This window comes from Pezoporus flaviventris, unplaced genomic scaffold (genome assembly GCF_033815535.1).
Source record: "Pezoporus flaviventris isolate CSIRO_AGI_PZ_B2104156 unplaced genomic scaffold, CSIRO_AGI_Pfla_v1 ptg000013l, whole genome shotgun sequence".
NCBI lineage: Eukaryota > Metazoa > Chordata > Aves > Psittaciformes > Psittacidae > Pezoporus > Pezoporus flaviventris.
This window is the reverse complement of record NW_026892561.1, coordinates 20,942,325-21,466,566: the sequence shown is the minus strand read 5'-3', so window position 1 is coordinate 21,466,566 and position 524,242 is coordinate 20,942,325. Positions and strand designations below refer to the sequence as shown.

The 524,242-nt window shown below is 40.0% G+C and overlaps 8 protein-coding genes and 1 long non-coding RNA gene across 19 annotated transcripts in view; 4 read left to right on the top strand and 5 right to left on the bottom strand.

Annotated features, from left to right (window-relative positions):
- The first annotated feature begins 88,502 nt into the window (after positions 1-88,502).
- On the top strand, positions 88,503-105,812 carry IVNS1ABP (influenza virus NS1A binding protein). Of its 2 annotated transcripts, none has more exons than XM_061452128.1 (15): positions 88,503-88,724; positions 95,106-95,360; positions 96,135-96,261; positions 96,590-96,759; positions 96,840-96,915; positions 97,637-97,810; positions 98,196-98,321; positions 99,658-99,765; positions 101,871-101,997; positions 102,528-102,752; positions 102,911-103,032; positions 103,210-103,336; positions 103,422-103,553; positions 103,710-103,883; positions 104,372-105,812. In XM_061452128.1, exons 3-15 carry the CDS (start codon positions 96,151-96,153, stop codon positions 104,623-104,625), a joined length of 1,926 nt encoding a protein of 641 aa, XP_061308112.1. In that variant the 5' UTR covers positions 88,503-88,724; positions 95,106-95,360; positions 96,135-96,150; the 3' UTR covers positions 104,626-105,812. The 2 variants fall into 2 exon arrangements, with proteins under 2 accessions (XP_061308112.1, XP_061308113.1); XM_061452129.1 differs by lacking the exon at positions 88,503-88,724 and adding an exon at positions 94,426-94,683.
- A 1,931-nt stretch (positions 105,813-107,743) lies between these two features.
- On the bottom strand, positions 107,744-143,183 carry SWT1 (SWT1 RNA endoribonuclease homolog). Of its 5 annotated transcripts, XM_061452124.1 has the most exons (19): positions 143,108-143,183; positions 142,437-142,511; positions 138,995-139,053; positions 136,506-137,250; positions 135,138-135,245; positions 134,945-135,001; positions 134,221-134,350; positions 133,999-134,100; positions 131,152-131,340; positions 130,487-130,580; positions 129,047-129,183; positions 128,090-128,232; positions 126,704-126,842; positions 125,512-125,657; positions 123,936-124,144; positions 122,279-122,407; positions 114,139-114,205; positions 113,196-113,260; positions 107,744-107,904 (listed from the first exon to the last, which is right to left on the bottom strand). In XM_061452124.1, the coding sequence occupies exons 2-19, from the start codon at positions 142,500-142,502 to the stop codon at positions 107,799-107,801; spliced, it is 2,691 nt and encodes an 896-aa protein (XP_061308108.1). In that variant the 5' UTR covers positions 142,503-142,511; positions 143,108-143,183; the 3' UTR covers positions 107,744-107,798. The 5 variants fall into 5 exon arrangements, with proteins under 5 accessions (XP_061308108.1, XP_061308106.1, XP_061308109.1 ...); XM_061452122.1 differs by lacking the exon at positions 143,108-143,183 and having other exon boundaries at positions 142,437-142,660; XM_061452125.1 differs by lacking the exons at positions 142,437-142,511; positions 143,108-143,183 and adding an exon at positions 141,131-141,292.
- Positions 143,184-143,409: 226 nt separating this feature from the next.
- TRMT1L (tRNA methyltransferase 1 like) lies at positions 143,410-484,138 on the top strand. Of its 2 annotated transcripts, XR_009743137.1 has the most exons (17): positions 143,410-143,956; positions 147,097-147,249; positions 148,383-148,445; positions 150,764-150,877; positions 152,448-152,512; positions 153,044-153,173; positions 154,367-154,490; positions 155,129-155,208; positions 157,458-157,704; positions 158,632-158,844; positions 160,066-160,256; positions 161,564-161,642; positions 162,388-162,554; positions 163,179-163,238; positions 163,683-163,809; positions 163,975-164,813; positions 484,037-484,138. XR_009743137.1 is itself a non-coding variant. In XM_061452112.1 (16 exons), the coding sequence occupies exons 1-16, from the start codon at positions 143,827-143,829 to the stop codon at positions 164,285-164,287; spliced, it is 2,256 nt and encodes a 751-aa protein (XP_061308096.1). In that variant the 5' UTR covers positions 143,410-143,826; the 3' UTR covers positions 164,288-164,959. The 2 variants fall into 2 exon arrangements, 1 of the variants encoding a protein (XP_061308096.1); XM_061452112.1 differs by lacking the exon at positions 484,037-484,138 and having other exon boundaries at positions 163,975-164,959.
- RNF2 (ring finger protein 2) lies at positions 168,545-192,292 on the bottom strand. 2 transcript variants are annotated; one of them, XM_061452115.1, is made up of 8 exons: positions 192,065-192,292; positions 191,512-191,641; positions 175,383-175,471; positions 174,845-175,005; positions 173,439-173,654; positions 172,418-172,690; positions 171,120-171,291; positions 168,545-168,732 (listed from the first exon to the last, which is right to left on the bottom strand). In XM_061452115.1, exons 3-8 carry the CDS (start codon positions 175,467-175,469, stop codon positions 168,631-168,633), a joined length of 1,011 nt encoding a protein of 336 aa, XP_061308099.1. In that variant the 5' UTR covers positions 175,470-175,471; positions 191,512-191,641; positions 192,065-192,292; the 3' UTR covers positions 168,545-168,630. The 2 variants fall into 2 exon arrangements, with proteins under 2 accessions (XP_061308099.1, XP_061308098.1); XM_061452114.1 differs by lacking the exon at positions 191,512-191,641.
- Positions 215,462-280,841, top strand: NIBAN1 (niban apoptosis regulator 1). Its single transcript, XM_061452111.1, has 14 exons — positions 215,462-215,611; positions 245,409-245,539; positions 246,928-247,059; positions 247,715-247,829; positions 249,291-249,458; positions 263,842-263,957; positions 269,734-269,838; positions 269,934-270,096; positions 271,062-271,249; positions 271,503-271,664; positions 274,210-274,320; positions 274,860-274,967; positions 276,729-276,840; positions 277,773-280,841. The coding sequence occupies exons 1-14, from the start codon at positions 215,557-215,559 to the stop codon at positions 279,497-279,499; spliced, it is 3,393 nt and encodes a 1,130-aa protein (XP_061308095.1). The 5' UTR covers positions 215,462-215,556; the 3' UTR covers positions 279,500-280,841.
- EDEM3 (ER degradation enhancing alpha-mannosidase like protein 3) lies at positions 282,448-315,370 on the top strand. 2 transcript variants are annotated; one of them, XM_061452109.1, is made up of 21 exons: positions 282,448-282,886; positions 285,016-285,061; positions 289,967-290,067; positions 292,319-292,358; positions 295,332-295,444; positions 296,418-296,571; positions 297,162-297,296; positions 298,293-298,398; positions 298,990-299,087; positions 300,058-300,183; positions 300,765-300,848; positions 302,291-302,374; positions 302,932-303,056; positions 303,531-303,696; positions 306,572-306,726; positions 307,503-307,656; positions 308,185-308,379; positions 309,156-309,321; positions 309,818-310,003; positions 310,866-310,913; positions 311,557-315,370. In XM_061452109.1, the coding sequence occupies exons 1-21, from the start codon at positions 282,714-282,716 to the stop codon at positions 311,961-311,963; spliced, it is 2,862 nt and encodes a 953-aa protein (XP_061308093.1). In that variant the 5' UTR covers positions 282,448-282,713; the 3' UTR covers positions 311,964-315,370. The 2 variants fall into 2 exon arrangements, with proteins under 2 accessions (XP_061308093.1, XP_061308094.1); XM_061452110.1 differs by lacking the exon at positions 310,866-310,913 and having other exon boundaries at positions 282,449-282,886.
- On the bottom strand, positions 320,934-443,464 carry CUNH1orf21 (chromosome unknown C1orf21 homolog). Of its 3 annotated transcripts, XM_061452106.1 has the most exons (7): positions 443,298-443,464; positions 419,433-419,519; positions 394,604-394,807; positions 371,070-371,164; positions 333,768-333,844; positions 329,946-330,006; positions 320,934-321,700 (listed from the first exon to the last, which is right to left on the bottom strand). In XM_061452106.1, the coding sequence occupies exons 3-7, from the start codon at positions 394,695-394,697 to the stop codon at positions 321,662-321,664; spliced, it is 366 nt and encodes a 121-aa protein (XP_061308090.1). In that variant the 5' UTR covers positions 394,698-394,807; positions 419,433-419,519; positions 443,298-443,464; the 3' UTR covers positions 320,934-321,661. The 3 variants fall into 3 exon arrangements, with proteins under 3 accessions (XP_061308090.1, XP_061308091.1, XP_061308092.1); XM_061452107.1 differs by lacking the exon at positions 419,433-419,519; XM_061452108.1 differs by lacking the exons at positions 419,433-419,519; positions 443,298-443,464 and adding an exon at positions 409,792-409,895.
- On the bottom strand, positions 472,454-477,440 carry LOC133268189 (uncharacterized). Its single transcript, XR_009742979.1, has 2 exons — positions 477,320-477,440; positions 472,454-473,085 (listed from the first exon to the last, which is right to left on the bottom strand). It is a non-coding gene; the product is annotated as an uncharacterized LOC133268189 (long non-coding RNA).
- Positions 484,139-514,986: 30,848 nt separating the features above from the next.
- Positions 514,987-524,242, bottom strand: part of TSEN15 (tRNA splicing endonuclease subunit 15) — a 10,686-nt gene continuing 1,430 nt past the window's right edge. The window contains exons 3-4 of the mRNA XM_061452104.1: positions 523,082-523,217; positions 514,987-515,399 (exon numbers count right to left, since the gene is read on the bottom strand). Coding sequence (XP_061308088.1) covers positions 515,198-515,399; positions 523,082-523,217 — 338 coding nt within the window. The 3' untranslated portion in view covers positions 514,987-515,197. The remainder of the gene's footprint in view (positions 515,400-523,081; positions 523,218-524,242) is intronic.

Here is a 524,242-nt window from a genome sequence, read left to right as displayed (position 1 = left end):
GACTTATTTTTTTGGCTTTGAAAAAATAAATTAAACCTGTGATTTTTCCAGCAGTAAATTAGATATGGTACTATACTATGTTACAAATTATTTTGACGGATTTTTCCTTCAAGGTTTAAAAATGTTGATGATTAACATTTTTATTTTCTTTACCTACTCTTAAATAGAAACGATAGGACATACTGCACGATGTCACCTCTGTCCAAACCTCTTTCCTCTGCTCTCCTTGAACTCTCTAAGGGGGGTAGGTGGTGATAAACCAAAAAATACCTGACTATAGGCAGAACAAGTTTTGTGTAAGATTTGAGGTTGTTATTGTTCATAACCCAAGACTGGCAAAAATAGCTGTTATAACAACAAGGTTAGTCAAATTCTTGCTTGTCTTGTATAGAGAAACCTAAAAGGAACACTAACATGAACAAATGTAAAAACAATATTACTAACATTGTATGGAAAGATATAAATTAGATGATTATGAAAGATGACAGACTGGCATGCCCTTGTTTATTCTACAGCAGGCATTAACAGAGACCCTTTAGGTCTGAACAAGTACCAGCAGTTCAAGTCAGCGATGCCTGACCACTTGAGTTTAGAGGAAGAGCTGTGACCGACTAAGCACCAGATTTTTATTTCGAGTTGTTATCATCATTGAAGGCCTCACTAGAATTTGAGGGAACCCTACCCAAGTCTTTGCTCTAGATAGGAACTGTAGAGATACTTTCAGATTTTGACAATGTCAGAAGGAGACTGCAGAATGAAGAAATATGATCTCAAGGGACCTTGCCTTGTTCACTGCCTTGGTAATAATCAAACATTTGCAGTAAGGCAGGTTTTAGTTTCTCTAATATTCAGCCTCCTTATTCTGCCCAGTGCAGTTTTTCCCTTTCACAATGCCATACAACATTAAGCCAACCAATCCCACCAATTCTACCAAAAAAAAAGGCATTATGTTTCTTATAACAAGACCTACCTTCCATGAAACTGGCTGGCTGGCATTAACTATATTTTTAGCCTCAAATTCTTCACTGATGCAGTCTTGAATTATCTGTCCTATGACTTTCCTCAGAACTGACACCAAGCAATCAGTCTGGTAGTTTTCTGGGTCTTACCTTTTTACCCTTTTCTAAATACTTAAAGTATTGAGGTTGGCAAACCTCCAAACTACTAATATTTTCCCTTTTTCTTCAGGCTTTGTTAACAGTTAACACCAGCATTTCTGAGGAATTTCAGAAGGAAATTGGTAAAATTGAAAACATCTGAACTAGACCTTATTGTTTCAACTTCCCCCGCTTTTTTGCCAGTGTTTTGAATTACACTGTATTTTTGTTTTAGCAGAAGAACTTTACATGAAGAACAGAAAATTAAATTTAGTACACTTGTGTTTGATTTTTTTGCTTTGACATTGAATCAACTGTTATTTCACTAGCTGGGATTATAAATAGTCTATATATAGGAAGTAGGAGGATATGAATATAATTGCAGACTCTAGAATTAAGTATATGAATGTAGTGGGAAACAATATTTTTTCACAGCATTTGGGAAAAAAATTAGGGCTAAAGATCTTTATGCTATAATCTGATTAAACACAGAAAGTGTCCCCTTCAGGAGGAATAATGACCTTCAATGTAAGTGGTCTACAAATTGGCAACCAAAAGAGATAGCTACTATGAGCTGACTGTAAAGTGCTATGAAATATATAGCACTTTATATACATAGCAATATACATGAAATACAGACACAAGATGTATTATTTATGTAAAAATGAAACAAAACCAAACCAACCAACCAAAAACCCCCCAAAAACCCAAACCAGAAATCATACTGTGAATTCTTCAGTACTATCACATCCATAAAGGCAATATCCCCTCCATGCCCCATTCTTTCATGAACAACCTATTGTTCTTTATGAATAAACCCCACCACCATCAGGTGCTATTTAACACACCTAGCAATAGCTGATCAAACTTACAGAGTTACCAAGTCTCATTATGTTTTGTAACTAGTCCCAGATCACAGATCTAGCTGACACAGAAATATTAAAACTTCCATAAATAAAAAAGGAGTCAAAACTATGAAGACCACCCACCTCGAGAGCATCTATATGGTTACACAAAAAGCCAGTCCTACAAAAATGCCCTTCCCCACCCAGCTAAGAAAAAAATTCAAAAAAAGCCACCACAAAATTTACAATTTAAACATTTGTGTCTCTTCTTTGTTTCTTGCATACTTACAACTGACAAATCATGGGATGCAAATGCAGCCACTCCCTCTTTGAAACACTGTCCTTCCAGATCACCTTGAAGGCACCTGCAGCAGAAAGAAATAGAGAATGTTCATTTCCATTCATTGTCTTATATTTCCCTAACAGATAAATTGAAGGCTGTAATGTCATTTTTTTTTTGATCAATACAAATGTGCTCATTAAAAGATAATCTCAAGACTACTGTTTAAGATTAAAATCTTGCACAACTATAGCAATGCACAAGTAATTAATAGAAAATCTCCTGTGTCCTTTAAAGGCACAAACCTTTCTGTAATGCTGAATATTATGATAAGAACTGCAAGAAACAGTTATTTAGCTCCTTACAGAAGCTATTTTGGATTTATGTCTTCTTTTTGCTTAGGTTAAGTGTTTTTCAATGCAAAATATTAATTCTTATAGATTAGATTTGCCTTCATTTACCTCCAATAAAATGCATCTACATACCTAGAAAGAGATAGGAAAGTAGTATTTTCACTTCAAAGATAATGCAAAAATATGTCATCTATAGGAAAAACAAGTCCTAGCCAGCTTTTTTGCATTAACTTCTCTAATTAACTTTTCTACATTGCTACATGATCATAATAACTGCAAAGTATCAGACTCTTAACAGAAGTTGCGCTTAGATCTATATTCATAAATGCACAAGTCCTCACCTACTTGCTATAGAAAGCAAGGACTATCTCATGACTAGCAAACAGAAAAGGAATCCATAAATTCAGCTACAGATGAGCATGTTTTACATCAAAACCTAAATGTATAAAGCTTATGCTGAGACATGGCCTTCATAAAGCATTCAATGACTGGTTGATCTGGAATGTCTCAACTTTGTGGATGTCTATACAGAATCAGCTTGAAAGACATTAAAGCTAAGACAGAGTGAGCCAATGTGCAATCTGCTTGTATATAGGTTGTCAAGACTAAATACACCCATACACCCCAGAGAGAAAGACATTCAATTTCTAGTACTGCCTTTTGACATTATACAAGACGACTGTATAATTTTTGGATTCTTGAGGCTTCCCCATGTGCAGTCTCCTTATGTAAGTACAAACAAATATTAATAGGAAAACAGTTAGTAAGGAAATAATGGGTGGCCATATACAAAGCTACTTGTGTGGTTAGGCAGATGTTCTGCCTAGGTAAAGTACTAATTTCTTGAATGCTGGGTGTATACGTTTAACAAACCAAAGGCAAACCTTATTCAACGAAGCCTGCCTTGCAACAGCAGCAAGACATATGTTTCTACACAACTAATTCACCTCCCTTTACAATTAGTTTTATGTACAACACACTTCTGTATTCTAAACATACAGTTTATCTTTTTCAATGACTGGTTTCATACATGCACCACATATCGAAGTCAGGAACTGATAAGGTCAGGAGCTTTAACATGTACAAGTCTTAGGGTTTTTTTAGTCAAAGAAGCAAAGGATTGCATAGTATTAAATGGAAGCATAAAAGAAAAGGAATGGGGAAAATAAGTCTTAGAGACCTGATGTATGGTATATTACAAATTGCTTATGTGAAGTAGAGTTAGACTTTGCAAATGAAACGAAAATGAAAGATGTAAAATTAAAGTTTTAAAATAAAAGCTATAAAAATAAATACATTAAAATATTGGTTAAAGGAAACACAGACCTATTCTACCACTGCTTCTCAACCTGTGGTCCATTAGTGTTCCTCAGCATATCAGCAAATAGTCTCAAAATGACAACACAGGAAAACAAACTTATACACACATTACCACACTTGCAAGTAAACAAACAAGTAAAACAGAGGAAAACAGAGTAACAAATGAATCTGTTCAGGTTAATTTTTAGCTGATTGCAAATGAAAAAATACAGCATGAACTGAATTCATATATTTTAGTTTTTCCCCAGATAGGCTAAGTAATTCCTTTTAAAAGACTGAGAATCTCATTCTACTGTTCAACAAGTATGGAACTGGAGTTAAGTGTGACATAGATATAACCCTTAAAAGTAAATGAAAATATTGATTTAGTTAGCGATAAAGTGATGACATGGATGGAGCTAAGATGCAGTAAATTTCTAGGTCTGGGGAGAATCAGAGTATTTTTTAGCAAGAACTGGATGGCTCAGTGTATTATAGTACAAAAGAAATGACATTTCACAATATAAAGTCATGCCCACATACCTGAGAAGCAGTTGCAAAACTTCAAGCTGTAAATTTCCAGCTGGTAATAATAAACATATAAATAAATGTATTTGAATGCATTAGTCTGAAAAAAAAGTCTAATAAAAAAAAAAAAGAAAAAAGAAAAAAGAAAATCCAAATATTGCCATGTTAGAAGCAGCTTTCCATTAAAGCCATTAAAACAGAAGTACTTTACATTAAAACAGAAGTACTAATACCATTGTATTGACACTGTGAGACTTCATTTTGGTCATATAAGCTTACAAAAAATGTTCCAAATGAAAGCAAGTACAGAAGAAGTCTTCAAGAAAGATGACAAAAGAAGGCAGCTTATATACATTGGAAAAACTAGTTTAAAAAAGGAAAAACAAACCCAAGCCAAGTATGCAGGAAACCAACCTGCTGGTCCCAGTTAAATACAGTTGGTACTAAACTGAACTCTGAGCTGGTCATTCAGTGGACAAATGGACATTTTAGGTGTGCAGGTAATTTCTGGATCTTTTTTTTTTTTTTTATAGTTTACACTGAAACTTGTAAGAAACAGATGAAACTGAATGGCAAAATAATTCACAGATTGCTCTAGCATACTGTCAGACATAGAAATACCGGACTGAAGGGAAGAAATACTTCTTTAAGGTAGAAGCTATTGAGAATACTGACAGATCATGAAGGGATTCACAGAAGATCCATTTAAAAAGAGATTTGGTATGAAGGTGGATATGATTATGCCCAAAACAGAAAGGGACATTTGATGTCTTTCTGACTCACACACAAGGAATAATAACGCAATATCCAAGCTTCAGATTCATCCCATGTGAAGTTCCTTTCAAAACAAGTCTATATAGCTTGACAAGACAAGTTTCACATATCATGGACATCTGGACTGGTAGGCAAGGCATGAACACACAACTCAAACCATTAGATTTCAACGGGTTCAGCAAAAGGAGAATTTCTATAGCATAGGTTTTACACATTAAACATACGAAGACCAGGAGGAGCTATGTCCGACTCAAGCAATGTCAGGAGACTACGTTCAGATGAGAGAGTTTTCCTTGCACAGACACTGTAACACACAGCAAAAAAACAAAAATCAGCAAAAAAAAAGTTGATTCTTTTTTGTTCTCAGTTCTCCATTTCTAGGTTCTGCCAGTAAGAATATTTCAGGCATTTTCAACTTTAATGCAAGAACCATGAATTCTTGGATATTTCACTATGAATTTATCAATTTATCGGGTTAAACACAATGGGCACAGAGTAGAACAGCATTCCCTTTTCTGAAGAAAGGCTATCTTTTATTCTCAAAGATAATTCAGGAGATTTTTTTTTTTCAGGAACTACCTGAAAGAATTACACTGCAGGAGTTAAATAATCTGACAAGAGCAGCAGCCTGCCATATGACTTAATCATCACTGAGATTAGATATTAAGTATGAATAATTACAACCGTATAACTTTTCTCTTAATTACTCAGATACCTCCCTTATGCAACACAAAGCTAAATAAATCTGAAAACAGTGACTCATACCCATCTACTGTGCACTAAACCCAGTGGTATGTAAGCCTATTGTTCAAATTTTAATAATTCCGTTCAGAACTATCCTTTGTCCCTCTGCTTTGTCAGTCAACCCACTTTAATACCCTGTTAAATCTATGAAGCTTCTGATTTTTATGTGGCTCATCTTGTTACAAAAGCTTATTACACAACGTAGCAGTTCTTTTCATGGTACACACTGATCAAGAATGGATACATTGCTGCTTTGTTAAAGCCGGAGCATCAAGCTACTCTAACCAAAGGGTATGTTCAAGTTAACAAGGTATGAGTTTGCTGGCCACAGCTGGTAAACAGGCATTTCATTATAGTCAGCCTCTGTGTTCCATGTACTTTTGCAACTTTGATTGCTTAAGTAAGATTATTTTCTTCAGAAAGTATTAGCATGTGGTTTACTGATAATCTTATCAATCTACATAGCCATCATTTTGGTAAAGACAGACCTAAAAACTGATCTAGCAATGTAATAACAAGTGACCACTTCTACTGAAAGTTTATTTTGTGAAGATTTTCCTAAGACAGACTACAGGACAACTATTGAAATTCAAGATTTCTGTGTGCTGGTTTCATCCTTGGACCTGTGGCAATAAAGACAGACATAGTCTGTCTAGAAAGTGCACAGTGATATGGCAAGAGGCAAAGGACACAAGCTGGAATATGGGAAATTCCAGTCACATACAAGCAAAGTCTTTTTCACAATAGTGGTAAAAAGTCTAAAGTATGCAAAATCCCTATTACGGGAGATAATCAGACCTAGACTGAACAAGACCTGGAGTAAACAGACCTAACGAGACCTTCTCTGAGCAGAGAGACCTAAATGTCATCTAGAGGTCCCTTCCAGTAAATTATTCTGTGATTCACTTACAATTATTCCTTTATCCTTAGATGAACATTCCAGGAACCAAAAAAGCAGGAAAAGGTAGTTTGTGCCAACATACCACCTTTCTCTTTTTCCTCGTCAAATGCCAAATGCCAAACTCAATCTTCTTCAGGAACACCTCCAAGGCAAATTCAACTTCTGTACTTTAACAGTGATTAATTCATCACCTGTTGAATAGCATAGTTAATTTTCCTACTTCACGTCATCAAGTAGTATTCTGAATATAAAATTAAGTGGGAATCCAGACATATTTGCAAGCAGCCATAGGCCCAAGGATACTCATACTCTGATAATCTCCAAATACAGTACTAAATTTTGTGAGCTAGGCCATTTTGTGTTCTTACACTGGTATTATCTGGTTTCTGGCAAGTCCCAACTCACACAATTTTGCTGTGTATGTTTTAGGTGTTATTTGCCAGAAGAGTTGTTTCAATTACCTTTCAAACCTCGTTAAACAATAATGAAAATAAAAATAAAAGAGATCCACTTCATTAAACAATAGAGAAGACAGACTTGCTCATTTGCTTGAATTAAGGTGCAGTGTTCATTTTATTTCCTAATAGTTTTACTGCTCTGAGATAGTACATTTAGATTAAAATAGTCTCCATTGTCTCTTTCTTTCTTGAAATTCAATCTATTATGTAACTTGTTTCATTTAGAGATCTCAAAGCATATTTTATTCATGAAGATACTGAACAAAAAAAAACAACAAACAGCAGTCAAAGAGCTCACCAGAGTCACAATTTGCAGGTTGGTGGTAAAACAGAACTCAGTATATCCAATTTCCTTCTACTCAGCCCACTCCTCCTCTTATACAAGTACCTGCCTCAACTTTTAGATGGCAAAAATGCCTGAAGGGAAAACTTTTTGATGGTTATTGGTTTGGAATGTAAGTAGAATAAGAGTGAGTATGCTCAGTTAGCAAGGGGTCATGCAGTTTTCCAGACTACAGTCTCAGAAAATGTTACTCCGTTAGTGGAGTAGCTTTATTCCTGCTTTGCTCCCCTGGAAGTGTTCTTGCCATCTCTTCTCACCTGTAGGCAGAATGTTTCTCAAAAACTCTCCCTTGGTATATAGCCTTTCACAGTCTGCCTATGCCACTCTAACTTCTAAGGTCAAAATTTAGTCTTTATCTCTTTACAATGTAAAGTGTGTTTACACTGAAAACCACTGCACACCTGGAAATATTGTAAAGTAGCAAATAGTTCTTGCTGAAAAATGGAAGAGAAACTCAGTAAAATTCAAATTGTGGAGACAAAGAGCCAACCACCAGCAGCTAATAAAGACAGATTATCTGCACTTCTATATTCACAGCAGAGTTACACTTTTATATCCAAAGAGTATTGTTAGTATTAAGGAAGAGAAAGAACTGGGGATGTTCCCAAAAGTTCACTAAATCCTTTTCATTCCAAAATGAGATATATGTCTCATGAATAACTCCATCGTAAGCTCTATACACAGAAAGGACACAACTCTGCTTTCCATGATCATCAACATGCCTAGCATAGTTTTTCTTCCCATTTGCATCAAGTAATTAAAATGTTAGACAACAAACATTGAAGGCAAATGGGGGGGGGGGGGGGGAGCTTAGCAGAGACATTTCCTCTCTCCAGTTTCTGTTTGTGCTTCCCCATCCTTTCAAATTCATTACACTGTTAGAGTTATTTTGCCTGAGGTTAGATGATATTTGAATAACTTAGCTTAGTTTATAGGAAGATTGGCTCACAATTCAGTGACATTGTTTTATTTCTTCCCCCTCTTAATTACTTCAGACCTCCTGTTAAAAGCTACTAGCTTGATAGTTTCAGATGATAAAGTTGTCCCACTGACGCAGCAGGTCAGACTGAAATGGAGACTTTTTCCTCACTGATGTTACTTTACATCCTCTCGGAGATGAATGAACCAACCAGGCACTGGTTCAATGGAGGAAAATGAGAAATGGAGGGAGAGGGGAGGTGAAAAGGGGCCTTTAAGTAAAACAGTCTTTCTCAGCACAAAGAGGTTCTGCTATCTTTCCCTATCCAGCCTTTCTGCTGGTTGGAAGGTAACATCAATACTGAGCCGAACCCAAGGTCCAGCCCCTAGGAACTTAGCAAGAGCAAGACACCTGGAGACAATGAAAAGGTTTCAGTCTTCACTACTCCCAGTAGCTGCAAGAAACTTTAGGGGATTATCCAGTCTTTTATTTTACTTTTTTTCTCATTTAGAAGTAGGTATCTGTCCTTTAGGCAGAAGGTGTGTGGCATGGGAAGCTTTCAAAGAAGCAGGTATGTTCGCATTCCACAAGCTCTTTAGCACGGCCAGATTAGTGGAAATGCAACAGAAACACCAGGATTCTACAAAAACTGATCTACATCCCAACGAAAAACACAAGGAACTTGTGCTGTTTACAGAGGGAAGGCAAGTATATCAAACCTAACAAAAGTTGACCAGACTACTTTATCTGTGAAACTTCAACCTTAAATGGCTCAAAGAGGGAATGACAACTAGTTGTCACAATTCTGAATTTAACTTTAAACTTTTGTATTGAGCAAAGAGAATGCTGTCCTATGAAAAGCTACACTTACATTACTGTGAGGAAAACAGAGGGGATTCTGGCTGCTGTGACTCCAGTCCTTTCTCAGGTTAGAACATGTTAACAAAAGGGACCATAGGATGTCAAAACATGGAAATAAATCAGATCTCAATCCTATTAGAAAGGCTATGTATTTTAGTAGCCAATACTAGCAGCAAAGTCCTACCATTCCCCCCATAATCCCCATGCCCAGTGATGAACTTGTCCAGTAAAACAAGTAAGAAATATCTTCTCAACTCCACATAGGGATAAGCAGCAGAATTTATAACTTTTCATTTCTTCCCAGCTAACTGCAAAATAAGCTTAGCAATCACTTCCTGCCATGTAGAAAACAATATCCTGGCAGCACATACGCCTATGTTGTTAGTGCACTATATGAGGATGTATTGTTTTGCATGTCAGTATGGTTGTGTATATAAATATTAATGAAATAGGGGCCAAACAGGAACTGAACTCTCTCTGGGAACTGCTCCTTCATGGCATACCCAGGGAAGCAGGGAATGAAACATTCAGCAAGTGTGCAAAAATTGCTTAAAGCCAAACACCATCTTCTATTGTGTCCATCTTTTGTTTAAAAAAAACTCCAAGAAACTAAACAAGTGCGTTTATGATGCTCTCAAGTGGGATTTCTTGATGTTGTAAGGGTTTGGGTTTTTTTTTTGTTTTATTTTAAACTCTAACTTGATTTAATTAACAAGAACAATCCAAAATTTATTCTCCTTGAGAAAATTAAAAAGGAAATTTGCCTTTCAATACCCAGGAAATTCACTGGTACAATTAAGGCTCTATCAGCAAATATTTCAGAAATATTTTAGAAAGTAACTCTATCAGCCTTTTGTATTGCAGAAGAAAAACAGTCTTCTCATAATTTTCTTAAGGAAAAGCAACTATATATTCACAGGCAATATTTAGAGGGGAAATTTTTTTTCTTCTCTTGTGCAATAAAACTGTATTTGTTTTGCTATATAATGGCCATTTTAAGGTCACATGAAATTTTTTGTAATCTGCATGGGATAATTGTTAGAGCTCCAAAATGACTGGATTTTACATGCTATGCAGACCAATTTTACCAAACTCTTCTACTTTGGTGTTACATCTTTTACTTTTGTTTCTCATCCCCGGCCTATATGTGTGCTATAAAGTGTCATGCACTGTTGCATGTATAAACATATCTGATCTGCTTTTAGGCATTCATTGGTAATAATGGCTGAGAAACCACAGGAGCAAGTATATTAGCCATAGATGTCTAGGGCTAACCTAGGCACCAGGTCCTTTCTCAAACATAGAGCTGCTGCCTTTAAATCAAAATATTGATGCCTCAGACAGGAAAAATGTACTTTCTAGGAATTAAAAGAAGTTATTTATAAAAAACCTTCCTGAAGGGGAAGTAGGTTTTGTGGTTATTGTTTTTTTTCTGAAGGGATTATCAAAACGATTAAGTACCAAGGCACTGATTCTGAGAGAATGGCCAACTTGCTGAATGTGAGGCACTTTCTGAGTTTTCTGGAAGAAGCCACCTTCAAAAGTCCTTCTTTAATTCTTGCTGTGACCAGAAATTTCATAACTATGACAGCACTGTGTCATTTGTATAAAAGAATCCTGCTATCTATCTGGTAAATAAGTAGTTACTTCCTCAAATTTTACAGTTTTAAATCCATGCAAGTGGGAAATGTGTTGAGCCTGTGTGGTCTGAATGGAAGACAGAAGAGTTGAAAACTTCCTCACCCAAATGGACGGACTATCAACATACACTAAGGTTTTGAGATGGTTAAATGGTTAAAATGAACCATTACTTCATCTTTTGTTACACCTCCTTCATGTCTGAACCTCCTGCTGGAGAGGCCCATGTCTGCTAACAGCTTAATACAAAGCTGCGGTTTCAGCAACACCTAAGTAACAATAAAGCAAATGCAGGCAAATGCTGTGTTTTAAACATGTTACTAACTGTTTTGTATGAAATACAGAAACCTGAACTCTGGCTTTGTCATTTTTTCTATTCCCATTTATGGCTTGAAAGATCAGGCTAATACACAAATGATCCATTAGTGAATTTCACAAGTGGATGAAAACACCCAGAGCAAATAAAGGAATTTATTTGAAAAGAAAGTCGTGGGAGGAGGAAGAGAAGCAGAGAGAGAAGCAGAACAGGACAGTTTTAAAGAGAAACAATCCAGTGACTTTTTGTATACTGCAGAATTAAAATTAATTTTCAATATTTTACAATTAAAAAAAAAATGAGATGGGCTGTATCCAATCAGCAGGAAGGCTTAAATTTGCCTCATATTTGACTATTAGTTCTTCTCTACCAGAAGAGAAAAAGAACGACCATCCATGAGAGAGCAATAGAAAAGTAAGTCAAGAGAAAATGTTTAAAACCCCTCAAAAACCTTTCAGAGAACATCATAGTCTAGTCATAGCATTGAACCAACACCGGCATTTTGAGAGGCTTATATACAAACCAGGATCAACAAACAGTACTCTTTGGGTTACACAGAATTGAGACAGGTTAAAAGCAGCCTGATGTCAAAACGGAGTTGATTTGGAAGGTCTGGTGGGTTTTCCTGCCAATTTTTTCAAGACCTTCATTTCTAATTAATCTGAAAAGTCAAGCCTAAGTGAACTTCAGAATTCAACATGTTGATTCTACCTCAAATGCATAGGTTGAAAAAAAACCCAAACTAGCCAACATACTTTGAGTTGTAATCTCATCAGGTGGTACACACCACACTGTATCTCCATTTTTTACTGAAATCATTAGAAAGGGTGTTTTTCGTCCAGATGCAATGTCATAAATCTCCATTTTAACAAGAGGAAAAGAAGTTTCGTTTCATCCTTAATTAAACACATCTTTGGTATAGCTTGCCTCAAAAATATTTTTGTTTCCCAAAATTTTATATAGAGAACATCTTCCATGCAGGAATACTTCACCCCATCTGCTATTCTTTACAAAGTGAAGGAGAGGAAATAAGATATTGCTTGACCTGTGGCCACCTTTGGATAAAGCTTTCTGGCACAAAAATGCTGGTGCCTGAAGGCATGCTTTTCACTGTTCTCTCATTTAGGAGCAGACATGATGTAGCATTACTTCTAAGGCAGACTCAGGACTCTATTCATAAACAAAGTCTGCAGTCAAGATACATTCATTTCACAGTTTTCATGCAGAAATGTCAAATTGAATGGCATACTTATTCTTCAGTCTTAAAAAGTAAATAAATACACACAAAGTTTGTTAATAGAGGGAATCCCTTCAGTTTTGGGGGATACAGCAGTTGCAGTGATATCTAGAAGTAATGTATCTGTGTCATAAAGTTGGCTTCTCTGTTTTTCTCTCTGAAAAGAAATTAAATTTTGCTCTCTATTTAGGACAATGGGTTGTACACCTCCTCTCTTGGCTACCTCTTCTTGTTTTCTCCAGCTGTGTATCATGAGCACTTTACATAATTGGTCATACTTCCATTCAGTGAAGAGAATGTATAGGTCTACTTCCTCTCAACTCAAATCCTGATTAAGAAAGGCACCAAGAAGAAGGCTTGCATAGCATTAATTAGCAGTCTTCTATATGTATTAAAATGTTTAATCTATCACACATGCGCCCAAAAGGAACTTTGATCTCTGAGTTGCTTGCACCTTGCCTTCCTCCCTAACATCCCTTCCTTGTTCACTCTGCTGTCCATGCCATCTGAAGAGATGTATTTGTACATTATTTTAGAAGGAAGGCAGTGATAGGAGAAGGGGATCAATTTACTTCAGTGTCAGACATGGAGATAAACTTTGTTTACATTCCTGTTCCCTGGAAAGATCATGAGATTATTTAGACTATGTCTGGACAGTGCTTTGAACATTTAGAAGAGCCATGTAATGCTAAGCATTATTATGAATAGTCTCCTCTTTCTTTTTAAACCTCCAATTTCCAAATACATACAGGCAGCCAAACTACAGAGTTGAGTATGTCAGCAATGCTGGTATAAATCCCTGGCATCACACATCAGTATGTTCTTTCATGTGAAATTAAACCTCCTCTTTGAAGCATTAGTCGAAACAAAAGATGGGCACCAGGACAGTCAAAGGAAAAACAGAAAATGAGAAGAGAGGTGATTGGAACAGATTGGACTGAGTTAACTGCTCAACTCTAACCAAAGGGCAGATGAAGAAAAACATTTTCTGCTCAGCCACATTTCTCTGTTAGCCACAAAACATCCCATGAAGCTTACCATCAGGCCCTGACCAATTGTGTGTTAAGTTTGATGCTCATCATTCATTGCATGCAGTTTCTATAGGATGACTTCCACTTAAAAATCCAACATTAAAATATTCTGTGGCTTCCGCTTGTATAGTTCTCCTGGAATAACTTCAGAGAAATAACATTTTTTCTGAATTTCCTATACACAAAACCAGACAAAATACATTATATATACTGAGTTTTGCAATATTTAAGTCAGTGTTGATGGTAAAGCAGCTTGAAATTTCAAACTAAAAAGTCTTAGAGAAACATTACCAATATTAAAGTAAAATACTCAATTTATTATTGGTTTTAACAAAATGTTGTTCTGAATTCTACACTCATCAACACATAAACCGCTTTGACTAGAGTGCAGTGCTGTTTCCAATTGCAACTAGCTGATTTATCCAGTATGTAGGCTAGAGTTATGGTAACACTTTCACTTAGCTTAATAACCCACCCATTTTCCAAAGTCAATGAAGTACTGATAGTCCTCAATTATAGTCTAGTTCTAGGATCGAAATGGACCTCCCTGTTCAACCAATTTTGCCACAAACAGTATTTCTATAGAATAGTCTCTTTCTTAATCCCTCATTCCACCTACTAGGAAACCTTCTAGAGAACTTCATTACTCTGTTTAGAAGCCTACATCCAACTTCCAGCTTATGCTTGGACAATTCATATCCTTTTGTCCTTATGTCAACATCTGCCTTCAGCTTTATAGCTTTCCCCCACTGGTATGTACCCTTCCCCAGCTCTATCTGTAGAGAAGAATGATCCCATGTACCCCCTGTAAGTCCCTGGTAAATCACCAAAGGGCTGCTCAGCTTGTTCGAACAGAAAGAACCACAAAATAAACCTGGCAGCTCTAGAGACCAAAACAGACTTAAGCAGGAAAAACACAGTAACTAAGTTTTGCGGCTTGAGTGCCTGGGACCTGCTGGGTCCTGAGCAAAAAACCTGAGCAGGGTTTGTCTGACCCTGGTCTGTCTCATTAATATTGAATCTGTTGAACCCCTAATGTACTTTTCTCCCTTTTCTGCAGAGTTATGTCAGGCATAAAGAAACCCCTTCCTGCTGCTGCTGTCTGTGCTTGGGAAGCAGAATCTGCAAGGCAGGCAATGCTGCCAGCACTCCAGCAGACCTTCACCAGAACTGTGATGGATTGCTGTCTGCAACAGTAATTATGTCCTCAGAATAGTATGACATGTCCTAGGTGCATCTTGGTAACCTTCTAGAATCCTCTTGTGCCCAAAGGTGGAGAAAAGATGAACATAGTCAGGATAAATAGAAAAGTAATTTTGTGCTGAGGGGCTAGGTGGTAGGTAATTTCGCACATGTTTGAAGAAAATAATCCCAGGGGAATTAAAAAAAAAAATCACAGCTTCTTTTTCCCTCATAAAATCCACAATAAAACCAGACCTTATTAAGCAGAAATGAACCTACCAGAACTTATGAATAACTTGCATTCTTTCACTGGAGCCCAGCCAGTTACCCTTGGAAAAAATTCCTGTTTACTTTGTAGTGAATGTGAGAGACACACAGTCTGCCAGAAGCTGTTACGACAGTAAAAACATAGCCAGAGGCTGTCACAAATGGGCAAATCACAGAGAAAGTTAATTTGTTAACTTCAAGGACAAAGATTAAAATAATATCTACTTGGTAAAAGTTATTTGCTTTATCACATAGAAGACTTGAGTTTACATGAAAGCTATTCTAGTTCAAAGGCAAATTTCAAACACTTCTTGAATAGTTAGCTTGTTTTAAAAATTTTATTAGATTTACAAAGAGAACTCCTTTCCTCCTTGTTCTCAGTTTGGCTGAGATTAATATTTTGCCCTACAACTGCATCTTTCTTCCACAAAGCCTCAGCCAGGATGGTTGCATTCGGAGTTCAAATGCCAATGTCCTTGCTCAAGGCCCTTCCTAAAATCTCGGGGAATGATTAGACATGCTTGCTTTTCTGGCTCTTTAGCAATTTGATTCTGGATAAGTCCTACATAAATTATGTCCTAAACTGTAATTTTAGAAATCCCAGAAAACATACTATCCGTAACCACAAGCCTGAATTCTGAGCTCCAATTAAGATGACAAACTCATTTGAGAGCAGAAAGAGGGTAACATGTAGCCTTACAGCTCATGCATTTTTGTACTGTAAGTTTAGATTTACTTCTTTCTGAAGTCCAACAAAGGTGAATGCAGTTTTTAATCATTTTCTATAGTTTTGTTTAGAGTATTTGTATTCTTCCTTTCTTGGTAAAGTTTAATGAAAACCGTAAGTTGAACATAAATGCACTTTCTCATGTTCATTTATATTCTTAATTAATTTTTTCACTTATCTTTCATAAGCAAATTTTGTCTTCTCCCACTAACTAATCAAAGGCTCACAATCTACAGATGTCTGCTGTCTCAAAGCAATCACATGCACCCCAGCTGTCATAACTTCTTTCTGTCTCTGATACATTTTTCTGTTGTCTATCTCATCCCCTCATTCCTTTAAATCACATTCTCTAGCCTTTGTTGTTTTGTTTTATACATAAGAACAAGAACATGTTGAAGTCTTTTCCTGAACCTGGATCCAAGAATGGTGACCTGATAACCTTGTAATGATAGTAAAAACAGGAGACAATATCACCTCAAAGAGACACATAAGCTTATCTGGCCTCGTCAGAAACAGGAAATACCAGGAGCCTTACGTAAAAAATTTCCAACCTAAATATGCAGACCCAAGGGATTGGAATGGCTTGAATACTGCTCAGACAAACATCCAGACTTTGTGATGATTATCCAAGCTCTTTGAGTACCTGGAAGTTTTGAGGTTCACTCATCAACATTACCTTGAACGCATCCCAGAAACAACTCTTGAAGGAGTCCTAAATCTCACCAATATTAATTGAGCAAAAGAAAGGAGGCTTTGCATTTAAGTGGTCTTTCTCCATCTGTTTCATAACATTTTAACTTTGAAATCTGTTCAGCATCGTGCATCAGAGAAACCTTTCAGGCTGCTATGTGCAAACCGCTGTTGTTTTTGGTAAAATTACTCAAAATTATCAAATGGGAAGGTATTTTTAGATCTGGTTAGTAAACATACCTTGTTGAAGGTTCTCTGCAGCCAGCGTGGGAATTCAGGGGAGAATGGAAGTTGAAGGTACGTATAAATGCACTAATTGTGCTCTGTAATAAGAGGGTGAAGGAAAATGCGCTGTCTCTAGCTTCTTACTGAAAAAAAAAAAAACAACCCAGACTAGCCTGAATTTCCATTCTGTCTCAACAACCAGTTCACATTGATTGTTTTTTTATCTTTAGAGGACAAAAATCTAGACACATGCAAACTCAAGTCTACCTCAGGTTAACTCTGCTAGCAAGGGATTCACACATTTTCTCTGAGAACCTGCTCTTCTCTTTCAGCTTGCCAGTAGCTGAGAGCCAATAGCTCTCATAAACCTCATGTGCCACCACCAAACCATATATATATACCAACTAATCTATTTGTTCCCACATAGTTCATGGGCTTTAGATAAGGCATTTTCTAGGCACTGCTCACAGGCCCAAACTGTCAAACCTGAATGAAAATTGCTTAACTCTGGAGTACCTCTTGCCTGCTTTAAATGAGCTTTAAAGCTCTTGATTTTCTTTAAATGAGCTAAAAGCAATCAGCAGTGCTGCCTCACCAAAACTTCAAGAACTGCATGTGTAACCGAACCTTTGTTTGTTTTTCTCCAATTACAGTAACTGGTCTCCTAGGGAATATTGACTCTACCTTCACACCTTACTTGCCTTTCCTTGTTCAAAACATGTAAACTGTACATCATGACACATTACCCTCATATTTCACAGATCAGTGACAACCCTTATATTACCCTAATTACAGTTATGCCACTTTCTAGTATCTCTTTAGAAAGAAACAGCATTTATAATTTTCCAAAGGTAGGAGTTTATACACCAGCCCTGATGGATTTAATATTTTCTCAAAAGTGCTTGAGGAAAACAACAGACACTATTTATAGAAAAACTCTTACAGGATTTTAGCAGGCTCTCACGCAAAGCCATTGTTTTGCTTTCTTATTTGTTGTCTCTATGGAACTATAACACCCTACTCTAAATTGTTCATTCACATCTATTCATACGGAGCAATAAATTTCAAGACACCACAGGCTGGCTGCTAGTGCCAAAATGCTGTAAGGACATTTAACTGCCATTTGAAATATTTTTACTTCAAAGGAAAGAATTAATGAAGATTATGGAAATTATCTTCATCCTCTGTATTTCCACTGACCAGTTTTCCCCCTAGATACTTCATAATGATTTATTAAACTATGTGTTAGCTTTATAATAGAAATTTGTAACACACTGCAGAGTGGGACATAAAATCTTCCAGACGTATGTACTGCTTCCAGCACAAAAACTCTTTGAAGTGACCTTGTCACTCAGTCCTACTGTCCTGCACTGATGTAGCACCATTAGAGGTAATGTAAGTTCCCCCAGTCTTTCTCCATGCCCAGTAAGTGTATACCAACTCCAGTACAAAGAAAACTGCTAGCACTACATCTGTACCAGCTGAAGAAAACATTTGCTTGCACAGACTTTAATCACTTCTGACAACACCCTGAGCTGCAGATCCACCATGAATCCACTATATTAGTGGTTTTACATGAACATGAACATTGTAGGAAATGAATACAGAAAACAAGAAGTGCACTCTGACAATGCATCTAAACACATGAAAAAAAAAGACAATCAGATCAGCAAATATAGTATCAACAATATGTAAACTTATAACACTATTTCACTTCTTAAGAGTATCTTGAAGTTTTCTGCCACACTATCTATATTGATACTACTTACTCTACCTATCCATATTGACCTCACCTTGACTTATATTACCAAACATTTTATTTAAAGACATTCAGTATGTGTTATATCCCAATTGCTTAAAGAGTCTTGTCATGCTTGAGAGTAGGCAAAAAAGTTAACTTGCGAGGCTGATGGAGTCTCCATGATTGGAAATATTAAGTACTCAACTGAACCTTTTCCAAGCTCACCTTGTTTTGACCAGATGACCTCCAGAGATCCTTCCAGTTTGAAATTTTCATAGGATCATTCAGGTTGGAAGGGACCTTGGGATGTCCAACCTTCTATTCAAAGCAGGGTTAGGTTTGAGGTCAGACCAGACTGTTTGGGGCTTTGAAAATGTCAAAGGATGGAGGTCGTACAACATCCAAGGTTTGATTATTCTCATGGAAAAGTTATTCCTTATATCCAGTCTACACCTCTCATGTTCAAGTTATGCTCCTCCCACCCTGCGCTTCAGTGAAGAGCTCCAGCTTTTCAGTAACCTTGTCATAGGTACTGAAGACTGCTGTGACATCCCCCCAAAGCTGTCTCTTCCACAGGCTGAGCAACCTCTGTTTCCTCATCTCCTCCTCACATGGCAAGTGCTCTAGCCCTGAGCATCTTGGTGGTGGCCTCACTTCAGCTTACAATCTTTCCTGTACTAGAAACCCCAAACTGGACACAGTATCTGGATGTAACACACTGAGTGCTGAGAAGAGAGGGGATAATCCCCACCTTTATCTGCTGACCATGCACCTGTTCATGATGCTGCCCTCAGTGCTGCCAGGCCACTATGGGCTCCCTCTGTTTGATGCCCCCAGGCTCCAGCACCTTTCCTGTAGAGCTGCCCAGCCAGGCAGGCTCAGACTGGATTGCTGCCAAAGGCTGTTTTCCCAGGGGCAGAGCTTTGCACTGAACTGAATTCCTTAAGCTTCTTTTCAGCCCATCCTTTCATGCTGTCTAGCTTGCTCTGACTGGCAGCCCTGCTCTCAGGCTGTCACCTGGTACTCCCAATTTGATGCCGCTTAAAAACTTGATGAGACCTGCTTCTCACAGCTCCCTGCAGGACATTGATAAAGCTCTGTCCAGGACAGATCCAACAGCACGTATCTGTGGTAGTCCACTTTTTATCAGCCTTTGTGTAAAGAACCATCTATTCACTATATCCCTGTGAATCTGATTATCTAACTACTCTTTCAGATGGATGGACAGCCAGTTGGATAGACTGTAACTCCTATGCTGTGTTTCAATAAACAATTTACCTTTTCATGTAACATAAAAAAGTTTCATTTTCTTTTTCAGCATATTCTAGAAGATGCCAGGCAAAGGACATTGGAATTATTCAGATGTGCAAATGTCCTCAGTATGCCCATTCCGTAAAGTAAAGATTCTGAGTACTGATTTCCACAGAAAAATATCAGTACTGGCTTTGGCAGTATTTAATACAGTTAATGCAGCTGATTTCACACTGTGGTGATATGGAAGAGCTGAAGACATTATGATGAAAAATCATTTGCTTGAGAAAATGATCCATACCTAGCTTTTTTTTTTTTTTTTGGGGGGGGGGGTATTTGGTGAATCAATTTGTTTGGTTTTTTTTAAGATCAGCTGTAAATAGAGCAAGCAGTACTAGAAAAATTGGTAAAAACCTAAAGAAAAAGGGAAAGTCTGTGTCACGACTGCCATATACCCACATAACTTGTTTTATAACCAGTGTCTCAGATATGCTAAATTGTGAAGGAAACGAGTAGAAAATGTTTCCCCCAAGACCTGTTTATTTTCATCAGGATATCAAACTTAAGAAAAAGAGATGGTCTGATTTACCCAGTCAGGTAGCAGACTGTGGTGATGTATCATGGAAAGGGGAATCCCCCTTTCCTTTACTTACTTACTAATATATTTGATTAGGCAAACATCATAGGACTTATTCCAATACATTTGATATAATACCATAACACATACAGATAACACATTGTAGAGAAGAACCTCTCTTCCAAACGAGCAGAATGGGGGTGTTGTTCATGTTCATGGCACACTATTTGAAAAGCTACCTACTATCCTTAAATAATTAAACATTTCTTATACATCTAAAGTCAGGTACAAGTCACCTCATCTTTAAAACAAAAGTTTTCTTAGCAAATGAGGTTAGAGATTTTGCTGGGGTGATGCTTTGGCTCTATTTTGTTTAAAGGTAGATGTATTTGCATTTCAAAACAACTCATTAAATCTTGTATCCCTTTGCTACAATTGCAAGTACAGCAGACAAGTTTAGAAAGAATTTTATGTACTGACATCTATTCTAGAGGGATTTTCAATGGCATGAGTTTTATCTCAGTGGAAGATGAGCTTCAAATGCTAGTGTCTGCATTTGGTGTTTCTCCTTTCATCCACCTGGTTTCAAATAATATTTTTACCAGGATATGTATGCAGCACCTTAATGTTTCCTATTCTTATTGACAAGAACAGTTACAAATACACTCTCGCTGCCAGAGGAAAAAGAAATTTGTTGGAGTGTCTTAATACCTCCTGTATAGCTACAGGACACATCTGGTTATTTGCATAGCTATCACAAGGCAAAGATTTCATCTATGCAGAGGCTGCTACATTATATAGAACTTCATAAAAGTGCTCTAAGCCAGCCAGGGGGACTCAGAGCTTGACACTGTACCATAGTTGTATGATCACAAACTTGGTACACAAACCTTGATTCTAAGGTACAAAGAGATCAGAGAGACTCAAACAAAGCTCCCACACCCACAAATGAGCTTCTCTGTGTTTTGCTAGAAGTAGTGTATGAGAGTATGCAAAAAAAAAATGTGCTTGTGAACATTTTGCACTTGCAAATCCAGACCAGCTGAAGAGCTGACTTTTGATTTCAAGTAGCGGAGCTCCCGTGCAATGCACATACCTACATCCATCCAGGTCTTGGAGCAACACTACCAGATTTGACTTTGTTCCTGCTGGGAGTTCTTTGTGATTTGGGCCCTTTGTCAAGACTTTGCTAACAGCCTTATTTCTACTCCAGAAGAACAGTAAGAATTGGATTTTGGTATTCAAAGGCTGAACGCTTCTATCCTACCCTACACACCCCACTCCCTTCCTTCCAGTGCAGCAGCCTTCCTGTAAATAAACCAGCAAGGCCGTAGCAGTTGTGCTGCTTATAGTCAGCTGCTGCCCTAATGATGAAATACTTCTCCAGTGATACAGCTTTCTGTGGGGAGACAAAAGCCACATCTTAGGATTATATTATGTCTCTTGCTCTTGGTTTGACATCTCCTTCACCCTACAGCAGGAAGGTATCCAATAGAAAGCCCAGTTCAGAGTCCTTCCTCAACATGCTGGCAGCCATTACATGTCATAGACAACAGACATCCTGAATTCCCTTGCACCAGTATTAAGAGAAAGCACAGTTCAGAAAACACTTCTCTATTTAGACTTTAATTCTATTCACTTCCGATAAGCTAAAGCTGACAATACTCCAATTAACATTTTCTCTGCCCACTGTTTACCCCAGTCTGTTAGGGCAGAACAGAGATTCATGGCCACTTGTTACATACAACAAGTAGACTTACAAGAAAAGTTGCCATGAGCTACAACATTTGAAAGCAGAACTGATTAGCAGAAGCATATCTACTGCCTGGCAGCCTTCAGAATAGAAGGAAAGAAGAAACATTTCAGGTCAGACCAGAGAGAGAAAAGCAGAGGCAATAGGAGCAAGAGGAAAATATAACAAAGTAATATAGGGAATATAAGTCTAAAAACACAAGTTCAGGGGCTTTTTAAATTCACATCATCATGACTTCTTTTGTCTTACAGGACTCTTAGCTGGATTTATGGCATCTGAGAGTGAAGTGTTGGGGAGAAAAAAACCCTAGATACAAAGAACTGAAATGAAAAGCAACAGGACGTTTTAAGGCTTTGATGATTCAGCAAGAAGGTGTGGAATTCCTTTCTTTTGTTTTTTAAACACTTCCTAAAAATAGAACTAAAAATAACTAAAAGTAAGGATATCAGGGCAATAAGGATATGCTGACAGCCCTCATTGGTCCAATACTCTCATTTAGTCTTCAGAAAGTGTAGGAACAGGAATTGCAAACTATAAATTGCAAAGCCAGGATCTGCAAACGTTCATTCAAGGTTCCTAATTGTTCTGTTAATCAGCCAGACATGAGGCATTTTTCATTTATCGTTTGTATGTATTCAGGCAAACTGTCTGGTATTAGCATGTTTGGAGGATGGTGTTTTTTCAGTGAGGTGCGGGCATATTTCCATTTTGTTTTTAGGAGATCAGTCATTTGGAACCAGACTGAAACATTTCAAAGCCAGCAGAAACATTTCTTTTTTTTTTTTTTCCACATTTTCCTCAGGGAAAAATAACATTCTTGGCCATTGCACAATTTTAAGAGTTATAACCTTACTTCTGCCAGCACTTTCGCCCATGACTTATACTAACAATGGTGCAATTCCATAACCCTCAAGGTACAGTTCACCACTTCAAAATGATCAGATGTTTCCTTATAGCTTCAAGACCAAGTGTTTCAGAGCATGTACATGTAATACAAAGAGGAAAATTAGTGTTACAGGAATAGTCTTTAGAGCATGTAGATTCATTTTAAAGAGTACAGCAATGCTCCATAATGCTCTAGGTCATTATAGACAAAGATGTGCTGCATTTTAATTGCACAATCCGTGACAAATACCTAACCAACGCTCCCTAGGAGGACACTGCAAATACAAAGACAAAAGTAGGTGAACCATGCTCTAGTTCTCTCCTAAAGCAAAGTGTTATGCATTATTATTAGCAGATGCGCTAAGTAGCCTAGATCTGCCAAAAAATACATATTCAGGTATGTCTCTATTTCACCTCAAGAAAATGATAACCTAAAACCATGAAAAATTTTACTGATTTCCCCTAGAGAATAAACATACGCATTCATTAACACTGTACTTGTAACCTCAAAAGAAAGAGATCTGGGTGACCCTGGTGCAGCTCTGACTTAGGCTACTCCTTCCTTTTCTGTAAAAACACTATTATAAGCACTATACTAGTAAAATCCTCTTGAGTTATCTGAACAAATCTCCTTTTTTGTCATTAGGTCACTAGAAGTAGAGAAGTAGCCCGACAGGATATTACTTAAACTGACATCCAAGCAAATAACTCAGAAACAGGTTACTTCATAGATAGGTAGAGCATGGCTTAAGGTCACGAAAAGCCAACACAACCCAAAGAGTGATAGCACTTTTGAGACGTTTGCAAACCTACATCTTGCACTCCTTCCCACTGATACAGTGCTAACATCCAAGTGCTCAAAGACATGCCTTAAGCCATCATTACTCAACTTTTGGCCCACAAAACCTTAGAAAACAGCAGCAGAATAAATTGCTCAAGACAAATACTGGGGAAGGTAGAAGGAACCAAGTATATCTCTCAAGGTTTTATACATTTCACATATACAGCAATTTCACAGTTATTATTTTGTAAAAGTAATCATGTTGTTCACTAAAGTGCTAATCTTTGTATCAGACTCCTTTCCACAACTAGACTATAGTGGAATACAAAGCCTGTGTAATTGCAAGATACTGAGAAAGGCAGCCTATTTCCACCCTGACAAAGTTGTTCTGAAGTGTTAGCGATGCTATACCCCAGGCCTGTCTATTGCTTTCAGCAAGATGAAGTCTGTCTCTTCCACTTGTGTGTTACAATGCACTCCTCCTCACATTCTACAAGCAGTATTACAACACCCTAGTGTTACTGCATCTTGTAGCTACTGCAGTCTTTCTCACTTTTCACCTGCTCCCAGCTTTTTGAAAACAGAATCTTAATTTGCATTGAAAAAAAAAAAAAAGTTCTCGTAGCCTCACTTTTGAAAACATGAGTTTGAAAATAACAACATAGGCATCAGAATTACATTGTTGTTGACTTAGCAGCCATAACTTGTTAACTATCACCAACAGGATGTAAAAGTCCTTCTCCTTCATGTAGTGAATAAACACAAGCTGATTTCTGAGCTAGGCATTGTGACTGCACCTGAAAGAAGCTATTTTCCTACGGACAGTGTTTTCTTTTAAAAAGGGAATGTTTCAAGGTATGACATTAGTGTGAGATGATAATAAGTGTGCTATTTACCCATGACTGAAGTTAATATAAATTCTGTGCTGCAAACAATTCATGTACCCATCTTTCCCATTCATGCCCTCAGAGATGGTCTAGGTCTGCTAATTAATAAAGAAAAAAGTATACATAAATTGCTTTCCAGTCAGTACTCCCTCATCTGGCTAGCAATGAAGTCACATATTAGTGCTACTGACTCAACGAGAGGCATGACTAGCAATTTCAGAGAGAGCAAACATTTATTAAGATACTTGTAAGAATGTATGTTCAGTGCATCCCAGAAGGTAAGTGACTTATTTTGCTTGAACTTCGCTTGAAGAGCCTGAAAAGAATCCCTTGGTCTCCTTCCCCTGAAGAGGAACCCAGGAAAAAAAACCAACATACATTACTGAAGAGCAGCATTAACGCTTGAAGTATTCTACGTGTCATTTGGCGATACAGAGCCAGGGAGTTTCCGGAACTAAGAAACATGAGTGACGTGAACTAGACAGCTAGGTGGGAGGAGTGGCCTTTGATGTTAGGCATGAAAGAGCTATAAACAGAGTATGCCAGGAGAGAAAAATGCCTGAAACTGGGCCCAGCAAAGATAGAGCATACTGGATAGAAAAGTACTGTCCAGGTAGGGGTGTACCCCATTCCTCCCACACAGCCTAGTTGATTTACTAACTCCTTGAGAACAGCTAATTCAATTTGAAACCGGGTTTTACATGTCATAGGCTGAAATTATGCACTCAAGCAACTAAACCATATTTTATATTCTGTGCAATTCTATTCCTTTTGTATTCTATAACATGTCTTAGAACCTCTCATAGAAGCCCAGATTTGAGAACACAATCACATACCTGTATCCCTAGAAAATAAGTTTACAACATTTCCCAGTGTATACAGTGAATATTACTGCCAGCAGTGTGAAGTTTGCTTTCTGAAACTTTGGGGGAAAAAGAAATCAGGCAAGATTTTTTTTTTCAGACAAAATAGGAAGAAACAAAGGAAACCATTACCAGACATAAACAGCCTGAACTTCCTCCTCCTTCCTTAGCACAAGGCTTTGTTTTTCCCCTCACAACTGTTTAGATGTTATGAGAGGTCAGGAAGTGAGCTATTAATCACTTGAGTTCTCAGGCTGCTGAAGGTGAAGTAACTTACTGCTCTTCTCTTCATTAGGAAGCAGTAAACACTTTTTTTCAAGCTGAGTTTCATGAACTGCAAGAGGTCAGATGCTGAGATCCTGAAGAGGTATAGATACAGTCCTACTGGTGTTAGTAGCTAACCTCCAACTGATATCACTGGAGAAGGACTGTATTCAAAATACAGTTTTATATTTGCCCCAGCCTTTCCTTGCATGAGTAGTAGACTCAGCCAAAGCATCCTCTCACAACAGATAATCTGTAACACCCCAGACTCTGTCTATTCATGCCACTGGGTTAACAAGTCCTCAGCTGTATTGACTGTATCTGTAGGACATGAAGCATTTCAAGCACCAGTATAGTTTCACTTGAAATGGTTAGAAAGAGTTGGTTGGTTTTTCAGAGCTTTCTGTTTTCTTTGCTTCTAGAGCAATCATGCTGAAAATATTGAGCAATTCACCTACTTGTATATAAAAACTGATTAGAGGTAAGTAAATGCAGCAGGCAGATAAGTAACAGTTTGATTTCATCAACATAACCATCACCAGATTACTGAGCTCTTTAGCATAGAAATTGTATAAATTTAGCTGTGCCTGCTACCCAACTGCAGTTGGGTGGATATATGCCTTGATAAAAAGCAAGTCCATATGTTAGATCACTCAGTCTTTCTTTTTTTTTTTTTTTTTGGATGCATAAAAATCTTTCATAGAATCATAGAATAGTTAGGGTTGGAAAGGACCTTAAAATCATCTAGTTACAACCCCTCTGCCATGGGCAGGGACACCTCACACTAAACCATCTCACCCAAGGCTCTGTCTAACCTGGCCTTGAACACTGCCAGGGATGGAGCATTCACAACTTCCTTGGGCAACCCATTCCAGTGCCTCACCACCCTAACAGGAAAGAACTTCTTCCTTATATCCAGTCTAAACTTTCCCTGTGTAAGTTTAAACCTATTACCCCTTGTCCTATCACTGCAGTCCCTGGTGAAGAGTCTCTCTCCTGAATCCTTGTAGGCCCCCTTCAGATATTGGAAGACTGCTATGAGGTCTCCACTCAGCCTTCTCTTCTCCAGGCTGAACAGCCCCAACTTTCTCAGCCTGTCTTCATACAGGAGGTGCTCCAGTCCCCTGATCATCCTCGTGGCCCTCCTCTGGACTTGTTCCAACAGTTCCATGTCCTTTTTATGTTGAGGACACCAGAACTGCAAATGATACTCAAAGTGAGGTCTCATGAGAGCAGAGTAGAGGGTCAGGATCACCTCCTTCGACCTGCTGGTCACGCTCCTTTTGATGCAGCCCAGGATACGGTTGGCTTTCTGGGCTGTGAGCACACACTGCAGCCTGGTCATGTCCAATTTCTCATTGACCAGCACCCCTAAGTCCTCCTCTGCAGGGCTGCTCTGAATCCCTTCTCCGCTCAGCCTGTAGCTGTGCCTGGGATTGCCCAGACCCAGGTGCACTTGGCTTGGTTGAAGTTCATTGGCATTGGCCCACCTCTCGAGTGTGTCAGGGTCCCTCTGGATGGCATTCCTTCCCTCCAGTGTATCAACCAAACCACATAGATTAGGGTCATTGGCAAACTTGCTGAGGGTGCACTCAATCCTACTCTCTGTGTTGCTGACAAAGATGTCAAACAGGATTGGTTCCAACACCAACCCCTGAGGGACACCACTCGTTACTGGTCTCCAGCTGGACATTGAGATGTTGACCACAACTCTACATGAGAACATCCAGCCAATTCTTTATCCACTGTGTGGTCGACCCATCAAACTGATGTCTCTCTATTTTAGAGACAAAGAAGTCATGCAGGACAGTGTCAAACACTTTGCACAACTCCAAGTAGATGACGAGAACTGCTTTACCCCATCCATCATTTCTGTAGCCCCATCATAGAAGGCCATGTTGGCCATCACCTTGTTGTTTTTCATGCTTTCCAAGAGAATCTGTTGTACGATCCTGCCATGCACTGAGCTGAGACCGACTGGTCTGTAATTTCCCGGGTCTTTCATCTTCCCCTTCTTGCAAATGGGGGTTATATTTCCCTTTTCCAGTTGTCAAATAACATATTTCAACATATTATGAACCAATATTTCCAATTTTGCATCAGAACAATGGGAGACTGAATTTGCCTACAGCAATTGATGATCCACAGAAAGATCCTTCTTTATGCAGTGTACGTTCTTGCATTTTCTAAACATGATGAGAAAACAGTCTAATGCGATTTCAGACCCCTTCCCCTTTCATTGCTAACCTAGAGCTGTTTGTGTATCAAAAGGAAGAACACACAATGAGCACCCAGCCACACAGATCTGAACTGCCTGCAGCCAAAACCAAAAAGATTGGATATGTAACTTTTTTTGTAGTATAATCATTCTGTCATGTATAATGGATGCACAAGCATAGTTTGGGCTTTTGAAGACCTAAAGCAAAGCTTTACCTTATTCCTGTAAATCTCATCAGCTTCAAATTGAAGCATTCCTTTCTGTCAGCAGCATAATGCTTAACAATGAAATTTCGTGGCCCAAATAGGACTTTGAGGTCATAACTACACTTTGAAAATAGATTGTTCATAATGATTTTGTTATTCTGGGGGCATATGAGATACAAGAGCCTTAATACTTCTGTAATCCCATAAAGGGTGTGAGAAAGAAGAAACTGAACAACAGGTTACCCCAAAATTCTGTTTTCTTCAGATTCAGACTAAAAACTTCTGGAGGTCTGAGAGTGGATGAGGCTGGAAGTGTTGGGTGTGGCAAAGTGTACAAAATATCTGGGTGTGGAAGAAATTGATTGGTATATTCTCCAGCCCTAAGGAATTAGGCAATCCTCATGAGTGTGCTTCAAGTGGAGAAGCAGTGAAAGCCATGGAGAGTTGGTCATCTTGATTAGTTGTGAACTTGGAGGTGGGGGACATGACACACAGAGTTTACAAGAAGAGATACTTTGGAGTTATTCCCTAACCAAATTAAGCAGTCAGCTTAAAAGAAATGAAGGCAATGGATTAAAATTTTTTATATAAATTTTTTGTTTCTCTGCCTGACAAGATTGTTTAAAGCTCATAATTCAATGTATCAAATTACCTCAAGTATGTGTCTTCATTTTCCTCACAGGATATCAAGAAAGTTGGTCAGCCTTGTTTCACAGAATGGGAAGTAAGGCAAAAAAGAGACCAGATGACATGCCCAGAGTCAAACAGGTAGTCTGTGGCAGAGATTGGTAAGATTCAGAGTCCTATCTTTTTTAATGACACAACTGCAAGATCACAGTTGTTTTCCTAAATGAAAATCATCTTTCACAGTGATGAGTCTGAGTTGCAGTACCCAAATTGTGATCAAAGGCTTGGATGCCTGGTATCTAGGGCATTCAAAACATTATTTCAGTGTGATTCATTTCAAAGGAAGAGGCCAGTCACCACACCTGGGACAAGATTTTAATTTTTTTACTGTACCTGCCCAGAATTTTTCAGGACCCCTTTGTGGTACCATTACCTTCAAAGAGATACAAGCCCTCAGAGAAAATGGTAACAACCCATATGCATGCTTGTGACCTGATTATAAGACCTTCTAGAGGTCATAAGGCCTACGAACTCATTGATCACCTATTGCTTGCTGTGATTGCTTGCTCCTCTTATGCTTGGTCCTCTTATGTTTACTCCTTCTTGTTACTAGTCCAGTTACAGCATGTATGCAGCCGTAATTTCAGCCCTGATGAATTTTTAGGCTCAGCAGAGTAAGAAGGAAATTCCACCAGCACAGCCACTACAGGATTATCCAGAAGAGGGAGTGCATAGCATACGTACACGTAAATCACTGTTTTGATACACTATGTACTCACTGCAGAGCAAGGAAGCTGTGCAAACGTCCAGACTCATTTTAGACTCTGCTACATGCTAAGTGCTGCATAGTGTTCAGTGAAATCTCTACTATATATCTCATCCAACAGTATATCACTCCTCTTTACTGTGTGTTTGAGATTTTTCTTTCATGTTTTTAAAGAAAAGCTTTAAAAAGCTTGTTTTACATATCAGCTTGCTAGTCAAAATTAATTTCTCAAGTTACAATTTAGGAAAGCTTGGCTCTGTCATGGTTTAAGCGATTTTAGCGTGCTTTAAGCATGGTTTCCAAGTCCCATACAATTGTTCTTGCTCCCTGAATTGATAACTAACTTTTAAAAAATATTGCAGAATGCAAATTCATTGCTCAGACTTATTCAAGAGTGAAGCTTATAAATCCACTTTCCGCGAACAGTGGAGATTTCCAAGTGGAACTTCCACTTATGTTTATTTGTTTTGTAACAACAGACAAAAATAGTACCTAGGCAGTGTTGTAGGTGCCCTTGACAATTAAAAATGCGGTCAACCACAAGAACAAAGCCACAGGCAATCACCATGTACAGTAATAAACAGTTAGACCTAGATTATGAAAAGGAAGCAAGAAATGGGCAGACATACTACAAGAAGTTGATAAAGTAAACAATTCTGATTATGTTTTCATGTTTTTCTTAATTCCTACATTAGCACATGTCCCCTTCCTCCCCCTCAACACATGCTGCTCAATTTTCTGCTGAATTACATTCTTTTTGTCCTAGACTAGAACTTTGACCTTGGTTTGACTTTTTTTTGCTTATGTCCTTCTCTCTGGTTAAGAACATACACCACCAGACTTAATTTTGAAAGAAGGATTGAAAGGCCATATTAACTTCTTTTTTTTTACTCTCCCAGTAATCGTGCAAATAGTAATAACAGGACTCTTTAAATGATTATTACCTGGGTTTATGTGCCTTCTTTACCTAACCTTGATCTCTTTCTTTTTTCTAATGTCTTTTACAGATTATCAAGAGCTAGTATCCTGTTGACTTTTGTTATTCATTAAAAATTAAGTTCCAGGTCAATGTAGCCACAACTGATAAATACACGTTGTTGTTATGGTTTTGAAAATAAATAACAGCCATTGTAGCGTAGTCAGTAAGATTTTGAAAAGAAAAAAAAAATAAAAAGACTTCTTGCCTTGTACTCCATTGCTAAGCATATATAAGCATATATAAGTGGGTTAAAAAGAAAGTAACTGCTGTAATTTAAATTATCAGTACCCTATACTGCTTTATCTTGCCCAACTTGCACATTCTTTCTTCAGATGAACCCAAATAATAAGTTCAAATAACAACCTCTGCTTATCTTCAGCAGGGTAAATAACTGAGAAAGTACTCGGTATTAAACTTCTATTGATCAACATTGTTTCAGTTCTGTTATCAATCCCTGAAAATTTTAAGGCCCAGGTCCAGTCCGGATTCACCTGATCTCTGACTACATGACAGCCGCAGCGTGAGACAGGCACAGACATGCTGTGCAGCAACAAAGCAGAGGTGTCTCTTGTAATGGTTCTCACTGCAGAAAGCCTTTTTTCTTTAGGAGACTGGGAGAAGAGGCAGAAACGGCTTCTCCTTTTACCTACTTCTACAGCACTGGGCAGTTTGCTAGCTCTACACATAGGCAGACCGGCATAGCAATTCCTGGACAAGTGTCAGAGGGCAGGGAAGTGCCTGCTGGCTGAGAACCTCAAGGTCTTCTGACTCCCAGGGGCTGCGCAGGGCAATAATAGCATCCATGCTGGTGCTGAGCACACAGGCGAGTTCTAAGCAATAAGGGACAAAGCACCATGCAAGTGTTATTTAACAGCTCAGGCTCTGCTGTCTGACGCAAGAACTAGCAGAGTATCTATAGTGATCTGGAGAACAGGAGACAAAGTGACATTCTGTCCATGTGTCTTTTCTCTTTTAAGAGGCCTAAGAGCGCTGAAAGAACAGACGTTCCAAGATGCTTCTTAGGGGAGAGGCAGTAGATTTTGCTTGCTGATGCAAAGTAATTCTGAGTTGTTTCCATGAAACTCCAAAGGTGTTTTCAGTGCAAGGATGACTGGGCGCAGACAACTGGCACCACAATGCTTGGCAAAAATACTAGCTTTTGTTTGGTAGTGTCCATAGAACTAATAAACCACCTAATTATTTGCATTCAAACATACAGTAAAGTCACCTGCAATAGCATTCAGAATATTAGATTTGGCAACTGACTCAACCTTTCACTGGAGTTGCTATGAATGGGATGGAAATTGAAAGGCTTGCCTCCAACAAAGGCTGGAAAAAAATAATCCTCCTTTCTTTACATGTATCAGTTATTCAAGCAAAAGAAGGGGATGGCAGTAAATGACGCCAGTTAAATAACTAATATCAAAAAGAACAATCATGGAAAGTGGAAAATGATGACAAAAGCAGAACCAAGTGGCACAGAGCACTGGAAGCCTGGTATAGAGCAACAAATTAGCCTCACCTGACTTTGATCTCCTCAAATGCTAAGGGTATGTTGCTCTTTTTACTGCCTGCCCCAAGGATTGGTTTGTTAATTTTCTAGAAACTTAACCTATTTCCAAAAGGAAACAGTTGTTATTTTCTTTTTACTTAGTGGTTGAGTTAAGGTTCAGATGAAAGAAAAAAGAAAAAAGGCAAACAAAAAAACCACCAACCACAAAATAAACCCCAACAAAACCAAAGCAAAACAAAACAAAAGAAAAAAAAAGAACAAACAGAAAAAACATAAAATCTACACCATGGTGGAATCCAATTCAATTTATTCTGGTTGGAGTCTGTTTCCAACAAGTTTTAAAACAGTATCAGGTCTTGTTCTGCACTTTCTCCCAGCCATGATTACTGCTATCACCTAGGGAAACATTCAAAATCAGCTCCTATTGTTGGTACTGAAAGCATGCATCTGAATCATTACTAGCACAGCATTAGACAGCTGCTCACAGGGGTAAGAAGTTGCTGAAGAAAAGTCCACTCAAGAGTTACATTGCAAACATCAAAGTAGTTAGATGTAACTGAAATCTGATGTAGGCTTGTTTTATAAATCAGACTCTTGCCCATTACATTGTGCAAATCTTGATTACATTTGATAAAGTCTTTCCCTGTTGGCTGATTAAATATTCATACAAAATTTGGTCCATGAAGACAGATCTATTTATAATTTTATTCTCCTTATTAATAGATCTTAGATATCAATATGAGAACACTCTCATTTATTCTAGCTAGTTATACGTGAGTTCTCTTGATTTTGTATGGATGAATTGCAATTAGTTCAGCAAAAGATCAGTGTTGCTACATCCAGGATGAGAGAACCTGGGTCCCTTTACAGTCATCCCTGCGACTATGTGTTAATGTTTTTAATAGCTGTTAGAATTACACAGAAATAAAATGCACTATTAATTTGTGTGTGATTATGTATTTCATCTGCTATTTGGAACAGAATGGGTGTGGAAAGAAATATGCTGACATTTGGAGGAGGGAGGAGACTAATTAAAGTAAATGTACAAACCCTTAGCCATATGAGTAATTCTTTCCCCTGCAAATTATTTTATTGACGTCAGGTGACGCTCCTTGTGTGAGGCAGGATTATTTATGTGACCGAGGGCTTGCAGGATTAGGTCCAAAAATTATTCCAAAAAGAGTCCTCATAGTTTTCCAAGATTATCTTAATTATTCTGCCCTTTGTAAAGTTCCTTCTCAACTGAAATTCCCTCTGACAAATTCCATTTCTTCTCTAGATTTCCTATTACCTTTCTACTGTTTTTTAGTTATTTTCTTGCAGTCATAGTGATTGGAACAGTGATCTAATGTTTAATTCAGCAGTATAAGGTAATGCTGTTGCAAGAATATCTTACACTAACCTGATATGTCTGAGTTTAGTTCATCATTATGAAGGAGCAGAATTTATATACTGTCTCTCAATGAATTCAAGCAATGCCAACATGTTGCTACTTCCTTTTAACTGCTTGATGTAAGATTCCAGTGCCAAATTATTACACCATGAATGTGGAAATCTGACTTGTACAAAGCTTTAAAGCTTTTAATATATAAATGACAAAAAAACAAAGTCGTCTTTTCTTGTAGAATTTCAATCATATTATGTCTTTAGTAAAAAAAGATGGTCTGTATTGTAATAACACTTTATACATCTCAGTAATGTATCATCAAAATAAAGTCACATATCATACTTATCCTTTTTCTACTGAATTTTTAGCTTTGTTCCAATCTTACATTATTTTGTTAGGAATATCAATACCACAATCTTAACTCAATAGTGTATATGATTTTTTGGAAAACAACAGGTTTTTTTAGTTTAGAAACTATCCTCTTTGACACTTGTAATAGTGTTGGCCCTTAAGTGTATTAAACTATTCATCTACCAGAATACTGTAATAGAGTGAACTATATTGAACTGTTTACACTGTGGCACCTTGAACCCTTTCTCTAAAGCAATAAAAGGGAGATAGGTATGCTTTCGTGTTCCCATCTGGACCTGGACATGGGATCCATGGATGTGCACATGTGCCTCTGCACCGCATGCTCAAGTGCACAAGTTTTCCAGAAATGGGCAGGTTTTAGTTTTTTGTCTCCTAGTCCCAGAACTCAGTTCCCCACTGCCAGGTAAACCTGATGATGGATGATGAATAAAAATTGAGAGCTCATGCTACTGTGAAAGAGCAGAAGTGTTCCCAGATCCAGTTTTAAAGCAGGGAAACAAGAATTTCTGCTCTGGTGGGTCTTTCAGAATACACATTACAGAGCCTCAAAACAGATAAAGCAGCAGAAGATGACCTCTTAAGGGCCAATTTGTTTTAATCCCAATACCAAAAAAAGACACTGTCATCTCTTACTGATTAAGCCATTATCTGACATTCATTATTCCCCAGGTTCACATAAGACCCAAGGCCTAGTTCAGGTTAGACACAACTCTTACTGCTCTCCAGAATAGCACTGACTATACAACTGATAAAATTTAGGCTTGCAACAGAGAAACTTACATCAATATATGGAACAGATTTGAACCCCAGTTTGCAGTTAGAAGTAATCTCAGTTATTATGCCATACCTAACACTGTTTCTAGATTTAATCTGTATGCACACACTGAGTTTCAGGAAAACTTTACTGTTGTGGGAGTATTAAACTGAAAGGGGCCTCAGACTCTAGATTTTTAGAGCATCCATTTTGAAGGGATTGCATTTGTTCTCCATTTCCACCATGATCCAAAAAAGCAGTAGATACTACACAATCATAACAAAGCAAAGAAGGGATAAGCAACAAGGCATTTAATTGCATTTATTGAGAAATTTGTATCTAGAAGGAACTCAACTGGCACAAACCCTCATCAGTACTAAAATGAGCTTCTAAATGGTTAAGTTTCCACCATTGCAAGACTGGACCCTAGCCTCAGCACAAGCAGGAGGAAAACCATTCTCAGCTTAGAGCCCATTTTCATATCATCTGGATTCCCTGTGCAGTTTCAGGCTTACTTGTCCTTAAACTAGATACATATAGGGTAATTTTTTGACCTGCAGAAGTGACTTCTGGTATACCATTAGTATGTAGGAGTAAATAACATATATGTTGGCTAATGTCATAGGCATAAAACGTAGCAACACTTCATCATTTCACCTGCAACCAAACACACCAACTTCTCTGTTAAATACACAGATGAGCAGAATGGAATATTCAGGACACAGACTTCTGTGCCAGATAACATATTTCAAATGATAACAAGACTCCTTAAAACTAACCCTAATCAGTTACAGGGAGGTTTCACTGTAACAGCTCAAGAAAATAAAAGGGGGTCTAACCGTGAAATTATAATTCACAGCTAGATGCAAAGGCTAGTTGCCATTGTGTTCAGTGATGATTAGATCCTGATTTTGTTGTTTGTTTGGTTGGTTTTTTTAAAAAGACTGGTGAACACTGAAACATTGGATTTAGTAGTAAAACTAAGATGTACATGTACACATGTCAGAGTGAAGAAGATGTTCTTGAAAAGGCAGGGCTTTTTGATGAATTTAGAGCAGGAAATATTTCATTTTGCACAGAATATATCATCAAGGATCATAAACCATCTTGTGGACAAATGATGGGCAGTAGATGCAGAACTCCTGCAAAACAGGCACCTCTGCTGCTCTGCTGCTGCTCAGTTTTCATGCTTTACGATGTAGTTCTCCTAAGAATAGTGCACCACTAGTGCTGCCATATTCCCCCAGTGCTTGTCATTACAGAAACACGTTGAAAATGAAAGCTGAAGTCTTTCTAACTATGCATACCAGATATGCCTACTTCCCAGGAAATGCTGTTTTCTCTTGAATTCCTGTCATTCCCATCTTCTCCAAAGATGGATTTTAGTTATAAGAAATTGCATACATGTCATTGCTTATATTATTTAGATTCAGTCATGGCTTATATTTACACTAACCACTATGAGCCCTAGTCATTTAGGCATTTTGATCTGTGTCACAGAATAAACCTGCAGAACAGTCAAGAAGTATTCAGGTGTTTCACTTCCAATCTACTCAGCATTTTATTTTATTTTATTTTATTTTATTTTATTTTATTTTATTTTATTTTATTATGGTGGGTATGGGTGTTTGGGTTTTTTTTTTAAGTGTTGGAAGCTGTAATTCCCCCCCCCCCTCCAAATGACAATACTCTACATGTAAATGAGAGGGGGGATGGGGAGAAACACTGAAGATAAATGTGGAAAATATTTCATAGCACAAGAGGCAAAGTCAAGGTTAATGAGCAATACTGAGTTGTTACGGTTTAAAACAACACTATTAATGATATCTTCAGAACTTAAGAAGCAGTGCAGCAGGTACACCACAGGTTTAGGGATACTTACATATACAGTAACACTGCTTGAGCAGTTGGGCAAATGTTTACAGTAAGCTATTGCATTTTTACATGAGTCATCTGTTTATTGTCAGCTCTATCAGATGAATCAATAACCTTGTGTATCAAAGTCTCTAATGTGATTTGGTTTGTTTTCTTTTTAAAATGTTAAACTGAAACATTTATTCCATTCATCAGGTAATCTTGCAAATTATTAACACTGCTATCCATAATAAAATAAATCATCAACAGCAAAACAGATAGGTCTTACCAGGACAAAACCTATCATTTAATAAAAGCCCAAGAATTAGACACTAAATTATTTCTTTCTGATTTGATTTTCTTGTATTCCTAGTTAGGAAAATGGGATCTCCCAAATGAAAAGCTTTACCACAAAAGATCATCAATATCTCACTCTTTAGCCCGTGTCTTTACAAGCTTGAGTTTCTCTGAGAATTTTGAACAGTCTAGCTGCAGGAAGAGGGGAGAAGAGCAAGACAACAAATATCCCAACATCAGTTTCAACTGAATTAATAATTTCTTCCTAAAGACAACATGGCTTATCAGCATAGTAACCCCATGAGATATTTCAATGCACTGTTCTAATAGAAAGCATCAGACTCTGAAAATATTTTCCTTCTGGGACAAACACAGACATTTATATCAATATTATATAAGAAAATATTTGCTGTGAGAAAAGCCTTCACTATATTATGAACATAATAAATTATGGCTGGTTGTTTGGAATTCCGGTTTCATTAAGTCCACTAAAATAAATCTGCTAACATTTAATTCACCAGAACAATAGCTATTTGTTCTTTCTCTGCGTCAAGACCTAAAGTCTGTTTCTTTCTGCTTACCTTTTAAAATAGAAAAGGGTCTGATTGGGAATTCCCAGGCAGGGCTTTTGGTGCTGGCCTTTCACACTTCACCGAGCTCTTTAGGGACAGTCAGAATTTCTAAAAAGATAAGGCTCCAAACAGGATTTAAATCAGTGGTAGTTTTGATATTGAACCAAGATCTACATCCAAGTCTCTTTCTTTCTTTCAACATAAGCACAGGCTGCTCGATGAGATTTTCGCCTATTTCTGTTCAAAGCAGATGTACAAATGCCACAAAGTAGTACCATTCAGGAGTACTACTTCAGGCTTAGACTTAATTTTCAGGCTCAAGGAATACAAATCAGTTGCTTCTGTTTTGCAAGATATACACTTCCAGTGTGGCCACTTCCCCACACCAGTCAGCAGCCTAGTATCTATTATCAGCATCTCTGTAGGCTTTCAGCCAGCAAATATGATATGGTAGGTACAGAGAATGAATAGGAGTTTTGGCAGCCAGACACGAGCCTTTCAGGACATCCTACCTTACAAACATTGAGGAAAGGGGCACCAAGGCTGCTTGTTTGGCTTTTTTCTAGAGCCATTGGCTATCAGGAAGTACCCACTACCATGTTTTTGAACTCTGATGCCAAACTTTGTCAAAGAAGGGAGAACAGTGAAAAATACTTTCCAAAAGGTGATGTTAACATTGATTTTTTTCCTCATGTATTTGCATAACATCTAAAAGAACCAGCACATTAGAGTCTTCATCTGCAAATTAAGCTATTTCCTCTGTAATCCTTAATTTGCTTTAGATTTTTATTTGTGTAGTAAAAGGTATATCTTTACATAATTAATTAAATTTACATTCTTGCAACAGTTCACTTCCACTCATGAAAAAAAAAAAAAAAAAGATCTGTTATTTTTAACACAACAAATAGAGATGTATCTCCTAAGACTGAAAGCTTCATGTATTTTGTCTTTCTGTCCTATCTGACTTGCACACGTGGCCTATATAATGTGTCATGTCTTTCACAAAAGTAAATTTTTAATCAACTGTAATCTTAGTGACCTTCTTTGGAGCATTCAAAGTACAATCCAGTCATGGTTTACGTATTGATAGGTCAATTCAGAAGAAGACCAGCGAGCCACGGAAGTGTTTCCATATGAAACTGAGCCAATAGCATATGCTGCCAACATTTGATGATATTGAAAAACATCTTGAGCATGCATGGTAACTACCTTTTCTTGCTCAGCCTGGTCTGGACCCCCTTCAGACAGTCATCACTCTGTTTCTGTGTAAATCCAGCCGTGCTTCACACAATTTTCTCTGGATCTAAGCTGGATCCAGTCACTGTTTCTCCCCAGAGACCTTTCAGGCATGCCTGAACAGAGACCTCTTGCCCAAGGACTTTCTATAGACATATGTATCTACAGTCAACTTTGGTTCCCAAAAAAACAGAGACTCAAACACCTACACTATAGAGTTATACACACAAAAATGCTACTTAGCTCTTCAGGTATCTGGCAGCGTATGGTATCTTTGATACCAGTGAGAACTACTTTGACCATCATAGTAGATGATTAAGCAATGTACATATGATGCATGTAAAACTTGGTGAAGAGTCAGCCTCACTTCCTGCTGTCCTGAGATGTAGGAAATACTACGAAAAGTCAGTTACGTGGTAGAACTGAAGGAAAGGAAGCAAGGCAGAAGACACGTGAGGCAGCAGCAATACACAGCACTTTCTCACAGGCCAGGAGCAGCATGTGGTTTTCATGACATTTGAAAATTGCTTCTTTTTGGCAGCATGCGAGCCAGAACTGAGCAGCCCTAATGACACCCCACACACCTCAGGGAGGAATGGATGTTTGGTTTACTCTTAGGTGGTTGTACTCCAGGGAGAAATGGAGAAGAAGCCAGGCATACAAAAAAACATATAACAAAATCCATTAAAACACATATTGTAGCAAGAACTGTTATTAAAATAAGTGACACAAGCATAAATAAATGGATGTACGTAAAAGCAGGGGAAGATACAAGCAGACTCCTCACAAGAAATCAGAAGTTTGCTCTTTTAGGGGAGCATCAGGTTTGAGACCATCTTAGAGAACCTGAACGTGCACAAGTCCATGGGACCTGATGAAATCCATCCACGGGTCCTGAAGGAGATGGCAAATGAAGTTGCTAAACCACTGTCTGTTATATTTGAAAAATCATGGCAGTTGGGTGAAGTTCCTGATGACTGGAAAAAGGGAAATATAACCCCCATTTTCAAAAAGGGGAAAAAGGATGACCAGGGAACTACAGACCAGTCAGTCTCACCTCTGTGCCGGGCAAAATCTTGGAGCAGATTCTCCTGGAAGGCTCATGAAAATCAATGGCACATGAATCAATGCGCTAAGGCACATGAAAATCAATGAGGTGGTTGGTGACAGCCAGCATGGCTTCACTAAGAGGAAATCTTGCCTGACCATTTTGGTGGCCTTCTATGAAGGGGCTACGGAACTGATGGACAGGAGTAGAGCAGTTGATGTCATCTACCTGGACTTGTGTAAAGCGTGCGACACTGTCCCACACGACATCCTTGTCTCTAAATTGGAGTGACATCAATTTGATGGATGGAACACTCTGTGGATAAAGAACTGGCTGGATGGCCACACACAAAGAGTTGTGGTCAATGGCTCAATGTCCAGCTGGAGACCAGTAACGACGGGTGTCCCTCAGGGACTGGTGTTGGGACCGGTCTTGCTCAACATCTTTGTTGGTGGCCTCAGCAAGTTTGCTGATGACACCAAGCTGTGTGGTTCAGTTGATACGCTGGAGGGAAGGAATGCCATCCAGAGGGACCTTGACACGCTTGTGAGCGTTGGGCTGATGCCAACCTCACGAAGTTTAACCAAGCCAAGTGTGTGAGGTCCTACACATGGGTCAGAGCAATGCCAGGCAAAGCTACAGGTTGGGCAGATAAGAGATTAAGAGCAGCACTGCAGAGGAGGACTTAGGGGTGCTGGTCCATGAGAAAACGAACATGGGCCGGCAGTGTGCGCTCGCAGCCCAGAAAGCCAACCGTATCCTGGGCTGCATCAAAAGGAGCGTGACCAGCAGGTAGAAGGAGGTGATCCTGCCCCTCTACTCTGCTCTTGTGAGACCTCACCTGGAGTATTGTGTGCAGTTCTGGTGTCCTCAACATAAAAAGGACATGGAACTGTTGGAACAAGTCCAGAGGAGAGCCACAAGGGTGCTCAGGGGACTGGAGCACCTCCCGTATGAAGATAGGCTGAGAAAGTTGGGGCTGTTCAGCCTGGAGAAGAGAAGGCTGCGTGGAGGCCTCATAGCAGCCTTCCAATATCTGAAGGGGGCCTATAAGAATGGTGGGGAGGGACTTTTCATTAGGGACTGTAGTGACAGGACAAGGGGTAATGGGTTAAAACTTAAACAGGGGAAGTTTAGATTGGATATAAGGAAGAAATTCTTTCCTGTGAGGGTGGTGAGGCACTGGAATGGGTTGCCCAAGGAAGCTGTGAATGCTCCATCCCTGGCAGTGTTCAAGGCCAGGTTGGACAGAGCCTTGGGTGTCATGGTTTAGTGTGAGGTGTCCCTGCCCATGGCAGGGGGTTTGGAACTAGATGATCTTAAGGTCCTTTCCAGCCCTGACTATTCTATGATTCTTTCTGCATCTATTATAGATTATCCCATAGCTGTTTCTGGTCATTGATGTAATATTTCTGCCTTGAATGCAGAATAAGCAGAAATGTGGTTTATTCTGTTCATTGGAAGAATTTCCCAATACCGTTAGCAGGTTCAGTGTCCTGAACATCTGATGAATAGCAGAAATCTGAAATAATAAAATTGGATCTGCTTCAATGATAGTTGTACTGTGCTACCTACCACAATTTGTTTTGTATACAAGATACATAGTACAAATACTTTTGTGGAGTTACTATGGGAATAGTCTATGTCTGTTACCCTTCTCAAGGCTGCACAATGTTCCCCCAGATTCACATTTAACCTACTCCTTTTGATAATATTGTGTTGATGTTTTTAATCACCTGAAAGTTGTTTGTTTTAATGACCCGTATCCTGGTGTCAACCTGGCCACAAATTAATCAAGTTCATAAAAACCTGCTTGGAAATAGAACGTAGGAGTTAAAAAACAGGAATTTCTTTTTTTGTCTTGTTTAATGCTGTGTAGGCAGGCTTCCAGGGGGCGATGGTTACATCTTGTTGACACAAAGTTGAGCAGACAACCCCCTCCTGCCATACACATTTGAAAGCCTGCTAACAAGTGGGCTACATGGTCTGGGGGAGCAAGGCAGGCAGAGACCCGTCCTCTGGAAAGGTCATTTCTCCCATAATCAGGAGTACAGATAAAAACTGCCCCTCCTCCACGTGTTTTGTTTTCAGTTTGAATCAAGGTGCCAGATCTACTCCCGGAACTTGTAAACACTCATATTTCCTTTTAAATATTTACAGCAGAGCAGAACACAGTACAGGTTTGTGTCACTTTGTCCCAGAAGGGTGTACAGCGCTGCACAGTTACAACATTTATGCAGTTTTGGATGCCCCTCACTCCCAACCAGGACATAGCACTGTGTAGTGCTTTTTACAAAGAGCTAGGCTAAACTGTTCCCTTATTTTTACACAGATCACTAGATGGGGCCTGTCTGATAAAGTACAATATGTGTTGTGTCCTTTCAGAAATACGGGCTGTTTACCTAAGCTTGCTAAAACAGGATTTGATCTGATGCATGTTGAGCAAATATACCACTGTCTTTAAAAAAAGGGTAAAGGGGAATCTGAGGTAATGTTTCAGTCAGCCAACCTTCAATCCCTTAAAAACTCACGCACAAAAAAAAATATGAAACAAGAAGACAGGTGAATTTTAAAAAGGCATCAAATTATGTCAAAGTAATGTACTCATTTTCTTGGATGGGGCAAGTGGCCCATTGGCAGAAGGGGAAGCCATGGAGGTTTCTTCCTCTCACTTGGTAAAGCATGTTCTCACAGAACATTCTCATAAGGAGCTGTTATTGATTAGTACTTGGTTTGTGATTCTATCAGCCACAATTTCTTTGCTGCTGAACAGCTTTCTTGGTGCATGTGGTCAAACTAAACCTCTTCTAATCAAAATAAAAGTTGAGTGTTCTAAAGCCAGAAGTCCACCCTTTATTTTTTTTTCCCAGGGGAAAATGACACAGACAGTTATAGGTATGTTTGACGGTATAACTGTAACATTTTACAGGGCTGGCAAATACTGCTGCTTTTTGGGTATCAAAGAAAGTTTGCTGGTTTACATAAGTGGATGCATCACTGCACATTGAGTCGATTTGGTAAAGTGAAGCCAGTGCAAAATCACCAAGATGGGTACTCCTAGGACCTTCTTTGTGTGTGGCATCTCCTTCAATCTCCTGCATACTCACTAGTCCTAATCTTTTTTGAATCAAAGTGACACCCTGCTTACAAAGTAACTCGATTCAATCAGTACATGTCATCTCACTTCAGTCAACAACCTCTCCCCTCTGGTCTTTCAGGAAGACCTTTGTACAACTAGTGGCTCCTTTGATCCCTAAGCTATCGGCTTTGGCAAAACAGCTACGTAACCCAGGTCAAGTAAGGTAATCTGAATCTTTAGATCTTTTACCTTGCTGTTGTTTTGAAAAGCATTTTTTGGGAGGCTCCTTATTAAACATTATCCTGCACTGGCTGAGAAATTTCCTTCCTTTGCCCAGGCTTTAAGCATGCAAGGGAATGCACAAGATTTCTGCCTCTATCCCCTTGGTCTTCCTGTCCTGCATTTCCATTCCTTTCCTTTTTTTGTTTCCTCTATTCTTTTTTACTCTCTCTTCCTCTTGCTGTCTTCCTCCCTCTTTTTCCTTCCTCTCTCTCCCTCTGTTCCATCCTGTAAATGCACACACCCAGCCGATATCCACCATATATCTTACCAGCTACAACTAATAATAATAAGCCCAGTACGTTAAAGACTCAACTATGCAGACTCATGTTTCATGAGCCACAGGAAGCAAGCATACTATTTCCCTTTTTCAGTCAGATCAGAAAGTCAATGCTTTAAAAGCCCACAGGCGTTCTTGGCAAATACTATAATCCCATTTTCAGATGGGATTTCTATTCAATTAGAAACAAACAAGTATACAAAACAGCTCAACACTCCCATTCCTACCCCCCAAGTCACAATGTCACCCATCTCTATTCCTGCTTAAAATCTATATATGTTATTAAAGATGTTTTGCAAATGCATGAACACAAGACTCCAATCCTATACTTATCTGATTATAGAAGAATGATGCGTATAAACATAAGTATTTCTACAATTGTTGTTATTGACCAACCTTCTACAGGTAAAAGGGTCATTCAGCTGCTGTCAGCTTGAGATAACTAATAATTTGTCTGCAAGAGCAGTAAAGGGAGTGCTAACCCTGAAGGAGAGGGAAGGCTGGAATAAGGTCAGCCTTCCAGTAACCCACCAGATCCACTGGACGACATCTCTAAGTCACACAAAGTCACTAATGACTTAGGAGGTGGAAACTCATGCGAAAGTATTCACATGAATTTGTACTCTATCCAGTTGCCAAAGTGAAGAAAAAATGCATGATATAAACCACAAAAAGAGCTTCTGAAGGTTCTTCATCCAAAAGCTTTCCAACAGAAAAGCAGACTTCCAGACACTTCAAATCAGATCTATCAAATAAGATTTTAGCAAAACCTGTAAGGTATTAAAATGTCTATTTAAAACTTTTCTTGCTCTCAAATATAATGAAAATGTCAATTTGATGAAAATGTCAGTTTGCCACTTCTTCACTTCCCTCTCTTCCCCCCCCCCCCCCCAAAAAAACCAACTTTTTCCAAATATCTTTTCAAATATGTAAAAGTAATGATGTTAAAAGGAAAACATGCACAGGAAAACATGTAAGAGACCTAAATATCATCTTGTGTGCTTCATCCCAGCTTTTCTTACATTGTTTATTTAGTTAGATCCTAAGATACTGTGAACGTGTCAAAAGACAAAAACTTTTGGTAGGCATTTTAATTTACTATTATATTAGAACTACAAAACTAGCACTTTGATAAGTGCATCTACATTCCCGTGAGGGCACAGTCCTTGTTCATCATTAATACATGACATCTTCCTCTGTGTTAGAAGTAAACTACTTAAGACATGATTAAGAGTATCCACATGGTAAATTATTTGGTTTACTTCAGAGCAATTTTCCCACCTGGGCAAGTCCTAGGTTTCACTGTGTTTTCTTCTTCATGTGAATTGCAGTGGGGTTTAAAAAATAACTGGTATCTCTTTTCTAGAGATTTTTTGATTTGGTTTGGTTTTTTTTGCTAAAGAATCTTTTCTATTTTGCTAGAGCAATTTTGATAATGATGAATTCATTTTCTAAGCACAGCAGATTCTATGGTTCTATGGTTATTACAAGTAAAGGTTTATCTACGTTGACCATTTCTGATGTAACAACTGATAATTCAGTAGGAAATTACAGTGATGTAGATACCTATGTGTTGGCTTCTTGCACGTCAGTCTTACATCTTAAGAGCATTTAAGCAGACACTCTGAGTGAAGTAAGGCAACTCAGAAGTTGCTTAACCTGTCACTAGGAAATACTGTAGTCTACATTTATAAATAAACAAAGAATTGAAAACCAATGTGAGTTTATTAACTGGAATCAAATTATTGTGTGATTTTCAAAACATGTAAAAAATCACATATTGTGAAAGCCATTTAATTGTAACTGGTACTTAACTGTAATGGCATACAGGGTAAAAGTTCTGCATTTCAGGTAAATAGGACTTTAATCATCCAAACAAGTTTTTTATGACTGTTATTAGGTACTTTGTGAAACAATCTTACTACAAGATGATGTTCATACACTGAACACAGCACATTAGTGTACATGTCTTGCTCTTTGTACCACCTCCCAGTACAGTTACTGACATGACAGTATCTCCAAGCCCTATAGTGCCCCAGGAAATAGAGCCACACAAAGTATTCATGCATTTTATTGATTTAGAGACAACAGTTTCAAACCAGCAATGGCAGCTGGAGATGAATGTAACCTATATCTGTCAAAGGACACATCAAAAAAAATAAGAGAAGCAGGGCAACAAAACCCCATCTCAATTAGCTTTTATTGACCCTGTTGCACAAACAGACCAGATAGTAGCATTAGTGTAGAGCTCTAGATGCATTTTTGTCTTTGTTTTCTGGATTGTCTAATGGAGTAGAGGTACCAAGACTATTACATCCTAGCTACATGTGCAACACAGCACAGAGCCAAGCTTAACACACTTAAAACACAGAGCCTAGAGAGAAGCTGAATAATAGCCTGGACACAGGATTCCTCTGGGGAACAAATAACAAATGCATAATCAAAATTTAATCTCTGAAGAAAAGCTTTCATCAACTTCCACAGAATTTTCAAATGCAGACTCCATTTTTAACATGTGTTCCTTTATTACTGTTACCAAAGAGAGAGTCTATCACCAATTTTTCCTGTCAACAACATGGCGTTTCTCAGCAGTTCTCTGTAAGAGCTGTTTCTTTCAAGAAAGAGTAGAAAATAAAAATTCAAAGAAGTACTGAGTTTTCAAATAGATAAGAAGGAGCTAACATTCCTAATCAAAAATGGCGCAACACGAGATGCAAACACAGATAAGCAATCTGATCTAGTTCAAGATGTCCCTGCTCATTGCAGCATGGTTGGACTGGATGACTTCTGAAGATTAAACTAATAATTATCTGCAGAAGCATTATGACCAGTGCAGAGAGACTGCACTTTTGTCTACCAAGGGAATGCTCACTGATCAAACACTGTGCCAAATTGCCATTAAAACACCAATATGACCAGAAAATAGCGAAAAGGTAAGAGCAGAAGTGGTGGTAGTATTTACTGTTCTATATACAACAAACAACTCCAGCAAGTGGAGTTTGAAAGAGTCACTGCCACTACTTAAGACAAGCAACTCCTGACGTGCTATAGCCAGTATGTTGTTGAAAGTAAGATATTTGAAAAGGGGCACTGAAGGTGTGAAACAACAGTGCTGTGAATTATCCCCTGTTGGTAAGGAAATTAGCAGGAACATATCAGTTGCCATACAATTTATTTGGCCAACAAAGAAAACCAGTTTACACTTAATGTGAACACGGAAGAGATGCTCACCAGGCTGCTGCAGCAGGGGAGGGGAAGCACACAGGATGGCTTTTGGTGGTGCAGAGAGTAACAAACTTTTTAATCTAAGCAAAAATCTGAATTGCAACAAACTTGCTGCACCTGATACATAAATTACCCTTGTTTTCTGTGCACTTGGGTATAGGCTGTCTCCATTTGTCAGAGACACAAGGGAAGTGCTTACCTGTTCTGTGTCTGGAAACAGCTGTGGTTTTCACCTTGTCCAGAATTTCTTTGGGGAAGATGAATATTGCCTTTTTTTAAGGCATTCTTTTCATGATTTTCATATTAACCAGTGTTTTCACTCTCCTGGTGGAAGGTGCATTTCTAGACATCCATTGAGTCTTACAGCACTGGCCATATTTCACCTCAAATGTGTCAAGTGTCTATGGTACATCAAGCATTCTACAGCCTTTTGTCATGAAGAAACTGCATAGGATGAATCATTTGTAATGCAGACAGGAAGAAAGAGCTGTTAATCTCTGTTAATCTCTTCAACTGTTCTGAGGTGTATTAAACATGCCAACTTGCCTTTTTTTGAAGCCACTGCCACTGCAACCACTGTCAGAAATTTGCCTCAAACGAAAGCTGGCAAATTCTATTTCCTTAATCCTCTTACTGAGATACTTTAAGCATAAAGCACTGATTTATTGGCGATATGAGCATTTTCAAGAAATTACAGTAATAGTTATTTGGAAATCCAATATAAAATCAAACTCTATAGAAAGTAATCCTAGAGCCCAGTTCTAATATCGTACTAATAAAAATTACTCTGGTAATAGCTCTTTAATGATACTGACTGCTGGGGAATTGTAAATGACTTGCACAAAGCGCAAGACCAGAATCAGGAATTTAAATCAATGACATGACCACCTATCAGAATATCATTTGTATGTAACAGGTAGGCAATGTTTTGGCTCTTCTTCTAATAATTATTATTGCAATAATCCTGTGAGTGGTAAGGACCATTACTCATCATATACTACAAACGTGGAAAACAAATGCAGCAGTAAGAACTAAAGGTTATCCACACAGATGCACTACAGACAAGCCACGTTTCGGTCCTATCCACTTTAACTGTGCCTTCAGCAGACAATTTCATCAAGCTTAGGAAAATTTCTAGGTTTGGTCCTGTTTTGTATCCTATTATGAGGACTCAAAACCATATAGTTGCTTCCACTGAATGTCTGTTGCTGGTTCTTGTACAGAAAGAAAGGTAAAATCTCAAAGAGCAAAAATGGTAAGGGAGAAGTGAATCCAGTATTTGACGTTTGTGATCATTTAGTACTGGAGGACACAGCTCATCCAAATAAGGGCAATTAAAGAAGCTGAAAAGATTCAGAAACAAATTGGTGAAATTAGGAAGCCTTCCTGCCCACAGTGCTAATGAGCTTGCTAGACAACTTTTCAGCAGACCAAAATCCATGCTGACAGAAGGAAGCTCTTCACATGCAAGCCCAAGCAGCCAACACAATGAAAAACATGAGATTATTTGCTTGCTATACCTCCTTTTTTTCTCACAGCAGGCAGCTGTACGGCAAAAAGTCCATCAGCGTTTGTATTGTAGGATCATGTCTGGACCACCAGCATGGCTCTTCTTACTGTGTTGCTCCACCTTTGGGGACTTGAGACAAATTCCTCCAACTTCCATCCCTGCTGAAATGCCCAAGTGAAGGACCATTTCTCCAACTTGCAACTCCTGCATCAGCTACTATCACTGCTTACAGATTCTGCCACTGCAAGACCTCCCTTCAGACTAAGTTTATCTTATGTCACCATCTTACTGGCCCAGTATGTTCTTGCTTACATGTTTCAAATAATTGTGAACTGACCCCTTCTTAGGGACTTTTCAAATTTTTTAAGGCTTCCCTATGTGTGTAGCACACACGAGTATCTACTGCTGCTTTAATGTCTTACGAAGTGACCAATAGTCCTTGCTTGTCCTTGCTGCGAGTCATGAGAACAGCATTATGACCTCCCATCAAGCTTTAGCATTTTCTGCTTTTAATAATTCATCCTACCATTTCCTCAACCGCAGCAAAATTCTTGCCTGTCAAACTTCAGAGTTTTTTTTATTTTCTTTAATTCTGTTTCTGGAATGAAAAAAGGCTACTCAAGAAATGACCTCAAATCCTATGCTCTTTGGCATTCCCATGTCAGCATTCAGCATATAACATGGGAAGGTACACTGCCCAACAGACAAAATCAAAACAGAAGCTGTTGCATATTTTCCCTTTAATATTTTTGTGTTCTTTAGTCCTGAAGAATTCTATGGGGTGCCTGTGGCTATAAACGCTGCAAGTAATTAGAGCCCAACTCTAAAACTCAAAAAAATTGTTACCCCTCTGGTCTTGAGCAAAGACATAAAAATGAAATGCTAAAAACTCAAACCCCATAGCCCTAAAAATAAGTACAAGAAAAAAATCATGTTCCTTACAAGTACTTGTTCGTAATTATGTTGTCATTGTGCATCCATTTACACTTCTGGAAAAGTCTTCCTGGCTACACCACCTGCACAAATTTCAGAAGCATCTCATCTGAACAACTAATATGAGAGATGAATCATGGAAGAGCTTTGTGGAATTTACATAGATTCTTACAGTATTTTCCTTTTTTTTATATATATATATATATGCATTTCAGAGCAGGTTGTCTTAAGATTTATGCATATATTTTTACATTCATTGCACCATGACATAAAACTAACATGTGCATAAGTCTTTGTGTTATTACAGCCTAACAGAAAGTGATACTGACTGCCATATGTTTTCTGATACGTCTATCTATCTGCTGTAGAATTAGATGGGTTCATTAAAGAGCCCATTTAAAAGCACATTTCTTTCCATCTGATTATCACAGAAGTTGCAGTTGTTTCATCCTTTTTACATTCTTGAGTACTTGTTAATGAGAGTGTTTTAACAAAGGCTGACAAACTGTGCAGATTTCATAGGTATTCTAAGCATTTTATTATTTACATCCTTAAGAACACCATGCTTCAGGCAGTGAAATTAATTGAAGCTGGCTGGCCTAACTTTTTTCCAATTTCTCAAGAGACTTTGTTATTCAGGTTTACCATAACAAGGTGGTAAAGAGCAAAGTACCACAAGATTTGTAGAGCAATCTGTAAATTGCATAAAGAACAAAAGTTCAGGGAATTGGATCCATTTGAAATAAAGGAATTAGAATGAAAAGAATAAAGTTGGAAAAAAATACCCTGAGAAAAATAGTGATGTTCTTTTCAGACAGTAAATCCAGATATGTAATTGATTTCTTTTTCTCTCTCTAAAATATCTATATTAAACTATTATTTGATTATTTTGCAAGGTATAGGTAGGGTTAGGAAGAATCTAAGAAGGCACGCTCTTAAAATCAGATTAACTTCATTTAGCATTGATATTGAAAGTCTGCAGAAGCATTCCATAATATCAAGTAAATTTTAAAACTGTTCCTGTTTCATAAAGAAAAGCATATCAAAGCTCTTTTACAGTGACCTGTTCCACCTGCTCTACCTGGAGTAGCAGCAACCTGGAGCCATCATTTCCACTATATTCCTTCAGGCACTATGAAGGGGCACCCAGGTCTTCAAAATGCAAGAAACTCCTCACAAGCTTATTCCTTGCCTTTCACATAAGCAAGACACAACAGTTCAATAGTGGCAAAGGACTCCCCTAAGCAAGAAGGACAGGGGGACGGCATACATTCCTATTGAGTGAAAGGGTCAGCAGGGTCTTATTGGTCTTATTTCTGGGGGAGGCAAGTATTCCTCATTCCCAGGTGCTGCTGAGATTGTAACTGTATTCCTCACATTTCGGATTCTGACAGGCCCCATAACAGGAATAACAGACATTTGTTTCAAGACCTTTGTAGGGGAGACATGTCAGTTTCCCAGAAAATCTGCTGCAAACTCATTTTTTATTTGATGTTATGTATTACAGGTTTCATGGACATGGAAAACAGAGTAGCACCTTTGCCTTTACAGCAGCTTTTTAGTCATAGAATCATAGAATAGTTAGGGTCAGAAAGGACCTTAAGATCATCTAGTTCCACCCCCCTGCCATGGGCAGGGACACCTCACACTAAACCATGACACCCAAGGCTTCATCCAACCTGGCCTTAAACACCACCAGGTATGGAGCATTCACAGCTTGTTTGGGCAACCTATTCCAGTGCCTCACCACCCTCACAGGAAAGAACTTCCTCCTTATATCCAATCTAAACTTCCCCTGTTTAAGTTTTAACCCATTACCCCTTGTCCTGTCACTACAGTCCCTAATGAAGAGGCCCTCCCCAGCTTACCTGTAGCCCCCCTTCAGATATTGGAAGGCTGCTATGAGGCCTCCACGCAGCCTTCTCTTCTCCAGGCTGAACAGCCCCAACTTTCTCAGCCTATCTTCATATGGGAGGTGCTCCAGTCCCCTGAGCACCCTTGTGGCTCTCCTCTGGACTTGTTCCAACAGTTCCATGTCCTTTTTATGTTGAGGACACCAGAACTGCACACAATACTCCAGGTGAGGTCTCACAAGAGCAGAGTAAAGGGGCAGGATCACCTCCTTCGACCTGCTGGTCACAGTCCTTTTGATGCAGCCCAGGATACGGTTGGCTTTCTGGGCTGCGAGCGCACACTGCTGGCTCATGTTCATTTTCTCATCAATCAACACCCCTAAGTCCTCCTCTGCAGGGCTGCTCTGAATCTCTTCTCTGCCCAACCTGTAGCTTTGCCTGGCATTGCTCTGACCCAGGTGTAGGACCTCACACACTTGTTATGGTTAAACTTAATGAGGTTGGCATCAGCCCACCTCACAAGCGTGTCAAGGTCCCTCTGGATGGCATTCCTTCCCTCCAGCGTATCAACCAAACCACACAGCTTGGTGTCATCGGCAAACTTGCTGAGGGCGCACTCAATCCCACTGTCCATGTCAGCAATAAAGACGTTGAACAAGACCGGTCCCAACACTGATCCCTGAGGGACACCACTCGTTACTGGTCTCCAGCTGGACATTGAGCCATTGACCACAACTTTCTGTGCGACCACCCACCCAGTTCTTGAAAGCTTATGCTCTTCTACAGTCTCCTTTCCTCTATGTAACACAATCTTCATGCTTTCAGACTGCCTCATACATGTTATTTTCCTTATCCCTGAGAACTCTTACCACTGGCATCTGGACCGCTTGCTTTGGTCCATTTCATTCTTAAAATGCATATTTCAAACATTGAAAATTGAACACCTGTTTTGACTTAAGGCCTTGCCAAAGATAAAAGCTTCTTCCCTGAGACCACTAAGCAAGTTTTTGCTATGTGAAAAAGACACCCAGATCTCGGGTGACTTAGACTGAAGGAAAAGTTATGATCAATCCTGTAGTAATGAAATGACAAATATATATAAATATATATTAAATTGTTTTCCAGTTTTAGATTTCCTTGGTTAATCCTAAATTTATGAACATATTGTCAATTACCTGAAGGTATCTCATTAATTATCCATTAAAAAGAATGTGTAATTGCAGATGTCATTACTCTGTTTCACATATTCCGTGTTACACAGCTATGTTTATGGTGATCCCAGACTGCCACAGCAAGATATTTAACTCATTTCAGGCTAAATGTAAAAAAAGATATTAAAATGCCTAAAAATACAGATTGAAATCACTCATATTATTAAATCTTATGAAATTCAACATGCATACACAAGTACAAACTTATAAATAGCTGTAATGAAATACATTATTCATTAGTTCTGGGATTACTGAATCAACATAAACACATAAAAATGGGCACAGCAATAACTAGGGTTTAGATGAAGAGTTTCATAAAATTGTCAACTTGATGGTTGGCAATTGTCAAAAAAGACAGCCAAGTCTCAGGAGTTATTACAAAAGCAGTACACCATGAAACAGAAAATCGTGTTATGCCATTACATACATCCACGGTTCTTTCACACAGAGTACTCTGCAAAGCTTTGGTGAAACATGAAACGTTAAGAGTGGAAAAAGTTCCTAAGAGAGCAACGAGGATGTTCAAATGTATGAAACAACTTCCATATGAGGGATGATTGAGTGCAAACTATACAGCACAGAAAATATTTTATTTGAAGGAGATATTTCAGATGCTTATGTATTAATAGCCTCGAGGAGGTGAATAAAAAACAACTGTTCATCTCTTGCACTGGAAGAAGAAGTGAAGCTAACAAAAATCAGGTTCAGATCAAACCAAGGTTGTCAGTTGTTTCCAAAGCACTTATTCATCTCTCTTTCAAACTAATGTAAATTTTGTACATCTACAGCATGCTTTGGTAAAGAGTTGTATAGGCCTACCACAAGCTGTGCAACAAATTGTCTCCTTTTGCATTTGGTTGTGGAGTTCTACTCAATCAAACCTCACACAGATGTTGTTCTGTACCTTTTGTCCTTTTCGTTTGTTGCCTTTCCATTTTTAATAAGCAAAAAGCTTACATGAGATCACAGGGCAACTGGACAAACGCTTATTAAAGAGCTGCAGCTGGGATTACAAAATTGACAAATTCCATCAGCCTTGCCTGGAAATGACTGGGGGGGTGGGAATGCAGATGGGAGAAGGCAGAAGAAGAGAGGGAGAGGAAAAAGCATAATATGCACTCACTCCAGTTTTATTTTTTTCTTGGCATCCATACACTTCTGGCCAGTATAGGAGTCAAAGTAGTGAGCCACACAATAACCTGGTCCAAATCCACATGTCCATTCTTCTGATGGCTAAAATAAGAGTGAAATTAAAAAAAAAAAAAAAAAAGAAAAAGAAAAAAGTATATATCGACTTATATTCAAACAAATCAAATAGCTTTTACTATTCTGTCTTAAGATGCTTTGTGCACCATGCTTAGTGGTAGCTAGTAGTTAATAATTAGTAATCGGTAAACAATGTCGATAGTATTGGGAATCTTGCTGAACAGTTTATGATTTAGCAAGATTTTTTGTGAAGATGCATTCTTATGACTCAGTTTTCCAGGACAATTTTTTTTCCTTCAGGACTCCTTAAGTTCGTTGTGATGACTTATTCCTGTTTACTTATTCTTCCTGCTAAGGGCAAAACTGTTTTGTGAGAACAATTGACCAGGCTGACAGATTGTCATCAAGATCTAAACAAAAGGGGATGGATGGCTTCAACCTTTCACAATTTTAATGTTATTAGACAAACTGCCCATAAACTGATCTAAAAGACACAAACCAAGCCACTCCAGATTTTGGGGTATGTCCAATATTCTGACATATATACGTTAAAAGACATCTTACTCCCTACCTTTGATAAGGCAAAGGCCAGAAATGTGTGATTTTGTGTTGTAAAAAAAGCTGTTAAGCACACACAGATGCTTCCTACTTGATATTGCCTGGGTTTGAAAAAGCCCTCAGTGTCAGCAGTAAGACCTAACACTGGCAAACAAACTTTTATCTTTGCTGATATTTTGACTCCTTTGATCCTTTTATTTCAAAACTGAATCCAAAAAATCACATTTATCTTTATTTTTAGGCTCCACTGAGAGAAAACAATCTTTTAAAAGCCGTGAAACTTCTCAACATTATATTTTTAAATCCAGAGTGTTCAGAGAGCAAAGTTTGACTCAATAACAGGACTACTGCCCATGCCAGCATTTTTAAAGAAAATGAGGTTCCCCATTGCAGCAATATAAGCTAAAAGAATTTTGAGCTTTTTGCCTCTAGCCCTGCCCCCCCCCGAACCCCAGGGCAGGTTCATTTCAAGTACCAGACAAGCCTTACAGATCTTAGGACTCTCCTTGTCCGATTTACTCTGCCATTTTCACACCAAGAATTTCCATATTCAAAAGGATGGCGTGAATCAATGCTCCAGTGTTTTTCTATCAGTTAATCAAACACTTTTGCTGACTTCTAATGTTTGCGAAACCATTTACTACATTAGATTATGTGCCAGTCTGCTGCATTCATAAATTCTTTCACATGACAATATTTGGGAAACAGAAGAATGAAAACTTCCCATAAACAAACAAGCTCTCTTTAATCAGGAAGTTAGTAAAACCTTGCCATGCAGCAACAATATAAGCCACATAAACACTTTTACATTTCAAGACTGATAAACAAACGAGAATTTCTTCATTGAGAAAGAGAACAACTAACAGAACAAAGTGAATGAAAAATATATTTACTGAATGTCCTTTGGAAGCTTCCTTCCTGTAAGCCTGCACATGGACTCACCAACAGTCATTCAGTGTGCCAATTGCCATTATGTGCAAGTCAATGATAGCAGCATGCACCTCATAAAACAGCTTGTAAGTTAAATTCTTGCAAGGTCTCATCAGATTCCGTAAATTTATAAGGAGACTAAAACAAGTAAACCAAGCTCAAACCCATTAGAAGCAAGACCTTATTTCAAGTATAAACATCAGTGAGTGACATCGCAGAGGAGAGACTTCATCACAAATCCAATTTACATTGTCTGATCTTCTCCAGAGACAAACACTCTTAATTCCTGGATAGGTAACCTCAAAGCAGTTTCCAAAGAAGATCACCTTGTCTTTGCAGGCCAGCCTATCTTTACTAACCCCAAGAGTTGTGATACTAACCTTATCTGTAAATCTGGGTCACTTCTAATTTGCCTTTGTGGTTACACACATTTCATTTATTCTACTTCATGAAAAAGCAAAGTGTGAGAGACCAACAGCACCTCTCTCAAAGGAGGGAAGTAGGAAGGGGGTGCTGAAAACAGTGAGGGAAAAGAGACATTTACTTATAAAGATCATTTTAGTAATGAAACTATAATGTAGATTGGCAACAGAACAGATATTAGCAGGGGAATAGATTATATGATATATTTTTTTACATAATGCGTGATTTTTACGTAGTCTTTTTATGCAAGTATTGTGCACTACATTCAAGCAAATTTAAAAGCTTAAAATCTGATATTTTTCTGAGCTGCAAACACAGTATTTTTCCACACCATTTATTTAACCTATCGTAATCAAAACTGTTGCTTTCCGTGGCCAGACACTTTGGAAAAACAGCAGTTCCCAAAAGTCTGTGGAAAGGTTTATTTTTCCTTTGACTACTCAGACAGTATTTCCTTTTAGCCCTGTCATACTGCTATTTCCACCAGATGGTTTGCTAGTTCCTATTCTAGCTAAGAAGGATTTAACCAGCTTGAATTAATCCTTGCAGTTGTCATCAACTAAGTGTTAATGCTCTGGCACTGATCTAATCCTTTGGGATTTCTTTCCTCTTTGCCCCTGCCATGCCTTTTGGAAAGGGAGGGAGGAGAACACTTGTGGTCTTGAGCTGATCAAGGACAACACCATACCGTGCTCCATTTCAGCAGCAAGGTTACTGGTACTCACCAGGCACTGCCTCTCCAGGCACATTCAGATGGTAGATAAAAATTACTGAGAAAGAGCTTTCTTATCATAGGAAAACTCAATAATTCAACTGATCATATGTAAGCCAATACACGTGTAAAATTTGGTTTGTCGATATTTAGATTACTCAGGCTATTTTGTCTTTCAAACTGTCCAAATTTTAAAATTTTCACCTTCTAATACATTCCCTTCTCATTTTTCAAAACTACAATCTCTTTTAAAATAATCTTAACTCTGTTTTCTTTCTTTCTAGAATCTGTATTTCCTATTGTACTCCTGAGATTATGAATCCAATACACCTGCATGCCCTCTGTGTGCATTAAGAACAACTCTTGGAATCTGGGTCGTTAGCATATCACTAATCTCTGGAGACTAATTATAAAGTGCATGTCCAATTTACACTGACCTTTTCACCATGAGACTTAGAATCCAACTGAACAATTGATAGGCTCTTACTTTTCACTTCCCACTGTACCTTGGGGAACGAAGCATAACTGAGTGCTTCCAGTAAATGCAGGTATCATCTGGTGGGCATTTAACATTCTGTAAGAGATGGTTACATTTGTTGCTTGTTTCTCAAGAGAAACTAATATTCAGGTTAAAAAAAAAAAATAAAATAGAAGAAGCCTCTTTGCTACTGATGGAGCCCCTCCAAGGTAAACCTTGCCTCCAGAAAACATTTTAGATCTTTCTTCAGACTGCATCGTTTCTGCTACAGATTGCAATCTGGAAAGCATCTATTTATAATCAGGATAGTAATTCAGGGGCAACATTCCTGCTGTCCTTGCAGGAAAGCTACACATAACAGAGAAATTATTTTGACTATAATGTTTATATCAGAAGCAGTTTTTTGAAGGATTGATTTAAAACCATAAGCATTAGATTTGTTTAATTGAGACAGCAAAAATGGACAGTTTGCCACCCCCAGGTTTGAAAGCAGTTGTGTTTGAAATTATTTGCAAATGCTTTGGTTGGCTTAAAAAATCTTCCCTAGGTAAATTGTCTCAACAAAACCAGACAACCTTAGACAAATGAAAAAAGAGGCTTATAATAAGTGGAAGCAAGGACAGGTGGCAGGGGAAGAGTACAGGGATGTTGTCCGGGAAGCTAGGGACCAGGTTAGGAAAGCTAAGGCCCAGTTAGAATTAAACTTAGCTAGAGGTATTAAAGATAACAGGAAGGGATTCTACAAGTACATAGCAAATAAAAAACAGACTAGGGAGAATGTAGGCCCCCTCAGGAAGCTCTCAAGAGAACTGGCTACACAGGATTTGGAGAAGGCTGAGGTTTTGAATGACTTCTTTGCCTCGGTCTTCACTGGCAAAGGCTCTGACCAAACCACCCAAGTCTTGGAAGGCAGATGCATGGACTGTGAGAATGAAGACCTTGCGCCCACTGTAGGAGAGGATCTGGTTCGAGACCATCTTAAAAATCTGAATGTGAACAAGTCCATGGGACCTGATGAAATCCCTCCGCGGGTCCTGAAGGAGCTGGCAAATGAAGTTGCTAAGCCACTGGCCATCATATTTGAAAAACCATGGCAGTCAGGTGAAGTTCCCGATGACTGGAAAAAGGGAAATATAACCCCCATTTTCAAAAAGGGGAAAATGGATGACCCAGGGAACTACAGACCAGTCAGTCTCACCTTTGTGCCTGGCAAAATCTTGGAGCAGATTCTCCTGGATGGCATGCTAAGGCACATGAAAATCAATGAGGTGGTTGGTGACAGCCAGCATGGCTTCACTAAGGGGAAGTCCTGCCTGACCAATTTGGTGGCCTTCTATGATGGGGCTACAGAACTGATGGACAGGGGTAGAGCAATTGATGTCATCTACCTGGACTTGTGTAAAGTGTGCGACACTATCCCACACGACATCCTCGTCTCTAAATTGGAGAGACATCAATTTGACAGGTGGACCACTCGGTGGATAAAGAACTGGCTGGATGGCCGCACACAGAGTTGTGGTCAATGGCTCAATGTCCAGCTGGAGACCAGTAACGAGTGGTGTCCCTCAGGGATCAGTGCTGGGACCGGTCTTGTTCAACGTCTTTATTGCTGACATGGACAGTGGGATTGAGTGCGCCCTCAGCAAGTTTGCCGATGACACCAAGCTGTGTGGTTCGCTTGATACGCTGAAGGGAAGGAATGCCATCCAGAGGGACCTTGACACGCTTCTGAGCATTGGGCTGATGCCAACCTCATGAAGTTTAACCATGCCAAGTGCAAGGTCCTACACCTGGGTCAGAGCAATGCCAGGCACAGCTACAGGTTGGGCAGATAAGAGATTCATAGCAGCCCTGTGGAGAAGGACTTGGGGGTGTTGGTTGATGAGAAAATGAACATGAGCCAGCAGTGTGCACTTGCAGCCCAGAAAGCCAACCGTATCCTGGGCTGCATCAAAAGGACTGTGACCAGCAGGTCGAAGGAGGTGATCCTGCCCCTCTACTCTGCTCTTGTGAGACCTCACCTGGAGTATTGTGTGCAGTTCTGGTGTCCTCAACATAAAAAGGACATGGAACTGTTGGAACAAGTCCAGAGAAGGGCCACGAGGATGATCAGGGGACTGGAGCACCTCCCATATGAAGACAGGCTGAGGAAGTTGGGGCTGTTCAGCCTGGAGAAGAGAAGGCTGTGTGGAGACCTCATAGCAGCCTTCCAGTATCTGAAGGGGGCCTACAAGGATGCTGGAGAGGGCCTCTTCATTAGGGACTGTAGTGACAGGACAAGGGGTAATGGGTTAAAACTTAAACAGGGGAAGTTTAGATTGGATGTAAGGAGGAAATTCTTTCCTGTTAGGGTGGTGAGGCACTGGAATAGGTTGCCCAGGGAGGTTGTGAATGCTCCATCCCTGGCAATGTTCAAGGCCAGGTTGGACGAGGCCTTGGGTGATACGATTTAGCATAAGGTGTCCCTGCCCACGGCAGGGGGGTTGGAACTTGATCTTAAGGTCCTTTCCAACCCTAACGATTCTATGATTCTATGATTCTATGCTAGCTGTAGTAAACGAAATAGGAAGTAATTTAGCAGAATTTAGACTGTGATCTCACATCCACTGACTTTAATAGCCATTCACCAGGGCGAAAGTAATAGCTTTAGGTGTTTGCAGGTGATTTGCAGGACAAAGTTTTTAAATAAACATTTCCAGGCACTGAATGAGCAATTTCAAAAGAAAATATAAGCCTTCTCTGGTTCTGGCTGGGTTCCTGAAAGAGTCATTCATATTTCCAATTTTATCTTTTCTGTCAGTTGTTTTTTCAATTCTTGCTTTAACATTTTAAGGAGCATAATCAATTTTTTTTTTTTTTACAATAGGTGAAGTGTATATTTATTCTACTTTCCTGCAATGCTTTCAAGAACAGTTAATAGAATTTTTGCTCTAATTTTCTAACACTAGTCTTCAAGCAGCAATAGGTCATGCAGGACTTCTACCCAAAAATGAAGCAGGTGAAAACCTGTTGGTATAATGGAAACTTCAGCAAGACTGAAGCTGTTACGATGACTTTCCAGTATTAGGGTTTAGGGTATATTTCTATTTCTATATGTATGTGATTTCTAAGTCCTCTCTTATCCCTCCACGTGTTCATACACGCTGTGTATTACCTTTCTGTTTTATGCCATACTTCAACCAGACCACTTTTCTTCCTCACTGCAATGCCTGGGCTCTGCCTTCCCATTCCTTCCAAAAGAGGACAACCACTTTTCAATGTACTGCTGTGAATTATAGTTCCCAAATTTACATAGCATAGTTGTTTTTAAGCAAGCTCTTGAACAGGGATACTAGAAGATAAAAAGGTAGTGCAATCACAAATGGGGTGAAGGTTTAGTGTGCTAGGACAGCTTTTCTCCATTTTCACATTACACAGAAGTTTCATGTGTACTTTTAGGAGGTTAAATGCACCTCCAGCCCCCTGCCCTCTGTGCTTTTGCATTTCTATCATCGCTGTCAACTGAACTGTAGATCTGCCCAAATTTGTCTTGCCTTGGCCACCTGGGCTGTCCCTCCATTACCTACCTTCTTCCCTCAGTCATCTGTTTCTGCCACAGCTGGCCCCCAGGCAGCCAAAATGGCTCTGGCCAAGCTTTCCCCGAGATGGGGACAGGCTGGGGCTGAGGACAACATGGACACCACAGGAGGGATGGCCCTGTGATGCAGGCAGTGCTGTGGGAGGAAGAAGCTCTGCCATTGTCCAGATTATGAAGAGGGCTAAAATGGATGAGAAAAAAAGTATCCTAAACCAGAAATGATGGGAGTGACTGTTAATAAAAATGCCATTCAGTACCCTGCGGGAAGCATCCAGAGACTGAGGCCTGAAGGAAGGTGGAAAGACTTTATGTTTTAAAATGACACCTTTCACATGCCTTTTCTAACCCAACTCTACTCCCAGTCTGAGGAGGAAATAACACTTTGGGAGGCATTCCCTCACCTGGGCCTTGAGGGTGGCCAGCACTGACCCCTCCCTCAGTAGGGCTGGCTGCCTGGGGCAGGGGTTACAGGGCGCCATGGTGCTACAGGAGCTCTACCCTGGCATCACATGATGGAGAATAAGCTCCTTCAGAGAAGGCAAACGTACCTAGCATCAGGGCAGCTAGGCAAAGTATGTACACTCTGGATAAATCATTTAAAAACATGGGCATTTTGCTCAGATGCAGATTTCTTGTGGGAATGTGAGTTTCACAGAAAAGCAGATGAATTTCAGGCTGTCCTGTCTGCTGAATTTTTATTAATGATGCCTTTGTTCCACATTTCCATGCGAGTGATGTGCTGGCCTAGTGCTATCATGGCAGTTCCTGGGAGGCACAGCTTCCATACATACACAGCAGAACAATTTATGGAAAAGGCTAGTTTGCTCCTGTAGGTCTCTGTGCTGTGCCCCTAAACCCCCCCACCACATGAATGCCTATATGCAGATAGCATGCCTGCTGCTGACTGATGGGTGCTGATATCAACATGTCCTAAAACAAGTGCTTTTCCCCCTTTATTCAAATGAGCAAGAGAGTAGATGCTACCAATGTCAATGTCAACAGCAGGGACAGTCCTACCTAACCTATAATTAAAAACATTTCTAGCTCTCAACAGTTGTTCAACAGATATGATTAGTTACTTACTAACTTTATTTTAATAATCCACAATATCAACTGCTGTCAACTTATTTTATCCATGTGAATATGCTTATGTAGATATTCACCATACCTCCTGCCACTGAATTCCCCCTGTGTTCATTAAGTACTCTAAGCATATAAATAAAAAAACAAACAGTAGCACATGGCAAATAATCATGAGTACCGACTCTCCATCATTTATTTTATCCAGTGGTGCAGAAAGTGGGCCAAAGAGCTCAAGTCTTCATAGTAATAGCTTTGTCTGATGAAATGGCGTTGACCCCCTGATCGATGTATGGTGATCTAATATTTATGGTTTCTCTAATGCAGTGATGGAAATAGCATTTCCCTTAGGATGAATACTTTTTTATGGTAATGCCCCATAGATTGAGTTCCTAGCACTTGTTTCTCTCTGCTCTGCTCAGTAGGTGGAGAAGATTTACTTCAGTTATATACAGTACATTTACTTGAAAATGCTTTCAAAGTCATATCCATGATTCTTAATCCCTAAAGACTGTTAATTAAAAAAATTTACTCATTAACTTTGCAGCATTACTTTATATGATGTCAATGATTACCTCTGCTATTACTCAGGACAACATCTTGTGGAAACCTGTTTCCCACAGTTAATAAGATAGTAACTCCTGGTCAAGAAAGAGAGCGAGCGATTATTTTAGTCACATTCTTCACTGAATTTAAGCCCTGACATGTATACTTGCTCATGTTGAATACCACTATGGTTATGGTCTTTTATTCAAAGTAAGTATAAACACATTATTTTAACCAAACACAGAAATCTGGCTTGAACATGCAGTAACTAAGATTCCTGGTCTTGTTGTAACCTGTAACAATCACCAACAGTCTGGTTTAATGTTCGCTTTTATGAATATTCTCCCTTTTGCTCGTTAGTTGAAATAAGGAGTTCGCTCATACTAGTGGGTGCAATGTTGTGCATTCCTACACAAAAGGAGCACACATACAGGATTGTACAGAAAAGAAAAAAGCACTCTCACATGGTAAAAGATGTTTTTATCTTTTTATACTCATGCTGCAGTCTCCCACCTCAAGCATCCTCTTACAGAAAGCAAAAGAAAAGCCTTCACGAAGCAGCTTTCTTCCCTGCGGGGGGACAAAAAAACAACAAAAAGCAGAAGTGGAACTATTTCTGCACTACTAAGAGTTAAAGCCTTTTTCTCTCAATTGTCCCTCACTGGAGGAAGTTCTGGATAGATTAAGAAACAACAGGTATCTTCTCCATTAAAACTGCTAACCTGATGTTTACATATTGATTAATGGACTCTAGCATAAAGGAAACGGGAATTCTGCACTGTATATCATAACCGTTTCGTCTGAAAAGTCCCTGTGCCTGGAATAGCTGGCAGAGCTCCAGCACAGCACAGCACCACATACTCTTCTGTGTAAAAAAATCCAGTGGACTCACCAAGTATTGTTTGACTTAAACACTTTCCAAGACCTCTGTCCTTTCTCATCCCACTAAGGCTTGAAATAGTCTCACAACCTCAGTGTCCATTTGGGTTGGTAAGCCGTATGTGGCTCTGAACTAACTAGCTACCCACAGGACCAGAGAGACCTAAAGACTTTTTTAGAGGTCCTATGCCAAAAAAATATCACAAGTAAATTAAAATATATGATTATTCTGTATCCCACTGCAGATACTAGTAGGGTATTTTAAGTTTATTCTAGTGAAATGTGCTGTAACTTAAGCTTGTCAGATGCCTTGTTTTGTCAAGTTAACAAGAGGCTTTTACATCCATGGCTTTGTTACAAGAATCTAGAGCTCTGCTTTCAAAGGAAATAGCTTTAGGCTGCATCACATGCCATACCTCCATATAACAAACAGTTATAAAACCCTTTTCTTACACATATCCAGGAAAACTCAGCATTGCTGTCAAGGCTGACATAACAGTCTGCTTTATCTCCTTAGTGGATGAACAGATTAAAATAGCCTTTTTCTCACAGAATGCTAACACAGTTCTGTTTCCGTGTATAAGCCCATGGATTTATTGCAAATCTACTGATAAAACTAGCACTGTAACAAATTCAGCAGACTAGTGATTTAATTTTTTTCCCTTTAGAATATTTGAGCATACACTTGGTACCTCTCATGTTAAATATTTTTAAAAGTTACTTTAGGAAAACAACTGTTTTTCAGTGCACTCCTACACTTTCTAATTTGACAAACACGTCAGAAAACAGACATGAACTGAACAATGCTAATTCATGTATTTGGGCTGAATCCGTAAAGTAGAGAAGTGAAATTTAAGTTATATATATGCCTTAACTTCTCAGATGTGCATCTAATAATATCATGCCCAAACCAATTGCCAGTTTTTTTGGCAGTGGTAATGCCTAACCCTACCTAGCCAGAATTTAACCTGGCAACCAGCTTTCAGAAAACTGCATACCACTGCCAGTCACATGAGCTATGTCGTCTTCCAGACCCTTTCCTATCCTTCATGGCTTTGCCTGAGGCATTAGTAAATCTTCCTTTCAGACACCTACTCTGCATACTGTTAATAGCTGATGGTATGCCAGCACCCTTCTCCTCATCTATTTCCAGTTCTCCAAACAAACCGTTTTTAGAAACCTGAAAATTATCTTAAGGGTCTTTTCCAACCTAAATGATTCTATGAAAAAAAGAAAAAGGGGCATTATTCATGGTAAGTTTTCAGCAGTTTTTATTCTAATTTCTTCTTCAAAATTTCTTCTTTCTTTCTGCTGTAGCTACTGGCAGGTTCTAACTTCTTCCTCACTGTGAATGCAAGTTTGAGATCTGATGTAATTCTGACAACAATAGACCACACCTTTCTGTGGAAAATTTCTAAGGTGTGGTAACAGTTACTGTGTCTTGCACTTGGATGGGTGGGTAAATAAGTAAAATGCAGCTGCGTAAGTAAGTGCTAGTATATAAGGAACCCAGCTTGAGCTCAATTATCTAGTAATGCTTTTCCTGGAGTACATTAGATCAATATAGGTTTTAAACGTGAGAATCTGCCTTTAACTCTATTCCGCAACTCTTTTCTGTTTTCTGATAATTAGTAAATCCTGGCCTAGATATGCAGGGCTAGAGCAGAACAAAGGCAGAAGAAGCCTTCCATAAAGCTAGAAGGAGGTGTACTTTGTCTTGCTTTCTGTCTCAGTGCTTGCTTATGGTACTCTTTTCTTTTTCATTTGTATGTGGGTTTTAGGGGTTCTGTTTTTAAAAAATTACTTAATTTTCCCTAAATATAGAAGCTTACACAATGATACAGCATTTATAGGCAGTTGAGCCTATACATCATCACCTATACATGCTTACACCAGATGTAAGTCTGCACAGAAAAACCTTGGCTAGTCAAGCAGGTTGAAATCCAGGAGGAGGTGGGGTGGATGTTGCATTTCAGATCTGGTATAGTGACTTTTGCGTTCTCCTTTATCACTCATGTACTGACTACACAGAAATCACTTTAAATTCAGATAATTATAGCACTGTTCAGATCTGATATTTTGCTTTTAAATCCTCCTGTATCTTACCTCTATTTACTGAGGTGATACTGGTTTTTAGGAATGTCAGTTTAGAAACTGCCACAGAAACTGAAGCCGAGCCATCCAGGAAAGTCAAGATGTTCCATTCCCTAAAAACAGCAAGCAGAATAAATATGAAGAACAGATCTGGCAGCACAGTTTGCATTTCCCAGTATTATTTGCACTGTTAGCATGTTGGAGATAGTAAGAGAAAATAAGCTGCTCTGAAATCTCTTTTCATTGCTTCAGGATAGTCTAGTTTTTCTGTATATTCAAACTTCTCATTATTCAGACAGACACTCCTACTATTTCACCTCCTTTCTTTGTTTATCCATGATAGCATGATTATATTTCTAGCTTACTATGCAAGTAGGTGTTTTGATTTATGCTTTGCTTTCTTAAATAACTTCCTATGATAGGCTTCTTCTCCTTCAAAACACAATCTGCACTGCACTTTTATGTTCTCACAGGCATCAGGTTAGGTACGTTTCACATACCCCAGAAAAGGGGCAGTCTGGGTAGAACTGAGCAGTACTTACTCAGCACTTAGTCTGTCAGCCACAACCTTGATGTAAGAAGCTGATTGAGGAGCCATGGAGAGAAAGGAAGAGTTCAGTCTTCAAATCTCTTCAGTCCTTGTCCTTTTTACTGAAACATTTGGGAATAGAAATACCTGTCCTTCCAGAATAGAACAGAAATCACATTTCTACCTGGTCAGGAAAAATTATACTTTTTTTAGCTCATGCCAACTTGAGTGTGAACTGACACTTTTATAGATTAAAGTAATAAAATCTCATCCTTCAAACCAATGACTCTTTATTACTAATCACTACATTTTCAACTAATGAATAAAATTAAATAATTGTGGTTTACATATGTCTGCAATTTGAGGTTGTAATATTGCTGATGACTTTGCTGTTTTACAGGTCAAACCAACAGAAATCTTCCATGATATGGTACAAGAATTTCCAAACCATCTAAAAAATATGTTCCTTTGTAGATTAAAAGAAGTATTACATTACTTCAGACAAAAAAACTTACTTGACAGCAACTGCTGAAATAAAGCGGTGTAAATACAGGGGGACTAGAACACTGCACTTACTACTGGATACACACTTAGATCTGCTATTTTCCAAGTACATGGATAGTATTTACTTTACAGATTTATTATACTTGGAGTGAAACCTTTCTGAAAATTTATCACCAGTTAAATATCTTAAGCTAAATGTCTAAATTAAATTTCAAACTCTTTTTTCTAGTTATTTCATCACATCCTACTGGACAATGTTTTTCTGTTACACATCTTCCTGAATTGATTTTGCTCTGCTTCATTATTCTTAAGCAATCTCTAGAGGAAGTTCACAGGAAAGGGATTTACCATGTCTTTCCAAATAAAAATGTCTCTCCTAAACTCTGCTGTCATAACAGTCACAAGGACTCCCAGCCCAGTTAGGGTGCATGTTGTAAAAACAAAAAAAATACTGTACTTAAAAGCTTATGAACTTATAAACACAAAGAGACAAGCAAATTGTAGGCTTTCTTAATTCAAATACCCCACACAGCTTGCCTAAGAAAAGATATGCTCTGCCACAACTAAGTGCAGAGATGTATGTGGGAGGCAGATGTTGAGATGAAGTATTTTTATTTCCCTGCTCTTCATCTTCAGGTGAAACCACTTGACCTTCTTTGTAGGAGGCCTCTTTATATTCTTGTGTATAAAATAGGGAAGACTCAAGTTTACTCCGAGTTTGTCGTATACAGAGGCCGTTTTGTAGTATAACCTCATCAAAACTCTGCATTCATTGAGGAATGAAAATAAAAGGTTGTAGTAGTAAGGCAGATTTTTTTTTTTTTTTCTAGCAAGTTCATATTGCTTCATCAGTATGAGACAGCTTCTACTTTCTACTTATCTAACACTTTTGTAACCCAAGCTATGTTCAGGTTTTTGTTTGCTCTGGAATCTGGAGCCTTTAGCCTATCACAGATCTGGGTTTTTTTCCAACATATTAATAGTTAATTACACATTAATAGTTAGATACCTCTGTTCTCTGATCAAGAGAACTAAATTATATTTACTACGTGACATCCTGTTTGCTTTAAAAATCTGAGAGCTCTTCATCTCTTTTGCAGTTGTATTTTCAGCTCTGTCATTATAAAAATGGATATGTATTTCAAAATGGGTCATGTAAAAAATAAAAGAAGACATACCAGCAATTATGCCCCGAGTCATAATCAGAACCTTAAATGTCTGTATTTCAATGTGTTCAGTGGAGCTATAGCAACTTCAGTAATTCTTTTTATGGTAGTCAATGACCAGAAAATCTTTCTTCATATTCAGTTATGCTTCATCACTCATTCTTTACATGCTGTAATATTTTATTTTTCGATTTATACTTACAAGTTTCATCTCAGGGGGCTAGTGGTATTTTCACATATTCATATAAGCTCTTAGTTTCATAAATGTAATGTCATGAATTCATGAATAATTGTCATCACCCAAGAGGGAAGTGAAGCCTACCAAGTTCTTTTTTAAATAATTGAATAAATCTTATCTCACACCAGGGATTTCTTGGTTTTAAGTGTCTCCAATTAATTACTGTTACCTAGAAGATTCATAAGCTATCTAATATTTCCTGAAGAGATATAGAGGCAGAATTCTTTCAGACAAGGGCAACCAGAAAATAACATTTGCTCACTACAGATAATGTTTTTCATTGATTGTGTTAACAGATAATGCTTCTGACATCTTGAACAATTAGAGTCTTGAAAGTACTTAAAATGTTGGGGGTTTTTATCTTCCCTTTTTTCCCTCCTCTTCCACGGTGTCATATGAGATCTGACTATGTATCACTGACTTTTTGAAATGTCCTGGATATGGTTTGGAGCCAGGCTGTTTTCACATGAAATCATTTTAATGGATTTCAAGTAAGAGGCTCTTACTACATCTACTAAATATGGTCTATGTTAGCTTCACCTTTCAAACTTCCTGAATGTATGAAGCCTCCTGCAAATTTACAGTGTGTATACTATGAGGTGATACCTAATTTAGTTTATGCTATGGAAATCTGATCCAGTTCCCATAGAAATAAAAACATCGTGCTGCCTTAATGAAAATTGGATTCAACCCTAAAAGGGTGGGACTTTGTTTTTATGAACAGAATGGATAATATGGTATTTCTTTCAGTGTTTAAAGCAAGAATGAAAATTCAAGAATCTCTTATTAGAGAGAAAGAGAAAAATAAAGACATAGTATCAGTGAGGTATGCAGAGACAAAATTATATAAATGCTTTCAGGTTAATTGTATCATTTTGACAAATGATGCAAAACCATAGTAGCTGTTACAGCCTCAGGTTAAAATCAAGACAAAAAATAAAGATATTTTGTGTGATAGAGACTCTACTGAATTTATGAGCATAACATATATTCAGCTCAGCATTTTCACCTTTTTCTTTCTATACCTGCCTTTATGATCTCATCTTGGTTTCCCACCCTTGCTTTCTTAACAGTCATAAACCTGCTATACTATGTGCTTAGAGACTTTGTGAGCTAGTATGGATTCTGCGTGGAGAGTGTATGTTTCAATATCTATGGCACACTGCATCAGTGCTATAAGATAGATGGCTTTTCTTTTTTTTTGTCTTTTAACTCATATGCTACAGCTTTCATATAGTACTTCATGTAGGGATAAAGAGTTCCTGGAAAAAAAAAAAACAAACCAAAACAAACTCTGGGACCTCTGTAGAGGTCTAGAGGTCTTCCTGTGCTCTGCATGCAATGCATGGGAGAAAAACAGTCTTCCTGAAGTTTCTGACATGCTTTTGCTCCCTTGGATCTTCCGGAGGGAAGTGTAGCTGCTGAAAAAGTTGAATTATTCTCTGCCATTAAGACTGTGTGTGACTGGGCATGTTGGGCTAACTGTATTTAGCTATGAAACCCTTTATGGCTTCCACATAGCATGGACCATACTGAAGCTGTTACCACTCAGTGAGTATGAAATGAAGTGGCACTCATTTGTTTCCTTCTTATCTATAGCTGTCTGCAGCATTAATTAAGATAATTAGTGTGCATCCAGATCAACCCTGAAACAAAGCTGGTCCTTAATATGTGAATAATCGTCACTGATGAAATGCCGAAGGAGAATCTATTAAAGCTTCTAATACTTTAGTATTTAGAAAATACAGTACAGAAAACTCATCCGGAATCTGGATTTTTGGAAAATCATTCTTAAAAAAAGACTAATAGCCACAATTACAGAAAATACAGTTGCTGAACCTACAGGAATATACATATTAATTTTAGAAGAAAGGCAAACAAGGCACTATTAATAAAGACTGAATAAGGAAACATAGCTGGGATTGATTTGATTAATACATTAAGAATAACAAAATAACCCAAGTACTGTTGAGTTTCCCAGTATTAAGTAATCTTAATTATATTCTACTTCTCTAATGCAAACACACATGTTTACCACTGGACAGCTGTGGTAAACTGTGGATGATGAATAAAATATCCACTATGTTGAACAGTGAATTTATGTATTTATATAATTCTCAATATTAGCAGTCTATTTTAGAAGAAAAGTTAAGGTAATGTAATGTTTTGTATTTAGGGTCGTTTCTATAGTCCACTGGAGTCAGATGCAGCCTCTCACTGAATCCACAGCATTAAACTGAGCCTTATTAATATTGTGAGATGTTTTGTACTGGGGAGTGTAATTGTTCTCAGGTGTGTCTAGCATCCACTGAAATAGTGCATTTACCATTTTTCTGTAGGTGAGAAAGTGAGTACCAAAATTTTGACTCAAGCTCTCTACCAGGTTTTACAACTCTATATTGCTGGGAGATTGTGGAGAGCAGCAATGGCCAGGAAAGATTTGCTACTGCCCAACCCTTAGCAGCCCAATCTCGGCAAAATCAGAAGCAAAGGCAAATTGCTCTGGATTCTCCCACTTGCATAAGGCTAATAATGAGTTTTATGCCATGATATTGTGTGTGATGGAGCCAGGGACCCCGCTGGTGCTTCCCAGCTGTGCTGTGTCTTTTCCCCCTCCAAAGGGAGAAGGGTGGCCAGCCTGATATTGCTGATTGTGCAGCTCCAAGCATCTGCCTTCTATCTTTAGCAATGGCATGCTGCCAGTTATTGAAGACCCAAAACCCAAATGAACTGCTAAAGGATAAAGAAGGACAAGGGAAGAGCTGACATGAAACATTTGAAACCATATTGTTTGCAAACTTTTCATATATTTTGCTCAATGAAAATGATTTTTGAAGAGATAATAGCTGTTTCTAAAAATGAAGGGTTTTTGTCACTGTGAAATAAGAACAAATCCTGGGAAAAGTAAAATTATTTAAATTATGAGAGAGAAAGTTGAACCCCATAGTTGTGACATTTTAAACTGTATATATAGGAAAGAAGCAAACAAGTGAGTAATGCCTTTCCACAAAACCCTGCTTATAATAACTGACATTTTCAGTCCCAATTTCCATGCTTTGTTTTACGTTTAATACTATTGCCACATTAAAATACACATTTCAAATTTTAAATGTTACAGAAATAACTCCTTACTACCTGGAGGAAAGATGTTAATTTCAAACAAAATTAACTCACCAGGAAAAAAACAGTTTGTCTTCTGTTATGGATGAACTGCAAAGAAGCAAAGAAACCACTTCTACAGAGGTAAACCAATTTTGAGTAGGGGGTTATAGCATCTTTCTGAAGGAATCTGCATGTATTATTATTATACATTATATTTTTTCTGTGTTGCATTAAGCCTATCAACTGTGCACCCAGTTTTGGGCAGCAAATGTCTAGGTCTTACTAATAAGAAGTACTTTGAAAATTTGTTCTGCTACAACCAAATCCAGGGTGCTTTTTTTTGAATGCAAAAGCATTTCAAAAGAAATCATTGTATATATTCCCTCATTAAACAACCTATTTTTCAGCTGGAGACATGTTTCATATTTTGAAGTGTTAATATTTAAACCTACTGTTTTCTTATGTTGAAGATATTACCTGCTGGTTAAAACAGGGATCCATCTCAACTGGTCAACTTACTTCAAGTCTCTTTGAGATGTCAGCAATCATAAGATAAGATTGGTAATACCTGCCTCCTTCATGCAAGGATGGGGCAAAGTTTATTAGTTCTTTGTAAAGTATAAATGAAGAATATTAATGGTGCAATGTGAGGAAGACCTTGTTCTTCCTCCTAACCTACCTTGTTCTTCCTCCTAACCTAACGTAAAGTTCACATTTTACAGTCTGAATCTGGGGTGTTTCTGCAGTAGCCTATTGACCCACTGATTCACTCAGACATTAAGGTAAAATAAGCAGCACACAGCTGAGTATTTGAACATCAACACCTCTACTGTAAAGGGTATATTGATGCCAGATTAAGTAGCCCCCATGAAGTTCAGCTTTCACACTGAATAATGCATCTCATATGCGAGGCAGACTCTTTTAGAGTTTATGCTGGTTTGGATGACTTTCCTCAGTCTGTCAGCACCCTGAAGGGGAAGTTCCTGGTACTGTGACGTTTTTAGGGCTTAATAGATTTTTTAAAATATTATTATTATTTTTATACTCATTCTCAGGAAGTATTTGCACAAGATTTTACAAGCATGTTGTTTTCCACTAAGGAGGTTCGTTTATACTCAGATTGTTTTTCAGACTTGCAGACCTTTTCCAGCTCAACAGTTAAATCTGTTCCAAGCTTAAGCAGAACAAGCTAATTGCTAAGAGATTTCATGAACACAGAGCTATTAATTGCAATTAGAGTATAATACACAAGAAGGCTGACACATTAAATTTTGTTATCTGGCCTCAATCAACTCACATGGACTGGGGCTGTAAACTTTATGTCCCACCTCATGACTTCTCTGGATAGTAGTCCTTGGTAGTCAGCCTTGAAAGGAAACAGTTATAATCTACAAGCCCAATTCAATTTTTGTAACTATTAAACTTTGGTGGTGATTTGCTGAGTGCCCTGTGCTTGATGCTCTCTTTCATCCTGGAGTAATTTCCCTTGATAAACATTGATGAAAATGCAACCAAAGTTAATTGACAAAATTTCCCTTTTCCATTCTGGGTGTACTTGCTTTGTTTCACTCTGCACATGCAGAAGGATCAGTTGTCTTAGAGATGGACTTATTTTGCCTGAGAAAGAAGGCTCTCTGTTAACCACAACATCTTTCCACAGGCATTTCCATGACAATCTCCTCCAGTCATCCAGAAGTCTTTTGTCAGCCATTTCATACTCAAGGCCAGCATTAATCCTGTGGTGGAAAACCTTATAAAAATGAAAGCTCTTATCACTGCTAGCAGTCAAGAAGCTCTCCTTCCCTTTCATGCAACCTTATAACTTCCCTCTGAAAAGAGGCTTCCCAGAAAAGAGATATTTCTAACTCTGTTTTAACCAGAAATATTTAGCCGTAATTTTTTGAAAGGTACCTTTTAGAGGGTTAGTTTATCTCTAAAACATGTGGTATCAGGAGCATGGTAATGAAACCTGGCAGCGCTCCCTTCCTAAACAGAATTGATAGCGCTGATCTGTCTAATCAAAGCCCACCCAGTATTTAGTAACAATAACAGCTTCATTTGCTTCAAAGTAACAGCACTAGTCGCTACATTCCCGAAGGGTTTTACAACATTTACTATTGAGACTCCAAAATAGGAAGATAACTGGAAAATATAAATGCATTTTTTAATGTATAACTTTGTTATGATAGCATTACACACACAGTTTTCTGCAGACATGCCTCCAGTTAATGTATTGTTTCCTTGCTCAAAGCCCTCCAAGAATTAGTGAGTACGTCAATATTGACTTGTGTGAAAGCAGCCTCCAGGGCCAAAATGTGATGCTCGTAAAGTTGGAAATTCTACAGTAAAAACATCTTAAGCATTTGAGTGTGTTGCTTTATTTTTAGTGAAGTTAAAAAGCATCATCATCGATTAAGAACTAATGTTTCCATTCTGTTTTTCAGGAAACTTACTACTGTGCTCCTAAAGATTCCTAGGTTTCAGCAATTTTTAAAAGCTTCTATACAAAAATTTCCAGTTTTGTTCCCCTCCATTTGCCAGGCACTTATTCCTGTTTTCCTTTTTGCTGTAGATGAAGGACCCAGCCTGGTTGCTTTTATTTTGCACAAGCAAAACCACACAGAGGTAATCAGACACATGAACTTGCTAGGGAACGGATAGAGTCAAAGAGCATCAATAAGCATTCAGTTCCCTCTGATCTAATCTGTCAGTTCACTGATCACTGCAAGACCAACTCCACTGAGTTCCTTCTTCTATGGGAATTAAGATGTCTGGGCACCTTACAACACTGTGCTCATTGTTTGTAAGCTAAGGGAAATCAGCACTGAGGCATTTGTGAGGGAAAAGAAGTACAATTTATAAACTGTAAAAATATAGTAAACTGTATAGCTAACTAGTCCATTCCCTATTGATTGGATCTTCTTTTTTGTTGGAGAAGGCACAGGGGTCATCCTCTCTGCCTCAAAGTTTCTAGATGAGGATATAAAGAAAACAATGGTGCTTGCCTGTCTTGCTCCTCATTTGATGGAATTCTCCCTCATTTGAGGAGAATTTATGCTTCTTGAGATAGGTATTGGGCCGTGATTAGATGTATTGCAGTTTAAAAATAGAGAGATGCATACAGAGATGCACACAGAGATCAGTCCATAGGGATTTACCCTACAGCTAGACAGGGAAGTGAAATGTCAGGGGAGCATTTGTACATTTTCTGCAGACTGTAGTAAAACTTCCACGTTATGAATCATAGAGAAGGAAGCAGAAACATGTCCTGGGTAGTACATATTCAGAGGTGAGCAGATCAGCGTCAGGGATTCTCTACATCCATGGGATGACACAGCAGTGGGCAAACGAATGAAAGTGGCAAAATAATTGTTTGTGTAACTGGGAGATGATCTGTTCTAGACTAGGGTGTGCAGGCATCACCCTCGGAAAGGATCTGTTCCCTTCAGCCTCTCCATACCATACCAAGAGGCCCCTCCACTTGTAATCACTTGCATTCAGAGACTGCTATTTCTGGATCATATAAACTAATTCAGAGTGAGAAATTACCCGATTAGCTACCTTGCTGTTCTCTCCAGTCTGAGCTGGTACTCGAGGGTGGGTGTCCTACCATTCAGCATTACAAGATTTTCTGTTCAGAGATACAAACTTGGTACAGTTTAACAATGTAACTGGTAAAATATAATAGCCTGATTAAAAGCCTCCTGAAGTTAGTAAAGTAATGCCCATAGATTTCAAAGGGATTTTGCTCAACCTCATTTTTTTCCAACTTATTTGGGTGCCTAATGGGATTTTAAAAAGCACCTTAAAATATGAAGCATCTAGTTGTGCTGAGAGTTAGGCACCTCATTTTCTTTTCTTTAGATTTTCTTTGGAAAATGTGATGTCTGGGCGCCAGCTACATTTCTAGCGATACAAAGGTCTCTGAAAATTGGATTCAGCAGTTTTCAGAGAGCACATGGTATGTCAGGAAGTAAACTCAAGAGCACCAGAACTGTAGTCTGCTGGCTGTGGCTCTCTGAAGCTCATCTGGTCAGCCTTAGATTTTAATGAATTTTCAGTGCATGAGTACATTTTCCTGACATGATTAGAAATAACTGCAAATAAAGATAACAAAACAATTTATTGTCCCTCTCCATTCCACATTGCATTTTTTGGAAGGAATAACACATATTTCTAATTATTATTTGTGGAATTTAAATGTAAGTAAGTTTAAAACCACTTTAAATTTTGGCTTTACAAGACCTGATTAATTAATTTTTATCTCCTCTGGAGGTCTTTTTTCATTTTCCGTTGTAGCTGAAGATGTCCTGTACACAGTATTTATTTCCCATGAAGTTATTTTGTAAATCCCTCCTTTAAAGCTCTGTATCCTATACTCTTATTTTTCATGAAAATTAACCATGAAAAAAAAAAGAGGAGCAGACAGAGTTAGGGTAAATGACACTACTTTATTTAGCTTGGCCTCTACATGGACCTACGTATTTGTTTATGATTTGTGAGGTTCCTGCTTTCATCCAGGAACAAAATGGTTGCTAAGCAGCAGCATTGCTTGTTAAAAGGCAGAGCCAGGGCCTGATCCTGCACTGGCTTGCTCATGGGGTTATTCACAGGGTTACACCCAAGGAAGGTGTATCTGCACAACTCAAATAGGTATGTACATGTGTGTGTATACGTATGTACATACAGAGATAAAAAAGAAATTAAGTTTGTGTTCTTGTATATATTTCTGGGTGCATTGGGACAAATTGACTTAAAAACTGAGATCTGTCCTTTTGAAGGAATTAATTATTACCTAAACTGTGGTGGTATGAAACTGATTTGCTTATTTTTGCCTCAGTAAAATCCATCATAAAAACCTTGCATCAGGTCTGGTTTTGTTTTTTTTTAATTTCTTGCCAGACTTTGAACATAATGGAGAGAAGCTTTGAGCAAGCCAGAGAAGTTTATAATATATAAAAGAACTATCAAGTAATGTCTCAGCCTTTCTTGTATTATCATGCATCTGACATTATTTTTATAACAATTACTAATCTGTTGAAATTTTTGTAAGTGTGTGAGATGCATGAAACTGTAAAAGCATTTGGAGATTTTGCTCATTTATCCTGCACTGAATTTTTGCATTTAATCTTAAACACAGAAGTCAGGGGAGTTCATGCTGTCTCTCAGCTCACAAACCAGACAAAAGGCCTTGGAGGAGATGACTGCAAATATACAGATATCACATATCTGCTGTACAAGTAGAATATAATACGATATGTGGATATGATATAATTTTAAGTGTGAAAGTGAAGTGACTTCAGTAAATCCTCTCTAAACTGCTGTAAAGCCACTGTTCCCGCATAATTCCTAGAACCAGTGTGCTTTTAATCTGCAGAGTGCTTTATACACTTCACCTAATTCTCAGCATTGCTCTGGAGAGACAAGTCAAGTATCTGGGTGCTGGTAAATCACCTGGGAAGTCAGTCAAAGCACTGCAGTGGCTTTTTTAAACCCATAAGAGAGAGTTAGATTGAGGAGAGGCATCATAAATTCCTTGCTTCATGAGCCTAGCAGTAAATAGGCTGGGCTTAAACACATAAAACTAACTCATAAAATTCCCCAGATGTGGCACAGGTTGCCAAGTGACTTTGGGCGAATTGCATAGTTTATTCACATCTTGTTTTCTTTGTGTATGTTATGCAGTGGTCTGGCTAGGCTCTGTAGGTTCCTGAGAGATACTGTGATAACAAACGGTGACATGCATGTGCCAGATCACTTCATCTGGCACACTCTTAGATAACTGTTTTCAGATCATTGTGTTCTCTTTCCTCCACCATCACCTGCATCTTTGTGACAAACCGCATAGTCACTAGCATTAAATGACAGGGAGGTGAGCATTTTCAAGTGTAACCACAATGTCTGACAAAGAACAGGTAACTTCGAAAACAAGCTTCTGTTGCACTGTCTTTCCCTGTTATTTTTATAATAAGAGACTAAGTGAATGGTTGAGAGGACTGCAGCTTCTTTGTACCACTGGAGAAGTTTTGGGCATCTGTATTGGGTCTGTCTGAGATGGAGTTAATTTTCCACATATATTATTTCTTCAATATCCTGTAACGCTCTGTCAATATTAGAATTTAAAACAACTTTGCAACACAACCTTCCTAGCATATGAAAACTTTGTTTTGCCCAAATCTCTGCCTCTTGGGAAAACTTACTGCTGTTTCTCTTTGGTGTTGAAAAGCAAAATTGATTTAAAGTATATTTTTCAAAAGCCAGTGGGAAGTTAAAAAGAGAAGTCATACACATGACTCATGGTCCTGGAAACAGCTGTACTGCTTTAGGTGACAAACGGCTGGGTTTATGCCTTATGTAACTTCAGGAGAATCAATATGCAGCAAATGTAGAGTCAGAAAGGAATCTGACCCAAAAATTTAAAACACTACAAGCTGCCTCGTCTTGTATCTAAATGGGTGTTCTTTGTCTCTCCAAATATCTTACTTTCTGCGATGTCCTCAGAAAAGGGTGAGTGATGCGCTTGCAGTAGATTGGGTTGCTTGGAAACAATGTATATCAGAACAGGTTCAAAGTTAACCACTGCTATATCATAACAACATAAACACACCGTTGGCCAATTAAAAAACGCCAAAACTCCAAGTTGCACCCAACCGAACAGCAAGCATCCTCATGAAAATAAAACCTTTACAGCAACTATCTTCCTCTGGAATTAAATCTTCAGAGGTCTCTATAAGTACTCTCAGAACTGCTCGTTTCTACATCTCCAAAGTACTAAGGAAACTGGACCAGGAATGTTGGTTATCTCTCAGACACAAATTCTATTTGATACCAAAAATATTGGATAGTAGTGTAACCTCTTCTTCAGTACATATTTGAAACGGTTATATTTGTGCCTGGCTGTACTTTGTTTCCCATTACCCCTAAACAATGTCTTATCTTGTGTTTATTGTTACAGCGTTCTGTTCACATACTATTGTGTACTGTGCTACTCAAAACTAAAGCAAATCCAAATATCTGAGACGTATATTTAGCAACCCCAGACCTATTTATGTAGCAGGTATAAGAAATGTCCTTAGACCAATGGTCCATCCTACCCAGTTTTCTTCCTCCAACAGAAAACGCTGTTTTGGGAGAGCCCATGTGCCTGACCACTTTCTGTGATCTTTCCTACTACCAAACACCCACAGCTGTGTTTGGGATATTAGAAGATACAACTCTGCCTATTCCCTATAGCAGCTATTTATGTACCTGGCATCCATGAATTTGTCTAAGTCCATTTTAAATTGGCCTCCATCACCTCCTGTGGATATAAATTCTAGAATGTTATTGCGCACCATTTAAAGACTTTCTTCAACTGAATTTTTAAACCTACCTCTTACTTGTTTGAACATATGCTCCCTACTACTGAAGAATTTAGTGAATAACAGTTCATCAGGTACCCACTGCCTTCATTACTTTGTACTTTTTTTTTTCCTTACTGATAATGAAAGAACTACAAGTAGACACTTCACATGGCACTGCTTGTGCCTTCTGGTCTTCTTAAATATCAAGCCAGTTGTATCTAGGAATACACTGTATATAGTACTGCAGTCCTGAGACTGCAGCCCATTGTACAGTGGTTGTGGCAGCAGTAGGTGTAAGCCTTGCCAGCTAATTAATTGCCCATTCCCAAGCAAACTAACCTGTTGAAACATTCAGGTTGAAAAAAGTCCTCAGGAAAAAAAAAAAAAAAAAATTGTTTTTTTCTTAGGTCTTATTGGTTGTCCCAGCAAGCAATTGCATTGGTGTGACGGGAGGAGGGATGAAAAACAACGGTGAGGCCATAGAGGTTGCTCTTCTCAACCACTTGTTTCTTCAGCTGGATTTGCAGAACTACAGCGACAGTGGTTACATACAATGAAGGGAAACATGCTTGCCATATTTCTGTTTCGCTATTCAGATAATCATGAAAAAACTCTCCATTCTTCCTTATGAATGGAAGTACAGATGACTGTATAATATGTCCCCTACACTCCTTTTTTTAACCCTAATTTGCAGAACCCCATAACTGTACCTAACAGAGGTATGTGCTGAAGCGCTTGTCTTATCAAACTCTCAAAGTTTCTGCAGTTTTGCTCCTGAAAAAAATGGTATTCTAAGTGATCCACCAGGCTATGCAAGAAACTAGTGTAAGTTATCTCCGTTGTAGCGCACTAGAGTCCTGCACAGCAGCAAGAAAGGAATCCCTTCTTGTGACAGCTGATATTGTCATCCTTTCCTGTTCTCCTGAAGGGAAAGTTAGTTCAGCTGCAGCTTGTATCTCTTCCTCTTTAGCTCATTGTCTGTATTTCACTAATTTGAATCATGCATCAAATACTGAAATTATGATACCCAGAGAACAAAGCACACCACCTATCCAAAATCACATGGCAATGACATGCTACTCCGTGAAACCTGCAGTGTATCTGGTTCTCATCCAGTACTCCCAGTATTACAGCATGAAGAGGAGGCAGAAGGTGGAAGATGCAGGATTATTCTGCAGAGATGACTTTCTTCAATGACACAGATTCAGGACACCTGTTGTCCATATCTAGGAGTAGTTTTTCTGCCTCTGGATATGGCAGCAGCTGCATCCACAGCACAGGTGGTCTGAGACAGGAGAGCAAGTGTTTCTGCATCTGTCAGTGAGTTTGTGGAGGAATAACATCCAACTTTAGCAGCTGCTTCTCTGACCTAAACTCTGAGTAAGGGAGGAAGGAGGCAGCAAGGAGCTTGGAAGCATGTGGACAGTTCAGAAGTGATTGATGTTGAGAGGGTTGGTAATAAATGAAGAGCTTTCAGGCAGTGGAACTAGAGGTGTGCCTGGGCATATGCATGGAGACTGGAAAAAATGACTGGGCATAACAGTGAGCTAAGCAAGTCCTAAATTAGGGAGGAGTCAGGACTGGCAAAGTCAAATTCATAACAACAGTTTGCAGATGAAGGTGAATTGAGTCTGTAGGTGGAGAGGGGTAAATGAAAATCGTGGGAGGGCTACAGCTGAAAGGGAAGATGTCGAAGTGTCCTTCATTCTACTGTTTTGGTTTGGTTTGTTTTTTTAATTCTGAAATTTAGAAAACCTAGAAAGCTTGAAAGTGTTCCCTTCTTTTATTTCCTCCACCAGACTTTTCATTATGATCGTGCCATGATCCATTCTTTCAACAAATATATTTTCCCAGTTCTGACACTGAATTTTTCAAAGAGGTACCTATGAAGTATAAGAAGATACTACCACAATATCTGCAGCTAGCTAGTTATTTGTCCATCAGCTTCCACTGTTGACTTAAAAATTCTCAGGTTTTTAATCTTCTCCAAATGATAATACATCTGTCTGGATATTTTCTGCTTAAAACCATGCTGGGTTATTAATATTCATAAGGTGGTCCTCTTCTAAATGGCTATATATAAGAAAAGAAGTATATATGCATGAGTCATATTATTCTTTGCATCACAACAGAACAATAGCTTTAGGGTTAGTGTTGATATAGGACTTGGGTGGTCCAAATTTAACTCAATTTGGCTACATTCTTCCTTTGTAACTTGAACCGACAACTTAGCCTTTTTGAGTCTCAGTTTCTTAGGCTGTAAAATGAGATCTATGAGTCGTTATCAGTTTTGGTGGAAGGAACAGATATTACAAAGGGGAAAACTTCAAGAAAAGTTAAGTATAGTAGAATTCCAAATAACAAGAGGACATAACCCTGATTTACTCATGAAAAGGGAATGACTACAGAACCAAAATGGATCTGGCTTCTCTTAGAGGTTTTAAACTTGTTTTTCTTTTCAGCATCATGGCTGCAAGTTTTTAAATAGTTATGCTGCTTCCTCTTTCCCATAAACATATTTCAGATCTCATTTCTTTATAAGTGAAAGGAAAAGAGAAGGCATCCCATAAAATTACCACACAAGTAAAGCCACTGGTGATGGTTCTCTCTAATGAAGAGTCTGCAATTTATCACCTTGGGTTTTGCCAAGTGACATAAAAGCAGACAATAAATATTACTGAAGAAAGGACATACAGAAGACCATAAATGAACACAAGAAAACAAGAGAGATAAACAAAAGACAAAATTTAAGAGATGAAGACAGATTATCAGTCAACTTCTTTTGGGAAAAAGCAGACAACATTTTCAATTTCTTTTCAGAACTTCAGGCCTCAGCAATGCAATGTGAAAATATTTCTTTGGACTGATATAAAATGTGCATTTGCATTCTTTCCTCCAGTAAAAACTAGAATTCACAGAAGCTGAATACACACTATATATTTTGGAGTGGCTGTATGGGTTTTTTTGGTCTGTGTGTCTTACCTGAATATTGCTTGTAGAAAACCATTTTTTTTTTCTAAATACATATATTTTTTAATGTTAGAGACTTGCATGATAATTAAAAATGTAAAACTGTAAGCAAACTATACTACAATTACCTGAGTAATTTGGTTCAAATCAACTCACAAGGCTGATTAGATGACTGAAATGTTACTAAAGCAGATTATTTCATACAGCTACCCAAGGGGCCCATACTTGTTCCCACAGAGTTCAAAGATAAACATGCTTTTAACTATAATAGGAGTAGGAACTTGACGTTGACTTGTAGGGATGACTGAAGATCTTTGAAGCTGGAACAAAATATGCATGGCTATCACACATCAGTAATTATCTTGGCACCATAAACATTTATATATCAGCATGTTACAAAATTTTCATCTTATGTATGATAACAAAGTAACTGAGATCTTATTGTGAGGGTCAAAATACAATATTTCATCTTAATAAAAACTGAGTTTATTGCAATATCTTCCTCTCCTGAGCATCCTAGCATGTTAATATACAACACATAAGGACGGCATTATGAAATGCACATATACATATGTATGCTTAAAAAAATAAGCTGTTTATTTTACTGCAGTGTTTGGCCAGATAACAACACTATTAATACTCAAGTGTAACACGAGGCAGGCTGTAACAGTTATTCTGTGGAACGATAAAGCTGGATGGAGCCAAAAAGTGAGATGTATGACCTTACAGTGGAATTTGCAGTCCTCGGGAGAGCAGATATATTTGACACATAGTGTACATTACATACTCTTGTTGCATTTAGTTCATTCCCATCAGCACCCATTGTGCTGGAATTTTCAATCTTTGCAGTATTTTTGTCTCTTCTCAAGATTGTTGAAGGGACACTGGTGTTGCATGAAAAGTATTTCTTGCTTTAAACATGCTCCTTTACAATTTCCCTCTATGCTGCTTTATCTTCCACAAACCTTTCAGTGCTCGTCCTATTTACACTTGTGTGCATGTCTTCAAAGTGCATGGTTATTTTGGTTATGTAGATTTTCTGTGACTGCATTACAAGGTGTCAGCAACCTAAGGTTGCTTCTGTGCATGAACTGGCTCCTGATTAAATCAGTATGTGGGCTAACTAGCTCTAAAATAAGACCATTTTGTTCCTGTTTACTTGTGTTCAAATTGAATATTCTCATTAAGAAAAAACTTGCAGTTACTTGTGTCCTTTTATTTTAATGATGACAATTTCCCTAAGTATAAACAGGTCACACTACAGATATTAAATGTGAACATCTCCCATTTAAACTGTCAGAGATGTGCTTCTATTAGCATTACAAACAGAAGCTATCAGCTAAAAATGAAAAAAAAAAAAAAAAAGCTGGAAACATTGGCCTGCTCAGTTTTCAAAGAAAGCATCCAAGCAGAAGGGCCTCAGCTGCCTTAGTCATAATTTTGGCCCAAGTACTAAAGTGAATCCCACTGAAATAAGGAGTATAATATAGTCTTTCTAGCCCCAAGCTATTGTAGCATTCTTTACATAGCCCTTACCCACTATATCCTTTCCAGTGAGCCCTAGCCACCTCAAGGCTCCAAGGAGAGAAGAGAGACACATAAGACAAAGATTGTTACCACCCCTGCAGAATGGAGGATCTCTAGGCAGCAAAGATCCAGCCCCCATGCAGATCTCAGGAGGGAGTGTTTGGTTTGATACATTAGAATTGCCAATGTTACAGTCAGGGCTGCCCTGGAAGCAGTTCAGTATGGCTCAGCACAATCAGCTGTTAAAATCACAGGCAGCTCTCCAACCTGCTCTTAAATGTCATTCCTATCATTTGCTTTCTGCTGCAGCTCCCTCTCTATTCCCTTCCAAGTATTTCATCCCTAGAATAGTGTGTAGTGTGCCATGCATTGGACACACAGCATACACACATGCAGAACACCAACAAAAATTCTGATGAGTGCAGATTGCACTGATTTTTATTTTAATGTAGTCTCTATAGACTCAAGAGTTGGGAAACTAAGTTTCTGTCAGTGTTGCCAGTTTTCGCACTTTTGTGATCTCAGACAAATCAGACAGCTCTGTTCGTGCAGTCCATTCATCTGTAAAAACAAACAACTACAAAAAGCAAAGCATAAGTATAAAATAGTTATCTCCTTCTACACATTTCTATGCTGCTGAATTAATCTGCATACAGTTTGAAGGTCTTCAAACAGAAAATGCTATAGAATTGCTAAATATCAGTAGTCACATGAAAGTAATCATTTCAAGACAAACTCTGACAGCCAAACTCTACCTTTGGTTCAAAGAGATTTCACTTCTGTGGAAGTGTTCCTCAGTCCTATCTAAACCTACAGTCTATGGAAAGCCATTGTAGGACTTATCAATGTTTTCAGAAAGAAATCCTTCCAGTAAAGGAGACGTGTCAGAGATGTTAAACAAAAAAGCCCCATGTTGAATGAACTCATTGGAAAGCAAAGGGTATCTACGTATAAGAGGGTTATTTTTTCAGGCATTATCAAGCTGCAGCATAATACAGGCTGAGGACAGTTATAAATTTCTGTGGGTTTTTTTGAATAAATGATTAGTTTTAAGATTAATTTATTGCTCTTGATTAAGAACCGATAGAGTTCATCTTTGTCTTGTTCCTATGCACATCTGAAAAACAGTCCTAAAGGAGGCTTTCTCATTAACCATCTGCCTTCCTGCTAGCAGGGATATACAATGAGAATAGCTTTCCTTTCATAGAACATGTTCTATGTTTTTCTTCTTTTTTTAAATTAAAATAGTCATTACATTATTGTGCCTAAAACATACAAGCAGAGTTAAAGCGCCTTTAGAAATGAGGCTACTCTTCTGCTTGTGCAGAGATTACAAACGCATAGTCCAACTCTTAAATCAAATTTCTCATTAGTTTAAGATGTTAGCAGTAATTAAAAAAAACAAAATTGAAGGCCACTGGGTTTTTCTGCAAAACTAAAAAAAAAAAAAGAGCATTGCTTGGAAAAAAAAAAAAAACAAACAACACTGAAACAGGAGCTTTGGAACTACTAGTGTAAGTTTTTCACCATTGCCTAGAACATTAAATGGGGCATTTATTTAATTCTCTTTCATTTTTCCCAGAAAAGCAGATAATTCGCTACCTGGTCATTTCTGCACTCACAGACTTCATGTTATTTTAAAAGATAAAATTTCTTTGAGATGGAGATGACAGATAGTGTATTCCTCACAGCCACAGGAATGAAAACAGTCTGTCCTGGAGAGTACACATGATCTCCAAATCTGTTAGGATGGTGCTGTGCCTGTTATCAATGTTGTATTCTAGTGTTTCTAATTATATTCATCACTTAATGACCAGATTAGGGATACAAAATTCCGCAGAACTGTAAGTGACAAACCACTGGCAAGAAGCAGCCTTTCCCAGTTGCAGTGGCATAACAGGAGTCACTGACTCTTTGTCACAAGGGATTTATATATCTCCCTTTCATTCACCTACATGACCCCACACTAACACAGACTTTTTTTTTTATTAGAGGCAATTTGGTGCTTGTTTGTTTTCCAGAGATTTCCTAGCAATATTATTCTTAATATTTGAAAAAATATTATCATAATCGGAAATTTTTATTATTTTTTTTTTTTTCTTTAGGACCAGAGTGAGAGTAATGATGTAGTTTCAGGGGGGTTGAAAAAAAAAAAAGACTGGACTGGACTGCAGAGCAGGCATGAAACATATTTTGTGAATGCAACACCAAAGACAAATAGTACAAAGCACTTACTTGAATGCACAGTCAGAAGCTGGCAGAAAGCTTAAGGGTCACAAAGGCAAACAATTTAAGAGCAAACTGTTTTACAGCCTTTTATTGTAACACTCTGAACAGGATGTTTCAGCCAAAGAAACTATTGTCTGTATGGAAGGAAGAAAGACATACAGGTGTACCAAACAAGTCAGTGTTTTCATAATGAACAAGTAGAATATATTTGCAAATACCACCAGGCAGCAACCATAAATTAACACAGCTGAAAAGCATGGGAGCATTCGTTTAATTTAAACGTCTTCAGTCCTAAAGAATCAAAACCAAAATTTCCATTTCTACAGGAAAGCCATGAACTTGAGACTTTTTTAAGGATTGATTCCTGATGAGAAGCCCTTGAGCACACATAGTCCAAAGGATCAGACTTTAAGGAAGTCTCCTTACAGTGTCTTCTCTTTTGATTTATTTGCTCAGAGAATGATAGGACAGATACTGCTTTGTGAACATGATTATTCATTTTACAGATACACATCCATACTTTCAAATTGGTGTTACACCTGGGTTAAATACTGTTACAACTGTCCCAGCCAAAGTAAAAATAACTTGTAACATAAATAAAGATAGTATATCCATGCACAAAATAGATCTGCTAAGAGTTGCCTGGTGAGAGTTATCTTGAAAGCATTATAAAAGCTACAATTTTTCAAAAATTGTAGCTGTTTTCTCTATGCAAGATGTATTTGCAGCTGGGAGCTCCCATGAGGCTTCATCCTAAAAGCTGTGTCTTTGAGATTGCAGGATTGATCCTTCAAGGACAGGTAGTCAGGAAAAGGTTGGGTTTTTTTTAAGACATTAACTAGCAGCTCTGTCAGAATCCTCTGTACATTTCCTATGGACTTAATCCAATTGAATTAATTAAAAAGACTTCTGTTTGCTTAATGGAAAAGAGACAAGACATAATTTATAACCTTGGTATGGAAGACAGCCTCCGGCTTTCTGTCCAACACAAAACTATTTGAAATTAAGAAAAGTCGCTGTAGTGGAAGAATGGTGTCTCTTGAAATGAAGAAAAAAATTTGCTTACATTGTTTAAGAAAGATGAACACACACATGAGAGAGAACCTGCCTTTAAAATTTAAGACCACAGCTATTAAAATTGGGTCTTTAAATACTCTTCCATACTACATGTAAATTTCCTACAATCTTTGTTCCTAAGTAAAAAAATCATCCAAGATTATCATTGCTTTGCCTAAGAAGAGGGGAAGGAAAGGAGATGAACTGCCCTCCTCAGAGTAGCTCTTACCCGACAGGCAGATGGCAAGCGATGTGCCAGAATTTGCAGGAAAAAGTCCAAAGAAGATCATTAATTCCAACACTGCCCCTACACCCCAAACACCATTAAAATGTCACCGCTACTGACTCTGAGAACCGAGGCACCAGCAAAACACATTCTACAGAAAGATTTCTGTAACCTTAATGAACTATTGAAAACCCATCCAAAATGCAGTAAGGAAAAACTATGGAATGAGCAGATCAGTATATGTGATAATTATAGAGAAAACAAGTAACCTTCAACTGCAACATATCTGTAAATATCTATATATGCAATACATATATATAATATATAATAAATGATATTTCTCTAAACTGTATTTGGTTTCACAAAACATTTTTTCATTCAGAAAAAAAAAAAAAATCTTTTTAGAAGAAAACCATGGACCAAATCCTTGACTGGTAGCATACTTCACTAAGCTATGCTAATCTGTGTCCAAAGAGAAATGCTACGGGAAGCTACATGAAGATTTAAAGAAATTGTGGAGTGGCTTAGGTGAAAAAAGGTCTTGATCTTCTAGCACCAACATATTTCTTTTACATTTTCTCCACTTTTAGTGCAGCAATCCAAGCCACATATTTTGCTCTCACCAAATATAGTATTTTCCCCTTTCAGGTAGTCTTCATGACTAAGCTTTGGTGGAGGTAGTTTGATGTTATGACATTAAGCCCTTGCAATATCCAGAGTTAACAAATTCAGCCTTTTCTTTAGATATTAGATATTTAGGTGGGACAGGGGGAGTCCATTAAAACAAGACAGGGACCAGCAGAAAAGCCACGGCAGAGTCAGGGTCACCAACAAAATGCCTGACTTAGGAGTAACATACTATTTGGAAGACAAGCAAGAGGGTTTTCCAGGAGAGGGCTTTCCATTCATTAATTAGGAAGACTCTATTTTCTGTGGTGGGAGACAAAAGGTATGCAGAACATTCGGAGCCTCCACAAGCGTAACTTTATTATTTATTTAGTATTTTTTAATACAGTGTTGTTAGAGGAGTGGTTTTGTTAAGGAAGTGTTCTTGACATTTTACAAACACTGTTACAAGGAAGGACAGTTGTCAAACCAGGAGATCTAAAACCCTAATGAGCATCACTGCTCTGGCGGCTGCAGATGTTCTAATTAGTTTTTCTGGTTCAGCTCCCAGTGATTTAATTGCGCAGTATCAACCCAATACCACCTTTCAATAAAGTGTTCTTCAGAAATAAATTAAGGTAGTGCAAAATATCTAACAAATTGAAATTTGGGTATTTGGATGTTACAGAAGTCTTTTCCATCATCACAGGAAATACAGTCACATCTCAGCTGCAACAACGGTGTTTTAATGATGTAAACCAATTTCATGTTGATTACAAAGCAAGAAGCAGAGAAAAAAAAAAAACCTTCTTCAGTGGGAAGTGAATTTGGGTGATTGGAATGCAGCCAGCTCAAATGAGACTCTGCCTGAGCTCCTGGTCTTGCCATAGTTCACAAAATCCAAAATGTGTTCCCTGTCATAGGGATCTATGTGAAAAGAACTGTAAACACCCATCTGTTAACTCTGTGCTGTCAGGTAGATGCTACGCTTGCTCTCTGATATCACTTGCAGTGGCTGACAAGGAAAATTGATGGTGATTCATACAGATATCTCCTTTCCTAAAAATACTGGAACAGCAGTTTGCGTAATCCTGAGATTCATTTAATTAAGGAACATCCCCAGCACTGTTTTATTTGATCATAGTTCCTGTCTCTCGCCTTCACCTCCCTCTCAGCTTTACCACAATGTCTTTCATTTAATGCTTTTCATTAGCAAGGCCCTAATAAGAGGATTAATTCAAAAAGAAAGCAGAGAGTGGAAAGGTAGGCACTGAGGTGTGGCTAGTGATTTAAAAACCGAAAGGAGAAGGGAGTGGAAATGTATCAGGGAGAGGTGGGATGCTGAGGCAGTCCTGTTTACTGCCGGCAAAAAGAGAAGCTGAAGGCAGGGGCCCAGCTGCAGCATGGGCGCTGTGCTATCGTATATGTCTCTAGAGAAGGAGGGATTCATGCAGGTGAGGAATATATCTGAAGCTTAATGCCTCTGCTGGCTTCTGGTGAGACAAGACCGCTAATTTTAAACATTTTGAAACATTTTCTGCTTGAAACCTCAGTATCATCCAATTTCAGTGTTTTGAAAAATGCTTCTTCAGTGAGATTCTTGAAGAATGTTGAGAAACGGTGTATGACATACTTGATAATATTTACCGTTTGACAGCTGAGACGCTAAAGCTGTACCTAACAATCTCCTACAGGTCTCCCTGTTTCTGACCAAGGCAGCCTCTGAATAAGGAGAAAGCACATAAGGAAATGTTCCACTGCCTTCCAGGTGACCTTGGCATTTTAAATCAGGAAGCAAGCAAGAAACCTCGGACTTCATCCGGCTCTAGCTTGTTTTATTTATTACAGTAGCACTCAGCGCCCCAGCCAGGAATCAGAAACCCATTACACTGTCTAGCATGCAAGTGTAGAACTAATGGACTTCAAACACCCCTTATTTATCAGCAGTGGTGCTTTAAAACAACTTTGCCTGGAAAGATAGGATTTGCTGTGAAAAAGGGGGAGATGCAATTTTTCATCCAGAAATGCCTTCTCCAGAAGGATTCAGGGGCTCTGGAGCCAGAGGCAGGATGGAGCACTGTCTAGCTGCCCGTGCACACAGGACAGGCTGCACACTAAATGTGGTAATTTTTGATTAGACAGGTACGACGCCTTGAATCACAGTTCCGAACAGCGAGGAAGCCGTCGCTGAGGAGAAACGGCAACACCAGTTTATCGAACCAGACTGAACCAGCAGTAAAGAACGCGGCGGTGGTTACTCGCGGCAACGTGGCCCCGCGCGCCACGGGCGGCTCAATCCCAGCGCCTCCAGAGCCGGCACATTCCTCCCCTCAGCCGCGCCGAGCCCTTCCCGGCCCGTCCCGCTCTCCCCACCTGCGGCCGCCACTAACGGGGCTGCCAACGACGGCTCCCTCAGGAAGGCGGGCCGCGAGCACAGCGCCCTCTCCCGCCCCGTCACCGTCCACCGACCCACTTCGGCAGCGGAGGGAGGGGCGCGGCCGGACTTGTTTCTCGGCGGAGCGATGCCGCCCTCCTGAGCCTGTCAGTCGTCCCGGCGGCCGCGGAGGGTTACGGGGCGCTGTGCAGCTCGGCGCAGGCGGCGTGGCTCTTTCAGCTGTCGCGGCAGGTTCGTGGGTGTTGTGCTCGTGCTTGCCACCTCACCTGCGGTTCGCTTCCGCTGCCCCGCCAGCAGCTCCGCGCCTCGTCCCGCTGTATCTGCGCTCTCCGCTACCGCTTCCCGGCGGGCTGGGGCTGCGTCTTCGCGTCGGCTTCCCCCTTAGCCTGGAGGCTCCCAATATGTACAGCATCGTCTGTGCTAAGAGGCACCAGGTAGGGCAGGACGCCCCGGGCGGCCGGCCCAGACGCGGCCTGCACCGGCTGTGAGGGGACGGGAAGCGGTATGGCGGGGCAGCGGACACTGTGGAGCTGGGGACAGCCGGGGGCTGCGCCGCCACGGCCCCGCTGCGCTTTGTTCGCCGCTCGGCGCTGGCGCAGGGGTGGTGGCGGCCCGAGGGCTGCCGGCGGGTGGGGCGGGCCCCACGGTGGCGGGCCTGGCCTGCCGCACCGTGCCTACCCCACTCCCTCGGCGGGGGGAACACGAGTCCGGCTGGGTCCGCGGCTTTTTGTTGCTTATTTGGTCCCGTTTTTCAAGGGCTGGCCACATCTCTTAAGTTGCCATGCTCTTCAAAGCGAAGTTGTGTGAATGGCCTGAATGGTGTGAGACGGATCCCCTCACAGCTGCCGGCCTTCGTCCACGGGGGGTGCCGCGAGGGGGAGTCGGCGTTGCCGCCGTTTCCCCGCATGGACACCAGCAGCTGGTGGGAATGCCGTGTAGCTCCCAGGCCAGAAATTCAGATGTGCCTCGTACGGGTGGTTACTGTTCCAAGGTCAGGCGTTGCCTGCGCGCCTTTCCAAGTGCCGCGCTGCAAGTCACGTAGTGACAGCTTCCTTAAACCCTTTATAGTAAGGGTAGGAGGGGGTGATGGGAGAAAAATCGCAGGAATTCTGGACTTCGAAAAAAATAGCTGTTTTGGGTTGAGAACGTGTGCTGACAGCTGGTTGCCAATGTCATAGCCCTCCCTGTCATCTGTACCAGTTCTAGGAAGTAGGCGGTAACACAGTGAAAACATTGGATGTCAGTCCACCTCGGTGCTTCTGGAGAAAGGTGATGAGTATTGAATGACCAGAAGGGCGTTTGGGGGCGGGGGGGGGGGGGGGGGGTGGTGTTAGGGAAGGTAGAGGTACGGTGTTTTTTGCCCGCATACACAGAGTTTGAGTACGTTTTTAGAATTTTTCTGAGGTGTTTCAAGGTAGAAAATACCTTTTAATTGGTATCTTCACTGCTCCTTCGCTTGGGGTTCCCATAGACATAAAAACTGAATTGGTTACAATTTTATGCAGGGTGGAAAAATGTTGATGAAGTGAGAGGTGAGGCATCTGGGTTGTTTACAAAGGACAAAGGAGAAGGATAGCAAGACTGAGTGGTGGTAGATTACTGGAAATTCAGTATCATGTCACTTTCCTTGTTGTGGTTTGTGAAGGGGAGGATTTTTCTTTTTATTATTTTCTAGTGATAGGTGTGTAGACACCACATTTATTCTCTTCTGTCAAGGATCTATAAAGTAAGAAACCAGGCAGGATGTGGTGGTTTGATGGTGAGATGGGTTTAATTTTAGAAAGCAGATTTTGTAACCACAAGCCTAACTCTTGGAGCAGAGGATGCAACAGTCAGGTAATACTTTCCAGTTAGGAAATAGTACTTTAGCTACTGTAAATAATTTTGTTTGTCTAACTTTATTTTCTTCAGCTTAAGTTCTTAAGGAGCACGAGATGAGTAAGACAAGCAAAACCTGCCCAGAATGGGGGGTGTGAGACAACACTGACACAAACAAAAATCCACCAGTTTGCTGGTTGTGTGACAAAGGTTTGAAGAACTGTGGGAAGGTGTGTTAGTAGAAAAAGAGAAAAAAAAGGGGGGGGGGGGGAGGGAAAGAGCTCAGATTTTAAGAGTGCATATGAAGCAGAAGGTAGAAAAAGAGGTGTAGATAAAGACTATGACAACAACCACAAAAAAGTACTATGTGGAAAAGGAGAAGAGGAAAGGGAACCAGTATGGAAAAGTGGGGTAAAAAGCAGTGGTAAGACTTGGTGAAACAAAAATGGTGTATCAAAAGAAGAGGGTTGGGGGGGGGAAGGGATAGCATTGGAAGCTGTACTAAATGGGCACCTGGTGTGCTACAGCTCAGAGTTGTAGTTGGAAAAGCAGTATCATTCAAACATGAAACCTGCTTCTGAATTTTTTTAAGTCTACATACACAAATGTGTGTTTGATAGATCTTTCTAGACTTGCTTTCTATAGAGGACAGTCCAAGAATTACACCTTCTTGGACTGCATCTAAAAGATTTTGAAAAATGTTCATAGTTCTTTTTCCTTCCCCTTCAATTCTTAACCAGTGATAGCAAATGCTCTTTCCCTCTTCCCCTCGTGGTTGAGGTGGGAAACCAACTAAGCCTTGAAGTGAAATAGAACAGTTTTGTTTACAAGTCAGTTATCAATGGGACTAAATCTTCAGTGGATAACAATTGAAAAGTGAATATGCAAAACAAAAGCCATATAAATTCTGCGAGTCTTTGAATCACTGGTGTAAAGAAAGCAAGCCTGTTTAGTGGTGTAAAGTAGGTTGATATATGTCTTGGTCCATGGTGTTTATCTGGAATGCAAACTTGGACATGAAAAGATTGTGTGGTTTTACCATAAATAAATGCTAATGTATGAAAGAGAAATTTGGAGGATGCCTAGTTTTATCTTCTGATAGAAGTAATGGATTATGAGTAGTTATAATTGTGACCTACATTTCTTCTGAACTGGGCAGTGAAAAGCCAGAAAGCCCACAGCAACTAAAAAGCACAAAGTGTGTTAAAAGTATCTCCCCTAGTTGATCTATTACTTGTGACTTGAAGAGATACCAACCTTTACCTGACAAAAAAGTTTGGGCAGAATTGGTACAAATCAAGGCTTTTGTTTACTTTTATAATGAAATACTGCACATGGAAACTACCAATGGACTATACTAAAGACGAAAGTTGTCAGATGGAAGGAAAAACAAATACTGCCTGTGGTGTTAGGTCATGGCCAAGGTGACTTTTGCCTTAGTATGTTGCTGTGGGACCTGTTGTCCCACAGCACCTCACCTGAGGCCAGAGCTCATGTGTCCCCTGAAAGTGGCTCTGCAGTGGAGAGTCCTAGGGCAGGTTTTAGGTCTCAGAAAAATTCAGCAGTAATCATCTTGTGGCAGGTTTCTTATACGTTGAAATGTTTTCTGCAGTGAACAGCTGTTAAAAAAAAATTGTAATGAACGCATCCTAAATTTTAAACACATTAATTAATAATGTGTTTAAACATGAAAAATAACAATTTAAAGTGTATTAATGATGACATTTACTTGCTCTTATAACAGAGCTAATCATCTTTAAATAGTATTTGCAAGATACGTATAAGAGGATAGCATAGTGAACTATGAGAAGACTTAGTATCGTTATTTAGGTGAGTCTTCTTAAATGCACCTCTAAATGTATACAGTGAAACGGAAAGATGAGCTTAAAGGGAGAAAAGTCCTCTTCTGGAAGTCAGTTATGTGTGGTGAATTTATCTCTGAGTGTATTATGAGCCATGACTCTTTCATGGTACAGAGGTACATACGTATAGCAAGTGAAAATATCAGTCTGTGCATAACAGTAAGTGTTTAGGAAACACAGTTATGTTTAAATCAAGCAACTGGCCAGACATTTGAGTACTGCACTCCTTTAGTTGAGTACAGCTGTATCAGTGCAATGCACCACATGAATGCCTCCTGGCTTCTGGCCTGTCTCAATCCTCTGCATTGTTAACGCCTAACACGATTTTACACCTAGCTTTCTTTACAGTGAGGGTGGTAAAATACTGGCACAGGTTGCCCAGAGAGGTGGTGGATGTGCCATCCTTTGAGATGGCCAGGTAGGATGTGGTTCTGGGCAACATGATCTAGTTGAAGATGTCCCCTCATGACAGGGGGCTTGGACTAGATGACCTTTGAAGGTCCCTTCCAACCTAAACTATTCTGTGATCAACTCTTGATTGAAGGTGGCTCAACAGGAGTATTAATCTTAAATATTAAAACTAGAATGAAAATCTGAATTTTATATATCACACTTATTTTTTTGCTTTATTTTAAAAAATAAATACAGGAAATAGACCTGCTCTCCAGATTTTTCTGAAATGGAATGTGTTGTTTCCATTCTGGAATGCTAATTCTCTAGCTTTAGCATGTTTAAATAACTGTGTTTTTATTGAGCTTGAAAACTAATAATTTCCAGAGGCATTAGACTTCATACTTTGCCTGTCTGGCAGTGATCTGGAAACATAGTACTTGGTTTAAAAATGTAAAATCAGGAAAATTATTAAAAAAGCAGCTGACAGTTCTTGATGTGGTGAGCTAGAAGCGATTATCAGCAAGGAGGTGGGGGAGGTAATGGCAAAGTGAGTTAGAGTTTTGAAGTAATTTTAAGAAAGGAGTTTGTTTGCCATACTTGTTTATAACCTTTAGTGCAGAAAAAATGCAGCATTCTTAGGTTTTCATTGAATTTTGGCTTATTATCTGGCTCTTGTTTTGGCAATATACACCAAACTAAAAGGAATGCAGAAAGTAGTAAATATGCTATTTTGAGTAGTAATATTAGCTATGGGTCACATGCAACAGTACTGAAACTTTGTGGCAAGAATTAAGACACTCTAATTCTTAGATATTCACATTGGGCAGTATGATTAGCTGCACGAATGCAAAATTTGTGGGATTGACCTCATGCACAAAGGAGGACTTTAAAAGATAAATCTTCCATTTCAATCCAGAATTATTTTGGATGTCTTTTTTAGGTCTTGAAGGTTGTAAGCAAGTACATCAGGCAAAGTTAAAACATTGCACTTGTTCTTCTGTTACAGCAGAATATGACAAAACATGCTCAGAGATGTAAACTGTGCAAGGATGATTCTGGAATTCAGTTGAAATTGTTGGAATAATTGTCATGTAACTAAGTGTTTCAGTTGAGGTGAATCTTTGGGGAAAGTGTGGACATGAGACTGTTTCTGGTTTTGAGAAGTGAAACTTTGACTGCTTTGGAAACTGGAATGGTTATGCCAGTTGTACCAACAAGAAAAATACTGACTTCCAAATGCTTAGTTAAATATTTGGTAAACAGAACTTGGTCTCAGTTTTATAACTTGCTTGTAGGATTATAAAAAGAATATATATTTAATCCATGAGATTTTATTTTTCCTAGCAAAGTATGGTGACATTAAAGTATGTTGTAGAAAGTTGTAGTCCCCAGGGTACTGTTCCTATAGTCCTTCCTGCATTTCAGGGGTACTATAATCCAGACAGTCGCCACTGTTGCTCTGGAGCAGTTGTTTCCTTCTTTATACACGTTGTGTCTGTTTTAGTAGCTAAACTTAATTATTTGTACAAGGTTATCTACCTTCAGCCTTGCAAGAAGCTGTTAAGGATGGAAGCAGTTTTTTGATAGAGCTGGTATTTAGTGGGATAATGCCCCTTGCAGCTCTTGACAATCAGCCTCCTGCTTGAGTTACTGATCTACTTCCAGACCAAGGGCAGTGCAGTTCTTACCAAAACGATCCCCACGTGTAAGCGCTGGCCAGGCAGTAGGGTCACGAGGCTCTCTTGCTGCAACATGGGTGACTTTTAATTTTTGACGAGGAGAAAAGAGCTGTACCTCTTCATAGGAAAGCTGATTCCCAGTGTGGCACTCATTCTGTAGATACAAATACAGGTTTGAAACTGCAGCAGGAAACTCAAGTGGATGAAGTGATTGATATTTTCCTGAGGTGGCATCAGGGTCGTGGAAAGTTCCAGAGTGGGTGTTTGTTGCCTGTTCCCTCCCTGCTCCTGCTGCTCCTCCTCTTCTCTCCTCCCCCCCACCAAAAACCCAGCATAAACAGCCCACCCACCTGCAGAATCCCAACAAAGCTACTCCAGTTGCAGAGCTTAACCAGAACATAATAGTTTCTGATTGCAGGGTAGCAAAGAGACTTTTTTATCAAAGAAAGTTGTCATTGAAATAGTGATTTCTGATTTCATAAGGTTTTTTGTTGTTGTTTTTTTATTTTATTTTTATTTTTATTTTAGAAGTACTGGAGATATGCTTAGTCATTTCAGACATGTCCTTAATCCACCTCTAGTCCATTTTATGCGTTCAGTAGAAGAAGGATATAAGTAGATGAGTACAGGAAAAGCAAAAGGTAGGAGGCATGTGGATTTGTTTCTTTGTTAAAATGTAGTACTTTTTGTTGTGTTACTTAAGAGTTATCTACTACTGCAAGCAGCAATATTGATTTGGATATAGGAAGTGCTGAAGATTGGAGTTGGTAAGGAATTATCTAAAAACAAGATTCAGCTGTTAGAATTTTTTCTCTAAGCACAAATTTAGCCACTTTTTTGTCTCTGGGTATAAAATTGATGTGGTTGACTTCTCATTAGGCACGAGAATGTATTGGTGTCAGCAGGGAATTTTTCAGGCTTTTTTTTCTCTTTTGTGTGTGTGAAGGAAAACATGTTTGTTTGGGCAAGGAACTTCTCTTTAAGGCAATATTAAAGTTTTGCCTGAAATACATGGTTGTACTCTCTACTGTCCTTTTACTTTATGCTTTCTCCTTTATTGCAGGTTATGATGCATGATTATCACAGAAGAAATTCATGTCTATAGCTTTTAAGGACTTTATTACATCATCTTCAAGCCTGCTAGTTTTGGAATCCACATTGCATCTTCAGAGACCCATCTGCAAAGACACATCTGCTTTTGAATTTCAACAAACATCTCCTGTTAAAAGATACTGAAATTAAAGTGCTCTGTTTTAACAAAGTAATACCATTATATTAAGATCTCCCAGTTAAAATTTTATTGTCATACATTTGCTAGGTAAGTTGATGCTGTTAGCCGTATGTAAAATACGTAATGCTTTTTCTAAAGTTATGGACTTTAAAACCTTTCTAATGTAAAACACAACAGAAGAAAGTGTATACAAGTGGATAATGATCTTTGTAAGTAATATTATTGTTGCCAGTTTAGGGTCAAATGCTTTTAGTATTAAGTGAATTTAAAATAATTGGATTAACACTAGAACTGGGATGGGGGAGGGTGTTGCCATTTTTGCTACTGATTTTTGCTCTCCTCTTTTTCTGTTTTGGGGTTTTCTTGTTTGGTTTAATCTGAAGAGTTTTCTTAAACTTCAGGTGGAAATCATTGCTGGTAACATTATTAGTATCCTACATGTACTTTCCTTTAAAAATGTTGATGAAAGTATACTTTTGCATATATTAGCAAAAAAAAAATCTACTAAATCTGATCTTTGTAGAGGGGAATGAAGCTTCTTGTCTAATCCAGTGATATTCAGCTTGCTCCTATGGAGTTAGCACAGATTCAGCATGTAGTTTTGAAGTTGGTACCTACTGAAGTGATGTGCATACGTTAAAAGTTGTGGTTTCAATTGCTGAAAACCATTAATCCAGCCAATCCAAAGGTGATCAACATGTGCTGATCAGCAGTAGGACTTCTCTAGGCTTTTTTGAGATGATGATGATTTATTTTTTTTTTTTTTTTAGTTCCTCATGAATGTTTGCAAGCAATGTGTTAATAGTATTTCAATTCCAAAGCAAACGTTGTATCTGTAAGCTTTATACATTGTGTTTTCAGCCATACCAACACAAAAATGATTCCCAATGGATATTTGATGTTTGAAGATGAAAACTTCATTGAGTCATCTGTTGCCAAACTAAATGCTCTGCGCAAAAGTGGTCAGTTCTGTGATGTCCGTCTCCAGGTACTTTTTTTCTCTCAGGGTATGGTGATTAAATGCGTTGGGGATTTTGGTTACATTGTGTAACACTATGTGCCTCATTGACTGTGAGGCATGAGATATTAGAATCTGATTTTTATGAAAAATGCATACTTTAAAAATCCCAGATATACTTTGAGAGAAGCAACGCTAATATTTTTTCAGGTGATGTGAATTGGAGACAGTATTGATTTGAAAAATTTATTTGAACTTTGACATTCACTTGGGTAGGCCTTTATAGTATTATAATACAAACATAGTTTAAGAAAATTCTTACCAGCATGTGGGTTTCTTATTTGTGTTTTAAATAAAGGTATGTGGACATGAGATGTTGGCGCACCGAGCCGTGCTAGCTTGCTGCAGTCCTTACCTGTTTGAAATCTTCAATAGCGATAGTGATTGTCATGGAATTTCCCATGTTAAATTTGATGATCTCAATCCAGAAGCTGTTGAAGTTCTGTTGAATTATGCCTATACTGCTCAGTAAGTAGTTTGCATAGAAAGTAGACAGAGCAGACTTTCATTTAAAAAAATCAAAATAATAAAGATTAATTTTTTAATAGGTTAAAAGCTGATAAAGAACTGGTGAAAGATGTATACTCTGCAGCAAAGAAGTTGAAGATGGAGAGAGTTAAGCAGGTACACTTCTCACTTCTTCCAGAAATGTATTCCTCTTTCTCAAGCTGACTGCATCATGCTTTTTGGTGTTAATGAGACAAAAAATTATGTTTCTGCTTAAAATGTGCTCAGTGGATAAGCTTCTTTAGATGTTCATTAGAATTACATCGTTTAGAGTGACATCACTATGTATTATTTCCACTTGTGTTATCTTTGTGCTGAAGGATTCTCTGAAGTTGTATATTTGTGCACCTGTATAGTCCTAGCTGGTTACTTACTTTCAGGTTTGTGGAAGCAGTGGTGCGCTTGCTTGCATTGGGGGAATAATTAAACTTGTAAATCTGTGGCAGTATGTGGAAAAAGAATAATTCACGTATCCTGAAGATACTCTTGGTAGCGCCTGACTTTGAGAATACTTTCTCTTGCTGCAAATGGGGATACCTTTGACAAGAAATAGGGATTCTTATCTTCACTTGACTGCAGATAAGCAGTTTTGAATAGGTGTTCAGTAGAAAGGCATGGGGGTCAATGTATGTGTGAGAACTTTTAAATGTGCATATCCATATGGAAGGCAATGTTTTGTTTACACCTGTAGCTCAGGGAGAGGATGACAACAGTCAGTCACTATTCTGCAGTTAGAAAAAAGCCATTGTTATATGTTGGGAAGGATAATTTAAATGTATAACAATCTTATCTATGTGTAAACTAAGATGCAGCCTTTTTTTTTTTTTTTTTGTAAAAGGTTTGTGGTGACTATTTGCTCTCCAAGATGGATGCTCTGAGCTGCATCTCTTACCGCAACTTTGCAAGTTGTATGGGAGACTCACGTTTGTTGAACAAGATTGATGGCTACATTCAGGAACATCTTTTACAGATTTCAGAACAGGAGGAATTTCTCAAACTTCCGCGGTTAAAGGTTAGCTTAAGTTTGTAGATGTCCTTCTGGTATGCAATTTCCAAGAAAGCAACCCAAGGAGCAACTATTACAGCTTCCTTTTGGGGACTAGGAACAGTAAAAGTCAGTAGGTGCACTGACTTTTACCAACAGTGTGGATATTCTGGATCTGTTCATCTTAACAGTAGAGAATACACACTATCATCCTTTCTGAGCATGAAATGTAACTGCAGATGGACTTAAATGTGCTTCCTAGTTTCAGTGGGTGGGCTGAAATCTCCTTGTAGCTGGTGTTTTCTAGCTCTCTGGTAAAGCAAGAGTAATGTTGACTACATAAAGTACAGTATGCTACAAATACAGGGGTAATACCTATAGACTAAATCATCTTTCTCTCTTCTGATTAAAGCTTGAAGTAATGCTGGAAGACAATGTTGGCCTACCTAGCAATGGCAAACTGTACACAAAGGTAATCAACTGGGTACAGCGCAGCATCTGGGAGAATGGAGACAGTCTGGAAGATCTAATGGAAGAGGTTAGTCTTTAAGAAAATGGGATTAAACATAAAAAAAAATCAATATGAAGGATGATCCCATGATCCCGTTTTTTTTTCTTTCACTTTTTTAACTATGACCCTAAAGAATTTAAATTTTACTGTAGGTACCCCTAAGCTGAGAAACTGGGGGGGTGTTCAGGTGAGCTGAATGAACTGTTCAGTCTGGTCTTCCTCTTTCCTTTTTTTTTGCTCACTATGTGCCGTATAGTAACCTCAAAGTGGCGTGTATCTTGCTTTAGAACTGGGGAGGTGGTACCTAAAGTTGCTGTAGATTCTTGATGTTTTCCTTTGCAGGTTTTGCTTGTAAATGCAAAGTAGGTAAAAGCTTCTAATGGTTGTTCCTCCCCGTTGATTTATCTCCCCATAGGTTTATTAACAAAACTAGGATACCAAGGCTGAAGAACCAAGAAGAAACCTCAAGTGTATTGACACGTACAGAAGCAGCAGTCCTGCCCCAGTTCTCCTAAGAAAATCCGCTGTGGGCAGAGAACGATGATGATGCTTTAATGGTGTTTACTTACTCCTTTACAGGATACATTATTTTGAAAGTTGTGTGTTTATTAAAATGCTTTGCTCATGAATACTTATACTAGATATGGCCTGGGCAGTGTTTAATGGAAAACTTAGTGGGGAATCTAAATTTTTAATTGGCTAGAGACAATGGACCTTACAAAATCCCCTGAAACATCAACATTTTCAAGTCTGTTACTAGAGGCACAAATGATCTTCAGAAACACTTGTATAGGCAAAAGTACATGTTGATACTGTCATATATTATCAAGTGTGTATTTCCTCTTGGAAAAACTTATTTTAAAAACTTCGAAACAGTTGCATCTGATCTTTATTTGTGGCAACAGTTTCCTCAAGAACTTAAATTTATGTTGTCTTCCCTCATTCCCATACCTTTCTTTTAGAGTCCACTCTTGGCTTCTCTTAACATCTTTTGATTGAGATAAATACGTGTATTTTTCAAAGCAGAAAACTTGTTTGCGGGGATAGTGAAAATGCTTGCATGAGATTGTGAATTTGTGTAATTCTGCAAATTAATGTGCTTTTTGCTTGTCTAATGTTTCTGTGCTGGAAAAACAGTAGAAGTCCTTGGAAAATGAAGATTTCTCTCAAGCTGAGAAAGTAAGGAACCTCATCCCATGTTTGAAGATTGCCACCATGACATCTGCTTCCTTTTAGTTTTGTCATTCTGCTAGATTGAGATGAGATCACAAGAAGTATGCTGGCGACTGCCTTTTGTAATCTGTCTGTAGCTAATAGCAGTGGAGACAGTAGCCATATGGGTGTTCTGTTGTTGTTTTTGCAGGTTCAAACGCTGTACTACTCAGCTGATCACAAGCTGCTTGATGGAAATCTGCTAGATGGACAGGCTGAGGTGTATGGCAGTGATGATGACCACATTCAGTTTGTGCAGGTACAAATTGCAGACAGTCTCAGGTAACCCCAGATAGACTGGAGCAGTTTACAACACACCTGAAGTCTTGTGTACTGTTATCAGAGAAGGCAGCAGTAGCTTTAATGAAGAAATAGGTGATGAGAAAATATCGTTCTCGAAACTGCTGGAGGCAGTGATTTAGTCTGTGTTTCCAGTTTCTCAGCAGACTGACTGCAAGTCTTTGCAAAACAGAGTGCTTGAGGTATGACTTCTAAATAAATCTTAGGCTGTTAGAAGAAAGAAGAGGTAGAAAAGCAGCCAGCTGTAGCAAGTCAGCTGTGGCTTTGTAGACATATTCAAGAGACTGTAAAGAATCACGGACTGCTTGGCTTGCAGTGGAGAATGCATCTGTTAAATTTTGGCACAGAAAAAGATCCCAGACGTAAGTTCTAATCCTTCAGCTGTCAATGTCCATTTCTTTTGTTCAGCTGCACTTTTCATGCACAAGAGAGATTTTTAAAAGCAGCAGTTAAGTACCGTCTCATCTGGAGATAGCCAGTACTCTGTGTACAAATCAGTCTTGTGCTGAGGGTTTTTTTGGTCTGTTAATTATACTTTTTTTTTTTTCTAGCCAGATATAATCATTCTCTACTCTTGAAAAACACAGCTTAGGGCTACAGAGGCTGTTTAAGAAAAAAAGAATAATGATGGGCTAATAGATGCAAATTGTCAGTTGCTTTATACAAATAAAGGTTGTTTAAATTCACAGAGTTAGAAGCAAATATTTTAATGCATAAGAGTGGAATATGCTGATGCAAAAGTAATTTCTGAAATTTTTAGCTAATGTTTGTATAAAACACTATCCCAGAACATGGATTTTAGAAGTGAAAAGAGAGGACAATGAAAAGGCAATTAATTTTCCAGTTTCTTAGTTGTTTTTAGTAAGCCTTCACAGCCTTCACCACCTTTGGCTACTACTTGCAATAGACGCTGATAGGTGAACGTTCAAAAAGTTCATTTTCAGAAATAAGGCCAAGAGTTCTCAACTTTATGCATTCCTTAATGATAGTAAGAATTGCCAACTTCAGCCATTCTAAACAGTTGAGAAAAAACTAACACCATATAACCCATAGATGACAGCCCTGGAAAAATTGTAACTCTTAAATCTTTTAATTACTAAAGTTTGTAATTTCTGTAACTGTTGAGGCAATTTAGGGATAAGAATAATCTGTTAATTGGATGAAGATTCAGAAATAACAAAAATATCATCCACAAAGGAACTGATTTTCATGGTGAGCTGAGTATAGCAATCAAACTCTTACATGTAAGCGTATCTATGAGTTAGATGATGTATTTCTAAAGTCATATGACAGTTTCCATATAGATCAGACTTCAGGGAACTGCAAGCATTGCAGATTTGATATTGTGGTCATAAACTTTGCTGCTAAACCGAGTAGACAGAACATTAAAACTTCATGTTTGGTTCTTATGATTCAGAAAAAAATGAACAACCCAACCAACTGTGCAGTGTGCTCTGAAATGTGAAGGGGGGGGGGTGAGAGGGTGGGATGTCATAGTTGAGCAAAATAATGTAAGCTATAGTACAAATGTAATTGAAGAATTAAAGAAAGCAGAAATCTTCTGTTAGGTATCAAGAAACAGCTAATCTGAGCACAGAGAGCAACTGAGACGAAATAAATTTGTCTTTAGGGAATGAAGAGAACAGTTAATTCACTTCCAAATAGCACTGTAATTAACCAAGTTCCAGAGGCAGAGCTTGTGAGTGAGGCTTCTAGTTTGTATCTGTTCTCTCCAAATGGATGTAGGTTTTTCCTTCCATTTGAAAACCTTGCTAGTAACTCATACTCTCTTCTAAGAATTTGAAGTGATTTCTAGTCAGACACCAGCAATATAAAGCTACTGTCGCAGGCTGAAAGGATTACCAGGATAAGATGTAGGGTGGGTTTTGGCCACTGTTGCTGCGTAGGCAAGATTTTCTGTTGAAAATGTAGGTGTGCTATAATTGATGCTCTGCGGAGGTGGTAGCCTAAGTGTTCTTTTGAATAGTTATGTGTTAGAGAAGCAAAGGAGGAAGGAGGTGTAGTCTTTGGCTAGGTCTCTGTAGCTGCCTTTTGATTTTGCAGAAGAAGCCACCACGTGAGAATGATCACAAGCAGATTAGTAGCAGCTCCTCTGGAAGTCTTTCTCCAAATGCTACTGTTCAGACTCCTAAACATGAGTGGAAAATCATTGCTTCAGAGAAAACTTCAAGTGAGTAACTGGGGCAGGGTTTGTCTAAAAGATGCATCTGGTATTGTATACCTACCACTTCCCACTCCCTGGGCATTTCTTCAACATCTGTAAGGAATGCAGAAGTACCTTTTCTTCCTGATGATGCAAGTGAAATTTGCTTAGTAATCTGTGGGATGTTTCTAACGTAACTGGGGCCTAACTAGGATCACTTACGTCTTGATTACTTATGCGCAGGCTGCCCCAAATTTACCCAGAAAGTCCTAAGGATCTAGGCAGCCTCTAATTTACAGAGCTATTTGGTGTATGTGCGCAAGACACCTTTCTTCTAGCACATCTTTAGATTGCTGTCTTATGTCCTTTTAGCTTATTATATTAATAAGCTAAACCACGTATTTTTCAGTAGCTATGTGAATACTTGGAACCACAAGAAGAAATAAAATTTTCACACTTACAAGGGGAGAAGTGTAATCTGATGACTCTAGTTGGTATCCACTTAAATTCACCTAAAATTTTATTATATTGACGGTCTTCTTTTCTCCTGACAACAGGTAACACCTACCTGTGTCTTGCTGTTCTGGATGGCGTGCTGTGTGTGATATTCCTGCATGGCCGTAACAGCCCGCAGAGCTCTCCCACAAGCACACCACGACTGCTGAAGAGTCTGAGTTTTGAGCTTCATCCAAACAATGTCATTGAGAAGCCCATGTCTCCAATGCAGTATGCTCGCTCTGGACTGGGGACAGCTGAACTTAATGGCAAACTGATTGCTGCAGGTAAAAGAAATAGTAACAATTCTTTAAACAACTTGCTGGGTTGGGATGGGGGAGGGCAGTTACTTCCTAACTGTGTATGCTATATTGGAGTCAGTGTTTTTCAGTGTCAAAGCTGTTGGTCTGTGGAAATGTGGTATCATATAACCTTTTGCTTTTAGGTGGATATAATAGAGAAGAGTGTTTGCGCACAGTGGAATGCTACGATCCGCAAAAGGATACTTGGACTTTCATTGCACCAATGAGAACACCCAGAGCTCGGTTCCAGATGGCAGTTTTAATGGTGTGTGTTGGGTGGAGAGCGCATGAAATGTGACTTTATGTAAATGTAGGTGGGACAAACAGGGCAAACTTTACAAAATGGTAACAGATGTTGCTTAACTGTAGTTACATAGTTACTAAAGTGCTAATGATTTTTGTTGTGTACTTAGATGTGAAGCATCTTATCTTTTCTATTTAGGGGCAGCTGTATGTTGTGGGTGGGTCGAATGGTCACTCAGATGACTTGAGCTGTGGAGAAATGTATGAGCCAGAAATAGATGACTGGACTCCTGTTCCAGAACTGAGAACCAATCGCTGCAATGCAGGTAACACATCTACAGTTGACTGAATGGGGTTTTTTAAAATATATCCATTTATTAGCTTACCTGTTATCTTTTCCTATATTAATAGGAGTATGTGCCCTGAATGGAAAACTGTACATTGTTGGTGGTTCGGATCCTTATGGCCAAAAAGGACTTAAGAACTGTGATGTGTTTGATCCCATAACAAAATCTTGGACAAGCTGTGCTCCTCTCAATATCCGTAAGTGTGTTGTGTAGTGGGGAGGGGAGGAGTGATTGCAAACCTGCAGGTTTAAAACCAACCAACCCAAAAAACTGTTTAAATATCAGCTGCTGTGGCATGGTGTTAGTGCATGACTTCTGCGCTGGGCTGTAACTCCTGGTGTTTTGATTGTAGGGAGACATCAATCTGCAGTGTGTGAGCTGGATGGATATTTGTACATAATTGGAGGAGCAGAATCCTGGAACTGCCTGAACAGTGTAGAGCGTTATAATCCAGAGAACAACACCTGGACACTGATCGCGCCCATGAATGTGGCTCGGCGAGGAGCTGGAGTGGCTGTTCGTGATGGTATGTTTCCATGTGCTTAAACAACCTCTTGCTTGATGCTTAATGAATCTTTCATGTTAAGCTATAATGCGAGTAAAATACAAAGCTTCCTTCCTTCCCAGCAAGGAAACAATACAGTAAGAACCTGGCTATGTTTGCCTCCAATTTTAATTAAAAATTGTAACCAGAAAAACAAAAAACCTCTAGTTTTTGTTTTGGGGCATTCACCCCTACCAGTTTTCTTTTTAAAACATCACCATGCAGTTTCTAGAGCTGCATCTGCCTGACTTTGGACACTGCACTTACTCTGAAATAACTTCCAGTCAGCTTGAATGATCCAAAGCAGATCAATACTGTAACTTCAAACCTTAAGTAAGGCAAAGGTTTCTAACAGAAAACCTGAAGTTCCTTCATTTTGGCTTAGTTTGTTTGCCCTGAAAGGAGGGGTTGTGTTTGGTGACACAGGCGGTGCTTAGCAGTGAAACATTCACTTTGCTTCCTTTTGCTAGGAAAACTTTTTGTTGGTGGAGGCTTTGATGGCTCTCATGCAGTGAGCTGTGTGGAGATGTACGACCCTGCTAAGAACGAGTGGAAGATGATGGGAAGTATGACTACTCCAAGGAGCAATGCTGGGATTACGACAGTGGCAAACACTATTTATGCAGTTGGGGGATTTGATGGCAATGAATTCTTGAACACGCTTGAAGTCTACAATCCAGAGTCAAATGAATGGAGCCCCTACACAAAAATTTACAAGTTTTAAGCAAATTAAATTATCTCTTCAAACTAACAGGCTTAGTGGTATAATTGTGTTTTAGTTGAGGTACACATGTGAATAGGGTTGGGGAGGGCATAGATGTTGCCAACAGCAACACAGAGCTTTTGCATATTGCATATTAATGTGCTGTACATATTTGTTTTGGAAAGAATATCAAGATGAAGGGGTTTTGTGTATCTTTCAGCTTTGGTTTAGGGTTGAGTTTTTTAAGATTTTGAAGACAACACAGGAAAAACTGGACTGGGCATATCATTGCAGGAGCTTCCCCCAGTGTTTGTTTTGTCACTTTGCACATTAGATGACTTTTCCTGTAGGATGTGTTCTTGGGGCAGGAAGTGTAAGGTTTACGGGGGATAGTTTTTTTTTCCATCAGGCCTTGTTTTCCTTCAGTAACTGGAACAATCTGTAATAAGCCTTATTTAAATAGATATAATGGCTATTTTTTTTATTAAAAAAAAAGCTGACATACCTGCCAATACCTTATCTTTTATGATTGCCTTTTTATAACAGTTTTTATATACTCAGCAGAGTATTTTATCTGTTGAAATGAAAATGGCAGATAAATGGTTACTGAAGCAAAAAGACAACCTTGGAGTTCATAGAGACTGAGTGGGGCAACTGATTTACCACTGTACATGAGCTTCTGAGCTTTTTCCTCTGCTACAATATTGTAACTTAGTATGCAACACCTTTGTTAGAGCTGAATAGAGTTTCTGAACATAACATAGCTGTGACTTTCTAGGGTGGGGAAATTATTTTGGCTCCAAATATTTTGACAAAAAAGGCAGAGGGTGCTTTCTGTACAGCAGTTTTGTTACTCTGGGTGAGCTGACCTTTGTAAAACAAAAACTTTGGTGTGCGGGTTTTCTCATGGTTATTAAACTCTGGCCAGTTGGCAATGAAAATGTGTTCATCTGGTTAGTAACTGTCTTAAGTTTATTTTTCTAATAATACATGCTGAAAGGGTGACAGAACACAACTTGACTCTGTATGTGCTCAAACTACTATGTTTTAGTTCACTTTCTCTATTCCTGTGGATAAAATGTTGGTTAGGATGACTTGGTGTCTAATGTGTAGTGCTGCACATCTAACTCCTGGTGCCAACTAGCACTGACTGCTTGCTGCTGATGCAAACACATTAAAGGTACCTTTTGGGAAATCCTTGCACCACAGGGCTGCAGTGGTGTGTCCGTGTCCTCTTCTTTAACAAGGTGTAATTTTTAATAAGAAGTTTGCAGTGCTGTAACAGACCTTTCAAATGGATGTAGCTACAGCACAAACAACAGATGTTTAACTGAATCCTCTTCCTCAAAGTAGAAGAGGGTTAAAGTGTGATGTACACCTCCTACCAGCAACTTGAGCATTACGCTTACTTCTGGTGGGCAGAGAGCTCAGAGCCAGCCCTGGCTCCTAGAGAACAACCAGCTGTTGGCTGAGGGAGATTTACCCCCTCAGAAGCTGTTCTCAGGCTCAGTTTGCTAAAAGCTCTGTGCAGATGAGAGTGTGGTGCTCCACAGGTGAGATGAGAAAGGGGCCAAAGTGAACTTGAAGAAAGTACACTAGAGTATGATGAAAAGAAGCACCCCATACTCTTGTGAGGAGCTTGATCCTGTGGTCCTCAGCATTAATTAAGTAGCTTTAGGAAATTAAGCTACACCAGTGACAGCACTAATTTCAGCAACCATCCCATCTTAGTTCAGCTTTCTGATCCCAACTCTAGTCATTTCACGTAAGACCAGGCAGTCCCGCTGAAGGGGAGCATGAGCAGACCACAACATCTCTACTGGATGCAGGAAACCATCAGATCAAAGAAATGTACTGATTATTCCAAGGTGTAAAGCTGGATGCATTTGAACAGGAACAGTCAGTATGGGAGTAAGTAATAATGGTACTTGTCTTCATCCATCAGCTGTCCTCCCATACACTGTATCAGAAGTAGATGTGACAGACATCTATCATGTGGTTAAGCTGATCCAGCTTCTTAGATTTGGGATACAAATTACCAGTGTAAGCTTATTTGTGCATAACTAACTTACCTCAATGCTGGGATAAGAACTTGGATGGAAATAGCCCTTAAAATGCTTTTTGCTCCACTAAGCTGCTTCTCTATGACTTTGAAGTGTCTGGGGGCAAGAACTACATCCACAGTAATTAGGCAAAGTGAAAACAGCTACTCAAAGAGTGTAAAATTAACAGCCATTTACTGTAACAATAAATAATATTTTTACAATGAAGATTTTACAAATACATCCAAAAGTTAATATCAAAATAAACGCTTCTAGAACTCCGCGGTCATCTCATCTCTGTACAAATACATACATAGAAGAGGTAGGTTAAAAGGCCACAGAAGCACTGAAAATGGCTTTTAGAAAGTTTCCATGGGCTTAAAGCAGTTTTGGAAAGCAATAAAACTGGTTCAAAAGAGGTGGCACCTGGAGAGCAGATTTCTGTATGAAGATTAAACAGACATTTTAACAAAGGAAAAACATCCATTTCCTCCAAAAGAGGAGCAGGACAAACATACCTGCATGACAGCAGGGGTTTGTTTTGGGTTAAAAAAAATTTTATATATATATATATATATATATATATATATATAGCATAAATCCATTTCTTTCTTTCCCCATCTGCTGTCCTCTTATGTATCCTGTAATTCACTACACAGGCTACATACTGCATTTGCATGTTAGCCCTTCATGTCTGCAGGGTTAGCAAGCATTATGGGTATCTGTCTTGGTATTCAGCTGTTTTCCTTTCTGTCCTTTTAGAGCCCCAGGTGTCACAATATATTATTTTTCTCACCTGTCACTTCAGCAAACAACTGCCTTACATGGATTTTCCTATACAACCATTAACAAATCTAGCTCAAAACATCTGGAATTTAGAACACCAGTCCAGCACATCTGCTGTGCACCAAAACAATTCCATTAGATGGTGATTCTTAGCAGAAATCCTGGCATTTCATGTATACCTGTAACTAGTTGCTTGTTTTGTTTCCCTTCAAATCAAATACAAAACAGCACCATCAAAAAAAACAGAAGGCAGATTTTTTTGGGGTCCTCGAATATTTCCCTCACATAACCCAGAGAGGTTAGACTTTGCCTGGACAAGGGAAGCGCAAGGGGTGAGCAGCAGAGCTCCAAACCTTCACCCAGGTGTCACAGCCAGCCCCTGTTGTTGGCTTCTGTCTGAACTGATGCATGGCACTGCTTAATGGTGTGTTCCAGCTGGACCAGCTGGCAACATCCAATTTCTAACCTTTTCCTAGGGAAGAGAAGACAGAAAGGTTACCAAGACCCTATGGACCACTGTATAGACATGAATCTGGCCCTGTATTCCTTTAAAACAAAGTTCAAAGGGATTCTAATACCATGCTTTAATTCTCTCAGAAACAGAGAATACTTGGTGCCTCTGGAAATCCAGACATATTTTTATAACAAATGACAGAGCTGGGTAATCATTACATGCTCCCAGCTATATCCTGCAATGAAATCTTCAGAAAGGAACAACTGAAGAGCCACACTGCAGTCATCAGTTCAGTCTTCTCAACCCAAACCTGAGCCTTTAATTCTAAAAAGTTACTGGTTTTTACCCACTGTGTTTAAACTGAAAGTCAATTACACATTTCCTACAGGTTTGTGTGCTACAGATAGAAAAGTTCTCTCCACAGTTACAACATTGTCAGAGACTGATTTTAGGCTTCAGGAATAGTGTGACTTCAGTATTCATTGGGCGCAGCTAGTCCTGTTGCTCTCACACTTGCTCAACATCTGTCGTTTTCCTGATAATCTGTGGAGTGTCACCAATCAGAGACAACATTTTACAAGCTTATGCTTGCACAAGTTAAATGTTGTTTTAATTAGCTGGTCATAAAGGGACTTATGGTCAAATATTTAACATGGGACACTCAGAAAAAAGTATTGTAACATTTTTTTGGAAACCAAAACCTCCCCTAAGCATGCATTTACAGTAACCACAGTGATTCCTGCCTTGGAACATACGTCAGGCTGGCAAACAGTGCCAGATGTTTAAATAGCAGCCAGTTTAGTTGAACACATGAGAAACCTCTCTAATTTCAATGTTCTTCTGAAAGAAAGCAAAACAAAGCTTCCATCCCTCAGAGCGGTTCAATAGCTATTGGCAAAATGACCAGATCCAGGATGTCACTTCCCCGTGTCCAATTTCATAAAAATCAGTGGACAGACACTGAACTGCTGCAGGCCCTGGTGCATTTTTATTTACTCACACAGACTGATCAGTCTTCCCTGTGCAGTTTTGCCTATTTCCCAGCTGTGAAACAGCCAAAATACCTGCTCTTGTTTTTCTATTTGAACTTGGAATTAGATGGTAAACTAAAAATGGTTAAACAGCAAGAAAAAAAAACAACCAAATCCTCATTTCTATACTTAAGCTTGAGTATTCTGCAAGCATATTTGCTACTGCAACTGGTGAGGGGAAAAGGAAAATAAATCAAAGCTTGCCACGCAACCCCAATACTATACATATACACATATATTTAATACAATTCAAATTAAAGGATGCTTTTAAAAAAGAAATGCACCTTATTATCTTCCCAGTATGTTTTGGCTCTCACAGGTAACAGAAGCTTGGGAGATCAGCCCAATAGAGCAGATGAATTCTATCACAAGCAGCAGTCTAAATGTGTATCGTTTCTCTGGCAATAATCAGCACTGGCACAGCTATGCTGACAAAAGAACATCCATCCTCCTAATGAACAAGTGTCATTCACCAGCTAAAAACTGTACCTTGACTCAGTTTTGACACAGGAGAGTTAAGTACTACTGGGCAGCCAGTAGTAAGCACACAGTATACTTACTTGGGCTATCAGTCCAGTCTGAATACAGAATGAGAGAACATCGAGATGCCTCAGCAATACAAGTTATAAACCCTCTGCGGCAGTGAGTGCCTTGAAAAGCTTTCACTAAGAGCTCTTAAAACTAGCACAGAAAAGTGTCTCATCAGTTTCATTACCCTTACCTCAATTAAAATTTTCCCTACATCATTCTAGTGGTCTCTAAGTAACAGTTAAAATTATAAATAGTATGATATCACATGCAGACTTTTATACCCAAGAACAGTACAAGAGGTGAATCAAACTACTGTATTAACTTACTGTATTAACTAGAAATAAAGCTAGTCAGGCCAAGAGAGGCTGTTCCTGTACCCTCAGTAACAACACTGGTGCATGCTGGATTGTGGATAACTTCCATTGAAACATGTGATGCCAGTGTGGGACACCCAGCTGTGCCAGGCTGGAAGAAAGGGGTGTACACAGGCACTGAAAAAGATTCTCAAGAATCAGAAAAGGGGATGAGGTTTGCAGCTGGTGCAGCTAGTACCCTCAGAGAGCAGTCCTGTGCTTCACTGCCACAGCCTATGTAACAGGACAATACACCAAACCCTTGCTTTGACCACACCACGCTCAGAATCTGGCCCCATGGTTGGCAGGACAAGGAGAGGCACAGGGTGCTCTCCCTGGCTAGCACGGAATACCTGGCCATAGGGATCAAGCATGCTGGCACCCATGTCACTGCCCATTTCAGACCTGAGGCATTGGCATCTTCCCAACCGCCAGCCAACACAGTCACCTCCACCTCCTTTGCTAGTTTACTATAAGACAGAAGCATCAGATGGAATAGCAAGAAGAGCAGTGCAAGAGTCATACATTACTTTTAAGCAATCTACTTGGACACCCAGCCCTCCATAAACTAGATTTTCTTAGTTATGACAAGATCATAGGCTTGCAAAAAATATTTCTTTCTACCACTTACCTTTTACATCAAACTGCCATTTATTAAATGATACAAACTGTTCACTGCTCACTGCTCAACAGTGTACCCTGGGTAATTAAGAATTCACATTAGCTGCTTGCCATGCAAGCTACAGCAATCTCTCTGAAACTTCCCTTGCAACCCAGCAACCCTACTGCTCACAGTGCCCACTTGAATGGGGAGTGAGGGACAGAGGAAGAAACAAGGGCTTTAACTAAACCTCCCTTAATCTACCTAATTCTTCTGCTGAAGCAGCTCAGGACTGTAGTGTGTTCCCACTATTCAGAAGGCAAAAAACGAATTCAATTAAGACTCACCAGGCTAGGCTTTTCATGGTTTAGTGTGAGGTGTCCCTGCCTACGGCAGGGGTTTGGAACTAAATGATGTTAAGGTCCTTTCCAACCCTAACTATTCTACGATTCTGTAATTTATCAGGCCTGAAGAATCTGGACTGAGGAAGAAATCAGTGGCCAGGCCTGCCCTCTGCCACCTTTGTATAATTCTGTCTCTTTCCTCACAGGCTACTGCCTTGCCTCATAATAGTGATGTTAACTGTGACAGATCTAACTCAGTAAAGTGGGTGATTTTTCTCGTTGGAGAATCTCACCAGATCTCAGTCTCTACCAATAAAAGACAGGGGACATGTGAAAGGAGGGGAGTAGGGAGGGGAAAGGAAAGGGAGACATGGGACACAGCACCCCACCAGAAAAGGAGAGGTGGGTCAACACTACTCAGATCTATGGAAGAAGACTGGAATCTACCAGGCAAGTTCAGAAAAAAATAAAGTCAATTAAGAGTTTCTGATGGAAAAACTTATTTTGTGAATTTGCTGAAGATGCAAAGAATTGTTACACTGGATCTCTGGGGCATTTTTGTTCCATTTATATCCTAATGATCTGGACTCTAGTCATTGGCTGGCATCCTCTAAATGCTGCTGTGATACCAAAGCCCATAGTAACCCTTAGGGATACAAAAGCAGTGAGAACTCTGCATGTAGCTTTGGCTATTTAGCTCCAAATAGTCCTTTTCCTTCTCCAGACAAGAAGAAACCCTTTGGATCAAATTCTTAAGATGAGAGCACCTTGGCATATCCTGAAAAAGGAACAGTGAGAACACAAATATTCTAGACAGGAATTTATCTCCCAGAGAATTAAGAGGCCAGGCTGAAGTAAAAACATTCACTGGTAATTGAAGCAAGGGGAAACGCTTTGTTCAGCATGTTTCTGCCAAAGCACAAGTAATTCAGCCAGCCTTAAAGCAGTCTCCTTTCCTGTGCTTTTGCTCTTGGCACACCTCTTTTTAATTGAGTGCTTTTAAGATTTCATTTAGCATCTCTGTTTTATTGGGTGGAGTAATATTTTATTTCACTTCTGCAATACCTAATAGGTTCATTGCTGTAAGAACCAGGAACAACAATTAGACGTAAGTAGTACTTTGAAAATCTGTGGACTGAATTTATAGCAACAGATCTTAACCTTTGCTTAATTTCCTTTATATGTTTTCAAAGGACATTACTTTCATGTAACAAAAAAATCATTGTCACTCTGTACCACTCTTCCAGAAAATCAAAGCTCTGGTGAGAATGTTTGTTTTGGCCATGAAACCTACTGTGGCACACAGAATTCACAACAGTGCTCCAAGTACTCAGGTTTTCTAATAAAATGCAGACCTAGGGACATCTTTCTTTTCAAGCATCAAAAAACTGTATCTCCCTGTCTACCCTTAGCACACCACCAAAGGCTGTACGTACACTGCAGATTTAATACAGACATGATGGAGCTGTCCACAAATGTTTGAAAATATGAGAACTACAGAAGTGCTAGTCATCAACTCAACGCAATTAAGCTTCTGAACTATTTTTCTCCATTGATACACAGTCCAATCACTCCCTCCTGCAAAATTTTTCTCTCAGGACCTTGCAATTTGCACTTTCAAATTCATAGAAGATTTAGGAAACTGGTATCAATCCAGGGAAAGGAAAGCTTTTTAGAATAATCTGCCTACTCAGATTAAAATAATCTGCAAGCCTTTCACACAGAACCACATTTCAAATCCTGGCAAATTACAACTTGCTCATATCCATGTAACAGCAATGTCAAAGAAAATACTTACCTGCCTTTTATTATCCACTTAAGATTTATTAAAAAAAAAAATCTTACGGCATTTTAAAAACCCTACAGGACCTGGATTTACAAGCTCTCAATTACACAAATTCAGAAAAAAAGACCTTGTACAAGCCAGAACCTTTACTGTAAAGAACTGTAATGTTTGCATGCCACTCATTTTTAGATTGCTTTCAAAGCCTTTAACTTAGCTCTACAACAGAACATTTATTTTCCTGTGGCTGAGCTGCGAAAAAGCCTCATAAAATGGAAACAAGGACTTGGAATCTTATGTTTGTTTCTCCTTTTCTTTCTAACTTTACTTACAAATGGCTTAGTAACACACAATGGCTTAAATTACAACTTTCATAATGATGGCCAGTGTAACACAGCAACTGCAGAGCAGATATGCCTAGTTTGACTTGAGAATCATTTGGGTTTTTACCTCTGCTGATTTAAGCAAAGATCTCGTAACAAGATGTTCTGTAAAAAGAAAGGCGGGGAATGGCAAAAAACATCCCCACTCATCTTCCCTATGTCCCTCCTACAAATGACAGCTTTTTATTTATCCAAATGTTTTCTCTTATGGTACTTTGGTTAATCCAGTACGTCCTAAAATGCTGTCTCAAACCCTATCGGATGTAGTCAGTAACTGACTTACCGATATATCTCTTGTGAAACACACTCATAAAGCTCCTCAGCAGTGAATTTCATACTGTTATTTACCTAAAACAAAGAACAAAAAATTAACATAGTTATTTATCAAGTATCAAATATAGATTAAAATTATACAGCTGGTGTTAATAGATATGGTTAACATATTACCTAACAGGCTCTCAAGTTGAGACACTACATTAAAAAGTCCTGTTCTGTATTATAAAATCTAATATTACAAACATAATTGCATATAATGGGTGTGATAGATATCACTCCAGCTCCATTTCAAAGACCTTAAATAATTAAATAATTCTTTTTCCCTTCCTAATTTACCCTATAGCACATTAAATAAATTCTGACTTGTGTTAATTCCATAAATATAAGTATAGGCCTAAACCCCAAATATATTTTCCTGTATAAGAGAGGACCACAAATATGAATACATAATATACTGAATAGAAAAATACCTCTATTCTACTGCAAACATTCATTTCAATTTCTCTTCTTAAAATCTTTAAGCACAGATTAGTTAAAACGTCATGAATAACTGGTAATTTCAATTTATCTTTTTTCCTCTGAACTGCAGCCAATATTCTCCACAGAACTACTTCATGCAATGTGCTCTCTCTCTTCTCGAAATGACTAGATTAGGGATGTTTTGGTGACTTCAGCTTTGAGGCTTTTACTCTCAACAGCGAGTCATTCAGAAGAAATGAGTGCTCAGAACATCAAGGAAGTAACTCAAATACCAGTAGAGATTTGAATACCTTTTGGTAGGTGCCAAGCAAAAAAATGTGGTTTTATGTCCAATGCCTAATAAATGACAGCAAATCTTCAAAATTCTAGCTTAGTGGAAACACAACGATGAGACACCCAAGCTCATAACTACCTTAAATAAAAAACTGTAAATTAAGTGTATCTGACAAAACTTTAAGAAAACTTCATACCTCATTGCTTATAAGGAAGTTATAGAGGGCCCAAATATCTTGGAAACTACTGGTTGGGGTCAAAATTCTGAAAAATAAAAGGTTTGGGATATTTTAAGCAAGTATAAAAGAATTCTATGGCAGAGGTAAAAATAGTCAGAAATGCTTCATGGGAAAAAATCCCCTAATTAATTTCTTTAAACAAAAAGTAAATTATGATCATTGAAGAATTTTCCCTTCCACCTATCCCTTTCCACTCCTCTAAAAGAATTAAATGAGCTTATTATGTCTGTGAGGACTTTCTATGAGGGTTCTTCCTAATTAAAAATTCAACTGATGTTTTTATGAGCAATTTCTCTACATAGACAGGAAGAAAACCAGCAATAATAAAAAGCCTTTTGTTTCACATATGCAAAGCCTGCTGTATGGATGTGGAACAACAGAAAAGTGGCACGCAATACAAAACTTTCCCACACTAGCTAAAGCTTTAACTCATTCCCTCCAGTGTGCAGCTCAAATGCTACAATTTACATACCATTTTTGCTACTTCTAATAATAACCAATTCCCGCCCACTGAGAGGTGAAAATGGGATTTGACAGTTGAAGAGAGGTGTCTTTATGATGAACCCAGTATCATGTGAAATACTGCTATTTTATTTAGCCACAGATGCATACAGCAGTCAGCGACATCTCAGCCTTCCCCAAAACCTAGTCCTTGTTCACCATGTAAAAGCCGAGACACCACCCAAAGAAAAAAGCATCAGCTTTGATGTCTCTGTAAGGTGTTGTTAAGTTCTGAGACATGTACACCCTTTTCTGCAAGGCTTCACAAGTGACCCAATAAGGAAATTATTCTCTCAAGAATTAATTATCCCAATCTATTTAAGCAGATGTGATTCAGTTATACCTCAGCATAACTTCATTTGCATTCACTAGGAAAAAAAGAACCCTCCTAAACATTGCAAAATGTACATTAGAATGTATATTAAAAACATGTAACACTTTACATATATTAAAAAGTACTGATAAAATTCTGCCTTAAGTAATTAAAGATTAAGAAAATTATTGGATTTGGATTGGGGGTGTGTCTGTGAGGGGAATAATCTAATAATCTTTTGGGAAGCTCTATTTACTTTCCCATGGGAAAGTGCCCACATTCTCCCTACCCTCCCCTTTACAAACTGTAAGCCTTCATAAATGAATTAATTAGGAATTGGAAAACAAAACAAAACAAAATGCAAACAAACCCACAAAAAAAAAAAACAAACAACATAAACCCCCAGAAAACTAACAGAATAAGTTAAAATCCCAGTTAAAGGAGAAAAAGGCCCTGTCTTTTAAACAGGCTGGAAGACTGTGACACACCGCAGGATTTATTGTAACTTGGAAGTTCACTGCTTATCTTCATCATGATTTCACATAGGAATCACTGTTACAAAAATCAGTCCCACATTCTTTCCCCCTTCACAGGAACATGCACTCAGAACTTTTTTTCTTAAACTAAAACACTTAACCTGCCAACCAGAAATCGGCAAGAGAACCAACTGGCCACTTTTCCTACATACACCGTCAGCTGCTGCCTCAGTGAGAAAGCCATCAACTCTGACAGCATAAAACCCCAGCAGAGACAATCTGGCAAGTATCCTTTGAAACGCTGGGAATCTTGGCAGCTTGAACTTCATCACAGCTAAGATTCCCACTGACCAGCTCCATGTAGCCATTAGCCAGCAACCCTGTCTGTATGTGATAATACATCAGCTTTAGCTATCAGACCAGTCATCTGCAACATAAATAAATGAGTATACCTAAACCTGGGAAAGTGGGATTGCTATTGCTGATGATTTTTATATCACTATTTCATGCCTTCCATTTTATGAAAAAGGAGGAAAACTTGCATGCTTGTTTTAATAAAACTGAATGCAGAACCATACAGAACATTAAAGGTAAGATATTACGTTACTGATGCCCATTACATGTTGCTACACAATATGCCAGGACAAAATACGTTCATCACTGTATTTTTCCTGACGTGCACATATGCAAGACTGCTGGATATGTAAGGATGCTGCCACAGTTGAGCTGCTGCTAGGAAACTGAGCCAGGTTAAATTTTCTTTAGGAAGGATGGAGAGTGAGGGGAACGGGCAGCTGGTGAGAGAAGGATCTGTATTAATTACGGGCTTCTGGATTTTGTTGATGGAAAATGTACATGCAAGCTACAAAAAGGTGAAGGAACAGACTGAGCACAAAGGCAGGATTAAATGGTGCTGCCTTTCTCTTTGACTATAGGGCATCTCCACATGGCTACTTCTCTGTTCACCTGACTTCTAACCTTCTAAGAGAGAGAAGTGTCTAGAAACTTCAAGTTTCACTCCACAGTTCTTAGCAAGGCTACATTTAAAGAAAACTAATTTGAAAGCAATTTTCAAAGCAATATTAGACTATAAATCGAAGGTCACATTTAGACACCTGGTTTTGCACAGATCTTTAAATGTACTGTATGAAAGCAGCCAACATGCTACCTACATGTTCTTTCCCTTAACACCATGAAAGCACCAGCACTGTACATGCTCCATTTGATCTTTTCTCACTGAAGGGAGCACTTTCCAACAATCACTAGAGAACCAGAATCTTGACACCAGTTAGGATGCCACAGACTTAAAAATTATTCCATTGAATTTTCCTAAACAATTCACCTTAGATACTTAATTAAGTACCCTTCACTACTCTTCTTATTCATTTTTCGTCAGGGCATCAAATTGAAAAATCATACTTATTTTTGTACTGATGATCAAAGCATATTAGCAAACAGCTAACATTAGCGGTTTAGCTCACTGTAAGATAGCAGACCTCAGGTGGATGTACAAACCAGCTGTGCCTCTGGTTCTTTGGGAAAAGAACAAACAAAAACTGAAGTAGAATAAGCATACAAGTAACAATGTTAAATCCTGTAACTTATTTCATGGTGTTTGTTGGGATTATGACAACAATTGCTTCTGCACTTGTAACATGAAATGAGATGTCTGACATTTGACTCAAAATGTTCCAATATCTTCAAAGAAAAGACATGCTGTTTTCAAGGAAGAACCGCTGCTACACATGGAGTACTGGAAAGAAGCTGGCCGAACAAAAAGCTTGCACCATAACTTCCCCCACAAATTCTTAACAGGCCAGCATTCATAAAACATGCTTATTGCAGTTTTCAACTAAATAGAAGTGGAAGACAAGCTCCACTCTTCAAATATATTTTTCTGTAGAAATCAGCAACACATTTGTGTCTGCAAAGAAATGATTTCACACTACCACTGCTGTCTACTGGTTTTAATCATTTTGTGTTCTTTCTTCTCCTGTAGCCACCATTCTGTGTTATGGAAAACAGAAATTTTAAGAGATGATGTACATTGGGAAATCCAGACATGCTTGCATGCACATCAACGCTGCATTCACCACTACATTAAATCAAGCTGATCTCATTTTCACCAAAGTTTCTTAGTGAAATCAAGTCTGCCTCAGCTATAGAACTATGACTAAAGAACACCTTCTAATAATACATGAAGCAAATGGGCTCTTACGTAAATGCTTCTAATGAGTAATGTAAATCTCAGTATTGTGACCACTGCAATATTAGCCATTGCTTTTTCTTCTCTCAAAACATGACGTCAAAAGGATTTCAAAAGCAGACTGGAAATCCACTTTGCCTATCCTATCAGCACAGCCATGCAAAACCAAACTACAAAACGACTCCATGTTATGAACTTCAACTCTGATTTAATCCAAACATCATGCACTGAGCAGGTGTGTTGGCAAGGATGCTAGATGACATGAAACCTGGATTGCCACTAGAATGCAATTTGTTGATCAAGCTAAAACCTATATAACATGGTTCCAGGCAGTTTTCTTAAAATCTTTAGCACAAGGTATTGAAGAGCATGTCATAGAAAGACACAAAAAGTTACTATGGGTATCAATGGCTACACAACAGAGCTTAGGTACTGCTCTTGGGACAGAAGGGACAATGGACAGAGTCAGACTTAATCACTGCCATCTCATAAGCAGTAGAGCTTTCCAAACCACTCAGAATGGTTCTTTACTTACTGTCCTGTCACTAATTGGATGCTAAATGCACGTATGAAGTGTAATATATGATAAAAAAAATGGAAATTAATAGGAAATAGTTCATGCTGCGATTCCTCACTTGTAAATTGAGAAGATATGGGAAAGAAACAAAGCTTATTCGGAAAGGATCGCCAAAATAACTTATAAAACAGAAGGGAAAAAAAAAAACCTCAACTTGCAAGACAATCTGGCAGTGAAAGCAGGTCAGCCTGCCAACTGCTCACAGACACTAAAATCCTGGGCAATGACAAGTAAAGCATACAGATAAAAGTCCTATGAGACTATGGGGTAATCACAAATTTGGGCAAACCCCTGTACCTCAGCATCTGTCACTGAGCCATTCCTCTTTAACAGTTCCGTGTAATTGCCTGTGGCGTAAGACTGGTAAGACTGTCATAAAGCATTAACCAATTCAACAAATCCGTGTAGATAATCAAAAGCCATATGGTTTAAATGTATAAAAGGCAACTCAACCTGTTAAAAACCCCATTTAACCTCACTGTCAGAATATCAGGAAGCAAAAAAGATGAGAAATGGAAAACCAAACTTCTGTGTAGCTTACTAACAAATTCTCGTTACACTGCACTGCAATAAGGGACTCAAACTGGTGTTAACAATGATCAATACATGCCAGAGTTTTTTTTCCAACATAAACCTATTGGGGAATAAGGGATTTTTTTCCAAAATGAAGTCAAGTTCATGCTTTCTTCTATTGTGGAAGTACTTCAGATGTCAGATCCTAGTCCTGCTTTGCCTAGATGCCTAGTCTCTAGCTTTACAAGGTCAGAAAGGACCATACCTTTTATCACGCTAACTCATTTATTCGAATTTTTCTGCTTTCTGGAACGGTTTGAAGGCAACAAGGCTTAAGCAGCTGCCACAGCATCACCTCTGCCCTGCACCTTGCGAAGTGCTGGCCAATTTCAGCTGTATTTGGCAGAGGCAGAGTTCTTGAAACTTTTACACTTCTTACAGCTTTGATTAAAATAGGAGGAAGTATGAAAGACAGATTTTGGCCCTGGCAGCAGAGAAGGCTGTAGGCAAGATCAAATATAAAAGGAGATGGCAAAGAATCCATGTAGGAAAGGAAATGATAGAACTAGGAGAAAACCTTCTGTCAGATACTATGCATGTTCAACTTTATCAGCCATGATAATTAAACTAAAGGATACAATACTACAGAAAGATAAGCTCTGAAACTGCTATTACTGATGTAAAGTAGTTGATTTCTTAGTAACTAAGAGGATGTTCCTGTACCAGTGCTGACACCTGGAGAGGGACATTTCTACACACAACACTTCTCCACAAGATGCTTTACACGTCATCTAACCGTAATCCTGCTCTCAGTGGTGCCAATCTGTGTGGTTAAAAAGCTCCATGGATGCTGTAAAACCTCCTCTTGCTCACAATTCACGAGTTACACAAATTATGTTACACATCTTGTTCAGGGATCAGAAGATAGCTGATGGGTAGGTAGCACTGTTAGCCATATCTACCCCTAAGAAAAGGAAGAGGGAACCACACTCCATGTTGTATAATGATTCAATGTGGTATTTCCAACAGTCAATTTCTTATTCACAGCAAATTGTTTACTATGGGACACTGCACAAAGCCCAGCACTTTGAGATTGAAATTTACATGTGAAGTAATTCAACTGTTCTCCTTTAGCGGCTCAAGAACATTTCAGGTTTCACCTAAGCAAATAAAAAAATAAAAATCAAACAGCTGCTGATAGGGAAGTCTGATACTTTTTGAACTAGGAGTTAAACTCCATTTTATTTCCAGAAGGAGACTAGATGTGGAAGTAGAGCTCTTAATCTAGACTTTGATAGAAATTACTAAATGCCATGGAAGTCTGAGAGAAGGAAGACAATTCTCTAACTAGACACCATGAAAATACTAGTTCCTTTACTGATCACCTGAATAAACAAAGAGGAAACAGTTTCTCTGCATCTGTAGAATTTTGTTTTTAAATTAGTAAAACTGTAAAACTGATTTTATATTATTTAATCCCAAAATATTCAATTTAGTGATCAGTTCTGGTACAGTAATGCTTACCTGTGCTACTGAGATCTTAAAAGATAGTTTTAATACAGCTGATGCTGTATTAGTACAAATATTTAGAAGTACTGTATCTAAGAATACATGCTGTAAATTGTGAGTGATTTTAGAGTTGGCTTGTGAACAAAACAATCATTTCTGTCAGCAGATGAAAAAAAACAAACTATAAATAGCTATCAATTCACCAAAGACTAAACTTTCTTTTTCTTTTCTGTTAACAAAGATTTCTTATCTAAAAGTAACTCGAGCAGGAAACATGAGGACACATAAAATTCCCTAGAGGTGCACCCAAACCTTTCAATCAGAAGTTGTATTTACTCAAGGGAAGAAGGAGGCTGGTTATACACAACTCACAACCACACTAGTTATTGTCTTCATTTTAGAGCTGAAATAATGTAAAACATTTATGGCATGCAGTATTCTAAAGTATAAATACCATTCTGCTACCAATGTTGTTAAAGGAAGAAGCAAAGATAATAGTATGACAAAAATACAAAAATAGGGTAAGATGCAAAAGCCATTAATACAACTTCTTCCAGAAAATAGCTTTTTTTAATTATTATTTAATTTTTTTACTATCTATATGTGTCATAAACATGGTCTCTGACAGAGGCTCGAAGACCAGATTTGTCATAAACATGCCTCTGGTCATGAAGAATTGCTGTAGTAATTTCACTGGCAGTACCACTAATGTAGGTTTGTTGGTTTTTTTTTAATGAGGAAAGGTGTTACTACACACATTTATCTCAAAAAGTGTGATTGTGCTTTTCTGTTTTTAACAATCTGGAAATCTGAATTTTTAATGCAGTTGCACTTTCAATGTAACTTATTTGTAAAACTTGCAAACTTTCACAGATCAGTTTCTCTCTCCTTTGTTCTGGACAGCAAGAAATAGAAGGTAGAAAAAAAAAAAACCCACAGTTTTATTTTATCACCAAAAGCTGTATTACCTCCAAATATTCCAGCTAGAACTTCTTCACTACTTTTTCTCCAGATACCTCCTTTTCTGCAATCATACCTTTAGACTGACTATAAGCCACTGGAAGGTATTTTTTCAAAATTCAAGAAAAAAAAATATACTGTAAGTTCAGTTTTAGAAATGCTGAATAACTTAGGCAAAACGAGCCTCACCCTTCCTTTTGTTGTTTAAATACTCTGTAATATACACAAACCTACAATGATTCATAAATATGACTTCTGACTCTTCCGAAAACCTACACAGAAGTCTCTAAGCTCTAAGCACTCAAGACTAAATCAGAAGGGTACATGTCAGTGTCTCTCTGAATTCCTTGCTCCACGATGCCACCTACTGCAAGTCTGCGGAACCTACTGCAAATCTACGGAACAAACTCGAGGCAGGCGTTTCCAAATGCAACTGCGCAGTAAAATTACTCCACTCTGAGAATCCTCTTGAATGTCTAAATAATGTATTTCAGTTTACGGGTACAAAAGAAAATTTTAAAGAGTATTAAAGGAATTTTTAAAGCTATTTCATCAATGTTACTGAGCGTCATGGGAATCACCTGGAACAGAAAACAGCCTCTCCATTTCAAATAATGCCACTTGACAGAATCCTGTTTAGCTTTGATCCAGATATTCTAATGGCTCTTAGCAATAATGTATATCTTTGTAGAATAAATTTCTCCGATATTTTTACTTTTACAGAACTCTTGCTTAAAGGAAAATACAGGAGGTAAGTAGCTTTCACCGAAGAGAAATACAAAATGTCTTCTGGTATCACCACCATTTCTGTTTGATAGGATTTATCCCGCTATTAGTGCACTGTATGTAAAATAATCAGACACAGCATGCAGGCTATAATGCTACTAATGCAGGGATGGTCTTTTATGCTTTTTTTTTTAATACTGAAAGTCATGTAACCACACACAATAAACTGTAGTTTGGCATCAAAATATTTCAGTGACTTTTATGACTTTAGGTGACTCTTACTATCACTCGCTGCTATGAGGAGCTTAAATGCTTACCTACTAATTCCTTCACGGATATCATTCACAGCTGACATCAGTTTCTGCAGACCTAAAAGAGCTTCTTCAAATGAAGATTTTGCAGTCACAGTTACCGTGCCAGGGCCCAACTTTTGGAAAATTTCAATACTAATATTAAAAGGGAACAAAGAAGAGACATTGAAAAGCTGTTAATAAAAATTAGCAAAATACAGAGAAACCTAGTATCTACTGTATGCACTGTATTTTGACTAATAAAAAAAAACAACACCAAGGTCAAACGTAAATCTATAATAAAACCACATTATCTAAAATAGTCTTATAATAAATGGTAGAAAGACCACACTCTACAACTGTACTTCTCTGTTTAAAATTTTCCTTGGCAACTTTTACCTTTGACTTCTCACTAAACTTCACTTCAGAATGAAAGTCTTCAGGCACAACCTGCATACAACTAACTTTGCCTTTCTTAGAAGAAAAGTGTTAGGTTAAAGCAACAAAGTTTCCATCAGTTTTTCAAGCAGCTTCCTTTTCCAGATTTACTGGTATGGTCTTGACACCTTCCCTGCAATGGTTGCACTGGGAGGATGAGCTCCAGCGCACCCATGAAGAATTATCCCCACAGGTGCAAGGTAAGTAGTACTTTCTTGACATGAGCAAGAAGAGTGTGAAGTGACCTCTGATTCTAAAATTTTATCCTCTTTTCACAGTATGGTCCTTAACAGGTAGTAACAGCCAACAGTTCAGTTGCCTTTTCATTATAAAGTGGTACACTTGAAAGAGCTGTTCCTCAATGCCTATATGAAACCCTGAAGTTCACAGTTAGTAGTCCAGTAATAGACCACATTAAGACTGTTCTCTGCCACACAGCTGACCCAAACACCACATCAAGCTGACATCAATTCAGATTTATCTGTACTGGTGTAAGCCAAGATGCTGGTGCAACTGTACAGTATATTCAAATGCCAGTGTAGAAACGGCATTGGTAGAGTTATTATCACTGTTTATTAGGCAAGTCTGTAACAGACCACTAAAAACAAGAGCTCCTCTGTGAAACCAGCCCCTCCTTCAAAAAGATTTCAGATTAAGACTACAAAAAGAAAACACAGTATCTATTCAGATTTTGTGAGAGTATCTGAAAGTATGGCATCTCAGTGATTTTCAAGCAGGTTTTTCAAAAATAACCAAAATAAAAATAATAGTAAATCACCTAGAGTTTAATTGCCTGCAATTTCAAATTTATATGAGAAAGGAAATTCATCACTAGATTCTGCATGTGGATTTTATACAGTGAAAGATTTTGCTTGACAAGAAAATACACTGTATTTCAAATTGATTAGATTTTTTGTTTGTTGTTTTGTTGTTTGTTTGTGGTTTTTTTTTTTACAGAGTTTTCAATGCCATTCTCTCAGGCAACTTACTTCAGCCACTGTCCAGAAAAAGAGCAGCAGACTAGACAAACTACTCGTGTATCCACATAACAATTTGCATGCTCCTAACTCCTTTGTGTGACAAGATGTGTGATATTTTTTAAAATTTTTTTTACAATTTTGATTAATTACATGACTAACAGCATCTTCTCTAAAACGGGGGGGGGGGAAAGGCAATTTCTAAAGTGTGCTTTTTTGAAAATTATCTAAGGTTACATAGAAGTTTTAACTTCTCCAGCATAACATACCTGTACAAGTTTATTGTATTCCATACACCTTCAAGGACTGACCAGATTTCCTGGTGCCTGCTTTCTTGAGATGCATGAAAGCTTGGATGTAACTTTTTTTCTTCAGAGCTTTGTAGATTTGGTGTCACTGCTTCCATTTTTTCACATACAGCATTTTCTGAAAGAACCATGATGTCTTCTGATAAATCCTGCTCATTGTCTGACCTCACCTTATAAAACAGTTTAGCAAATAAATAATGAATGCATTTGGCTCCCAGTTTAAGAGAACTTAAACACTTCTATATCTTTTTTAAAGCAATGCTCAAAAAAGCAGGACTAAACTCTTCTCAGCATAACTATCTTTTAGTTATGACAAGAATATGGTCTCTGCATCTAAAGCATCTTTTGGTCTTTCACTAAATCCTTCTTCTATATGTATATATTGGTATTTATACAGATAGGTAACTGAAGCAAAGGGAAGCCTTATGCCAAAGTTTCCCAGGCATGACAAGCAGGCATAAACAAGAACTGCTTCTTACTCTACTCAGTATCACGCAACATTTTCCTCTGCAACAGCACAAAGTATTTACAATATGTTATCATTTGGTAAACTGGTTCAGAAAATTTGTCTTAAACAGATCTGTCAAAACCTAGTCTGTATAAGAGCAGTTCTCTATGAAGTCAAACAATTGCCAGGACAAGGACAGGACAAAACCAGTTTTCAGACAGAAAGCCTGCTTCGTATAGCAGCACAGTTCACAGAACTGTGGATTAAGTGACTGACTGCAATGCGCACTGAAGTTACAGCACAGTAGGCAAGCAAGACTCCCAGATCTTCCTTCATCTCTCTGATCACCTTCTTCCTTTCCCTTGCAGCTTTCTCCAAAACTGAAAAAAACTTCTTAAGATATTCTGACCCGTGTTCTTTCCCCTACACAGGAATATTTCAAGTCATCCATGCTCATTATCCCATTTTCATGCCATTACATATGGAACTAACAGTAACCACAAACCAAGACACTGGAATTTCTTTCACATCAACTCAGAAATCAGCTGGAAGACATACTTCTCAGAACACAAAAGGTGTCAGGACACACCCCCAATGACTATCACAAAGTACATGATAGAACAAGTCTTTTCTTTATGTGTAGCACCAGAGCTATCAAGGCAACAAAAGCTGAAATAGCACACTAGGAACATATACTAGGAATAATAGTATTGGACCAATGTCAGACCTAGAAACAACAATTTTAATCTTAAACATCCTTTTCCATCAACTACAAACACAATGGAAAACTAAGACATTTTTCCTGAAAACAGCTAAATAATGATTTTCAGTCACCCCCCAATACTAACACATTTATATTAGGGGAAAAAAAACAAACCAGAAAGTCTACCAAACATATACATAAAGGCAGATATTTGCTATATTAAAAAGTTAAATTTGAGGTCTAGAGCAAAAACACTCTAGAAACAATATTTCCTGCAATAATTTGTTGAAATTATGGAAATAATTTAGAAATCTAAGGCAGGTTTATAATACGAACATAGAGCAATTTGAACACGTTAGCTGAACAAATACTACAGCTCCCCTTACCTCTGTAAGTGTTTGGTATAGCTTATTCACTTCAGCATAAGCTTGAGGAAGTACACCATTATAATCTGACCTTGAACTGAAAGCATGGAATAATTTTTTGGATTCCTCGAGCAAGATACACACTGTTGAAGGGTCAACTGGTTTACCTGGTATTTAGACATTATTATGGGGAGTGAAAAAAAAAAAGGCATATTTAATAATCAAATAGCTGAACTGAAGCACATAAAAAGCCTTGAAAATAGCTTAAGTATTACATAAAATATTCTCAAGAGCAACGTGTGAAACATAATCACTTCTTAGCCAAGTCTTCACCATTTATCCCAGGATCTGGCAACAGGATCAACTGCCATACCTGAAATAATTCTGCAGAACATATCCCAAAAGCAGTATCCCAAAAAAGGTATGTCTGTACAAAGCAAATTCTTAAAGATATCTTTAAATAAATGAAAGGGTTTGTTTCAGGGTTTTTCTGTTGGCTATTTTTGAAAACAAGCCTCCCTACCCTCATCATATTTAAGCAGTCATTACTTCTCCATAATTTACTTGGCAAATGCAGATCATTTTGCCACACATAACATTGTGGCAAAGGAGAGAGAAAGACTATTTGCTGTTTAAAAATAGAGACTTTGGTTACTATTAATACATATATTTACTAAATGTTTATCCCCCGATTTTCGCAGGTACATAACAGATGTTTGAAGTAAATTTTCACATGCCTGATAATGTCCATACAAACCAAAGTCAACAAGAAACCCACAAGCATTTCAGAGATTTTTTTTTATTATTATTATTATTTTTGCAGGTCATATTTGGACCATCTGGGACCAGAGCCTGGATATACCTGAACTTGGCATAAGGTCTTTCTTTTTAATACAATTCACAGCTCTTCAATTCAATTCTGGCTTTAAGGCTACAAAAAGTGTTGGGATTTTGTCACCCATCCAGGGAATAATTGTGGATCAATAGAAAAGTAGATTAGACTGCCCAAGGCATGGCTCCATTTGGACAGTCTCAAATTGAAAAAAAAAAAAAAAAACAAAACCCAAAACAAAAGCCATAGAAGATGGAACACATTACTATTTTAACATACAGAAGTAGATACTTTGAAAAGACACATAACTTCTGTACTTAATAAACCAGAACAGTGTGACTTTTCTATAAGTTCATAATTAACATTCTCAGAGATTCTTACCTGTACAAAGGTGTCCATAGAGACATTCAATAGTTGAAAGCAAACTCCTTGGCACAATATAACCAAAAACAGCCACCCAGTGTTTTCTGTAACACTTCAGCAAGCTTGCTAATGTCCATGGTGGCTTCAGATACAGTATCTGAAAGATAATACGTTATAAATTCAAAGGCTGATTTTCATGTAGACATAATCCTATACATTTCACAGCTGCTCTGTTCTTCAATAAATATTATGATTTGTGCTTGCTGTAGTAGAATTTCAACGATTCCTCAGAAATATGCTATAATCAAATTTAACAAGTTTATTATTAGAAAAGATTTGATTCAGCAGCAGCATGGATTAAACAGTGATGCTCATGTAGAAGTCTTTAGTGTACAATCATTTTCATGATTTTTGGTTCCCCTTTCCTCAAAAGCTCCAAATATTCCAGTTATCTCTTGAAGCAATTTAATGTGTTATTTGTGTTCAAAAGCCAGAATAGTAAATACACCTTTGATTTTCTAGTATCGTTAAAAAACAAAATTAAACACACTTTTCCTAGCTGTGACTATATATACATGAAGTAATATACACATATTGCAACAAAATTGAAATTTATTAATACCAAATGAAAACAGAGCTTGAAAAGATCCTAACAGAATTCAACTAAGATAATCAGAAGTGACTAAAAGCTTAACAGCTAATTGAAGTTCAACCTTCTGGAACAACAGTCATTCCATGTAAATTATTTTTTTTATGAAAGCCACAGAGGATTATCTACAATAAATTTAAACTTCTAGCTAACTCCTACCAGCTATAAGATGGAATCTAAAAGCATGGATAATTTGCAAGTGCCTTGTACCTAAGGATTTTTGAATACAATACTTTTGAAAGAGCTTTTGGAGGTTCTCATTAATATACTTGTAATCCTGTACCTGCATTACGACCAATTTTGCTGTGAACAATTTTATCTACGTGGTATCTGAAAATACAAGTTCCAAGGAGGAAGTGTCTGAAACAACAGTGCCTCAATATTATATAAAATGTAATGGAATAACTTCTTGAAGGACATATTTACAATGCAGTGATTTAACCATACTAAAAAAGCCAAAATAGAAACTTAATGCAACTAATAAAAGCATTTCTGAAAATTCACACTGAACAGCCACCATCTCCATTACAATATAATTAAAAGACTATTATATTCTGCAGTCATTACTGGTCAAATAGAGTAATCTTGTTACAGAATGAAATAGTAAAACTGAGCACAGAGCTGTTCACTATCACTGAACTGGTATGTTAGTGAACCAGACAATTTAACTGTTTGGCTTGGTAAGGGTTTCGATATAGTTAAAATACCAAGGACACTCAAACCTCTTAATATAGTAAGATGACATAAGAAACCACCTCCATCCATAGGTTTCCAAATGCGATTTTCATTTCAGTCTCCAGAATACAAGATAAAGCTTCTCCTAAGTTCTTTTCAAGGTCTGGAAGTATATCTGGACATTGTGCCGTAAGACCTCTTCCCGTTTTCTTGAATTCTGCATCTGTCAAGCCAATAATAATAGACGGTACTTACTGCAACTGTTTCTATATTTAATTTATGTTGATAGTACATCAATAATTTATACCCATAAAGGCAGACTACACTTTATGTTATAAAGCGGATGGTCTACATCTAATTAGGTTTCAAGTATTTCTAGTTATATCCACCTGTACTGTGGACATTTTTAATTATAAACTACTAACCAAGAAGACTAATTTCCCAAGAGCTTTATTCATTTGTGACATTACTCTGCATTTCTTTTTTCCTTAAATAACTTTGACTACATACAGTCAGTGGGGTTATCACTGAGTATAAGATCACTTCTTAATACTGTAAGCTGGAATTCTGTCTTTGGAAAAATGAACAGGCAACCCAAGAATGAAGTTCTGCTGTTGAAGGTAAAGATATTACCACAACATGCAAGGAGTGATCTTAGCATACTGAATTTTACAACTACTTAAGAATAGGACCCAAATTTGCTCAGCTGGAAAAACCTCTCTTCAGACCTAAAAAGTTCAGGATACCTTTTAAATTACTATGAATACAGGAAATTCATGTTGTTTTTTAATGTGAAACAAAACTACATCCTATTTGAATTTCCCAGAACACAAGAGACAAATGTGTTAACAAAGGTCTCCAACTTTCAGAAAACAATTTTATCTTTGAAAACCAAAATTTGCCCCAAATGAAAAGCATTACAAAGATTCAAAGTATATAAAAACTGGTTACAGTAGAGACTATTCTCCCTCATCTGCACTGATTATTATGTATTTCAAAAACCAGCATATGCATACATTCACATTAAACAAACTTACCACATTTTGTCTGCTGCAACTCAAAACAGTTCTGCTGCATGTTTACATTCAGATTCTGTAGAACAGTAACTAAATCAGCTTTGCAGAATGCCTTGACCTCACTCACAATGGCTTTATTACATAAATTTTTATCATCCCTAGGAGAAGAGAATTAATTGTTGACATAACTCTGACACTGCATTAAAAGAATCACACTGAAAAGATTTTCTTTGGTAAGCTTATTTTGTGAGCTTCATTATATACAAAGCTTTCTTTCTCAAGCAACTAGAAGCAGTTAAAAAAATTCAACCAGAAAATTAACTGAAGCATCTATTCCGAGAAAAAAAAAAAAAATACTGAAAAATGTTTCATTTTTTTTCTTAAAGCTGTTTTTTTCTTAAAGCTTTATACTGCTTTAAGAAAAAAACAGCTATAAATACTACAGCAATGATGCTGAGTTGCTATAATCTTTGAATGCAAACAAGGCAATTCTAAGACAGTAATATCTTATACGACTGCTACATTAAATTCTCATTTTCGTCACTATTTTTTACTGTTCTACTGGTTGAATCATTGTTCCAGATGTCACTCTGAAGTATACGCTGCTCCAGCAGTACTACTACAAAGATGCAGTACAAAGTTGGACCCTAGTACTTTCTAAAAAATTCTAAAAAATTCCCACTGCTTACATTGATAAAATATATTTTCAGATGAAAAGTACATCTGAAGTCGCCTCTCAGTCTTCATTCAGAGAAACCTAAATCATTATCAACAGCCCTACCAGTACTGTGACTGAGATAGTGTTTTCACCAACAACCTGATCCACATGTCAACTTAAACTGATGCAAGGTCTTAACCCTATTTACTCAAACTATGCAGGAAATGGTTCTAGCAAGGACCAAAGCAAGCTCTTTACAGTACCTGTCAAGACAGTATTAGCCATTTAAAAACTAGCTTCATGTGATTTGTATAAAATTGATAATCAATACTCATAAGTCAGCCGTTACACTCACAAAACAAGAACAGAAGCCATCTTCCCTCTTTCTAAGATTAACCCCTGACAATGGTTATCACTGTTCCTGAAAGAGGTGAGCAGGAACAAAGTATCTAACTGGATTTCAATCATTAACAGAAATACTTTTTTTCTCATTTTGTAACTCCAGGAGTATTTGTATGAGAAATTGGAATAAAATCTGAGAAAGCTATGCTTTACAAAGATTTAAAATTGAATACTGAATAAACTTAATTCTACTTCAGGCCTCAAGCACGTGCAGCTGATTAAGTCTACAATCTTTTTTTTTTTATTATATCCTTCTACCCCAGCTTTAAAGAGGGTGACTGCTCTTCAAAAAGCTTACTTTAGAAACAGCTCTTCATTTTAAGATATGATATGAAAATAGTGTATTTGGCATGAGACTAGCTTCCACCTCATAAGAGACCTAAAACCACACAGGAACTCACGTGCAGAGTATGACAACAGCTTGAGGAAAGAGGTTCTGATACTGCAGACAACATTGTAAAACACGATCGTCATTGTTCTCGTCACTCAGGCCATCTGCAAATTTAGTAAAAAATGAGCTGAATGTTCAGGAGTAACTCAACACAAGAAATTCTTCAGTGTAGTCACAGTACTGTTTATAAATCTAATAGTCCCCAAACAAAGACAGAGAAGTATAATCTAAACACAAATCTAAGCTTTGAAATACTAGGTACTACGCCACTCAATAATGCTATGTTTTGCCAGAAAAGGTCATGCGAGCCACATGTAATTTAAGTATGTTAGATTTTGTGATGACTGAGTCAAGCAAAAGCACACAACATAGCCTTAGTCCATAAGTAACAGTAATTAGATGAATTCTCATTAAGTAATCCTCTAATAACCAACAGATATAGCTAGAAGTGAGAAACAACTAATAAACCAATAATGAACAAAGCACTAATGTGAATAAGGTATTTGCAAGCTATAGCCCTGAATATGCTCTGAAGGCTTCTGTAAGCTATTCCCGAATTTTAGTTGGCAAACTGCAGAGTGAAGACTGTATTAACTCAAAATTTAGTGCTAAGGTTCACACCAAGCAAACCGAAATGATTAAGTACCCAAAACAAATTGATTGCATATATATTACATATTTTTTGAGAAGCAAGCTGCATGGATTGTCCCCACAATTTTGAATCTTGGTTTTTGAGACACATGTAGATGAACTGGACTGCAGGGATAGCTTTGTCCCGAACATGCTGCAGCATTTTCCCCTTCTTCAAGTTGTCCAGCTCTTGTAGAACAACCCAGGGAATTATTAATGCAAGTCTGCCAACACCTGGAAGAAAAAAAAAAAAAAAAAAGAAAGAAAAGGGAGAGAATACAACCAAAAAACAAATGCATTTTAAAGAGCCAATCAAATTACTACAGATAATCAGATAATTTTTAGGTCAAACATTGTATTTACATAAGTTCACACTTTTTTGGCCAGTAGTTTTCATATTCCATGCTCAGGAGTATTTAGCATTAAAAAAATTAACAACTGAGAAAGGCCAGGTTCCCTCTTTTTAATTTAACCTCAAACTGGCACTACATTGGTTACATGTAAAAATTATAATATTAGGCAAACAAAAGGAAGACATGATTTTAATCAACAGACTGCTTTAACAACAGTATGTAGCAATATTATACGGCATATTTGCAGCAATTATCACCTTGTCACAAACAAGCTGTAAAATGGTAAAACAAGGTGACAGCAGCTGAAGTAAAAGGCTCAAAATACCTGAATGACCGTAACAGTCAATGTGCCAAAACAATCACCAAATAAAAGGAGCAACAGTTTTTTCTAGTTTGCCAACCAGCATTCCTAAAACAGGAACAGGCAGTATGAATATTGACCATGGCTACATTTGTATGTAAGTATGGTCTGAATTTTAAAACCATTATATATGAAATACATGGTGTATCAGAAATTTAATGACTGAATTTAATTTAATGACTGTTCTATTGTTCCATTCAGGACAAAAACTGTTTTCCTTCTCATTCACAATAAGAATGCCATCTTGAAAAAATACATTAGCATCCATCTGCTTTGTAATAGAAAGGTCAGGAATCAGCAACCTTCTGAATATAATGGCTCTGGTGCAGGACCAGAAATTGGGAGCTGCAATAGTCTAAAAAAGGCATTCCAGGATACACAATGCAATGCTCTTCCTAATATGCGAAAGAGAAATAGAGTAAGATACAGTCTTGAAAATTACTCACTCCCTTATTAATGTTATTTTCCAGGTGGCCAGAATAAGTGTACTTGTTAACTGAAAGTATCAAAGAACCTTATATATTCTGATAGATAGAATCATAGAATAGAATCATAGAATAGTTAGGGTTGGAAAGGACCTTAAGATCATCTAGTTCCAACCCCCCTGACACGGGCAGGGACACCTCACACAAAGCCATCTCACCCAAGGCTTCGTCCAACACGGCCTTGAGCACTGACAGGGTTGGAGCATTCACAACCTCCCTGGGCAACCTATTCCAGTGCCTCACCACCCTTACAGGAAAGAATTTCTTCCTTATATCCAGTCTAAACTTCCCCTGTTTAAGTTTGAACCCATTACCCCTTGTCCTCTCACTACAGTCCCTAATGAAGAGGCCCTCTCCAGCATCCTTACAGCCCCCCTTCAGATACTGGAAGGCTGCTATGAGGTCTCCATACAGCCTTCTGTTCTCCAGGCTAAACAGCCCCAACTTTCTCAGCCTATCTTCATATGGGAGGTGCTCCAGTCCCCTGAGCATCCTTCTGGCCCTTCTCTGGACTTGTTCCAACAGTTCCATGTCTTTTTTATGTTGAGGACACCAGAACTGCAAACAATACTCCAGGTGAGGTCTCACAAGTGCAGAGTAGAGGGGCAGGATCATCTCCTTCGACCCGCTGGTCACGCTCCTTCTGATACAGCCCAGGATACGGTTGGCTTTCTGGGCTGCAAGCGCACACTGCCGGCCCATGTTCGTTTTCTCATCAACCAATACCCCCAAGTCTTTCTCCACAGCGCTGCTCTGAATCTCTTCTCTGCCCAACCTGTAGCTGTGCCTGGGATTGTTCCAACCCAGGTGTAGGACCATGCACACTTGGCTTGGTTAAACCTCATGAGGTTGGCATCAGCCCACCTCACAAGTGTGTTGAGGTCCCTCTGGATGGCATTCCTTCCCTCCAGCATATCAACCGAACCACACAGCTTGGTGTCACTGGCAAACTTGCTGAGGGCGCACTCAATCCCACTGTCCATGTCAGCAACAAAGATGTTAAACAAGATTGGTCCCAACACCAATCCCTGAGGGACCCCACTCACTACTGGTCTCCAGCCGGACATTGAGCCATTGACCACAGATGCCAAATATGTCTACCAACAACTCACATGCAGGATCCTAATCCTGCTAACATAAAATTACTAAAAGCTTCACAACCTATTAAAGCCAACATTACAGCCAGGGTCTGCAATTGGAACTCCTGAGAAATTGCTCACACATTCTGTGAATTCTGTGATGTTTACCAAGAGAAAAATAAAAACAAAAACCAAAAACACTGACTGCCTATCTGATTTTAAATGTTCTCAGATTTGTAGGAAATTAAAAATAAAAAAAAAAGTAGGAAACGTGATTACCACCAGTGGACTAAATGCTTAAAAGTATGTTTTTACAATAGGCAAGACTTACTTACCTCTAAGTATTCACACATGTTCATGGGAACACTGACCATGATTCTCTATAGGTATGTAGATATAAGCATAGTAGGTTCTACTTTCACAGCTGAACTTTCCTTGGGAGGCAGCTTATCTGGGTTCACAGAACCTGCCTCTTAAGTGTGAACTTTCTGTCTCTGTAAGAAACCTGCTGCCTTTTTAAGGAGCCCAAGTTAGTTTTCCTTCACGTTGCCTCAAGTTCTTACAACATCTCTATTTTCTTAAAATGACGTATTGATCACCATGTACTCACATACCTGGTATATTCTCACATTTCAGGGATCTGACAAACTCAAGGTGACTAATCATTATATTTGTGTCAATCACCACTAGTATGTTCAGACCAGAAGGAAAAGTCTCTGGAGAAAAAAAGAAAAAAAAAGTTGAGGAAAAAACACCTAAAAATCAGTTGTGCACGCTCTATTCAGAACATTAGCTACTTGCAAGTAGATACCAAAGAACATCAACCCATGACATACCAGCAGAAGTATTTAAATCCTGCTCTGGAAGATCTATTTCCATACTTGTAAGTTCTCCACAAGTCTCTACTACAGACAGCATCATCCTCTTCTGAACACGGGCAACATGCAAATCTTCAATTATCTGCATCTACAATGAAAACAATCTGCATCAATTTTAAGTAATCCTGTATGAATTGTTCCCAAAAAAGATACTTCCACATAAATGCTGTTAACACTGACTAAAAATGAAGCATGAATAATTTGAAACTGGTACAGCAAATGTAAAGTCATGAGAACTTATTGCATATCCTCTGCTGTAAGAAGCCCACAAAAGATATCTGAAATACAGCCTCAAAGGAAGATTTGTTTATGACATTTGTACCTAGCACCCCGAAACTTTTTTCCATTTTTGCCTCATAGAGTTTCCTGACTGGCATTTCTTAGAAAATATAACTTTCAAGTTGGAAAAGAGACAAGATGGAAAATGACATAGATGCAACTATGTTGGTGCCCTACATTGCAGAGAGTAATAGAAAGCCAATCTTCTATCTCTGAAAGCTCCTGATGAGCAATACTTCAGCAAGTTCGTTTAGTATTTGAAAAAAATGCTTCACATTTTTTGAAGTACAGATCATAACACAACAATGCAAAATACTAGCAAAGGTCAGGGAATTTTCCAGCTATACAACCTCAGTACCAATGATTTTTTAATGCAACATAGAAGTGTTACAGTATTGCTAACCTCTTGGTCTGTTTCAGAGATCTGACTGTCTTGAAGAGGTGGAAAGACTTCAGAACTCTGTAGGAATTAAAAAAAAATAAAAAATTAAATACCAACACCACAAAATGTCAAGGAAAGACTGAAGAACAAATAATGTCTATGTCAAAGAGTTTTGAAATACAGCTCTTCAGAGTTAAATAACTACAGCACTAACCTTTTGGACAGACTTTGTGTCCTCACCTTCTTGGTAGGTGTCAGAGGTGCATGGGACTTCAAAATTCGAGAAACAAGTAGGAATGGAAGTAGAACATCTATCAGTCGTCTAGAGAACAATGAATATTCCCAAGTGAATTGAAGAGGTAACATAAAACATATTTTCAATATCCATGATGAAGCATCTACAGTATCCTTTCAAAAGGGCTTAGAACCTACAGCATCCTTTCAAAATGGTTTTTATTTTCAAATAAATATAGTGGATTACACTGTAAGCCCATTTTTCCAATCTCCTGTGGGTTTGTGACTATGTTATTCTGGCTCTGGACAAGACAATTCTTGCTCTGGGCAATACAAGACAGACACAGATTTAAAAGACTGATTTAAGCAAAGGGTCACTAAGATGATTAAAGGACTGAGGCATGTCATACAAGATTCTGAAAGAGCTGGTACTCTTTTGCCTAGAGGAGAGTCTTATCAATGTTTATAAACATCTGATGTGAGGATGTAGATTCTTAGCAGTGGCCAGTTCCAGGAGAAGAGGCAATGGGCACAAACTGAAACACAGCACATTACATCTGAACATTAAAACCTCCATTTATTTCAGTAAAAGTGCTTAAACAAGCTTCCCAGGGAGGTTGTGGAGTCTCTATCCTTAGAGATATTCAAAACCTGACTGGACAGTCCTGGCAACGTGCTCTAGAAGACCCTGCTTCAGCAAGGGGGGTGAACTAGATGATCTCCAGAGGAGCCTTCCAACCTCAACGATTCCATTATTCTGTATGTCATTACCATCTTTGTGTACACACAAAATGATCACGCTACCTTAATGTGAACTGAAATCAAGAAAAACAAAAAATAACCATGCTCAAGATAAATTTAAGGTCCAGAGTCAATTACAAGCTAGAACTCAGAAATAAATCAATCACAGCCAAACATGAAGTTCTGCAGCAAACACACAAATTTAGTCCTAGACCTACAAGAAATTCTCCTGGCATTACTTTGTCAGCAATGAGCACCTGTTTAGCATGCAGGCTTTCATTGGTTCAGTTTATTCACTCAAAAAATTAATACAACCATGTCAGAGTTCCCCAAAATTTAGTTAAACCAAAATGGAAGTATTCCACATCCCTTAATAGCAACACTATGAAAGCGCATGTGCAGATACAATCCTAATATGCAAGATCTTTATTCTAGTTTATTTAACCATGTAGCAGAGAAACATTTTAACATGGTTTAACTGGGATCAGAAAGATTCACCTGGTTAGCTATGAAATCCTTTTCAAAATCTGTAAGAAGACAGTCTGCTTAGATAAAAACTGCCTGTCCTTCAGAAACTAGCCTGAAACAAGAATTGGGTTCTCATTACCTGCTTAAAACATAATGATGTGGCTTTGAAGTCCCTTTTTTCTTTCTCTGTATTACCAGCAGCTTTATAAGAATCGGCATTCTGTTTCTTCTGTTTACAAGAGTCCCATCGTTGTATTTCAGTCGAATAGCGTGAGGGTGTATGTTTACTCACATGCTGTTTTTTCTTAGAAAACTCTTCACATTCATCTTCATACTCTTCTTCCCAAGTACTAGATAATATATTTGGCCTCTTAGTGAAAGACCTATTACCATGCACAGTCCGTGTAGAAGTGTCAGAGCGCTTTTTTGAATTTCTGACATCTTCACTCATTTTTTTTCCATGTGCCTTTTTATGTGGTACATGTGAATCATTGACAGATGACCTAATTTTTTCCAACATAGTTTGTTCCCCTTTTAACTTTAGTTTACAAAGTTCAGCCTTCTCCGTCTTTTTCTTCAGTGCCTTGCTCCTCTGAACCGCAAAGCTATAGAGTCTTTTTCCTTCTGTCCCATCAAGATGACTTTTGTTGTAACTTTCCTTGCGAGTAGTCACAACATCAGGAGTGCGCGTACTTTTTCCATGTTTAATTTCTCTGTCTTTAAATTCAATAACTACTTTCTTTTGCTTTTTAGTTTGGATTAAAGAATTGTCTGTGGTTTTGTTTCTATTTGAAGATTTTCCTCTGGATTTTCCGTCATTGCCATGAGAACTATGAGAACTTCGTTCTTGCTTCTCCTCTTGCCCATCTTTCTCTGTTTTGAATCTACAGAAACATGAGAAAAGAAATGTAATCTAGCTCAGTTAATGCAAGAATAAACAAACAAAGCAAAAAAAAAAAACCTGCATTTGATTTAGGCAGTCATGGCTAAGTATTTATGAGTACTGGTTCACTACATTCTTAAATATGAAACTGCAGCAATACCTGTGCTGTCTGACACACCATTTTTAGTATTTACATTGTTTTCCCAGCTGGACAGCTATTTCAGCTTATCAAATTGAGAAAAAGCTTTTTCTGCATTCACTATCTATTAGTTTAAGATGCCCTTCAAAGACTAGTTTCATCACACAGATAATTTTTAACAGGAGTTTAATGATACGAGGTGCGTCACCCTAAAATTCAAATGTGTCACAGTTCAGCTTTGTTGCCAGCACCAAACACTGCACAGCTTTCAAACAGTGCAGAATAGACAGACTGGAGAACCAGGAAAAGGAATAATTGATGGGGACAATTTTACAGAAGTAGTGAATATGAAAACTGAATTGGAAACTTTTTTGTAAGAGCAGAAAAAATATTAAAAAATCTATACACTAGGTTTAAAATAATCCAAAGGAAGTTTCTACCCTGCTCTATAACAGTGTTCTCAAAACTGTTGGGGAGGTAAAGGCCATTTGACAAACTCACGTAGGCCAGGTAACTTAAATGCACAGATTGCCATTACAATTTCAGAATTAGGAGATCCCTACCTGGTTCTTAGAAGCTGGAAGAGTATAAAACAGGAAAAAAAAAAATTCTATTTGTCTTGTTTCACATATTCCTTCCAATACAAGCCCTACTGGCCACTATTAGGATAAATTACTGGACAGAGTTCTGGCATGAACATAGCTACTGGTTTATGGTTCCATTATACTGTACTAACAAACATGTTTAGCAGCATGTGTACATGCAGCTAAGTATCCTGCAACTTACAACTCCAGTTAAACAGAGAAGCTGCAACAGGATTTTACCATGATTAAGAAACAACCCATAGCCAGTGTTCAAGGCCAGATTGGATAGAGCCTTGGGTGACCTGGTCTAGAGTGAAGTGTCCCTGGCTCATGGCAAGGGGGTTGGAACTACATGATCTTAAGGTCCTTTCCAACCCTAACCATTCTATGATTCTGATTATCTGGCTATAAGCCAGGCAGTATCTTGCCTGGAAATATGCTATTTGCTGTCTGAGGATTCATGAGAACATTCTTGCTTTATACAAAGCAGTTTTCAAACACTGTTTATATTTGCTATACTCAAGGTGAAACATTACTTTCTTTGTCTTGGAATCAATTACTCCAAGCACCAGGAGAAATCAATCATTTCAGAAATACCAGAATCTAGTAAAGGTATTAAGTTCACTGCAGAACTACCCACCAGACTTCACTGGAGCCTCCTTTGCTAACAAAACACATGTGATATGCAATAGACCAACAAGGCAGTACTCAAGACAAAGGAAAAAAAGATATTTTTATGACAGCAGTATTGGAAAGATAAAATTTCTACCTCATCTGAAGTGTAGCAGCATACTACAAGTTTAAAAAAAGTAATTTTTTTCAAGTAAGAGTTAAAAAAATGTAATTCTAAACCCTCTCAAATTGCCCAGCTTAGACAGGATCCCCTCATTAATGCAACACCAACACCATTTTATCAGTTAAAATAACATTTTATTTGGTGAACAAGTAAAACAAAATTCTTAAATTCAGTCTTAAAAAAATAAAACAATAACAGACCTCTTTAAGCAGTTCCAATAAATTACCTCTGAAATTCTGTCTCTCCTTTCATAGTACAGTTGTAAGATCTTATGTCTTCAATGTTCTGAAAGAAGGAAAAATCCAAGGGCTTATAGAGGAAACTACAGTTAAAAAAAGCTTCATACGATTCAACAATCTATTACTTCATACTAGATTCAGTTTGATTTTGAACAAGTTAACCTTGAAAAAGGCAACCACATACTTTGTTATAATTTAGTATTTAGATTTTGTTCTATTTAAGAACAACACAAGGGGAAAAACTGAATGTGTCACACAGCCCTGGGGTATAAACAGAGAAAGCTCAAATAAAACACATTTAGGATTCATGTGTTTCATATACTTTACAAGTATATGAATATGTAAACATACATTTTTGTATATTTACAAAAAATCTTGGTGACAAAGAAAGTGACCCAAAGACTGCTTCCAGCTACCTACTAGGTAAGGCCAAAGAGGATCTTTCTACAAGAGGTTTTTGTGCAGAAGATATGCATTACTAATTTTCATCAGATCTAATAATAAGGTGGACCAATGTGAAACTGCAGTTACATAGACCTGGTTAAGAGTGAAGATAGTCCCCAAACAAAGAATTTGAACAACCCTTATTTAGAAAGCCGTCATATCACTGCTCGGCATATCTATATTGCAAGCTGTCACATGCATGTTGTGGAATAACTGGAAGGCAACTTTGATCAGTTCAGAACAGAAAGTTTATTATTGCAGCTATGGGAGAGAACAGAAAGCAGCAAAATGACAGACCCTGCTGATACGAATTTTTTTTACACACCTTCGTGTTTGTGAAAGCCTGGAAACTGAGCTTGTCTCAAACACTGCTTAAGCAAGTTTCTCTCAAACACTGCTTAAATTGAGTTTGTCTCAGATACCATTCGCATTCAAATATGGGAGGCCTTACAGGAATTATCACAAATGAAGCAAACAAAGGATGTTAGCTTTCACTACTGTGTCAGCAGGATCGTTCTGACCCACTTGTTTGAAACTGATGAGCCTCCACAGGACTGTAAAAAATGCTGACCTAAAGGATAGGGTCAAATAGGGGACACCACAGTATAAGGGACAACAATCATTCATGGGCCCTTGCGGAATAACACTCTAAAGAACATGAACATAAAAGGGCAGGGCTCTCTCTCTAGTCTGTTGAAGAGTTTCAGCATCTGGCCTTATTTGTGCCTTCATTCCAAGCAAGTATATTGACTCTGACCAGGTCTGAGTCACATACGTCTTCTAACCAGGTTGAGATAGGGTTATATGACTTTGTTTTCCCAAAACTGCAGCCGGGTGCAGGACATTACAACAAAGGACAGCACTGGATTACTTCAGATAAGGAAGCTCCAGACAACACATCCTTTAGCAAATAATTTACTCCTTCAATTGGGTCACAGGGACTGAGTAAGGCCATTAGGTCACTGCTGCAGAGGTTTTCCTGCTTAGGGAAGTCCATAAAAGACCTGTGAGACCTTAGCTATTTTACTTCCACATTAGAAAGCACTTCATGAAAATAAAAGAGTTGCAGAAATCATTGGAATCCTGACGAATTAATTAAATTTTGAAAGCTTCCGCCTGTGGTTGGTCCTGGAGTTGTGACAGCAGCAAAACCAATGGAGGCTGTTAAAGGCTACTTCCACTGAGAATCCCATCCATGCAATTTGCTGCAGGAAGACCTGTTCAACTTGACTGTCATCAAAAGGCATCTAAGGGGTTTATTGGTTTATTAACAACTCAGTTAACAGGCAATCAGTGAACTATACACTCATGACCAATACCAGCAATACAACAGAAAAAATGTAATAACAGACAATTACAAAGGGATACCAGATCAGATGACTTGGTATGTTTGTGTGTACTTTGCTCCTGCTGTTGAAGACATGGGTGCTCCAGCTGTATGCACAGCCAAACCACTTCCTACAATCTGCTAATGCAGTTGCGGGTAAGAAAGGCCCCCCCATAAAGTCACATACACACACCCAAGGTGTGGAACCCTACATGATACCCACCCTGTACTTTCACTCCACCAGCTAAAAATCAAACAGGCCTAAAGTTTTCTGTAATCTGTCGTCATGCTTATACCACACACACATACAAACCAAAACAAACACACAATCCACTTAAATAGTTACTTTCACCTGTAAGAGCTCAAGATACCTCTTATCCATAACACAATCACACTGAAGAAACACTTGATACTATTCAGAGGTTTCCTTCTTTTTAATATTATTAGTTTGGGTTCTCACTGTTGCTTATGTTGGTCAATATCTGTATATAGCAGTATTAAAGTATTCTCAGACCAAAGTGTCATGCAACAGTTAAAACTCTGTATGCTTCAAACTGGTATAGGCACTAGCAATGGCAATACAGCTAGAGTATGACATCTTAAGCCAAGTTTTTGACCTCCGTATTACACAAGTAAAAAAACAAAAACAAAACAACAAAAAAAAACACCAAGGGAAGAAAAAAAACAAACAAGCAAACAACAACCAAACAAAACACCCAAACACAAAAACCCCAAATAAAACCCAACATAAACCACACATCTTAGGATAAGTTAATGTTAAAAGATAAATTGAATAATAAGGAATTAAGGAGAAAAAAAAGTTACAAATATTTGGCTTTGAACAACATTTTCTAAGACAGCAAAAGGCTTCTAGCATGTATAACTCAGTTTATAAGGCTATAATATCACACTCATTTATACACACTTCCAAATGGGTTTTTTTTGAGACATTTATGATAAGACAGTTAAAAGTTCTCTTCTTTCACACATACCTTACAAAATACAAGGGAAAATAAGTCTAGCAAATATTAAGTCTGGATTTATTTGATATATATTACACTTCTGGCAGGAAATAACTTCCCAGAAGGCAATACAAATAATGAAAAAAGAATAGGAAGCTACATACAAACATGACCAGAAAGATTATCCCCCCTGTAGCACCTGCATTTTCCAAGTGATTCAGTGAAAGCTTACTCACTAGATACAAATAGATACCAGCATATTCTAAGAATTTTGGTCACTGATTTCTGTCTCAGTGGTTAAAATTAAATATTTGAGAGTTACTTGCTAAAATGTTGTGAAGTACAATTTGTAATTAATTATAAAATTAAGACATATGGTTCAAGATAAAGAACAATCCAGAAAAACAGAGGTGGTTTTAGCAGTTGTTTTAAACTTGACTTAGATCAACCAGAAAAATATATTAAAACTAATAAAATCTTTTGTTTTCTGATACCCACACTACTTATAACCTCTGGAGAAGATCTGTCTAGAACTTGTAGTTAACTGACAGATTCAATCCTTCTGCTATTTACAACCCCCCCTTTAAATTTGATTCAGCCTTCTATCACAAGGTTGCTAAACAATTCATGCTCTTCTCTTGAATGTGGGGTTTTGAATTAAAATAATCATTATAGTAATAATATAGCTGTTCCTACTTTGTCATCCCGGCCATCCAAACTGTCTTCCTTTCCAGTTAATTTCTTCAGTTTCTTTTTAGACATCTTCAAATGCTAAGAAAAAGCATTGCCATTATTATTTATTTCAAGTTATCTCCAGCTAGTATAAAAATTAAATTTTAACTGCATATAGAAAAAAGAATACTCGAATACTCTTATTTTCTCATTACAGAGCCACAGCAGGTTCCAGAAGATTTTAACAGTAATTACATCTAACTAGTGAGAGAACTTCACAGGGAAAAAAAAAAAAAAAAAAAAAAAAATAGAATGACCATTACTTTACCCCCTGCTCTAGAGACACACATTTTGTACCGGCAAACATACCAGACCACTAGAAACAAACACCCTTTAACAGTTAGCCATACAAACATCAAGTTTTAAAGCAGTTCCAACTATATAACTTTTGCTTTCGGCCGTCCCCCACCTTTCCTCTGGGTTAGGTATAATATCATGACATGTCGCAACAGCTACGCCACACCTTACATAAACTAGCCCTGCGAGCCTGCCGTGAAGCAGAAAAGGTTTGAAGGCTGTAAGAAAGCTCCGCCAGAAGCTCCCAAAGCTTTAGAGGTGAATTTTCATAGTATAAGTCAACTGTTTAACCAGACAAGCCACAGAAGGAGCTCAGCCATAAAACAAGGAAGACTCACTAAACAGAGAGCGCTCTAAGACAGTCGTCAACATGGGCGGGTTGAAATGACTGATGGAAGTTACTGCTCCGCCACAACCCAAGAAGCTGCAGTCTCTTGCCCCCCAACCCCACGCCTGAAGAAAAGAGCAACTACAAGGGGACTCCCTCTGGCACAAGCCAGAAGGCCAGCTCGCCCACCCCCGGCAGCTGCCGGCACACCCCATTCCTTCCCTCTTTCTCCCCCACAGCAGTAGGGCACAGGAGCGGCCCCGCCTCACAAGGAGGCAGCTCGGACGCACCCTCCCGTGGAGGTGGAAACCGATGCGGGCAGCGGGTCTGCACCCCTAACCCGCCGGACCGGCCGGCCTCAGGAGGGCGGTCCCAGCAGAGGGGTCTCAGGGGTACCCCGAGAGCAGTTCCGCTCCCGGAACTGGGAATTTCCTTGACAGGAATATCTCACCGCCCGGCTCGTCTGCGGAAACGTCCGCAGGCCGGCCCAGCGCAGCCCGGCCTGGTTTAGCCCCTCCCCACCGCGGTGCGCGCTGGGCCAGGTCCGGCTTCCGCAGGAGCTAGAGTCCCAAGGCGCTCTGGGAAATGTAGGCGGTGTGGGCCCGCCTCTTCTCTTGCTGTACGTGCTCGGCCGCCCGCCTTCCTAGCGAGCGGTGTGTGGGTACGGCGGTGTGTTCCTTTGCCTCGATTTGTCTCCCTTCGTCCGCCACCGGGCTGTCTCCGGAGAAGATGGCAGCGAAGGAGGCTGCGGAGGCCTCGCTGGCTGGGCTGTCTCCTGAGCGGAGGCAGCCAAGGGTCGAGAACGACGGTGACGAGCATGAGGAAAACCCTGAAGGCGACGGCGAGACCGCAGCGCTCAGTGAGGGCCGAGGGGGAGCCGAGAGCGGGCGGGTGGGCGGCCAAAGCGGCGTGATGGGAGCCGGGCCTTCCGTCCGCAGCTCCGCGGGGAGCAGCTGCTGCCCCTCTTCCCGTGTGCGCGTGGTAGGAGGCAGTGGGGGGGGGGGGGCGGGCGCCATGCGGGAGGGTTTGAATTTATAGCTGGGCGCCTGCAGCCGCTTTCGTGCCGTCTCCGTTCTCCTTCCACCTGCACCGTGAAACCGCTGCGGAGTGAACGGAGCTCGGTTTTCCCCGTTTTACTGGCTTTGTGTAGGATGGGGCGGCGGGGTCGCACGTGGTCCTTGGGGCGGCGCGGCCCGGGGCTGAGCCCCGGCGGTGATCTCGGTGCTCAGGGAGCTTTGAAACAGCAAAGCAGGGCTTCTGTCGCCCTCTTCTCAATTCGGTGAAATTTTGTTGATCATAATCTTTTCTTATTTCCAACCGCAGTCCACGAGGTCCCTTTATAATCCTGGCCTGCTGGAGGCGAGAGGGGGATGCTATGTGTGCCGTGGCGGCGCCTTGTGTGCCTCGTGCCTTTTCTCCTCAGTATTTTCGGCCAAATGCGTTTAAATTGGTTGTGTCGGTTTTCCAGCCGCGCTAAATGTGGCATCGACACCAGGCATTTGCTCCTGCAGTCGTCAGAGTTGAAGTGACCAGGCTCTTCCACCTAAAAAAAAAAAAAAAAAAAAAAGTATAATTTAGGGTTTTTTGAGCACTTTTCTGTTTGTGCGCAGTCAGTGGTTCCCGATAGGCATTTTAAAAATCCTGCAATCTTGCATCAGTAGCACCCTGATTTTCTTATTCATTTAATGTGAAAGGTTATCTTTTTATGTGGGTGTATATATAAACTATACATATATATGCATACTCTTTCAACCATTTTCACCTAGGCACTTGCTCTGAAGGTGCAGACTGTTAAACTCTCATGGACTTAAGTCACTGCTACGCTCTTGCTGTGTGTTAACCGTGTTTAACTTCTTCTCAGAGTACACGTAGTCAAAATCAGTCATTGTTCTTCTTACAGATTTATTGCCAAAATCCTTTTGCTTTATTTTATTTCTGTCTTTGTATTAATAAATTGTGTAGAAACTATAACCAGGCATCATGCAACTTTTTAATTAGGAAATACAAGTCTCTCTCAGGTGACTTGTCAGCTTCAAAATAGATCTGTGAGAAATACAGAATAGAAGTGCTGGTCTTGATAAATTTTAAGGTACATAAAATAATTTTACTCTGTGCGTTTGTCTTTCTAAACAGTTTCTTGGCAGCCTCCCTTGTCTTGAGGTATTCCTTCAATTTCCTCTTGAGTTTTGTTGTTGTGTTTGGGGTTTTTTATATGTAATAGCAAAGATTTGTATCCAGCTGCAATGCTTAAAAGTAAGCAATTGAAAAACCCCAGGGGAATTAAAAGAACTGCTTTAAGAGGTTCCACCCCTTATTATGGCTTCACTAGTGACCAGGAGTAGATGGCTAGGGAAGACTAGCAAGTCAGAGCAAGTATACATTAATGCGTCCTCCGGAAATATCTTCAAACACAAAACAATTTGTTAATCCCAATTTTCTTGAACCAAAGTTCATATTTTCATGAAGTCTCAGAGTGGATTTCTCATCCACAAAATTATCACTTTGGCACAGGGAGGCTTGCAGCATCCACAGCAGCTTGTGGCAGGGAGGCCCACAGCATTAACAGTAGTTCACATAGAGAACATTTTTCTTCTATGGATTTCCAGCTGATACCTCCACGGGGTACATCCCAGTTGTGTTGGAATAGACAGTGAGTGGTTGGCTTCTCTCCTTTCTCAGCATCTCATGATCTTGTAGACATCTGTCTTACCCGGGTTGAAAAGTCATAGTCTGCTCTGTTGCTTCTCAATGGCTAAGAAGTGATGCCATAGCTTTGTTATTTCTTGTTACCCTTTTTGGAAACTTTCCTTGTTCTACCTGTCCCTTTGAAGCCTGGAGGTCAGGGCAGTATCTTTCAGAGCGCCGGTTTAATGTGGATTTCAGCATCCTTTCCTGGTACTTCTTGACAGCCTCCCTTGTCTTGAGTTATTCCTCAAAAAAGGATCCTGGGGAGGGACTATTCATTAGCGACTGTAGTGATAGGACAAGGGATAAAGGGTTAAAACTTAGGGGAAGTTTAGATTGGATATAAGGAGGAAGTTCTTTAAGGGTCGTTAGGCACTGGAATGGGTTGCCCAAGGAAGTTGTGAATGCTCCATCCCTGGTGGTGTTCAAGGCCAGGTTGGTCAGAGCCTTGGGTGACATGGTTTAGTGTGAGGTGTCCCTGCCCATGGCAGGGGGTTTGGAACTTGATGATCTTAAGGTCCTTTCCAACCCTAACTATTCTATGATTCTACTTCCCAACACCTGTCTGTGAGGAGAGGAACCTACTGCTTTTGAGGATTTATATCTCTTACTTTCGTCAAACCCGGGTTTTAAAATCCCAAAGTGGTTGTCCTGACTGGTGATGCTCAGTTCTGAGTCCATGCATTGGACAGGAAAATCAGTATTGGGCTTTATCCCCAAGTCCACCACATGACCTTTTTTCTCAATTTATTGCCCAATTGCTCAGCCTCTTAAGTCTCCTTTAAATTCTTGAGTCACATGTAGGCACATGAGTACCCCAGAGAAGTAATTCATTTGCTAATGGCACCAGCACTTAACCCTCACTATGGCCATTGATGGTAGCAAATTCCTTCTTTACTCCTCTCCTTTCGGATTGTTCAGCTAGTTATTAACGGTTCTAAACTTCTCTTCAAATTTTCTTAGTCACTAATACATTGTTATGAGTATTTAAGCCTCCTGCTTGCCTGCTTTGTCCTGCTAGCACTGCATTTTGCTAGAAAATAGCATGTAAATACTACTTTGTTAACTTCAAATATCTGATGATACAGACAGGTGAATAGTTTTGCCTGTACAGGATGGCATTATTTCTCAGACTGAGTGATAATAATCTTGTATTATTCTCCAACATACTGTTCGTGTATTCCTGTTTTCCTTCACACTTGTAATCAGTTTTGCCTGTTGGAAGCACCAAATTATTGGAAACAAATATATTAGTATAATTCAGTTCTATCAACAACACTCTTACTGGGTTTTTGTCTGTTTGATTTTGTTAAGATGGCCTGGTTGTTTCTGGAAATGCGAAAAACAACAATGTGGGTATGAAAGTTGCCAAGTCAGAACTGAAAACTGATGAAAAAGGAATGGAGGAAGAATCCACAAGGGAATCCGACAGCAACATTTTGGATGTATCATCTGATTATCCAAGAGGTTTGCTGATAAACTCTTAATATGTGTGTTGTGTGCTTGAGGAAATGAGGAGAAAGGTAGAATTAGTGGGAAGAAAGGTAAAGGGAATGTGAAATCTCATTTTCCATGCATCCAGTAGGTATGATACTTTTTCCCATGCATCTAAATGAATTATTTTCTTAAGGTGCTGACAATCTCCTTGAAATGAGGTGCTATTTTCCCCTTACTAACATTTCTAGAAATCACTGCTGAAATTGGCACATACATAGTGACAAGAGAAGTCGGGGTTGGATGAGGTATGATTTGCATTAGGCTCTGATGCTAAGGGCACCACACATGCCAGAGAAAAATCATTGGTGCCTAAATGCAGAAATGAAAAGCTAGGAACTGCTTTTAACCCTGGCTTTAAAATTTACATCTGTATCTTAAGCACTTTAAACAATTGCTATCTTCATTTCACCTAAGAAAATGTGAAGACAAATCTTGTAAACACATTGTAAAAGCTTTAAAATTGCTATAGAATCAGTATTACTGTAAACTGTGATATTCTGTATGCTAAAGCCAATAGAGCTGATTTATTGGATAAGCCAATTCTCTTTGTTTTGGCAAATTCTCCACTATTTCCCTTGACTAATAAGTTAAAAAATCAGGAGGTAAATTTAAAAGTTAAACACTCCTAAGGAAAAAATAAAGGATAGAATTTAATGTATCGAGTGAATAACTGTTATTTATAATTGGTCTACTTCTAGCTGTTATTTCAATTTTGCCAGTTTATAAAATGTTTTTATAGTGCTTTGTGTTCACCTAACAATGCCGAGCATTAAAATCTGAAATAAATGGAATGTGACTTCATTTTTTCAGCATGCTTTTTCTTTGAAGCAAGCAAAATGAAGATCTTTCCCATTAGAGAAATTTGATATGTGTCAGCATTAAGAAGAGTGTAGAAATACATGAATCTTGTTAAAGAACCATTTTAGGGATTAATTTTGCAGTCATTTTTTCTACCATGGAATTTAAAGGACACAAACAAGTATTCCACTTGATACTCTAGTCATTCTCTAATAGTGTTAGATTTTAAATGATGCATAGAAAAATAGCAGTAAACTAAACTTTTAACTAATGATGTTTAACTTCTAAATATCTCTGCTTTTTAGAGAAACACATTTCAATTCAAAGACATCTTGCTGATCTAGAGAAACTAGCTGATGTGAAAGAAGGTGAGTTTACCGTGTCAGTATCCCAGAACTTCACGTTACAGGTATTTACATTTTTTTCTTAGTTTTTATTTTTAACATATTACATATATTTCTAATGCTGGATGACTAGGTGTTTCCTACAAAAACAGCTTTAGGATCTGTTCCCTTCCTTAATCAAATTTTGTATTCTTTCGGTAAATTTAATGCTTTAGGGATTCCCTTCCACCTTTTTCCTCTGCATTGCAACATTCCTAGTGTTGACAGTGTGCATTGATCGGTGCGGTGTTGATTCTACCTATTCATCAGCAGCTTAGTCTAATTTTTATTTTGCTTCCAGTGCCAGAATAACACGGTGTCCTGGGTTCTGCTGTAACAGTCATTTTTTCTCCTTCTTAGTAGCTGGCGCAGTGCTGTGTTTTTGACTTTCAGCCTGGGAACAACGCTGATAACACTGATGTTTTAGTTGTTGCTAAGTAATGTTGACTCCGATTAAGGACTTTTCAGTCTCATGCTCTGCCAGGGAGGAGGGGAAGCTGGGAGGAAGCAGAGACAGGACACCTGACCCAAACTAGCCAAAGGGTTATTCCATACTACAGCACATCATGGCCACTATATAAACTGGGGGGAGTTACCCGGAAGGCACAGATCGTGGCTTGGGTCAGGCTGGGTATCAGTCAGTGGATGGTGAGCAACTGTATTCTCTCCCCTTGTTATTTTCCTTGTCATTCTTACTCTTGGTGGTAGCAGTAGTGGCTTATACAGGGAAACTTATTGTTGTGTTTGAAGTTTTAAGTGTCCATTTAAATAAATACATATTCTCTTTCGATGATTGAGGGGTTTTGGTTTGGTTTAGCTAGGGTTTTTTTTCCCCACTTTGTGTTAATTTCTTAGCCAGTTCTACATAAGAGGATTGCTTTAAGACTGGAAAGTGGTTTTATTACAACTTTAAGTGTTTCTCTGATTGCATCTATAAATGAAGTGCTGGTAGTGGCAGCCCTTGCAAGTGGAACTAGTTCTTATTCATAGATCACAAAAAACATCAGTGTCCACATGGGCTCTGTATCCTAGAGCTCTTGTGCCTGAATCATCTTTTACAGTGGTCACTGATGGAAATAATAGCCTACCTCCACGTCTGTTTAATTTTACTAATGAATACGCTAAAACTTCTATAGAGAGTTTGTTCCATTTTTAATGGGAGATAGATCATAAGTATCTCACAAGTCTTATTTGTATCTGTTCCTGAGCTGAGTGATATGTATATCCACAGTAGTGGAAAGAAATGTGTTGTACCCTTGTCTATTCTCAATAGGGTGTTTTGTTTTTTTTCTTCTGCCACAGAAATAGTATTCTTTTGCCATGTGTGTTAATGGATTGACTTGTATGTATTACTGTTGCCTTGTGTATTTGATACTTAGTAAATCATAACTTGGTAAAAGAGGCTAAGCAATGTTAGAGAACATGGTGATTTATTTGATGAGCTTCAGGCTGCCTTTGTTGGCACAAGTGTCATGGGATTCTGCATGAGCATAGTAAACCACTCATTGAAAAAGTCATAAAGGAATTGTACTGTTCTGCAAGTCTAAGGCAAGTAATTGTTATAGATGCCCGTTTTACACGGTGCGTTTCAGTACTGCTCTAACACATAGAATCTTTTCTGCAAAGATCAGCAAGGGGTTGGTTGACATTCAGCAGTCTTAAGCCCCAGCAGCAGGTGTATGCATGTTCTGATATGTAATCCCTGTGTACAGCTCTCCAGCATTGGTCTCCCAATAGCTAGTTTTTATTTGGGTTAGTGCTTTTAACACCTTTGATTTCAGATAATCTTGCCTTTGCTTTTTTGTCCCTTGCATGGGATTACTAGGAACTGAAATTACTCTAACATGGAGTACATTCTCTTTTTTGCAGCTTAAAAAGCTAGGAGGTGCTTTTTTTTCTAAAAGATTTGGGAGAAGGAAAGACAGAGTCTTGTTTTAACCTCTTCAGTTGGGTTGGGTGTTTTTTTGAGACACTGCAAGTGTCTAGACTTTATCTATAAAATTGTGTTACTCTGAAGTAAATTTATGTTGCTGGAGTAAAAAATATTAGAAAACTAAAGATTGTAGGCATTGATGATCTTCAAAATAATAGTGGTTCTTGTCTTTATTCAATTGAGTAGAAAGAGGCAGTGCATAAATTTGAAGTTTGTATGTACCTAAATGGAATATACCCCTGGGAATAAATCCTTAACTTCCATTGATAGTACCTTCATCCTTTTTTCCTCTTACCTTGCATTTCTATTAACATGAGTGGTAACAGCATTTCATGTGCTTCTCATACTTTTTATTTATTTGTATTTTCAGATGAAAAGAAGCCTTGTCCGTTGTGTCCTGAGGAGAAATTCAGAGCTTGCTATAATCATAAGCTTCATCGTCACCTTCAGAATTTACACTGGAAAGTTTCTGTTGAATTTGAAGGTAATGTCAGTCATAGAATCATAGAATAGTTAGGATTGGAAAAGATCTTAAGATCATGTAGTTCCAACCTCCCTGCCATGGGCAGGGACACCTCACACTAAACCATGTCCCCAAGGCTCTGTCCAACCTGGCGTTGAACACCGCCAGGGATGGAGCATTCATAACTTCCTTGGGCAACCCATTCCAGTGCCTCACCACCCTAACAGGAAAGAATTTCTTCCTTATATCCAGTCTAAACCTCCCCTGTTTAAGTTTGAACCCATTAGCCCTTGTCCTCTCACTACAGTCCCTAATGAAGAGTCCCTCCCCAGCATCCTTATAGCCCCCTTCAGATACTGGAAGGCTGCTATGAGGTCTCCACGCAGTCTTCTCTTCTCCAGGCTGAACAGCCCCAACTTTCTCAGCCTGTCTTCATATGGAAGGTGCTCCAGTCCCCTGATCATCCTTGTGGCCCTCCTCTGGACTTGTTCCAACAGTTCCATGTCCTTTTTATGTTGAGGACACCAGAACCGCACACAGTGATCGAAGTGAGGTCTCACGAGAGCAGAGTAGAGGGGCAGGATCACCTCCTTCGACCTGCTGGTGACGCTCCTTTTGGTGCAGCCGAGGATACGGTTGGCTTTCTGGGCTGCGAGCACACATTGCAGGCTCATGTTCATTTTCTCATTGACCAACACCCCCAAGTCTTCTCCGCAGGGCTGCTCTGAATCCTATTTAAACAGTAAATACTATAAGAAATTGTGGACATGTAGGACATTGTTCTGTTTCATCTTTTTAAATTCCTCTTGACTTCCATCTTGTTAACCAGCTTGGAATCAGAATCATATTTTGACACAATGAATTTTGACCTGGGTTGTAAAATGTAAATGTAAAAGAAGTCCGTATTTGACATGTAAATGAAACAATTGCTTGGTATGCCATAAAAATTACTATAACATTTAAAATACGTATGTAATGAGAATTAGTTTAATAAAAGTTTTGGTTATATTGCTAATAATCAGACACATGCACATGTGATAATTTTTGGCTTGTTACAAAGGTTCCATAATTTCAGGTAAGTACTTAATAGAAGTGTTTATTTGGTATTAGTGTTTAGCAGCCCTGTTTATTTTTAACAGGTCTGCTTGTAAGTTGCATTAAAATCCCTACAAGAACTTTTAAGAAGGAAAAGAAAGTGAGCAGTATGTGTTTTCTAGAGAACTAGGTGTATGGGTTTGCAGGCAATAAAATGACTAATTGGAAGATGGACAAGATTAAACTAAAAAAGGTCAGACTGGTGTTCTGGTTTTGCATGCAGTTTTTTTTGTTGTTGTGCTGGGTGTTCTTTGGTGTGGCTTTTTAACTGTGGAACATACGTTTTATAGGAGTCTTCACACAAATCTTTTAACTAGTGTATAATTAGCTGATACATTTCCTTGTGCAAAGGGTGAATGTACCAAATAATTGACAGTGTTCTCTTACTGCTGTCTCATGGCAGTATTTGGGAATCTTAAATGAGACCATTCAGTATAGGGCAAAATATGTTGTGTTTACTTACTGTATTGTGAAGTGACAAGAACTTATTTTCCAGGGTACCGAATGTGCATCTGTCACTTACCTTGTCATCCAGTGAAACCAAACCTTATTGGAGACCAGGTAAAAATGCTGAATCACAGATATACTTGTTACCCTACAGAGTGGGGAAAACGGGTAGGGGAACTTCTGCAGTCTACTTAGTTGCAAAATACATCTTGCTGTCTGATGTGGGATACCAAAACTTTATCAGTCCAGAGTACAACTATTTGGTATAATCCTTGGTTAGTTGAATGTAGTTGGATCTCTTGTTTTGGTGTGTAGCTGCCTAGATTATGTTGGAGTAAACAGCAGCTTTGTGTGGAAGAGATGAAAGGTTCATTAGGCCAAGCAATGGATACTTGTCAGTTCCTTCCCTGTGTGCTGAGTGCATGGAGTAGTGGCAGAGTTCAGTTGGATGCGGTGCTGTGCCAGGATAGCTGTGCTGTGTTGTGCTGTCCCTGCGGGTATGATTATTTAGAGTCTCTGTAGCTGTAGATTCAAAATATTTTGTATGCACTGGAGGTAAGAGAAAGATGACTTCATATGCCTGTGTTCAGGTATAGCTCTGCTTTAACCATGTTTATGTATTCCTAAACTACATGTATTTTACAGACATTTTCAAAGATGGGAGCCCATTACCATTGTATCATCTGTTCAGCAACTATCACACGAAGAAGTGACATGATAGGTCATATCAATCGTCACGTGAATAAAGGAGAAACTGAATCAAGGTTTATTACAGGTAGTTTCTTATGTAAAACATTCAATTCTTTTATATGTAGCATGTGTTGAGAATTAGTCTGATTTCTTTTTTTATCTCTGTGTAGGTGTAATGATTTTCTCTTGATACACTATAGTAAAGATGATTCTGGGAGCCATGAGGTTCACACGTCTTTCTGTTACCAATACACGTTTAGGAATAGCAGTTTAGTGTCTGGACATCAGTTTGAATGTCTGAGAAGCAATACTAGTGCCATCCCATACCATATTCCATACCTTTAACTAAAACCTGTTTAGATTTCATGTTGTGAAATACTGCTCTCTATATGGTTCCCTTCAGAGCTCTTGGTAAAGAGTGGTCCATTTGTTATTTCCTAACAAAATGCGTGTGGTTACTTTTCCTCGCAGGGAGGGGAGAAACTTAGAGGTCAGATATTTCATGCTTTGTACTCACGTCAGCAATGCCTGCAGACTATGAACATGGAACATGTGGTAGAGCAGTTCATAGATAGGCAATCTGTGTGTTTGAAAGCACTGAGATAGGCAGGCTGAGCACTGGAAGGTATCTAGTTGGTAGCCAACAAGTTTTTCCTGGTTGCTGGGTAAATTTTGCTTACCATTAGACTGGGGAGAAATTGCTCAGAGGAACGGCAGCATGTGTTTACAGCTGTCAAATCAGTTTTGCCACAGGCTATTTTATATAAAGCTTAAGTGCTGAAATTTGCCCTATACTTATGCTGTCTATACACATTTCATGAAGCTGTTTGATAACTTACAGAGATTAGATCACGGTATTTTGAAGGGATTTTTTTGCAGTTTGTTGTTCTGTATTCAGGATTGTGTTAAAAGGGTTTTAATTAGTTGGCAGTGTTTCATGTTTAAACATGCAAAACAAATGTGCTAAGCCTCAGGTTCAGGAGATTGCTTTCTAAAATTTGAGTGGATACAGAGGAGCCCAAATGAGAAACAAATCTGATGTTTTATGGGAAGAAAATTGTGGTAGAGTTTGATCCATATCTGCTGCTCTTAAGACTAGAGGCTAAATTGTTGCTTGGTTTTTCTCCCCAACATACTTGTTAACTGATCTATGTGCTTGCTGGATTACAGCATAAAGATCTCTTGCAATATGGGAGCAAATTCCTAATCTAATTCATCAAATGTGTTAATGTCAATTCTCACTAATTCTTTCCTTTCCTCATGATTACTTTCTTCCAGTTCCTGCTCCCAGGTCTTCTGTAGAAGTGCTAAAAGAGTCAGCCACAGATGTGCAGGTTCTTCCCAACTACTCCACACCTCATAAAACAGATTCTTATTTTAATCCTAAAATGAAACTCAACAGGTAAGAGATCAGAGAGTGGGAGGATGTACCAGAGGGGTGCTGAGTTTGCAGTGAAAAATACTTACGCATTTTGAACATTGTCTTTCTTTGAAGAGAGTCATAAGTGGTGTCTGTACCACAAAGGAAGGCTGTGAGAATTGACACCAGTGTGTGGGACTGCACTTCAACCCATGCCAACCCCTCATGTTCTCAGTGCTGTTTATATTTGAGCTTCCAGATTTAGCTCAGATATGTCTGAAAGCTAAGGTATGCCTCTTGTGAAGGCCATTGCAAATCGCAGTATGGCCATGTCTAAAAGAACCAGGCCTGTTCCTCAACACAGTGGAATTTCATTGCTCTTCAGGACATATTTTTAAACACAGAGCTTTAGTAGGGTAGTATCAAATTCTGCTAGGAAAGTAGGAAAAACAGTATTTACTTTTTCCAGTGTTACGAGTAATTAGTAAATTGATTCAGGATCTTATCATGTGAATGTCTGCTGTAGAACTGAATTTGTTCAGGTAGTTGTGGTTTTCAATTTACAATTCTTCTGCGTAAAAGGTAGAGTTTAGGTTAGATGTTCTAGTTTTATATTCAAGGGAAATAAATAAGGAAAAATACTTCTCAACTTACTATGACCATTCTGTTTTGTTTTCAAGGCAATTGATATTCTGTGCACTGGCCGTTCTGGCTGAGGAACGTAACCCTATAGAGTGTTTGGATGCTTTTGGTGCCACTGGTAAGGTCAATTTCTTTAATCTTTCTTTAATCTTTTGGCTAATATTATCCAATAGTATGAAGCTGCAAAAATCAGGAGTAACTGAGGTTTAAAAGTATTTAAACATACTGTGAGGTAAAGAATACTTTTCTTCTTAGGCAGTCATCAGCTTCCATACCAAAAAAACAGCTGTCAAGAGCCTGGTAATAGGCCCTTTTAGAATCATAGAATAGAATCATAGTATAATTAGGGTCGGAAAGGACCTTAAGATCATCTAGTTCCAACCCCCCTGCTGTGGGCAGGGACACCTTATGCTAAATCATACCACCCAAGGCCTTGTCCAGCCTGGTCTTGAACACTGCCAGGGATGAAGCATTCACAATCTCCCTCGGTAACCCATTCCTGTGCCTCACCACCCTAACAGGAAAGAATTTCCTTCTTATATCCAATCTAAACTTCCCCTGTTTAAGTTTTAACCCATTACCCCTTGTCCTATCACTACAGTCTCTAATGAAGAGTCCCTCTCCAGCATCCCTATAGTTCCCCTTCAGATACTGGAAGGCTGCTATGAGGTCTCCACACAGCCTTCTCTTCTCCAGGCTGAACAGCCCCAACTTCCTCAGCCTGTCTTCATGTGGGAGGTGCTCCAGTCCCCTGATCATCCTCGTGGCCCTTCTCTGGACTTGTTCCAGCAGTTCCATGTCCTTTTCATGTTGAGGACACCAGAACTGCACACAATACTCCAGGTGAGGTCTCACGAGAGCAGAGTAGAGGGGCAGGATCACCTTCTTCGACCTGCTGGTCACACTCCTTTTGATGCAGCCCAGGATATGGTTGGCTTTCTGGGCTGCAAGCGCACACTGAAGCCAGCTCATGTTCATTTTCTCATCAACCGACACCCCCAAGTCCTTCTCTGCAGGGCTGCTCTGAATCACTTGGCATGGTTAAACTTCATGAGATTGGCATCAGCCCACCTCACAAGCGTGTCAGGGTCCCTCTGGATGGCATTCCTTCCCTCCAGTGTATCAACCGAACCACACAGCTTGGTGTCATCGGCAAACTTGGTGAGGGCGCACTCAATCTCACTGTCCATGTCACCGACAAAGATGTTAAACAAGACCGGTCCCAACACCGATCCCTGAGGGACACCACTCGTTACTGGTCTCCAGCTGGACATTGAGCCATTGACCACAACTGTTTGTGTGCGGCCATCCAGCCAGTTCTTCATCATCCATCCATAAAATTGATGTCTCTCCAATTTAGAGACAAGGATGTCGTGTGGGACAGTGTCAAACGCTTTGCACAAGTCCAGGTAGATGACATCAATTGCTCTACCCCTGTCCATCAGTTCTGTAGCCCCATCATAGAAGGCCACCAGAGTGTAGAAGACTGTACATAATATTAAACCAACGTTTATTGGTCTCCTTAAAGTCAGTCACCTTAAAGGCCATGAAATGGCATCTTCCTAAACTTGCATGCAAGGTCACACTTACCTTCTGACTCCATGGCTGTGGAATTTGGCTGTAAAATCAACCTGTGGTTTAAAAATGGTGATGAATCCAAGCTTCTGTATCAGAATCATCTCTTCATGTTCAGAATTTCTGTAATCAATTAACTGTAAGTGTAAAGTAGCTACATCAGTGTCTTTTAATCATCTGGAACTAAAATCTGAAGAAATCTAGATTCCTGCCTTATTACTAGCCAGCTACTGTAAACTTAAGGACATAGTTGAGAACAGCTGTAACTGCTTAGCATTTTGTATAAAAATTCTTGATAATGAATTCATCACCATTCTGAACTAGGCCAGACCTCACAGTACTTCCTGTCCTGTACTTATACAGTATAATCACAGTTTTTACTACAAAAGTCAGCAGTAAACACTTGGAGGCAGCCTGAAAATCTTCCCGGCACTTATTCTCATGTCAGTGTTTTATGGTGGTCTGTCACAGAAGTCTTACCTGCTACACTGGAGTGTTAAACAAGACAAGGGGCTTTCCCACAGACTGTGGGTCCAGGTTGCCACAAAAATCACAGGTCTTCCAGTCTACCAGTTGCCATAAAAGAATGTGACAGATTGTCCCTTTACATGCCTCATTATCACTGTGTTGAGGCAGAAGGTTATCAATACTTTTTTTCAGGAATATGATGAAATTCGTATCACGCAAACGTCTGTATTATAAGTATTTAAAAGGATGATTTTTTTTCTTAGTAAGTTCAGCAATCCAGAAGTCTTTATTTTGTCACAGAGTTACAATTCTGTCTTCCCTTAGGTATAATGGGATTGCAATGGGCAAAGCACCTCGGAAGTTCTGTGAAAGTTACGATTAACGATTGTAATGAAAATTCTGTGACAATGATTCAGGAAAACTGCCATTTAAACAAAATGAAAGTGAAATTGAACATTAAGGAAGAAGACCATGATGAAGCTGTGGGAGATGAAGAAGGAAATCCTGACACCATTGAGGTGACAAAAATGGATGCCAATGTTATAATGCATTTGAGATCATTTGATTTTATGTAAGTGTTGAATGTCTCTGTTAATAATTATCTGGTCTGATAATGACACACCCTACCCGATCTCCCAGTATATGATAATTTGGGAAAGTTGGAATAAAAGAAACGACCAACAGTCAATTGGTATTTTAAATGTAGTTCTGTTGTCCCAGAAATGCTGTAGGAGTAGAACTTTAATCTTAATTTGAAATCACTGGAAAAAATACTAAGCCCTTCTGACATCCAGGGAGGACTGTAAATGTACATGAAAATTTTAAGCCCAACTTTTTTTATATATATATAATTTCATTATCTGTTTGGTAAAGTGTCAATTTAGTCTTTTTTTTTCTTAAAACTTTTAATTAGTTTAAAATTCATAACTGTGTGCTATTCTGTAGGACTTTGTTGCATCTCTTGTTTTCATCCATTTCGCAGCATATTCATTTTCAGTTAAAGTAGGATGACTCTTCCAAGTTGGTTTTAAAGATGCATACATTTAAAACCTACACAGACACCACAATGAGTAATGGGGGGGGGTGGGGGGGGTGGGTGTACTGATTAACATTCAGATCTAAGCTGCAGGTAGCCTAACTATTTAGTACATAAACTTTGAAGGTATTTCTTTTTCTAGAAGCTTCCCTTTAAGGATGAAGGTAAGCCTGAGGGCAATATTCGTGTGACTTGAATTAGTCAGTGGGTCAGGATGCAACAAGAAGTACTTGCTGGCTTTGTGGTGATGTGTATTTTTCAGCACAGTGTTTCCATGGGTCTTGCAATTTGACACTAAAGTATTTCAGAGTAATGCATGAGAGGTGTGCTGAAAATTTTAGTCCACGTTTCCTATTTTGTTTTAAATATGACCAGGGGCAAAGTTTATAGTAGCAGTGTTTCCCTCAGTTTAAAGCTAAACTCTTGAGCATTTGTAGGTACTCAGTGGCACTTTCTTTTCAGCCATTTGGACCCCTTTGGAACTTCTGTGAATTATCTGGATTCTGCCTTTAGAAATGTGAGAAATCTTGGAATTGTGTCATTGACATCCACAGACATCAGTTCTCTATATGCAAAGGCTCAACATGTTGCCCTACGTCATTATGGATGTAATATTGTCAGAACAGAGTACTACAAGGAGCTGGCAGCCAGAATAGTAATTGCTGCTGTGACAAGGTACTGCTAAATCAGTTCAAATTACAGTACAAAAGTTAATAGAAAATTATTAGCCATAAAAGACCGAGGACTGCTGCTGTAGATTGTGCATGTTAGTTTCCAGAACTCCCTAATTTTAAAAGCCAGACATCTTATTCTGAAATTAGTATTTCATATTCTTCATGTGCTGGTATGAGATAATGTAAATTTTAAACTAAAGGACTGGGAAAGGTGAAAATGCATAAATAGGGTAGGGGGCTGGGATGGTGAGGTTTTTTGATGGTGGTAATATAAAACTAATACTCAGATTTGCCTTTCTGCAAATTCTTTTATTCCTCTGTCAATGTTGTCATTTTAGTGCTGCATAGGGCTTTGTGAATATTAATTAAGCTGCTTGAATGGCTTCTAGCTAAGCATTAGAGCTAGACGTGCTTTAGTGAAAACTGATGTTCACTTCAGATCCTCATGCTTGAGGTTAAAAAAATAAATGTAATTAATAACTTGTGAAATTAGTCATTTGCATAGAGATATTCTCAGTAAATTCAGTCTGTTAAATAAATGAAGACATAAAACCTGGTTCCTAATTGGGAAAAAAAAAAGATATAGGCAAGAGGGTGTGACACCTGCTCAGGAAAGATGGGAAGAAAATTAAGCATGCAGGGGTCTTCAGAATGCCAGAGCACAAGTACTGTCCTGACTATGTTTAGATTTGTGTACATAAGGTTGTTCCTTGCAGAGCACTCTTAAGATACAGACATGTTGCTCAAGCAAGGTTTTAACTGTTACGTGCTCAAGGTCCCTAAAGATTTCTTCTTCCTTCTCAATGGTTGCCTGCTCCGGAACTGTTGGCTTTCCTTCCCACAGTCTGTTCAATTAACATGCAATGATTTACCATCATGTGTGCCCCCCTATATTTGTATGTTCTTGGATTTTTATTTAGTTTGTATATATTTTTGTTACAATATTCTGGCAATAGGCATTTGGAAAGATGATGCAGGTGGCAGACCAGTATTTCTAAATATGATAAAAAGATGTAAAGAAGATGTGCTTAGCTTTCCAGCAATGAGAGAAGACTAGGCACTTAAGAAACGCACTTTCTTCTGATCGCTTTGTCAGCTCTGTAGGATCTTCTTCTAGAAAGTGGATGACCTCAAGAATCTTGCAGCAAGTTCAGGTGTCCATGGCAATGTTAGTCTGCTAAAGTCAATGCAATTTGGTTTTCTGTTTGTGTTTTCTTTATAGAGCTGCAGCTCGCTGTAACAAAGGCATTGAAGTTTTACTTGCAGTAGCTCTGGAACATTTTGTTCTAGTAGTGGTCAGAGTTTTAAGGGGACCATCCCCTGCAGATGATTCAGCCAAGAAAATAAGATACCTCATCCATTGCCAGTGGTGTGAAGAGAGAATTTTTCAGAAAGAGGGTAACATGGTAGAAGGTAAATGTTTTTTCTTTTGCACTTTCTAGAAGGCCTGATTCCTGTATATCTGTTTCATGCTTTAGTCCTTGTTTATATTTACATCCCTTTAGTATAAAGTAGTTATTCCCTTTAATGTAACAGTTAGTGTATTGTATGAGGTAAAGAAATTATGTCTGCCTCACTGTATGATGTGGAGAAGGTATCATGCTTTATGGTACTGGGTTAGATTAGTTGTCTGTGTGGATTTTGCTGTAAATGTACTGGATTTGTTTCTAGACAGGACATACTCCTGCAGCTGTAGCTGCCGGAGCTGCCACGATGCCTGATATATCCATGGATCCGTCTTCTCAGGAAAGGGCATAAAAAGTGGCGCGGGCTTTGCTGCTGTTTGGTTTCCTATATACAGTGGCAGCTTGATAGATTTCAGTGTCAGATTGCTTTTCTGCTGTTCATTTCAGTTACCATAATATGTAGTGGACTAAACAGTATCGTTTCCCCCTGTATTTGTACATGCCTGATGGAAGTATCCTGGCAGGTGTGGTAGGAAAGATGTACACTATTCCTGTGATTCATGTAACAGTGGTAGATGAAGGCAGCCTCTAGGTTAAAAGTTGACTGTTCATGGGCTCTATACACAAGTTAGCAGAGGTAGGAGACAAAAATTAAGCTAGGATGTAGGTACTAGCCAGATGGTAGTTTGAATGAAGATAAAAGAAAAAAAACCTTGTTTCAAAGTTTTGGTTTCTTGGATATCTTAACTGCTAACTGTGGTGTCTAACTGCCCCATGCATGAACATGCAGTGAGCTTGTTACTACTAATTGTTATTAAAACAATTAGATACTAAGGACAGGACTGAGTAACCAGTAAGTACAATGTTATGATAGAGATCTTAATTAGCAAGTGATTTGTTTTACTTAAAGATTTAATTGCAAGCAGGCTGACTGTGGCTTAGAAAACTTGTAGGTGGGCTGTGTTTTGTAGATGTAATTGGCTGGTTTCTGTGGATATTTACCGTTAATTTGGACAGCTGCTTCTGTTTGGTGTAGGAAGGCTCAGTGTTTCCTTGTTAGTCAAAGTCTGCCAAGAAACAGAGGAAGTTACATGACCTTTTTCTTTCTCAATGTTTTATCAATGATTACGTATCAAATCGTCAATCACTAAATTCTCATAAGCACTGCTTGGCAGAAATGAGAATGTGTCACACTTCTGCTGTGTCTTACCCTTCCAAATACCTTCACTGAAGTAAGCTCCTACTTCATATCTGTATCATCTTTCTCCAGTAATGCAGGCATTGCTGACTATTTTTCCTGTTTTTCTGTGGTAGAAAACCCTTACCAGCAGCTGCCTTGTGATTGTCATGGCAGTATGCCCGGGAAGACAGCAGTAGCTCTTGGTCCTCTCTGGTAAGTTCAGAACTCAATACAGAATTGGAGAATAATTCAGATTGGAAGGACCTCTGGAGGTCAGCCATTCAGTAATAGAATAAAAATGCAAGTCTGCGGGTAAGGAGGTACAGCAACTGGGAGGAATTCATGAAACATTTAATTGATCTGAATTTAGTATGGTATTCAGTTCTTGCTTTTGTTAAGAGGGTTCAAACCAGTTAATAAACAATAACAGCATCACTTTAAATTTCAGATTCAGTACAAGTGATGTAATACCTCCTGCACAGGAGAACCTGCCTGTGTGTTCTAGTTGCCAGATGTTAAGCAACTCTTTTTTCACTCTGTATTTGTGGAGAATTTGTTTAGTAAATCCTTACCTGTGCTGACAGTAGTAAATAATACACTGCTTGGTAATTAATATTCAAATTTTCTCTTGTGAAAAACAAAAATAAATCTCTTAAGTTTTTTTTTTACCATTTCAAAGTAGTATTAACAACGGCTTACAATTGACAGTACCTTTCTTCTCAGGGTACAGTTACTTTCTCAACATAGTAGGGCAGAAATAAATTGCCATTCCTGAGATCTCTGATTTTTTTTTTTAAAATGAGACCAATGTTACTGTCATTACAAACAAAGCAGTTCGGTGTTGTTAACAACACAGTCAGTCTGATAACTCCTGATCAATTTGGGCAAGAGGTTTTTGGAGCAACTTTTTTGCTTTCATTAAGAAGTCTCAACTTTTCATCTGTCTTGCATTTCATAGGTCAGGACCCCTCTTTAACACTGGATTCCTCAGAAGGATGCTGTTTGAGGCTGTCCAGTATGGTTTGGATGAAGCTCAGCCACTTCTGAAGACATTGGTTTGTGAAGCAGAGTGCACAACTTCAAAACATTTTTCTTCCCATAGTCCTTATGATGAGAACAAACAAGGTAAGAAAAATGACAGACTGTTCACAGAAAGAACTGGCTTTGTGGTGATTTAGAAAGATGTTGCTCTTTGATAACTTATTACTAACAGCATTGTATCCATAATATTGAATGCAGTATGGGCCTTGTCAGCTCTTGTCAGGTGGTCTTTGGCAGAGCACTGGATTTGGACATCTGGACTCAGTGTGACAGGTCCTAAACCAAATATCATGCAGGCAGGTTGACTGCCATGAGATCCAGTGCATTTCCTGAAGGAGATGGAAATACTGTGTCTGCTAGTTCTTTAGTGTATCCTGATCCTGACCTAAGAGCATGTGCTGTTGGGATGGGAAGACTCCAGCTGGCATGCTGTGCATACTCTGTAGGGTTTGCAAATCAGTGTGCCAAAAGAAATGGCTTTCTGTACTGGAATGCTGTTCCACTCATAAAAGGAAATCGCATTTTGAATATTTCCTCTAAATTCAAGTTACTGAGAGTTAGTATGTAAAAGTTGCCCATACGCATGCTTCTTATTACAATTGCTTCTTTAGGCTAGACTGTGATATGTTTTCTTTATGTTTAACCAAGGCATTTTGCCATTTTACTGTCTTATAGTGGAATTAATTTTGACTTTTAATTGTATTCTAGAAGAATGTGGAGTATATATTAAAACACTGAATACTGCTGCAGAATCCTACTTGTTACAAGGTAAGTAGATCATTCTGATTTAGCTGTAGCAGTTTCAAATCAAACTTTAGTTTAAGTGATGGCTAAGCCAACCTAGTGTTCACTTATTTATTTTTCTTAATTTTTATATTTAACAGTACTGCTGTGCAGAAGTATGTTTTTTTTTTTCCCCACCAAATATTGATCTTACTTTATCTTCATCCAGAATCATACTTACTGGTAAATGCAGAATGCTAAATATTAAATGCTAAGTACATGAAGCCTACTTGACTCACTTGTTATTACTGATAATGGCATGTTAATTAAATTCAGGGTGGATTTCATTCAACTCTGCAGAATGCTGTCTTACTTGACAGAGGTGTAGTTACTATGTGGCTATTTTTTCTATGTCTTTGGCTTTACTGGCACTTTTTTGTTGCCTCACTGAATGTTCACTGGTTTCACTGTTATTTTTTTGTGGTCCAGGAAAAAGAAGAAGTGATGAAGTGATTCGAAGTGCAGCCAAGAGACAAAAATCTGAGAACAGTGCTGAGCACCCTGCATTTTACTACAATATCCACAGACACAGTATTAAAGGAATGAACATGCCAAAGTAAGTTTAACTTTAATGCCAAAGTTTTGTTTAACTTCTGGTCTCATATTACTATAACAACTGATATGTAACTTGTATTTAGTCACCCTTACAAGCATCAACTCCTTTTTAAATTGCTACTTTAGTTTCTTTTTTACTTTTTGTTTGTTTGTTTGTTTCTTTCAGGTTAAATAAGTTCTTAAACTATCTCTCTGAAGCTGGATTCCGAGTAAGTAGAACCCACTTCGATCCTATGGGAGTTCGCACGAATGCGCCCTTGGCACAATTTAAGACTATCCTTACGAAGTACAGCACTCCCACGTACACGGCAGGACAGGCAGAAGGCCCTGTCCATCTAACTGAAGGTGTCCTGGCAGAACAGGTTCAAGCTGCTGCAGCTGTCAAGGCAGAGGATGTTGAGTTTCTGGAAGACAGTAAATCTGGAGTCACTGCTGCCATGTTCACAAATGACTACCCTACTCACTGTGCAGCTGATTAAGACAAACAGTTTTGTTCATAGATAAGGATATTGCAGACTTGCAGTCACACCCTGTTGAAGTAAGCCACCACTTCTTACCAAACTGGATTTTGAAAATTTGAGTTATCTGCTCTTTTGACAGATGTGTTAGAATTATGTAGCAGAATTTACCCCTGATCATAGCATATGTGTGGTCAAGGTACTGTTACTGTGAAAAGGTCTCAGAGGCGTTTACTTGGATTTATGCTCACATCCACAGTCAAACTTTGTGGCTGCTGCCGAGTATTTGTTGAAGCCTTATTGCTAGCACAGAATGCAGAAGAGTGGATGGGGCCAAAAGTCTTAAAGCATTTCTGAACATGAGGTTAATGTGAAATGGAATATTCCTAAAATTAATCATTCCTAAAACCTCACTGGTTACAACTCAGAGGGGCTCACTTTAAGATAGTAAAATAAGACAGAATAAAATGTTATCCGAGTTTAAGCAAGTTAGAAAGCTCTGGTTCAGGACGTCTAACTCCAGATCGCACATGTAATTTGGCATTCAGTTCTGTTTTCATTGTTCTGCCTACAAGCAAGGACCTAGCACAGGTGAGAATGGAATAGAATGGTTACGCGACTGTTACTGAAACTTCCATTTATAACCAAACTTTAGTGAATTGTGTTAGTCACTCCAGGTAGTTGTTTGGTTAGAGAGTTTGGTTGAGTATTGCAATAAAGGTACAGTGACAATGCACCACAGGTTGGAAGTTCTGCTGCGCATTTGTCAGTAATACAGTCTTAGTGGTTAAAAAGATCTCTTCTGTGAATGAGCAAAGATGCTGTGTGTTGGTAGTCAGTTCTGGTTTCCTTAAATACATGGCAACATTCCAGCCAAATAAGCTTGATTTTGTCCTTTCTTTTCCCCAAACTTTGTTCAGATACCTCCATATATTCCATCAAACTGTCAAACTTGAACCAGTCATTCCAGTTTTTCACAGGTTTGGCATTAGGTTTATCTAAGAACAGAATGTGAGGGGTTATTACTTACCCATCTCTGAAGCTTCACAGTATTTCTTCTCACACATTGAATGCCAGTCAAGAGTAACATGACCGATACACCTCTGATTATGCAAAACTCCCTAAGCTCCTACTAGGCCAGAAAGTTGGTGTTCCCTAGTTCAGATTAAGTGGAGACACTGTTGGAAGACTTCGTTTGCAGACAACACCCTGCTTACTTGAGTGTTAATATTTAAGTGGGATAGAATCAGTCATAAAGTCAGTTAACCAGAGCAAGAAAGAATGCTCCATTTACAGTAAAGTAGGCTAAAAAGAGTTTAAGTGAAGCCTGTTGTGGGAAATATTTTTTATTACTTTCACAGTTCCTCCCAATAACAGTATTGTGCACCTTTTCTAAGTCAAAGCAACTAGTCCTTGATTTTTGCAGATATGCACAAGGAGGGGCACAGAAAGTGAAGTTCAGGCTTTTCCTTGCAATTCAGACTTTTTTCCTCTGTCAGATGGCCGGAAGCCGTCAAAATCTGGGACAAGGAGATTTGCCTGTTTTAAGTAAGTGACCAGCAGAAGGGGTGTTGTAACTCAGGCCTGTGAGGATTCACCTTCTCTTCAACAGATGACTCAGTTGTTCATCAGGTGAGGTCCTGCAATAATTAGTTAACAGAACACTAGTGTTGGTTCAGGGCTGTTGTTTTGTTATTTTTCAATTCTATTATAAGGTATGACTAGTACCTCAACCCAAGTGATATGTGCCAGTTATACTACACTGTTTATATTGAAGCTGCTTAATACACAATTAAATGCAACCAAAGCTGCTGGGTTTAACCCGAGTGCTGTGAAAATCCTTCATCCTATTTCTCGTGGTACAGAATATGATTAGAACAGTAGCATGTATGACTGGTAAGTGGTAAAGCAGCTATCTTTTATATGGATTTGCATTTCTCATTCATGGCATGCAACATGCACAGGAGCTCAGCTGGTTTCAATGGACTAACTGTGCTGAGGGCCAGACTCAGATCGACACTAGTAGAAGTCAGCTAGTCCCTTTCTTTTGGACAATCACAAACAGCGGCACTAACAAACAAGCAAGAGTTGTCCAAAGGGTTTCTTTCATGAACTGTAGGAGGAAGTAGCACTGGAATTACCAACAGGTTATTGACAACATTTTTTCTTTTATTGTCAGTTTGACAGTTTCAGTGTGACTACTTGAATACTAGAGCTATTAGGCTTACATGTACCTAGCACACATTATGTTCTTAACATGGCTTTAAAAAGTGGAAGGGTAAAGTTGTCTTGAAAACAAAGGTTTATAGGAGTAAAGAGCCACAGTGCAATCAACGGTTTAATCAAACAACTACATTATATATATATATAATATTTAAAGAACATAAATATTCAATAAATTCACTACAACATGAAAATAAACGCTTCACATTCTCCCACACTTTTTAAAGAACTGGGGACAAAGTGACAAACACCTCCTAGACAGACTGCTTAGTTTCACAAACATCTCTCTTGCTTAAGGGACTGAACATTACCTTAGCTATCACAATGGGAAGGTATGCTGCAACTAATCTAGAAGATTCCCCATATATTTTAAAGCATTTATAATGACTGCTCCCACCCCTCCAGATTATATTTAGTGGACATGCACTACTAGTCTACACAATGCAACATTTCACCAGAAATTCATGAACAATGTAGTTCCTTAAAAACTGCCCCCTCTGCTGGGGCCTGAAAACTTCTATTTCCTGTCACAAAAAAAAAAAAAGTCTTTCCAGTAAGAAAAAAAGTTACTCAAAGGAGTATGTGCAGTTTTCACATTGGGATACAGCTGATATGAAGCAGCAGTCAGAATGGATGCATATTTACAAGTGCTAGGCTTGAAAGACACAAGCCATGGAAGGGTACTTCCTTCTTTACATACCACATGCCAAAACTGGTCTTAATTACAGGCAAGAAGAAGGAGCAATACCATATGGTTTAAAATACATTACTTCTTGCCTATCATAGCAATTTTTCTTGCTTCTAGCTTCAGGTGCAAACGGGTGCAAGATTCATCAGCAAGTCTTAGAGCAAAGGAAATTCACAGTAACATATTTTCCCTTAAAATGGAATGCTAATGGATAAAGTGACCCCAATTAAGTGGCAGCAAGGTCCAGAGGGAGGTAAGAGGAATTTAACATGCTAATGAACAGTAGCTACTGGACTTCACGCAACAGCCTACTGCCAAGTTTTAAAACTTGAACCTAAATTTAAGACACTTAAATGGTAAACTTTGTCAAGTACTAAAATTGTCTTCCAAAGTGCTAAACCACATTTGTTAAGCTATGGTAAAAAAAGTAAAAGAAAACAAACCTCAAGCAGCTTATGTCCTCCCTGCTCAAAACTGAAGGCAGGATAAGCTCCCAGCTGGGGTGGTGGGGTGGCACAAATTCCATAATGCAACATCAAAATGCTTTGCTTTATGTCCATGTGCTGGAATTTGGGGCATTTGCTTTTAAAAAAAACCCAGACTTTTCAGAACAGTTCTTTACAGAACATTCTAATACCTTCACAATAAAAATCTTACTACAGGGAACATAGTAGGGCTGTAAAACTTCCAGATTTTCTTCAATTAGGCTTGTGAGGACACTACAACATAGATCACATGGGAAGCTGCAGTGTGCATCAAGACTGGCATGTTCTACATGGGAAAGTTACGGGTTTGGCTTGTTTAGGGTTTTTTTTTTTTGATTGGCTTGCTTTTTAATGGATATTTCAATCTCATGAATCACCTTGCACTGAAGTATTAGGCCCAGTAAACAGCAAGGTTTTAAAGTGTCAGTTTTCTCACTACATCTCTGTTCACAAGAAAATGATTAATTGGATTACTTCTAGCTGGAAGACTATCAGAAATCCTTTACCAATCTTTTATATGGATAACCATTAGCAAAGTACAACATTTAACACATTCCTTTGTATATGTTACTATTGAATAGACTTACTTAGCCATCCAATGCTCAGTACTTCACAGAGGCTACTATAACTGTGTCAAATGTATTAGAAATCCAGATTTACCTGGACAAAATAAGACATTCCAAACTGGAACACTCATTCAGTTATCATGCATTAGGAACAAAAAAGCATGTCAAACACTGGAATGCACTGGAGAAGGTCATTTAGTCTCCTAGGGAAAAAACAAAAGCCCAAAACAAAGACTAAATTAAATACAACCCAGAATACTGTCTAATCTTATTAATAAGTATACTGAGAGCCTGAAGGCATCACGTGTATTGTCCATGAATGTAATGGTGGTGCTTTCTTTTAATATTAAAGAAGTCATAGCTATAAAAAGAGTTAGTCCCATCTCAGTTTTCCAGCACAGCTTATTTATGTTCCTTTGTTGGTGCATAGTACAGTTCCATGGGTTTGTTCACTTTCCAGTACTTCTCACTGACCAGTTCCAAGGAAAAGGACCCATTTAATACCTAGAAGAGAACACCAAAACAGAAATGAACTGTCTGATGGTTTGCAAGGCTATAGAAACAGACTATTTAAAGTGGGGGATTGTGCCAGCTTAAGGGAGTCACCAATAATGTGGCACAAGTTATTAGCTAAACACCAGGTGTTAAAAAGCAGCAATGCAAACTGTTGTGAACTCTTGCTGATCTCACTAAAACAGCACCCAAGAACATTTTTGTAAAGTGAATATAGTTGTAAATAAACTTCAGTTTTTCTCTTTCCTCTCTCTGCAAACAGGGGACTAGTAGATCGTATTTAGACAAAAGCAGAGATGCTTCTGGTGTAAGGGACATCCTCTAGTCATGTTTGAAATAGACTCTTAATGCAAAGCATCTGCTTATCTCTGACTGGTTACTTGGGACATGGAGAAGGCAGACATATTTAATCATTTTTTTGCTTTGGTCGTCACCAGCAAGTGCTCCAGCCACACTGCCCAAGTCACAGAAGGCAAAGGCAGGGACTGGGAGAATGAAGAACTGCCTACTGTAGGAGAAGATCAGGTCTGAGATTGTCTAAGGAGCTTAAAAGTACACATGTCTATGGGACCTTATGAAATGCATGTGTGAGTCCTGAGGGAACTGGTGGATGAAGTTGCCAAGTCATTTTTCCCTTATATTTGAGAAGTCATTGCAGTCTGGTAAAGATCCCACTGAATGGAAAAGGGCAAACATAACACCCGTTTTTAAAAGGGGAGAAAAGTAAGACCCAGGGAGCTACAAACCAGTCAGTCTCATCTCAGTGCCTGGCAAAATCATGGAGCAGTTCCTCCTGGAAATTGTCCTAAGGCACATGGAAAATGAGGAGGTAATTGTTGACAGCCCACATGGCTTTACCAAGGGCAAATCATGTCTGACAAATTTGGTGTCCTTTTATGACAGGGTGACAGCATTGGTGGATAAGGGAAGAGGAACTGACATCATCTGCTTGGACTTGTGCAATAATTGACACTGTCCCACGCAATGTCCTTGTCTCTAAAATGGAGAGGCATGGATTTGATGGATGGACAACTCAGTGGATAAGGAATTGGCTGGATGGTCACACTCAAGAGTTGCAGTTGCACTCAAAGGTCTCTGGGTGGAGACAAGTGACAAGTGGCATTCCTCAGGGGTTGGTATTGTGACTGGCACTGTTTAACATCTTTGTTGGCGACATGGACAGTGGGGTTGAGTGCGCCCTCAGCAAGTTTGCTGATGACACCAGACTGGTGCAGTCAACATGCTGGAAGAATAGGGATGCCATCCAGAAAACCAACCCTGTGCTTAGCTGCATCAAAAGCAGTGTGACCAGCAGGTCAAGGGAAGTGATGCTCCCCTTCTATTCCACTCTTGTGAGACCCCACCTGCAGTACTGTGTTCAGCTCTGCGCCCCCCAACATAAAAAGGATGTGTGCTTGAGTGAATCCAGAGGAGGGCCACAAAGATGCTCAGAGGACTGGATCACCTTTCCTATGGAGACAGACTGATGGAGTTGTTCAGCCTGGAGAAGTGAAGGCTCCAGGGAGACCTTACAGCAGCCTTCCAAGTACCTATAGGGGACCTACAAGTCTGAAGGACTTTTTATAAGAACAACTAGTTAAAGACATGGGGTAATAGCTTAAAACTGAAAAAGTAGATTTAGATCAGGTATTAGGAAGAAGTTCTTTTTTGTGAGGGTGGTGAAGCACTGGAACAGGTTGCCCAGAGAAACTGTGGCTGCCCCATCCTTGGAAATGTTCAACACTAGGTTGGATGGGGCCTTGAGCAACCAGGGGAGTTAGAACTAGATGATCTTTAAGGCCCCTTCCAATCCAAACCATTCTATGGTACAATTTTATGATTAATCATATGACTTACTTTATTCAGATAAATGCCCAGGCTCAGAGATCAATCTAATTGAGATAATGCCTTGTATCTACATTCTGAAGTCAGCAACTGACAAGAGTGGTTCTTCCCTGAGCATACTCAGCTGTTTCATAGTGGAACTGTGGAAGCCTACATGAAAGTGGAGAAATGCCACCTTAAAATAGATGCCTTCTAGTGCTAGAGCTATCTGCTCTTGAAACAAGATTCTCAGATGAAGTAATATTTTTCTCTTAAATTTTAACTCTAAAATAATAGCATAAGTCAGCTTGTAGTTGCTGTCATCACTGCATTTTCCAAAAGTAATTTATATACCTCCTTTTCTACTACCAAAGTTTTTGCTGTACACTTTTTCTTAAAAAAGCAATGTATCTGTGTCTCTAATAAACAATCTGCTGCTATGAATTTTACCCCTAAGCCAAGTGCAGAAAAGTCCAGCTGAGTGGATTTTAATGAGATCTATATCAAAGATATACTGATGCTCAGTGTTACTCTTAGACACAAGTTCTACTCACAGTGAACTGCCCATTGGCAGTAGCAATGTAAATGGTATACTGCTTCTCACTGGCTGTGTCAAGGTTCATCTGGTTTGATTCTCCTTTGCTACGAAGCTCCTCCAAAGCCAATCTTACTGCTAGGTACTTGGACAAGTGATCAACAGTGGCATTGCCTGAGGTCTTGATGTATCTGTCACAACAACCACAAAGATAATCAGACATTTGAGTTGCAGGTATGGGAACAAGACAGCTGGAACACCCCCAGATATTAAGCATCAAGTGTGAAAGGCCTTTAAAGACAGTTTACAAATAAGAATTATAATTGCTTTCACCCCTGACTTGCAAGCAGCTTACCAAATTAAATTGCTCCTAAGTGCCCTTGCATCTTTTTGACACTTCTCCCACAGACCCTCCTGCTCTTTTGTAGAGAAGACAACACTGTCCTGTCATCTGCTCAAAATGAAAAACCTTGTAACAGGTTCTCAAGGGGTTTTGAGAACTACTCACAGCTGCTGAAATCTCATCATAAATACAGTCTGAAGTGTCTGGACAGAAAGCCATGAAAGTGCCAGAGCTATACATGAGACACTCGCTGTGTTAAAGTTACTTATTGTCTCACAATCTGCTCTCACTTCAAGTCTTTCTTCAAGAATTAAAGACTGACACAAATGCTGTAGAGGCCTCTCCCAGAAGCTTGGCTTTTTTTGTGCCTTTCAGCACAACCCCAAGAATTCCCTTGCAATTCCAAACCAAAAAGAAAAGCTGGCTGAGGCTTATAATACATTTAAAGACACTACAGAGATATGTTTCATCATGACAGGACGCCAGGAAGGGACCTGAGGAAAATATGAGACTGCTCATTGCTGTGATACAAAATTTGCAGTCTGTGCTTGGACTAGATCATGAAAAAAAAATGCCAGGAAAAGCTTCCAGCCTACAAAACCACAAATCCTGCTGACACAAAGCTGCTCTGAAAACTGCTGACATGGATAGTTTGTTTATTCCCAAAGAATCTTAGAATAAGTAGAAAGGGGTTGCTACCATCATCCTAGTACCTACTGTGAATTGCAACACTAGAAACTCTTAAAAACATCTTTATTTGCAAACAAAGGCTTAAACCAGATTGTTACTGTATTTTTGATAATCATTGAGCAGTACCATCTACCTGACTTGAAACAGAGAGGAAGAGTGCACATAGTTAAACAGCATTTGGTATGACCAAAAGTAAATAAGATTTTTAAAAGCCCCAAGAAGTGATAGAAAACAAAACCACCAGAAAATAGCAGCATTCATGAAGAGGAATAGAAGACATTTACCTTGTCTGTGCACTGTCATCATTCTCCATGAGGGTCGGATGAGGCCTGAAGACTAATTCAATTTCACTAGCACCATCCATTACAGGGTCTATTGCCACAGTTGTGTTGTTATTGTCCAGTTCTAGCCCAGAATCATCCGATGTTTTGGTTCTCTTATTACTAGGCCCAGCTTCCTGATTGCTGTGTGTTGAGGCATTGCTACAATGTGAACTGTCACCGTTATCTTCTGCACCACTACCATTCTCAATCTGTTGTTTCTTGCCCCTCTGCAACCTAATCAGAAATAGGTAGAAATAAACACTAAGCCAATACAGCGTATGCACAAGCTTCTACAAAGTTTAAACAAAAAAATAAATCCATTCTTACTAAAAAAAAAAAAAAAATCCCAAACTCATAGACAAGATTATAGATTTTTTTGTATCCCTCAAAAATCTTTTAGACATGTTATAGGCATGGGTTTAGACATGTTTTAAGGTAATTTTTAACTTCATATGGTTATTTTTATTTTTTGGTCAATTTCAGACCCTTATTTTCATCTAAATATGAATCCGTATGTGATTAAAAACACAAATGACACCATGCTTCACCACAACATCTGGGGCCTCCTTCACAGCTGGCTCTCTTAGATTTAAATACACACCCAGAATTTCACTACTGTGCGAAAAACACTTATTCCAGCCTTGTGAATTAAGTCAGAACTAAAACATAAGTTCTGGTGTTATGTGCACTTATTTGTATGTAATGATAATATGTTGGAACAGGATTAATTGCATTACAGTTTATTATCTAAAACACAATAGCCATAATTTGGTAAAGCTAAAATGAAATCTGTCTACATCAGGCTGCCACAGAAGTTGCAGAGAGTGATACAAAGGTTTCTATCAGTAGATAAAACATTACAAACTATTTTGGCAGACTTCGAGGAGAGAAATCTCAAGCTATACAGGGAGTGAGGGCAGACTGTATTTTTAGTGTTAAGGTAAACAAGGCTACACATGGACAAATCACATGGATTGCATACCTGTTCATAGCTTGAATCTTTAATCCTTCCTCAATGCTGTGACTTAAAGCTTGCTGGTTATTGTGCTTGCTGATTCTTGCTAGCACTCTCTCCTGATGAGCTTCATATTCATCTCGGCTTGGATAAATTTTACTGATGAGAGCATCAAAATTGGGATCTGGTCTCAATGACCTCTTTGAAACTAGCTTTTTACGACATGTGGGACATTCTTTGTTGCTGGACATGAACAAGAAGGAAGAAAACAATACTAACTCTCCAGCAAGAACAAGTCTGTTCTGACACTGCAGTTCATAGTCAAAGTGCTCATTAACACTGAATATTTATAGTCAATCTGGAATAGGGCTTCTATCTTTTGACAGATCAGGTAGTTACAAAAAAATATTGAAACAAAAACCCCAAAAACCCCAAACACATCTCCATGCTTCTTGGGGGGTTTGTTTGTTTTGTTTTTAAAGTATGTTTAAACAAACTGTATTTAAGAGTTCAAAAGTTCCACTCTGCAAACCAGTTCTTCCCTTAACCCTGTGACTGGATTTTCACCTAGAAAAAATGCATGCCTAGTGGAAATTATATTAAGGCATAGTCTTTCTAGCACTTACAGGACAAAAGAAAGATTAAGGAACCTGTTCTGTAGTTCAAGCACTAACTACTGTGAAAACTAAGAGAGTCTTCTCCTTCCTAACATTTTGTTCCCATTTAACTAAAATGCTAGGTTCACACAATGTTTTTTTCCTGTTAAAGGGAGAGGCCTGAATAGCTGAAACATTGGCATCATTACTTTCTTGTTTCTCTGTAATATATTTTTGCTCATTACTCATCAGAATTTACAGAGGCACAGTAAATTAAGTGCGAACACAAGTAATTGCCATTATCAAGAATAGATGCATCATTGAGTCAGTTACTGTTGGTTACCTCAGAATTCCACTGCTTTTGGGGAAATGTGAACTTGTAACTGAAGAATACTTTTACTTTATCATAAGTTGTTTCAGTACTGAAGTTTGGAAGCAGGAACACAGTTGAAAGGACACATGATTTGGAATTTATTATTAGGAAAAGGAAGAAGAAGGGAAATGGGACTCATTTTTGAAAGAAATGTGTATTTTTTTGTTTTGCTATTACTGGATCTTAAAAAAAAAGAAAAAGAGAAAAGAAAAAAGATAAAAGAGGTTTTTAACTCCTTGCAAGAAAGTTATAGGATGATTTTTCACATGAGGAAACAAACAGATCTGGTCTGCCACAGATAGCTGAACACACAAGAATGAAAATGGAAGGTGTGCTACACATTCAGAAGCTTGCAGGGCACAGGCACATAACCGTTCCACATCAACACCCAGGACTTGATGGATTTCCTTGATCACATTTTCATCTAAAGTGAAATCCCTTTTCTTGTAATAATATTTACATACCCACTCCTGAGGGCTGTAATGATACAGTCAGCACAGAAGCGATGCAAACATTCTTTTGTTGTCATGGTGTTTTTTAACATATCCAAGCAGATGGGACACATCAGTTCACTGTGCAGGCTCCTGGGTGACACAACTATTTCCAAGCCATCAGTGATTGCTTCCTAACATAAAATAAAGTACAAGTTCTTTAATGGAATTTAGTAGCTTTTTCAGAAAGATTGCATGTTTTCCTATTTCTTTAAAGAGAAATACAGTAAAAAAAGAAAAAAAAAAAAAGACATGCACAACCACATCATGCATGCACACACATGCTGCTAAAGAAAGGAAAAGAAACTCCAACAACTTTGTTTTTGGTTGCTTGGTTGGTTTTAATATCACAAGAGAGGTTTTGTTTTGGAAGGATTTTGTTTTTAAATATGGTATAATTTAGAATAGGCAGTTAACACTCCTAAAGGACAATCTTACACATCAAGCTTCAAGTTCTAAAAAGTATCTTAAAAAGCCCCGCCATAAAGGCCAGTTCTTTAGCACATATTACCTGAGGTGTTCTTTGTAACTCATACAAACTGAGCTCCCACGTCTTGCTTAAAGGTTGCGTCCCATTCGTCTGCACGGCTTGAGACATGGCTGGGAAGAAAGAGAGAAATAAGTTGCACACTCCCGTACACTTGGCTAAAGGAGCCAGCTCTCCTGAGCAGGCCTCTCTGGCAAGTGCAGAGTCACAGGAGTCTGTGCCAACAAAGCAGAAACACAGGAGGAGCCCTTGTTCATCCAAGTACCAGGCTCCACTTTGTTACAGATGGCTAACCCTGTGCTCTGTACCACTCCAGAAAAATTAGAGGGAGTCAGTCAGCCATGAACGCTTTGCAAAAAAATCAATTAAGGCAGTTAAACAAAAGTGACACAGAACTGAAGGCCGTAAAATTTGGCTGTGTGATGTGAAAGCTGCAAATGCCACCTGATGTGGAAAACATTCATAAAACATCCACTTACAAATGTGCATGTGGGTCAAACAGGGTCTACTTCCTAACCAAGTGGAAGGTCATGATTATACACAGCAAACTAGCTACACATGTTCACTGGAAGCATGCTATAATGCTTTTCTTTTTCCTCCTGAAAATACATCATCAGGGGTTTCCAATCAGAATTTTAGAGAATTCTAAAAGTCATGTAAAACCTAGCCACTGGGTAATTTTAATCAAGAGCTCCAATTTTACTGCACAGTCCTGCTGGGCTTCAGTTGATGTGTACCTGATTCTCAATGACCTGGGAAGGTGGGGGAGGATGGGGGTGGTGAGAAGTTTTTAAGTTTCAGAAACCCAAATCATACACACATTATCAGGTTTTTTTTGTATCATTTTTTGTATCAGTAGTGGTAGACAGATACTTCTGGTTATTTCTATCTGCACTCAACAGACAACTGATAGACTCCACAACCACTGCTGCAGAATTTGCTCACAGGGAAAGGGGAGGGGACAGTCATCTCCATCTTTCCCTTGAGGCAGGAAAACTTACCCCACACTGTGTGGTATGTTTAAAGAATAAATGTAACCATGTAAGAAGCAAGACTGTAGCTGCAGACATTTCTACTAGGTGGAAAAATCAGAGCGCTTTCTCCCTTTTTACAAGGTTTTTTTGTTGTTGTTGTTTGGTTGTTGTTTTTTTTTTTTAATTAACCTAGGTTTGTATTTTGAGACCATCCAAATCAGCAGCCACATGCAGAATCTACTGGCATCTGCCAGGTACATTATAATCCCCTTTCCAATTCATCAAGTTCTATAGGAAAAGCGTCAAACTCTCTGGAGAACAAGGTTGCTTTATAAGCTTTACTTAATTGTTGAGGGAAAAGCAATAGAAACAGTGCAGCAAAGATTATTATATCTACTTTTACCCAGGCACAGAAACTACGGTTTTCTCACCTTATGAAAAAAGGAGAGGGTAAAGAAGAAAGAACAGCCTGACAAAGTAGCCAAGTCCACTACTGTGTCTAATAAGCAATCAGGGTCTGAAGACGTGTCAAAAGAAATAATTAGGAGATGACAGACTGTCAACTCCAATTTTTACTATATAAATACTGTGCCCTAAAAATGCAGTTTACTTGCCACAAGAAACATATTCCTCTGTGTGGATCAGAAAAGTAGAGATCTCAACTCCCCATTAAAAGTGACAAGCCATCATGACCCACCTGCAGACTGTCAGCTCCCAGTCTGGCCAAGCATTGGGCTGTCCTGTCAGGATTGATGGCATTTTATTTAAATTATTCAGAGGTATGAATTTAATTACGGTATTAAGTGACAAATCTCAGTAAAGAAACAGCACTGAAAAGCATACTAATGGCAAATAAAGGAAACAGTATTTCTGTGTTCTAATTTCCACTATTATTTAAGGTAATTCCAGGCATATAGGAAGTGAAATCCTCCAGGATAAAGATTTTTATTATGCGTTGTTGACAGTCAATTGTTGTAACAGAGGCCCAACATTATTATTCTGTGTCCACACTGGATACTGCTCTTCAGTGTTTTAAAAGCTGACACATTTAATTAACTATCATTCCAACTACTAAAAGAAATTTGTGAAGCTGCTGATCATTCACACCTTTCCCAAAATCTGCTGAAACACATAGTCAAGACTGCAGCAAAGACAACTAAGTCCCACTAAATCCAACCCGCATTAACAGAAAAGCCTGCTCCAAATATTATGTAGCTCTACCACAGTAAAGAGCTCACCTAAGCAGCCCCATAGTAAAGAGATCATCACATGCACAAGTAACTTCTTGCCTAAACTTGCAGGCCTACACTTGCTCACAGAGAAAAGCAGCTCTCCAGGTGCCAGACTGTCAGCAAACCTATCAATCTGGAGAACAAGTGTATTAACACTACCATTTATATTGCAACTTTGCCTACAAGCTTGAGGCTACACTGCAGAACACATGGTATAAGTGTCATGATAAATAATTGATCAACTTTATTCTACAGGCTTCTAATCTGAGATGCCAAGTCCTTCATTCTCACCCTAAGGTCTGCAGTAATACCACTTTAAATTTTTTAAGGAGGAAAACCCTGGTCTGAAAGCTGGACAGATTCACACAATCCCCTTCATCACTAGTAAACACTTCCTCTGCCTCTGGTATGTCCAAAGTCAAAATCTGAGCACCAGTGGAAACACGGTCAATTCAAACATGCTGATCAGATCTTTTCCATTTCCTAAACAAAGATGACCAGATCGCTTCTTCACAAGTCACACATGCTAGCATTAGAAACAGTGTGAAGTCAGGTACCACCTGTGAGCCTTTTCTCATCATTAGGTTTTCGAAAAATCTTCTAACACACACCACAACTTTTTAATTCGCATCAGTTTTTATCTTTATGACTTGTATATACCCTCTGGATATAAGAGGAGAGCAACCAGCCACACAACAGGCTGATATAAGGGGGAGAAGCTACATTCCTGTAGGCAGATCAAACATCTTCCTCTCAGAGTCATTAAGGAGTCCTAGTTGTTGTGATTTATGATATAGCCAGAGGACAGTATTCTAAGGAAACCTGCAATCCTTCAGACTGACTCAGTCTTCAAGGCACAGTAAAACTCTTAAGGACAAACTTAATAATTATAGAGTGCACACATCTGTCACTATCAAAGCAAGAGCTGACTGATATAACCAAAAGAATATATTACAGATCTGAGAGCCAGAAACACTATGAATCTCTTCAGGTTTGATTCCTTGTCACTCCCCAGTTCCAAACAGCATCTAAAAAAAAGGGAAGCAAGCTAACATTCAGTATTTAGTCATGAAACTTGCCTAGTTGTTTAGTGTTATTTATAGAAGAAAACTAGAAGATGAGACAGGGAGACTGCTAAAGATTATCAGAACATGTAAATTTTTATTTCTTTGTACCCAGAATATTTTCGAGTTCTCCACATTGCCAGAATATCAAAACCAAAGTAAAACAAAACTCACCTGTACTGCTTTCAAGGAGCTTCAGAAACTTTTGATCAATATTATATATAAACAAACTTTATCTACAAGTGGAATAGCCCCCTAACTAGAGCTGGGAGATGAGCCCGCCAGCTTCAGTGAAAAGCACCATATAACTTCATTTGAAAATCTTGCTATTTAATTTGCATTTCCTTGTAAAACAGGCTTATGCAATCTTGCTCCTTTTGCTCATCCATCTGCAGACTATTTTGTAAAACAAATTTGAAGACAAGTAGCTGAGGTTTAAAAATGTAACAAAACAGACCTTGTTCCTGAAGCACTGGAAAAGGGAGACAGTTACAGAAGAAAATAACAGTATGAAAGACCCCACCAGAAAAGCCGCTCTGATCTGCCTACTGACTGGGGAATTTATGCCAACAAGTCCTTCCAATGCATTTAAAAAAACCCTCCAGCAGAGCAACATCTGCACTTGTCACACCACATCCACTTTACAAACTCTTATACTGGAATACACTTGATTAATTACTCAAATATAGTCATGAGTCACAGCAGGCTGGGCATTTGGGTGTACCATTCCTGAAACTGGCCAGTAAATACAAATTCCAGCTGGCAAGAAGTACACTTCAGACCACTCAGAGCTGCAGACAGGCTGGCTGCTCTGGCTACAAGGCAGCCAAAGGAGGAGCTCAGCAGCAGCATGTCACTGCTCCTGCTCTTCCCTACTTTACCATTTCAGAGGTTTAAACCACCCTGAAATTCATCGACGTATAATCACTCAGACTTATTTGCCATTTGTGAAATTTTGAGATTTCCTGAGCTCTAGCTTAGAACTTAACCTTGATGGTGGTCCTTCTTTAACCAGGGAGCCAGGACTTTCTACCAGATGCCATCAGAGACCACTCACAACCTGAATTATCCTCCAAAACACTTTGCAGTGCCTATTTTAGCCCAGGCAAAGGCTAAAGAGCAACTGTATGTGTGGTTGTGTTAGCACACCTTGAGATCAAAGAAATGGTGGAATGGCACCAAGCGGCTGGAAGAGATAACCGTAACTATACCACACAGGCACAAGTTCACCCCCCACAGTGGGATAGGGAAGAGAACTGGAAAAAAGCTAAAACGTGTAGGTTGAGTTAAGAACAGTTTAAAAATTAAGGTATAATACCATACTAATACTCCTAATAATAATAATAATGAAAAGGGAAATAACAAAGAGAGAAATAAAATAAAAAAAACCAATAAATAGTATGATAGCCAACACCATTGCTCACCACCTTCTAACCAGGGCCTAGCTCATCCCCAAGAAGCAATCAGCCCGTTCCAGGTAACTCCCCCCAGTTTATATACTGGGCGTGACGTGCTGTGGTATGGAATAACCCTTTGGCTAGTTTGGGTCAGGTGTCCTGTCTCTGCTTCTTCCCAGCTTCCCATGTCCCTCCTCCCTGGCAGAGCATGAGAGACTGAAAAGTCCTTGATTGTGGTAAGCATTACTTAGCAACAACTAAAACATCAGTGTGTTATCAGCATTGTTCTCAAAATAAATCCAAAACACAGCACTGAACCAGCTACTAGGAAGAAAACTAACTCTGTCCCAGCCAAAAACAGGACACTGCTGTTGAGCTCAAAACAGTGTACTGATCTCTGATACTTTCATGAAAAAAAAAAAAAACAAACCAAAAAAAAAAAAAAAAAAAACCCACAAAAAAACCCCGACACCAAAACCCACAAAATAAAAGAAAAAACAACCAACCAACCAAACAAAACCCAAACCACCACAAAAACAAAAGAACCCCACAACCAGACACACACACAAAAAAAAAACAAAAACACCGCAGGATAAAAATTGCACTAGGTTCTTTTAAAAAAAAATTTTTTTTACACAGTATTAAATCCTTAGAAATCAAATTATCTTTATTCCAAGTTTTAAAAGATAAATATTTAGACTTAAACCAGGAAGAGTTTGACCTCTATTTGCCATGCCAAGTTCAACACCACCTTCAACCATTACTTCCCCCCCCACACCCCAAAAGGGATTAGTTCTTTAAATAGGTATCATAGTGCAGTTACTTGGAAACGTAACAGGATTAGAGTTTTACATTTTACTCTCTGATACCTTAAGTAGTACTAAGGACAAATTGCATGTTTTGACAAAGTATTCAATTCAATCATTCAATTTATTCAATTAAAGCATTCTAAAATATAACATCTTGCTGCTTTTACTTTCTTGCTAAGAACATGATTTGAAAATAACTCAAACATTTCTGGATAGACATTATTTGAAAGAATTTATCTTCACTGCAGTTCACTGGCAGCTCAGACTGTACTCCAGTACTAGTTGTTCTAGATTACAACTGGATGTAAAGCAATCTAGTGCTTTTAGTATTCACTCTTTTCTGAAGCTTTTTTCATCTCTGGATCTCAAAATCCCTGGGAGACAGCTGAATCAGGTTCTGGCCTGGAGCTCATTTTGTTCCCAGCTCTGAAATTAACTGCTCAATGATTCTGAACAAGTATGTCACTGCATTTGTCTGTGCCTCCCCATCCTCTTCTGCTTGTTCACTCATACTGCCACCTCTCCTCAAATTGTCTCTCAGCAAGTTTATGTTGCACTCACGGTAATTATATACTGATCTCAAAAGGGGATAAACTTGAGAGAGGAATGTCTTACTGAAGTGTTTTTAGTTCATTCAGCTATCAGTTCTTGTCTTCCCAATATCAAGTTCAATGTCACAACATCCCTTACTGGGAAGGTTTTAACTTCTTTGTATTTGTAAATTGAATTCAGTATTCTACTAGCCATGTGTAAAGTCATCTTCTCTTGACACAATCAGTTAACAGCAATGTTAACAACAAAGTCAAGCTCATTAATTCATGTTCAGAGTTGTAATCAAAACACAGAGCCTCTGTAGTGCAGCTCACCTCCAACATGCAAGGTTCAAGTTGTCAGCCTTACAGCCATCAAGAGATAAGATGTGATTTGGTATCCATCATAATCTCTTACAGTCATTAAAGCCCCATTTAAAATCTTTAGGAGATTGTGCTGTGGACTCATAGCATGAGCCACACATAAAGCAACATAACATAAGCTGCTAAGAACAAAATGAGAAAGCATTTGCCATTACTAAAGACATATGGACAGACAGAATAAAATCCCAAGTGTCAGCCAGCAAAATTCATAGGGGAAACTAATTCTATACTGACAGCATAAAGCCACAGCAAACAAATCACTAATAAGAGGTCACTTCAGAGAAGCTGCAGGATGTCCACTCTTGGAGACAGTCACACTCAACTAGATGTGGTCATGAACAACCTGCTACGATTGACCCTGCTTTTATCAGGAAATTGTATGAAATGATCTCTGGAGATCTCTTTCAACCTAACTATATGGTTATCTCACTATCAGGGACATTTATACTTGGTTTTGCCATATAGAAAGTGACACAGCCAAGAAAAAAAACAGCAACATCAGCCAATAAAGCACTGCCATAATAGAAAGCTGAAGAAACTTGAACAGGACCCTTTCATACTCCACACACTTTTTACAATCTATGTGGCTGAACATTATATGGAGATTGTCCTTAAACACAAAATAAACATCAGAAGGATTCTGGGGTATTACAATGACCACTAGCTTTATGTAAAGTAGAATGGATTTGTTTGAACTGTTTGAAAACAGCAACAAGGGAATTCAACTCCCTAGTCCGTTTTAAAAAATAACCTGCAAGCCTATTTAAGGTGGGAGTTTCCTCCATAAATACATGATATAATCATAGGATCACAGAATAGTTAGGGTTGGAAAGGACCTTGAGATTATCTAGTTCCAACCCCTAAAGCCATTTAAGAAAAAGAACACTTTCTTTAAGTATCTTCTGAGAACTTGTGGAATCAGCAGTGAAAGCCCCAACTAGGTATTTTTGTTTAAATTGGAAAACTAACAAATAAGCCCCAAAACACCATACAAATGTTTTCTGTATGTACATTTAAACTGACCAACAGCAAGCAAAACTGCCTTGTGTTTTGAGCAGCTACTGAAAATCAGGCCTCTTGAGAACTGAAGGTAACTGCCCAAATGTAACACTCGTAGCTGTTAGAATAGAGCTGTAAGTGGTGACAGACTGGTAGTCAGTCTGCAAAGTTATGAACATCTCATACAGATTACAAGATGAATGTTAGCAAGAGAATAGTTCCAGCTACCATCACAGAACACCTAAAAGTATATTCATGGGCTAATTTCAAAATTACCAAGCACTTTATCAGTTAATAGAATCATAGAATAGTTAGGGTTGGAAAAGACCTTAAGATCATCTAGTTCCAAACCCCCTGCCATGGGCAGGGACACCTCACACTAAACCATCTCACCCAAGGCTTCGTCCAACATGGCCTTGAACACTGCCAGGGATGAAGCATTCACAACCTCTCTGGGCAACCCATTCCAGTGCCTCACCACCCTAACAGGAAAGAATTTCCTTCTTATATCCAACCTAAACTTCCCCTGTTTAAGTTTTGACCCGTTACCCCTTGTCCTGTCACTACAGTCCCTAATGAAGAGTCCCTCCCCAGCATCCCTATAGGCCCCCTTCAGATACTGGAAGGCTGCTATGAGGACTCCACGCAGCCTTCTCCAGGCTGAACAGCCCCAACTTCCTCAGCCTGTCTTCATACGGGAGGTGCTCCAGTCCCCTGATCATCCTCGTGGCCCTCCTCTGGACTTGTTCCAACAGTTCCATGTCCTTTTATGCTGAGGACACCAGAACTGTACACAATACTCCAGGTGAGGTCTCACAAGATACTCTATATAACACTCTACAGTAATGCGAGTTCCTTTGGAAACAATCTACTATGTTTAAAAATGAGTGGTTAGCAATGCTTACGCAAAGCCAGTGTTTAAAATATTTCCGCACACATTAACTAGAAGCACAATCAAAGTCAATTAAATGACTATTAAAAGATTCCAAATTAATGTAGGCAATAAAGCTGAAACTTCAAGTAGCAATTACGTGCTTCAGAAGTCAAATCTGATAACAAACAACAAGTATTTAGACCATTCTTTCCATCCTTGTAATACATGCAACAGACACATCCTTGGACTGTATTTATGGCATAGAACCACTGAACTAGAGAAAAAAAAAAAAGAAAAACAACAAAAAAACCCCAAACCCAAACCCCCAAGACCACACAAACCCCAACATTAAAAACAAAACAAAACAAACACACACACACCCTCCCCCCCCCCCCCCCCCAAAAAAAAAACAAAAACAAAAAACCCAAAACAAAAAGCCAAAGCCAGAAACCAACACACCAGGAGGGAGAAGAGACATAGCTACAGCTTGTTACATGCTCCATGAAAGAGATGAAAGGAGCACACCAGCAACACCAGCGCAACAGTGTTGCTGGGAAATAAGGAAAGAATCAGATTTTTGTCAGGGCATCGTCCTGAGCTGGGCTTTGCCAGTGCGCATTTAAAATCATCTGCATCATTACAACCCTACCTAGCACATTCACTCCCCCCCCCCAAAATCCTTACAAATGCCAGCACAGTCCTTCCCAAATACCACAAGGAAAAACAGTATTACCCCTATGTTCTCCTGCAACCACCCAAAGTTTCCAGCACATTGCAGGAAGCCTCTGCTCTTCCACCTCTCTCCAAACATACTGCAAGAGTTAAGAAAATGTCAACCTACAGAAAAATTCCCATCTACCTTCACTGCAGATTCAACTGCTGCCCTTACACACTTCACTGGACAATTGAATGATGGTACAAAAACCACATTTATGATTGCTTGAAGGCTAACATTAAAACCTGTACCTTAGGAAAGCTATTAGGCATGAGACATGCAGTTAAGTATCCTCTCTCCTTTTTTCTCAGGTCCATTTTAAGGGGTTGTGTACTTCGTTCTTAAAGAGGAAACTTGGAAACCCGGTTGTGAGCTAAACAAAATAAACAGAAACCAAGTCTGAATAAAAATGTATGAAAATAAAGAACAGCTGGTACCATCCTGAGGCTATACATGACTGTAAATAATAATGTATATTAATGCATGCAATCTGACTGCAGTGAATATCATGGTGAATTTTTAAATGTGATGAAGCGATTTAAAGCAGGTCTACCCTTTCACTACTTTAAGTCATTCCAGTTTCAGTTACTCTTGAAGGATATGGGTAATGCACACTGAGAAATAGGCATGATGTGATAAACATCCTGACAATCTCATTTTAACAATGTTTGCATTGGTTCCTTGTCATACTATTTTCCTACTTTATTTACAGAATTAAATGAAGAGATTAACAGTCAAATGTTTTAATCAATTAAATCAGCATAGCCTCACTACGCCTGAGAAAACAATTTTGCTAGAACCAGAAAACTAACATTAAAATGAAGCACTTTCAGATGGGTACATCCAACTCCCACGGTATGTTAGATAACTGATCAGCTGGTACAGTGAAGAAGTTACAAAAGCAATAAAGCTATTTGTACACACGAGTGCCAGATTTCCCCACACTAAAGGTTGTGCCAAGGTCTACATTTAAAATACAAATCCATCCTCTTTTGTATGAAAAAATAACATGTTCTCCTTTTCTTCATAATATTGTGTCTCCAAAATGCACACTAGGAGAAGTCGCAAGCATGTATCTCTACAGGCTGTTTGAAAGCAAAGAATCTTCATTTAAGACAGTTTGCCAGATTCTCATTTGCCACTTAAAATTGAGCTTGTATTTCTCAACATGTGAAGTTCATTCAAATCCATTATACAGGTCATCCTAGAAAGAGTCATACTTTTTCCTTTTATCCCATTACTTTCAATAACAAAGCTTTTCATCTAGAAGAGACTCGATTACATGAGATGGTACTTTATGGTAACTCAGCACTGAAGTACATAAAAATAAGGGAAGCTACATTTATTCCCAAAGCAAATATTTCAAAGCTCTGCATTTTCAGATGGCCAAACTGAGGAATACAATTTTGTCAGTCTGTAAAGAGCAGTTAGCAAAGACAGAAAACCTCATTTCTGCCCTAGAACACCAGCAGCCAGGAGGGTGTGAAAACAAGGAAAAAAAAAAAAAAAATTCAAGACCACAGACTCAAAAATGTCCCAAAGCAGCCAATAAAACTGAGGAATGCAGAGAAATCTGAGGCACCGGTGCAGCTTAACAGCCTCAACAGTCAGCAACACTACAGATGGATTTCCAACATGATTGTCCCTCTCAATCACACTACTTCAGAGTTTTTAGTTTTCCATATAACTAGTCCCAAACTCACTTTTTTTTCCACAGTATGCCCCATAAACTCAATAGGCATTTTTCTTCAAAATAAAATAATCCTTCCTTGAAAACCAAGTAACAAAACCTAATGCTGTTATTATGTAACATCCATCAAGCTACTGGACAGATGACAACTGACAGACGGGAAAAAAAAGTACACTAATATTGCTGAAACACACTATCTTGCTAGCACATGGTCTTTTACAATTTCTTCACTGTATTTATTCTCCTAAGGAAGAAAGCATTTTGCCTGGTGCCTTAAGATGTGGGATCTTGCCAATAATTGCCATTCACAATTTACTGGACCTGAAATGAACTGACCCATGGAGTATGGCAGAATTTCCAATCTGGACATCAAGCTGCTCACACTGGCCTTTAGAAACATGTGTGCTATGACCTCATACAAACCATCTGCTATACATATGTACACCTATGGAAGAAGTCAATTAATCTAGTGCTAACAGAAGTGACCAAAGAGAGATATTCTTTCCACTCTGGATGGCAGGAGCATTAAAAAAAAAAAAAAAATAAAAAGTATCAAATGAAACTTTTCATTATACTCAAGGTGGTTTCATTCCAGTGTTAAGAACATTCACATACTTTTGGACATGACAGCAGTACATGATTTTAAGTTGGTGCTTCTCTGTATATTTATAGCAGTGAAGCATATTAGTGTAGAAGCACTGTATGTCCATGTACATTGCTCCTATGTATCTGGTGCTCAAATTTAAATTTATTCTAATGACATTTATATTCCCTGCTAAAGGCATCAGGGGCCTTTTCATGCTACCTCCTGGATCACTCCATTAGTGTTGATAATCTCAGTCCTTAGTGCTCAGCTTCTTATTTACAGTTCTGCATCATACCCTCCCAGACATCTCCTCAGCCATGAAAATTGAATACACAAATTTACTGTCATTTCCAGGGAACTCTCTCTGTATCATGTTAGTTGCTTCCAGATAGTTCAAGAATTCACCTATCTTCCTCTCGCTGTCATACCTGCAAATGCTCAAATTCATCACATTCCAAAACCAGCCTATTCCTAAATTAAAATGCTTAGATTTCTCAGAAGGATTAAGTAGAAAACTTTTCAGGTTTTGGTACAAGAAAGCAAAACAAACAAAAAAAAAAAACAAACCACAAAAACCCAAAACCTCCCACAATCAAAAAACAAAAACCCAAACAAAAAGCATTGCCCACTGTTCTAATGCAACAGGTTGCAAAATTATTTTAATCATTAGAGCTAAAAAATGCTGGCACTTACCCTGACACACTCCCTGTATCTTGTACAAAGCAAGTACTAAAATATGATGAAACATTAATGCCTTCTGCCAAGAGTGAAAACAAAACTGTTACAAGAACAGTAGTTTTCCACTCTTGATGTGGGTCAACAGACCAGGCAAGCACTCGACCTCAAATGTGATAGACCTTCGCCAACAATTCATATAAAAAGTAAACCAGCCATTTCCAAGCTATAATCCAGCCCTCATTACCAAGCCATAATTCAGCCCTGTGAAGTAACAAAATAGGCAGCACTCTGGGGGAGTGAGCAGAATTGCAATTTTCTCTGTTAGTTGTTAAATTTTATGCAAAGGTTTTCATATTATGAAGCATGCTACCACATAGTGCGTGCTGGACTAACCCAGGTGAGCTTCAAAAATTAAGTTCCTAAGCTCTTTAGAGTTAAATCAACTCCAGACTTCACAATTAATAACCAACTGTGAAGGAGAAAAGCAAAACTGCTTTTCTAAAATCCTGCTTAAATTCATTTCAGTACAGTAGGAAGGATAAAACACTTTCGGGAGCAACCAAAAGCAAAAAAAACTGGTAACTAAATACATACAAACAGGCCAGGAATTACGTTAGGATATTTTTAATAAGACTTACTCCCCCCCCCCCCCCCCCTTAAAATTCATTCTCTAGTAGCATGTTTATAGTGCACTGGAACTCACAGTCTGCAGTAAAAGACCACATTCACCTAGATGTGACCATATCAAAATACTCTGTGCCCTGCTGTTGCGCAGTGAACCCCCATGCCACAGAATTATCCTTCAGAACTAGTCCTTTTGTTTTTACAGTACTTTCTTACCCTCACAGCACTGCTGGCACATTTTCTAAAGCTAATCAATATCTCCCTGAAATAAGAGCGGCCAAAAGCAAGAACTGACCACTACAATCAATAAGGTTAAGTTTGACCTTTTCAATACCCCCCATTGTTTACTTTTTAATTTGCCATACATTTTATTAGAAATTTTATGAACATACTTGTACTACTATTCAAGTGATCTTTCCTACCTCCCCTACTGCTGTTACTAGCTCAGTAGCAAAGGTTAGGTCTCTAGAAAACTAGTCTACTTCCAGGTTTTACGTTGGAAATGAGGAGAAACACAGTCCTTGACTGATAACTACTGGTAGGAATCACTTCTATAGCTACAGTTACAGCAGGAAAACAAAACAAAACAAATAATCAAAAAAAACCAACCAAAGGAAACAAATCACACAGCTCTTTTTCTACCCACAGCACAACCCACTGTCAGTGGTGATAATTAAATGCACTAATTCTATTTCACCTCAAGGACTTTGCAGTTTTAATACAACTCACTCATATAAAAAACAAACCTCCTGCCAGAGGTATGTGTAGTCCCAAATATACTGTAAGTTGCGTGTACTGCCACTTTCTTATCCTTCTCTTCAGCATACAACATACTTACTATCCCTCACATTTACTAATATAAATAGGAGTATTCTAATGAATTTATATTGTTGGAGAAATTCTGAATTCAAGAAATATGCTTGGTTTTCAGTTTTTCCAGATGTATGTTAGCCACAAAAACTTCTCACCCACTTACCAGTTATCATAGAGAAGCTAGCCACAACCAATAGTAATATATTTTTTTTTAATGAGAACAAAAGATGGCTTGGTTATTAATCAACAGAAAATAAATGCCCTCCAACCCTTGAGAAATAAGAAGACAGACTCGAGTCATCTCATGATAACTGACTTAATAGCTACGATAAGTATATAGAAACAAAACTGTTAATTTGGCAACCAGACAGCTTTCATCTGAAGCTGGGTGACAGCTAAATACGATTTGTGTTTTAAGGACACTCTCTCAAATAAAACTGTACATTTTGTAAACAGTACTACAGGAGCAATATTTTTATAGCTTAAACCCAGTAATCATCCAAAATAGTTTAATGTTATCCCTGAGTGGTAAAGAGTAAAGAATGGATTAGGTTTTTAATTAGTTAGCAGAATACTACTGCTCCCAGCTGTTCATAGGAAAGCTCTATGATCCAGAAGTGGAGGGTAGGCAGACTGTGATAATTTCTAAAATATTTCTCCACTGTAACAAGTCTAAATCGCTCCATCATACCGAACACTGCTCATTCCTCAGAAAATTAAGAATTTAAGGTCAACTTTAAAGGCCAGTTATTGTCATCAATAAGCAGACCCAAGCTGAGGGTCAACAACATCCCCCCTTCCAATATTTTTCCTCTCTGTTTGCTTCACTATTAAATGGCTGATCTATTCAGGAGAAAGTAGGTGAAGGGGGAAAAAAGGAAGAAAAAAAGTGAAAGTAATCCCTCTACTCTGATACTTCTTTCATGCATGCTCTTTGAACTGGTGCTTCATTAAGACTAGATCCAGTACTCCTGTTAACAAAAATACAGCATGCAGACTTACATCTCATTTCTTGAAGTCCCTTTGCCCCCTTGCTTCCTTCCCCACCTTGCATTCTTTTTGTTAGGCAAGGGAAAGAGAAGCATTTTGAAGAAGCTGAAGAAATTCACATATCCCAACATTTACTCCACATACAAAACTTATGGTTTTCCTACAGGTGCCAACTATATTTCTATTTCATGATAATGCAGCCCTGAAAATGCCAGAAAACTTCTCTAATCACCTAAGATGCCCAACCAAGTCTTTATACTCAACATGTTACCATGCATCACTTTTAAAACACAAAGTATCATTGATAAAGAGAGACCCAAGCAATTTATTCCACTAGCGTATGCATATTATTTCAACCTAAGATATTGCAGGCAGTGTTTTTCTTGGCAGCTGTAGCAGGGCTGGTGTTTCAAAGCTCTGAAGCCAAAGCTCTAAATTTTAGCCACTGAAGAAGTTAAAAAACTCCTTCAATGAAAAATCTGTGTCTCACTATTATTACAAAGCTGAATGCAGAAAATATTGTAAATGACAATTCACAGGGTCAGTAAGGTCTAAAGATATTCTAAACTTACCTACATGCCATCACTGGAAGGGTAAGGTAACAGAGTCAGATCCAGCTGCAAAGCTTGCCACCCAACACGGAGGCTCACACCAACATCTATCCAGTGAAAAGTCCTCCCATCTCCAAGCAATCGACAAAGCTAACCCTTCAAACAAGTATATCTCTTAATGCAAAATATACTGCTTATCAATATCCACTACTTTCAAAGTAAGTGCCTCTGTCTTAGCTGACAAGTTGAATGCTAGCTCTGAGCTTGGCATGATATATTAAAAAGTCAAATTATCTCATTACAAAAGTTTTTAATGAAAACACAGATGAATACAAATGAGAGTACCTCTGCAGGGAACTCCAATGACAAATCGAGTCTTTGTCACCAAATGAATGACACATTTGATTAAAGAATTTTCCCCAAGCAAAAATAATTTTACCCACATACCAGTCACGTTTTCTCAAATGCAAGCAATTTCCTTTAATCCTTAAAAGCCTGCATGCAATGCATAGTTATTACACAGAGCTATAAGGAGCTACACTTCCAAATAAGACTGGATTAAGATTTATCCATACTGAAAATCATCTTTCTCCATTGGCTGTCCTATGGATTTTTAGGGAATAAGACATCTGATCCAATTATTCTACATAGAAGAGGGTCTGAAAAAACAAACAGCTTAACGAAAGCCCCAGGAAGAATACTACTCAGAGTGTGTATTTCATATATACGCTACGCCACGGGATGAGTCCAAGGAAGGCAAATACATGATTCTGATGTATTTGCTACCACTATAGTCAGCTACCACAGACTATAAAAGTTGGCAAGAAACAGGTGTTAAATTCGTATCGGAAGCAGTGACAGCAAGTGTGAAGGAAGAAGACACAGCTACAGTTTCTGACACAGTGCCTTTCTCCACCTGATACCCTGCTGGAAATGATGACATTTTCACAAGAGCAGCCGGGTTGCTCCCAGTACATTTATCAGCATCATGCCCCGCAAATACTGTTCAGCATGGTTATATGCATGGGCTTTAAGAAAAACAAAAGACTGGGAATACAGAGCAATAAATCATATATGACATATTTCAAAATAACGTATTTTAAGCAGGGGCAATTCGTAAAAACAACAATGGCTTGTGGCTCTGTTAATCAGCTCTCCCTTTCAAAGTAAGGCATTTGGCAATGCCTCACTCTTCGGGCTAGTGTTGCGGTATGCGGGTGTGATACGGAGCTTTGTACGCTACCTCTCCGTGTAGCTTCCAGAGTATGTGTGCACACACATTTATCTATATTCCCGCAGCACGCTGGTCCCCAGGGATACCTCAGGGCTTCAGAAGCTCCCCGCAGCTCTGCAGCAACGCCAAAGGCACCAAGCTGAAGGGAGGCAGAAAAGGTCCGGGTCTTTCCCGGGGCCCCACCGTCGGTCCCGGCAGCCCCGCACGGCGGGCGGGGGAGCAGCCTGACAGGGACTCCGGGCGGCCAGAGCCGCCTGACGCAGCGACTGCCCCGCTGGGGTCGGGTGAACCTGACCACGGCTTCTCCTCAGACAGCCCCGCAACCTGGAGAAGAGCCCCCTGCGGAATACCCCCACCCCACCATAACAGCCCCTCCTCCACCTCGCCCGCACCAGGTCGGGCACCGCTCTCCGTACCAGACACCCGTCCGAAGCACCATGCTACAGCGGGCGGCTCCGCACCCTTCCCTGCCCCACTAGGGGGAGAGACCCGGCGGTGGCGACCGCAGCCGGCCCAGCCCAGCCCAGTCCAGTCCAGTCCTCGTCCGTCACCCTGAGCTCACCGCCCGCCGGGCTCCCGCCTCAGGCCGCCGACGTCGCCCTACACAACTCGCTCCCACCGCCCTCTCTCGCCAGCGGTGAGCCGCAGCTCCAGCGGCACAATATGGCGAGCGGCAGCCTCCGCAATGGAGCTCGGGAAATAGAGGGGAGTTACATATTCATGGCCGGGGCTGGGCAGGGGGAGCGCGGATGGAGCTGCCGTGACCGGGCCTCCCAGCTCCCTCCCTTTCTCCCTCCTTCCCTCTCTGCCGGGGTACGGCGCTGGAGGGGGGCTACTGTCTTCTTTCCCCGCCTTCCTCGCACCTCTGCTGCGGCTGCCCGGGCCCCGGCTCCCCGCCGCCTGTCAGCGCCAGTGCCGCGCTCCTGCTCCCCTCATCGCACTTCTGGTCTCGAGCGCTGGGCGATGCGGCACCGAGCCCGGCGGGACTCCCCAAGGCCGCCCTTACTTTCCCCAGCCAGCGGCCGTCGCTCTCCCGCGTCATGGCTTCTCTCCATTAACAGCCTACAGCAGGGCTAAGCTCTCAAGCCAGCAGTGGCCCCCAGCTCCGAGCCGGCGCCACGGCCCTGGAGCGGCGCCAGCTGAAGCGGTGCTGGTTTGCGAGAGGGAGTCAGGGAGCCGCGTTCCTTGAGGCCGATCGGTGCGATCTCGTATTTTACACTCAGCGCCTCGGGGCTGAGCCTTCCGCAGCCTGGGTGCCTGCCCCGGAGCTAGCGGGTTAGCGTGAGGTGGTGCGGGCTACTCCGTAACGAGAAAGGCAAGCGGGATGGCGGCAGCGATGTTCTGAGTGAAGTCTGGGCTGACCCAGAGCAGCCGCTTGCGTCTCATCTCCAGGTGATGAAGGGATGGAGTGAGGTTGTTAAATCGTTTCTGGGCAAGAGCAGGTCCACCAGCCTCAGGACACATTGGGCCGAATGCATGGCCTCTGTCTGGCCTTTGCTGTGCTTTCCTCCGTGAAGGTGCCCTCTAGACTCCACGGTTCGTGACTGGTCTTGTTGTCAGACACCCTTCCAAAGAGAGGGACTTGCTTGCCGTTTGTGGGCCATGAGATGAAGCTGGACCCCCAGGCAGGACTGAACCATGAAGTTAGGGCAGTGTGGCACCATCATGCAACGTAAAGGCACGATGCCATCTTCATGCTTTTCAAACAAGGGTCAGAAACTGAAATAAGACCATGCTTGTATTTACGATACAAAAATGCACATTAGACATTTTCAAGTGTCTCAGGTGTGCTCTATGGTTGTAATGTGAAATAAACATTTGTCTTCTGGTGTCTGAGTTTTAATGTTTGTTAAATTAAGAGGTTTTATGAGCTTTGGGTCTTCAGTGGTGCATTTATTGGTCTTGTCATTAAGTGTTTTATGGCAAAAGCAAAGTGGTATGCTTAATGTAATTAAATCTGGTGAACAGAGATCACCTAGTTAAATGTTGTCTAGTTAGAGATCACCTAGTTAGATGTTAGATGGTTTAAAACCAGTCAGGCAGCTCTTTCACTCACTCCCCCCGCCTTCTTTCCCTCCCCCTATTCCTGGAGGTACCGAGAGGAGAACCGAAAAGAATGCAACTCCCATGGGTTGAGATAAGAACAGTTTAGTAACTAAGGTATAACACAAATCACCACTGCTACCACCAATAATAACAATGATAAAGGAAATAACAAGGGAAGAGAATACAACACCTCACCACCAGCCGACCGATAACTCGCCCCCCCCAGCCTGACCAAGCATCGATCGATACCTCCTCCAACCCCACAGTCCTCTAGCCCTTCCGGGTAACTCCCAGTTACATCCTGGGCATGATGTGCTGTGGTATGGAATACCTCTTTGGTCAGTTTGGGTCAGGTGTCCTGTCTTTGCTTCCTCCTGGCTTCCCCTCCTCCCTGGCAGAGCATGAGGCTCACAAAGTCTTTGGCCAGACCAAACATTTGAGCAGTAACTGAAAACATCAGTGCTACCAGCACTGTTCCCAGGCCGAAAGTCAAAACCACAGCACTGCACCAGCTACCAAGTAGGAGAAAAATGACTGCTACTGCTGAACCCAGGACAGATGTGAATTTGAATTAATACTTCAGTCTTTACTGATGCAGCAACATCACCTAATATTATTCAATATGGAGTAGTTAAAGCAATTCAGTATAAAATATTTTACATTTTTCTAGTTTTACAATAAATGTTTTCATAATTGGAATATTAACAAAGTCCTGGTTTGGACTATTAACCTCTTTGCAAAATTTCAGATATTTTTAAGAAATACTAGCCTATGACAGGTTATTCCTGGTAGTTCTAAGTAACTTTTTATGTAGTTGCTTTCACTTCCCCACGCTCATTGTGACCTGCACAGCAGCCTATATAACTAAGTACTCACAAGAGCTTGATAAGGTAGTCAGCAATAACATCTCTCTTTTTGAAATGTGATCAAATGTCTCAGCTAAATCTCAGAGGGGGTCAACTGGGGACAGGATTTAAGTCCCTTTTTGTTCTTGATTAGGCTTTTTTTTAAGAATTATTTTTCTTAAGTGGATTATGTTGACCTCTTTAAATGTTAAAGTATAAGGATGGTACAGAACAGAAAAAGAGGTTGTGATAAATTCCTTTCTTTAGAAGGACACTAGTCAGAATTAATGACTGAAATTTTCCTGATGTTTCAGCTCTCCATCAGTGCTGAGAAAAGGAAGATGTCATCTGCCAAGCTATTGCTGTACCAGAAAGTGTCCTTTGGTGAAAATTACTTCACTTGTTAATTGTTTGCAGGACTGTGGTGAATGAAGAAGTTCTTATGTTAATATACCACTCTTAGTAAATTTTTTTTTGAGATTAGGTCACTGTATGTTGCAAAAATAAGATTTGTAAAATTAAAGCATGCAGTTTTAAGGAAGCCAGATTTCCAAAGGCAGATGGAGTGCAAGGTGAGTTGGAAGCATCTGGTAAAATGCAAAACTATACAGTGTCATGTAAATTAACAAACTATAAACATTTTTAAGAACATTTGCTGAATGGGAGACAAAAGGAAATTCAACATAGTTAAGTTGTGCTAGGGGTGTCCAACTCATATTTATAAGAACTTTTGTTTATTTTGGTTATATTTCCTATATTCACCATTTAATAGCAGCACCATGGATCTTCTCTGCAATGTGGTGTTCATGCTACTTTTAAGGGTGTAAAAAAAGCCACCAAATACTTTCTCAGGTGGAAGCTGTCAGTCTGCCAAGATATCAATATGAAGAAAGTTTCCTGTTCAGGGGAAAAATGTGGTGCAGATGCACATTTCTTTTCCATACCAGGTACCTCCCTTGTTGCAGGAGTTAGGACACTACTGCCTCTGTCGTGAAGGCCCTGGGACCAGCATCCTGGGTGGCACAAACAGGGGAATGGCCAGGAGATCAAGAGAGAGATTAGTCCGTTTTGCTCAGCACTTGTTAGATCACATCCAGATACTGCGTCTGGGTGGTTGGGGATGAAACATTTGACCTGACAGGAGAGGCTGGCCATGGGAGTGGGGCTTGGTTAGCCTGGGGTAGGGAAGACTTCAGGGACCTTACACCATCCAACTCCATCCTGTGAGGTTATTGAGAATATGAAGCCAGGCTTTTTTCAGTGTTGCAAGGGAGTAAGGTGAGAGGTGACAGCAAACTGAAACAAGAAAGAGTTTGACTGAATGCGGGGAAAACCTATTCCCCAAGAGAACACTCAGACAGAGTGCAGTTTGCCCAGCGAGATTGTGCCATCATAACTCTTGGAAGTTTTCAAGACCCAATTGGTTCAAGCTCTGAGGAACCAGGTCTGACCCCAGAACTGCCCTGCTTTGAGTGGGAGGATGGACAGACACCTCCTGTGGTCACCTCCAGACCAGGTTATCCCATCAGTATGTGATTCGGCACTCAGAGTGCAGACAAGAAAGGATATGGATAATACTGTATTTCAAACCTTTTATTTGTGAGCACTTTTGTTCTTTGCAGCTTTCCCTGCAGCAGATAGAAAAAACCATGCAGCATGATAGCTGAAAAAGCTTTCATCAGCTCAGGGTTTCCACTGTTACTGATGTAATGGAAACATTTCTTCGGCTTTTTGCAGCAGCAAAATAACAGTAAAGAAAATTACTTGTAACTGAGACATACTGTTTCCATGTTCTCCTTCTAGGTAAAATATTTATTACCTGTTAAAGTTATTGAAGGTCACCCATTCACTGCCTTATAGAAACCAGTATTTAGAGAGAAGAAAAAGAGGAAAAAGTCCCCAACCAAACCAAACCAAACCAAACCAAAAAAGCCAACAAAAAAAAAACCAACCAAACAGAAAAGCACATAATTTTATAAGTCTGGAGGGAGGGAGGTGTAAATAATATACGAAAGGTGGAAAACATAGAAGGAAATGTCCCTGTTGGTGTGTTACTCCACTGTGGTACATTACAGTAAAGAAAGATGAGTGTATAAATAGCTGGCAAGGGAAAAATAAATAGGCAGTGAATTGGAAAGATGAGGTAAGGTGGTGATGTTCCAGGTAGGTTGAGAAACTTGTCTGACCCAGTGTTAGTAAAATATTAAATCCTTTCTCCCATGCTAGCTGTCCTTGTCAAACAGAGCAAGAGAGATTTTGGAGGCATTTACCCTTTGTGCAGACCACAAAGCATATACAAAGCAGCCTTCCTTAGGATCAAATCGGATACAAGCAAGGCAGGAAGAAAGGGCACTAAGATTGTTCTTCTGAACCAACTTTGGCTCAGAATTGATGGGTTTGTTACAATTTAAGATTTTGATTCTTTAAAAATAAAGCAGAGGCAAGCAAGCTGTGTGATCTTTAGTGAAAATTGTTCAATATTATGAATGGAAAATTAAACAAGATTGCTCAGCAAAAATTGTATTGTGGCAAATCACATTCTTGAGGAAGTTCAGAACACAAGAAAACCCTCTGTATACTCGCATGTGATGTTTGTGTTTATTCCAGCTTTAAAACTAAACTATCTTAACAAGAAACTTTTGCTTGACAGTGTTATCTTGAATTGAGAGGCATCATGGGCATAGGTAGATGGACTGATGTGACATGACTGCAGTGGGGCTGTAACTGCAATGTACCTCTTCCTCTTTCTAGAGCTATAAAACTCTGGTGAATATGTCCAGTGGAAACCTAGAGGAAAAACCTTTTTCTATATGATAAGAAAGCTGCAAAAAAGGTAAAGGAAGGAATTACCTTTTTATCGAGTGACAGTTCACTTTCATGAAGGCATTGTGTTTGAAGTAGGATTCTCTGGCTGTAGCTGGATTTCCTAGACCCTAAGTAATCAGTGATAGAGGGTACCTTTCTTACAAAGGCAGAAGTTAGGTCACATTATGCAACCTTCAAACGGGCATCTTGAAGTTAAGGGTAAGGAGTTACTTTGGATGTACTTGCTAGCTATGTAGTAGATTATGCTCAGCTCAGGCTTATCATCTATTTCAATAGTGAATCACACATTCTGGATGCTTGTTTATATATACAATGAAAACAATTCAATCTGTCAGAAACATCAGCTCTGCTATAATCTGTATTAATTTCCTGGACTGATAGGTAAGGTAAATATATTTGCAGAATTTTGAAAAGACTGTGGCTTTATTTTGAGACTTGTAGACAAAAATAAGTGCGAAGGAGAAAGCCATGGCATATTTACTACTCACAGCCGTAACATGAATAAATGAGAATTGTTGCAGGATCCATGTTACTCAAGGATCAAAGCACACAGATGAGGGATTCTATTAGCTTTATTCCTTTGGAAAAAAGTTGTGCATGAGACACTACAGGGTCTTCAGTATTCAGGCCTCACCGTTATTAAGTTCTTGCTTTCAAAAGGGTCACTGAAGGCCAATATTGGACAATCAGTGTTGACCCAAGAGGGAAAGATATTGCTAAAACCAGCAGTTTGTGAGTCCTAAATGAGCTAGGAGTGGCAGAGATGGGAGCAGAGAATAACATAGCGGATCTTGTTTAGGAAGTGACAAAGACTTGTTTTCCTCTCCAATGTATCCTTAAAATGTTCATGTATCTGACCTAATATAGCCTTAATAAACTTATGACTACAATGCACTTCCTAAGCCATGTGCAGATTAGCAAGATTTTAAGAAAGCAGGGGCATAATATCTTTCACCAGCTTTGATGGGAACAGTATTAGGTCACATTCTCCAATGCAGATTGTTTACGAGGCAGCAAAGATGAGAGACAGTGTAGGAAAAAAAGTATCTATCTATCTCAACTCTTAACTGGCAATATAGTCTGATAGCTTTGGTAGTTGTATGGGCATGAAGCAGTTGAGCGTAGGTGCAAGCCAAAGAATCACACAGCCAGAACTGGTGAAAAACAGTAGTACAGTGGTATCAGTAACTGGTGGTAATTCAGAATTATTTAGTATTTTCCAGCAATTTTTTCATAAAACCATTGAACTGCATGGTCCTGAAAGTAATTATATCCGCAAAATAAAAACAGAGGTCAAAACTAGGCGAGAACTTCAGGAGTAGCTGCAAGATAATTTTATCTGCTTCATAAAATGAAGTTTCAGGCAGTGATCAAAGGGTTTTGCCCATTTAAAAAATGAAAGACAAATCAAAATATTACATCCCCCAAATTAAAGAAATGGCCATACAAATAAAAAAGTTAGTATATGAAATTCAGATTCTTAAGAGTTTCAAAAGACAAAACTCCAAACTCACTTAGACTGAAAAAAACGTATTTACAAAATCTATAGCCTTAGGGCTTGTGCTCAAAAACAGTGGTTTCAGAATACTCATACTTTGAGTAGAGGTACTTTGAACAGAACTAGGGACATGAAAAAAAAATTTTTATAACTTTTTAATTTGTGATTCAGCAAACATGTTTGCAACATCCTATCCTCTACAGTAAGGAAACAAGTGTGTTTAACACCTATCAAATGTGGTTTCCCATAGGGAAAATTGTGTATACAATGTTTTGAAATAGGCTTGGTTGTTTGTTGGGTTTTGTTGTTGTGTTTTTGTTGTTTTGTTTTGTTTGTTTGATTGATTTTTGGGGGGTGTTTTTGGTTTTGATATTGTATTTTTTTTTTTAAATAACTATGTATATACATTGCAAAGACAAGGTCAAAGGCATGTAAGGTAGTGATGTTTGGGGAATAGCTCTACAAGCTGAGACTAACCCATAGTAAAACTGGGTCTCGCACCAATGAACTTCTAATTTGTGCTGAAAAAGTTACACTGTGCCCTGGAAAACAAATCTAACAATTTCTGCTCTTATCCTAGAGCTCTAGGCAGTATTTTAAGTATGTGCAATATTTTAGGTATGTGACACAAGGCAGCACTGGAAGTAAGATTAGAAATGGGGCAATGTTTGTAGGTGGAATCAATAACTGCGTGCAAGCTCTCCTTGGGATCAGAAACAGAAGCAGAAATCTTCAGGCTGAGTGTAGATGGAAACACTGAGCTAGCCACTGAATGTGTCTATATTGAAGGCCTGAGTTGTGATTGGTTAATACAGCTATTGATCTCTAATCATGAGAACTTTTCACATCCAGCCCCCCATGTGATATTTAACATAACTATCTGGTGCCCTCTTGTGGAGTTTTTCACATCAAGCTATAGTAGAAGTATTTTACTCCTTCCATGACACCCACGAAGACCTCTTTTAAAGTGCACAAGTAAGTTTAGTCACATTTGTAATTGTAGGTATCTGAAACAGATGTAATTGAATACAGATTTTTTTTCCTGCAATTATTACTTTTGCAAACATAGGGGTTTTTTTTCTACCAGTGAATGGTCCAGCCAAGATCACTTTTGATGAAAATGTTGAAGTTTCATGATTGCACTGAAAAGCACAAAAGAGGTAAATAAGTATGAGGATATCTTGGCCTGTTGTATTTATTTCTACAAGGCCATTTATAAAGTGATGAACAAAATTGCATTTTTAGATAGACAGTCAAGGATAAAACCAGAAGCAGGCAAAAAAGAGGAGGAGGGGGGAAAATCATAAAACATCCCCAAACCAAAACAAACCCAGGATACAGTTTTAGTCATCCCTGGTTTAAGCATCAGTTATAGCAAATGAATGACTACTCCTTCCCCCTTTTTGTATCTTCTTTTAAGGATTTCTCATAACATAGACTTACCTTGTTTCGTAGCTGGTCAAAGCATGTGATTCCCCATATGACTTTATCATTGAGTGGGGCCTAGTCTCCATTAGTGGAGAAGCTCAGCAGATGGTTGTGCAGTGCTTTCCAGGGGCTGGTTAAAATTTGTGAGACTGTCCTTGAGCTATGTGTTTCAAATATAATTCAAAGAGGTTTTATTTTAAGTCATCTGGGTTTTTCTGACATTTGAACTTAAGCAGTGATCTCAAGAAATTGTGAAAAATAGGTGTATGCCAGTTATGGTCTTGTTCCAAGTCTGCAAGTGACTCACTGAAGCAATTCAGCCCACTTCATTATAACACGGCTCTTTTCTTGTAAATGATTAAGAGTTGCTTAACTCAAAGATAGTTCTGCTGCTATAGTCTTGAGATCCCTTGAATTTGGGGCACATAGATTTGAGCTCCAATTTATCTGGGATGGTAGTGCATATTGCACACACTCACATTTCAGCCCAACATATTAAGTAGGATTTTGCAGTTAAAGAGTTTTTTCCCAAGGAGGCCCAGCCCAATTTGCACTTGTATTACAGACTGCCTGTGTGAACCTAAGCAAGTCACTTAAGGCTTGCAAATCAGCTCCAGCACCTGAAGGCAAATATAACAACTGTCAGATGACCTTCTAAACAACCTTATGAATGAAGGATCTGCAGTGGACTGTGCCAGGTGCTGGGGCAGGCATTACATTAGGGTAGAAGTCTAAAGAAGAAATAATTTCTCTGTTTGAGTTCCACCTTCACTCATTATTTTTCAGGCTAAGGGATGGAGGAGTGAAATCTTGGCTATATGTCTTAATTTTTATTTATTTTTTTTAAGTCTGTAGTTCTGCTCTTTGGAAAATTTTTGCCTTCCAAATAATCAACAAGAACACAGACCAAAGAAAAATAGCCTGCACCTATTCTCTGTAGTCTCACACATCTGCTTCAGAATTGCAGCAAGAGAAGAAATGAGATGTATAATACAGGTTTATGAACACAGCAGATATGTGTGTCCATGCATGCACACATGTTGGATACAGAAGACTTAAACCTTTTAGATGTAGTTAAATGAGGCATAAAGCTAGTGAGAAGTACATCACTATTTGTTATAATGGTTTCCACATCACTTGTAAAGAACCTGCACTTATGAAAACCACCCTGCTTCTCAGTGTGGTCTGATGATGAGGATTGCCTTGTTGCTGGATGTCTTCTTTCAGTAAGATGAGAAAGGCAGTTCAATAGTTACTCTTGCATTGCCTAGAGGAGACCTGCGCAAATCTGCTGCACATAATAAATTTCAGGACACCAACAGTGCATTAAATGATTTGCCACAAGACAGACAGCTCATCAGTGTCTTAAACCAGCCCTTGAAAACAGTCAGAATATGGATTTAGAAGTTAGCTGTCTGGAAGTGAAATCCCATAGAACTGGGGGTCTATGTTAAAAGTTGTCAGAATTTATTATTATCTTTAGAACAACTAGTGAAAAGGCTACAACCTTTTTAAAGCAAGGAGGAAAAAATGGAACAAGACAATATTTCCAGACAAAGAAGGGGATGAGTATTAATGTACAAGAATTTTAAACTTCTGACAGGATATAATTCTCCACAGTATTTGCATCGTATAGTTAATAAAATGTCAGTATTAATACATATTTAAAGTTATTCTGTTTCTATTACCTTTTTCATTTTTTAGTTGATTGGAAAGATTGGTAATGTGCCTCAGGTTCCCAGTCATTATGAATTTATTTTTTTATATTGATTATTGCAACGTATGTGAGCAAGTGTGGTCAAAACAGATTATTTACATTACACAGCAGTGTGGTCTGTTGGAGCAGCACATTTACAAAGCCATTGAAAGTGGTTTCAGAGAGAGCTGACAGATTACTACAATGTTTGTTATTGTTACAGTCTCAGTGGGAGTCTTTTTTGATCTAATTAACATAACAGTGGGAACACAATGACAATAACAATTAGATGCACTAAAGAACTCTTCTGTTATGTAGCCAATGTGCCTGACTGGAAAAGAGACATTGCAATGAATGCAGAACAGGAGAATGCTGAAGGGTGACTAATAGAATCCTAGAACGGTTAGTGCTGGAAAGGACCTGAAGATCATCTAGTTCCAACCCCCATTTAATAGTTTAAAGAATCTTTTCTATTTTTTTGTTTGTTTGCTTTTTGTTTTGTTTTTTTTTTTTTACTTATAACATTAAGGTGGGCTTTTTTTCCCACACAGTGCTCTAATCATCTACTTCAGGTATTCTAGGTTTCCTTCTCCCTGCTTACATGCCTCTGAATTGACTAAGCTAGTAAAATAGCTTCTGTCCTCTGAATCATACCTAAGTTAGATATGTAGAGCGAGTTAGCGCTGAAGTTCAAGATTTCCACCCAGGTCCAAACTTGTAAAAGTAAGCTACAATTTGAAGTTGAGCTTACAAAGCTAAGGAAGAGAAATTGCAGAAATTACAGAAGGTATGATTTGACAGGTTAAATCTGAAAGAACCTGATTGTAAATTCTTAAAAAAAAAAAAAAGACCTTCATTAGTTTTGTGTTTAGTTTTGGGGTTTGTTTGTTTGCTTTTCTCTGTGTGTGTGTGTGGTTTGGGGTTTTTTTTGTGTGTATGTGTGTGTGTCTGTGTTGTTTGGGTTTTTTGTTTGGTTGGGTTTTTTTTTGTTTGTTTGTTTTAAACTGTTTCAATTACAGCTTTGGAATTAAAAACATGAGGGGAAAGGAGGGAAGGCTGGAATGAAGGAAATACAACATAGTGATTCTCTTCAGGTAGTGATTCCATAGCATCTACGTGATTAAGATGCATAAATCATACCCACTTTCATAAAGAACATGAGCTGCTTTGAAAACTGTATTTTCTCAAAGGTCAAAGCTGAAAGATTTTGAAACACCTTGAAGACAGTGAAAGCTGGTGGGAGGAAGTAGATGTATTTATTTCTTGTCACAATCCACAAAACCTGGTTTTTTGTTTTTTTTTTTTTGTTTGTTTTTTTTTGTTTGTTTTTTGTTTTTTTTTGTTTTTTTTTTGTTTTGTTTTGTTTTGTTTTGTTTTGTTTTTTTTGTAATAGTTTAGCAACAATAGAGAACACTTCCTTAAGAAAAGTTAAAACAAGCCTATTTCAAACCACGGAAACAATTTAGAGTATTGTTTGAAAGGAGTTTCAGGCATCACTAATAATAAGCTAAGTGGAAGTGGGGGGGAACTGTCAATGGATACCAAAACCTTTACTACCATAAATGAGTAGGCACTGTTGAAAGCTTTGTTCTGCTATTTTGTATGCTTTACAGAAGTGCCTACTGTGTTTCAGGAACCAGTATGCTGAAGTAAATCGTACAATAGATGGTTTCAACTCATGAAACTTTGTGGGTTCCTTTTCCTACTACTTTCAGTGGTTTATTTTGAGGAAGTACACTGTCTTGGTGTGCATCAGGAGGAGGGAGTTGGGGACAACCTAAATCCGCAGCAGAACTATAGAAAGGCCTTTCACAAATTTATCTTAGCACACGTCTTGGTCCTAAACACTTACCTACAACAGGAACAGTGGAGCAACAGTCTTACTCACTTAGGAGATGTAACATAATATTGCATAATAGGTTAATAATAAAAACAAAAGTTACAAATGCATTTTAAGGAGGATTCATCCTGTCACTCACTACTGGACCAGGAAGCCTATAGGAAAAAAAAAGTAATCTATTGTCTGAAGTAGTCAGTGATACAGAGTTCTTGGAAAATGAAACTATAGAGTACATGCCTGTTTTCACAAAGCAACTGAATTTATGTTTCCACAAAGTAGCTGGAAACAAGTTTTTAATGTACCTTCTTGTGAAATAATTTACAGGAGTATTGTGTAGCCAGTGATCACAGAATAATCAAACAGGCCACCCTGCAGAAAGATTTTCAAAGGCATCTACAGAAAATGAATGGCCAGTATCTATGAATTTTTACTGAAAACAGGCATTTATTTCTCATCCCAAAACTAGAAATAAAATGTCAACTGAAACATACAGATAAAATGCCATAAACATTGCGGAAAAGCATTAGCCAAAAGTCAAAGCATTCTCTGTGTTCTCTTAGACAAAATTTCTCTTCTTAGTTCCTTGCAGCTTTTTTGATGACAAACTAAGACAATGTGGTAAAAAGAGGTCTTGGAACACTGCATGGAGCTAAGGAAGCAATGTGAACAACTTGAAATAGTGAAAAAGACGACAGGGAGGAAGGAAACAGAAGAGAAAGTGATTTGGAAATCAGCCTATGAGGAGAGGATGTAGAAATGTGGTGATTAAGTGCTAGCCCCATATTGTTTCCTCTTGTATGAATTCTTAAACTCCTCAGGGTTTGTGTCCTATTCCTTGGCTTTTGTGGAAGTTGGGACCATAGATTTTCAGCTCCAGGTAAAGAGGTGAGTTCATTCTTTCTCACACCAAGGGAAGAGGACCCACACATGGAACAACTTTTCTATTACAGAGCTGTTGTTTGAGGTTGTTATACTCAGCTGGATGAACTGAGAACCTGCCATCAGGAGGCAGAGGTCAAGTCACACCTCCCTAAACTTTCTCTGCTGCAGATTCAATGGGTTTTCTGGGCAAACCCACTTAGATCTTATATTTGAGAGACACAAAGTCTGTCTGCTTTTTCTTGCCTCTACTGAGTGCAGGGACAATCACTGATACAGAGTTATTCCTATCTTATTACAGGGAGTAGCAAGAAGGCTGAAGGTGGTATGATGGTAGCAAGGAGACAGTGAGATGCAAAGCAATTTGCTTCAACTTCAGCTGAAGTCTATGAAGGAAAAGGTAGAAGAGGTAAAGACACTAATACCTTTTCAATGCATTTTCTGGCAAGGGCAACTGTTGTCAATAAGTTGGAGACAACCAGTGGGGAGCTGGATCATGGTAAACTGAGGATGCTAGGAATAATTTTGTAAAGAAAACAAATTGTGTGATAACTCTTCATTAACAAAGCTATGGTTGCCTGGGAGCCTTTCAGAATGTAATAAGTGGCCACAACCGGGGTATCTGAAAAACAGAGAGGTAAGGGTTGGTGGGTCGGGAAGGACCTCTGTATACGGAAAGACCTTATCAGAGGAGGACGACGCTGTAGGAGATTCCCTGTAAGCAGACCACCAACCACAAGCAAATGTGCGGGAGAGGGCGCCAGATAGCAAGGAGTAACTTTTGCCGCGCTAACATCTGAACGAAATAGGAAGAGAACAACTAGTTTAAAGTTTTGGTTGAGGTCATATTTTGCATAGCCTCAGAGAGTTAAAGCAGACAACTGAGCATCCGTGATTTTGGTAGCTAGTGAATTCAATATGCATTATCACAGCCAGTGAGATATGAATATCAACAGGTAAACCTGATTTCTGACATTCATGTCAGCAGCTCTACCCTTTGCTCAGTTAGCAGAGTAATCTTTATCACTCCTCTATAATTAGATGTGTGAAAACAAGCTTAGTAGGAACTGTACAGATTCCTTTATTTTTACTGTGTCATACTAGTACTTCAATTACAGCCATGTGATACCAGTCTCTACATTGAACTACTTCCTTGATAAACTAGAAAATTCACTTACAAGGACCCTCAGTTGATACAGTTTGCATTAGCTGGCTGTGCTCCCAGGCTATGGAATTAGGCAACATACAGCAAAGTTACAACTTTGGCTCTATTTAGTTTCAGGGCTGTAGCAGTATAAGGTGCCTGCCCTTTGCAGACAGCAGAAACATTTAGGAAACAGGACACTGAAGCAGTATCAGACAGGGTTTAATGACTCCCTCTGCAGTGGTGAATTCATTTATGTGAAATGCACTGTCAGCTGCTTATACCCATCCTATCCTCAGATGCAGAAGCATCTTCATGTTTGGTGGACTTTCAGAGTCTTCACCTATTTGTACGGGTTGCTGCTTGATGCAAAACTCTCACTGCTCTATCTTCAAATTCACATATTCAAACTTCAGTCCCATTTCACTGCTATTGCCAAGAAGACCTCAGTGCCTAGTGAAGATCTAGTGAAAATCTTCATAATTCGTCTTCGTGTCTTTCCTCCACCACTTCCTGCCTAATAGCTGCAATTATAGTCTTCACAAGCTGATGTGGTGCTTTTCCTTACTATCCTTTGCAGGTACATCTAAACACAGCAGATATAGCTGTTATTTGTGCAATTGATTCTATTGATAACTATCATCCGTGGTGGCCAGAGTTAAGGCTGGTACTTCATGTACTTCATGTACATGGACTTCAGATTATTTTCCCTTTTTTTTTTCAGAGGATATTAATTTTGCACACAGCAAACCTCTGGAACAGCTCAAGATATCACTGGGCACTCACAAAATCTTTTTTGTCATTTACTGTTTTTGCCCATGGACTAACAATGCAACCAGTCCTTTCTGCTGAGAGCCAGCAGACAAGTGGCTACCAGTGATAAAGAGAAGGAAGGAGGAGCAAGTGAGACTTTGACCTCACAATCTTTGTTTAGCTTGCTGGTTCTTTTTAGTATTTCCTCTTGTTATTCTTTCAAGTATTTAGGGAAAAAGAAGGGAACCATAGCCAAACCATTATGCATACTTATTCCATAATCTAAACATTTTTATGGTCTCTCTTTTTTTCCTTTTTTTCCTCCCACCCTCTTCCCCACCAGGCTGCTTAAATAGCTATAGAAATATACCAGAGAAATAGAGACCAGAGTCTAAAATTTTGCATGATTTTGTTCTGGGCAGTGGGCCAAGTAACAGGTAATTGTTGGCAGGAATAACAAGGTTAGTTTTGCGTACTGCTTTCCGTCTATGGCAATGATGTATGTGCACAAAATGAGGGTCGAATACAGGCCTTCAGGCAGTGTCTAGGACTTTTATAGCTCAATTATATTATATAGGCAAAATTCTTCAAAAATTTTACTTTAAAGTGGGGTGGGTGGCTGTTGTAGAACATTAATACCCTCAGTTTCAACCTCTGGCCTTCTGTTTCTTGGTTATCTGGTACTTGACAAAGTACTTAAAGACCACCCTTTTCTGTCTGGTATTTGTGGAGGCTGGGGAAAGGGGAATGAAAGACTTGGGCAAAAGCTAGTGTTCAGTTAGTTCAATTACTAAATATCTAGCATGACATCAGAAATAAGGCTACTGCTGTTTCTTCTGTTGGTTATTTAGACAGGCAAGCACTAATTTGCATATCTGAACAATTCACAGGAAAACACATCAAGGCTAGTATAAACAAGTTACTTTAAGGAAAAATTCTGTCTGGATGTAGGTAAAATAAAAAAAAAAAGTCACTGTGAGAACAAGGAAACATTGGGATAGGTTGCCAGGGAAGTGATAGAATTTGCTTCAGTGGAAATATTCAAGACTTGGCTTGACAGAGCCCTGGACAACCTTACTCAATGACTCTGCTTCCAGCAGAAGTTTGGACCAGATGGTCTCCAACAGCTTCTTACAACCTAGATTTTTCTGTGATATAGGATAATACTTCTAATCATCATGTTTCAAAGTTGGGGTAGTAGAAGAACGTAGTTATTTTCTCTCATGTCAGGCAAATGAGGATTCCAGTGCCTAAGGAAATACTAACTTTATTATGAAATAGAAAAGGAAGGAAAAGCAATAGTTGCATATCATTTACGAATATTATGGCAACCAACTGTAGTCAAAACCAATCTGGTAAAGCTAATTCACATAGACAACCAGGAGAACACAGGTTTCTTCTAAAAATCATCAAAAGAAGTAATTATTTCTTTCTCTTTTTCTATAGAGAGTGCTTTTAATCTAATAAATAAACCAATATGTTCAATAGAGTACAGCAAACAGCTGGACTTGCAATGATGGATGTGTATATGAAAGCAAGCAATTTTTTTAATGAGTACTATGCTTTCCTATTAAAGCCAAACAAACATTGACATTTAAATTGATTAGAAAAAACACAGACTTATGAGTGATTTGAAAGAATTTATCAATTCTAAGTAGATCACTATTATATAAAAATGCTCAATTTAGAGCAAAAGGAAAAAATTGGCTACCTTCTAATTTTTAGAGCTTAAGACTGTATTTTTCACTGCTTCTACAGCAAAGCAGGGTGTTTGGCATTGTACAAATTACTGTTAACCATTTTAAGAGATGTAAAAGACACTGCTAGCTTGGCCATGCACTTGACATGTGTCTATGAGTTGCATGACAATAATGCAGGAGTTACTTTCCTCTTTTTTTTTTTTTTTTAAATTCTTTTTTTTTTAGCATTAGTTAACAAAGAATGTATAATAAAGCAAAGCTAATGCAATCCGTTTTGTTATAAACAAGCATATATTGGAAATAGTGGGGACAGCAGGCTAAGGAAGTAATAATCCCCCTGTACTCAGCATTAGTGAGGCCACCCCTTGACTACTGTGTTCAGTTTTGAGCCCCTCACTACAAGACAGATATTGAGTTGCTGGACAGGTCCAGAGAGGGGCAAGGAAGCTGGTGAAGTGTCTGGAGAATAAGTCTTATGAGGAACAGCTGAGGGAACTGAGGTTGTTTAGTCTGGAGAAGAGAAGCCTCAGGGGGGACCTTATTGCTCTCTTCAACTACCTGAAAGGAGGATGGAGCCAGGAGGTGGCTGATCTCTTTTCCCAAGGAATAAGTGATAGGACAAGAGGAAATGGCCTCAAGCTGTGCAAGGGGAGGTTTAGGTTGGATATTAGGAAAATTATCTTCACTGAGATCTGGCTTTGGAACAGGCTTCCCAGGGAAGAGGTGGAATCACTGTCCTTGGAAGCGTTCAAAAAACGCATAGATGAGGCCCTTAGTGACATGGTTTAGTGGTGGACTTGGCAGTCCTGGGTTAACAGCTGGATGCGATGATCTTAAAGGTCTTTTCCAAACTGGTTGATTCTGTAAATCTATGTAAGTATCACAAGATACAGCAACTGCTATAATGGTGTTAGCTAGAGAGAACCCAAGCCAGGTAACAAGCTAAAAAAGCAGATTGCTTGTTACCCACATTAGCAACCAGAAGAGCAACAAAGTAGGTGTAAGAAAATCAGCGCAAAAGTAAGAAATATACCAATTAATTGCATTTGCTCTCCTAAAGGAAAATGAAAACGTCTATGTCCAGATATTGCTACCCAAATAACTCTTGGTAATTATTAATTGCTAAGATTCTTGCTTCCTGCTTCACCATGCTTGTTGCAATTTATATACTAGTCAGCATTGCTATGGCAGATCCTGAACTATTAACAAACATATCCTGACACAGCATGTACTGGAATGGGGGAACTGCCCTGGAATGTGCTGGTGCCGTTGAGTAGGTGAAATCCTTCTCTTGTGTAATGCAGATGGGCTGGAGAGGAACGTGAGTCTGACAGGATTATAAGGATCAGTGGGTACCTCACCCACTAACATGATTAGTACATTGTGTCTTTTACTGTGAAAGCTTATCACTTGTGGCTTTCCCATGTCAGAAGCTAGGCTTGGATGGATGCACTTATGCTCTGAGCAGCTAAACTTAATGAAAGAAAAACACGTAAACATTCTGAGATCCATTTATTGTAAGTTGAAAACCTAGGAGTGCTAAGGTTTTTATAAAATTCTCTAGAAAGAAAATGAAGCAGATCAGACAACTACTTCTGGGGAGAAGGAGGGGAAGAGGGTGGAGAATATAAAAAAATCCAATCTATTCAGATTTCTGATGTATATCTCCTTTTGAACTCTTGCAGCCCATTCAGTGTGCAAAACAGTTTAGCAAATCCCATTTCAATCACTGCATATGCCTTCTTGGATAGGCTCCTGATGAGGAGCTTCTCCATGCAAAATGGAGACTTGGAACAGGAAAACTGTGTTTAAACCCCATGCTTATTCTTAATGAATATACTTGGACTGAAAAGCAACCAAAACCATCTGTGCCCAAAAGAAGCAAATCCAGATGTTGTGGGGATTTATTCCTCTCCTTCATTAAATCCTGTCTGCAGCATCATCCAGCTTCTGCAGCATATGCCTGCTGTACTTTTGAAGGGTAGTTAATAATATATGAACACTGGCTCACTTTGGAGCAAAGTTTCAGTCACATCTTTGTTAATCAAAAGGAAACAGAACTTCTTACTCCCCTAAGTAGAGTCACACTACAATTTACTTAATCAAGAAGAAAAAATGACAGGTCTAATTTCTAGCTTCTGATGTCTTGCCTCACTGAAGTCTGTTTAAAGACAGTGGGATGCGTTAAGACTTCCTATGGTACTTGAGCTGAAAGCCTTTAATGCTGCCTTCTGAAAATCCTACCCTATAAACTCAGTTTCACCACTTGTGAAGGTTTTTCTTTTTGTCTTTCCAAGCAGGTGTGGCTGCCCAATTGAGACAGTAAAGAATCTATTGGATCTCTGACAGGTATGTTTTTATCCTGCTTTTTCTGCTGAGATCATCATAGTGAGCTGTGCCTTTTTGTTCTTCTGTAGCTGTGTGAGCAATAGGCAGTGAAAAGTGCAGTCAACTGGAGTTTTATTTACTGGTTTCTATATGCCACCTCTATTTCAAGGTGACAAGACAAATCAATGCATCTTGTTTGACAATGAGGAAGCTTGCTTCAACAGTTAATTTACAAAGGCTTGTATGTTATAGCTGCTTTGATGTGAATGCCCTAACTAATTAAAATACATCCCTTAATGGCAACTGAGCAGGAATGATCACCTCTAGCTCTGTCATTTAACAGATTTCATAGCCTAGTCACGAAGCAGAGAAGGAAATGACCTTTGAATTTATGAAATAGGTTTTGTGTATTTAGTAAACAAAGTTCAACACATACAACTTATTTGAATTTACATACACATAAACCCCTGTAATTACTTGGCCACTGGGACAGGCAAATGAAGTATGCAACAGCTGGAGGCAATTCTCAGCTCAGGTTTCCTTAATATATCCAAAACAAAATCAAGAATCACATCTTAAAGATTCTGAATTTCACATTCTACTGTGAGTCTTGATTCCTTTCCCAAGTCCTGTGTCATGTCCTAACAGAGTTTCCCCCCTAGTGATTCCCATTTGTTTTGGGTTTGCTGCACTTCCTTACTTTCCTGTTCTTCTAGATCCAGCTTTGCCCATCCAACCTTCCAAAAGCATACTTCAGCTTCAAAGAGTCAGAAAGCTGACATCAAAAGAACAAGCTTAAACCAATGTTCTTTCTAGGTTCTTGACGTGGTGGATGATAGGCCAACATCGGTCCTGCAGTAAAACCAGAGAGGGAAGAAGAGAAGACCAGGGGCACTTTTCACAACAGGGCTTGAAGATAAACTCAAAATTAAGGTAAAACAAAGTCTCTTAGTCCTTTCTTGTGAGGTTATTGTTTTCAGAAATCTTCAGATTTTATCTCTTCCCCAGAACATGGTAGCACTTCATATACTCCACATCATGCTTTTTCTCTTCATCTTGATAAAAGAAAGAAATTACTTAGAGAAAGAACAATCTTTCACTGGAACCATATCTCCAGGGATATGGTAGTTTCCATCGCTGGAGGTTCTCAAGATGCAATTGCGCAGCGTGCTAGATAATCTCATCTAGGCTCCCTTTCCCATGAAAGACCGGATGATCTCCTGTGAACACTTTCAACCTGGGCTGTTCCATGATTCTGTTAATGAAGAATCTATTAAAATCCACTCTTGCCTTTTTGGGTTTTCAGTGCTTCTTCGTGGTCTCTCAGAATTAGGATAGTAGGTAAAGCACAACCAACTCTAACTTTCTTTGAGGCTAGTTTATCAAAATAATATTTTGGTCTCTCCAGCCAAAACAGTTGTGATTCTCTTAGGTTATCTTCTGCAGTTAGATTTTAAAACCTCCTTCCAACCTTTTGAAAATACCTCATAAGAATAACACCTTCCTGTATTAGATAGAAGAGATTCAGAATATATTTCAACCAACAACCTGTCCTGAGAAAAGGGCTGCTTTTGTCTTCTGACACATATTCTTGGTACTACTTTCTGCAACCTGGTTTTGGCTTTCAGACAAGAATGATTAACCATTTCCTCTAGCAATAGATATTACTTATCTGTGATGGCTTTATATTTGCAGCTGTCTGTCAAGAGTACCTTGTTATCCTGCTTACAGAAGTCGGCAGTCTTAAAATGACTACGGGCCTTTGGAGAAATCTCATAAAGTAGTTCTGGATAATTTCTTTTCTCTCCCAGTGGATTTCATACACACTTCACTCCAATGCTTCTGATTGATAAACTGTGCTTCTGAGGCAACCAAGAAGGTTGTGGGAGAGTACACACAGGACGAACCCTCTAAAGCAAAGGGTGCAGTTAAGTGCTATTATGCAGCATGTCAAAGTAACTCATTCCTTGGCATGTCTTATTTACAATTAGATAAGTGTTGGTACACAGGAGAAGTAGCCAACAATATGGCAAAGGTTTTATCACTCCTTCTGATGAGACATCTGCAATTTGTCAGCCCTGTGGTCACATTAAGGACTGTGTGTTTGACTAACAACCACTGGAAATTTATTTATATATATTATTTATTATGGTGATATGCACATTTGCATTGAGAATGGAACTCGTCATGTCTATGTCTGTGGCACGTCAGGGCTACATTACAGTTCCCTCCACAGGGAGATAATAAAGCAGTTGTGGAGAGAACCTCCTTCACCCTCCCTCCCTTCTCAAAACAGGTTGGAGTCTGACACAAAATAAGGCAGCGTAGTGACTGTGTACTGACTGCACTTTTTGGGTATGAGGGCTCCCAGCAGTTTCACTGTCTGCCTCCTGGGTAAAGAATATATGTAAAGTTTGGACTCTGGTGATGTAAGAAACTACTTCTTTCCTGATGTTAAGCTGTTACAAGTGAAGTTGCAGAGGCAGTGGAGACAGATCTTCATTCCTTTGTCGGAGAGGAGGTGCATGTCCTGGTCCTGTTCACCCGTGAATTCACTTTCTCTATGAGATGGAAGTGTTCCATCATGTTGTCCTATAGGATATAATACAAAACGGGTGTTTATAGAAGGAGCTTTTTGGGAGAGTAAAGGTAAAACTCCCTAAAAATCAGGATTTCATTGGAGAAAATGTTGGAAAATATTTTTTTATCTTTGGTGGTATTTTTGTTTTGATGTTATTACTTTATCATTGATAGCTGCAATGTGCATATGTTACAGATCATTTATATGTGTTCCTGACTTTGCTCACATTTCTCATGGTATCTTTTTAAGACACTTAAGATAAAAACTTTGCCATTAAAATACCACATTTCCCTATTTTAAAAGGAAAATTATGGTCTTTAATTAGCTAGCATTTGTGAAATGCTTGGGGATCTTGGGGATCAGGTATTGCCAAAGTATAAAATGTTATAATTAAAAACACTATTCAGTTCTCAGTTTGTTTTTACCCTAGCTGTAATTAGACAGGGAGATTTCTCATTCAGTATGCACACTGACATCTGTTTCTGGGTATACAGCTTCTGGGATTTGGCATATTTTCATCTGCTAAATGATGAGACAGAATAGCAATCCAGTTCACAGCTCATGAATTTTCCATAGTTTATCTCTCCAGACTGCTTGAGCTGACTTTACATTACGTATGACTGTACATTATGAAATGCTTCTCAAAGACATTTGATAAAAGATATACTACTCTGAGCGGACCCCAAATTCTTCTCTAAGTTAACGCCTTTAAGATGCACAACAGTAAACAGTATTTCCTCATCATTGCCTACTCACACAGCTCAAAGACGTGCTGTGAGCAAACTACAACATCCACCTTTCTGTGAGCAAGTGCAAAGCTCTCAAGGAGAACTAAATAACCAAATATATTGATAATAGAGTCTGATCCACTTTTGACCTCTAGAAGTGCTGTCGATTTAATATTATATTTTCAGCTATCTATAGACTTCTGAAATCCTGTTTAGTGATGCTTGGGATGAATGTGGTCTCCTCAGGGTAGTTAAACAATTGCTCTGTTACATTTTGGTGCAATCAGCATGTGGCCAGCAAGCATGAATTTATATTGAAGTTGCCTTCAATCAGGTTTCTTGAAGGAAGAGGCTGTTTAGCAGAATACTGAACTTGATGTTACATATCAGCTTCAATATTTCAAATCTGATCAAGTTTAGCGTTGGTTTAAAATGTTTTACAATTCAACTCAAAAATTTTTAACTTTCCTTGAACAACTGAGTGGCAAAGTACTAAATTTACCTACTGCACAATCCTTATAAGCAAAACTTAACTATGTTAGAGCAATTTCACAGTAAGTGACAGATGTGTACAAGCTGAATGAAAAGTATTTAAGTCTAAAATGCATAACTTCCAGTCACTGTGACAGCACAATCCATATTCATTGCATCTCATCAACTCCATACTAAACATATGAGGCACAATAACATATGGCAAGCTGCCCATTCCCAGTCAGTTGAATTATCATTATAAAAACAGCAAAAGACAAGAAAATACCTTAGAAGGTTGTAGAGGGTATAAAGTCTTGCTGAGACTATTATTCAGAGGCAAGGAGATTTGGGTAACTGTTCCATACCATCTTACACCACTGTGTTGAGAATCAGCAAACTGGTGCTCTTGCATGTTTTAGGAAGTTGGTTTGATCATTGGATAATGTTTACTGAAGAGACATACATTTTATTGCTTGCTTGTGTAGGTTTATCACCCTGGAATTGTAGGCTTATGATTCTGGAATTGTATATTAAATAGTATTCTATATAGACCACTAGGATTCCCAATAAGATGAGCAGGAAGATATGGCCCTGAATACTAAGCCATATGAATCCCATGGTGTCTCAACATGCCTTGTAGGAGGCATCCTATTTGAAGGATATTTCAGGTGGTTCTTTTGTCTTGAGAAATGTTGGAGAATATTTCTAATGGACTTCAATCCCATGATGCCAACAACATGTATAATCTTTAAAGTAGCCTCCATGGCTACTTCAGAACATCTTAGCACATCTCCAGAGGGATGGAGATTTTGAGATGGGGTAGCAAACGACATGTGGGCAAAAGGAGACAGCGCTGTGCATTTTGACGAGCCAAAGAAAAAACCTAGGGACATGCATATCTAGAGGCACACTCTGCCTGCCTTGCAGGTGGATGTGTTTTCATTGCCTCTGCAACTCCTTCTGGGGCCTCCTGCCACCTTCTGCTCCTCAATTTACGAGACTGGTGACGGGCAACCTCGGCGTCGCCTCCTGTGCATGGCAAGAGGGTTGCTGGAGCGTGGAGGAGACAGCGAGGAGGGGAGGAGGACGGAGGGAGGCGGGAGTAGGGGCCTGAGGAGCCCTCCCGCCCCCGGGGCCCGACCTCCTCGCGGCGGCTGCGGCGGGCGAGAGGCGGCGCCTGCTGGAGGACGCGGGCAGGGAGCGCGGGGTCGCCAGCAGCACCGGGCAGGGTTGGGCCGGGCGGCAGCGCTCCTCGGCAGCGCCCGTGCAGCAGTCCCTCGGCGCCGGCAGCATGGGCAGCTCTACCTCCAGCCTGCTGGACGAGAGCAAGTGCACTTACATCCGAGGTAGGGCTCTGCTAGGGGGAGGCGAAGCGGCCAGCTGCCTCCGGAGACTTTTTCCTGAAAGAGCTGCACTGCAGGCACGCTTTCTGGTGGGAAAGCTCGCAGAAACTCACCCGCGGCGCGGCGGGGTTCCGAGCGGGGCAGGGACTGGGACCGGGACCGGGGCCGGGGCCGGGGCCGGGGCCGGCGCGGTGCAGAGGCCAGCCGGGTGTCCCAGGCACGGAGCGGGCTCGGGAGTCGGCGGCGTCAGGGCGGTTTGGGCACATCGCTGAGCTGGTTCGGAAAGGGACCAGTGTCCCATGGGGTTTTGAGCAGACGGTTTCCTACAAGACAATGCTGTAAAAGTTCCCCGTGAGGGAGTTGGAGCGTGCCGAAGAGTAGACGGTAAAGACTGAAAAGAGTGTGGAGAGATGCGACCTGTAACTGCGTGAGAGTCCCAATTCCCCAGCCCGGCCGTTGAAACCTTTAAAGCACCTTGGTTTTGCCAGGGTAGATAGGTTCAAGACTATATAGCTCGATGTTTTGCAAAGCCATTGAAGGCAGTGGGAAAACTACTGGGTCAGTATTTAGGTAAACGACTCAGACTTGCATGAGAACAATGCTTTATATCATTAAAATGTTAGGAGAGAGAAAATGGAAAAAAAAACAAAAACAAAAAAAACCCCAAACCTGATTTAAATTTATGCATATTACACTTAAACTATGAAATAAAAGTGCATAATTCTGTATTTTGGGGGGTGTTTTTGTTATTTGAGTGGTTAAAATATTAAATACTTCTTGCTCCTGTCTACCTACACTCCTCACCAGTAAGGTAGCAGGTAAAGTGTTTACAAAGCAAATTTTAAGGCTGGGGATTCACAAGTGAAGTAAAAGTTTGCATGTAAAAAGGAAGCCCTGTTCTGGTATATTATGTATTATGCATCTGGAGCCTGTAAGAGTCCTCTGAACTGGAAGATCAAACTCAGGGCTGATGACTAAGGGCATAGGGTGACTCCTGGGTGGTGCCCACAGTCAAGCTTGTCCTTTTATTCTGTTCCTTTGGGATTTTTTTGTGGCTTAGAGAGAGTGCAAGTGTTAAACTGCTCCTCTGTTAGGCTTTTGAAATCACAGTGTATCTTTCAGTAGATTTCCATAGTGGAATCATCCAAATATTACGTGGCTTTCACTCAAAAAAGCAATCAGCCAAGTATCCAACCTCACATGCAGAGATTTTTGTATTGTGTCCGCTCAGCGTTGTCATTTTCACCTGTCCCACTGTGGGTGGTTTCAGGTCCCATCAGAGCCTTGAAGGTACAATCCCCCAATCCCCATGTATTTCTTCTTTTCTTTACACTCATCCCTATGCTGCAGCCAAAATTGCACTTCCACAATTCAGCATTTCGAGGTTTCTGGTCCCTGACTGAGTGAGGGCAGTTAAAAGCATCTGAACAGGCTGATGTCCAATTATTGGAGAAAAGGGAAAAAAAAAAAAAGAAGGAGATACAGGGAACTTACCAGCTTCTTTACAGCTGTGCAAGAGGAAATTGTCATTGCCCTGAACATCATCTAGAATTAGAAGAGGGAACTCATGCCAGAGGGTTGGGAAATCCGTATCTGGACCCGTGTGAAACTTGACTGGACGTATGTATCTGAAATTTCCCTGTAGCGAAAAGAGAGAGTGCTTTAGCCTTGCTAAGAGTTGTGCAGCTCTTCAGACACATCTCTAGTTTGCCTATTACATCTTTGCAGATGCAACTGCTAAAGCAAAATCATTGTGAGAAAAGGAATTAAGACATAAGGCTTATTCCCTGGCTCAAGTCTGCCATTCTTGCTGTGAGGATGCCCCACTCCAAACTCTTGCTTTGAAAAATAATTTATGAGGCACTTTATACAAAGGCTGCCCATAAATTAATACTTCTGAGAAGGAGAAGAAATTGGGAAGAGCGTCTTAAATTGAAATAGAGTGTGGTCCAGCCAGCTCACCAAACCTACTGCTCATGTTGAGGCTGGAGTCTGCAAGTCTGATGTATTTTCAGGGCAAGCGCCATGGTAAGCTCTGCTTGTTCAAAGAGGAATCAGCCTGAATCAGTGATTTTGTAGATTGAATAAGCAGCACAATTTTTAGCTGGCTTTGTAAAGATTAGGTGGGTTTTACTGGGGGTCAGGTAGCTCTGTGTTTGATTTTTTTTTCCTCCAAAGATGGTGCAGGAAGGTCCCCAGTAAAAAGGGAAGGGGAATACATGCGTTTTGTCAGTAGAACTGTAGATACATAGTGCTTGAATGGGATTGCACTGGTCATGGAGATTGTGACACAACAAGCTCAAGGGTGCTTCCTTGTACATTGCACACGCTGAGACTGCAGCCAGCGACATTCTCCAAACTTCATGCATTCTGGGATGCTCACTCATATTGGCCCAAATACCAATGGACTCAGGACAGGAAATCCTAGTTTGGTCTAGATCACCTCTAATGCTCCCTCTCAACCAGTGTTTCAGTAAACTAATTTACACTTGCAATCTTTATGTCCTGATTTCAGCACTAAATTTTTTCATCTCCCGTAGCATAGCTTGCCTCATGCCCCATCTCCTTGCTTTTGCAGCAGAAGCTTGCTGTGATTGAACACTGGCATCCTGCATCCTTCGAGATAGCTCCTGCCATGCTAACCTCAACCTGCAGCAGATAAAATTATTTGGGCAGCATGTCAGCTCTGCAGCATGCCAGGCTGCTCCCTGCAAGGTTGGGGAGTTAACCAGTATTGCGTGGGGCAGGGTTAAACATGACTGTTTGAATGTGTAGTAGGATTTCCACGTGGTTGTTGTCATGGTGGTTTAATTTGATTTCTTGTTGACGTAATGATAATTCAATTTGTCTGAAGCTTTATCCCTGTGTTGTAAAGCCTTGTAGTTGGTATTTAGGCAACATTTGAGCTGAAACACAGTGTAACAAATGGAATTAGGGACTGAGGACTTAAAGGAGTAGATGGAGTTGTCAGCAATAAACTGATACAGTTTCTTCATCAACATATGTACAAATCTACTGTCTTTCTAATTTGCAAAAGTCTGCTTACATTGTGTGAGAGATGAGAGTAGAGCAAAACAAGGGCAAAGAGTATGTGATATGTAAAATTATGTAAAAAAATATGTAAAACCGTATATGTAGGTGTTTATATAACCAGCAAGAACATGGCCCTCAGAGCATGGGAGACGCTTTGCTGCATGCAGTTCCCCACAGGTGAATAAGCATGACTCTTGTCAGACCAGTTGGAGAAATGAACCCCAGAGAAAATCATGAAGGCATCCTATGCAGAGTCTTGGTTACTGAATACAAAGGCTGTGATTTCCACGAAAACCTACTGCAACTTCTGTGCTTTTAAGTAAGAAGTGGGAGTATTGAACCAACCAAATTGCAAATTGTTGAAACCTGTGTATACTTGTACATGGGGCAATATCTTGAGCCATACCTGAAAATCAGCTACTATAACTATTGACCTGGTAATATGGGTTTCCTGTGGCAAATAATGCCTAAGAGGAAAATACACAATGCCAACATGTAATTTTTCAAGTGGTCTTCACTTTACGATGTAAGTGAGGCTGTGTTTGAGATTGCAAGGGCAGGGATCATCCTCATGAACTTTGAATCGAGGACAGGCACTTTGTAAGCTGCCAAAGACTTATTTGCAGATGGCAATGTTTTGTGAAACATTTTTTACACTCAGAAAATCTCCACATTAAGAAATTATCTCTCATGAAGTTGTATTTTGCAAGCCATCACAAAATCTTTTTGTCTTTTTCAAGTAGAAATCAATGAAAATTGATCATTATTGTGGGGTAAAATTGTGAATAAAATGTCAAGACTCAATATTTCTTACGCATACCTGAAGGAAATGAATGTCATAGTAAAATAATGAAAAAACAAGTCATCAGGGACTCCTGTGAGTGTGGAAGACAGCCTGAGCCCACTGTGAGGAGCTGGGTGGAGGGTATCCAGAGGAGAGTAGGAAGCCATGTAGTGCCAGCAAGGAGAAATGGGGCAGAAAGCCAGGCCACACACACTGCAGCATTGCTAGTCTTGAAACTGTAGCAGTTTCAAAGGTGTCTTCTCTTCTGTGTAGCAGAAACCTGTTTTTCTAACCATACCTGTGGAAAAATATTTTTTCCATTTATTTAAGATCCTCATGATTTTTTAAATGCACACACATTATAAGCAGTGAAAGGATTTAAAGCCTCCTGAAATTAAAAGAAATTTTAATAGTAATCCCTCTAGGTTTTGAACCGAGCCTTTAAAAAAAAGGAAAGACTTGTGGCAGAAATAATCCTTCTTTGTAGGGTTTTTGTGGGACTATATGGGAATTACTCAGGATGTGAGTGAAATAGATGGTGTTTAAAAAATGTCAGTAATAATTAAGAGACTGGGAGTTGGTCAAGTGAAAAGAGTTTATTAAAAAAATTCATGCTTTCAGCTTGATGAAGCATGGGCTAAACTTGTGATGGGACGTGTTTGTTGCATGATTTGTCTAATGACATTTAGTGAGTGTTACACCCAACAGGGAGCAATATAGGGCAGTAGTGGGGAGTTATGGACTCAGGGTGCAACCATGGAATTGGGGAAAAAGATGAAAGTGCCTGTTAAACCACTTAGTAGTATGCCCTGGGAGATTGTGCCAGAGGTGTCAAGATCGATGCTAGAAAATTCTAGCTTTAGGCCTCTAATATTAGGCAAGAAACAATCAAGGACGCAGGTCTCACAATGGGGCAAAGGTGGAAATGACCCTGATAGTGTTAATGATTTTCCATTTCTGCAATCTCAGCAGCAGAAGTAGGGGATCAAGCTCTGCTCTGTCAAGTGTGGTCTGTTGGGACCAAGTATTTTTAAACTTGAAGAGATGGGGAGATTTCAAGTACCCAATGCCAGTAATTTCACAGGTACATCTTCAAAAGAGATTAGAATAAAAATATTGAACTTCTCTGAAGGCTTTTTTTTTATTAAAGGTGTTCAGCGTACTTGACCATATCCAATCTGACCATTTCTGTAAAACATAAAGGCTTTGTAGTCATTTGCTTTTGATTTGTTTGTTTAAATGCAGTTTTTCCTTCTTCCTTCTTTTCCTTCTTTTCCTTCTCTTTCCTCACCCAGGCATATGGGACAGCCCAACTGAGGGACACAGCAATGGTGCTGTGACCCTGTGGTACCCAGGGATGCAGCCTATGGGTTTTCTCATTGTTCAGGACTTTTCTGAGCAGACCTTCCAGCTGTTATTCTTTTCAGTTGTCAGTGAAAGCTATTGCTTAACGTCTGTAAGAAATTTCTTTCTAGTTATTTGTTTTGCCTATGATTTTCAGTATGGTACTAATTAAGATGGGTTTTTTTTTTTGCATAACAATAAAACACTTCAGATGTGCTCCTACAAATGCAGCATACTTAAAAATGCAGATACCGTCTTCTTATTCTGTCAAGTTTTAGAGACTTGAAGAGGAGCCTGGTTTACACTTAAAAGACAAGATAAGGAAATCTGTTGTTAGCCTTACAGGAAACTGTCTGGAAAAAATACCATTGGCTGCATGAAGGTAAGTCCCGCTGACTTGGAGGGAGATAACCCAAGTGCCTACTACAGCTCTGCAGTGAAATTCTTGCCAGCAGCCAGCTGGCGTGCACATAGCCATGAACAGGGATGCTGGAGGATTGAAGAATAGCTTGGAATTAATTGTGGAAAAGTTGGCCTTTTTTTTTGACAGGCACTCAGAATGGATATTGGACTTTTTTCTTTAAACTGTCGCATAGTCCTTCTGGTTTTAATTTGGTGTACAACTGCAAGTGTACGAGTTTTGTAAAATTCTGGCTGCGCTTACTGCATTTTCTCTCAGCCTTTTACAAGCTATGGCTTGCTGTGTTTTGGAAGTCCTCTCTTTCATTTTCTGCAGGTGAGTGTGGCTGTTGCATCATACAGAGCAGGAGCATGGAGTCTCTCTGGACTTCATAGTGTCTGCTTCATAACTCTTAGAAGGTGCTTTACATTTTCATGTTCTGAGGTTTATGGTGAAAGCTGATAGTATTTTTCTGCCATTACCAAAATCTAGGAAAAAGGCAGAGTAATACTTTCTTTTACAAACATGTACTGAATCCAGAATTCATGATTGTGGGTTAACACCGAGCAAGTACATCTAGTCCAATCCAAATAGGCATAAATACCCACAGAATGAAAAAATTAAGCAAAATGCATAGGAAATTCAATATGGATGAAATTCTGTTCATTATATGCACCTTGCTAAGTTTCCAAGTTCTTGAAGACCTTAAGAAATGAGAATTTGAAAAAATACCATTTTGGCTTTACTTGCTTTCTTGGAAGTTTTAGTCCTCAGAGAGGCTGTTGCTGTTGGAGCCAGTGGCAGATTTTCATCCATCGTCTTAATAAATGGTGCCTGTCTGTTTGGAAAGGAGAGGCTCTTTATTTCTTCTTACATTCTTTAATTCAGGGGGCAAAGTACTTTATCTTAGCTCTCAACTGAAGGCAAGCAAAAGGCGTCCAGGGACGTGACTGATGGAAGAGGTATTTGCCACCCAATTTGAACAGAATTTACTGTACTTGGTAACTTCCAGATTTCAGCTTTGGGAGATTAAGGCAGCAGATAGCTTCTCTATTCAATTTTCATTGCTCATGTAGGCTTGTTTATTAGCTTCTTTTAAAAGCATCACAATCAATTCTGGAAGTTTGCAGTCATGTTGTCTTGCAATGGGCATGGTCAGGAATTTCCCTATCAAAGCAGGAGGTAAGATTTTGTTCTTCAGTTTGTCAATAAAAGGATTGTCTGTGATCACATCCAATTTATCTTCTGTAAATGGCTTGAGGTTTTCATAAACCCAGAAATCTGTTATCCATTTTGTGACACAGCTCCCTCTTCTGCCAAAGCATCTGGAAAGCTGGGTCAGCCTCCTTGCCCATTCAGCAGGATCATCTCAAGCTTCCTTACACCAAAGACTAGGTTTGCACAAAAACTAACCTCAGAGATGATGTGTTACATAATGCGTGCTACAGAGCCTGAGTTTAAAAACTGAAAGGTGGTTTCTTTCTGGGAAAGAAGGTCTTTTTCAGGTGGTATGAGTGAAGGGAAACCATCAGGTGGTAGGAGAAGGCATGTGGCATTTTTCATTCTTTTCTGCTGCCTCTGTAGATGGAACTACTCAGAGAGTTGAATTAGGCATGAGTATTCATGGAAAGAGCTTCTTCTCAACAGAAAAAGTGAGAAACATGCTCACCTTTGCCCCAAAAATCTGTAATTGAGAGGCACACTGTGTGGAGTCTGCTGCACTGTTGTACTTACTGTTTTCCAAAACCTTGAAGATTGGAGGTGCAGGTTGGCCACAAATTATAAGACAGACTTTGCATCTGATAGAAATTTTATTGATATTAAAGGGAGAAAAAGTGAGCTCTGAGATGATTAAAGCAGCTTTGTTGTTGATGCCTTTGGGCAGTAGCAGCTGAAAAACCAGTGTCTAGGTTGGGAAGGATGATATTCATAAGTAATGTGGTCATGGATGCTTTTAAAGTACAGCAGCATTTCTTTCTACAGCTTTTTCCTTTGCATATAATAAACATGCTGTTCTCTTTGCACTTAAAGGACAATTAAAAGTGGCTTCAAGCTTTTGGACATGCATGTGAGCATTTTAGTTCCTTTTGCATTTAAAGGACAGTGATGAAATGAGGCCAACTCTTACACAAAAGTAAGATCACAGCTTGTGGAAATCACACAGACTTGTGTGAAGAAAGGGCTCATCCATTTGGTTTTTCTAAAAACTTTATCCTGTTTTTTATTATTATTGAAAGTTTAGTTGTAGCTAGCAGTTATCAGGAAATAGAAAACAAAAGGTGGTTTCTTCTGGTTAGATGATTAAAAAGTTAAAAGTGATATAGTTTTCAAAAAATGTAGATTTTTTTTATAATATAGGAAATAAATAAGGAATAGTTAATTTATTTTCTAAATTAATTTTCTAATCCAGAAATAGCTATAAAATATAACACTCTGATGTTGTTTGTCATAATCTTGATTCTAAGCCCATTCTTCTGCCTTGCCCTGACTAAGGGGTGTGCAGAAGCTACAGAGGCTTTTATTGTGTATGTTCAGTGTTCTCATGCAATCCCTGTTCGGTGCCAGACCAATCAAGTGTCTCTCAGGTGGCTTTCTGCTGAATGTGTTGTAGGTCCCATGTGAATAGGGGGAGGCACCATGTCAACTGTCAGTGTGACCATGGTGGTTAATAGATATTTGCTGTTGGCAGGTGCATGGTCATGCTCTGGGATCTCAGAGGATGCTATGGCAACCCTTTAGGTCAATGCAGTGTGCACTCCTTCAGGACTGCCTCAAACCATGTCTGGCACCATGCTGCTCAATGAGCTGGGATAGCTGCAGCAATGGGTTGCTGCAATCCAGGATGGAAACAGCAGCAGAGGTTTCTGGCTTACTACCCACCTTACATATCTTCCCAGGAGTGAGCCATGATTAGTCTTTCAGAATAAATCCTGCTTTTGAGATTTATGCAAAGTGAACATGTCAGCTGATGTTGAGTTTGTTTTTTCTACATGTCATTGGTTAAACAGTGAATGTAATGGAGCCTCCTTGCTATGGTTTCTGGCCAGCGAGAATGCTGAGAAAAGCCACCCACATCAGTGCCTAGCCCATTTTTTTTGACTCTTCACTAACAACACCAGCAGTGGTAATGCCTTTTCAAATTATAATGGACTTGTAAGGAGATCATTGGTAGTGGACTAAGACAATCAGCTCATAGCTCCCCCAAAATGCTATTTTTTCCAGGTTCATTCTGTATTGTGCTTCTAAGGTCAGTGCATGTTTTGACTGTGGCTCTCATGCATTGCAAAAACTTGAAGAAAAGGTTAACTACACATGAAAAGCACATTAGGTTTTGTGTGTGGGACATGTAGGTCCTCACAAAGAGTGTTCATGGTACAAAGAGCATAAAACAATCCTTGTTTCTGGTTGTTTACTGTTTAAGCAAGCAGAACACACAAAGCTAAAGCAAAGGACCAGAAAAACAAAGGCACGGGACCAGGGCGTTCTCCTAGGCAGGACTAGGAGAAGCAGCCTGCAGCAATCCCCAATGCAGGGTCAGGTTTCTGCCACAGTTCCAGTTGAACCATGTTGATGTGTCCCAGCCAAGGCAGAGTCAATGGCTGTGTTATGTGCTAGGGGCCATCTGGACCTTTAAGCACTCGTGATCACTAAATACTTTCACAGACAACCTTGAAAGAATGTCTGCAGCTTCTTTGCATTATAAAAACATCTGGTATTTCCCATGAAGGATTATGTTCCCCAGGTTAAGGTAGTTGCAGGTTTTGTGGAGCTTGAATGCTGGCTCTGTCCGTGCATACCATTCCTAAAAATCCACTGCTCATTGCCTGGGATGGCTCATTCACTTGTGTAATACCTTTCTGGTTTTTAGTTCTTTGTGCTTGGGATCCCAGATAAAAAAAAAAAATTGCCTTGTCTGCTGTATCTGGAAACTTGCTGCCAAGAAGCTTTTCCTTACCCTTTTCAGAGACATAGGAGCATTGCTTCATATTTACATAAGGTGCCAGCACCATCCTGCCACTTGGCATCCAGCTCACTCATCCCGGACCTTTTATCTAGGACTCTTCAATCCCTCTCACCTGCTTCCTTAAGAAGCAATTTTTAAAGCTTTACATGACATTTTCCCTTTCTCTACATGAAACCACAGTTGCTATTTGTGCTGTGATTCTCTGCAGAGCTTTGTCACAATGTTGATAGCAGAAGACTTGATTCTTGAAGCAGAATTGGGGACATTAAATGGCTAAGTGAACATTGTCTAAAGACCAACTTGCTTTTATTGAATGTGATATGGAGTATCCTTGTGTATTTTCATTTGATATTCCACATAGTGCAGTGGTCACAGTAGAGGAAAGGCAAGCTTACATTTTCTGCAGGCAAAGGTTTAATGGCAGAGCCTGTGCAAAGGGAAAAAAATAACCCAAAACGAATGCAAATATTCTCTTAGGAGTATTCTGTAAAGTAAGAGCATTGTCTGTGATTTAGTCTACCAGACACTTTCCACTGTTTTCAGTTGCAAATGAGAGTTGCCACTCTCCAGCATGAAGTTTCTGTGCTGAGCGTCTGCCCCACTGCACTTTTCAGAAAACTGCTGATAAAGCGGTTGAGGTTCTTTTCTTTTCTTTTCTTTTCTTTTCTTTTCTTTTCTTTTCTTTTCTTTTCTTTTCTTTTCTTTTCTTTTCTTTTCTTTTCTTTTCTTTTCTTTTCTTTTCTTTTCTTTTCTTTTCTTTTCTTTTCTTTTCTTTTCTTTTCTTTTCTTTTCTTTTCTTTTCTTTTTTCTTTTCTTCTCTTTTCTCTTTTCTTTTCTTTTCTTTTCTTCTTTTCTTTTCTTTTCTTTTCTTTTCTTTTCTTTTCTTTTCTTTTCTTTTCTTTTCTTTTCTTTTCTTTTCTTTTCTTTTCTTTTTTCTTTTCTTTTCTTCTCTTTTCTCTTTTCTTTTCTTTTCTTTTCTTTTCTTTTCTTTTCTTTTCTTTTCTTTTCTTTTCTTTTCTTTTCTTTTCTTTTCTTCTTTTCTTTTCCCTTTCCTTTCCTTTCTTTTCTTTTTTAAATTAAGCTACAGAAAATGTGTTTTTCTTCTCTTGGATGTTCTGTTGAGCAGCTCAGGCATATACTGGAGGAGGAGGAAAGGGTTTGGATCCGTAAAGCTGGAATAAGGAAAACCAAAGGTGAATGGAAAGGATTTTTAATTACTGCCAGTGTTTACCTGCTGAAGTAAACCCCATTGTTTCCACATTTCCCTGCTGTCCAGTATAGCAAGTAGCTGGGAACCCCACAGCTACCAGTAGCTGTTCACTGCTGTAGACAAAGGTGATGCCACAAACCAAACACAACTTTCTACCACATAAGCTTACAGTGTTAGCTGAAAAGGTTCACGGATCTAAAGCCCTGAACTCACCAGCAATGCTTGAGGGAGACCAGGGTCCAAAGGCAATATTTTGCTTGCCATTGGCTTAATTCAGTAGGAAGCCCCAGATCTGTTGTTTGGGTTTGGGTTTTTTCTTCCCTTCTGAGATTTCCTGTATACCTGTCAAGCTACATAATGCTGTGCAGGCGTCAATCAGCAGATGATCTTCCCACTGAGATACTGTGATAAATCCTGGTATTTTCCCACTGAGATACTGTGATAAGTGCTGGTATTTTATTTCATGCATGAGGAGTTATGGATATTAATTTGGGGCTTGACACATCTAGTGCTTAATTGTTCAGGGACCTGGCCATTTTAATGCTCCCCCCCAGATTTCCAGCCAGGCTCCTGCTGTGCTTAGTTGTGATTGAGGCATTCCGCAGTTCCAGAAATCAGAAAAAAGTGGCAGCAGGAGCCATCTGGGAGCTTCTCCCATAAATGACATATGTTTTGTCCGGCTTTACATTTTGTAGCAGACACAGAAGACAGGATCTAGTTCTTTGGGGTTGCATTTACCTGCTATTTCTAGCTCACCATGCCACAAACATTCAGAGCTCTGCAATGAATGGGGCGGGTACAATATGAAATTCATTAGAAAATTGGAATTTTAGGTGTGACTGTAAAGCTTACTGTCTAAGCCACTGCTGCTTGTGCTCTATCAGTCTCTTTGCTCTAAGCCTAGGAAGTAGCAGCTGACACGAGTATTTTGAGGTTAGTGACGGTTTGTGAGTGTGGCTGGAGGAAGTTATCCAGATGTCAGGGTTGCATTTGGTGTGTCTGCAGGAGGGAGCCTAAAAATCATCCAGATTGTCAGTTGCTATAAGCTGGTGTTTTTTGTGGTGATTTGGAGGAGGAAAGATCATACATTCATTCGTAGAATGGTTTGGCTTGGAAGGGACCCTTAAAAATCATCTAGTTCCAGTCCCCCTGCCGTTATCAGGGACACCTTCCACTAGACCAGATTGCTCAAAACCCTGTCCAACCTGGCTGTGAACACTTCCAATGATGGGGCATCCACAGCTTCTCTGCACAACTTGTGCCACTGTCCCACCGTCCTTTAAAAGTGTTTCAACTGCACATGTTAAAGATGACTGTCTGAACTAAAGATGCAGAGAAGACATGAGCTCTTGATTTTTGTGAGCTTTCAAAATGTAATCATGGTTGTTTACTTATTTATTACTGTTTCTACCAGACCTGGTATTTTGCAACTAGCTTTCCACCTATGACCAGGAAACAGAGAATCAGCTGGAGTATCTTTTAGCCCTCTTGTGACCCTCAGTGAAGACCCTCATTTGCAGAAGGCAAAGTGATCAGGTAATGAAATTGTACTAAGACCTCAGGGCTTTTATGCTGCCATATTTTTAATGAGAAAGGAAGGGTTTAAACAGAGACTGCCATTTCCTACAAAGGGATATTGAAAAAAATATTCCAAAGCCAAACATTGCATAAAAAACCCAAAGGGAAAATGGGAAAGGCATGTTCACCTCCTGTGCAGGCTGGAATTAGGAAATCAATTGTGTATAGAGGGAAAATTAAGTTGTAAACTCTTGCAAAAACTATATGTGAAAGTGACACAGGTGCTGGATTGTTCATGAGGAATCATGTTTTATATAAACCAAACCAGACTCTAGCATTTCAGGGATCAGAGCTTGGAGGCATTGCTCAGTGTTATAATATACCAAAATGCATGCACACCTACCTGGTGTTGCTTCCTATACCTTGCATGGGAGGCTTGATAGACTGCAGCCAATGGTTGTTTCAGCATCTTTTGGTTTAATAAAAGGTAAAAAAATCAGAAATCCTGTGAAACAAACCTGCATATGCTGCACAGGAGGATTTAATCCAGGGAAATCAAACAGATTAGTCCAAGGGTACAGTCTGTGAAGGAGGGACATATATCCATTTGAATATGAAGCATAATAAATCATCTGTTTACCTCAAGAAAATGAAATTTTCTATCCAAAGCAGGATGGCAAGCAATGTTAGCCTCCTTGTCCATTTATTCAGCTTGTGGTGCAAATCAAACATTACCGTTTGGAGGGAGGTCTCAAGCAGACCAGTGAATGGCCACAAGACAGGCATCACTCCCAGTTTCCTTGAGCTTTATTTGAGTCCAGCCTACATGTGAAAGGTGTTTGTAGCCCACACAAAAGTCTTGATTCAGCCATCACAATGTATTTAACAGAAGAAATTGATCTCTAGGAAGTTCAAAAAACTTTCTGAGCTACAGAAGCAAATCATGTGCTGAGCAGAAAGCCATGTTAATAGCTGCTTCCATCAGCCTCTTGATCAAAAACAGACTGAAGGAATGGGGAAGGATGTTGGTGTCCATGTGGACTGATGTAGGATTTCAGTGCCCCTCTCTCTGAATGCCAAAATCAAGGCACCTTGAAAATATGAATTCTGAATTAAACGTGAATTCTGACTTAAATTTACTTCTAGGTGAGTGATACTTCACCAGTCTGCTACACTGGTCACTGTCTTTTTAGGGCCAGTATTAGGATTTGTTTCCCATTTCTCTCATTCCTTTAGAGATAAGTATTTTAATTATATGGTGGATGCTTTTCTTATGGAATACCTGCAGCATGCATGCTTGGTTTCATGGTATATAATTTCTGTGCTGCTGCAGTGAGCATGGGTATTTCATTAGCACAGCAGTTTCTTTGCCATTCCAATTGTCCTCATCATGGAATTTCCTCAGAAGCTGTACAAGAAAGGTCCTCATGTTGTTTTATGTATTTCACTGATCTCTACCACAGCAATTCCTTCCTCTTGTTCTTGAGTTTCAGCTGCTTTTCACCTGAAAGCAGGAGGGCCCAGCAGCAAGCTGCTTTCAAACAATGTCCTACCAAACCCAAGGGAAACAGTGGGAAGGAAGAGTGCCAAGAAGAATATTAAGGCCATATTTGCTGTGAAACACACCCAATATCTGCAGCAAAATAAGTTTCTGCAGATTTTGGAGATTGCCTTGGTGTGTTCATGATACTCCCTTGGGAGCTTTGGCCAAGTAGCAGTGACAAATCATAAACTGAAGCAGCCCAATGAGAAGCAGCACTGGAATTTGTTGGAGGAAGAAGTTGGCTTCAAAGTGAATGAAGAAGGAAGGCTCTCATCTGCATTTATCACCAACTTCCCTTATGGATGGAAAAAAACATGAATCTGCTCAGCACATCTTGTACCAGAATGGGGATGTCTAAAGCTGATACCACACAGAGATACAAGGGAGTTACCAATGTAAACAAACATATAAAACCAAAGTGCTGATAAGAGTATAAAATACTACATGGTAATTCTGAGCAAGAGCTTGTGGTTTGGTAGCTATTAATCTTGCTACATCGTTTTCGTTTAGCATGCCTTAAATATTTAGGCAGCAGGAAGTGTGGTCAACTGAAAAGTTGCTGTGCTGTTTGCATAAAAGTTGGCATTGGCAGGTGTTACTTTCATGAATATAAAATGGAAGCAGACTTGCCTTGAAGCGTGCTCTTACAGCCAGGTCTCTCAGGGTGTTGGGGCTGAACAATGTAGGTGAACACTGGCTGGGTTTTTACTGTTACTGTCTGCAAAAGAGCAATTTAGAAAATAAAACCCAGCTTCTCTGATAGCAGAGGTGTCTGGAGTTCTGCTGTTGGAAGGGACATGCGATTTTCTGAGAGACTGAACAAAAAGTAAATTTAAAGCTGACTTTTAGGATGCTATACGGAATGTCAGGTTGAGTTTCTGTCACCATTATGTATAGTAGCATAGTCTGATTTGATGCCAGAGATGTGAGGGTATGCAGCCTTGGGAGGATGTGAAAGCCGTATTTCATATGGGGCCCATCTCTCTATTCATTTTTAATTTCTTTTGGATGATGGGAATGAAGACATCTGTAAAAAGTAATAAGTCTCCTTTCCTTCCAGAATAAGACTATGAGTTTTCCAGCTGTTGGCTAAGACAGGTTTTCCTGTCAAAATAGCTTTTGTCTGATGTAAGTCTAAAGCAATATGGTTATGGTAACAGAAAATACTCTGTCAATTCTGCCCCTTGTTAGTTTTAGTTGTAAATGCAAGCATTTCTATTCATTGTTGCATCCTGTAGCAGCTGTTGGATTTTTAAAACCTTATGGATTCTTCCAAGTTAAGTGCACATTGTTGATAAAATGCACTGTAGCTTATATTCTGTATTTTCTTTATATTCTGTATTTATATTATGTTGTGTGCCGAATTCTCTTTTATCTTCATAGTGGATTCTCACGATCATAAAACATGCTTTTGCTTTTCTTCAAGAGTCCTGTCATCTTGAATAATACAAAACCAAGCTCATAACATTGATTCATGTTGGTTTTGGTAGCAACCACAATAATATGGACTATGCCATGTTTGTCAGCTGATGCCATTCTATATTCATAAAACAATCCTTGAGATCTAGACATGTAGAGTTTTAAGATTAGCTTAATAGGCATCTCTCTGATGTGTAATTACTCCAGACTGAATAATATGTTAACCAGTAGATATATAATTTGTATGCAGGAGACAAGGAAAGAAGAGTGTATGTTTAAAAAATGAATTTTCCAGAGCAGTTTGGCAAAAAAAAAAGTAGTTCTAATTACTATCTTCTAATAAGACTGATTTTTATTTAAATAACTTTTTTAAAAAAAGTGTGCTGGCTAGTGGAGGAGTTCTGCTTTTGTATCTTACAAGTTTCTTTGTTATAATTGTTTTCTTTCAGTTTCAAGATACAGTATTTTACAAATTAGAGGAATGCTAGGAAACTGAATTTAAAAAACATGTTAGCATATCTGCTCAATCTTGAAGCCAGGGCTCCATTATCTCCTCCAACTTTCCTTGCATTGCTCTGTACTACTCATTCTTGAATAAGACAAGATCTGATGCTTTAATTTTTTTCTTGCAGAAGGTTCTTCTGAAGCACACCACGCAGATATTTTTAATACATCCCAAACAAAAATTGTAATTTGGCATTTACACTTTGAGCTTGGCTTCAGAGGTGCTGAGCACCTGCCCACCCAGTGCTGGTTGTTAGTACCCAGCAGTTCTGGAAACTGCCTCACACCAGTGGTAGCAAAAGTAATTTTCAAAAATGCCTTTGAATCTTCAACCATCCTGTTAGTGACAGAGGTACTTCTGAAATAATTACTGCGGAAAGACCAGACCTCATTACTGATTCAAAAGAGGTTGTAAGAAGACTATCCTCTCTTACACTATGGTTTTTATGGCTGTTAGCTGAGGCATATGTCCCTCAGAGGGACATGTCTGCAAGCAAAATTGGAAACTAATATGTTAAATGAGGCCTGTGTTTTGATGTCCTGACCTCTGAATTTCCGAGACATGTAAGGAAAAAGTCATGACTCCATTTTAACCAAAATTTTTGAAGTAAAAAGGTTCAACCTGACTGGCTTATTTTGAGAGGTTTGGTGCATCTTTGCCAGTGAAGCTTGGTGTAAAGCGGAGAGCATAAGATGCACTTTTACAACAGTCTCTCCTAGCGGCTGTGGTTTTGCATTGGAAATTATAAAGAATCCATGAATCATATTGGTGGTTTTTGTGAATACAGTTTTCCAAACTTCCTGGCCTGTTCTTACTCTGTCATCTTTTTCACTGATTTGCTTTTTAGCTAACAAAGAGCCTGCCTGTTAGTATGAAGTTGCTGGTTTTATGCAAAACCTGTAGTGAAACTGTTGGTGAAATGATTGCTCAGTGATGCTTGAAAGGGTAAGTAGCAAAGAAGTAGTGTCCCAGGGTACAAAGAAGTTTTGCTACTGCATGAGCAGAATGCAGCCCAAGTAGCACGTCATTGGAAGAGATGATTGCACTGTATAGTAGAGGTCTTCAGGAGTAATAGTAAGGGATAGAAAAGTCTCTGAAAGGTTGTTCTGCCTTCAAGAACTGTTGGGGATGTTTTTAAGCCATGTTGGATACTGTTAGGTGGGAAAATATTTTGTAGAAATTTAGTGCTCATCCTGCACTTCCATCAAGCTGGTAAATCCTGTCAGCCTAAATGAAGACAGAAAATGGATTTATGCAGCTTTCCCTGCATTTCTTTCTCAGAAAGCCACATTGGAGAATGCAAACATGGCTTGAAATTTAGTTGTAGTCAATAAATGCAGACAGCCTATGGACGAATTCAGCTTTGGATTATATCTGAAATGAGAGTTACTCTGTTGGATTAGAGGTAATTTGTGGATATTGGATGCTTACATGGGCTCATGGCAAAATTTTGCAGATCAGCCTTGCAGGGGTTGAAGCAAAAACTCGACCATATCATAGGCTCTCCTTTATCTTCTGCAGTCATTTAACTGACAAGTTTGGAGAAAGACAGAAAGAAAACTGTGTTGTATAATTTTGAAATTTCAAAGCAATGCCACATAATCACAGCTATTTCTTATTATCCAAAATCTTCTCTCCCTTATAAAGACCTGCACTAATGTAAACATTTTGTGACTCCTTTTGCCACAGAAGGGTGCCTTTAGCATTCTTTTTCCCAGTTGTGAATCTGCAAGAGAAGAGATTCAGAGCAGCCCTGTGGAGAAGGACTTGGGGGTGTTGGTCGATGAGAAAATGAACATGAGCTGGCTTCAGTGTACGCTTGCAGCCCAGAAAGCCAGCCGTATCCTGGACTGCATCAAAAGGAGTGTGACCAGCAGGTAGAAGGAGGTGATCCTGCCCCTCTACTCTGCTCTTGTGAGACCTCACCTGGAGTATTGTGTGCAGTTCTGGTGTCTTCAGATTAAAAAGGACATGGAACTGTTGGAACAAGTCCAGAGGAGGGCCACGAGGATGATCAGGGGGCTGGAGCACCTCCCGTATGAAGATAGGCTGAGAAAGTTGGGGCTGTTCAGCCTGGAGAAGAGAAGGCTGCATGGAGACCTCATAGCAGCCTTCCAGTATCTGAAGGGGGCCTATAGGGATGCTGGGGAGGGACTCTTCATTAGGGACTGTAGTGATAGGACAAGGGGTAACAGGTTAAAACTTAAACAGGGGAAATTTAGATTGGATATAAGGAGGAAATTCTTTCCTGTGAGGGTGGTGAGGCACTGGAATGGGTTGCCCAGGGAAGTTGTGAATGCTCCATCCCTGGCAGTGTTCAAGGCCAGGTTGGATGAAGCCTTGGGTGACATGGTTTAATGTGAGATGTCCCTGCCCATGGCAGGGGCTGGAACTAGATGATCTGAAGGTCCTTTCCAATCCTAACCATTCTATGATTCTATGTAAATCAGACTACTGCCTGCCTGCCTCCCCAATGAAATGAACTGATAGTATGCTTAAAATGCAGTTGAGTAGACAGGAGCTAAATATGTTTGAAGTAGCATTACTAATGATTACCTCTGCAGTCAGAAAATTAAAATGTAATCTGATACACATGAATTTGCCACATAAATCTCTTATGACAGGAAAGCCATTATCTTTTTTTCTTACCAGCTCTTGCATGTCACATTCTTAGGGGTGGTTTTTCCTGAGTCCCCTAAATAAAACATTTTACGAAACACAGAAAGGTGAAGAATTTATTTTTTAGTATGGACAAACAGAACAGAGGACAATATTTTTCTCCAAAAAGAGAGGAAGTATCAGCATCCACATTGATGAGAGCTCACATGAGATTGATGTGGGAACTTCATGGAGACCCAAGATGGAAGAACTGAGACGTACAAAATGAGCTCCATAATTGATTGTGCAAAGGCAAGAGCAATGAAAGTAAACTGTTAAATACACTAATTGAGGTATTGCCACCATAGATATAAAACCAAACCTTGAGCATGCTGTGGTTATGTGTTGCCACAAGTTGCAACCTACCAGCAAGTACTTTTGGTGTGTCTATGCACAGAGGTCCTGCTGTGGACCTCAAAAGGCACAGAGTTTCTGTGAATCACCAGGAGAGCTCTCACTGAACCATTTCCAAATAAATTCTCAGAAACTTCCTCTTCTTAATAATAACCTGTCTGGCTGTTTTTTCAAGGCCAGAAGCTCACGTGATCCTACTGTACAAACACAGCACTGGAAGAAGATGGTTTTGATTTGTTTTATTCCTTTCAAGTTGTGTCATGTTGTCACAAACCCTTCTGAACATGAAAGATAAATGGAGAGGAAATGAGGCAACTTATCTTTCTCTTTTTTTCAAAAAGGAAGGAGTATTGAAACTTTGAGGCGGAAGAGCTTGAGCAGCCAACGAGACTCAAACACACGTTTAGTGAGAGAGACAATAGCTGACTGGAGCTTCTTCCCGGGAAGTCTTCTTAGAAATGGAAAAAACAAACACCAGTGCTAACCCTATTGTCTTCTTGGTGATGCTTTCATGAGTGTTTGGGGAACTGAAACTTGTCCAGGCAGAAGAAGAATAATGTACTGTCAAGTAGCTAGACTGTAACCCCTGCAAGCTTTATTCCATCGCATATAAAATGGGTTTTATTGAAGTCAGCTCCACGAAGGAAACAAGACGGCTTTGAGACTCCACCTGCAGAGTTCCCTGCCACCACATTCCTATCACAGCAAGTGACACCATAGCTACGCCTGTCTGGGAGTCACAGACAAACACTCAGTGGGGCTCTGGCATTTCTCTGAATTAGGCTAAAATGGAAGTCTGAAAAAGAAAATAAATACTTTTCAACAAAATGTTTAAAAGGTAAAAAGAGGTAAAAAGGACAAAAGCTAATTAGACCTGAAACCTCAGCATTTGCACAGGAATGACTATAAGATAAATATCTTGCTTTGTATGTGATCTCTGTTATATTTACATCGAATTATTTCTGAACACAGTTCTTTTACCTTTTTTCCTTAAATTCCCCGAACCTCTGACCTTGTGACCTTGGAGTATTTCTTCTACCTCTGGTGATCAGAATTGCTGGCACTGGCTTGTTGCAGGGGGGGCAAACCTGGTGAATGTGAAGGCAATCCTTTGATAGTGCTGTAGTTGCAGAAAGTTAAGGGTTGTTAAGATTTTTACTTGACCTCTTTGCAAGATTAGATTTCCAGAATTAATTATGAATTTGCTAGCAGAAGGTATACTTTTATTAGTCAGGTCCTAAATTCAATCCAGAAGAATCAAAGGCATAAGCTCTGACAAGTAAGACATGATCACTTAAGTTTAATGGGTTCTTTTAGCCTTGAAAAATTAAAACTCAAAAAACACTTGGATCACTTTGTTTCTTTCTTTCACAGTGCTTTGGGATTACTGGGATCTTGATTCTGGCCTTGCTCAGCTTTGAATGGGAGAAAAGAGGGGAAAAAGAGGCAAATGACGGGTCTCCCATGTTGAGAAACTCCAGGCAGCCAGAGGGCCATCTCTCATCTTCTCTTCGCTTGTTTCCCTTTATTTTTTTTCATGGCCTTTTGCATCATTTCTCTGATTCTGGACCTGGATTGCCCCTGGACAAACAGGGGCTTTTTGCATAGTCACATTGGTTTCACAAGGGAGGGCAAGACCTTCACTCCATTGTAGTCAGTTCTATTTCCTTTGCACCCATTTCACAACTGGAAGAGGACTTCTAGGCAGTAGCTGCAGCTATAGTAGAACCTGAGTGTGAGTGAGAAAACCTGGCATACTCATAAAGTCTGGCATTGTTTTGAAGGGTAAGACATTTTCATAGCTTTAAAGAACTTCAGGTCTGTGCAGCTAATTCTCTGGTGCCACTTCTTGGTGTTTCTCAACTAACTTGGATTATAAAACTTAATCTGTTGCATCACAGAGCTGTAGTTTCCCATCCTTATCTGTAATCTTCACAGAAAAAGGAATGTTTTACACAGGGTTTGGTGAGCATATTCAAGTTCTATACACTTGTTTTCTAAACTCTTAACCTTAATTGATGCCCTTTGTAACAGTGGGAAGAAACCTCCTTCCCTGCAGGATGAGGCGCCAGCACTTCCTCCTGTCTCTCCTGTGGAATTAAAAATTCAGTGAACAGTGTGGTTTTGCTGGCTGGGAGATATTATCATCCACAGAGAAGTACAGAAGGGTTTGTTTATAAAAGGGGAGACTTCTAGTTGCATGAATATACACCCTTTAATGCTTGGAAGTATTTCTTGCAAGGTGTGAACCCAATAATTTTCCCATTTTTCTTGTCCAAGCTTAATGTAAAGTAGGAGGTGGGGTAAAAAAAACTCCTTGGGCTGTGAACTGCACATAGGCTGGCTGAAATAGTGTCCCTTGGAAATTGTGACATTTACTATTTTTCAGTGTATATGGGAGCCAAAAGAGAATCAAACACCTCACAATCTGGGGAGGAAAACTGTAAAGAAAAGGGACCTGATGGTGCCGTTATTCTCATTTTGTTAAGCACATGTAGCCCTTTTCCTTTTTCTGGGGTTTGTGTGTTTGTTGAGAAATAGAAAAAAATATTGCCATGGGAAAGTGGCCTTCTGCTGCAGTACTTAAAAAGCAGTATCTTTGTGGGAAACCTGGTACTTTGAACCTGGTACTCTGAGAAATCCATCTGGGTTGATTTACCCTGGAGTAGTGATGAAAGTAGTTACAATGTGAAGGAAATAAAGTGAAATTTAAGACTAAGGTAACTTCAGCAAAAATGAGGCCCCACATGGAAAGATGTGTGTGTGTATATTCATAACTATGTCCAATGTCATATATGCCTTTGAGTAATTTTGTAATAGAGATGTCTAGTATGGCATAATTTTGGCAAAATAACTAAGGAAAATAAAAAAAAAAAAAGGAAAGTTCTGCATAAGCACAGTCCAGGGATTGCACAGAATTAACCTTCTGCAGGTGTGTGTGCCGATATAAACGCATATATAAGGAAAAACCTTTAACTAGTACCATGAAGGTGGTTATATCTGTTTTTTGTACCTGTGATGTGAGGATGGGTTTTGTTACTTTGTCTTGTGGATGGTCATGCAGTGAAGTAACTGGCTGCAACGTCACCCAAAAGGGAGGGAAGAGAGCAGATATCATCCTGATTTAAAGGGTGATGCGGCATTTGCTTACATTTTTTGAAACCTGTTTAAGTGTTCCCAAGAAGCATTCTTGTATGACCTATCATGACATGTAATGTGATGCTGAGATCTGGATTGGAGAAAGCTGATTAAGAGATGTTTGGTGTTTGTTTCCACATTAGTGGTTCAGCTTGTGTCTCAGAGAGTTGAAAAAAAAACCAAAACAAATCCAAAACTGGAAAACCACTGACTTTCTTCAAATTAACTTAATACAGAGCATAGTTTAGCTTCTTGTGGCCCCAAGGAACTAGATTGGGTTCATTTGTCTTATTAAATCTCTAGTTCTTCTGGGTGCTGTGAAGTAAGCTTATAAATAAAGTATTTTCAGACCTTATTCTTGTTGAATTTGATAGTAATTGTTTCTAGACAGAATGTTGCTGCTTCTAATCCCATTACCAGTAAAGGCTAAATTTCAGCAGCCTTAAGGATAAGCTTATATGACACAGTGTTAATCAAACCCTTGGCTTGCACCGGGCTTGTTTCTGCTTGATTAACCACAGGCTTTGGCCTTTATGTAAATCATGATCATTAGAACATTTTTTAATGTAACAGAAGTGCAAAGGCAACTCATGAAATCTTTTTTCTCCCCAAAATAACAATTCAGCAACGGGAATGTTGCAGAGCTGATGGCTGGTGGCCCCCACTGTTTGACAGAGGAGTGCCTGATCTTGTTGGTTGCAATTCAGATCTTTTAATGTTAAGATTCAAATCCTCTCAGTTGTTTTCCCTAAACCCTGCTTCAGGCCTACATGTTTAGGAGGGCAGTAGCACTGCAAATAGGGTCCTGGTATTTACTGCCTCTCCGCTCTGCAGTGTTGACGGAGCTGCTTGTGCAGGATCCATCTCTGGCTGGAGAGGTTGTCCATTCTTTTCTCCCAGCATGGGAGATTGCACATGTATGGGAGAAGGTACGAAGAAACTGGAGGGGGTGGTGTCCCAGGGCTGACACGTGTCTGTGAAGTGCACATGTTGAAGAATTAGGTGTACCCAATAGAGGCTCCTTTTCTGTTTTAAGTGGTCATGAGATGTGTGCCACCCCAGCCTTTGGCTTTGCAATTGTGGGTTGATGCTAAAATATGTTTCCCTGGGCATTTCCATCTTAACAGCAGCAGGTATTAAATGTAATACCTGGCAACACATAGTGAAGAGGGAATTGTGTGCTTCTTGCAGGAGACACATGCATGAAAATAAGGTGATTGCAACTGAGATGATACTCTCCAGAGACTTTCAGGTTATACCAGATGCTTGTGAAAGTGTGAAAGACATGCTGTTAGGATCATGATGGTTAACCACAGATCAAAGGTGTGATAGTCCTGTCTCTGCATTTCCTGAGAAGAATTTTCTTGATCTCAGTCTGAGAGGGAAGGGAAAAGAGGAGAGGAAACCTGGCTGTAGGAATGAGTTTGTGACTTTGACCCAAGAGAGGGGCTGTGTTTAAGCAGGATTAGTGCTCTGTATTGTGCTCTGCATTTTTTAATAATGAGATAGTATTCAGAATTAATTTAAAATAACAGGATCCATAGTCAAATCACAAGCTACTCTTAAGAAAACAAGCCCTTTTTTAATGAGAGTATGAGGTCTCTACTACTCAGGTCTTCCTACTCCCTCTGAAATAGGAGATGCTCACAAAGTTGCCCAAGATGATCACAGGCGTATAAAACTATTGAAATCTATCAGATAATTGTACAGCTCAGTATAAAATTTAGCCTCATTTAGCAGAGCACTTGAGGAAGACCTAAGTACTTGAGTAAAATTGTAGAAAAGGAGATTTGCAAGGTTGGAATGGAGCCTGTTATTTTTGGCTCCTCCTTTGCCATGGATCAAGTTTACACAAACTTACAAATGTGTTTGTTTAGCTTGCCCTGAGAGAGAAGCTTCACTTCTGGTAGAGTGCAGATTTCACATCCACAGTCTCAGCTGGCAAACTTGCTAACGAATCTGATTTTTTTTCACAAGACAGCATCAACTTTCTCAATCATCCTATAGAGAAGGTGAGCTAAGCATCCAAGGAGTGCTTATACGCTGAGATTAAGGAAGAATACGATCTGAGGTGTGATGGGTATTATCCTCTGATATGCGTTGAGTTTTGGGTGACTAACTGGAATTTTACCAGTGTAATTCAGTGTCTGCATTACAGATGGATAATTTGGGCGTGTGTGCACTCCAGAGTAGTTACAGCACTATAAATTTTTAATAAGAGTAGGATCCATTAATACAAACAAGGCTGAAAGTAAATAATTGGTTTCAGTATTTTATAAGGTGCAAAGCATGCTTTCCAGCATGTCTACATGGGGAAGAGCGGTGGCTCCACCAGAGAGCGTCTTGGTTTGGCTGACTGAGTGCAAACAAACCTGCAGAGAAGTGATTCAGCCAAATCAGAACATGGCATTTGTGTCTGTCATCCCTTTTTTCATAACAGGTATTAAGTTACGACTCATAGATAATCGAAGTACTGTTTCTGTAAATAAAGATCAAACTGAGCTGTGCTTTCGACAACAAAGAGTGTTTTATATTGCCTCCCTGTATGTGTAGGATAAAGCCTGGGATCACTTGGATTTTAACAGTACTGCACAAGAAAGAAGACTGTAGGAAAGAGGGAATTGCTGGTATTTCCCACTGCACTATCACATATCCCAGAGTACTGGAAGGTGCTCGGCATTGTTTGAGAGGATATGCCAAAGAGAATTGCATTTACAGGTTTTCTATTTACCATATGCATTTAATAATTTATAATAATGTTTCAAATGAATGAGTGAACTCGGAAAGAGCAGCTTTTATACACAGTATTGCAGCAGAAGCAGCAGAGGCTGCTTCTCTCTCTTCATGACAAGCATCCAATCTGTTTCAGAGCTGCTAATGTTGACATCCAGCTTTGCCAATTCGCAGGGCTCAAGTAGAGCATCTACAATTTTACATGTTTATCCTAATCAAAGACTGAGTTTATCTTGGACTTGGGGTGAAGTCGACCCATGAACTGAACACTGAAATTATTTTGTTAACTCATTTGCTGCTACCCTGGTGGGCTGTGAGAATAAGATTATGTGTATGGATGGATGGATGGATGGATGATAGTAATTTTAAAGCTCGGTACTGAATTTGCTGAATAACATTAAGGCATGCAGTGTAGTTTATAGTTTGTCATTTAAAAGCATGTCCCCGACTGTGGGTTGTACTCCTGGCTGGTGAAGTACCATGTGGATATGATCGACTGATCTTTTTATATTTACTTCTGATGACTTTGGTTGTAGCCTTGTGGAAGAAATACAAGGACAAAGTCATTCATTCCTGTTCTGTTTCAATACTTCACACTTGTTTGAAATGCTGGGTGTACTGGCGTTCAGCATGCACAATCCTTACTGTTTCTTTTAGGTTTTATTTTGTCTAGGGTTTGCTTTGATACAGCAGATCATCTACTTTTCCTATAGTTTATGTCTCTTGAGGGCAAAGTATATTTTCCAACAGGTTTAAATAGTTTAAGAAGATAAACCCTCCAGACCTCCAAAGAGATTCGCATCACTCACTGATCGTGGTATTTTTTGAAAACCACATTCAGAAGGTGCTGAGTGCAAGCAATTGTGCCATGGAGAGGAAGTTTCATGGTCATCTTGCTACCCTTGGAAGGTAGCAAGATAAAGGCAGCAAGATCTTAACTACTGAATACACCAATATGTGAGCGGAATAATAATTTTCATTTGAAGTCCTTACCTCTTTCTCTAACTTCCAAATGGTGAAATCCAGTGACTGTGAGCAACCCCTCTCTTGTATGCCAGCCAAGAAGTTATTGTTTTCTGCCCTTTTCTTCTGAATTGTCCTGAACTGTATCTGCAGCAGCCCCTTGGCAACACATTGTTAAGAGGCAGAAGTGTGGCAGGGTGAGCTAGCTGAGTTGCACGTAGCTGAGCCACCAGGCTGAAAGCCAGCAGCTACACCAGCAGGAATTCATGGGACAGCTTGACAAGGAGTGTCCTTATCAGTTTATTTCAATAAAAGCAATGAAACACAAAATTGAAAGCCAGCTATCTGAGGACATGCTGTGGGTGTATGTAACTTGGAGTTACATACAAGTGTCTAGCACAAGTGACACACAGTTAAGAAGGTCAAAGGCAGTAGAGCAGCAAGAACGAGTTTGAGGGAGGGTTCCTGATTTCCAGTGGGGCAACTGGCAGGTGTTTCTTGTTTGTCAGTGCAATGACATTCTTTTTTTGTTTTAAAAGACGTATCGTAACTTCTGCCAAACTTTTGTGATCAAGTACAAGAATGTTTCTGTGGAACAGGAGATGCATCTTGAAGCATTAGCAAAGTTTATTCTGGAGCAGGATCATTCCCCTCAGCAAAGGGGGAATAGACCCTTTCCTCATTAATTTGACAGAAATCCTTCCACCCCCATCTTTATCATCCTTTCCTGTTGGTAATTTCAGTTGCATGAAGGCTTCTACTGGAGATGATCAAGCTACGTATTCTCCTAGGATAAACATCCTAGCTGCTGGGTTTCAGATCACATTCATACGGGCTGGAACTACACTGTTGCCAGACCAGCCAATGGGAAGGTTGGCCTTGATCCATATAAACATCTCAGACTAAGCAAGCCACACTAAATTTGGAAAAGAATTAAGGGAACTCATTTTTCAACTACCCTGGAGTATTTTATCTCCAGTTGCCCCATATTATTATTACATGGGAAGAGTTTCTGTTACTCATGACTGTTTCCATGATGTTCATATTCTGATAGCATATTTTTATCTTTTGTAAACCACAAGAGTTTAAAGATCCATCAACAAACAATGGATCAAGGGTTCATCCACTTCTCTTCCTGCGCATAGGTAGTGTTGCAATTCCTGCCAAGCCAAGCAGTATAAGACCAGGTCTTTATGTGTTACCACTCACAGTCTCTTAATAAAACCTTTTATTCTAATTTTAGAAGGTAGAATTTTTAATGCAGAGATCCTTTGCAACAAGTAGTGTAAAGACTAAACAGCCTAAAGCATTTGCTCCTTGATTCATGTTTTGATTGATTGTAAATATAGTCTGCACATAAAAAAAATACATTGATATAATATTTTTCATATATATATATGTATTACGAATTACATATTCCTTTCTACTTTAAGCTGATCTAAGAAATGCTGACACTGAAGAATCACACTTCTGAGCCGACATAGCCATAATTGAAAGACCTCGCCAAAATTACAGGTATTTCCTGCGATTGTTGGGTTTTTTTCCCAACACCATAATTTTGTTCTTTGTTCCACTTCCTCTACAAATTTTTACTGCAGGATGCAGGCAGTAGTCAAGTGAGGTCCAGTGTCCCAGAGCCCTCTATAATAGATTATGAGGCCACTGCAAACTGCAAAAGAAAAAGCCGTGGTGGAAAATAGAGGCAAACCCTGAGCAGGAAACTCCACCGTGCCTGGGGCCAACAACATCCTACTGCTGGCTGGGACCAGAAGGAAAAAAAATGTGCTCTAAAGAATGTTTTGGGAAGCTTTATCCTTATTTGGAGAATAAGCTTATGCCTCTGCCCAAGCAGGCTGATTTTTAAAAGGATGTCATATGGGCAGGGATTTTCTGCTTCAGCAGCATTGGTATCCTGCTATTATATGCAAGCATGTCCTATAATCAGTAAGCCTCAAAAAAACTGGTGTCTTAAAACTGAAGAGTTGGAGTGCAGATTGTCACCTGGTGCTGTCCCACAGGTAAATCTGTGAAAAACTTGCGTAAGTGAAAACTTAATGTGGCCTCCTGACATCCCTCCAGCTTTGTGTAGTGACTCTGCAAACGCAGCAGCTGGCTGAGCTGTCTCCTCTGTGTACCCAGTTTTGTGGCAGTTTTGTAACCTGGTGGTGATGCGTGGTTGGAATGGTGTAGGAGTGGGGCAAAAGGGGCCTTCAGTTCAGCTGAAGGCAGTGATCCTGTTGATGCTTAATCAGGAAAAGGCTCCAGCTCACGTCTCTGAGCCAGTTACACAGCAGTAGCTGGAATGAAAGTTCATGTCAGTGTTGTCCCTAAACTTGGGTGGTGTCAAATTCTGTGCATCAAACTGAAAATAAAATTGCAAAAGCAGAGGAGCCGATGTGTAGCTTTTTCCTTAGTGCGCACATCCACATAGCTACAGTGATGTAAATGTAATAATCAGGAAGTTAGAGAGTAATTAAATACTGTAGCTATCTGGATTGATGAAATTACCTCTAACAACCCAATAATGTCCCACATTAGGAGCAAATTCTGGCTGGACCTAAAATGAGCACATTAAAAACCTTTTAAGATCTCACATCTGTATGAACTCCTTAGCAAACTAATTATTTTTCCGTGGCAGTCTCAGCCACACATATTTGTATTTTTTAAATGGAAATAAGATAGCCAGATGTGGTAAATCTTGGACCATAGCATCTTGTACACCAGAGCATCCCACACACTTTCTCCTGCAAATTCCCAAGACACTCATTTTGTAATAATCCACAGCTTTTCTCTTTACTTCACCATATGTAAAATTATTTAAGATGAAAAAAAGCATGAACAATCTGGGAACTGTACTGCCATGTAAGCCAGGTGAAAAACAGCAACAGAATCAGTACTAATCCAGGAAGTTTTGCATAGTTACTTTAGAAGGACTATGCTTATATGCTTGAAACAGCAAACCTGTCTAAACCTCTCTCTGATTACATCATAGCTGCTGCAGGCTCACAGCCTGTTGTATAAAGTACAGAAACATCATGAAAACTCCCAGTGGGTCCCTTTTGGTGGCAGCGCTGGTGGGTGGCTGGAAGGAGTTTGTCAGTCCAGCAGTATCATTATATGATGCAAGTGGTTCAGCTTTTTCAGGACTCTGGGGGTCGTGGTGATTCTTGCTGGTTCCTCTGTTTGGCCCTTCAGGAGTGCTGAATGCCAGTCCTGGTTTAGGAGTCCATACCTTTAAAAGCTTCAAGAATTCTCAATTTGTGCATTACCATTTTTTGGTCTTATAGATAAAATTTGATATTATTTCTCCAATGCAGAACAAAGTAAAATTTTGAAAGCATCAAAATTCCTTGAGTTGTGAAATTCCATTTCTCTTTTGTATGCTCAAAAACCACAACCCTTTGTCATGGCACTCCTTAATACACAGAAGAAAGAGATCTCTCCAGTATTCAGGATGGTTGGGATGCTATGTATATCATAGTCCAGGTTTTAGTTTTCACATTGCCAGAGACTCTCTGAGTCATGTATGTGCACATGGCTGTAACTTTCAGCTTCACTTCCCTGTTTGTAAAGCATTGTTATTTCTTTGATAGAGTTAATGAGTCAATTACTTGTAAATTGCTTCAAGATTCTCAGAAATGAGACTGTCAGTGTGTTTATTGCTCTTATTACTGCTGATGAGATCTTGATCATAACAAGACAATACAAGATTAGTGTTTATTGCAGCATGACTATCTGTTTACATTAAAACAAAGAAGAGACTTTCGTGCCCAAGCCTAGAACACATCCTTTGTAGGAGCTTTGAGTCAGCTTTAAAATATCACTATGTGAATAAATTGGTTAATACAGCTAAATACTAGCCAGTATCACTTATCTGTATGTTTCTTTGAAAACCTTACCAGCTCTTGAACACCTATGGCTCTGTGGCAGTATGTCCCAGGAAGAGGCAGATAGTGTCTTTTCTGAGAGAAATGGATTTGGGATATATTTTGACCACTCTTAGAAGGAAGAACAACATCCAAATCCCAACATTTTCTTGGACAAATTCCCTGTGTGCTTGGTTATCACAACAGCTGAAAGTATTTTTGAGGGTTTCGTGATCTGTGCAGCAAGTGACCTTATGCTTCAACAGTATTTTGAGTTGCTGGTGATAACTGCCTTGGTTCTGCATTGCACTTTCTGCACCCGTGTATATTAAATACAATTGAATCTCTTTTCTTTTTTTTTGCTCCAGGAAAAACAGAGGCTCTCATCAAAAACTTCAGCCCGCACTACAGACGCCAGTATGCGGTGGCTTTCTGCAAGCATGTGCAGGATGAGCTGGAGCAGCACCGGGATTCCCAGTCCCAGTTCCTGAAAAACAAGGTAGGAGGGCATATAAGCTACTCCCCATCCTTAAGATGCCATTCAGCTCTGCTCTCCTGTCTGAGTTAATTAACACATTAACTATTTAAATAACACATTCAGTAGTTGCAGTGTGTGAAAACCTGAGCTGGAAGTGTATCAGATGCTGACTGAGATTGATTTTCTTTTTCCCAGTGTTTAATACTATCAAGTGAAGTTCAGATACTCAGAGCTTCTAAAAATCAAAATCCAAAGTATTTTTCAAGTTATTTAAATGCTCTTTATGTAAGTATATACATATACAGATACATTTTATATGTATACAAGCATTTCCAATATAGGAAGTGTTCTTTCAGCTTCTTACATTGGATAGTTGCATACATAATAAATGTGCATCTGGGACATTTTATATGTGTACTGTCTTTTATATAACCCAAGTGTACACAAAAGGTTTGTAAGTGCAGATATTGGATTTGGTTCAGTTACATTTTAGGTGGAAAAGTTGCATTTGGGTACAGGTTTAAAATTTATTTTGGAGAGTTAATCTTTGTTTTGGTCTTGTTTGAATGTAGCATGAGAACAATCATGACACAAGTTTTTGGTACAAAGCATGCATTTCATCAAGGTAGAGTTGGACACTTGGACAAAACTAGCTGCTTCCTGCTAATTGCAATACTTTGCAAGAATCTTGGGTCAGAGATCATACATTCAGGACTTAATTATCCTTGGCTACAGGGTTCCATAAAGGAGATGGCAATAATCCCCTCTGTGAACTATAGAAAGATGTTTTTTAGTAGGGCAGGAGGGACAAAAAGAGAAACAAAACTTTCTTATTAGATGAAAATGCAGAGAAACAGTGTTCAATCTTAAGAAACAAATCTAAATATTTTGGCTTTGTTGGAAATCCAATGCTCTTGAAATGAATAGGGTAAATCAATGAGGTGGAATGTAAAGGTAGGATAATAGAAGAGACCTGTCTTTCAGAAAGATGCATATCAGTTACAAGAGCACAGGTGCAAAAGAAATGGGAAATAATTTACTATTTTGTAATAAAACTCTGCTGCATTGATGAAACAGTTTTGGTACATAGTAGAAAATGGGAAATAATGAACTACAGTCATCTTGCATTCAACATGCCAACTGAAAGGTAAATAAGAATGCTGTGTCTCAGAAAGCTGGAATTATTTTTGGAAGGCAGAGCTCTTCTGCTGCCTCCTCACCTCAGGCTACAGGAATTTGGTTGTGTACGTAGTATCTGTCTGAATCAGAGAGATGTTTAATAACTTTAAATTGCCTTTGAAGACTCAAAAGCCCTCGTAGCAGCGTTATGGGAATGTAGAAATAAAAGCTTCATAATGAAATTCAGAGTAATCCAGAGTAATTTTGAAACTCTAAAATCATCTTTGTAGCCCCCGATGGAAGCTGGGGTGGTCTTATATGAAGCAGAACTGCTGCATTTTGCCGAGGATCTGAAGAAGTGGAAGGACAGATATGTTGTTATCAAAAATGATTACACAGTAGATTGCTTTGAGACTAAAGAGGTAAATGCTTTTTCCTTTTATGCTTCCAAATAAACTGGTATCAAGTGAATTTGTTCTACCTTTCTCTTAGCAATACTAGATGAAATGTTGTCCTCAGCGAGGTGGCTCCAGCCTTGCGGTCCAGAGGGATGGCTGGGTACAACCAGGTGTCTTCCATTGGCCATGTAGGTTTGCAAGAACTAGCAAATAATTTTAATGCTTTGAACCTTCCTTTGCCTATCACAGAATACTTCTTATCTGTATGTCAGGGTAATATGTTCCCGTGTTTCTGCAGTTGGATTTTCAGTAGCAGTTTTTGGGTGGCTTCAAGTTGACTGCAGTGAAACTTTTGATTTGGCAGCTGCTGTAGTCAAACAGTCCTGGATGACAAATCAATCAAATAGAATTTAGAAGCAAATCCCATGCTTTCCTGTCCGTTCTGTCGCTGACTCTTCATCACAGCTGATAAACACCAAGAGGATATTTTCAAATATGCTTTTTATGTTTAACCATGGTTTAGATTTGATGTGCCTAGGGTATATATACAAAATTCAGTCTGACAAAAATTTCCCTTTGGGGAATATCCCCATGCATTAGCTTTGTCAATGAGTTGTGGGGTTTATGTTTTCCCTGTCTTTATATCTCTTATTTGACTCCCTCTTTCTTGATTTTCCAGGCCTACCAGAAAGGAGCCAGCCCTAAATATCATGTTATTCCTGCAGGAGGCAAAGTACTGACTTCAGAAGAAGATTACAATTCGCTATCTGACAAACATTTTCCAGATCCTGTTGGTAAGCCCTGCTCAAAGCTGAACTGCCAAACCCCAGGCTCCATTCCTTATGCAGACCTCTTCTCATCAGACTTTCAGGATAGACTTTAAAATGAGGCAACAGGAGATGGGCACAGCCCTTTTTCTAAGTCAAAGCACAGCTCCAGAGTGGATGTACACAGAACGTGCTATAAGCTAACGTTCAGAGAAATGCTGGCTCCCTTTTCTTTCCAACATCCCAGCACAAAGCTGTGCTGAAACACAGCAGGAACCACACCACCACACCACCATTGTTCCCGGGCTTTGTTAATATTCCTGGCTTATTTGTTTCCATTTTTAGATGCCAGCTGCCTGTGTTGACTTACAGTTGATAATAAGTCCCACAGAGAGGGCAGGAAGGTTGCTGCTGCTGAATTTGTTGTTTCTGGGACTGCAACTGCTGTGATCCTGCCTGTCCCCACTCCACAAAGATGGAGAAGATTCAGGCTTTAAGGGAGCAGATCTCATGTTTCAGAGTCAGATTTGGAAAATTGGATGGGATGCCACGTAAGGAAAGGGAGAAGGGCAACGTGTAGAGAAAGATTTTTTTTTTCTAAGGCCTGTTTCATACCACTTAAAGTTATGACTGTTGAGAGGTGACCCTTTAAACCACTTTCCCAAGGGTGGTCAGAGGGTAGCATGAGGCAGCAGTGGCTGGAGGGGTCCTCTGTGTGTGCCACAGCTCTGCAGTAGTTGAGCAATCTGGAACAGCCCAAGGCTTCTTGTGGGCTTCCTGTGGTCTCCCTTCACAAAGAGTGACTGTGTCCTTTATGGGTCTTCTCCCTTTCCGTGTGATATGAAGACCCCCTGAGATAAACTCCTTGTGGCTGGGGTCTCAATGCATGGCATTGACACAAGACTGGGTTTGGTCATACATAAACTGCATTGCATAACATCCCCTGTTCACAGTGACTCAGGGCAGGTGGAAACAAGATACTTAATGCTTTCTTTGCTTTACCTTCAATGGCTCAAAGTGACAGTTCAAAAGGCCATTTTGCTGTTGTATTTGGAGACCCTGGAGACAGGGAAACTGCTGCTGCTCCTACATGGTTTAATGCAGTTCTTTTCTTTATGGAAGATCATGTGCTCCTATGTGGTCTCTACGTGGCCTGCTCACTGACATTTGCCTTGAAAACCTTTTTCCTAGCAGCTACAAGCCAATGAAATAGTCTCTTTGAAATGTCACAAAAACTGTGTAGTTTATGGCCACCTTGAATACAAAACAGAAGGACATGAAGTTGTACGGTATAACCTAGAGAGGTGGTTGGTGCCTGCTGAGTTTATCTGACCCAGATGTGTCCCCGTGACCTCTGTGCCAAATCACTTGGATCAAGAAGGAGATTTTTTCACGTCTCATGCATCCCTGTTCTCTCTGTTGTAGCAAAGAAGGAAACCCTCCAAGAAATGTGCAGATTTCACATGGAGATGTCTTTTTTCTGTGTAGGTTCAAGTGAGAAGGAGGTTGCTCAAGCCTTTGTTCAGCTGCCAAGGGAGTTCCCAGTTTACCTGTGGCAGCCCTTTGCCCGGCACAGCTACTATTGCTTCTCAGAGCCAGAAGCTCAGAGGCAGTTCAGTGCCGTGCTGGCAGACTGCGTGAGACACTCAAACCATGGTAAGTGGAGAAAGGCCTCTTCCTGTACGTCATTCACCCCAGTGAAGATTTAAAAAGCTGAAAAAGAATGCAAGTCACTTACAAAAGATGCATGACTTTCAGTACCTCAAGGAATGCAGTAGCATACCCCTTCTTGCTTTGCTGGGAGCAAAGTCAGGTGGGATTTGAGCTGCAGTGTAGTAAGCTTAGGTAGAAAACATGGGAATTGCTTTGAAAGTGGCATTCCCCTCTCTGACAGCTCATCTAAACCTAGTATCATGATACAAAATCATAGGAGATGTTTACAAAATATGTCATGTCAAACTCTCACCTGTGTTTGCAAGCTTGACAAATGCATCATATATATGTTAGACCAGGTTTGTAAAATGTGAAGGGAATGTAGTCTCCTGCACATGTCTAATGTTACATCACAAATGGTCAAACATTTAATATTTTCTGTTGGTGTTTAGATAGCACCTAAGCCCCAGCCAGGGTTAAGCCCTGTAGCTGGGTCATGAATAGTGTGTAAGACATGGTATTGATTGTACACATGAGGATAAATTTTAAACCTCACTTTCTAAGTATGTTAGACTAGAAAACATAAAAGCTTCCAGCAAGTTGTGACTTGTTAGGATTATGAAAATGACCTTGATCCCATGAATTTGGAACACCATTTATGAGTTGTATCCTTCAGACAAATAAATGCTTTCCTGTTTTTCACATGACTTTTCTCATTTTCCATCAAGCTGACCTGGTTCCTCTGCTGGTGTCCAGGCTCTTCCATGCCTTTAGTGTCACTTTCAAGTCCCATCTGCTGCTGCTGCTTTTTGTGGGAGATGGGAATACTCAGGAACTTCTCCAGCAATCTCAGCCACTTGGGCCTGAAGCCCATGCTTGCAGATAAATGAGACTGCAGTGTGTGAACAGTCCCTTTTACTTACAGAAGTGGCTCCCAGTGTTTTTTTTTAGCTGTCACTTTTGTCTTCTGGACATCAGCTTCACTCTATTACCCTCAGACAGTTGACTCACACTGTCCTCTCTGAGTCCGTTCTCAACTTCCTTTGCTATTCATTTGCCTCCACTGCCAAAGGCATTCCTGGTCTCGTTTAGGACTCCATTCCCATAATGAAAACACACATTATGGTATATTGCTGTGCAGGTGAGGAGAGGCTAAAGGCTAGAACACCCAGTAGGCAAACACCCAGTCACAGGGACTATAAAGACTGTTTCGCGGCTAGATTAGCATGGGTTGGAGGCAGAACACACCTTCACTTGGCACTTCCAAATATCTTGAGTCTCAATAAATATTCTCTACGCAGCTGCCAGAGTAACCCAAATTCCCATAGCACATCGGCCTCTATGATTTTCAGTTCTGATTAACTTGGTTTCAGCTGAGGTGGTCATACAGTATTAAAGTGTTCTGGAGCCATGCCTTTGCTCCTTACTGAGGTTTGGTAAGGAGGGGGGGATACAATCAAGTTTTCCTGGCACTGTTAATCCTCCATGACTTGAAGCCTGTTCATTAGGTTTGGGTTTTTCATTTCTCTCTTCTGGAGCAAGTGTAACAAGCTTGACAAAACTTTTGGCAGCCTTATTTTTTCTTAAAGTTCAGTACATTACTCTAGGGGCCAATTCTGCATTGGAAGAAGCTGGGACTAGATGACTTAATAGGTCTTTTCCATTTCCAGTGCCTGTGAGTCTGTGTTTTATTATATTTCATATAGCTCAGCTATTGCTCATTTATACATCTGTTCCAGGATTTATCCCTCTTAGCCTTTTCTGTGGTCAAGTTTTTCTCTGACCAAAGATGCTTAGAGACACTGGAGTGCTTAATGACACTGAAGTGCTTTCATCAAGACTCATCCTTTCTGTCCCATTATTTCTGCTCAACAGACTGGTAAGCAAACACAGTCTGTATTAAGAACTAGGAAATGCAGCTAGGAAAATGGGAGACAATATTTTCTGGATTTGTTGGAGTTACACTATCTTCTAGAAACCTAGGTGCTGCAAGCAGAAAAATGATCACTCACAAGCACCCCAGTAACCTTAGCTTTGCCCTTAGAGTGAATTTCAAGCTTTTTTTCAAGGACTTTGTATTGATGTATATTCATTCTCATACATGATGTTGCTTTATTAATACTTTTAAAAGCCTTATTTGCAAACAATTCTGCCTATAAAAACAGGTACCCGAACAGTCTGACAAAGTTATAGGCATGTGCAGAAATACAGTGGGTAATAAGGCTCATGATAGAAAATTTGGCTGTGTTCTTTTATTAAATAAAATTGAAAAGAGAAAAAAAAATGTGAAAAAACCTTGGAGTTTGACTGTGGAATTTTATTTACAGGGATAAGGAGCACCATCCAAGGCAGCACTCACCCCACATCTTCTAAAAAGCACTGAGCTAACTTTTGCCAGGGTAAATTTGGCAAGGGCAGGAGAAATACAGATGTAATGTCTGATCAGAAGTTGCCTTTCTGTATTTTCTATAATCTACCACTTCTAGAAAGGAATGTATCACACTGGGCTTTAGCCAGAAGCTTGGAGTAGTTTTTGGTTAAAGTCTCTTTTCTCCCAGGAAGCAGAATTAAATAGGGTTACTTGCTGAACAGAAAATGGAAGTGAGTTGGCATGTGGTCTTACAATGCGAGCTGCCCTGGCATTCAGCTGTTTCCTCTCTTTAGAGTCACTCTGTTTTAAGAGGTCCAGTCTGTGTTTCTGGGTTTTCTGGTCAGAACTCACAGTCAGGAGAATAGTTACAAAAGCATTTGGATTTAGAGTCAACACTCCTAAATATGATTCAGATGCATGGATTGCAAGTTGTTCTCCCCCTCTGCTCCCTGCCCCCCCCCCCCATCCCCTGCCAATTTTCCTGTTGTGTTTATCTTTTATACTACCTGATAAGGGTTTGCAGTTTGAGGGGACAGTGATTTCCTTCATTATCAATGGAATATGTATTTTTTTTTGCACCCTTCTTTAATATAGTTCAAATAAAGTATATTTAAGGCCTTTAAAATCAGCTAAGCCAATCAAGACCTGATTGGTAATGGCTTTAAAAATATTCAAGCACAACCAGATGCATCCGCTGAGATTCTCTGAATTACCTTCACTCTCAAGGTTGCTTGATGGATTAATCTGTGTACAGAAATCATCCCAGTTCAGTGATTCATCTGGGCAACTCCCGCTTTGAGATTTGCAAGTTGGCTTTTGTGATGCCTCAGGATTTGGGGAAGGGATCAAATGCTTTTTGGGTTTTAAGCTTTGAGGTCATGTGATTCAGGGAAGGATAATTAAAGAAAACAAGTTCCCAGGAAGCATCAGAGGAACCCAGACAAACTGATAGAGGCAGAGGAGACCCTGACTTGGCTGCCCCAGTCCTCAGAGGAGGGAGCTCAGCTCATGAAACCCACCCAGGTGGGCCACCAGTGGTCTGGATCTGCTATCAGTAGGGACAGGTGCAGAAAGGTGTAATGAGATTTGGCAACTCTAACATAAGCCATGCTTGCATTTGAGTCCCTTTTCTGTCTGAGTTGAAGTAAAATATATTGCAAAATTGCTTTTCAGCATTCACTGTATGACGCTTCTCCTGTGAAAATTAGTGACTGTGTAACTTTTCTCCTAGGAAAAAAAAAGATTACTGTAAATTTGCATACTCAGTATAGAGGTGCTACTGTCTAATCTTGGCCATTATCTCAAAAGCTCTATCAAAAGGCTTCCTTCACTCCAAAGTGTCCATTCTTTACCAACAGCTTTGCAATGAAGGACTTCAGTGGGCTGCATTAAAGAACACTGCATGCAGCTTGAAATGCCACTGTTCATTTCTCCTTGAATTTATTACCTAAGCATAGGATATAAAATATTATAAGTCATATATGCTGATTTCAAAGCTTTGTTGCTTTAATCAATGAATATGATAAATGAAAGGGTGAATTAAAGTAGTTAAATGACATGAACATATATATAGAATGATAACACTGAGGGGAAGTCTCTAGATATATAACATGGGTCAAAAAATGCTCTTTGTAGAAAAACAACAGGCCAACAGATGCAGAGGAGTAAATAGTAAAATAAGGTGATGTAGAGTAATACAACCTAGTGGTAGCTCTTGATAAGCATAGAATTCTAGAACGGTTTGGGTGGGAGGGACCTTAAAGGTCATCCAGTTCCAACCCCCTGCCATGGGGCAGAGACACCTTCCTCTAGATCAGGTTGTTCAAAGCCCTGTCCAGTCTGGCCTGGAAGACGTTCAGGGATGGGGCACCCACAACTTCCCTGGGCAACCTGTTCCAATGTCTCAACACCCCCATAAGTGATGAATATCTTCCTAATATCTAGTCTAAATCTACTCTCTTTCACCTTAGAGCCATTCCTCCTTGTCCTATCAGTATGTGCCCTTGTAAAAAGTCCCTCTCCAGATTTCTTTTTAGCCCATTTACTGCTCTGAGGTCTTCCTGGAGCCTTCTCTTCTTAAGGGTGAACAACCCCAACTCTTCCAGCCTGTCTTCATAGGAGAGGTGCTCCAGCCCGCTTATTATATTCATGGCCCCTCTCCAGACTTGCTCAAGCAGATCCACATCCCTTTTGGGTTGAGGGCCCCAGAGCTGAACACAGTACTGTAGGTGGGGTATCAGGAGAGTAGAGTAGAGGGGGAGAATCCCCTCCCTCGACCTGCTGGTCAGCTCCTTTTGATACAGCCCAGCACGGGTTGCCTTGCTGGCTGCAGCCTGCAAGCACACACCGCCGGCTCATGTGGAGCTTCTCGGCAACCGACCCCCCCAAGTCCTGCTCCTCAGAGCTGCTCTCAATCCAGCCTCTGCCCAGTCTGTAGTTGTGCTTGGGATTTCTCCAGCCCAGGTGCAGGACCTTGCACTTGGCCTTGTATTTAATCCTTTATGTTTGTATGCCCTGAAAATCTGCATAAATATTCTGAACGCTTATTTAATTTTCCAGTATTTTAGGAGGTCTTCTCATTTCCTGTATGAGGTTACCAGCTAGTGTGTCACTTCATATTTGCTATTAAAAGTGAAAAAGCCTAACCACTTGGTGCTTGGATAGAGGGGATCTGTGTGACAAGAAGGAAATTACAACTAGCTAATTCTGAGAGATGTGGAGTTTCACTTCATGATTTTGTTTTCTTTCATCTCGTTAGATTTCACTTCCTTATCTTGATGATCAACCTCATGACACAGGAAGCTAACATATTTAAAAATCATATCCTGTCATCTCCGGTTTCACCATAAATAACAAAAAAAAAATACAAATAAATATATTAAAGAAGTAAAATAAATACATTAGGTAAGAGAGAAATACAGAATGCATTTTTAAGGTCATGCAGGGTATTCTGTCACAGCTTAGCTATGTCAGGACAGCTTCAGGTTCTTTTTTCTTCATCTCTGTCTTTTAGTGTTGCTATTAGCTGCTTCCACATTTCCTTTTTTAACTGTAAGTTTAGGTGGCAGGTGTTTTTCTCATGATTATTTCTAGCTTACCTATATTACATTCATATAGTACATGTAGGGCTTACCAATGCTTGGACTATAGTTCAAAATAGTTACTGAAGTGTTGATAAAGGTTGAGAAGTTGACAGTAAATACTTAAGTTGAAGGATACATATCTCCATGTACAGAGCAAAGCAGCTGTCACAACTCCAAATGGGACTTTGGAAAGATTTCTTAGTCTTCATGTTACAAACAGGGTGGCTTATTTTGTCTGGAGATAGCAGCTGAAGAGAAGGATTTTCTTGTTGCCTTTTCCAGATGACATTCAGAAGAACCAAGTAAAGTAGAACTGAGGAGGAAATTGCTTTTTTTGCCATTAAAGAAAATGTACTTCACTGGGATGAAAGCAAGACCTTTCTGAAGGTTTGCATGATGATTTGGAGTGGGAAAAGGTGTGAATGGAGACAGAGTATTCAGCCCTTTGACTGCCTCACTCAGATTTGGGATATGTTCATTGCCTCCTCTCACTGCATCTGCTGCACCTTGATTAATTAAATCACTTTATGCTTAATAAGATCAGATCTCCTGTGATCCAGATGAGTGTCTGGGACCATGGCTGGTCTTTCACCAGATATCTTAGATCCAAATGGACTTTTCAAAACTGATGTGTAAATTTTCATAGGAATGTTATTAATGTAGTCTTAACTTTCAAAACCATTCAGCTGTATCTTTGATGAGGCTTGTAGGGTGCTACAAAGTATTTGAGGACACAACTTGGAAAGTTTTTGTATAATTGAGAATTTTGCTTAAAATAAGGACATTTTTCATCTTTTGGGGATGTTTTATGCTCTACAGCATGAGTTCTTTGAATTAGTGTGGCTTTTGCCTTTACAGTAAGTGTGCTTGCCTATACCGTAGTGAGGATTTTCAGTCTGTAGGAGCTCCATTCATTCCGAAACACCGTGATTAACATGCTAAAATTCTAATTGTGATTTCAGTCTGTGTATCTCTTATCACCTCCGTGCCTTGTGCTGATTCTCCTTTTCTTATCTATTACCAAGCATGGAGCAGTGCAGAAGAGCCACTGTGTTGTGCCCACCACCCTAGCCTAACTTTGGAGCTGTGAAGATACTATCTGTTGTATTCAGGCTCCAGCTTCAAAGTTAAGCAGCAGAAAAATTCCCCACCTGCACCAGTAATATTGTAGCTGGTTTGGAAAGCACTTGGAAATTGTCACAGATAAATGATACTGTGATTCTTTGTGTTTATACAGCGCACTCATGTCATAGATTGTGAAACAAAGCTGCTGGTCGCAGTAGAGGGAGGTTCCTTGTCGTCTGTCTTATGCTGCTTTGAGCAGCTTTAATACAGGCATTATGTGCTGCAAAGCAAATAGTTAAACCTTCTGAATGTTGGTTTGATGGTCTTGGAGGGAACTTGCTCTGCAAAACTGTATTTGCTATAAATACAGTGTATTATTGCAGGGTTGTATCCTGTTTGGAAATGACCTCATCTAGCTTCTGTTAGTGGTTAGCAGCTTCATACCACATGATGTATGCATAATGGGATAATACATTGCTCTCAGGGAAACATCTGAGCTATAAGGTTGATGCTTCTCAGACCCAGTGCATTATACTTTAATTAATTCTCAATTTGGATAATAATATGACAGGACTCCATTCTACAAAAATAAACGGTGTGTCCTTCTATTCAGGGGATCGTTTTCAGAGGTGCTGCAGTTGTGCTACAAGCCCTGGGCAAACTATGTTTTCCTGAGGTCCAGTTCCCAAGCTCTCCTCATCTCCTCAGATTCAAGCAGATGGATTGATTCACATTTTCTTAACTGCCACCCTCTTTGGGTTGGGACTATTTGCTTATTTTTTGAAGACAGAAATTTTTTGAACCTTATTTTTTGGAATTGATGGCCATGGGTTTTCTTACCGACCTGCTGAAGTATCTTACAAACAGCGGCTCTTAAAATGTGCTGGGAACCCAGGTGGTAGCTTTTTGTCATGTGATAACACGATCAGATGGTCTTGCCCTCTCTTAGCCATTCTTTGAGTCCTGTCCATAATCCTCTGTGCGATGATATCACTTATACACCTTATAGTAAAAAGTTGCTCATCATTAAACAGAAACTGTGTGAGCAGTGGACAGTAATCACTGTAGTCCCTACCCACAGCAAATAATTCCCAGTCAGGTATTACCAGAAATGCTAGAAAAAAATGCTATTGCAGGAAACCTGTGCTACAAAGATCACTCGTAGAAAGGGAAATTGTTCTTCATCATGCTCTTTTATTTTATTTTTATTTGATAGACATCCCCTAACTGCGGTGTTGAGAGGTTGGCAGAATGATTCCTTAACTGCAGAAGCATCTAACTGATGTTTCACAGCTGCATTCACCCGAAATCCTTCGGTGGCTGGCAGTGTGCAGTAGCTTTCTTTGAAGTACCAGTACAAGAGATGGAAATGACCTATGTATTCAGATGGTTAAGACACCACAGATCTTAAAATAGCAGCCTTTTCTTTCAGCAGCCTCCTTCTAGTTTGGGTTTGTGTGTTTTCATTTTTACCTGCTTTTGTTTTAAAAGAACTAAAATTTGGTCTTTTGTTTGTTTTCTTGTTTTTTAAATCAAAGAGCATGTATAAAGGAAAGCAGAGGAAAAACAATGGTCTAAATACATTTGAAAGAAACAGATGCCAAGGGGAGAAGGGGATGACTTGGAAGGATAAGAAAATTGGATAAAATGTAATTTGCATTTCCTAGCATGAAACCTATTCCACTGAGAGTAGCAGTGTCCAGTGGAAATAGTAAGTGGTCAAAGCCCCATCTTTTGAGACTGCTAAAATAAAAGACATTTAAAAATAATTTTTAGCCTTATCCACCTCCTACTACTATTTGTAGCATCACAAGAAGGAAGACCTTTCACTGGTATCTGTACAGAATTTTTTGTCCCAGGAAAATACTATATAAGGTGAACAACAAGAAAGTGCTACAAAACAGTTTTGGTGCTGCCTTCACCTGAGCCAGTTTTCCACCAAATAGATGAAGAAGCAAGGAAATATTACTGTGAGATCACATTAAATACAGTTTCTACTAATTTACCATACTAATTTCCTTCCAGTGGCTGTCTTCCTACCTTCCCCACTCTTTAACCAAAGTCAGCCTGTGGTTTTTGAAGATCTGAGGAAGTATTCATGGTCCCTGCTGTCTTGCAGGAGGGAACTACAAAGTATAGCAAGTTGTTTGTGACTTACATTGGGAAGAGACATTTGACCAAAGCTGCAATTATTGAAGATGGTAGGTAAGAGCCAGGCAAGGCTACCTTCCTACCTATGGGCCTTCACATGATCATCTCTTATATATACAGCCATAGTTGAATGCCAGATTGCTTTAATATCAATTATAGTTACCTGCAGAAAGAATTCAGGGACTGTATGGAAAATAATATTCACTGAATGCAGAATCTTTTAACAAAATTGTAGGCAGCTCTCCCGCTCAGTAACATGTACATAGATGTGAGAGCTGCAGGAAACAGATGAACCCAGGGTGGATTACTTCTGAGTTTTGGTAGTCAGCTGATGTGTGTTATGTCAGAATCAGCATTTCTTTAATTAAAACCCGTGTTCTGTGAGCTCAGACTTCTGGATTCTGTTTTAACACTTGTTCTTCTAAGTCTTTGGGCCTTAGCCTATTGTGAAATGTCAGCCAAAAAGCTTAGATTACTCTCAGTGTTTTAGCTCCCTTTGGTAAAAGCGCCTTGTCCACAGTCAATCCCTTCACTACTATTACAAATAAAAGTAATAAATTTCTTGTAAGAAAAGCCCATATGGGAGAAGGACATTTAGTGGTTTACAATAGGGGCACTCTGTTTTCAAGAATGACATACTCATTTTTTACACATCATGAAACATACTGACTGCAGTTCCTTGGCTCTCTAAACAGTTTAACACAGTAATGCTGTTGCTGTGTGCAAAAATCAGCAAGTTCCAATTTGCAGCATTAGCCAAGGCACAGGAGGGAGCTGTGAACCATTCGTGTCTCAGTAGGGCAAACCACCCCATCAGTTCTGGGAGGTGGAAAATTCTCACTGTCTGAAGTCCCACCAGAGCTGGAGAAACATTTCCCTGCTCTTCCCAAACACAGACTTTTCTATGCAGTTGCACAAGGAGTACAGAAAAGAGTTGTGCTGACACTTAGAGGAAGACTTAACTGTCACTGTTGCATTTGTTGAGGGGGCAAATGATACGCCATCTGTCTTCAAACACCTATTGGCATTCCTGTTGTTTGATGACCATTTTAGCCTCTTTCATGCTGCAGTAGTGAGTTTGAATAGCTTCATTCATGACAGTTATTGTTCAGAGGGGCAAACAATTTAAATATTGATACGGATATTGATATATCCATTCGATAAGGATATTGAAATACTTTTTAACAGTTAGCATGGCAGGTTAGTATATGTAATGTTAAAGAAGCATGTGTTGCAATTAAGAAAAATAATCAACTAAGCAGTTAAACATCAGCTTTTGAGCTTTTTGCTACAAAGCGCAGCAACAGACCCAATTCAGCAGTCTGCAGTATATACAGATACAGAATCTGAACTGAAATATTCGACTACAGATTTCATATTATTTTGATTTGCTGAAAATCCACCATTTTAGCTAGATGCAGTGATTTCTGTGGCACTCATCCTCTCTGGTAATGAGGTGTATTTATAGAAGTTTTTGCACAGAGGTCTTAGTGTTTTGACTGATCTAAGACCAGTCAATCTATGCCTGTAGACAAGACCAAATTTAGCAGGGCAATCAGTTTCCACTGCTGCCTTTAGACACACAGAGGAAATGTTAGTGAGTCAGGAAAATTATTCAGATAGCCTTTCCCAAGGGGCTTTTAAGCAATGTGCCAGCAACACATCCATCTTCAAACAAAGTTGCAGCTGTCCTGCCGTGGATGGGAGAGCACATAGGAATTTGGGACTGAAGATTTCCTCATTGCTTGCCTGTACAACCAAACATTCACCTGCCAAGTGACAGAGAAGGAGTCCCAGCTCATTGCCTGAAGCACCCTATTAGGAGACTGCAAATCCCACAGCAGCCGAAAAATCAAATACAGGTGAAATTAGGAATGAGGAACTCTTAAGTAAACACTTCTGCATCAGGTGCAAGTGTGCTCGGTGGGCATCAAACAGTCTGTCTTCTGTGTATCATCTTGTTAAGGTTTGAGATTTTCTGCTTTTTAAGAGCGATTTAAACTTTTTATCCACTGCATGCTGTAGCTTTCTGCAGTCCTGAAGAAACTGAGCTGTGCCTTTGAGAGACTTGCAAATTTGGGTAGATTTGTGAAGTCATGGTGCTTCCAGATGTCCTTCCATCTTTTAGAGCAGAGCTTTATAGTGGTTATTCTGTTATGTTTATAAAAGGAATTTATGGCTAGCAATATCTTATCTGTTATTAAAATTAGGCTCCATACTTGGATGTCTAAAGATAGAGTCTCTAGATGGGTTTTCTGATGTTCAAATTAAACAAATCAAAGAGAATTTTTTTTACTCTCCACAAATAAAATGATGTTATATTCATTAGCAGTTGGAGAAGATGCTTGGTAATTTTCCAAGTGCAGACTATAGCCTGGATTAAGCATGTAACATCAGTCTGAGTACCTATAAAGCCTCACTGGCCTTCTGCTGGATAACAACAGTAAATTGTATGGCTTTGTATGGAAGTTGGTTAAGGCTGACGTACAACCACCACTGCACCAAGCTCCTCTAAAATGTTCCATTTTCTACAAGCAACGGGGACAGATGTGTCACTCATGGTAGGTGCCAGCCAGATTTGTTGAAGGGGAAACCCTTGCAAGGGTGTTAAGGAGAGTGAAGTACATGTCGTCCTTTCTTCTGATGAACAATCGTTCCTGATATCACTGGGGTTTACCACCTGCCCTGTTTGCAGCTGCAGTGTTTGCTTCCATCTCCCATACACCATCCGCTCTCCTGCACGCAAGCGGTGCTGTCCCAACAGCTTATTCATTGTTGTCCTTGCTTTGCTATGGCATAACAGAGCTGGCTGCCAAGCCAGCTGTGATCCTCTAACCTTTCCATAAACTGCTAGATCTGATTTACAGAAGCTCTGTTTCTTCCCTGCTGAAATCTTAGATTATGTGCACCACAGCTCCTTTCAGCTTGGGTACAATTCTTTCTTCTTGAGCCATACCCCATGAATGTGTCTCTGTCTTGTGTGCCTCACTAACAGCTTCTGCACAGCCCAATGTTGGATGGATCTAGTTGTTCAGTGCCTTATCACTGATGCAATCTTTTCCTCTTATGGAAAGTGGGAATGAAATTGCCTAAATTAAGCAATTGTAGAAGCCTTGAAGGATAAAGCTTCCTTTCTACTTTGGGCTGTTTTTATAGTAAGACTGCCATAGTTATGTTTTTCCTCCATGTTTACTGGCATAGGAAATAATGCATTACTGGGATTTTATGGTACTTGCAGCTTGATATTTTTCCCATGAACTATTCAAATAAATTGCTTTTGGATTTTTAGCACCTTCTTCCCACTTCTGTATCAAATTAGGACAGTCAGAACAGAGAGAAAATATTCTCTTGACCATGAAGTTAAATGAGTTTGATGACCTTAGAGGGCAGACTCTTGTCAGCACTGGTGCATCATCATCTCAGCAGGTCCAAGATCCAGCCCTTTGGATGGTCTGTTGTCCCTTTTGGTTAGGAGCACAGCTGTGAAGAAGGAAAACATGTGAGTCATGATCAGAGAGCTGCAAGAGCTGCAGTTTTCCCTTTCTCCAGCCAAGCCTGGCCCTCTTCTTGTCAAAATATTCAGAGTTTAATTCTGTGAGGACAGAAGCTTTCATATGCAGTGCTCCACCAGTTTCTCAGATGAAATATTCCATTCTTTCACTAAAGCTGCCATCTCTTGGCAGTAAACAACCTGACTTAAACTCTTCTATTGATATTTTATCATCCTTGTTTGTGACTTGCTATTAAAAGTGCTATAAATCATGGAGGTAGCAATGAAGGTATGGTTAGGATTTTACCTGGCTGTTTTTCTCTTGTTTGATCATCGTGTGAGCTTGAAGAAATTGTATGATCTCTCTGGACCTCCAAATATCTGCAAATTGGGGATGGTATCTAGAGAGTGGCACTGAGAGAGTGTTTACTGCACCACACTATCTATAACTTACCTCCCTGAAGTAATTCTTACGTTCAGGGGAAACTCTGAAAGGGTAAATTCTGACGTATGGGCTCTTAGCAGATCTGAAACTTCATTGCCTACCATTTAGATAAAATCTATTCAGTGCTGCTTTCAAGCAGCAGCCAGGGTAAAGCACTGATGAAATGAATTGTATGTTTCACTAGCTTTCGTTTTTGTGTTTTAAAGCATGTGGTAGTTGACATTTCAAGCATTACTGAAGTTTTAATCCTTTGTGTTTCCCATAATTTGTATAATGCCTGTATTGTCCTTGGTATGCATGCAAGCCTTCTATAAAGCTCCTCTCTTCAGAAGTTTCATGAACAAGTCAGAAATGTCTTGCTTGACAGGCAGGACTTGTGAATTTACTCTCTGACTCTTCACATAACAATAGTTTTTACATATCAGTGTCTTTTAAAGTAGCATACTTACCTTTCAGAGAATTAACATTCTTTCCTCGTTTCTTCCTAACATGAACACGACAGGATTTCAGCTGATCAAGGCTGCAAGTACATAACCTTGAGGAGTGGACAGTAAATCACTGTGGCTTTGTTTTTCCCTTCAGATAATCCTCACAATAATCCTGAAGCCCAGTTCCACAGCAGAGACACAGCACTTGAATTCCTGAAGTGTTTCAGTGGTGGTTTTTGTTACTCAGGTTTGTCGAGCAGCCTGGTTGCAATAGGGAGCTTTTCCACATTTTGAGGCAAAGGGACTGTTTCTCCCCAGATCATGACAAACTAGTCCTATTGTATAACTGCTGTTGCAGTCTTAATTAGCTGTGGGTTTATGCACTCTCATGTGAAAGAGAGTGTTGGCTGCAACTGTCTTGAAAGCCATTAGCAGTTTGGAAAGAACAAATTGTCTGTGATGTGATTTCTGTTGCACAACTGGTTAACCGGAGTTTGTAAGAGCAAACTAGCTCAGCCACTTCTCAGGTTTTTCTGTGCTGTGGTCTCATTTGTACAACAGAGTTTCCCCAGGCTACCATGCTGTTCTTGGGAAAAGCTACCATCTAGCAGCAGTAGCTGTGGACGATAACCAGATACTCTGGAGCTGTGGTTAAACATTCTTGAAATATTTAGAGAAAGCAGCATGATTTTGTCAGAAATGTTTGTGCTTAATTGGTACAAGCACAGTGCTTACTTTGTTCATGAAAAATCATCTTTATCATCAGTTCCTGAATAAAACAAAGAAAATAAAAGATTATTGGGGAGTGTTTACTCAGGGTTTAGAAATTCATCAAGCGCTTACAACATGCCACAATCAGCTGACTATGATTATCTTAAATTCTTAATTCTTATCTTGAATTAAAGAAGCAGAAGCTCCCAACTCTTGGTCCTGATATGGACCTTTGAAGTCTTCCCATGTACCATCTTACATTGCTCATAGGTATAAAGGCAAGGGATGAGCTTTCACATGTTAATGTCCGCCTCATCATAGTCTACCACAGACAAGGCTTCCTGCCATAAAACTCTTGCTTTATCATGTGCTCCATATTAACATTTGCATATTAACATTTGCCGGTTTTGGTTTAACTTATCAACTTAGATGGGGTGGTAGTTCATACTTGCAGTGTGATAGTTAACATTGCACTTCTAAATCTTAATGAATGCCCAAGATCTTCAGACATTCAGGTTTAATAAATAACTTAAAAATATTAGTTAGATGCACCTGAAACAGAAAAATGGATCAAAAAAGGATGGTAATTTTGTAAAGATTATTTATGGGTAAATCCTTTATGTCACTTTGTGTTTTCTCTAGATTTTCTCAACCAGACAACATATGAAGTTGAGGCATTCTTAGAAGCCATTCAATTCTTCCGGCAGGAGAAAGGCCACTATGGGATGTGGGAAATGATAACTGGTAATGAAAAAGAGGTAAAAGAATATCTTCCTGGTATTTTATTGGCTTTGGATATGTCAGCTTTGAGGATAATGAAGGTTGTAAAGCCTCTTGGGAAAAAATGGCATTTTGAAAAAGAAAATCTCGTAGGTAGAAATGCCCAAGATTTCATGATACTTCTTACTGATATGTAAAGTGATAATTCTTTTTTAATAAAATCCATTTTGAGTTTTTTGCTAGAAACTGAAAGAAAGTGTGCTATGAACTAAAATTCTTGCATTGTACTAGAATGTAGGGATGACTACATTTCCACAAAAAAGCTCATGCATCTACTTTAATTTTATGCCATGGGGTCAGTTGGTGAATAAATGCTGTGTCTAAAACAAAGCAGTTGCTAATATCTCTCTATCACATTTGGTGCTGTTTACAGTTTCAGTAAATTAGTGAAAGCAAAAGCAATACACACAAAACACAGTAGATACTCTCTGTCAGCTGCATCGGGCTTTGCTCTGGTTTTCTATCTTTCATGAGAGCTATTTTGCAGATAAGAGATTTTTTTTTTTCTTCTGTTGCTATTACCTTTGTTACTTAACACAATACTTTCCTGCTCCTTGTCCTGTAATGCCTCCAGATGTCATCATAGGAGATCAGGTTTCATGAAGAACAGAATAGCAGCTAAACAAAAATTTTGAAGAACCTCTTCATTTTGCTTTTCCCTGTACTTTGGGACTGAAGCTTTTAGTCCTGATTGGATAAACTGGTATACCTGCTTATTGTGCCAGACTTCTGAAACAAGAGTCTTGCATAGTAACAGTCATACTTAAACACCAGGAATCTGTGTACTTCAGTTCTTCAGAAATGAGGTCCTAGGTCTGGGTCCATATTTGGGCACCTGAGCGAGTAGCTTTGGAGCACTGGTGGTAGCTAAAGTAATTTCACTGATCTCTCTGGCATCACTCCAGATGTCTTTTAGTGCAATTGAGCCATTATTTGGGCCCTGATTTACAATTGTTTTCCTAAGCACTGAGCACTCAGCAGCAAATATTTACTTCAGTACCAGCTGCTGGGTGTTTTCCTTCATGAAATCTGTCTTCCCTTTGGGAAAATGGGAAAAAGCTTGATGCAGAGTTTATAATCTGGGGATTTGTTTTAAGAAATCAGATTATTCTTTTAGGAGAAGTCTACTTTTGAAATGCTGAAGAATGTGGAAACTGGGGAAGAAACTATAAACGTTGTCTTTCTCAATGCCATCATGTCAGGGATTGAGGTTTACTGCTAACATCTGATAATTCCTTAGTATAAGGAGTTCCATCTTTCCAATGGAGGGAGCGAGGGTTTTCCTCTTCTCCTCTCCTCCCTCAAGTTACGTAGCTGTTATAGTGCTAGTTCCATTTTATGTTTTATTTTTATTTTTGCTTGCCAACTACTTACTCATAGCCCATATACCTCAAGAGAACTGTAATCAGAAGACATCCAGACTAGATATGCTATTATCTTCTTAGTAATAATTCATTCTGCAACTATGGTTTGTTCTCACGCCTACTTTAACAAATATAATAATTATTTTAGGCAAATATCCAAGCTAAGTGAGTGGTTTGGAATGAGCAAGCTACAGTTTGTTGCTGTAAAAATCTCTGAAGAATGCCAATAAATATATTCCCTGACATTAATTTATAAAGACAGAGTCTCTACAGCACTAGCTCATGCAGTTCTACCTAGGTACTGCAACATGGATGTAATACTAGCAAGTACCCAGTCACCTGGCTGAAGACCTACTGATTTTTTTTTTTCTGTGTCATAAAAGTTATTTTTCATGGTTTTGTTTTTGTTCTTTTTCATTTTTAAGGTTTCACTATTAATAAAGGATAACTTCAGTGGTAGATGGTATTTCTGTAGGTTAAGTGCTGAAATACTGGGTTAAACCCATTAAAATATCAAAAACGCTTGTTGTAAGCAGCAGCAGAGAGCTTTTTTTGGTGAGAGCACTAAAACACCCTGATTTTGTACTAATATAACTTCATTGGTCAGCACTACATGAATGCAGAAGTAACGCACTGGTAAATCAAGAATAGCAGAATAAGGGATTAAAAAGCCCCAAAATTCTACAGTGCACCTTTCAGTACAGAAATATAAAGCCAATCCAGCATTCCTAAAAACGTGCTCAAATTCTTCAGAATATGTTTGATCCATTGTCACATTTATTATTTGTTCTGTGGCGCTCCAGTTTGGGTTATTCTTGAGATTATTTTTAACTGAACTATTAGTTTAGGACCTGAAATAGTCCGTTGGTTTTGACAGGTATTTGAGTCAGCACAGCTGAATCCAAAGTGGTAGTGTGGCATAATCTATAAGTACTTAAGTTGCATGAAACAATTTTAATAGGGTATGGCATGTTATAGATATATTAGATGTATAAGTAGGGTATTGTGTGTTACATTTCTGTAGGGGCTCTCTTGCATCCAGGAGGTACTCTATTTTACACTACATGGCATGCAGTCAAAGCCCTTTCTTACTTACTTTTGCTGTCTAAATTACTGCCATTTCCCTGTCGTGTTGTTGGTGCATGCCTAAAACCCGCTCAAGGAGCTGTAATATGTGAGGTTGAATGTCAGGAAGCATCGGCATGATGAAATGTAAAGTTGAGCAGTGCTTTTACATTTTGTATTGGCTTAGCCAGTAGCTGGGTGCCTCAGGGCTGTGGTCCTTGAATGAGGACTACGCTGGGCTGTTGCTGAAGCAAGGACAAGAGCTGGGTTCAAATACACATCACTTAGCAAAACCTCTGTTCAAGCCCCACTGGAGAAAAAGGAAGACTATGTCGTTTGTCTGTGACACTTTACTGAAACCATTGAGCAAGGTAGTAATCCTTTAAATCCTTTACCCAGAGTAAATGAGAAATATACCAAAATTTAAGATGCGTTTTGTGCTCCTTTTTTAGGGTTACTATGTCTCTCTGTGATTTTCAGGATAGCCACTGCACTTCAAAGCTTTCAAGAGTCTGTGGGCAACTTCATATCTGTGCACAGTTGGGACAGACAAAAAGCCTTGATGAAAGGGCTATGTGCTGTTCTGCATAGCACATAAACCATAGTATTGCCTCTGTCATCACAAATTGGCAGCTGTACATCTGTAACTGTGGGCCACTACAAACATACCTGGGCAAGATCTATGAACAGAAAATGAGCATGTCCAGAAATAAAAGATGTCCCTTTCTCCCCTGGATTATGAGGATGAGTAATGACTGAACCAAATACAAGACTGAGGTCTTTAGTTCAAAACTGAGATGCTTTAAGCAGAGAAATTCAAGAATCCAGCATATATCCTCAGATGCTTCAACAGGAAACGTTCAGAGACCTGAGGTCGCAAAGAAATAGCAATAGGACAGGTCCTGTGATGAACTCCTTACCTCTGCTTGCATAGTTTGTCTTATTGGCCAACTTGCTGCTGAAAGTAGGAGAGAGGTCTCACAGCTTTCTCAGGCCAGAGGACATACAGTGTCCATAAATAAAAAATGGAGAGGAAAGCCTAGACTCCCCAAGTCAGATCTCTGCCTGTAACTCTGCATTTATTGCCAGTTTGGTGCATCTGAGTGGGATGGGCAAGGAAGACGTTGTCATTCAAATCTATGCAGACAAGGTTCAAAGCCTGATACAGTGTGTAATTCTGAAGAAAACTTCTGAAATGGGTACCAGTGAATGAAACCAGGCATCCATCTCACACCATTAAATTCTTTCTGTATTGAAGAAAGAATTTGATCCTTCTCCTGTACAAAGTTGGGTGACGCTATCAAGAGAAACACAGAACCATAGAACAGTTTAGTTAAAAGGGGATCTCTGGAGGTTATCTGGACCAATCCCACACTTAAAGCAGAGCCAACTTTAGGGGCTTTGTGTAGTTTAGTTCTGAAGACATCCAAAGCTGGAGGGGGCATGACTTGTTCACATGATTGCCCTCATGCTGAAAGATATTTCTTAATACCTGACTATTATTTCCCTTGTTACTACTTGTAACTGTTACCTTCTTCCTTTCCCTGGCCATTTCCAAGAAAAGTCTGGTTGTGCCTCCCTAACATCCTCCATATTGAAGTTGTGGACAGTAGTAAGGTCTCTCCTGAGCCTTATCTTCTTAAGGCTGAGCAAACCCAGCTCCCTTTGCCTCTCCTTACATGTCATGTTCTCCAGCCCCTGATCATCCTGGTGGGTTCTGCTGGATCCACTCCAGTGTGTCAAGTTCTGTTTTTTACTGGGGAGCCCCAAACTGGACACCACTCCAGATGTGGTCTGACAAGTGCTGAATAGAGAGGAATGTTCTCCCTCAACCTGCTGTTGCCTTTTGCTGCAAGGCTACCCTGCAGACCAATGATGAATATCTTTTCCACCAGGATGCCCAAGTAATTTTCTGCAAAATTGCTTTCCAGCCAGTTGTCACCAGCCTAAACTGATGTTCAGGGTTCTTCCATCCCAGATGCTTTCGCTAAACTTCATGAGGTTTCTGTCCACCCATTTCTTCAGCCTATTTAGGTCCCTTTGAATAACAGCCTTGCTTGCCAGTGTATTGACCACTCCCTCAAATTGGTATCATCTCTATTCCCAGTCTGATGCATTTTCTTTCTAATCGGAACCATCTGCAAGACTGAATTGGTAGTTAGATGCTGGGCTGAGAAAAGGTGATGCTTCTTTTCTACAACCACTGAAACCTGTTTCAAAGTGAAAATGTTCTTGAGGGAGAAAAGTACTAAGTGTCAATTGAGAAAAATAAAGCAATGATAGGCCAACTATACTTACAGAAATGATAAAAAAATTGGGCAATGACACTTTTTCCTCAGTTTCTTTACATTCCATCATGAACACTCCATGTGTAGAAGTCCCTCTGACACTTCTCTTTCCCTTTCTGCTGTGATGCACCTTTGTCACAGAGTATCTTCTTAGGTTTTCATTCAAGAATCTGGAGGTGTTGAGAGGAAACTTTAATGTGTATGAATCCTATGATGTGAAAGTTTTATTGGTTTTAAACTACTAGAGTTACCTTTTAGTGACAAAAGAAAGTGCTTGAAAATTTTTTCTTGAACTCCAACAGCTAGTTGTTTATTTTCTCTCTTTTCTCTATCAGGATTAGGCTGGGGGGTAATAAGTCTTCTGGATCATGTTATAGATTTAAAAAATCAGAGTAGAATTATTTGATTCACAGGTTCCCCACAATTCTGTTTCCCATTTCTGTCCTATATCCTGTTTTTCATAGGATCTTGTTCTTTTCTTGTTTGAACTGTGAAGTTGGTGCTCACCTAAAAAAATGCTGGAGATTCCCATTGGGACAGTCATATCTTTCTTTTCTTGCACAATTATCTTCCTATCAGAGCATCCTTTGGTTTATGACTTGTTAGAACAATTTATCTTCGATGATACCTCCTCTGGGAGGGTGTGAGTGTCCCAGAACAAGGTCAGTGTGGGGAAGCAGCAAACCAACTTTTTTAATCCAGTTGCTCAATTGATATCAATCATTTTATCTCCACTGATTTGCACATGGCAATTTCATAATAGCATGCAGTAAATTTTAATAGGCATCTTATTTCATCTGTGGTCAGTTTTTGCATGGTCTCTCAAAGTCTTTGAGTGAGAAATGCTTCAGATAAAATTCCTGGATTTTCCCTCAGGCATACTAATATTTTTAAATCCAGTGTTCCTGGCAACCTGGGATAGTCATTGTATTTATTTGAGGTTGCCTGTGTTTGCACATCACAATGTGATGTGAGTGCTCAGTTTTCAGATGGAGAACAGTATATGAATGTGTAATTTTAATCATCTGACGATATAGATCCTGAGCAACCTTGTGATGGAGGAACTCCTGCCTAACCTTCAAACAATGATCCTGCCTAAAATGAAAGGAAAGAGAAATGATAGGAAGCGGACCTGGTTTGGTGTAAGTACTGGTATTTACAGAGTTTTTTCTCTTAAAACCTTGTTGTCTGTGTGTGCTGATCCTAACGTATGCTTCTTAATTTAATTTGGGTTTAGATCGTAGAAGAAACTTACAGCTTAGTTCAGCAGCAAGTGTCAGAAGGATTAAGTACCTTGAAAGAAGAATGCAGAGATTTTGCAAAAACTCTTGAAGGAACGATTCGTTCAGACATTGATCAGATTCTGAACTCCAAGAACTTCTTAGCTGGAAAAATCAAAGGTTAGTGGAGGAACAGCTGTGTTTTGCAGCAATTTTTTAATGTTTCCCATTGTGTTGCTCAGATTACCAGATGTCATTGTTCTGAAATTCTCATGTGTTTTGAAAAATCCAACTGGAGACACTGATTTTCAGAAAACAAATGCTTTGAACCTCTGCTGCCTTTGATGGGAACTGATACCTGTGGCCACTGTGCCTTTGAAAATACTAGGTCTTCTCAAATGGAGGTAGACCTGATGGGTTTTGAGTATTATGATTAGAATTGCTTGTTCTGCTTTCATTTTTATTTGGACAGCCTTATGCAATGAAGATAAGAGGTCACATGAGCATAATTAGAAGTGTAGTGGTTTTGACCTGATGCCTTGGAATGTGCCACAAAACCAGGTTCTGGTTATGTGACAAATTCATAAGCTATGAAAGAGAACTTAAGCCAAAGGGCTTCTTAGATAGTTTTAAACTAATGTGAAGTAATTTATAATTTTGTTATGAATATAAAAATGAGTGTAAAAAGCAGGCAAAACATTAGTTGATGTTGCTTAAGCTAGCAAATAAATAACTGATAATTTAGGAGCTGTTTTGATAAAACTCAGGATGTTCTGTTGATATCCTCACATACCAGATTAGGATGCTTTCAGTGAACTAGAGTACCAAGTTTGGATGCTTCCTTATAGAGTCTCTGTGGCCATGTTCTGTCTGAATCTCCCAGTATGTATCAATGCTAAGAGCTGCCCTTTCCTGTGCTCTCACAATGCCCCTAAGCTGCTAGCATTTGATTAGGCAGGACATGGGAAGGGTGTTTTATTTAAAACTATAAACTCTCCTTTCATCATCTTCATCTTTGTGGAGGTGTGACTCTGGGGAAAAGCAAGGAGCCATTCAATTCATTGTAAAGTAAATTATTTCAGATTACTTTTTCACTATATCTCTTAGTAGCCTAAATGCAACTGTTGTATTGTCTGACACTGTAGCCACTGTTTCTGAGCCTGCTCAGAAGTGCTGCACCGAAAATATCCAGCCATTTCTCACTTCCATATTAGAGGAGCTCATGGGTCCAGTGAGTTCTGGATTCACTGAAGTCCGTTCACTTTTTGATAAAGAAGTTAATGAAATCATCCAGGACTTCCAGAAGACAAATGATATCACAAAGCTAAAGGAGGTAAGGCAAAAAAATCTATTTGGAGCCTTTTATATTAGCACAAGGGCCTTCTAGCTATAATTTGACTGACAGCAGTGTTTGCTTTCCCAGGTGGTAGTATGTTAGCTCTTGGGTTTTTTGTTTAGGAAGTGGTATTTGTGCAACTGTAGTGCAGATACCAGAATTTGGTTTAGGGCCACTGTTAAATTCTCTATTAAAAATTCACCTCTGGTGTCTTTCTCTTGAAACCTGTTCTTCCTCCACTGGAATGCAGAACATGGATCAGCTTACGAACCTGCCACTCAACTCTGTGAAAATGGAGCCCTGCTATCTGAAAGTGAATCTCCTCCAGGAGCTCCTTCAAGACCTCAAGAGTCGCTTCAAGGTCTATCACATTGATTTTGTGATTCAGAGGACACAGAACTTTATGCAAGAGGTACTGTAACATCCAGTTTTTCCTCCTGGGAGAACAGGTTAGGTTTGCTCTTCTAACGTGCTTCAAAGCAACCTTGATAAAAAGCTGTGCAAGAGTCCCAGAATATCTCTCGATCAAAGTACAGATAACAAAACCTAAGAAAATCACAGCTAGAAGATGTCTGACATTTACGTTTGTGAGGATGCATGTGTCTTTCAGCAAGGCACAAAAGTTTTGGATGGATCATCTCTTCTGATCTTTTGTGTTCTGAATTCTCAGTACCCAAGAAAGTTGTGCTTGTATCCAGTGGAGTACTAAGTTCTACCTGATTTCCATTCTCAAGGATTCAGGAAGGGTCTTAAATATATTTTACCAAAATGGAATGTCTCTCTTCCTTGGTAGTCTATTTTCTCATTAATATAAAGTCAGGCAATTAATATTAGAAACTGGCAATTACTTGGACACAGATGATGTCTCAGGATGTAGCTACATTTAGGTGCTTTAAACAAACTTCACTTCTCATTGGAATGGTTGAAGTGTCTACATCATTTCAGATAGAAAATTAACTCCTCTTTTCACCATCTAGTGTGTACAGGCTATAATTTTGCTTTGCATTTGTTTCTTCCAGATGCCTGGCCAGAAATCTATTAAGAGCTGGCTATTAGAGTTACTTTGATTGCCAGATCACAAGACAGATTTGGCCTTCTACCTCTAGGTTGAATCTTGTGATTTTAATATGCAGTTGAGAAACTAAATAATCTAGTTGGTAATCTTATGAAATGGAGCTGGTCCAGTTCTATGGAATGGGAGTTGTGAATATGGAAAGGAAGTCTCTGGCACAGTGCTGGGAGATCTTTTAAGCAGATCATTTAAGTACAGCCATGATCAGCAGCCAAAGAATTATTTAGAAATAAAGTTCTGATTTCATCTCTGGGTCTTTCAGGGAGACCATTCCAAAATGCTGCCGAATAAAATGTCTTTCAGTAAGTGAAGGTTATGAGTCAAGATATAGAAGTAGACAAAAAATACAGTCCATGTGGTGCTTTTTTTCTGAACAGAACATGAATGAAAAATCACAATAAATAAATTAAAGAACAAGTTGTTCTAAAAATGCGGTTAATGCTCCTCTCCTTAAAAACCTTGTATCTAAAAATACTGTTAATGCTTCTCTTTTTAGAAGGCTGGTATTTTTCTCAGAAAAATAGCGAGTAGTTTCACTTTGTAGTCACGGACATTTATTTTATTAACGAGTAAGGTCAGACATGTCTATGCTCGCGTAGCCTTAATGTCAAAGCATTTGGCACGGGTGGAGTCGGGAGCAGAATTTCTTGGCTTGGGAGCTTGGCATCCTCTAGCGGCCAGTTCTCAGAAATTTCGGAGCACAGTGCTCAACTGGCGTAAATAAAGCGGCTTTAGTGACTTCACCAGAATTACACCAATTTATCACTTGCTTCAAATAAAAATTGAGACAAGAAATGAGTAGTTAATCTTTTAATTAGCCTCAGACTTAACTCTACGCTGATCCTGTATTTTTCTTGAATCCAAGGTTTTGCAGTGCATGAGCATTTATTGCACAGCCTTCTCATGCACACACATATTAAATAAATCTCCACATTCTGCATTATACAGCCTGTATAGTCCAATCCTACATTATCTGAAAACTCAGTTATAAAAACTGGTCTTCAACATTTGTCACTGTGTGCTTTCATTCACGAAGATTTACTAGCCAAGGAGGAATTAAAAGCATGTCTTATCCCTAAGTATGTACATATTAATTTACAGACTACAAGAAGTCTTATATTATATATGGCTACATATATTGACTGAGGTAGCCCCATGTGATGCAAAGGAATAGCTGGCTCTATGGACAGCCTCCCTGTGGATATCCCTGTACTTCTTTAATCAGAATATATTAAAATTTAAATGAAAACACTTAGCTAAAAAAGGCAAAACCTAATTAAGTAGAAGTAATTAACACTTGCAGAACTGTTTTTCTGAAATACCTTTACAGAATAGTGGATTAATGTTTTTAATGAATCTCTGCGCAACCTGAAAATACGAGAAATGCCAGCCTACCTAACATAATTCCATGAGAAATGACTTCACTCTGCAATTTTTGCTGATAGTGATTTGTTTCATAAGTAAAGCTACTAATTATTTACCTTTTAAAAAAAACAATTCTTCAGTATTTATGGTTAAGACCATTAGAATCTGATAGGAGTCAGTGGGAGTCATCTCATTAGGGATAATGAGTTTTGTCAATGGCCTTCATATATATAGGTGATTGATTCTACTTTTTTGTCTTTGTGACTGTCAGTTTGGATGGTGACATGAGATTACATCTACAGGAAAGCTATGATAGCTTAATAATGATACCAAGGCTATATTTTCTTTATTGCAAGATTTCTGTGTATGTTTTTTCTTCCCCTTCCACAATAATTTAAAGTAATTGAAATTTTTATTTTAAGCCTGTTATTTTTTCTCTGTTTTGCCTTCTTAAAAGTACAATTTTATGTTACTGGTCTTTAACAGTTGTTGTGGGTTTTTTATTTATTATTGTTTATAGCTGATGGAAAATGCAGTTTATACTTTTGAGCAGTTGTTCTCTCCAAGTCGCCAGGCAGACTCAGCGAAAGTTGCAACCACCATTGAAAAAGTCAAGCTGAGAGTACTGAAGGTAAATGCCTTTTCGAAACTGAGAATGTATTTTATATTAATTTATGTCAGTATTTGAAAGAGGGTATCTCTTACCATCCAGCTGGAAATACTGATTTGGTGGCATTTAGCATTTGAGGGTAAAACCTAGTTCTGGACATACACTTGTGAAAGTATTTACATGTGCAATGCCTTTCATTGCAATTAAATCGGATGGACAAGATACTGTGAATCTGGGTAAATAATTTTAATTAGCTTTATAGTTAGCCTGCCCCTAGAATTTGCTGTTCTCAGAAGAGGCAGTGATGAAATACCTGGAGAGAAGAACTGGGGGGCTGTTTCTAGAAGAGAAAGAGATCCAAGAAAACTAGATTTTAGAGTACTTTTTAAAAGCTGGAATAACCTGCATAGGAATTCAAAGCCCTGAGTGCACCCATGATATGGTGTCCTTTGGAATTCACCCATTACCAGTTACAGGATAACAAGAACCAGCTCCTCTTATGAGTGATTAATAACCTCAGATATGTTTGGGCTTGTTTCTCTTTTTGTCTGTTTTGACAGCAATATGATTATGATAGCAGCACTATCCGGAAGAAGATATTTCAAGAAGCACTGGTACAGATTACTTTGCCCACAATGCAGAAGACACTGGCTTCAATGTGCAAACCAGTAGGTTTCTGTGAATATAAAAAACAATCATAAAAGGCAGAGAAGGATTAACACCTTGGCAGTAAATCCTCAGTTCTATAAGGCTGTTTTCTCTTGGACAGTTGTGCAGATTGGCTGCCAGCTGGGACAGACACTTAGATTTGCCAGTTCATGGACTGGATACATACGGAACATAAGGAAGATTTCGGGAAACAGGGAAGCTGTACATACGGCTTGCTTTCTCAAAGATAGTTGCAGATCTTTGCCTATCCCTATTTCATTTCTTCCCTAGAGGTTTGAAGTCCCCTCAAACTGGACTCCTCTTGAGAGTTATGATTGTGGTTTGTGAACTTGTCCTTGTGTTCAGCAGCCCTGCTGCAGGCAAAAATGCAGTCTGTGGGAGAGGGCACTTTCCTTTTCAGCAGCGCTCTCAGAGGCACACCTGTGACCATACAGAGCCTCTGCTGTCAACCTGCTTCAAAGCCAAATGCCTGCTTGGGCAGCAGGAGCAGACAGGCCTTGCACTTGCTGTCAGTGATTTTAAATGGAAGTAATTGTGTCAAGAATCAGGAAACAAACAGAGATGATCTCTGTTTTCCTTAATCATATGGGTAGGTTAGTACTCAGCAAATGTGGCTACCAGAGTTTCATGGAGATGTTATCAGTATGGCTGCATCAGAAACGTGCTGGAATGCTGTTCACCTTGACTCAAAACAAATAGTCTGTGCCTTTCTTGAAGCCCATGCGTATCCTCTTGCATTTCCACTGTACCTGCTGAAAAATGACTGCCCTAAGCCATCCCAGCCTCTCTGTACTTTTGTTTCCCTTGATGTTCATCAGTTCCCACAGGCTGTGCTGCTCTTGGTGTTGCAGTTTTAAAACCAAGTATTTTCCCAAGTTATGCTTGTGAGACTTTAAGTATGGATTATTAAAACTTACAACTTTCAAAAATGTGTTTAAAATCACTCTCTTCTCTATGTCACTCTACTTTCTTTACTATCCCCAAAATAATAGTCTCTTGTAGAGTGCCAGCAGTGCCTTCACACAAGGGCAAGCATTTCATCACCTTGAATATATGTAGAGAGGGTGGAGTCTCACATCACGTCTCTGTCATACAGGATGAAGGAAGCAGTGGTGATACAAACTTCCCACAAGCCCTTTCTATTTCATTTATGACAATTGTGTTTATGCCTCTGCAGAAACAAGCAGCCAGCTCTAGAAGTAAATATGTGGAACAGTTGACATGGCCAGTAAGGTCTTGTCGTCTTACTTGAAAACCTCCAGACGTTTTCATGTAAGCACCTTTTCTAGAAGCAGGCAGAGGTTACATATAGACAATCAACAGCTGTTCAGTGATAATGACTCAGTTATTGTCTAGACAGGCTATTGCATATAAATCAGTAAGCTAAAATGTTACACACCTATTAGAAAAACAAAGTCAAACCGTGTATCTCCCATGCTCACTGTGGATTTGCCTCCTTGGGCAAACAGTGAGGCATTTCCTCACTAGCTATTTATTTCAGAATTGTTTATTATAGTGCAGATGGTGGCAATCTATACTGCTTTTAAATGTAAGTATTGTGCAAGAATACTGCTTGATAAATGCATAATAAATTGTGAACATACATAGTTCATTTAGTCATAGTTTGAATAGATCATCTCAAGAGCCATCAAGGATCATTGCAAGACCTGCTAGAAAGCATCTCCAAGGTGCTATGTTGAAGCAGAACTTCCAGAATCTCTCATTTTATATATCTGTTCCTTTCTTCTCTGTCTGCACAGGAGTTGCAGAAATACGAGCAGTTCATTTTTGCTGATTACACTAGTGTGATTCAAGTAGAAAATGTGTATGAAGAGATTTTATATCAGACACTGCTTGAAGAAACCCTGAAAGGTGAGAACTTTATTGAGGTGACAGTAACAACATTTCAATGTGAGCTCTTGCCTCAGAGCTTCCCAGAGTCCAAACCTGGCTATTTCAGTCCCAGATCCCACTTTCCTGAAGACCGTTGGTTATGATGCTACAGTGTTTTTATTTAGCGTGCTAAAAATATATGGCAAGCCCTAAAATCTGAATTATGTGGCAACTTCACTAAACCTGGGAAATTCAAAGTGATAGCTTGGCACAAGCCTATTTCTAACAAAATGTAATTATACCAACTTCATTTCATCTTGATTTCCTGGGCCAAGGAGTGAAATTATGATCTTGTTTGCAAAGACTTGGTGATATCTAATGGCAGCAAAAATTAATTTCCTCAAATGAAATGTACTGCAGGATGCAGTTTCCAACACATCAGTGATGCCACTGCAGTGTTCCCTGCAGATCTCTCTGCTTTTGTGGCAGAAAACTAAATTATTTTTGATGGCATGTATAGGTACATAAAATACTTGCATCTCTCTGGATCTGCCTGTCTGTCTATATCCTAGATAAAAGGCAAGCATGTGTATTGCACAGCAAATTTTAATAGACCTTCTTTGGCACTACTGTTTAAAAATATGAGTGTAATAATAAAAGTAAAGAACACACTTCTATTCATATATTCTTGTAATATGCATTGAAACATTATCTTTGTGCACTGTGGGTTCCTCTGGTAGTTTTCTATTACAGCAATGCTTAGGTCAATATTGAAGTTCTATTATTCAAAACAGATAAAATCCCTGCCCTACCCCACCCCAAAAGAAATGTAAACTAAAAGCAAGTTGAAAATGAAAACTACTACTACATATCAAAATGTACAAAATTAGAAACTTGGGAAAACACTGTACCTTCTTCAACGTACCTCTGTCAGTCTTTCCAAAACAGTTTGGTCTTTCTGTTTTATCTAGTGATAAAAGAAGCTGCCATTATGAAGAAGCACAACCTCTTTGAAGATAACTTGAATTTGCCCTGTGAAAGCGTGTCCAGCTTAACAGACCTGAAGACCCCTTCAGGATCAGCACAAACCACTCCTGCGAAGAAGCCTTCCACCGCTCGAGCTGAGATGTCAGACACTGAAACTCACAGTGATGAAATGCTCATTGTGACAGGAAAAATTTCTTGGGAGAAGGATCATGATGATAGAAAGTCATCAGACAAAGAGGCAGTCACTTCTGTTAAAACAGCTAGTGATCAGGCAAGCAAAAGTGAAGAAGTGTTCCATATAGACATTGGCCAAGACGAGGAGTCCCTTTCAGCTACACTTACAAAACAAGAAGTTGTAGAGAAAAAAAGCACTTTGGAGAATGAAGACACAGTGAAAGCAGAGTGTGTAGTAAACACTGAAAAAGAGCTTAAGACACAACCAGAAGCTGTGGAGGAAAAAGTAGCTTCTGGGACTGAAACCGAAGTAAAAGGTCTTGGAGCCAGCCCTAAAAAAGAACTTAAGGTACATGAAGGAGCAGTAGAAGAAAAGGTAACTTCTGAGAGTCAAATGGCAATGGATGCTGTGTTTGTTGGTGGCACAGAAAAAGAAAGCAAAGCATACAAAAAAGTTTCTGTGATAAAGATGACTTCCCCACAGGATAACGTAGCAGAAGCAGATATTTTAGGGGATGCTGAAGAGAAAATCAAGGTAGAAAGAGAAATTACAAAAAAACTAACTCAAAGTGAAAATGCAGTAGGAATGGGATTTGAAGAGGATAGTAAAAAAGAAAGCAACGGCCAAGGAGCTAGTACTGAGACAAGGGTTATTTCGCAGGATGAAAATGCAGGGAAAGGAGGGCCTTGGGATAATCCTGAAAAAGAAGGAAAGTCAGAAGAAAAGAGTTTTAAATCCCCCGATGATGTGAACGAGATAAGGAGTTTGCTTATGGTTACAGTTGAGATACCAGCAGATACTCCAACTGAGAACATAAAGGAGATTTGCAAAAGTGAGATATTAAAGTTGCAGGAGCACAATAAAGGGAATAATGAGTTGAGCAAAATGGCTGCAGAAGAAATTCAAGTGAGCCAGATGATGATGAATAAAGATGCAGCAGAATGTGCAGAGTTCAAGGAGGACCAACCACCTTCATCTAGTTTGGGGACAGATGGTACGAATTTAAAAGATGTGTCCAAGGGGGCCTGCAATATAGCACAAGCAGAATGGCTGGTGGAAAGCTCAGATATGCCTCAGGAGACAAAAGCAGAGGTGGAGATCAGACAAAGTGTTTGGTACACAGGTGTGGGAAGCTGCAAAAGTGATAGATTGCAGCCAGAGGAACACACTGAAAATGTGTCCAAAGACAAAAGATTAGATGGGGAGGAGGGAGGAGTAGGGAATAGCCATGCCACTGTGGTGGAGACTGAAAGCTTTTTTCATAATCCTGCTGAAAATGCAGATACAACACAAGTGCCCATTTTGGATACAGAAAACCCTAGAACAGGACTACTAGATACGCCAGTTTCTTGGGTGCTGGAGCAGGGCGAAGTTAGTGCCATAGAGGTCATAGAAGATACAGAGGCTGGTGAGGGTGAAGGGAAGCCAGGACATGAATCATCTTCACACATGGAACTAAAAAGCAGAGAAGTAGAAGATATTTTCACAGAAGAAAACAGAGAAGATAGTTACACACAACAAAACTCTGAGGAGTAAGAAGTGTTTTTCAATGCATCCCTGCAGGATTTATTTACTCCAGTAATCTTTGTTTAATTGTGACTACTTTGGGTCAGAGCTAGAGGAAATGGGCTTTGTTGTGGTTTTATCAGCTCTTGCAGTTTTAGCACAGAACCCTTCCTGTGTGATGGGTGATAGGTTTCTTTCCAGTTAAAGCCCTCACTGTTTAAAACCAGGTTGCTGTTGGGAACCTCATCTTTCATTCAAAATTTGCTACCTTTTGTGGTTATAGAAAAAAGTCTGAAAATATGACCACTGGATGGTTCAAAAGCAACTCCCCCCCAATTATAAAGTTATTTTAACAACTTAACTGTTCTTAGTTTTTTAGCAAGGGAGTGGCTCATGGTTTTTAAGTACATGGATTTTACAAGTACTGCTGTGATTCTTAGGTGGTTGGTACATACATTGCTATTCACGGATGCTTTTAGTATTTGCATGTAGAATACGGGAAATAAATAAACCCTTTAGTAGTTAAACAGAACCAAATAATTAATTTAGAAAGTTGCTCAAAAGCCACACTCTATGCAAACTGATTACTTTAATATCCACCACAACTTTAAAATAATTAAGACAAGCAAGTGTTCAGACTTTTTTTTTTTGTTTTTTTTAATTGCTGTATTTAAAATGGGGAAAATATGGGAGCAGGTTTCTCAGTCCCGCTGTGTACTTCTAGGTTATTTAGCCTTCCAGAGCACTTTATGGCTACTTTATTTTGTTTAATTTTATGGAAGGGAAGATGAGAATGTTTACAACAACTAGAACTATTACACAGCATCTTTCTGTTTTACCTCCCACCATAAAATATATTCATTTACGGCTGTCTAATACAGAATATTCATAATTCTGCCATTACCATTTTTACTGAGTTACCCAGTTCTGTAAGTCTTTTGAGGTGCAAAGATTATATAATAAATGACAAAAATTGTGAAATATCATAATAATTGCATAGAATTTCTAACACAGATGTTAAGCAAAGAGCAGCCAAAGGTTATTCACATGTGCTTAGACTTTGGGGGGCAGAATCACATTTCAAAAGCAGTTATTGAAAAGAGACCTATTGCTATCATAGGTGGCATATTATCATCCATATCAAATCTATGCACAGAGTTGCTTATATGCATTATCTGCATATTTACAGCACATAAAAGCTTGGAAATGAAAACCAGTATTTTAGTAAAATGGGCTTTAGATTTCAAGGCCTCACTTCAGAGATCAGTTTAAAACACCTTAAAATTTTTGCCTGGTATTTCAGACTGTTTCTGAATAAATATAATACAGTACAGGACAGCAAAGATTAATAATAAATGAGTAATGATAAATGCAGGATTTACACCCATAAAGACATGGGAAAAAATATTAAATTCTTGAGAGCATAATACTTGTTGGCATTTAACTTCAACAAACTGTGCAAAGTCTATTATTTAATGCTATCAAAATACGCTACAATACTAACATTGAATTGACACTAGAGGAACAGGCAAATATTACGGCACAAGAAAGGAACATTGTTGAGTAACTGGATCAACTGCAGTGCCACCATTGTAAAATAAATGCAACTGCTGTTTGTTCTAGAAGTCATACTGAGGTATAGAAACATTAAGGTCACGGAAGTTTTCCTTGCAAAAGTACTTTGACTCATTTCCTCCTTGTATTCCATGCAAAAATACTAATTTGTAAACACACAAACCACTGTCAGCCATTTTTTAACAAATCATTCATTATCTCACTGTAAGCCGCTTTGTTTTTACAAACCATTAGCTATTTCTAATTAGTACTGGATGTTAAGTGACTTCAAATTTATAATGTGTTTTAGAGTTAAGCAGCAGCAGTCTCTCTTAGCCGTGATAAATTAGGCACCATGACTGTTTTTCATACGATGTTGTATGAAGGAGGACTAGCAAGACAGTGACTCCGCAAAAAAGGCTGCAGTCTCCAAGAGCTGTTTAGAACTAATACAAATCAAGATACATCTATACAGAAAGTATTTAGCAAAAGCATTCCCATCATAGTAATTTTTCAGTTATTTCTACGGCAGATTTAGACCTGGGTAATATTTTCCTGTAATATTGAAGGATTAAGTTGCTGAATACAGGTTCTCAGCATTTTCTTAAGTAGGGTGGGAAAGAAGAGGGAAGATTCAGCCTGTACATTACCTTGTTCTGCAATTTAAATTGAAGTTCCTCATGGCTAGGGGACGGAACCTTTGACTTTGTGGACATTTTCTGTACATTTGAATGTTTGCAAATGGATAGAGTCTTGTCTTTACATAGACTCGGGTGGAGGTGACAGCGATTTAGAAGTTAGCAATCCACAAGGTTATGTCGGACCACTGATCAAAAAGTACAATAATCCACCCATTCAGTGATTTTTGTCAAGTTCTTGGAATTTCCTACACCTACTCATAATGAATTATTGTGCTTGTAAACTAGGAACAATAATAAATCACCTTTCACCGCCTGGAAGTTTGAGGGTTAGGAACACTGGGGTGCCTTGAAGGGAGTGGCTGGGGGAGTGTTACTGCTGTTTTATGGGTTTTAAATGACAGGATATGAAACACGTTGTATCTTGCTTAGATCCGTGTAAGAACGCTTATCATGAAAATAAACGAAGCTCTTCCCTTCCATCGCTGGGAGGTTGGTTTTTGTGTGTGGCAACTTCACTAGAGGGCGGGTGTACCAAAGGCACGCGGGCGGCTGCCGGGGGCCGAGTGAAGGAGGCCGGTTACGCCGCGCTCCCCGCGCCCCGGCTGAGCCCTCGGCTCCCGACTGGACCGGGCGCTCCTCTTCTCCCCAGTTCTCCCCTCCGCCCGCGCCGCGCCGCGCGCAGTCCCACTCGCGACCGCCCCGGTGCATGCCGGGAATTGCAGTCCGACACCGCACCCGCTTTTCCCGCCCCTCCATTTGTCTACGTCGCACTCTCTCCCGGCACGTCGCTGCCGTCACGTGGCCCGCGTGCCCTCCCGCGTCGCGGTGTTCCTGTTCCCGTTCCTGTTGGCGCGGCGGGGCGGTGCGTGCGGGGGACCCGGAAGTGGCAGAGTGAGGCGGTTTCCTTGGTTTCCACAGGAAAGTGGAGGGCCGGTCCCTTCCGCCTGCGCGTCGGCTCTGGGAGCTGTGGCTGCCGTGCCGCGAGGGGCGGGCAGCGGGCGAGATGGGCCGGAGCTAGGCCTAGCAGCACCGGGCAGGCGGCCGCGGCCATGAGCGGAGGTGCAGGCTGCCAGGGGGGCGGCGGCGGAGGAGACGACGATCGGGGGCCCCGCTGGAGGAGGCCGTGGAAGCTCCTGGCTCTTGGCCTGCTCTCTGCCTCCTCCGTTCTGGCGGCCGCCCCGGGCGCCGGGGCCATGAGCAAGGAGGAGAAGCGCCGGTTGGGGTGAGCGCCTCCTCGGCGGGCCGGGCTGGGAGCAGGGGTTGAGGAACGACGGTGGCGCCGGCTCGTCCTCGAGGCTGCCAGATAGGCGGGGGCAAAGGCCAGCGGGGCCAGGAGCTGTCGCCGTGTTGCGGTAGGGGTTCTACTCTGTCTCCGCTGGTTGGGCTCGATGGGTGCGGCTGTATCCTTCTTCAGGTAGTGCTTCTCTGGTCCTTTCTTTACCCGCACTGAGGACTCTACTAGACGAGGGGTTTCTGTCTCCCGTCGGTGTCTGAGGTGTGTCAGAGCCGGGCTAGTCTTTAGGGTCAGGTCATCACGGCCCGTTATCGCCTCTGCTGTGTGTGGGGTCAGACTCTTCTGCCGTAGGCTTGAGAGCTGCCGTCTTGAAGACTGTAGCTAGTGTTTGCGTGTAATGATGGGTAAAAGTGATCAAAGGTAAATCTAAATCTGTTGTCAGTTGGTCTAATTATGGCTATGCCTCTGTAGCAAGTGAATGTTTGGGAGTCATAAAGAAGGTAAATGTTTACATGTGTTCTTGCCTAGTTGCTATATAAGATTGACTATAAGATAGACTACTTTGGTCCTGTGTGTTTGTACAGATTCTTTTTTAGTACAGTTTTTAGTTGAAGGACAAAGACGACAATATAGGTGGCAATGCATTGCACTGCATGGAGTAGGGCTTTTTTAGACAAATATGTGATCAAGCATATCACCATCTTAGAGTATTAGTGGGGCAGTTTCATCATCCTCCTCCTCCCATCTACTGATCAGTTGCATGGAATAGTGGTGCAAAAAGTCTGCTGGAGAAGCACTCTGGATACTTTCATGGTTGTTAATCACTAGTTATAAGTTGATATTTAACTTTGATAATGTTTACAGTTACTGAGCTTTTCCATCTTGGATTCTCAGGGTACTTTGTGTGTACAAAGTTTTGTATGTTTGAATTTCATTCACCAGTTGGTTTTAAATTTTTTGTGTTCATAACTTGCAGTCACTGCATCATCTCATGCCCAGGCATATGCAAATAATGTCTTGCCACAGTTTGTATGTGAGAGACTGAGCTGGGTCGTTTCTCAATAACGGCAGGTTATCTGTGTATTTATTTAATGACAGTCACAGAAGTTATTACAGACGATGCCCTGTAGATGTAAGTTGTGTGTACAGAAATAAAAGTTTTAAGAAGCTTTCTGTGTGCTGCATCACTGAACAGCATTGTATGTTTAGTTCATCCGGATGTGGCACCTGTGTGCCAGATGCTGGGGTTTTGTCTGCTGAAAGGCACACCAGAACTGCAGACTGGATATAGGCTGTGAAGTACCTGAAAAAAGCTTTATACTCTGGTCTTTTGATGACTTAAAAGTATTTGATGAGTTAAAACTACTTAAATTTCCAAGTCACTGAGCTAAATCAGGTATTTAGAATATAATTGTAGTGTTTTTGTCTCTTTTATGTTCAATCTTGTCAGTAGAGATTGTGAATTATGCTATTGGCAGCTTAGAATTTAGCATACTTTTTTGCCTTTCAGGGCTTCTCAGTAAAACAGGAGCAATTGGAAGTAGTGCTGTCTCAAAAAAAAACCCAGTGCTTTTTTATATAGTAGTGTTTCTCACATTGACAGCTTTTTAAACATGTAAAATAAATGTATCTTCAAGGTTTTTCTTTGGTATTTTCCTGCCAAGACTTCTAATGCAAGGAAGAGGTGTACCTCATAATTTATGGTCCTTTTCTGAATCACAGACAGGAATTTATGCTATGTCAGTAGGTTTTAGTATTGGTGATTACAAGCAGAACATAATTCTATTTGCTGTTTTTTGCTGAGCATGGAATGTGTCCCATCTCTAGTTTTAATGTGTGGGTGACATCTACAAATATTTTAAGGGGAAGCACAAGAGGTTGAAAGAGATCCCCAAATACTTACCTTCATGTTAGGTGTCCTTTCTACAGTGAACAAAAGTAGCCAAATTAGGAAAAATTACTCTGCTATGTTTCATTTACTTGAGTAGAGTACATTAGTAGAGTATCTGTTACTGATACTCAGTTATTAAAGTGTAATATATCTTGCAGTTCTAAGATGGTGAGTTAAAGGCCATTGTGAGGCAGACCACTAATGCTTTTCCTTGTTTCTTTTTTAGAAACCAAGTGCTTGAAATGTTTGATCATGCATATAGCAATTATATGGTAAGTAAAATACTTGTTGGTTTAATTTTTTCAGAGTTATTTTTGCTGACTTGGGAGAGAAAGCAGTCTACAGTGTCATAGAATCATAGAATGGTTAGGATTGGAAAGGACCTTAAGATCATGTAGTTCCAACTCCCCTGCCATGGGCAGGGATACCTCACACTAGACCATGTCACCCAAGGCTCTGTCCAACCTGGCCTTGAGCACTGCCAGGAATGGAGCATTCACAACTTCCTTGGGCAACCCATTCCAGTGCCTCACCACCTTTACAGTAAAGAACTACTTCCTTATATCCAGTCTAAACTTCCCCTGTTTAAGTTTAAACCCATTACCCCTTATCCTATTGCCACAGTCCCTGATGAAGACTCCCTCCCCAGCTTCCTTATAGCCCCCCTTCAGATACTGGAAGGCTGCTATGAGGTCTCCACGCAGCCTTCTCTTCTCCAGGCTGAACAGCCCCAGCTTTCTCAGCCTGTCTTCATATGGGAGGTGCTCCAGCCCCCTCATCATCCTCGGCCTTTCTCTGGACTTGTTCCAACAATTCCATGTCCTTTTTATGTTGAGTACACCAGAACTGTACACTATACTGCAAGTGGGGTCTCACAAGAGCAGAGTAGAGGAGCAGAGTCACCTCCTTTGACCAGCTGGTCACACTCCTTTTGATATGGCCCAGATGTTCTAGAGAAATAGCATGGAGGTAGGGGCGGAAACAAAGGTAAATTAGTAAGAGCACTTGTACTGCCTTTGAAAATAAATGAATAAATCTTACTTACGGGACGAGCAGTGTCAAGGAGGTTATGAGGGCTTTTAGAATGGTAGCTAGGGTTAATCTGTGCCTGATCTTTCTCAAACCAGTATATCTCACATCAAGCTATGAACAGTTTTAATTTTGGTAAAGTATTTGTTTTGAAATTCCGGACTCCTAAAAATACTAGGAAAAGGAAGCTCAGGAAGAGCTGTCTGTAGTCATCAGATTCTGGAGAACAGAAACTGGTCTTACTTTGTAGATAAAAAAAATATGTACAGTATTCCTTTTGCAGTAAGATACAGCAGGTGCAATTTGGTAGCTCTTTTACAAATACTGTTTGTAGAACAAGAGGGGATCTGGCTTCATATCTACACAAAATAGCCTCTTCTGAGTATGTGACCGTCATATGACTGAACCGTGCTCACTATGGTTTCTTTTAGTATGAGTTGTGATTTTCTGTGCAGGTATCTTTGTGTTCTGGATGTGTGAGCCATTCTGCATTCTAATCAACCTTGAAATACATTAGCTTGGTTTAGATATGTTTAAGAATAAAGAGTTAGAGTGGACTGACTTTCCTCACATGATAATTACTTTCAAATATACTAGTAACACACTTCTGGGGAGAGAAACTGTGAATGTGAATAAGATAAATATAAAAGATGGAGTCTTACTGAATTTCCATTAACAAACATTTTGTACATTTTTTGCGGCTGTTGCAGAAACCTCTCTTTTCTTAAGTGGCACCAGTTCCTGCAGGACAAACTGCTGTGTCTTGACAATATCTTGCTACAAATCCTGGTTTCTATATTATGGTTTAATACTTTAAAAAGCTTGTGAGTTACAAGTTTATGTAGTATAGGAGAGTTATAGAACTCTAGAATGGATAAAAAGCCGAGTAAGGGTATTTTTGAAGAGAGTGTAGTTATTCTTTTTAATATTAGTTCTTGCTTTTGACACCTTAGCAGTTTAACAAACATCAGCCTTTTTGTGCTAATTTGTAACTAGTTACTTTTGGGACCTGGTTCAATGAGAAGGACTTGACTTGTGTTTCCCGTGGCATTCTGAAGGAAAAACTCTTGCATATTTGGCAGAATTAGATAAAATATTATATCCTGGTAGAAAGGACCTGTGCTTCTACTGTGCATTGTGTGTTGAACTGGAAACTGGTAGGCGTCTTGCTACACCTGAAGCAAGAAAATTCTGGATGAAAGAGAAAAATGACCTCAGCTATGCTGGAAACTTTGAAGCCAAAAGGATATTTGCTTGCCACGTATGCTGGAGCACTAAACAAACAAAGAAATATGATTTGTTTGTTTAAAGCTGAAAAAAAGATTAGTGTATCAGACTTGATTCTGACAGGTGGAAAATGAAGTATTTTTGCAGCTGCTTTTGAAACAGCCACCTGAAGAGTTTTGATTTTCTGTTTCTATTATTATGTGTTTTAGACTTGTATATTTAGAAGTCTGAAAATTCATGTTTGCATGCAAGGCAGAAACTCCCTTGTCTTATTTTCAGTTGTTAACTGGAGTCTTGAGTAAAAAGCTGCTACTTTTTTGGTGGTGGGTTGTTTCTTATTTTTTCCATTCCTTCGGCAATATCTGTAAGAATCAGAATTCTTTTCTTCTTGACAGTCAAATAATATGTGAAAATGTCAGTTGCTTGAGACCAGAAGGTATTTTTTTGGTTTATAGCACTATTAGCAATGTGTCTTTTTTCATTAATCAGGTACTGTTCTACCCTGACTTTACAGTCCCAACATTAGGCAATGGGATCATCTGTTGGTCAGAATGTGTAGAAATTCCAGAGTTTGTTGAGCTTTATTTTATAATATTTTCCAGAAGTATGTTTATTGAAACATTTATATCATGTTCTATGTCTTGCTACCTTCCTTTGAGCTTACTTGAAAGGGGAAAAGTTGAAAGTTGGGAAATCACTTGACCCAGTAGCTTTTCTGTTCTAGAGAGAGAACTTCTATTTTTCAAAATGCTTCTAGTTCCTTATGATTTTGTAAGACTAAAAGGCTTTTTTTTTTTTCAGAATTTTTATCACTTTTATCCATAACTTAACCCAGAAATCTTAATTTTGGTATTGCTTTTGTTTGTACTGCTTAAAACCGTTTTTCTGAATACATTGCACAGATATTCAGAAACATCTGAGTCATATTAAAATTATCTAGATTCTGGCTTTTGTAGTTAAACTTGAGGAGAAGAGAGTCATGCAAAGACTAAAACTCTTGTGAGGGTGGTAAACAGGGAAACAAAACTTCATTTTCAAAAGAAATTGCTGTAAGAGCTTTTTATTTATAGATGATTGTTCCTCCTATTCCTCTTTGTTTCATGTTTGAATATAGATTTTATTTTTTAGCATGTTTTTTTTAGCATATGTTTGGGAAGACTTTGCACTGAAGCTGTAAGTAAAGACATTCAGTATTTGAACTTTTTTATCTTGCCACATGTTAGTTCTCTACTAAAAGTAAAATAGCATGGCACAGTACAGTAGCTGGATTCCTGATGTAATCAAAAGAGAGAAGCTCCACCTCCATCCCAAATCACTTGTCTTTGGCTTCTAATGGTGTGGCAATTTTGTGGATGTTTGTTGAAATTAGGTATCTTTCAGATTTATCTGTATTAATGTCAGTGGCCTCTGAAGATTTTTCAGTAAGCCTCTCCTGTTACACAATGATGTATTTCAAATCCATTTCTATTTAGTTTGCTGTCCTATTTTGCTGGTAGCTTAAACTTGCAAAACTTGGGCAGTGGTACCACTCCTGTTATTTCTGACTGACTGATGAGAAGTAATATTACAATACAGGATGCTTTGCGGAATGCTTTTTCTAGAAATATGGAAAGTAACCATTGCTTTTAAAAAAAATATAGCAGTGTCTCTCCCTTTAAAAAAGTTAATTTGTAAAAGTCTCAATCTTGATAGGCGCTTTTTTTTTGTGTGAATGTTATCCTTTGTTATGCCATGTGTAGTGATTTGACAGATTTTTATTTTAACTTCTAAGTGAGTTCTCTTACCTGTCACTGGTTGTGACCCTGAGTCACTTAACATTCATTTGGAAATATTTCCAAAGTCACTTGAAAGTCTAATTCCCACTGTTGTCTCCATGAAATACCAACCACTTGATAATGCCTGCATTTAGTTTTAGGTTTTAAATTCCTCTTTTAGATGATAACTTCTACCTAAAAAACATAATAGACAGTGTCATACACACCTTGTTGCAGAAAGCACACAATTAACTATGTAAGTTAATTGTTCTGTTGGGTTTTTTTTTGTTGTATGTGCATTAGTTGTTCCAGACTTCTCTGGGAGGTTAGATGGAAAGAACTCCTGTTATTCTGTTCACAGTTTAATAATTTCCAGGCACCCATCTGGAAGGCATCTCAGGAGAAAAAGACCTGGGGGTCCTGGTGGACTCCAAGTTGACCATGAGCCAGCAACACGCTCTGTAGCAAAGGCAGCTAAAGGTATTCTGGGCTGCATTAGGCAAAACAATGCCAGCAGGTCAAGGGAGTTGATCCTTCTCCTCTTCTCAGCACTGGTGATGCCACACCTGGAATCCTGTGTTCAGTTCTGGCTTCCCCACTGCAAGAGAGATGTACTGCACAGAGTCCAATGAAGGGCCATAAAGATGATGGAGCATCTTTCTTGTGGGGAAAGGCTGAGAGATGGGACTGTTCAGCCTGGCACAAAGAAAGCTCGGGGATTTTATGAATGTTAGATACATACCTGAAGGGAGGGTGTAAAGAATATGGAGCCAGGCTTTTCTCAGAGGTACCCAATAACAGGACCAGAGGCAATGGCACAAACTGAAACATGGAAGGTTTCTCTGAACATTAGGAAACACTTTTTTACTATGAACGTGACAGAATACTGGCACAGGTTGCCTGAAGAGGTTGTGGAGTTTCCATCATTAGAGATACTCAAAAGTTGTCTGGACATGGTACTAGGCAACTGGGTCTACATGGCCTTGCTTGAGTAGAGGGGTTGGGCAAGATAAACAGCAGAGGTCCCTTCCCACCTCAAAGATTCTGTGGTTGTCATTGAGTTTTTTTGAAGTATGGCACAATTTGGCTTCCTTTTAACGGGCTCTAAAGAGTTGCTGAAATGGCTATAACAGTTTTAACTTATTCCATTGTTTTGTTTCCCTACAGGAGCATGCGTATCCAGCTGATGAACTCATGCCTTTAACTTGCCGTGGACGAGTACGGGGTCAGGAACCAAGTCGAGGGGATGTGGATGATGCCTTGGGAAAGTTAGTATTTGCAATGGTTACTGTCTCTTGTAAGCATTTATAAATCTAAGTACAATTTGCAGCCCATAAAATTTATTTGTTCAGTTGACATACCCAAAAATTTACTTGTGTAAGAAATACTTACTTTTATTGTTTTTCCCCATGATATTAACTGATGTGAAATCGTACCTTAGTCAGAAAAGGAGAATTGACAGTGAATGAGATCAAAAGAGAACTTGGAGAATGATTAAAAACATTATTTTATGTAGCAAGCCTTCCATATGTGAGCTGACATTTATGGTATTAGTAAATTTGACTCCTCAGTAGAGGTTGTAAGGGTTAATTATGAGCTACACAGAGCAGAAAACTGTTATCCTTATAAGTGGTATTTAAAATGCCTTTTATTTTTAGTAGAAAGCTCTCTGAAAACAGAATTAGTCAAATGATTGTCGTGTGTGGTAGCCTGAGGCCTTTGCCAAAGTATAAAACATTATTTCAGACATGGAAATTCTTAATATTTTTTCTTTTAAGATAGCTTATAGTACAAAGTACTGATTCTTTGGACAGCAAAATGTAGGTTTAGAGACTTGGTTTTCACCATGTTCGATAGAACAATCAAAAGACAAAATTAATTTGGTCTAAGTGTTTGTGATTGATTCCTTTGTTGTCTGTTTGTGTGCAGTTTGATGTTTACAGAGCAATACTTCAATAACAAATAGCTACTGCTCTTTTTTGATTGGTATCACTGCATGGTGTCCCTAAGCTGAATAGCATTAATCAAAGATGAAGTCCTTGTCTTAAATACTACTTCAAATTCACTGTATGATATTGAGCATGTAATTTTGTTCTTTTTTTTTTTTATTATATACAAAAGTACCTTATTCTAGAAATTCCTATATAAGCCTGCTGCCTTGGAGATTTTAAGAGATATGGCTGATGAGGGACTTTTTGTTTTTTTTTTTTTACATAGTAGCATGCTGTCATTTGTGTGAAAGTACATAGTATGTACTATTTTTCTGTATACATGCTTTTTTTCTGTTTTGATAATTAGCTACATTATTATTTATCAGATTTCTTATATAATCCTTTTTCTATCCGGTTGCCTCATCAGTCCTGTTCTCTGCAAGCCTTTGCAATCATAAAATGACACTGCAAGATAGGTCAGTTATGTTTCCCAGGAGGGCTACGGAATTATACCAGCTTTCTCTAGCTATGCAATGCCTGATCTCCCCTACTGCACACAGCCACTAGTTAATCTCTTTCACTTGTAGAACAGCACTCATGGAATGCCATTTTATCTTCACAAATTAAAAAAAAATTACAATCTATGACCTTGAATTACATTCTGTGCACAGACATATGTTGCCTACAGGGTTTCAAACATTAGGCACTTGCTTAAATTCTTGGCGCTTGTTCTTCAGTAGGCAGTTGTAACTGTTTCCAAAGTTTTCAATTTTGGTACTATCATATTCTGTAAATTCTATTCTATGTATTATGTGTGTTTCTTAACATAGGAGCAATTTTATCAGGTTCAGCTAAAGGTCCACTCAGCTTGTATGCACTACAACAGCTTTAGAGAAGAATTTATGAACAGGACAAGCCTCGTTGTGATATTACTGTTTCAAATAGTATGGATCTGACTTGATGTCCTCTTTTTATGGAATAAGTAGTTATTTATTTTAAGCCTGCCCATTGCTTTCCCATGTAGGAAGTTTCATAACAAAAGAACAGCATTTTCTTTAGCCTTCCACCACTAAATTTAACACTGAGTTTGATTGTACCAAACTGCAGCTTTTTCTGAAGTAGGTAACTGGAACAGTTTCTGCAGAAATTTAGGTTTTTTAGATTTTTTAGATTTTTGATCTTTCTAAATATTTTTACTATTACACTTAATAAGACAACACTTAATTTTTTGAAAAAGAAAAAAGAGGTTTGAAAAAGACTTTGGACCTTTCTACTGGGTTTCTTGGATTTCACTGGAAACTACAAATAAAAAATTAATTTGCTTACAAGAAATTTGAAAGATTTGCAGTACATAGAGGTATCTTTATAAATCGTAGCTTGTTTCAGTCATCTCCTATTCTGGTCACTAACAAAGGGAGAAAACTTAGTAGGGTGTTTTAATATTAAATATATTGTGTACAACTAAAATTTTTGTAGCTAGTGGTCTATAAGAGTTTAGTTTCTCCCACAGTATTGTTTACTAAGAAAAACAATTTAATTTATACACATACAGGTCAATAGTAAATCTGTTTTAAATTTTGTTCCATAGATTTTCACTGACCTTGATTGATACATTGGACACTCTTGTGGTAAGTTTAATCTATTAATAAAACAAGAAGATTCTCTTCTGATGCTCAGACTTACTTTTAGATTTCTATTTTGTTAAATTATACATTAAAAATACATATTTTTCTTCACTTTTGATCTCTGTCTGTCTGTTCGAAGTGGCTATTGATTGTAAGAACTTCCAGGTGCTGTGATGGTGGTGTTTGGAGTTTGTTGCAAAAAAGAAAACTACACCAGTTCTTTCACATTACACTGATGCTTCATTATCTTTTTTTTTTCTTGGGCTTTAACTTAAAGCATGTGGGTTTGCTTCCCATTATAGTCTTAAGCAGCATGCTAACTTACAGGTGAACACCTCTTTATACCTACTGAATTATTTGTGGTTTTAGATTGTATGTATACATTTCATGGATGAATTTGTGCGTGCTTAAATATACATGTAAAAAATGCCACCCTGGGTAGGTTAGCTAGGAAATGTTGCCAAACTTCTTGTGTTTCATCTCTTACTAAAAGATTCCAATCATTAATAAACTACTTTTTGTTAGATTTCAATCCCTTTGACATATTTTGTCATCATAAGATAGAGTTTGGAAATCAGGAATTTCTGGCCATTCACATCTACATGTAAATCTGTTTCAAAAATCCTTATTGCCCTGATTTGGTACGTGAATTATATAGTGGTCTCTCTCTGATGGCTGTTCCCTTTTTATGATGTGCTGTGAGGTGACCATTAGCTCTTTTGAATCAGGACCACAGATGTTGAAAACGTGGAGTCTGGACCTCCCTGTCTTGAACAGGCATTCAAATGGATTATTGTCGATCATGTCCAGCAATCTGGACATCCATAAATCCATGGGTCCAGATGGGATGCACCCGCGGGTGCTGAGGGAACTGGCGGAAGTCATTGCTGGACCGCTCTCCATCATCTTTACCAAGTCTTGGGAAACGGGAGAGGTGCCTGAGGACTGGAGGAAAGCAGATGTCACTCCAGCCTTCAAAAAGGGCAAGAAGGAGGATCCGGGTAACTATAGACTGGTCAGCCTCACCTCCATCCCTGGAAAAGTGATGGAACACCTTATCCTTGGTACCATCTTAAGGCATATCAAGGATAAGAGGTTTATGAGGGGCAGTCAACATGGCTTCACCAGGGGGAAATCATGTTTGACCAATCTCTTAGCCTTTTATGAGGAAATAACACGGTGGATGGATGATGGCAGAGCGGTGGATGTGGTCTACCTTGACTTCAGCAAAGCATTTGACACAGTCTCCCACAGCATCCTCACAGCTAAATTGAGGAAGTGCGGACTGGATGATCAGGTAGTGAGGTGGGCTGCGAACTGGCTGAAGGAGGGAAGCCAGAGAGTTGTAGTCTATGGGGCTGAATCTAGTTGGAGGCCTGTAACTAGTGGAGTGCGTCAAGGGTCAGTACTGGGACCGGTATTATTTAATATATTCATCAACGATTTAGATGAGGGAATTGAGTGTACTATCAGCAAGTTTCCTGATGACACTAAGCTGGGAGGAGTGGCTGACACGCCAGAAGGCTGTGCTGCCATCCAGTGAGACCTGGACAGGCTGGAGAGTTGAGCAGGGAGTAACTTGATGAAATATAACAAGGGAAAGTGTAGAGTCCTGCATCTGGGCAGGAACAACCCCAGGTTCCAGTATAGGTTGGGAAACGACCTGTTAGAGAGCAGTATAGGGGAGAGGGACCTGGGGGTCCTAGTGGACGACAGGATGACCATGAGCCAACACTGTGCCCTTGTGGCCAAGAAGGCCAATGGCATCCTGGGGTGTATTAGAAGGGGGGTGGTTAGTAGGTCGAGAGAGGTCCTCCTTCCCCTCTACTCTGCCCTGGTGAGACCCCATCTGGAATATTGTGTCCAGTTCTGAGCCCCTCAGTTCAAGAAGGACAGGGAGCTGCTGGAGAGAGTCCAGCGAAGGGCAACTAAGATGATTAAGGGAGTGGAGCATCTCCCTTATGAGGAAAGACTGAGGGAGCTGGGTCTCTATAGTTTGGAGAAGAGGAGACTGAGGGGTGACCTTATTAGTGTATATAAATATATAAAGGGGGAGTGTCACGAGGATGGAGCCAGGCTCTACTCAGTGGCAAACAATGATAGGACAAGGAGTAATGGGTACAAACTGGAACACAAGAGGTTCCACTTAAACTTGAGAAGAAACTTCTTCTCAGTGAGGGTGACGGAACACTGGAACAGGCTGCCCAGGGAGGTTGTGGAGTCTCCTTCCCTGGAGACATTCAAAACCCGCCTGGACACATTCCTGTGTAACATTATCTAGGTGTTCCTGCTCTGGCAGGGGGATTGGACTAGGTGATCTTTCGAGGTCCCTTCCAATCTCTAGCATACTGTGATACTGTGATGTATTGTTTTCTTGTCTTAAAGCAGGATTAACAGTTGTAGAATTTAAAGGTACTAATGACAACAAATTGGGTAACAAAGATTCTTAAAGACTGATTGAATAAAAAGAAGGTGTGAAAAATATGTAGGAAATACAGAGCTGTTCTTCAGGCACAAGGAGAAAGTTGTTGCGAGGAAAAAGATTGCTGGGACAATTCACTGGAGTTAGCATGTAGCTCCTTGGTGGATAGGAGGCTTCTATGAAACTGGAGGCATCAGAGCAGGCCAGCCTTCAGCCACTCTGCTAGCGTAGCTGCAGGCCACTGAGTCCTCTCACACTACAGTCATGGTGAGAGAGTAGGGAAGGAGCAAACAAATAAATCCCTGGGTAGGTACATTCTCAGTGACTTCATACTTTGTGTACAGCTTTTATTCTCTTTCATGCATCTCATGAGAAAAACAATGCTACCAATGTCTGTTGCACTGTATCAGAGTATGCCCCTGCAGGACCAGGATATTGGTCTAAGCTGTGTTAAATGCCTTCTTTTTTAATTCATTGCACTAGTTATTCTGTGCCTGATTGTGATTGTATTAGCTATGTTTGAACCTAAACACCTGCTTATATTTCTATTCCAGGTGTTAAATAAAACCAAAGAGTTTGAAGAGGCTGTAAAAAAAGTAATAAAGGATGTTAATTTAGATAATGACATAGTAGTATCTGTCTTTGAAACCAACATAAGAGTCCTTGGGTGAGTAACTTCTGTGTTCTCAAAACTCTTAAAAATGTGTTTTTCAGCTGCATGTCCTTAAGGCATACCTTTCTGTATGTATTTAAATCAGATGTAAGGGAGAAATTATTTACTGTGAGGGTGGTGAGAGACTGGTACAGATTGCCCAGAGAAATTGTGAATCCCTTTAAGTGTTCAAGGCTAGGCTAGATGGAACTGTGGGCAGCCTGGTCTAGTGGAAGGTGTCCATGCTCATGGCAGGGCATTGGAATTAAAAGATCTTTAAGGTCCCTTCCAACCAAGACCATTCTATGATTCCGATTCCATGGTTCTGTCTTGTTTTCCCCTCATTTAAAAGTTATGCCTTTGTCAGTTGGCATAGCTTGACACCTGCCCTAAGAAAGGTTTAAAATGTTAGGCAAGAATTAATCCAGTGAAGTTGACCCCCATCTAGATGCTGCAGGTAGAGGTTGTTTTTTTTTTTTTTTTTTTTTTAATTAAAATAAATAAATAAATAAATAGTGTCCTTTGGTAGCATTGGTTTTCATTTAATGGAAGCAGTCTTACAAATTATGCTGTTCAGTACTTGATTTAACAGACAGAACATTTCCATGCTTGGTATAATAGCTTATTACAGGTTGGAAATGACTTCTGGATGTCTCTAGTCCAACTTGCAGCTCAATGCAGGATCAGAGCAGGTTAGTTTTAATCTATTATGTGCAGTTTAGAAGTGCTGGTTATTCTTGACTGTCAGTGGAAACAGTGATTCCTCTGCAGTTTAGGACTGAGTCCTAAACGATACAGAATTGCTTCTGAAATACTGACAGCTAACCTTGATTGTAATTGGGAGTTGTATCTGTTCAGCATTTCTGAAAACTAGGACTATGTGAATATAGCACAGTTATGTACATGGGCATCTAATTGTGGAAAGTTTTGCATTGCTGTTCAGATGAATATGCCTTTTGAGATTGTGGATAATTTTTCTTGTGTTTAGGGGTCTCCTAGGTGGGCATTCAGTGGCAATTATGCTGAAGGAAAAAGGTGAACATATGCAGTGGTACAACGGTGAACTTCTGCACATGGCAAAGGAACTAGGCTACAAGCTTTTACCTGCTTTTAATACCACTAGTGGTCTCCCTTATCCAAGAGTAAGTTGTTTGGTTTCTGCAGTACAGGATTACTTGTGTAAGCAAAATTTTTGTTGTTTTGCTTTTTGTTAGTCTTAGTAAATCAGCACTTTTCTAGTGAAAATGGCTAATTCAGAATGTTCAGGCTTTGACAGTCTTCTGCTCAGAGGGCCCTCTTCAGAATGCAAAGGTTATGTTGTGCCCTCAACAAAAGCAGGCCCATCTTGCAGGTATTCTCTGGAGCCAGGAGTAGCAAGATTAATTTTGAGCACTTGTGATGGTCTGAGTTCCTGGTTTGCTGATTAATAAATAGCTAGAATTAGATTTTTAGGGTGGTATTCTTTTATTCAAATTGTGAGTGAACCAGGCAAGAGATATTTAGGCCAGTCCTTGTTTTGGAGGGTTGAGTATTTTGGGTACTTCTGGATAACCTTATGTGCGTGTTTGAGTTGATAGTATGTGGTAAATCAGAGCAAAACTGAAGGGGGCTTTGTGATCTTTTTTTTTCTTGCATTTAGAAAAAGTTACGTCGTTGCTCTACAGACCTATCATAGAAGTATAAATTCTTTCAGCTAATAACAATAAAGATGATGATATCTACTTTTCTCTAGGTTAACTTAAAATTTGGTGTAAGACATCCAGAAGCACGAACAGGAACAGAAACCGATACCTGTACAGCTTGTGCAGGTACCTTGATCCTTGAGTTTGCAGCTTTAAGCCGATTCACAGGAACATCTATATTTGAGGTTTGCTTTCCATGCTAACTTGTTTTTTAGATTAGGTATTCATTAGTGTTCTGTTACATTTCTTTAATTTTGGGCAAACAATTTTGAGTTCATGAAATGGGTGCATATCTTAGGTGTTCTGCACAAAAGGTTTGCATGTGTTCATATTTGTCATGTGCTGGGGATTTTTTCCTGAAATGCTAATCTGATTTTACAGAATAAAAAAAACACAGGAAATAATTTTGTTTGAAAGTAGTTACAGTAATGTAGAAGTAAGCAAGATAAATATACTGAAGAGTAGCTAAAGGATAATGCTTGCACAGCTTTGGGGTAAAGAGATCAGGACTAGTAAGAAGAAAAGTGGGATATTTGGTCCTTGATATGTAGTTTGAAAAAAATAATAAATAAACCCCACACGTATATAGTCCCACTGAACTTGTGCAAGACCCACCTAAGGGTATATTCAGCAGAAATATAAATAAAAATGCTTGCAGGTATGGTTTTGTTGATATGATACCAAAAAGAAAAGCCAACAAACCCTTTCATTATGTGCCTAGTATTCCACTTTATGTCATGGAACCCAGTGGATGCATAGCTGGGCCTGTGTTGTGTGTTTTGGTAGAATTTGTCTGCTAAAATCCCATGAATGTGCTTTGTGATTTAAAGCCATTGTTGCTGCATAGGTCATTACCTTCAAGTTAATTTTGTATATATAAAGAATGTATGTAACTTGTGTACTAACCCATGCAGAAGGATGTTTAACTTGGTCATACACTGTATGGTCTTAGGCAAATAGTTGAGTAGTCAACACCATTCTTTTTAATCAGCAACTGAGTAACTATTTAAAATGTCGACTGAACATTATAGTATCTAAGTGTAATACTGAGTTACAGAATTGTTAGATATGAAACACTTTATTACTCCCTAGCATCTTAATTTCAATAGGCAAAAGAATAACAGTCTTTAGGATCTGTGTTTCTCTAATTTCCTTTAATTAGCATTTTTTTGCTGTTGCAGGAATATGCCCGGAAAGCGCTTGATTTTATTTGGGAAAAAAGACAGCGCAGCAGCAATTTAGTGGGCGTAACAATTAATATCCATACTGGAGACTGGGTCCGCAAAGGTGTGTGATATTCTGACTCGGAATCAGTGACCACAAACGGTTTTGGGCAAGAAAAAAATCTTGACACCTTCCTGCCCCAGGCAGACTATTTAAAAATAATGGGATAGGCAACTGGACTTAAATAATTTAAGTACTGGAGAAACTTGCTACAACGAAGCCTGGCTTTGCTCTGGGAGGGTGTTTTGGCAGCAAAACTAGTTTTATTCATTGCAAAGGAAGTGTTCTCTGATTCACTTTAATACTGAGAGGGAAATGCCTTGGGATAAATTTTCAGAGATTCTACTATGAATACATAGGAAAAGTATAAATAGGGCTGTGGTTGTTTATGGCAGCCAGTAGAAATATTTCCATATGAGGAAAGTGAAACAACTGGTTTCAGTGCATGTCTCTTCATATTATGTGCACTGATATTGTAAAGCCTTTACCATGGATACACAGTATTGTGTCTCTGCATCCATCTGTGCCTTAATTCTAGTGATAGGAGGCTTTTCCTTTTGCTGAAGGAGCCTTTAAAGTAAAAATGAAACCAAGGGAAAATATCCATATAACTATTTAAAGCAAAAGCACCTTTTAATTTTCTGCTGTTTCTAGATAGTGGAGTTGGAGCAGGAATAGATTCATATTATGAATATTTATTAAAAGCCTATGTCTTGCTGGGAGATGACAGTTTCCTGGAAAGATTTAACACGGTAAGTTAACACCTTGCTCAGGTTTGTGCCTTCTGTGAGACAAATTTAAGACTAGTTGTATTGTCAGTCAGCTGTTAGTCTGGAGAAGCTTATAAAGAGATCTTTAACAGAATTTCTGTGACACAGAATGTCTAGTGCCAGTTCTTATTACTATGAGTTCTTGCTAATCTTGAGTGAATTGTCACCTGAGCTGCTATTTTAAGCCCATCCAATGAAAATTGGAATCTTCTGGACCTTTTTCCACATTTCCAGTACAGGAGAAGCAGTATTTCAAGATCACCTTAAAGAGTGTAGTACTGCAAATGTTGCTGTAAAACAACATAAAGGCCACTTGTTACAGGCCACAGCGCAAGTTCTTTCTGTCCTGGAACAAGAAAAAAGAGCTTTTTTTCCCTCTGTTGTGTCTGTTAACTGTTCCCTATTGCTTCAGCACTTGTGTCCATGATTGTACCTTGTGCTTCAGAAAACAGGAAGGACAGTTGTCTTGGGGTCTAGTAGGTTTGGAATTTAGTAAGTTGACAAGTGAGCTAGTGGGGTTTAAAGTTCTGAGCCATCTAGTCCAGCTGCTTTCGTTTTCTATAATTCCTTTTCCCCTTCTTTTGAGATACATTTGCTTTAGAATTCTGTTGTCCAGAGAAAGCAATTTCAGCTTTGTTTAGCTTGTGCTTAAAAATTAAGCCAGAACTAATGTACCTTAACTGTGATAGTTACTTGTTTATTGCATGGCTACTGAATATACTTCTGTGTATGCATACTACTTGGAAAATGTGATGTGCATTGGATGTGTAATACTGTGGAGCTTTTCAGTATTTACTACACTAGAAATCAGTGTGGATTGCCAAATGCAATAATGATTGGCAGTGTAGTATTGGTCCTTCCTTTGAAATAAAATTTCATAGTCTGGTAATCTGTATCTGTTTTGTAAAATGTATTGATTATGCAAATTCATGATTTTTCTGATGTTTGTCAGCACTACAATGCCATAATGAGATACATTAGCCAACCACCTCTTCTTCTTGATGTCCATATTCATAAACCAATGCTAAATGCTAGGACCTGGATGGATTCTTTGCTAGCTTTCTTCCCTGGATTGCAGGTAAGGTTTAAAACCCATGCACAGATGATATAATAACAAGTAAATAATTAAATAGATTGGATATATAATTGACGAGTCAAGCTTAGTAATTTGACTTTCAGAAATACTGAAAGAGGATTCCTGTACTGACTTTTCCTGTAACTTCAGTGCTATGATGCAAGTTAATTTGTATTGTGGCCATGCTGAGAATCAGGAAAAGAATGTCTGTATGATTTGCTTCCTTCACCACCAGTCATTAAAAACTCTGAACTTAAGCTACCTTTTTAGTAGTCTAGTGACAGATTTTCTAGTTTGTGTGCCATTTAAGACAAAGTCCCATTTCAATCTCTGTAAATGATAGAGATCCTTTTTCTACATAGGCAGTAGTCTTAATAAGGTCACTGATTTTGCTTTAAAAGCTCTAAGGGAATATCTATGGCTTACATACTGTAAATATTACCCCCTTTCAGTATATCTGCTGGAAATGTAGAAAGTGGTCTGTAGCTTTAAATAAACACAGTGAATATGCCTAACTTTGAATATTACAGGAGTAATATAGGAATGCATGGTGAATTAGTGTTAATTTTATTATTTAATTTTAGGTGTTGAAGGGTGATATTAGACCTGCTATTGAAACTCATGAGATGCTGTATCAGGTTATAAAAAAGCATAACTTTCTCCCGGAGGTAAGGTAGTAATTTTTTGATTGTGTAAACTGATTCTTACCTCAATTTGAGCAGTCTCAGATAGCCATTTAAAAAAAAATAGTAGGTATACCTGTTACTAAGACCAAAGGCCTCGTTTCCACAGCATTCTCATGTGAGCTACAGTTCTGCACATATGACAACTGTGTTTTGGATATGAAATATTTTTCCTTCAGTTATGCTGTAATTAACAGAATCATAGGAAGCTGCTGCTGTTAATAATTGCTTAAGCTTTATATTTCAGCCTTTCAAAATTGACCTTGACTCATTTCAGTATGCAAAACCTGTACAAGCAAATGTAGTAGCTGCTTAGTAATATAATAGCATTAATGCTAAAGATCACAGCCATGTTCATACTAAGGAGGGAAACTAAAGACTGAATTGTTCTGAGAGAACATTCTGAAATTTTGCATGTTGTAAGAAGGTACACAAATTTACCTGTAGATACTGCAAGTGCAGTGTTTGAGCAAGTTAATTCTGCACAGAAAAGCTTGCTTACCTGCTGAAGAGTATGTCTTTGTGATGATCCAGAATATACAAGAGCACTTCTGACTCCAGTTTTAATTTTGACTTTCCCTAGTGTAAGCTTATTTCTGTTAGAGAACATTTAATTAACATCACATTCATCTAATGTGGGTATTGAGACCAAAGAATGCTCTCTAAGCACTGGGATAATTTTTTTTGAGTGCTTTTAAAGTGGTATGATTTGGCTTCTCAGGACTCTTTTGGGTTGGTTTTTCAGTGATTTGTACTTAGGAAGGGAGCTTTGAAATGCCAGTTATGCCATCTCCTTTAGCAAAGACTTACTTTAAGCACTAGAATGAACCACCTGGTAGTGCATGTGAACACGTAGACTAGGAAATTTTTAGGTGCCTGACTTTTAGTCTGTGGTATTTCTTATGTTAGAAGTGGCTGCTCACCATCTGTCAGTCTGAAATGACAGTTTAATGCAGTGGAAGTGTCAGGTGATAGGTATGTTTGCAAAAATGGTATTTGTGAAAGCTTGAGTGGTTTCTTCAACAGTGGCCCTTCAACAGACTGCTTTAGTTGAATTGCAGCAGGTGTGTGTTTGTGCTGACAGGAGTGATTGGAGGCTGCGTGCTGCCTTCTGGGTCTAGACCACAAGTTCTCATCTGTTACTTCTTGCCAGAACTCCACTTGCTGGACACTTATTAAGAAGCCGGGTGGTGTCCACACTCCTGCACTAACACAAGCTTAAATCTCACTCATACTAAGTGGACTAGAGCACTGGTTTAGGTTTTGGACTCAAATGTACTAACTGGACAAATGTTCTTGTAGCCTCCTGAGACTGATGTTGGGCCTTTGGTCCTCCACTGTTGTGTACTTTATTGTAGTAAGTAGGATTCAAAATAAGCCTGTGTTTGTTTTTTATTCTTGTTTTAATTTTTCTTTTTCTTCTTCAGGCATTCACAACAGACTTTAGAGTTCACTGGGCTCAGCATCCTTTAAGGCCTGAATTTGCTGAAAGCACTTATTTCCTGTATAAGGTAAGATAATTTTCATTTGTCTGAGTTTTTGTCACTTTTTCTAGCAGCTAGAATTCTGTTGACATTTTATTTCAATATAGAATGAATAGCATATCTCCAGTTTATATACTGGTGCCAGTTTATATATAAAGAAGATGAAAGTATTGGTTATCAAAAATTGTTCTAGGAATTTTGTTTGATGTGCCTAGAATTAGAAGAAAACTGTTTAGTGACAAAGGCCCATATTTTTAAAGATACGTAAGTGTTGCCCATCTCTCCTAAAGAGATCTTGTAGAGTAAGAGCTAAAACCATTTGTATCTTGCAGAGAAGAGCAGTGCCTAAATGTCTTGTGTTTCTGTGTTTCCTTGTGCGTATCTGAATATCCATAGAAAGTAATGTCTCTCAATGTCTCAGAAGTATCTGTTGTGACTAATATTAATAAATTAGACTTTACTGGTGTCTGAGAAGGTACAGAAACAATAAATTAGTATTAGGAAAATGACTGCTGCTGATTGTAAAGTAAGTCTAAGGGCACCTATATGTTTGGGATTGATTTTTGTTGGTTTTTCTTTTCTAGGCTACTGGGGACCCTTACTATCTAGAAGTAGGAAAAACACTCATTGAAAACTTGAACAAGTATGCAAGAGTACCTTGTGGGTTTGCTGCAATGAAGGATGTTCGTACAGGAAGTCATGAAGATAGGTAAAAGTTTTCACAATTTTTTCATAAAAAAAGATTAGAGGAAAAAAAATCTTCTTACTGTTTATATAATAGAATTAATTGGCTTTTGAGTAGCTGTCTGCCTTCAGTTTGATTATGCATTTAAATTATGCATTTGTCATAGTCTGTAAACTATTTCAGTAGTTTTAGCTTGTTACATAAGAATATTTTTAGTTGAATAATGCTTCATTTGTCTCAGAGCGATTGATTAATTACTGTCCACCAAGATACTACAAATATAGAGGTTTTTATTTTTCAGTAATGCTGCTTTGTAATGATTATGCTGAATCATTTCCCTACAAACATGGTTTCTTCCAATTGAAAGGACTGCTAATGGAATGAAGTTCAACAATAATAGTCATGAAGTCTTCAGAGGTGGAGCAGTATGACTATTTGTTTTGGTGATGTTGTAGAAAAAAGGGCATCTTCCTAAAGGGCATCCACTTTTTTCCATAGAATGGATTCTTTCTTTCTGGCTGAGATGTTTAAATATCTTTACCTGCTGTTTGCTGATAAGGAAGACATGATTTTCGACATTGAAGATTATATCTTCACTACAGAAGCTCATCTATTACCACTTTGGCTTTCTACTACAAATCAAACCATTGCTAAAAAAAATACAGTAAGTAATAGGTTAATCAGTTTTCGTAGTGCTTTGAAGTAGTTCCTTTTTTTATGAGAGGAAATGGAAGAAAAATCAGAAAAAATCATAGTTTGAAGAAATACATGAGTTGTAACACTTCATTTAATATGAACAATTTCATCATATTAACAGTGCCAGTCACATCAATATGAATGATGTTTCTATGACTGGGCTCCGCACAACTGGATCTTGAAAAAATGCTGTGGAAAATTAGCAGTATTTAAAAAGAAAATCATTCCCTATCTCTGTATGGATTTTAAAAGAACGCACTGTGGTGTTTTTATCTCCATCTTTTTTTTTTCTCTAAAACATTTGTAACACTGTGCCTAAACTTTTGTCCTTTTATTTTACTACATGATTCCTTGGCAAATTTTGAAAGGTTTTTTGAGCCCGCTACGAAGTTAGTTTGACAGCTTTGGAATATTTAATTAGTTTAATCCATGCAGTAGGCATCTATTGTGTAAATCTGAGGACATTCATTGGTTTTTAAATTACTTAACCTTCCGAAATAATCTGTAGTAATACAACTGCCCTCTGAAGCATCATAAATACTTGGCGTTTTTGTGTGTGTTCAATGAGGTGACACTATTTTTAAGGCAGTAATACTTCTAGGTATTGTCTAGGGTATCAGAGACATAAATTTCCTTATGTTAGTGTACCTTTATTTTTACCCTTTACTGAGAGTTTTACAATAACACCTGGATCGGGGGACATGCTCATGCTGTATGTCAAGCCATGTGTCCCAGAGAAATGAGTAGGGCGCACTCTGTTTTATGGACTCTAGCATTAGACAGTGAACAATTTTTAATTACTTGCACTTGGTGTCCAACATTGGTAATACATTTAATGGGTCATGGGGTTGGCTTTTTCATGTTCCTTGATGATGGAGATCTGCACCCTCACTGTTCTTTCTTTGGGCATTTATCATCTTTTGTCTTTTAGTTTTGGAAATGGAGACTTTTTTAAACTATGCAAGAAGTTCTCTGAAGGGTCTGAAGGAGCATTTTATGTAACTTCTGTTGCTAACATGAAAAGTTGATACTTGTGAGGCAGACAGGATTCCCACAGCTGATGCAAATGCTAATGGATGGCCAATAAAAGGATAGAGTAAATTCATAGAATCATAGAATGGTTTGGGTTGGAAGGGGCCTTAAAAATCATCTAGTTCCACCCCCTTGACACAGACTTGAACACTTTCCACTAGACCAGGTTGCTCAGAGCCTCATGCAGCCTGGCCTTACACACTTCCAGGGATGGGGCATCCACAACTTTTCGGGCCAACTTGTTTTCTAGGGTCTCACCACCCTCAGAGTAAAGAATTTCTTCTTAATGCCTCATCTAAATCCATTTCCAATACAATCTAAAGCCATTTTCCCTTGTCCTATCAGTACATGCCTTTGTAAATAGTCCCTCTCCAGCTTTCTTGTCAGCCCCTCTAGGTACTGGAAGGCTGCTAGAAGGTCTTCCTGGAGTGTTTGCTTCTCCAGGCTGAACAACCCCAACTCTCTCTGCCTGTTTTCACAGGAGAGGTGCACAGCCCTCTGATCATCTTCATGGCCTTCTCTGGACTTGCTCCAAAAGGTCCATGTAAATTGTTCAGATGCAGTTTTCTTAAGCTCTTTTAGGTCAAAGCTGCTAATGTTCAGAATATAAGTAAGATCCATTGAAAAAGAGTGTCAACAAGATGCATTAAATGGCTTAAAGGCTGTGAAGATGAATGTGTTAATCTTTTATGTAATCTATCTGATGGGAAAAAATGATAAGAGAAAATGGAATGTGTAAATTATTTTTCATATAAACGCAGTGCTATTAAACCAAACTGTCTGTGGCATAGTTGTAGCATCAACCCAACATCCTGTTTGTATTTATGCTCATAAACAGGAAATGTCATGTCTTACTATGCTGATGTTTACAACTGTGCTTGCAAGACCTTCTTTCGTAAGTGATGTGACTACCCTTTGTCACACTAAAAGCACAGGTACTTTAAACTGTTTGTTACAGTGAACTAATAGCCTTTTAGGCCTCATTTTTAAGGGAGCCTTTAAATACTTGATTTTTAATTAGCTAGTGTGTTGTGAACATTGGGATGTGTTTTTTTTCAATAGACAAATACTACATTAACTTTTATAGGTGAGAAATTTAACTTGTCAGTTATCCAATCAGTTATTTGCAAAACTAAGAGGTTAAATATGGCTCCAAATCACTGTACATGTTCTACATGGTTTTACATGTTACAAAACAGTGATCTGTGCAAATGCTAGCTCTGTGATCTTTTCTCAAAATAGATTGTTTGAATTATATATAGATTCATCCTTGCCGGTTCAGACTACCAAGTCAGTATGGCTCCTGAGGAGGAGAATCTTTTGTTCACATGAAAAGATGTGACATTTTTAGTAATATGAAGCAAGAATGACCTAAGGCCTGAAGCTGATCCACTCTGATAAAGGTGGAGTCAAATGTAATTATAACTACTCCTTTCATAGTTTCCTTCATTTCATGTCAGTGGAGTGGGCTTTAGAAGTACTGTTTGCTGGTAGAAGATTAGCTGTTTCTGCAGGAAGATTCTAGAAATTGTGAATACGAGTTTGGTAAGTTACAAATTAGAATGGGTTTTATATTTCTGTATCTCTAGAAAGGGATTATAGTGCACTGGTTACCCTTTATTAGTGCAGTGTGTGGCACAGAAGAGTGATGTATTCTTCATTTCTGGAATCCGTGTGGTTGTAGAACATTTATTGCATTCAGTTGCTGTATGTCCTGAGTAGAGAGATTACTTAAGGTCTGGCTGTTGTTTTTTCTTTGTATAAAAATGTAAACAGCAGTTTTAATGGGTGATCTGTATTTTTCATTTCAGACTACAGAATACACAGAGCTGGATGACAGCAACTTTGACTGGACCTGTCCAAACACCCAGATTCTTTTCCCAAATGACCCTATGTTTGCTCAAAGTATTCGTGAACCTTTGAAAAATGTGGTGGATAAGAGCTGTCCTAGGGCTATTTCCAGAGCGTAAGATGAATGTTTTCTGGTTTTTGGTAGCGTAGGAGTAAGTGGAGCAGGGTCTGTTAAGCATGGACAGAGAAATTTTAGCTGTATTGGAGCTTGCTCTGCTCAAGTTTGTAGTCCTTTTAGAATGGATAGCCTAGCTGTAGGAAAAATCAGTTATGTTTTCTCTGGCAGCATCATCAAGACTTAGTTAATTTTGAGCAGGAATTAGCAAGTCTTTCAAGTAAAAGGAGCTTGATGAGCCATATACTGCAAGTGGTAGTTGTAGGCCAGGTATTACAGGAAGTATGTATTTCTGATTTGTAAAATTAATCTCTATAGACTCTTGAACAGTTCTGCAACTCTTCTTTGTAGTAAGCAAATCTTTGAAATAGATGAAGTTATGTATGGTAATAATTTAGGACAGTCTGTTACAGAAGACAGTCTGTTATAGCTGAGGAAGTTTTATCTATCTAACCAGCTCTTTGATATTTATACTTCTTAAGTAAAACTGACTAGCAACTCTGTAAGGAAAACTGGGTTTAGTCAGTCTTAGTAATGCAGGCTATTTAGAAATGTGGTAGTTTTATCAACACTGCATGTGCTTTTTTGCACTATAAAATTATTGATAGAATCAACAACTTTTAAAAAAGATAGTTTGACTGAGAAGTTGCATTATAGTGAAGCTTGTACTCAGTGTTATTCCAAGGAATTCTAATCTTGTGGTAGGAATAATGTGAAAGTTAGGTTTCAAGAATAATCTGCTTTTTAAAGATTTGACCTCTAATATCTTTTGGCAGGGAAGAGAGTTTGGGAAGTGGACCAAAACCACCATTGAGAGCCCGAGATTTCATGGCCAGTAATCCTGAACACTTGGAGATACTGAAGAAGATGGGAGTCAGTTTGATTCATCTTAAAGATGGAAGAGTACAATTAGTACAGCATGCAGTGCAAGTAAGGCCTGATAGTACTTTTTTTGAACACTTTCAGTAAAATCCTACTAGCAATGATTTCTGACTTAGAGGTTCAGGAGGGACATCCAGACTGTGGAAGAGGGCACATGAGCTGGATATGCAACTATATTTGGCAGGCTGATGCTTGTTAATATTTTGCCTAAGCAACACTTTTAACTAATCTTCCATTACATTAGATGGGGGCTGTTCATGTCAAAGTGATGTACCTAACAGCATCTTACCTGAAAGTACTAGCTTTCAGTGTGGGATGCTTCCATTTGTTTAGGAGGTCTGTACGTTTGTATGGTTTTAGTCTTCTGGGTGGTGGACACAGTAAAAGGTTAACTTCTGTATTTGAAATGATGAGCAAGTGCCAGTGAGCTTCCACTCTGTATTTTAAAATCTTCTTAGCACTTGTCCAAGCAAACGTAATTCCAGTTCGCCCTCAAAGTTTCTTGAATATTTAAGAAGAAAGTTGTTTTTTTTTTTTTTGTTTGTGTTTCGTTTTTTTTCGTTTTTTACTACTCAGGCAGCAAGTTCACTTGATGCTGAAGATGGCTTAAGGTTCATGCAGGAAATGATTGAACTCTCCAGTCAGCAACAGAAAGAGCAACAGCTACCTCCTCGTGCTGTTCAAATTGTTTCCCATCCATTCTTTGGTCGGGTGGTCTTGACTGCTGGACCAGCACAGTTTGGGATGGATTTATCCAAACACAAAGCAGGGGTATGTAAAATGTGTATGTGATCTGTTTCTAGCTTTCTGTTACTTTCCTTATTGCATAAGGCTAATTTTACAGTACTGTTACTATTTCAGGATGGCCAGCTGGAGGGTGACCGATTAATAAGTAATTAAAATGACAGTGCACAGGAATGACAGAATGACAGCAGTGACAGTCTTAGATGAGTGGCTTATCAGTCTGTGGCTGGCGCTCTGTTCCCGAGTCATTGGTCATGATTTAGGATTTAATACACATACATGGTATGATTTCTTTGACAAAAAGTTATATAATCTGCAGTGCATATTTTAAGAGATGTTAATTTAAGAGGAGGTTTTCCTACCACGTCAGCCATGAATTTGCAGAAACCTTTTTAGAGTAGGCTGTTTTTATGCAAGCTTTTATAAAAGGCTGTATCTAGATGGAAGAAGAAAATATCATAGAGACAATAGTCCCTACTGGAAACTGTAGGAGAACCTGGTGACTTTGGCTGGGCAAGATGCAGCCCCAAAGAGAAGCTCCAGACTAGCAGTTTACAGAAGAAAATTTTCCAGAGGCAGCAGTTCACAGGTGTAGACAAAATACACCGAGTATGGCAGTTAAGTTTTCACTTGGTCATTCTTTGCTTCTTAGAACTCCAGCTTCATGGTAAAGATTGCCTGCACTTGACAGAAGACAACACAAAATGCATAAGATTAATTGAAGAAAAGAAAATGTTTAGGGATCTTTTGCAAGCCTAAACCTAGTGTTCTTCTCCTCTCTTTGCTTTTGTTTTTCCAAACAGACAAGAGGATTTGTTGCAACCATTAAGCCATATAATGGATGCTCAGAGATCACTAATCCTGAGGCAGTGAAAGAGAAAATTGCTCTGATGCAAAGAGGCCAGTGTATGTTTGCTGAAAAGGCACGAAACATTCAAAAAGCTGGAGCAATAGGAGGCATTGTTATTGGTAAATAAAACTTTGAGTTCTTTATTTGTGTAGATGTAATCTGTATTTTACAGATTTGAAGTTACTAGAAAGCTGACAAGAAACTGTTAAACTCTTTGAGATGCTGTACTCCAGCACAGAAATCGTGCTTTCAGAAGATGAAGAAATGTTTTTGGCTTTGTCTGGTTTTGCACAAAAAGCCTAGTGAAACAAATTGGGATGGGTAATTGTCACTGCTTTTGCAGATTAAAAGTTATTACTTTAAGGATCACTGTGTGTTGAAATAGTGCTGTCTACTAACTGCTGAGGAAGACTTCAGATACGAATGAAAGATGTTAAGGAAAACAAGTACACAAGCTGGCTTTTTGCATTTTACAACCAATGTAAATTTTATGCTTGGGATCCTCTTAACTGACTGGACAGTAGAAAGCTGCTCAAGGGTGCTGAAGTTCAGAGTTGTAGTCTGTTTATCTAACAGGAGGTTTGCTTGCTTTTCCTTTTGTGTGCATCTGGCTAGATGACAATGAAGGAAGCAGTAGTGATACAGCTCCTCTCTTTCAAATGGCTGGTGATGGAAAGAATACAGATGATATCACAATTCCAATGCTCTTCCTCTTCAACAAGGAAGGAAACATTATACTGGATGCTATCCGAGAGTATGAGGCTGTGGAGGTGCTCCTTTCTGATAAAGCAAAAGACAGAGGTAAAATCAGAGGTTATTTATACAAATTTAGCTTCCATCTCTATCAATCTCTGTGAAAAATACAATAGCGATTTCTACTGCTACGCAAAGTTACAGACACATTATTTTATAGCTGTAGTTTTCTGTTGACATTGGTATCAGTTTTTTCATAAGAAAGCCATTATCTGAGATATGTCATTATCCACTGCCCCATCAAGTTAACGTTAACATCCAGAAATGCTGTTCGTAAGTTAAATGTCAGTTTGACTAATGAGCAAATACAGCCTTTTTGATTTCTTTTGAACCCTTTTTGCCACAGTCTGCTTTGAAGTAGTGTCAGGAATAGCATAAGTGGTTTTAGTGCCCTACATTGTAAATGCCTCTCTCTTATCAAGCTCCCCAGTGGCATTCTTGGTACTCACAAGGAAAGAGGCAACTGTTAAAACTATTTTGCGTAACTAAGGAGAAGTGGTTATCATGAGAAATAAGGCTACCGACCTCAGATGTTTTGGAGTTTTTCTTGTATAATACAAGAAAATGACAAGCTAATATATTCCTAATTAAAATGTTTGCATGTGGCAGAAAATTCTAGGTTTTCCTTCTGTAAGCCTTCCTTGTAGTGCTGCTTTGTCCAAGCACAGCGTGTAAGAACAAGTATCTCTAGTAAACTAATGGGAGCGTTTATTTTCTGCACATTTGCAGAGGTGATATGCTGAAAGCTAGTGATGTTTCTTCATAGCTGCTTACAAATTCCTCCTCTTGACAACTATGGTTAAGCTGCTCTAACAAAATATTAAATATGAAAGATAGCTCTGCATTTGAGAATTTGTAATTCGTATCTGCTTCTTCCTCTCCCTCCTTGTGCTTCCGTTTGGTATCCCAGCAACAATCTTTAAAGGTAAAATGATTCCAAACTACATTATTGATAGCAGTAAGTATCCCATATTAAAAGTGGTGTATGCCGTTAAACTCCCTAGAAGTCTTGAAATATTAGTGTCCTGTACACTAGGTATAAGCTTCAGACTCCGGAGAAATCTGAATGGTTAAATTGGATGGCTGTTGTAAAGCTAAATAGGTACTTGAGATACGTATGTTACTTCATTTTAGTGGGGATGTGATGAGGGAGGATTCGGCTTTGGGGCTCTCTAGTTCACAGTTCAGTAAACTCATGAAACACTATCTAACTCCTGCTTGCTTAGATACGAGAGGGCCTGTTGGATCTGGGAGTGGTTTAAAATTGGTGTGCAGTGCATGTAGTGGGTATTTACATAAGACCGAATGATGGTAGCTAGCACTTACCTGGATGTCACTATTCAAGTCTGAGGAACCGAAACTGGTCTCACTATATTGTTTGCCCTCATTTAAAATGTGTTTAAATGTCTTCCCTCCCCTCCCCCCCTTAAAATGTGTTCCTTAATAATGTTAAATTTTCATATCAGTGGTAAGTCTGCGCTTCCTTGAGGAAATTAGGCTAAGAGAAATGACCTTGCTTTTAAAATACGTACTAAAATCTGCCTTCCTATCTTCCCCCCCCCCCCCCCCAACATTTCTTTTTTTCTCTCCCCCTCTCAAAGACTTGGAAATGGAGAATATGGACCAGAAATTATCTGAAAACGATTCACATAAACAGAATTCAGAAGAAGCTACTTCAGTATTTCAGGATGTTGATGAAGTCAGTGAGGAGCCTGAAGAAGAAGAAAGATCTGATGTTATTGACCCTGATTCTTTAGCTCCTGCTAATGCAGACAGTGACAGTGTTTCCATTTCAAATCAGGATTCCTATGTCCCTGAACCTGATGAGGCTAGTGCTCCAGAGCCAACGTGTACGCAAGGAGATAACCAGCCTCAGGAACAGAAGACCGAAACAGAGTCAAATTCCAAAGTTAACTGGGATAATAAAGTCCAGCCTATGGAATCCATATTAGCAGACTGGAATGAAGATATAGAAGCATTTGAAATGATGGAAAAGGATGAGCTATGACTTGTAATAATAACTTATTTGTTAGTAAACAAATGGAGAACTGTTTGGGTAGAAGTGAGGCCCTGGTATCTGAGAACTAGAAAACATATTCAGTATTGTGATGAGCAGCCAGGTTTCACCTGGAAAATACCGTAGAAATCCAGCACACGCTCTTTGTTTTAATTTTTCCTGTTTAAAAATGGGAATGTGCAATTGAAGCATTTGTCTGGCTCCACTGCATGGTGCTGTAACCCAGGAGGCTCATTCAGGGAATTAGCCTGACTTCTGCGTTCCAGGCTCCGAGAGGTCACACTCCCTTGGTCTCTGGGAAGCAGAAGTTGAACACAGTGGGGTTAACATACTACGTAACAGTTATCGGTGAGTGCACGTGAAAACAGTAGTTCAGCCACTGTTCTGGTTGGAGTTAGGTGCAGTTTCACTGATCTCCACTGAGTTGAAAGCCTTCATTGATAGCAACAGGTCAAATTGTTTCCAATTGTTGTATCTTTAGGACACAGCTAGAAGCAGTTTGATTTTTGTCCTGACTTATCATACTGGGACATGGTAGTGTTGTTCATTACCCCTTCCATTACTTTGAAGGACTATCACAACATCAGTTTTCCCTTCTGCTCTGCTTTTGACTAAAGAAACCGTATAACCCAAAGGTAGGGTAGGATGTACTTTGTAAGCAGGTTTCATCAGGGAAACTAAGACAGCCTTGGTGTGTACCAGATAAAGGTGTTCCCAGTGCTTTGTTAAAGTTTGAAGTTAAGGTAAAGTGGACAAGACAGCTCATGAGTTACAGGTACTTCCTTTGGCCTCCCAGGTTGGAAAAACTCAGTCTGCCCTGAGATACGGAATTTAAACTGGCAATATCCTCTGAAAGGACACTAAACAGATCTAGATCAACTATAACATAATCTTCCTTTTTCTACAAGTTTGACTTCTTACAGCTTGACTTTGTTGTCATTGTTTTTATATGCAGCTTCTATACTTGTGATCCTTAAGGCAATGAGGCCAGTACCAGTAGTGAAAGGCAACAATTTTAGCTATTGGGTCCATAGTTCAAAGTATAGTGGTGTGAACTGCAAGGATGACTGGTGTATTACTCTGGGCTTTGGGGGTTTATTACAGGTAAGTGTGAGTCCTGGTTTGCTATCCCTATTATGAAAAGCATTATTTAATTAAAAAGGGGGATGTTTAAACAACTGAGAGATATTTTGACTGTGTCCAAAGAAACTGCCAAAACCTAATTGATTTATATAAACTGCTTGTAGTGACTTGTGTTTCAAAGAATTGTTTTATATTAAAGAGTGAATTAACACTGCCTATATGCTGCACCAGGCTAAAAAAAAAGGTTTATATTCATTGTTACATGGAATAAAAAGAATCCCCATTCTGAATTGCACCTTTCATTTAGCTGGTGAAATTATGCGTGCTGAATATGCAACTGTTAATTAGTACAGCCATACTGTATGTATTTATGTGTACTCCTGTACAGTGTGAATGGAGAGATCCCAGGAAAATGTTGTATACATGTATACTTAACGTCAGTTGCTTTCAAGAGTATCAAAATGCACAGGCACCTTTTGAGAGCATGACAGTCAGAATATTATCCATAAACTGAACGATAACATTAAATCACTAGAGTAGGAGGTAATTTTGAGGAGGAAATGAAGCAGTAGCAGAATAGTGAGTAAGTGTCCTTTTAAATAAATTAGCTTTTAAATGTAGTTATAATTCCTTTGCACAAATAACTGTATGGAGGTTTGGACTGAATGAGTAGGGCTTGAAGCAGCTGTGGTTTTTCAGTTGAGAATTTTTTTGTATAGGTTTTTTCGTTCTGTGAGTTTATGTCAGGCACTTGATCATAGGAGCCTTTTTAAGTGTCCTTTGTTACTTTGAGCCCCAGTGGTGCTGTGCTCCCCAGTAGTGCCCAGGCTCAAAGCGACGTGGCCAAGTGCAGTCAGCTACAGGCTCAAAACCATCAGGTGCAGATCACATGTTTTCACTCTGGTAATTCCTTTGATCTGTCAGTGTGCAGTGCCACAAAAGGAGCATTTTTGTTCCCGTGCTTTTCAACATAGACTACATCTTCATACTTGTTAGCTCTTTTGGTGGAAATAGAATTATTTTTATAGCTATAGAGGCCCTGTGGTCATTCTCCTAAGACTGTCAATATAGCAACTAAAGGTTTTCTTCTTTTTTACTTGCGGAAAATTTAGGTGTAGATGTAAAATTTTATTAAAAGATTAACTTTCTTTGCCATCACCAGCTCATTTTGATTTAACTGCTTTTTCTACATCTATTGCTAAAGCAGCAGACAGTAGCTCTCCTTTATGGGATTTTGAACGATCCCAGAGCTCTGTTTGGATTTGAAGCATTATTTTGGTGGTGGCCTACCTCAGATAACTGTTGCCTCCTTCCTTTTGGGTTGGGTTTTTTTTTTTTTACTGTTTCAGTTTTCCTACTTTACTTTTGAAACCATCATGAGAGCCATAGCTTTGTTTACAGAACTGAATTGGGTATGGTTGACCATTGGGGAAAGAGGAGTAAACTGGGGAGGGGTGGGGGTAGTTTTATTCAGGTTAAGTTTGTAGTTCGTGATGAACTATGAAATGGGTTTTAGTTCAACCTTTCCGTATCATTTGGGAAATAATTCACTTTTCTGTCACTGTCATCTTAAAAAGTGAAAAGAATGTATTCATCAAAAAAATAAAAACCTTTTAGAGAGGGGAGTAAGTGTTCTTCCCAGATATTTAGAAGCCTGCTCCCTCTATGTGGAATATCGGTTGTACATTGTTAATCAGTAATCGCCTCTTTCTTTGGATAGTTTTGTACATTTATTTGTATGGTATTGAACACTGAAGAATTCAGGAATCACAGCTGGAACTAGCACTTATTCCATGACATGTAACTCGGATCAGCCAATTAATTTCATCTTAGTGAATCTTCTTAATTGTTTACATGTGTTTGTTTCTTAATGAAGTTTCAAAATGAGCCCAGCTTTGGTTCTCCTCCTCCTGCCAGGGTAGCTGAAGGCGCAGTCATAGGCATGGCAAAGTGCATGTTGAGAGGTTAAAACCAGGACATCTTATGCAAAAGGCATCAGTCAGAACATAAAAAAAAAAGCAAAACCATTCTGTGAATGAAATATTGTATGTTCAGTTTTTATAAGATTTTTTTTTTTTTTAGCCAGCCCAATTTACAGCCCTATATTTTCTTATGAAAGATGTCTAATAACGGGTGCTGTAACACTACTGTGGGGTTTCACTGTCTGGTGATAAGTCTATACAATATATCTAAGGGCAACTATGTACTGTGATGTAAAAGTCTGGGCTAAAATGTATATAATCTGTGTACATAATTGTGTACTTGATTATAACTGCTGATTGTAAAGATTTAATAAAATGTAAATATTCTGGTCAGGCTCTGCTAAACTGATGCTAATTTCTGAATTACCCAGCCAGCCGTGTTTGCCTTCATTGTCAGCAAGATCTTTGGTAGTCACACCGGTACTCCATGGCAGGCACCAGAGGAAACCAGAGCCTGGTTTAACCTGTTGCCCTCCTGGCTGCTGGGTCCTTGTGGCTGGTGGAGAGGGGCTTGGAAGGAGGCTGAAGCAGAGCCATGAAGAGCAGCAACATTGTCTCTCTCTTGTCTCTGCTGGACTAACTGGAGAGATTTTTGAGCAAACCCTCAGCAAACAGCATTACTTTATACACACACACACACACACACACACACACACAAACTCTTAAAGGAATCGGTGTTTTCTCTTTGCAATACCCTTCCGCAGTCCTTGAAGGATCTGGCTTTATTGTTCCATGTTCTTCTTCATGACCTTGCTGGCCCTGATACCCAGATGTTTGAATTAAACCAGGAGCCACCATCCCATTGCAGATGGGCTCTGAAACGGCAAAACTATTTTGCAAAATCAATAGCTGGGGTGTACCCCCATTCCTGCTCCTCTTTATTTTATAACAAGGAATCAGGAATATTTAGTTATTTATTTTCCAGTCTGGACACATTCCAAACATTCTTACTCGTCAGGGACATTTGCACAAGTGCGGGGAAGGGTAAGTAAGGCATTGGTATGTCACACCTCTTATAAAAACTATCTTGGTAATTACCTTATACTAATGGTTGTATCAATGGTCTGTGACTCAATTTTCACATTTCCACTTTCTGGTTAGGTCACCCAAAGCTGGATCTTCAGCAGCTGTGACAAAAATTCAGCCTCAGCAGATGCTCATCTCGTCATTCGTGTCAGTGCAAAGCTGCTGGTGGCACGGATCCCATTTTCTTTGGAAGTGCTACTTAAAAAGGTAATGTTGCTATATGTTTCCAACTGGAATGGTCCCTAGAAACCACTATTTGCCTGGGAAGGTTCAACCAAACTATTAAGCCTCAGCATGGATGAGTTCATCTTTATTAATCCTTTGGTGGAGGGTGCAGCAGGTTGGCCTGGCACCAGGGTTGGTCTCTTGGCAGAGGCATTTAAGCCAAAATTGTGCAAAACAACGTGCAGTACTCGGTGACACCTGCACGGCTTCCGTGGAGCACCAGTGGGAGGGCTCAGGCACCCCACTGCCTGTGACGCCAGGACAGACCTGATGGCAGCAGTGCAGGGCAGCGAATGGGAACAAATACAGAAACCCGGTTTCACCCTAAACAAAAACCATCACAAACCCTAGCTGAGTGTTTCTCTGCCTTCGCACCCTTTGCTGGGTGCTGCCATCACCTTCACGGTGCTGTAGGCTGTGATCACTGTGCTGGGAAGGACTCCCTGAATTTGGGGCATAAGCCCCTGCCAAGGGGGTGCTCAGAGGGTTGCGCAGGAACAGGCGGAGCCAGTGAAGTGGCAACATGGGTGAAAAGAAATGAATGAGCAATTCAGAGCTGGCTGTACTGAATCTGATGCATTTGAGGATCTCTCTTGAACCTCTGCTCCTTGTGGGCAGCAGGTTGGCAATAGAGTAAATGTGATCATTAAGAATGTGCGTGATCCTCCCTTCACAGCAAAAGCTGGTTTCCCATCCCTCCTCTGGCCAAATGCTCCTCACACTCTGGTTTAAGATCCTTAGCAAAGGCATAGAAAGGTGTAAGGAAAAAGAAAAAAAGGCACAAGATGTGCAGGAAAGGCCAAAAAGGCATTTCCAACACGGGCTGGCTCTCACGGATCTTTTATGTAACTGAGCACGTGGCCCTCCACGTTTATCTTCAGGCTTGACATGGGTTATCTGATTGCCAAGTAGAGAGCATCTCTGTTAAATGATGTCAATCTTCACCACACTGGCATTACAGAATCATAAAAAATTACATAGCTGCTATTTTGGGCAGCAGCTCTCTCCGACTCAGTGAATAAATGCATCTCCATATGACTCACTCTGGGGGATTATTAATAGACACTAAAGCAGAATGCCAGAACACCAAGAATATTGCTCAGTTCCCACATGTAGCTTTCTAGTTTCTCACAGCAATTGCACTTGAGAACTTTTTGTCTCAAGATTTAATTTTTATATATATATTTTTATATGTGCATGTGTGTATACAAGGAGAATGAATTTTCTATTCAGCTCACACCTTGAAGGCTTGGTGGGGGGGAGGGAGAAAGTCTGTAGCGATGGAGGATGCTCGTTGCTCCAGTTCTAGGCGTGCACGGTACCACACTCCAGCCCTGCATCACACGCTGGGCACACACCCATCCAGGTCAGTGCCTCCTGCTACCAGGCCCATTCAGGTGAGGCTGCCATTATTAGCAAAGCTTGAAATAGAAGCTCAGTTTTGTGATTTAAACAAACCATGCGGGATGGCAGAACAGCAGGGAGGAAGCTAGTCATTCTGAGAGGAAAGAAATCACACACTTCTTTTGCTGTTTGACAGCTGGAGGATCGATCAGCAACAGGAAGCAACTGCCTGATTAAGATATGGCTCAAGCCTGGAGCTCACCCCACCCTGGGGCTCACCCCACCCTGGGGCTGCCTTCAAGCAGCTTTTCAGTAGTTAGGGTGAAAGTCATCCATGGGGTTCTCCACACCATCCTGGCCCCAGTGCCACACAGAACTGCTGCATTCAAGTAGTGTCAGCTTCTGTAACGCAGGCGAACCTTTATGAAAAAGGGGGCTTTTCCCATAAGATGTTTTGTTTTCCTGGTTTTTGTGAAGGATGGGATGAAGGTGCTCCTGGGTTGAAGATTCCACCTGTGGAGCCAGGATTTGGAAAGCACTGCTCCTCCTGCTGTGCAGAAAGGGATGGAGAGGTGCAGTAAGTCACCCTGGGTTCTGTGTGGCCCATCCACAGCTGCAAAGAGGTTGAGGCAGGGTAGGAGGCAGAGCTGGGTCTTCGGGTCCCAGCAGAGACTTAATTAAAAAAAATCCCAACTCTGACTGAAAGCAAAGGAAGAAATGAATGTGAAGGTTTGGATGGGTTGGGATGTTGAAGTCCAGTATCAGAGGAAGGTTCATGGTAATCAGGAAACAGCAGTAGTAGTCACATAATTAACTGGCTGCTTTGATAAAACTTTTCAAGGGTATTTGCTGAAGGGCTGCAGACTGGTTTCTCAGTTACATCAGTTTACCCATCCTCTCCATCTGACTAGTTTCCAGGCTGCTCTGCACTCTTTGATACTGTAATACCTGTGTGCGGCAACATCTACTTGTACCAGGCAAATAAAACAACTGCAGGCACAAGTCTTTGATGGGAAGTTGAAGTGGATCCTCCTTCCATCAGCCCAGGTGTGTTTTTAAAAGGTAAGTCCAAACAGAGATTAGGAGGAATAATTAGAGAAACATCTTAAAACCCACTATGCGGATGGTAGCAAAAAGTGCCATGGCCAAGGGTTTGATGACTTGATATAAATAGGAACATCCCACCATTCACTCCCACCTAATTCTTTTCACATTTCTTGCAGAAGGGTAGAACAAATAGAAGTCTTTCATCCTCACCCCAGTTGCACCAGCCTGGTGGCAGCCCTGGAGCACATCAACTCCAAAGACAGCTACGGACACCCTCCAACCCTTCTGCCCGTCCTCATGCCTCCACAACCAGCAGCAGAACAGACTACCCAGGCACTCACAAATACTGTCATCTAAAGGTCCAACAGTGAGGTTATAATTTATGCAGAAGACTAAAGCACTTGCTGCTGGTCACATTAAGTGCACAGGTTAAGATGGGAATTGCTTTTCCTCTCTCCAAAGCTTCCACTATAGCCCATGCCTTTGATGCCATCATTGGCAAGAAAACAAATATATTAAAAATAATATATTTAATATATTAAATATATATTAACATATGTATTATATATTAATATATAATATATTAAAACTAATGGGAAGCTGAAAGAAACTCCATGTAAAAGGAGGCTGGTGTACTGAAAGATGTACCTGTAACACAGGGTTTGTATAGGGGAATGTATGTAACAGCGTGTTCAGCAGGTAGAAAATGAACCATGTTTCAAAAGGACAGACCCAATTCCATCACTCTTGTATTGCTTGTGAAAGCTTTGTAAAGCACTTTTGGGAGCAGGATTTGTGGGCTCAAGCCCCAGGGCTCTTTATTAATTAAAGTGTTTAAATAATTGAAAAGCACAGTCTCCTGACTCCCCTTAGCACAGCTACCTGCTTGAGAGCTGCCATAAATTATGGAAAAAATCATATGCAAGAGGACAGAGCTACCCCTTGAAGAATTCATAACAGATCAAATGGCTCTGTAGCACTGCAAGGTGCCAACAGCCCTAAGAAGGATGATGTGATGGGAGTAGGTTAAGTCAGTGAGATCTCATCTCCATGGATTCTTGGGACTTGCTGCATGTCCAAAGCAGCTGCCAAAATGTGGTGAGAATTTAGGAGCATTAGAAGTGGCTGGCAATTTCTGACCATGAACAGGATAAAGATGCACATAGTGAAACATGCTAGAGTGAACTCTGCACTGAGTTTTTTGCATGGAAAGTTGCCGAAGCCAGGTAGTGCTTGAGTTGTCCCGTATCTGCGATACAGTAGCCACTCGATTCAAACCAAGGTTAAGAGGAGACCAGGGTAAAACACTGAGCAGTTTGCAGCACTCAGAAATAGCTTCTACCTTAAGAAGAGGGCTTGATCCTGCAGCCTCACAAATGCTGCTGGGGAAGCTGCTCTTGCTGAAGGTGTTCACATCCAGTCCTGCTTAAGTCCCCTCTGGTGTGTCCTCCCTACCCCACTATCCCACCCACTGACTTGAAAGCCAAAGGAAAATTCAGTTCAGGGAAGGAAGCACAAGCACTTTTTTTGGGGGGACACATTCTAGGTATGCCACAGCAGCGACAGGGAACAAAATCTGCTGGTGCAGACTGTCCAACCCTACTTGGAGTGAACATTGGAGGAAATCAAGAAAGTCCCTAATGTTTTAGAGATTTTCAGAAGTCACAGGTGATTTTTGAGGGACTTAAAATCCTTTAAAGAGCTCTGATTTTTCAGGAGGTCCAGTGAAAAATGGCCAGTGTTAAAGGGCTTTGGGGTGAGTGCCCCACTCATGGGTCAGCCACTTCAGCAAAAGATGCTATTAATGCAATCTCATGGTCTATCCCACATACATCACACAATTTAGAACAATGAAATCAATACAATACAGAAACCTGTGTCCTGATAAAGCATTCTCCATGGAATGCAATGCAAACCTGGCCCTTATATGGTGTCAAATCAGGAAAAAGTATCAGCACAGGTAAGAATCTCCTTTCAAATAATAAATGCAAAAGCTGTATTGTTTCCCCCTTTTTTTTTTCTTTTACTCATGACAGCATTTGTTAAAAATATTACGTCGTCTGCTTTTGAGAAGGTATTATCCTCTCCATATAATGTGGAAAAATAAAATCTACATGATACACAACATATACCCCTAGTTGGCAGAGCTGCTTTAGGAGATTAAATTCACAGACTCACCGATGCAGAGGGTTGGTTTTGCCTTCCTTGTCCCCAGACTCTTAAATTGTATTGTAGGAATGGTAAAAGACAAGAATACATAAAAACAGTAAAATGTTTATTTTCTTAGAAAAAAAGAGATTCAAAATGATTGTGATCACACTCCCATTCGTGCTCAGCAAAGCCAATACTGCAAGCTTAGTCCTTGATTAAGATACCTATTAAACAAAACTCTTTTTCCTCTTAAAATACAAATTCCTGCTCCTGTATCACTTCCAGTATTTCAGTGATAACATGCTTTTAATGGATAATAGTTTCTCAACTTCTTCTCAGTAGAGAAACAAGGCCTGCCACGGCAAAAAACATCCCGTCTCCAAAGCTTGCCATCACCAGCATTAATAAGCGCTCCGGCCTGAATGCGGACTGACAGACAGCTTAAGGGTGTTTCTTAGATGCTTGAATGTTCACTTATGGAAGCTTTGTATAACACTACCTCATCTGATAGAAAACAGGCCAGAAGCCTCAATAAAATCAACAACGTCTTTTGGATTAACTTTAAGGATTTGCTGCATATCTGGACACAGAAAAAAGTGAGAAGTTGCAACAAGTTTTAACTAGCAGCAACAAAAACAGTTCCTTACGAGTTCTTAGCAATATTCCTCATCTGTTCATTAAGAAACACTGTAACTGAATGGAGCATATAATGTGGAAATTATCTTCTTCTGTTATGTAGTGCTGTTCGCTCTAGAAGACTTCCAAAAGGTCTCGACTGGGTTGTAATCTATTTACACAGTAGTATTCCTGGTGTGAGTGGCAGAATTGGCACTATGTGACATCCTCCTCTTCTGAACAATAATCACGACCCTGTAAGGAGAAAAGCCAATTTTTAAATGACTACTTGAAGACAGGAATAACATAAATCAAGGGAGCACTTACTAATAATGCGTATCAGTTCCCTAAACTTACAAGATTTTAAGTTCAGAGCTGGGTATAAATCCTAAAAATAGGGAAGAGAGTTTGCACAACTCCTCCAACCATCTCTGGAAGGTCTGCATGGAACCAGGATAGGAGACCCTTCCCTTTCTGTCACCATTAATCTCATAAATTTCACCCCCTCTACTGAATTCCAGGGCGAGTCCAACAAACTGATTCACAAAACTATTTTATGTAAAGATACATCTTGATGGACACAACCCTAGAAATCCATTGAGAAGCCATAATCTCCAAGGCAAAAGCAATGAAGCACGTAACTCTATGAGCAACACAGCTCAGCTGCTGTGAACAGGAATACCTCATCCGATAACCTCATCAAGGGTTTAAGGTAAGAGCAGAAAGGCTACGCTTCACTAAACACAGACTTCTTAGTCATGTTATGCCTTCTATCCCATCCCAAACACAAGACTTGCAGCAGCACCTATCTAGGTAATACCCACAGAAAGGTCTGGAGAAGGTATGTCCCATCCATTACTAGTTGTTTCTTGCAAAGTGGCAAGAATAGGATCTGACAGGACCCACTGTCCCTGTTTCTCTACACAGAAACAGCTGGAGCTGAGCTTTTCAATACACAAGCCACCCAAGATAGCCTGTGTAAAACAAGTGCCTCAAATGTAGTACCAAAAATCTCAACCTCTGGACTATTTCTGTTGTTCCTATGTGCTAAGTGTATCCCAAGCAGTTGCATGGAAAATCTGAGTTCCTGAGCAAAAGGCTGGCAAAGAAGAAAAGGAGAAACAGATCTCAGCCTGGCAATAACATGTAAAAGCCTGACAACACCCTGTAAGCAGGAGAGACCAACTGAGCAGTGGTAAAATGGGTGAAGCTCCACTCAGTCAAGGTGGGGTACCCAGCTGCCCAACAGTCAAACCTCTCACTGACTTGTCTAGAAAGAGGTGTAGGGATCAGCTTGTCCTGGGTTCAGCAGTAGCAGTCATTTTTTCTTTCTTAGTAGCTGATGCAGTGCTGGTTTTGGACTTTCTGTCTGGGAACAGCACTGCTAGCACCAATGTTTTTAGTTTCTGCTCAAATGTTTGGTCTGACCAAGGACTTTGTGAGCCTCATGCTCTGCCAGGGAGGAGGGGAAGCCAGGAGGAAGCAGAGACAGGACACCTGACCCAAACTGACCAAGAGGTATTCCATACCACAGCATGTCATGCCCAGGATGTAACTGGGGGTTACCTGGAAGGGCACTCACACAGTTCGTTTCGGTCGGGCTTGTTTCGGGTGGTATCGTATTCTCTTCCCTTGTTATTTCCTTTATCATTATTATCATTGGTGGTAGCAGTAGTGATTTGTGCTATACCTTAGTTACTAAACTGTTCTTATCTCAACCTGTGGGAGTTGCATTCTTTTGATTCTCCTCTCCATCCCTCTGCGAGCGGGGGGGGGGAAGGGTAGAAAGGACGAGGGGGGGCGGTGCTGTAGACTGCGTGCCTGACTTGCCAACAGGGTTTAAACCACGACACAGCTCTACATTTTTTTTCAAGTAAAATATCAGACTCAGAAGGAATGCCAAAATACTTTGCAGAGAAGCCCAAATGCATCGTTTTTTTTCTATGCCAGGGACCACAATGCATTCAGACAAAACCATGAGACTAAGCTGTGGTGGTGATGAAGGCTTTGTCCAACATGCTTCAAGGGCTGTGAAAGCCACCTGTAGCAAATGATGACTGAGGCTCAGGGCATTTCCAGGAGATTCATTTGCCTGGATCCCCAGGCTCCCGCTCAAGAGAGAGACCCCACAATGCTCCACACCAGTGGCTATCAGGGATATTAAAGGCTCAAACAGACCCAAAACATGGAAGAAAGCTGTCCTGGACTTTTCCTTGCCCATTCCTCCTGCCATTCTGCTTCTGGGTTTGCTCTCTGGCAACCAAGTGCATTGCTCCTCAACAGGTTGCCAAGAAACTGCTTAAAAAGCAACATGCTGAAGAAGTCCTTGCCAGCGTGTGGAAATATCACCTCTCACCCACTGCCTGTAGGCTGCTGAGAGCCAGGCTGCTGCTGCCAGACACTTTATTTCCATCTTCACACCAGCAGGGATGGAGCCGTGTTGGTGTCTCAAGGACGGCCTTGGAGCCATGGACCTCAGTCACTGGTGGGCAGGGAGCTGCCACCACACCAAGCTTCCTGCCAGCCTGCTCCTTCCCGATAGCGCATGTGGGCAGCAGTGGCACAGCGGAGATGGGGAGGAGTGTGAGAGCTGCCACAGACACCAGAACATCTCCCACCCCTTCCTGCAGTGTGACACACACCCTCTCGCACCTGCACCCGGCACGGATCCACAACTCCGACCCCACCAGCTCATTTGATGCCCAAGCTGTGGTGACACCTGATGGCAAGGTGAGGAGCCCCGCTGCAGTCCCAGCCCGCTGTGCAGCTCTGCAAGGGAGCTCTTGCTTTAGAAGGGGGGGCCCTGCCAGAGCAACAGCTGGTGGGAAGGGAGAGGTGTGGCAAGGGAGCAGGGGATGAAAACAGCTCCTGGAGCCACTCAGCAGCAGGCTGAAGGCTTCACATCCCCTTCCCCACTCTGCCATGGAGCCATGTGGAGAAGCACACTGTGAGGCAGGGTAGGGATCCATTTGTTACACACCAAGAATCATGCAGCAGCAAAGGCACAGCAGGCTGGCAGCTTGCATACAAAATTGGGGGTTTTGCTCTCACTTGGGATTTACAGCAAGTTAAGAGGATGTTGCTTTTCTTTACCTGGAGAAAGAAGAACCATGACCATCCTCTCAGTAGTGGGATGCAAGACAACCTGTGGGACCACCCTGGTCTGGCAAGTTTAGCTTGTCAAGGGTGGGGATCAGCTGTGACAGCAAAAAAATAGCTTGCATATAGTCCTGCATCCATCCAGCTGTCCTACAACCACTGCCCCAGCTACACTGCGAAGGCCTACACCAACATGTGCCCAGCATTTAATCCCAGCACAGACAACAAACATGGATCTCAGCCTGACAAGGCCTAAAGTGTCTTGGCCCAGTTCAGCAGGGTTGAGCACATACTTGCCTTTAAAGACAAGGGAAACAGCACTTAAGCCCTGGAGCAGCTCATGAGCAGAAAGCTAACAGATGCTTTAGCACCTTCTTGAAGAAGGGCTTGTGATAAGTAAGATCTCCTTGAGTAAATACACAGCAATGGGTATTTATAGCAGTGGGTATTTATCCTCCTAAAAGGAGCAGGAATGGAAGAAACTATACTACAAGGAAGCCCAAAAAATTAGAATTCCCCCTTTTGTCTAAACTTATTCCCTAATTAAATTTTTATCAGTAATACAAGGGGGGTGTTCCTCAGAAAGATCAGTGAAGGAATAAAGTGCCCTGTGGGTTTTTTTGGGGGAGCAGATGTGTGTCAGGAAGAAAAAGAAGAAACCAGAGAACGTAAGTGACAACCCCCCAAACAGAGCAGACTCATAGACGGAAAATGAGGGTGCAGGATTGCCCTGCTGCCCAGGGGAGCAGGCTCCTGAATGCGGATGAGCCACAGGCACAGAGCATGCAGCAAATAACAAAAATGCATGGGTCATCCTTTAATAGCCCTTAATAGCATAGGCTTTTAAGTAAGTTTTAATGATTGGGAGGGTAAATGAACTGTACCAAGGAAGATGAGAGCAGGAACACATGCATCCAAGTCCAGGTAAATCCCCCAAAATCCTATCTTCCTCCCCTGCAGTTTCAAAATCCAACTTTCAACTTTTGTAGATGCTCACAGAAAGACCTTAACACAAGTGTGTGAATTTTAAGTAGTTTAAAAAAAGCCTTATGCTCCTTTCCTGCTGCTTGTTCCCAACCGGAAAAGCTCATTCCCCTGCTCTCCCCTCTTGCTGCATCTACCAGGGCATGCTTCATGGCTGCTGATACCCTTTTAGAGAGAAAAAAAAAAAAAGAGAAAAAAGAAATCACAGGAAAAGCCCTTTCCCCCATTGTTGCGGGTGACAGGCCAATCAACAAAACTCCATGCCGCTGGAATGCAGAGGCCTTCCCACTTCAAAAGCCTTTTGTGTGGCTGGCAGACTTGCCCAGGGAGAGAAGGCAGCTAAGGAGATGCTTCTTCCGCCACAGCTCTGCAGCTTGGCACCAGAATCCTCACACCGTGGCCCTGGCTTGGAGAGGAGGAAGAGGAGGCCGGCCGGCCCGGGAAAGGAAAATGTGCTGCACCAAGCAGCCCTTTCTTCTGCAATGGCTGAAAGAGCTTGCGGGACACAGTGGCCCCTTTCAGAGGAGATGGCCGATGCTGGGAAATGTTAGCCTGGCTCTGTGGTGGGAACCCTTTTCATCAATCTGGTTTTGTTTACAGTGCTCACAGAAAGGACAGGAAGAAAATGCTGAGAGGCAGCACTAAATAATTGTATACTGTGCTAATTTTTGTCCGTTTCTGATTTTGTTAGAGGAAAATCAATCGAGTCATTAAGAGCAATCCAGTTTGCTAATGAGTTTTAGGCTAAGAATTCCACCCTTGCATACGTTTCAGTTAGCAACCCCCCTTTTTCTAACAGCACTCTTTAAATACAATACAAGGAGCTGCATTGTGTCTTCCTCCTGCATTTCATGCCCAGTTTTACTAACAAGGAGATGGAGCGAATTGCCACCAGGCATCCCTCCCATGGCCTCCAACAACAAACTGGTAGTCTCCAACCCAGCTCCCAGTGGCCAGGTGTGTGGACTGGCAGAGAAAGTCTTGCAAAGCAATTTCAACACCAGTGCTGCTGATCAAGACCAAGTTATCTCTCCACCCACAATGACATCCCCTGTGGCAGTGGAAACACAATGCCCAGGGTCTCAGGATATCCACCGGCCAACATGAGTTTGTAGCAAGACATCTTCACATGCTATGACATTTCTTAATCTCTTTGTTCTTTCACAAGCATGTCTGCATTGTGATTACTTGCAAATCACTGTATCTAAGTAGGAAACAGCTTATGATGATGGGACCAGTGAGGATTTCCTCTGGTGCAGTTTTACCTGGATAGTTTTGGGTTTGTTTTTTTTTAAACTACAAAGCCAGAGACGATTCTGTTCTGGAGGTACAATCCCCAGATACAATCCTAGAAATCACTTGTCAACTGTTCAATTATACCTCAGCCTTGGTATTTTTTCCTACAGTGAGACAGCTGCCTACACACTGTGCCATGGCTTACAGTAATAATATATACTTAAAGGAGACAGATAATTTCTGATGATTGTTTCACTGCTCTGTATGCAGGATTCAGAGAAAGCAGTCATTTTTCAGATTGTTCTCCATGATAGCTATCATCAATATGTTTTCACTAGCAAATGCTGAATGGGGTAGATTTTCTGCGTTCAGCACTTCATGCATCATAGCTTTTAATTTTGCTTTTATTTCCTATTTTCATGCGAGCCCTGGTTGTACAGGGCTCCCTCAAGTCTATGGACTTGAGCCTGCAAACACGGTCCAGGATTAACTCTCTCTTCCGAGTCATTCTGTTCAATTAATGGGATTTCTTCAAATTTTGTTGCCTCGGGGTTGACTCTAGCAGGATCATCTAACCCTATTGTGAGTCTGACTTTTACATTCTCAGTCAGTCCTACCTCAGCATTCAGTTTTGAGACTTTGTTCCAGCATTTTTCCCTTCCAACAAGCCCCATGAATTGAAGTACTATAATCATATACAGTTCCATACATGCAAGTTCAGCTCTAGCTCTCCGAGCAGGAACACACACTCACACAGAGAGAGGAACAAATGTCTCACTCTGAATATCTCTTGGTGTTCTGACACCAAATTTTGGTAGACAGAAGCTCCATGCACTGGGGTTGGCATTCTGGCTTTTACCTTTGTGTGGTACTTGCAGAAGGCAGTTCAGCTTTGTACATGCAGCCAGGAACACAGGCATGTGCTGGGTACCAACAGGCATTAGACTTTCAGAGAAATTCTGCAGACCATTTCATTGTATTTTTTTTTTGGATCTCCAGGATGATGATAATAATAATACTTCATAATAATAAATACTTCCTATTTTCAGTTGCTAAAACATCACCCTGTGTTCTTTCCATTTCACACTTTGATTGCAGAAATTCTATTTCAGCTGACTTTTCTGTTTATTTGTTCTGATGAGTCTGAAACGCCCATTTAATTTTCCTCTCTAGTTGTTAGAGTTGTTGTCACTTATTTGTACTACATGACCTAACATCCCTTGGAATTTCAGCACAAGTTGAAATCTCTCTGTTCCACAGTTTCTGTAGACACAGCCCATGAGGGCAGCGATGGACAACATGTCTCCATTACATATCCAACACTACTCATGGCTAGTTAACATGTGAACATTACAACATGTTTTGGGACCTCATCAACCACAGGCAATGACCCCCATCCCTGCAGACTATTTCAGGCGTAACTGGCAAGCTGTTCAGTGATATAGTTCTTTTAGCTCTTTGACTGCTGTCCTCTATTTCCCTGAAGAAGGGATTCAAAATAGTACTTAGGAATCAAATAAAGCCCATCATATTTTCCAATCTTTTTGGCACTTGTGGCAGATACCTAGAAAAACAACATATTGTGGGCAAATATTAATTAAAAAATGCCAAAATTCTCTTAGGAACACTATTTCCTTAGGCACAGAAGGTCCCCAGAGAAAGCAAATCCCATGTTCAGTTGTTCATTAACTCATGCCAATCTCATCAACTGTCAGCAGCTTGAAATGCATGGGAGCCATTTCCCTGTCTTTGATAGATAAACCCATGTATTTGCTCTAAATAGGCAATCTCCTAATCTAGAAGATAAACTAGTATAAGAGCCCTGTAGAACACCTGTAAGCATCTGAGAGTATGATCCAAACAGCGAGAAGACACAGTCAACTGCATCTCAATGTGGCAGCTGGTGAGTGAATACTATTACTGTCCTGAAACAAATCTCGAAAACAAAACCTGACCTCAATTCATAATTAGGTACAGACATCAGATGGTCTGCTCTGTAGATAAGACAGGTCTTTGGAAAATCCATTTCATTGGATATTTTGTGTTTGACATTATAGAAAGTGGTGATGCCCAGGAAAAGCAGAAGCAAAATGCATTCACCCAGCAAAATACATTGACCCAGCAAAATACAGACCAAATTCATTTATTCAAAAGAGATGTAGCTATACTATGGATATGTAGAAATTCTACTTTTAAATGCATATAGGTCAAGTAAGATCCTACCCCTGTGAAATACTAGATACCTCCTCACTTCCATTCAGGCATTGACCACCTCTTTAGGAAGCCTGTTCCAGTATTTGATCACCCTCTCAGTAAAGAAATGCTTCCTAATGTCCAGTCTAAACTTGGGAGTACAAATTACTTCATTGTAATTGGGGAAGCAAGTGTTAGTATGAAGTATTAAATAAGACACACCATTCCAAAATTTTAAGTGTAAAGAGTATATTGGTGAGTGAACATCAACTCAAGGAATAAGCAAAAGCTGAGCTCCAGACTCAATCCAAGTAGCCCATTTAATTACTTAAGTCTCAGTTTTCCATCTATGTTGTGGTGCAATTATTTACTACTGTCTCACGAAAAAGCTGAGATTCTCATTTTAAAGATTTGTGAAAAACATGAAAGCTGCTACCAGACAACGAGATAGGCAAAGAACTATTCAACCTCTTCTTCAAAACGTCGCCAGCATCATTATTTTGCTCAGTGTATGTCCTGAGGCAGGATTATCTGCATACACAGATACACTACTCCTTGGAGCCAGGAGCTATTTTGAAAAGATTTTGCAAGAAATTAGAAGGGTATCCCAGATACTACCGGCATTAAAATTCCAGTTGTTTCCCACAGAGGTTAAATGAAAGAGCAAATCACTAAGGGCATAAACTCCCATTTTGTTCTCCTTTATCCAGTAGGTTAATTTGCCCTTCATCCTAGACTGTTCATTTTTGATTTTCTTCAGTACCTCCTGCAACCTCTTTTACCTTTTCTTTTTTTTTTCTTTTTGCACTTGAACTACTTAACCAACAAGCTTTATCTAACCAAGGGGGATCTCAGATCAGAGCCCCTCCAAGTAGTGAAGAACATGGAGTGCTGCAACAGGCAATGTCGGATTGTCCTCCCCACAGAGCCAGAAAACCTGTGTGCCCGCCACCTGAGTGAAAATGTAACACACTTTATTGTGTCTTACCTTTTCAATCTTTTCATCAAGCATTCTGAAGAATTCTTGTTGGCTTTCAGAGATGTGCATGCTGAAAGTCAAAGGAACATTATGAGTACCAACAGGACTTACTCAATTTTAAAATACTGATGCTGCAGTCCAGGGTTGTCGAGGGGCCAGCTGTAAGCTTTTATCACTGTGCAAAATAAATCACTTTTCACTTTCAGATACAATTACAATTTTTTAAATTCCCCCCCCCCCCCCCCTTTTTTGTTCGCCCATAGAAAGAATATTACATTTAGTTCGGTGTATACATACTAGGCTTGGGATGGTAACTAGGACTCACACGCATCCAGAGGAGACTATTCCCTTTCCCAGACTGCAGACAGCCCACTACCATTTCTTGGGGTAATGAGAGCCCTTTCTGTATCAAGAGAGAAGGTTTTCCAAGACTGTCAAACTCACCACCACAAAATGAGATGCCTGAAATGAGATATGAGATTAAAGCCTTGCACTGGAAGATCTGTGTGCCCTGCTACAGCTGGCTCTGCACTCAACACCTAGAAATGTCTACAAGCCCAGGCTGGTCCTTCCCTCCCAGAGAGGTAGTCCTTACTGCTCCCTAAGCAGACCCAGCAGATGATTCACTTCAATTAATTCTGTGGCACCAAGAGGCTCAGGGTTATTTATATGATTTTGCAAAACTTAAGAATGGAGGCTGGTGCCAGCAGCAGCAGTGATGTCAAATGGTCAGAAGGACACAATCTTGGAGATTTTCTCTGACACTGAAAGCTGATTTGGATTGCTGAATTCCTGCCCCAGTCCTCTCTTCCTCAGCATGATCCTTTCAGCTGTAATGAGCTAATACTTTTCTAAGTGCCCAACATGATGCACTTCCCTACAAAGCTCAGCATTCATACTTCACTTGCTATCAGGATGAACATATACAATGATTTGCTTATGCTGGACATAAATGAAGGCCCAGTTTCAGAAGAGAAGGTCTCAAAAGTGGCATTAAAACCTAAAGCTGGCAATTCAGGAAAGGGAACAATTCAGCTTTCAGTAGCTGTGGGATTTTGTGCCCCCAGCTGACTGCCTGTCCCTCAGGTTTCCACCTACACCTGAAACGGGAAAAAGATGTGTTTCGGGTAGCAGACCCCCTTGCCTGTATATTCAGGTGTCTTGGAGAAGGACCTTAGGACAGTACAGCCCTTTCTGGGTAGCTAAGATATTCTTGCCTTTGCAACATCATAGATTCAGTTTCTAATAAAATGAGATAATACACCCCAATCACAATTTATAAGGAAACTAAATGAAGGGGGGGAAAAATGGAATATTGTGTTGTCATACACATGAAAAGCCCCACAGGAGGTCTTCAAGCCCTTGTAGGCCATGATCTTCAGAGAAGTGTTGGGGTTGTTCAATGTGGAGGAGGCTCCAGGAAGACCTTATTGTGGCCTTTCAATATCCTGAAGGGCCTTACAAGAAACATGGATAGAGACTTTTTACTAGGACCTGTAGTGACAGGACACAGGGCAACCATTTTAGACTGAAAGAGGGCAGATTTAGACTGTACACAAGGAAGAAGTTTTTTATGACAAGCGTGGTGAGACACTGGAACAGGTTGCCCAAAGAAGTGGTCAATGCTCCATCTCTGGCAGTGTTGAAGGCCAGGCTGGACAGAGCCTTGGGCGACATGGTCTAGTGTGACAAGTCCCTGCCCATGGCATGGGGTTTGGAACCAGATGATCTTAAGGTTCTTTCCAACCCTAACTAACTAGCCTATGATTCTATGATTACCCAAACCATTCTGTGACTTTGTGATTTAGGAGAGTAAAAATGGTATCAAATACTATTTTCATTTTATGCTTCAGGCTGCTGTTACTCCATGAGTTATGAACATGTCTCCGTGTACTTGATGTGGCATGCCTTACCACATAGCAGTTTTGAGGATGATCAAACACATTAAGTGTCTAAGAGGTTGGGGCAGGGTGCAGGAATGAAGCCCCACGAAGGCATGGCAGGTATCAGGATGCAGTATAAGGGTGAAGGACCAATTTCTTGGCCTCCTTCAAAGACACATCTAAAGCTGGCTCCCTACATACAGTGCATTGAGGGTCCAGGGTTCTAGAAGTAAAAATCTGAATCCTTCTACAAAAAGGAAGAGCCCTCACAATCTTACTTTTACAGCCAACATATCAAAACTACCTCCATTGTAAATTAACTTATCATGTGGTACATAGTCCATGTTTTGTTTTGAAGTACCACCTGTTCTACAAGAACAGTCTTACAAGATGCATCTAATGAATTATCTATTTAATTTCTGCTCTTTTAGCTGCCACCCATTGCCACTCCTCCTTGCAGTCAGAATTACCAGGGTTTTTAGAGGATAAACCTTTAAAAAAAATTGCACATTATAACAGAGATTTGCTGGCTTGGTGCTTAGCAACTCAAACACATATAGCCACTTTATAAACAGAAACGCAATGGTAGGTTGGGTAAACAGCAGAGGCTTAGGCAAACAGTGGTTTTACTCAACAACCTAATGTTACATTCTGTAACTGAGAAGTTTCCTTATTTTTGCAAGGACTGCAATAGAAACCTCTGCCGATGCAATGTCTTTAGGTTTTTTGGTGAAAGAAGGTCAGTTCTGATTTCTGTGGAGACTTTCAAAAATATCAGATTTTGATGAAAAAATGGACCCCTTGACCCCATGCAGTTTCTCTGCCTTGGATGCACTAGAAGAGATGACCCATCAAAAGAAACAGACCTTTTTTAAGCCCAGGTTCATTAGCCTCCCATTAGAGCATCTTCAATACATTTCTAACCCTCCTGGGAAGGACCAAGCCACAGTTATGAAGCACAGCTTTGCTGAAGGGTGATTTTATCTCCACCTCCTTACTGCGAACTTCTTTGCAATTACATCTGACGCACTCCATTTTTCCTTTTGAAAGGAAGCTGAATTATACTGTCAGTTGATTAGAAAATTAGTAAAGTTTACAGACTTGAAACCGTGCACAATGCACTTGGTATGCAGCAAGTTTAAGTTAGTAAGTGCCCCAAAGGCACGGCATAAAGAACAGCATTTCTGCTATTGTTTAAATTCCAGCAGCAAAGCTGTATCACTTCTTTGTTATGAATCTGATACACGTCTCCATGTAATCTGTTATTTTCAATCCAATTAGTGATTAAAATGTAATAGTGATTTAGGTAAAGAAATGAGTTACTAATATCAATGACCAGCTCTGTCACAAGAGTTGAGTATTTCACGGCATATGTAATGTGGACTGATATCAGGCAGAGTACAGGCACAGAACAGCAAGCAAAGGATGGAAAAAGTATCAGCTACAGAACAATCCTCATTTTAAGAAACAAATTGACAATTTTCAATGGAAGAAGTTTACCATTCCTAATCCTAGACAGTATAGCTCCTAACCTAAGCTAAGAGCTAGCAAAAACTTTCCTGAGAACTTTACTGATAGCATTTAGGAACACTAGCGCATACAGAATTTTTGGTTATGAGTAAGTTGCATAGAAAGCTGAGAAGTAACATAGTATAGCACTCCTAAAAGGCATGGCAAGATGCATCTCATGCAATTTTAAATCCTGCTTCTTAGCTGGGCAAACGAGAGGATGATGCAGGGATGTTGGCACAAGTGCTGTCCAGTTGTGTTGGTGGTCTCAGAACATAAGTGACCATACCTATTTTATGTAAACTGAGCATGGTTTTAGGGCTGCTGGAACTGCCAGTTGGTTTTCACTAGGCAGTAATCGGGAATCTTACAGATACTCCTTAATTCTGTGTTTATTTGTATTACAATTAAAAAAAAACAAAAAAAACAATGAACTTACTTTGCTCTGGGCTGATGTACTAATCCTGGGATCTCTTTATTAGATTTAAGTCTTGCATTTGAACTGGCACTTTTTTCCTGAAACACACAAAACACACACAACAAAGATACCATCAGTATTTATTAACCACATAAACTGCAACAGGCATTTGTCATCATGGTGTCACAGTCTGCTGGATTCAAGCTCTTCTACCTGTACAACCAAGTAAGAAAAGATCATTGAAAACAAAATTAAAGACAACACAATGCAATGACCCTAGGCAGGCAATTTTTAAATGTCACTGGCTCGATGGCCTGGGGGATTGCCTCTGGGTTACCAGGCAAAATCCATCTGGGACATATAGCCATCAAACACTGCGCTATCTAGTAACTCTCCAGTGGTCCATGGAAAATGAGGTATGCAGCTGCAGCTTGGCTCCTCAGAGAGTCATATCAATAATAACACCAACTGGCACCCTTAACAGAGCAAGGCAAAGCACTGAAAAGACAGAATCCCAGATCACCCCAGACCTGCAGGTTTGCTCAGAAGAGAGGTGAGAAACCTCAGCATCATGTGGAATACCGTATGTGGGAGAAAGCATACATTGAATATGCCACGAAGAAGAGGAGCAATGGCAGACCTGCCCAGCCAGAAAACTGGACACAAGGGGGCCAAGAAAACAAACTGGAGTATAAGCAGGGACACAAACACGTCCTCCACAGAAGACCAGAACCATTTAGAACATCTAAAAAAGTCATGGGGAGGGAAGAGTTTGAGAGCCGACACTTCAAGGCAACATATTGTCCTCACATCAAAAATGTGAAACCCAAAGCTCAGTGCACACATATATCTATTGTCTGCAAAACCTGGAGAATGATACAGCCCCTTCTGGAACTTCCCAGCAGTGTGTTACAGCTCACCCACTCCACAAATCCACCTGAATTTCTTAGCCACACCATACCCATGACAACTTAAAGAGATGCAAACCCAAGAATTAGTGCTTTTGTAGGTAATTTTGGTGGTTTTGTTTTGTCTTAGTCTTTGAATGTCTGAATCACACAACACAATTTTAAGAGGGCTACTAAACCACTGAACAAAAAAAAAAAAAGAGGCTGTCTAGCAGTTATTTTTTTAATGAATAATTCTACAAGGGCTGTAAACATCAACTGCCTTAGCGTATTTAACACTGTTTAATACATATCTTCTAATCCTCCTAAACAGAAAACAGTGTCTTGCATGAAAGTAATAGCGAAAGAGAAACAAGCCTTTCTTCTAAGCCTTAACAAATACCTCTAAGTATCTGTATGTTTGTTACATCCTATCAGCCACTGCCTGCCCATGATCCCATGATGTCGAGTCAAAGCAGAACAGAAGACAAAATCCCTTGCTTTCAAAGAATCTTCTAATTTTAACAGTGTTAAGTGGAGATTACTATGTACCTGCATGCTATGCGTGTGGTAAACATGCATGTACTTAGTCGTATGATGACTATGCACTCATACAACTGCCAAGCAACTTGTACAATTGTCAAGCAAACTAAAGAGAGGGGGATATGCCTCATGGAGAAGACACCACAACCAGAAATAAGCTAAATGCCAACCTCATGCACCAGATGAGACTTTACCCTCAAATCTGCTCCACCAGTTTGCCACAGGTCAGGGGCAGAAAGTGGGAATGGTCTGCATTACATATGTGGAATGGTACATCTGGATGGTCCAGCCGTAGGCATGTTCTGCAGCTGTAGCACTTCCTGCCCACCTACCACAACACAAGTTTGGGCCACCTTCTGTATTTGCACACTGTCACCCTGGAGGCATGGACCTCTCGTCAGCCATAAACTGATGTGAATCCACTGCATTATTAAAAGGGGAGTAGAAGTTCTGATTTACAGCTCCTGTAGTGAGAGCTGTGATAAATCAGGACAGTGCACAGGTGGCTTTCCACACCTCAGCTTGAGGCTTGGTGTCAGTGCGGCTCTATCAGTAGCTGGAATCAGCACAAATCCCAGCCTAAATAAACTTTTGTCACTTAGGAACAAATAGAAACACACAAGAAAGATATACGAGGCCTCTTCTCTGTGGGTCCCACGGCAATATTCAGAATATTACTTGAGTCATGAGGAAGAGGGAAATAAAATTTCAGTTTACTTGACTTCAAGATCCCAAAGTTTGCTCTTTTCCTCCTGTTGCTTCTGATAATTAACATATCTCAATTACCTATTATGTACAATTCTTCTACTTGAGCAGGAAGTATGTTACCTTCTCCATCTGTTGCCCAGCAGGAACAAACAGAAAAAGAGGAGTTAAGAGAAAAATAAAACCTAACCAGGTCTGGAACTGGCTTGTTGCTTTGTTTATAGCTGTTATTTACAGCAGTGAAATTTCACTGCACTGACTGAAATATTGGCTTCAATAAAAATAGATATTAAAAAATAATTCTTCCAAATACAAACAAAAAGAATATTTTTTCCACATCACTTTGAAAACAAACTGACTCATCAGAAATTAACGGTCTGGATTCTACTATTGAGCTTATAAAAAAACCCCACACCAACCCAAAACCAAAACCAAAAATAAATTCTTTAATGCAGTCAGACTGCTCTTCCAGACTGACTTGACTTTGATTGAAAGGTCACTTCTTTCAGTCTAAACTCATTTTCTCCCTTGTTTAACATTAAATAAGTTACCATGCATCAACAGAACTGTAATTGGTTTAAGAGACCTAATCTACTGCAAATAGAAATTAATATGCAAAAGTTTGTTTTTAATCTAGTCCTGCTTATAAGGATTATTTAAAGTAAATGCAGCAAATGATACAACACAACAGACGCTTAGAAAGTAAACCCTCCAGGACGCTGTACTTGGATAGCAGCATTAGCTTGTCTATAGTAAAAAGGCAAATAGTGGACATTTTACTTCCCATTATTTTGCAATTAATCATTATCAAGATAAGGCTGGGATCAAATCAAGGTGATTTCATTTGACAGATTCACTAATTATTGTTAATTCCTCCATAAAGGATGCACTGTATTCAGAATTTCAGGGCATTAACAGATGGCAGTGACTGCTGCCAGATGCTATTAACACTGCAACAGCCACTACTGCCATTATAATTAAATATCTGTCAACATTTCCCTTGATGCTCCCCCTCTTACAAACTCATTTCTACAGAAATGTGAACTTCATTTGAAGTATTCCACTTTTTTTTCATAAGACTGCCACAGATGGACTCAGGTAAGCTGCTAATGGTCCTTCTTCTCAACTCAACACTCATGGCTTAGTAGAGGACTGATTTTTAAGAGATCACAGTATCACAGTATGCTAGAGACTGGAAGGGACCTCGAAAGATCACCTAGTCCAATCCCCCTGCCAGAGCAGGAACACCTAGATAATGTTACACAGGAATGTGTCCAGGCGGGTTTTGAATGTCTCCAGGGAAGGAGACTCCACAACCTCCCTGGGCAGCCTGTTCCAGTGTTCCGTCACCCTCACTGAGAAGAAGTTTCTTCTCAAGTTTAAGTGGAACCTCTTGTGTTCCAGTTTGTACCCATTACTCCTTGTCCTATCATTGTCTGCCACTGAGTAGAGCCTGGCTCCATCCTCGTGACACTCCCCCTTTATATATTTATAGACACTTATAAGGTCACCCCTCAGTCTCCTCCAAACTATAGAGACCCAGCTCCCTCAGTCTTTCCTCATAAGGGAGATGCTCCACTCCCTTAATCATCTTAGTTGCCCTGCGCTGGACTCTCTCCAGCAGCTCCCTGTCCTTCTTGAACTGAGGGGCTCAGAACTGGACACAATATTCCAGATGGGGTCTCACCAGGGCAGAGTAGAGGGGAAGGAGGACCTCTCTCGACCTACTAACCACCCCCCTTCTAATACACCCCAGGATGCCATTGGCCTTCTTAGCCACATGGGCACAGTGCTGGCTCATGGTCATCCTGTCGTCCACTAGGACCCCCAGGTCCCTCTCCCCTACAATGGTCTCTAACAGGTCGTTTCCCAACCTATACTGGAACCTGGGGTTTTTCCTGCCCAGATGCAGGACTCTACACTTTCCCTTGTTGTATTTCATCAAGTTATTCCCTGCCCAACTCTCCAGCCTGTCCAGGTCTCGCTGGATGGCAGCACAGCCTTCTGGCATGTCAGCCACTCCTCCCAGCTTAGTGTCATCAGCAAACTTGCTGATAGTACACTCAATTCCCTCATCTAAATCGTTGATGAATATATTAAATAATACCGGTCCCAGCACTGACCCTTGAGGCACTCCACTAGTTACAGGCCTCCAACTAGACTCAGCCCCATAGACTACAACTCTCTGGCTTCTCTCCTTCAGCCAGTTCGCAGCCCACCTCACTACCTGATCATCCAGTCCGCACTTCCTCAATTTAGCTGTGAGGATGCTGTGGGAGACTGTGTCAAATGCTTTGCTGAAGTCAAGGTAGACCACATCCACCGCTCTGCCATCATCCATCCACCGTGTTATTTCCTCATAAAAGGCTAAGAGATTGGTCAAGCATGATTTCCCCTTGGTGAAGCCATGTTGACTGCCCCTCATAACTCTCTTATCCTTGATATGCCTTAAGATGGCACCAAGGATAAGGTGTTCCATCACTTTCCCAGGGATGGAGGTGAGGCTGACTGGTCTATAGTTACCCGGTCCTCCTTCTTGCCCTTTCTGAAGGCTGGAGTGACATTTGCTTTCCTCCAGTCCTCAGGCACCTCTCCCGTTTCCCAAGACTTGGTAAAGATGATGGAGAGTGGTCTAGCAATGACCTCCGCCAGTTCCCTCAGCACCCACGGGTGCATCCCATCTGTACCCATGGATTTATGGATGTCCAGATTGCTCAACTGATCTCCAACCCATTCCTCATCGACTAAGGCAAACCGCTCCGTCGACCTGACTTCATCTAAGGTCTCAGGGGTACAGGGCTCTTCAGGACTGCCTGCAGCAGAGTAGACAGAGACAAAGAAGTGCTAACACATTTTATGAAGAGCCTATACATTATTTTATGCATTTTTAATTGATTGAATTGGCCAGGAAAAATTGACTAAAGATGACAGCAGCAATTCTACTACCTAATCTAATGGCCAATTTTCACTAACTTTCACAATTTGGTCTTTTTTTTTCCTCTGAAGTAAGTATGACTAAACAAATACAGATTCAAATGGCAAAAAAAAACCCAACCAACCAAACCCACATAAACCAGTAAAATGCAGTGTAAGTAAAATGAGGGTCTTAGTTTCAAGGCTATTTTTTGTTTAGTTTGGAAAAGGCTGAAGTATCCAACTTCTATCTTGGAACCACCAACGTTTGAAGGTGGCATGTTCCCCCAGATCGGTATAATTTTTACGATTAATTTGTCTCTGTAGATTTACTACTAAAATATATTGAGGTTGATAGAGTCACCAAGGTCTCTCTAGACAGTTATCATGTTTTACTCAATATAGGTTTACAGCTATTCAAATATTTATAAAATAATATTATTGATTTATACCAAGATGACACTTTTCTTCAAAGGAGCCCTCAGTGCTCTTCAAACTGCTTTCTGGAGCTATGTAATTCATTATTAAAATAATGTTATTTGAAAAGAAAAAAAACAAATGCATCAGTTAGAAATGGTATGAAAGATGACGGGTTAAAACTTAAATAGGGGAAGTTTAGATTGGATATAAGAAGGAAATTCTTTCCTGTTAGGGTGGTGAGGCACTGGAATAGGTTGCCCAGGGAGGTTGTGAATGCTCCATCCCTGGCAGTGTTCAAGACCAGGTTGGACGAGGCCTTGGGTGATATGATTTAGCATAAGGTGCCCCTGCCCATGGCAGGGGGGTTGGAACCAGATGATCTTAAGGTCCTTTCCAACCCTAATTATTCTATGATTCTATGTAAAATTTCAATATGCCAGCCAAGCACTTTTTATGTTCTTCAGCTATGAGGACCAGCCTCAGATAATAGCATTTTACATGGACTGTCTTGGTGTACCAGGGTGAAAGAGGGAGAAGTACTGACCTATGAGATTTTACTCAAGTTCCCTTGCTTTACATACATGGGCTTTTATTTTTTGTATTATAATTTGTCAGGAAGAGAGCCTTTCTGCTTTCTCTAGCTTCCTGGAAGCAAAACCACTCAAAAATGTTATTTGGGATAACTTTATAATGAAGGGTGAAATCAAGCACTGAAAAATCTCAGATACTAGTCAAAGAAGATTATTCTTAGATGCAATTTCAGAGGAATCACATTATCCCTGCCATAACGTGTATATGTGTCTACATCGGCGCTGTGCTGTCCAGAAGGGAGTCTAGGGCATGCTTGGTGACGAGGCAGGGAATGGTATGGATCATGTATATTGGCTGGCAGAGAGCCCATTCCCCTTCTCCTCTCATGTCCTGGGTTTAGCAGTAGCAGTCATTTTTCTCCTTCTTGGTAGCTGGTGCAATGCTGTGTTTTGACTGACGGCCTGAGAACAGAGCTGATAACAAGGATGTTTTGGTCTGGCCAAGGACTTTGTGACCCTCATGCTCTGCCAGGGAGGGGAAGCTGGGAGGAAGCAGAGACAGGACACTTGACCCAAGCTAAGCAAAGAGATATTCCATAGCACAGCACGTCATGCCCAGGATGTAACAGGGAGTTACCCGGAAGGGCTGGGAGACTGCAGGGCTGGAGGAGGTATCAGTCGGTGCTTAGCTGGGTTGGGGGGGGCGAGTTATTGGTCAGCGGTTGGTGAGGTGTTGTATTCTCTTGCCTTGTTATTTCCTTTATCATTGTTATTACTGGTGGTAGCAGTAGTGATTTGTGTTATACCTTAGTTACTAAACTGTTCTTATCACAACCCGTGGGAATTGCATTCTTTTTGATTCTCCCCTCTGTCCCTCCGGGTGTAGGGGGAGGGAAGGAAGGGGGGAGTGAGTGAATGAGCTGCCTGACTGGGTTTAAACCACAACATCTCATGATCCTGTGTATGGGATGAGATGATGAAAATCATGAAGTTATCTCACAATGGAGGCAGGTGCCTGCATGGGCTGAGCTTTGGGAACCAGGATGGAGAGGGCCTCAGTTTGCACATACTCCACATGCTCCAGATGCACACTGGCTCCAAAATATACACTGGATCCTGAAGCTAGGGTCTATGAATTTAATCTTCACAGCATATACACAGAGAAATAGCTGGAATAAACAGCTCATAGTGAGAAGACACCTATGAAAGATGTTATCATCACAGCCATCAGAAGGACCTTCTATCTTTCCAAAATAAGTCTTTCTTAAAAGCAACCTTCTACCAGCAATGCTGATGAGAAGAGCCAATACTGGAAACAAAAACCCCTGATCTCTCCAATACACCTTCTAGTTGGCTGCAACTGTGGATGCAGTCACACAGACTCCTGAACACACAACTGTGACACAAGTCACCAAGTGCCGCATCACTCCACTATTGATGCCTGTCTTGCCCTCCGGCTCTTATAAAACATTTGCAATTCACCACAGGAACTCAGTTTTAAGGAGTACCTTATGAGGCAACTGAGGTAACAGTGTTCAGTCTGTCTATTTGAGCAAGTGCTGCCATCCTGCTGCCTGAAGCACCCTGGCCTTCACAATGATGAGTTGATAACACAGCTGTTATTTGTGGATCTGAATGAAGCTTGAAGCCGTGTTTCATAATAACACCTTAGTCTTAAGCGGAATATTTTAATAAATATTATTGCTGTATCAGGCCAAAATTTCCGCAACTAAGCATGAAGGATTTGCCCATCATGCCTCACCCCTATAGATACCTCCATCCTTGTAGATGTCTAAAAGCTGTCTGGACTTCGTCCTGGGCAGCCATCTCTGTGTGGCCCTGCTTGAGCAGGGAGGTTGGACCAGATGACCTCTAAAAGTCCTTTCCAACCTCAACCATCCTGTGATTCTGTTATAAAGTATCTTTCTTAATAAACTGGACAATAGGGGTGAGAGGAAAGTAGGTTTGTTGAGCTTTATTCCCAGATAACAGTGGGAGAAACTGAAGCCTGAAGACTTCAAAAGTTCAGTATGCATGGCTACTGAGGCATGCAAAGGGAAGGCAGATGCCTTTATTTTGGGAAAAGATCAGGTTCTGCAGACCCAGCCAACATCATGTAGTGAGCCTCCACTGACGCTGGATGTATAACCCAGGTTTGATAGAGAAAACCCCTCTGCTTTCACTAGAGGTTGATGGTTTTCTCCAATTTGTCCCAAAGGCAGGCCTTACCCTGAAATGAGCTCCTCCTTCCCAGCTATTAGTGGGAAATTTTGCTGTAGCAACTCTAGCTCCTGAAATCCAATATTGATTTGGAAAGCACAAAAAAACCCACCCCAAATTAATCAAAATGGGATAAAACCAGCTTAAAAAAAAAAAAAAGGAAAAAAAAAAGGAAGGTACAAATCCTGAGGAGCCTTTTAGAGCCCACCAAAAAAGCATCCATATGCTGCAACCTGAGAAATTAGATAATGCTGCTTTTAGTGTTTATTTACCAGTCATACATACATGTATGCACAAACCTAAGCATCTTGCTCAGCAAGACCTAGCTTAGAATCAGCAACAGTCTTTCAACTGAGGGCAAGGTGGCTTTCAGCCCGGCCTTCAAAACACAAAAGAGAAATGCTTGTTGTGCCTGTACAAAATAAGTACAACCTACATGGAGATCCTTCACCAGACTTGGATAAAAAGAAGTCAACACAGAAATTCAGGGCCACTGTGAGTGAGAACAAAATAATGCCACAGAAGAGCACGGAGTACAAGGAAACTGGGTGAATGTGGAAACCAAGAAAATGGGTGCCAGTCAAGAACATGCTACAAAGTCTGAGAGCAGTTCAAATGGTGCCTAATTTACCCCTTGAAGGGAGGAAGCAACCAATCTCCTTGCGGAATGCAGCACCGGCTAGAGGCAGGGCAATGAATTTGCTCTGTCTGCAGTTCTGGTCTCATTTCAGTTCTTGCCATGCTGTCTCTCTCATAGTGAGCTCCCTCCTCAAGGACATCTGGTCTCAAGTTACTTGCTTTCTGTTCAGGTTGTCACCAGGCCTGCTTATTTTATTTTCTTGGATCAGCTGTTTGTATATTTGGCTGAAACTGGTGCAGTAACTAATGTGTAGCTGCTTTTTAAAAATGCCTTTGAGATGTTAAAAACTGAGGGGGAAGGAGGGAAACTATTAGAAGAACTTCTAGCATGACCACTACACTCAACTCAAGCTGCTGGATGCCAAAAGAACTGAAAAATCCAACCAGAAGTGTGAAATTGAAAAAAAAGAGAAGGGGAGGAAAAAAAAAGGGGAAGGGGACGAAAAGAAGGCTGCCTCTGGAGAGAGCTGCTGCAGGACATCTCCTGCAGTATCTAAATATAGTTCACCCTTAGCCAAACCTACTGGTCTTTGAGCTTTGACAGAGAACACCATTAAAGAGCAGAGAAAAAAAAAATGAAGGGCAATACCTAGCACTAAAGGCTTTTCAAAAAGACATTAATACTTACTAAATCTAATAACTACAACTTTATAAATGTCCACATCAGCTTTTCAACTCCTTCTCCCTCCCAGACAGCACTGGAAATATTAGAAAGCCTGGATTAATTGATTATGGTAATTCCAATTAATTCCGTCAAGTAACCAAGTACCAGGAACCCTGTAGATGAACTGAAGCAGCTGGCACGAAGACAGGAAATTAAGGCAGGTGAACAAATGAAATTACAAATGAGGAGCATAAATGATACATAAGTATGACCAGGGATACTCTTACATGTATCTTGCCACCCTAGTCAATTCCACAGCTCTGCAGTTTTATCACCCCACATATTTGAATCCTCTCCTTTTTATACACATTGACACACGAAGGTCCAGAAAAAAAAGAAGAAAAGTATACTTCTATCTCATTGTTCTTTCCTGCAGATAGATTGCTAAAGTTCAAAGTGTTCCCTACAGAAAATCAGTATTGTGATCATTAGAAAAATGCGTCTACTACACTGCTCTAAACATCAGGGTTTTCTGGTTCCTTCAGCCTCTGTGGTACTCTGAAAGGTCAGCCAGGATAAGAAAATGAACATCACATTCATAAACAAAGCCAAAACACCTGTATCTATATTACTGCATGAAGTTTCATTTAAAACAGGATATTATATTGCTCCTTCAGCAGGAGTGTTACCCACACAATAAAACTCTGTATGGATAACACAAACAGAAAGCAAAGGAAGGGACATATCTGCAAGATTTCCATTGGGAAGCAATCCGTAAAGTGAAGTTGAAGAGTATTCCCCTCGAAGAACAACTTTGCAAGAGGCTGAAAACTGTTCCTCGCAGTTATATACACCAGAAATTAAGGTGACAAGGGATTGATTTAGAGCATGAAGAATCTTACATCAAAAGATACACAGAAATACTGCAAACAAAATGCTGTGGGCAGAAAGACCTGCTCTCCAACTCTCATTAATATACCAGATCTTTAATGGTTTTGGTACATCAGAGTGGTTGAAAGTTTTATCTAGCAAATAAAAAATGGATGGATAAAACTTAAAAACTGCTTTACTGATAACTTGGAAAGACTAGACTGACTTTTGATGAAACTTCAGGGGCACTTGGCACAAGTAACCTTGCTCTTTCGCAGGTATGTCACTCTTCTGGATTGTACAGCCACCCTGGACAACAAAACCTAGCTCAAAAATTAAATTTCTGCTTATTAAGCTTGTGTCATAAATTATTCTCTCTTGCTCAACAAGCTTTTACAAAAATAGTTATTTATAGTAAATGTACATATTACTCATGCTGTTAATTTTTCATGCGTGTCTCCTGAAGGCTGTTTCCGCCAAGTGGAAAGAACATGGCATTAAGCATGAAACAACAGTGTTCCGTGAAGTCTGTAAAACATTTATAGCCACAAATAAATGGTATAGACAGTCTTGAGAGTAACATGGTGTATTATGCAGCTGGCCTGTATCCATTAGTTTTTGCTTCAAGAAGGCACTTCGCTGGGATGTCAAGCAGGTTATTGCTACTACAATTTTTGCACAGCTTTTTTACTGGGATGGCTTTGAAAAGCTTTATACCTTTCAAATATATACAAGAGAACATATCTGGAGAACAAGATGTACCCAGTTTTGTGGCTTTTTAAATAGCTGGGTCTAAAATTTCAGCAGCTGTAGTGATTTATAAAGCTGGTTTTCTAAAGGCAAATCTGAACTTTTTCAGCTGTTTTCTGGAACATGTCCTACACCCACCCTTTGTAAAATCAGTTCTCTGAGAGATGCCTCTACATACGGCACATGCAAGCAAAGCCTCCAGAGCTCTTCCTGCACTGTCAAAATCAAGACTCCCCATATGCACATATGCTACCTTGCTGCCTTAATACTAAGTTTTAGGGTACATTATAGACTGGGCTTATTAAAAAGAAGGTGATCATCAAACAGCCTCTTTGAGGAGATGTTAAAAGTAACACTTGCTTTTCTTCATTTGCAAAACAACAGCATGTTGATGGTATCTCCTCTTGTAGAGTCTGCAGAATCTCTGGCTTTTGTCCGTGAACTTAAAGTTTGACTATATTTAATGCATGCAAGCAGTCCCATGAAGAGCACCGAGATCCTCCTAGATGTTAGGACAATAGAAGTGCCTCATTAACCCAGTATTAATGGAGAATTTTGCAGGATAAATGAAAGATACTTTCCCCCTCTTGTTCAAACCTGAAGTTTATGAAGGATGGAACAAGGGAAAGAAAAGAAAAAAAAGTCTAGGTTTGTTGTTTACAATTAAGAGAAGAGGAAAACTGGAACTAATTAGAAGAAATGGTGGAAATTAAAAGACACTGTTAAGCCAAAAGAATAAAATGGTAGCAAGAAATTTTGATCAAAGCAAACCTGAGAACTGAGATGCCAGAAAACAGAGAGTAGTGCTACTCATCAATACAAATATATTTGCATCAGGAAGGTTTTGGGCACTAACAGCCTACAGGGATAAGTCTCAGGCATAAAACAAGTGCATAAATACAACCATCTTCATATGTCCCACTAACATGCAAGCATTCTCACACCCATTATTCCCACAATGATGTGTTTCCAGTTCCCACAAGCTGACGTCATGGAAACACATATGAATATGTGGAACATCATGCGCCACATGCAGCATAGATGGACACTGCTTGCTAACTGTACTTCTCACTTGCAGAATTGTGTGGCTGACAAACGGAAAAAAATGTATTATTGCCTGTTCCAACCAGCAAGAAATCCCTACAATGAGCTCTCATTCTCTTAGCCCTGTCCAAGGTTCAAATTTTTAGAATTTTGGTAGACTGCAGTTACATAAATGCCATTGCTAGAACATATTTTCAATGTCTCTCTTTTGCTCCTCTTAAAGTCTGTTTTATTTGCATTAATTCTCAAATTTGCACAAATGTAAGATTTAAGACCTGAGAGAATGAAGTTATAGCTCTTGCTACATGGCAAATTTCAGCAAATATGGATAAAATACACATTTTAAAGAACATAACAGTTTGAGTATTACTAAATATGATCCTCTCCAACATTAACTATTCTATGGTTCTATCTGTACTATGACACATATGAAAAGTATTATGGCTGCAGGATAAGTCTTAAATCTGATTTATGTATTTTGTGACATCTTTTCATTGGCTGGTTTTCTGTTACTTTTGAATAGTAGAAAGGATTATTATTATGTCACAAAGAATACAGTAGCCTGTTCACTTACTGAGTTTCCAGTACATAGATGTGTAAGAATGGATTTTTGCCTGGATTCTCAAAGCAAATTTTTCTGAGAGTAATACAGAGAACAGATACCATATACATCAGAAAGACAGAAATCATTAACAGTTAAAAAATTTTATACGCCATTTAAATCAGTAATGCAGGCTGGGCTTTAAGTGTTTATCTCTAAAGTTTCCTTGAAAAAAGAGCAGATAAAATAAGCATGTCTCAGTGTTAGCAAAAAGAGGCACTGATAAGTAAATATATTCCACCAAGGATGTATAAAAATAGCTTTGATGCTCAAGATGCTGCAGGTTAGAGGAAGATATCCAAGCCAATAGTGGGTAAAGAACTACCTGTTAAAATCCAGTAACAGGCCTGGAAATACTCATGTCCAATACTTAAGATGTCCAGTACCTAAGAGTCCCAAAATGACTGTATGTATGTTATGGCCTTTACTGTCCACTCTGATTTTAATGTGTCCATCATCTCACCTTCTGCAAAGCCACCCCTATAGGCGAGAGAGGACATGAAAAAGACTCAAAATCAGCTTACCCCTCCTTTTCCACAAAGCAGCAGATGTTTTCTCAAGGGAAGTATCAGTACCAGCTGAGGAAAGCAGCTGCTGTGCATCAGTCCCAGCAGTGGCATAGCCATGATGCAGGCCAGTGGTGGGATACAGTTTCTGCTCTCTTGGGAGAGATTAGCCATGGAAAAGGAAGTTTTGTACAATATCAGGCTGGCCAGGGATGGATCCTTCACTCACCCACAAAATTTCAATGGCTCCTTGATTAGACTGTGAAATACCATTGTGAAACTCTACAAGATGAGTCTTCTGAAAGTGTTACATGGTATCAACCACCATGACTGGAAGATATTTCAAAATATCACCTAACTGCATCACTGGAGGGCATGTATCCAAACCACTTCAACAGATTTGTCTTACCTATTCTTCAAATTCCTATCCTGCAGGTTTTCTTAACAGTCTGCCTTTCATTTTGACACATCCCTAAAAGTCCAAATGTTTATCCTACTGCCAAGCTCAAATCCTTGCATGATGTCTTCTTGCATCTCTCAGTGATCACAGAAAAAGTAATTATTGTCATGCTTTTTAAAACAACCTTTTACATATTGGGTGACTTGTGTTTCTTTCTGTATTTTTAGGCTGAACAAATCAATTCCTTCCATTTCCATTACAGCTTATGTTTGTTAAACCTCCTATTCTTGTCACTCCCCTTTGGGCTCTTTCCTATCTGCCTACTTCTTTCCTACAGAGCACATTTCCAATTTCAGTCACAGTATTTAAAGCCTTGCTGAAGTCAGGATGTATCACATGCACTGCCATATTTAAGGGCAAGAGAAGTTCCTGGTTTTAATGCGGTTATCTCAAACCAGCGAGGTTAACCTACTGTATTCAGAGATGGCATTTCTCTGTCTGCAGCAGCCCTATCTGAGACTAATAAGCAAATGGACGTGGTTCCACCAACTATTTTTACTGCTGAGGTTTCCCTAAAAAAGGAAAGCACGTTATTTTGTAAAGCAGGTCAGATTATATACGTGGGGATAAGAGAGCCCAACTCCAAAACCAGAGGCAGCTCCTGTTCAAATCTCTCAGACTTCTACAAGCTCTCTCTGAATGTACCCATTTTCTTACTGTAAATCATTGTTTGCCACTGAAATAACATCAAGTTTTATTACCACACATACAGGGGACATCTGTAAACTGTACATTCATACTTCAAAAAAATGTGGTAAATAAATGCTGAAGAAGAAATAAGCTGAGCTTCTCTAATGGGTACATTAAATTTTTGGTACAGTACTCAAGATCTCTCTGAAGCCAAAAAGCTGGTAGGGATGAGCTATTTTCCAGCCTCATCCCTTGGATTATTTAACAAAAATAAATATTTGGTGCTAACAGAGTTATCAGAAAGTAAAATATCTTCATGTTCCATGACTCACAGTCCAACAGGTCTTCCTAGAATTAATGGAATTCACATGAACAAGCAAAACAGGCATTCTTAAATAATTTCAATTTAGCTGTTTCTAATCAAAGCTAGCTTTCAAGTCTACAAGTTGGTTTCCAGCTATTTGCAGATGCCAAGTTTTAACGCACACTCTATTTTCTTTTCAAGTCAGGTAAGTGCAAAGAAGACAGACAGCTGCTCAGTTTCCTCTACCTTGCCCGGTCTTTCAATCGGGAGAAAGGGAAGCCAGGAGGAAGCAGAGACAGGACACCTGACCCAAACTAGCCAAAGAGGTATTCCATACCACAGCATGTCATGCCCAGTATATAAACTGGGGGGCAGTTCCCCGGAAGGGCTAGATCACTGCTTGGGTCAGGCTGGGTATCGGTCAGCGGGTGGTGAGCAGTTGTATTCTCTTCTCTTGTTATTTCCTTTATCATTATTATTATTGGTAGTAGCAGTAGTGATTTGTGTTATACCTTAGTTACTGGACTGTTCTTATCTCAACTCATAGGAGTTACATTCTTTTGATTGTCTTGGAACTCTCAGAGTTTATGAATCATTTCATCCACTGTTGGTGGTACTAGGTCATTCCAGGTTACTGCTGCCAATGAATGGGCATATGATGATGGTGCATTCCATGCAAATTTCCGCTACGTGGGTCATCTGGTGGGGGGGCTGGGAAGGTAAGGGAATGTCTCCTTCACAGGTTAACCACCTGAGTAGGGGAAAAAAAGATGTGTAATTGCTAATCTAAGTCCATCTGAGCCACTTCAATCTTAGCAGCTTTATCCACTTGTTGGCTGTTCTGGTGTTAAGCACTGGCAATATCAATTGTGGCATACCACTTGGCTGCCTTTGACCTCTAAAATTTAATAGGATTGTCCCATCACTGGAATGTTCAGAAAATGATAGACTGGCATGTTACTACCAAGAGATTCAGCACTGCCAAACACAAAAGCTTTCTGCCTAAATCTGAAGTATACTCCAATGCATGTTCATAGACATGGTACTTAGAACAAGGAGAAAACTAGAATTTAGTATGAAAATACCACCTAATTTTTCACTGCAGTGTTGCAGTATTAGCATTCAATTACTTCCCTACCCTTACTTAAGTCTATGCTGAACCTTATGTGATAATGAGAACTTCAATTCAAACAATATACCACATCAATGGTATGATCCTAACAGCAAAAATAATTTTATTAAAGTCACCAAAAGCCCCAGTGCTTTTCTATAAGACTGAGAGCCACATAAAAGCACAGCAGCTGCAACAGGCCAAGAATCTTCCCTGATTGCTGCTAAGAACATTAGCAAATAAAACGTATTTTGAAATAAAAATTCGTAAGCTGTAATTAATATTTCTCACTTGTTCATCTCTCCAGCAAAATGAAAAGCAGAAGAGACACAGTGATCAGGGCTCTCTGCAGATCCTCTACCTGTGTTCAATATTAAGTCATTTGTTCTGTCAATACTTTCAACTTTTGAACAAGCCATAGCAGAAACTCACAACATGTGCTCCTTCCTTGGCCTTTCTCTGGCCCAAGTTTTGTTAACTGTTTAAAATAGACTAGAGACATAGCAAGTTCTAGAAGATCATGACCTAGCAAGGAGCATACATGACCTTCAAGCAAGCTTATCAACTCTACAAGGAACAGCAACAAATGGATCATATAACTTTTACAAAGACAACTGAAAATACCATGCCTGACGCTTAGCAGCCAATCTGACAATACTTACCCAAAACTTCTTAACCTGAAGGACTGCAAAATCAGTTTTAAAACAAACTGAGGCATGAACTGCGTGTCAGGATCACTTTTTCCTCTATCAATCAGTGAAATGCAGAATTGCTGGCATTCCCTGACTCTTCATGAAAAGCACAGCCTCCCACACCACTTAGGCTATGGGATGTGATGGAGCACATCTCTAAAAAATCATGTTCTTAAACTTCTTGTTAATAGCTTTCCCCAACACAAACTTTAACCTAGGCACATTTTGTTCCTGGATCTGCAAAGCACTTAAGGGCCCATTTCACCTCATGAAGGTGTCTAAATCCTCCTTAGGTCAATGGTGCATATGCCCATAACACTGCTCTCCTGAATTATGGTCTGCATGATTCTTCTAGCATAAGACCACATATGCTGAAGACTCATTCTGCAGCTTTTAAACATCATGATGACAACAAATGACTTTATGCTGGAAGGACTCTTTGCAACACTGCTATGTATGTTTAAAACAGCTGGGTAACACATGTAGGGAAAGCAAGCTGAAGGGGAAGACAGGCAACCAACCAGCTACAGTTACAGCATGGAGGCCAGCTCAAAAAGCTGGTGCTATGTATAGGCAGAATTGATAAAATAACCTTCACCAGAGAAAAAAAAGGGAAAACAGCAGATGGGGGACCACAAGATGGGGGCATATTTTATGATACTTAAACCTCACTTAAGCCAATGGGGATCAACTGAGTGTAACAAGGAGAAGGAAATAAGCTCCTTTCAGCTAAGATTCCTCTAATCATTTCTTCCAAAGGAAAGCACAGCAGCCACACATCACCCTCAACTTGCAGCTATAAATAGTGGGTAGTAACACTGCACCATCCTATTAAAGTTTAGGACCATTAAAACCTTTCTGCTACTATGTATAAGGGCTTGCTTCTTTGCCTCAGCAAACATAATGGCCTGGTGTGCACTTGCTTACAGATGCACTTGTCTCAAACATGAACTTCTGCGTCCATGGTCTCTCTTCTCCAACCCTTCTAAGGACTTTTCCGCCCCTCAGACAGCACCAAGTGAGCTATCTGTGATTATATCAATTCCAGACTGAGATGGTGCCCAGCTATTTCCCTGGTTCGCTCACTTCTGAAAGAGCACATTAAACAATTTGCCAACCAGCCAGCAGGTCAGAGATCACTCAGGATGCTTTCAAGGCTTAGCTGGGAAGACAAACACTTACAGGATTAGGTGGTCCCCTCCTAATCCTCAAATTCAGAGTTTAGCTTAAGCCCCAAATTCCTGGAGCTTAAAATCACTTTCAATTAATATTAGTTGAGCTTGCTGTGAGGGTGGCTTTTGGCCAGGCACAGCTGCCTACATGGACATTCAGCACATTCTCTCCTGGAACGATCAGAAACTCTGGCTAACATTAATAACACAATACATGTTCAGAGAATATTTATCAATACTGAAAGGTATTTATTGACCTCTTGGTAAGACTTTCTCTCTTTAAGAGTGCAGTTACATAGTAAATAGATAGCTCTTTGACTGAGGTCTGCTACTAAAAGGGTCCCAGCCATGCACTTCTGATATGTTCCTTCTGCCAGGACTCAGACTTGCCTGGCCCTGTGAGGAGTCCTATTAACTCACTGATCTGTTTAAAAAAAAACAAAACAATTTTAAGTCTTTTTCTCATGGCTCATTCACCAACTGACTCAAATGGCTGTGCAGCCCACCACATGCCAAAGCCAAAGCAGCAGGGAGGTGGCATGGCCAAGGGAAACCTTCCCCCTCTCTCGGCTACCACCACCACAAAGCTCACCTCCTCGGAAAGCTGCACATTGTTAGTTGTTCTCCCCTGTTCCCACTCTTACCTTGTCAGCCTTTAATTACATATGTATGAATGCTACTGTGAGCAGGAACAAAGATGTCTCTATTGTGGTTGATTCATGGATTTGCATTCACATTAGCCTTCTCCTTCCCTTTCCTCCTACCCATGAGGTACTTTTGCAAAGACTTTAAATTATGCCACTTGTGTCTTTGTGTGATTATAAAGTAGCGCCCATTGACATGGCTACAAAGAAGGTTTTAGAGGAGAAATCATAGATATATCAGGAGTAAGTTCTACATCACAGAGGTTCAATAAACTGGACTTCCCAAATGAATTATGAACATAAATTTCACAGTGTAATTATCTTGCTGAAAGACAAAAGGATCTTCCAAATGTTTTGTTTAAAATTATTTAACATCTAAGTATTGATTAAAACATTTTAGAATGACTATTTATCACAAAAGCCAGATTACAGTGAATAATTTCAAGATAAGAAAACCAATCTAATAATGAGCAACATGTTTTAATTCTACATGCTGTACTCTCTCTTGTTATATTTGGTCTAAGCTATCAGCTACTGTAAAAGCCAGCCAAGAATTCTTCAAGCCCTGCCAGAGCTAGAAATACTGGCCAGAAATATTTGGCATATCACGGCTCTGTTTCCAAAAAGCAAGTTGCTGGACCTTCATAGCCAGGAAAATACAAGGTGCAAAGGACAATAAAAAATGGACTTATTTAATATTGTTGGAATGCAGCAGATCAAATGAATCCATGTGCTCTTAATCCTGTAAGACTGCAGCATGACAAATACACTTCATTTAGATACTCAGTCCCCCTGAGTCAAATCAGTCTAGAAGATTCAGCCACACAACTGCTGGATGCTATTCAATTAGCATGAGGCAATGATTTCCAGTCCTCAGCAATGGAGGCAGTCTTCTCCTTTAAAGAGCCAGGCAGTTTTACCTAGGATTAAATTTATCGATTTTTCCACTATGTATAAATAACAGTGTTGTCAGGCTATTTCAGATGAGTTCACCGACCACAGTATTAATGGATTTTGCTGATTTTTTCAAAGCACTCATGAAATCAAAACAATGGTGTCTTGTAACAAGGTGTAACTGCAGATGCAGCTTCTACAATGCATCTATCTCCGAGAAAAATGTGTTGGCACAGACAAGCCCTTAAGAAGTCGGGGCTTTATATTTACATAAGGTAGGGTGCAATATCTTCAGCCACAACTAGCCCTGTTAGTTTCAGCAAGCTTACCTGTTGCACTAAGCCCTGTTCCCAGGAGAAGGGTACCGGAAAGAATGAGTATCTCTCAAAGAAACCATACCTCTGCTGTTTTATTCAGGACTCAGACCTTCACTAATTCTAGTCAAGATAAGATCCAGTGTATAAACCTAACAAATCAGAAAATTGCAAAAACTTAGAAACAAATCCTAATTCATCTTGGATCAGGAAAAAATTAGGAGCAAAACCTAATTTTTCATCTTGAATCAGTCACAGGCGTGCAGCTGCCTAGTCTCAAAGCCAGGAGAGCTGCTGCAAGATCATGTTTTTCAGCCACCTTACTTTCAAGGAGCAGCAATGTTCACTCATCCAGATAGCGTATTTACCTATTTACAGAGAAAACATGCCCTGAAAACTCTGATTGGAACTGGGAAGGTTCTCCAGATTAGTTCAAGTGTAAATATATAGGAGGTACTGATTCTGAAAGAAATCTATAGCAGGATTTTCATATTATTTCAAAGATGACATTACCCTTTTTCAAGCTCATTTTGACATTGTTTAATGATAAAGCTCACTAGTTACACACCTGTGTTAAATTGATCAGACTGAATCTGAGCTTTGACTAATACTGAAGCGTTGTATAATGAAGGCATTCAATGTTCTTCATTCTGCAGCAATAAAACCTGCTTCCAAAATTCACCCTTTTCCTCTCAATTATGCTTCACAACATAAGCTTGTATTTTAAAGAAAATATCCATTCTGTAGTATTAGTATTTTTAAGGAGAACCTTTACATGGAAAATATGTTGCAATCTATCAGTACTTGAAACTTTGGTTTAGAAAAAAGAAAATAACCAAACTCACATTAATGTAAATCCTGTATTTCAGTTATACTGGTTAGAGTGAACATGTCATACACCTTGATTTTTGTAAGCTCTGGGCATTTTTATAAACAAGTTAGGAAAATCGCGTCTGTCTAGACCTGCTAGTTGAAAGCACTCTAAGATAAGTGCAAAGCTGGCTAAGAAGCCATGCAGAAGGTAGTTTACAATGGCACATTGTTAAAATGAAAGAATCCATCAATCAAGATTTTGTTGGTATCTGTCCTGCAGTTGGATTTTTGTTAGGGACTGAGATCACAGAATCATAGAATAGTTAGGGGGTTGGAAAGGACCTTAAGATCAACCCCCCTGCCATGGGCAGAGATGATGAGTAATAATGAAGTGGAGACTACGACTGCTCTCCAAAACCACAGAGAGAATCAAGTCAGCATGGACTCTGCTTTGCAGGATTCAAAGTTATCCTAACAAATTGGAGAGATGTACTGAAAAAGACAGGACATAATTCAAACAGGGCCCAAGTGCTAGGTATAGGACTTTGGCATGAATAACCAACTGGATATACACAACATGGAAACACCAGCTTATGTAGTAATTCTGCTGAACACGATCTAGAAACTTGCTGAACAAGAGCCATCAATATCATGCTCTTTCAAAGAAAAACAAGCATCATACTGATGCGTGTAAAAGGCATCATGCACCAAGAAGGTCTCAAAGAACCAGAAGAGCAACTAGCTCTACACAAAGCATGACCATTGAGAAAACACTTCATGAACTACAGCTGCTCAACCTAAAAGGTGGCAGAAGTGAGACACAATGAACTTCTGTTCTCCATATCTAGAGTGACCCCAATGACCATGATCACATACAACTTGACCATTAACTTGGAAGTTTGAATGGCAATTCTGTTAACTATTTCACTACCCAACATTTTGATGGTGGTATTCAGCTGAAGTCCCTGCTTCACAATACCAGTATGCCTCTCCTTTCCTTACAGCTATTGATCCCATTCTTAGTCCACTTCTATGACTTTGTTCCTGACAACTTCTTTATTCACATAAGGGGATGAGCTTGAAGCAAGAGCAGAGTAATCATTTGGTGTCTCCCACTCTAGTGTTAAGTTCCTCTAAACTCAACTAATCATGAAGAACCTCTGGCAGCTCACAATTTGCAAGAAAGATACACCAAAGTAATAAGCAATTTCACATTCTGCTTTTGAAGACAAGCTATTAAATTCACATGGTGCACTAGTTTAATCAGGAATCGTTAATTAACCTGTTCCCTTGATAAAAGTTCTTGTCATTCTGCACCAGCTATACATCACTTTCTTAGGATTCAGACTGTGGCCATAATGCTTCTTTGTAATCTGTCTTTCCAAGTTAATCTGTCACCATCCATAAACTCAAAGTGGATCCAATACATTTTGTTTCACTGGTAACTGAGCCAAGTCTGGGGACACTGAGGACTGGATGGTGAGTGATGCTAGAGCACCATTTCACAAAAAGGTATTGAGGGAAAGCTGTATTACAAATCCCTCCACAGTTTGTCACTCAACATGACAAAATACTTTATTATTTTACTGATATGCGTTATTTCCTTAACTGAACTCAGCTTTATGCTCTACGCTACCATCATAAAATCAATTTAATAACTTACATTCACATAGTAATCATCAGCATACATAATGCTGGAGTCGTAAGTACAGGCTATAAAACTAGGGAGATCTGTAGTGTCAGATTATTAAAAACATTAACATACGATAAGAATCTAAGTCTGAATTTATTACAAGCCAAAATTCCCGGTGATTTTCTATTACATTACCTGAGCAAAAAGACAGGCTAACGCAATGCTTTCCTAAAAAACAGAAAAAAAAACCCAAACAAACAAAAAAAAAACCAACCCAAAAAAATAAAACCCTGGCAACAAAGAAACACCAAAACACATGCCCCCCAACTTAAAACACAGCAGTCATAGGATCTAGATTTGAATCTCTTCTGTTTTAAAGCACTCACAGAAGTACGATACCAAGAAACTTCCATCACTACTTGGCTATGTGACTTAACTGCAAGAAAAGAGCTTTACGAAGTAAAAAAGTGAACAAAATGAAAACTTGGCCAAATTTTCCACATTGGCGCAGGAATCCTTAACTGGGAACACTCTGATATTCTTCCATAAGAATCTGCTAAAATTTACGCCCTGAAAAATGAGCACAGCAGACAAAGAAGGTGCAGAGAAGACAAGACATACCAAGACTTCTATATAGTCATTTGACCAATTCAATTTAGGTTTTCTAAAAGGCAAACTTACGAGTTGATACCAACTGGCTCTTTTCACACCCTCACAATTCTACAGATAATTTGAAGGAAATACAACCAGAGGAGGCAGTTTAACATGAGACTACTGGATCCCCATCTCCATTAAGACTCCACTGAGCTGGCTCTGGAAAAGCCCCTATTTATGGAGGCAAAAGGAGAAGCATGGAAGGGCACTTATCCAAGTCACCTTTTTTTCTTTTTAATTAAGATAGGAAAATACAGGAAAATAATCTATAGTGTGTTTTATTTAAGTAAGAAATCAAGTACAGCCAGAAGATCAGCTTCCAAAACACAACCAAGCCCACAAGGAATATGCAAGTCCACTCAATAAGCCTTTGAACTGCCTGGTATCTCTTGGGCCTTCCATGTGTTTTTTCCCATTTAATAGTTAGATTTGTTTAGATAAACTCATAAATACAGTTATTTACATAGCAAGATAGAATGGTGTATTTAGGGATTTTAAGCAGAGGAAAATTCTTTCATGCTAATCGTAAAACAAAAGCATGCCAAACTTTAACTAAAGAAACATGTTCTAACACCGAGAAACTTTTATAATTAATCCTTGCCTTAGATCACCTCAGAAAGAGTTATGAGTCTAATTAACATCAGTTTAGAAATTGCTCATGTCTCTGAAATCACTGAAACTAGACACTGAGTAACAGACAATCTGTATGCTTTCTATCCCATGACCAATTTATGGTTAAGCCCTGACTCACCACATTAAGTCCGAAAATATTTCTCCACATTAGCAATAGCTCAACGCATAGGCACAAGCGAAACAACAGACACCGTCCGTTGTGAGGGGAAAACAATCCCTTCCAAATTTCCCCTCTGTGGATCAGGGATGAAAACAATGCATTGCTAAAATCTTTTGGTGGGGAGGATGGGACCTTTTTTAAAGAGCACCAGTACTATTCTTAGAGGAGTTACATGGTGTGCAGGTTGTGGCTAGCAAAGGCTTGGCTGGCAGCCAGTCGTGGCTGGGTTTGCTGCAAGGCAAAGCAATGCCTTTAGCTCAGTAGAACAGTAGAAGGCTTCTGCAGAGAACTCAATACACAACCTCCTAAGAACAAGCTGTACTTTGGAAAGACATGCCACGTTGTCCTTGCATCTGCCATCACTACTTCCACACTGCTGCCTCAGTCCTGTTTCATTGCTGAATGTTTTCCCTAGGAAGGAAATGAGTGTAAACATCGCTCCAGAAACAGTGTTCCCACACAGATGTTAATCTTTGGAAAAGCTGGGCAGGACAGAGTAACTTAGAGAGCCAGGAGATCTCCAGAAGAAACAAATCCCACAAATATACAAGCTGCTAAACTTGTGCATCCAGCCAAGCCCTTATAAAAAATAAGGCATGATTTGACCTTGACTCACTCTTAGAGGTTATGAAGCAACTTGAAGCCAATTATTTAAGAGCCCTACCAGTCACCTGAGAAAGGGCTGAGGATTTCCTATGTTCAGCTCACGTATGCTGCTAAGGCAGTGTGCTCTCCAAACCTATTAAGAGAAGTCAATCTGGTAAACCCACAATGTTTCACCAGCATAATGTTACCAGCATCTCTCCAACCCTGAAATCATCCCCTACTTTCCACCACACCTCACAGTCAAATCTGTCCCTCTTCTCTCTCTTATGGCAGCTACATTTCTCTGAATGGTTAAAGGAAAAAGGAAAAGGGCAGCTTGATGGTGTGCTCCCCCTCACATTCATCCAAACCGTCCTCTCTCACCACAGGGTCTGACATTCAAATACTGGGGGTATAGGATGGCAGCACATCACACTCAGCTGCATAGCATGCCTTTACCCCCTTCAGTGTTTGGCTTTTAATACCCTGGAGTTTGAAAACTTATCCCTAAGTCACTCTCCTGGAAGTACACAGATTTTGGAATAAAAGTGCTGGTTTAGACAAATTGTTTGGGAAGAATTGGTAATATATGAGCCCCGTTTTGCTGTGTTTGCAGGCAGAGTAGCTGCTTCTGATTCCCAGCTACTGCCTTCAGGTGCTGCTGCAATACAAGCTACATTTAAATACATATATATGTGCACACACACAATTATAATATTATTATGTTATTAAAACACATTGGTTTTGTATTCCCATGCACAGACTACCCAGCAGCTTGCTTATTTTAGTTAAAGCTGCCTGTCTTTGATGCTATCCCATGGAAAGATTATATATGAGATAGAACAGCACGCAGAAGCACACAGCCAGTGTGGTTTGCACAGATCAAGTGTAGGAGATGAAAGTGGAGCACCGGAGAGCTGTGTTTGAACTCTAATAATGCTTCTTGTGGGAGCAAGGAGCAATTTAAAGTAAAAAAATGTTTTCTTCCCAGTGAGAACAAATACAAGATTGTTTGGTAAGCTGCATATTAGCTTAGTTCAGTATTACTTTGCTATCTGTGAAAACTAGTGCTTCACATTTAAAATTATTCATGTATACAGATTTATGTTACAACATACCTACATGTAATTCCAAACTGCATCATCCCGTGTATTCACAAGAGCCTGAATTATCTGCGCAGCATCTTCATAATATTGAATTGCTTGCTTTTACAAGCATAAATTTATTTTCATAGGGTTTTTTACTCCCTGACTTAAGTAATAAAAAAACAAAAACAACCAATAAAAAAAAAAAAAAACAACAAAAAAACCCTGAACCTGGGAAGGTTATAATCCTATACTCATTCCCCTTCTCCCAATCCAATTTTCTCTTCCTCTTTCCACCAGATCAAACGTGGAAATCCCTTCCAACGTATGTACTTGAATCTTTCAGCTGCCTGCAGAGCAGCTGGTCTTAGCCATCTTCAAAAGCAAAGGGAACAACTGAAGCTGAAAAGCAAGAATATAGTTAAAAAATAATCAGACTAAGCCCCTTCCAGCCCTGGTTTAAGCATATGTAGTACAGATGGACAGATATGCTCATTGTTCATCCTTAGAGGTGGCTGAAGCATTTCTAGTTCAAGTGGAGGCAGAGAGAGATCCAACACAGGGAATTTCATAACGACTAGCCAGAACTGGTAGCAATGCCAAAAGCATCAACAGTGCCCTATCACTTGCTGGAGAGGGAGTTTATGGATGCAGAGGAAATGAGAACCCCCAAAGTTCACACAGTCCCAAGTCCAGCCCCTATCACTCTATTTAAAACAGAAGCATAAGCTGCCACCTTCAGCTTCACAAGATTAAGAATTTTTTATGCTGACTATATTTGGCAGGTGCCTAACCATGTTCCAGGCATTACAGAAACAACACCACAATTGAAAAAGTCTCTCATTTACAAAAAGAAAAATAAAAATCCTTCAATTTCAGTTAATACATTTTAAAAATAATACTGAAAAAAGAGCCTGCAAGCATCACCTTTATTTCGGCCCCTTCCCCTTCACAGGTCTGTCTTTGTTTCTAGCCGTTTTTTTTTTGTGAGGGGGTGCAGTGAGGCTTGGGCTGTACAGAGCATCAGTAATATCTCAAGAACACCAGAAATGTCGTTGGTCTCCCCTATATGGGTGATGTGTGCATAGCTTACATGACCTCGCTTTCATCCACCACTGGGAATAAATCCCCCCATCTTGGTTCACTTACCTCCTCACTGTGGATTGATTATTCCATGGCTTCACACTGCCCTGGAGATTTCTGCAGTGCCTGCCATGGCACCAGTAAATCCCCTTAGCAAGGTGGGTCAATGTAGGCTGAAGAATGTTAACTTCTCAATGGTCCCAAAATGCATGGCAGCCAAAGTATAAATGAGCAAGCTTCTGAGTTATTTCTCTTGAGGAGACCTGGATTTGCCAAACCTGTCAACCCAAGCATGCAGTAATTACGGCTAAACAGCTAAAGAAGCCGTTTAATACAGCTAATGAGCTTCCCCAGCAGCCACCTCCAGTTCTCTTCCACTTTCTTGAGAGGAGACATCATTAAATCATGATGTCCTCCACCCACATGGGGCCTTTACTGCAGCACTGTCCCAGCAAGCCTAAACTGATAAAATGCCTGGGTAGCCCAGCCCCTGCAGAGACCCCTCATTTCCCAGGGAGAATTAAAAAAAAAAACAAACCAAATCAAACCAATTCACTTTACGATGTCCACAGTGCTTTCAAATAATTTTGTACTAAATACCACCATTTTCTCCATGGCAGATTTTAAATATTTACCAACTTAGTTCACACATTGTGATGAAGCACAATCAAAATATCAAGCAAGCAAACACAAAACAACTGATACAGCAGTGGAAAATGTTCCATCTCGGTAACAATGTGAGCATACAATTGCCTAACAGGTGGAAAACTTAACAAAAACAGTGACTACTGAAACAGGAAAATAACATTTCATACTCATTCAGTACAACAGGCATTGTCTTTTTGAACATTAAATAATTAGCTCTCTCCTGCTACAACTTTTATTCCTGTGAGTACTCCTTATTCTTGATCTTCTACTGTATGTGCTTCTAAAAGCAATTTTTTTTTCCTATTTCTTACTAAATAATCAAGATAGGGGGAGTGGGATGTGAAAGCATGCAAAAATAATTTAGGTGATGAAGAAACTCTCACATGGATTGGACAGTGGAAGAAAATGACATTGCTTATGTAAAAAAGGAGACAAAATGCAAGAGTCACAAAACAATAATGTTGCAAAATTGATTGGGAGCTCCGTTTTTTTTAATCCTAGAACAAAGGAGAAATAGGGCTTTTCAGAGAAAAGCAGCAAATTCAAACTGATAATGTTCATTTGTTTATTTGTTCAAGATCAGTTAGAAAACTCTCATTTTCAAATGACAAATCTAGATTATGCAACATGCTGCTATCACATGCTGTCCATGGCAAAAGCTCAGAACTGCTTGTAGAAAGGCTCTGCACTTATTCAACCAGAGTGAAGACCACTAGAATGAAGCACAGACACACAGGACCTGACCCATCTTATACAGGACAACACTGGGTCTGACCACAGCAATCCCTCTTGGATTAAACTGGGAAAGATCACATAAAGTCACCATAATGTTCACAAAACACCTGGAAAGAAAAGCTATGAATAAGCTCCCATCTACATCAGAAAGGCCACATCAAAATAGTTTTTAGAGCTGATGAGTGCCTCAGCTATTGCTATGTGGATTTAACACCAAGTAAAACACTGGCTGGTGGTATGCTACCTTTGCTGAACAAAACCTGTGTGTCTTCCTACGCATCCATAATGAGGTGTATGTCTCATTAAGGTAGCCCTATGGGCTACTTGGGATGCCCCATTTCTCATGGAAAGCATGTCTCTCCTCAGCTACGGCAAGCTGGGAAGTTCAGGGCTGTAACAGCCCTCTGAATCTCTTCTCACCTCTCCCTGTAGTGTTTCTGTTCCTTTTCCCCTTTTTTGCCCACCTTTCATGTTTTGCCTCGTCCTACTATTCCCCTCCAACCTCTTCCTAGGATAAGTCATTTAACTCCCGCTTGCTTTCAGCAGCTGCTAATACAGATTCCTTTACAGGGCTTTTGATTGTACTCCCCCTAGCAGCACTGCTGGCCACAGAAGATGCCACCTTTCTTGTCTGTCACTCAAGAAGATGCATTAAATTCCACCCAAGAGATATATCCAACACAGATGTCGAGGCCTACTTTGCACAAGAGCTGTCAAGCATCATCTGCTTCACTGCATCTGAGATCAAAGAATCAACAACCTCAGAAGACTGCAGAAGCAATCTCTTCCCCCAAAAACATGAACAAATCCCATCCTTTCATACCAGTCCTCACCTTCAAATTTGATCTCTGAATGTATACAAAGCCATCATAATTCAGCATGAGCAAGCTAAGTTCCCAGCTACTATAAATCACTTTAAAGACTCGTGTCTTTATGAACAGGCCAGGGGATCAAAGTGCTGGCACTGGTCAAAGAAACACACGACAAAGGTAGGAGAGAAGGAAGCATCTGTCACTGCAGAGTATTAAATCCTGAGAACTGAGTGCTGGAGATATTTTACGTACAGGAGACAGTAGTGCATTTGACTGGTTTCAAGTTCACCTCTCAACTGGTTTTTAAGACATCAGTTAGCAAAGTTCACAGAAGAAAACACTTTCCACTGCAAAAGACAGCCACAGTATAAACAGCTTGCAGCAAAAACCACCTCAGCGTCAACAAACCAAAATTAGTAAATCCAGTACTGGTTTGGACTCTAAAATGGCACATCCCATCTCTCAGCACCTTGAAACTTCTTTTCCAGGTGCAATACTATATTCAAACTGAGAGATCAATAAGGCTGCATGGTTAAACATATAATTAAATATCTATGGATAAATTTGCTTGTTATCTCTTTGTACTTAAGTGGTCTGAAACTAGCATGTCACTGGATAAATATATCCTGGGAATTATGTTTTCTCCATAACCGCCTTAACTGAAGGAGTCTAATGCCTGAAAAGAAAGCTTGAGCAAATAATACCATCTATAACTAAATTTGAACAGATAAAAGGGTCAACTTCTAACCTTGGTGTTATCAAATGGAGGCAGGAGGACAGAAGACTGCAGCTCAGCAGTGGTCAGTGGTACTCTTACCCAGGACTCTTGGGCTAGCAGTCAGCACAACTGCCTGGATTTGCCACCTTTATTCTCTTGACAGTGACTTTTGATGATTTTAGGCATTTTTGTGTCTTCATTTCTGCCTGCATATTATCTTATTTTCTGTTCCAAAACAGCAGAATTAATAATCAACACCTACCAGGCAAGGTGTTGAAAAGCAAGTACCAGAGGACACAGAGAGCTTCTATTGTTGACAGCTTTCAAAATCTTATTGCTCATCCTTGTTAAAGTTTCAGTTCAAGTTTTGAGATACTCAAGCTCTTAAATAATAAAAATAAATAATAAAAATAATGGAAAATTATCTACTTTGACAAGCGATGGGAACATCTCTGCAAGTTTTGTGAGAATCCTTTACATCAATGATGCAAGCCAGTCCTGAAAATTTGCTCTAGACAGCTGCCCAAGGCTCCTGGGCATTAGAACTTCACTAGGTTATTTTTTTCTCCCAGCAAAAGATAGCAAGACTACGATTGCACGCTGCTTCTGTCCACTGTTATTTTAATATGCTTAGAAAGAAATATCATTATATTTTTTAAGTTTTCTACTTTAAAATTGCTTTCATCAAGAGCCTTATAAATTGTATCATTCTGCCTCTCAGCCAGGCAAGATGTAGGTGAAGACAGAAACAAGGTCTAGTCTGAAGATATGTACCTGGAGCAATTACTTTTTATGTTATTTTATGACTTGCTAAGAATATTTATTAATAGCATCCACTTATTTTCTAGATTTTCAAAAATTAACTAGAGGAAAAAATTCATCTTCCACCAAAACCATTTTTAATGGAATCCTGAAGAAAAAGAATATTAATACTCAGTGCAATCATTTACTTTGATGTCTATATAATATGCAGTGACCCATAAGTGGAATGAGCTAAAACTGTCATAAATTCATTATGAGAAGCTGTTCTTTGAAGAATATCACTGCAAATTTGAAATTAAATGGGCAATATGGAAATAAGCTAATTGCATGGCGTTTCAAATAACTAGTTCTAGTAACAATATCTTTTCTGTGCACTTCTCTTCCAGCTGCAAATGCACCTCTTTCAAAAAACATTGTAGAAACTGGTTTATGAAAATTGAAATGTTGTCATTACTTTGCACTGGGTGATATGGCAGCATTCATTTAAGCTCTCATTCTTGAAGGGAAAAAAATCCAAAAGATGATTTTATAATTTTAATTTTCCCGGGAAAAAGAACCTAGGAGTACATGGAGCATAAAATGCACCAATCCAGATTCTACAAATGAAGACTGGAAGAAAACACATCCGATAAATAACTGTATACTCCCAGGGGAATTTCTTAGGTATCATCTTACAAAAGCAAAAAGCGAAATTCTTTACTTGCTTTGCCTGATCCCTCCTGGCACTGCTCAAAGTTGCTCTGCCTGAAGGAAACGACAGCTTTGCCCTTGCAGCTGCTTGGGGCAGGAAGGCTCATGGGTGCCGCAGCCTGCCTGTCTGTCTGTCTGCTGGGGTAGGGGATGCTCCCTCCTTTATACTAACACGAACCTTGCCAACACTGGCAGAAAGGAGCTTTATATTCGTTCATCACTCCTTCATTTAGTTACTTTTAAATTTTACTCCCTGGTTTTTGTTTACTTACTTACTCTGGTGGTGGCTTTTGTTATATGGTTTATTTCTTGAACTTGAGAGAGGAACAGTCCAGCTGGGGAGCACCTCTGCACTGGTCTGCGAAGAGCCTGTGGGATCTGTTTCCACAGACCTCCCTCAGGGCCCCAAGACTGGGCTGATTCAGCATTTAGGCAACGTGCCTTTCCTTGTGGGAAAACATGCGGGAGTAGCCTTGCTTTGTAGCCCTCAACTTCACTGCTCTATTTTTCAGCAATCAGGATTACAGGAGATGCAATGACTAGGTGGCACAGGAACCCCTGCATATTATCAAGTCTTTATGCACACCTGGCAGTGCTCAATTTGTTCTTCTATTATTCTTATGCTCCAGGAACCAAACAGAAAAGATGCTTCAATTTCTTCTTTCCCTCCCAGAATGACCCAAGCTGTATTTTTCAGTGGTTTTGTGTGTTTTCCTGCCTGGATTCCAATACAAGGGACAACAACATCTTCAAGCTGCTGAGCTGAGGCTTTAGATCTAAAAACAGAAGAAAGGAAAATAAGGTGGCAAGAGGCAGAGAAGTAAATAGCCTCTCCTTGAGATACAGAAAATAGATACCCATCCACCCCAGTGGATGAACCAACATGATGAAATCATTCCAATGCTCATACCTGGAGCTTACACCATGCCAGCGGTGGGACATGAGCTCCTTCATGCTGGATGATGCTGCATACAGCACCGAAAGCAAACGAGGGATCAACACAGGACTTAACACAACAAAACTCTTCAGGATAGACAAAACCTGAGAAAATCTCTTCTTTCTAAGGGCTTGAGGGCTGTTAGTCTTGGTCATTTCTGGTTTCTTTCTCCTTATAAGCAGAGCATGAGCAAGTTCTATCCTGAAATCATGTGTTTCAAAACACGCTATCATTGCAAAATGGTTTAAAATAAATACTTAGGTAACTGCAGCCTGAAATCTTACTACTGTAGTATATGTATTATGATACTAATTTTAATTTTTACAAAGCTCTTCACCAATGTATTACAACAGTGCTGTTACACATTGTGCTGACTGTATTACAACAGTGCTGTGATAAATATATAATTATGCATTTAAAACACAGCAATTCAAAGCTTATCTAGTAACAATAAGCAGCAATGGCTTTAAAGACTTAAAGGTACTAAATTAATTGTGTTTCCATGCTTAAATTTACACTTTCCCATGCTTAAATTTGCACTTTTAGAAAGGAAAGCACCACAAATACACAAATAAATTTAACTCCAGAGAGTGGTGGCTAGCTGATTTCTTTTAGCTAGCTTATTCTTCATATTCTTTTATCTCCTAGATTGGGCATCTTGGCAACAGAATTAGAAAGATATTTTCCTAAATTGATGTGGAATTCAGACATACTCCAATATTTGCATCGCACATCACAAAATATTTATGATTGATGTATCTGTAATAAATGTTTTGTATAATACAAATATTTAATAGGCATCTTTCCTTTCACATATTACATTTTATATAGTAATTGCAGTTGTTTCATTCCTCATTTTCTGCTAGGCTTTTAATTTCATACACTTCATTTATCAGATACTACTGTCTACTTTTACTATATGATTGCAGAAAATAACTGGTGTTAAATACAGAGCTATGGAGACTGAAGTTTTGCAATACTAAGGATTACGGAGCTGGATGATAAATGGCAAAAAGCGGCTGGGCTGAGAAGCTCAAGGCATAAGAAATAATAGCACATGCAAGGCTGACAAAAAATTACATTTGCAGGTAAGTGGAGTGGAAATTTACACTTACTGGGAAAAAAAAAACCCAAACAACAAAAACATCATTATTAAAGGCAGAGTGAGAGATAGCAAGAGCAACAGAGAGAAACAATTTTCTTTCAATTCCATCACAAATTCATCTCAAGCTAACATACAATTTCACTACAGAGCTTCAGGACAAAACAGAGGATTATGCCCGATTGTTTTGAGGGTTTGGATAACAAAGCATAAAAATCCCAGTAAGTAGCCTTTTATGCCAATGAAAACCAGAAAAAGTTTTCTATACAAAATCATCTAAAAACTGAACTGCAATAAATATCAAGTTAACCACCTAACACACACACAAACAAGTAGCTTTATGTATTTGATATTTTCAGAGGTATCTGTACTACTACAGACCGTTTCAGAGGAAAACTAATAAAGCTCATCAAGTCTGCTAAAGCATTGCTAAGCTGCATGAATACAACACACCTTCTTGTTTTATCTTTTTTGGCAGTAAAATTTTACAGTGGAAAGCCGTTAGTGCTGCAAGAGTATGGAAATGAGAACAATTAGATTTGTCCTTATTATGGACAAATTATGAATGTAAAGCAGGCTGTTATGATTGTAGCCTGTATATTTAACATGATGGTGTAGATCTGAACAGTGAGTCCTTTCCAAACTAAAAAAATAAAATAAAATAGTTCTTTAGAAATGGTAAAATATATTATTTATTTTGAACATACCAGCTTGTGGCAGGTACATTTTAAAATAGATTTTAAAGTATTAATAGTCCCTAATTTTAGCATTTTAGCTTTCCAAAGCAACAAAACCAGGTAAGTTACATATGTGATTAGTTTTGGTAATATTTAGGGTCAGAAAAAAACCATCCAGAGCTGCTGAATGGTAAACTCAAATTTGGTAAAACTCTCTTTGCTTTAGAGAAGGCTCATCATAAATCCTTAGTCTGCCCCAAGAAGATGCAGAAATGCAGGAAAACTCATCTTTGTGGAATTACTGTAGATATGCAGGGAGTTGAGGTTTAGTTTTAACATATGTGGGTCCATTACTCCACTTGCCATGCTGGCATGTCCAAGCTGTGCATGGAGACACCACTGTCTCGGCTTTGCCTAAGACAACAACCTTCAGAGGCTGGCTCACGGTGGGCAAAGTCGGCTCACCTGCCTTCCCAGCCACACCAACCCTGGACCCTGATACAACATCACAGTCACCCATTCTGCTTCTCAATGCACAAATAACCATCACATTTGCTTATTTACCTCTAGAATAACAACACACTTGAGACCTTCTATTCATGCTCACCATCTCATAGGAAAATTAGCATAATTTCAATTTTTTCTTAAATATATATAGCCCAACACTTGTGATTAAAAAACGTACGTAGTACAAACAACTTCTTCCTTTTGCCTATTTACTAGTTCTTTACAGATCAGAGTTCAAATATCCCTGATTTAGCTGAGCAGTTCTTAAAGCACATGGTACATAGTGCCAGCATGCAGCATAACCCCAGCTCTCCAGCACCTAATCCTGCTACATCTCATTCCTGTCTGCAGGCTACAAGGATACGTGTGACTTCCAGCTCAAGACTTTTCCCACCCAGTGGAACATGTCTTGCTTTATTTTGATGGAGAACCCAGGCAGGATGCTCAGGAAGGTACCAGGAGCCAGAGGTACTATGAATGAAACCAGGATCAGAGAGATCCCAGTGGCAAGTGGAGAAGCAGAGAAACTATCTGGATAAAGAAGTGAATCAGGCTGATGGATACAAAGGAACAGTAGGAAAATAAAAAGTGACTTTGGCAGAGTCTGAAACAAGCTTGGCTTTTTTATCTTTTCTTATTTTCTCCACACACCCCCCCTCCTATCCCCTCACCTCCTTTTCAAGAGCCTATATTTTAATTCAAAGACTTGATTATGCCAGAAAATGTCTTCACATGCAGCATTTTCTGTTTCACCTGGCAGACAGTTCTAGCGCAGCCATTCTTGTTGTTAATACATCTTAAAGAGTATTTCTGCTTTACAATTTCAGACTTACTCAGGTTTTGAGCCTTGCTTAAGGCTCAGGTTGAAGTGGAAAAGATTGTGGTTCACTGACAGAGCCCCATTTCTTCCACAGACACCCATGGCTCGTACCAGCCCTTCTCCAGCTTTCTCTCTGAACAGAATAAAAGCCTGGAACCCTGAATACAGTGCCCCAGTACAAAATGGAAATTTGCCTAGTGACTGCCATGTCGTCCCATTCTCTTTATCTACTTGTGTGACCTTTTTTCTTCCTGACTCAGAAATATTGCAACACTAAAGGCAGAGATGGCACCACATCAAAGAGCCTAAGTTATAAGGGAAGCAGCTTTATTTTCACTTGAGCAGATTTTTATTTTAAGCAAGACTTCAAAATATCTTAAAAAAGTAACAGTGTTGATAATGAGACCAAAAAATTTGATGGCATCTGCGTAAGCTAATTCAAACACAAGTTATCAGAGGGTAAGACACCCCACACCAGGGCAGTTCCCAGGGAACAGACTATAATGAGATTCAGGTTACTCATCTCATCCGGGCTGCATTTCTGAAGGAGATGTGAATTAGCAGCCCTCTGACAATAAGGAAACGTGGGATTAAGAAACAAGAGAGCAGAGAAAAGAGCCAGTCGATTCTCCCACTGCCTTTTCTTGTTCCTAAAATTTCTGTTGCCTGGAAATGGCTGATGAGAAGATGGGATTATATAAGTGCTTGCCAACTTTTCACACGTTAAGAAAATTAAAGCCTGAGTGATGGGTAGCTTAACCCATCTTCTAAGCAGTGAACTAAAACATGTTTACTAAGGAGAACTCGAACTGTGAAACCCCTTTCAAAATCCTGGAGTGATGAGGACTTGACAATTCTCAGGATTAAAAACCTGCATACATTACAATGTAATCTCCTTATAGTAAGATGAGGAGAAGGAAAATAAAGCTTTTCTGGTGTGCAAGATGGTTTCTGTTTTAAAGTATATACATCCTGTCTGATCGAAGACTTTCTTGTGTTGTCTTTTTTTTTTCTTCTCTCCCAACAGACATGACAGAGAGCTATACCAGCCCTCCAACTCCATACTGATATGTTTTCCAAAACCAACTGCTCCCATTAAACATGATCTGTCAGTAATAAAATAAGAAGTACTCTGCTGTAGAAATGTCTCTTCCTAAATTTAATCAGGCTAACTTTTAAGTGCTAGAAGCAAGCGGGCACTAATGAAAGTGCAAAATATCTCTATCTAGTTTTGAATACAACTTCAGCAACTGCGTCACCTCAGCAGACCTAAGATGTCCTGAACTATTTGTTGTTATCATGTAAGTGGCATCTTATCTTCTGCAAATATTCTAATTTCATTACAGCTGAGGGGCAGTTTAAAATTTAGCCTGCTAAACTTTTCCCACTTTTTATACTAATAAAAAAAAAGGGAATGTGCTCATTTGCTCATTTTTCCTTTTTCTCTGTTTGTCAGCAAAGCATTGGGGTCTCTACAGTGAGGAAAAATTCTTGTAGTCACACTTCTTCCAGTTCAAAATAAACGTGCTTACATTGGCAATAAAGCTGAATGCACTGCAGATGCCGCTAGAAAAGGTGATATTCTCAGCAATGTTTCTCAGACACTGGAAAAAACTTCAAAACCCTGCTTCAAGCTGAAGTTGCGCCATCCACCAGAGCATCAGCAGTGCAAAATTGCAGGTGGCAAATACCTAATCTGGAGACTGAAATAGAAATTGTTTCCTGCTGTTCAACCAGTACTCGAGCAACAAGGCTAGAGCAGCAAAATAAACCCTCTTTATTACAGGAATACATGTGTTGTTATGTAATGCAAGTATGTGTGTCTAGAATATGGAATATGAAGTATCCAAGTTGCCTGGAGCTCACTTGTATCTTCAGGAAAAGAGAAAAAAAAAAAACAGTGGATTTTTGTACAGCTGCCCAATGACAGCAAAAGGCAAATCCTCAGCTGGTGATAACAGTTATGGTTCCACTGAAATCTGATGATGGCATTTCCCCTTTGGTCTTACTGACGGAAGGGACTAAAAAAAAGCAACCCTACATGAAGAAATGATGCAATGAATGAGTGTAAACAGAAGTAAAATTTTGCACCTGAGTATCATAACTGTGGGATAAACTTCAAAAATTTAAACCTGGGAACCCCCCAGTCAGCCAATTACAAAAATCTACATTCCTTCAGCTCTAGAAATGAAGAAATGACTTATCAGAAATGCCAGATGTGACTCACCATGATTTTTAATTCGCTTCAACAGCATCCTAGTCATTTTAAATAGCATTAAGTTTACCTGTGACTTATTTCCAGAAAGTGAAACTACAAGCTGGCAAGGTGCTCAAATCAGGGAAAAAGAAACTTGCACAAAATGATTCTTTCAACTACTGTGTCACAAATATATTGCTTTTTCTATTCTGAACTGCCTTCTCTGTGAGTTTTAAAATATATAAAACCAGGAAGTACAGAGCAAATAGTACCTACATAAATAGGTCATTTTCTTAATGGTAGAGCACTGCTGGTTTACAACCAGCTTGTTTGCAAATATGCATTTCAAAGTGCATATATTTGGGCCTGTAAAGGAGGTGGGTGAGAGTAACTGGGGAAGCACTCATTCCAAGATCAAGTAGAGCCTAATTCAGAAAGACAAGCAGGAAAAAGTCGTATTTAGCACCTTCTATGTGAGCTTCACAGAGAGTTATGACATTTTGAAGAAAATCCTCTTGCCACATGTAAGCTGTAGTTTGAATGTGCTGCACGTTGCATATTTCATTACAAAAGCAGAGCCATGTTATTTCATTAGATAAGTGATAAGTTCGATCCTTACCAAGTTTTCTTGGTTCCTGGCTGCTATTTTCTGATCATCTTCTCCCCCATTTTTCATGTATTTGACCTCTTCCACTGGTTTGATCCTATACTCATCTGAGCACCGAGGAAAATAAAAAGGAAAAAAAAAAAAGAAAAAAAAATTTGAACCAGTGTAGTTCAGCAGCTGGGATAAAAACCAAACTAAAACCAAAACAGCTGACTAGAAAGGCCCTAGTTAACCAAAGCAACTAAAATCACATGTATATAGTTTCAAAGCTTTAAATGTGACTGATAACAAGGAAATTCTTCCTGACTGAAGCTTCAGTAAGAATTTCTAGCTCTGGTTTCCAGAAATTGTTGTGTAGCTATCTGGTCTGTTATAGCCACAGCACCACAAACAGGGGATGTTCAGTATGTACTCTCCCCCAGATCCCTATTTTTCTGTATAATACATTCAATACAAACAAGTTCTTGCTCCTGCATCATCCCTGGATTTTTATTTTCAGTGGGCAAACAAGCGATGTACAGTAGTTACTACAGGGAGAAGTCTACTCATGGATGTTCCTTGCATTGAAAAAAACTCCTTTGAAATGCAATGCTGATGGATGCCATTAAGTTAAAGCTGGGAGAGGGGGAACCCTCACCTAAACCCACTGTACTTATTTGTTTTCCCTGCACTGTTTGAACTGAGCTAAAGAAAAGGTACACACTGCAAAGTCTTACAACAATTTCTGAAGACCTTATATTGACCATCTTCCTACCCCCACTCCTCCCTCCTCTGACCATTTTTCTTGCACATGGTACCCAGACAGAAATCCAGCATGAAAATAACTTGTAAGAAAATAAAGATTCCTGGTTTGTCCTTAATTATTTATCAGCTCTTCAAACAATAAATTCCCAGCTCCAGTGTCAGCATGAAAATATTATCTAATGTACATGTGCTATCCCACTGTAAACAGCCTCACTAAAGGAATTTTTTCTTTGGTAGGACAAGATGGGATTTCAGTAGAAGTGATTCTTTTCTCCAGCCTGAGAATCCAGTGCTTGCAATATCAACACTACCTTTTCCCAGCTACTTTTTGCTCTGGTTATCTTTATAGCACGTTAAGTCTATCAGAAAAGCACCCAGAGTTTTGTGCCCACAGTCCTCCAGCCAGGATATATAAAACAGAAAAGAAACTTCACACCACAGAAGTGGAAAATGTTAATACAAAATGAAATGAGACACAGTACACTGGGAATAAAAGACAAAACCTCAGCAAATTAAAAGAAACTGCACAAAGTTTATTATTCTTCTTTGGGTTTTCATGCAATTTTATCTCACTTGCTAAGGAAAAAATCAGAAGACAAACGGATTTTTCTGGGTTACTGTATTGTTTAAAAAAAAAAAAAAAAGAAAAAAACAACCAAAAAAAAACAAACATCAAAACTATTTAGAAGGAAGCCTATTTTCAGGAACCCGTTAACCACAGAGTATACAGCTTAAATGAGCCTATCTCTGAAAACAATCTTTTTTTAAAAAAAATACAGTATGGTTTTGCATTTGGCCTAGTCTGTTTCTATATGCCTTTTTTATTACAGAATCTAAATAAAACTGTGAGTTTATGAAATCGGAGCATCTCAGATGCAGAGTCTCAAACAGATGGAAGAATTTAAGACAATATTAGATCAGTAAATGTGAGCAGCACTTTTTTTTTTTCCTTTTTTAAATGTAATTGAGCTAGTCTAGAGGTGACAATTCATAAAACCAAAAAGGCTGAACACAATAAAGCCTGGGAATTAGAAGTACTTGATTGAGTGCAATTATCTAACTTACGTTTTTCTCACTGCTTCAGTGATCTCTGTTGTGATTAGGAATAAAACCCACATGCAGAAAAAGCATAAAACTCCCATGGTGGCATGTAGGGATTTGAACAGAAAAACAGATGAGAAAGAAAAAATAACAGAAAGGAAGCTTGCACAACCTGCAGCTAGTCCACATTAACTAAAAGCAAGAGGCATGTTCAACCCAGGCTTGTGAAAAACAAGTAAGGTATGGATGCCCTGATGTTCATTGGCAAAAATAAGCTCCAAAATGTGTCTCCTGCTTAATCCAAGGGATCAGCTGTGACTGAACACTAAGTGCATGCCCAGGAAGCAGGCCATCCTCTGTCGACTGTATGTAAGGGATGCTTCCTTGGAAGACATAGTCTCTTGTAGCAAGTGGAACATGATGAGCCTGTAACTAATACTCAGTATAATCAGATTCATAGATGAAAGTTTGAGACAGATTGACAGGATGGAGGCAAGACAGGAAGGAGGGTTTATGTTGGGAACTTAATTCTGTATTTTTTTCTGGAATTGATCTTATGAGAGTTCAGCCAAGTGTTGCTGTTTGGGTGTCTGAGCTGAGGACTTGCTTGTACCTGGCTTCCCAATATTCATCACCACCATTGTGACAACACTCTTGTGATTACTGCACTATTACTACTTACGGATTTATGCTGCTTTTACCAGGTGAGTACAACAGAACAGAACAGGTCAGTTGAAAGGGACTTACAGTGATCACTTAGTCCAACTACCTGACCAGTTCGGGGTGACCAAGCTAAAGCATGTTATTAAGGGCATAATCCAAACGCCTCTTAAACACTAACAGTTCTGAGGCATTGATCACTTCTCTAGGAATCCTGTTCCACAGTTTGACCACCCTCTCAGCAAACAAATGCCTCCTAATGTCCAGTCTAAACCTCCTCTGGCACATCTCTGAACCATGCCCATGTGTCCTATCACTACATCTCGGTGAAAAGATGTCAGCATCTCAGCCTCCACTTTCCCTCCTCAGGAAGCTATAGGGAGCAATTAGGTCACCCTTTTCAGCCCCCTTTTCTCCAAACTAAACAAACCCCAAGTCTTTAGCTGGTCCTCACAGGACATGCCTTCCAGCCCAGCTTGTCATGCTGTGTCTAATGCACATCAGGATGCAGTTTGATCTCTGGGCTGCCTGGGCTGACTCCTATTGAGCAGCCCCAGATCCCTTTCTGCAGGACTGTTCTCCCAGTTTTGTACTTGTGACAGCATCACTATACCCTAGGTGCAGAATTTGGCATTTGACTTGTTAAATTTCATCCCATTAATCATAGCCAAATGCTGCAATCTATCTTAGACACCTCTGCAAGGCCTCCTGTCCTTCATGAAAGGCAACTGCTCCTCCCACTTTGGTATCATCAGCAAACTTGCTAATCATGCTTTCAACTCCTGCATCCAGATAGTTGATAAATATACTGAACAGCACTTGCCCTAGGATTGAGCCCTGAGGAACACTACAGGGTGACCAGTTACCAGCCAGATGTAGTCCCATATACTACAACCCTTTGAGCTCTGCCTTTCAGCCAGTTCTTCATCCAGTGTCCTATGAACCCACTCAACAGCTGTATAACTTGTGCAGAAGGAAGCTGTGAAGGACAGAGTATCTGTGAAACCATGTTGACTGTGCCTGATGATTCCGTTACTCTTTAAATGCCTTTCAGTGGCACCCAGTAGAATCTTCTCCCTAATTTTTCCAGGTGCTGAGGTTAGACTAAGAAGTCTGTAGTTCCCTGGATCTTCCCTCATGCTCTTTTTGTGAATTAGAGTAACACTGGCTAACTTCCAGTCAGCCTGGACATCCCCAGACTTCCAAGACCTTTGGCAGATGATTGTAAGGGGTTCTGCTGTAACATGTGCTAGCTGCTTCAGAACTCTGGGGAGGAGTCCCATCAGGCCCCATGGACCCAGTGAACATTCAGCTGACAGAACTGGTCCCTTAGGAGATTATAAATTTAAAAAGAAAATCAGGAGGAACATGTAGAAGATACCTGTTTCTGTAGATGTTAGTGGAGTTAGTCTTTTAATGGAAAGTGTCTCACAAATTAATATTAATGTCATGGCTCTACTATATGGTAGGTGTTTGAGCAAGAGAAATATCTACCTGTATCTCAAAAAGCAACGTAAATTTCACAATCTTAAGCTCTGACCTTAAAAGCCAAGAGACTGCTTCTTGGGGATGAGGCACTTTAACGAAGAAGCAGGCTGACTGGCCAACTCAGGCTTCAGTGCCTACATAAATGATTAGCAGACAGGAGTGCCAAGCAGCTAGCAACAACATTAAACTCCTGTGTTTTGAGCAAGAGGTGCATGTACCAGTATCAGCCAACAAGGCACACACAGTGCCGGCCTGTGGAAAACAAGCGATTAAGATAATCTGGTTACTGGGAGAAGAGAGGACTGAGCCATGAACAGCTGTTTTATCAGATACATGAAAAGATGAAGGGAATGGATCAGTGATGTTGAGTTTGAAGTGATATTATTACTCATAAGCTCCAGTAATTTCCTATCACAGGCAAAATATTTTCCTTGAAACTAGGAGTACAAATATAATATATTGGCAACATTTGTTCATATTGAGTAGTCACTTGCTGGAGGCAGGTATAAACAAATAAGATTCCACTTTCAAAGGGGAAAAAAACAGCCAAGTAATTATACAGCCACAGAAAGAAAAAGGAGGAGTCTTCAGCTGACTACAAGCCCTACAGCTTGCCAGGTATGACAAGGCATACCTGGAAGCATCCACCTTTTGAGCCAGACAACACACTGAGGAAAAAACCCACCTCCAACTAATTTCACTAGCCAGTGAAGTAGGCTGCTTAAATATGAGTAACTACCTGAATCACAGTTAAAATGTTGATATATTTATAACTGCAACCTTGCTGCTATATGTAGAGAAACACTGAATTTTGCTACCAGGTCTCCCTCTAGCATTTACAGTACTCAGTAACACAAATTTTACCCTTGATGTTCATGTCAAACTCTCCCTTTTTCTTCCCCCTCTACCTTCCCTCCCCAGATCAACCTAACTTGTAAAATCGCTTCATTTTTATGGCCCACTCAAAAGTCTGTTAAGTAGAGACCTGACATGAGAAATGCAGAACAATTTATGAAACCAATGGGACTAGTCAATATTTAGCATGTTCCCCCAGCCAAGACTGTTTACTGCTATGAGCAGACAACGAAAAGGACAAAGGATGCAAAGGAGAAGGGGACAGCGAGCAGCTTAGCTAGGGAAGATATGGCTAGTTGGTGTAACAGGGAAGAAGTGAGTCTGACGCATAACACATTATTCACTGAGAAAATAACATTGATTATTTCAAATATACTAAATATAGCAATTAAATTCAAATGATTATTTGCAGAAGACAGGTCTTGCACTATTATCATTGCACTCCCGTATTATTGGGAGGACAACTATATATGAACTTTTTGACTAGGTGACGATAACTTTTATCTTCTACAGATAAGGTGTTCAGAAACCACAGATTCTGAGCTATTTATGAAATTATTCTTGTTCTAAAGTTACTGTCAGAATGGAAGTGCTGCAAATGCAAAAGAACAGATGTTTAAGAAACAGACAGACCTTTAAGTATGTCATGAGAAGAATGGGCATTAACAGCTTTACGTGAATATGAAACTTAAAGACAGGTTGGAGGAATGGGCCTTTGATACCTCCCCTAAAAGTAACACCTTTAAACATTTGCAAAAACCTGTTAACTCTTACCTTGATAAGGTAAGAGTGCACCTGGAATTGAAGAATCACCTTTTGATTTTTACCTTCTTATTTCTACTGAAGTAAATACAGCATTTTGAGATACTTTGGTCTGAGTGATCAGAAACAAATTCAAGAGAAATCCTGAAATGCTGAATAAGATCAAGTAAGACCTAATTAAGTCTGACAGTCAACAAGACCTTTAAAATTGTAAGAGGTTCAGGATAAAGGAAATTATACAAAGTTCTATGCATATTTACCTTGCTCTATCTTGCTGAAGAGCAATACCCTTTTCCTTTTTCCTAAATATAGTTTTACATCAAAACCATAAATGAAATATCTTTATGCCTCTTTCCTCTGCAAAACTAAAAATTGAGTAGTGAACATGATAAAAATTTTAGGACACTATTACTATGCTCCTTTCATGTGTAAAAGTAAAAATCAAGTACTGTCTTCCATTATGTGGTATATTACATAAAAAGACAAAGTTTCCAACAACTTAAACAGGTGAGGAATAGGTTTACAGGACTGCTACAGCAAATACCAAGTTGAAGAAAAGCAGCCCAACTGAATCAACATAAAACCAACATAAAAAAAATGTAAATAAAAGAAACATTATTGAGCATAACGCCCACCAAAGGATATAAACCAGAAAGCAGTAACACCTCTAGAATGAAGCTCTTTGGAAGGCCAAGGGAGACAGAATTTTTAAGTTGAATATGCTACAAAAATTCTCAGTAGGCAAATCTTATGAATGAAGATCTCCATCTGAAAACAGATGATTCTATTCAAACATGTCACCCAGTTGCCATGACAATGTGACAAAGCAAAACAGCACTTATTAATAATTATTTCAGTGATAAATTAGTATATCAACTTATAATATTGAAACAATTACTGGGGGAGAGGGGGAACTGTGGCTGTTCCCATGAGAAAAATTTCTTCAGCACTTCCAGACATCTCTAAAAGTGCCATTAGCACAGCAACATCAGTAATGACTATTTCTGTCCTAGATAATAAAAAAAACAGAAAACAAGGAAGCAAACAAACCCCTGAACAAACCACCACCCCCCAAAAAAATACCAAAACACAAAAAACAAACAGGAAAAAAACCAAAAAACTAAAACCCCAGCACAACAGCAAAAGAAAAGCATAAATCCATCAAATCTATATCTGCACTCACTAGTGACTTTTGGAAAAAGCTTTTGTTAAACAAAGTCTTAAAAAACTATGCTGATTTACGTTGCACTCCTATTTCAGATATCTAAGGACAAACCATTTTGGCTCTGCTGTCATCAACAGGGATGATGGGTGAGTCTCCTCTATTTTTAGTGATGTATTAAGTATCAGGCAGCAGATAAGCGGTACTTTAGTAACACCGCGAAGAAGAAAGTTTCTAACCACACCTTCATTTTCCTGTCTTTCATGTTTTAATTTAGTATTTCTTGCCCTTCTATCAAAGGGCATGCAAAGATTTATCCTTCTTTTGTAATAAAACACATGTCTATCCTATAAAATATGAACTTTTGTCTAACAAATTTCTCTGTAACATACTTATTCCTGCCAGGTGCAGAAAGCACTCCTACTGCTGTGATCATGAGGAATGCCACAGATCAAAGATTCATGTGCTCTTAGCTTTCAAGTGCTTGAGAGACAAAAAACTATATTTAGGTAAAGGGCTGAATTGCTCTTTCTAAAAATATTTGTTAAAAATCATAAGATATTTTTATGCAATTTAACAAAAACATGTAACAGCAGGTAAGCCACTTTGGTGCTAAACACAAAACATGCCAAACATCAACTGCAATGCCACTGAGCTTCACAGCTACACTGGTAGGACATGAGCAGTGATGAGCTTAACTCTGGAGAAAGCCAGGCTAGGCATCAGGGAAAAAAAAATAAAAATCATTAACCCCAGGGACAGTCAAGAAGTAGAATTAAATTGCTTGGGTGACTGCAGTACCATCATCAGAGTGGTCAGCCCTGAGTGCTGTAGGTTCAAGTCCACCCTGTTTTGGAGCACAAGATGGATGAGATAAGCCACTAGGATTGTTCCAGCTCTGTTACTGTATGCGGATATCAACTGCCTGGATGACAGCAGAAGCTGTGTCAAAGATTTTAAAAAAAAGTCAACAGTTAAAGAAGTTGCCAAAATCCTGTAACCAAATGTTTCTTGAACAAAGTACTTGGTAATAGAGGATATCCAAGTTACCTTCTTAGCTCTAGCTTCAAGTACGCAAAGAAAACAGCGTCTACATAGTTCTTTTGATTCTACATCCTTGTTTTGATTGTCTTAATTGCCGAGATCCGCAGCTGTGGGGGTGGATTTCCATCCACCTGGATGCGGGTTGAAAGTGAAACTTCATCAGAGATCAACCAGCACTGAGTGAGCAGCCCATTGTCTTCCTCTGTTATCAACCCTCAAAGCTATCAACTCACAGGCAATTCTAGATCCCAGTGATCACGTTGTTTTTACCAACATGAACCAAATGAACAGAACAGCTTAGGAAATAAGCCAACCCATTTTTTTTCTAAAAAGACTATCTGAAAATGCTCATTCAGATTTCCCAAATGAAGTTATCTTACCTTAATCCAATTTAAAATATAGCCACTACTCGAAGATGAGACAGTGGATATTAAAGAGAGAACAGGTGCACAAACACCACACCAATTTTGCTAACAAAATACAAATCATCTAAAAGAAAAGCTGTTTAAGAAACTGAATATACCACACAGAACACAGCACATCTGGAAAGACCACGCTCAAGTATTTTTCTTCCTACACAATCCCAACACGTGCCCAAAGAATGCTAACTACTGCTTCTGCACACAACAGCTGTTACTGCTAGGGTTGTTTTTCTGGAGGAAAAAAGCAGGCTGAGACATTCAGTATAATAGAAAACAGACCCTACATGGAAGACTTCTGCAGTATTGGAAGGACACTTTTTTTCAGTGATGTCCAGTGATAGGACAAGGGACAGTGGGTGTAAACTGAAGCATAGGAGGTTCCATGTGCACATCAGGAAAAATTTCTTTACTGTGAGAGTGATAGAGCACTGGAACAGGTTGCCCAGGGGGGTTGTGGAGTCTCCTACATTGGAGATATTCAAAGCCCGCCTGGATAAGTTCCTGTGTGACGTACTCTAGGTTACCCTGCTCTTGCAGGAGGGTTGTACTAGATGATCTTTTGAGGTCCCTTCCAACCCTTAGGATTCTGTGATTCTGTGACACTTGCTCTGAAGCTAGGCAAGATAAGGGTAGCTCTTTTCTAAGCTACCAAGCAGTTCCTACTATAGCCCCATGTCACATCTAGTAGTTTATAAAACATGAACTCCAAGGGTGATGCCTACTTGAAAAAATCTAGCAAATTCCCTTCTACTTTATCAGACTACCCCTTCCCAGGCCCAAATGATGACAGATTTCAACAGTGTTCCCCTGATGCCAACAGGTTTGACAGGAGTGCAGCTCCATTAATGTTAATGGACATCATCTCGATCTTTGCTGCTGTAGAAGCACAAAAACTCATATTGCTATACTAACTTGTTCTTCATTAATGCTGTCAGAAGCCTCTCAATCCTTTGGCTACCTCTGTCCTCTCCCAGGAAAGGCACAGCCTGACTCTGCCTGTGGGAAAAGGTGCTGTTTCCTCATTTTTATAGGTTTCATTTTTGGATTTTGCACATGGAGAGACACCACCAGTATGCACAGATGTGCAGCTGAATCAAGGTCACCATTACTTGTTTCCTTCTACAACTTGTTTTCTTCTTGGCCAAAAAGCTCCAAAGGCTACTCTGCATTTAGACTGTCAAATAGCCTACAGAATGTGAGAACTGTAGTTGTACATAAAATTTTCTATCATATTATGCATAAAGGATCATGTTAACTAGCCTTGCACCAGAAGCACAGGCCCACTACAGTGTATCTGCTAGGTCTACCTCAGTGGTAGGTAGGTCAGAGGAGCACTTTGGTAGGGGAAAAAAAATGTAAGCATACACACATGTAGGTGTGCAACCAACACCGTTGTTTTGTGGGAAGTAATTTTTCTGTAAAGATTTTTGCTTCATATGCAATGTGTCTAATAACACCAGGTGGAAAAAAAAGTGACAACTAAGCATGGTTTGCACAACTGGCTTCCCTGCACACAGGTCATCCTTCCATGGTCTAGAGATCGGGGTGGGAGGGCAGGGTACAACCTAAAGCTTTTCCTGTTCTAGCTCAGACTTCCTCCACGTTCCTTAGAGTTAAATCTCTTTATGTGAAGAGAAGCATGGAAAGATTCACAAACAAGTGGAAGCCACTGAATACCCAAAACCACTTGAAAAATTCCTGAAGACAAGGAGGCTCATGGGTTTGTGTGTGTGTTGTAGGGGAAGGAGCAGAAATTTTTAAAAGACCTGGACCCCATATGAAGGAAGACAACACTCTGCTGCTGCTCTGCTCCATTACAGACACCTGACAATGTCAGGACCCTCCAGCCAGTTGCACCAGTGAATGCCTCTGGCAGGTACATGCCACCAGTGACTGGCTCAAGCATAGGAAACTGTACTACAATCTCAAGAGGCCATTTCATTACATCGGAAAAAGACTTAAAAATACAACCTCAATATCCTAAATTAAACAAGCAATTTCTGCCATGCTTGTATCACCTTTAATGATACAACCTCCAGATCTTTTAGAGACCCGGTCATATTTAAGATCTGAGGAAACTCCTTATATAAGCTGGTACTGAAAAAAGGCACAAGATTGTACAGTTAAAGACTTACGTACTAGTCTGTAATTAAGAAGCCAAAAAAATAGTGCTGGTGGCATGCACTCATAACTATCTTTCCACTACACAGATTTTTGCTTGCTACAACTATGTAACTCACACATATACACACACACACACACACACACATATAGATGCACTTTTCCTCACCTTTTTTTTTTTCTTTCATTTAATTAAAACATAACTTTGAGCCAGATACAAGTTGTTCAAAGAAAACCATTTGTCAGGTGAATGAGATTACAGCCATGGTGTTTGGCAGGAAGGATACTCAGTAAATGCAATTATCTAGCCCACTAAAAAGATCAAATTGAGAAATGAAAGCAGGAGAGGAAACAAGCAGCAGAGAGATTAATTAAAGGAACAGACAGGAGGAAAACAAAGGGTCTGCGCCTTGAAAATAGTGCTGTTCATATGAAGCCATGAGGTAGGTTTTTGGATCAAGGTTGCACCACCCTGCCTCAGCATCCCCATATCATGACAGGGGAGCAGCACAGGGCTGGCCCCACACAGCACTCCCTGTACCTTGAAGAAGCTGGAAGTTCAGCATTTCCAATCACTTACTACATTTAAATACCACAAACTTACTTTTAAACAAAATTGTGTGACCCTGCCCTGAAGAAAACTCTTTTTCACGCTCAGAAACTGTATTGAAGAACTGGCTTCACTGCCATAAACCCCTTTGTTGTGGAAGGGAGAGATGTAAGAAGAGGAATAGCTGGGGAGCAAACTGGCAAATATAACATAAACTACAACACAAGAAGCACTTAAACTTCTAATGCAATCCAATTAGGTAGCAAAAACCTATCAAGCTTGTAAGCAGTGATGGTAAGACCTTCTCAGATGTGTAGGAGGGGTGGGTGACATCCTCTTGCCTCTCCACGGCACATTCTGGGAACTATCTTCACACAAATCTGAAAGATGTCACTTCAGCCAGTCCAGACAGCACAGTGAAGCCAGGTCAAACAGGCTATTTCACTTTACTGCTCTGCTTTTAAATTCTCACTTAGAAAGGAAAAAAAAAAAACACAAAAAAACAACCAAAAAACAAACCACCAAATACTAAACATTTCATTCTTTTCAGTTTTTCAACATCATTAATAAAACACCAGGTCTCTGCTGACTCTCGCTGAGCCGGCATCCATCTACCTTCTCCACTGTAAAATATTTATTTTAGCCCAGAACCTGTCAGGGTCTAGTCAGAGTCCAGAAAAAAGCTTAACTGAAAAATACTATGAGCATCCTTTGTACAACAATGGAGGTCCTGCTCCTTACAGCCCCATTAATATATCAACCAATTGCTTCAGAGACCAAAAACCTCTTGGGGTGTGTGTGTGTGGGAAGGCATTACCACTCCACACCCCAAAATTCCATATATACTGTAGCAAATATATGACAAGGTGTCTTCAGTTTCCTTGTTGACAAAACAGCTGATTCCTCTTTACTTAACAAGTTATGCCATTCTCAGTCAGCCAACCAACCATTAAATGAGACTGTTGCCCTGAAACATATGACTTGAAATGGATTTTAACATCCTTTCTGGAATAGTAGTTTTCTTCTATTAACATCAGTCTATCAAATTTTCAGTGCTCATGCCCCTCAAAGAGTATTTGTAAATCAACAGCTCTTTCATTTTTACTAATTCCATTATGAAAGGGACAGAATAATAATCCAGGACCAGTAACATACTGAAGATTCATGATGAGCACAAATGTCTCCTCATTGCTAGTACTCTGTAAATCAAAAGGGAAGCAGGGACTAATGAAAACTTCATTAATAAAATACAGCACAAATTTCCAGTGCAAAAGATACAAAAGTTAATCACACTACCTAAAGGCCATCCAAAGAGATTTCTATTTTACTGGTTACAATATTTAATTTGTTACCTCTGAAGGATGCTTACTTCCCTCAGTAGCATCCGTGTTGCAAAAGCTTTATCTAAAGCAACACCTACCACCCACATGGTGCTGAGAGAGGGAGGCATATAGTTCAGGCAGTCAATGGTAACAATGGGAACACCCTAAGAAATTCCCCAAACCAGAGCAAAGTCAGGCAGCAAGACACCGCCTGGCTCACAGCCCTGTCCAGTCAATAGGAAATGTCTGGTTTAACAGCTCCATTCCCTCATATACACCAAGCTACAAATGAACTGCCAGTTCTCTGTAGCATATAGTCAATGCCCTTCCACTTTGTCTTGTACTGTTAACATTCTCCTCCCTTGTCCCTACTGTCATCTCAAACATAACATATTTATGAGACTGGAAGTACTCATCCACATTCATTGCCTGCTGTCTTACAACCACATTAAAGCCACTCTGTGCAAATAACACATAAACACACACATTTAAGATATGCTAGAAGTGTAAAGATGACTGGGTGGAAAAGAAATTTCAAAAGGCTAGTGATTCTCCATACCTCTTCCCCTTCTCTCTGGGCAAAGCTGTTTAAAAGAAAGCAATATATCAGTGTGTGAGAAAAGGCAGTTTTTAATATCAGCTAAAAAAAAAAAAAAAATCAAAATAATAAATGTGTGCTCAGAGGACATATATCAGACAAGTACTTTCAGCCTAAAAATATCTCAAGATGCACCCAGTTCCTAGTTAAAAATTCAATACACCACATCATGACTTGATGGGATAAAATGTATATAATTTTAATAAAAACAGCCATTAATTCAATTTAGGAGACTTCCTAAAAAAAAAAAGAAACAAAAAAACCCCAACAAACAAACCAACAAGAAAACCAAACAAAAACACCACACACAAACCACACACACCCCTTTTTTCCTCTTTGAATAGACCAAAGAGAAAATTCCTGAAACCATAAATCCTGAAACAAAGGGAATCTCATGCTACTTCCCAGTAAGGCAGAACATTAAGCGCTCTGTATCCCTGTTGCCTGAACAGCTTCTTGCAGTGCTCCCATTACAAGAGAAATACATGATTTAAGAGCACCCTAAACCTGATCCTTTTTGCCGGAGACCCTCCTCCTTGAGATAAGAAAAAAAGGCACATGCTAAGGCATGATTACACCCACCCAGCAGAAGAAAGGCTTTGTTATTTATAACTCCATGAGGCAGCAATATTAAGACAGAGAGAGCACAGTCAGTCCTGGGCCTCAGACCAGGGACAACCTAAGACCACTTAGTTATAGGATTTATTTAAAATACCCATGAAGGCACAGTGTTTTGGAGAAATACCTAATGGAAAAATGCCTTATATATTAGCAAATGAATGTTTGGCTGTAGTCCAAGCACATAAGACAACAGAGCATTTCGGCAGCTTTTAGAAATCAAAGTTTCATAGCAACTAACCTGTAAAGGTATCTCTGGCTGCGTATGGGAGGGCACAAACACTTATTGGTCAGGTTATCTTTTCTTGTATTTAATAGATATTTTTCTTGTATTTAATAGATATTTCTAACAGTATATAATCCTACTATAAAATTACAGCCTTGTGTTGCTGAAATGAATATGCATCCATGCAGCTTCACAAGGCTTACTTGAGGAATCACAGAATTTTCCCCCAGACTGAGGTTTCCCTGGCCAAATTTCCGCCTCTGGGTTTAATTTTTCAACTTTGTGTCCAAGTAATACGACATTTAGAAAGTGACAAAAGGAACACAGCAGTAATTGAAAGTATGTGGCATTTTTACCATGATTCTTCCTTGCCTGTAACTACAGGTAGGCAATGAATACAAAGGATTCTGTCTTCAAAAGATCAAGTAAAAAAAAACAAAACAACAACAAATGACCAAGAAACAAAAAACAAACTTGTCTTAAAAATAAATGGATTTCCTTCAGCATAAAGGCTGTCAGAAGACACATCCTGGCTTCTTTCTAGCAAACACCAAAGGCAGATGTATGCCCCTATTTATAGTACACTAATGCAATTGTGAATGCATACCCCATGCACCTTCTTTGTATTCCATTTTGACTATATTCTTCATCAAGCTAAACAGATTGTGGGAAGGGTCATTTCCAAGAACAAAACTGTGTTAACCCTGTCCATATATCAACTGTCCTGCATCCTCTGATACATCTCCGACACAAACAGGCAAATTGCAAAAGGTGAAATTAAGAAGCAGGGAAGTTACAACATGCCTGTGATTAATTTCTCCCCCCTCCACCTCCCAACTGGGGATTACAACTGCTTCTCCACCTTGGTTCACTTTCTATCTTTATGCTATAAATCCCCACTAAAGGTGCTGAGTCTGACTGCATCCATATCATGACAAACCCAGCAGACACCAGTCTGGAAACCCAGGTGTCACTGCAAAGCAGATAACAAACAGTGGCTGTACTAGAGAAGGTCTATATAAATACAGTGCTCTTACACTAAGTAGAATGACTTTGCAGAATAATTCCTTCATCTAATACCATTACAAGGGGTTGTAAAAATTGCAAGAAGATTAACCACCAGGAGAAGATAACTGTAGGGTCTGAAGGCTATCTAGCTAATTTATAGGTACCTGCTCTGCTTTAAGTCCAAGCAGGAAAACCTCAGCAACATTTATACGGCAAAGATCTACTATCTGTTTGGGAAAGTAACCCCATTTGGGGTCTTTCTGATTTTTTTTTTGAGGGAAAGAACTGAAATAATAGAAGACAGAACTCCAAATATACACTGAGGACCATCTTCAACCACTGTTGCTCTACTGCCCTGAAACAATTTACAACTAAGCAATTTGGCAACACCCAAGTATTAAAAGAGCTACTCTACCATCAGTTCTGACCTAGTTTTCTTCACTGCTGGATCAGTGAAACTAGATGCTGAAAAACAATCTAGCTGAAAGCGGCAAGGTATCTTCTTGGAGTCTAGAGGAACCTTTCAGTTCATTTGGATGTCATTCCTAAGGACCACCAGACCAGCATCTTGCTGCTTTCAAGTAAAAATAAGATGGGAAGGAGTAGAAGGGAGAGATAGTTGAATCACAACCGTTACATAAAACTCACAATTAACAAATAGATGCTGTCAGGGCCCTGAGTGCACTAAGAGGCCATGGCCAACCTCATGAAACCCCTGCCTGCATTTTCTGCTCATGAATCTAGGAGCATGTCTCCATGGAAGCTTGGGCCTTCAGTCCTTGCCAGACTTGATCAGCCTGTCTCTAGTACTGCCTCAGGTCCCATCTTCTGGAATGACCACAACCCCATGTTGTAGGTATCTTATCTCCTAACAAAGCCCTCAGGAAAACTCTAGCATGTCCCTAGCCCTGTCTTCAGCCTCCTGCTGCTCCTCACTGCTCACCTGGACCTGGTTCACTGCTGTGCTTGGTACTGCTGACAAACCCTACCACCAGCAGCTAGCCCTGGCACACCACCCTCAGCTTCAAGCTTTTCCTCCCTCATAGGGCAACCCTGCTACTGCTCCAAGAGAGATGTTACACCTTCTACAGACGACTCTTTTTATTATTTGTATACATCTACATATATTTACTTGCTGGAGGGAGATGAAGAGCTTGTTTTGCTATTACTCTGAGTAAACCCATAGTCCAGAACAGCTTCTTCCTTATACAGCAAAAGCAGTACCTTTTCCAAGAAAGCTATAATGATGAGCCTCTTCTGTTCACAAAGAAGTGAAAATACAGAGTTTTATTTCATGTGGAAACCACTTTCTTTGCATACACTGATCATGAATACATGACTAGACAAAACCTGAAGGTGGAGTTTTATTTTTTTTCAAGCCCTACTGCTTCCTTATGGGAATAAAATAGTAAATTATTGACTTACCAAGGGTGTTCCCAGAGTTACACAAATACATCATAAACCTAGATAACAAATAGAATTTTATTACCTTTCCCACATGAACATAACACCAAAGTGGTTTTTGGTGCTATTGTCTCTCACTTCCTGAAACACTTTAAGGAGTGACCCCTGTTTACTTAGATATGAAGCAGGCTATCACCAAAATGTGTTTGAAGAGAGTAGATAAAACCCAAGATGTTGTTAAACTAAAAAAGAAAAAAAAAAGTAAATAAAAAAAGTGAGGAAAACCACAGTCCAGTATAATTCTGGAAGATGCTTTTGCACTTCAGCCCTATACTGCAATGCACTCATCTGCTTTTATCTTTCAATCATCGAAGCAAGATCTACTTTATAACATGAGCTGCTGAAATAATGACCAACATGAAACCTACACTTTCAGAAGCTCAGCCAGAACCTGAATTTAAGCAATAAAAATCTCCTCTGAAGGTTTTCAGATGGTGGGGGCCTACGTGCCACTTACTTCCATGGATTAAGCACTGCATGGAATGAGTGCTTGTGGTTGTACAAAATGTATCTGTTCATGTTTGAAAATGTGTTTTAAAAAGGTTATTGTCTTGAAATAGCCAGTATGGTATTATGACACTGCATGGTGCTGGTCCCCTTAATGCATAATCACTACTGTCCCTAAAATGAATAAGCTCTGACATTGCAGAAGCATGTCAGGACAGCCAAATTAACTGAAGCAATTACCATTTGAGTGTTAACCAGCTGACCAACACAGTCAATATAATAAATGCTGCCAGGCAAAGTGAGTTGTGTGTTTGTGTGATGCCTGGTGCAGCAAGACTTTCAGCATGCATTCATGGTCAGTATGACAGAAGTTACATTCCTTAAGCTACGGCTTTCCAGATAGTTTCAGTTCAGTGAGGATGGGCATGCTATTTTTCAGAAGAAAGAATTTGTCCTTCTCAATTTTAGCATTTTTTCTGACAGCTGAGGGAAAAGGAGAGATAACAAGATGGCGTTATTCACTGTAAACACTTCTAATATACTTTGTTCACTTCAAATTTTATCTAAAACTTCCCAACTTCAGAACTTCAAATGGCCAGAAGATGACCCACAGAACTTCATGGACAGGAACTAGTTCTCTCATATTAATTAGAGACATCTGAAGAGTCACAGATATTTTGAAGTGTCCTGAGCAACAACATGAGACTGAAGTTTTGAATAAGATCATACTTCTAGGCTTGCCTATTAAGGAGAGTCTTCAAAACAAACTAATCTCTACAAAGATTTGGGCACAGTATTTTTGGAGATCACAATGCAAATTTAGGAATTGTAAATCATAGTCTGAATTCCCCTTGCTCTTCTCTTCCTGTGTATAGTGAGCATGTTTTAAAAGTTTCAGTTACTTTAGCATCTTTCGGCACTTACTTCAAATGCACATGGCACAGAGCTCTGCTGTCTTGGGCAGTGGACTGAGATACCCCACATGGATGAGACATGGCAGACACAAGGCAGGAAATAATTGAATGTCACAAGGCAGGGATTAGCAGAAGTGAGACAAAACCACAAAACATTTAGGAATAAAGAAAATACCAATATGAGGTAAAATCCTAACAAGCTGAAAAAAGATTTTGGGTTTTAAATGCTGGTATTGGTGAACAAGAAACCAAGTAAAGCTACTTTCTTCCACTTCAGTTATGGTTGCTACATAGCGGTGTGTTTGTTTTGGGCAGCCAAGCTGAACGCTTCAATCTGGTGGGAAAAAGGAGCCCGGCTGGTAAGACTGGCTGCTGCTTTCCCAACACATCAGACTGACTGCCATCATACATGATAGGTAAAAACTTGCCATAGTTAAATACTCCCAATTTTCCTGCTTGGATTTTGAACTATGGCATTTTCAAAATATTTGGGAAAAAGAATCAACACAGGAGAAAACTGTTTAAAAAAAACCCAAACAAGTGAGGAAGAGCAGAGCAGAGCAAAGGGCATGCAGATCTGCAAGTGATCTGGTATCAGGTCCCTCACACATCATCTCCATGCTGCCCATCTCTAGAACAAGGGTGGGTCTGTAATACAAACTAGGGAAGTTGTGAAGATGACTACACCACAGCTTCTGAAGCAGTCAAGATACCATGTGCATCAACCAGTTTTTCAATCTCATTATGATACGTCAATGCTAAAGATTTCATTTTCTAATATTCTCCCAGCTGCTCTGAGATAAACTGGTTTATAAACTATTGTGCTTTGCATTCAGCTTTATTTAGACTGGTTTAGAAACTTGAGCTGCTGTTATTACCGGAAATCCTATTTGGCAACTGCAGCACAGATATTCACAGTTTGCCAGAAGATTCTTACCTGCTTGTTTACTTTTACTTTTGCAAAGCACCCAAGAGCTCCATATAAACATCTGAATTAGCCTCTCGGATTAATAAACAGATCCTAAAATAGGGTTTTTCCCCCCCACAGCAAATCACATTACCAGTTATTTTCTTACACAAAAAATTATGCCTATAATGTCCTCCACAAATGAATATCCCATGATTTTTTAAAAAGGCACATATAAAATTAATCTACAAGAGATGTTACATTATTAAAACATATGCTGAAATCAACAACGCTCAAGGGTCTATCATGGCATTTTGTTCTTCACTGGTATTTACATTATTATAGTTCTTATGTATTGTCCTGGAAATCAGCTTTGAAGTGGAATGATGAATAAATGAAGATGCATTATCACTATCCTTATTAGAGGGATTTTAAAGTCATTAGAGACCAACAAGACATAATAATCATATTATATTCAATCTTCTCTAGAACATCTTTGATAGGCCTGCTAACTCAATTTTTAAAATATGTATTATAGCAAAATGCAACGTACCTTCTACAGTTTTCATCTTACGGAAATTTTTGTGTTTGGCTTTCAGTTAGCCAGAATTTGTTCTTACAGAATTCATGAGTTTCATGGCGGGTTTCTTGGTTTTAAACACCAGTCTAAAATTTACAGTGAACCCTAGGTCAATACATCTACATCTACATCAACAAACCCAAACCAAAAAAAATAAACCAAAGTGCAGTGACTTTTAAAAGTAAAAAAAGTCCTAACACAAGCAGTAATCTCTCAAATAGTCAACAGACTCTGCTTCAACCAACCCCACCAAGGAGAGAAGCAAAAGGCATCTAGAGGCTTTGAGGAAGAGCAGAAACAGAACTGTACCACTCTGAGCAGTTTAGAATACAGAACATCTGGATTCAAATTGGTATCTATAGTCAAGCCAAATCTATTGATCAGAAAAAATATCCAAACACTGTATACTTGGAAATTGTTTCTTTTTCTTCTAAAGTGGGGTGGATAAACCCTAAGACAAACACCATGACCAGTTAGGAAAGCTTTGGAAATGTTAAGCGGTCTTCTAGACAGGCTACCTTCTGACGGCTTGGAGGGAGGACTGCAAAACATGTTTAAAGCTTGTGGCATGCAAGCTGACTGACAACAAAAAGGCAGAGGGCAAAGCTGCAGCCCTGTTGGTGCTTATAATTCCTGCATGGCTTCTTTGCCTGCTTTTCCCCTGAAAGGAATAGGAAAAAGTGCTGAAGGACTATGTTCACAGTAAAGGAAGTCAAAGTTGGCAATTCAATAATGACACAGTTCTGGCAACTTCTGCAACATGAACACAAAATTGCTGTCCAAGGCACAGAGAGCAATGACCTGCATAGGAATTACTTAGGTGCTTTCCACTCTTCCTTTGCTCATGAATTCCAGTACCATAAGCTTACCCCAAGCTTAGAGATACAACTGTATTTACTCAATTCTGAGGCCACCTTCATGTCTTCTTCAGTTCAGTCAACTAATGATTGTTGTATATGTATAGCAGACCTCTTTCACAGGAAGAAACCATGTTTAACTACAACCAGACACATCTCTCTTCCCCCAGCACTCTCATTATAGTTACAACTCTTTCCATCAGTTACAAGACAGAAATTTATAACCCTAGGTTATAACTAACCCCCTTCTCTGCCTCTGAAACTTCCACCATTACTCAATCTTGATGGCAGAGGTGGCAGAGTGACCCCTGTGACTGTAGGGTCTCTATCACCGTGGGCTGGCAGTGGCAGTTGTTAATGTCAAGACGGAAACAAGTGCAACGGTATCAATGACCATTCCTCAGTAGTTCATTCTTCAGTGGCTCCACTTGCTACTTGTAGAGCTGCATTAGAGCAGCAGAGCAAAGTGGGAAAGCTCTTGAGCACCGAAGACAGAGCTTACAGAAAAATCATGTGAATGACTGTCTTGTTGCCAGTGCACTTATTTGTGGAAAAAGAGTGGTATGTGGGAAAGTGAAAGTTTCTCAGCTGTGTGGCTAATGCTTACAATTACTCAGTACAAAAAAAAAAATCCCTAAGTGGCTAAAAAAAAACCCCAGCAGCCTAAGGCATAGGTAAGAGCAAATCTGGCTAGAACCAAAGGAAAGTATTTTCATACCTCTCCTCACTTAAAATTACACATCTAATACAGAAGCAAGATGGAAAGTACAGTCCTTACTGTTAACTCTTTTTGCCTGCAACTTGGCTGGGGATGACGTACAAGGAAGAAAAATGAACACTGTTTTCATCTCAGATTTTAGGCAAACAGCAACGGAGAATATATTGTAAGCCACATCTTTCATATCACACCTGCTGCCCAGGGAAGGCAGAACCAGCACTGAAGTATTTTCCTTTAATTCTGTCATTGCTGTTCCAGGTCCTTCAGGATTTTCTCCACTTAGCTCATACTTGCTACTTCTGAACAGGCACCTTACATCAGGTAAGTCCTCAGATAAAAACGCTCCAAGTCGCCACCATCTATGAACATCATGATATACACATACCAATATTCTCAGGATGTTATTGATGTTATCACTACATCAGCCACCATCCAACCTCACTTGTTGTATCTGTTTCTTTTACTTTCCTGCCTCCTTCCCCAAAACTATTTATCTTACTAACTACCTCTAATTGTCTTTCCATTACCTTCTTGCTCCTCATGAACCCTCCAGTTTTCCTGCTATTCACCTTAGCCTTGCTCTGCCTAGTCATTCTGCAGTTAATTTTCAATCTCTATAGGCTACAGAGATACTCTGCTCTTGGCTACTGGCTGGATGAGACACTTTTGTCCCTTCCCAGAAATAAAGAAGGAAACATTCGGCAGTTCTTGGCACCTGGAACTGGACAGGCAAACAAATGATGGAAGTGGCGCAGTGCTTTTCATTTTGTTGACTCTGTGGATCCTCATGCATCTCTGGGAACTAATTCTGCTACAATCTGTCATCCTAGTTGAGATCATCTGTTCAAACCCAGCACAACAACGCTCTCTCCTTGCAGGAAGTTGATGGTAACAGCCCTGCAATATTGCCACTGACTTCCTCCTTGATGACTTAAGCAAAAACTGCAGAATGTGTTAGATTGAACTAATTTGGCACTAACAACATGAAAGTTTAAAAGGAAATTAAATGGGCAGAATATATTAAGCTTTCAGACCTAACTCATCTCAAACAAGGAAGAAGAGGGAGCAGGAATAATATTCAGTCTCCTATGAAAGAGCTCTAGGCATTTGTCAAGTCCAGAAGATTGTTAAGAAGGATGATAAATATGACATTAAGGTGTCATTTTTTTTCTACTGGTTTTGTTTGTTCAGTTTTGGTTGGTTTTTTAAATATTTATTATTAAAAAGTTGTTTCAGGAACTACGCAAGGCACTGCACACACAAAGCACGCAGCTTCCTGCTTCTGGGCGTGTAAGCATCCTGTTGATTATTTCTAGGTCCCAAAAGGACAGCAGTAAAGCCAGGTACACTTCAGCTCACCTTTCTTATAACCCAATTCCTAATCTACAGGCTATCGCTCAGCAGCAAGGGAGAAAACGTGGCTTCTGTGCTCATTCTGGTTACCACTCAATAAGTTCTTTAAGTCAGACTCCAACTCTTTGCTAAAAAAAGGATCAGTCATGGAACTGAACCTTTAGTAATGACAAACTGCATAACTAAATTTATGCCAGAAAATGGTTAACAGCAGGGAGTATTCCTGGTATTGATAGGCTTCTCTAAAATAGAGAATGAGTAACAGCCCTCAGATGGACCCCAGAATGGCTAAATGACACCAGTCCAGCCCTATAACATGGGAGCCTTTTAAAATCCCTTCAGCCTTCTTGATTCTCTGCCACCAGAAGTTACTTTAAGTTTCTTGTCACTAAAGTTACGATCTTTGGCCTGCAGAATGTAGTTCAACAAAACAAAAAACAACCAACCAAAAAAGCCCTGAGACACACATTGCCAGAATTTGCTCCTTAACTAAATATCAGCTAAAATATAAACTCAGATTCCTCTGAGAAACTAATAGAGCCTTTTGTTCATGACAGCACTTAAAACCGGTTTTAACAGAAGTAACATACTGAACTCACAATTCCAAAACCAGCATCTCTCAGGTTAGCGTAGAAAAACCACAAAAGAAAATAACCCATCACTTTGTCCTGAAGTTTGCTGAACAACTACTTTCTCTTCAGATTACACTTGTAGGTATCCTTGCTTTGGGAACTAATGCGAGAGCAAACTAGTCCTCAAACAGGCCAAAAAAGTGAAATTAAAAGGAGGTGGGGTTTTTTTGGTTTTTTTTTTTTTGCTGCTCGATGTGTCATTCCCACTACTACAGAAACAATTGCTATAAAAAAACTGCAGAGAAGTTTGGCATACTCAGTAGCAATGCACCTATTTTAAGAATAACAGTACCAAGTTAGTTTATTCACAGCTGACTTAACTTTCAGATAAATATCTGGGCAGATCTAGAAATTCCACTTCAGAACAATCTTCCAGAAAATTCTGAATATTTTAAAAACTGAATTACGATTTATATCATCATCTAGAAACCATTTAGCATGTATTAACAGGGGTGGGTGGGAATTGAAGCTGACTATGCATTTTATCTCATAACACTTTATCTTTCCCGATGCACTTTGACAAGACCTGGATCACAGACCAGTCTTCCCACACAGTGAACAGATGTTTTCCTCCCACATTTAGAGCTTCCCAAGACCAACCAATCCCTCACAGGTTACTTTTAGTTTCATTGTACCTTCAAACCCTGTTTGCTATAGGATTTCAGATCTAATGTTTTATTGCTTTAAAGAACAATAGTATTTATTTTTAAGAAATGAGTTAACTAATTTGGCATCTAATTAAAAAATATAAATAGGCACATAAAAATATGAGGGGTTGTGCAACTTGTTGTCTTTGAACTATTCCAGGATTCATGGAGTTAAAGACTGTGCAGTACTGTACATCAATTAGAATGTTAATTTTCTACAAAGGATTTCACCCGGACCTCTGTTTCAGATGTCATGGTACTGTCCCCTGGAAAGTCCAACTGTACTACAACTGAGATTCATTTTAACATAATTTTCCATTATATTTTGTGAAAGTTTAAGACTCCCAAATATACCTTCCAGAACATTCCTGATATTGGGAGAAAGATGAAATCCTGCAACACTTACCACCAAACACATCTCCGTTCTGATAATTTTTCCCCTTCTGAGTTTCCTCTTCGTTTTGAACAGTAGAAACATGCTTGGCAGAGGCACAGCCCATCGCTTCATTCAGACAGCTCCAGCTGGACCGAAACAGATCATGTCTAGAGACGCATGCTCATTGTTTTAAAAATAATCCACCTTCCTGCTTGGTTGTCAAGTCACTTTTACCTAAAGAAGGCAAAAAAAAAAAAAAAAAAAAAAGAGAAAAATGTTGACAAAAGGTGGCTTCTAAATGTGGATCTTCAAGAAGACAAATAATGAGGTTTCTGAAGAGGAACAGAATACCACAGGCTCTCTCCATCATCTCAGGTTGCTAAAACCGTATTTAATAAATGTCTGACACGGGTAGGTCATGATACAGGTATATCAATCCTGCCTTGGGACAGGAGTGCAGGAGTGGAACCCGAAGTCTCTTCCAGCCCCATTCGTTTAATCTGTAGCTTGACAAAAGGCACTTCATACAAATATGTTTCCACAAACCCAGCTATTCTCACAGAACAGGGGATATTTTTGGAAAGAAGATAAACCACCAATATCCGCTCCTCCTGTTCATTTCAATCTACCCATCAAGCCAGATTTCTTACAAAGTGTTTTAGTGATTAAGAGCTGCTAATTGCAAGTGTTCAGACAAAATAACCCCCCTAAATCAATTAAAGATCTTATGTTACTAGATGTGAAAGGCGATAGCCAGCTGTACTATATTTTTTCTACGTATTCATTACTCTACTTAATTCATAAAACCTCCACTGCTCAAAAAGGCAACTATCCCCGTTATAAGATGGAATAACACTCTCCGAACAATCCAGATGTCACATAAAACAAAAGGAGGAAGAAAAAGCTAATTCATAGCTGCAATATTATATGTGAAAACAAAACCAAAACAACTCTTTTATTGCTAAATGGTTCTGCACTTGAATAAAAACAACTTAAAAGTTTGGTGAGATGACCCGGCTCTCTTTTGCACCAGCCAAACCTTTTGGAACAAGAGAAAAGCTAGAGAAAAATGAGAACCAACCCTCTCTGCTGAGTTGTTTAGTTCAGCTATAGCATAAGATTATACATACAATTTCTTGACTCATTACTTCCGGGCATTTACTTTAAAAAGATGTGGCTCATTTTACTCCATGCCAACAACAATAATTTTATCTATAACAGCAGATGGGCCCTCTTACCAAGGATATATCAGTATCCATCCCACCAGAAATGTATAACTCCAAAGAAAATAGTCTGAGATTTATTTCCCTGTGTGCTCAGTATGAACAGCACACCTGCTTGGGCCAAGGCAGCACTGGGACACATCAGGACATGGTCTAGGAGGGCTCCACAGCTGCCCCCAAAGTGATTTCCTCGCCCATTCCCAAAGCCACAGAAACAAGGATGCGGCCACCAGGTTGAGAGCAATTCTGCTTTTGCTATTGCAGCCGCAGGTTCCCTGACAAGCAGCTTTTACTATGCAAGAGGAAGGACTCTGGATAGATCCACCCCTCACGTCTATTCACAGACCAGCTTCTACCTTCCATCTTGCTCTGCACATCTTTCTCTATTTAAGTAGGGTATTCCACTCAAAGTGTACAACACATATATGCTCAATCCCTGTTCTAAGCAGCTAACCCTCCCAGGCACCCCTTTACCTGCGTTTTCCTTTGGGTTCAGTATATTCTCCACCATGCTTTCTCCTATATATGCACACTTGAGCACAAATTTCTAATTATCACATCCTTCTCTCTTAGCGAGAGCTAGCTACTCACTTTAAAGCGCAGGATTTTAAAACAGGCATTCATGCTGTCTGTGACAGATACCGCTGAGCTACATTTTAACCTTACATGGTTACTTTTTAAAAAAAAACAACAACAACCACAACCACCAACACAAAAATACAAAATAACCACAAAAAAAACCCACAAAAAAATACAAGTAACCCCCCAAAACAAAAAAAAAAAACCAACAAAACAAACCCAAACCAAACAAAAAAACCCAACACCCCAAACCCCCAAAACAAAACAAAAATAAAAACAACAACAAAAGAAAAGAAAACCTTGTTGTAGCACAAGTCAGTATTGAACTATGGAATCTTTCTGCTTCCTCAAGCAATTGCCAAGGATATTTTTCAAATTGTTGTAATGCATCTACTTGTCACTTGTACAGACAAAGCTACAGCACTCCTAAGCCACTAACTGTTCTCAGAATTCCTCTACGCACATCCAAGCAGTCAATAATCCGGATTAGGCCATCCTAATTACACTGCCATGCATTGTGAATACCAATACACTCATTTTATGCAAACTATATTGGTTGTTCTTAAGATTTTGCAACACAGTGAAGGTTGCAGCAGACAATTCTTGACGTGTCCAAATAGCAGGACAGCTTGCATTAAAGTAATATGTTTTGTCTCACTACTGGAGTCAGAAATCAAGATCTTTAAGCATTTCAAGAATCAGCTACACCTGGAGGATGGTATGGGAGATGGAGGAGAAATAGCAGACTGGGAAGGGTAATTTCTAAGTGGCCTGGAAATTAAACATGGACTGATTTTCTTAGAGGATGCAAATCTGCTTAAAGGCAATAACTTTTAATGCACCACCTGAAACAAATGAGGGAGTAAAATGATCAAGTTTTTACCTCAGAGTCTGTTTCAGATTTCAGATGAAAGCAAGAGCCCCAAGGTAAGCAGAGTCTAAAAAGAGTAACTTTGATTGCCAGTTTAAAATATAACCAGTTATATTATCCCACGGAAAAGGATATATCCAGCTATGTGGCAAAGAGCAAGGGGAAACCAAATGTAACCCCAGAAAAGACAAAGATGTGTAGCTGGGACTGCTAACAGACTGTACATGGGGAAAATCACTGCACACTGTAAAACCGGCATCTCACAGAACAGCTGAGCTGCTCTCACAGAAGTACCTGTTGAATGAATTATCCTCTTGCCTTGTTCAACTATTTTTCCTCTTTCTTTTTCTGTCTTTCAGCAGGGACCCTTTAGAAAAGGGAAAGAGCTGCTTAGTAATGAAAAATTTACTTCATAACATAGCAGTGGCTTGATTTTTAGAGGGGGATTTTTTGTGAAGCCTTATACAAAGCCAATATGCAGCAATACAAATCACAAGATACTTAATTGTTGATGAGTACCCAGGAGCGGGATGGTCCCATCTCACAGGACCACAGTGAGCTGTAGAAGCAATCGGAAACAAAGAGATGCAAAACATCAATGCAGAAGAATAAAGCTCTTTGGGGGAGGGAAGGTAAAATACAGAGTCAAATCTCTTTTGCAGCATCTTGGTAGCACACAACAACCTAACTAAAAATATGGTCACATTCAAAGGCATGCTGTGATCAAAGGAAACAAATAGGAATACAAGAACTGGAAGTTTCATCTTTTACATTTAAGAACAGTAATCACAGCAGTGTCTGAAAAAACTACACTACTAATACTTGATTACGGAGGCAATTTCTTCTGGAGCCAATTAATTGGGCTGAGAAAGCTACTCCAAAATGACCTCCAAGATAAGTCTAACACACATTTCTAGGCAAAATTCTTGGACTACTGTCAACATAGTGCAGAGCAACAGACAAGACTGTGACATGGATACCTAACAATCCAGAATTAGAAGAGGATTTAATACAAAGAGAGCAAGAGAAAAGCAGCATTAATTTTATGAGACGAAATCTGAGATACATGACACTGTGATGATCTGCAGCCTTATACTGCCCCCAGCCTCAGGGAAACAACTCTTGCCCAAGTACTGAAGCCCTCAGTGCTGAGGTTTGGGTATTGCTCAGAAATGAGTGCTGGTCCTCATTCAGTAGGATGACTGCAGAGGGTTTTGAGGAGGTAAAACACAGTACTTCAAGTGGCAGCAGAGTAACATAGCCATTCTGCCTCCTCCCCCACTTTTGCACAAATACAATTTTCCCTTTTGTTTTCCTGAGCATTTGGGGGTATACAGATTTTTAAGAAGCCAAAAATAAAAGGAGTAAGAAAACCTCAAACCATTTGCAGTTCATGTTCGCCACCCACCATCATTAATTATCAAGATTTGAGAGACAATTTACAAGCTCCAATCTGCAAAAAGCTAGTGAGAAAAACCTCTTAGGCAGATCAAAAGTGTCTACACCACCCCCAAATTAAATGCGACAGGTTTAAGATTAACATCTTATGTGCAGGTCGAGAGAAGGCTACAGACACTTTCAGATGCTGTACCTTGTACCTCAAGTTTCTTCTGAGCCAAAAAAAAATGGGGAGCTCAATTCTTAGAATACAAACTGCCTTTGGAAATTTAAGCAATTCCCTTTTTTTTTTTAATTGGTTTGTTTGGTTGTGGGTTTTTTTTAGGCATGCCTATGTTGTGCTTTTTATTTTACCAGCTCTTTTAACACTTTGTTAATCAACTCATCATCCCTTCACCTCTTATTTCTGGCAGTCACATCCAATGCTGCATCCTCAACAAAACATATTTTGCTTCCACAGCTGAAAAACACATACTTGCTAGTAAATGGAGGATCTCCAGTGTTTTACAAGAAATGTATGTTAATGATTCTATTATCACAGGTGTATTTGTTTTCATCCTTATTGCACTGAGATAACCAATCGTTCATCTTTTTCAGGCTGCAGATATATCTAAAAGTTTTCTTCCATGCTGGCCACACCAGAAATGAGGTTAAAATTTTACAAAGCTCAAGAGATCAAAGCAGTGAGCTTTGTGCAGGCATCAAAAAAACCCCTAAGCTACAAAGAAACACCACACTGGCTTTTCCTAAAATATAACAATTTTTCCTAAAACACAACAATTGGCAGATCCCAAGGATTTAACTTGCTGCTATTAATCACACTTATTTCCTACAAGAAATAGGCCAGTTTTATTTCCATTTGATTCCTCCCCCGCCCCCCCAAAAAAAAAAAGAGAAGAAAGCAGCAATGTCTTCTGAATTTGTCCTCCATGACTTCACTGGAAGTTAGCACCTGGGAGTCCTCCACTGTGACATCCCTCTTCCTCAGCCACCTTCCATCACATCTGCCAGAAAAGATGGGGTTTGGGGAGGTTTTTTTTTCAACTGCCAAAAGGCATTTTTCAGCCAAAAAGACAGTACCTCTGCAGTGCATCAATGGCCTAAGGAGGGTATAAAAATAAAAAGATTAAAAAAACCCTTTAATATAAGCTCTCTTTCTTCTTCAAATTATTTGAACCTGCATTGCTGGTGAATAGCACAGTTATATTGAAAATGAACTCACTGACTTTGTAAATGAACAGGCCAAGTTTATGGCAGAATGAGAGTTGCACACACTCTGAGTATACCTTGCAGTGGCAGAAGGGGAAAAAGAAAATATCAAAGTGAGCGGTGATGATCTGTTCCTTCGAACCCATAAAACATACTCCCTTCAGCCTGTTGATACCAACAGCCATGAAAGTAATTTCTCCCCTTTTTATGAATTGTCTCTGCGACGCAAAATTTCAGTGTTTATTACCACATTTCAGCATCCTATTGAAAACACGCTGTTCCGGCCAGCTGGGCAAATGCAGCAGTAATCTCACTGAAAGGGGAAAAAAATTAGCATTGTGCTATAAAATCAATAGTGCACAAGGAAACAGAGAATGCACACCAAAATTTTATAGCATTTTACTCAAGCTGCACTACAAATATCATTGACAAACTAAACCAGCCCAGTTAGTCAGATGGTGGAACTGCCATTTGCATGTATCCTCTCTTGGGAAGCCACACTCAGCAGAAATCGTATTTGAAGCATTCACTTTTCAAAGAGCAAACGAATACTGCAATTTGACAGCTAGAGACCTGACAGAAAGAACATAAAAGCTCATCTACATAGATTTTCCCATCAGGGAGGGCCTGGTTTGAATTAATGCTACTGATTCATATAATCAGGTTATTCTTTCTATTACAGGACAGACTTTGCCCTGCTGAGGCTTATCTTACCTTTTTTATCAGAAAGGTTAGTGTCTTATTTTTGTTCACAATCAGCATTTCTGCTGATCCAATACATTGGTTTTGATGTACTAAAGCAACAAGTAATTTCCAAAAACACACTAGAGATGCTATGTTTCTTATGAGAAAGCAAGAGTTTCATACGCATTTCACCTGCACAGCCTGTTTTAAACCAGTAGTGGTGCCACAGCTTCTCTTCACCACAGTAGGCAGCGGCACTCAACCAGAATTTCCAAGGAATCAGGACATTTATCCTACGTACTTTGCAGAAAAAATAAGCACTTTTCAATAAGTGCTAACATAACAGTAAACTGAGAACACCTTAAGTATTTCCTGCTTTTATACGAGCCATTGCTATAGCTGTTACAAGGAAATTAGAGAGTCGCAGTAGAGATTTCTATAACACTCACCCAAAATGTTCAGACCTGTGTTGGGTACCAAAGATGTTTCAGAGATGGAGGGCCAACACAGCATCTCAGCCCATTGCTCCTCTTTTGGGTTACAATCAGTGCTGTATGATTGAAAACTCAACAGAAACTAGCATAGGGGACCCAATAAGACCCTTTCCACTGACTTTAGGTGGCTTGAGGTTACTTCCTAAACCTCACATTTCATGGAAGGAAGACTGTTTTGTGATTCATTTCCAAAGGGATTTTGGAAATGTAGTGCTGGTGATCACAACCCAGCCAGGCACACTGGTGTGTTGCAGATATTAGACAGGACTACAGAAAAGCCAGGTTCAATTCTCCCTAGTACAACTTTCGTATATATCTGAGCATAATCTCCAGCATTAACGGTAATAGGAAGAGTGCCCAAGTACCTATAAGGAAAACCAACAATAAGCTCTCATATTTAATTTTATTTCTGTCTTCATGGTTTAAGAGCAAGATGTGGTTTACTGAACAAGATACAGTAAAAGGCCTGAGGTAAGGAACAGAGATTTATATAATGTTCTGTACATGACTAAGTACAGGTCTGAGTATCATCTCCCTTTTGAGAACTCACTCCTCTTGCTTTGCTTTACTAAAATTAATTTAAATACACAACCATTACACTTAGCCAATCAACCCCACCATTTAGAATTAGATTAAAATTAAATGATGTATTAGCTGTAGCTGCTCTGTCAACAAAACCATTTGCTTTGGAGAAAAACCTTGAGAGATAATTACCACACTGTGAAAATTCATCCACCTAAATTCCTCCCGCCCTCTTCCCACCAGTGATGGGGGATACACAGGCAGATGTAAACACTGACTTTGGCCTGAAGCTGAACTCTTTTTAACACTGTCCCTCTCCCAGAAAAGCAGTGGCACCGTGTCTCCTAAAAATATGAACCACATACTTATTTCAAACAGTAAGAGCATCAAGTATCTAATATGACATATTGGTGATACTAGACTTGGACTTTTTAGACTTGGAGGTCTGATCTTTATTCTTTATTTTTCCTCACTTTTATTTCCTTTCCAAACTACTTCTCAATTTTTCTCATGTGCTACCATTAATGTTGGATATAACATACAAACATGGATCTGGTAGATGCCTCCAGCTATGTGAGATGCAACCTCTTCACTTCATGTGGTGATAATTAGCATCTTTCAAACCTCAGAGCACCTTTAGCATCATCATATCAAAAATCCAGCAGAGCTATGTTCCTCAGCAAAGGGAATTGTAGACTCCCTGAGAGGTGGGGTGTATACAGGAGTCTCTATCCCATGCACCTGAGGTGATGGTGGCAGTCCAAAGTGATGGTGAAAGAAAAAGATTAATTCTTCACCTCCAACACCAGGGTACAGCATCTGCTATTATAGCAAATCCCTTTCATACCCAAGACTGAAACTGCAGCGAAAGCACTAGTGCCACAGACCCCATCATCTCTCCCCCATCTCCAGCTGTATCAATGAAGGATGACCACAAATACAGCAACAATTAATCTATCTCCCCAAACAATCACCTCCAAACATACAGCATGGGATTATCCCACCTTGCCTTGCAAACCTACTTTCAGTCCCTCTACCCTGCCCTGAAAACATGCTCTCCAGTTAAACTGTGCACTTCCAGATTTTACCTGGAGACCCTTCCTTGCTCCCCAGTAAGTCTGGCAAAGCAGCAAGTTACGCCAAATTCACCACTGCAGGAAACAGGGGAACAGCTGCAAGCTGGAGGGGGACTACTGAATGTCCCTGCAGCAATACAGAGTACACAATTTGCATCCCGTGTCACCTCCAAGGCATTTTGCATTTAAAGAGCTGTGGCAGGAGCTCATGTGCCACTTACACTGAAATTAAAACAACTCAGCTATACAGAAGCCAAGGGGATGAGATGCCAGAGACCTGCTAATGTGTCAGCAAGGAAACATTTGCCATATGCACCTCTGCTATTTCTGTGCAATTAAAGCATGAAATGATTTAAAGGGGCCTTTTTTTTTTTTTGCAGATGAGCTAGAGAAAGAAATCTTTCTTCACTAACCCAGTAACACTTAGATGACAGAGTAAGTGCAGAGATACTGCTCAAAATCACAGAAGGTGGCTCGTCCAGGTCAGTGAAGAATAATTCCAGCACAGGCACCCATTGCCATACACAGCTGCCTTCTCTATAGCGTAAACAACAGCTACAATCTAGCTTAAAATAACCAGTTAAAATTACTGATAAAATCTAAAACTGGCTCATGTCACTCAGCTTTTTTGCACAATTGTAAATGGCACAAGTAGGAATGAAAGGAATGCACACTGCAACCTGCATTCCCAAAATTATACTACTGACTGCTCCTTCCTGCTTAGCAGGGTTATTCCACGGGATCAAAGAGAAGAAAACAGGATTTTTGGTGCTGAAGGCCACAGTCCCCAGATGTTTGCATTTGGCTTGATCTGAGAGCCTCATGCAGTACCCCATCTGATACCACACACTATCACGCATCCAAGTTGGGTGGGGGTGGGCAGCTGAGAAGGCAGGCTGTGCTGAGGAGCATGAGTTTCAAAAACCTCTGGCCGAGACCAGGCAGCTGCAAAAGCATAGGCGAGAGAGGGGCTGGGCTATGTGGAGGAAAAGCAACATGTTGCCACTCCTGTGACACCTGCTGTGATCCATTCCCTTCTTTGATTGCATGTCCCCATCCAGTGCTCAGCACTTCCTGAGCAGGACATCCCTGCTGGACCTTCAGTGCTTGCAAAAAAATACTTCCTTACTCCACTCCCTCAACACAGATTTAGGAGCTTACCCAAGTCACAGCCCTGGGTAGGGGTATTTTCCCTGGTAAATGGATATGTGCATAACCAAGCCTGGATACTCAAAAAATAAGATCTAAACCACCTTCCAGCCTACGATATGAGCAAATGAGCAATAAACTAACCAAAACCAAGTGAAATATTTTTAGTTCACATTAACACAAGTATAACCTAAACACAACCAGCAAGCCCAGAGCTGGATCAGTGGCACAGCAGCAGTGAATACTGCAGATCTCTCCTCCCCCTGATGATGCTGATGGAGTGCCCGACCTCCCTGGGTCACAAGAAGGAACAGTCAGGGCAGCAATTGACTTCATCAGCATTAAAACCATAGAAACCATCTTCTACCTTCTTTAAATGAGCTAAGTATTATTCAGACTGTTAGCATCCTGCCCCTCTACTTCGGTCTAATGTTGCATACCCCAAAAAGTGATCATGTTATTTTTCTGTGTGCAGGCAACTGGCTCTTATTCAGTATCTCATATGCCACAGAGTGCTCTTGTGCTTTGACCCACAGTTTAGGGATCTATTCGAACTCAAGAAAACAGTGTTTAAGGCAACTACATATAAAACAAGTTAAATCTTTCAAATTAGAAATGTTATGGAACAACACGTCAAGCCAAACTTTCTATTTCACTGTGTAAACTTTTTCTGGATACCACTTGAATTTATTTAAACAGAACACCATGCAGAATAATAATTATGAAGTAATTTGGGGTACAGAAAGAGGTTTAAGAACACTCATAGAACATAGAACTCTCCTACAAATCCCAGCTCAGAAAAACCCCTCCAGATGTGAAGGACAGTTAAGATCAAGGGCACAGTATCCTTCTGGAAAGGTCTGTTACAGTTTGGGTGCTGTTACCCACCAGCTGCTCACTGCTGACCATCAGCTGGATATTAACATCTCTAGCTCTGACCTGCACTAATCCACCGTCAGAGTATTTGGTATCTACTTCAACTCAAAGGTCAGCCAGCTGAGCAACAGCTCCAACTCAATGGTCCATGGCTGCTGAGGTTACTGCTCCCACCTGCTTGTGCTGTTCCCTCTTCAACTTGCTTGCTCCCAGCAGAGTGAACAGAACTACTGTCACTCTACCCCAGATGTCAAGGTCACGTCCATCTGCGCCCTGACTTCTCTTGCAAGTTGCCAAATACAAAAATGTTTGCAGTTGATATAATCAAGACTTGAGAGTGACTGATCCAGCTGCTGTCCCAAAATGCACCCACACAGGATGGGTACATGTGAATTCACTCAGTTCATCCAAAGCTGGTTTGAACTTGCTTTGCAGATCAAATGTTGCAACTCCCCAATGCAGGGAGTGCAACATCAATGCATGCAAAATACCACGCCAGTGACAATTTGCATGCACAGCATGGACTCCGTGATTGCAGAAGGCATTAAATAATTTTAAGTTGTTTCTGCAAAGTGTGCATGTGCCTTCGCATCTCTGTGGGAACAGTGAAGACTACAGACTAATGAGTTCTGCTCACCATCAAAAACTGAAAGTGGAACTGACTCAAGGTCTGGGAACCATCCAAAAACATTTGGAGTACTGCGGAGCAGGGGGTCATACATCAGTCTAGCTGCAGGACTGTAAAGTTTCTAAAGTCAGGGAGATGAATTGCTGGCTTGAGCTGCTGAGGTTGTGAAAGATGTATAACTGAGCACAAACACGCTGGAGGAAACAGTCCTGACAGGAAGCAGCAAACGAAGTGCTCTCCCACGCCCCCTCACAGTTGCCTGGCCATACAGTAGAGCTCTCACCGTTTTTTCTGCCAAACTTACATGAATAGAAGCAAGGGGGGAAGGGGATGGACAGGAGGTGGAGAGGGGAGGAAACAGCTGAAAATATTACAGCCTCACAGGAGGCAAAGCAAGGAGAGAAACCCATGACCAGTATAACACACATTCTGCTCAAATGTAGGAGCACGGAAGAAACGTGTAAAAAATAATTGAAAAAGGTTCAGAATACCATTGAATGATATTGGTAGGAATTTTGTGGGTTGGCTTTTTTTTGTTTGCTTGTTTGGGAGGGGGTTGTGTTATTTTGGGGGGTTTGGGGTTGGTTTTTTGTGTTTGGGTTTTTTGTTTTTTGTTTTTTTTTGTTTGTTTTTTGTTTCATTTGTTTGTTTGGGTGGTTTTGTTTGGGGTTCTTTTTATGTTCTTTTGGTGTTTTTTTTTTCATGTTCTTTTTGGGTTTTGGGTTTGTTTTTAGAATTGAACTGTCAGAACAATACAATTGGTTACAGGATCATAACTCTTGTGGATAACCCACACCAAACCACAACAGCACAGAAATCTAAAAACACTACAACTCTGCAGATACACACCCAGGGACAGAAAACTGATGGAAAGAAAAGTTAATGCAACACTGCTCAATTTGCAGCCAAACAGCATACATACTTATGTCCCTGTTGCATTTTTAAAGTCTTTTCAGCCTGTTGTAATCCATATTTCTGTCTTCTTCAGGAGACCTATATTTTGTTCCAATCCTGCATATATTTGCGTCCTCAGAGCCATCACCTGCTCAGCTCCTCCTCCAAGGATGCAAATGCATCACCCAGGCCAGCTTTCTACTGGTCCACATTGGATCTTTTATTCATATCCAAGGGCAGAAGACACATCCATAGACATGTGGAAATTTCACCTACTGTACTGTTTTCATCATCTTGAAACCAGAACAACCCTGATTCAAAAGTTTTTTCCAATTTTTTCTGCTATGCTCCAAGTAGGTCTCCTTTCTCATGTAGATGAACTGAGCTGGCCCTCCACAAGCTACCTTGACTCCTTTTCCTTTTGTCTATAATGAATTCTCCTTACAATTACATTCTTATTTAAATGCTCAAATATTGCTCCTTTTCAATTCAATGTCAACTAAACTAAGATGTTAGTTACTTACATACTGTCACTAGCAATAAGTAGCCAAGGAACATGCACCTCTGCATACTACCCACAGAGTCACAAAGAATTACTAAAGCCAACTCAGCAGCCTTCAAACTTCAAATATTTTGACCTACTGCTGATACTTGTGCAGAAAGTACATGAAAACAATTCAATAGTACTTCTACTCAACAGCATAGCATAATTTTTGGTTTTTTGATAAACTCTCTAAAAAGATATCATATGGCTGTAACATCTTCTTCTAGCATGTTTATTACTTTGAGATGTAGTGTTGGTTAAATTTGATTTATTTTTGTTCCTTCTTTATTTTGTTCCTACTTCCCCCCTTGCGTCCAGTAAGGACAAACTGAAATAACCTGCTCAATTAAATTGTTTCTAGCCCTGCAGGTTCACCACTCCCAGCCACATCAGGTCCATCAGGACCATTTCACCAACCAGGGCCCAAGACTCCCCGTGACAATGAAACTTTAACGCAGCTGCATCCAAAGTTAAAAGTCAGCCAACCGACAGCTGTACAATGTTAAGCTCATTGGCCCCTTTACTCCCACATTTAACTTTTTGTGCATGAAAATGGCAGCTGCTTTCCTGAGAGTAAATTCTGCAATATCTTTCTAGCTTTCCTCTCCCCCTTTAGGTTCAAGGATTTCATTTTAGAAGTAGAAAAAATAAGTAAGTTTATGAACTCTAACAGCAGGCAGGCTGTCTTGGATATGCTTTTATGATGTTATGAATGCAATACTGAGACTAAACTCAAAAACCAATGAATTTTATATTAATTAAGGAAAAAAAAAAGCAGAATCAAATTATTTCAAGTTGCAGTACTTCTCCAAAAGCTAACACTCAATATCAGAACTTACCAGAAACTTAAAAGACACAAACCCATTCACATCAGAGCAGAACGGGGCAGAGCAAATCTCGGCCCTTTGCAGGAGGCCTGCTCATTGACATACAGCCCACCTGGCTGTGGTCTGCCACAGTCCTCCCTCAGGTGAAAATCACTGCATGTCTTTTTAATGCTTGGGGGGTTTTCTTAAAGTAAGGCAGCACCAAGAAAAATTTGTACTAACACACACAAATTCTATCCAGCTCTCTTATCTTGGTTTTCCCTTTTGCAATGCTAAAAACATACACAGTAAAACCACTCCTCTTTCCCCCCTGCCAAGAATGTGATTGCACCACACAAACTCAGCTTTTAAACAGCGCAGCTATATGGTTCCGAGTATAAACCAGTGATGTACAAGGTCCTGCACGGATTGTGCACCTCTCTTCCAAGCCCAGGAATGTAGATGATCACAACTGACCAAGGAGCCTGTAACTGAAAGCTGGTTCAATGTTATTTCTAAGAAAAAAAAAAACAAACATATAACCAAATCCAGTTCCCAGAACAGCATTTAAGTCAGAACAACGTAACTGTAAATGCTGGCATCATTTATAGCACCTGTAAATCATATATTGCTAGACAACTGACAAACACAGTCTCATGAAATGCAGCTCCCAGAGCAGTATGTACCAAAACACTATAAATCCTTCAGTCAGTATTACTGTATTTTTCCATCCCCATATTATATGCAAATTATGCCCAACTGAATTATGATACTGTAGCTGAGCACTTACCAATTATATTTTAAACAGACTATTTAAAGGTGCCTACATCCCACTGCAAAAAACGTCATTATAATAGAGATAGCAGAAAAGCACCAAGCCCAGAAGCTAGTAACAGGATTCTTCTCTCATTTTTCTTCAATCAAGTGTTTATAATTAAAAAAATTACATGACATATAGCCACTGTTTTGTCATCTACAGTGAATCGTTTAATACATATGTCAGTGTTCATAACTAAACCATACTGCATCAAGATAAAGTCGAGATCTTTCAGACACCAAAGACTAAATCCAGAACATCAACGCAAGAGCCTGAAGCTAAAAAAGAGAAAAAAAAAAAATAAAGCAAGGAAAGAGACAGTATTTTTGGTTCCTCAAGGAACGTGGAAAGAAGAGCTGTTGTGCATGCAGAAGCCTTCACCACTGCACCTTCTACGGTGGCATGCTAATGTACAAGCACCAACATGGGAAATTCTCTTAGTGACCATCATCTGTTTGGAAGAGTGACAAGTCTTAAAATATACTGAAATAAAAACTAAATTTTTTTTCTTCCCTTTCCTAACAGAGAAGTTAAGTCTAAATGCTCAGATTTTTCAAATACGCTGTAAACAAAAACTAAAAAATGAGGACATTCTACCTAGAAATCTTCTAACTTTCTATTATGATAAACAGCTTGCCGTGACACTCCCTCATCATGTTATTTTGCTGTTTGACAAAGCCTGTGGCTTTCCTATTTATGACACTGCCACTGCCACCCCTGGAAGAGGTTTTTCAACACACCAAGTCCCCACAGCATGGCAGGCTGCAGCTGGAGCAAGGAGAGCTTGCTTTGAACACTACCATACAAACTCAAGAGGAAATCAAGTGATGTGAGAAGCAATTTGATAAGGAATTCAGTAAAATCAGCTTTGTGTTACCAACGCCATCCTGCCTCCTCACAGCAAGATTATGGGAATTAACAACTGCTCACCGGGATGGAAGAGACCCTCCCAAGTCCTCCCAAAACACCAGGGAACAGAGAAATGTCATGGCAATACGGGAAGAAGTTGCTTAGCAACTCTCTTATTCTGACAGACCAGTTGGCTGAAAGAAATTAAGAGAAATTAAACACAGAAACTTTGCTTTCTGCAAGGTCCTCAGATGATGTGAACCACATCGCTTGGGTGACTTTTGTAGGGCTAAGTCAGCCTGTGTCAGTTGTGCATGCAGGGCAAAAATAACAAGTATCAACAGCTACCCAGTAAAGAAATAAAGCTGCAAAAGAAATGGGGGTAGGAAGCCTTGATTACCTGCAGGCTCCATTCTGAAGGCGCACAAAAGCAGCCACTTGGATTTCATTAACCAAATGCCAATAACTGCAACAAAAAGATGTTACACAGGCCTCTGAATTCAAAGGACAAATGACAGTGTTTAAGCTAGAACATGTCAGGAGGAATGATGGGAATGATGTGGATGCTCACATAGCCCAGAGTTAAAAGCTGGGCTTACCAATGGTTTCACGTCTTCACTCTGGACAACCCACTTCCCCAGAATGCACGGATCACAGAAGAGAGATTCAATAAAACAACAGATTTATTTGATGCAAACAAGCCTTTCTGTAGGTATAGTGGTTTTCAAAAAACAAAATAAAAAATTCATTTTTCCTATTATTTGACACAGAAGACCAGCACATTTCAATCTATAATGCACCTGATCAAAGTTTAATGGAACATTAATCTTGGTTTAAGACTGCTTAAGTGCCTTATTAGGGAAAAGAAAGGGGGGGAGGGGAACTTGATTTTATGTAAGCCAAAGTACAGACACGGAGAAGGACCTTAACAGGTCTTTTATTTGTGTATAAAACACAAGCCTGGCATTTCAGAGCACAGCAGACTTTCTCAGAAGGAGGGGAGCAAGTAATCCAATTTTTACATGACAAGATCCACCACTTTCATATTTTCATCACAGCACTCAGACTTCCTTGGTGGTTTGCAAGTGAAAAGCCAGCCCAGGATGGAGACCTCCCCCTGCCCGCCCCCCCCCCCCCCAAGCCCCAAGGATTCATTTCACTCCCTCAGAGCGGCCATGCACCCTCTTGGAATACCAATGACATGGGATAGCACATCTGAGAATCAAAACAAGGGGCTCCAAAACAGGATAGCAGATTGCAGGCAAGAAACTCACTTTCAGCAGAAACAAATTCTGGTTTGATTTGCTAAAATAAACACAGACATAAAATAAATGCATTGCCCTGCTCACTTCTCACCTGCTGCACAGCTGGTAGCTAATGGATATATTACAGGCAGTGTCTGAGGTGCGGAGCATGCCCATGACACTCTCTACTTTCCAGTTTGCAGGGATACAAAATGTTTTATTCAGTCAAAATTTACCAGGGAAAAATAGTCCATTTTCCATCCAAGCTAGCTAGAGGGAGAAGTGGGAAACTTTCTGCAACAACCTTAAAAATTACAGATTGATCAGCCTTCAGAAATTCATGATAGTGTTTGAAAACAACTACAGAAACATGTTACATCAAAAAATTGTAACCTAGCTTCAGTCATGGAAGTCAAATGTCACATACCTGAACACTCAAAAGCCACCAACAGCATCTTGGAGGGAGTTTATTGTAGCACCCTGGCAAGTCATTTGTAAGGAACCTTAGAAAGTCACCTGGTATGCCAGAGAGAAAAGAAGGAAGATCTTCTTAAGGGCAAGTTTACCCTTAAAAGGCTTCACTGACTGTCAACACAAGGAAATAACTCACTCAGGAGAGCTGAGCAGTCCTACAGCCTGCCTGCCTTTGTTCAGTCCTCATTAACTCGTGTCCAATCACATAACAATAAACTTCAGTACAGAAAAAAAACAAACCCAAATCAAACCAAACAGACCCACAAAATAGACTTCACTAAATACAGAGATAAACCATATCTCCAGAAAAGAGTGGCCAGGGAAGAGCTATACATGATGGGTGGCACTAAACTGGGCAAATTAATCAAGAATAGAGAAAACCGGAAAATCCCATGGGGCCAGAGAAGGGCCAGACAATTAAGCTGCCCAGTACAGGAATAAACTTATCTTGACAAGCACAAGGTAACACAGATTAGAAGGAATAAAGTGCAACTGTGACTTAGGCTTTACTGTAGACAGCTCAATGACAACCTATCTTTGGGATTTGGAAAACACTGTAAAGACATGACAAAAAATAACACAAAGGTACATTACCATATAATATTTTATGTCTTGCCTTTATTTCATCATTTACCATAGGATGTTCTGCATACTGAATTAAAATATAAAACAAAACCTAAATCAAAACAGAAAAATGATTAATTTATACTGACTTGACAGGCTGAGAAAGTTGGGGCTGTTCAGCCTGGAGAAGAGAAGGCTGCGTGGAGACCTCATAGCAGCCTTTCAGTATCTGAAGGGGGCCTATAAGGATGCTGGGGAGGGACTCTTGATTAGGGACTGTAGTGATAGAACAAGGGGTAATGGGTTAAAACTTAAACAGGGGAAGTATAGATTGGATATAAGGAAGAAGTTCTTTACTGTAAGGGTGGTGAGGCACTAGAATGGGCTGCCCAGGGAGGTTGTGAATGCTCCATCCCTGGCTGTGTTCAGACAGAGCCTTGGGTGACATGGTTTAGTGTGAAGTGCCCCTGCCCACGGCAGGCAGCCTGGAACTAGGTATCTTAAGGTCTTTAACAACCCTAACCATTCTATGACTTACATAGCAAGATGAAGTATAACAGATACTCAGTCTTTCTTTTGGTGACCAGGATTATCTCTTATGATCACCTTCACACACACTTTGTTTATACATACAAACAGTCAACTGGTCTTACTACCAGGCTTCACCCTGGTACACTGTAATTTGGTAGTTCTCTCAACTTCTAAAAATCCCTCTTGAAGGCATAGCATCATTTCATAGCAAGTTTTAGTCAGTGAAAAACAGTTGGAAGAGATGTCATGATCTGGCATAATAATATGCAAGACAGTTCTTGCATATTATGCCAGTCTCTTACACAATCTCTGGTTAAAAACCTGCAAGTACCTTGCTGCTGCACGCTCTTAGTAGATCCAAGCTGCAGCTCCTGTTCCCCAATTTCTACGGACCAGGGTATCTCACTTACAAAGATTAATTTTTCATGCTTAGCATGAAAGACTCCATATGCACATTTAGATGCATGCCTTAAGAGGGAAAAATTTGTAATCTTTAACAACAACACTGTCATCTTATGCTACCAGACAGCTCCTTGCTAACATCCCTTCATTAAGTCTCCACCTCAATGCTAAACTTCCAATTCCACAAGTTGCCCCATCAGTAGATGTTTTCCCTGTAAACAGGCCTCATATTTTGCACAAGGAGGCTCAATCAAAACAACAGAACAAGAAGGACTGAAAAATAATCCTGACTCCTACATATTTCCCTAGACTAAAGGCAATACATTCTTCCCCCTTGGATTACCTTCTGTTGGCCCCACACACCTAGTCTATACATTTCCACTTATTTCACAAGAAGAGTTAATTGAATTTCCTGTTTTCAAGGAGAATTCTGGACCAGGTTTTTAGCCTAGAAAAATTCTGGAGCAAAGCTCTACATCAGCTTTTGTTTTTTTCCTTATACATTTTAAGAGAGTTCATTAGATGCTTCGTAAGTAGTACTGCCTGTTAGAGGTCAAAACCCAGTCACCTTCTTTTTCCCTAGACACCTCTATGCTTGGCTCAGTGAGGAAAATTTGTATCTTCCAATTCCCCAAAATAAACCAGGCAAATCTAGTAAAAGCTAAGAATGAATGACCAAGCAGAAGATGTGCTACAGACTACCACACTCAGCAGCCCAGGCTGCAACAGCACAACTTGTGCAGGGTATTTTCAGGCACCTCTGAAAGTGTTCATGTTCTCCTCTACACTCTTCCTTTAGACATGAAAATGTTACAAAGGTGCATGTGCATGTATATATACATATATATGTGCGTACACACATACACAAATATCTATCTCCTATAAAGTGAAACAAAATATTTAGAAGATACAATGCACACGTCTTTGTATTTCAAAAACAAGATTCCTAAAAGCGCCCATCCTCCTCCTCCAATGGTGCCAGGCCCTGCCAGGTCAAACAGATTTAACAATGCTCTGTGCTAGGGCTCCTGCCAGCTGGTTTTGAGGACAGAAAACATCTCTAGCCCTCTTAAACATCAAAACTGCTTTTCAGAGTTGCTGTCCGGCAAGGTTTAAAACCATTTTTCTGTGACTTTATCCTAAAATTGCCTTTTTTTTTTAAATAATTTTCAGTATTGTTTTAAATATGCCCTCTGATTATAAAAGCTACATTTATTTATTGCCTTTAACTTAAGCCTCAAGTGACCTTGATTAATACTAATCCAAACGAGACCTCCCCAAAAATAATAATATTGCATGGCATTTCTAAATTAAAGTAGGATATTTTTTTATTCTGCAGCTTTCTTCCAAGGAGTCATGAAGAAATGGCTGCAGTATAGGAAAGATGGGGTGGGGGAGGAACAGCTCATAACACTCGCAACATGTGCACATCAAACTCCCTACACCAGGGGACTTTCATCAACTAAGATAAATTTTCAGTAAACCTGGGAAGCTTCATTTTTTACAGAAAAAAACTCAAGCCTTCACGTTTATGTAATTTCTTCTTGATGCCAAGCAACAGCCAGCCACCTCTGCCGAGTTGTGTTCTGATGGTTCAGATTAAGAAAAAGACATGAAATCACTGCAAAATTCCAGATGCGCTATGCCAAGCAAAGAAATAGCTGCACCCTGTTAAGGTTATGCTTGCCATGCTGTTTTCAAACATGAGATTAAAAGTATCAAGTATCGTTAATTTATTTAACAGGCTGGCTGAGCATCAGATCTAAGTGTTAAAATATATCTTGCACAGAATAAACATCTTTGATTGCAACTAATAGTAATATGGATTTTAATTAAAACACAGTTGTCAAAGAGCAACTATCTGGTATCTGCTACAAAGAATGCTACTTTTAGCACTGGACTGCTTTCAAGTTTGGGGTTGGGTTTGGTTTTGAGGTTTCTTTTACTGTCAAAACCAAAGCATTTGTTATGAACTGACAATACCCTTATTATGCAAATCAAAAAATCTTCAACTCTGAAGGCTACCAAAGACTTTAAAGCATTAACAAGCACAAAGCATATTCTGAGAAACCTATGGAGGTAAAGAGCTGTTTTACAGAAAGTTTCAAATGTTACTAATATTCTTACTTAATTGTAGGATTCTAAAGAGATCTACTGTTAGAGCTTCACATTACAGTGGACAGAAAAAAAACATACATGAAAAATAAAATTACAAAAAATTTGCTCATGCTATTCATAAATATTACCTATCCTATCCCTTGCAGTAAATAACTAACAGTTACTTCTAGTAAAACAGTGGGAGGGTAGTTCAACTTGAAATCATAAAAAGGTTATATTAAAGGTTTTTGCTTGTTTTTACACCTGCTTTAAATTTTGATCTCATCTGCTGAGCAGAATCTTGTTATCTTGCCTTAGGTAACAAAAGAATACGCAGAGTTTGACAGTTCTCACACAACTTCCCTCTGTACCTAAAACAATTTGTCTCCTAAAACTATTTGTCTCTGAGTGCACGTATTTCACAATCTTTAATTTCTTTGATTTAGTCCCTAACAACAACAGTCTGTCCAGAAGATGAAGAAATATTCACAAAGCACCTCTTTGATTCTTACCTGCAGACACAGCTGCAGCTGCTCAGACTGTAAGGCCCTCTTGGAAGTAGATTATTTACAAAAATGGGGTTTAACAACCACAAGTGTCAAATAATTTGTCTTGTTTCATTAGGTACAGTACAAGTGAACGTCTAACAAAGGATGCTGATTTGTCATCATACAATAAAGAACAACCATACCACTAAAAAAGATCAAACTAAAACATTGACCTCGTGTGCTAAGCAAACCCACCCCAGCTTATCTCCCATGCAGTGGCCCAAGAAGAGAGATCATACTGGGATCCAGCTGACCCATATCAATGCTGAAGCTCTTGAGTGATACAAGAAGACAGCAGATGATGTTTTCAATAAGCCTTTGAGACAGTTCCCATTCTTTATTTAAACATTTCTTTATCTTGATGCTATTTTATCATTTGGTTTAAATTTAAAATAGCTCTGGCCTAAAAGAAAATCCCTCTGAAACCACAGCTCACTGGACAGCCAAACCCTGACTCTTTTCAACAGGATTCTTCTATTGCTTATGAACATCACCAGAAGAGATGCTACAAGCAAATGATGAGTATTTATACTGTAAATACCCATTGAATTGTGTAAACAGATGATACAAATCAGTCCTCCTCCTACAAACAGATGTTGTTGGTTTACGTAACATCCATCTTCTAAATACCACTAATGTCTTATTTTACATATGGTTTTACTCCTTGGACCTGAAAATCCCCCTTTTGGTGTCTCTGTAGCCTCTCTCACCATAGTTTTCATCATGATCAAACTGTTCTCCTAGAAGCATTCTCACAGGTGTGTGACAAGAGACCAACCCCACTTATCATAGCATGGGTTATTACATGGTGGACTTTTTCTATAAGACTGTGTACCCTATAAAAATCACTCTCTCCTAATACATTATGAGCAAGTGAGTAATTCCACTAGGACTTAAGGATTCCCCTTATAGAGAATTTTATTATATTAGCCAAAAATGCTTTAAATGTTTCACCAAATGTGAAGAAAAACCTTGCTTTCATCAGAGAGCCTCCAATTCAACTTTGTGATGAGACACGTTTCCTTGCAATGCCACTCAAATGCATTTTACTAGCGCTGACCCCTATAACTGGCTGCACTATAAATCCTTAGCATTAATACAGTTGCTTCAAAACATAGCTTGGTTTGCAAGTGACAGTCGAGGTCATCAAATAGATGGGCTTTTATTTTCTTGAGCTACTAAACAGTGAAAGAGCTCTTTGAGTTCAAAATGAACGTTCAAACTTACTTGAAACAGCTTGTGCAAACCACTGCAGAGGACCACACACATGTAGCAGGATTGGGAGCAATATTACTCCTACACAACTCTTCTCCCATGAAAACATGGCTCCTCTGCGCATCCTTAACAGCCCAAAAATTTGCCATGCAAAAATGGAAATCTCCACTAATCCTCTGGATCAAAAAGAAGCTTAGGGATTTGGATATCCTAGAAACGATGTTCTTACAGAACTGTGTACATGTTAGACTCCTTTGCTTATTATTTCTTTAAAATGGCATTTAAAAAAAACACCAGTACATTAGATTTATCCTTTAAAACTGCAATATACTGCATTTGAAGTCTGATGTTTTCATACAAATTATATAATTAGGACTTGGGCACAAAGATCAAGAAAAAATTGTATGTAGTTTTTTTCATTGTATAACTGCAGATATAATTTTTAAGAAAAAGCTGTGTTTCTGCCAAGAAAAAAGCCTGTAGTAGAAATTCTTCGGGGTGAAAGTATCACATCCTGTTCAGCTTGCAAAATTCCAAGTATTCTCAAAGGCGAGCAAATAGCTGGGGAGCATCAGTTAAAGATGTAAATGCTATTGCAATCAAAACAGTAAACCGTAATAAAAATAAATTTTAGCAGACTAAGTAAAACACACTTTAACATAGCATCTTAAAATATGATACCTACCAGGCATCACAGCAGCAGAGTTTAGTCATTGTGCTTTATAAATAATCTCTCATGAGCCAAGAAGTATGAGATTATATAGTCAACAGTTACCATGAAAATAATTACCAAATTGGTTATCACTGCTGACATGTATGAGGCATAACCTTTTAACAAAATAAGAAAGCACTTTTACTGGAAATAAAAATGATTTCAGTGATAATATAGTAAGCTGTGACTCGGCAAAGATTACTGGTCTGCCCTATATAGAGATATATCTGCATGTAAGGCATGTAAGGTGCACAAGAGTTTTTCAGCACATTATCCATTTTTCAAGATAATTTGTATTTTGGGGGGGGGGGGAAGGCACCAAAACAGTAACAACTGCCCCCTCCTTTACAAAACAGCCATAACTTCAACAGCAGAGCCAGAGGCTCTCAAGCTGTGAAAAGTAAACATGCAACGGGGAGGCAGACTAGAGAATATAAGCTCTGCACAATGATAAACTGAAACTGCAAATTAGACATCCTCTCAAATTCCCAAAGCTACCTCAAAAGCTGCGGTATGAGCCCATTCAGGATCTGCAATGGCAGCGTTTGGATTCTAGATACAAGCAAGAAGCGTTTGTTGCCAACAATAACAGGTTTGGTGAACAAAAGGAGAGGGAGGATAATACTACAGAATTTCTAACTAACTAAAAAAAAAACCAAAAACCAAAATAAAACCCCAAAACAAAAACAAACAAAACAACAAAAAAACACCCCAAAACAACCAAAACTAACATTTGGGTGTTCATCATTTCCTGATCCCAAATGCTCAGAGAAATACAACCCTCAGGTTCACTTGAAAAGGCATGCCTTGAAGTACCAGAGGTTATAAAATTCCGAGAACAGGATAGTAATACAGCATACTAATATATTTAATAGCTTCTTAAATATTTATTTGGCAAACAAAAAGAAATACACAGAATCACCTTCAATTTCCTCAAACTTCTGAAATAAAAAAAAAAAGTAGAAGCATTAGCTAGACTATAAACACCCATTACTGCACTTTCATTCACCCGATCAAGGATTACTTTAGTTTTCTGTCTTTTCCAAAACTTTACTGTGACAGTGAATCCATATTAAAAAAAATAATAATTTGAATACTTACAAACACTTTTCAACAGCCCTGCTCAACATGACATCCTATAGGGCTGCCTTTCCAATACAAATGTTTTAATTCATACAAGTCAACCAACATGCTCACTGAAGTGAAACTCCCCCAGGAAAACATTCAAATGAGCTCATCTATTAAATTTAAAAAAAATACATATCTGCCTGCAGTTGTTTAACAAGCATTTGAGTTTCAATAGGGCATCCTTCAGTACTTAGAAGGAGCATGTTCCCATACTGCTCTTACTAAAGGAGTATCACTCCTCTGGAAAGGTTAACCATTTTTGATGTACAAAAAAAGTGTATGAATATATTTAGGACACTACTCATCATTAATGACAATACTGCATCCTGTCTCTTCTATAACTTCTATGAACAAGAATAGTTGCCATGAACAAGAATAGCTGCCATGAACTACCTGTACTGTACAGCTGGAACCAGGACTATCAAACACACACTGCAGCAGTGCCAAGGAGTAATGGATCAGGAAAATTTTGCCCAAGGGTGTGAAGGAACAAGGCAGCAAAGGACAGGGAAAACACATCCAGCAACAGAGAGATCTGCTCTTCCGTGGGTCTGGAAGAGAAAGACAGTGCAATTTTCACATAGCACCACCTGAACACAACTGGAGGGGGGGTGGGGAAGTGGTATTTTCAATCAGAGGGGTAAAAGTCAGTAGAGCCAATTATCACTGCTTTTGTAGGCTTCCAGTCCCCAAAAGCAAATAAAATCATGACCTTTCATATGCATGTGCTTTGTTTATAATTAAAGAAAGGAAGATATTTCCTTTATTAAAAAAAAAAAAAAACAAACCCACAAAACACCATTGTTCACCATCAGCCTTTACTTTCAGTCACTTGTGAAAACCAGCATCCTACATAATTCAAATGCACTGGCAGTATTTCATCTCAGTACCAGAGACAGCATTGCCAGGCAGGTCAATGATATCTGAAATTAAACAAGCTCCTTCACAAGCCTCTATGCAGATGTGCAGGACAACAAGCTACATTTCACAGTACTCAATCCCAGAAGGGCCAGCATTCATATAATTATTAAGAAAGCAATTGAGAACTGTGCGCGGTTGTTCAGCCTTTTAATGCCGCGAAGGCTGCATTCACAAACGTCTGCAGAAACAAGATCTGCAGTGTTTAATTCTTGTACTTGAAGAGTTTCAGATGACAGCAGAAGAAAACAAGATTGATAATGGGAACCAAGAATTTGTTGGCGAATAATTCAAATGTGAAACTGTTAATTAAATATGCAAACTACTTCCAGAAGCAGCGACAGACAAAAACTCAAATGCCGTGTCTATTGTAAACAAGTGAACATGCAAAGAATAAATATATCTACCTTTCAAACTGGGATTTGACTTTCTAATCCCTTGTCTACAGATTTTGGATTTGCCTCTTTCTTAAACATGTTCTGCGAAGGATGTTCCTGCAAGATTAAGACAGGAAGTAAATATTTCAGCGTTCAGAAAAGGGAAAAGTTGTTTGTTGTTTTAGTTTTCTTGAAGTCCTCAGAACACAGAAAACAGCTTCTGCTCCTGTTTAATGTAAAGTATTTACCAGTTTGTAAGTGAACAGTGCTTCTTGTTACCAAACAGGCAGCAGGGAGCTGTGACAAGCTCAAAACAATTCTAAGCACAATGCACAGGGTTTCAGATAAGACAGGTGAAAGGAGGAGTTGATCCATTTAAAGAAGTTTGTGTGGGAGACGAGAGAGAGAGAGAGCTGCATAAAATTTCATTATTACTTAAATATCTGCAGGATGCAGGAGTGGCAGGGAAAGAATCCTACTGCGCTGGACACTGTAAACATGGAACAAGAGCAGCCTCCTCCAAAACGCCTATCACTAAAGTATTACAAGATAAACAAATAGTAGTACAAAGTCAAACAGAAGACAATTTCCAATTCTTATTCAAGCTAATTTGATTTCTGTTGAACCCACCAGAAATTTCAAAAAAGGTTTAATGGTAAATACTATGACGACTATTGTCCAGCCCATATAAAATGCTGCTCGTTTCAGTCTGGTTTTCAGAAGATGGAGGGTACCACAATTCCCATTTTACATATGGGTAAACAGAAAACATAATTGCAGCAGGTTCCAGATTAAAATAGATCAGCCTTCAGCCCCTGAACAAATGAATCATCCTCAGCTTGAAAGTTGGTTTTATAAAAGCAGATCCAGTCAGTTGAGGTCTATGCAGCAAGTCTGTATCATCAGCAAAATGCACCATGATCACAAAGATGGGTGGATGGGACACTGCCAGGCTCCTGACAAGAATTTTTATGGGGAAAAGGGGATAAACCTTTTGGGGGGAGTTTTATGGGGAAAAGGGAGATGCAGAAAGATCAGGATGAATCTTATATATACAAACCGACAAGGAGAGACATGCTGTGATTGACACTGTATGTAATAAACACAACTGGTAAAGAGTCTAGACAGGCTTTCAGTGCATAAATTATATGCAACATGCTGAAGGGGACTTGAGGCAACCTATAATTTTAAGATTCTACCTCAAATTTAAAAGAAATACAGTGATATCCTCCCTGGCTCCTGCCCCAGGCAGATTCTGCTGATTTGCCTAACCAGACAAATCAGATAAACCCTGTGGTTTATTAATGCCTTTCAAGTTTATTCTCAATAGATAAATTGAGAAAAACTATGGGTTTGGGGGGGTTTTGCCCCTTAAGAGAAAGTGGGTAAGGGAGAAGAGCGTCTGTTTCCCCATGTAACCTGTTCATCCTTCTTCGTTCTCACAGCGACCTATGAAACTTGAGTTGCGCCCAGCACCGTCCCTGTGCTGGCCAGTGCACAGTGGATGGCTGCTTTTTTACCCTGAGAACAACAAGAAAATAGTTTCCCAGTGCATTGTTCCCAAGCATTTTTGCCTATACTATTAAAACACAAAGTTAACTCCTCCTACCACAACCCTTCTCTGTAAACACTTCACACAAAGCACATCTCAATCCATCAATTCAAGTCTGTCCAATTTCAGATACATTTCAGAAGTGCACCATAGTATGAATGCAGCTCAGCCTGAACACAGGGAAGAGAACTGTGGGGGGATTACTAGAATCATATAAAGAAAACTCAAACTGTAAGAACAAGAGATGCTTCCTCTGAAATCATTCCTCTTGGGTGTGAAGACAAATCATGAGGTTTTCACTTGACACAAAGCCATCAGATGTAACTCACCCATCTCACAACAAGCTACCTCTTTGTGCCTGCACATCTGTGATGCTTCAGCCATGGAAAGAAGTGGAAATTAAATACTTGCCTGCACAGCCTTGTCTTTGGGTGATTTACACCAAAAATTTTCCTTTTTGCCCCCTTCTTTCCTTTCTCTTCATAAGAGAAAACTTAGACAATTAAGGTGTCAGCAGACCCATCTAGAAATGTCAGAATTGCATCAGGAGGTTCTCTGACAGCGAAATACTGGCATTGACAGTGAGTATTTAACAATGGGAAACAACAAACCTGAATCCCACTAAGAAAAGTCAGCATTTAATACTTTCCATCTCCTTCTTGGAGATGGCTTTTGGCTGATTTTCTTCTCAGCCAAAGCACTTTAAACACACACACTTCAACCACAACCAGCTTACAGGCTCAGAGTCACATGCTTGTCAACAGGTTCTGGTGAAAGATGACCAAATCCACCAGCAAAGGCTTTTGGACCAGCAGCAAAATGGCCAGCTTGCTGTGAGTACTTCCACGTGAGTATATTGACCATGCTAGGCCAAAAGCAGCATTGTGTGGCTATCTTATTAACAAGTTTGTTTATCTTAAGTATATCTGACATCCCCATCATTCAACATCAGATGCTATTCTCCAGCTCTGGTCTCCTCCCCTCCTTCAGGCTTCCAGCAAAAATCAGACCTTGAATTAAGCTTCCAGTAATATAATTACAGTTGGCAGGTATTTTTCAACAGGGATTTGGAAGCCAAAAAACCAAAGCAAAACAAAATAAAATAGAAATTAGCATTACTCAACTTTCCTCAGAAACATCATGTTCTGTAGATCAGGTATTTTCACTGGTGGATGATTTTACTCTACCACTATTTCACATGCTTCATGAACTTCAAAAAAGCATTAGCTGGACAACTTACTCATTTTTCCTAAGATAAAACAGGGAAAAAAGCATCTTATATAATCACAGAATCATAAAATGGTTTGACCTCGAAGGAACCTTAAAGATCATCCATTTTCAACCCCACTGCCATATGCAGGGACACCTTTCACTAGACCAAGTTGCTCAAAACCCCATCATAGAATCATAGAATAGTTAGGGTTGGAAAGGACCTTAAGATCATCTAGTTCCAACCCCCCTGCCATGGGCAGGGACACCTCACACTAAACCATCTCATCCAAGGCTTCGTCCAACCTGGCCTTGAACACTGCCAGGGGTGGAGCATCGTAAGTCCTTCAAAACAACAACAAAATGACGTCAGAGAGAAAAAAAAAACTGCTCAAAAACAGTGGATGCTTTTTGTGGGGAAAACAATGAAAACAAAAAGGAAAGCAAAAAAGTAACAACCTAATAGGTTCCCAAAGCACTGGCCACTATGGGAAGAGGTCTGGCTTGGAAGGCTTTCTTCATATCCCCAATTTGAGGAGAAAAGGCACCCTCTGTCTCAGGTCTCCTGACCAACAGACACGCACGTGAGGCTGGACAGGAAAGTGTGGAATTTACCTCTGACCTACTCAATCTTCTCCACAGCTGAAAATAAGGATATGACACAAGTCGTTATCCACAGTTTCTGCACAAAGTAGGAAACACTTACTTAAATTCAAGTAATGTAAATTCTCAGTGAGGTAACCCAAATGATCTTCTCCATTTTTACTGGCAGGTATTTTATTAAAGAAAGCTGCCTTGTAATCATTTGGTAACCATTAAATCATATAAAGATAGCTTTCTCTTGCTAAAAACAGAACTTTTTTGCAAACCCAGAGGATATACTGTTCCTAATAAATAATTTCATAGCTTCCCATACATTTACCATAATTCCCAATGGTTCATTTCTTTTTGTTAGAAAGTGTTTCTTTCTTAGGAAATACTACATTATTTTGATACAGGTCAAACTGCAATTGAATACAACATGTCGTCCTGATTTCTACCATGCTGCTTCTTAAAAAAAAAACCCTGCTTGTATCACGGTGCAGATCTTTAGGAAATCTGCATGGGGCCAGATCAACATCAACAGACAGAAGGGACATATGTTGAGTGGTTTACTTTCAGGTCTTTTGTCTAAATACCCTCCTTTCTTGCATATTACTCTTGGTATCTCACTGCTCTTTACTCCATCAGAGCTCCGAAAGTGCCTACATCCCATACTTCAGCTCCTCACTGCCTGGGGACCAGCACACAAAACTACCATGCTCACAGTGAACGTGCCTAGAAGCAGGACCCCTGGATGACATTTCTCTTAGTAAGGAATTGCAATAACAGTTCCTTCTCACCCAGACACAGATGAGATGGTTTGGGTTATTTTTCCAGCTGAAATGTGAATCCAGAACACAGAAAAAAAAGAAAAAATTATGTGGCAGCCCTGTCTCAGTTTCCTCAAATCTCTGACCAACAATGACATTGTCCTCAGCATACACAAGATGCCCTCCTCCCCCCTCTAAACCATGGCGCTTTTGATTTTTGGGTTGTCTCATTTGAAGACAACCAAAGGACACAACTGATTCACACCAGGTGGAAGAGTCAAAAATGCATTTGTGTTGACCACCCAGAACCTACACGAAAGCAGCACATGCAACATCTGATGCTGCAAGACAGTCCCCACCCAGGCCCTTGGGATAGGCTCTGCAGCTCTGAAAAGGCAGTAAAGCAGTAATAGGCTTCCACATCCCACATTACATTTTGCCACATAATACAGTTATATTTTTCTAGCAATTCCATGGGGGACTATTATAGGGGGAAAAAAAACACATTAAAAAAAAAATCACTCCAATTTGCACAATATCTAGGGAATGATAAAAGGAGAAAAATAGGGTTGAAGGAAAAAAGAAGCAGCTTCCACATGAAGAAGCACAACACACAAGAGCCCAAGTCCTTCACTCGATTTCTAAGAAGCCTCCACTACCATCATCACTTTATTTTGCATGCAGATGATATGCTAACAAGCCCTATAGATAACTTAGTCCGTATATAGGCATTTGCTAAAACACTACTGCCAGTATCCAGTCAATACAATGGGCACTGTTTCTATTTTACTGCATTAAAAAATTGTAGAAAGAGATCACAGAAAAAAATACCATGAGAGAGAACTCCCTTTTCAGAAGTATTTCAAGTCAGTTCACCTCCAGTTTATTTTTCACCAGAAGCAAACGTCAGAAAGCCATTTCCTTCTGGCATTGCTAATTCAGCACTTGCTTTATTCCCACACTTTATCATTCCCCTTTCCTGTTTTTGTATTCATTGCTGCCTTCGAAAAAGGATGAGTAGGGCCAGGAGGAAGATCAAGACAGGAGCCCCTGGCTTTCTGAACGGGTGCCTCAGGAAGCGAAGCATTTAACACACTGAAATGCTGAGCTTTAATTTTCAGGTCAGTTAACCAAAGATGTGATGTACAGAAGGGAAAAAGTGACATCCTAACAATCCCCAAGGTTCCAAAAAAAAAAAAAAAAAATAAACAAACTTGTCTGTCCACAAAAAGAAAATTATTCTCACTGCTTCTTCCTCCGTCCATAGCTACTATTTCTTTTTCGTCCCACACTCTTAAAAATACAGTATGCTTAACAAAAAGTGAGCAATATTTGATTACAAACACAGGTTGCCAGCGTAACTCTCAAACTGCCTAAGGGCTTAAGATACTCAGATGCTTTAACTAATAATTGAACACGACACTGCATTTCACAGGTGGCTTCAAGACCTTTGTCAGAGGTTTTTTTCCCCACATATACATAGTGAAATGGATGTATCATTCTGGAGATGAGTCACTACTGAAAACAACAGAAAAAACTCCCATGAAATGCTGTGGGGTTTGTGCTTAATATTCTCCAGCACCTTTTTTGGAGTATTTGGCAAGTCTCTGGCAAATGCTCCTCCCACAGAAGTCAAGTGATGATTTTGTCAGTGAAATAAATCTAGTATTGCTTATATATTCATTTCAATCTCCACTTACCTTACTCTGCTTGAAGTCTGCTCCCTCCCAAAGCTGTCAGAGGAGAAAGAAAAGCTACCAAGAGCAGGGCAACTGCTGATACTGAAAACACTATCAAGATGGGTTTCCAAAGCTCCAGACCACAGGATATGCTCAAGCAGATTTGCTGCTGTAGCTGTTTCTGAACATCACCCTAGATAAAGTGCTTGAATGCATACAACACTTGAAGGTTTAGATTGGCTTTCACTTCTAAAGGGTTAGGCAACAGCATCTTTCAACTAAAGGCCAATTAACACATATTAATGGGGGCAAAGTAAAATTCAAGGGTAAGCAAGTCTTTGGTGCACAAGGCAAGGCAAAGTAAAAGGAGCCAGTAGAAATCAAACTTAAGCCCAGCACATAGTGCTGTCATGATCTATCTGCTTTATACCTGCCTGCTTCTCCAGAAGTCTTTACATACTCATACACACTTCCTTCAGAACAGACACCACAATAATCACTGTGATTCAATTCAGTCTGCATATAAATCACTGATGAAGTGACATGCAAAAGGTACCAAATCTAGAATCACAGGCATAGTCTCTTGTCACCAGCCTTAATCTCAGGCACATCAGGGGACTCTGGGTACTTATCTGGGTTGCTGGCCTGTGTTGCAATCTGCCTTGCTGTACCTTTCATATACACTGCTACTTATTTAAAAGCTATGATAAACATTATTCCTAATGTTACAAATACACCTTCAGTTATCACATATACATTATGCTATGGACACTTACACTTTTGATTAGAGTTACTTTACAGAAGCATGTGCATTTATATTATTATTGATCTCACATCTGTACAGAGTATATAATTTCTTTTGCATCAGCGGATACCATGACTAAGTAGCATTAAGAGTGAAATGGGTATCGCAGCACAATCAATATTTTGTGCAATTCATCTTACCCACAGGATTCTGCACAGTTCCGTGGTAATGGGTGAGCAGCAGAAACAGGTGGGAGCTGCAGACAGGCATCTGCAGCCACAGACCTGCATCTAAGTGGTGTACAGCAGATGGCCATCCACCGCTGACTTTGATACCCAAACACCGTTTAATATCTCTACAAGGGATACGTAGTTGTTTCTATAATGAAAAAATGTGTGTATACACACACGCACAGAAATAATCAGTGCTTCCCATTCACTTAAAACAGCATTCACATAAGGAGAACTTTTATTACAGGTATTTTCTTAATACACTTGCATTTGTCTTTTGTATTCTCTCTTGCATTCACTTCAAATGAATAAAAATACATCCTACTTAGCTTATAAAACATTCACTTATTAAAAAAGTTGATGTGAACTTGTTTGAAAGACAGAAACACGGAAAAGAAACAGCAGAGTTGTAATCATGCACCAGACTCACACTTGCTCAACTGCATACCCAGCACAAAGGCATGACTGAATCCACAAATCCTACATATATTTTTGTCATATAAACTGAAAGCAAACCTCAGTCAGGTCTAGCGGCAATTGAACCTGAGGACAGGGCTTTGAAGGATAGCATGCAGCCACAGGCTGCAGTACTCACACCCATCTTAAACGTGGCTGGACATTACAAACCCTTTATGCTTAATGAGCTGCTGCTTAATAATTTCTGTAATTATATGCTGTCTTTAACTAAGGGAAGAATCTGATGGAGAATGGAATACATTGTTAAATTACTATAAAAGTTAAATCTGGATTAAAACAAGTATTCTGATTGGTTATGCATAAGGTGAGGAGGCAGGAAACATGAAAAATGTACTTGCAGACTCTGGAGGAGAAAAGTACAATCTTAGAAAATATGACCAACTTTAAGTTCATTTTTCTACTGGCTTAAAAGAGACTAAAAATAAGGAGGTTTTAGTAAAACAAATCATTAAGCGTATAAACATGAAAAGGAGTTTTCCTATTAAACAGCATTCATACATCAATCACCAAGTAACAACATGCAAGGAGCAAGTGCACTGACACAACTCAAACTTCGCTATTTCAATTAGACAGTCCCCTAACAGATGATAATCCATCATTTCTTGGAGACTGCAAAAGTATCAGCACTTCTTTTAGCACTCATCTGAGAGGAAGACAAGAAAACACTGTAAAAGAAATGAAAGACAGGCAACATTCCCCCCCCCCCACCTTGCAACCCGACAGAACAGGTGCTCCTTTTTATGAACAAGGGAAATACTTTGCTGTCACACTGAACTCTTACTCGTTTGTCCCCATGTACTGTGTAGGGGTGGTTTGCATTTTTATAACATTTCGCATAGAGGAAACCAAAGGAGAAGCAGCACGGCACAAGAGAATTCCCACCTTTATCACCCTCTGCTTTTATACGTGTGGCAGAAGTAGGCCTTTTTCTAATTTTGACATCAAGCTTACATTATATTCCTCTGCTCTCCAGAATTGTTATCCAATAAGCTTAACAGCTTATTGTACAGAAACAGAGGCAATTGCTTCTTCAGAAAGCCTCCTGTGGAACCTCCCAGTCCCCCAAGCCATTCTATGCAGACCCCACAAGCCCAAACAGACTAGAGATAAGCTGACAATGCAGAATTATTGTCAACAACTACACTGGGTTGGACTAAGGGTCCATTTCATCCTGCACACAATAGAAATCAGAAGTGGAAACCTGGGAAAGGGTGTAGGAATACAGATCAAATAAACAGTGAAATCACCATGTAACACTCTCTCCTACCCCAGGTGAAGGTACAGGGACAACTTTTTTCTCGTTGATTCAAGGTGTAACTGAAGTTGTACTAAATGCAATGCATCAAGTCAACATTGGTCAATCATCATGGCCCTGGGTTGCCAATCAGGCTTTCCTGTACATTTCCCTGTCCCCACTCAGCCTTGGTTGCTCATCTCTACCTTGTGAGCTTTGGGAAGCCAAGATCCTTGCCAAAACTCACAAGTATGCTTTATGCTTCCCAGAATGACACCTGATCTAATCAGGAGTTTCCTTGTGCCAACATCACACATTTAGTAGCGGGGCAAGGGCTATTTTAAGAAAAGTAAACCTAAATGGGAAATGGTGTTAGTGCTGGTGAAAGGAAGCTCCCCAGTACAATCATTTTGACTTATAAGTAAAGTTAATCAAGGAGCCACCTTTAAGGTGGGATTTTTCCAAGTTTAAGCTTTTATCATTATATATTTAGAGACTCTTTAAAATGTTAATACCAAAGACACCCATGACACAACTTTATGTTGCCTAGGACTTCGCATATACTACATAAACAAATTTCCCTACCCAAAACCAGCACTAATGCACTCGGTCTTAGATACAAGGCCCTGCTGCAGCAGGCACAGTGCCTTACCTCCATTACATCTGCTGGCCTACAAGACAGTTCCTGTTCTTTGGTGTTCTGCCAGAATTTCTGTCAAACACATTGTGTGCCAACACAAGTGGTAACAGGAAACTCCACAAAAATTCATGCTGTTTTCGGTTTTGCAGGGCTGCTGCGCAACACAAGATAGAAAGGGTGGTGGACATAAAACAGAAATGCAAGCAAGGCTCAATGCTCAATCAGTCCTACAAAGCAGGTGCATTAGCAGGACCATTAACCCGTAAAAGCTACTGAAATCATGAAAGTCGAGGTATTCCCATAGCCAGTGTTTGCAGGGTCAGCCACTGCCCCCTCTTTCCCAACAGTATGTTAGTGCTACAATGAGCCTATGATTTCTTCCATCAAGCCCCGTCTCAGGTTCAACAACTGAAGGCTGATCCATAAAATTTTGTCCTCGCCTTTGGTTGTCCGCAAAAGACATACTCCTGGATCAGCTACAGTTAAGGTACCATGATGAAATGGATTCTAATCAAATACAATTTTTTTTCTTGTTGCTTTGCCTTTTGAGCACTTGTCTATTTGTCTGTCTTACATTTCTTGCATTGTCACCTCTAAAAGGAAAACAACATGAATCCCAGCATCCTGCATCGCAACCTACAGAATATGGCTCTGGCTCCGAGAATATACTCAAAGTTTTTATTCATAATACACACCATAAGAACAGAAGAAGGAAGCATTTGATCATTTCTGCCCCCTGAACCACACACCTTGAGATAATAACGCAAAGCATGCATGTGGTCTTACACAATTTCCTTTTCAACAGCAAGTGCCTTTTGGTTTTGTTAGTCTCCATCTCTTTTTCTCCTGCTACTTTTCCAGCCTTGTGCCATCAGATGTTTAGCTCTTCACATTTCACCTCCAGCACTCTACCTTGTCACCTTCTTGGTTAACACGTTTATGAACAGACATACTATTCCTGCTCTCCATACCATTTCTCTGCTTATTGATAACAGCTCTTGATGGTCATCATCATGGCTTGACTCCACGAACAAATATTTGGGAAGGGCTTTACCCATGCTTACTACAAGCGCGCTGATGACTAAAAAGGCCAATGTAAGATAGGCAAATCCGGCTGCAAAAAGCACAGCAAAAGGTCTCCTTGGGTGCTATCAAGCAGTGCTCTCCTTGAAAAAAAAGGCTGCTTGGTCATTCAGGATGTTGCCGAACAAGACTGTCATCTCCTGGGTCAGTCTCGAGCAACCACTGTCCTGAACCACCTGCATGCAGGTCTGCGACTTCCAGTGCACCTTATCACCTGCCGTTTCATCCCTCGCCTATCGCTACAGGGCTTTGCAAGTGTGGGTAAACCCTTCGGGCCTGCACAGTGGATTTTTTTAGGTGAGGCACAGCATGCGCAGAACTGGCCCCACCCTTTACACCTGAGGTTTATCTGCCAGGGCCTAGCGAGCTTGGACAGTGACAGCAAAGTCCTCAGGTCGTCGGTTTGATTAGAGTATCCTTCTCTTAGATGGATAGCCTTACAGGGCTATAGGAGCTCCATCTGCCCAGGTTTGAAGTTAGAGTTGTCCTTCTCCTAGGATGGTTGCCCGAAGGCTAGTGAACCCATGCTGCTCATGGACACACTTTGTCTGACCCTTCAGTTGAGACCTGTCTGGCATGGGAGACCCTACCGGAGGCATGTGCCACCACCGGCACAGCTCCCAACCTCACAAGGGCACGTAAGCTCTTTCCCCACGACAAGGGGGTGTCCGCGAAAGAGGCTCTTGATGGTAATGACTCAGGAAAAAAAAACAAAACAAAAAAAAAAAAACCATGCCCAGGCTCTGCTCCTACCCCAAATGAAAAGAATTAGCTAACTCCACCTAGACAGCAGTGCTAAGAGAGAGCCCATGCAATATGTCCTTTTCTGGGCATCATGATGGTCAGCATTACTCTAGGGCGTTACGATGGTCAGCATTACTCTGAACTTCTTTGTCAATATTATTCTTTAGCCCAAGCTAAATCCAATTTCTCTGCAGGCTCCAGCTTATACAAGGTAGCATGGGATTGTAGGAAAGGATTGCTGTGATGGGGAGTTGAAGTTGGGTGACAACCAAAAGTCAGATGTGCAGGAGAGGCGTAAACCTCTTAAAGAGGGTAATCAGAAAGCCAGAAAGACAAGTTTTCAGCTTTGTCTTTTCACACATCTATGATTATGGCTTTTAAAGCCACAAGAATCCTTCTACAGCATTCAACAGTATTAAAAAAACATCGTACCTCTAAACATCTAGAAGCTAAATCCTAGACTTGCTAAGCTCAACAACAAAATTCTCCATAACTTCAGCAGTACCCAGTTTTGACCCCAGGGTATAGAATGCAAATGCACATAGGAGCTAAACATAATCTGTGCTGACATTTACATAATTTCGCTATATGTAAACAAATCAATGTAGCCACAATATTTGATTGTACTTCTGTCTTCCATGACCAATGAGTCAGAACTGCTTGTGTACAGTTATTAGCAATATAAACCTGCAATCAATCAGCACTGTCTTCACCCTACAGAAGCAGGAAGAAAACGGCTACAAAAGCCATCAGGAAATAGCAATAGACACCCAAGCCCCAGGACTGAACTGGGAGCATTAGTACTTGTCATAGACAGCAATAGGATGCTCTTCATAACTATGAACTTTAATGTTTGAAAAGCTAATCTGTTATGAGAGCAGAATTAAGCTCCTAAAGTTCAAGTTGATCAAGGGATTTAAAAAAAAATAATAATCAGATTTCAGTCTATTTAAAAATAAGTAAATAAATTTCAAAGCTGAGAAAAGCTACTTGTTTTTATTTTTCTGACAAGGCACAGAACAAGATCAGACTCCTATCACACTGCATGCCACAAAGGTACCATCATGGCTGCAAGGAATCTGAATAGGTAACTCCAGTCACAGCAGACCCATAGCTTCTCATGAAAAAGAGCTGTGGTCTCCCAGCTCCCTCCCTGGTATACCATTCACTACACCATTTTTCTGCTATTCCAGCAATATCTGGAATCACATACATTTTTTCCTCCTTACCAAATGCTTTGAAGATTATTATCTGGTGCATGCTTGTTCTCCTTTATATTGCTTCTCAATATTCCCAAAACCTTCCTTGCGGGCACTAACTTCATCTCAGCCTTTCTTGTACAGATCTATAAGAAAGCAGCAACCAGTATAAAGACCAGGGAATTACTAAAGACAGATGTACACAGCACCAAGGGTATATTCCTAAATTTCCGGGTAAGTACAACAAACACAGCACCTTAGACCACAGTAATTTCCATTAGTTCTAAACTTTGTCCGAGAGTACCTCTGGTGACTAACCAAATGCTCGAACCTCCTAGAAGTGCTGGCTAATGACCTGGTAGGAATGATGAACTAGAAACTGGTAAGCCAACTTGTAACCCCTACCACCAAAAAGCATACGTCTTCAAGGACGAAAGTTAATTCCCCTCTTCTGTTTTCCATCTCTTCTTCAGCATTCAAACAGAGACGCAAAACCAGTCATGCAGTCTGATGATACAGAAAGGTCCCTGCACCTCCTCCAACACTTTTATTCCCCTCAGCATTGAGACTAGATCAGCATTCTCAAAGACAGCATCTCAGCTCAGAGCTCAGTCTGCACTTGCAAGAGACCTTATGGATACCAACTGCAAAAGTTACATGCTACTTTTTTTTTTTAACACCCAACCAATACTCAGTACTTTCAAAGCAATTAAACTGTTCCAATACAAAACACAATTCAGGTGTCACAAGAGCTGGCATCAGGTAAAGAGAAAGAATGGAAAATTACAGATTGGGAAGAAAGGAACAGGAAATTGAACATCTGAAAAAGCACAGAAGTCACAAACTTAATAAGAGTCCACAAACAGGTCAGAGCAATTCACCAGGTAGCAACCAGAGTGAAGCCATGAAGACTTCAGGGCCACCTTCATTCTTACTTGTAGCTTTCATTCTTGAGGATATTCAGTCACAACCAAAATCAAAAGTGGAGCTGATCTCACATGCTTGGAAAACCCACTGCAGATTTTTTGGGGGATAATTTCCTTGGCATGGTTAATTTACCTTTCATTCCACCTCTGCCTCTCACAAGCACTGCACTAAAACTGTCCTCCGGCTTGTGAGGTGCTTGAGACTATGTCTCAGGAAGCACCTAACACTAATTATAGCCAACAGCAGCCTCTTATGTGCCTTTTCAAAGCATATGCTGATGCAAAAAATGCCCAGAAAAGAGAGTTGTTTCTTCTGCATTTGGCTTAAGGCAAAAAAATACAGGAACAAGACAATTATCCTGCTGTTTACCTAAAAAGATAAAGGATGTGATAACAAGAAATAGCAAGCAGGTTCTTCATGTGCTTTCTCAGGATAGCAGTAGCGCTTAGGAAAGCAGAATGGAAAAGAAGGTAGGAGATAACTGCTATTAGGATGCTATTCTCCATCACAATCTTTTGACATTGGCAGGATCATTCCTGTATCTGATATATAGTGCTTTATTTCAATATCAGATATTTAGACTGGTGGGTTTTGGCACCTCAGGGTTCATTTTGAAGGGCAGGGAGCAGGGGAAAGCCAGCAGTAGAACAACTACATGTCTTACTCTCAGTAATTTTAACAGGAGCAAAGAAACTCCTCATTGTGCATTGTAAGCCAACATAAACCCAAAAAAAACAAGAGTCCTCAACCCATCATGCTTAATGAACGTTCTTGATGAACTTCACCTTCTTCTCTCCAGTCTCCTCTAGACCTGTGCTGCTGCCCAATCTGCTCTGCCTACAAAGCAAGGCCAGGGCAGGGCCTGGAAGAGTTTGGACCTACTTTTCACCCAGCAGCAACAGCACTATGTGCTGATTCTGCCATATTTGCTATTGCTTCAACCTCAGTGCCCTCAGAAGACCAAAACCCACAGGCTTTGCATAGCAAATCTTCCCTGACTCAACAGGAACGCCTTCCAAATCTCAACGCTGGCATGCGCTGCGCGTCTATCTGCAAGAACAGGATCTCTGCTTGCAGCCTCACACAGGCCTCCTGGATGGCAGTCAAAGCATGGGGGAGGAAAGGCTACGCATTTGTTTACACCCTCCGCAGCTGAAGGGTGGGAAGGGAGCTGGGAGGGACAAGCCGGCAAAGACAAGGAGCACATCCTTAACTACCACTTTCAGAGCGGCTGAATCAGCGTCGGGTGGATGGCTATTTACTGCTGACACAGAATTGCAATAAATCACTACCTTTCTGAAGCAACAAGGAAGTTGCAGGGGTGACTGAGTCATTCTCCACCCTGACGCCATTCCAGCAGCAGAGCCATGTACATCCCTCAGCTTTGGGCTGTGCCCATGGCCCAGAAATAGCTTTTAAGCCAAATCCTGCAGTCATCATTCAAAACTGAAATGCTTTATATACACTCAGCAAGAATTCATGTATGTATTTGACACTGCTAAGAGTAACCAGTGCGTAAATTATTCACTTAACAAAGGAGTCTAACTACAAGAGTTACACCAAGTATGCTATCTTTTCTGACCCACATAGAAGCTAGTAATTTGCATTTTATGGAACCACTTTGCATAGACAACCAATCTTAATGGCCAACAACATGATGTACAAAAATTAATAACTGAAAAGCAGTCATCAGCACTGTTATTTGTGTTACACGTAACTCACAAACCTCATTAAATTGTAGTATTAAATTTCTAATGACCTTCTGAAAAGCTGTTCACTTTGAGAGTCTTTTTTGTAAGGCATAAGCTTGCAGAATGCCAAGCAATTGCAGAGAAGTATGTGATAGCTACCCTGTGGGAGAGGACAGGCAAAAAAACACTGTCACAAAGATGTCACCCTGATCTCCCTTTGGCTGAAGAAGTGACTTTGACTTCATGAACCAACCCCCTCCTTCCGGCTAGTCACTTGACCAGGCTTCTCTCACAAATTGCGGCCCTAATGTCAAATTAGTCCTACTTCATCCAGTCCCCAGACATCTAAGAAGCTCCAGCCTTTTTTCTTTCAAATCACTGGCTTTTAAACTATTTCTGTTGCAGCACCCAAGCATTTGCTGTGGATGAAGAAAGGCTCAGAGACTAGCATAGAAGTGTAAAGGCAAACAAAAATAAACCACAAAGCCTGGGTTTTTCACAGTCTTGGGGAAATTAGGTCCCTTGAATCCCCATGCAACTCAGTGAAGAGTCAAGCACATAATTTTCCATTATGCTTATAAAAATCCCCAAATAAATCTACAACTAAACATAGCTTCACAAGGCTAAGTATTCATTATTCTCCTAAATGGTGTTACTAAGCCTGAAGCCTCTTACTCTCTCTTTTTTTTTTTTTTTAATAAGGAAATAGTCTCATTCTTCCCAGAACATCAAAGATTCATAATGCTAGTAAGAGGAAAATCCACCTCTCAGAGTCAGGTCCTGTCATTGGAGAAGAACAACAAACCCTATATTCTGAGCTGACAATCATCATGATCTGCCCATTAGAGTTGCGTCACTCTTCCCTGATTTGTCATGCTGATGGAGTCTGTCTGTTTGTGTTGGGGATGACAGTCACTCCTCGCTGCTGACGTCTTTGTTCAGGGCTGTGCCGTGGTCTCAGGTACACAATCTGCTCCAGAACATGCAGACTGGCTGTTGTCATTTCAAAAGCTTTCCTGGCATATTTCTGTAGACTAAAACAGGAAGATTTGGGGCAGCCAGAGGCTGATTTATCATCCTGCGAGTGTAATTTGGGCAGCTCTTCCAAACAAAACATTTTCACTGTGATAGCAAAGGCAAACTCCCCCAAATTGAATTTGTATGCTGGTTAATTAGTATCCTCCGCGGCAATGCTCTAGACAAAAGAAAGTGCTGCCCTCCTCCCACAGGCATCAAGGCTTTTTAACCTCAAAGATGCACCTTATCTAACATGACCACAGCAGAACGGATACAGCTTCCTCTTTTAAGAAAAAAAAAACAAAACCATAGGAAAACCAACATAAATTATTGTTCTCTGGGAGGTTTTGATTTTCATTTCAGTAGCACTGGGCAGACACTTTTTAAATGACAGGCTCCTACACCTGAAAATTAGCTAGCAATTTAAAAACATAAATTGTAAGAAAAAACAACTATATCTTTGACTTTTGTCTTTGAGTGATAAAATACCAGAGACAGTACTAGAAAACCCTGGTTGGCTTGCTTTCACCTGCTAATAAAACAAGTCCCTGAAGTACCTAAAGTTTCTTCTCTATGTATTTCTGTGGTAGATTAAGGGGAGAGCTGACAGATATGCTCCCCTGGATTCAGTACAGCTTATTCAGCATCTTCAGTTTTGCTATTTCAGATTCCTGCAAAAATAAAGGCTCAGATGAGAAAGCTGAGCCTGTGGGCATCCACCAGACCTCAGCTACTGTGTGTATATAATAAGCACAACTGCACCGGAAGAAAAGGAACAGTATCCTCTCCTTCAGCATCACATGGCTGACCATGATCAGCAGCCCAAACCACATCTTTAAACATCCTTACTTCAGAGAACACTCTGCTGCTGAAGGTAGCTTCCTGGTGACAGAGTGCTGTGTAAATCCATCTGCAACAAAAGACCAAACTCCTGCACATTCTATCAGTACATTTATTACACATCAACTGCATTCCCTTTAAGATGCAGCCCAGATGAGCAGGCCTGTAGACAAAATTAAGCAGCAGGATTCAATCTGCATATCGCCAGAACAGAGAAACATCTTAGTCTCCCCTAAAAGCTGAACCTGAAATGGGCTTACAGCCTGTTAACAGCCCTTAAAAAGACAACATTTGCTTTGTTTTACCAGCCAATTCTTCATTCAGACTGTTTTCTAGTAGAGATGTGCAGATATCCAACATTCATAACTTCACTGAATAGCAATTTAAAAGGAATTCTCCAAACAGAAAGGCAAACTTCAACAAGCCCATTTCCCCAGGAATGGCACACCAACATGAGCACATCATCCTGAAACCTGCAATGTTCACAGAAAATGCTGCTGCCAGAGTAAGAGGAAAGCAATTTGTTCCTTCCTCTGTGCCTTCCTGATAAAACAATCTCCCTGTCCAATATCCTAAATTGTGCAGGCTCTGCAAATATAATTAGCCACGACTCTAAAATGCAAAGGTCTATCTGCCAAACATGCATCATCACATTAAAGTTGCTTTCCTTTTATTAATAAAAACTTGGGATGAGATGAGATAAAAATCCTAAGGAGAAAAGTCTAAAAGGTAAGTCCCTTCAAGTCACCAAATAAAGAGCTGTCTTTGTGTGGATAAACTCCTCCATTATAAAAGCACAAGTTCACCAAGGTACTTTTATGTCCTGATGTATGAAATTATTCCAGCTACATATCACTTTACAGAGTCAAAGGGGTGAGGCTATGGTATTTATAGATACGTTTAGGGCTACAATTTTGGTTAGCAACAACACAGTCACGGCCTCAATGACTAACACACTTTTGGGAAAATGCCTACCTGTACATATAGATGCTAGAATTTTTTTCCTATATTATACCTATTTCATTTGAACTTGCTTCTTATCTTTTTCACACTTCATGGATAAAGTCTATTATTTTCTGCTAGAGGTACAGAGACAGAAGAAAAATCAGACTGAGGCCACTTCAATAGTAAGAGGAGAGTCTGATGTAACCCTGATGCTTTCAGACATGTTCAGTGGTTTGGGGCTGGCTTTTTTCTATTACCAATAGCACTCCACTCAAAAATGGGACCTCAGTTTTACTAAGCATATGCCACACATTAAGAGATTAATCTCTGCAAACAATTCAGATAGATAGAGCTCTGTAAGAAGAATCAATGGCTTTCCTTGATGCAGGTAACAAATTAAGAGCTCATAATGGTTTAAAAGCCTCTTTCTCCAAACCTCCAATCCTGGGCCCTGCCTTAAAACTATTCATGACTGGACCGATACTCCAGTTAAATCACAAGGCATTGGCATCTCTTTACTCCAAAATTACCTTCCTTAGGAGCAAGTGACAGCATACATGCTGTTGGATTAATACTCTGTGGGAGATCTAATCCATATGTATATACTGTTGTTGTATATAGCATCATTATGTAAATATGTCTATTTTTAAAACAAACAGAAAATGTTTGTCTGGTCAATCTCTACTATTATCCCACCCATAAACCAGTAAGCTGAAATTCCATCCACTTTAATCATGGTTTACAGGCTTGAGGGTGGAATAACAGTAGAAATTACAAGATGAAGGTTTTCTTTTTGCTTTAAAAACATGGACATCTTCCCCATTTTTATCAGACACTGCCATAATAAGAAATAAATTACCAATCTTTGGAGGGATTCTTTTAATGCCCCAAATATAACTGCCATTGCCACCAACACCAAAGCCTATTATAACAAACTGTAACCCAGATGGTTCCTGTAACCCAGACAGACTCCACACACCAGTACAAAAGCAAATATTGTAAGTCAATGCACAGTCAAAAGATCCTGCTTCCCTACTGCACGAAGGAAAAGTGGAATTTAAAACACAACTTGCTAACACCTGCCCATTTCTGAAACAGTCCAGGATGGCATGTTGAAAGCTAACCTAAACAACAATTCAGGGGACAAGTCATTGTTTTTACTGCATTATGCTTCACTTACTGGAGTCTGTATTTCTTAACTTCAAGCTCTTTAATACAATTTTTAAATTCTGTTACCTGCATCCTTTCACATTCCCTAAAATGCTGCACCACATACCTTGCAAAGGATTATTTTGGTAAGAACGTCAAGCAACACTGCTGAAGTCACCCCATGGCACACAGCAATTCTTGTCTGACTCGTTCTGAATCAAGACTTACTACAATCTGCGTGCACAATGTACATCTGCAGAAATCACAACACTTATTGTATTTGAACATTTTTTTGCATGCAATCACATAAATGAAACAGCAGTAACAGCACATTTCTATGAAATGAGACTGTAAAAGGGGCTGGGAGCATGCCTTACTGCAAACATATAGCAGTTATCTTTATATATGTTCTAAGACCCATTAACATCCCCATACATAATTTTCTATGTGAAAATCTAAAAAGGAAAATACTCATCCATAACTCAGAGAAAATCACAGGGTAGGCAGTTCAAATGGCAAGCCATAAACCAAAATAAAATCATTTTCAGGGGACACAATTATACCAGAAGTTCACTAACACAGGATGTTGTGAACACTAATGCGAAATGTTTCACTAGTGTGAAACACCAAGTTTCTCGAAACAAATTAAGCATTTTTCAGAGAAGACAATCCATCAGCAGCTATTATACGCAACACTGTGCTGGTTTTAGTCGGAGTTGAGTTAATTTGCTTTATAGTAGCTACTATGGGGCCATGTTTTGGATGTGTGCTGGAAACAGTGTTGATAACACAGGGTTGCTTTAGTATTGCTGAGTAGTATTTAAGTCAAGATCTTTCCTGCCTTTCACAACACCCCATCAGTAAGTAGGCTCGGGGTGCACAAGGAGCTGGGAGAGGACACAGCCAGAACAGCTGACCAAAGGAATATCCCAGACCATATGATACCATGCTCAGCATATAAAGCTGGAGAACGGGGGGGGGTGGGGGGGGGGCGTGACATTCAGAGTGTTAGTGTTTTGTCTTCCCAAGTAACCACTACATGTGATACAGCCCTGCTCTCCGGGGGATGGCTGAACACCTGCCTGCTGATGGGAAGTAGTGAATGAACTCCTTGTTTTGCTTGTATGTATGGCTTTTGCTTTACTTATTAAACTTTATCTCAACCCACAAGTTTTCTCACTTTTACTCTTCTGATTCTCTCCTCCACCCCACCACGGGGGGAGCAAGCAAGTGGCTGCCTGCTTTGCTACCAGCCAGGGCTAAACCATGACACAGTCTCAACAGAACTGCCAGACCAAAGAGCAAGACTGCTGGAAGGGTTTACCAGGAGGAGGGTAACTGTAGTTTCAGTTTTCCTATGCATCTGTAAGTAGCCCTATCAGAATAGATACTGAGCTAGACAGATCTCCAGTCTGAGCAAAAATAACTGCTCTTATTCAGTACATAAAATTGAAGACAAGATACCAACCTGTTAATAAATCAAAGCTAAAGTAGATTAGCACCAGTAAAAGAAATAGCCTTAAAATTACTGACTGCATATCACATTCCACACCATCCCTTCTCTGAACGTCCTACAATAATACAGCCTTAACAATATTACCTATTCCCAAAAGTACCTCCTTAGATTCCAGTTTACCCTAAGTGTGCTTGTGTACATTTAGTCCCAAATACGTTATACAGCATAAAGATCAGCCAGTAGCATTGTGATAAATATTTGCAAGTGCATATGAAATCCCTTTGCAATTAGATGCCTGCTTGTGTAGTATTAAACAAAGCAAGGAAATAATAATTTTAAAAACCCCAACCTTTCCAATGTTTTTTTAAATGTGTATCCAAAACTTAGTCCTGTTCCATCATCTTCCTGAAGGATGAAAGAGCAGCATCCTTGACGGTATCCTACCTTTCCCTGAACAGAACAAGAAGGTTGGAAGGGCCAAGCTTCGCGCCAATACAAAGCCCTCTAGAAAACTGACTGCCAGGAGTCAATTGTTCCTCCTTTCTCCTAAACACTTGACACCATAACATACTAAAATAACAGTGGGCATATTTCATGCTACAGTATTTTTAGAGCATAGTCCACTTAGAGAACAGAGCCCACACGAGATCACTGCATGGCAACTGCAGACAAGGGTCCAAGTGAAGTGCTGCACACACAGGCACAGAGAAGTCCCTGCTGTAAAGCCAATAAACACCTCCCTCTCCTCCGTGCGTTCCAGCTACTTCCCCCACATCCCAAGTTTCCACCATCACCTTTCTATATTGCCCCTTGACTCCTCTGGCAGGGTCCCACTTCTGATACACCAGCACTGCCTGTACTGTCTACTCCTGCATTGACCTTTGCCGTGCAGAATGCACCTCATCGCCTCCTCTCTGAGCACATTCAGGGAGACAAGCCTTAAAAATCTCTCCTGCAGCAATGCTGCTTCCACAACAAGAAGAAATAGTCAACTGATTGAGGGGCTGCCAGCTTCAGCAAACGTGTCTGGAATAATATTTTTTTCATTGAACAGCTTCCAGTTGAGCACTGGTCATCTTCCTAGAGCCAAAACCTGCACTGCAATTAGAACAGAGCCTGCTCAGCACCCTAGGCATGATCGGATTGTGCACAAAGACGTTTGCTGAGGCCTCTGCTTGTCAACTAAATGAAGCTGAAAGTAAGTTTGCCCATGCATGCAAGGCAGCACCTAACACACAGCAGAAGCTCCTGGAGTACAGACAATCAATAGTAAGTACCTTTTAATTCCCAGTTAGTTTACCAAAAACTCATTTATTACATTGCTGTATCCACTCATTGTGGTTTTTGTCCAATATTTGCAATATGCTAACTGCAGCATACCTCTCTGATGCAGCTGCCCTAATCTATGATGTTATATATATCATTTGTTCACCCAAAGTTGAATGATCATTTCAACCGTTGTTAATCTGATTGTATAACAAACTACAGCAGCCTTAAATAACCAAGCTGCTCTCTCCAGCAGAGATCAGTTGAAGTCACTCATTTCAGCACCCCAGTTCTTTTCAAAAAGAAAATGAAACGGATATTGGAGAAAGAAGAAAATAAAAGCACCTGGCCACTGCTTTCACAGCTGTCTACCATACATATCATGGAATATCGCAGCATGCAGATGCAATGTACTAACTTCACGCCTGGGACAGGCTGCAAGCACAAGGTGAAGCAAAATCTTTTCAACTGCTGAACAATATTGTGCAATTAAAGCACATTCTGCTAGATCTTATTCATGGCTCCAGCGCAAGCTCTTATGCAAACTATACAGCATGGATTTTCAAAACAAGTAATTGCACATACATAAACTAAGGCTGTAATTTACATGGCAGATCCTATAAAAGCTTATCTACCGCATGATGTCACACCCGTAAATTACAACTTAAAGTACCAGAGGCAACCTACTGCTGTCCTCCCACCCCAAAATGAACAAACATAATTAATATCAAACAGTGCTCATCCATGCCTCCACTTCTTGGAAATAAACACACATGAAGTACCTCCCAAGACAGAGTAGTATTTAAGGATTCTTCGTACAATAAGAAGATTAATAATTATTATTCTATTGCATCATCACAAAGTATTAAATCAAGCTGCCTCATCATACAACGCTTAAGATAATAAAAGGTTAAACAACATCAAGCAGTACTGGTGCACTCCACTCATATCAAAGGGCAAACACCTCAAGCCCCCATACATGGTAGATCTTCAGAAACATATAGCCCTATGGCTATCACCAATAGCAAGTTAGAAAAGCAAAATCAAAACACACGTATTTCTTTGAACAGACTCAGGACCAGAATTTAAATCCAACCAACCTGGGCATGAGGAATGTGAAGGGCAGGCAAATGGTAAACTGAGTAAGGGGAGGAACTTGTTTTGGCATCTCTCAATTTTAGTTCACCAATCCATGATCAGCTCATGAGAAATCAAAAGGCAGTATTGGGAGCTAATATGAAACCACCTATTGACTGCAGCTGGCTTTCTACAGCACACAACAAAACTAATTCTCTTGACTGATACCCATGGTGACAGCTTCATCATAGAAGTCACAGACAAGACAGGAATCAGCAAATGACTCTCTAACCAACGCATATTTGAGTACCTTTGTAAGGGAAAGCAAGCTAAGTATTTCTGCTCCAGGCACAAATATCTGCTCCTCCAAATCCACAGACAGTCATCCACAAATCTAACAATCCATAGATAGTCATCCACAAATCTAACAATCATCCCAGTGCCCCTACAATCTGCCTGTGTCAGGGTACTACGCACACAGCAGGCCCTGCACCAGAGAAGAAAGAGGCTTCAGTGAGTCTGTCCACCCCAGCTCGGTCTCTGCCATCTCCATCACGCTCAGCCCGCACCAAATTCCCCATTTCTGCATGTTATTGCGAATCTGACATCACATCAGTGCAAGCACAGTCTGACATCTACAGTTAACTCGGTGATGGTGTAAGTGCCGCCTGGCTGACAGACATTTGGTGTTGCAATACGCTTGCTGCTGAACCCTTGAAAGCGGAGATACATATACGCATAAAACCTGCTACAGAAGCCTCGCAGTGACTTGTTCCTTCTCCATGAGGCCGGCAGAACTGCAGCTAGCTACGTCCCTCCTGCGACAGGAGGGAAATGCAGCAAGAGACCCCCCTTACTCACTCCACTTCTGATCCGCTGCCACGCCAGCACCCCCAAAACAAACAGATTCCGTTCAAACCTCAGGCTGCCTGCCCGGATGGGAAAACCTTGTCCATCCTGCAGCCATTTCGCCTCCAAGCCGCGAGCCCCACGTCCCCCCTCCAGCCCCGGGGGCTGGCAGCAGTTGACGAACTGCGGAAGAACGCAACCGCCCCCCGTACAAAGCCCAGCGGGGTCATGAATAAAACATCTCCCGGAGAAGGAGGAAGGGGGGTAATGGGGGGTGTCTGGATGTAGAGAAAGGGAATAAAAAGGCTGCGCGGCGGCCGGTGGACGCGGTTGCGGGCACGGCGCCACAGAAGGGACCCTCACACACACACGCCGGCCCCGGCCCAGAAGGGGGCCGTCGCCCGACCCCGACCCGTCCGCCACCGGCCAAGGCCCGGGCTTCCGTGGGGGAAGCGGCGGCCCACGGCCCCCCGCCCGCGGCTGCCGGCCCCCCTCCGCGCCGCTCACCCCCGCCGTCACCCGGGGGACACTCACCTCAGGGGCCGCAGCTCGGAGCGTCTCCTCCAAGGCGGAAAGCCGCCGGCAGGCGCCGGGCGCGGCTGGGGGCCCGGCCTGGAGAGAACGACGAGGCGCAGGAGACCGAGCGGCTGCAAGTAAGTGTGCGAGCGCAGCGGCGACGGCGGCAGCCGGGCGCGGACCGGCCTCTCCGGCGAGCCGGGGCGGGCAGAGGCGGGGAAGGGGCGGGGCGGAGCGGGGCACGCCCCCGGCCGTCGCGGCGGGGAGAGGCCGCGGAGGAGGAGTCGCCGCGGAGGAGGAGTCGCCGCGGAGGAGGAGTCCCCGCGTACCGCCCGCCGTCACCGACTCGGGGCTGGGGCCGAGTACTCGGGGCTGCGAGCGGCAGGAACGGCGTTACCTCAGGCGGAGGCTGGTGCTGGGATCCCCTTCCCGGCCGCCGCCTCGCGCCAGCGCGCCTTTCCTCTGCGGCTGAAGGGACTCAGTGACCCACTATCACTCCCGGTCTGGGTGCCGGTGGGAGGCAGAGAGGCTGTCGTGGAGGATGGGGACCTATGCCTGTTTTGGCAGGGCGGGTGCAGAATTGGTTGGGATGCTGCAGAAGACCTTTAAAAATAAGAGTATGACGTTAATTAAAATGGTCTCATAACCGTCCACGAAGCCGTTGTAAATTAGTATTAAACGTGTGCACTTTCAAATGCTTTGTTTCAAACACAACCAACAGGCAAGGATGACATGTCGTTTTTATAGTTATTTTGGAAGTGCTTCAAAACAAATTCCCACTAGCCAATTTGTCCTTCCCACTGACTGTTGGGAATGAAGTCGCACTGATTATGAGCCCTGTGCTTTTTAATTATTTGACAGAAATCTTGTTTACATGCAGGGGTGGAAAAAGTGCAGGGATAGGACCTTTTCAGGTCAAGCTGTCATTAATACACTGGCTGGTTTTAAGCACAGTGTTTGCGTGAGCACTTCAGTGCCCTGAAAGGACGACAGTGAGCAGCACAAGGACATTCCCACTCCCTCTTCCAGAATTCTGTACCCATCCCAGCGGGTGGTCTGGCCTCTCCTGAGGAAGAAGAAAGGCTCAGCACCTTCAAGCATCCACAGTATCTCAGGGTAGGAGTCTGAGTATATTGAAGTCAGAAATCACCAGGCATCTAGGCAAAGTCAGACGTGCAAAAATACAGACCCCTGTGCCTTTGGTGTCCTCCCACTCAGCAATGGGACAGCAGAGCAGTTCACGTATCATGGAGGGTGTTTTTTTTTTTCCCCAAGAATGCAGTGTCTATCAGCTTTATTGCAGCGTGAACCCAAATTTCTGCGGGTAAATCTGTGGGTTTGTATTCACAGAGGCATAGTTTTTCATGAAAATGGTCATGGACTGAAAAAAAAATGGAGGCTGAGGTGAAGCTTCTTTGAAGATCCGGTTATGAAAGCTTTCTCACACTGCTTCTCCCAGGAAGTGCTACCATGTGAACTAGAGAGATTCCAGCAAGTCTTCCTTCTTTTCATCACTTACAGTTTTAGTATCTTTCAATAATCCAGGCAGATATGTTTTCATCTAAGGACATTTTTCCTTAACCATCAGGAAAATGTTAACATAAATAAAATAAATAACAGTTTGTTTGCCAAATCTTTGGTCAGATCCTATTTGCAACCATTTCTACCTTCATCCTTCTAGCAATGTAATTATTTTTGTCTGCATTCACTACTAGAAAGGATAGACATAAACAACATCAAGAGATTCCAAAGAGGAAATATATTCAACTAGAGGTTGACAACTTTGAAGTGAGCCAACTTTGTTTTTCACCCTTTGCACTGCAGAGAGCCTGATGTTGTTTCCAGACACATGGAGCTTTTACAATGAAAAAGGTACGATTGCTATGCCACTATAAGCTGTGCTTCCAATGAAAATGACCATGAAAGAACAGCATAAAGCAAACGTATTTTGTTTAGCGTACCCATACAAACCTCCTTGAAGTTTTCCTTGTGATGTGTGCAGCTAGTCAACATTCATAATATAATTATTTACATGTAAATCCACTTCCTTTGTACAAATTTGTCAATAAAGTCTTTGTCTACCACTCTCACATAGTCAAAGATATGCCTAAAAGCAGAAAATAGATACTTCCTTGATTTCTTATGTTTGTTTTACTCATCTTTGAGATGGGCCATTGCATACTGGAGAGTTAGTTTTAGAAGCTGGAAGATGATAAACAGTGGAAATAATTTCTGATATCCATAAGATATTTGGTATCAAGTGTAGCCCATGTCAATGAAGCCCGGTACTCCGTCCCTGCCTAGTGGTGCCTGAACCAGGTACTAGTTCATTACCCCAAGAATAAATTATAGTTTTAATATCAAAAGCAGGGAGTGGTGATTGTTCCTGCAAGAAGAGGATAACTTTCACCCTGACTTTTTTGTATAGTACAAAAGAAATCAGCTTTCCTGATTCAGTTCTCCTGCTACTGTGGGAACTGATTGACTTGGATCTGGGGGAGCCATGGACTAAAGAGTTGCTAGAGATAAATATTTGCAAAGACAACATTCTTACACACACAAGCTGCTCAAAATTCTCAGAAAGGAGAAGGGTGATGATAGAAATTAGTTTTGAGAGAGTTGGTGGCTCCAGAGGTTGAACTTGGTAGTCTTTTGAAAGAAACTCTACCTTTGGGGCAGATTCTGTCACATTACATTTTGGGACCCTTTCTTGTCCAAGGCAATTGCTTGTGTGCCACCGAAACTTATCATCAGAGAGCCCTCTCTGGCATCAATGGGGGGTTCCATGTTGACCCCAACACAGCAATGCACTAGATAGAGCAGAGTGAGTGATGTGCACAATTCATTTCCAACAGTGCCAGCAGGCTTTAAAGCTGGTGAGTTGATGTCTCAAAGTCAGAAATTTTGTACTAAGAGGTTATTTTGTTGGCTTGGTCTATGCATTGTTTCTATCCTGATGAATCCGTTTAATTAGAGCATGATTTTTACCCAGGATGACATATATTATTTCCAATATGGATGCAGTTGTAGTGGGAATATGGACTAGTTTTCTAATGCTTGTACTCACATTATACTGTGATAGAGCACTTACATTCACAGAAGAGCATTTTCAGTACAATAACTATATAGGGATTGTTAAAAGTGTTACAGCTGGTGTATGTGTAGAACAAGCCTTGATGTGAAATGTGAAATGTGAAAGGGAGCTCTGGAAACAGGAAGCCTCTTAAGAGAGCAGTTAAAACAGTGGTGTAGAAATATCAGTTTGTCCCATTTATAAGGAAAAAAAAAAAGGAAAAAAAAAGAAAAAAAAAGTTATTTGGCTTTTATCAGATTCCTGCAGTGAAATTGGTGGGTATGTGTGTGTGTGCCATGTATGTTGTCTAAGATACGTCAATACAGCGATGCTGTATGGATCTGTTTTCTTTTCTCCTAAAACTGGGAGCACAGTTCACTCATCTATGCCAAAGGTGTACATGGCATACCTGTATCCTACTTGTTACTGGTAAAAATTAAACCTTTCTTTCAATCATATTACAGCTTTCTGCTTCAAAACCTGAAAATTGTTGTAAATATCAAAGTTATTTGATTTTCTGAAAGGTAGTGGTGATTTCCTGATACTTTAAAAAAGCTCTACATTTCTGCAGTGAGAGAAATTAGAGAAGTCAGGCTCAGTTTATAGACATATAGGTGAAGTTGCTGCACATTTTTCCAAATTAACGTGAGTTCAGGAGAAAAACTAAAATGCTGTACAAACTAGTGCCAGGAACTGTTTAAAGATTCTGATTGATTTGTATCCTCTAGACCCTGCCTGCGTGATGCTAATGTAAACTGCACAACAACAAATTAATTTTCCTTCTAAGAATATTATTTCTGAAACAGTGAACTATTCAAAGGTCTCTGTAAACATAATCTCTCAGGTTGTAAAATACTGTCACTGTGAAAGGACTCTGTCAGCCAGGGTGACAAAGCCCTTCCTCCATCTCCAAGGACTGGAAGAGAACCACAGTGAAGCTCCTGTGGAGCAGGTAGCTGGTGCTGCTGGATAGTGAAGAGAGGGCACAGAAAGACAAAAGCTCTGTCGATTCAGTTTCTGATTCTCCATGTCCTGAAAAATGTGAAGACGTCACATACCAAAAATTTTTACGAGATAGCAAACTTGCTGAGGTGAGTTTGATCTTGTAAATCAGCAAGCTGCTCTTTGAGCTGTTCTGCTGTTTGACAAGTGATGCAGGAGCAGATGTGTGAACTTCCCAGCTCCTTTTTAATGGTGCATTGTATCAAAGTATAGTTTTGCATATTTAAATGATTACAAGTTAGTGGATGTTTGTTTTGTACACTCTGGCCCTGCTCACTACATTCACTATCACTATTGAAATGGAAATGGTGTTAAGCTCCAATAAAGAAAAAAAATCTTGGCTACTAGAGAATGCATTTTAACTAATAAATAATTATCTTAAAATAAATAATGCCCTTGGAAACATGAACTGCTCTCATTTACCTCACTGAGCAGTACTCCTGTTTGGAGGGCAAAAAGGATTCTGAAATATTTAAAAAGAGTCAGAGATTAATTTCACTACTTAGAGCTGCATAATTCTCCTCAACTTTGTTTTTCACATTTTTGGCATCACAGAATAGGGTCTACATTAAAAACCTGTGACAGAAAGCAAATCCAGCTGTAGGAGAAGCCTATAGATATGCCTGGGAATTTTCAGACAGTCTTTGCTGATTCCAATTTATTTATTTACTCTTCAGATTCAGTTATTCTCTTTATACCTGAGCTTGCAATTAGACAGGATAAGACAAAATAGGTAGATAAGCCGTCAGATAAGCCAGACACATTTTGGATGCTGTATAAACAAGAATAAAATATCTCCGTCAGAGCATCCAATTCTGAGAGCCTAGTTCCAGATTAATGACATAGCAAAGCTGTCTAATAAGTTCAGACAAAGGCACAAAGAGTAAAGAATAACTGGGCACTTTCGGTTTTAGTTGTTCAACGTTTGGATGCAGCACAGATAGTGCTAAAGTTGAGTTTCTTAGCCTAAAATATGTTTTGTGCTGGGACTGGAGTTGTAGGCCATGTGTCCATAATATAAGCCAAGCAAGATGAACTTGATTTGTGTGCATGAAGTCACAGTTTGTCAGAAACCCCGACAATTTGCTGCACTAATTCTCTAACAAGGCAATGGATGATCTAAAAACATAGGAAATTAGTGACAAGCAATGACTGGCTACTATGGTCTTGTTTGGGTCACCAGCAAAAGATCCCTCTTTCATGGTGCAAAATTGGATCCAAAGTAACGAAAGGGATTTTTCATGTATTTTAATGCAATAGAAAAAAAATAAAACAAAGCAAAACAAACAAACAAAAACCCACCAAAAAAAAAAAAGCCACCAAAACAAACCAACAAAAACACAAAACCAAAGAACCAAATAAACCAAAACCAAATCGCGTTCCAAGTTCATAACTAGTTGAAGGATTGTTTCAAACAGTAAAAGCTGTCATAGGTGAAATCATCATTTGTGTTCATTCAAGCCATTTATCAGCACTGAAGCTAGGGACTTTGTACCATGTGCAAAGTTAAACCTGAACACAGCTTTTATCCAATCAACCTCTCAAGTCTCAACATCTCAGATGAGCAAACAATGATTCAGTAATTAGCTTAAAGCAGAAAGTGGGCATGAGAAGCAAAGCTGCAAGCCTTGGCTAAGAGACCATGTTTTAACTGCTAGCACAACTCTGTCCTTTTCATGCATTGGAAGTGGGCATTAAAAATATATATATAAAAGGATTTGTCAGCATCACTTTTCACACCAGAAAAGAGAATACTGCTTTCACACCATTGACTTTTGAATACTTCTGTACATATGGGATTGGAGATCTCATTCACTGTTATTCATTGTATGTTATTGCCTTTTAATTTCCAAGTTGAGGAAATAAAGAAAATACATTCTTTGTCATTATGCTGCTATTATTGCAGAGAACTTAACTGCATTCAAAACAAGGCAAAGTTATGATTCCCTTAGAAATTGTAACTTGGTCCAAAACACTTTTGGAGTAATCGTTGCTATACAGCTTTAAAGAAAATATTAAACTGACAGAAAGTGTGCATTATAGTTGAGAAGGGAACTATTATGTTGAATTTCACAACTTGGATGGGTATGTGATTAATCACAAATGTATTTTTATTATAATTTTTATATATAGGTTATGATACAGAGCTGTGGGCTAGGATTTTTCTGCCTTATCCTAGGCATCTCAGAGTTAGATATCCATACTACAGCTAGTCATCCATGGCTCCTTTTGAAGTCAGTGGAGAGAAATTAGGACATCCAAAGGCTGATTTATCTTAAGATAAAATGAATGACCTCCCAGAGGCTTGTGTTTTGCTGGGATAGCTGACACAAGCACAGGCAGCTAGGTTATGATGTCTAAACAATGTGAGGTGTATTCATCGTCAGGGGTCAATTCAATAGTCTTTAGGAAGGCAATCATTCCACCATCATTTGGGGGAGCTTTCACCCAATAAACATGTAAGAAGTTTTGCCTTTCTTGCTTGCTTACTTTGTTAGTCTCTATTTGCCCACCCTCTGGAACAGTCACTGTTCAACCTGGATAAGTGGAAATGCTACCACTTCAGCACTAATTATTGAAAAACATTTTCAGTTCATTATCAAAACAAACTCACTTGCTCCCTAAGCTCCCTAAGTTTCTTTATTGGAGGAAGAAGAAAAAAAGTTACTGAAAAAAATGGATGTTCCTTCCAAAAGGGAAGGGGGAATATTGCCAGCAGTCTTGCCTTAATTATCTCTCTAGCTTGGAGACAAGAGAGAGGAGTTGGGATAGCAATAGGAAGAATTGAAAGGTAGGTACCTGAAACTACACTTTGAAAAAATCGACAAGAAAGTTGTAATAGAAACTTACAACGATTAAAAAATTGAAAAATCACTTAAGAGTTCACTCTGTATAAGTTTAGTTTGGTTTGAGGCCAAATCAGAATTAGTGTTTCCATTGAACTGTGCAAAAATATGACACATAGTTTGGCTGTTATTTGTGCATGTTTAAGCAGAATGAAAAAATGGTCTTCCCATCATTTGGAGCTAATGTCCAAATAATGGGGACTGTTTTGGATCTGGAAATTCAGTTTCAATGTCCAGCTCAAAAATTTATACATCCCAGGGAGAGGTGATGGTGGGGCTCATCTTTGGTTAAAAATGGCATGGAAGCATTCTGGCCACCTTCAAACCAGTGAAGGACAGTACCCAGAAGTAGTTCTTTGTTACTTGTTTTCACAAAATTCAATTTTTTTTTTTATTTTTTTTTTTTTTTTTGAGTCTAAAGACTTCACCCCTCTGTATAACCTGTCTCTGAAGGACTATGCAGAAGATTTGTTGGTGTCCCCATTCTCATGCAGGATGCAAAAGAATTCGGTAGGGTGCCCTATCTCCTGCCCTCCACCATCATAAAACAAGTTCAAATTTGGATCTCTGCAAGGAGGAGAGATGGAAGCCTGCCTGTGGGTGAACTTGTGCTTTCTGTAGCAAAAAGACTGTGTATACCCAGATTATTTGTCACCAGTGGCCATGGGGAATGGAAGGGAATCTCACCTTAGGCCTTGGATAGTTGTTACTGCAGTTTTGCCAAACCAGCTGAGAGTCACTGACAGCTTCCTTAAACTGCTGAGCCATAGCAGAAGCAGGAGTCAGGCACATGACTCTGCGAAGCATGTGGATTGAATATTGTCCCAGGTAATCAAGCTAAATACAGAGATAATGCAGCCTTTTCCAGGTAGGGAATAAAGATGAAAGTCTTACTAATAGCGATACAAGAGAAGAAAGGAAATCTGCAGCCTTTATGCATCAGCTCCAACAGCATCTGCAACCTGCTGCTGGTGGTTGAGGTGCTCCAGGCTTCAAAAAATGCAGAGGCATCTCCCCTAAAATGAGTACTGGCCTGGGAGTCTGAAGAAACTATAAGCCAAACTTAATATTAACCTACCTCTGAGCATTGTAGCAGTGTAATTTTTTATGACGTGCAATGCCTGAAATTTTGCAAACATCTGTTAGTGAGTTTGTTGTTTGTTTTGTGTTTTTGTATGTATGTGCCTTTCCGAGAAGGGAGAGGGAAAGAACTACCAGTCTCTGAAGTTCATTGTAACTCAGAGGTCCAGATGTTATGCTAAAGAAAAGTTGGATTGAGCCAAAGTGAAAGAAAAGGCTTTAAAGATATTTAAGCAAGCTTCTATTAATGTTCAAAGGTGGAGCATTTATGTGAAGTTTAGCAAAACTTGCTTTTTATGATCTATGCAATGATAAAGGGAGATTTCCCAACTTTGCACAGCTACAATAAAGAAATACAAACTGTTATTTTCTCCATCAGTTGCTGTGGAGCTGTACTCTCCCCCCATGAGCTGCTGTTGGCAGTTCAAAGGTGTGGAGCAAACCTAAACCTCCAGTTTGTGCTATTAGTGACTTCTAGGGTTGACCAAAAAGGGAAAGGCAGCTCTCAGTACCCAGTGTCCACTCAGCAAAGCCTTTCAAAAATGAAAGAACATTGTGCCATCACCTTTGTTTGAAACCTTTCTCATGGTCTTTGCACATCTCTATAACTCCTTGCCGAAAATAGCTCTGAGTGGTCTGAAAAATCTGATTAAATCTGAAATATAAGGGTTGGCTGAAAAATAGCGTGGCTCGAGGTATCTGTCAGCAGTGGGCCTTGGTGGTCGCTTGGCCATGGTGTTGTGTGGCCTGAATGGATGTCACTGTGTCTTCATATGTCTTCTTCATGCTAATCTAACCTGCAGCAGGCTTTGAGGTGTCTGGATGAGCAAGACCAGATATTTTATTAGCTCATTTAGTGTGGTGAGGGTGGAGGAAAAGGGCTGACCTACTTGTACTCTTTAGCAGACATCAACACTTGTGACTTTAGACGCAGGTGGAGCAGTTAAATGAACAAAAAAACAGTAACTAAGAGACTGAGCAGATCCCAGTTATCAAGAAGCAGAGGATAAGTGTTTTTCTCTTTCTGTTTCAATGAGGACCAAGTCAGGCTCTTAAATGTCATAAAACACATCCCGATGACTGGGGAACGAGACTACTTGACTCATCCCTGCAGTCACCTGTGCTCGTGTATTTCCTTTCAGAAAATAGCTACCTCCATTAATCTTAATCCATTTAATTGCATTGTTACCTAAGTGTTAACTATATTTTCTATACTGTGACCAGAAGGGAGACTGAACACCATACCTAACCTCATTATATATTTATGTGTACAACTAAAGAAGTACAGGAGGAGGTCTACACTTGCCCAAATCCATGGCATTGGACAGGGAGAAATTTAGCCCAACAACTTCTGAGACTGGGTAGGAGTTCCCTGCTATGCACCAGAGGTTGTGTTTCATGTTCAAAATGGCTTCTTTGAATGTGAAAGACCATTTCAAAAAATAAGGAGCCTGCTCTTCCCTGGGCATGGTGGGGACTCTGAGGTGCAGATCAGCTTTGGGGCCCCACCTGGACTGTGTGCTGGGCTCATTTGGGCATAGCATCAATTTCAGACACTTGGTTTCTGAGTCCCCAGTGAAACAGGAATAAATATTTCTTGGTTCCTCACCCAAACGGTGCAAAGTTTTATTGTGCAGTACTTGAACAGCGCTTTGAAGATACAAATCCCTAGCATTACAATTTGTTTCAACACGCATGTCCTGCTAGTAAAGTGCTGTGTAAAATCCCAGTCACAATGGTATTAAGAATAATGCAAATGATTCAGAAATATGACTTGTTCAGAGCCCATAAAAGTTAGCAAATGTAAGCGAAACCAACAAAAAATGTCTGTATACAACAAAACTGTATTGCAAAAGACTTACAGCAATATATGCATAATATAATTTGTATTTTATGGGAAGCACTTCAGTATCCTCTCCAGCAGAAAATCACAAAATCTTTTCCAAGATGTTCTATTACCTCTTGTGGGCTGGGAGATGAGTTTGAGATTGTTACCCAATCTGTCCTGGAGCAGACCAGGAAAGTAGATCTGCTGCTGAAAGAAAAACAATTTTCCAAAATGTATAGACTGTAAATATTTTATTTACCCTCCAAAGGTGAAGTTCATACTCATAGCAAAGAATGTGTATGAAGTGTGTGCAGAAGCCAAGAGATTTGAGGTGCCTTTTGGTTCCTTTTGGTTCTGTCCTGTTCATCACAGGGAGGTACAGTGAGGTTTCTCAGGTACGTCTGTCCTGGGAGCACTCCAGTGTTCTCACACGCCTGTGATGGCATGCAGAATTTTTCACACTTTAACTCTGAGCTGAGAAAATACAGATAAACTATGAATACAACACATTTTGATACAATATTCAGTTCACAAGTTAGTGTCCAGCATAAACTGCAAACTTCTTTCTGCTTTTACCTTTCTTATAATTGCATCTAATCTAGCTGAGATACAGCACATTATTTCCAAACACTGTGCTCTCTAAGCAATGTGTAAGGGTAATGAACAGGGGCGTTTGGGTATGTGCGTTCTCCAAGTCTCATTAGAGGTAGCAGTAATATTTACTTGTTCACATTTCAAATGAAAGTCTATTTAATAACATCACTGATTTGGTCAATATTGGCACAGTCCAAGCGCCAAGTGGAGAGCTGGATGATGTTTTCATTAACCTTAGCACTCTCCCTGTAGCTGCAGTTTTTCTCAGGAGACACTGTTTTCTGTAGTGTGACCAGGGCTGTGGAGGAAGAGCATTTAGTAAGACTATCTCCTAAAATCTCAGGTTGGTTCCTGAAGTGCTAAAAGTGCCTCCAAGCTTTAGTCATCACTGTTGCCTCTGTCCCAGAAACCAGATTGCCTGTGTTTGGTACATTATGCATCTTCTCTTCCTGTTCCTGCTCTACCTACTCAGGTTGAGCCCCACAAATCCTCAGCTCCATATGAGAGATCTTATTTCCCTCCCCCCGCCCGCCACAGCAGCCTTGTCTGTGAAGCAGCTGATACTTGTTTGTCAGCTTGATGTGACTATAACCTTCCATTCCTAAGATGCCCTTCATTAAAACCCTTGTGAAAGCACACTGTGGATTATGTTGCTTATGTAGTTTTCTGTGGCAGTCATCACAGTATTTTGCAGCTAGAAGTGGATTTTTTCTAAAAATTGGTCTGAGGAAGGGAAGTGTACCGATTCTAATGTTAGAGATGGAAAAGCTATGGCAGGGAAGTAAGATGACTTATTCAAGGAGTCTGTGGAGGAAGGGTGGGAGGGGAAATTCCATCTGCCAAAGAAGGAATTAATCCAGACTACAGGAAGCATGGGAGATGACTCAGCTGCAGATGATAAGAAGGTTGGAAGGCAAGTGGAAGCTGGCCTGAAATTTGGATGAATGCAAGAGAGACAGAAACTGTATTTTCTGTAATTACTTACAAGAAAGTAACTACACTTATGCAGCTGAAGGGAAAACCAGTTATCTAGGCTAGGACTTATCTGTCAGAAAATAAGAGGACTTTGAATTACAAGGTCGTCTCTACTTGGCTCAAGTACACTGCTGGGCAGCATGCTTAGAGTAGGGCTGCCTGCTTACAGGGAGTCTGAATTCGAGCCTTTGAGCAAAACATCTTCTCTTGGATCAATAGTTCTGTTCACAGCAGAGGTTACAAGACAGGGTCACAAGAAAGAAGTAATTTCTTCACTACTACTGAAAATTCTCAGTTTCTACATAATAACCATTGCTGTTTTCTGCCTGTTGTATGTTACTGTGCTTAAGATCATGTTACATTACATATTTTAATTTTTTTTTTTTCTTTTAAAGTGGTGGTAAAATAGTCTTCCTGCATGCTCTTAAGAGCTTTTATCATTCAGGCTTTTTGCATAGTGATATGATGGCAGAGATTTAGGTGCTTAGAACTACAGACACAATTAGACTATTCATATGAATTTAGTAAAGTTAATCTATACCGGACCAAGTCTGTAATTCATCTAAGTCAATTTTGTTTGTCAAGTAATTCCCAAAGAAATAATTCCTAAGAAAATTATTTAAGCTCTTAACTCCAAACTTTGTATTCAACCACTTGTCCTGGGTTCAGCAGTAGCAGTCATGTTTCTCCTCCTTGGTAGCTGGTGCAGTGCAGTGTTTTGACTTTCAGCTCGGGAACAGAGCTGATAGAGATGTTTTGGTTTGGCCAAGGACTTTGTGAGCCTCATGCTCTGCCAGGGAGGAGGGGAAGCCAGGAGGAAACAGAGACAGGACACCTGACCCAAACTGACCAAAGAGGTATTCCATACCACAGCACGTCATGCCCAGGATGTAACTGGGAGTTAGCCGGAAGGGCTGGGGAAACTGCAGGGTTGGAGGAGGTATTGGTCGGTGCTTGGTCGGGCTGAGGGGGGGCAAGTTATCGGTCGGCTGGTGCTGAGGTGTTGTATTCTCTTCCCTTGTTATTTCCTTTATCATTATTATCATTGGTGATAGCAGTAGTGATTTGTGTTATACCTTAGTTACTAAACTGTTCTTATCTCAACCCGTGGGAGTTGCATTCTTTTCGATTCTCCTCTCCGTCCCTCCAGGAGCAGGGGGAGGGCAAGAAAGGGGGGGGAAGTGAGAGAACGAATTACCTGACTGGGTTTAAACCACGACACCACTAAAACATACTTCTAGATGTGCATCATGTGATGGTCCCACTCAGTTCTTTAGTTAATATACAGATTGGTATCAGTAGTGAAAAAACTGTGCCTAAAACCAAGAATAAAATGTGTCTTAGTGAAAGGACAAAAAGTCTCAGTCAGCAAAGCCTTAACTCAGTGTCTGTTGTCTCACTGGGGTCAGGATTTCATGGTGCTCTTAATAAAGAAATATTGCACTCTATGAGTAGAACTCTAGGCTTGTATCTTCCAGCATTGGAGGAAGTTACCCATGTCTTCCTTATAGCTGCTGACGGAGCAAATACGTCAGTGCAGAGAAGTACCCAAAGGTACGGTCTCTCTACAGGAATGAGTAAAGCCTGGTGAAATGTGAACCTCTATGTTTTCCCTGGGGACATTTCAGATAGCTTCTATTTCTTGTGGGCTACAGACTGTGAGCAGAGATAGCTTCACAGTAGCTTTTCTGAATCACAGACGGCAAAATGGAAGGCAAGTGTAAATCATCAGGACAAGGGAACTCAGTCACCTGAGTTTGGAAAGCACCTAATTATAGCATGAGGTTTCAGGGAAGGTTGTTAGATTGACTGAAAGAACTTCCTTGTAAACTTTGCAATAGATCTGAACTAGGTTATTTTTGTGCCATAAGGTGGCCCAAAATGTGTTTCTAGAGCTCGTATTTGTACACATCGTGGTGCTACAATGTGCTGCTGTTACTTTGTCTTCAACTAAAAGTGAAAAGGAGGAATGCTTGCCTCCATTGTCTCCATGATGCTGTACCTCTTCTGGGCCAGCCCAAAAGTTTCCTGAGCACTTTCAGTTGTTGTCCCCTGTGTCAGTAGCATCTCTAATGACCACTGCCCAGACCCTGTGTGTCTGTCTAAATAAACACAGTATTTCTACTTGATGTGAAGCACCTGTCCATCCTGGTATTCACAGCTTCCCGGCAGAGGCATTTACTGGTTTTATTAACAAAAATAGCCCTCCCCTTTTGGAGTCAGTTTTAATTTACCTCAGCCCTGCCACAAAAATTTCCTTTGGATTTCAGTGAGAGGTGAAAGAAACTTCTAGAAGTAAAGACCAAATAAATATAGGTAAAATATAGCTCTAAAGGATGTGATATTTTAGATGAAAGGCATCCTTCAAAGCAGTCCAGTGTATAGTGAACATGATGCCTTAGAAGCTGGCAAGTGCCCAAACCAGCTTCAGTAGTTAGATAACTGAACATCCCTCTTTGAAACCTGATGGTGGGAGAAACTGATAAAAAAATAAAAAAATAATTTGCAAAGGAAGGATGGACCGTCAGACATACACATTTTGAGACCTGAAAGAAGAATCTCTTCATAAAATTATACATTGAATTAGCTTTATTGCTAATTCAGTGTGCTAAACAATTCTCAAATGATGCTATAAATGTCCTGGTATATTTGCAGTCCCTCACTAAACTACTTGTCAGTTTCATTGCAAGTCTGTCGCCAAAACTAAATGTTTTATACAGTTTAGTTCTTTTAGTCCACAATGCCACTCTTATCCCAAGGCATTGTTAGTAGCACTCTGATCTTCATTTACAAGCAGTTAAAATAAATTTTGACAGAGCATGACAGATCCTGCACTTCCCTACATGTAGGTGATCTGTAATTTCCACCTCTTTGAAGTGACTGTAAAAGCCAAGGAGCAAACTTGGGATGAGAGTGGGGCAGGAGATGGATGTTTGATAGAGTGATGGTGCAGGCAGTAATCTTATTGCCTAATTTAAATTAGGCATTAGAAAGCTGGTTTGCCTTGGCTCTAATTAGAGTCAGTGAAGGCTAATTCACATGTTGTAGTCGGGCCAAGCTGTGCTCTCTGGTGAAGACCTTTTTTTCCTTTCTTTTTTTTTTTTTAGCATCTCCTGAGGCACCAAAGCTGGATGCATGAAACCAGGCAGCAGGAATAACCTCACTGGGGGACATAGGTACCATGCTTACACAAAAAAGCTTACAACACCAGCCTCCCATGAAGGGACATGGGACAGGAGCTCTGCTCTTCAGATGAGTACAGTTTCACGGGAGTGAGACATGAGAAGATGGAGAAATCAGTGAAAATAGAGGATGGGGTTTCAGAAGGCAACACATGGCTAGGAATGGGGTAAGGGAGCTGAGAACTAGCTTAATAACTGGGACTTTATTAGTTTTCAAAATAAAAACTCCTGTGGATTCACTCCTCAGCCCTCAGTGAGTGTTGTATTGTGCTTCCACACAGGACCAAGAGTTTCTCTTGTGACAGGCTGGAGGAGCCTGTGCGGTACTGCACAAGTGCTGTGAGGTGGGCTCCAAACCTACCTGCCAGTCATGCCTTTTTAGTCCAATGCTGCAGCAGTTCCTTTCTGGGAAGAAGAGAATGTGAGTGAGTGAAAATTCCTTTTTGCTGGTAATTTAATGTTCCAAAGTTCAGCTTATGGATGAAATGGGGGTAGAAGAGAAAATGCAATTGGCAGTTTGACCTTTTATTGAGTATAGTAGGGGGGGTGATATGGGATGTGGTATTTTAGAAGAGCAAAACAACACATTACGCATCAAAGAAGATAGCACTGGAAGTGCTTCTGATACACCTGGGTGAATCTCTGGGTGAGTTTAATGAACAAATAGGCAAGAAGGGGTTGCAGTCTGCTCTGGGGAGAGGCAGCAAATACACAACAGGGACAGTATGTTTGTAGGTAGCCACAAACTCTAAGCATAAAGTGAGCAGTACCCTGATTAAGCTTCTCACCGTTTCAAAGGTGATGACCCTGCTGTGAGTTCTTCCTATGCCCAGAGGAGGCAAGGCTGTTTGGCTTTGAAGTCTGCAATGGCAACTGCACCTCCCCTGAAACCACAGGTGGAATTTTTGCTTTCTGAGAGCAAAACCACACTGGAGTTATGACCTTGTAGGAAGACAAGTGAAAATAGACCCAGTCATCAACAAGAAAATCAGATCTGGGAAGGAAGTGTGGTGAAGGTCGAAACAGAAGGACACTAGATAAATTCAAAATACACATAGCCTAACTATAAAGGTGTAAAGGAATAAACTCCTCTGGGGCAAATAAGAGGAGATTTATAAATATTCTCTTGACATACCAAAATAAACTGGTATATTAGGAGGAATATATTTCAAGTAGCTTAATGTTACTTAAAGATGTGCCAGCTTAATCATACTCATTAACAACTCTGTAACAGGCAAAATCACATAGAGAACCAGGGAAGAGGCCAGATTTTATAATCAACCCTGAAAAAAACCCCACCAAAGAATAATAAAAGCACTGTGGAAAGAGGAGGAGCAAGTTGCCACTTTGGATGTAAGCAGACCCTTGTACCAGGTATGCAGGTTGTTCATCTTTGATCTGGTTTGTGTGGTCTTAGTTTCATTTCAAGCTTGCTATCTCATAACATGTAAAGGAATATATATTCTAGACAACTACGTCAAGGGTACAAATTTGTTGCATAGAAAGCTGGATGTTTTCAGTGACATGTAAGAATGCCATAGCTAAAAAGCATTAAAATAGCTACAGATTGTTAACACAGAGGGAGCCTACATGAGTACACTGTGCAAATTACTGTTCTCCCTCCCAGTGGGCTGGAAATTATTGCTTGGTTTTCTTCAAAATGAAAAATGTGCTATGTTAAAGATATGATCTTGCATCTTACACAATTTTATTTTCCTCATGGAAAACTGGAGAATAAACTCTTCCATTTTCAATAACATTTTCACATATTCTCTGAAATCTGAATCCTCGTCATTGCCCTACCTCCGTATCACTTTGGAAGGTGGCCATTAGGGTTTGGGGTGGGGAAGGGATGGCTCAAAACTCTTCCACAATGTCATTAATAATTTTTAAAATGCCTTTTTAAAATCTCATGGATACAATAGGTATTTCTGATTTAATTCTTGAATTTGAAATAACTGTTCATTTACAAACTTGTGAGTGTCTCCCACTGCAATGTGGGAGCAGCAGCTCTTTAACATTATGGAGAACCATTTCAGAAATGTTTAACTGTGTTAGAGGAGGAATCTTTCAAATTATAGGTGCCAAAAATAGTCACTTTCTAATTTATACTGTATAAATAGATATGTATATCATTCAAGTATGAGAACAGGGAATGCTGAAGCATTCCCTGTGTACGGCAAAGATACAGCTAACTTGCAATTATTTTCTGTTCTCTAAGGATATCAAAGAAGACAATATTGTGGCAAAGAGCAGCTCACTGAATACATATGACAATTAGGAGCTTGCCAAAAGCCTCTCAGAGACATGCTTTGTATAGTTAGTTCTTGTGATCACATCAAGCTATTCATGTTTTGTAAATTCAGATGGCTCTCCTTATGGGGACAGCCCGTCTCTGAGCTGACATTTGATGAGTACTGTTGTTACCATTGCCACATCTCTGACACTGAAGGAAGGGTACAGTAGATTAAATGAAGCATCAGAAAGATGTTGATGCTTGTCAGCAGTAAGGACCAGTGTGGTGATCATAACTGAAAAAAAAATCAAAGGTTTGGGAGAGAAAGCTGCAAGCCAAGAAGCATCAGTCTAAGCTATAGTTCCCTTTCATTTTGCAGTACAGTGCTGGCATGTTGCACCAGCCAGACTCCTAGTCCCTTTAAAAAAAGGAGATCTGTGTTTTCAGATTAAAGATACATAGATGAATGATGAAATATGCTGTGACGTGAGGAGTGTGCTATGTCACTCCTAGCTAGCAGGGACACTAACTGAACTCATTTCCTCCTCCCTTTTGCGGGAGATCAGCAAAAGGGAAACAGCAGCAACTTACTGGGGACAAGGGGAGGGTACATCCCTGAGAGGACAGTGTTCTTTGGGGTGTGGTGTAGGGCTGGCATAGGATCCTGCTTGGGATGTTTACATACCTTGCATCAGCTTATGTTACTTTCTTGCTATATGTATTGACCCTGGAAAAGACAACTCTGCTGCTCTTGCTGCAGTTATTTAACTCTTTTGTACTGAATATGAAGAGGCCATCTGGAAATCTGTAACTGTATAATTTTCTGTAACTGATTTTTTCAATATACTGGACTTTCGTACAGTGACAGCAGGCCTTTGAGCAAGGCCATCAAGAAATTAAAATGAGACACTACCTTGGCAGCTTCTAGGACACAAATGGGGTATCTAGGAAATTTAGGAGATTAGAGAGAAATATAATTTTGTATGTGGTGGAAAAATACTAAGGAGGAAGCAGAAATTTTGAGAGCTGAGCAAACCATACCAGAAATGACTGTGGCTTCTAGATCCAGCTAGGGTCGATTTTTTCACCTTCTGTTGTATGTGTCTTAAATGAAAAAATCCACCTCTATAGAGGAAAATACTTTGCTATCATGATGGTGGAGAAATACTGGCTCAGGTTGCCCAGAGAAGGTTGTAAAACCTCTGTCTTTGGAGATATGCAAAACTTGACTGGACTCAAAACCTGCTGTAAACAGGACCTACCTTGATAAGGAGATTAGAGTAGAGGTCCTTCATTTCCAATATATGTGATTCTATGCCAACAGTAATGTGGTATTTTTCATCTTCATATAAAATCCTAGAAAAGGTGGAGCTGTACACTGTTTAGTTATATATTACCTTTTAATATAACACATTTTATATATAGTTTAATAACAGGTCTCAGCAACAACCGTTTACATACTATAATTCGTAGTTAAAAGAAAATACCACTATTCTCGTTCAATATCAGCTAGGTGATTAGATATACAAACAGGTACATGCCCTAGCTGGAAGCCTTCATCAGCAGTTGCATGTACAACCATAGCCCAAGTAGTAGTAACTAGAGAGGTAAGAGCAAATATAATTCCAGGCCCCAGTTAAATTCTGAAACTCAGACCTGCCAGGAGATGGCATTCATTTGTTTAGGTAGATGTCATTATATCACACAAAGCAAACACATGGATGCTTAGTGTCAGAAGGACCCTGTAGGGCATCATGGATGACGTGTACCAGCATGTGGATGGCTTCATGCTCAAGGAGGGGAAGATGATGAGTGTTTAACCCTGCTCAGCATTGCCACGTAGAACAGGAAGTGAAGGATATGTTCCTCACTCAAAACAATGTGAATCCTTTTCTTTCTCTTTTTTCTTTTTTTTTTTTTTCCAATCTAGTCAAATTATAACTATAGAGATTGGAATTTGGCTTCAAAACCTGGGCTAGCCTGTCTACAATGATGAAGTGAACTAAGTTATTGAATCGTGGTCCTTGGAAGTGTCTTTGGGATTTTATAATATGAGATTCTGAGGCTGCCCAGTCTCTTTTTGAAGGATGCCTTTATGCTTAAGCTGAAAAGTTACGTTAATTTTTTAAAACTTTATCTTCTTATGATTACATTCCTGTTAAACCTAAAGTCAAACTGCTTCTACTGGAGTGACAGCTCAGATGTGAGTGAAGGGCCAAATGAAAACTATGTAGAGATCACATTTGACAAGGCCAGTTTCAAACAAAAGAAATGTTAAACAAATAGACTTACACAATGGGAAATGGTGAACTTCTGCTGAACCTTCCTGATGGCTGGGTGCCAAAGGAAAGTTTGAAGCTATCCACATGTTCTCTTTTGGAAATCTCTCTGGTATTAATGTCTGGCATTCTTATACCATTTTAAATGGAAAATGAAGAGTGTTTAATTGTCTTTCCAGGTTATGACAGCTGATAGAAATTAAAATGCTGTGCTTCACAGACTGAAATCCTGCATACTGGTAATTAGGCAATATAAACCTAGCCATATGAAGCCATAAACAATAAATGAGAGTAGATGATTTTTACAACACAATGATAGTATCAAAGAAAATGAAATCATTCAGGTGTATCACCCTGAATGAGTGTTGCTTTCGGACTGCAGTCTGCTGCCGCAAGTTGTAAAAGTGGTTGTGGTCTGGGTAACTTTTCAGAATTATCTGCTTGGCTAGGCATTGCAAGGCAGGGGTTGTGGGTTGAAGCGATGCTTTTTTTTAGGCTAGACGGAGTTAGAAGAATCTTTACAGCTTTCAGGACTACAGATCCTTCTAATTTTAAAATAAAACAGCAATTTCTCTGCCTAATATAAAAGAAATCCTGGCCAGAAATGTCAACTCTTGCAGTCTTGCAGTCAGGAAAAGGCTCTAACATCTAACAACCTTGTCATTACCTTCTGATATTCCACTCTTTTTTCTTTTCTTTTTTTTTTTTCCTTTAGAAAAAAGCTACAGTCTAATATTTTAAATATCCTGATCATTGCTATCTGCAGTAACTGCAAAGAACAAATAACTAAAGGGATTTATCTCATAAAGTGAAATTAACTATTTGAAATGGAAAGCTGCCATCACAATCTGATGACACAAATTAAAATTGTAGAAAATACAGGTCGCTGTTTGAGTCAAAATAAAAACAGAGCTTGGGCCAAGTTATTTTAAGGTGTGTCCTGGTCCTTATACTTTTAACTCAAGAGTCTGAGCTTTACATTCAAAGGCAAGTATCCTGAGAGGCTGGAAGGTGTTTAAGTGCAGGTTTGTACCTTTCATTCTCCTGGTAGAAGAAGGAGGAATGCCATTTCTACCCTTCCCTCTTCTATGATGCCTACAAAATGCTTGGCCATAACTAGAGCTTAGGAGCCCTCACACCATAGCTTAGTATGCTGGTGAAGACAGATTAACTCTACCTGAATGCTTTTCAGTGTCCCCCAGCTTCTAGATGATCAGGTCTTCAGTGAAGTTTCTGCTTGGGATCCTGAGGAGTTTTCACAAACCCAGCTATGGGTAAAAATTACACTGGTGAATTGCTGGGTTTGACCTGTTCTCCTTAAAGAAATGTTTCTGCTCTCCTCACCTAGAACAAGCTCCTGAAGTGAAGAAGGGTGGCTGATGACTTTCCATTGGTGGCTTTAGGGGATGCCATTACATTATGGGACAGGGCTTGCTAGTCAGGGTATGGAAGTGCCAGTGCAAATCCTTCTATGTGGAAGTGCCTTTGAAATCCCCAGAGGATGTAGTGGAAATCTAATGAAAATATCAATTATACAAAATTGGCCTGGCAAGTAGTTTGTCTTCTGAGGAGATGCTGGTTAAAATTTCATTGTCAAATAGCAAGAAGAGCAGGATAGGTCAGTCCTTCTCATTAAATTCTTGTTTGCAGAGATGTTTTGATCCCAAGGAGTTGGAAAAATAAATTACGAAGCAGCTCAGCCTTTCACATGGCCAGACAGAGGCAAATGGCAGGTATTTTAATACAAGATATACCTGAATCTATACACTCCTTGCAAGATGATTTCCCACCTCCCATACTTCAGCTGACACCAGCTGAACACTGCCCAGTGCAATGACATACTCAGGGCTGTTTTCAGGAACAGATTCTAAACATTTCTAGCTACAGACTAAATACAATTTAGTTTGCCAAGTGCAACCTCTTCCCTTGGTTCGCCAAGTGCAGCTGAATGTAAGATGTATTTGTACTGAAGCAGGAAGACCTATAAAAAACCCACCCAGCTTTCTATCCTTTTTCTCTGCAAAAACAGTAATCCATGGTGCAAAAATTACTGCAGGAGCTAAGCTAAACATTGTTTTTCAGTGTGAGAGCCTGTTACTTAGGTGCTGTCCTATTGTGATAAATGAACATGGGCTCTTCTACTCCCTGACTTCTCTGCCATTTATGGTGCTAAACATGCTCAGCTAAAAGTAAAACACTTTGAGGCTGTTTTCTAGCTGCTAGCTTTAAATTAAATCAAATTAATGCACTGCTTCTCAGGCACCTTCTCTGTTGTAAAGATTTTATCTGCCTCATCAGTTCTACCTGCTCCAGCCTATTAGCTTCCGCACTGTTGAGAGGGTTCAAGGTAGGAGAAAATCCAGCTTGAGGTCTCCTGACTTCCAACTGTTGCTGCTGAGTATGCTGGGACAAGAAAGGAGGTCTCTGCTCTCTTCAGGCAGGAAACTAAATTCACAAGGATCACACTTGGCAATGATAAGGTGGCCTTCACCAGTGAAACCACACTTGCAGCCAGGGCCAGGTTATGGCCCTTCCCCACACCATGGTCATGACAAAGTCATAAATCAACCAGATCATTTCTGAGCCCAATTCACTGGGACCATCAGTTGCAACTGAGGTTGTGACAGGAGTACGAGAAGAATGGTACTGACTCTAAAACTTTGGTAAGGTTGTATTTGCTATCACTGTCCAAAAGTTTCCACTCCACCTCTGAATGAGCAGGTGACCAACGTCTGCTATGCAGAAGGCAAAGCTGAGCCTTAACACATCCGCTCTGAGAAAAAAATGCTTCTTGAAGTATAGGCTATGCTTGGAAGAGTTTTGGTTTGCAATATGTTGGATAGGGAAAAAGAAAAAAACCCTCTTATCATGCCTGAAATGGATTTGCTACCTGGATTTCTGTACCTGGGTTTTGATGGCTTTGTACAGTATGGTTTCAGGCATCAGGAACTAGAGCAGTGTGGGGATTCAGACTGGCTTAGTGTCAGCAGCTTCATTCTCTGGTGAGCTGGGCGCTCCTCGCCATCAGTCTATGTGAGGTGGGCAAGAAATCTCTGAACATACTTTATTTGTCCTGGTTAACAGTCAGAGAGCCCAAAATTGTAATGGAGATTTAATCCAGCCAGTTTTCTAATCCTCTCCAAGAAAAGGGAGGAAAAACAAGACAAAACCAAAAGTTTAAAATTAAAAGAAGAGCTATTATGAATTCTTACCAAACTAAAAAAAAAATAAAAAATAATTAAAAAAAAATAATATACATATATTAAAAAAGAAAAAAGAAAATCCATGAGCTTTTTTCATGGAGCCTGGTTTCCTGCAGACTGTCTTACATTACTGCACCTCTTGCACTGCTATAGCCCATAGTCCAACAAATTTCTTAAGATACATAATCACAGGGAATCCAGAGACTAAGCTTTAAGCAAAACAGCTTCAGCTCTCCTCTTTACATCTCCTGGACCTTTCTGTTCAATAGTTCCTCTCTTGTGCAAGTTGAAAGATGCAAGTTCTCCCTGTCTTTTCCTGTGTGGCAGCATTAATAACATCACTTTTCTCTACATGCTTCTCTGTTTTTATGAAATCTAGAGAAATTCAATTTTTTAAGAAAATTGCTTACTAGCTACCTTGGGTTAATGCTGATCATGGTCTGATGGTAACAGACTCATTTCCACAGGAAACCAGGCTAAAAGACTTTTTGCCTGCACTTGGAAGCTGCCAGTTTGACAAACTTCCAGAGCCTGCCTAAAAAAAAAGCAGACCTTTCCATGCTTACTCCTGCAATTACTTTCCCATGGAGCATAAATGTGAACTCAGGCCATTGATCTCACTGCAAACAAGATATTGGCAACAGTGGCAGATGTCTATGGGGATGAAGTGTCTGAGAATGACACACGCTGGCTGCTCATCACATTGTTCTGTGAATGAAATGAAGAGGAGTCAGTGAAAGTGAGTCACAGGTCGTTTGACATATTTTCATTAGGAGCTCTGTAAAAGTCACCCACTCAAAAGTTAGACAAAGCATGGCATATTACAACTTTATTTCAGCTTCAGTTCCCTTGCAAGTTCCTCCAGCTTTTGAACATAACCTTTGCTTTAATCTTTAGAGGAGCACTTAATGCCAAGTCAACACGATAGTCTGCTTCTTCCTTGTTATTGGGTGACTGATCCTATTTCTCTGTTTTGAGATTGAAAGGCTGGTGGGAGAGGGAGCTATACAATCCTGAATGTGCTGGTGAGTGGCATGGCTCCTTCTGCTGCCTGTGCTGATTCAGCATTAACCCTCAGCACCCCTGCCAAGCTGGGGACTGGCACTGTGACTGTCCTGTGGACTGGGAGCTAAAGTCCTTAAGTTAAAGCCATGGCTCTCTTGGGTTTGAGTATCCATCTGCCTAGGCTCTGGCTTTACAGAGAGACCCTACACTCCTTGCAGCCACAGTGGCAGAGCTCTCAGTGACTAAAGTTGCACCTATGAACAGTGAGCATTTCTGTAAATCAGGCAAACAGGATCTCAAGCCAGTCAGCAGAAATCTGGGGAACCATTAGTCAGCAGCTGTCGCTGAGAAACGTATCGTGTGAAACACACGTAATCGTGGAAGTGGTGGCATTTGTGGACTTCCCATTACCTTGATCATTTGGTCAATCCTTACCTTCCTGCAGGCTCTGTCTGACTCTACAGCAAAGAGGAAAGAGTCCCACAAGACAGAGCTTCCATCTTTACACAGACCCTTTTACCCCAAGGCTGACACAGAGCACATCCATCCCATACACTGCACAAAATGCTGCATGTGGGACAAAGCATTCATTTTTAAACCAGGTAACATCCATAATTGAGCTAACAGCCTGGCCCCACAAAGAGTTGTGCTGGCATCACCTGGGGACAAGAAACTGTGGCACAGAGGAAGTCCTTGACTAGCTAGTGATAGCAGTATTTGGGACCATTACCCACTTCTGCAGCTGAACCCAGTGTCAGACCACACATTAACCACATCTTCGTGAGGTCTGTCAGTGCAGCAGGAAAATGTGTGTGAGCCAGTGATCAATAGCTGAGAGAACTGATTTAAGTTGTATATGAAACTTTAATGGTGGCAATTCTGAAGCGCTTGGATTTTTAAATCTAACAGCATCAATTTAACATTGATGTTTGTGCAAGTTTTCAGGTGTTATAGAAGGAACCCAAGCTCCCCACCATACCCTGAAATCCCCTCCCATGCTCATTAGAGCCTACCTGGACCACCAACAAGGCTGAAATCCTTCAGTGTGCTGCCCAGATTTCTGCCACATGCATTTGTGGAGTAGATGGTTATGGTTGATGGGCCACTTAGATAGAAGCATAGTGGGATAGTTCAGTCAACTGGAGGGTGTTTGTGAAGGATAGCCCAGGATGAGGAATTGCTCTGTGTGAGAGGGCAGAGGGAATGGACAGAGAAATGTCCTGGGATGAGTGATGAGGCAGCTGAGAGCTTGTGGGTCAAGATTTCTGAGCAGCCTGGCATGGGTGATTTTATCATGGGTGTCAAAGGGTACAGGATGAGCAGCACAAAGTCTAGCTGGATGCCAGTCAGTAGTGGTGTACTGCAGAGGTGAATACTGGGGCAAATCCTGTTTAATACCTGAAGATGACACAAAGGTGGGAGGAATGGTTGACGGACTGGATGACTGTGCTGCCATCCAGAGGGACCTCCACAGGCTGGAGTAATGGGCCAGCAGGAGCCACATGAAGCTCAACAGGAACTGCAAAATCCTGCCCCTGGGGAGGAACAAGGCACCAGTATGTGCTGGGAGCCAATTGTCTGGAAAGTATCTTGGCAGCAATCCTTCCATGGCTTCCATGTCCTGGCTGGGGTGTCCTCGTTGGGTCCCAGTGAGGCTGATAGCACTTCTAATTGTGTGGACATGTGCAGATAACTGGGTAGGTAGCTTAGATGTTACAACAATCATTTTAAGAGCTTGGCATGAAAATTGTTATGCTGGGGAAGAAACTCATCCATCTGTTCAAGGGGTGCAAATGAAAACCAGCAAGAGCTTTTGCATGATCCAGTTCACAAACTTCTGCTCTTACCTTCTACCTTCAAGTCATTTGCCTGTTTTAACCCTCAAGAGATGGAACAACGGCTGTGCACCATTTTTTCCATTATGCCTGTCTTGGCCAGTGAAGTCACAACAATGTTCTTGAACATTAGAAACAGAACAAGTTAATAACTGTACCCAGAATCCTGGGGAGGATCTCAATCCCTAGGATCTCAATCAAGTCTTCAAAATGCCAAGGTTTCAAGATTTTCTTATTGAAAGCTGGGACAGTATGTGAGAGCATGATGGAAATGACTGGGGAGCCTTACTGTTGTTGTACCCCAGTACAAAATGTGACTCAAGATACTCCAGTACATCCCAATATGCTCTTGAGACTCTGTTTCCAGGAAACTTCTACATCAGAAGAGGTGCTCAAGGAATAGGATGGAGCAGAAAAGTGTCTCAGGATTAATTTGCATCTGTCCGATGTGATGGTTTTGACTGGGATAGAGTTAATTTTCTTCCTAGTAGCTGGTGCAGTGCTGTGTTTTGGCTTTAGTCTGAGAACAATGCTGATAACACAATAATGTTTCAGTTATTGCTCAGTAGCACTTACCCTGACCAAGGACTTTTCAGTCTCTCATGTTCTGCCAGTAAGGAGGGGCACAAGAAGTTGGGAGGGACAGTTGACCCCAACTGACCAAAGGGATGTCCCATATCATATGATACCAGGCTCAGCATGTAAAGCTGTGGGAAGAAGAAGGAAGCTGGGGATGACATTTGGAGTGACAGTGTTTTGTCTTCTCAAGTAACCATTACATGTGATGGAGCCCTGCTCTCCGGGAGATGGCTGAACACCTGCCTGCTGATGGGAAGTAGCAAATTTCTTGTTTTGCTTGTATGTGCAGCTTTTGTTTTATTTATTAATCTGTCTTTATCTCAACCCACAAGTTTTCTCACTTTTACTGTTCTGATTCTCCTCTCCATCCCACTGAAGGGGGGAGTGAGCAAGTGGCTGTGTGGTGCTTAGCTGCTGGCTGGGGCTATGCCACAGCACTGTATGCATAAATTTCTATAACTGTTCTTGTTAACCAAAACCTCACTCAGTAGGAGAGATTTTTATCTGCAGCGACGAAGCATTGCATTAACCAACAGGGTTTATTCCTAACATACTGAAGAAGGATGCACATGCAGAGCTGGTTTTTACCTTTTCCCTTTATCACATGGAGGTGCCTAACCAGAAGACAGAAATGTCATTTTTACATGACAGTCCTCCCGTACCTGTAGAGTGCTGCTCTCCCTGCAGCCCCAGCTGGGCAATGTCTGCTAGAGAAGCAAGGAGCTGGGGTTGTGCACATTGAAGTGGCTGGTGGTGCTGAGAACTGTTTTTGAACAGGAGAGAGGCTTTCTCCTGAATTACTCAGAGCTCTCTACTAGAAGCCAGTCTAGGATGAAATGAGACTATGGCATTAATTTTTATTTAGTTTAGACTGAGGTGAAATTAGTGGTAAATTAGTTTTCACTGTCCATACACAAATACAGCTCCTCTGGTAGATCAGCACTTTCAACTTTATCATCCACTGATATCCTTTCGTCAAAAATAACTTGACAAATTAGTAGCCAAAGGTTTCATCATACCATAATACGGAAATTATTCATTGACAAAGTCTGCGTGCACAAAGATGCTTTGCAATCCACATCCTATTCTTTCCTGCTTCACTAGATTTTTAGTCTGTCTGGAAAGGACTAATTACATGGTAAGACATCACACTTAGTGAGTTTCATAGCTTAACCAGAAAAGTCCACGTTCAAAACATGGCACTTAGACCATGTAGTTGTCCCAGTAAGCAATAATCATAAAAAAGCTCTGGGGGAAGCAGTTGTTTGATTTTTATCTTGGATTTCTAAATTATGCATCTAAGTCATGTTTCTAAGTTTACTCCCATAGGGAAAGGCAGGAGTTTAATTGGCTTTTTGCTCTCTAACTGCTTTAGCCACAAAAGTTTCCATTGGTGGAACAAATTCCTTCCAAATGACAGTGAGCAACCTCAAACACAAGAGCCTCATCTGCAGCCTCACAGCGGAACCTTGCCCCACAGTGGGACCTTCAGCTGCTGTGTTTTAGACCTGTGGTAGTCAGGGAAAGGAGTATTTATTTGCCATGTTCCCCTGGGAGCTTCAGAGCCATCGCTGCTATTTACAGGCTGATGAAGCTTGGCATGACGTGGGTATGTACTTCTTTTTTTTTTCCACTTGCTTCTGGGTGCCTGAGGCACTGCATTTCTGTTGTACATCTGCCCAGTACAGCAAGCATTTCTTCATGAGAAAAATAAAAGAAAAAAAGAAAAAAAAAGTGTCCTTAGGTTTCACAGTCCCTGGGACAGATCTGAGCTGGTGACTGTAATTTAGCAATTAAAATTGTGCCATGGGAGTTAGTCTGGAGATGATCAAAGAATATAGCTGATGGCTTTTGTTCAGTAGATCCCTTTTCCTAGATAAAAACTGGAAACAAAACTCAGCTGTTCCTAGTGATGATGACCAGTGGCTAGGCTGCAGGAGGTGTTGCTCATTAGCAGAAGTGCATGATAGACTCAACCGGAAGAGAAGGTGGATGGGGCATGCTCAATGTTCTCAGCTTCACCCTTGCAGTAATGATGCTGAGCCCACCCAGGCAAGAAGACCTAACCACTTATCTGACCTGGCTTACTGTGGGTTTTCCAGGCCACGGAAGCACAGATAGAGGCAGCAATAGGATGCCCATGCGTTCCTGCAGGCAGGAGGACAGACTTACCAGCGGTACTTCTGAAAACCCCATCGTGCTGTTTGCCAGCAAGGAGTGTAAGGCTTGTGTTCTGGGTCCCTGCTGCTCCCTGACTCTTCTCAGGGCTGAGATTGTCAAGCTCACTGCTTCCTTTTTTTCTGCTTTTGCTTGCATTTGTAGCTAGTTTCAAAGAGAGTCCATGTCATGGTTCTCATTCCCTTGACTGTTTTCCCAGTGACTCATGGTATGCTGCTTTGGGTTTGCAACTGAGGTCATGCTCAGTCAAAATTTACAGGTGAAGAAGGATTATAGCACCAAAAACAGGTTTACCAAAACAGTATCCACCTCCTAACAACTTCATTGTCAGTTGCTCTAGTGTTTGGGACACTTCAGTGTCCAAACATGTCTGATTAGAGAGACAAAACCAGCCTTTTGTAGAGCGTTGGTTTGGGGTGGCATTTGAGCCACCCAGCTCATGGTAACCTCAGTTCAGCAATCCTTTGCTTCAGTAGGCTTCATGCTTGTTTCTCTACAGAGGTGTTCCAGCCTCTGCCTAGTTACAACCAAGCAGGACCAAAAGAGCAGAGGAGAGCAGGAACATCAAAATAGCATAAGAGTCTATTTTCATTTCAGCACAAAGACAGATCCTATTATGGATAACCATAGCAGTCATCCCTGCAAATAGAGGTCAGAATGCAGGTAAAGGGCTGAAGTATTGGCTCAACCCTTCACTAGTAGGAGCTCCTTGGATCAGTGGAGTATCTGGATATGTGACAAGTGCCATTTTCTAGGAGAACCTCTGAGTCACTCCCAGATTTCATGTCTCCCTTCCCCAGGGCTTCTGGAAACAAATGGTGAGTATTTTTCTTCTGAAGTTGTTATTATTCACATGCCAGGAACTGACAGGAAACACTGAGCACACTATTTTTAGGTGGGTTGTTTTTTTTTGTTTTGGGTTTCTTTTTTACATCTCATGGAGACTATGAGATGACTCAGGACATGAGAGGAATGTCATTTTCCAGTTTGATGGTCACAGCATATCAGAGCCCAGGACAGTGCCAGCATATTGAACTGTGAGGGGCCTCGGATGCAGCCATACCCTACCCAGCCCTGCCAGCATCACTTGTCATCCTGAACTTCTGTTCCAGTTCGAGGGCAAAAGGGCCTATTTTTTCCTTTCTGTTAATTTTAAAGAGATAAATATAGTCAGTTAAATGACCTCTTACTCCCATGGAAATCTTTAAGTTTAAAGCTGAACATGTGAAATTTAGCAGTAGCTCCTTTTTATTTATAGGATGCTCATTGTTTCGCTTAATATGAGGTTATGTTGTTTGCCTTGAAACGCCGTTAATGAAGACAAGGTCAGCTAGTTTTGCAAAACAATGACTTGAGTCTTTATTTTGCTAAAAAACTATTTTGTAAGGAAAAAACAATGTTACCAGCAGCAAATAAAGAGTATCCAATGTTGAAACATGAGTGAATAGAATCCTGAATAAGGTTTCCCAAATACATATTTTTGTTTGAAAAGAGATCTCAGTAATTCTGGCCCTACTGAACTCTCTGAGGCTGAGGTCTAAATTTCACCCTGACTGTGATAAGACTCCCAGGCCTCCTCTTTTACCACCCAGAATATGAGCTGCAGGCAACAAGAAATGGTCATTTATAAGAAAGAAATTATATTTCCCATAACAGCAGTTCTGAGGAGAACCCGAACAGGAAGTGTTGACCAAAAATAGGCTGTGATATAAAATTGGCTTGGAATTGAGACCCTTCCTAGAACTGTCCAAAGCTTTTTATTTTCCCCATGGTGATTGCAGGACTAATAGGACACGTGTTCATTAGTCTGCAGAAGGTTATTGTAATGAATAATGGATGTGACAGCAACCCAGAGGTAACTCAGTGACTCTGAAGCTGCTTCCTGGTTCTCCCATCTTTGGCTTTCATCCTCTCTGATTTCTGCTTTCTGCCACACACGGGAAAATAAAAATGGAAAAATATTGGGACTTTCTGAAAAAAAAAAAAAAAAAGCAAAATGGAGCTACAAACTAGGCAGCTTTAGGAAAATTTAGGGAAAACTTTGCTTAAGTGTCAGGGAAAGGATCCTGGTTATGCTGCCTCCTTGAATAGACAAGATTTTTCCTAAACTTCAGCTAAAAAGGCTGTGAAAGGATGACCATGTTTTCCATGCAACGGAAGTGTGTTGGCAACTCCTTTCAAGAGAGTTACAATGATGTTTTTGAATGAGATGACCAGATCACAGAACTGAGATGACCAGATCACAGAACGGTTGAGGGTGGATATCTCTCCAGATGCTTCTGAAGGTGTCTAATCTAACCCTCCTGCTCAAAGGAGGACCAGCTGTATCAGGTAGCCCAGGACTACATCCAGACAGTGCTTGAATTTCTCCAGGAATGGAGACTCTAAAATCTCTCCTGACAGCTTGTTGCCTTGTTGATCCACCTTCACAGCAAAGAAGTTTTTCTTATGTTTAGGTAGAATATATTTATTTTGTGTCTGTTGCCTTTTGTCCTGGAACCACTGAGAAGAGCCTGGCTTCATCTTTACCCCTTCCATCTATTTTTATGTAGGATGGAGATGGAAGAATCCTCACTGAAGATAAACCTGAAGGTTGGACCTGAGAAAGATTTATTTGGAGAATCAAAGTTTAGTTTGCTAAAATGCAAACTATAACTGTCCTTTGGTTGCACTGAAGCACATGGCTTTTGCTATGCGATTGCTGCTAGTTCATATAAGCAAAAAGGCAGCTTTGCTACCAGAGGGCTGCTTGCTGCCCCCCTGGGTCACTCTGGTGAATCACATAGGAGGCTTTTCAGGCTGCAGCCCAAAGCTGCTGCTGCCAGAGAGCACAGTGATACCCTGAGGCTTTAGATGTCATCTGTAACTCCACAAGAGCCCTGATCATCATCTTCTGTGTCACAGGGAAACACAAAAGCCTGTTTGACAGATTATATGAAATAATTGTACTGGCAAGCGAAAATCTGTGCCTGTTTCCCCTGGAAAAAGCAAGAGCAGCTTTACCTGAGTTTGGATTCACCCAGAAGCTACTGCAGGCAGAGGTGATGCCAGGCTGCATCCAGAGATGGGAGGTCCCTGGCCACCCTGCAAGGGCCAATGCGTGCTGTTTCTCTCTTCTGGCAGAAAAAGGTGATTTGGGCAAGCAGGTCCTTCTGGTGCCATGTGGAACTGTCAGGACAGCCTCTGCACACACGGGGAGGGCAGAGGCATGTGAGGAGAGATGAGCAGAAACCAGAGCTATGCAGGGAGGGACTACTGCCAGGGATTGGATGAAAGCAGTAGGGGCTGCTGGCTCTTCCCAGGCTAAACCCACAGAGAGACTGCACAGCTCGGTAAATTCCTGCAGAGACACCACCGAGCATAGGCAATGGTGTGGAAGGGGAACGAGAGTCTTCCTGAAGGTATGAGGTAGAGAGCTGAGGCTGGGTTGCAAATATCTGGTTAGGCAAAGCTCAGAGCAAATGGCCTACAATTTGTATACAGTGCCCTGCTACCTCTAGAGAGGGACAATTTCTCCATTCATCGCCTTCTGAGACATGGCTGTGCAGGATGAAGGGATGTTCCTGGTGAAGGAGGTTGGACCAGCCTGTGATGCTTTCACACAGAGTACCTGGGTGAGAAAGAAGGGGACCCACGAAGCTCAATTTGTATGAATTTTGCATGGAGCTCTGTGTTTAGGCTAGCAGACTTATTTATTCTGGATTTTGATTTCTCTGGGAAGAAAAACATTTGGTTCTGAGATAGCTTTGAATGCTACTTTATCTCCTGGTGGCTATTTTTTCTTTGACATGGGACACAGTTCTGTACTTTTAAGTGACGTGCCTTGTTAGAGACATAGATTGAAGTTCCAAATGCAATGGAAAATGTTCCCTCAGCTACGATACAGAGAACATGCTATGCAATTCCTGCTAGGCAACTAGCAGAAATGCTCATGTTCAGTCATCACAACATCAAGCTTTGAACAAAGCTGAAGGGTTTGGTTCCCAAGCTGAAACACCAGGACCCTGTCTTCCAGCTGAGTCTAATGAGGTGCACCTTCCCAGAGCTGATTAGAAGTCTAGAGTCTTGTAGATAAACCTTCTTAGAAGGCTTATCTTTGAAACAAGCTTCACAGTTAACCAGCTTTACTAAACAGACAAAGTAAATATGAATTAATGGATGCTCATGGTGAAACAGGTTGTAAGACAGCCTCTTTGGTAAAAAGTTCAAAACTGTAATCTCCTTGGAGGTCATTCTCCCTGTGAAATTAAGGATTGAGCTGAGTGGTTGCAGATTGAATTCCTTTCAGTAGATAAATGTGCTCTGCTTACCCTGATGGGGTAGGCCCTAGGTAGATGCTGGCTAAAGCAGAACTCAAGCTCAGGTACTCTGTTTCAAGTGCCCAGCTTTGAATTATGATATTGTGGGATCACCAAGTGCCGTAAGTGCAAGTAAACTGAATACAGAGCCTGGGAATTAAACCATAGAATCTCAGAATGATTTGGGTTTAAAGGGGCCTTAACGATCATCCAGTTCCAACCCCTTCTGACATGGGCAGGGACACTTTCCAGTAGAGCAGGTTGCTCAAAGCCCATCCAACCTGGCTGAATCTGGATCCAGCCTGTCTTTGGATCTGAATCCAAGTGGATTCAGACCAGCACTTTGATTTCCACAAGAGGAAAATATTTCAGAACTGCACTCAGTTTTATGTAGTTTTTTATTCTTTACATGAAAAGAATAAAGTCCAAGCATGGAATTGGGCTTGTTTTGAGTCAAATTCCAGGTCAGTTGTGGTATTGAAGAGTATTTGCCTCCTATCAACATTAAAGGCTGAATGTACAAATTCTCTCTAAAAATACATATACTAATTGTTTTACTTTTGTATTAACAGTCAAAATCAACTAAGCAGCATCATTGTCTGGTACAACCACCCACTCCCTGCAGTTTGAATCTGTTGACTCTAGTTTGGTACCACAGATCCTTTCAAAATGCACAGCATGCTACTATATCCTTAAAGTTCAGATAGGTTTGAGATTGCTGTTCTTGTCCTCTGGAGACAGAAACTAAGCACAAAATGTACCAGCTTGGGATGTACCAAAGTAGATCTGTATCAAAAAAATATGTTACTTGCTTCTATGACAACATTGGAGACATACAAGAAATAAGACACTACACATCCCACACATTAAAAAGATGAAACTGCCTGCTATCCTGAAGTGACCATAAAGCTTAATCATCAGCTCCAGGACTTCAAAGGTTAATGTTCTTTATTCACGTTTGTGTGAGTAGTAAGGTGTCTTATTACCGAACATTATCAGTCTGCCCTAACTTCAGCAGAATGATATCTTCCACCATGACCCTCAACAGAATCTTGAGTTGACTGTAGCGTTGGTGCTTCCTATGTAAAGTTTAGGAGCCCTGGAGCACAGGGAGGCTGGGCGAAATGAGCTGATGGCTGAGGAAGGCTGTCAGCAGCCCTGTCTTCTGCTTTCCTACAGGGAAGAAGACAACCTCCTACTCTGTAAACAAGAATGTTATCTGTCAATGGTTTGGTGCTACAAGGTTCAAATACTGTCTCTTCCAAAGGTGATCCTAAAAGCAAGGTTCAATTGTTTGAGTTCTCCACCTGCAATACAGGGTCAAGAGTTTGTTCGTGTTTTTTTGTTTTGTTTTTCTCCTCCATCCTTTGAAGATAAAATGGTTTGCTTGAACCTTGCATACTGTAAAAATAGCATAAGGGTGAGGAGAACATGAGGTAGGACTTCTGTGCCCATGTAAAACTTGTTTGAGCCTGGCTTTGTGCAAGAACTGCCTGCTATTTTCCCGACCTCCACAAGTGATATCAGTGTTGGTCAGGAAAGCAAAACACCACTTTTGCCTCAACAGCATGGACTTCAGGCCCCCCCAAATCCACCAGGCAGCTTGGGGTCTTCCACCTTGGGGCTCATAGCAGATGTGACTAGCTTAGATGGCAGGAGGTGAGATTCCCAGGATGCCTGGACCAGTAAATGGGGGGGGGGGGGGGGGGGGCAAGGGAAAACATGACTTGAGGTGCCTGTGGGGTGGCCCTAAGACAGCTCCCCCTGACACCCCATGCTGCCCCTTCTCAGGGGCCTGGGGGACCCTCTGAAGCCCCTGGAGCTTCATGGGGGGCCACAGGCTTCACAGTACTCATCTCACTGCTTGAGATGGCCTCAGCTGATGTCAGGCAGCAGCAGTAGGCTGCCCCAGGAGAGGACATGTGCCAGCAGTTAAGGGTACCCACACTGACCACCTGCACCCAAGTGAGGTGACAGGGCCAGGTGCCCACAGCAACAGGTTTTCAACAGCCCCATGATCATGCAGAGCAGCAGGTCCAGGCTAAGGTCAATGTAGGAAGCTTGCACGACAGGAAGCTTGCAATGGCAGCAAGTCAGGAGGAAAACCCATGGCACAGCTCAGCCATGGCCTGGCAGCTTTTGGGCAGACAGGTGAGAGTGGTCAGGGCAATCAAGGCCCATTAATGTCCTCAGTCCCACCTGTGGAGGAGTGACTGCAGGTGTAACTGCACTCCTACACACACACACACAGAAGGTGTCAGTATGAATTAAGGATGGAATTCCACAGGTGAGAAACACTGTATTTTCCTGACTGGGATCTGTCTCATTAGTTCAAAGGACAAAAACTGTCTGCTGCCTGAAGGTGACTGCAAATGAGTGCTTTGCTTGGGCTCCCTCCAGGAGCTCTTTGAGATGGGGAGGTTTGAAGATAATGTGCTTAATCAGTTTTCTGCTTAGTCGGTGTAGGGAAGTGGAGGGTTAGTTTGCCAAAGCTGTATATCTTCTTAGCTCTCTTCCAATGCTGCTTGAGCCAGTGGGAGTGGTGGTAGAAGCTTCCTTATTAATGACAACTTGTAATTGTGAGCTTGGCATCTTGTGGATCAGAGAAGATGAAATAATTTGTGTTTCTGTCCACACAAGGCTAGAAGCAATGCAAAGGAGGCAGCTTTAATTAAAACCAGCTGCCATAGATCATAAAGCAGCCTTGTCAACTTGCAGGCACAGCACACCATACTCTGGAGAGTGCCAAGCTGTGGGGAATGGAGATGGCCCACAGCATGAATTGTAATAACAAAGCACAGGCAAGGAGCAGTGGTATCTACTGCAAAGCAAACCTATTGACCCTGCTTCTTACTGAAACAGATTTCCTTGTAGTATGGCTATGGGGTTGAGAAGTTTGTGTGAAATTTCTGTTTCTTCTGTGCGAAGAAACTCATGAAAGCCCCAGTGCACAAGAGACTACAGAATTACTAAATTCACTACCTCTAAGAACTTGAAAATCATGAGTCAGACCTTAGTCGTACCTTTTTTTTTTTAGATCTTCCCCCCCCCCCTTTTTTTTTTAATACAAGTAAACCTCAGGGTCTGCATTTGCTTACTGGTTTGTGAACATTGAGTTCTTGTTCTCAAACACTGAGGCCCTCATAGTTGGGGAATTAAATCTATTTCTAAATGAAAAGCCAGATTCATTTGCAATAGCAGTCCTAGAGAAGCTGGTCTTTAACTGCAAGTTTCGTAACTTTTTTGGGGTGAACTGAAAGCTCCTACAGTCTAATGGTAACACTTAAAATGGACCTTCTCCGTATGAACTTGTTTGTAGCACAGGTTATTACCACTGATGTTAGGACAGGCAGCTGGTTTTAAAAACCTCCCAAACTAAGCTTTTCAAACCAAGCAAAAGGTTTGAAAAGTCTGAGGGAAGAGCTGCAAGAGTGTCTCCAAAGAATGGCTGTGAAAAAAGATGTTTCCTGCCTCCTGCTTGTCCAGGAGGAGCCAGACCTCATGCAGTCTGTGCCAGCAGCAGGGGCAGAGCAGCTGCTAAAGCATAGAGGTGCCCTCTGCTCTTGCCTTAGGATGACACAAAGCGGTTATTTTAATCCTAGGTCTGAGCTGCTGCCAGGCTTTATTTAAAAATGTAATATATATATACGTATATAAAGGAAGGCAAGCATGCGAGTCATAGGAAACTCCTGGGTACATTTTAGCCATGTGAATAATGATGTATGTGTTTCCATTTACCCTTCACTCCTCTGGTCCCCAAACCTAACACTTTGGACTGACTTCTTCACTCGGGCAGAGGCATGGTGGCAAGCGTATTTTTAGCGTAAGGTGTCCCTGCCCACGGAAGGGGGGTTGGAACTAGATGATCTTAAGGTCCTTTCCGACCCTAACGATTCTATGATTCTAAGTGCAAATGCCCAGGCACTGTGTTTTGCTGGGGTGGTGAGGTGTTGGATCAGCTGTGGTAGGGAATAGTCTGCACACACAGAGGACTCAAAACTTCAAATGTAGTAAAGTTTCTTATCAGAAAACAACAGCTACCTCTCTCATCTCCTTCCCTTCACCTTGGAAGACAACATAAGTAAAAGAAGTTTTTCAAAATTCATCTGTTTCTCATAAATGCTGCCCTTAAATACCCGTAACTGTGGAAAATTTAGGCTTGCAAAGTGCCTTTTGGAGAAGTTACATTGCACTGGTCTAGAAGTGATGTTGGATAGGTTCATCAGCTGTACATTTGCATTTAACCAACCAACATTTCACCTTGTTTTAATGCTATTAAGCATTTTGTTTCAAAGCTGATCTCTTGAACCCAGGTCCCTGTTTGTGAGGAAATGGTACATTTCCAAACCAACATGAGTTGTGCTTCCTCCTGTGCTCACCTGGGTTTGAAGGTCAGTATCTGAATCTCAGGTTTCACTGCAATCATTCAGCACAGCTTTGTGGACAACCTTTTCACCTTAACAGTTAATCTCTTCTGCTGGCAACTGTTACTGTTTATCCATCCAAATTGAATGTCCCTTCCTGGAGCATGTCCCAACTAGGAGAACCTGGTGGGATGGGGACAGCTGATTCTGAAAAAATGAATCTCTAATCTCTAAATATTAAAAGGTGTTAAATCTCTGCACCAAAAGCTCATTGGGTTATATCATCCAATGCAGCAGTCTTGTTGTCAAAGACCATGCAGACATTCAGCTTTAGTGTTCCTCAGTGCTGAAATAACTTTAGGAAGAGGATTAGGGTGCGAGGATCAGGGATGCTACCTCTTTCAGAGCTGGCCTGGGTGTTGCAACTTAGGGCTTGTAAAAACTTACCATGACGGCAGGTTGCCTGCTCTCACACGTTCTTCCAGCTTTTGGCAAGGATTAAGTAAAGGTGATGTGCGACAAGCACAGCATCACTTGGGTATGGGGTTGTGAGCAGCTGGGCCAAGAAGAGTGGGATTAGTGCCTACAGGAAGGTTTCACCTTGAAAGCCAAGCACTGACTCAAGCATCCATAATGGCTTTGAGCACTGACCTCCTGTTGTTGCTGACTGTAGGCATTCCACATGTCTGGAGACACTCCCTCAAATGGGAGATGTTCCCGTTCTGCTCAGAGGGAGCATGAGGAAAGATGGAGAAGGGATGAGGAGGGGAGGAAAAAAAGTGGATGCTCTGTTACCCTGTCCTAAAAGTACTAAAATGTTTAAAATGAGTTTTTACAAGTGTCTTGAGGACTCAGGAGATTCAGGTAGGTCACACCTGGGCCACACCCCATCTGGGATGAAAGCTCTCCCAGCTCTCATTTGCTACTGATGTAGCAAATCAGCTCCTATCTCATCACAGCTGGTGAGGAAAATGGCTGGTATTTTTACCTAATACAGATCACAATCCTAGTAAAGCTCTAAAGCTTCTAACATTGAAGCTGCAAGGCAGACGGTAGAGGTGCTGCTCCACTGCAAATCACAGAGGAGGGTATGTTGGGAGGATTGGAAATCTGGTAGGGTCATGATCCATTCCTCTCCCCATCAGGCTTAGTCTATCAGCGTGGGATTTGGAGACAAGGGGTGTGTAGTACTACTTCCCTCTGTGGAGTCACATCAGTTTCTGATGGTCAACAAGTGATACTGTTTTTATTCAGGCCTTTAAGATCTCTATATACCTTTAGGTTTGGTGTGCAAAGTGTTTAGTGTATATATATTTTTATTTTCTCTTTGCAAACTCTTTGTGGCATTGACCTTTCAAGGATTGTAAAATGAATGAGTGTTTTTTTTAAGAGTGCTGAGCCGATGTGGAGGCACCTGGGTTTTGTTACCTTTTTTTTTTTCAGGGATCTTCAGCAAGCTGCTTAGTTTCTTTTGACCTTCCTTTCTTCATTGGATTAAGCACATGTTGAACTTTAAAAAAAATACTGTAAGAGACTCAGCAGTAATGTAAATTGTGAGTGAAAAATGGAGATTACTTAGAGTATTAGCATAGTGGAAATGCAAACTTAATGCAGGATATCAAACATACGGTATATTTAAAATATACATAAAAGTGGGGCCTTACATTCTTGCAGAACTTTCAAATGCCTCCTAAGATCAGTAAGTGCTAGCTAGCTGCATAGGGGGTGCCATGGAGACTTACCTGGAATTTCTTTAATTTGCTTGGAGATTGTGTGATGTTCATGAGGCATAAAGGCCTGAATCAAATTTCTAGTGATAAACAGCACATTTATCTCAATGCATTTGTGACACAGTCATGCTATTCTTCTGCTAAAGATAAATCTAGAGTGGGGCAAAGCAATGATATCATACTCTGATTAAGGACCTGGATAACAGGCTGAGAAGGGCAGAGGACAGCCTGTTCTGCCAAGCCAGACTTGCTGCATCCCCATTCTTGGACAGGGCTTGCATAGCCTGGTGACACGGATTATAAATGTCTGCAACAGGTCTGCCTAGGCTGCTGAGTTTACTAGACGTAAACAAGTCTCCAACTGCATGTGACGCAAGCTTGGATATCTCTTAAGCAGTCCTATGAGCTGTGGTACCTCACCTCTTCTTGCAGGAGGACACTGAGCCATCCTGGGGACAAGGACTGCCAGTCCCGGTGTGATCTATCTGAAGCTAGCTTTTAAGAAAATATAGCAAGGGTTTTCAGATCCAATTGCAGAAATAAATGTTTCCCATGTTTGCTCTGAGCATAGTTAGGAGAATGCCATGAGATGCTGAGTATTCATTATTGGAGCTTTGCTTTGCTTGGCACAGAAATTAGAGGTGCCCGAGAACAATCTCAGCTTTATTTCTACCTGCTGGGCAGAAATTATTTCAGAAAGAGCTCAGACCTGTGTTTGTGTAATGAAACACTGTGCTGACCTCGTTTGGTGTGAAAACAGCCTGCACAACTGCGCCGTCCTGGAGGGACTGCAAAACACAAGCCACTTGTTACCTCAGCCTCCAAAATTCTGGCTGAAGACATGGTTGCAAGTACTAAAATTCCAGATATACTTACAAATAAGTTGTCTTATGGAGATAGTGAACAGCACAACTAATTACTAATACACAGAAAGTTACACAGGTGTCAATATAGACTTCGAAGAGACATTTGAGGTAATAAGCAAATAAATGAAAGGACCATTAACAGCAAATCATCCTATGGGTATTTAGATAAAGAATACTTGCTATATTAAAATTAAAAAATTGAAAAGATTGGAAAATCCTTTGAAAACTGGATTACTTTATCTTTACTGGCATCAGTCAGCTCTTGAGTTAATAAATCGAAATTTTGGCCGCTAAAGTATCTCATCAGGAGTGTCAGTAGCTAAGGTATGAGGTTGTTCTTCGCCAGAGGCTTGGTGTGTGTGCAGACTGGGAATAAACTGATGATTTTGGGTTTGTTAGGCATCAGAAGTCCCCTCTGGAGAGCCAAATCCATCTGTTTTCCCAACCTCTGCCTCATTTCTTTGCTTGGTTACGTGACTTCCCCTCGAGAACATTTCCTCTGAATATTGCTCATAAATATTTCCAAGAAAACAGCAAACTATTGTTTGGCTTCTGACTTTATTTTGTTATTTGTTTTGTTTTCCCTGGATAGTTTTTCAGCAGGCAACATTACTGCTGTTGGTCTTTTCAGCAGGTTTATTGTTTCTGGATTTGGGCAGTTTGTTTGGATGGCGGTTGACTTTGCTGTTGTCTTTCCCCTCCATTTTTGGCAATCTGGAGAAGTGGGTGGTTCCCTGCTTTGGTTCTTTGGTTTTTTTTTTACTGTTTGTGAATTAGTTATACAGGCAGGCTTTTCGGGGGGGGGGGGGGGGGGGTCTTTGGGTTTTCGTGTTTGTTTGTGGAGATTGTTACATCTTGGGGCATTTATTTGTTCAGCTTTTGTTATTCTGAAATTCAACTTCGTAGCTTCCAAATGGCTTCTGTGGCTGGTAGCTTCAGTAGCTGTTACTTGACAGTCTGATTTACAACCTTAAACTTCTTTGCTCTTCGGTCCCAGGCTACCCACTGCTCAGGGAGAATGAGGCTCAGACTTGCTTTCCTTCTTGTGAAAATCATGGATCATGTCCACATTTCTGGGCAAAAAAAAAAGGTGGTGGTGACTGGCAATAGCCCATTCACTTGCAAAGGGTTAATTATGCATGACCAACCTGACTGCCTTCTGAGAATAGATGACTGAATCTGTGGATGAGGGAAAGCAGGGGATGTCACTTACCTTGACTTTAGCCAGGCTTTCAGTGCAGTCTTCCCTAGCTTTCTTGTATCCAAGTTCAGATGTTGTGGTCTGGATAGGTGAACTACTAGCTGTGTGGAAAAACTGGCAGGATCATTGGGTCAGAGTGTAGTGGTTAGTGGCTTGTACTCCACCTGAAGGCTGGTTACAAGTTGGCTTACACAGAAATACCTCCTGGAAGCTGTCCTGCTCCTGCTTTGGGAAGGAGGTTGCCTAGAGACCTCCTGAGGTCCCTTTTTACCTGAGTAATTATATTAGTCAAGCTAGCTGGTGTCAGCTAGATGTTGATGTCAAGAGTACACAGTGCAAACTGCCTATTAAAATTGTTTCATGTAAAGGCCTAGTTGTTTTTTGGCCAAAGGGATGGAGAGAGACAGATCATAGAATAGTTAGGATTGGAAAGGACCTTAAGATCATCTAGTTCCAGCCCCCCTGCCGTGGGCAGGGACACCTCACACTAAACCATGCCACCCAAGGCTCCGTGTTGTTGCAAAGATGATTGCAATGATGGAAGATGCACTGATGGACCATTTGTGTACTGGCATCCTTGTTCATTGATGAAATAAACTTATTGTACACAAACTACATACACACTTCATTTTTTTACTAAGCTGTTAAGAGCAGTGCTTTGCAGCCATGTCTAGAGCCTGAGAAGGAGCAGTAACCCTCTCAACAGATTTCCTTGCCTTAGTGACAGTTAACAACAGAGGAACTTCTGCTTCAGTATGCACAGGAGGGATGAAGGGAAAGCAGCCTTCAGCTGGCTTCTAAGCATTCATGGCCCATTCAGAAAAGCTTGGAGGTAGTTTGGATCAGCTCTGAAACAGAATTGAGCCTTTAAAGTAAGCGTTTTGGAAGGGATGAGTAGTGATCCCACAGCCAGATCACCTGAGACTTGCATTAGCACTCTTCCTTGATTTTTAGGCTCTGCGTAATTCTTGATGGTGCCCAAGCATTGCCTCTGAGGTATATTTCATGTAGTGGTGAACATTAAAAGACAGCAACAAAAGAAGTCCCAGATTCGTTTCTTCATTTGTTCTACAACCCTGTGGGTACTTGGTGGTCACAGTGGATGTTTTTTCCATCTAACTTAGCCAATTCCCCAAAAAGGTCACCCCCAGAAAGTGTTCTATTCCTAAAACATCCCTTCAAATCAGTTTCTTCCTTTTTTGTTCCCCTGCCTTCCCAAATGTAATTGGGGTCTCCAGGGTAGTAAGCCAACTTAAAAAGAGAGAACAAAGTTTACAATTTGTTGAAAACATGGTGAAAACTTGAGTTTTCTGGATTTTTAGTTGAGCAGCATTTCAATTTTAAAGCTTAAGTATTCAGGCAGCTTTCTTCTTCCTCATTCATTTTCATTACTCCTTCATTCACTAAGGGTTATGAGATGGAAGGCACTTCCTCCTGCTGTGCTTTCTTCCCCCTCATCTTCCCAAATCCACCATGAAGATCTGAACTAAAAGACCGTGGCTCCTGTGAATCTGAAGCAGTATCACCTGTCTTGCCACACCATCATCCAAGTACAGAAAAACTGGTCCTAGCCTTCTCAACAAAAACACTGACCTGGAAGTACCAGGCTTATTTAAACCTGAGCTTCTCTGAAACTGGTTTATCAACTCTGTTAAAGGCCAAAATTCCCCACTGAACTCTTCTTCTAGGTGGAGCCTGTTTTGAGTTTTCTGACAGCTCTGTAAGTAGACTCCTAAAGTCAATATTGCAGCCTGTCACATGCTCTAAAAGGAACCTTCTGGGCAATAAAAGATTTTTTTACTTTTTTTTTTTCTGCAGCAGTGATACCTTGGTTGATAAAAGCACTTTTATCCATATTTATCGATCAGGAAATGGAGAAATGTGACCCTATGTGGTCTGCTGGTCTTAGGTAAATCAAGGTTTATCAGTGCTTCAGTTTTGATTCTTTACAGCTTTCAACTCATTTAGGCTTGTCTTCAGTGGTTTATCTTCTGACTGCTTAATTTATCTGAAGGCTGATGTGATGTCTGATCCCCCTGTTTTGGGTTCTCTGTGCTGGCAGCAGGGAGAATTTAAACCTTGACATCTGCTCAGTTCTTCATCTGAATGAAGCCTTCCTCACTTCCAGCCCTAGAGGAGCTGGTGAGGCCTTATTTAACTGCAGTCTACTGAAATCTGCCAGTGAAAGATAACTGGGTGAAAGAAAGTGCTTGTTCTCAGGGTTTGTTTTTCCACTACTGAAATAGCTTTTTTGGTTATCAATGGTAAAAATGAAGGAATACTCTTTCACTTATATCCTTTTGGACTAATTGTCAAAGCAAACTGAGAGTCTCTTCCTATCACAAGCAGCAGTTCTTACTGGACAGAAGATTAATTACATTTTTGTAATTAACATTGCATGTTTGTATCTGCACCTGCAATATCATATGGTACGAGTGGATTTCTAACCTGATGCTTTCTTAAGGGACTTCAATGAAAACCAAAAGAGAGGTCTGATTCACCATTATCTCAAACAAGGAGAGGTGGTCTGTGTCTCCATGGATCAGAAGGGAACATCTGCTTCTACTACCACTAAAGGATGAGCCTCTGTGTCCTTAGTCCAAGAGAACTGACCTTGTAGTATGAAAGATTGCAATGAGCAACTCACCTCTGCCCTGTGGTTCAAGGAAGAACCAATGCAGCAAACCTTTCCTACTAGTAGCTTTACCTGCCCCAGCTGGCTGTGGTGGACCTCTGGGATTTTGTTAATTGAAGAAGCTGCTCAGCACCATGGCACTAAAACTTGCCTAAATTTAAAATTTGCACTAGCAAGAATCCCTTTATCTCTGAAAGGAGTGGGGGAAGTGTGGGGTAATGTTGGAGAGCAGAGGAGGTGGCACAGTTACATTAAAACTGTTTATTCTTGCATTATATAGATTATGTTGAAGGCTTTACATTAAACTCAGTGTATTGTAACACTTTGCAGATATGTGTTCTTGTATATAACCTTAATAAATCCAAATGTGAGGCCAGCATGACTTGGAAAAATCCCCAGAACTTGGACCAAAGCAGGGTATGAAAACAAAGTTATCAGGGATTGAAAAGAAGATGCTATGGGTTCATGTGGGTCAGGACCTCAAGCCCTGTTCCTGACTTGCAGCCTGGGTTCCTTCCCTTACCCACAGTGAGATCTCCCACTTGGGAAGAGACGCTGACTTTTCATTACACTGGTATTTACTGAGTCCTTCTTTTTTACTCTCCTAAAATACATTTTAGAAAAGTAAAAATAAGCAGGCAGATGCTTCAACACCCTCATGAAAAGTTGTAGAAATATTATAAGCTGATGTCACTCCTGTCTCCTTAAAGGGAAAGAAATATCTGTGGTATAAATATGCAATTAAAATTAGTAGCAATTACAGAGTTTCAAGGAATGAAATGGGAGTTTGCTGTGAGGTAGAGCTAGTTTCCCTTTTGTCTGTGCTTCTAATTCAAAACTTTTTGATGTTGGGATCTAATCTTAATAGTTGATGCTCAGCTTCTGGTTTTGTCATGCAAGTTAAATGTCATGGGCCAGACTGATGTAAACTCATATTTGCTTCAGACTTTTGATGCATGTTGGTGGTGTAAGGATATCCACACCTGTAAACCCCTGTATGCATGCAGCAGTGTATGCTTTTGCATGAATTGACTTCATTTGTTCATGAGCAAAAGGTAAAGATGTTTCTTGTGCCTATAGGTGCCTGCACACAAAGAGAAGATGTCAGCAGCTTAGGAAGATGCTTTCAAGCTCTCCTGTTCCAGTGATGGGCATTTCAGTTGACACAGTGGAGGGTCTGAGCATCCATCTGTGCAAATCCGTCTCCCTTGCAACTCGGTGTGAGTCAGCAGATCGATGGCAGTGCTCTTGGTGCATGATGGAGGGACGAAACTGAAGTGGTGGAAGATGGGAGATCAAGTCACACACAGGGAGGACTGCATCTTAGTTACTAATCTCTGCTCTGCCTGTCTCCAGGTCAGTAACAGGCTGTCAGGCTTGTTTGGAGGCATTTAGCAGCCTTTTTCTAGCACCATAATTTGGAGCAGCATTGCTTGGGAAAACTGACGCGAAAGCATCAACACAAGTACTGTTTTACATAGCCACAACGGCTCTTTTTGCAAACAGAGCCAAGCATAGGGAAGCAGGTTTTTTCTCATTTTATAGGAAAGATTTGTACTGAGTGAAGGTGGTGTCAGTTGCATCTTGGCCAAGCTTGCCTGCACAGCTCTGTACCTGCAGAAACCCATTCTCCATCCTTTGGGGAATTCCACAGTCTGTTTAGCTACACCTGCAGAGCCCAGCAACACAGGCCAGAGCCTGGTGGCCAATCCTGAATGCAAGTGGTCTTGTTCAGGCTGCATCTGTAGAACTACACTTTCCTTCTCTGCTCTGTTTGATGTCTTTCTCTCCAAAATCAGGGAGGCTTTGTTTGTGCCACCTTCTGGTGTTACCCCAGAGCTTGTGCTCTCCCAGCAACCAATTCTGCAGCGTCCTTAAGGCTGTTCTGAACTCTGAGGTACTTCAGTGAATGCAAATACTTTGGAAATTAACTCTCTTATCCAGATGCCCAGCTGCACCCCAGTTGCTCAGTGTTAGCATTCATGGCTGACCCAGTGTTCACCCACCACTACCTCTATGTCATGCCTTTCTACCTGACATTTCAGAACATGCCAGTGCAGAAGTCACCAAAAAGTGTGTATTTCCTTTCATTCTTCCTCTGCCACGCCTTTGGAACCAGCTGTTACGTCTGCACCAATCCATGTTCTGAGGTACAGCTGTTTGGGACAGGCAGAAGTAATAACAAATGGAGATTTCAAGCTCCTATGTTCCTCAGCTAGAGCACCAGACACCCAATTCCCTGTGCCCACAGCCAGCTTCAGTCACAAAACTGGAGTGCTTTAAAAACAGTGCATTTTCTCTCTGCTCTCCATTATTCTTCACATGTCCTAGTCATATTTCTAGTCTAATTTTGACATATTGTTAATAAAACCAGAAGGTTAAGGACTGACTAGAGAGGCAGTAGCAGCAAGCCTTGGCCTTGGGAAGCATTTTCCATTCAGGGATCAAAGCTTGTTGCAAAGCATGTGACAGATTTTTAAACAATTATATCTCACGCCTGCAGTAAGCAATTATATTTGGTACAAAGCAGGATCGTGTGCCCCCAACACAATATTGTTGCTTCTCCTCCATGGCAGAGTCTTGAGCATGACTAAAGAATTCATAGAATCATAGAATAGTCAGGGTTGGAAACGACCTTAAGATCATGTGGTTCCAACCAGCCTGCCATGGGCAGGGACACCCCACACTAAACCATCTCACCCAAGGCTCTGTCCAACCTGGCCTTGAACACTGCCAGGAATGGAGCATTCACAACTTCCCTGGGCAACCCATTGCAGTGCCTCACCACCCTCACAGTAAAGAATTTCTTCCTTATATCCAATCTAAACTTCCCCTGTTTAAGTTTTAACCCATTAGCCCTTATCCTCTCACTACAGTCCCTAATGAAGAGTCCCTCCCCAGCATCCTTATAGGCCCCCTTCAGTTACTGGAAGGCTGCTATGAGGACTCCAATAATTGCTGTTATCACACTTGTGTCTAGATACTATCATCTCTTTTGCATTAGTCATACACTCAAATCCTTTCTAATAATAATGTTCAGTGTGTGCTTCAGGTACTTGGCGGTACATGCGTGATCTGGGACATGTGTATAATTTTTCATTCAAGTGGTTGGATAGATAGGAATTGGACATCATGAATCCCTCTTTATGTAGGAAAACCCTGCATGAATTTTACCTACTTCTGAGCAGTGCAAGTTAAGTTGAGTTTCAAAAGGGATTAAGTGTTGGACTGCAGTTGGCTTCTCAAACAGCTATTTCAGCATACCCATACCCTACGCTTCAGGAAAATGTTTGCTCAACCCTCTGAGCAACCCATGTGTCCATGCCTGTTATCATCATCTTTTCTTAACTTGCTGTAACATCCATGCTTGTCCCCTGATGAGATGGTAATCTCCTTGGGGCAGAGACCACAATTCACCCAGAAGAGTTTAATTACCCCAAACACCCTTTTCATTGCTTTCAAAGGGATTTTGGTTTCCACAGCTCATATTCAATGAAGCCATGGCTCAGGTGAATGGCCCTACCAACATTTATCATGTGCCTGGGTTGAAGACAGCACCTGCAGCAGTGCCTAACTCTGGTGCTGCTCCTCACCAGTGATAGGACTGCAGATACTGTCTGCACCCTTTTGAAAGGAAGAAGGTCAGTGATGGTGTAGTGGATACAGCAGAGCAAGCCAGCAGCAAATGGGTCACTGCAATGCTCCTGGCTGCCAATGGAATCAAGGTGGGCTGCCAATACTCTCTGGTCTGCAAGTCTTTCTGAGTATTGACAATGCAGTTTTGAGGCTCCTTTGTGCACACAGGGTCAACATAGGAAAAAAACAACCTTACATGTTCCTGTTTTCTCTGGTTGTCCTTATTTCTACTTGTAGCCAGTCTTTACAAACAAATGTAGGAGGCAGGCTCCCTAAGCTGGGTCATGCAGGGTGACCCAAGTACGGGTAATGACCCTGAGAAGAACCGGCTGTCCTCCTGCTGGGAGCTGGGAACGAGCTTGTTCCCAGGGCTGCAGCCTGGGTGGGGGTGACAGAAGAGAGGATGAACCCTCTGCCCTGAGCTAAACCCCAAGGCAGCATGCTGAGTAATCTTGTTGGCATGCCGGGACAGACGCAGTTAAACCAGGACATCGGGGCATGTCAGTGATTCCTCTCATCACACTGTACTTGAGTGCTGGTGCTTCTGGGGACTTTGCTTGTAGAGAAATTATGATCCAGGCTTTTTTAATAGCTTAAGAGAAGTGTGTATTTCTCCTGTTTTCTTGTTCTCTGGAGGCTTCTCTTTTACTGGCCAGGTGGTGGACTAGAAAGCTTGGGAGGTTCTTCTTACTGTAGGTCAAAAGGTAATTGAGAAGAACTGCATTTTTACTTAAAGCAGTGACCTGCCTTCTGCTTGGCATCAGACTGGCAAGTATGAAGAAGCAACGCAGTCTAAAACATGAGCGATGTCTAGAAATGGGGGCCCAATCCTTGACGCTACCACCCCTCTGCTTTTTGTTAGGGACCTCCTGTGCCTCTGTCTCACAGCCTGCAAAATGCAGAGCTGCCCCTAACACTAGTTTTACCCATACTCGCACACTCTACTGCTCGTTCCAAGAGTGCTTACAATTTTTCCCTCTGCAGTTCCTGTGCTCTGTGTGCATTTCTTCCTGGACTTTAGCTGAAAGCATAGCAACATCTCCTGGAACTGGGTGGCTATTGCAAGTTCAGTTATCAAAGTATCGTCCTTAAATCTGGACCAATTCATTCAGTGTGAGAGACTCCAGATTTGTTCCCGTTGTGCAGGAAGTGGGGGTGGCACAGAGGGGCAGCAGGTGGCTTTTTGTGAGACCACAGGCTGAGGTGGTTCAGGTGGCCAATCCATCGGGGGGGGTTTGTGAACTGGTGGCAAAGTTGGTCTCCAGGCCATGATGGTCCGATGATGGAATTCATCATGCTGTGAATAAGCAAATCTTTCTTCCTATGTTGTGTCTGAAGGATGGGGAAAATCACAATTGCTTTCTACCTCTCTGGAGTCTTCTGTCCTTTTTTCTTTTTTTTTTTTTCTTCAAACAGAAAGAAAGAAACACAACAAACCCAAAATGTTTATTTTGCTTTTCTGATGAAAAGCATATATTCAAAGAAATATATGTCAGTGTAAAGGCATCAACCTGGCCCAGACTGGGCAGCTCAAAGTTCCTAGAGAGAAATTTCACAGCTTGAATTTCTTGCTGCTTCTATGCCCACTCTGCCCTGAGCAAAAGGAAGGGCGACATCTTCTTTAAATATAGCTTTGGTTTTTGTTTTTTTTTTGAGAGAAACATCTTATCCCTTGTTCTAACAGTTAATCAATAGGATCATGTTGCAGAAAAAATATAAGAACTGGGAAAGGAGGAACAAGGATGGCTATGAATGCGGATTTCTTGTCTGATGCCATACAAAGGAGCTGCTTGTACGACAGCAAGCCCAGCAGCATTAGCAGCCAAATTATTTGTTTAATTTTAGCTGCTGTTCCCATTGCATCTTGATTTGCTAATTAGTATTTTAAGTGCTTGTAAAAGAGTTTGGTCTTATTCCTTCAGCTTTCACACACATCTCCATTGCTATTCCTTCTTCCTGCCCTGTTCATCACCTAAGTAACATTATTTCTGCTTCTAGATGGGTTAAATTCTCTAAAGTGGGAGGAAAACACAATCTTCTTTGCTTATTCATGCACAGAGTGCTCTTATTTGCATGAGAAGAGATCAGTCTGTGGAGCAACACTCCCTAAAGGCTGGGGAGAAGGGAACCTATCCTTGAAGGCGGGGAAATAATGAGGCACAAATGTAGATAAATTGATTTTTTGTTGTTGTTCTGCAGCTACCATGGGTTTTTATACACCATTTTCAACATTCAGCCTGCACTGTGCAGCTGATATGTGTAAATTGTGGGCTGAGAACACCGCTGGCAATCTCAGTTGGATTTCACCAGGCAATTGCCTTGCTGGCATATGCACAACTGATACGATGCACAGGAGGACGTCCTAAATGACTGCATTCAAAAAATAGGCATGGATTTCTGAATGAAGACAGTGACTGGTGTGTTGTCATGTGACAGTCCACTAAATCTGGTACAGGAGTAATGCTGGCAGGCATGGACAAAGGTACAGCAACAGAGTGGGGGTTGGACAGGGAGTGGTGCAGAGGGACAGACCTGTTGGACATGAATATTAGCCAAGGAATCTGTTGCATTGCCCCTGCAAGCATATGAACTTTGAAGTACACTGACAGTAAACCTTAAATGATGCTTTTTTTGCAAGTAGTATCCAGCAGTTGTACAAAGGACCAAATAAAACCCCTTATTTCACAGACCTTTTAGGTTTTTTGAATGTACCTTACTTTAAGTATAGATAGTAACTATTAAAAACCATTTTCAGTGGTGGCAATTTTCAAACCACACAGTCACACAGTTGTTATTTATAAATGACATTTGGGCGGTTCTGCAAAGGGAAGAGTAAATGCAGTTTTGTATGTGCACAATTCTGGATATTTAGCACACAGAGGCACTTACCAAATGTTTTGTGAGAACAAAAAGCCCTTTCCCTGGCTGTTTACAGATGACTTGCAAAGAAAAGTGACAGGTTCGAGCGTGGCTGAACTGAGCATCTGCTGAGAATTCAAATAAATGGTCTCAGACCCTGCTTTTTACACAGAATCTTCTTTGGAAGATGTAAAAATGAGACATGTTGCAAGCTAATGCTGTCCATCAAAGCAGTGGTAAGAAGGAAACCTTTTCTCATTTCCATTCTCCTGACTTGCTCTTTGGAAGTTGATTCTTTAAGCATTATCATTTCTGAAAGCTTTTTAGTGTTTAGGTTCCAGTCATGATCTCACAGGCTTTGGTAAGCTTTTCTGAGCTGAAAGGAGCTTGTGTGAACAATGAAATGAAGATGATAGCTCACATCTGTATGCCATGTGCACTGGGATGTGTCAATCCATATGATGAATAATGTACATAACAGCACCTTTGATTTTCCCAGCATTGATTTTCATCTGTAAGCAAATCCTCAGTGGGGCAAAGTCCAACTTTCCAAATTTCAAAGGATCTCCAAATGTATCTTCTGTACTAATAAAGTGCTTCGATGAAGAACACAGGATTTCTTACAAAGCTGGGCTGGCCCCAGATCCCTGCATTGAAAATGTCTGCATCCAAAAGAGCTGAAAACAAAGTCACCTGTGAGGTGTCCTGTACATTCCCTGTCATCAGAGCTAATAAGATAATGTCCCCATTAGGCCATTCAAGGCCAAAAAAAAGAGATTTTAAACCACAGAAACATTACACTTCAATATAAGCTTGTTTTACCTTTCCTTGTTTGTTCACAAATTTGGAATTTCTCACATCCTATTCAGAAGCTGTTTGGGACATTTCTTTCTCTGTAGGTGGGGTTACTGAACCCTCAGGAATACTTGGCTCAGATTTTACTGTAGGTAAAGTGAGTACTCAAATGCTATTTAAAATAAAACAAAACCAAATTAAAAATTAACCCTTCTTACAGAAGCATTTCTGCACAGCTGGTGTAGCATATGCAGAAGCCCTCAGTGATGCTAAGCTTTTACAGGGCTCGTTAGACTTGACCTACCTCTGTTGTGTTTTCAACTTGTGGAGAGAAGCCGCTTCAAACTCATGCTAACACTGGTGTGGTAGAGATGTCATCCTGCTTCTGAAATATAGTTTGTGCCTGCTGTGGGCTTCAGCTTTGCTATTGTGGCAACAGCATCCCAAGGGAGGGTGAATCAGCAGTGACTGCTTTCTCTAACACATAGTTGTACATCAGTATTTAATGTAAGATATATATCTTCATTGTCAGATGTACGCCATTATTAATTTTTTTCACTGTAGCTCTGGGGTGTCAATTTCCCACAGCAATGTCCACTAGAGAAAAAAGAAAGAATAAGTGGTGGTTGTACTCTACTGCCTTGACACAACAAGGGAGTGGAATAGTAAAAATCTTAAATTTGCATCTTTACTGTAAGAATTTTTAAACCAAATTTATTCACTCTACATCAGCTCCTAGCTTCACCCATGAATTTCTTAGGGTAGAGAAGTTGACTAAATTTAGTCCAACCTGATGTTGCTTTGGTGGGAATGCATGCTATATCAGTCTTTGTCCTGCATGGAACAGGGACATCTATGACACCATTCTATGATTCTGTCTTAGGGGCAGATCCAAAGCAGGCATTGCTCTGCCTTTTGTGGGTGGCTTTGGGGATGTGTCTCTCCTTTTGGTCCCCAGGCATAGTAAATAACCAAGAAACAGGTTGTTACAAAAACCCTTAGAAGCCTGAGACAAGATAAGTACCCTTCTAGACTGAGGTCGAGTGGTGGTGAAATAATCTTGGGGACATGCTCGTCAGCCCAGCTGCAGCTTGCTCATGGGTAGAATGAACTCGACTGTGGATAGACAAAACCTTTGTCATTGGTTGCATTTAGTTTATGGATTTTTCTGTAATTCAGTACAAGTAAAATGAGGATTTCTATCATGAAAACCTGCTAGGGCTCCTGTCCGTTTGTTTGGACAACCAGTTTCTCCTATTGCCTCCAGGGCGTCTGTGCTCCCATGCACAACAGTTTGCAGCTATTGCCTACATGTGGTCACAACTGTAATCAGACTTCTTCAGGAAGGTCTGCACATACTCAGTGTGTGATTTTTGATCTGACAGAGGATAACTGGCCTAAACTGAACTAAAACCTGTTCATGTGGTGTATGCTCATGTCATCCATTCTTTGGATCGGAAGACTGATAGCAAAAGTGCATAATAATGAATTAATAGAGAAAACAGTAGGGGGACTCAGAACTCAGTTGTTTGACAGCAGTGGTCTGTTTGCCCATTTTTCTGACAGTTTCCCTGTCAGACCTTATTACACAGCCACTTACCTCCAAGTCTGAGGGATGACAAAATGGCTTAGCATTTCCAAACTAGATGATGTTGAAAACTAACATCTTTGTCTGTTAAGTATCTTGTTTTGGAGCCGTGCCTCTCCTGATGGCTGCAAGGGCCTGTTGGAGGCCTAATGCCTTCTGCTGCTTCCTTCTGCAAAAGGACCAACCTCCAGTAATGGCATCCCAGACCTGAGAAAGGTACATGCCAGTTTGAGCTCTTATCCCAGGACTGTCACTTCCACTGCTTTTCTGTTCATGAACTTGCAGCCCACAAGCTGTACAGCTGGAGATAAGTAGCTCTAGGGTTCACGTGTTCCCAATCATGAAGACATGAATAACTCATAATGCACTACAGTGCATTCATCAGCAAAGGATGTAGTGACTGTTGGAGTCAGAGGGAAGGTGGTCTCTGGGCTTGAAATACTGTTGGATTGCATCCATTCTCCCTCTAAAGTCAATAGGAGCCAGCTTGTTATACTATTAGATTTTTCTTATATTTGTCTCAGATGATCCGTAAAAAAAAAGTTTTTAGATAGCCATGCTGAGAGCATCAATTTTGACGTGTGAAAACTTAATCTTGGAAAACAGTCACATTCAGTGGCAGCACTGTGGGTTTATAATAAGATCTGAGCATATCCACTGTATGTGTTGGTGGTGTCCTCCAGACCTGTTATTTTTAGGGTTTTAGGGTCAAACCTTGCAAGGCACCACAGAGGCAGCCAGGTTTAAGGAGGAGAATATTGAGGAGTATCGGAAACTAGGTATTCACTGTGAATATCAAGGAATTCCCATCTTGAGCAGCTGTGCAAGCCCACCTGACTGACCTAGACTCTTTTGCTGTAACGTCCTCTCCATGTTGAACCCATCTTTCCTTCTCACGTGAGGCTTCAAGAGGATGGCATGATCTGTGAGGTCTTTCTTGCCATTGCCCTTTCTACAGTGTTGGCTGCAATGGTGTCAGTGCCCAGCAGTCTCTCTTCCTAGCCAGTACTGTCTTGTTCTTCTAGTGTTTCTCATTTATATGTTGGTGGTTTTTTTTTCAGTTGGGATTGCCGTTTCTTCTATTCAAACAGGTTGGGATTAGGACATTGGTTGAACACCTAAGAGGAATGTATCAATAGAAAGAGTAACCTGCAGGAATTCATGTTTACTCCCAGCAAAATACAGTTCGGAGATCCACATTTGGTCCATAGCATCTCAGCGTGCAAAACAAGTAATTGGCACACCTGCCAATAAGCTTCAGTGAAATATCGTGTTTCCTAGCCCAGCCCTGGTTTGCAGACCAGTCTTGCCCAAGATTTATGCTCAAACAAAGAATCAGTATCCTCGTGCTGCTTCCGCTGTGCAGGAGGTGGTTTGAAATGATCCAGATTTAAACAAGGAAGTCTGCAGGCTGCCAGAGATCACGTTTGCCTGAGGGGTTGTCTCAGCACAACTGAGCAGTGAGTGAGTGAGGGAAGGACCAGCTACATCTGCTGATAGTTCAGGTAGAGGTTTTCCCACCCCAGGCTGGTATATTGACTAGTTCATGCTGGAACTTGAATTAGTTCATTGCCAATCAACTCCTCTTATAAACACAACTGTAAATGCAGGTGTAGACCCAAGCCCGCCTACAGAGTTCAAAGTTGAGCCACCAGTTAGAAGAGATATTTGTCTAAAATGAGATTGATTGTCATTTGAAGTGCCATCTTTATGTATGCTGGCTGTTCCCTTTTAACAAGTGGACTAAATCAGGTCGTTCACAACAGCTTACACCTTCAATAATACCAGGGGCATGCTCTCCATCCTCCAAAAAGTACCCCTAACAAATGAAGCTTAGTGTCTCACCTAATGGAAATTCATTGTAGGTCAACAGGAGGTCAGCACCCACAGATCTGTGAATGGAGTTTGGGACCAGGAAGCCATAAGTGCATTCATATTTGTTGATACAATCTCTCCACTGATCGTCACCACATCTCATGTTTCTACTGTGACCTGGCATGTATTTGCAGGCTTGTGAGCTATGACACAAGTAATTTACAGCGGGGTGCTTGGGATGTTTCCAATACCCAATTCTGTATGTGTGATGCCTGAGCATCCCTATGCACTGGCAGCCATCAGGGTGGAAATGCTGTGCTTGTAAAAGAGCTGGATTTGAGTCTTCTGTCAAGGTCTCACATCCTTTCCTACCTCTGGTGCAGATATGCCAAGACCATGTTGTAAAGACAAAGTCATCCAGATGTCTTAACACTCTCCCATGATAACGCTTCTCGATACTGCTATCCACAGTGCCTCAGATGAGATTGAACATCATGGAAGATGCGTTTTGACTCAGTTTAACAATCAGGCTTGTTCCAACACTGACAGTAATAGTCATTTTTCTAGGCAGAATTGACATTATAAATGAGTTGTTGGTTAGTTTGCTGCTTTCTTAACATCATTGATCCTACAGCTCATCCTTTAGCAGCAGTGCCTGGATGTAAACTATCCAGCAGTAAAATTATAACTCCATTTGGATGCAGTGCACAGCCTTCTTATTGCCAGACTTTCAATCCCATCAAGAGTTTCAGGGTTACTCATGCAAAAATAGCTTGTCTGCCTGAGTGAGCATACAAGGGCTGTTCATCAGCATTATATGCAGAAGGGTAAGCCCTTGCTGTCATGAGCTGGGGAGCCAGTTAGGCAAATCTATGTTTTCAGAGCCATACAAACCCATCTCATCAGGAAATCTTCATGGAGCTCAGAGAAGTGTAGATGGGCCCAAGCATTAGCCCCATCTCCCATCAGGAGTGCTGGCTCAGCTTGGTCAAACCCTTACACTGTTCCAATGAGAAAGAGACAAAAGACTTCCATATTTGCTGGCTTTGATAGTCATCCAGAAAAATTTACAGCTAGTTTAGCATTTTTGGGAAGATATTAAAATAGCACAAGTTTTAACACTCATAGTAGCAGGACCATACAGATGAGCCATGAAGATGCTGATCTTCAGCTCCGTGGGCGATCGTCTCTCTTTAAAAGGCTCTCCTCCAAAATTTGGGCAGCTATATTTGATTATACCTGCTGCCTTTCCCATTCTATCTTTACGGAAATGCAGCCTGTCCATATGCAGGAATTGTAGAGAGCCACTCTTTGCAAAGCTTCTGAGCAAAATATTAAGGAAAGCGGGTAAAAAAAGCAGGCATATCATTCACAGTTGGAGCAGCCACGCAAAAAGCAGGGAGCATGAATAGTTAAACTGAACAGTGAGAAATAAGCCAAGAGCTGGTGCCATGAGGTGCTGAAGCATATAGCAGAGCTATAATGTAATGATTTTTTTAACTTTAAGAGTTTGCCTTCTCCTCTAAGGGAGAGCATAAAGATCTTTTCTCACCTTACCGTGACAAGTTACAAATAGAACTTAAGAAGACTATTAAATTTGGCCATTTGTGTCCACTTAAGCAATAAAAAAAAACTTTTAAAATAAATTATTTCATGTAAGTAGAACAGTTCAACCTTTATTTTTTTCCCAGAGTCTTGGTTAAATGAATGCTTTTTTCTGGATAAAAAAATAAAAAAATGAACTTTTACAGTAAAATCTGTCATCCAGAAATCACTTCCAGTAGATAAGCCATAGTAAAACATCCTCAGGTACTCAGGTATACCTTTTTTGCTTATTACAAGTCTGCTTTTGATGTAAATAACCCCTTCTCTCATCTATACATGCATGTTTTTATGCACAACCAAACACATATATGTGAACATAGGACTATTTAATCCTAACATTTAAAGCAGCTTTTAAATCATGTGATGAGATGTCAATACTCATCTCACAAGCTCATACCCATGGCTGAAATACCAGGTCTGCTACTACTGGTGTGAATGTGAATACTGAAATGCACCTGGCTTGGAGCTGGACTGGACCTCTCAGATGACAAGCAAGGGAGATCTCAGTTCTATTTCTTTCCAAGTAACTCTAGCTGAGTCATGTATCCTTGGGAGACAATAAGTGGGAGAATAAGATTTCTACTCCAAAGAGTGCCAGGCCTTTAATTACGCAAAGAATAAATCTGGAGCCAGCTTTCTTCTGCCTTTTCAGATAAGTGGTTTCACCAAGAGATTACAGTGAGCAGAATTTGGCACCTGGCTCTGTTGGCACAAAGGGTCTTTTTTTTCCCACGCAGACTTCTGCTATGGAAATCTGTGCTTATCTGAGCATCCACTTGGGTGGATCTAGTTGCCATGTCAGCAGATTAGTGCCTACAAAAGACCAGCAACCCCAGGCAGAAATTTAGCATCTCCCAAAGGCTGTGAGCTGAACTGTAAGGCTGCTTATTTGTACTCTTCATCCCACATGGGAAAAACTGGCTCAAGCCCCATTTCACTGCAATCCCTCCAGCTTCAGGAGCTGGAAAGCTAGTGAGCAAGCCCTTCTCGTCCTGAGGTGTGTGTTGCTGGAGGCTGTTTTACTGAAGAACAAAATGGTTCTGTGTGTGCGTGTGTGATACCTGCACCGTGACAAATTGCAGAAACCATCAGGAATTCAGGGGGCTCTCTAATACCAACCTGGCAGCCTCAGAATAACTTTCACTGTCTGATAATTAGACAAAAATACAGCCTTGTTTCCCTGCTTTGCAGTCTTGTAGTGGCTGCTTGTAGCAAGACAACTGGTAATCAAGGCAAGGGGAGCTTACCCAGGGAGAAGCAGGACAGGGCTGCCTCCAGGCATAGGCATTTCTTGTTCTTGAACAGTTTTGTATCCAGAGGGCTGAAATTAGCTGAAATCAGATCTATAAGAAGCATCTTTTAAGTTCCTATGGATACAGTCAATCACTGCAATCACATTATATGTCTTTGGGGACTTTGGGAGAAACAAACAGTAGTAGAAACTTGGGTGGAGGCTTTGGAAATAGCCTGTGTTAGGTTAATGCTGCTAATTGAAGTAAATGCTAAAGCTAATGCAAACTTCAAGGGCAGTAGTTACCCCAATGGTAAATCTTGAAGATAACTAGAATACTTTCTCTATATTTCAGTGTTTACATGGAGAAAAGACTTCATAGCTTCATATTTACTGTGACTGTATAGGAGGGAGAGTGACATCTGAAGAAACATATGCAGGCTTTCTTCTCCAAAGAGAAAATCGAATGGACACAGAAATGACCTAAATAAACATTGGAAGATCATAGGAAACTATTCCTTGGAGGCAAAGTGGAGGAATATATACATGCAGATAAGTGTTCTGTGCAAATGTTGGGTATTGTTCTTTGGGGAATTTCAGTGCAGCAAAGGAGCCTAATATCAGTCCTGGAATAACATCAAAAGAAATGTTCTCTGGGGAGAAGAAGTAGAGGGGGAGAAAGACATTTAGCTGGGCAGAGGAAGGTACAATGGACGCTCCAGTGCTAACTACTGTGGTGGTTTCTGGCTTTTCCATGTATTGTTTACTGGGCTCAAGACAGCATGACTTCTCTCTGCTCAGATGCTTATGAGTGATGGAGAGACAGAGAAGTAAACTTTGTGGTGGGGCCAGGAAATTTGACAGTAATTTATTGGGTCTCTCTCAGTTCAATTTTCCATCACAAACATAGACCGAGGTAACTACACTTGTATCCTGCTCTATCCCCATATTGGAACAGTCTGCTGCCATCAGCCCACTGTGTCGAATCTCAGGTGCAATCACAGACATCTTTGCACAAAACCCAGCACTGGGGAGAAACAAGGGTATTGATGGGACTTCTCCAGCACTCACATGATTCTCCATAATTCCCTGGGGAAGAGGTGCAGGAGTGGAGCAGTGAGTGAGTACTTGGTGCAAAGCTCTGAGTGGTAAATCCACATTGCAGACTGGGACACATTCCACCTTTATGCACCCAGGAGTACCTATGGTCTATTTTAAGTTTCAAAATTAATTGAAATATTAGACTTTGAGAACATCTTTAACCATTAAGATAAAAGGTGGTATCTTTGGGCTCTGTGTTGTTTGCTTGAGATCCCAGATAGGAGAGCAGCCCTGAGCCTGAACACAGAAACCCCAGATTTGGCTACACCAGATGAGGGAATTGGTTGTCTGCCATTTGTGAGCTGGTCGTGGGTATACTGGAAAACACTGGACTCATGGGTGTTCCCGTATTGTCAGTCTACATACGTGGCCTGGAGGCTGCAAGGAATAGGAGACAACAGAAATTGTCATAAACCCAGAGGATACTTTAGTAAGGAAAATGCACTGAAGCAGATAAGTGATGGAATTTAGGAATACCTCAAGAGTATGTGCACCATGGAGCACTGATCTCAGTGTGCAACTGAAAATTGTATCATAACATGTCCATTTTGGGCAGAATTTAGGGTTTATTGCAAAGAAATTAAATTCCAGGGGAGAATTTGCTTGCTTCTCCTCACCTCCATTTTTTACTGCAGGTAAGCCAGTTTACAAGAGTGAACGTGCAGCCTCTGAAATTATTGCAAACCCTCAATGAACTACAGGAAGTTGGTGATACACTGATGGTTGAATTGTGGCAGAAAGAGGACAGCGTCTTAAGCAAACTGCTGATCCTCATATGAGCATGTTCCCATGTGAAAATGTTGTAAGAGCTAAATATGGCTTCAAGACAGTGCTGGGTCTTCTTCATCTTCAGACACAACAGTGTTCTATGTGAATGAAATTCCACTGCAAGTTACAAAGAGGGAATTAGCTTTTAAAAATAGTTTGGTGCACCTGAATTCAGCTTGGTTGCTTCTCCCCTTCGGCTTGGCTGGATGATAATGGTGCATCAGGCAGTGTCTTGTTCATGTGTGCTGGCCCCATCAGTCCATGACGGCTTGAAGTAATTGCTGAGCTATATTTTTACCTTCAGGTTCCTCTGGTTCTCATGCCTGAGCCTGACAGCACCACTCTTTTTGCATACTGTGGGTGAGTCAGCTGAATTAGCCTGCTGCAGGCCAGCAGTTTGGTGCCGAAAACATGGAAGCAGTGAGCAAAACCTGCCCTGCATGGAATTATCTCTTTGTGGAAATAAGTCGCACACACACACACAAATGCTGTCCCAGTGCTGATATGCTGTGATATCCTTTTAAATCATGGTTTGAGATCAGCACACTCTTGGGTACATCCTCTTCAGATATTTAGAGTGTTTGGATGGTCTTTTTTCTGTGTGACTGCAGCTCCTGCTTGGCCAACCGAAATCACTGAGCATCTCTCTAAAAACCTACATCTCTATTTTTAGTTCCATCACTTATATTGGCATAACTAATATTTAGTAAGATTTAGGAATACTTCTGACTTTGGGGGAAAGCTGTCCCAGCCTGCAAGACCAGGTTCAGCCCTGGTCTGAAATGAAATCATTCACAGCCATGTGAATGATTTTTGTATGGATGTTTTCATGCTGGATTTCTTTCCTGTTGTTTCCCCATCACCTTATTGTTTTTTTTTTATTTACTGTCTTGGTGTTTATGTGCTGCCTCTGTGCAACCCCATGTAGGCAGAAAGCAACTTCTACAATGGAGTGTGACCCAGTCTCAAGCCCTGTAGTGCCCTGGCCTAAGCAGTGTCAGGCTGGGCAGCTGGAGCAGGGAGGGCATTGGGGAAGATGCCAAGGAGGAGGAAAACCTTTCTGCAAGTGGTTACCACAGGGAGATGTAATCAAGGAAGAGGGAAACATTTCCAAGTGCTATAGGGAAAAGGGTAATAGCTGTAGGATGTGCTGCAGTAAGGCAAGGGAATTGATTGTGCATCAGCATCTGAGTGGCAGCGCTGCAGGCACTAGCCAGAGCAGCACCAGCACTGGCACAGGTGCAGCCATCCACACGCATAGCAAAAATACAGCTCCTGCCTCCTGTGCTCACATGGATCAGAGGCAGCTCAGCTCCTCTCCCAGCAAACGACATTTACAAAAATAGAAAGCTGGAAATGCCACCACATGGCAGCTAAATATAGCCCCACCAACAGACGTGTCACAGTGCTCTCTCCAAACATAAAGGCAGCAAAAGGGGACGCCCAGCTCCCCACTGGGGTGATGTGGGATAGGTGGCAAAGCCACTGGCCATGGCAGGAGGCTTTGCTGGGAGAATGCTAGCTGCAAACATGAGATACACAAGCAGGGGATTTGCTTAGAGACAAACTCCTGGTTCAGTGTGAAAAAATTAACTATGAAATGACCCAGCTTTCCAGTAAAATCATGTTTGCTTCCCTAATGCTCATACAATGTGACTTAAAAGCACTAGGTTTTTTTCCCAGGACTGACATCTGTGGTAAAATATGACACTTATGCTGAGTTAGACTTTTCGTTTGCCAGCCCTAACGCAGGGAAGTAACATTGCATCCAAGAGGGTTTCTCTGGCTTCACACAGTAAATGGTAGTTGATGCTGGTGGCTAGGAGCACAACAAGATTTGCCAGGGCTGGGATGCTGCTACATCCAGGTTTGCTTACCAGGAAAACAAGACACATGCACAATTGGGCTGCTTTTCTATAGGCTGAGAATTTCACCATTCTTGGAGATGTTTGGCATTTCCCACCCCAATAAAACCTTGATTACAGTTGTATGTTTGCCATATTCTGATTCTGGGGACTACTTCCCCAAAGGCACAGAAGTGGAGGAGGGTGGACATTATGTGACCTCCCAGAGATCCTGGTGCTGGAGCTGAGGCTGGGGATCCCCATGATTGCTGGCTGTCAACTGTGGTGGTTGAGACCAGTATCACAGCAAAAGAGGGAATTTGGGTCTGTTATAGGAAGTTTTAGGATTACAAAGTCTGCCACTAGAAGATCGCAGAATTCAGGCTGCCTGTGCATTCTTGATCATGGAATCATAGAATCATAGAATAGTTAGGGTTGGAAAGGACCTTAAGATCATCCAGTTCCATCCCCATCTTATTCGGAGCTTGATCTTGTGGATAAGTGTTGGAACAGCCTTTTATTATAGGTTTCAATGCTACTTTTTTCCATTCAGTAAATGGGGAGTTACTGAGTTGTCCTTCTTATCTTTCTCATTGGTATATTACTTTATATGTTATTAATCAAAGAGCATCCAGATGCAGCACTGAATACAGAAGTCCTGCCTTTGGGGTGTTTCACCATCATATCAAAATAATGCACCAACATTAGTGAGCCATAAGATTTGTAATCCTATATAATTAGATGAGAAAATTAGGCAAGGGTGAATCTGCTCTCTTTTGCTGCTAGAGATCTGAGGAACAGAGATTAAGACCGTGTCTATTCATTTCGAATGCTCAGTTTCAGATAACAAGAGCTTAACTTTTTAATTTAATTCAATTTAATTTGTCACACCTAGCAATTAGACTGTACATCACTGGCTCAACCAGCTGTGGAAGCAACAGCTAAACCACAAACTCTCCACACCTTGAGGTAAACCTCATTTTAGGGGCCTGAACTAGGATCTAAAGAGAAGGGACCTGTTCCCATCTCGTATGTGCTCCCACCGCTTTGGGTGGTTCTTCTCCTGAAGACTCGAGCCCTTAAGTCCACCTTGAAATAAATACATCACAATGATAAAGCTCCCCCCCCCCCTTTTTTTTTTCCATGTCAGCCACAAAATGTGCATTAAGCAATGTTAAAGATAGCTACAAGTCAAGGTCTCCTGGCTGGTGCTTGGTGCTTCTGGGATGTGGAGTTGGGCTCTGGCGGAGCACTGGCTCTCATAGCACTTTGCACCTCAGCCCAGGAAACTGGAAAAAGCATCTTTTTTTTTTTTCTTTTCCATAGGATTGTGTTTCTGCCACCATATTGAAATCTCACTGAGTTTTTAAACACCTTTCCAGCTCTGGTGGTTTTCTCTTGGATTTTCTGTGCCCTTCTCAGATGCTGGCTGCTCTAGTATTTCTGTGCACAGTTTTGCTTGGGTCTGTTATTGCTTCTTGTCTAAAAGACACCCTGTCCACACCAAATCACCTTGTAAGGGCCTAGTGACTAAATGCTACTTTTTTCACCTTTTCCTTCCATTAAAGCTGCCCATTGTAATGACTGCACGAGGGCATAGGACACAGACAACACAAAAGGCATGTGCAGAGAAACATTTTGCGGTAAGCTGAAGCAGAAGTAAAACAAAATACCCCAAACTCAGGCTCCATCCAAATAAGCTGTAACTTCAGGCATCTCTGATTGGATTCAGCTTCTGAGCCTTGGACTCACCTCTATTGGTGATGGTGCATTGCTTTGATACGCGTCTTTATACATCTATATATGTATATATAAATCCTGTTCTTTAATACCTCCTACAGCACCAAGCTGTTTCTCTTTTCCCAGAGTCCCCAGATGGTGCTGAAATCTTCAGAGCTTTGGGGGTTTATTTGTTTGTTTATTTTTAGATAACCTCCCACACTTGAACCCTAATCAGGATGGCTCAGCCTTTCCATTTACCAAACAATCTTACTTTTAGTTCGTCTTTTGTCCTTGCTGCCAGCCCCCTTCCCAGGCAGGTCTGCAATGAATTGTTAAGGTTTATTATTAGTGATAGTGCTGAAGTTAATTTTCTAACTGTCTGCTGTTCTTCCCATTCCCAAAATAGTTTGCAGTTTCCTCTGTGCTGCAATTTCAGTTATTTATTTACTTCCACACTGGATCAAGACTGAGTTTTCTGAGGAGCCTTAGTTATCAAAAAATAAAAGGTGAGAGCCACTGACCTCATGCTGCTGGAAGAGTAATGCATAAATACAGAGATACCTCATTCTTTTGAGGCTCCTTTCTTTTTTGCTTGTTTGTTTGCTTATTTTCTTAAAAAAAAAACAAAAAAAAAACCAAGCAAACAAACTTCCCCCTCTCCCAATTCCTTGTTGTTGAATATCATTTGGGGTCTGTAGAAATTAATTGATCCCACCTCTGTGCTTGGGGTGAGCTGGGATGGGTTTGACTTCCAACCCTGACCCCAGCTGCTTTGCAGTTCTTCCAAGTGCTGCTGAGAAAAAGTTTTCCTCAAAACTTCCTTTTAGCCCAGATGCCCTTTGGGCTTGCAATGGGTCTTCCTTTTTCTTACTGAGTCATTAAAAACAGGTAGGAAGTCACAACTCCTCATCCTTTAGTATTCTGATTTGTCTTGATGAAGCTACATTCCCAATTTTTTCTCATGTCACATTACAGGTTTTATAATGCTTTCGAATACATCAGCTCCTTTGCGACATAGCAATGATCATATGTAACAATAAACAACTGTGTTGCATGTCACCCCCCAGATTTTCTCAAAGGTTGTTTCTGCAGAGGCAACTTAATAACCAGTTCCTCCTGTTAGCCTTGTTTCTTGCGCAATTTTTGGCTTGCAAGCTGACCTTCAGTTTATACTGGTCCAACTTTAATTTTACTCTTGCTGATGACGCTAATTTGAGGGGAAACTAGCCACCTACTAGCCACCTGATTTTTGCTCACCATTTGCAATGCTCAGGGTTCACAGTCTAAACCGTGGCATCATGCTGATGAGAATGATGAATGATGGTGGGATGTCTGTCCCACTGTGATGTCTCCAAGGATGAAAACCAGAATTTCAAGGCTGCCTCAGTGCTCGGGCTGTACCTCTTTGCGGCCCCAGTGCTGAGAGGACCCTTGCTGTGGGCTGGGTGATGCTGGGTGACTGAGGACAGCCCAGGTGTGCCTCAGACTGTCCAGCAAGGTCATGCCATCTCCATCCTTGAGAGTTTTCCAGACCCAACTGGTTCAAGCCCTAAGCAACCTGTTCTGACCCCAGAGATGACCAGCTTTGAGCAGGAGGTTGGGCAGGGTCCTCCTGGGGTCCCCTGCAGCATGAATGGTTGTATTAAGCTAGGTCTAGTACCTGAGCAATCTGACAGGTGACAGAACTCAAACCCATCATACTGAAAGAATTCAGAGGAATTTTTATTTTTACAGCTCGTGGGATGGCTCCTACCAAAGAGCAGCAAACCTCCCTGCAGCTTTCGGTCACACTCTCCTGTGCCAGCCGCAGCCCCCAGCTGTCCTTAGGGCTGTCTTTCTCCCAGCTGAGACTAAAAAAACTATAGTGTTAGTGAGGTTAGTTATTGTTCTTTAAGGAGCATGCATGGAGAGAGAGAGTTAGGGACTGCAGATGAAGGGGGGCAATATCAGAAAAGGATTCCATCCACTACTCTGCTCTGCTTTTCTGTTGGGTTTGTTCAAAGTTTCAGGTCTTCTCCCCAGCACATTTCCTAGGTTGCCCAAGCTGCCCTACATTAGCATCAGGATTTTCCTCTCATATTCCTAAAAAATGATTTTTTGGAATGGGAGAGAAATTTTTCTGTGCCATCAAAATTCATCTCCCTGAATCCAGCAATATAAGCTGCAAAGCCTGCACAGCACAATGCAAACACCTTTCCTTCATCCCAGTTCTCCCACTAGAGAACAAAATGACTTAACCAAAAAATAAATGTTGAAAAGGCTGATCCCTGCAGACTCACAACAAAGGCAAGAAAAATGCTAGGCTAATTATTATCTTCCTTTCCTTGCACAGGCCTTTCTGTAAGGCTGTAGCAGTTAAAGATGATGCTGGGGAACAAGCTAGGTGGGAGTTAGTCTGACTGAGGAAAATGACCGCTTTCTCTTTTGCTCTACTATTTTCTGCAGAATATAACATGTTTTTAAGCACAGCAAGTATTTCTAGTCTCTCTTAGCCACTTCTTTCATACGGTGTTCTATTATTTATGTCATCTTATATTCTTTTATATTAAATATGATCTTTTATGGCTGGATTTTTTTCCCTCTGGATGTTTATTCTGTGCTTTCAAAAGAGGCACATACAAATCTAGAAGGCAGACTGCAAGGTTCTGTGCAGGAGGTTGGCAGCTGGGATTACCATCATGCTGAGGTTAACTTCCTAACACAGTGGATACAATTTTATACCATTTAAGAGAGAATTAAATGGGAAAGAGTACAGACTGGGGCAGGTCTTGAGAAACCTGCTAGCTGTTTAGTTAGAGGCTACCACAGTATCTAGTGTATGCAGACAGCAGAGGCAAAGCAAGCTGGATGGCTAAAAGACTCTTTTGTGGTGTTTTCCTGCAACGCTTGGCAAGGCTGCCTTTGCTTCACACCCTGCCTCCCTTGCTGAGGCACTGTGGTGGAAAAATCAGCTGCAGAGGATCCAGACAGTAGGGAGGGATCTAAACACTCCGAAGTCTTGTTCTTGAGTTTTTCCAATAGATGGAGAAGTAGGCAATAAACAGTGTCCTGAACCCTCTACTAGTCAGCCTAATTAAGTCATGTAATGCTATTAAGTAGTGGGGAGGTGTAGCTGAGCCTCCAGGGAATGACAAAGTCATCTTCTCTTTTCACTCCATTATTTAAAGTCCATTGCAATGGGAAATCTTGCCCACAACCTTAGTGGTGATATTGTAAAATGGTCACATTAGACCAACTTGTGGAAAAGATGCTCACCTGTCACAAGGAAGGGGATAGCAGAGTAAGCATCTCCTGAGCTGACCCTTCTGAGGCTGGGCTGTGCTGGTCTGGCTGGGAGGGAAGATGTGGAGGGCAGGGGAGCCTCTGGTCCACAGGAGAATTCGGTACCCACTGCCTGTGGAAATCTGCAGCACAAGTAAATACCTTCAGATGCATTTAGTTTCCATTATTGCCAATGCGTCTGACTGTGAGAATACAAAATTACTACAGCAAAGTCACTTGCAGACCTCTATATTAATAAGAATAACCGAGTTATTGTGGCCTGTACTGCTCAGAGCACAGAATTTCACGTTGTCAGACAGCATCACACTGGGAAGGGACATAAACCCAGTACCCAGCAAGGACACTGTGTGTGTGTCCATGGGTCCTGGATTCCAGGCAGGAGAGTAAGGGCAACCCCAGCCTGCACAGCCTTTTGGCCAGTTCTTTCAGGAGATTCAGGACTGAACCTGCTAGCATCCATGAGCGCAAGTCTGTTTTTCAGACTGAATCACCATCTCCTCAGCCTCAACCCAGGCTAGCATTTTTGTAACACCATTTCAGTGTTCAAGAAGGGAGGATGACCATCAGAGGGGATGCTGCTTACAGGGCTTTTGTCCTTTTGTTTGGAAGAACCAGGCAGCTGAGTGTGAGAGGAGTTTCCCAGAGAGGAAGGCTCCTTCTGGTAGTCTGTAAGCGCCCTCTGCTGCAAATGCATCCATCTGGCTTCAGCCAGCTCTGCCCTGCAGATTTATCCAGCAAATATTCATGACACATGTTAATGTGTGTGCTCTGGCTGTTGGAAAGAGTGACAGTCACCCTGCACTATGAAGGCAGCACTCTCCAACACAGAGAGCCGCCTCTGCAGGTTGGACATTAGCACAGCACTCGTGAGACCTTGCTTCAGATTGTAGTAAATTTTGGTTGTAAATGGAATTTGGTCTGGTGGAATTAATCTACCTGGATTAGGCCAGAGAAAGGCATAGATGGCTCTTTGGAGAGCATCTGGGCACCCCCGCAGAATTCAGGGTGGTAGAAGGAAGGTTGGAAGGAAAGGGAAGCTTCCAGATAGCCTGAAAAGATAAATTTGAGAGTGATTAATGGATGGGGTGCTATGTATGAAACACTGGCCAGGAGAGCAGCAATAGTAAAATAGTAAAAACAATAATAAAAAAATCACTGGCAAGATGACCCGAGCAGTGAGGAAAAGAGGGGAGGAGGGAAGAGCCATGAAAAACATGAGCAGAGCAATTCAGGTTTGGCAAACTGATCTTGATGGCCAGACGAGAAACACTGGGAGAAGCTTGTAGCTAGGTGGGGATGCAAAGAATGATTGATGAGATGATAAACCATCAGGGCAATAAATTATATCAGGTGCTGAGAACACAACACACAGCATGTAGCTAATCATGAGTTGGAGCACTCATTAATTCACCCCAGCAAATGGGCTGTCAGTCAGGTTTGCTGAAGGTAAGTGGCTGAGTCTGGGGTTTCTCAGGCACACCATGCCATCAAAGTGGCAGTATCTGAGAAATGAGGGAAAGAAAATGGAAAAGTGACTGACTCCCTGGGATACTCTGAAATATGAGGCGCAGCTGCAGCTATTCTGGTCAAGTTAGGAAACCCTGGTTGCTCATAATTATCTTCATTTCTGCATAGGGGTTACTTGCCAGCGTGGTGATTTGCTGTTGGTTGAAATAATGTGGAATCCTGTGCAGTCCTGGTCAGTGTTTCTTTGCCTGCTGGGTATCTGCTGAAGCTGGGGCTGCTGAGGCAGGATCTGCACCAGGGAGATACCAAATTCCTCCCAGTCCTGCAAAATCAGGGAGTGCCAAGGAATGACACGGTGATACAAGAGGCAGTAAGAAAATTGCTGAAAAAGCAAACCAGGATGGAGATTTAGAAAAGCACACGTCTCTTAATGGGAGGGATGGAGAGTGCTGAAGTGATCAACAACAGCTTCAGCCTTGCAAAGTGTGATTTACTGACAGGATGATTAAAATTAAAGTACCAGGAATAACAAAAGTAGAGGTGAAAGGCTGTTCAGTTTGGGAATGTTCAGTTAGTACAGCCCAAATTTATCTCAATTTATTTGCTTTGGCTAATAACTTAAGGAAGTTTTAAACTATTGGGTTATAGTGGAGGACTGAAACATCCCTGGAGGACTAGAGGAGATTAACAGTAAGCTCATTTATACAAGGCAGGATTTACAGGCTAGCTGATGGAGTTTATATTCCTGAAAACTACTGGGCCAACCTATTAAACATCTAATTCCTATGGACCTGCAATACTAGTAGGGTGATTAATAAATTCATATGGACTCCTCATTAGAAAAAAAAAAAATTGTTTAAATTAAACAAAAAAGCTTTGTTGGTTTTCTGTCCCAGAAAAAAAAAAGAAAGATTATGATCACTTGATGATCTTAAGGTCCTTTCCAACCCTAACTATTCTATGATTCTATGACTTTAGTACTGTTACTGATATTGCAATGTTGTGTCTAAGATCCCATGGAAAATTTTGCCCAGCTTGAGCATGGGCTACAAGAGGAGACCATGTCTTTGTTCTAGTGACTTCTGAAAACCAGAACGGTTTTGTAGGGATGCTGAGGGCCATTTTGTAGAGGACAGGTTCCTGCTTAGGGTGGGGCTTCCAAGCAACACACTTCATCTGGCCACTGCTTGCTGGGCAACTGTTACCTGCAACCACATTGCCGTCACGCAGGCATGCCCTGTGAAGCAGGAACAGACCATGAGCCAAGGCTCTGGCATCCTTTACTTGTCCAGCTGCTGCACGCTGAGCTTACACACAGCACATGCACAGCCACAGAGGTGCAGGTGACTCCAACGGGAGGAGCCTGCTGCCCAAACACACACACGTGTTTCTGGTTATGCATCATGGAGAAAGGGAAGGTTGTGGTAGTTGCTTGCTTTCAGCAACTGTCTGCTGCAGTGCATGTTTCTTGGCTACTTCTTGCAACCACAGCTCCTCTTTATGAATGTAACAAGGCTTCCTCCTTCCTGGTGTTTTTTCACATAAAATGTTCTCTGTGCATTGCAAACAGTCAGGCTGAATACAGGACAGTTTGGGTATCTGAGTGAGTTTGGCACTACAGTGCCAGTAATGCTTCAAGGTAACAATAGTTTGTATAAACCAAAGGGGATGCTCACTTACATAACTGTGCATCAAGTCTCACCATCAAATCCATGCAAAAACATCATTTTGTTTTTCTATCATTCTTTACTTAGTGGGGAAGCTTTAATGCAAATATCTCTCCAAAGAGAGAAGACTTTAAACAATAACTTCTCAGAAAATGATACTCTTAAAATTTTAAAATATACCTTCTGTTGGTCAAGGGTGATCAGTAAAACAAATCAAGCTGTGCTTGGCAAATAAATCTTGAAACAAGAAACCTTAAAGATGGCAAGATGTAGCCTGTAAAATCTTCTGGCCTGAAATAAAAAGATGAATTTGCAAAGGTGTCAAGGCCAGATGTTATGGCTCATGTTTCCACAGATGTCTCACAAAGACTTAAAGCAGAGTAACGTTTGAATACTTTAGGCACAGCACCAAGATACTATGGACTTAGAAATGTTAATGTGCTACTGCTATGAAGTGATACACTACTAAGGGAAGTCTCTTCCCATCTTTATTCAGTGCTTGTAACGAGAGGCTTTGGTCTGTGTGCTGTTGACTTGACACAGAGAAATACTGCAGTGGAATGTAAAGGAACAGCACAGCTGGCTCTGAATTTATTTAACATCCCCTTGTTTACATTGCAATACATATGGGACAAACTGTGCAATGATATTATTTATTATTCTTCCTTTTTTTTTTTCCCTCAGAAATGAAGAGCCACCACTATCTAAGGAGTCTGGAAAAAGGCCTATATAATCATTTCTCAGCACGTGGCAGAAATCAAAGCCTCCAGAAACAGATTTTCCAAGTCAGGTTCTGAAGACTGGGTAAGCAGTTTTCAATATACAGAAAAGGAGGCTTAAGATATGGTCCTCCTTCTGTGTACAGAAATACTAAAATTAAGGATAAAGTCAAGCATCAGTCATGCAGCAAACTGCAAAATAGCAGTATTTCCCGAAAATGCAAAAGAATTTCCTTTTGGGGTTAAGCATGTGTGGCTTAAGTATAAATTCTGCAACATGTAGCATTTGTTACACACTTCTTCACACAAAACCAGCTCTTTTACAGCACATACTCACACCCATGCTAAAGTATTTAACAGCTTATAACAAGGACAATTTACCTGGTGGTATGCAGACTAGCAAAGCGTAAAATTTACTTTATGGAATAAACAGTAGAGTACATGGAATATTGAGGGTAAGGTCAAACACAGCATGTCAGGAGTACACAGGTACCTTTTTAAGGCAGCATGGCACTGGACCAAAAAAAATTAAGATTTTCCTCCATGAGGGGAGTAAGACTGAATTTTTCTTTGCCTTTCTCCATGACTGAAGCCCACAGACCTGTTGTCTCCTCTTGCTGTACGGGAAAAAAGCAACCATTTTGTTTCTGCCTGCATCAGAACACACACAGCCTCACATATGGCTTGCCCAGTTACTCTAACAGATCAGGGTACACGTCCATACAGTTACAACCCATCCAAGCTCAGACTATGCAGGATCAAGTTAACAGCTGAGAACAAAATCTGCCAGAAGCAAACCTCTCTGAGCTGGTATTAGCTGCTGGAACTCTCACCTCAGTGAACTACAGCTCATATACGAGGAGATAGTTGTAAGAAACAGTACTGTCATAATGTACAACAGTAAGAAATGCTACCAATAAAAAGATGAAAATGAATAGCACTGGTGCAAGGGACAGTATCAGGGAGTTGCTCACATGCTGAGTAGCTTCCTGGATTAGTGAGGCTGTGATAGGCTTAGCAAAGCACCTGGGCATGCACAACAGCCTATTCCTCATAGATCAATGTTTCCCGTCAGCATGGTTCTCCCCCGCAGGAAACAGTGCTAATGGTGAAGCTTGTAAAAATGCTTTCCTCTTTGCCCATAGGTGCCATGCAGAGGTCTGGATAACAGTGTACCCTTCTCCTCCAAGTTTGTTGCCAAAGGTGGGAGGGATGGGTGCGTGCTGCAAGCCCAGGAACATCCTAAGAGGGCTGAAGTCTGAACAAGTCAGAAAAGCAGTTGCCTTCCTTGCCCCAGCCTGCAAGCACTCAGAGGATCAGTGTCCAAGAACAGTGCCTAACATCACACAGGGTGCAAGGGCCTTCCTGCCCTTGACTTTCACTCTGTACCATTCTGCCTCCCAGTGTTTTTGACCAAATTAGGTTCAAACTCTGCAACCATAAGAACATCCTCTCCAGCCACAGGGATAGTTAAGCTTAAATAGTCTTTCATTCCCACCTTGGATTTCTGGATTCTCTCCCGCTCTTGCACTTCAAATTTTGAATGCGTGGTCCTTGGCCACACAAATGTCATACAGACATTTTTGTACTCAAGAAGCTGCTTCTGGGATACTATTTGATTGCCAAAGAACTCTTAAGTTTAACCTGAAGACTTCTGTGAAAGACATGGAAAAACCCTGTAGAAGAAACTTCAAGTTGGTTTTTTACCTATTAACTTACTCCTAGCTGAAGCACCTCTTGGGTAGCCAGTTTAATGTGCACCAGCTATGTCTAAGAAAAAAATAATTAAGAAAAAAAAAAAAGGAAATCCTAGAAATTACAATGGGTTCAGAAACCTGCTGCTACATGAAGCAGGGAACTAGTGTTCCCACATAGCGCAGACGATGACATACTTTGGCAACAGATAAAAACAAGCCCCATTGTCATGCTCCTCTTCAGAGACGTTTAAGCACTAACATCACAGTGAAGCACTAAAAGCATACTGAAGCTATTTCAGACAGGAAATCCCAGAGGAGGACAGGTCATCATTTAGGCAACTTCATCACACTGGGATGTAAACACAGTGCGCTTTTGGTTCTTAGACAATTGTCCAACACTGTATGTGAAACAGGCGCTTAATGGTGCTTCTGGATCATGACCTTTATCATGGTGTGCATCCAGCTACATAGGTAACACTACCCTGGATCACCACTTCGAGGTGTGGTTGATCTAGTCATAACCTACCACCATGTGAAGGGCTGGCCTCTGCTCACAGGTACTTCAGGCAGATACAGGGACCCCTCTTTTACTAGCCTATGCTTTCTTCTAGTAGCCTCTCTTATTGCTATATATTTTCCCTTTGCAGAGGAAGTTTTAAAATAAGGTATTTCTGTGGAAAAGTCTTTTCTCCAAAAGCAAAGAAAGTAAGTGTTCAGAAATGTAAGCTGGGAGGTAGGCATGAGTGCTTCTGACAGTGTTAAGACAAAGACAATATGTAAACTACAATGCCCTTAACTTGGTATCAGTACTTTCACCAGAAACCCCTTAAGATTTATGTTTAACAAATATTTACAATATGGGTAAGGATGTGTTTATTCTGTTATGCACCTGACCAGATACAAAGAAGAGACTAGCTTTGGAAACATCTCACAATTATATTTATTAGTCACAAAGCGCGACTCATTTCATACTTTAAATGGCATTTCATTACAGTACAGCTGCACAAGCCTCTGTTCTCCCTGAAAAGATGCTTGATATGCAGAAGGCAGACTTTAGCACACAACTTATTTACATAAGTTCCTGGATTTGTTTATGTTTGAGGACAGTAGCTCAAGAAAAGTGTTTGTCTTAATCACTTCAAAAGCTTTCTTTTCTTTCTGCACTGTTTATTGTCCGTATCTTCAGTATAGTCAGGAGGATCTGGTAGTACAAAGCCATCAGTCATTTTATAATAGACTGCTGTGGAATCTGATTCAACTATGGCCAAAGTAACTGACAGCGGGGTGTCAGGATCATCCTGTGGGAGTGATGCTTTCTTCATGATCTCTCTCATCCTAGAAGAAGAAACAATCCGTTAGAAAGGAGCCCACAACCACCCAAGGAAGGCACAACAGTAGAAGTGCACTACTGCTATTTTTATTCAGCTTGGGTTTATTCTGCAAATTTGTCTTCACAAAAGAAAGTATAATATCTATTCTAACAAAAATCCAAAGTTGTATAATCAAGCAACAAAATCAAATTACAAATAATCTTATAAAAATGTACTCAGTTACATACATCTCTGCTGGAAATAACACATGCTTCTAAGCTTTGCTTAGCTATACTATTGTGCACATGCCTCAACCATCCTTCAACTACCACAATCAAAGCAGGACAATCATTAATGGCCTTGTTTTCATTAGATTAAAAAAAAAAAAAGTTAAAAAAAAAATCTAGTTGACTAACACATGGTGTTCAGTTAGAGGACAAAATAATTAAGACTTGTTCTATTTGCAGAAGTAAGTCTTCCAGTCTGTGCCACACTTCTGTGCCAGATTGTGGAAGACCCAGGAACTGAAGCCAGGTTTCTCTACTTCCCTGTCTAGACTAGAAGCCACAAGACTTCTTCAAAACAGTCACATAAATAATGTCATCCTTAAAAATTCAAGACAAAGTTAAGCATTTTTCCTGTTCAGCTTATTTTAAGAATAACATGTCAGTTACTTTTCAGTACAGAGCTGAGAACAACACTTCTTCCCAGAGTCTACTGTTTGAGCAAGTACTGCAGGAGCACAGTGTCCTGAGGCAGAACAGTAACACTCGCCATCACAAGCATTTCCACAGGGAGCTTTCTCCTTGCGCTCAAGATCAGGTGCAAGAGGGCTCATCTGATATTGCCAGGACAGTTTACAGTCTGCGGAGAGGTCAGCTATGCAGTGTGTGTGGGAAAATTAAAACAGAAATCTCCACTCACTTCACACCCCTAAGATCTCACTCACCATAAAACATGCATTTCTGAAGCTGGGCACTGTAGCTGAAAATAAGGCTCTTTCTAAATGCACCAGCTTTCAAACTTTAATCATTATCTTCCTTTGAAACTTCTCTGATCCCTTAATAAAAGCCAAATGAAAAGTGGCAGAGAATAATCAGCAACCTGGAAAGACTATGCTATTAAGCCCATGACGCCCTTAAGTATCCATCTGTGTTCTGAACTGTTCGTAATTCAGCTTGGCTAAATTCAGAAGTGCCTTTTCTTTTGCTTTCACCACTGGCCCATATATAATGCAAGCAAGGCAATACAACATAATTAGTTATTTCATGCAACAGATACTAAGGCTGTGAAAAGCCATACTCTGGTTCTCCAACCATGAGCACATTCATAACAAGACAACAAAAGATACTGTATTGGCCACCAACAGAAAAGAGACACCTGCAAGAGACTCATACTGCTACTGGCAGAGACTCTGAGGAAAGAACTATACATGGCTTTTATGAAGCAGCAGATATTAACATCTGTCCTGGGAATGCAAATTAGAACTGACAATAAAAAGCCAAATAGAAGGGCACAACTACCCAGGAGAGATTGAGACCCAGAGAAACCAAACTTATTTTAAATGTGGACAGTCCTGTATCTGGAAGCAGACTCGGTCAGAGGCCTTTATTCACCTGTTAGCCAGGGCAGAAGCTCCTTCCTATTTTCTTTAGTAACTGTCACCATTTCTCCTCCTAGTATATCAGTGGGATAGATGTTACAGTGAGGTCTTAGTTCTAGATTTCCTACCACCCATAATTTCTTCTTATACTGCCAAGCACAGATATCTGAACCTTTATTTCCCCCCATTATGCATTCAGACTTAGAAGATACACCATGATCCCAAAACTGGCCACATCCTGACAACTGACATTTCTTCACATGCTTAACTTACTTTTCAGGATACTGAGTTTCAGGGTTTATATAAAGAGCACAGAGACTTAGGCCATTGCCTCAGGATGATCTTCTAACACTACTATCTACAGAGCCCAATGCTTTTCACTGCACAATTGGAATCAGCCTCTATTGACATAAAGAATTAGAACTGTAAATGCAAATTTCTCCTCTTGCTACTTTTCTCAATACAGGCAGCCCCAAAACAAGAGCTCTCATTCATGCATACCACAACTAGCCATAATGCAGTGCTGAACATCTGCAGATTAGTGAGAGGGTATCTTTCAAAATAACAAGCTTCAGAATTCAGGAAGTCTGTATCAGATGCCTGTGTTTCCTCTCCTTCCCTGAAGGCATCACTGTTAGTCTCTGCATCCAGCATGTTCAGTTTCTCTGCAGCAGCAGCAATTTCAAAGAAGAAGTCAGAGAACATCTGGGTTTGTGCCAATTTCACTGCACTTGCTACCTGCCACAAACAAAAAGATGAAATATTACAGGAAATGTATAGTTCTTTTAATCCTTTTGACTATCTATCACTGTCTATGGAGGGGGGGAAGTAGTAAGAAGTGTTCTTGGCCCACTGAAATTCAAAGGAATACAAAGAGAAATGGCTTTATACTGAAAAAGGGTAGATTTAGATTAGATATTAGGAAGATATTCTGTACTGTGAGGCTGGTTAGGCACTGGCAAAGGTTACCCAGAGAAGTTATGGCTGCCCTGTCCCTGGCAGTATTCAAGGCCAGGCTGGATGGGACTTCGAGCAACCTGGTCTAGTGGAAGGTGTCCATCCAAGAGAGGAATTTTCCATCTCTCACTATCTTCTTTTATTCATAAAAGACTTTTGTACAAGTACCTAGGCCTTCAACACACATCAGAAATCCGTACCGTCTTTCCTACTGATCCACTCCTAACAAAATAACATCTCATTCCAGAGAAAGAAACAGGTATATGACTGGTGAACTTCAGCCGTAGCTTGAGGTTTTAACTTGTATCCAAAAAGTAAAAAAAAAAAAAAAAAAAAATAAAAAACCAAAAACAAAAAACCAAGAGTATTTCAGTGGTTTGTCCCATGCAAGCACCTCTGAGAAGCAGCAATAAAACTGAATGCTCAGAGATGTTTTATAGTGGTTACATAGAGCTTCATTAAACTGAAATGGAACTACTGCCTTCCATACCAAAAAAGCCAACAGCTTTCAATCTGCCCTTTATACTTGGATGAATAATTCATTGCAGGCTTGGCCCGCCCAAACAGCTCCCTCTCCTCCATACAAGGCAGGGCTGGAGAGTTAGCACAAGTTGGTCTCTGTACCACTACACAGAGATCATTACTCTGTGCATCAGTGTGCACCACTGTACCTGACTTTTTTGAATAAGCCTCATGACAACAGAACCAAGGTAGAAGAAACCTCCCATAAAGCACAATACCTTGAATTTAGCCAACAGTATTAAACCAGCACAGCATGGCTCGCCACTATTCCGGACCTAGCGGCAGGGCAGGCAACAATATTAGCTTAGTGCCTTGAGATACATTGTATCATGTGGTATCATTGAGATACAATGTATCATGTGGTGGTGGGAGAAAGTCTTTTCTTTGCTGTCTACACTACGTGCCTCATTGGTCGGGAAAAGGAACTGAAACCCCAGGGAACATAATTTTTTTTTTCATGGAAACTGAAGAACAAAACAAAGCATGCAAAAGGGAGGAATCAGAATTCAGCAAAGCTCTACAAGACACACCAGCTGTACGTTGTTCAATCATAACACTGCATAACCAACTCAGCTGTATGAGCCACAACAATCACTTTTAAACTATTAATGAAGAGTTTGCATTTAAAACCAATTAATTGCATTTGCAATGTGTGATTTGCTGTATGAGTAAACTCAAGTGATGCTTATAGCAGAAGAGTTACTGACAAAACTGTGAAGATGATGCATGGCACACTTGCAGTGCATTTAAAGTAACAGTACTTCTTACAAGCAAAACCACTTCAGATTAGAGGAAGATCTGTTTCACAAACTACAAATTTAAAAGAGGATAAATCACTTCTGGTCCTCAGATTTGCTTCTAAGAATGTTTCTCAGCTTTAAAATTGAAGCATTTATGTATTCCTTTTCTAAAATTACCATTTTAATGAAATAACCCTTTCCTTCTTAGCCTAAACCAAACTTTGCAGTCTCCATAACCTCATGCAACTGACTTTATCCTTCATTTCCAGCAATTCTGTACTAAATAGAAACAGGGCAGTGACACAGCATTTAATCTGATGTGTTATTAGTAGCATTTTGCTTGGACAATGTTATTTGTCTAGGACAGACAACACATAACTCCATCAGATCCAGCATCTAAGTCCCTGGTTCTTGGAAGGGTCCCTGGAAAGCCACAAGGCTTTCGACACTATCTAGAAAATCCAGCTGTCAACACTGTTCTCCTACACTTGCTGAGCTTCGTTTATGCAAGTCACTGCTGCTAGCTCTGAAGCAGGACTAACTGCTCCCTCCGATTTGAGGAGCTACAACTCTGGAATGTACTGACAGCTGGGTACCTGGTGTGTACTAAAGTGTCATCTGCAACAGTTAGCAGCAAAGATGTCTCAGCCAATGGACTGACAAATTCCTCCCCAAGTATGAATCACTTCTAAATTCAAAGGCATACAAACACAAGGTTCTCCAAACCTTAGCCAGCTGTGTGTGGTTGTCAGTGATCCAAGATAAACAGAAGTTGCATCTTATTCTCCAGGTCTTTATTTACAGAAGATTCAGCAATCTTCTTTCTAAGAGCATGCATGCACACCATGAAGCCATTTCTCAGACTGTGTGAGACTACCATTGACACTGGTGGTCACTTTGCTCCAGACCCCATAATTTTGTGATTCAGTGCAGCTTTACACTGGCAGGGCAGGATGATCAACTTTCAGCAAGCTGTTTGTAGAAGCAGACAGTGAGCTTAGTAAGCGGAACAGCTTTTGCTTTAAGCAGTTAATTGTCATGCATAAAGTGGACATGATGAAACCTTATAATAGGCTAGGGTGCTCATCACTTGCTTAGGTGTCTTGCTGGTGATTTCTACAGCAACTTTACTATGGCCTTCTAAGGACACTATCCTCTGAGCATCAGCCAAGTAGGAATCTTCATGAGACACCTGGGAAGGCAGAGCTTGGCTGAAGTGGCTTTGAGAGGAAAACCACCCTTGCAGACCCAGGTCTTACTGGTTAAGCAAGGAAATGCTGTCCATAAATGCTGCCATTTGCTAGCTGCTTTTGCAGTTAGGACATTTCCAGGCCTAGCAATAAGGACAGGATGTTTTCACCTTTCCAAGCCCCTTCAATGGTTTTCTTTCAATATAAAGTGAGCTGCATTCACCCGTACTCATACCTCTTCCTCTACACCTTTAGCAAGTAACACAAAACCCTGAAGCATTGCTTTGAACAAAACAGCAAAGCACCCAAGTAGAAAAGCTTTTCTGTCTATCTATAGCTTGGGAAGTCAAATGAGAAAGCTATCATTTAAGACATCAGATACCTAACAAGCCTCCTGCTATCAATAATCACAACAAAACACTCATCACTGTCAAAACAAAGAAGCAGCAGTACTGTAATACTGCCTCCAACTCCTTCTGTAGGATGCCTTTTTAATGGCCTCCCTCTGTGCTATGCAGCTTTGAGCTAGCTACTGTCTACACCCCCTGGTTTTTGCCTACTGTTCCAGCAAAGGAGCTGAGGAGTTGATGCTGGTCTTTTCCTACAAGGACAGACCAGGCCTCTTTGCATCAGCACTAATGAAATGCCAAGCATACATATGCACATGCTTGTTTAATAACACAAGCATAATAATACAATATAAGCATATATAATCTTCCTGTCTGACACCACCTATGGTTATCGAACACATACAGGCTTTAATGGATTCAGCTGGCATTACAGCCCAGTATTCACCTTTGTTTAGTGACAATATGCTCTGTGTAGTTGGTCTGTACCCAAACCTAGTCACAAACTGTACTTTCAGTCAATGTGATACATTCACTTTTTGCTTCTCTAACACACATCCTTCCAGTAATGGATTCCATCTGCACTGGTGCCAGAAGCAGAGCAAACAGTATCACCACAGTACAAACAAGTTCAGAGGCTCCAAACGAAAAGCTCCAATGAAACAGTAAAAGATAGGACATACATGCAGTGCAATCTCTCACTGTCATTAAAAGCCAACTAGAACATATTTGCTGGCATTGATCCAATGACAGGAATCAAAGTCTCCAACCTAGGTGAAAACCTCTTACATTAAACAGGCATAGCAGCTCAGCACATAGACGCAATTTCTCAAAGATCCCATATCCTAATTTGATGCCTTCTTTTCCCACCTAAAATCTAGTCCGAACTGTGAATAGCAGTGTGTCCTTTTCACACACAGTGATCTGCTTCTTGCAGAGAGGCACTCAGCATTCCATCCTGCAAGACCTCTCAGCAGCTTTCCTCTGTTGTGGAGAACACACCGTATTTCTCTTTCAGACCAAGCCCCCAGGAGCGATTGACCAATACTTGCAAATGAAACATTTTTTCAGCACATATAGTACTCAAATCCATCAATATCTAGTAAGTTATTTTCTTCCCCCTCACAAATACGCACTTAGGAAAAATATGCAACAGAATGAAGATGGAAGCCTGCTTGCAAGGGGCTCATCTGTCACTACTAAAAACCTTAAAAAAAAAAGCAAAAACCATAGTATGTCTAAAACATCATTCCTAGAGTGCACACAAGTCTGCTAAGTGCAATTCACTAGCTACCTACTACTATGTCAGGCTGCTGCCCACACAGCAAGAGGAAACAGCAAACACTAGCAAGATCTGTAAAGCCAGCCCTGAGCACATGGTCCTAGCAAGAGCATGAACAGAGGAAACTGAAAAATGTAATACCGTATGATGCAGCTGAAATAGTTGAGGTCTTCAGAGACATCCCAGGAAAGAATGGCAAATACCAGCAAAAGAAGGCAGCCATTATCAGAGAGTAAACAATACTGTGTGTTTGAGGCTGTTCTAAGGGCCAGTTAAAATATACTGTAAAACTACTCAAGTGGAATTTCTCTAGGCTGCAAACATCTGCAATATCACAAAGTCATAGCTGAGTTGTCCTCTGCTTGAGAATTACTTAGTCTTGCATATGTCAGGAAAGCAAGTATAAAAATCATAGCTCAAGGGACAGTTACACATTAAACTCTGGGTAAGTAAAAGGAATTTACAGTTGGAAGTAGCCAAATTATACTTTCAAAACAAAAAGCAGACCAAACCAAACACACCAGGCTTACCCATAGATTAAATGACTAAAAAAAAAAAAAAAAGATTTATTTTCAGACAGAAATTCTCCTGGACCTTTCTTCTTAAATACTTTAAAGCCCAGCAACATAAAAAAGCATTGCTAGATTTTTCCAGACTACATAAAAGCAACACAAGAATATTCAAAACATAAGCTGTGAAGGTCTTATGTTCTAACCCTGTCTCTCAAACACATACTTTTACATCCATTGTTATCTCCTAAAGTGTAGGCAACTTCTAAACAACAGGAAGTGTTTATCAGCAGGAGTCAGTTGCTGTGGGAAGCTGACATCAATGGCGTACCACTTTCAGAGAGGGAAAAGCAGAGACTGACACAGATTAGAAAACTAAAATCTCAACTTTGCGTGTATGCTTGCAGCACCCAAAAAAACAACACTGCTCACAGGCTGAGGTACTGCTTTCCTCTGACACTCCTTTGTCTTCTCCCCCATCCCCTTTTGACCAAGTCATCAGCAGCCTATTAAATACCTTACTGATAATGTGAACCAAACACTGACCAAATCCTTACCTCTCATGGCTCAACAATACATGCACAGGTATCGGCACCATCACTTGGAGACTGTCCTGTTCTTTTTCACGTGCATGTAAACATACGAGCTGCAGTTCTGCTACTCCAACATAACTCACTTCATGCCAGTTTCTCCCTAAAAAGGTTCATCATCAGTGAGAAGGACCGGAACACAAAACACAAGTTTTAATCATTCAAATATCCAATTTGGTATTTAAGTTAACATCTAGGATTGTTTCCCTCCCTCCCCTCACAGGAGATTTCTCATGAGAGACAACTGCCCTCTGGAACCGTCAAGCTTGCCTTCTGAGACACAGTGCTGTTAAAGAAACCCAGGGGAACAGTACTCGTCTGCTTACTCTAGAGCTACACTTTTTCATGGTGAGTAGGGATCTGTCTGACAAAGCTTTGCTTCAAAAAGGCAAAAAGAAGATAAAAACCACACAGCTTTAGTCATCTGCAGCATAAAACTGCAATCCAAATTTGGACTTTATCAGTACCCTAAAACTGTGAAGGAGCAGGTGCTAAAAGCATGATTAACGATAACACACAGTTCTTCCCTTATGGTTGAAGGGATAAGTCTGAAAGTTTTTTTGCTGCAGAATTATAGGAGCCTTCTCTTGGTTATTGAGGCACTTTCTTCAGAGGTATAACAGTAACAGACACAGTGCTTTCTGGTCTGTAAAATCCCTCCCTTCCCTAACCTTGAGAACCACCAGCCTCCAAAAGAAAACAAAATATTTTTATTAGGCTGGCTGCCTGCCTACACATAGTCCCTTTTCAATAAAGCCAACTTGGCAGAATTGCAGGCAGAAGTTCACATACCAAGTAACTCTGCTCCACTCCTACAAGACACCAGAACACTACACTGCATTTGTCATAATTACTGCCACCAGACTGCTAAATGATATTGTTAAAGGAATCCTTACCCTCTCCAGAAAACAGCATCATAATCAGGGCAGCATACAACACCCAGCTGCTAAAACACTGACTTAGTAACTTCGACATTAATCTACAAATGAGGACTCTATTACCAGCACAACCACTAAACTTGCAACTTCACTTTTCCATGTTCCTTTTCCTTCCCCTACTCTTCTTCTGTTTTTTTTTTTTTTCTCCATGCAGAGTGTCTTTGCCTGGAAGAGAATGGGCCCTCATCTT

Excerpts from the sequence above, each read along its gene's own strand:
- IVNS1ABP (XM_061452128.1), top strand. The coding sequence starts at position 96,151 with ATGATTCCCAATGGATATTTGATGTTTGAAGATGAAAACTTCATTGAG. Across the intron at positions 98,322-99,657 it reads TGGAAGATCTAATGGAAGAG|GTTCAAACGCTGTACTACTC; the intron begins GTTAGTCTTTAA and ends TTGTTTTTGCAG. Across the intron at positions 101,998-102,527 it reads TGCTTCAGAGAAAACTTCAA|GTAACACCTACCTGTGTCTT; the intron begins GTGAGTAACTGG and ends TCCTGACAACAG.
- SWT1 (XM_061452124.1), bottom strand. The coding sequence starts at position 142,502 with ATGTCTAAAAAGAAACTGAAGAAATTAACTGGAAAGGAAGACAGTTTG. Across the intron at positions 130,581-131,151 it reads GCTTGCTTCTCAAAAAATAT|ATGGCCTGAGTGACGAGAAC; the intron begins GTAATATATATG and ends CTAAATTTGCAG. Across the intron at positions 124,145-125,511 it reads TATACCAAACACTTACAGAG|GTGAGGTCAGACAATGAGCA; the intron begins GTAAGGGGAGCT and ends CTGTTTTATAAG.
- TRMT1L (XM_061452112.1), top strand. The coding sequence starts at position 143,827 with ATGGCAGCGAAGGAGGCTGCGGAGGCCTCGCTGGCTGGGCTGTCTCCT. Across the intron at positions 143,957-147,096 it reads CGGCGAGACCGCAGCGCTCA|ATGGCCTGGTTGTTTCTGGA; the intron begins GTGAGGGCCGAG and ends GATTTTGTTAAG. Across the intron at positions 152,513-153,043 it reads CAAACCTTATTGGAGACCAG|ACATTTTCAAAGATGGGAGC; the intron begins GTAAAAATGCTG and ends TGTATTTTACAG.
- RNF2 (XM_061452115.1), bottom strand. The coding sequence starts at position 175,469 with ATGTCTCAAGCCGTGCAGACGAATGGGACGCAACCTTTAAGCAAGACG. Across the intron at positions 175,006-175,382 it reads AGTTACAAAGAACACCTCAG|GAAGCAATCACTGATGGCTT; the intron begins GTAATATGTGCT and ends ATTTTATGTTAG. Across the intron at positions 172,691-173,438 it reads AAGATTCAAGCTATGAACAG|GTTGCAGAGGGGCAAGAAAC; the intron begins GTATGCAATCCA and ends ATTTCTGATTAG.
- NIBAN1 (XM_061452111.1), top strand. The coding sequence starts at position 215,557 with ATGGGCAGCTCTACCTCCAGCCTGCTGGACGAGAGCAAGTGCACTTAC. Across the intron at positions 245,540-246,927 it reads CCCAGTTCCTGAAAAACAAG|CCCCCGATGGAAGCTGGGGT; the intron begins GTAGGAGGGCAT and ends TCATCTTTGTAG. Across the intron at positions 270,097-271,061 it reads CTTAGCTGGAAAAATCAAAG|CCACTGTTTCTGAGCCTGCT; the intron begins GTTAGTGGAGGA and ends CTGACACTGTAG.
- EDEM3 (XM_061452109.1), top strand. The coding sequence starts at position 282,714 with ATGAGCGGAGGTGCAGGCTGCCAGGGGGGCGGCGGCGGAGGAGACGAC. Across the intron at positions 295,445-296,417 it reads ACCAACATAAGAGTCCTTGG|GGGTCTCCTAGGTGGGCATT; the intron begins GTGAGTAACTTC and ends TCTTGTGTTTAG. Across the intron at positions 298,399-298,989 it reads TGGAGACTGGGTCCGCAAAG|ATAGTGGAGTTGGAGCAGGA; the intron begins GTGTGTGATATT and ends TGCTGTTTCTAG.
- CUNH1orf21 (XM_061452106.1), bottom strand. The coding sequence starts at position 394,697 with ATGGGCTGTGCCTCTGCCAAGCATGTTTCTACTGTTCAAAACGAAGAG. Across the intron at positions 330,007-333,767 it reads GTACATCAGCCCAGAGCAAA|CATGCACATCTCTGAAAGCC; the intron begins GTAAGTTCATTG and ends TTTGACTTTCAG. Across the intron at positions 321,701-329,945 it reads TTGATGAAAAGATTGAAAAG|GGTCGTGATTATTGTTCAGA; the intron begins GTAAGACACAAT and ends TTCTCCTTACAG.